At 48.3% G+C, this 558025-nt stretch overlaps 20 protein-coding genes, 7 long non-coding RNA genes and 2 pseudogenes across 45 annotated transcripts; 7 read left to right on the forward strand and 22 right to left on the reverse strand.

Annotated features, from left to right (window-relative positions):
* Nucleotides 1-1247: 1247 nt before the first annotated feature.
* LOC142068376 (uncharacterized) lies at nucleotides 1248-13573 on the forward strand. The gene is given in 6 exon segments (XM_075119788.1): nucleotides 1248-2573; nucleotides 6543-6630; nucleotides 7176-7302; nucleotides 7809-7922; nucleotides 8234-10757; nucleotides 10759-13573. Coding segments are annotated over 6 exon segments (3261 nt in total). The 5' UTR covers nucleotides 1248-2256; the 3' UTR covers nucleotides 10850-13573.
* A 7396-nt stretch (nucleotides 13574-20969) lies between these two features.
* Nucleotides 20970-33124, reverse strand: LOC142068987 (E3 ubiquitin-protein ligase TRIM15-like; annotated as a pseudogene).
* Nucleotides 33125-33457: 333 nt separating this feature from the next.
* LOC142068350 (uncharacterized) lies at nucleotides 33458-41248 on the reverse strand. Of its 5 annotated transcripts, XM_075119796.1 has the most exons (6): nucleotides 41007-41248; nucleotides 39573-40015; nucleotides 38810-38897; nucleotides 38123-38249; nucleotides 37500-37613; nucleotides 33458-37165 (listed from the first exon to the last, which is right to left on the reverse strand). In XM_075119796.1, exons 2-6 carry the CDS (start codon nucleotides 39608-39610, stop codon nucleotides 34716-34718), a joined length of 2817 nt encoding a protein of 938 aa, XP_074975897.1. In that variant the 5' UTR covers nucleotides 39611-40015; nucleotides 41007-41248; the 3' UTR covers nucleotides 33458-34715. The 5 variants fall into 5 exon arrangements, with proteins under 5 accessions (XP_074975897.1, XP_074975898.1, XP_074975896.1 ...); XM_075119797.1 differs by lacking the exon at nucleotides 41007-41248 and having other exon boundaries at nucleotides 33458-37162; nucleotides 39573-40660; XM_075119795.1 differs by lacking the exon at nucleotides 41007-41248 and having other exon boundaries at nucleotides 39573-40660.
* A 19930-nt stretch (nucleotides 41249-61178) lies between these two features.
* On the reverse strand, nucleotides 61179-72806 carry LOC142069259 (zinc finger and SCAN domain-containing protein 29-like). Of its 4 annotated transcripts, XM_075119868.1 has the most exons (5): nucleotides 70072-72806; nucleotides 64105-64200; nucleotides 63325-63555; nucleotides 63004-63026; nucleotides 61179-62450 (listed from the first exon to the last, which is right to left on the reverse strand). In XM_075119868.1, the coding sequence occupies exons 1-3, from the start codon at nucleotides 70439-70441 to the stop codon at nucleotides 63518-63520; spliced, it is 504 nt and encodes a 167-aa protein (XP_074975969.1). In that variant the 5' UTR covers nucleotides 70442-72806; the 3' UTR covers nucleotides 61179-62450; nucleotides 63004-63026; nucleotides 63325-63517. The 4 variants fall into 4 exon arrangements, with proteins under 4 accessions (XP_074975969.1, XP_074975968.1, XP_074975967.1 ...); XM_075119867.1 differs by having other exon boundaries at nucleotides 61179-63026; XM_075119866.1 differs by lacking the exons at nucleotides 61179-62450; nucleotides 63004-63026; nucleotides 63325-63555; nucleotides 64105-64200 and adding an exon at nucleotides 68452-69083.
* A 162-nt stretch (nucleotides 72807-72968) lies between these two features.
* LOC142069242 (uncharacterized) lies at nucleotides 72969-80069 on the reverse strand. 4 transcript variants are annotated; one of them, XM_075119800.1, is made up of 6 exons: nucleotides 79819-80069; nucleotides 78379-78821; nucleotides 77616-77703; nucleotides 76929-77055; nucleotides 76306-76419; nucleotides 72969-75971 (listed from the first exon to the last, which is right to left on the reverse strand). In XM_075119800.1, exons 2-6 carry the CDS (start codon nucleotides 78414-78416, stop codon nucleotides 73522-73524), a joined length of 2817 nt encoding a protein of 938 aa, XP_074975901.1. In that variant the 5' UTR covers nucleotides 78417-78821; nucleotides 79819-80069; the 3' UTR covers nucleotides 72969-73521. The 4 variants fall into 4 exon arrangements, with proteins under 4 accessions (XP_074975901.1, XP_074975902.1, XP_074975904.1 ...); XM_075119801.1 differs by lacking the exon at nucleotides 79819-80069 and having other exon boundaries at nucleotides 72969-75968; nucleotides 78379-79450; XM_075119803.1 differs by lacking the exon at nucleotides 79819-80069 and having other exon boundaries at nucleotides 77616-77786; nucleotides 78379-79450.
* A 4780-nt stretch (nucleotides 80070-84849) lies between these two features.
* On the forward strand, nucleotides 84850-89273 carry LOC142069255 (uncharacterized). The gene is given in 2 exon segments (XM_075119861.1): nucleotides 84850-86457; nucleotides 86459-89273. Coding segments are annotated over 2 exon segments (1377 nt in total). The 5' UTR covers nucleotides 84850-85171; the 3' UTR covers nucleotides 86550-89273.
* A 9448-nt stretch (nucleotides 89274-98721) lies between these two features.
* Nucleotides 98722-235991, reverse strand: LOC142069256 (zinc finger protein RFP-like; annotated as a pseudogene).
* On the reverse strand, nucleotides 107344-109227 carry LOC142069270 (uncharacterized). The gene is made up of 2 exons (XR_012665043.1): nucleotides 108912-109227; nucleotides 107344-107923 (listed from the first exon to the last, which is right to left on the reverse strand). It is a non-coding gene; the product is annotated as an uncharacterized LOC142069270 (long non-coding RNA).
* LOC125621539 (uncharacterized) lies at nucleotides 111104-119647 on the reverse strand. Of its 6 annotated transcripts, none has more exons than XM_075119781.1 (6): nucleotides 119408-119647; nucleotides 117975-118222; nucleotides 117212-117299; nucleotides 116525-116651; nucleotides 115902-116015; nucleotides 111104-115567 (listed from the first exon to the last, which is right to left on the reverse strand). In XM_075119781.1, exons 2-6 carry the CDS (start codon nucleotides 118028-118030, stop codon nucleotides 112362-112364), a joined length of 3591 nt encoding a protein of 1196 aa, XP_074975882.1. In that variant the 5' UTR covers nucleotides 118031-118222; nucleotides 119408-119647; the 3' UTR covers nucleotides 111104-112361. The 6 variants fall into 6 exon arrangements, with proteins under 6 accessions (XP_074975882.1, XP_074975881.1, XP_074975886.1 ...); XM_075119780.1 differs by having other exon boundaries at nucleotides 117975-118417; XM_075119785.1 differs by lacking the exon at nucleotides 117975-118222.
* Nucleotides 125460-132630, forward strand: LOC125621533 (uncharacterized). Its single transcript, XM_075119698.1, is given in 5 exon segments — nucleotides 125460-125703; nucleotides 128568-128655; nucleotides 129202-129328; nucleotides 129821-129934; nucleotides 130244-132630. Coding segments are annotated over 4 exon segments (2652 nt in total). The 5' UTR covers nucleotides 125460-125703; nucleotides 128568-128631.
* LOC125621568 (uncharacterized) lies at nucleotides 141890-148742 on the forward strand. Of its 2 annotated transcripts, XM_048818543.2 has the most exons (5): nucleotides 141890-142120; nucleotides 144933-145072; nucleotides 145602-145728; nucleotides 146330-146443; nucleotides 146761-148742. In XM_048818543.2, exons 3-5 carry the CDS (start codon nucleotides 145602-145604, stop codon nucleotides 148059-148061), a joined length of 1542 nt encoding a protein of 513 aa, XP_048674500.2. In that variant the 5' UTR covers nucleotides 141890-142120; nucleotides 144933-145072; the 3' UTR covers nucleotides 148062-148742. The 2 variants fall into 2 exon arrangements, with proteins under 2 accessions (XP_048674500.2, XP_074975925.1); XM_075119824.1 differs by lacking the exons at nucleotides 141890-142120; nucleotides 144933-145072 and having other exon boundaries at nucleotides 145132-145728.
* On the reverse strand, nucleotides 156778-164682 carry LOC125621546 (uncharacterized). The gene is given in 5 exon segments (XM_048818448.2): nucleotides 156778-160774; nucleotides 160776-162829; nucleotides 163141-163254; nucleotides 163760-163886; nucleotides 164429-164682. Coding segments are annotated over 5 exon segments (2364 nt in total). The 5' UTR covers nucleotides 164453-164682; the 3' UTR covers nucleotides 156778-160729.
* LOC142069275 (uncharacterized) lies at nucleotides 170269-177668 on the reverse strand. The gene is made up of 2 exons (XR_012665049.1): nucleotides 177582-177668; nucleotides 170269-172226 (listed from the first exon to the last, which is right to left on the reverse strand). It is a non-coding gene; the product is annotated as an uncharacterized LOC142069275 (long non-coding RNA).
* LOC125621563 (zinc finger protein RFP-like) lies at nucleotides 177736-186367 on the forward strand. The gene is made up of 6 exons (XM_075119699.1): nucleotides 177736-178197; nucleotides 179835-179930; nucleotides 180927-181157; nucleotides 181476-181498; nucleotides 182230-182408; nucleotides 183624-186367. Exons 1-6 carry the CDS (start codon nucleotides 177736-177738, stop codon nucleotides 183683-183685), a joined length of 1053 nt encoding a protein of 350 aa, XP_074975800.1. The 3' UTR covers nucleotides 183686-186367.
* On the reverse strand, nucleotides 193728-207960 carry LOC142068383 (butyrophilin subfamily 1 member A1-like). The gene is made up of 11 exons (XM_075119883.1): nucleotides 207844-207960; nucleotides 205858-206205; nucleotides 203504-203785; nucleotides 201981-202111; nucleotides 200885-200894; nucleotides 199967-199987; nucleotides 199500-199520; nucleotides 197841-197865; nucleotides 197392-197477; nucleotides 196639-196671; nucleotides 193728-194973 (listed from the first exon to the last, which is right to left on the reverse strand). The coding sequence occupies exons 1-11, from the start codon at nucleotides 207941-207943 to the stop codon at nucleotides 194459-194461; spliced, it is 1572 nt and encodes a 523-aa protein (XP_074975984.1). The 5' UTR covers nucleotides 207944-207960; the 3' UTR covers nucleotides 193728-194458.
* LOC142069279 (uncharacterized) lies at nucleotides 194966-197892 on the forward strand. Its single transcript, XR_012665054.1, has 2 exons — nucleotides 194966-195485; nucleotides 196014-197892. It is a non-coding gene; the product is annotated as an uncharacterized LOC142069279 (long non-coding RNA).
* On the reverse strand, nucleotides 209272-223019 carry LOC142068407 (butyrophilin subfamily 1 member A1-like). Its single transcript, XM_075119701.1, has 13 exons — nucleotides 223004-223019; nucleotides 222257-222676; nucleotides 221334-221615; nucleotides 220286-220390; nucleotides 219539-219563; nucleotides 216146-216162; nucleotides 215964-215984; nucleotides 215530-215550; nucleotides 215051-215077; nucleotides 214589-214609; nucleotides 213661-213681; nucleotides 212902-212934; nucleotides 209272-211114 (listed from the first exon to the last, which is right to left on the reverse strand). The coding sequence occupies exons 1-13, from the start codon at nucleotides 223017-223019 to the stop codon at nucleotides 210597-210599; spliced, it is 1527 nt and encodes a 508-aa protein (XP_074975802.1). The 3' UTR covers nucleotides 209272-210596.
* Nucleotides 235992-241356: 5365 nt separating the features above from the next.
* On the reverse strand, nucleotides 241357-264794 carry LOC125629732 (butyrophilin subfamily 1 member A1). Of its 2 annotated transcripts, XM_075119844.1 has the most exons (9): nucleotides 264485-264792; nucleotides 257827-257942; nucleotides 253706-254053; nucleotides 250236-250520; nucleotides 246004-246108; nucleotides 243945-243965; nucleotides 243271-243291; nucleotides 243128-243154; nucleotides 241359-242090 (listed from the first exon to the last, which is right to left on the reverse strand). In XM_075119844.1, exons 2-9 carry the CDS (start codon nucleotides 257924-257926, stop codon nucleotides 241576-241578), a joined length of 1422 nt encoding a protein of 473 aa, XP_074975945.1. In that variant the 5' UTR covers nucleotides 257927-257942; nucleotides 264485-264792; the 3' UTR covers nucleotides 241359-241575. The 2 variants fall into 2 exon arrangements, with proteins under 2 accessions (XP_074975946.1, XP_074975945.1); XM_075119845.1 differs by lacking the exon at nucleotides 257827-257942 and having other exon boundaries at nucleotides 241357-242090; nucleotides 264485-264794.
* Nucleotides 264795-300129: 35335 nt separating this feature from the next.
* On the reverse strand, nucleotides 300130-312406 carry LOC142069260 (butyrophilin subfamily 1 member A1-like). The gene is made up of 5 exons (XM_075119871.1): nucleotides 312149-312406; nucleotides 309386-309514; nucleotides 306203-306550; nucleotides 302252-302533; nucleotides 300130-300953 (listed from the first exon to the last, which is right to left on the reverse strand). Exons 2-5 carry the CDS (start codon nucleotides 309450-309452, stop codon nucleotides 300790-300792), a joined length of 861 nt encoding a protein of 286 aa, XP_074975972.1. The 5' UTR covers nucleotides 309453-309514; nucleotides 312149-312406; the 3' UTR covers nucleotides 300130-300789.
* Nucleotides 312407-313204: 798 nt separating this feature from the next.
* Nucleotides 313205-333317, reverse strand: LOC142068988 (butyrophilin subfamily 1 member A1-like). Its single transcript, XM_075119096.1, has 7 exons — nucleotides 333279-333317; nucleotides 324222-324663; nucleotides 323299-323580; nucleotides 322251-322355; nucleotides 321508-321528; nucleotides 320047-320067; nucleotides 313205-315408 (listed from the first exon to the last, which is right to left on the reverse strand). Exons 1-7 carry the CDS (start codon nucleotides 333315-333317, stop codon nucleotides 314891-314893), a joined length of 1428 nt encoding a protein of 475 aa, XP_074975197.1. The 3' UTR covers nucleotides 313205-314890.
* A 6329-nt stretch (nucleotides 333318-339646) lies between these two features.
* On the forward strand, nucleotides 339647-342727 carry LOC142069278 (uncharacterized). The gene is made up of 2 exons (XR_012665052.1): nucleotides 339647-340319; nucleotides 340849-342727. It is a non-coding gene; the product is annotated as an uncharacterized LOC142069278 (long non-coding RNA).
* Nucleotides 341431-342764, reverse strand: LOC142069273 (uncharacterized). Its single transcript, XR_012665046.1, has 3 exons — nucleotides 342680-342764; nucleotides 342227-342247; nucleotides 341431-341506 (listed from the first exon to the last, which is right to left on the reverse strand). It is a non-coding gene; the product is annotated as an uncharacterized LOC142069273 (long non-coding RNA).
* A 33819-nt stretch (nucleotides 342765-376583) lies between these two features.
* Nucleotides 376584-383274, reverse strand: LOC142069269 (uncharacterized). Its single transcript, XR_012665042.1, has 4 exons — nucleotides 383005-383274; nucleotides 381931-382050; nucleotides 379921-380268; nucleotides 376584-377509 (listed from the first exon to the last, which is right to left on the reverse strand). It is a non-coding gene; the product is annotated as an uncharacterized LOC142069269 (long non-coding RNA).
* A 1321-nt stretch (nucleotides 383275-384595) lies between these two features.
* Nucleotides 384596-402049, reverse strand: LOC142069266 (butyrophilin subfamily 1 member A1-like). Its single transcript, XM_075119884.1, has 4 exons — nucleotides 401531-402049; nucleotides 399589-399936; nucleotides 398666-398947; nucleotides 384596-386438 (listed from the first exon to the last, which is right to left on the reverse strand). The coding sequence occupies exons 1-4, from the start codon at nucleotides 401628-401630 to the stop codon at nucleotides 385921-385923; spliced, it is 1248 nt and encodes a 415-aa protein (XP_074975985.1). The 5' UTR covers nucleotides 401631-402049; the 3' UTR covers nucleotides 384596-385920.
* Nucleotides 402050-414728: 12679 nt separating this feature from the next.
* On the reverse strand, nucleotides 414729-433157 carry LOC142068379 (butyrophilin subfamily 1 member A1-like). Its single transcript, XM_075119097.1, has 9 exons — nucleotides 433130-433157; nucleotides 430556-430684; nucleotides 427332-427679; nucleotides 425856-426137; nucleotides 423822-423926; nucleotides 422338-422358; nucleotides 420990-421010; nucleotides 419270-419296; nucleotides 414729-416028 (listed from the first exon to the last, which is right to left on the reverse strand). Exons 1-9 carry the CDS (start codon nucleotides 433155-433157, stop codon nucleotides 415514-415516), a joined length of 1476 nt encoding a protein of 491 aa, XP_074975198.1. The 3' UTR covers nucleotides 414729-415513.
* Nucleotides 433158-434990: 1833 nt separating this feature from the next.
* Nucleotides 434991-451854, reverse strand: LOC142069267 (butyrophilin subfamily 1 member A1-like). Its single transcript, XM_075119885.1, has 7 exons — nucleotides 451643-451854; nucleotides 450733-450876; nucleotides 450375-450458; nucleotides 449634-449744; nucleotides 447692-448039; nucleotides 446769-447050; nucleotides 434991-436496 (listed from the first exon to the last, which is right to left on the reverse strand). The coding sequence occupies exons 4-7, from the start codon at nucleotides 449731-449733 to the stop codon at nucleotides 435979-435981; spliced, it is 1248 nt and encodes a 415-aa protein (XP_074975986.1). The 5' UTR covers nucleotides 449734-449744; nucleotides 450375-450458; nucleotides 450733-450876; nucleotides 451643-451854; the 3' UTR covers nucleotides 434991-435978.
* On the reverse strand, nucleotides 443513-445822 carry LOC142069277 (uncharacterized). Its single transcript, XR_012665051.1, has 3 exons — nucleotides 445721-445822; nucleotides 444978-444998; nucleotides 443513-443537 (listed from the first exon to the last, which is right to left on the reverse strand). It is a non-coding gene; the product is annotated as an uncharacterized LOC142069277 (long non-coding RNA).
* A 14124-nt stretch (nucleotides 451855-465978) lies between the features above and the next one.
* Nucleotides 465979-499250, reverse strand: LOC142069251 (butyrophilin subfamily 1 member A1-like). Of its 2 annotated transcripts, none has more exons than XM_075119854.1 (8): nucleotides 498974-499250; nucleotides 487037-487156; nucleotides 481017-481364; nucleotides 479546-479827; nucleotides 477394-477498; nucleotides 474634-474654; nucleotides 470699-470725; nucleotides 465979-467472 (listed from the first exon to the last, which is right to left on the reverse strand). In XM_075119854.1, the coding sequence occupies exons 2-8, from the start codon at nucleotides 487134-487136 to the stop codon at nucleotides 466958-466960; spliced, it is 1398 nt and encodes a 465-aa protein (XP_074975955.1). In that variant the 5' UTR covers nucleotides 487137-487156; nucleotides 498974-499250; the 3' UTR covers nucleotides 465979-466957. The 2 variants fall into 2 exon arrangements, with proteins under 2 accessions (XP_074975955.1, XP_074975956.1); XM_075119855.1 differs by lacking the exon at nucleotides 498974-499250 and adding an exon at nucleotides 482451-482491 and having other exon boundaries at nucleotides 487037-487062.
* Nucleotides 499251-519285: 20035 nt separating this feature from the next.
* Nucleotides 519286-543943, reverse strand: LOC142069281 (butyrophilin subfamily 1 member A1-like). Its single transcript, XM_075119886.1, has 8 exons — nucleotides 543819-543943; nucleotides 540601-540948; nucleotides 539129-539410; nucleotides 537736-537840; nucleotides 527287-527307; nucleotides 525938-525958; nucleotides 523862-523888; nucleotides 519286-520611 (listed from the first exon to the last, which is right to left on the reverse strand). The coding sequence occupies exons 1-8, from the start codon at nucleotides 543883-543885 to the stop codon at nucleotides 520085-520087; spliced, it is 1398 nt and encodes a 465-aa protein (XP_074975987.1). The 5' UTR covers nucleotides 543886-543943; the 3' UTR covers nucleotides 519286-520084.
* Nucleotides 543944-558025: the final 14082 nt, after the last annotated feature.

Raw genomic sequence — 558025 nt, forward strand, 5'->3', positions numbered from 1 at the left:
GACAACTGCTCCCTGTAGGAATGGTGCCACTGACCTTCACCCTACTCTTACTAAGCATAAGATTGTGCTGACTGCTTTATACAGGGGTTAAAAAGAGGCAAAGGGGGCAAATCAGAGAAGGGGGGCAGCTAGGGTCTGATCAGGGGGGAAAATTGACTGGTCGGGGGGGTCATGAACCTGACAAACACCTGCCAGGAATGGTCCAGATAATACTTAGTCCTGCCATGAGTGCAGGGGACAAACTGTTCTCTGTCATCATTTGTTCCATCAGAGAGCAGTTGTTTTTCCAATAGCGGTTTCTTACAAACCTTTTACATATCTGCAACTGGTGCAGGTAGCACATTCCTACCGGGAACAGTTTCCTGTACGACACTCGCCAGTTCCCACTGTGTGCAGAGCAGGGGGGAAGCCAACCCACGCAGTGCGGAGGGCTGAGACAGCCACCCCTGCGGGGAGCTGAAAGACACCTGAAGAGGGGAAGGGGGTGTAGAAAACGTGGGATTGTGGCGGGGGGGATGAAGGACGGCTCAGGGGCAGGAGGGGGATGGAGTGGGCAGGGCAGGGGGCATGGGGTAACGCAGGGGAATAGAGAAGACTTATGGGCCAGACGGGAACAGAGCTGCAATAGAAGGAAACTGGTGGTGGGGGTCACTGAGAGGAGAAGGAGGGATGTCAGGCTGGGGGAAGCTGGGAGTAGACTGTGAGAGCAAGAGCAGACTGGCTGGAGGAGGGAGGGAAAGAGGGTGGGGTCAGGGAGAAGGAGAGGGAAAGATACAATGGCAGCTCCTCACCCCATGGGGCAGGAGAGGGGGAGGGGCATTCTTTTACTGCAAATAGTCAGGGAAGCTTTGGGGGTAGGTGGAGGTTTCTGCCTAAGGGCTCTGAAGCTACAAGGCAGGTGTCCAGACTAGGGATGAAAATAGCATTTTACAAAAGTAACCGTTTCAACTATTAAAATTGTATTGGTTACACGTTAAAGGAATTCACAACATAGGCCCCCGCCCAGGATACTGGCTCTCGCCCCCACCCGGCATCCCTGCTGCCACCATGACTGGTTTAGCCGTGCAAAGCACAGGCAGACAGGCTGGAATTGCTCTGGGCCCAGTGGAATGATTTTTAGAGAAGGGGTGCGGTGTCCCCCCTTATCCCTCTCTGTGCCCCCCCATCCCGTTGAGGTGGGGCCGGGAGTAGGGCCATGGCTTCGGGGGGGGGGGGGGGGGTCGGGATGCAGACAGGGGTAAGGAGCCTGACACTGGACGCGGAAGGTGATGAAGTCATCCCTGCAGTACTGTCATTTCCTCCCCCCATGGGGTGTCCCGGTCCATGGCCTGCACCCCGTGGAACCCTGGGGGAGGGCAGGGACAGAACTAGGTTAGCAGCCAGAAGTGCTCAAAGATCAGGAGTCTCCCCCATCCCCATCAGCTGACAGAGATTACCAAAGGGGGGGGGCTTTTTATTTGTCCTCTGGATTTGCTCCTTTCTGAGGACGCTGGGAAGAAAGGTCCTGTCACCGAGAGCCTGAGGGCGTGTGGCCACCGCCAGAGCACGGGTCTAACCCGCAGCATCCCTGCAGCACAGCCAGGGCCTGGGCAGGAGGCCTGGGACGTGGGAGGGACAGACTGTGAACTGCCCTGGCATTCCAGAGACCCTGGTTGTGCTTCCCCAGGGCCCACAGAGTGGGGCTAAGTGTTTTCCTTTCACCTTTCCCATTGCTTCCTGATTTCTTTTATTAGCTGCTGTTTAATAAATTGCATTTGTTCCGGGGTATAGACAATGGTCAGGGAAGAGGCCAGAGAAGCATCCAGAGTGGAGAAAGTACCCAGAGTGGGGACGCTTTAGCCCGTGTCCTGAGTGGTCACAACCAGGTTGGGGGGGGCCGAGCCCCACAGGAAGCCAGGGCCCAGCCTTGTCAGGGTTATAAGGACTTTGCTACACAGGAGAGTGGAAGGGGAGCCCTCAAAGTGAGGCAGGCTCTGGGTGAGGGAAGAGGGAGCAAGGACTCAGATCCTTCTGCTATTTGATTCCACCAGGGCAGTGTTTAAGTCAGGAAAGTTCCCCACAGTAAGGGGTCCATTTCTCTGCCTACCTCTGTGCATGTTTACTGGTTTCCCCGAAAGTGCATTAACTAATTTAGGGAAAAATGTCAGATCCTCCACCAGTGAGAGTTGCTGTCCGCTGAGAACCCCTGGGCTCGATGCTCATGAGGGGCCCTTCTGAACTTAGAGCCTGGGAGTGTAACAGGAGCCGGGCACAGGGATGCCGCAGCGCGGTGGGTTGATCGCTAGGACCCGGGAGCGGCTGGGGGGCGGCTCTGGGGGGAGCGATCGCGGGTCTCAGCCCGGCCCAGGAAGTGACTCGCAGCCGCTGCGGGGACTCTGGCTCCCGGCGAGATCCCCGCGCCCCGGCGGCTGGTGCTGGGAGCCCGGAGCCCGGGCTGCAGCCGGGAGAGGGGAACCTCCAGCCGGGCCCTGCCCGCTGCTCCCCGGGAGCCTCTCCCAGGGCAGAGCCCCCAGCCCGGCCAGGGCCCCTTCCCGGCCCGGCCCCTGCCCCGGGGGGCCCCGCTCGGAGGGAAGGTAAGAGAGACCCGCCCCCCCCGGCACCCCCGGGCTGCAGGGGGCGGGTTTGGCCCCGGGCTGCTCCCCGCGGAGCTGGCTGCGATTCCCTGCCCCGGGCCCAGGAAAGCTGCCGCCAGCCCCCGGTGTTTGCGGGGCGGGGGCAGGATCACGTTACCCCCTCCACCCGCAATCTGCCTTTTTGTTTCCCTGCCCTGGCCGGGCTGGTGTGGACGGGGGCTGCAGATCAGGGAGATGTGAGGGGGGCAAATAGGGAGGGGCAGAAGGGGGGCCGGGGCCAAACTGAATGACAGTATTCTTGTCAGCAAGTTAAGGAAGTATGGGCTGGATGAATGCACTATAAGGTGGGTAGAAAGTTGGCTAGATTGTCGGGCTCAACGGGTAGTGATCAATGGCTCCATGTCTAGTTGGCAGCCGGTATCAAGTGGAGTGCCTCAAGGGTCGGTCCGGGGGTCGGTTTTGTTCAATATCTTCATAAATGATCTGGAGGATGGTGTGGATTGCACTCTCAGCAAATTTGCGGATGATACTAAACTGGGAGGAGCGGTAGATACGCTGGAGGGGAGGGATAGGATACAGAAGGACCTAGACAAATTGGAGGATTGGGCCAAAAGAAATCTGATGAGGTTCAATAAGGATAAGTGCAGGGTCCTGCACTTAGGATGGAAGAATCCAATGCACCGCTACAGACTAGGGACCGAATGGCTAGGGAAAAGGACCTAGGGGTGACAGTGGACGAGAAGCTGGATATGAGTCAGCAGTGTGCCCTTGTTGCCAAGAAGGCCAATGGCATTTTGGGATGTATAAGTAGGGGCATAGCCAGCAGATCGAGGGACGTGATCGTTCCCCTCTATTCGACATTGGTGAGGCCTCATCTGGAGTACTGTGTCCAGTTTTGGGCCCCACACTACAAGAAGGATGTGGATAAATTGGAGAGAGTCCAGCGAAGGGCAACAAAAATGATTAGGGGTCTAGAACACATGACTTATGAGGAGAGGCTGAGGGAGCTGGGATTGTTTAGCCTGCAGAAGAGAAGAATGAGGGGGGATTTGATAGCTGCTTTCAACTACCTGAAAGGGGGTTCCAAAGAGGATGGCTCTAGACTGTTCTCAATGGTAGCAGATGACAGAACGAGGAGTAATGGTCTCAAGTTGCAGTGGGGGAGGTTTAGATTGGATATTAGGAAAAACTTTTTCACTAAGAGGGTGGTGAAACACTGGAATGCGTTACCTAGGGAGGTGGTAGAATCTCCTTCCTTAGAGGTTTTTAAGGTCAGGCTTGACAAAGCCCTGGCTGGGATGATTTAACTGGGAATTGGTCCTGCTTCGAGCAGGGGTTTGGACTAGATTACCTTCAGGGGTCCCTTCCAACCCTGATATTCTATGATTCTATGATTCAGGGTGGAGGCCCCAGCTGGGGGTCGGGGAGGGAGCGGGGCCCAGGGGCACAATCGGGGGGGGGGGGCAGCACAGGCTCTGGATCTGGGCTGGCGGGGCCCTGATGCACCCCCTGGCTTGAAGGGGTTTCCATCCTATCCAGGCTTTACAGTTTGGTTCAATGGCTCTCAGCCCCCCTGTTATAAATATAAAGGGAAGGGAAACCACTTTTCTGTACACAGTGCTATAAAATCCCTCCTGGCCAAAGGCAACATCCTGTTACCTGTGAAGGGTTCAGAAGCTCAGCTAACCTGGCTGGCACCTGACCCAAAGGACCAATAAGGGGAAAAGATACTTTCAAATCTTGGGGGGGGGGGGAGGCTTTTGTTTGTGCTCTTTGTTTACGTGGTTGTTCTCTCTTGGGACTGAGAGAGGCCAGACAGAAATCCATCTTCTCCAACCCATCCTAATCCAAGTCTCCAATTTTGCAACCAGTATAAGTACAGGCAAGGCGGATTCGTTTATCTTTTGTTTTATGTGAATTTTCCCTGTGTTAAGAGGGGGGTTTATTCCTGTTTTCTGTAACTTTAAGGTTTTGCCCAGAGGGGGATCCTCTGTGTTTTGAATCTGAATGCCCTGTAAAGTATTTTCCATCCTGATTTTACAGAGATGAGTTTTACCGCTCTTTTTTTTTTTTTTAATAAAATCCTTTTTTTAAGAACCTGACTGATTTTTACATTCTTCCAAGATCCAGGGGTTTGGGTCTTTGATGATTTTGTAACCAATTGGTTAGGATATTATTCTCAAGCCTCCCCAGGAAAGGGGGTGTGTAGGGTTTGGGGGGGCTATTTTGGGGGGAAGACGTCTCCAAGTGGTCTCTTTCCCTGTTCTTTGTTTAAAACATTTGGTGGTGCCAGCATACTGTTCAAGCACAAGGCAAAGTTGGTACCTTGGGGAAGTTTTTAACCTAAGCTGATAAGAATAAGCTTAGGGGGTCTTTCATGTGGGTCCCCACTTCTGTACCCTAGAGTTCAGAGTGGGGAAGGAACCTTGACACCCCACTGTACAGATTGTTTCAGCCCCCCTGCCTGGGACTAGGAGCTGGGAAGAAGAACGAGGTACAGCTGGTGGGGGATGAATCTAGGGCTGGGGGAGGCAAGTCCCCCTCCCACTGTAGGGGCAGGACCCCAGACCCTGAGCACCCCCAACATCTCCCCCGACCTGCTGAGCATGTGGCCCCAGCCTTCCCGGTCCTGGGGCCCAGGGAGGGCACATGGCCCCAGCCTGAACCCCCGGGGGCAGCCTAAGGAGAAGCCTGACATGCTCCTCACAGGGGCCGTGCACCCCACCTCCGCAGTCAGCTGTGACTCTCAGCCAGCTTGGAAAACAGAAGGGTTTATTGGTCGCTGAGAAAACCGTGTGGAACAGAGCTTCTTAGCACAGAAATCAGGAGCATTCAGCAAAGTCCATCTTGGGGGGAATCCAGAGTCCCGAGCCCTGGGCTCTCCCCGCTGAGCCCCAAATCAGGAGACTGACCCACTTCCAGCCCCGCATCCTCAGAGACCTCAGGATACAGAATTTTGGCCATTCTCTGTGACCACGCAGCCACTCTGCAGTGACACCTGCCCTCTTGAGGTCTCCGCAGTAACCACTCACCTGTATCCCACCAGCTTGATAGTTGAGTAATACATGGGGAAACTGAGGCACTCACACATTATTCAGAGAAAAAATTAAGAACATTCCCCCTTCATCACACCCCTCTGAGACCAGCCCCAGGGGCACTTTCGCAGTGACTGGAACCACTCTGACTATACCAGCCCCTGAGCCTGAACCTCCAGGTGATGGAGAGACCTGGGGAAAGGGTTGGAGCTAGGCAGGGAAATGACTCTGCACAAAGAGCTGATTTCAGGGACTGGCTGGTGAGTTTGGCCTAGAAGGGGAGGGGCTCCCTGTGTCTGTGAGTCCCAGAGCTCCTGCCCTCAGTGACACAGCCAGCTTCAAACCCCTGTTACCAGTGTCAGTGGCTGAGCTGCCTAATGAGAGCAAAGGGCTATGGTAATGGGACAGTCACCTGTTCTCCCAGGTTGAGGGAAGAAGATAAAAAAGGAGAGCGGAGAGACTTGAAGGGCAGCAGCAGCAAGAAGTGGGGAGGGAGGTTCCCAGCCCTGCCCAGATCCATTCCCTGCACCCTCGGGGCAGTCCGCTCTCCTGGGAACAAGAGCAGGAGCTGAGAGAGGAAAAGCCAGTTGCTCGCTCTGCTGAGCACCGCACTACGGAGGGAGACGGGAGAGAGCTAGAGGGGGTCACAATACACTGTAGGGCGATACCCTGAAGTGACTCCTTTGATCTGCTCTTTTTCCAGCGTTTCGCTTGGAGATACTGCTCTGGGGAGGTTTAGAAGGGACGTGCTGGGTTAGTTCTAAGCAGGGGGGGCTGGCTGGGGAGGTAATGAACTAACTGGGTTTGTTCCTGGCATGGCAGAGTCATAGAATCAGAGCGTCTGTCTGCAGGGAGAGAGCCTGGGGGGAATCGGGGAGTGACATGGACTCCAGCCCCTTATGAAACCTGCCCAATCTCCCTGCTCCTCCGACAGGCTGAGGAATTGTGTCCACGTTTCGCTTCAGATTGTCCCATCTTGCAGGGGACAGGGCAGGGAAATGGCTGTGATGGAGCCAGCTCAGGTAGGGGATTTTCAGGGGGCTTTTGGTGGTGGGGGAGGGGTAGTGTAAAGGTGTTAATCACCCGGGGTGGGACGGGGTGCGATAAACCTGCTGGAACGTGATCAACCTGGGTCTGATTTTCTGAAAAGGCCCATTGACGGGGGGAGGGAGGGGAAACAATCCCCCATTTCTGAACCAGGAAACACCCCCCTGGGCAGGGCTGGGAAAATGGACCAGACTCCCAGTGCTGGAGCCTGACCCACTGGCCAGAGGCTGCTGTGAAATACAAAGGGAAGCTGTCAAGGTTCCTGTCCCTGTCCGTGGCTCAGAGCTCTGCTTCCCGTCTCAGCCTATGGCTGGCAGGCGAGTGGGAAATGAGAAGACCCTGCCCCGCTCCGTGTGCTGGGGAGGACAAGGAGCTCTCACCTTCTCCCACCCCCTGAAGCCTCCCAGCTACTCTGAGCAGGGTGCGGGGAGGATTCTGCTTCTCTCTCCGTCCTACCCCATGACTAGTGGGATTGTGGCTGGGGCAGCAGGTGCTGAGTGGGGGATTCTTGTTGTTTCAGATGCTGGTGACCTTTGAGGAGGTGGCTGTGTATTTCACCCAGGGGCAGGGGGCTTTGCTGGACCCTGCTCAGAGAGCCCTCTACAGGGATGTCATGCAGGAGAACTACGAGACAGTGACCTCGCTGGGTAAGGGATTCCTGGCCCCTTGGTTATTGGAAACTGGGGAGGTCTGCGTGTCTGACACCGGTCAGGTTCTTCGCTCATCATGCTCCAATGAGAAGAGGGTGTCAAAACTTAAGGCACATACTGAATCATCCCCACCCAACCCCCCTATCTTGCAAGGTGGAGAAGCCGTGCATTGTCCTGTCTGTGTTGTTTCTCTGTCGCAAACAGAATCCCTCTTCTCCCCCCTCCTTGGGAACAGCTCCAGTCATGTGGAGGGCTCTGGGTTTGGCAGGTTTAGAAATAGGCAGGGGTTTAACACGAGAGCTGGGTGTGCATCACAATTGCCCTCACCTCCTGAGACGTCTGCCTCCCGCAAGGGGGTTAAGTGACCACATTCCTGTCCTCTTAGATTCCACATTCCCCAGCACAGCACTGGGACAGGTGTCACCCATGGAATATCCTTTCTGACAGATGCTCTCTCAATCCTCCACAAACCCTGATCTGGTCTGATTTCACTCCCTGTACAGGATTTCCCCTTCCCAAACCTGGCCTGATCACCCGGCTGGAACAAGGGGAAGAGCCGTGGGTGCCCGATCTCCAGGCCTGTGATGAAAGAGAGATCCCAAGAGGTGCCCACACAGGTGAGCGCTGACATACAAATCATGTGGTGAATGAAAGAAAAAGTTGAGAATCCCAAAAATGATATATTAGTAAGTGCCCTCAGTTCCTTCCTCATCTCACCCAGAGCAGGGCTGCAGGCAGCAGATATCACTGACATCGCTTCCTGCGTGTCCTGTTCACTGCAGGAGTTTCCTTCCCAACTGGGAAGTGGAGGCAGAATCCAATTGCTCCATCTCTGCAGCTTTAGTATGTTGGGTTTTCCCTCAGTTCTATTCCTCTTAATTTCTCCTCAGCAGAATGACTCCTGTCTGCATTGTCTCTCTCCCTGCAGGTGATGAGAGAGTGAGTGAGAAGAAGGAGGGGAATCAACATCAGGAAATTCCTGGGCATGGGGAACCACAGGGGATTTTTGTGGGAAGAGCTGAAGGGAATTTTTCCCAGTGCTTGGCACAGAGAGAAGCCTGGGGAAATTGGCAGAGGTCAAAGAGGCTGCTGGGAAACCACTCAAGGGAGCAACTGGATGGATCTATTATATGTGGGGAAGGACACAGGGATCCCACAGCCCGGCAGACAACCCCCAAGGAAGACAAACGCTATGAATGCCTCGGTTATGGGAAAGGATTCATTCTGAGACCGGCGCTTCTTATGCTTCAGGCAATAAATACTGGAGAGAAAACACTTCAATGCTTGGACTGTGGGGAAAACTTCAATAAGCGCTCAGATCTTAATAACCATGGGAGAAGCCACATGGGAGAGAAACCCTCTGGGTGTCTTGAGAGCAGGAATTCTTTGAATTGGAAGTCAGCACTGATTACACATCAGCTAATCCACAGAGGAGAGAGACCCCACAAGTGCTTAGACTGTGGGAAAAAATTCGTTCGAAGGTCAGGCCTAATTAAACATCAGAAAATCCACACAGGAGAGAGACCCCATCAGTGTTTAGACTGTGGGAAAACTTTCATACAGAGGTCAGACCTTGTTAAACATCAAGCAGTCCACACTGGAGAGAGACCCCATAAGTGCTTAGAGTGTGGAAAAAGTTTCACAGAAAGGCCAACCCTTCTTAAACATCAGGTAATCCACACAGGAGAGAGACCCCATAAGTGCTTGGACTGTGGGAAAAGTTTCACATGGCGATCAGCCCTGGTTACACATCAGAGAATACACACGGGAGAGAGACCCCATAAGTGCTTAGACTGTGGGAAAAGTTTTATACAGAGGTCAAATCTACTTAATCATCAGGCAATCCACACTGGAGAGAGACCTCATAAGTGCTTAGACTGTGGAAAAAGTTTCACAGAAAGGCCAACCCTTCTTAAACATCAGCTAATCCACACAGGAGAAAGACCCCATAAGTGCTTAAACTGTGGAAAAAGTTTCACAGAAAGGTCAACCCTTCTTAAACATCAGGTAATCCACACAGGAGAGAGACCCCATAAGTGCTTGGACTGTGGGAAAAGTTTCACATGGAGATCAGCCCTGGTGACACATCAGAGAATACACACAGGAGAGAGACCCCATAAGTGCTTACACTGTGGAAAAAGTTTCACAGAAAGGCCAACCCTTCTTAAACATCAGGTAATCCACACAGGAGAGAGACCCCACAAGTGCTTAGACTGTGGGAAAAAATTCATACGGAGGTCAGGCCTAATTAAACATCAGAAAATCCACACAGGAGAGAGACCCCATCAGTGCTTAGAATGTGGGAAAAGTTTCATACAGAGGTCAGACCTTGTTAAACATCAAGCAGTCCACACCGGAGAGAAACCCCATAAGTGCTTAGACTGTGGAAAAAGTTTCACAGAAAGGCCAACCCTTCTTAAACATCAGGTAATCCACACAGGAGAGAGACCCCATAAGTGCTTGGACTGTGGGAAAAGTTTCACATGGAGATCTGCCCTGGTGACACATCAGAGAATACACACAGGAGAGAGACCCCATAAGTGCTTAGACTGTGGGAAAAGTTTCATACAGAGGTCAAACCTACTTAATCATCAGGCAACCCACACAGGAGAGAGACCTCATAAGTGCTTAGACTGTGGAAAAAGTTTCACAGAAAGGCCAACCCTTCTTAAACATCAGGTAATCCATACAGGAGAGAGACCCCATAAGTGCTTGGATTGTGGGAAAAGTTTCACATGGAGATCAGCCCTGGTTACACATCAGAGAATACACACAGGAGAGAGACCCCATAAGTGCTTACACTGTGGAAAAAGTTTCACAGAAAGGCCAACCCTTCTTAAACATCAGGTAATCCACACAGGAGAGAGACCCCACAAGTGCTTAGACTGTGGGAAAAAATTCATATGGAGGTCAGGCCTAATTAAACATCAGAAAATCCACACAGGAGAGAGACCCCATAAGTGCTTAGAATGTGGGAAAAGTTTCATACAGAGGTCAGACCTTGTTAAACATCAAGCAGTGCACACCAGAGAGAAACCCCATAAGTGCTTAGACTGTGGAAAAAGTTTCACAGAAAGGCCAACCCTTCTTAAACATCAGGTAATCCACACAGGAGAGAGACCCCATAAGTGCTTGGACTGTGGGAAAAGTTTCACATGGAGATCTGCCCTGGTGACACATCAGAGAATACACACAGGAGAGAGACCCTATAAGTGCTTAGACTGTGGGAAAAGTTTCATACAGAGGTCAAACCTACTTAATCATCAGGCAACCCACTCAGGAGAGAGACCTCATAAGTGCTTAGATTGTGGAAAAAGTTTCACAGAAAGGTCAACCCATCTTAAACATCAGCTAATCCACACAGGAGAGAGACCCCACAAGTGCTTAGACTCTGGGAAAAAATTGGTACGGAGATTTGGCCTAACTAAACATCAGAAAATCGACACAACAGATACCCCATCAGTGCTTAGACTGTGGGAAAAGTTTCATACAGAGGTCCCACCTTGTTAAACATCAAGCAATCCATACAAGATGGAGACCATAATACCATAAGACTCTGGGAAAGGTTTCAGAAACAGATCAGCCCTTCTAAACAACAGGCAGTCCACGCACGAGAGAGACCCCCGTAAGTGCTTTGACTTTGGAAAAATGTTTCAAATAGATGTTATCCCTTGTTTTACATCAGAGAATCCACACACAGGAGTAACCCCATAACTGCTTAGCCTGTGAAAGACTTTTGAAATGGAAGTCAGAACTTGTTTCAAATTAGGCAATCCACACAGGAGAGAGACCCCATAAATGTTTGGATCATGTGAAAAGTTTCACACAAAGATTAAATCTTATAACACTCAGAGGATCCACACAGGAGAGAGACCCCATCAGCACTGACTGGAAGAAGATAGTAGGGCTGTTGATTAATTGCTGTTAACTCGTGTGATTAATTCAAAAAAATCCATTGTGGTTAGAAAAATTAATCTCAGTGAATCACATTGTTAAACAATAGAATACCAGTTGAAATTTGTTAAATGTTTTTGGATGTTTTTCTATGTTTTCATATCTATTGATTTCTCTCACAACAAAGAATAGAAAGTGTACAGTGCTCACTTTATATTATTTTTGATTTCAAATATTTGTACTGCAAACATGCAAAACAAAAATAGCATTTTTCAGTTCCCCTCATACAAGTGCTGTCGTGCAATCTCTTTATCAGGAAAGTGTAACTTAGAAACATAGATGATTTTAATTATATAAGTGAACTGAAAAATAAAGCAATTATTTTTAAAGTTTAAATAGTTTAAAGCCTAGAAGTCCACTCAGTGCTACTTCTTTTTCTGCCACTCGCTAAGACAAACAAGTTTGTTTACATTTACGGGAGCGAATGCTGCCTGCTTCTAATTTATGATGTCACCGGAAAGTGTGAGAAGGCGTTCCCATGGCATGTTTGTAGCTGGCAGCACAGGTATTTAAGTGCAAGATATGCTAAACATGCCTATGTCCCTTCGGCCACCATTTCAGTGGAGGATGCTCATTTAAAAAAAATAATGCATTAATTACATTTTTGACTGAACTCCTTGAAGGAGACTTGTATGTCCCCTGTCCTGTTTTACACACGTTCTGCCAAATATGTCATCATATCGAAGTCACGGAGAATGACCTAGCACATGGGGGGACACTTTCACTGCAGATTTGACAAAACGCAAAGAAAGTAACTATCTGAGATTTCGAAAGATAGCTACAGCACTCGGCCCAAGGTTTAAGAATCTGAAGTGTCTTCCAAAATCTGAGAGGGACGAGGTGTGGAGCATGCTTCCAGAAGTCTTAAAAGAGGAACACGCTGATTGGGAAACTGCAGAACCCGAACCACCAAAATAGAAAATCAACTTTCTGGTGGTGGCATCTGACTCAGTTGAAGAAAATGAGCACGTGTCGGTCTGGTCTGCTTCGGATCGTTATTGATTAGAACCCGTCATTAGCATGGAGGCATGTCCTCTGGAATGGTGGTTCCAGCAGGAAGGGACCTAGGACCCTTTAGAGCATCTGGCACGTAAATATCTTGTGACGCCGGCTGCAACAGTGTCACGTGAACGCCTATTTTCACTTTCAGGTGACCTTGTAAACAAGAAGCGGGCAGCATGATCTCCTGCACATTGTAACCAAACTTGTTCTTCTGAGTGATTGGCCGAACAAGCAGTAGGATTGAGTGGAGTTGTAGGCTCCAAAGTTTTACATTTGAATGCAGTTATTTTTTGTACATAATTCTACATTTGTAAGTTCAACTTTCATGATAAAGAGATTGCATACAGTAGTTGCAGTTGGTGGATTGAAAAATACTATTTCTTTTGTTTTTTACAGTGCAAGTATTTGTAATAAAAAATATAAAGTGATCACCGTACACTTCGTATTCTGTAAAAACAACAAGGAGTCCTTGTGGCACCTTAGAGACTAACACATTTCTTTGGGCATAAACTTTTGTGAGCTATAACCCATCATCAGATGCATGGAGTGTATTCTGTGTTGCAGTTGAAATCAATATATTTGAAAATGTATAAAACATCCAAAATATTTAAATAAATGGTATTTTATTATTGTTTAAGAGCACGGTTAATCACGATTAATTTTTTTAATCACTTGACAGCCCTAGAACATAGTAATTGTAGTAGTCTATGTTAATCTGTAACGAGATATAGATTAACAGTATAACCAAAGGGTTTCTGTCGACGACTGTATTTTGTTAATTCAGAAGTCAAAAGGAAATATTAACATTTAAATGAAACTTGGGTGTAATAATGTCATTGTATATATATCTCTTTTTAAAGTTTGTGGTAAACTGTCTATGAACTGCTTTATAGATAATTACCTTATATTAATCCATGTAGTTTTATTACCTGTGATGTTTGGGAAATAGGAGGTTACTTCCAAAACCTATTGTTCACCCAAGGACTGCCTGCTGTCGAGAGGCTGCAAAAACTTCTATATAAACTCTTGGGACCTGATCCTTTTATCTCAGATCTTCTTAAGCTTTCTTCAGGGGGAGTTCGAGTCGTAAGACTGAGATCTCCAGTCCTCTCTGGACCGCCCTGATATTGAACATTTGGACATTGGACTAGAACGTGATGAAATGATTCTGAAAAGGACTCTTTTCAATTATAACGCGTCATCTCTATGGTGAAACTGACCTATGGACTCTATTCGCATTTGTATGTCTAATGATCTTTTAGCCAATACTGCCTTTTCTTCTTTTAATAAATCGTACTTTAGTTAACAAGAATTGGCTGTAAGCGTGGACTTGGGTAAGAACTGAAGTATTCATTAACTTGGTGGGTAACATGTCTGATCCTTTGGGATTGGTAGAATTCTTTATATGATGAAGATTTTCAGGAATCCCCATCAGAATCTCAGAGGACATTTTCCCACATCAGGTATCGTTAAAGACCTTCCTCTGTTCCTCTGTATTTTGTTACAGCATCTCCCATACCATGAACGGTTTACAGAGCTGAATGATACCTCATGCCTGTGCCAGGTAACTTTCAGTGAAATTAGCCTGAAATTAAAATCCAAAGTTATTACCCATTACACTACGGAATAAGGTCGAATTTATAGAAGTCGGTTTTTTAGAAATCGGTTTTATATATTCGAGTGTGTGTGTCCCCACAGAAAATGTTCTAAGTGCATTAAGTGCATTAACTCGGCGGAGCGCTTCCACAGTACCGAGGCTAGAGTCGACTTCCGGAGCGTTGCACTGTGGGTAGCTATCCCACAGTTCCCGCAGTCTCCGCTGCCCATTGGAATTCTGGGTTGAGATCCCAATGCCTGATGGGGCTAAAACATTGTCGCGGGTGGTTCTGGGTACATATCGTCAGGCCCCCGTTCCCTCCCTCCCTCCGTGAAAGCAAGGGCAGACAATCATTTCGCGCCTTTTTTCCTGAGTTACCTGTGCAGACGCCATACCACTGCAAGCATGGAGCCCGCTCAGGTAACCGTCACCCTATGTCTCCTGGGTGCTGGCAGACGCGGTACGGCATTGCTACACAGTAGCAGCAACCCCTTGCCTTGTGGCAGCAGACGGTACAGTACGACTGGTAGCCGTCATCCTCATGTCCGAGGTGCTCCTGGCCACGTCGGCTGGGAGCGCCTGGGCAGACATGGGCGCAGGGACTAAATTTGGAGTGACTTGAGCAGGTCATTCTCTTTAGTCCTGCAGTCAGTCCTATTGAACCGTCTTATGGTGAGCGGGCAGGCGATACGGACTGCTAGCAGTCGTACTATACCATCTTCTGCCGAGCAGCCATGAGATGTGGATGGCATGCAGTCCTTCTGCACCGTCTGCTGCCAGCCAAAGATGTAAAAGATAGATGGAGTGGGTCAAAACAAGAAATAGACCAGATTTGTTTTGTACTCATTTGCCTCCTCCCCTGTCTAGGGGACTCATTCCTCTAGGTCACACTGCAGTCACTCACAGAGAAGGTGCAGCGAGGTAAATCTAGCCATGTATCAATCAGAGGCCAGGCTAACCTCCTTGTTCCAATAAGAAAGATAACTTAGGTGCACCATTTCTTATTGGAACCCTCCGTGAAGTCCTGCCTGAAATACTCCTTGATGTACAGGCACCCCCTTTGTTGATTTTAGCTCCCTGAAGCCAACCCTGTAAGCCGTGTCGTCAGTCGCCCCTCCCTCCGTCAGAGCAACGGCAGACAATCGTTCCGCGCCTTTTTTCTGTGCGGACGCCATACCAAGGCAAGCATGGAGGCCGCTCAGCTCACTTTGGCAATTAGGAGCACATTAAACACCACACGCATTATCCAGCAGTATATGCAGCACCAGAACCTGGCAAAGCGATACCGGGCGAGGAGGCGACGTCAGCGCGGTCCCGTGAGTGATCAGGACATGGACACAGATTTCTCTGAAAGCATGGGCCCTGCCAATGCATGCATCATGGTGCTAATGGGGCAGGTTCATGCTGTGGAACGCCGATTCTGGGCTCGGGAAACAAGCACAGACTGGTGGGACCGCATAGTGTTGCGGGTCTGGGACGATTCCCAGTGGCTGCGAAACTTTCGCATGCGTAAGGGCACTTTCATGGAACTTTGTGACTTGCTTTCCCCTGCCCTGAGGCGCATGAATACCAAGATGAGAGCAGCCCTCACAGTTGAGAAGCGAGTGGCGATAGCCCTGTGGAAGCTTGCAACGCCAGACAGCTACCGGTCAGTTGGGAATCAATTTGGAGTGGGCAAATCTACTGTGGGGGCTGCTGTGATGCAAGTAGCCCACGCAATCAAAGATCTGCTGATATCAAGGGTAGTGACCCTGGGAAATGTGCAGGTCATAGTGGATGGCTTTGCTGCAATGGGATTCCCTAACTGTGGTGGGGCTATAGACGGAACCCATATCCCTATCTTGGCACCGGAGCACCAAGCCGCCGAGTACATAAACCGCAAGGGGTACTTTTCGATAGTGCTGCAAGCTCTGGTGGATCACAAAGGACGTTTCACCAACATTAACGTGGGATGGCCGGGAAAGGTGCATGATGCTTGCATCTTCAGGAACTCTGGTCTGTTTCAAAAGCTGCAGGAAGGGACTTTATTCCCAGACCAGAAAATAACTGTTGGGGATGTTGAAATGCCTATATGTATCCTTGGGGACCCAGCCTACCCCTTAATGCCATGGCTCATGAAGCCGTACACAGGCAGCCTGGACAGTAGTCAGGAGCTGTTCAACTACAGGCTGAGCAAGTGCAGAATGGTGGTAGAATGTGCATTTGGACGTTTAAAGGCGCGCTGGCGCAGTTTACTGACTCGCTTAGACCTCAGCGAAACCAATATTCCCACTGTTATTACTGCTTGCTGTGTGCTCCACAATATCTGTGAGAGTAAGGGGGAGACGTTTATGGCGGGGTGGGAGGTTGAGGCAAATCGCCTGGCTGCTGGTTACGCGCAGCCAGACACCAGGGCGGTTAGAAGAGCACAGGAGGGCGCGGTACGCATCAGAGAAGCTTTGAAAACCAGTTTCATGACTGGCCAGGCTACGGTGTGAAAGTTCTGTTTGTTTCTCCTTGATGAAACCCCCCGCCCCTTGGTTCACTCTACTTCCCTGTAAGCTAACCACCCGCCCCTCCTCCCTTCAATCACCGCTTGCAGAGGCAATAAAGTCATTGTTGCTTCACATTCATGCATTCTTTATTCATTCATCACACAAATAGGGGGATGACTACCAAGGTAGCCCAGGAGGGGTGGTGGAGGAGGGAAGGAAAATGCCACACAGCACTTTAAGCACAGCACTTTAAAAGTTTACAACTTTAAAATTTATTGAATGACAGCCTTCTTTTTTTTGGGCAATCCTCTGTGGTGGAGTGGCTGGTTGGCCGGAGGCCCCCCCACCGCGTTCTTGGGCATCTGGGTGTGGAGGCTATGGAACTTGGGGAGGAGGGCGGTTGGTTACAGAGGGGCAGCAGTGGCAGTCTGTGCTCCAGCTGCCTTTGCTGCAGCTCAACCATACACTGGAGCATACTGGTTTGGTCCTGCAGCAGCCTCAGCATTGAATCCTGCCTCCTCTCATCACGCTGCCGCCACATTTGAGCTTCAGCCCTGTCTTCAGCCCGCCACTTACTCTCTTCAGCCCGCCACCTCTCCTCCCGGTCATTTTGTGCTTTCCTGCACTCTGACATTATTTGCCTCCACGCATTCGTCTGTGCTCTGTCAGTGTGGGAGGACAGCATGAGCTCGGAGAACATTTCATCGCGAGTGCGTTTTTTTTTCTTTCTAAGCTTCACTAGCCTCTGGGAAGGAGAAGATCCTGTGATCATTGAAACACATGCAGCTGGTGGAGAAAAAAAAAGGGACAGCGGTATTTAAAAAGACACATTTTATAAAACAGTGGCTACACTCTTTCAGGGTAAACCTTGCTGTTAACATTACATACATAGCACATGTGCTTTCGTTACAAGGTCGCATTTTGCCTCCTCCCACCGCGTGACTACCCCCTCAACCTTCCCCCCTCCCTGTGGCTAACAGCGGGGAACATTTCTGTTTAGCCACAGGCAAACAGCCCAGCAGGAATGGGCTCCTCTGAGTGTCCCCTGAAGAAAAGCACTCTATTTCAACCAGGTGACCATGAATTATATCTCACTCTCCTGAGGATAACACAGAGAGATAAAGAACGGATGTTGTTTGAATGCCAGCAAACATACACTGCAATGCTTTGTTCTATAATGATTCCCGAGTACGTGTTACTGGCCTGGAGTGGTAAAGTGTCCTACCATGAAGGACGCAATAAGGCTGCCCTCCCCAGAAACCTTTTGCAAAGGCTTTAGGACTACATCTAGGAGAACCGCAAATGCCAGGGCAAAGTAATCCTTTCACATGCTTGCTTTTAAACCATGTATAGTATTTTAAAAGGTACACTCACCAGAGGTCCCTTCTCCGCCTGCTGGGTCCAGGAGGCAGCCTTGGGTGGGTTCGGGGGGTACTGGCTCCAGGTCTAGGGTGAGAAACAGTTCCTGGCTGTCGGGAAAACCGGTTTCTCCGCTTGCTTGCTGTGAGCTATCTACAACCTCCTCCTCATCATCATCTTCTTCGTCCCCAAAACCTGCTTCCGTATTGCCTCCATCTCCATTGAAGGAGTCAAACAACACGGCTGGGGTAGTGGTGGCTGAACCCCCTAAAATGGCCTGCAGCTCATCACAGAAGTGGCATGTTTGGGGCTCTGACCCAGAGCGGCTGTTCGCCTCTCTGGTTTTCTGGTAGGCTTGCCTCAGCTCCTTCAGTTTCACGTGGCACTGCTTCGGGTCCCTGTTATGGCCTCTGTCCTTCATGCCCTGGGAGATTTTCACAAAGGTTTTGGCATTTCGAAATCTGGAACGGAGTTCTGATAGCACGGATTCCTCTCCCCAAACAGCAATCAGATCCCGTACCTCCCGTTCGGTCCATGCTGGAGCTCTTTTGTGATTCTGGGACTCCATCATGGTCACCTGTGCTGATGAGCTCTGCATGGTCACCTGCAGCTTGCCACGCTGGCCAAACAGGAAATGAGATTCAAAAGTTTGCGGTTCTTTTCCTGTCTACCTGGCCAGTGCATCTGAGTTGAGAGTGCTGTCCAGAGCGGTCACAATGGAGCACTCTGGGATAGCTCCCGGAGGCCAATACCATCGAATTGTGTCCACAGTACCCCAAATTCAAGCCGGCAACGTCGATTTAAGCGCTAATCCACTTGTCAGGGGTGGAGTAAGGAAATCGATTTTAAGAGCCCTTTAAGTCGAAATAAAGGGCTTCATTGTGTGGACGGGTGCAGGTTTACATCGATTTAACACTGCTAAATTCGACCTAAAGTCCTAGTGTAGACCAGGGCATAGAGAGAGAGAAAACCAGGCTGCTCCCTAAACCACAGCCACACAACTCACCCCACCTTGCTCTAAGCTGGCTGTCTGGAAAACACGGTCAGCGTCTGCTCAGTGGAGTGCTGCAGAGCCCCTGTTGCAAGCAGGACCAAAGAACCTCTCCTCACCTATGCTCTTGAAGCAAGAGCTTGCAATTCCAAGGGCCTCAGAACAGCGCAGGTGCCTGCCCACACCTTACAAAGTGACCAGAAGGGGAGCTGGTGCTGCTTACCTCGTAACCGAGTGATTAGTGCACTCCGCTGTGATGTAGGAGTGCTAGGTTCAATTCCCCCATCTTCTGAAGATCGGAAAGCATGTGAGCAGGGATTTTCCAGGTGCATGTTTTAGGCAACAGAACAATTCTCATTCTCACTCCCCCCGAATTCGATGACTCTTTAAGTATTTATTCTCAATGGAACAGCTTCAACAGGAGAGAGTGAGGGAGCCCCACCTGAGAATAGCCCGTGGGTAGGGCATGCTCTTGAGAGATGTGGGAGGCCCATGTCCAAATCTTTTCTCCTCCCCAGGCAGAGGGGGTATTGAATGCAGGTCTCTGACATCCTGGGTGACTGCTTTAATCAGTGGGCTGAAAACTATAATATGGGCATCTTCCCCACCAGGTCCTCCTTGATTTTAATGGCACCTCTTCCAGGAGAGGTGCTCAGAGCATGCATACCAGATCTGTCCTCACAGGGGTTACAGGCAGGGGAGTTGTGCATACCTTCCCCTGGTGTGTGGATCATGCTGGAGCTTACATGAGAGACAGGCATCCAGATGAGGCATGACGACAACCTAAAACTGGAATTTAGAGGCCTAAATCTGGGGTTTAGGCGCTCAACTACCTGTGTAGACCTGGACCATATTTTCTACTGATAACGTGAACATAAATTCAGAAGCAAAACTTTATTAACATAAAGTAAAACTGCGTCTTTGGTGCCCCCCGCCATTTGTTAAACTTTTGTCACAAACAGTACCCCGAGCTCAGCGCCACCCAAGTCCGGCATCCCAGGCAGTCACCTGGATCGCCTGCCCCTACATTTGGACCCGTGAGAAATTCTTCTGCCAGGAAATAGTCGGTAGCAATGATGCTACAAAGCAGGAGCTAGAAGCCTTGTGGTTAAATACACCTCTCCTTTTTGTTCTTTATATTTCCATGCACTTCACAACCCTTATCGCTAATGAAAAACCACACCCCCACACCAGAGAGGCAACAGACACTTCCACAGCCCCTAGGGGTGCGTGGAGAAGCAGTGTTTGAGAGGGGGTGTGAGCAGCAATGCCAGCTGCACCATGCATCCAGATCAGGTTCTGCAGGTGGGTGCCGGGAGGAGGGGGGGGGGTTACAGGGATTGGCATGAAGGGGGCTCGGTGCGGGGAGCCCACGGGGGCCAACGGCGCCAAAATACAAGTTCACCCAGGGCATCATTTTCCCTAGGGCTGGCCCTGAACATACATGTTGATACAAAGCACTAGGCCCAGTGTGCAGGCTGGATAGTAACATACTACTGTAAGGTCCAGGCTAGCATCATAGTGACCTACACGGCTCTCCTCACTGGTGTTGGGTTCACACAACCAATTTAAGGGGAAACAATCCCACATCTGCCTTCAAAATTCAAACATCACAGGTGGAAATTAAAGTTCTTCCCCCTCCCATCCCTGGGGTGGCAGGGAGGGAGAGGGAGGAGCTTCCAGGGGCCATAGAGATGAGGTATCCGGCTTTGGGTAGACAGGGGTCCTCCAGGGGCACAGAGATGAGCTAGAAGGCTGGGTAGATGGGAATGGTTCAGGTCATAGGCGCTAGGAGGACTGGGGCTAGAGAAGCCCATTTTTGCTTTCCCATGGGGCTGTTCCCCCTCATGCCTCAGTGGCAGTGGCTGACCCAGGATCCTCAGAGTCCCCTTGGATCACAGAGGACGGTGGCAAAGAGTCTGCACAGTCCCCGGGGGCAGTGAAATTGACCTCTCTGCCTCCCTCACTCAATGCTCTCTATGGTTTGATAGTCCAGAGACTGCACAGAGTTGAGGCCTGATGCAACTTCCAGGGTCATAGAGAAAGCATGACAGAAAGTCCACAGGAGGAGGTCATAGAGCCTATGGTCTAAGGCCAGAGAGGCTGATCTCAGGGCCCCCAGGGGAGGGGGTGGAAGTCAGAAAGAGGCGAGGGGCAGGCAGGGGCGCAGGGGAAGGGGTGGAATGGGAGTGGGGAGGGGACCGAGCAGGGGCAGGAAGAAGTGGGGCGGAGACTTAGGGGAAGGGGTGGAGTGGGGGCAGGGCTGGGGCTGAGGGGGAGTTGTCCCAGGCCCCACAGCCCCCTAGGGATGGCCCTGCCCCTCTTCCCCCGTGTCTCAGGGACACAGTCTGAGCCGGGAATTACCCCCACCACCCAGAGACAGGGTCAGATTCTCGCCCCAGGGACGGAGCCCGGCAGGAAAGTGAAGATCGGGGCCTCGTCACCAGCATCAATAAATGTCACCTCCCCCCGGTCACAGTCCAGACAAACCCGGATCCTGCTGGGGACTCAACTCAGGGGCAGAGTGGTCACAGGGGAGGTGAGAGCCCAGAACTGATCCAGCGCATACCCCACAGCCCAGATCCCCTATTTGGGGCATATCTCTCCCTTCCTCCTCACAGACTCTCTGGCCAACCCCACAACCCAGGATCCCTCATCCCCCACCTCCACCTCCCAGCAATGTCTCCCCGAGATGAATCCCTCACAGCCCAGCATAGAGGGCTCAGTGTGAAATCTCTCAGGGTTGTCGGGCAGATGCTGCTGCATTTCTTCCCACTTCCCACTTTTCAAATCCTCAGACAGCACAAGGTTGGGATGAGCCGTGTCTGGATCCAGAGTCACATTCGCTGTGGGGGAGAGAGAATCAGAGCATTTGTGGCAGAGCTCAGCCCTGGGGGAGGCTGGGACCATTTTTCACTCTTCCCAGCAGCCCTGTTCTGGCTGGGACGGGCCTGGATCCCAGGGAGCTGCCTCTGTGCTGGGCACCTGAGACTGAGCAGAGATGTCACTGCAGTTCCCCACTCTGTTTCTCATTTGCCTGAAGAAGCTTCAGCTCCCAGCTTCCCCTGCTGGGCCTTCTCCATTCCCAGCAGCAGAGAAACTGGGGTAAAGGAGGGGGATGTGTCAGCCCTCAGGGCAGAGAGCTCTCAATTTAGTATTAAAGGTTCTGTGAATGTCCATGAGAACCCCATGGTCAGAGTTAAGGGTGTTTGGATGCTGCTCAGGGAGAGTGTTTCTGTTCATCAGCATAGGCATGAACTCAGCACTAAGGTTGGTGTCAGGATCTTTTGTGTGACTTCAGCTCGGGATCTCCTCTGTATTTCATGGTTTCATTGTAGTGCTGGGTGTGTCATGACTGGTGTTGGTTTGGTTGGTAACTTTAGGTGCAGTGTGTTTTCATGGGAATTTTCTTATAATTTAAAGACCGTTTTCACCTGCAACCTCACCCTGTCTTTGTGCTCCTAGGGTTTCCCCTCTTTTTGTCCCCAGTGCAAATGGCAGAGTGTCTGGAGGGGGAAAGGCGAAAAGAGGCGAGATTTCTTGCTTTCATGTTTGTAACAATATCCCCACTCTTAACTGACCTAACTTGGTTTGAATTTTGACAGAGAAACAGAGAGGGACAGGGACACACTCAGATCTTTAATATAAATATAAACAAATCTGAAACCTTCTTTTACCTCTCTCATTCAGGCATCTCACAGCAATGAAATCAACAGCCATTAGGTCTCACAACCACCCTAGGAGATACAATCTGTCAGAGAGATTTCCTTTCCTCTCATCAGCCCCTCCCAATCTCCAGACTCCAGCTGGTTTGTCTCATTCGCCTATTGCCTTTTCTCAGACCCTAGACCCAGATCCTGCAAAGACTTTAGCAGACTTTGGTCCCTTTGTTGCATCCGATGAAGTGAGCTGTACTAACGAAAGCTTATGCTCAAATAAATTGGTTAGTCTCTAAGGTGCCACAAGTACTCCTTTTCTTTTTGCAAATACAGACTAACACGGCTGTTACTCTGAAATTTGGTCCCTTTGACATTAATGGGATGTTAAGAGTTTGCAGGCTCAGGGCTCGTAGTTGTAGGTCCCTTGGGTTTATTCACTCAGCATCTCTACAGAGCTCAGCACAATGGGGCCCTCGTCCTCCATAGAATAATAAAATTGTTTAATAAGTGTTGAGATTGGAGCTGGGAGAGTGTTGGCTCAATGGGCCAAATTCACCCTAATTGGCAGAGAAATAGAGGGGGCAGTTTGCGACTCCCCCAGTCAGTGGCTCCAGAGGCCCGTGCAGACCTTGGCACAGGCAAGGCAAGTCCTGAGATGCAGCCAGAGTAGCATCCCTGTGTCTGTGACCCCCACGGGCTTTGCAAGTTGGGAGAGAAAATCAGGGACTCAAAATTAGGCCATTTTGCTAAATTTGGGCCTCAATGGTGTGACCTTTGTTAACTCATGAATGAATGTGAGACGTCCTGACACCTGGGCACCTGTTACACCAGCTCAATTGCTTTCCTGTCATTCAATAGATATGACCCCCGTGGCCAGAGCCCATCCCCTCCCACAGTCTCAGGGGCTCATCCCACTTTCCCCACCTAGATCCCTTCTCAGCACCTTTGCATTTCCTCAGAATCTCCATTAGGGCAACAGTTTTCTGGGAGAAATTGTTGAGTCTCGCTTCTAGTTCAGGAGAAATCTCCACTGGCTGCTGGAACTTCCCCTTCTCACACCTGGAGAGAAAACTTCACATTTGTACATTTCATTTAGTGACACGTTATAATTTGTTGTTAGTGAAAGCTGCTGCTCTAATGGGCCTGGAGTCAGAGCAGGTGGGACACAGGCTGTGGTCGTGAAATCTTCCCCCAAAGGTCTCATTAATATTCTTCAACTCTGTCCTGGAGAGACCAGCTCTGGGGATAAAAGGAGGCAATTGAGTCTCCGTGGCCAATTCACTCCTTGGCCTCCATGCTCTGAGGGACAGGAGGTTCCCAGGTGAAGTGTTGTAGAAATCTGTCCTCTAGGAACTAGACTGAGACACTAGCTCCCCACTCCCCAGCTCATTCCACACAGGGCTTCAAACAGCCCTCACGTGGGAAAGACTCTTGATCGCTGCTGCCCTGGGCTGAATGGTGTCCAGTACCCCAGCAATGATAGGCCCATATTCCATCCCCACAATCTTGAGGCAGCCACTCCCCCAGCGATGTGACATCTCTAGGAACTACTGGGTCAGTCTTTCCCACTGAATGGAGAATTCCAGAGTCTTCTGTAATATGGTGAGAACCTCAGGATTAAACAGATCAGAAAGATTTCTATCCAAAATGTGACCTTCCCTACACATTTTGCTGTAGAGCCCTTGGGAGATGCAGTGCTAACATCATCACCACCACCACCATCACCATCACCAAGCTCTTTCCCAGCATTGTGAAGTGTGAGGGGGAGTGAGAGAGAGCCATGTACCTGCTCAAGGTGCATCTGACATCCTAGAGAAGAGAGAGAGAGAGAGAGAGAGAGAATGTCAGTCCCACTTGACAGAGGCAGTGGTTCCCAGGGAAGGGATTTTGCAAATATAGGGAACAGAGGCCATGGATTCCCTGAGCTAATGGGGCTTTCCCTTCTCGCATATCTCTGTGTCTTTAATTCTGCAATGACCAGTTGTCATTCACATGTCAGCAATGTATGCGCCAAGTTACAGTGAGATCTCTGACTGCTGGACCCCTGTGCTTATGATTCTGGAGTCCTCCCTTCCCTGTGTGGGGATCTCCAATGTTTCTAACTCAGTCTCACCTGCAGGAATTCACTTGCTGGCTTCTGATACTTCCCCTCCAGCTCACTCATCAGCTCACTGAGATGGGAAATCTCCTCTGAGAGTATGGTGTCATTTTCTTTCTGTATCTTCACTATCTCCTTGTCCAGCTTTTCCAGCCGGGCCAGCAGGAGTCACTCTTATTGCTCCAGGAACTGCCTCAGTTGCTGAAATTCAGAAACAATTTTCTGCCTCTCCTCTTGTGTCTGTTTCTGTAAAGCAACAGGGAAAGGGCTGGTCAGGGACAAGGAAGCAGCCTGGGGTCTTTTATGGAGTGCTGAGTGTGCAGGAGGGAGAATTTCTTTGCAAACCTAAGATTTCTGACACTTGATTCTACCCTGTGGTTACTTGGGAGAGGATTCTCTTACACCTCTTTCATTTCTCCCCAATGTATCTGGAAAGGGATGTTTCCATGTCTGACGTGCTTAGGACGTTGTGTTATCAATGGCCTCTGAGAATGGAGATCCAGAGCAGCAGGAGGCAGGACTCAGCATTACACTGACAGAAGTTCCAAGGGAAAAAAGAAATCAAAGAATTCACCAACCCAAGAAATGACGCAGACACAGGGAAAGTCACAAGGGCTAGAAATTAACTCATTCACTGACACAAGAGCTTAGATTCTGCACATGAACCTAACACAGAAAATCTAGGATCATGGAGAAATGTACTGATGCCCACATTCACCAAGCCCACAGAGGAATCTGCCTAAAAACAGACCTCTCACCACAAGTCTCAGCAGGTCAGAAACAACAGGCACCTACCAGATACTCCCAGCTTTTCCCCTCTCCAGTCACTTGAAATCCCTGCAGTTTTTCTCTCTCTTCCCTCAAAGTCTTGCAATGGGCCTGATTTTTTTCCTGGAGAAAGAGAAATTATTTGGGAGGTTTCATTCTGAGGGTTCAGAAGGGTGGGTAGGGGGATGTTTTTCCACCCAAACCCAAGGTGACTGTTTGTCCTAATGGATTTATGACATCAGGGGCACCAAGGGAATGAAACCGAACAACGGAAATAGGGAGAGTGTCATATTCCAACTTGTTTCCAATTCAGTCATTTTATAAATTAGAGAGAGACCTCAATTATCTGAGTTTGACTGGTATTTATTCATTCACTAATTAGTAGCACAGCACATAACAGGAAACTGGAGTCACATGGTGGTGAATCAATTAAGGTGGTTTTCAGATTACAGAAGTGATACTAATCCCAGAAACCAACCGGGCTCCAAATATGAGCTGGGATTCTCCAAGGAGCCCAACTCCCAGTTGAATTTCAGCTCTGAAGCCCTGGGGACTGCACTGGTGTGACAGAGCGGGACTAAGTGTTAGGGCAAACTCCCAACTCGCAAATATAGACAGGCCTGCAGCTCTTGTGTTTTAAGCTGCACTGATCATTGAACAGCTTCTGTTCTGTAAAAAGTTCCCTTGTTTCACCAGTGGAAGTTGGGTTTGACAAGGATTCAACTTCTCAGCTTCTGTTTTCTAAACAAAGGATGTTTCTAGCTCTCTTCCTTGCAGAGAAAAACTTTTAAATATCACCCCAGTAGCTCTCCTTCAGCCTCTTCAACTCCTCCCCCTCCTTCCTGTTTCCTGTCCTTTCAGACTCCCAACAGCCAGTGCTCCCAATTCTAATAATTACAAGCAACATCTAAACACCACAAGACACTGGAAAGAAAGCAGTTCTACAACTTTAATTCATTTCACTTTCAATGTCCTAATGCTCCAATGTTTGGGTTTCAAACACTGACCAGGACTCTTGGTCTAAGAAATATTTTCAGTCAGATACAGAGCCTTTAAAAATAAGTTTTAAGTGCTGGAACTAGGGGTACTGGGGATGCAGCACCCCCTGGCTTGAAGTGGTTTCCATCATATACAGGGCCAGCACAGTGGCTACATGATCTCTAGATTATTCTTGGACATGATATTTTTGGAGATCTTTCTGTTTCGTCATGGACTGAACATTTTCACATTATGTGTTGTAACTTGATCTTTCACCCTTAATATAAATGAGCTGATGCTGAGCTACAGGGGTTAAGATGTTTTCCGGAACGAAATATTCTCTAATGTTTCCCTGCAGAAATGTGGAAACAGAAAATGTGGACAGACATTTTAGACTGCAATTGAAATGATTCCACAATTTGCAATTACACGTTGATTCTCCTGATCAGAATCTAGCCTACTGTCGTAAAAAGCAACATTTCCAGGGAAACCCTGATTTTCCTGAAGCCACACTTTCAGATGAGAAACATTTCTGTGTGAAAAATGTCAGCTAGCTGTAATTATGGAGGGCTTTAGCTATGGAGGAATAGAGATCTCTAATAGAGATTGTTCACATTGTTCATGTTTTAAACATAGGTGCCGACTCCGTGGGTGCTCCGGGGCTGGATCACTCACTCAGGGGAAAAAATTAGTGAGTGCTCTGCACCCACTGGCAGCTCCCCGCCCCAGCTCACCTCCACCTCTACTCTGCCACCTCCCCTGAGCGTCCCTTCCCCGCTTCTCCCCCTAGCTCCCAGCGCTTCCTGCTGCAAAACAGCTGTTTCGCGGAGGCAAGTGCTGGGAGGGAGGGAGAGGAGGGGGAACGCGGCGCCCTTGGGGAAGAGGCGGGGCCGGGACAGGGATTTGGGGAAGGGGTCCAATAGGTGCAGGGAGGAGGTGGAGTTGGGGAGGGACTTTGGGGAAGGGGTTGGAATGGGGGTGGGGCAGGGGTGGAGTCAGGGCGGGGAATGGGGGTTGAGCACCCACCAGCGCCGGGAAAAGTTGGTGCCTATGGTTTTAAAGAAAACTATTTGGATTATTGACTAAGTAAATATAAGTATTGCAGAAAGGGATCTAGGGGTCATAGTGGACTACAAGCTAAATATGAGTGAACGTGTGACACTGTTGCAAAAAAAGCAAACATGATTCTGGGATGCATTAACAGGAGTGTTGTGAGCAAGATACAAGAGGCCATTCTACCGTTCTACTCTGCATTGATTAGGCATCAACTGGAGTATTGTCTCCAGTTCTGAGCACCACGTTTCAAGAAAGATGTGGAAAAACTGGAGAAGGTCCAGAGAAGAGCAACAAAAACGATAAAAGGCCTAGAAAACATGAGCTATGAGGGAAGACTGAAAGAATTGGGCTTGTTTAGTTTAGAAAAGAGAAGACTGAGGGGGGACATGATAGCAGTTTTCAAGTATCTAAAAGGGTGTTACAGGGAGAAGGGAGAAAAATTGTTCTCCTTGAGCTCTGATGATAGGACAAGAAGCAATGGACTTAAATTGCAGCAAGGGAGGTTTAGGTTGGACATTAGGAAAACTTCCTAACTGTCAGGGTGGTGAAACACTGGAATAAATTGCCTAGGGAGGTTGTGGAATCCCCATCACTGGAGATATTTAAGAACAGGTTGGATAGACATCTACCAGGGATGATCTAGATGGTTCTTGGTCCTGCTGTGAGGGCAGGGGACTGGACTTGATGATCTCTCAAGGTTGTTATGCCAAGAAAACTACACAGGATCATTTCAGGGGACAAGACAAGAAAATGCCATGTTTATTATGATAACACAATTTGATTTATAACCAATAACTAATATCTTGGGTTCGATGCCTGTGACGGCTAACTGGCCAGGAAAGCCGGGCACAAGGAAGAGCTGGGTCTCCGTTGGGCATGCACCGATGCCCTTCCATGTTGGCTGCAGAATGGTACCCTCCCCAAAGTCTTCCATCTCATCCATCCTTTTTTGTAGGCTTTAGTTTCAATCTAGAGTCTATAGGTCTTGCTGTGTCACGCTGCCTCTGGGTTTGGTGTGATTGATCACCCGTCAATTGCAGACATGACTTTCAGCCTAGGACCTGGCTCTGATGTTTCTTCAATTGTACTTTTGTTCTTTTCTTTTGAGGGTGGACTCCTCTTACTTTGTCAGGGCTGTTGTCCGCATCTTCAGCCACTGGGTGTTTACACTTTATTTTATCAGGACAGGCTGGGGCTGGAGGTTGATTCCACCATCCATACATACCTCATTCACACATCTAAACTAAACTAATAAGATTACATTAGGCTTTTGCAAAATGGAGTAAGCATTTTTAAAATGGAGTTTGGGACAAGTTAAAATGGAGTTTGAGTTACAATATGGACAAGTGTAAGAAATGGCAAACAGTGAGCAGAAGTTACAATGTTGAAAGAGTTCAAGTTTCAGTGATTTAAGCAGCAATTGGATTGAAAGTGAAACTCAATTAGCCAGTTTCTGGGGTAACCGATTTTATGAATGAATGTTGCAATGCCAGACAGCTACCGGTAAGTCGGAAATCAATTTGGAGTGGGCAAATCTACTGTGGGGGTTGCTGAGATGCAAGTAGCCAACATAATCATTGAGCTGCTGCTATCAAAGGTAGTGACTCTGGGAAATGTGCAGGTCACACGAGATGGCTTTGCTGCAATGGGATTCCCTAACTGTGGTGGGGCTATATACGGAACGCATATCCCTATCTTGGGACCGGACCACCAGGGCAGCCAGTACATAAACTGCAAGGGGTACTTTGCAATGGTGCTGCAAGCACTGGTGGATCACAAGGGACATTTCACTAACATCAACGTGGGATGGCCAGGAAAGGTTCATGATGCTCGTGTCTTCAGGAACTCTGATCTGTTTCAATGGCTGCAGGAAGGGATTTACTTCCCAGACCAGAAAATAACTGTTGGGGATGTTGAAATGCCTACAGTTATCCTTGGGGATCCAGGCTACCCCTTAATGCCCTGGCTCATGAAACCGTACACAGGCACCTTGGACAGTAGTCAGGAGCTGTTCAACTATAGGCTGAGCAAGTGCAGAATGGTGGTAGAGTGTGCATTTGGATGTTTAAAGGGTCGCTGGCGCAGTTTACTGACTCGCTCAGACCTCAGCGAAACCAATATTCCCATTGTTATTGCTGCTTGCTGTGTGCTCCACAATCTCTGTGAGAGTAAAGGGGGAGACGTTTATGGCAGGGTGGGAGGTTGAGGCCAATCGCCTGGCCGCTGAATACGCGCAGCCAGACACCAGGGAGGTTAGAAGAGCACAGCAGGAAGTGGTGCACATGAGAGAAGCTTTGAAAACCAGTTTCATGACTGGCCAGGGTACCGTGTGACACTTCTGTTTGTTTCTCCTTGATGAAAACCCGCCCCCTTGGTTGCCTCTAAATTCCCTGTTAGCCACCCACCCTTCCCCCTTCGATCACAGCTTGCTTGCAAGGGAAATAAAGTCATTATCATTTAAAAAACATGTATTCTTTATTAATTGATTATAAAAATAGGGAGATAACTCACAAGGTAGCTCAGGTGAGGTGTGGGAAGAAGGCAGGAGGGAAGGAAAAGACCACTTTAAAACTTCTTGAATGACAGCCTTCTGTTGCTTGGGCTGTCCACTGGGGTGAAGTGGTTGGGTGCCCGGAGCCTCCCCACCTCCCTCCCCCCATGTTCTTGGGCGTCTGGGTGAGGAGGCTATGGAACTTGGGGAGGAGGGAGGGCAATTAAACAGTGGCTGCAGCGGCAGTCTGTGATCCTGCTGCCGTTCATGAACCTCCACCAGAGGCCGGAGGATGTCCGTTTGATACTGCAGTAGCCCCAGCATTGCCTCATGCCTCCTCTGATCTTCCTGCCACCACCTCTCCTCACGTTCATCGGCCACTTTCCTGTACTCTGCTATTGTGTCCCTCCACACATTCTGCTGAGCTCTGTCAGTGCCAGACGACTGCATGAGCTCAGAGAACATTTCATAGCGCATGCATTTTTTTCGCCGCCTTATCTGAGATAGCCTTTGGGACGGAGGAGGGAGGCTTGAAACATTGGCAGCTGCTGGAGTGAAAAAAAGGGAGTGAAGTATTTTAAAAGATACATTTTACAGAACAATGGCTATACTCTTCCACGGTGAACTAAACTATTCACATTACATAGCACATGTGATTTTGGTACGAGGTCGCATTTTGCATCTTATATTGAGTGCCTGCAGCTTTGGTGTTAGAGATCACACACGCAGTGCCGGGCAACAGAATTCGGCTTGCAGGCGGCCATGGTAAGCCATAGTTTTTCGGCTTCTGCAACCTTCATAACAGCAGCGCCCTCCTCTCCCATACCAAGCAAAGCAGGTTGAGTTGGCCATTTAGTGCTGCGGTTTTCCTGTTAACATGCAGCAGCAAAAACCAAACTAACCCGCCCCGCCATTCAATTTTCTGGGATGATTGCTTTATCTCTCCCCCCACTGTGTGGCTGGTATCAGGGAAGATCCCTGCTAGCCAAACATGAACAGCTCAGCGCCAAAGCTCCCCCCCACCTCCACCGCGTGGCTAACTGTGGGGAGGATTTCCTTTCAGCCACAGGCAAACAGCCCAGTAGGAATGGCCACCTCTCAATGTCGCCTTAATTAAATTCCCCTATTTCAACTAGGTTACCATGAATGATATCACTCTCCTGAGGATAACACAGAGAGATAAAGAATGGATGTTGCTTGAATGCCAGCAAACACCGGGACCATACGCTGCCAGGCTTTGTCATGCAATGATACCAGATTACTTGCTACTAGCATGGCGTGGTAAAGTGTCCTACCATGGAGGACGGAATAAGGCTGCTCTCCCCAGAAACCTTCTGCAAAGGCTTTTAGAGTACCTCCAGGAGAGCTTCATGGAGATGTCTCTGGAGGATTTCCACTCCATCCCCAGACACGTTAACAGACTTTTCCAGGAGCAATACTGGCCACGAATGCATCCCCCGTCCTCAGGGCTACTTAATCATTAAAAAACGCTTGCTTTTATAACATGTATTATATTTAAAAGGGTACACTCACCAGAGGTCCCTTCTCCGGCTTGGTTGGGTTGGGAGGGTATTTCAGTCAGGGTGATAAAAAGATCCTGGCTGTCGGGGAGAATGGTGTGCTGTGTGCTCTCCTTAAGCTCGTCCTCCTCCTCCTCATCTTCCCCATCTGAAAAATCCTCAGGCATGGAGGAGAGTACCCCATCATTGGAGTCCACGGACAGGGGTGGGGTAGTGGTGGCGGCTCCCCCTAGAATTGCATGCAGCTCAGCGTAGAAGCGGCATGTCTGGGGCTCTGTCCCGGAGCGTCTGTTTGATTCTTTGGTTTTCTGGTACGCTTGTCTGAGCTCCTTAAGTTTCACGCGGCACTGTGTTGCGTCCCTGCTGTAGCCTCTGTCCCTCATGGCCTCGGAGATTTTTTGAAATGTTTTGGCATTTCGTCTTTTGGAACATTGTTCTGATAGCACGGATTCCTCTCCCCATACAGCGATCAGATCCAGTCCCTCCCATTCGGTCCATGCTGGAGCTCTTTTTCAATTCTGAGACTGCATGGTCACCTGTGCTGATGAACTCGCCTGGGGTGAACAGGAAATGAGTTACAAAAGTTCCTGGGGCTTTTCCTGTACACCTGGCCAGTGCATCCGAGTTCAGAGTGCTGTCCAGAACGGTCACAGTGGTGCACTGTGGGATAGCTCCCAGAGGCCAATACCTTTGAATTGCGTCCACACTAACCCTAATTCGAAACAGCGATGTCGATTTCAGCGCTAATCCCCTCATTGGGGAGGAGTACAGAAATCGGTTTTAAGAGCCCTTTTTTTATGTCGAAAAAATGGCTTCATTGTGTGGACGGATGCAGGGTTAATTCGATTTAACGCTGCTAAATCCAACATAAACTCGTAGCATAGACCAAGCCTTAGCGATTGGCAGAAAAAGAAGTAGCACTGAGTGGACTTCTAGTCTCTAAAGGTCTTAATTGCTTTATTTTTGAGTGCACTTATATAATTAAAATCATCTATGTTTCTAAGTTACACTTTCCTGATAAAGAGATTTCACTACAGTACTTGTATGAGGTGAACTGAAAAATACTATTTGTGTTTTGAATGTTTATAGTACAAATATTTGTAATAAAAAATAATATAAAGTGAGCACTGTACACTTTCTATTCTTTGTTGTGAGAAATCAGCATATGAGAAAACGCAGAAAAACATCCAAAAACATTTAACAAATTCCAATTGGTATTCTATTGTTTTACAATGTGATTCATTGAAATTAATTTTTCTAACCCCAATGAATTTTTTTGAGTTAATCACACGAATTAACTGCAATTAATCAACAGCCCTACTATCTTCTTCCAATTTTTTAACAACACCAGTTTACATTTCAAAGTTCTACTCTATATTACTTGGAGTGGCCCCAAATACCATTTACACAGTTTTCTAACATGTCTCTAAAGGTTGAATCTGGGTCAATTAGCCTGCAAGGTTCTTAACTCTTTTGGGCCAGGTGTCACAGAAGTTTAGATCGTGTGTGAATTCTCCCATGTTTAATGAGGTGTGATCTCTGTGTACAACTTTTGCTCAGTCCAAGCACTTATGGAGTCTTGTGGATTCCTTGATGTAGAACAAGGACTCATCAGTTTCTGAAATGTTTCCCACAGTCTAAGCCAGGGGTGGCCAAACTACGGGCTGCGGGCCACATCCGGCCTGCGGGACTGTCCTGACCGACCCGCCTGAGCGCCCGGCGGGGGAGTCTGCTCCCAGCCCATCCCCTACCTTCCCTGCTCTCCCGGAGCCTCAGCTGCACCGTGCGGGCAGCGCTCTGAGGGGTGGGGCTGCGTGCTCCTCCGGGAGAGTGGTGCAGCGTGTCTGGCTCCTGCCGGGCCACCAGCAGCATGGTAAGGGGGCCGGGGCCAGAGGGTTGGATAAGGGGCAGGGAGTCCCAGGGGGGAGTAAGGGGACGGGGGCTGTTGGATGGGCGGATGTTTTGGGGGGGGCGGTCAGGGGGTGGGGAACGTGGGGGGATTGGATAGGTGTGGGAGTCCCGGGGGCCTGTCAGGGGGCAGGGGTGTGGATAGGGGTTGGAGCAGTCAGGGGACAGGGAGCACGGGGGAATGGGAAGGGGGTGGGGTCCTGGGGAGGTGGTTTGGGGCAGGGGCCCCTGGAGGGGGCAGTCAGGGGGTTTAGATAGGGGATGAGTGTTGCAGTCCAAATACAAGACAGACAAAGCTTTAAGCAAGCAAGCGGGCTGGTCTGCCGACGGGCTGGTCTGCCTTGTCAGCTTTCCACCCTCTCTTTTATTCTCCCCCTCCTCCTGCGCATTACATACTCCAACAGATAAAAGGAATACACTGGCTTTGTTTAAGATTCTTATTAACCAATTTCTATCTACCGCATTCCTTGCTCTTGGGCCTTGAGCCCAGTCCTGGGAGGCTTCCCACGGTTCATGTCCTTAGGGCGAGTTTCCAAGGTTCATGCCCTTGAGAGGAGCCGTGTGTGCACTGCTCCTACACAACACTCAGGGTGTGCCCTAAATGTTGCCAAGTGCATGAACCCTGCATGAATCCTTCAGATGAGGTCCTGGGGGGTGGTTAGGGGTGGGTGGGGGTCTCTGGAGGGGGCGGTGAGGGGACAAGGAGCAGGAGGGATTGGATGGATCAGGGATACTGAGGGGGGCAGTCAGAAGGCAGGAAGTGGGAGGGGGTCAGATGGAGGCGGGTCCAAGCTGTTTGGGGAGGCACAGCCTTCCCTGACCCGGCCCTCCATATAAGTTTTCAACCCCGATGTGGTCCTCGGGCCAAAAAGTTTGCCCACCCCTGGTCTAAGCACTTATCGGATCTCTCTTCAGTGTGGATTGTCTGATGTTTAACAAGGTCTGACCTCTGTATGAAACTTTTTCCACAGTCTAAGCACTTACGGAGTCTCCCTCTTTTGAGGACTGCCTGATAATTAAGAAGCCTTGACCACGGTATGAAAGTTTCTCCATAGTCTGAGCACTTATGGGGTCTCCTGTGTGGATTCTCTGATCTAAAACATGGGCTGAGCTCCTTATAAAACTTTACCCACAGCCTAAGCACTTATGGGATCTCTCTCCTCTGTGGATTAGCTGATGTTTAACGAGGTCTGACCTATGTAGGAAACTTTTTCCAGTCTGAGCACTGATGCGGTCTCTCTCCTGTGTGGATCCTCTGAGTGTTATAAGATTCGATCTTTGTGTGAAACTTTTCACATGGTCCAAACACTTATAGGGTCTCTCTCTTGTGTGAATTGCCTAATTTGAAACAAGTTCTGACCTCCATTTAAAAGGTCTTTCACAGGCTAAGCAGTTATGGGGTCACTCCTCTGTGTGGATTCTCTGATGTAAAACAAGGGATGACATCTATTTGAAACATTTTTCCATAGTCTAAGCACTTACGGGGTTCTCTCGCGTGTGTGGATTGCCTGATCTTTAGAAGGGCTAATCTGTTTCTGAAACCTTTCCAAGAGTCTTATGGTCTCCCTCTTGTATGGATTGCTTGATGTCTAACAAGGTGGGACCTCTGAATAAAACTTTTCCCACAGTCTAAGCACTTATGAGGTCTCTCTCCAGTGTGGACTGCCTGATGTCTAACAAGGTGGGACCTCTGGATAAAACTTTTCTCACAGTCTAAGCACTTATGAGGTCTCTCTCCAGTGTGGATAGCCTGATGTTTAACAAGGCCTGACCTCCGTATGAAACTTTTTCCACAGATTAAACATTTATGGGGTCTCTCTCCAGTGTGGATTGCCTGATGATTAAGTAGCGTTGACCGCATTATGAAACTTTTTCCACACTCTGAGCACTTATGAGATCTCTCTCCACTGTGGACGGCTTGATGTTTAACACAGTGGGACCTCTGTATGAAACTTTTCCCACAGTCTAAGCACTTATGGGGTCTCTCTCCTGTGTGTAATCTCTGATGTGTAACCAGGACTGATCTCCATATGAAACTTTTCCCACAGTCCAAGCACTTATGAGGTCTCTCTCCTGTGTGGATTGCCTGATGTGCCATAAGATTTGATCTTTGTGTAAAACTTTTCCCACAGTCCAAACATTTATGGGATTTCTTTCCTGTGTGGATTATCTGATGTTTTGCAAGGTTTGACCTCCGTATGAAACTTTTCCCACAGATTAAGCATTTATGGGGTCTCTCTCCAGTGTGGACTGCTTGATGTTTAACAAGATCTGACCTCCGTATGAAACTTTTCCCACAGATTAAGCATTTATGGGGTCTCTCTCCAGTGTGGATTGCCTGATGAACAAGTAGGGTTGATCGCCGTATAAAACTTTTTCCACAATCTAAGCACTTATGAGGTCTCTCTCCTGTGTGGACTGCTTGATGTTTAACAAGGTCTGACCTCCATATGAAACTTTTCCCACAGTCTAAGCACTTATAGGGTCTCTCTCCTTTGTGGATTGCCTGATGTCTAACAAGGCGTGACCTCTGTATGAAACTTTTCCCACAGTCTAAGCACTTATGAGGTCTCTCTCCAGTGTGGATTGCCTGATGACTAAGTAGCGTTGACCTCCGTATGAAACTTTTCCCACAGTCTAAGCACTTATGGGGTCTCTCTCCTGTGTGGACTCGATGATGTAAAACAAGGTATGATCTAAGTATGAAGCTTTTCCCACAGAGTAAGCACTTATGAGGTCTCTCTCCTGTGTGGACTGCTTGATGTTTAACAAGGTCTGACCTCCATATGAAACTTTTCCCACAGTCTAAGCACTTATAGGGTCTCTCTCCTTTGTGGATTGCCTGATGTCTAACAAGGCGTGACCTCTGTATGAAACTTTTCCCACAGTCTAAGCACTTATGAGGTCTCTCTCCAGTGTGGATTGCCTGATGACTAAGTAGCGTTGACCTCCGTATGAAACTTTTCCCACAGTCTAAGCACTTATGGGGTCTCTCTCCTGTGTGGACTCGATGATGTAAAACAAGGTATGATCTAAGTATGAAGCTTTTCCCACAGAGTAAGCACTTGTGGGGTCTCTCTCCAGTGTGGATTGCTTGATGTTTAACATGGTCTAACTTGCATATGAAATGTTTCCCGCAGATTAAGCACTTATGGGGTCTCCCTCCAGTGTGGCGTTCCTGATGTCTAACAAGGTGTGACCTCCGTATAAAACTTTTTCTACAGGCTAAGCACTTATGGGGTCTCTCTCCCGTGTGGATTGCCTGATGATTAAGTAGGGTTGACCTCCGTATGAAACTTTTTCCACAGTCTAAGCACTTATGGGGTCTCTCTCTTGTGTGGATTGCCTGATGTCTAACAAGGTGTGACCTCTGTATGAAACTTTTCCCACAGTCTAAGCACTTATGAGGTCTCTCTCCCGTGTGGATTGCCTGATGATTAAGTAGGGTTGACCTCCGTATGAAACTTTTCCCACAGTCCAAGCACTTATGAGGTCTCTCTCCTGTGTGGATTCGATGATGTAAAACTAGGTATGATCTAAGTATGAAACTTTTCCCACAGAGTAAGCACTTATGGGGTCTCTCTCCAGTGTGGATTGCTTGATGTTTAACATGGTCTATCTTCCATATGAAACGTTTCCCACAGATTAAGCACTTATGGGGTCTCCCTTCAGTGTGGCATTCCTGATGTAAAACAAGTTGTGACCTCCGTATGAAACTTTTTCCACAATCTAAGCACTTATGAGGTCTCTCTCCAGTGTGGACTGCTTGATGTTTAACAAGGTTTGACCTCCGTATGAAACTTTTCCCACAGTCTAAGCACTTGTGGGGTCTCTCTCCTGTGTGGATTCGATGATGTAAAACAAGTTGTGACCTCCATATGAAACTTTTTCCACAGTTTAAGCACTTATGGGGTCTTCCCACAAAGGTGCCCTGTGATTCCCTGTACCCAGGAATCTCCTGCTGTTGATTCTCCTCCTCGTTTTCACTCACTCTCTCATCACCTGCTGGGACAGAGAGACAATCCGGACAGGAGTCATTGTGCTAGGGAAAAATTAAGAGGAATAGCACCGAGGGAAAACCCAACATAGTAAAGCTGCATAGATGGAGCAATTGGATTCTGCCTCCAAATCCCACCCAAACTTTCACAGAGAAGGATCGTTGGGAAGGAAACACTTGCAAGTAACAGGACATGTGGGAAACAATGTCAGTGATAGCTCCTGACTGCAGCCCTGCCCTGGGTGAGATGAGGAAGGAACTGAGGAAACTTACTGATACCACGGTTCTGGGATTCTCAATTTTTTCCTTCATTCCCCAGATGGTTTCTGTGTCAGTCCTCACCTGTGTGGCTGACTCTCGGGATCTCTCTTTCCTCACCGGCCTGGAGATCGGGCACCCACGGCTCTTCCCCTCGTTCCAGTCGGGCGATCAGGTCAGGTTTGGGAAGGGGGAATCCTGTACAGGTGGTCAATTCAGATCAGAGGAGGGTATGGAGGACTGAGAGAGCGTCTGTCAGAAAGGACATTCCGTGGGCGGCACCTGTCCCTGTTCTGTGCTGTGGAAAGTAGAATCTAAGAGGATGGGGACGTGGTTACTGAGCCCCCTCGGGGGAGGCAGACGTCTGGGGAGGTGAGGGGAATTGTGATGCACACCCAGCTCTCGTGTTAAACCCCTGCCTATTTCTAAACCTGCGGAGCCCAGAGCCCTCATACGGAGGTCAGACCAAGGAGGAGGGAGAAGAAGGATTCTGTGAGTGACCGAGAAACAACACAGACAGGATAATACAAGAGTTCTTCACCTTGCAAGCTACGGGGTACTGGTGGGGATGATTTAGTATGCGCCTTAGGTTTTGACACCCTGGTCTCATTGGAGTGTGATGAGGGAAGAACCTCAGCGGTGCCAGACACACAAACCCTCCCTGCACCCCGCAGCTTCCAATAACCAAGGAGCCACGAATCCCTTACCCAGCGAGGTCACTGTCTCGTAGTTCTCCTGCATGACGTCCCTGTAGAGGGCTCTCTGAGCGGGGTCCAGCAGAGCCCCCTGCCCCTGGGTGAAATACACAGCCACCTCCTCGAAGGTCACCGGCGTCTGGAACAACAAGAGTCCCCCGCTCAGCATCTGCCGCCCCAGCCACAATCCCGCTAGTCACGGGGGAGGAGGGCTAGAGAAGCAGAATCCTCCCCCCACCCTGCTCAGAGCAGCCAGGAGGCTCCAGGGGGTGGGGAGAAGGTGAGAACTTATTAACGCGCCCCCCCAGCAGATGGAGGAGGGCAGGCTCTTCACATTTCCCACTCGCCTGCCAACCACAGGCTGAGACGGGAAGCAGAGCTCCGAGCCGGAGCAGGGGACAGGGACAGGAATCCCGACAGCTTCCCTTCGTACTTCACAGCAGCCTCTGGCCAGTGGGGTCAGGCTCCAGAACTGGGAGTCTGGTCGTTTTCCCAGCCCTGCCCAGGGGGGCTGTTCCCTGTTTCAGAAATGGGGGAATATTTCCCCCTTCCCCCCTACCCACCAGTGGGCCTGTTCAGAGAATCAGGCCCAGGTCGATCATGTTCCAGCAGGTTTATCACACCCCGTCCCACGCCGGGTGATTAACCCCTCTACGATGCCCCTCCCCCACCACCAAAAGCTCCCTGAAAATCCCCTACCTGAGCTGGCTCCATCACAGCCATTTCCCTGCCCTGTCCGCTGCAAGATGGGACAATCTGAAGCGAAACGTGGACGCGATTCCTCAGCCTGTCGGAGGAGCAGGGAGATTGGGCAGGTTTCATAAGGGGCTGGAGTCCATGTCACTCCCCGATTCCCCCCAGGCTCTCTCCCTGCAGACAGACGCTCTGATTCTATGACTCTGCCATGCTGGGAACAAACCCAGTTAGTTCATTACCTCCCCGGCCAGCCCCCTCTGCTTAGAACTAACCCACCACGTCCCTTCTAAACCTCCCCAGAGCAGCATCTCTGAGCCAAACGCTGGAAAAAGAGCAGAATCAAAGGAGTCACTTCAGGGTACTGCCCCACAGTGTATTGTGACCCCCTCTAGCTCTCCCCCATCTCCCTAAGTAGTGCGGTGCTCAGCAGAGCAAGCAACTGGCTTTTCCTCTCTCAGCTCCTGCCCTTGTTCCCAGGAGAGCTGACTGCCGCAGGGGTGCAGGGAATGAATCTGGGCAGAGCTGGGAACCTCCCTCCCCACTTCCTGCTCCTGCTGCCCCTTCAAGTCTCTCCACTCTCCCTTTTTATCTTCTTCCCTCGCCCTGGGAGAACTGGCGACTGCCCCATTGTCTTGGGTCTTTGCTCTCATTAGGTGGCTCAGCCACGGACACTGGTAATGGGGGTTGAACCAGGCTGTGTCACTGAGGACAGAAGCTCTGGTACTCACAGACACAGGGAGACCCTCCCCTTGTAGGCCAAACTCACCAGCTAGTCCCTGAAAGGCGCCTTCCGTGCAGAGTCATTTTCCTGCCCAGCTCCAGCCCTTTCCCCAGGTCTCTCCATCATCTGCAGGCTCAGGCTCAGGGGCTGGTGTGGTCAGAGGAGTTCCAGCCACTGCAGAAAGTGCCCCTGGGCTGGTCTCAGAGGGATTCATGAAGCGGGATTGTTCTTAATGTTTTCTCTGAGTACTGTGTGTGTGCCTCAGTTTCCCCATGTGTTACACAAGTATCAAGCTGGTGGGATACAGGGGTGTGATCATTGTGGAGACCTCTAGAGGGCAGGCGTGATGGCAGAGTGGCTGCCTGGGTGTAGAAAATGGCCAAAATTCTCTATCCTGGCAAGTGATGGCCAGAGCCCCTCCTCTGCAGGGAGCCAGCCAAAGGTGTTGGAGAACAAAGAGAGAGGGGGAGGCCAGGTGACCTGTTTTCCTGGGAAAGAGAGAAAGCATGGGGGAGGGGCAGCTGGGTGTCAGTGTGGATGGGGGGCTGGAAGCGGCTCAGTCTCCTGGTTTGGGACTCAGCGGGGAGAGCCCAGGACTCAAGACCCTGGATTCCCCCCAAGCCAGACGTTGCCGAACGCTCTTGGTTTCTGTGCTAACAAGCTCTGTTCTATGCCGCCTTCCCAGCGACCAACAAACCCTTCTGTTTTCCAGGCTGGCTGAGAGTCACAGCTGACTGCGGAGGTGGGGTGCACGGCCCCTGTGAGGAGCATGTCAGGCTTCTCCTTCGGCTGCCCCTGGGGTTCAGACTGGGGCCATGTGCCCTCCCTGGGCCCCAGGACCGGGAAGGCTGGGGCCACATGCTCAGTGGGGGGATGTTGGGGGTGCTCAGGGGTTAGGGTCCTGTCCCTACAATGCGAGGAGGGCTCACCCCCCCCACCAGCTGTACCCATTGTTATCCCCGGCTCCTAGTCCCAGGCAGGGGGCCTGAAACAATCTGTACGGAGGGGGAAGCACTGAGAGCCATTGAACCAAACTGTAAAGCCTGGATAGGATGGAAACCCCTTCAAGCCAGGGGGTGCGGCAGGGCCCCGCTAGCCTAGATCCAGCGCCTGTGCTGCCCCCCCACCCTGACTGTGCCCCTGGGCCCCGCTCCCTCCCCGACCCCCAGCTGGGGCCCCCCATCCTGCATCCAGTTTAGCCCCTGCCAACCTTCTGCCCCTCCCTATTTGCCCCCCTCACATCTCCCTGAGCTGCAGCCTCCGTCCGCACCAACCCGGCCGGGGCAGGGAAACAAAGCAGCAAGTGGGGGGAGCGGGGGGTAACGTGATCCTGCCCCCGCCCCGCACACACCGGGAGCTGGCGGCAACTTTCCCAGGCCCGGTGCAGGGAATCGCAGCCGGCTCCGCGGGGAGCAGCCCGGGGCCAAACCCGCCCCCTGCAGCCCGGGGGTGCCGGGGGGGGGGGCGGGTCTCTCTTACCTTCCCCCCGAGCGGGGCCCCCCGGGGCAGGGGCCGGGCCGGGAAGGGGCCCTGGCCGGGCTGGGGGCTCTGCCCTGGGAGAGGCTCCCGGGGAGCAGCGGGAAGGGCCCGGCTGGAGGTTCCCCTCTCCCGGCTGCAGCCCGGGCTCCGGGCTCCCAGCACCAGCCGCCGGGGCTCGGGGATCTCGCCGGGAGCCAGAGTCCCCGCAGCGGCTGCGAGTCACTTCCTGGGCCGGGCTGAGCCCCGCGATCGCTCCCCCCAGAGCCGCCCCCCAGCCGCTCCTGGGTCCTAGCGATCAACTCACCGCGCTGCAGCATCCCTGTGCCCGGCTCCTGTTACACTCACAGACTGTAAGGTCAGAAGGGCCCCTCATGAGCATCGAGCCCAGGGGTTCTCACGGCCACATTTTTGGTGGCCTCAGAGTGTGGCCAGCTCTGACACTTTTCCCTAAAATATTGAATGAACTTTAGGGGAAGCCAGTCAACATGCAGGGAGGTAAGCGGGGAAATGGTCCCATTACTGTGGGGAACTTTCCTGACTTTACCCCCCACTGCTGTGGAATCAAACAGCAGAAGGATCTGAGTCCTTGCTCCCTCTTCCCTCACCCAGAGCCTGCCTCACCTTGAGGGTTCCCCTTCCACTCTCCTGTGTGGTAAAGTCCTTATAACCCCGACAAGGCTGGGCCCAGGCTTCCTGGGGAGCTCGGCCCCCAACCTTGGTGTGACCACGCAGGACACGCGCTGGAGCGTGCCCACTCCAGGGTACTTTCTCTGCTCTGGACGCTTCCCTGACCTCCTCCCTGACCATTGTCTATACTCCAGAACAAATGCAATTTACTAAACAGCAACTAATTAAAAAAATAATCAGGAAAGAATGAGAAAGGCGAAAGGAAAACACTTAGCCCCACTCTGTGGGCACGGGGGCAGTTCACAGTCCATCCCTCCCACGTCCCAGGCCTCCTGCCCAGGCCCTGGCTGTGCTGCAGGGATGCCGTGGGTCAGACACGTGCTCTGGCGGTGGCCACACGCCCTCAAGCTCTAGGTGACAGGACCTTTTTCCCGGTGTCCCCGGAAAGGTGCAAATCCAGAGGACAAATAAAAAGCCCCCACACTTGGTAATCTCTGTAACTGATTGGGGGGAGGGGAGCAGGGGGTTGGACTCATGATCTTTGAGCACTTCTGGCTGCTGACCTAGTTCTGTCCCTGCCCTCCCCCTGGGTTCCACGGGACGGAGGCCTTGATCTGGTGTTATACCAATAAAATAAAAACCAACAGGATCTTATTAAAGGGAAAAAGGCAAAATACCACATTTATTGTGAATACACAAAGAATCATAGTAAGCAGTTAGTTATCGCTATAACATTCCATTCAATCTCATATTTATTCACACATTCATTCATACAAACACACACACACACACACAGGTTCTGCAAGGTTGTTATCATAGTTACCAGCCTTAGAGTTGCTCACGCCAAGCCACTGGCCTGGACATGAGGAGGGAGCAGGGCCTTGTCAGATGCTCATCTGATGCTCCTGGAAGTTGGTTTGCAGAATCAGACCCCAAAGTTCTCACTTTTTAGAGTCTATATTTATAGACCAAGTGGGGGGGTGGGGGGCTTTTTATTTGTCCTCTGGTTTGCACCTTTCCGGGGACACTGGGAAGAAAAGTCCTGTCACCGAGAGCCTGAGGGCGTGTGGCCACCACCAGAGCACCTGTCTGACCCGCAGCATCCCTGCAGCACAGCCAGGGCCTGGGCAGGAGGCCTGGGACGTGGGAGGGACAGACTGTGAACTGCCCGGGCATCCCAGAGATGCTGTTTGTGCTTCCCCGGAGCCCATAGAGTGGGGCTAAGTGTTTTTCTTTCACCTTTCTCATTGCTTCCTGATTGTTTTAAATTACTTGCTGGTTAGTAAATTGCACTTGTTCTGGGGCATAGACAATGGTCAGGGAAGAGATCAGGGAAGCATCCAGAGCGGAGAAAGTACCCAGAGTGGGTTTGCTCTAACCTGTGTCCTGAGTGGTCATAACCAGGTCAGGGGGCTGAGCCCTTCAGGAAGCCTGGGCCCTGCCTGGTCGGGGTTATAAGGACTTTGCCACACAGGAGAGTGGAAAGGGAGTGTCATAAATATAAAGGGAAGGGTAAACACCTTTAAAATCCCTCCTGGCCAGAGGAAAAACCCTTTCACCTGTAAAGGGTTAAGAAGCTAGGATAACCTCGCTGGCACCTGACCAAAATGACCAATGAGGAGACAGGTTTCAGAGGAACAGCCGTGTTAGTCTGTATTCGCAAAAAGAAAAGGAGTACTTGTGGCACCTTAGAGACTAACCAATTTATTTGAGCATGAGCTTTCGTGAGCTACAGCTCACTTCATCAGATGTATACCGTGGAAACTGCAGCAGACTTTATATACACACAGAGAATATGAAACAATACCTCCTCCCACCCCACTGTCCTGCTGGTAATAGCTTATGTAAAGTGATCAACAGGTGGGCCATTTCCAGCACAAATCCAGGTTTTCTCACCCTCCACCCCCCCACACAAATTCACTCTCCTGCTGGTGCTAGCCCATCCAAAGTGACAACTCTTTACATAATCAAGTCGGGCTATTTCCTGCATAGATCCAGGTTTTCTCACATCCCCCCCACCCCCATACACACACAAAAATGAGGAGACAAGATACTTTCAAAGCTGGAGGGGGGGAGAAACAAAGTTTCTCTCTGTCTGTGTGTTGCTTTTGCCGAGACCAGAGCAGAAATGCAAGTCAGATCTCCTGTAAAGAGTTAATAAGCAATCTAGTTAGATATGCCTTAGATTCTGTAGCTCACGAAAGCTCATGCTCAAATAAATTGGTTAGTCTCTAAGGTGCCACAAGTACTCCTTTTCTGTTTTGTTTAAATGGCTGATAAAATAAGTTGTGCTGAATGGAACGTATACTCCTGTTTTTGCGTCTTTTTGTAACTTAAGGTTTTGCCTAGAGGGATTTTGAATCTGATTCATGTTTTGAATCTGATTACCCTGTAAGGTATTTACCATCCTGATTTTACAGAGGTGATTCTTTTACTTTTTTTCTTCAATTAAAATTCTTCTTTTAAGAACCTGATTGCTTTTTCATTGTTCTTAAGATCCAAGGGTTTGGGTCTGTGGTCACCTATGCAAATTGGTGAGGATTTTTATCAAGCCTTCCCCAGGAAAGGGAGCATAGGGCTTGGAAGGATTGGGGGGAAAGACGTTTCCAAGCGGGCTCTTTCCCGGTTATATATTTGTTAAATGCTTGGTGGTGGCAGCAATAAAGTCCAAGGGCAAAAGGTAAAATAGTTTGTACTTTGGGGAAGTTTTAACCTCAGCTGGTAAAAATAAGCTTAGGGGGTTTTTCATGCAGGTCCCCACATCTGTACCCTAGAGTTCAGAGTGGGGAAGGAACCTTGATAGGAGCCCTCAAGGTGAGGCAGGCTCTGGGTGAAGGGAGTGGGAGCGAGGACTCAGATCCTTCTGCTATTCGATTCCACCCAGGAGATGTTTAAGTTAGGAAAGTTCCCCACAATAGCGGGGCCATTTCCCCACTTACCTCTGCGCATGTTTAGTGGTTTCCCCTAAAGTTCATTCAGTATTTTAGAAAAATGTGTCACCCATTCCCCACACTAGATGGAAGACGGTCCCTCCCTTCTGTCCTCAGTACATCTACTGAAGCCACTGCCCTTCACCCTGCCCTTATTAGCAGTAAAAATCTGCTGACTGCTATTTACAGGGGTTAAAAAGGGGCAAAGGGGGCAAAATGGAGCAGGGGGGTGGCCAGGGTCTGAGCAGGGGGTGGAAATTGACTGATGGGGGGTCAAGCAGCTGGAGGCAGCATTAGGAGAGGGGCTAAAAGGCAAAATCAGGGCTGGGGAGGTGGAGCAGGAGTTAAGCTTGGGGTGAGGTGCTGGCAGAGGGTGTCAGAGGGCAAAACCCGGCACAGGCAGGGCCACAGGGGGTAACAGTTACCCCAGTGGGACTGAGACACCAGTGCTTGCAAAAATGGTGGGGGGCAAAGGGGCTTTTTAATTTCCCCTCTCACAGACAGCACCTCTGAGCATGGGCTTCCCAGGGCTGGGTTCTTAAAGGCACAGGCATCCCAATGCCTAGTCAGTGCCGCTCCTCTTGGTCTGATCTAACCCACTGAGGCTACGTCTACACGAGAAAGTTCAAAGCGCTGCCGCGGGTGCCAGTGCTCCTGGTAATCCACCTCGACGAGGGGATTAGCTCCGAGCACCGGGAGCCGAGCCTGTCCACACGAGCGCTTTAAAGAGCTCACACTTGCTGCGCTCAGGGGGGTGATTTTCACCCTCCTGAGCCAGCAAGTTAGAGCACTCTAATTGTCAGTGTAAATAATCCCTGAGACTTAATTCAGTGAAACATTTTACATATATCCCCTCAGAAACAAAGAATCCCTTATCACTGTATCTGATTGCATAGAGTCTCCTCGCAGTTGTCTTGTCTGTTGCTGGGATTCCCTGAATTCCCTGAATTTTTAAATTTAATTTTTTTTCTTCTCAGTTTAGAGCTCACTGAATTTCTGGCCTAGTGTCAAAACTTTTGGAGTCAAGCTACCAATGGGGATTGCATTGTTGCAACTGTTATTTTGTCTCTCAGTCTAGCCCTGAGTGTTTTTCCTCATGCCACTGTGTACAACTTGATTCTCAAATATTGAATAAAGGCAGTATATTAGCTCGTATAATGTCTTTCTCCATGGAAAAAAATATATTGTAATGACTGCCATCATGGGTCAGACCAATAGTCCGCCTAATCTAGTATCCTGTCTTGTGAGAGTGATAGTGATGTGCCCCATGAGGGTTAATGTGTATACAGGGCCTTGTACCATCCAGAAACATATGCAGCTGCGACAGGTCCTACTTTGCTAAAAGAGGCCATCTGATGTAGCTAATTTCTACAGAGAGCAGTTTCTCACACCACAGGTACGTTTTCCCTCAGTTCTATTCCTCTTAATTTCTCCTCAGCACAATGACTCCTGTCTGCATTGTCTCTCTCCCAGCAGGTGATGAGAGAGTGAGTGAGAAGAAGGAGGGGAATCAACATCAGGAAATTCCTGGGCACGGGGAACCATAGGGGATTTTTGTGGGAAGAGCTGAAGGGAATTTTTCCCAGTGCTTGGCACAGGGAGAAGCCTGGGGAAATTGGCAGAGGTCAAAGAGGCTGCTGGGAAACCACTCAAGGGAGCAACTGGATGGATCTATTATATGTGGGGAAGGACACAGGGATCCCACAGCCCGGCAGACAACCCCCAAGGAAGACAAACGCTATGAATGCCTCGGTTATGGGAAAGGATTCATTCTGAGACCGGCGCTTCTTATGCTTCAGGCAATAAATACTGGAGAGAAAACACTTCAATGCTTCGACTGTGGGGAAAACTTCAATAAGCGCTCAGATCTTAATAACCATGGGAGAAGCCACATGGGAGAGAAACCCTCTGGGTGTCTTGAGAGCAGGAATTCTTTGAATTGGAAGTCAGCACTGATTACACATCAGCTAATCCACACAGGAGAGAGACCCCACAAGTGCTTAGACTGTGGGAAAAAATTCGTTCGAAGGTCAGGCCTAATTAAACATCAGAAAATCCACACAGGAGAGAGACCCCATCAGTGTTTAGACTGTGGGAAAACTTTCATACAGAGGTCAGACCTTGTTAAACATCAAGCAGTCCACACTGGAGAGAGACCCCATAAGTGCTTAGAGTGTGGAAAAAGTTTCACAGAAAGGCCAACCCTTCTTAAACATCAGGTAATCCACACAGGAGAGAGACCCCATAAGTGCTTGGACTGTGGGAAAAGTTTCACATGGCGATCAGCCCTGGTTACACATCAGAGAATACACACGGGAGAGAGACCCCATAAGTGCTTAGACTGTGGGAAAAGTTTTATACAGAGGTCAAATCTACTTAATCATCAGGCAATCCACACTGGAGAGAGACCTCATAAGTGCTTAAACTGTGGAAAAAGTTTCACAGAAAGATCAACCCTTCTTAAACATCAGGTAATCCACACAGGAGAGAGACCCCACAAGTGCTTAGACTGTGGGAAAAAATTCATATGGAGGTCAGGCCTAATTAAACATCAGAAAATCCACACAGGAGAGAGACCCCATAAGTGCTTAGAATGTGGGAAAAGTTTCATACAGAGGTCAGACCTTGTTAAACATCAAGCAGTCCACACCGGAGAGAAACCCCATAAGTGCTTAGACTATGGAAAAAGTTTCACAGAAAGGCCAACCCTTCTTAAACATCAGGTAATCCACACAGGAGAGAGACCCCATAAGTGCTTGGACTGTGGGAAAAGTTTCACATGGAGATCAGCCCTGGTGACACATCAGAGAATACACACAGGAGAGAGACCCTATAAGTGCTTAGACTGTGGGAAAAGTTTCATACAGAGGTCAAACCTACTTAATCATCAGGCAACCCACTCAGGAGAGAGACCTCATAAGTGCTTAGATTGTGGAAAAAGTTTCACAGAAAGGTCAACCCATCTTAAACATCAGCTAATCCACACAGGAGAGAGACCCCACAAGTGCTTAGACTCTGGGAAAAAATTGGTACGGAGATTTGGCCTAACTAAACATCAGAAAATCGACACAACAGATACCCCATCAGTGCTTAGACTGTGGGAAAAGTTTCATACAGAGGTCCCACCTTGTTAAACATCAAGCAATCCATACAAGATGGAGACCATAATACCATAAGACTCTGGGAAAGGTTTCAGAAACAGATCAGCCCTTCTAAACAACAGGCAGTCCACGCACGAGAGAGACCCCCGTAAGTGCTTTGACTTTGGAAAAATGTTTCAAATAGATGTTATCCCTTGTTTTACATCAGAGAATCCACACACAGGAGTAACCCCATAACTGCTTAGCCTGTGAAAGACCTTTGAAATGGAAGTCAGAACTTGTTTCAAATTAGGCAATCCACACAGGAGAGAGACCCCATAAATGTTTGGATCATGTGAAAAGTTTCACACAAAGATCAAATCTTATAACACTCAGAGGATCCACACAGGAGAGAGACCCCATCAGATCTGACTGGAAGAAGATAGTAGGGCTGTTGATTAATTGCTGTTAACTCGTGTGATTAATTCAAAAAAATCCATTGTGGTTAGAAAAATTAATCTCAGTGAATCACATTGTTAAACAATAGAATACCAGTTGAAATTTGTTAAATGTTTTTGGATGTTTTTCTATGTTTTCATATCTATTGATTTCTCTCACAACAAAGAATAGAAAGTGTACAGTGCTCACTTTATATTATTTTTGATTTCAAATATTTGTACTGCAAACATGCAAAACAAAAATAGCATTTTTCAGTTCCCCTCATACAAGTGCTGTCGTGCAATCTCTTTATCAGGAAAGTGTAACTTAGAAACATAGATGATTTTAATTATATAAGTGAACTGAAAAATAAAGCAATTATTTTTAAAGTTTAAATAGTTTAAAGCCTAGAAGTCCACTCAGTGCTACTTCTTTTTCTGCCACTCGCTAAGACAAACAAGTTTGTTTACATTTACGGGAGCGAATGCTGCCTGCTTCTAATTTATGATGTCACCGGAAAGTGTGAGAAGGCGTTCCCATGGCATGTTTGTAGCTGGCAGCACAGGTATTTAAGTGCAAGATATGCTAAACATGCCTATGTCCCTTCGGCCACCATTTCAGTGGAGGATGCTCATTTAAAAAAAATAATGAATTAATTAAATTTGTGACTGAACTCCTTGAAGGAGACTTGTATGTCCCCTGTCCTGTTTTACACACGTTCTGCCAAATATGTCATCATATCGAAGTCACGGAGAATGACCTAGCACATGGGGGGACACTTTCACTGCAGATTTGACAAAACGCAAAGAAAGTAACTATCTGAGATTTCGAAAGATAGCTACAGCACTCGGCCCAAGGTTTAAGAATCTGAAGTGTCTTCCAAAATCTGAGAGGGACGAGGTGTGGAGCATGCTTCCAGAAGTCTTAAAAGAGGAACACGCTGATTGGGAAACTGCAGAACCCGAACCACCAAAATAGAAAATCAACTTTCTGGTGGTGGCATCTGACTCAGTTGAAGAAAATGAGCACGTGTCGGTCTGGTCTGCTTCGGATCGTTATTGATTAGAACCCGTCATTAGCATGGAGGCATGTCCTCTGGAATGGTGGTTCCAGCAGGAAGGGACCTAGGACCCTTTAGAGCATCTGGCACGTAAATATCTTGTGACGCCGGCTGCAACAGTGTCACGTGAACGCCTATTTTCACTTTCAGGTGACCTTGTAAACAAGAAGCGGGCAGCGTGATCTCCTGCACATTGTAACCAAACTTGTTCTTCTGAGTGACTGGCCGAACAAGCAGTAGGATTGAGTGGAGTTGTAGGCTCCAAAGTTTTACATTTGAATGCAGTTATTTTTTGTACATAATTCTACATTTGTAAGTTCAACTTTCATGATAAAGAGATTGCATACAGTAGTTGCAGTTGGTGGATTGAAAAATACTATTTCTTTTGTTTTTTACAGTGCAAGTATTTGTAATAAAAAATATAAAGTGATCACCGTACACTTCGTATTCTGTAAAAACAACAAGGAGTCCTTGTGGCACCTTAGAGACTAACACATTTCTTTGGGCATAAACTTTTGTGAGCTATAACCCATCATCAGATGCATGGAGTGTATTCTGTGTTGCAGTTGAAATCAATATATTTGAAAATGTATAAAACATCCAAAATATTTAAATAAATGGTATTTTATTATTGTTTAAGAGCACGGTTAATCACGATTAATTTTTTTAATCACTTGACAGCCCTAGAACATAGTAATTGTAGTAGTCTATGTTAATCTGTAACGAGATATAGATTAACAGTATAACCAAAGGGTTTCTGTCGACGACTGTATTTTGTTAATTCAGAAGTCAAAAGGAAATATTAACATTTAAATGAAACTTGGGTGTAATAATGTCATTGTATATATATCTCTTTTTAAAGTTTGTGGTAAACTGTCTATGAACTGCTTTATAGATAATTACCTTATATTAATCCATGTAGTTTTATTACCTGTGATGTTTGGGAAATAGGAGGTTACTTCCAAAACCTATTGTTCACCCAAGGACTGCCTGCTGTCGAGAGGCTGCAAAAACTTCTATATAAACTCTTGGGACCTGATCCTTTTATCTCAGATCTTCTTAAGCTTTCTTCAGGGGGAGTTCGAGTCGTAAGACTGAGATCTCCAGTCCTCTCTGGACCGCCCTGATATTGAACATTTGGACATTGGACTAGAACGTGATGAAATGATTCTGAAAAGGACTCTTTTCAATTATAACGTGTCATCTCTATGGTGAAACTGACCTATGGACTCTATTCGCATTTGTATGTCTAATGATCTTTTAGCCAATACTGCCTTTTCTTCTTTTAATAAATCGTACTTTAGTTAACAAGAATTGGCTGTAAGCGTGGACTTGGGTAAGAACTGAAGTATTCATTAACTTGGTGGGTAACATGTCTGATCCTTTGGGATTGGTAGAATTCTTTATATGATGAAGGTTTTCAGGAATCCCCATCAGAATCTCAGAGGACATTTTCCCACATCAGGTATCGTTAAAGACCTTCCTCTGTTCCTCTGTATTTTGTTACAGCATCTCCCATACCATGAACGGTTTACAGAGCTGAATGATACCTCATGCCTGTGCCAGGTAACTTTCAGTGAAATTAGCCTGAAATTAAAATCCAAAGTTATTACCCATTAAACTTGACAGCAGTTCCCTCCCTTGTACTCCTGTGCAGCCTCCTCTGGGAACCACCGTGTGAGCTTGGAGAGCCCGGGACAGATGGCAAACTACACAGATCGAAGTTTATCCTCTTCACAGAAGTTTTGGAGCCTCCTGGTGTTCCCCACACACCCCGTCCTCTCCTGCTCCTTTTGCTGCCTGTAAACTCAGCCGCTTGGTGATTTCTACCATGTTTGCCAGCTGCCTGTTCAGCCTGATGTTTCTGTGTTGCTCAGTTCCTGAGGGCAGGAGACGGCTGTATCGGATCCCTCCCAGCACTGGCTGATGTGCCGACACACCAGAGTGACAGCTTCTGTGAACTACTGCAGACAGACGGGACATGTAGCTTCCTCCTGGAGACTTTCCAGGGGGTTCTCTGTGGCCATGGCTCCCTCTGGACCATTTAGTGAAAAATGTACCACTAGGGCTCTGGTCTTGCAATGAGAGGCATCCCCCTGTGAGGATGAGCTCTGGAAGGGATTACCTAGGGAGGTGGCGGAATCTCCTTCCTTAGAGGTTTTTAAGGTCAGGCTTGACAAAGCCCTGGCTGGGATGACTTAGTTGGGGATTGGTCCTGCTTTGAGCAGGGGGTTGGACGAGATGACCTCCTGAGGTCCCTTCCAACCCTGATCTTCTACGATTCTATGAGCCTGCAGGAGCAGGATTTGTGTGTCTAAGGCGGGATAGTCAGGCTTGGTAGAATTCTTTTTTTTTTTTAATATATATTTTTAAGCAATTTTATATTTATTGATTTAAACATTCACAGTTGCACAAAAATCTGGGTTTTTAGCATTTCATTCCAATTGTCCTCCATTTAAATGTTCACAGTGGTGGGAGATTTAGGGCGGGATCAGACAATATTTGGGTCAGACAATAACTATGTAATGACAGTAGAGACAGATTCCAAAAGTTAAAGCTTCACAACCATTAAAATAGAGAATGTCAACATCACATATCCAAATATGCAAAGTAAATATTCTTAAATCAATGTCTAATAACTTCTCAGGAAGCATTGTTCTTACTGTGCCTATTGGTAAATTTCAGTTATTAGCAGTGGGAGCAGTTTTTCCTGGTTTTTGTGTGTAGAGTGAAATCAACATTTACAGACATCAACCAATAAAGTCTAATCCTTCGAAGTCTAGTGATATGAAATTCACAGGAGAAAACCTAGGTTAAGCTGAGATCAATGTTTCAAAGGCCTGATTCTCATGTACACTAAGGCAGCTCTGGCTCAGTGTAAAGAAGCTGCGGTGTTACCGGCACTCAAGATTTTCTAATGAGGTTCATTGTATTTGTTGTGTTTGTTAAAGCCCCAGCTCCTAGAAGCATGTGATGAGGAGAGACTCTTGGCTTTCCTTTCCTAAACAAAGGAAGTTTCTAGCTTTCTTGATTGCAGAGAAAAACTTGAAAATATGATCTGAGTGCAGCCTAAAGGTCTGAGAAACCAGAAGGCAAATAGAAAGAATTCAACATATATTATTATGTGTATGTTTCATAAAAGGCAATCACATCAATTGTTAAGTTAACAAAAGTTAACTGATTGTTAACTGAGAAGCCCAGGCCAAAAAGTTTCCCTGCCCCTGTCCTAAGGGAAACCTGTTTTCCACCTGCCCTCTGCGGGGGCTGGGGGCTGGCGCTGGAGGAATGGAAAGTTGCCAAGCAGAAGACAGACACCAAGGTGTGATGCTGGAGGAGGGCTTGCACCTTGTTCTCTGTGTATCGCCGGCAGTTATACGTTATTGCACGGCTCCTTCTAAGCCAGCACACTGATTGTTAACTGAGAAGCATTACAGAGAACACAGAATTAAAAAAACCCATCAGGTTAAACTCAGATTCCTGGGTGTGCTTAAGTACCTAAGATGATCTTACGGAAAGGAGTTTGGCGCTGTTGTGTTCACAGCAGACAGATAGAGAAGTTATGTCTTAGAATTCAGAACACACAAGAAATCAAAATAGGGTATGTCTACACTACGGAATACGGTCGAATTTATAGAAGTCGGTTTTTTAGAAATCGGTTTTATATATTCGAGTGTGTGTGTCCCCACAGAAAATGCTCTAAGTGCATTAAGTGCATTAACTCGGCGGAGCGCTTCCACAGTACCGAGGCTAGAGTCGACTTCCGGAGCGTTGCACTGTGGGTAGCTATCCCACAGTTCCCGCAGTCTCCGCTGCCCATTGGAATTCTGGGTTGAGATCCCAATGCCTGATGGGGCTAAAACATTGTCACGGGTGGTTCTGGGTACATATCGTCAGGCCCCCGTTCCCTCCCTCCCTCCGTGAAAGCAAGGGCAGACAATCATTTCGCGCCTTTTTTCCTGAGTTACCTGTGCAGACGCCATACCACTGCAAGCATGGAGCCCGCTCAGGTAACCGTCACCCTATGTCTCCTGGGTGCTGGCAGACGCGGTACGGCATTGCTACACAGTAGCAGCAACCCCTTGCCTTGTGGCAGCAGACGGTACAGTACGACTGGTAGCCGTCATCCTCATGTCCGAGGTGCTCCTGGCCACGTCGGCTGGGAGCGCCTGGGCAGACATGGGCGCAGGGACTAAATTTGGAGTGACTTGAGCAGGTCATTCTCTTTAGTCCTGCAGTCAGTCCTATTGAACCGTCTTATGGTGAGCGGGCAGGCGATACGGACTGCTAGCAGTCGTACTATACCATCTTCTGCCGAGCAGCCATGAGATGTGGATGGCATGCAGTCCTTCTGCACCGTCTGCTGCCAGCCAAAGATGTAAAAGATAGATGGAGTGGGTCAAAACAAGAAATAGACCAGATTTGTTTTGTACTCATTTGCCTCCTCCCCTGTCTAGGGGACTCATTCCTCTAGGTCACACTGCAGTCACTCACAGAGAAGGTGCAGCGAGGTAAATCTAGCCATGTATCAATCAGAGGCCAGGCTAACCTCCTTGTTCCAATAAGAAAGATAACTTAGGTGCACCATTTCTTATTGGAACCCTCCGTGAAGTCCTGCCTGAAATACTCCTTGATGTACAGGCACCCCCTTTGTTGATTTTAGCTCCCTGAAGCCAACCCTGTAAGCCGTGTCGTCAGTCGCCCCTCCCTCCGTCAGAGCAACGGCAGACAATCGTTCCGCGCCTTTTTTCTGTGCGGACGCCATACCAAGGCAAGCATGGAGGCCGCTCAGCTCACTTTGGCAATTAGGAGCACATTAAACACCACACGCATTATCCAGCAGTATATGCAGCACCAGAACCTGGCAAAGCGATACCGGGCGAGGAGGCGACGTCAGCGCGGTCCCGTGAGTGATCAGGACATGGACACAGATTTCTCTGAAAGCATGGGCCCTGCCAATGCATGCATCATGGTGCTAATGGGGCAGGTTCATGCTGTGGAACGCCGATTCTGGGCTTGGGAAACAAGCACAGACTGGTGGGACCGCATAGTGTTGCGGGTCTGGGACGATTCCCAGTGGCTGCGAAACTTTCGCATGCGTAAGGGCACTTTCATGGAACTTTGTGACTTGCTTTCCCCTGCCCTGAGGCGCATGAATACCAAGATGAGAGCAGCCCTCACAGTTGAGAAGCGAGTGGCGATAGCCCTGTGGAAGCTTGCAACGCCAGACAGCTACCGGTCAGTTGGGAATCAATTTGGAGTGGGCAAATCTACTGTGGGGGCTGCTGTGATGCAAGTAGCCCACGCAATCAAAGATCTGCTGATATCAAGGGTAGTGACCCTGGGAAATGTGCAGGTCATAGTGGATGGCTTTGCTGCAATGGGATTCCCTAACTGTGGTGGGGCTATAGACGGAACCCATATCCCTATCTTGGCACCGGAGCACCAAGCCGCCGAGTACATAAACCGCAAGGGGTACTTTTCGATAGTGCTGCAAGCTCTGGTGGATCACAAAGGACGTTTCACCAACATTAACGTGGGATGGCCGGGAAAGGTGCATGATGCTTGCATCTTCAGGAACTCTGGTCTGTTTCAAAAGCTGCAGGAAGGGACTTTATTCCCAGACCAGAAAATAACTGTTGGGGATGTTGAAATGCCTATATGTATCCTTGGGGACCCAGCCTACCCCTTAATGCCATGGCTCATGAAGCCGTACACAGGCAGCCTGGACAGTAGTCAGGAGCTGTTCAACTACAGGCTGAGCAAGTGCAGAATGGTGGTAGAATGTGCATTTGGACGTTTAAAGGCGCGCTGGCGCAGTTTACTGACTCGCTTAGACCTCAGCGAAACCAATATTCCCACTGTTATTACTGCTTGCTGTGTGCTCCACAATATCTGTGAGAGTAAGGGGGAGACGTTTATGGCGGGGTGGGAGGTTGAGGCAAATCGCCTGGCTGCTGGTTACGCGCAGCCAGACACCAGGGCGGTTAGAAGAGCACAGGAGGGCGCGGTACGCATCAGAGAAGCTTTGAAAACCAGTTTCATGACTGGCCAGGCTACGGTGTGAAAGTTCTGTTTGTTTCTCCTTGATGAAACCCCCCGCCCCTTGGTTCACTCTACTTCCCTGTAAGCTAACCACCCGCCCCTCCTCCCTTCAATCACCGCTTGCAGAGGCAATAAAGTCACTGTTGCTTCACATTCATGCATTCTTTATTCATTCATCACACAAATAAGGGGATGACTACCAAGGTAGCCCAGGAGGGGTGGTGGAGGAGGGAAGGAAAATGCCACACAGCACTTTAAGCACAGCACTTTAAAAGTTTACAACTTTAAAATTTATTGAATGACAGCCTTCTTTTTTTTGGGCAATCCTCTGTGGTGGAGTGGCTGGTTGGCCGGAGGCCCCCCCACCGCGTTCTTGGGCATCTGGGTGTGGAGGCTATGGAACTTGGGGAGGAGGGCAGTTGGTTACAGAGGGGCAGCAGTGGCAGTCTGTGCTCCAGCTGCCTTTGCTGCAGCTCAACCATACACTGGAGCATACTGGTTTGGTCCTGCAGCAGCCTCAGCATTGAATCCTGCCTCCTCTCATCACGCTGCCGCCACATTTGAGCTTCAGCCCTGTCTTCAGCCCGCCACTTACTCTCTTCAGCCCGCCACCTCTCCTCCCGGTCATTTTGTGCTTTCCTGCACTCTGACATTATTTGCCTCCACGCATTCGTCTGTGCTCTGTCAGTGTGGGAGGACAGCATGAGCTCGGAGAACATTTCATCGCGAGTGCGTTTTTTTTTCTTTCTAAGCTTCACTAGCCTCTGGGAAGGAGAAGATCCTGTGATCATTGAAACACATGCAGCTGGTGGAGAAAAAAAAAGGGACAGCGGTATTTAAAAAGACACATTTTATAAAACAGTGGCTACACTCTTTCAGGGTAAACCTTGCTGTTAACATTACATACATAGCACATGTGCTTTCGTTACAAGGTCGCATTTTGCCTCCTCCCACCGCGTGACTACCCCCTCAACCTTCCCCCCTCCCTGTGGCTAACAGCGGGGAACATTTCTGTTTAGCCACAGGCAAACAGCCCAGCAGGAATGGGCTCCTCTGAGTGTCCCCTGAAGAAAAGCACTCTATTTCAACCAGGTGACCATGAATTATATCTCACTCTCCTGAGGATAACACAGAGAGATAAAGAACGGATGTTGTTTGAATGCCAGCAAACATACACTGCAATGCTTTGTTCTATAATGATTCCCGAGTACGTGTTACTGGCCTGGAGTGGTAAAGTGTCCTACCATGAAGGACGCAATAAGGCTGCCCTCCCCAGAAACCTTTTGCAAAGGCTTTAGGACTACATCTAGGAGAACCGCAAATGCCAGGGCAAAGTAATCCTTTCACATGCTTGCTTTTAAACCATGTATAGTATTTTAAAAGGTACACTCACCAGAGGTCCCTTCTCCGCCTGCTGGGTCCAGGAGGCAGCCTTGGGTGGGTTCGGGGGGTACTGGCTCCAGGTCTAGGGTGAGAAACAGTTCCTGGCTGTCGGGAAAACCGGTTTCTCCGCTTGCTTGCTGTGAGCTATCTACAACCTCCTCCTCATCATCATCTTCTTCGTCCCCAAAACCTGCTTCCGTATTGCCTCCATCTCCATTGAAGGAGTCAAACAACACGGCTGGGGTAGTGGTGGCTGAACCCCCTAAAATGGCCTGCAGCTCATCACAGAAGTGGCATGTTTGGGGCTCTGACCCAGAGCGGCTGTTCGCCTCTCTGGTTTTCTGGTAGGCTTGCCTCAGCTCCTTCAGTTTCACGTGGCACTGCTTCGGGTCCCTGTTATGGCCTCTGTCCTTCATGCCCTGGGAGATTTTCACAAAGGTTTTGGCATTTCGAAATCTGGAACGGAGTTCTGATAGCACGGATTCCTCTCCCCAAACAGCAATCAGATCCCGTACCTCCCGTTCGGTCCATGCTGGAGCTCTTTTGTGATTCTGGGACTCCATCATGGTCACCTGTGCTGATGAGCTCTGCATGGTCACCTGCAGCTTGCCACGCTGGCCAAACAGGAAATGAGATTCAAAAGTTCGCGGTTCTTTTCCTGTCTACCTGGCCAGTGCATCTGAGTTGAGAGTGCTGTCCAGAGCGGTCACAATGGAGCACTCTGGAATAGCTCCCGGAGGCCAATACCATCGAATTGTGTCCACAGTACCCCAAATTCGAGCCGGCAACGTCGATTTAAGCGCTAATCCACTTGTCAGGGGTGGAGTAAGGAAATCGATTTTAAGAGCCCTTTAAGTCGAAATAAAGGGCTTCATTGTGTGGACGGGTGCAGGTTTACATCGATTTAACACTGCTAAATTCGACCTAAAGTCCTAGTGTAGACCAGGGCATAGAGAGAGAGAAAACCAGGCTGCTCCCTAAACCACAGCCACACAACTCACCCCACCTTGCTCTAAGCTGGCTGTCTGGAAAACACGGTCAGCGTCTGCTCAGTGGAGTGCTGCAGAGCCCCTGTTGCAAGCAGGACCAAAGAACCTCTCCTCACCTATGCTCTTGAAGCAAGAGCTTGCAATTCCAAGGGCCTCAGAACAGCGCAGGTGCCTGCCCACACCTTACAAAGTGACCAGAAGGGGAGCTGGTGCTGCTTACCTCGTAACCGAGTGATTAGTGCACTCCGCTGTGATGTAGGAGTGCTAGGTTCAATTCCCCCATCTTCTGAAGATCGGAAAGCATGTGAGCAGGGATTTTCCAGGTGCATGTTTTAGGCAACAGAACAATTCTCATTCTCACTCCCCCCGAATTTGATGACTCTTTAAGTATTTATTCTCAATGGAACAGCTTCAACAGGAGAGAGTGAGGGAGCCCCACCTGAGAATAGCCCGTAGGTAGGGCATGCTCTTGAGAGGTGTGGGAGGCCCATGTCCAAATCTTTTCTCCTCCCCAGGCAGAGGGGGTATTGAATGCAGGTCTCTGACATCCTGGGTGACTGCTTTAATCAGTGGGCTGAAAACTATAATATGGGCATCTTCCCCACCAGGTCCTCCTTGATTTTAATGGCACCTCTTCCAGGAGAGGTGCTCAGAGCATGCATACCAGATCTGTCCTCACAGGGGTTACAGGCAGGGGAGTTGTGCATACCTTCCCCTGGTGTGTGGATCATGCTGGAGCTTACATGAGAGACAGGCATCCAGATGAGGCATGACGACAACCTAAAACTGGAATTTAGAGGCCTAAATCTGGGGTTTAGGCGCTCAACTACCTGTGTAGACCTGGACCATATTTTCTACTGATAACGTGAACATAAATTCAGAAGCAAAACTTTATTAACATAAAGTAAAACTGCGTCTTTGGTGCCCCCCGCCATTTGTTAAACTTTTGTCACAAACAGTACCCCGAGCTCAGCGCCACCCAAGTCCGGCATCCCAGGCAGTCACCTGGATCGCCTGCCCCTACATTTGGACCCGTGAGAAATTCTTCTGCCAGGAAATAGTCGGTAGCAATGATGCTACAAAGCAGGAGCTAGAAGCCTTGTGGTTAAATACACCTCTCCTTTTTGTTCTTTATATTTCCATGCACTTCACAACCCTTATCGCTAGTAAAAAACCACACCCCCACACCAGAGAGGCAACAGACACTTCCACAGCCCCTAGGGGTGCGTGGAGAAGCAGTGTTTGAGAGGGGGTGTGAGCAGCAATGCCAGCTGCACCATGCATCCAGATCAGGTTCTGCAGGTGGGTGCCGGGAGGAGGGGGGGGGGTTACAGGGATTGGCATGAAGGGGGCTCGGTGCGGGGAGCCCACGGGGGCCAACGGCGCCAAAATACAAGTTCACCCAGGGCATCATTTTCCCTAGGGCTGGCCCTGAACATACATGTTGATACAAAGCACTAGGCCCAGTGTGCAGGCTGGATAGTAACATACTACTGTAAGGTCCAGGCTAGCATCATAGTGACCTACACGGCTCTCCTCACTGGTGTTGGGTTCACACAACCAATTTAAGGGGAAACAATCCCACATCTGCCTTCAAAATTCAAACATCACAGGTGGAAATTAAAGTTCTTCCCCCTCCCATCCCTGGGGTGGCAGGGAGGGAGAGGGAGGAGCTTCCAGGGGCCATAGAGATGAGGTATCCGGCTTTGGGTAGACAGGGGTCCTCCAGGGGCACAGAGATGAGCTAGAAGGCTGGGTAGATGGGAATGGTTCAGGTCATAGGCGCTAGGAGGACTGGGGCTAGAGAAGCCCATTTTTGCTTTCCCATGGGGCTGTTCCCCCTCATGCCTCAGTGGCAGTGGCTGACCCAGGATCCTCAGAGTCCCCTTGGATCACAGAGGACGGTGGCAAAGAGTCTGCACAGTCCCCGGGGGCAGTGAAATTGACCTCTCTGCCTCCCTCACTCAATGCTCTCTATGGTTTGATAGTCCAGAGACTGCACAGAGTTGAGGCCTGATGCAACTTCCAGGGTCATAGAGAAAGCATGACAGAAAGTCCACAGGAGGAGGTCATAGAGCCTATGGTCTAAGGCCAGAGAGGCTGATCTCAGGGCCCCCAGGGGAGGGGGTGGAAGTCAGAAAGAGGCGAGGGGCAGGCAGGGGCGCAGGGGAAGGGGTGGAATGGGAGTGGGGAGGGGACCGAGCAGGGGCAGGAAGAAGTGGGGCGGAGACTTAGGGGAAGGGGTGGAGTGGGGGCAGGGCTGGGGCTGAGGGGGAGTTGTCCCAGGCCCCACAGCCCCCTAGGGATGGCCCTGCCCCTCTTCCCCCGTGTCTCAGGGACACAGTCTGAGCCGGGAATTACCCCCACCACCCAGAGACAGGGTCAGATTCTCGCCCCAGGGACGGAGCCCGGCAGGAAAGTGAAGATCGGGGCCTCGTCACCAGCATCAATAAATGTCACCTCCCCCCGGTCACAGTCCAGACAAACCCGGATCCTGCTGGGGACTCAACTCAGGGGCAGAGTGGTCACAGGGGAGGTGAGAGCCCAGAACTGATCCAGCGCATACCCCACAGCCCAGATCCCCTATTTGGGGCATATCTCTCCCTTCCTCCTCACAGACTCTCTGGCCAACCCCACAACCCAGGATCCCTCATCCCCCACCTCCACCTCCCAGCAATGTCTCCCCGAGATGAATCCCTCACAGCCCAGCATAGAGGGCTCAGTGTGAAATCTCTCAGGGTTGTCGGGCAGATGCTGCTGCATTTCTTCCCACTTCCCACTTTTCAAATCCTCAGACAGCACAAGGTTGGGATGAGCCGTGTCTGGATCCAGAGTCACATTCGCTGTGGGGGAGAGAGAATCAGAGCATTTGTGGCAGAGCTCAGCCCTGGGGGAGGCTGGGACCATTTTTCACTCTTCCCAGCAGCCCTGTTCTGGCTGGGACGGGCCTGGATCCCAGGGAGCTGCCTCTGTGCTGGGCACCTGAGACTGAGCAGAGATGTCACTGCAGTTCCCCACTCTGTTTCTCATTTGCCTGAAGAAGCTTCAGCTCCCAGCTTCCCCTGCTGGGCCTTCTCCATTCCCAGCAGCAGAGAAACTGGGGTAAAGGAGGGGGATGTGTCAGCCCTCAGGGCAGAGAGCTCTCAATTTAGTATTAAAGGTTCTGTGAATGTCCATGAGAACCCCATGGTCAGAGTTAAGGGTGTTTGGATGCTGCTCAGGGAGAGTGTTTCTGTTCATCAGCATAGGCATGAACTCAGCACTAAGGTTGGTGTCAGGATCTTTTGTGTGACTTCAGCTCGGGATCTCCTCTGTATTTCATGGTTTCATTGTAGTGCTGGGTGTGTCATGACTGGTGTTGGTTTGGTTGGTAACTTTAGGTGCAGTGTGTTTTCATGGGAATTTTCTTATAATTTAAAGACCGTTTTCACCTGCAACCTCACCCTGTCTTTGTGCTCCTAGGGTTTCCCCTCTTTTTGTCCCCAGTGCAAATGGCAGAGTGTCTGGAGGGGGAAAGGCGAAAAGAGGCGAGATTTCTTGCTTTCATGTTTGTAACAATATCCCCACTCTTAACTGACCTAACTTGGTTTGAATTTTGACAGAGAAACAGAGAGGGACAGGGACACACTCAGATCTTTAATATAAATATAAACAAATCTGAAACCTTCTTTTACCTCTCTCATTCAGGCATCTCACAGCAATGAAATCAACAGCCATTAGGTCTCACAACCACCCTAGGAGATACAATCTGTCAGAGAGATTTCCTTTCCTCTCATCAGCCCCTCCCAATCTCCAGACTCCAGCTGGTTTGTCTCATTCGCCTATTGCCTTTTCTCAGACCCTAGACCCAGATCCTGCAAAGACTTTAGCAGACTTTGGTCCCTTTGTTGCATCCGATGAAGTGAGCTGTACTAACGAAAGCTTATGCTCAAATAAATTGGTTAGTCTCTAAGGTGCCACAAGTACTCCTTTTCTTTTTGCAAATACAGACTAACACGGCTGTTACTCTGAAATTTGGTCCCTTTGACATTAATGGGATGTTAAGAGTTTGCAGGCTCAGGGCTCGTAGTTGTAGGTCCCTTGGGTTTATTCACTCAGCATCTCTACAGAGCTCAGCACAATGGGGCCCTCGTCCTCCATAGAATAATAAAATTGTTTAATAAGTGTTGAGATTGGAGCTGGGAGAGTGTTGGCTCAATGGGCCAAATTCACCCTAATTGGCAGAGAAATAGAGGGGGCAGTTTGCGACTCCCCCAGTCAGTGGCTCCAGAGGCCCGTGCAGACCTTGGCACAGGCAAGGCAAGTCCTGAGATGCAGCCAGAGTAGCATCCCTGTGTCTGTGACCCCCACGGGCTTTGCAAGTTGGGAGAGAAAATCAGGGACTCAAAATTAGGCCATTTTGCTAAATTTGGGCCTCAATGGTGTGACCTTTGTTAACTCATGAATGAATGTGAGACGTCCTGACACCTGGGCACCTGTTACACCAGCTCAATTGCTTTCCTGTCATTCAATAGATATGACCCCCGTGGCCAGAGCCCATCCCCTCCCACAGTCTCAGGGGCTCATCCCACTTTCCCCACCTAGATCCCTTCTCAGCACCTTTGCATTTCCTCAGAATCTCCATTAGGGCAACAGTTTTCTGGGAGAAATTGTTGAGTCTCGCTTCTAGTTCAGGAGAAATCTCCACTGGCTGCTGGAACTTCCCCTTCTCACACCTGGAGAGAAAACTTCACATTTGTACATTTCATTTAGTGACACGTTATAATTTGTTGTTAGTGAAAGCTGCTGCTCTAATGGGCCTGGAGTCAGAGCAGGTGGGACACAGGCTGTGGTCGTGAAATCTTCCCCCAAAGGTCTCATTAATATTCTTCAACTCTGTCCTGGAGAGACCAGCTCTGGGGATAAAAGGAGGCAATTGAGTCTCCGTGGCCAATTCACTCCTTGGCCTCCATGCTCTGAGGGACAGGAGGTTCCCAGGTGAAGTGTTGTAGAAATCTGTCCTCTAGGAACTAGACTGAGACACTAGCTCCCCACTCCCCAGCTCATTCCACACAGGGCTTCAAACAGCCCTCACGTGGGAAAGACTCTTGATCGCTGCTGCCCTGGGCTGAATGGTGTCCAGTACCCCAGCAATGATAGGCCCATATTCCATCCCCACAATCTTGAGGCAGCCACTCCCCCAGCGATGTGACATCTCTAGGAACTACTGGGTCAGTCTTTCCCACTGAATGGAGAATTCCAGAGTCTTCTGTAATATGGTGAGAACCTCAGGATTAAACAGATCAGAAAGATTTCTATCCAAAATGTGACCTTCCCTACACATTTTGCTGTAGAGCCCTTGGGAGATGCAGTGCTAACATCATCACCACCACCACCATCACCATCACCATCACCAAGCTCTTTCCCAGCATTGTGAAGTGTGAGGGGGAGTGAGAGAGAGCCATGTACCTGCTCAAGGTGCATCTGACATCCTAGAGAAGAGAGAGAGAGAGAGAGAATGTCAGTCCCACTTGACAGAGGCAGTGGTTCCCAGGGAAGGGATTTTGCAAATATAGGGAACAGAGGCCATGGATTCCCTGAGCTAATGGGGCTTTCCCTTCTCGCATATCTCTGTGTCTTTAATTCTGCAATGACCAGTTGTCATTCACATGTCAGCAATGTACGCGCCAAGTTACAGTGAGATCTCTGACTGCTGGACCCCTGTGCTTATGATTCTGGAGTCCTCCCTTCCCTGTGTGGGGATCTCCAATGTTTCTAACTCAGTCTCACCTGCAGGAATTCACTTGCTGGCTTCTGATACTTCCCCTCCAGCTCACTCATCAGCTCACTGAGATGGGAAATCTCCTCTGAGAGTATGGTGTCATTTTCTTTCTGTATCTTCACTATCTCCTTGTCCAGCTTTTCCAGCCGGGCCAGCAGGAGTCACTCTTGTTGCTCCAGGAACTGCCTCAGTTGCTGAAATTCAGAAACAATTTTCTGCCTCTCCTCTTGTGTCTGTTTCTGTAAAGCAACAGGGAAAGGGCTGGTCAGGGACAAGGAAGCAGCCTGGGGTCTTTTATGGAGTGCTGAGTGTGCAGGAGGGAGAATTTCTTTGCAAACCTAAGATTTCTGACACTTGATTCTACCCTGTGGTTACTTGGGAGAGGATTCTCTTACACCTCTTTCATTTCTCCCCAATGTATCTGGAAAGGGATGTTTCCATGTCTGACGTGCTTAGGACGTTGTGTTATCAATGGCCTCTGAGAATGGAGATCCAGAGCAGCAGGAGGCAGGACTCAGCATTACACTGACAGAAGTTCCAAGGGAAAAAAGAAATCAAAGAATTCACCAACCCAAGAAATGACGCAGACACAGGGAAAGTCACAAGGGCTAGAAATTAACTCATTCACTGACACAAGAGCTTAGATTCTGCACATGAACCTAACACAGAAAATCTAGGATCATGGAGAAATGTACTGATGCCCACATTCACCAAGCCCACAGAGGAATCTGCCTAAAAACAGACCTCTCACCACAAGTCTCAGCAGGTCAGAAACAACAGGCACCTACCAGATACTCCCAGCTTTTCCCCTCTCCAGTCACTTGAAATCCCTGCAGTTTTTCTCTCTCTTCCCTCAAAGTCTTGCAATGGGCCTGATTTTTTTCCTGGAGAAAGAGAAATTATTTGGGAGGTTTCATTCTGAGGGTTCAGAAGGGTGGGTAGGGGGATGTTTTTCCACCCAAACCCAAGGTGACTGTTTGTCCTAATGGATTTATGACATCAGGGGCACCAAGGGAATGAAACCGAACAACGGAAATAGGGAGAGTGTCATATTCCAACTTGTTTCCAATTCAGTCATTTTATAAATTAGAGAGAGACCTCAATTATCTGAGTTTGACTGGTATTTATTCATTCACTAATTAGTAGCACAGCACATAACAGGAAACTGGAGTCACATGGTGGTGAATCAATTAAGGTGGTTTTCAGATTACAGAAGTGATACTAATCCCAGAAACCAACCGGGCTCCAAATATGAGCTGGGATTCTCCAAGGAGCCCAACTCCCAGTTGAATTTCAGCTCTGAAGCCCTGGGGACTGCACTGGTGTGACAGAGCGGGACTAAGTGTTTTACAGAACAGAACAGCTTCTGTTCTGTAAAAAGTTCCCTTGTTTCACCAGTGGAAGTTGGGTTTGACAAGGATTCAACTTCTCAGCTTCTGTTTTCTAAACAAAGGATGTTTCTAGCTCTCTTCCTTGCAGAGAAAAACTTTTAAATATCACCCCAGTAGCTCTCCTTCAGCCTCTTCAACTCCTCCCCCTCCTTCCTGTTTCCTGTCCTTTCAGACTCCCAACAGCCAGTGCTCCCAATTCTAATAATTACAAGCAACATCTAAACACCACAAGACACTGGAAAGAAAGCAGTTCTACAACTTTAATTCATTTCACTTTCAATGTCCTAATGCTCCAATGTTTGGGTTTCAAACACTGACCAGGACTCTTGGTCTAAGAAATATTTTCAGTCAGATACAGAGCCTTTAAAAATAAGTTTTAAGTGCTGGAACTAGGGGTACTGGGGATGCAGCACCCCCTGGCTTGAAGTGGTTTCCATCATATACAGGGCCAGCACAGTGGCTACATGATCTCTAGATTATTCTTGGACATGATATTTTTGGAGATCTTTCTGTTTCGTCATGGACTGAACATTTTCACATTATGTGTTGTAACTTGATCTTTCACCCTTAATATAAATGAGCTGATGCTGAGCTACAGGGGTTAAGATGTTTTCCGGAACGAAATATTCTCTAATGTTTCCCTGCAGAAATGTGGAAACAGAAAATGTGGACAGACATTTTAGACTGCAATTGAAATGATTCCACAATTTGCAATTACACGTTGATTCTCCTGATCAGAATCTAGCCTACTGTCGTAAAAAGCAACATTTCCAGGGAAACCCTGATTTTCCTGAAGCCACACTTTCAGATGAGAAACATTTCTGTGTGAAAAATGTCAGCTAGCTGTAATTATGGAGGGCTTTAGCTATGGAGGAATAGAGATCTCTAATAGAGATTGTTCACATTGTTCATGTTTTAAACATAGGTGCCAACTCCGTGGGTGCTCCGGGGCTGGATCACTCACTCAGGGGAAAAAATTAGTGAGTGCTCTGCACCCACTGGCAGCTCCCCGCCCCAGCTCACCTCCACCTCTACTCTGCCTCCTCCCCTGAGCGTCCCTTCCCCGCTTCTCCCCCTAGCTCCCAGCGCTTCCTGCTGCAAAACAGCTGTTTCGCGGAGGCAAGTGCTGGGAGGGAGGGAGAGGAGGGGGAACGCGGCGCCCTTGGGGAAGAGGCGGGGCCGGGACAGGGATTTGGGGAAGGGGTCCAATAGGTGCAGGGAGGAGGTGGAGTTGGGGAGGGACTTTGGGGAAGGGGTTGGAATGGGGGTGGGGCAGGGGTGGAGTCAGGGCGGGGAATGGGGTTTGAGCACCCACCAGCGCCGGGAAAAGTTGGTGCCTATGGTTTTAAAGAAAACTATTTGGATTATTGACTAAGTAAATATAAGTATTGCAGAAAGGGATCTAGGGGTCATAGTGGACTACAAGCTAAATATGAGTGAACAGTGTGACACTGTTGCAAAAAAAGCAAACATGATTCTGGGATGCATTAACAGGAGTGTTGTGAGCAAGATACAAGAGGCCATTCTACCGTTCTACTCTGCATTGATTAGGCATCAACTGGAGTATTGTCTCCAGTTCTGAGCACCACGTTTCAAGAAAGATGTGGAAAAACTGGAGAAGGTCCAGAGAAGAGCAACAAAAACGATAAAAGGCCTAGAAAACATGAGCTATGAGGGAAGACTGAAAGAATTGGGCTTGTTTAGTTTAGAAAAGAGAAGACTGAGGGGGGACATGATAGCAGTTTTCAAGTATCTAAAAGGGTGTTACAGGGAGAAGGGAGAAAAATTGTTCTCCTTGAGCTCTGATGATAGGACAAGAAGCAATGGACTTAAATTGCAGCAAGGGAGGTTTAGGTTGGACATTAGGAAAACTTCCTAACTGTCAGGGTGGTGAAACACTGGAATAAATTGCCTAGGGAGGTTGTGGAATCCCCATCACTGGAGATATTTAAGAACAGGTTGGATAGACATCTACCAGGGATGATCTAGATGGTGCTTGGTCCTGCTGTGAGGGCAGGGGACTGGACTTGATGATCTCTCAAGGTTGTTATGCCAAGAAAACTACACAGGATCATTTCAGGGGACAAGACAAGAAAATGCCATGTTTATTATGATAACACAATTTGATTTATAACCAATAACTAATATCTTGGGTTCGATGCCTGTGACGGCTAACTGGCCAGGAAAGCCGGGCACAAGGAAGAGCTGGGTCTCCGTTGGGCATGCACCGATGCCCTTCCATGTTGGCTGCAGAATGGTACCCTCCCCAAAGTCTTCCATCTCATCCATCCTTTTTTGTAGGCTTTAGTTTCAATCTAGAGTCTATAGGTCTTGCTGTGTCACGCTGCCTCTGGGTTTGGTGTGATTGATCACCCGTCAATTGCAGACATGACTTTCAGCCTAGGACCTGGCTCTGATGTTTCTTCAATTGTACTTTTGTTCTTTTCTTTTGAGGGTGGACTCCTCTTACTTTGTCAGGGCTGTTGTCCGCATCTTCAGCCACTGGGTGTTTACACTTTATTTTATCAGGACGGGCTGGAGGTTGATTCCACCATCCATACATACCTCATTCACACATCTAAACTAAACTAATAAGATTACATTAGGCTTTTGCAAAATGGAGTAAGCATTTTTAAAATGGAGTTTGGGACAAGTTAAAATGGAGTTTGAGTTACAATATGGACAAGTGTAAGAAATGGCAAACAGTGAGCAGAAGTTACAATGTTGAAAGAGTTCAAGTTTCAGTGATTTAAGCAGCAATTGGATTGAAAGTGAAACTCAATTAGCCAGTTTCTGGGGTAACCGATTTTATGAATGAATGTTGCAATGCCAGACAGCTACCGGTAAGTCGGAAATCAATTTGGAGTGGGCAAATCTACTGTGGGGGTTGCTGAGATGCAAGTAGCCAACATAATCATTGAGCTGCTGCTATCAAAGGTAGTGACTCTGGGAAATGTGCACGTCACACGAGATGGCTTTGCTGCAATGGGATTCCCTAACTGTGGTGGGGCTATATACGGAACGCATATCCCTATCTTGGGACCGGACCACCAGGGCAGCCAGTACATAAACTGCAAGGGGTACTTTTCAATGGTGCTGCAAGCACTGGTGGATCACAAGGGACATTTCACTAACATCAACGTGGGATGGCCAGGAAAGGTTCATGATGCTCGTGTCTTCAGGAACTCTGATCTGTTTCAATGGCTGCAGGAAGGGATTTACTTCCCAGACCAGAAAATAACTGTTGGGGATGTTGAAATGCCTACAGTTATCCTTGGGGATCCAGGCTACCCCTTAATGCCCTGGCTCATGAAACCGTACACAGGCACCTTGGACAGTAGTCAGGAGCTGTTCAACTATAGGCTGAGCAAGTGCAGAATGGTGGTAGAGTGTGCATTTGGATGTTTAAAGGGTCGCTGGCGCAGTTTACTGACTCGCTCAGACCTCAGCGAAACCAATATTCCCATTGTTATTGCTGCTTGCTGTGTGCTCCACAATCTCTGTGAGAGTAAAGGGGGAGACGTTTATGGCAGGGTGGGAGGTTGAGGCCAATCGCCTGGCCGCTGAATACGCGCAGCCAGACACCAGGGAGGTTAGAAGAGCACAGCAGGAAGTGGTGCACATGAGAGAAGCTTTGAAAACCAGTTTCATGACTGGCCAGGGTACCGTGTGACACTTCTGTTTGTTTCTCCTTGATGAAAACCCGCCCCCTTGGTTGCCTCTAAATTCCCTGTTAGCCACCCACCCTTCCCCCTTCGATCACAGCTTGCTTGCAAGGGAAATAAAGTCATTATCATTTAAAAAACATGTATTCTTTATTAATTGATTATAAAAATAGGGAGATAACTCACAAGGTAGCTCAGGTGAGGTGTGGGAAGAAGGCAGGAGGGAAGGAAAAGGCCACTTTAAAACTTCTTGAATGACAGCCTTCTGTTGCTTGGGCTGTCCACTGGGGTGAAGTGGTTGGGTGCCCGGAGCCTCCCCAGCTCCCTCCCCCCATGTTCTTGGGCGTCTGGGTGAGGAGGCTATGGAACTTGGGGAGGAGGGAGGGCAATTAAACAGTGGCTGCAGCGGCAGTCTGTGATCCTGCTGCCGTTCATGAACCTCCACCAGAGGCCGGAGGATGTCCGTTTGATACTGCAGTAGCCCCAGCATTGCCTCATGCCTCCTCTGATCTTCCTGCCACCACCTCTCCTCACGTTCATCGGCCACTTTCCTGTACTCTGCTACTGTGTCCCTCCACACATTCTGCTGAGCTCTGTCAGTGCCAGACGACTGCATGAGCTCAGAGAACATTTCATAGCGCATGCATTTTTTTCGCCGCCTTATCTGAGATAGCCTTTGGGACGGAGGAGGGAGGCTTGAAACATTGGCAGCTGCTGGAGTGAAAAAAAGGGAGTGAAGTATTTTAAAAGATACATTTTACAGAACAATGGCTATACTCTTCCACGGTGAACTAAACTATTCACATTACATAGCACATGTGATTTTGGTACGAGGTCGCATTTTGCATCTTATATTGAGTGCCTGCAGCTTTGGTGTTAGAGATCACACACGCAGTGCCGGGCAACAGAATTCGGCTTGCAGGCGGCCATGGTAAGCCATAGTTTTTCGGCTTCTGCAACCTTCATAACAGCAGCGCCCTCCTCTCCCATACCAAGCAAAGCAGGTTGAGTTGGCCATTTAGTGCTGCGGTTTTCCTGTTAACATGCAGCAGCAAAAACCAAACTAACCCGCCCCGCCATTCAATTTTCTGGGATGATTGCTTTATCTCTCCCCCCACTGTGTGGCTGGTATCAGGGAAGATCCCTGCTAGCCAAACATGAACAGCTCAGCGCCAAAGCTCCCCCCCACCTCCACCGCGTGGCTAACTGTGGGGAGGATTTCCTTTCAGCCACAGGCAAACAGCCCAGTAGGAATGGCCACCTCTCAATGTCGCCTTAATTAAATTCCCCTATTTCAACTAGGTTACCATGAATGATATCACTCTCCTGAGGATAACACAGAGAGATAAAGAATGGATGTTGCTTGAATGCCAGCAAACACCGGGACCATACGCTGCCAGGCTTTGTCATGCAATGATACCAGATTACTTGCTACTAGCATGGCGTGGTAAAGTGTCCTACCATGGAGGACGGAATAAGGCTGCTCTCCCCAGAAACCTTCTGCAAAGGCTTTTAGAGTACCTCCAGGAGAGCTTCATGGAGACGTCTCTGGAGGATTTCCACTCCATCCCCAGACACGTTAACAGACTTTTCCAGGAGCAATACTGGCCACGAATGCATCCCGCGTCCTCAGGGCTACTTAATCATTAAAAAACGCTTGCTTTTATAACATGTATTATATTTAAAAGGGTACACTCACCAGAGGTCCCTTCTCCGGCTTGGTTGGGTTGGGAGGGTATTTCAGTCAGGGTGATAAAAAGATCCTGGCTGTCGGGGAGAATGGTGTGCTGTGTGCTCTCCTTAAGCTCGTCCTCCTCCTCCTCATCTTCCCCATCTGAAAAATCCTCAGGCATGGAGGAGAGTACCCCATCATTGGAGTCCACGGACAGGGGTGGGGTAGTGGTGGCGGCTCCCCCTAGAATTGCATGCAGCTCAGCGTAGAAGCGGCATGTCTGGGGCTCTGTCCCGGAGCGTCTGTTTGATTCTTTGGTTTTCTGGTACGCTTGTCTGAGCTCCTTAAGTTTCACGCGGCACTGTGTTGCGTCCCTGCTGTAGCCTCTGTCCCTCATGGCCTCGGAGATTTTTTGAAATGTTTTGGCATTTCGTCTTTTGGAACATTGTTCTGATAGCACGGATTCCTCTCCCCATACAGCGATCAGATCCAGTCCCTCCCATTCGGTCCATGCTGGAGCTCTTTTTCAATTCTGAGACTGCATGGTCACCTGTGCTGATGAACTCGCCTGGGGTGAACAGGAAATGAGTTACAAAAGTTCCTGGGGCTTTTCCTGTACACCTGGCCAGTGCATCCGAGTTCAGAGTGCTGTCCAGAACGGTCACAGTGGTGCACTGTGGGATAGCTCCCAGAGGCCAATACCTTTGAATTGCGTCCACACTAACCCTAATTCGAAACAGCGATGTCGATTTCAGCGCTAATCCCCTCATTGGGGAGGAGTACAGAAATCGGTTTTAAGAGCCCTTTTTTTATGTCGAAAAAATGGCTTCATTGTGTGGACGGATGCAGGGTTAATTCGATTTAACGCTGCTAAATCCAACATAAACTCGTAGCATAGACCAAGCCTTAGCGATTGGCAGAAAAAGAAGTAGCACTGAGTGGACTTCTAGTCTCTAAAGGTCTTAATTGCTTTATTTTTGAGTGCACTTATATAATTAAAATCATCTATGTTTCTAAGTTACACTTTCCTGATAAAGAGATTTCACTACAGTACTTGTATGAGGTGAACTGAAAAATACTATTTGTGTTTTGAATGTTTATAGTACAAATATTTGTAATAAAAAATAATATAAAGTGAGCACTGTACACTTTCTATTCTTTGTTGTGAGAAATCAGCATATGAGAAAACACAGAAAAACATCCAAAAACATTTAACAAATTCCAATTGGTATTCTATTGTTTTACAATGTGATTCATTGAAATTAATTTTTCTAACCCCAATGAATTTTTTTGAGTTAATCACACGAATTAACTGCAATTAATCAACAGCCCTACTATCTTCTTCCAATTTTTTAACAACACCAGTTTACATTTCAAAGTTCTACTCTATATTACTTGGAGTGGCCCCAAATACCATTTACACAGTTTTCTAACATGTCTCTAAAGGTTGAATCTGGGTCAATTAGCCTGCAAGGTTCTTAACTCTTTTGGGCCAGGTGTCACAGAAGTTTAGATCGTGTGTGAATTCTCCCATGTTTAATGAGGTGTGATCTCTGTGTACAACTTTTGCTCAGTCCAAGCACTTATGGAGTCTTGTGGATTCCTTGATGTAGAACAAGGACTCATCAGTTTCTGAAATGTTTCCCACAGTCTAAGCCAGGGGTGGCCAAACTACGGGCTGCGGGCCACATCCGGCCTGCGGGACTGTCCTGACCGACCCGCCTGAGCGCCCGGCGGGGGAGTCTGCTCCCAGCCCATCCCCTACCTTCCCTGCTCTCCCGGAGCCTCAGCTGCACCGTGCGGGCAGCGCTCTGAGGGGTGGGGCTGCGTGCTCCTCCGGGAGAGTGGTGCAGCGTGTCTGGCTCCTGCCGGGCCACCAGCAGCATGGTAAGGGGGCCGGGGCCGGAGGGTTGGATAAGGGGCAGGGAGTCCCAGGGGGGAGTAAGGGGACGGGGGCTGTTGGATGGGCGGATGTTTTGGGGGGGGCGGTCAGGGGGTGGGGAACGTGGGGGGATTGGATAGGTGTGGGAGTCCCGGGGGCCTGTCAGGGGGCAGGGGTGTGGATAGGGGTTGGAGCAGTCAGGGGACAGGGAGCACGGGGGAATGGGAAGGGGGTGGGGTCCTGGGGAGGTGGTTTGGGGCAGGGGCCCCTGGAGGGGGCAGTCAGGGGGTTTAGATAGGGGATGAGTGTTGCAGTCCAAATACAAGACAGACAAAGCTTTAAGCAAGCAAGCGGGCTGGTCTGCCGACGGGCTGGTCTGCCTTGTCAGCTTTCCACCCTCTCTTTTATTCTCCCCCTCCTCCTGCGCATTACATACTCCATCAGATAAAAGGAATACACTGGCTTTGTTTAAGATTCTTATTAACCAATTTCTATCTACCGCATTCCTTGCTCTTGGGCCTTGAGCCCAGTCCTGGGAGGCTTCCCACGGTTCATGTCCTTAGGGCGAGTTTCCAAGGTTCATGCCCTTGAGAGGAGCCGTGTGTGCACTGCTCCTACACAACACTCAGGGTGTGCCCTAAATGTTGCCAAGTGCATGAACCCTGCATGAATCCTTCAGATGAGGTCCTGGGGGGTGGTTAGGGGTGGGTGGGGGTCTCTGGAGGGGGCGGTGAGGGGACAAGGAGCAGGAGGGATTGGATGGATCAGGGATACTGAGGGGGGCAGTCAGAAGGCAGGAAGTGGGAGGGGGTCAGATGGAGGCGGGTCCAAGCTGTTTGGGGAGGCACAGCCTTCCCTGACCCGGCCCTCCATATAAGTTTTCAACCCCGATGTGGTCCTCGGGCCAAAAAGTTTGCCCACCCCTGGTCTAAGCACTTATCGGATCTCTCTTCAGTGTGGATTGTCTGATGTTTAACAAGGTCTGACCTCTGTATGAAACTTTTTCCACAGTCTAAGCACTTACGGAGTCTCCCTCTTTTGAGGACTGCCTGATAATTAAGAAGCCTTGACCACGGTATGAAAGTTTCTCCATAGTCTGAGCACTTATGGGGTCTCCTGTGTGGATTCTCTGATCTAAAACATGGGCTGAGCTCCTTATAAAACTTTACCCACAGCCTAAGCACTTATGGGATCTCTCTCCTCTGTGGATTAGCTGATGTTTAACGAGGTCTGACCTATGTAGGAAACTTTTTCCAGTCTGAGCACTGATGCGGTCTCTCTCCTGTGTGGATCCTCTGAGTGTTATAAGATTCGATCTTTGTGTGAAACTTTTCACATGGTCCAAACACTTATAGGGTCTCTCTCTTGTGTGAATTGCCTAATTTGAAACAAGTTCTGACCTCCATTTAAAAGGTCTTTCACAGGCTAAGCAGTTATGGGGTCACTCCTCTGTGTGGATTCTCTGATGTAAAACAAGGGATGACATCTATTTGAAACATTTTTCCATAGTCTAAGCACTTACGGGGTTCTCTCGCGTGTGTGGATTGCCTGATCTTTAGAAGGGCTAATCTGTTTCTGAAACCTTTCCAAGAGTCTTATGGTCTCCCTCTTGTATGGATTGCTTGATGTCTAACAAGGTGGGACCTCTGAATAAAACTTTTCCCACAGTCTAAGCACTTATGAGGTCTCTCTCCAGTGTGGACTGCCTGATGTCTAACAAGGTGGGACCTCTGGATAAAACTTTTCTCACAGTCTAAGCACTTATGAGGTCTCTCTCCAGTGTGGATAGCCTGATGTTTAACAAGGCCTGACCTCCGTATGAAACTTTTTCCGCAGATTAAACATTTATGGGGTCTCTCTCCAGTGTGGATTGCCTGATGATTAAGTAGCGTTGACCGCATTATGAAACTTTTTCCACACTCTGAGCACTTATGAGATCTCTCTCCACTGTGGACGGCTTGATGTTTAACACAGTGGGACCTCTGTATGAAACTTTTCCCACAGTCTAAGCACTTATGGGGTCTCTCTCCTGTGTGTAATCTCTGATGTGTAACCAGGACTGATCTCCATATGAAACTTTTCCCACAGTCCAAGCACTTATGAGGTCTCTCTCCTGTGTGGATTGCCTGATGTGCCATAAGATTTGATCTTTGTGTAAAACTTTTCCCACAGTCCAAACATTTATGGGATTTCTTTCCTGTGTGGATTATCTGATGTTTTGCAAGGTTTGACCTCCGTATGAAACTTTTCCCACAGATTAAGCATTTATGGGGTCTCTCTCCAGTGTGGACTGCTTGATGTTTAACAAGATCTGACCTCCGTATGAAACTTTTCCCACAGATTAAGCATTTATGGGGTCTCTCTCCAGTGTGGATTGCCTGATGAACAAGTAGGGTTGATCGCCGTATAAAACTTTTTCCACAATCTAAGCACTTATGAGGTCTCTCTCCTGTGTGGACTGCTTGATGTTTAACAAGGTCTGACCTCCATATGAAACTTTTCCCACAGTCTAAGCACTTATAGGGTCTCTCTCCTTTGTGGATTGCCTGATGTCTAACAAGGCGTGACCTCTGTATGAAACTTTTCCCACAGTCTAAGCACTTATGAGGTCTCTCTCCAGTGTGGATTGCCTGATGACTAAGTAGCGTTGACCTCCGTATGAAACTTTTCCCACAGTCTAAGCACTTATGGGGTCTCTCTCCTGTGTGGACTCGATGATGTAAAACAAGGTATGATCTAAGTATGAAGCTTTTCCCACAGAGTAAGCACTTATGAGGTCTCTCTCCTGTGTGGACTGCTTGATGTTTAACAAGGTCTGACCTCCATATGAAACTTTTCCCACAGTCTAAGCACTTATAGGGTCTCTCTCCTTTGTGGATTGCCTGATGTCTAACAAGGCGTGACCTCTGTATGAAACTTTTCCCACAGTCTAAGCACTTATGAGGTCTCTCTCCAGTGTGGATTGCCTGATGACTAAGTAGCGTTGACCTCCGTATGAAACTTTTCCCACAGTCTAAGCACTTATGGGGTATCTCTCCTGTGTGGACTCGATGATGTAAAACAAGGTATGATCTAAGTATGAAGCTTTTCCCACAGAGTAAGCACTTGTGGGGTCTCTCTCCAGTGTGGATTGCTTGATGTTTAACATGGTCTAACTTGCATATGAAATGTTTCCCGCAGATTAAGCACTTATGGGGTCTCCCTCCAGTGTGGCGTTCCTGATGTCTAACAAGGTGTGACCTCCGTATAAAACTTTTTCTACAGGCTAAGCACTTATGGGGTCTCTCTCCCGTGTGGATTGCCTGATGATTAAGTAGGGTTGACCTCCGTATGAAACTTTTTCCACAGTCTAAGCACTTATGGGGTCTCTCTCTTGTGTGGATTGCCTGATGTCTAACAAGGTGTGACCTCTGTATGAAACTTTTCCCACAGTCTAAGCACTTATGAGGTCTCTCTCCCGTGTGGATTGCCTGATGATTAAGTAGGGTTGACCTCCGTATGAAACTTTTCCCACAGTCCAAGCACTTATGGGGTCTCTCTCCTGTGTGGATTCGATGATGTAAAACTAGGTATGATCTAAGTATGAAACTTTTCCCACAGAGTAAGCACTTATGGGGTCTCTCTCCAGTGTGGATTGCTTGATGTTTAACATGGTCTATCTTCCATATGAAACGTTTCCCACAGATTAAGCACTTATGGGGTCTCCCTTCAGTGTGGCATTCCTGATGTAAAACAAGTTGTGACCTCCGTATGAAACTTTTTCCACAATCTAAGCACTTATGAGGTCTCTCTTCAGTGTGGACTGCTTGATGTTTAACAAGGTTTGACCTCCGTATGAAACTTTTCCCACAGTCTAAGCACTTGTGGGGTCTCTCTCCTGTGTGGATTCGATGATGTAAAACAAGTTGTGACCTCCATATGAAACTTTTTCCACAGTTTAAGCACTTATGGGGTCTTCCCACAAAGGTGCCCTGTGATTCCCTGTACCCAGGAATCTCCTGCTGTTGATTCTCCTCCTCGTTTTCACTCACTCTCTCATCACCTGCTGGGACAGAGAGACAATCCGGACAGGAGTCATTGTGCTAGGGAAAAATTAAGAGGAATAGCACCGAGGGAAAACCCAACATAGTAAAGCTGCATAGATGGAGCAATTGGATTCTGCCTCCAAATCCCACCCAAACTTTCACAGAGAAGGATCGTTGGGAAGGAAACACTTGCAAGTAACAGGACATGTGGGAAACAATGTCAGTGATAGCTCCTGACTGCAGCCCTGCCCTGGGTGAGATGAGGAAGGAACTGAGGAAACTTACTGATACCACGGTTCTGGGATTCTCAATTTTTTCCTTCATTCCCCAGATGGTTTCTGTGTCAGTCCTCACCTGTGTGGCTGACTCTCGGGATCTCTCTTTCCTCACCGGCCTGGAGATCGGGCACCCACGGCTCTTCCCCTCGTTCCAGTCGGGCGATCAGGTCAGGTTTGGGAAGGGGGAATCCTGTACAGGTGGTCAATTCAGATCAGAGGAGGGTATGGAGGACTAAGAGAGCGTCTGTCAGAAAGGACATTCCGTGGGCGGCACCTGTCCCTGTTCTGTGCTGTGGAAAGTAGAATCTAAGAGGACGGGGACGTGGTTACTGAGCCCCCTCGGGGGAGGCAGACGTCTGGGGAGGTGAGGGGAATTGTGATGCACACCCAGCTCTCGTGTTAAACCCCTGCCTATTTCTAAACCTGCGGAGCCCAGAGCCCTCATACGGAGGTCAGACCAAGGAGGAGGGAGAAGAAGGATTCTGTGAGTGACCGAGAAACAACACAGACAGGATAATACAAGAGTTCTTCACCTTGCAAGCTACGGGGTACTGGTGGGGATGATTTAGTATGCGCCTTAGGTTTTGACACCCTGGTCTCATTGGAGTGTGATGAGGGAAGAACCTCAGCGGTGCCAGACACACAAACCCTCCCTGCACCCCGCAGCTTCCAATAACCAAGGAGCCACGAATCCCTTACCCAGCGAGGTCACTGTCTCGTAGTTCTCCTGCATGACGTCCCTGTAGAGGGCTCTCTGAGCGGGGTCCAGCAGAGCCCCCTGCCCCTGGGTGAAATACACAGCCACCTCCTCGAAGGTCACCGGCGTCTGGAACAACAAGAGTCCCCCGCTCAGCATCTGCCGCCCCAGCCACAATCCCGCTAGTCACGGGGGAGGAGGGCTAGAGAAGCAGAATCCTCCCCCCACCCTGCTCAGAGCAGCCAGGAGGCTCCAGGGGGTGGGGAGAAGGTGAGAACTTATTAACGCGCCCCCCCAGCAGATGGAGGAGGGCAGGCTCTTCACATTTCCCACTCGCCTGCCAGCCACAGGCTGAGACGGGAAGCAGAGCTCCGAGCCGGAGCAGGGGACAGGGACAGGAATCCCGACAGCTTCCCTTCGTACTTCACAGCAGCCTCTGGCCAGTGGGGTCAGGCTCCAGAACTGGGAGTCTGGTCGTTTTCCCAGCCCTGCCCAGGGGGGCTGTTCCCTGTTTCAGAAATGGGGGAATATTTCCCCCTTCCCCCCTACCCACCAGTGGGCCTGTTCAGAGAATCAGGCCCAGGTCGATCATGTTCCAGCAGGTTTATCACACCCCGTCCCACGCCGGGTGATTAACCCCTCTACGATGCCCCTCCCCCACCACCAAAAGCTCCCTGAAAATCCCCTACCTGAGCTGGCTCCATCACAGCCATTTCCCTGCCCTGTCCGCTGCAAGATGGGACAATCTGAAGCGAAACGTGGACGCGATTCCTCAGCCTGTCGGAGGAGCAGGGAGATTGGGCAGGTTTCATAAGGGGCTGGAGTCCATGTCACTCCCCGATTCCCCCCAGGCTCTCTCCCTGCAGACAGACGCTCTGATTCTATGACTCTGCCATGCTGGGAACAAACCCAGTTAGTTCATTACCTCCCCGGCCAGCCCCCTCTGCTTAGAACTAACCCACCACGTCCCTTCTAAACCTCCCCAGAGCAGCATCTCTGAGCCAAACGCTGGAAAAAGAGCAGAATCAAAGGAGTCACTTCAGGGTACTGCCCCACAGTGTATTGTGACCCCCTCTAGCTCTCCCCCATCTCCCTAAGTAGTGCGGTGCTCAGCAGAGCAAGCAACTGGCTTTTCCTCTCTCAGCTCCTGCCCTTGTTCCCAGGAGAGCTGACTGCCGCAGGGGTGCAGGGAATGAATCTGGGCAGAGCTGGGAACCTCCCTCCCCACTTCCTGCTCCTGCTGCCCCTTCAAGTCTCTCCACTCTCCCTTTTTATCTTCTTCCCTCGCCCTGGGAGAACTGGCGACTGCCCCATTGTCTTGGGTCTTTGCTCTCATTAGGTGGCTCAGCCACGGACACTGGTAATGGGGGTTGAACCAGGCTGTGTCACTGAGGACAGAAGCTCTGGTACTCACAGACACAGGGAGACCCTCCCCTTGTAGGCCAAACTCACCAGCTAGTCCCTGAAAGGCGCCTTCCGTGCAGAGTCATTTTCCTGCCCAGCTCCAGCCCTTTCCCCAGGTCTCTCCATCATCTGCAGGCTCAGGCTCAGGGGCTGGTGTGGTCAGAGGAGTTCCAGCCACTGCAGAAAGTGCCCCTGGGCTGGTCTCAGAGGGATTCATGAAGCGGGATTGTTCTTAATGTTTTCTCTGAGTACTGTGTGTGTGCCTCAGTTTCCCCATGTGTTACACAAGTATCAAGCTGGTGGGATACAGGGGTGTGATCATTGTGGAGACCTCTAGAGGGCAGGCGTGATGGCAGAGTGGCTGCCTGGGTGTAGAAAATGGCCAAAATTCTCTATCCTGGCAAGTGATGGCCAGAGCCCCTCCTCTGCAGGGAGCCAGCCAAAGGTGTTGGAGAACAAAGAGAGAGGGGGAGGCCAGGTGACCTGTTTTCCTGGGAAAGAGAGAAAGCATGGGGGAGGGGCAGCTGGGTGTCAGTGTGGATGGGGGGCTGGAAGCGGCTCAGTCTCCTGGTTTGGGACTCAGCGGGGAGAGCCCAGGACTCAAGACCCTGGATTCCCCCCAAGCCAGACGTTGCCGAACGCTCTTGGTTTCTGTGCTAACAAGCTCTGTTCTATGCCGCCTTCCCAGCGACCAACAAACCCTTCTGTTTTCCAGGCTGGCTGAGAGTCACAGCTGACTGCGGAGGTGGGGTGCACGGCCCCTGTGAGGAGCATGTCAGGCTTCTCCTTCGGCTGCCCCTGGGGTTCAGACTGGGGCCATGTGCCCTCCCTGGGCCCCAGGACCGGGAAGGCTGGGGCCACATGCTCAGTGGGGGGATGTTGGGGGTGCTCAGGGGTTAGGGTCCTGTCCCTACAATGCGAGGAGGGCTCACCCCCCCCACCAGCTGTACCCATTGTTATCCCCGGCTCCTAGTCCCAGGCAGGGGGCCTGAAACAATCTGTACGGAGGGGGAAGCACTGAGAGCCATTGAACCAAACTGTAAAGCCTGGATAGGATGGAAACCCCTTCAAGCCAGGGGGTGCGGCAGGGCCCCGCTAGCCTAGATCCAGCGCCTGTGCTGCCCCCCCACCCACCCACCCTGACTGTGCCCCTGGGCCCCGCTCCCTCCCCGACCCCCAGCTGGGGCCCCCCATCCTGCATCCAGTTTAGCCCCTGCCAACCTTCTGCCCCTCCCTATTTGCCCCCCTCACATCTCCCTGAGCTGCAGCCTCCGTCCGCACCAACCCGGCCGGGGCAGGGAAACAAAGCAGCAAGTGGGGGGAGCGGGGGGTAACGTGATCCTGCCCCCGCCCCGCACACACCGGGAGCTGGCGGCAACTTTCCCAGGCCCGGGGCAGGGAATCGCAGCCGGCTCCGCGGGGAGCAACCCGGGGCCAAACCCGCCCCCTGCAGCCCGGGGGTGCCGGGGGGGGGCGGGTCTCTCTTACCTTCCCCCCGAGCGGGGCCCCCCGGGGCAGGGGCCGGGCCGGGAAGGGGCCCTGGCCGGGCTGGGGGCTCTGCCCTGGGAGAGGCTCCCGGGGAGCAGCGGGAAGGGCCCGGCTGGAGGTTCCCCGCTCCCGGCTGCAGCCCGGGCTCCGGGCTCCCAGCACCAGCCGCCGGGGCTCGGGGATCTCGCCGGGAGCCAGAGTCCCCGCAGCGGCTGCGAGTCACTTCCTGGGCCGGGCCTGAGCCCCGCGATCGCTCCCCCCAGAGCCGCCCCCCAGCCGCTCCTGGGTCCTAGCGATCAACTCACCGAAGGATCAGCATCCCTGTGCCCGGCTCCTGTTACACTCACAGACTGTAAGGTCAGAAGGGCCCCTCATGAGCATCGAGCCCAGGGCTTCTCACGGCCACATTTTTGGTGGCCTCAGAGTGTGGCCAGCTCTGACACTTTTCCCTAAAATATTGAATGAACTTTAGGGGAAGCCAGTCAACATGCAGGGAGGTAAGCGGGGAAATGGTCCCATTACTGTGGGGAACTTTCCTGACTTTACCCCCCACTGCTGTGGAATCAAACAGCAGAAGGATCTGAGTCCTTGCTCCCTCTTCCCTCACCCAGAGCCTGTCTCACCTTGAGGGTTCCCCTTCCACTCTCCTGTGTGGTAAAGTCCTTATAACCCCGACAAGGCTGGGCCCAGGCTTCCTGGGGAGCTCGGCCCCCAACCTTGGTGTGACCACGCAGGACACGCGCTGGAGCGTGCCCACTCCAGGGTACTTTCTCTGCTCTGGACGCTTCCCTGACCTCCTCCCTGACCATTGTCTATACTCCAGAACAAATGCAATTTACTAAACAGCAACTAATTAAAAAAATAATCAGGAAAGAATGAGAAAGGCGAAAGGAAAACACTTAGCCCCACTCTGTGGGCACGGGGGCAGTTCACAGTCCATCCCTCCCACGTCCCAGGCCTCCTGCCCAGGCCCTGGCTGTGCTGCAGGGATGCCGTGGGTCAGACACGTGCTCTGGCGGTGGCCACACGCCCTCAAGCTCTAGGTGACAGGACCTTTTTCCCGGTGTCCCCGGAAAGGTGCAAATCCAGAGGACAAATAAAAAGCCCCCACACTTGGTAATCTCTGTAACTGATTGGGGGGAGGGGAGCAGGGGGTTGGACTCATGATCTTTGAGCACTTCTGGCTGCTGACCTAGTTCTGTCCCTGCCCTCCCCCTGGGTTCCACGGGACGGAGGCCTTGATCTGGTGTTATACCAATAAAATAAAAACCAACAGGATCTTATTAAAGGGAAAAAGGCAAAATACCACATTTATTGTGAATACACAAAGAATCATAGTAAGCAGTTAGTTATCGCTATAACATTCCATTCAATCTCATATTTATTCACACATTCATTCATACAAACACACACACACACACACAGGTTCTGCAAGGTTGTTATCATAGTTACCAGCCTTAGAGTTGCTCACGCCAAGCCACTGGCCAGGTGGCCTGGACATGAGGAGGGAGCAGGGCCTTGTCAGATGCTCATCTGATGCTCCTGGAAGTTGGTTTGCAGAATCAGACCCCAAAGTTCTCACTTTTTAGAGTCTATATTTATAGACCAAGTGGGGGGGGGGCTTTTTATTTGTCCTCTGGTTTGCACCTTTCCGGGGACACTGGGAAGAAAAGTCCTGTCACCGAGAGCCTGAGGGCGTGTGGCCACCACCAGAGCACCTGTCTGACCCGCAGCATCCCTGCAGCACAGCCAGGGCCTGGGCAGGAGGCCTGGGACGTGGGAGGGACAGACTGTGAACTGCCCGGGCATCCCAGAGATGCTGTTTGTGCTTCCCCGGAGCCCATAGAGTGGGGCTAAGTGTTTTTCTTTCACCTTTCTCATTGCTTCCTGATTGTTTTAAATTACTTGCTGGTTAGTAAATTGCACTTGTTCTGGGGCATAGACAATGGTCAGGGAAGAGATCAGGGAAGCATCCAGAGCGGAGAAAGTACCCAGAGTGGGTTTGCTCTAACCTGTGTCCTGAGTGGTCATAACCAGGTCAGGGGGCTGAGCCCTTCAGGAAGCCTGGGCCCTACCTGGTCGGGGTTATAAGGACTTTGCCACACAGGAGAGTGGAAAGGGAGTGTCATAAATATAAAGGGAAGGGTAAACACCTTTAAAATCCCTCCTGGCCAGAGGAAAAACCCTTTCACCTGTAAAGGGTTAAGAAGCTAGGATAACCTCGCTGGCACCTGACCAAAATGACCAATGAGGAGACAGGTTTCAGAGGAACAGCCGTGTTAGTCTGTATTCGCAAAAAGAAAAGGAGTACTTGTGGCACCTTAGAGACTAACCAATTTATTTGAGCATGAGCTTTCGTGAGCTACAGCTCACTTCATCAGATGTATACCGTGGAAACTGCAGCAGACTTTATATACACACAGAGAATATGAAACAATACCTCCTCCCACCCCACTGTCCTGCTGGTAATAGCTTATGTAAAGTGATCAACAGGTGGGCCATTTCCAGCACAAATCCAGGTTTTCTCACCCTCCACCCCCCCACACAAATTCACTCTCCTGCTGGTGCTAGCCCATCCAAAGTGACAACTCTTTACATAATCAAGTCGGGCTATTTCCTGCATAGATCCAGGTTTTCTCACATCCCCCCCACCCCCATACACACACAAAAATGAGGAGACAAGATACTTTCAAAGCTGGAGGGGGGGAGAAACAAAGTTTCTCTCTGTCTGTGTGTTGCTTTTGCCGAGACCAGAGCAGAAATGCAAGTCAGATCTCCTGTAAAGAGTTAATAAGCAATCTAGTTAGATATGCCTTAGATTCTGTAGCTCACGAAAGCTCATGCTCAAATAAATTGGTTAGTCTCTAAGGTGCCACAAGTACTCCTTTTCTGTTTTGTTTAAATGGCTGATAAAATAAGTTGTGCTGAATGGAACGTATACTCCTGTTTTTGCGTCTTTTTGTAACTTAAGGTTTTGCCTAGAGGGATTTTGAATCTGATTCATGTTTTGAATCTGATTACCCTGTAAGGTATTTACCATCCTGATTTTACAGAGGTGATTCTTTTACTTTTTTTCTTCAATTAAAATTCTTCTTTTAAGAACCTGATTGCTTTTTCATTGTTCTTAAGATCCAAGGGTTTGGGTCTGTGGTCACCTATGCAAATTGGTGAGGATTTTTATCAAGCCTTCCCCAGGAAAGGGAGCATAGGGCTTGGAAGGATTGGGGGGAAAGACGTTTCCAAGCGGGCTCTTTCCCGGTTATATATTTGTTAAATGCTTGGTGGTGGCAGCAATAAAGTCCAAGGGCAAAAGGTAAAATAGTTTGTACTTTGGGGAAGTTTTAACCTCAGCTGGTAAAAATAAGCTTAGGGGGTTTTTCATGCAGGTCCCCACATCTGTACCCTAGAGTTCAGAGTGGGGAAGGAACCTTGATAGGAGCCCTCAAGGTGAGGCAGGCTCTGGGTGAAGGGAGTGGGAGCGAGGACTCAGATCCTTCTGCTATTCGATTCCACCCAGGAGATGTTTAAGTTAGGAAAGTTCCCCACAATAGCGGGGCCATTTCCCCACTTACCTCTGCGCATGTTTAGTGGTTTCCCCTAAAGTTCATTCAGTATTTTAGAAAAATGTGTCACCCATTCCCCACACTAGATGGAAGACGGTCCCTCCCTTCTGTCCTCAGTACATCTACTGAAGCCACTGCCCTTCACCCTGCCCTTATTAGCAGTAAAAATCTGCTGACTGCTATTTACAGGGGTTAAAAAGGGGCAAAGGGGGCAAAATGGAGCAGGGGGGTGGCCAGGGTCTGAGCAGGGGGTGGAAATTGACTGATGGGGGGTCAAGCAGCTGGAGGCAGCATTAGGAGAGGGGCTAAAAGGCAAAATCAGGGCTGGGGAGGTGGAGCAGGAGTTAAGCTTGGGGTGAGGTGCTGGCAGAGGGTGTCAGAGGGCAAAACCCGGCACAGGCAGGGCCACAGGGGGTAACAGTTACCCCAGTGGGACTGAGACACCAGTGCTTGCAAAAATGGTGGGGGGCAAAGGGGCTTTTTAATTTCCCCTCTCACAGACAGCACCTCTGAGCATGGGCTTCCCAGGGCTGGGTTCTTAAAGGCACAGGCATCCCAATGCCTAGTCAGTGCCGCTCCTCTTGGTCTGATCTAACCCACTGAGGCTACGTCTACACGAGAAAGTTCAAAGCGCTGCCGCGGGTGCCAGTGCTCCTGGTGATCCACCTCGACGAGGGGATTAGCTCCGAGCACCGGGAGCCGAGCCTGTCCACACGAGCGCTTTAAAGAGCTCACACTTGCTGCGCTCAGGGGGGTGATTTTCACCCTCCTGAGCCAGCAAGTTAGAGCACTTTAATTGTCAGTGTAAATAATCCCTGAGACTTAATTCAGTGAAACATTTTACATATATCCCCTCAGAAACAAAGAATCCCTTATCACTGTATCTGATTGCATAGAGTCTCCTCGCAGTTGTCTTGTCTGTTGCTGGGATTCCCTGAATTCCCTGAATTTTTAAATTTAATTTTTTTTCTTCTCAGTTTAGAGCTCACTGAATTTCTGGCCTAGTGTCAAAACTTTTGGAGTCAAGCTACCAATGGGGATTGCATTGTTGCAACTGTTATTTTGTCTCTCAGTCTAGCCCTGAGTGTTTTTCCTCATGCCACTGTGTACAACTTGATTCTCAAATATTGAATAAAGGCAGTATATTAGCTCGTATAATGTCTTTCTCCATGGAAAAAAATATATTGTAATGACTGCCATCATGGGTCAGACCAATAGTCCGCCTAATCTAGTATCCTGTCTTGTGAGAGTGATAGTGATGTGCCCCATGAGGGTTAATGTGTATACAGGGCCTTGTACCATCCAGAAACATATGCAGCTGCGACAGGTCCTACTTTGCTAAAAGAGGCCATCTGATGTAGCTAATTTCTACAGAGAGCAGTTTCTCACACCACAGGTACGTTTTCCCTCAGTTCTATTCCTCTTAATTTCTCCTCAGCACAATGACTCCTGTCTGCATTGTCTCTCTCCCAGCAGGTGATGAGAGAGTGAGTGAGAAGAAGGAGGGGAATCAACATCAGGAAATTCCTGGGCACGGGGAACCATAGGGGATTTTTGTGGGAAGAGCTGAAGGGAATTTTTCCCAGTGCTTGGCACAGGGAGAAGCCTGGGGAAATTGGCAGAGGTCAAAGAGGCTGCTGGGAAACCACTCAAGGGAGCAACTGGATGGATCTATTATATGTGGGGAAGGACACAGGGATCCCACAGCCCGGCAGACAACCCCCAAGGAAGACAAACGCTATGAATGCCTCGGTTATGGGAAAGGATTCATTCTGAGACCGGCGCTTCTTATGCTTCAGGCAATAAATACTGGAGAGAAAACACTTCAATGCTTGGACTGTGGGGAAAACTTCAATAAGCGCTCAGATCTTAATAACCATGGGAGAAGCCACATGGGAGAGAAACCCTCTGGGTGTCTTGAGAGCAGGAATTCTTTGAATTGGAAGTCAGCACTGATTACACATCAGCTAATCCACAGAGGAGAGAGACCCCACAAGTGCTTAGACTGTGGGAAAAAATTCGTTCGAAGGTCAGGCCTAATTAAACATCAGAAAATCCACACAGGAGAGAGACCCCATCAGTGTTTAGACTGTGGGAAAACTTTCATACAGAGGTCAGACCTTGTTAAACATCAAGCAGTCCACACTGGAGAGAGACCCCATAAGTGCTTAGAGTGTGGAAAAAGTTTCACAGAAAGGCCAACCCTTCTTAAACATCAGGTAATCCACACAGGAGAGAGACCCCATAAGTGCTTGGACTGTGGGAAAAGTTTCACATGGCGATCAGCCCTGGTTACACATCAGAGAATACACACGGGAGAGAGACCCCATAAGTGCTTAGACTGTGGGAAAAGTTTTATACAGAGGTCAAATCTACTTAATCATCAGGCAATCCACACTGGAGAGAGACCTCATAAGTGCTTAAACTGTGGAAAAAGTTTCACAGAAAGATCAACCCTTCTTAAACATCAGGTAATCCACACAGGAGAGAGACCCCACAAGTGCTTAGACTGTGGGAAAAAATTCATATGGAGGTCAGGCCTAATTAAACATCAGAAAATCCACACAGGAGAGAGACCCCATAAGTGCTTAGAATGTGGGAAAAGTTTCATACAGAGGTCAGACCTTGTTAAACATCAAGCAGTCCACACCGGAGAGAAACCCCATAAGTGCTTAGACTATGGAAAAAGTTTCACAGAAAGGCCAACCCTTCTTAAACATCAGGTAATCCACACAGGAGAGAGACCCCATAAGTGCTTGGACTGTGGGAAAAGTTTCACATGGAGATCAGCCCTGGTGACACATCAGAGAATACACACAGGAGAGAGACCCTATAAGTGCTTAGACTGTGGGAAAAGTTTCATACAGAGGTCAAACCTACTTAATCATCAGGCAACCCACTCAGGAGAGAGACCTCATAAGTGCTTAGATTGTGGAAAAAGTTTCACAGAAAGGTCAACCCATCTTAAACATCAGCTAATCCACACAGGAGAGAGACCCCACAAGTGCTTAGACTCTGGGAAAAAATTGGTACGGAGATTTGGCCTAACTAAACATCAGAAAATCGACACAACAGATACCCCATCAGTGCTTAGACTGTGGGAAAAGTTTCATACAGAGGTCCCACCTTGTTAAACATCAAGCAATCCATACAAGATGGAGACCATAATACCATAAGACTCTGGGAAAGGTTTCAGAAACAGATCAGCCCTTCTAAACAACAGGCAGTCCACGCACGAGAGAGACCCCCGTAAGTGCTTTGACTTTGGAAAAATGTTTCAAATAGATGTTATCCCTTGTTTTACATCAGAGAATCCACACACAGGAGTAACCCCATAACTGCTTAGCCTGTGAAAGACCTTTGAAATGGAAGTCAGAACTTGTTTCAAATTAGGCAATCCACACAGGAGAGAGACCCCATAAATGTTTGGATCATGTGAAAAGTTTCACACAAAGATCAAATCTTATAACACTCAGAGGATCCACACAGGAGAGAGACCCCATCAGATCTGACTGGAAGAAGATAGTAGGGCTGTTGATTAATTGCTGTTAACTCGTGTGATTAATTCAAAAAAATCCATTGTGGTTAGAAAAATTAATCTCAGTGAATCACATTGTTAAACAATAGAATACCAGTTGAAATTTGTTAAATGTTTTTGGATGTTTTTCTATGTTTTCATATCTATTGATTTCTCTCACAACAAAGAATAGAAAGTGTACAGTGCTCACTTTATATTATTTTTGATTTCAAATATTTGTACTGCAAACATGCAAAACAAAAATAGCATTTTTCAGTTCCCCTCATACAAGTGCTGTCGTGCAATCTCTTTATCAGGAAAGTGTAACTTAGAAACATAGATGATTTTAATTATATAAGTGAACTGAAAAATAAAGCAATTATTTTTAAAGTTTAAATAGTTTAAAGCCTAGAAGTCCACTCAGTGCTACTTCTTTTTCTGCCACTCGCTAAGACAAACAAGTTTGTTTACATTTACGGGAGCGAATGCTGCCTGCTTCTAATTTATGATGTCACCGGAAAGTGTGAGAAGGCGTTCCCATGGCATGTTTGTAGCTGGCAGCACAGGTATTTAAGTGCAAGATATGCTAAACATGCCTATGTCCCTTCGGCCACCATTTCAGTGGAGGATGCTCATTTAAAAAAAATAATGAATTAATTAAATTTGTGACTGAACTCCTTGAAGGAGACTTGTATGTCCCCTGTCCTGTTTTACACACGTTCTGCCAAATATGTCATCATATCGAAGTCACGGAGAATGACCTAGCACATGGGGGGACACTTTCACTGCAGATTTGACAAAACGCAAAGAAAGTAACTATCTGAGATTTCGAAAGATAGCTACAGCACTCGGCCCAAGGTTTAAGAATCTGAAGTGTCTTCCAAAATCTGAGAGGGACGAGGTGTGGAGCATGCTTCCAGAAGTCTTAAAAGAGGAACACGCTGATTGGGAAACTGCAGAACCCGAACCACCAAAATAGAAAATCAACTTTCTGGTGGTGGCATCTGACTCAGTTGAAGAAAATGAGCACGTGTCGGTCTGGTCTGCTTCGGATCGTTATTGATTAGAACCCGTCATTAGCATGGAGGCATGTCCTCTGGAATGGTGGTTCCAGCAGGAAGGGACCTAGGACCCTTTAGAGCATCTGGCACGTAAATATCTTGTGACGCCGGCTGCAACAGTGTCACGTGAACGCCTATTTTCACTTTCAGGTGACCTTGTAAACAAGAAGCGGGCAGCGTGATCTCCTGCACATTGTAACCAAACTTGTTCTTCTGAGTGACTGGCCGAACAAGCAGTAGGATTGAGTGGAGTTGTAGGCTCCAAAGTTTTACATTTGAATGCAGTTATTTTTTGTACATAATTCTACATTTGTAAGTTCAACTTTCATGATAAAGAGATTGCATACAGTAGTTGCAGTTGGTGGATTGAAAAATACTATTTCTTTTGTTTTTTACAGTGCAAGTATTTGTAATAAAAAATATAAAGTGATCACCGTACACTTCGTATTCTGTAAAAACAACAAGGAGTCCTTGTGGCACCTTAGAGACTAACACATTTCTTTGGGCATAAACTTTTGTGAGCTATAACCCATCATCAGATGCATGGAGTGTATTCTGTGTTGCAGTTGAAATCAATATATTTGAAAATGTATAAAACATCCAAAATATTTAAATAAATGGTATTTTATTATTGTTTAAGAGCACGGTTAATCACGATTAATTTTTTTAATCACTTGACAGCCCTAGAACATAGTAATTGTAGTAGTCTATGTTAATCTGTAACGAGATATAGATTAACAGTATAACCAAAGGGTTTCTGTCGACGACTGTATTTTGTTAATTCAGAAGTCAAAAGGAAATATTAACATTTAAATGAAACTTGGGTGTAATAATGTCATTGTATATATATCTCTTTTTAAAGTTTGTGGTAAACTGTCTATGAACTGCTTTATAGATAATTACCTTATATTAATCCATGTAGTTTTATTACCTGTGATGTTTGGGAAATAGGAGGTTACTTCCAAAACCTATTGTTCACCCAAGGACTGCCTGCTGTCGAGAGGCTGCAAAAACTTCTATATAAACTCTTGGGACCTGATCCTTTTATCTCAGATCTTCTTAAGCTTTCTTCAGGGGGAGTTCGAGTCGTAAGACTGAGATCTCCAGTCCTCTCTGGACCGCCCTGATATTGAACATTTGGACATTGGACTAGAACGTGATGAAATGATTCTGAAAAGGACTCTTTTCAATTATAACGTGTCATCTCTATGGTGAAACTGACCTATGGACTCTATTCGCATTTGTATGTCTAATGATCTTTTAGCCAATACTGCCTTTTCTTCTTTTAATAAATCGTACTTTAGTTAACAAGAATTGGCTGTAAGCGTGGACTTGGGTAAGAACTGAAGTATTCATTAACTTGGTGGGTAACATGTCTGATCCTTTGGGATTGGTAGAATTCTTTATATGATGAAGGTTTTCAGGAATCCCCATCAGAATCTCAGAGGACATTTTCCCACATCAGGTATCGTTAAAGACCTTCCTCTGTTCCTCTGTATTTTGTTACAGCATCTCCCATACCATGAACGGTTTACAGAGCTGAATGATACCTCATGCCTGTGCCAGGTAACTTTCAGTGAAATTAGCCTGAAATTAAAATCCAAAGTTATTACCCATTAAACTTGACAGCAGTTCCCTCCCTTGTACTCCTGTGCAGCCTCCTCTGGGAACCACCGTGTGAGCTTGGAGAGCCCGGGACAGATGGCAAACTACACAGATCGAAGTTTATCCTCTTCACAGAAGTTTTGGAGCCTCCTGGTGTTCCCCACACACCCCGTCCTCTCCTGCTCCTTTTGCTGCCTGTAAACTCAGCCGCTTGGTGATTTCTACCATGTTTGCCAGCTGCCTGTTCAGCCTGATGTTTCTGTGTTGCTCAGTTCCTGAGGGCAGGAGACGGCTGTATCGGATCCCTCCCAGCACTGGCTGATGTGCCGACACACCAGAGTGACAGCTTCTGTGAACTACTGCAGACAGACGGGACATGTAGCTTCCTCCTGGAGACTTTCCAGGGGGTTCTCTGTGGCCATGGCTCCCTCTGGACCATTTAGTGAAAAATGTACCACTAGGGCTCTGGTCTTGCAATGAGAGGCATCCCCCTGTGAGGATGAGCTCTGGAAGGGATTACCTAGGGAGGTGGCGGAATCTCCTTCCTTAGAGGTTTTTAAGGTCAGGCTTGACAAAGCCCTGGCTGGGATGACTTAGTTGGGGATTGGTCCTGCTTTGAGCAGGGGGTTGGACGAGATGACCTCCTGAGGTCCCTTCCAACCCTGATCTTCTACGATTCTATGAGCCTGCAGGAGCAGGATTTGTGTGTCTAAGGCGGGATAGTCAGGCTTGGTAGAATTCTTTTTTTTTTTTAATATATATTTTTAAGCAATTTTATATTTATTGATTTAAACATTCACAGTTGCACAAAAATCTGGGTTTTTAGCATTTCATTCCAATTGTCCTCCATTTAAATGTTCACAGTGGTGGGAGATTTAGGGCGGGATCAGACAATATTTGGGTCAGACAATAACTATGTAATGACAGTAGAGACAGATTCCAAAAGTTAAAGCTTCACAACCATTAAAATAGAGAATGTCAACATCACATATCCAAATATGCAAAGTAAATATTCTTAAATCAATGTCTAATAACTTCTCAGGAAGCATTGTTCTTACTGTGCCTATTGGTAAATTTCAGTTATTAGCAGTGGGAGTAGTTTTTCCTGGTTTTTGTGTGTAGAGTGAAATCAACATTTACAGACATCAACCAATAAAGTCTAATCCTTCGAAGTCTAGTGATATGAAATTCACAGGAGAAAACCTAGGTTAAGCTGAGATCAATGTTTCAAAGGCCTGATTCTCATGTACACTAAGGCAGCTCTGGCTCAGTGTAAAGAAGCTGCGGTGTTACCGGCACTCAAGATTTTCTAATGAGGTTCATTGTATTTGTTGTGTTTGTTAAAGCCCCAGCTCCTAGAAGCATGTGATGAGGAGAGACTCTTGGCTTTCCTTTCCTAAACAAAGGAAGTTTCTAGCTTTCTTGATTGCAGAGAAAAACTTGAAAATATGATCTGAGTGCAGCCTAAAGGTCTGAGAAACCAGAAGGCAAATAGAAAGAATTCAACATATATTATTATGTGTATGTTTCATAAAAGGCAATCACATCAATTGTTAAGTTAACAAAAGTTAACTGATTGTTAACTGAGAAGCCCAGGCCAAAAAGTTTCCCTGCCCCTGTCCTAAGGGAAACCTGTTTTCCACCTGCCCTCTGCGGGGGCTGGGGGCTGGCGCTGGAGGAATGGAAAGTTGCCAAGCAGAAGACAGACACCAAGGTGTGATGCTGGAGGAGGGCTTGCACCTTGTTCTCTGTGTATCGCCGGCAGTTATACGTTATTGCACGGCTCCTTCTAAGCCAGCACACTGATTGTTAACTGAGAAGCATTACAGAGAACACAGAATTAAAAAAACCCATCAGGTTAAACTCAGATTCCTGGGTGTGCTTAAGTACCTAAGATGATCTTACGGAAAGGAGTTTGGCGCTGTTGTGTTCACAGCAGACAGATAGAGAAGTTATGTCTTAGAATTCAGAACACACAAGAAATCAAAATAGGGTATGTCTACACTACGGAATACGGTCGAATTTATAGAAGTCGGTTTTTTAGAAATCGGTTTTATATATTCGAGTGTGTGTGTCCCCACAGAAAATGCTCTAAGTGCATTAAGTGCATTAACTCGGCGGAGCGCTTCCACAGTACCGAGGCTAGAGTCGACTTCCGGAGCGTTGCACTGTGGGTAGCTATCCCACAGTTCCCGCAGTCTCCGCTGCCCATTGGAATTCTGGGTTGAGATCCCAATGCCTGATGGGGCTAAAACATTGTCGCGGGTGGTTCTGGGTACATATCGTCAGGCCCCCGTTCCCTCCCTCCCTCCGTGAAAGCAAGGGCAGACAATCATTTCGCGCCTTTTTTCCTGAGTTACCTGTGCAGACGCCATACCACTGCAAGCATGGAGCCCGCTCAGGTAACCGTCACCCTATGTCTCCTGGGTGCTGGCAGACGCGGTACGGCATTGCTACACAGTAGCAGCAACCCCTTGCCTTGTGGCAGCAGACGGTACAGTACGACTGGTAGCCGTCATCCTCATGTCCGAGGTGCTCCTGGCCACGTCGGCTGGGAGCGCCTGGGCAGACATGGGCGCAGGGACTAAATTTGGAGTGACTTGAGCAGGTCATTCTCTTTAGTCCTGCAGTCAGTCCTATTGAACCGTCTTATGGTGAGCGGGCAGGCGATACGGACTGCTAGCAGTCGTACTATACCATCTTCTGCCGAGCAGCCATGAGATGTGGATGGCATGCAGTCCTTCTGCACCGTCTGCTGCCAGCCAAAGATGTAAAAGATAGATGGAGTGGGTCAAAACAAGAAATAGACCAGATTTGTTTTGTACTCATTTGCCTCCTCCCCTGTCTAGGGGACTCATTCCTCTAGGTCACACTGCAGTCACTCACAGAGAAGGTGCAGCGAGGTAAATCTAGCCATGTATCAATCAGAGGCCAGGCTAACCTCCTTGTTCCAATAAGAAAGATAACTTAGGTGCACCATTTCTTATTGGAACCCTCCGTGAAGTCCTGCCTGAAATACTCCTTGATGTACAGGCACCCCCTTTGTTGATTTTAGCTCCCTGAAGCCAACCCTGTAAGCCGTGTCGTCAGTCGCCCCTCCCTCCGTCAGAGCAACGGCAGACAATCGTTCCGCGCCTTTTTTCTGTGCGGACGCCATACCAAGGCAAGCATGGAGGCCGCTCAGCTCACTTTGGCAATTAGGAGCACATTAAACACCACACGCATTATCCAGCAGTATATGCAGCACCAGAACCTGGCAAAGCGATACCGGGCGAGGAGGCGACGTCAGCGCGGTCCCGTGAGTGATCAGGACATGGACACAGATTTCTCTGAAAGCATGGGCCCTGCCAATGCATGCATCATGGTGCTAATGGGGCAGGTTCATGCTGTGGAACGCCGATTCTGGGCTTGGGAAACAAGCACAGACTGGTGGGACCGCATAGTGTTGCGGGTCTGGGACGATTCCCAGTGGCTGCGAAACTTTCGCATGCGTAAGGGCACTTTCATGGAACTTTGTGACTTGCTTTCCCCTGCCCTGAGGCGCATGAATACCAAGATGAGAGCAGCCCTCACAGTTGAGAAGCGAGTGGCGATAGCCCTGTGGAAGCTTGCAACGCCAGACAGCTACCGGTCAGTTGGGAATCAATTTGGAGTGGGCAAATCTACTGTGGGGGCTGCTGTGATGCAAGTAGCCCACGCAATCAAAGATCTGCTGATATCAAGGGTAGTGACCCTGGGAAATGTGCAGGTCATAGTGGATGGCTTTGCTGCAATGGGATTCCCTAACTGTGGTGGGGCTATAGACGGAACCCATATCCCTATCTTGGCACCGGAGCACCAAGCCGCCGAGTACATAAACCGCAAGGGGTACTTTTCGATAGTGCTGCAAGCTCTGGTGGATCACAAAGGACGTTTCACCAACATTAACGTGGGATGGCCGGGAAAGGTGCATGATGCTTGCATCTTCAGGAACTCTGGTCTGTTTCAAAAGCTGCAGGAAGGGACTTTATTCCCAGACCAGAAAATAACTGTTGGGGATGTTGAAATGCCTATATGTATCCTTGGGGACCCAGCCTACCCCTTAATGCCATGGCTCATGAAGCCGTACACAGGCAGCCTGGACAGTAGTCAGGAGCTGTTCAACTACAGGCTGAGCAAGTGCAGAATGGTGGTAGAATGTGCATTTGGACGTTTAAAGGCGCGCTGGCGCAGTTTACTGACTCGCTTAGACCTCAGCGAAACCAATATTCCCACTGTTATTACTGCTTGCTGTGTGCTCCACAATATCTGTGAGAGTAAGGGGGAGACGTTTATGGCGGGGTGGGAGGTTGAGGCAAATCGCCTGGCTGCTGGTTACGCGCAGCCAGACACCAGGGCGGTTAGAAGAGCACAGGAGGGCGCGGTACGCATCAGAGAAGCTTTGAAAACCAGTTTCATGACTGGCCAGGCTACGGTGTGAAAGTTCTGTTTGTTTCTCCTTGATGAAACCCCCCGCCCCTTGGTTCACTCTACTTCCCTGTAAGCTAACCACCCGCCCCTCCTCCCTTCAATCACCGCTTGCAGAGGCAATAAAGTCACTGTTGCTTCACATTCATGCATTCTTTATTCATTCATCACACAAATAAGGGGATGACTACCAAGGTAGCCCAGGAGGGGTGGTGGAGGAGGGAAGGAAAATGCCACACAGCACTTTAAGCACAGCACTTTAAAAGTTTACAACTTTAAAATTTATTGAATGACAGCCTTCTTTTTTTTGGGCAATCCTCTGTGGTGGAGTGGCTGGTTGGCCGGAGGCCCCCCCACCGCGTTCTTGGGCATCTGGGTGTGGAGGCTATGGAACTTGGGGAGGAGGGCAGTTGGTTACAGAGGGGCAGCAGTGGCAGTCTGTGCTCCAGCTGCCTTTGCTGCAGCTCAACCATACACTGGAGCATACTGGTTTGGTCCTGCAGCAGCCTCAGCATTGAATCCTGCCTCCTCTCATCACGCTGCCGCCACATTTGAGCTTCAGCCCTGTCTTCAGCCCGCCACTTACTCTCTTCAGCCCGCCACCTCTCCTCCCGGTCATTTTGTGCTTTCCTGCACTCTGACATTATTTGCCTCCACGCATTCGTCTGTGCTCTGTCAGTGTGGGAGGACAGCATGAGCTCGGAGAACATTTCATCGCGAGTGCGTTTTTTTTTCTTTCTAAGCTTCACTAGCCTCTGGGAAGGAGAAGATCCTGTGATCATTGAAACACATGCAGCTGGTGGAGAAAAAAAAAGGGACAGCGGTATTTAAAAAGACACATTTTATAAAACAGTGGCTACACTCTTTCAGGGTAAACCTTGCTGTTAACATTACATACATAGCACATGTGCTTTCGTTACAAGGTCGCATTTTGCCTCCTCCCACCGCGTGACTACCCCCTCAACCTTCCCCCCTCCCTGTGGCTAACAGCGGGGAACATTTCTGTTTAGCCACAGGCAAACAGCCCAGCAGGAATGGGCTCCTCTGAGTGTCCCCTGAAGAAAAGCACTCTATTTCAACCAGGTGACCATGAATTATATCTCACTCTCCTGAGGATAACACAGAGAGATAAAGAACGGATGTTGTTTGAATGCCAGCAAACATACACTGCAATGCTTTGTTCTATAATGATTCCCGAGTACGTGTTACTGGCCTGGAGTGGTAAAGTGTCCTACCATGAAGGACGCAATAAGGCTGCCCTCCCCAGAAACCTTTTGCAAAGGCTTTAGGACTACATCTAGGAGAACCGCAAATGCCAGGGCAAAGTAATCCTTTCACATGCTTGCTTTTAAACCATGTATAGTATTTTAAAAGGTACACTCACCAGAGGTCCCTTCTCCGCCTGCTGGGTCCAGGAGGCAGCCTTGGGTGGGTTCGGGGGGTACTGGCTCCAGGTCTAGGGTGAGAAACAGTTCCTGGCTGTCGGGAAAACCGGTTTCTCCGCTTGCTTGCTGTGAGCTATCTACAACCTCCTCCTCCTCATCATCTTCTTCGTCCCCAAAACCTGCTTCCGTATTGCCTCCATCTCCATTGAAGGAGTCAAACAACACGGCTGGGGTAGTGGTGGCTGAACCCCCTAAAATGGCCTGCAGCTCATCACAGAAGTGGCATGTTTGGGGCTCTGACCCAGAGCGGCTGTTCGCCTCTCTGGTTTTCTGGTAGGCTTGCCTCAGCTCCTTCAGTTTCACGTGGCACTGCTTCGGGTCCCTGTTATGGCCTCTGTCCTTCATGCCCTGGGAGATTTTCACAAAGGTTTTGGCATTTCGAAATCTGGAACGGAGTTCTGATAGCACGGATTCCTCTCCCCAAACAGCAATCAGATCCCGTACCTCCCGTTCGGTCCATGCTGGAGCTCTTTTGTGATTCTGGGACTCCATCATGGTCACCTGTGCTGATGAGCTCTGCATGGTCACCTGCAGCTTGCCACGCTGGCCAAACAGGAAATGAGATTCAAAAGTTCGCGGTTCTTTTCCTGTCTACCTGGCCAGTGCATCTGAGTTGAGAGTGCTGTCCAGAGCGGTCACAATGGAGCACTCTGGAATAGCTCCCGGAGGCCAATACCATCGAATTGTGTCCACAGTACCCCAAATTCGAGCCGGCAACGTCGATTTAAGCGCTAATCCACTTGTCAGGGGTGGAGTAAGGAAATCGATTTTAAGAGCCCTTTAAGTCGAAATAAAGGGCTTCATTGTGTGGACGGGTGCAGGTTTACATCGATTTAACACTGCTAAATTCGACCTAAAGTCCTAGTGTAGACCAGGGCATAGAGAGAGAGAAAACCAGGCTGCTCCCTAAACCACAGCCACACAACTCACCCCACCTTGCTCTAAGCTGGCTGTCTGGAAAACACGGTCAGCGTCTGCTCAGTGGAGTGCTGCAGAGCCCCTGTTGCAAGCAGGACCAAAGAACCTCTCCTCACCTATGCTCTTGAAGCAAGAGCTTGCAATTCCAAGGGCCTCAGAACAGCGCAGGTGCCTGCCCACACCTTACAAAGTGACCAGAAGGGGAGCTGGTGCTGCTTACCTCGTAACCGAGTGATTAGTGCACTCCGCTGTGATGTAGGAGTGCTAGGTTCAATTCCCCCATCTTCTGAAGATCGGAAAGCATGTGAGCAGGGATTTTCCAGGTGCATGTTTTAGGCAACAGAACAATTCTCATTCTCACTCCCCCCGAATTTGATGACTCTTTAAGTATTTATTCTCAATGGAACAGCTTCAACAGGAGAGAGTGAGGGAGCCCCACCTGAGAATAGCCCGTAGGTAGGGCATGCTCTTGAGAGGTGTGGGAGGCCCATGTCCAAATCTTTTCTCCTCCCCAGGCAGAGGGGGTATTGAATGCAGGTCTCTGACATCCTGGGTGACTGCTTTAATCAGTGGGCTGAAAACTATAATATGGGCATCTTCCCCACCAGGTCCTCCTTGATTTTAATGGCACCTCTTCCAGGAGAGGTGCTCAGAGCATGCATACCAGATCTGTCCTCACAGGGGTTACAGGCAGGGGAGTTGTGCATACCTTCCCCTGGTGTGTGGATCATGCTGGAGCTTACATGAGAGACAGGCATCCAGATGAGGCATGACGACAACCTAAAACTGGAATTTAGAGGCCTAAATCTGGGGTTTAGGCGCTCAACTACCTGTGTAGACCTGGACCATATTTTCTACTGATAACGTGAACATAAATTCAGAAGCAAAACTTTATTAACATAAAGTAAAACTGCGTCTTTGGTGCCCCCCGCCATTTGTTAAACTTTTGTCACAAACAGTACCCCGAGCTCAGCGCCACCCAAGTCCGGCATCCCAGGCAGTCACCTGGATCACCTGCCCCTACATTTGGACCCGTGAGAAATTCTTCTGCCAGGAAATAGTCGGTAGCAATGATGCTACAAAGCAGGAGCTAGAAGCCTTGTGGTTAAATACACCTCTCCTTTTTGTTCTTTATATTTCCATGCACTTCACAACCCTTATCGCTAGTAAAAAACCACACCCCCACACCAGAGAGGCAACAGACACTTCCACAGCCCCTAGGGGTGCGTGGAGAAGCAGTGTTTGAGAGGGGGTGTGAGCAGCAATGCCAGCTGCACCATGCATCCAGATCAGGTTCTGCAGGTGGGTGCCGGGAGGAGGGGGGGGGGTTACAGGGATTGGCATGAAGGGGGCTCGGTGCGGGGAGCCCACGGGGGCCAACGGCGCCAAAATACAAGTTCACCCAGGGCATCATTTTCCCTAGGGCTGGCCCTGAACATACATGTTGATACAAAGCACTAGGCCCAGTGTGCAGGCTGGATAGTAACATACTACTGTAAGGTCCAGGCTAGCATCATAGTGACCTACACGGCTCTCCTCACTGGTGTTGGGTTCACACAACCAATTTAAGGGGAAACAATCCCACATTAAAGTTCTTCCCCCTCCCATCCCTGGGGTGGCAGGGAGGGAGAGGGAGGAGCTTCCAGGGGCCATAGAGATGAGGTATCCGGCTTTGGGTAGACAGGGGTCCTCCAGGGGCACAGAGATGAGCTAGAAGGCTGGGTAGATGGGAATGGTTCAGGTCATAGGCGCTAGGAGGACTGGGGCTAGAGAAGCCCATTTTTGCTTTCCCATGGGGCTGTTCCCCCTCATGCCTCAGTGGCAGTGGCTGACCCAGGATCCTCAGAGTCCCCTTGGATCACAGAGGACGGTGGCAAAGAGTCTGCACAGTCCCCGGGGGCAGTGAAATTGACCTCTCTGCCTCCCTCACTCAATGCTCTCTATGGTTTGATAGTCCAGAGACTGCACAGAGTTGAGGCCTGATGCAACTTCCAGGGTCATAGAGAAAGCATGACAGAAAGTCCACAGGAGGAGGTCATAGAGCCTATGGTCTAAGGCCAGAGAGGCTGATCTCAGGGCCCCCAGGGGAGGGGGTGGAAGTCAGAAAGAGGCGAGGGGCAGGCAGGGGCGCAGGGGAAGGGGTGGAATGGGAGTGGGGAGGGGACCGAGCAGGGGCAGGAAGAAGTGGGGCGGAGACTTAGGGGAAGGGGTGGAGTGGGGGCAGGGCTGGGGCTGAGGGGGAGTTGTCCCAGGCCCCACAGCCCCCTAGGGATGGCCCTGCCCCTCTTCCCCCGTGTCTCAGGGACACAGTCTGAGCCGGGAATTACCCCCACCACCCAGAGACAGGGTCAGATTCTCGCCCCAGGGACGGAGCCCGGCAGGAAAGTGAAGATCGGGGCCTCGTCACCAGCATCAATAAATGACACCTCCCCCCGGTCACAGTCCAGACAAACCCGGATCCTGCTGGGGACTCAACTCAGGGGCAGAGTGGTCACAGGGGAGGTGAGAGCCCAGAACTGATCCAGCGCATACCCCACAGCCCAGATCCCCTATTTGGGGCATATCTCTCCCTTCCTCCTCACAGACTCTCTGGCCAACCCCACAACCCAGGATCCCTCATCCCCCACCTCCACCTCCCAGCAATGTCTCCCCGAGATGAATCCCTCACAGCCCAGCATAGAGGGCTCAGTGTGAAATCTCTCAGGGTTGTCGGGCAGATGCTGCTGCATTTCTTCCCACTTCCCACTTTTCAAATCCTCAGACAGCACAAGGTTGGGATGAGCCGTGTCTGGATCCAGAGTCACATTCGCTGTGGGGGAGAGAGAATCAGAGAATTTGTGGCAGAGCTCAGCCCTGGGGGAGGCTGGGACCATTTTTCACTCTTCCCAGCAGCCCTGTTCTGGCTGGGACGGGCCTGGATCCCAGGGAGCTGCCTCTGTGCTGGGCACCTGAGACTGAGCAGAGATGTCACTGCAGTTCCCCACTCTGTTTCTCATTTGCCTGAAGAAGCTTCAGCTCCCAGCTTCCCCTGCTGGGCCTTCTCCATTCCCAGCAGCAGAGAAACTGGGGTAAAGGAGGGGGATGTGTCAGCCCTCAGGGCAGAGAGCTCTCAATTTAGTATTAAAGGTTCTGTGAATGTCCATGAGAACCCCATGGTCAGAGTTAAGGGTGTTTGGATGCTGCTCAGGGAGAGTGTTTCTGTTCATCAGCATAGGCATGAACTCAGCACTAAGGTTGGTGTCAGGATCTTTTGTGTGACTTCAGCTCGGGATCTCCTCTGTATTTCATGGTTTCATTGTAGTGCTGGGTGTGTCATGACTGGTGTTGGTTTGGTTGGTAACTTTAGGTGCAGTGTGTTTTCATGGGAATTTTCTTATAATTTAAAGACCGTTTTCACCTGCAACCTCACCCTGTCTTTGTGCTCCTAGGGTTTCCCCTCTTTTTGTCCCCAGTGCAAATGGCAGAGTGTCTGGAGGGGGAAAGGCGAAAAGAGGCGAGATTTCTTGCTTTCATGTTTGTAACAATATCCCCACTCTTAACTGACCTAACTTGGTTTGAATTTTGACAGAGAAACAGAGAGGGACAGGGACACACTCAGATCTTTAATATAAATATAAACAAATCTGAAACCTTCTTTTACCTCTCTCATTCAGGCATCTCACAGCAATGAAATCAACAGCCATTAGGTCTCACAACCACCCTAGGAGATACAATCTGTCAGAGAGATTTCCTTTCCTCTCATCAGCCCCTCCCAACCTCCAGACTCCAGCTGGTTTGTCTCATTCGCCTATTGCCTTTTCTCAGACCCTAGACCCAGATCCTGCAAAGACTTTAGCAGACTTTGGTCCCTTTGTTGCATCCGATGAAGTGAGCTGTACTAACGAAAGCTTATGCTCAAATAAATTGGTTAGTCTCTAAGGTGCCACAAGTACTCCTTTTCTTTTTGCAAATACAGACTAACACGGCTGTTACTCTGAAATTTGGTCCCTTTGACATTAATGGGATGTTAAGAGTTTGCAGGCTCAGGGCTCGTAGTTGTAGGTCCCTTGGGTTTATTCACTCAGCATCTCTACAGAGCTCAGCACAATGGGGCCCTCGTCCTCCATAGAATAATAAAATTGTTTAATAAGTGTTGAGATTGGAGCTGGGAGAGTGTTGGCTCAATGGGCCAAATTCACCCTAATTGGCAGAGAAATAGAGGGGGCAGTTTGCGACTCCCCCAGTCAGTGGCTCCAGAGGCCCGTGCAGACCTTGGCACAGGCAAGGCAAGTCCTGAGATGCAGCCAGAGTAGCATCCCTGTGTCTGTGACCCCCACGGGCTTTGCAAGTTGGGAGAGAAAATCAGGGACTCAAAATTAGGCCATTTTGCTAAATTTGGGCCTCAATGGTGTGACCTTTGTTAACTCATGAATGAATGTGAGACGTCCTGACACCTGGGCACCTGTTACACCAGCTCAATTGCTTTCCTGTCATTCAATAGATATGACCCCCGTGGCCAGAGCCCATCCCCTCCCACAGTCTCAGGGGCTCATCCCACTTTCCCCACCTAGATCCCTTCTCAGCACCTTTGCATTTCCTCAGAATCTCCATTAGGGCAACAGTTTTCTGGGAGAAATTGTTGAGTCTCGCTTCTAGTTCAGGAGAAATCTCCACTGGCTGCTGGAACTTCCCCTTCTCACACCTGGAGAGAAAACTTCACATTTGTACATTTCATTTAGTGACACGTTATAATTTGTTGTTAGTGAAAGCTGCTGCTCTAATGGGCCTGGAGTCAGAGCAGGTGGGACACAGGCTGTGGTCGTGAAATCTTCCCCCAAAGGTCTCATTAATATTCTTCAACTCTGTCCTGGAGAGACCAGCTCTGGGGATAAAAGGAGGCAATTGAGTCTCCGTGGCCAATTCACTCCTTGGCCTCCATGCTCTGAGGGACAGGAGGTTCCCAGGTGAAGTGTTGTAGAAATCTGTCCTCTAGGAACTAGACTGAGACACTAGCTCCCCACTCCCCAGCTCATTCCACACAGGGCTTCAAACAGCCCTCACGTGGGAAAGACTCTTGATCGCTGCTGCCCTGGGCTGAATGGTGTCCAGTACCCCAGCAATGATAGGCCCATATTCCATCCCCACAATCTTGAGGCAGCCACTCCCCCAGCGATGTGACATCTCTAGGAACTACTGGGTCAGTCTTTCCCACTGAATGGAGAATTCCAGAGTCTTCTGTAATATGGTGAGAACCTCAGGATTAAACAGATCAGAAAGATTTCTATCCAAAATGTGACCTTCCCTACACATTTTGCTGTAGAGCCCTTGGGAGATGCAGTGCTAACATCATCACCACCACCACCATCACCAAGCTCTTTCCCAGCATTGTGAAGTGTGAGGGGGAGTGAGAGAGAGCCATGTACCTGCTCAAGGTGCATCTGACATCCTAGAGAAGAGAGAGAGAGAGAGAGAGAGAATGTCAGTCCCACTTGACAGAGGCAGTGGTTCCCAGGGAAGGGATTTTGCAAATATAGGGAACAGAGGCCATGGATTCCCTGAGCTAATGGGGCTTTCCCTTCTCGCATATCTCTGTGTCTTTAATTCTGCAATGACCAGTTGTCATTCACATGTCAGCAATGTATGCGCCAAGTTACAGTGAGATCTCTGACTGCTGGACCCCTGTGCTTATGATTCTGGAGTCCTCCCTTCCCTGTGTGGGGATCTCCAATGTTTCTAACTCAGTCTCACCTGCAGGAATTCACTTGCTGGCTTCTGATACTTCCCCTCCAGCTCACTCATCAGCTCACTGAGATGGGAAATCTCCTCTGAGAGTATGGTGTCATTTTCTTTCTGTATCTTCACTATCTCCTTGTCCAGCTTTTCCAGCCGGGCCAGCAGGAGTCACTCTTATTGCTCCAGGAACTGCCTCAGTTGCTGAAATTCAGAAACAATTTTCTGCCTCTCCTCTTGTGTCTGTTTCTGTAAAGCAACAGGGAAAGGGCTGGTCAGGGACAAGGAAGCAGCCTGGGGTCTTTTATGGAGTGCTGAGTGTGCAGGAGGGAGAATTTCTTTGCAAACCTAAGATTTCTGACACTTGATTCTACCCTGTGGTTACTTGGGAGAGGATTCTCTTACACCTCTTTCATTTCTCCCCAATGTATCTGGAAAGGGATGTTTCCATGTCTGACGTGCTTAGGACGTTGTGTTATCAATGGCCTCTGAGAATGGAGATCCAGAGCAGCAGGAGGCAGGACTCAGCATTACACTGACAGAAGTTCCAAGGGAAAAAAGAAATCAAAGAATTCACCAACCCAAGAAATGACGCAGACACAGGGAAAGTCACAAGGGCTAGAAATTAACTCATTCCCTGACACAAGAGCTTAGATTCTGCACATGAACCTAACACAGAAAATCTAAGATCATGGAGAAATGTACTGATGCCCACATTCACCAAGCCCACAGAGGAATCTGCCTAAAAACAGACCTCTCACCACAAGTCTCAGCAGGTCAGAAACAACAGGCACCTACCAGATACTCCCAGCTTTTCCCCTCTCCAGTCACTTGAAATCCCTGCAGTTTTTCTCTCTCTTCCCTCAAAGTCTTGCAATGGGCCTGATTTTTTTCCTGGAGAAAGAGAAATTATTTGGGAGGTTTCATTCTGAGGGTTCAGAAGGGTGGGTAGGGGGATGTTTTTCCACCCAAACCCAAGGTGACTGTTTGTCCTAATGGATTTATGACATCAGGGGCACCAAGGGAATGAAACCGAACAACGGAAATAGGGAGAGTGTCATATTCCAACTTGTTTCCAATTCAGTCATTTTATAAATTAGAGAGAGACCTCAATTATCTGAGTTTGACTGGTATTTATTCATTCACTAATTAGTAGCACAGCACATAACAGGAAACTGGAGTCACATGGTGGTGAATCAATTAAGGTGGTTTTCAGATTACAGAAGTGATACTAATCCCAGAAACCAACCGGGCTCCAAATATGAGCTGGGATTCTCCAAGGAGCCCAACTCCCAGTTGAATTTCAGCTCTGAAGCCCTGGGGACTGCACTGGTGTGACAGAGCGGGACTAAGTGTTAGGGCAAACTCCCAACTCGCAAATATAGACAGGCCTGCAGCTCTTGTGTTTTAAGCTGCACTGATCATTGAACAGCTTCTGTTCTGTAAAAAGTTCCCTTGTTTCACCAGTGGAAGTTGGGTTTGACAAGGATTCAACTTCTCAGCTTCTGTTTTCTAAACAAAGGATGTTTCTAGCTCTCTTCCTTGCAGAGAAAAACTTTTAAATATCACCCCAGTAGCTCTCCTTCAGCCTCTTCAACTCCTCCCCCTCCTTCCTGTTTCCTGTCCTTTCAGACTCCCAACAGCCAGTGCTCCCAATTCTAATAATTACAAGCAACATCTAAACACCACAAGACACTGGAAAGAAAGCAGTTCTACAACTTTAATTCATTTCACTTTCAATGTCCTAATGCTCCAATGTTTGGGTTTCAAACACTGACCAGGACTCTTGGTCTAAGAAATATTTTCAGTCAGATACAGAGCCTTTAAAAATAAGTTTTAAGTGCTGGAACTAGGGGTACTGGGGATGCAGCACCCCCTGGCTTGAAGTGGTTTCCATCATATACAGGGCCAGCACAGTGGCTACATGATCTCTAGATTATTCTTGGACATGATATTTTTGGAGATCTTTCTGTTTCGTCATGGACTGAACATTTTCACATTATGTGTTGTAACTTGATCTTTCACCCTTAATATAAATGAGCTGATGCTGAGCTACAGGGGTTAAGATGTTTTCCGGAACGAAATATTCTCTAATGTTTCCCTGCAGAAATGTGGAAACAGAAAATGTGGACAGACATTTTAGACTGCAATTGAAATGATTCCACAATTTGCAATTACACGTTGATTCTCCTGATCAGAATCTAGCCTACTGTCGTAAAAAGCAACATTTCCAGGGAAACCCTGATTTTCCTGAAGCCACACTTTCAGATGAGAAACATTTCTGTGTGAAAAATGTCAGCTAGCTGTAATTATGGAGGGCTTTAGCTATGGAGGAATAGAGATCTCTAATAGAGATTGTTCACATTGTTCATGTTTTAAACATAGGTGCCGACTCCGTGGGTGCTCCGGGGCTGGATCACTCACTCAGGGGAAAAAATTAGTGAGTGCTCTGCACCCACTGGCAGCTCCCCGCCCCAGCTCACCTCCACCTCTACTCTGCCACCTCCCCTGAGCGTCCCTTCCCCGCTTCTCCCCCTAGCTCCCAGCGCTTCCTGCTGCAAAACAGCTGTTTCGCGGAGGCAAGTGCTGGGAGGGAGGGAGAGGAGGGGGAACGCGGCGCCCTTGGGGAAGAGGCGGGGCTGGGACAGGGATTTGGGGAAGGGGTCCAATAGGTGCAGGGAGGAGGTGGAGTTGGGGAGGGACTTTGGGGAAGGGGTTGGAATGGGGGTGGGGCAGGGGTGGAGTCAGGGCGGGGAATGGGGGTTGAGCACCCAACAGCGCCGGGAAAAGTTGGTGCCTATGGTTTTAAAGAAAACTATTTGGATTATTGACTAAGTAAATATAAGTATTGCAGAAAGGGATCTAGGGGTCATAGTGGACTACAAGCTAAATATGAGTGAACGTGTGACACTGTTGCAAAAAAAGCAAACATGATTCTGGGATGCATTAACAGGAGTGTTGTGAGCAAGATACAAGAGGCCATTCTACCGTTCTACTCTGCATTGATTAGGCATCAACTGGAGTATTGTCTCCAGTTCTGAGCACCACGTTTCAAGAAAGATGTGGAAAAACTGGAGAAGGTCCAGAGAAGAGCAACAAAAACGATAAAAGGCCTAGAAAACATGAGCTATGAGGGAAGACTGAAAGAATTGGGCTTGTTTAGTTTAGAAAAGAGAAGACTGAGGGGGGACATGATAGCAGTTTTCAAGTATCTAAAAGGGTGTTACAGGGAGAAGGGAGAAAAATTGTTCTCCTTGAGCTCTGATGATAGGACAAGAAGCAATGGACTTAAATTGCAGCAAGGGAGGTTTAGGTTGGACATTAGGAAAACTTCCTAACTGTCAGGGTGGTGAAACACTGGAATAAATTGCCTAGGGAGGTTGTGGAATCCCCATCACTGGAGATATTTAAGAACAGGTTGGATAGACATCTACCAGGGATGATCTAGATGGTGCTTGGTCCTGCTGTGAGGGCAGGGGACTGGACTTGATGATCTCTCAAGGTTGTTATGCCAAGAAAACTACACAGGATCATTTCAGGGGACAAGACAAGAAAATGCCATGTTTATTATGATAACACAATTTGATTTATAACCAATAACTAATATCTTGGGTTCGATGCCTGTGACGGCTAACTGGCCAGGAAAGCCGGGCACAAGGAAGAGCTGGGTCTCCGTTGGGCATGCACCGATGCCCTTCCATGTTGGCTGCAGAATGGTACCCTCCCCAAAGTCTTCCATCTCATCCATCCTTTTTTGTAGGCTTTAGTTTCAATCTAGAGTCTATAGGTCTTGCTGTGTCACGCTGCCTCTGGGTTTGGTGTGATTGATCACCCGTCAATTGCAGACATGACTTTCAGCCTAGGACCTGGCTCTGATGTTTCTTCAATTGTACTTTTGTTCTTTTCTTTTGAGGGTGGACTCCTCTTACTTTGTCAGGGCTGTTGTCCGCATCTTCAGCCACTGGGTGTTTACACTTTATTTTATCAGGACAGGCTGGGGCTGGAGGTTGATTCCACCATCCATACATACCTCATTCACACATCTAAACTAAACTAATAAGATTACATTAGGCTTTTGCAAAATGGAGTAAGCATTTTTAAAATGGAGTTTGGGACAAGTTAAAATGGAGTTTGAGTTACAATATGGACAAGTGTAAGAAATGGCAAACAGTGAGCAGAAGTTACAATGTTGAAAGAGTTCAAGTTTCAGTGATTTAAGCAGCAATTGGATTGAAAGTGAAACTCAATTAGCCAGTTTCTGGGGTAACCGATTTTATGAATGAATGTTGCAATGCCAGACAGCTACCGGTAAGTCGGAAATCAATTTGGAGTGGGCAAATCTACTGTGGGGGTTGCTGAGATGCAAGTAGCCAACATAATCATTGAGCTGCTGCTATCAAAGGTAGTGACTCTGGGAAATGTGCAGGTCACACGAGATGGCTTTGCTGCAATGGGATTCCCTAACTGTGGTGGGGCTATATACGGAACGCATATCCCTATCTTGGGACCGGACCACCAGGGCAGCCAGTACATAAACTGCAAGGGGTACTTTTCAATGGTGCTGCAAGCACTGGTGGATCACAAGGGACATTTCACTAACATCAACGTGGGATGGCCAGGAAAGGTTCATGATGCTCGTGTCTTCAGGAACTCTGATCTGTTTCAATGGCTGCAGGAAGGGATTTACTTCCCAGACCAGAAAATAACTGTTGGGGATGTTGAAATGCCTACAGTTATCCTTGGGGATCCAGGCTACCCCTTAATGCCCTGGCTCATGAAACCGTACACAGGCACCTTGGACAGTAGTCAGGAGCTGTTCAACTATAGGCTGAGCAAGTGCAGAATGGTGGTAGAGTGTGCATTTGGATGTTTAAAGGGTCGCTGGCGCAGTTTACTGACTCGCTCAGACCTCAGCGAAACCAATATTCCCATTGTTATTGCTGCTTGCTGTGTGCTCCACAATCTCTGTGAGAGTAAAGGGGGAGACGTTTATGGCAGGGTGGGAGGTTGAGGCCAATCGCCTGGCCGCTGAATACGCGCAGCCAGACACCAGGGAGGTTAGAAGAGCACAGCAGGAAGTGGTGCACATGAGAGAAGCTTTGAAAACCAGTTTCATGACTGGCCAGGGTACCGTGTGACACTTCTGTTTGTTTCTCCTTGATGAAAACCCGCCCCCTTGGTTGCCTCTAAATTCCCTGTTAGCCACCCACCCTTCCCCCTTCGATCACAGCTTGCTTGCAAGGGAAATAAAGTCATTATCATTTAAAAAACATGTATTCTTTATTAATTGATTATAAAAATAGGGAGATAACTCACAAGGTAGCTCAGGTGAGGTGTGGGAAGAAGGCAGGAGGGAAGGAAAAGACCACTTTAAAACTTCTTGAATGACAGCCTTCTGTTGCTTGGGCTGTCCACTGGGGTGAAGTGGTTGGGTGCCCGGAGCCTCCCCACCTCCCTCCCCCCATGTTCTTGGGCGTCTGGGTGAGGAGGCTATGGAACTTGGGGAGGAGGGAGGGCAATTAAACAGTGGCTGCAGCGGCAGTCTGTGATCCTGCTGCCGTTCATGAACCTCCACCAGAGGCCGGAGGATGTCCGTTTGATACTGCAGTAGCCCCAGCATTGCCTCATGCCTCCTCTGATCTTCCTGCCACCACCTCTCCTCACGTTCATCGGCCACTTTCCTGTACTCTGCTATTGTGTCCCTCCACACATTCTGCTGAGCTCTGTCAGTGCCAGACGACTGCATGAGCTCAGAGAACATTTCATAGCGCATGCATTTTTTTCGCCGCCTTATCTGAGATAGCCTTTGGGACGGAGGAGGGAGGCTTGAAACATTGGCAGCTGCTGGAGTGAAAAAAAGGGAGTGAAGTATTTTAAAAGATACATTTTACAGAACAATGGCTATACTCTTCCACGGTGAACTAAACTATTCACATTACATAGCACATGTGATTTTGGTACGAGGTCGCATTTTGCATCTTATATTGAGTGCCTGCAGCTTTGGTGTTAGAGATCACACACGCAGTGCCGGGCAACAGAATTCGGCTTGCAGGCGGCCATGGTAAGCCATAGTTTTTCGGCTTCTGCAACCTTCATAACAGCAGCGCCCTCCTCTCCCATACCAAGCAAAGCAGGTTGAGTTGGCCATTTAGTGCTGCGGTTTTCCTGTTAACATGCAGCAGCAAAAACCAAACTAACCCGCCCCGCCATTCAATTTTCTGGGATGATTGCTTTATCTCTCCCCCCACTGTGTGGCTGGTATCAGGGAAGATCCCTGCTAGCCAAACATGAACAGCTCAGCGCCAAAGCTCCCCCCCACCTCCACCGCGTGGCTAACTGTGGGGAGGATTTCCTTTCAGCCACAGGCAAACAGCCCAGTAGGAATGGCCACCTCTCAATGTCGCCTTAATTAAATTCCCCTATTTCAACTAGGTTACCATGAATGATATCACTCTCCTGAGGATAACACAGAGAGATAAAGAATGGATGTTGCTTGAATGCCAGCAAACACCGGGACCATACGCTGCCAGGCTTTGTCATGCAATGATACCAGATTACTTGCTACTAGCATGGCGTGGTAAAGTGTCCTACCATGGAGGACGGAATAAGGCTGCTCTCCCCAGAAACCTTCTGCAAAGGCTTTTAGAGTACCTCCAGGAGAGCTTCATGGAGACGTCTCTGGAGGATTTCCACTCCATCCCCAGACACGTTAACAGACTTTTCCAGGAGCAATACTGGCCACGAATGCATCCCGCGTCCTCAGGGCTACTTAATCATTAAAAAACACTTGCTTTTATAACATGTATTATATTTAAAAGGGTACACTCACCAGAGGTCCCTTCTCCGGCTTGGTTGGGTTGGGAGGGTATTTCAGTCAGGGTGATAAAAAGATCCTGGCTGTCGGGGAGAATGGTGTGCTGTGTGCTCTCCTTAAGCTCGTCCTCCTCCTCCTCATCTTCCCCATCTGAAAAATCCTCAGGCATGGAGGAGAGTACCCCATCATTGGAGTCCACGGACAGGGGTGGGGTAGTGGTGGCGGCTCCCCCTAGAATTGCATGCAGCTCAGCGTAGAAGCGGCATGTCTGGGGCTCTGTCCCGGAGCGTCTGTTTGATTCTTTGGTTTTCTGGTACGCTTGTCTGAGCTCCTTAAGTTTCACGCGGCACTGTGTTGCGTCCCTGCTGTAGCCTCTGTCCCTCATGGCCTCGGAGATTTTTTGAAATGTTTTGGCATTTCGTCTTTTGGAACATTGTTCTGATAGCACGGATTCCTCTCCCCATACAGCGATCAGATCCAGTCCCTCCCATTCGGTCCATGCTGGAGCTCTTTTTCAATTCTGAGACTGCATGGTCACCTGTGCTGATGAACTCGCCTGGGGCGAACAGGAAATGAGTTACAAAAGTTCCTGGGGCTTTTCCTGTACACCTGGCCAGTGCATCCGAGTTCAGAGTGCTGTCCAGAACGGTCACAGTGGTGCACTGTGGGATAGCTCCCAGAGGCCAATACCTTTGAATTGCGTCCACACTAACCCTAATTCGAAACAGCGATGTCGATTTCAGCGCTAATCCCCTCATTGGGGAGGAGTACAGAAATCGGTTTTAAGAGCCCTTTTTTTATGTCGAAAAAATGGTTTCATTGTGTGGACGGATGCAGGGTTAATTCGATTTAACGCTGCTAAATCCAACATAAACTCGTAGCATAGACCAAGCCTTAGCGATTGGCAGAAAAAGAAGTAGCACTGAGTGGACTTCTAGTCTCTAAAGGTCTTAATTGCTTCATTGTTGAGTGCACTTATATAATTAAAATCATCTATGTTTCTAAGTTACACTTTCCTGATAAAGAGATTTCACTACAGTACTTGTATGAGGTGAACTGAAAAATACTATTTGTGTTTTGAATGTTTATAGTACAAATATTTGTAATAAAAAATAATATAAAGTGAGCACTGTACACTTTCTATTCTTTGTTGTGAGAAATCAGCATATGAGAAAACGCAGAAAAACATCCAAAAACATTTAACAAATTCCAATTGGTATTCTATTGTTTTACAATGTGATTCATTGAAATTAATTTTTCTAACCCCAATGAATTTTTTTGAGTTAATCACACGAATTAACTGCAATTAATCAACAGTCCTACTATCTTCTTCCAATTTTTTAACAACACCAGTTTACATTTCAAAGTTCTACTCTATATTACTTGGAGTGGCCCCAAATACCATTTACACAGTTTTCTAACATGTCTCTAAAGGTTGAATCTGGGTCAATTAGCCTGCAAGGTTCTTAACTCTTTTGGGCCAGGTGTCACAGAAGTTTAGATCGTGTGTGAATTCTCCCATGTTTAATGAGGTGTGATCTCTGTGTACAACTTTTGCTCAGTCCAAGCACTTATGGAGTCTTGTGGATTCCTTGATGTAGAACAAGGACTCATCAGTTTCTGAAATGTTTCCCACAGTCTAAGCCAGGGGTGGCCAAACTACGGGCTGCGGGCCACATCCGGCCTGCGGGACTGTCCTGACCGACCTGCCTGAGCGCCCGGCGGGGGAGTCTGCTCCCAGCCCATCCCCTACCTTCCCTGCTCTCCCGGAGCCTCAGCTGCACCGTGCGGGCAGCGCTCTGAGGGGTGAGGCTGCGTGCTCCTCCGGGAGAGTGGTGCAGCGTGTCTGGCTCCTGCCGGGCCACTAGCAGCATGGTAAGGGGGCCGGGGCCGGAGGGTTGGATAAGGGGCAGGGAGTCCCAGGGGGGAGTAAGGGGACGGGGGCTGTTGGATGGGCGGATGTTTTGGGGGGGGCGGTCAGGGGGTGGGGAACGTGGGGGGATTGGATAGGTGTGGGAGTCCCGGGGGCCTGTCAGGGGGCAGGGGTGTGGATAGGGGTTGGAGCAGTCAGGGGACAGGGAGCACGGGGGAATGGGAAGGGGGTGGGGTCCTGGGGAGGTGGTTTGGGGCAGGGGCCCCTGGAGGGAGCAGTCAGGGGGTTTAGATAGGGGATGAGTGTTGCAGTCCAAATACAAGACAGACAAAGCTTTAAGCAAGCAAGCGGGCTGGTCTGCCGACGGGCTGGTCTGCCTTGTCAGCTTTCCACCCTCTCTTTTATTCTCCCCCTCCTCCTGCGCATTACATACTCCAACAGATAAAAGGAATACACTGGCTTTGTTTAAGATTCTTATTTACCAATTTCTATCTACCGCATTCCTTGCTCTTGGGCCTTGAGCCCAGTCCTGGGAGGCTTCCCACGGTTCATGTCCTTTGGGCGAGTTTCCAAGGTTCATGCCCTTGAGAGGAGCCGTGTGTGCACTGCTCCTACACAACACTCAGGGTGTGCCCTAAATGTTGCCAAGTGCATGAACCCTGCATGAATCCTTCAGATGAGGTCCTGGGGGGTGGTTAGGGGTGGGTGGGGGTCTCTGGAGGGGGCGGTCAGGGGACAAGGAACAGGAGGGATTGGATGGATCAGGGATACTGAGGGGGGCAGTCAGAAGGCAGGAAGTGGGAGGGGGTCAGATGGAGGCGGGTCCAGGCTGTTTGGGGAGGCACAGCCTTCCCTGACCCGGCCCTCCATATAAGTTTTCAACCCCGATGTGGTCCTCGGGCCAAAAAGTTTGCCCACCCCTGGTCTAAGCACTTATCGGATCTCTCTTCAGTGTGGATTGTCTGATGTTTAACAAGGTCTGACCTCTGTATGAAACTTTTTCCACAGTCTAAGCACTTACGGAGTCTCCCTCTTTTGAGGACTGCCTGATAATTAAGAAGCCTTGACCACGGTATGAAAGTTTCTCCATAGTCTGAGCACTTATGGGGTCTCCTGTGTGGATTCTCTGATCTAAAACATGGGCTGAGCTCCTTATAAAACTTTACCCACAGCCTAAGCACTTATGGGATCTCTCTCCTCTGTGGATTAGCTGATGTTTAACGAGGTCTGACCTATGTAGGAAACTTTTTCCAGTCTGAGCACTGATGCGGTCTCTCTCCTGTGTGGATCCGCTGAGTGTTATAAGATTCGATCTTTGTGTGAAACTTTTCACATGGTCCAAACACTTATAGGGTCTCTCTCTTGTGTGAATTGCCTAATTTGAAACAAGTTCTGACCTCCATTTAAAAGGTCTTTCACAGGCTAAGCAGTTATGGGGTCACTCCTCTGTGTGGATTCTCTGATGTAAAACAAGGGATGACATCTATTTGAAACATTTTTCCATAGTCTAAGCACTTACGGGGTTCTCTCGCGTGTGTGGATTGCCTGATCTTTAGAAGGGCTAATCTGTTTCTGAAACCTTTCCAAGAGTCTTATGGTCTCCCTCTTGTATGGATTGCTTGATGTTTAACAAGGTGGGACCTTTGGATAAAACTTTTCCCACAGTCTAAGCACTTATGGGGTATCTCTCCTGTGTGGATTGCCTGATGTCTAACAAGGTGGGACCTCTGAATAAAACTTTTCCCACAGTCTAAGCACTTATGAGGTCTCTCTCCAGTGTGGACTGCCTGATGTCTAACAAGGTGGGACCTCTGGATAAAACTTTTCTCACAGTCTAAGCACTTATGAGGTCTCTCTCCAGTGTGGATAGCCTGATGTTTAACAAGGCCTGACCTCCGTATGAAACTTTTTCCACAGATTAAACATTTATGGGGTCTCTCTCCAGTGTGGATTGCCTGATGATTAAGTAGCGTTGACCGCATTATGAAACTTTTTCCACACTCTGAGCACTTATGAGATCTCTCTCCACTGTGGACGGCTTGATGTTTAACACAGTGGGACCTCTGTATGAAACTTTTCCCACAGTCTAAGCACTTATGGGGTCTCTCTCCTGTGTGTAATCTCTGATGTGTAACCAGGGCTGATCTCCATGTGAAACTTTTCCCACAGTCCAAGCACTTATGAGGTCTCTCTCCTGTGTGGATTGCCTGATGTGCCATAAGATTTGATCTTTGTGTAAAACTTTTCCCACAGTCCAAACATTTATGGGATTTCTTTCCTGTGTGGATTATCTGATGTTTTGCAAGGTTTGACCTCCGTATGAAACTTTTCCCACAGATTAAGCATTTATGGGGTCTCTCTCCAGTGTGGACTGCTTGATGTTTAACAAGATCTGACCTCCGTATGAAACTTTTCCCACAGATTAAGCATTTATGGGGTCTCTCTCCAGTGTGGACTGCTTGATGTTTAACAAGATCTGACCTCCGTATGAAACTTTTCCCACAGATTAAGCATTTATGGGGTCTCTCTCCAGTGTGGATTGCCTGATGATCAAGTAGGGTTGATCGCTGTATAAAACTTTTTCCACAATCTAAGCACTTATGAGGTCTCTCTCCTGTGTGGACTGCTTGATGTTTAACAAGGTCTGACCTCCATATGAAACTTTTCCCACAGTCTAAGCACTTATAGGGTCTCTCTCCTTTGTGGATTGCCTGATGTCTAACAAGGCGTGACCTCTGTATGAAACTTTTCCCACAGTCTAAGCACTTATGAGGTCTCTCTCCAGTGTGGATTGCCTGATGACTAAGTAGCGCTGACCTCCGTATGAAACTTTTCCCACAGTCTAAGCACTTATGGGGTCTCTCTCCTGTGTGGACTCGATGATGTAAAACAAGGTATGATCTAAGTATGAAGCTTTTCCCACAGAGTAAGCACTTGTGGGGTCTCTCTCCAGTGTGGATTGCTTGATGTTTAACATGGTCTAACTTGCATATGAAACGTTTCCCGCAGATTAAGCACTTATGGGGTCTCCCTCCAGTGTGGCGTTCCTGATGTCTAACAAGGTGTGACCTCCGTATGAAACTTTTTCTACAGGCTAAGCACTTATGGGGTCTCTCTCCCGTGTGAATTGCCTGATGATTAAGTAGGGTTGACCTCCGTATGAAACTTTTTCCACAGTCTAAGCACTTATGGGGTTTCTCTCTTGTGTGGATTGCCTGATGTCTAACAAGGTGTGACCTCTGTATGAAACTTTTCCCACAGTCTAAGCACTTATGAGGTCTCTCTCCCGTGTGGATTGCCTGATGATTAAGTAGGGTTGACCTCCGTATGAAACTTTTCCCACAGTCCAAGCACTTATGGGGTCTCTCGCCTGTGTGGATTCGATGATGTAAAACTAGGTATGATCTAAGTATGAAACTTTTCCCACAGAGTAAGCACTTATGGGGTCTCTCTCCAGTGTGGATTGCTTGATGTTTAACATGGTCTATCTTCCATATGAAACGTTTCCCGCAGATTAAGCACTTATGGGGCCTCCCTTCAGTGTGGCGTTCCTGATGTCTAACAAGGTGTGACCTCCGTATGAAACTTTTTCCACAGTCTAAGCACTTATGGGGTCTCTCTCCTGTGTGGACTGCCTGATGTCTAACAAGGTGTGACCTCCGTATGAAACTTTTTCTACAGGCTAAGCACTTATGGGGTCTCTCTCCTGTGTGGATTGCCTGATGTCTAACAAGGTGTGACCTCCGTATGAAACTTTTCCCACAATCTAAGCACTTATGAGGTCTCTCTCCCGTGTGGATTGCCTGATGATTAAGTAGGGTTGACCTCCGTATGAAACTTTTCCCACAGTCCAAGCACTTATTGGGTCTCTCTCCTGTGTGGATTCGATGATGTAAAACAAGTTGTGACCTCCATATGAAACGTTTCCCACAGATTAAGCACTTATGGGGTCTCTCTCCAGTGTGGATTGCTTGATGTTTAACATGGTCTATCTTCCATATGAAACGTTTCCCACAGATTAAGCACTTATGGGGTCTCCCTTCAGTGTGGCGTTCCTGATGTCTAACAAGATGTGACCTCCGTATGAAACTTTTTCCACAGTCTAAGCACTTATAGGGTCTCTCTCCTGTGTGGATTGCCTGATGTCTAACAAGGTGTGACCTCCGTATGAAACTTTTTCTACAGGCTAAGCACTTATGGGGTCTCTCTCCTGTGTGGATTGCCTGATGTCTAACAAGGTGTGACCTCCGTATGAAACTTTTCCCACAGTCTAAGCACTTATGAGGTCTCTCTCCCGTGTGGATTGCCTGATGATTAAGTAGGGTTGACCTCCGTATGAAACTTTTCCCACAGTCCAAGCACTTATGGGGTCTCTCTCCTGTGTGGATTCGATGGTGTAAAACAAGTTGTGACCTCCATATGAAACGTTTCCCACAGATTAAGCACTTATGGGGTCTCCCTTCAGTGTGGCATTCCTGATGTAAAACAAGTTGTGACCTCCGTATGAAACTTTTTCCACAATCTAAGCACTTATGAGGTCTCTCTCCAGTGTGGACTGCTTGATGTTTAACAAGGTTTGACCTCCGTATGAAACTTTTCCCACAGTCTAAGCACTTGTGGGGTCTCTCTCCTGTGTGGATTCGATGATGTAAAACAAGTTGTGACCTCCATATGAAACTTTTTCCACAGTTTAAGCACTTATGGGGTCTTCCCACAAAGGTGCCCTGTGATTCCCTGTACCCAGGAATCTCCTGCTGTTGATTCTCCTCCTCGTTTTCACTCACTCTCTCATCACCTGCTGGGACAGAGAGACAATCCGGACAGGAGTCATTGTGCTAGGGAAAAATTAAGAGGAATAGCACCGAGGGAAAACCCAACATAGTAAAGCTGCATAGATGGAGCAATTGGATTCTGCCTCCAAATCCCACCCAAACTTTCACAGAGAAGGATCGTTGGGAAGGAAACACTTGCAAGTAACAGGACATGTGGGAAACAATGTCAGTGATAGCTCCTGACTGCAGCCCTGCCCTGGGTGAGATGAGGAAGGAACTGAGGAAACTTACTGATACCACGGTTCTGGGATTCTCAATTTTTTCCTTCATTCCCCAGATGGTTTCTGTGTCAGTCCTCACCTGTGTGGCTGACTCTCGGGATCTCTCTTTCCTCACCGGCCTGGAGATCGGGCACCCACGGCTCTTCCCCTCGTTCCAGTCGGGCGATCAGGTCAGGTTTGGGAAGGGGGAATCCTGTACAGGTGGTCAATTCAGATCAGAGGAGGGTATGGAGGACTGAGAGAGCGTCTGTCAGAAAGGACATTCCGTGGGCGGCACCTGTCCCTGTTCTGTGCTGTGGAAAGTAGAATCTAAGAGGACGGGGACGTGGTTACTGAGCCCCCTCGGGGGAGGCAGACGTCTGGGGAGGTGAGGGGAATTGTGATGCACACCCAGCTCTCGTGTTAAACCCCTGCCTATTTCTAAACCTGCGGAGCCCAGAGCCCTCATACGGAGGTCAGACCAAGGAGGAGGGAGAAGAAGGATTCTGTGAGTGACCGAGAAACAACACAGACAGGATAATACAAGAGTTCTTCACCTTGCAAGCTACGGGGTACTGGTGGGGATGATTTAGTATGCGCCTTAGGTTTTGACACCCTGGTCTCATTGGAGTGTGATGAGGGAAGAACCTCAGCGGTGCCAGACACACAAACCCTCCCCGCACCCCGCAGCTTCCAATAACCAAGGAGCCACGAATCCCTTACCCAGCGAGGTCACTGTCTCGTAGTTCTCCTGCATGACGTCCCTGTAGAGGGCTCTCTGAGCGGGGTCCAGCAGAGCCCCCTGCCCCTGGGTGAAATACACAGCCACCTCCTCGAAGGTCACCGGCGTCTGGAACAACAAGAGTCCCCCGCTCAGCATCTGCCGCCCCAGCCACAATCCCGCTAGTCACGGGGGAGGAGGGCTAGAGAAGCAGAATCCTCCCCCCACCCTGCTCAGAGCAGCCAGGAGGCTCCAGGGGGTGGGGAAAAGGTGAGAACTTATTAACGCGCCCCCCCAGCAGATGGAGCAGGGCAGGCTCTTCACATTTCCCACTCGCCTGCCAGCCACAGGCTGAGACGGGAAGCAGAGCTCCGAGCCGGAGCAGGGGACAGGGACAGGAATCCCGACAGCTTCCCTTCGTACTTCACAGCAGCCTCTGGCCAGTGGGGTCAGGCTCCAGCACTGGGAGTCTGGTCGTTTTCCCAGCCCTGCCCAGGGGGGCTGTTCCCTGTTTCAGAAATGGGGGAATATTTCCCCCTTCCCCCCTACCCACCAGTGGGCCTGTTCAGAGAATCAGGCCCAGGTCGATCATGTTCCAGCAGGTTTATCACACCCCGTCCCACGCCGGGTGATTAACCCCTCTACGATGCCCCTCCCCCACCACCAGAAGCTCCCTGAAAATCCCCTACCTGAGCTGGCTCCATCACAGCCATTTCCCTGCCCTGTCCGCTGCAAGATGGGACAATCTGAAGCGAAACGTGGACGCGATTCCTCAGCCTGTCGGAGGAGCAGGGAGATTGGGCAGGTTTCATAAGGGGCTGGAGTCCATGTCACTCCCCGATTCCCCCCAGGCTCTCTCCCTGCAGACAGACGCTCTGATTCTATGACTCTGCCATGCTGGGAACAAACCCAGTTAGTTCATTACCTCCCCGGCCAGCCCCCTCTGCTTAGAACTAACCCAGCACGTCCCTTCTAAACCTCCCCAGAGCAGCATCTCTGAGCCAAACGCTGGAAAAAGAGCAGAATCAAAGGAGTCACTTCAGGGTACTGCCCCACAGTGTATTGTGACCCCCTCTAGCTCTCCCCCATCTCCCTAAGTAGTGCGGTGCTCAGCAGAGCAAGCAACTGGCTTTTCCTCTCTCAGCTCCTGCCCTTGTTCCCAGGAGAGCTGACTGCCGCAGGGGTGCAGGGAATGAATCTGGGCAGAGCTGGGAACCTCCCTCCCCACTTCCTGCTCCTGCTGCCCCTTCAAGTCTCTCCACTCTCCCTTTTTATCTTCTTCCCTCGCCCTGGGAGAACTGGCGACTGCCCCATTGTCTTGGGTCTTTGCTCTCATTAGGTGGCTCAGCCACGGACACTGGTAATGGGGGTTGAACCAGGCTGTGTCACTGAGGACAGAAGCTCTGGTACTCACAGACACAGGGAGACCCTCCCCTTGTAGGCCAAACTCACCAGCTAGTCCCTGAAAGGCGCCTTCCGTGCAGAGTCATTTTCCTGCCCAGCTCCATCCCTTTCCCCAGGTCTCTCCATCATCTGCAGGCTCAGGTTCAGGGGCTGGTGTGGTCAGAGGAGTTCCAGCCACTGCAGAAAGTGCCCCTGGGCTGGTCTCAGAGGGATTCATGAAGCGGGATTGTTCTTAATGTTTTCTCTGAGTACTGTGTGCGTGCCTCAGTTTCCCCATGTGTTACACAAGTATCAAGCTGGTGGGATACAGGGGTGTGATCATTGTGGAGACCTCTAGAGGGCAGGCGTGATGGCAGAGTGGCTGCCTGGGTGTAGAAAATGGCCAAAATTCTCTATCCTGGCAAGTGATGGCCAGAGCCCCTCCTCTGCAGGGAGCCAGCCAAAGGTGTTGGAGAACAAAGAGAGAGGGGGAGGCCAGGTGACCTGTTTTCCTGGGAAAGAGAGAAAGCATGGGGGAGGGGCAGCTGGGTGTCAGTGTGGATGGGGGGCTGGAAGCGGCTCAGTCTCCTGGTTTGGGACTCAGCGGGGAGAGCCCAGGACTCAAGACCCTGGATTCCCCCCAAGCCAGACGTTGCCGAACGCTCTTGGTTTCTGTGCTAACAAGCTCTGTTCTATGCCGCCTTCCCAGCGACCAACAAACCCTTCTGTTTTCCAGGCTGGCTAAGAGTCACAGCTGACTGCGGAGGTGGGGTGCACGGCCCCTGTGAGGAGCATGTCAGGCTTCTCCTTCGGCTGCCCCTGGGGTTCAGACTGGGGCCATGTGCCCTCCCTGGGCCCCAGGACCGGGAAGGCTGGGGCCACATGCTCAGTGGGGGGATGTTGGGGGTGCTCAGGGGTTAGGGTCCTGTCCCTACAATGCGAGGAGGGCTCACCCCCCCCCACCAGCTGTACCCATTGTTATCCCCGGCTCCTAGTCCCAGGCAGGGGGCCTGAAACAATCTGTACGGAGGGGGAAGCACTGAGAGCCATTGAACCAAACTGTAAAGCCTGGATAGGATGGAAACCCCTTCAAGCCAGGGGGTGCGGCAGGGCCCCGCTAGCCTAGATCCAGCGCCTGTGCTGCCCCCCCACCCTGACTGTGCCCCTGGGCCCCGCTCCCTCCCCGACCCCCAGCTGGGGCCCCCCATCCTGCATCCAGTTTAGCCCCTGCCAACCTTCTGCCCCTCCCTATTTGCCCCCCTCATATCTCCCTGAGCTGCAGCCTCCGTCCGCACCAACCCGGCCGGGGCAGGGAAACAAAGCAGCAAGTGGGGGGAGCGGGGGGTAACGTGATCCTGCCCCCGCCCCGCACACGCCGGGGGCTGTCGGCAGCTTTCCCAGGCCCGGGGCAGGGAATCGCAGCCGGCTCCGCGGGGAGCAGCCCGGGGCCAAACCCGCCCCCTGCAGCCCGGGGGTGCCGGGGGGGGGCGGGTCTCTCTTACCTTCCCCCCGAGCGGGGCCCCCCGGGGCAGGGGCCGGGCCGGGAAGGGGCCCTGGCCGGGCTGGGGGCTCTGCCCTGGGAGAGGCTCCTCGGGAGCAGCGGGCAGGGCCCGGCTGGAGGTTCCCCTCTCCCGGCTGCAGCCCGGGCTCCGGGCTCCCAGCACCAGCCGCCGGGGCTCGGGGATCTCGCCGGGAGCCAGAGTCCCCGCAGCGGCTGCGAGTCACTTCCTGGGCCGGGCCTGAGCCCCGCGATCGCTCCCCCCAGAGCCGCCCCCCAGCCGCTCCCGGGTCCTAGCGATCAACCCACCGCGCTGCAGCATCCCTGTGCCCGGCTCCTGTTACACTCACAGACTGTAAGGTCAGAAGGGCCCCTCATGAGCATCGAGCCCAGGGGTTCTCACGGCCACATTTTTGGTGGCCTCAGAGTGTGGCCAGCTCTGACACTTTTCCCTAAAATATTGAATGAACTTTAGGGGAAGCCAGTCAACATGCAGGGAGGTAAGCGGGGAAATGGTCCCATTACTGTGGGGAACTTTCCTGACTTTACCCCCCACTGCTGTGGAATCAAACAGCAGAAGGATCTGAGTCCTTGCTCCCTCTTCCCTCACCCAGAGCCTGCCTCACCTTGAGGGTTCCCCTTCCACTCTCCTGTGTGGTAAAGTCCTTATAACCCCGACAAGGCTGGGCCCAGGCTTCCTGGGGGGCTCGGCCCCCAACCTTGGTGTGACCACGCAGGACACGCGCTGGAGCGTGCCCACTCCAGGGTACTTTCTCTGCTCTGGACGCTTCCCTGACCTCCTCCCTGACCATTGTCTATACTCCAGAACAAATGCAATTTACTAAACAGCAATTAATTAAAAAAATAATCAGGAAAGAATGAGAAAGGCGAAAGGAAAACACTTAGCCCCACTCTGTGGGCACGGGGGCAGTTCACAGTCCATCCCTCCCACGTCCCAAGCCTCCTGCCCAGGCCCTGGCTGTGCTGCAGGGATGCCGTGGGTCAGACACGTGCTCTGGCGGTGGCCACACGCCCTCAAGCTCTAGGTGACAGGACCTTTTTCCCGGTGTCCCCGGAAAGGTGCAAATCCAGAGGACAAATAAAAAGCCCCCACACTTGGTAATCTCTGTAACTGATTGGGGGGAGGGGAGCAGGGGGTTGGACTCATGATCTTTGAGCACTTCTGGCTGCTGACCTAGTTCTGTCCCTGCCCTCCCCCTGGGTTCCACGGGACGGAGGCCTTGATCTGGTGTTATACCAATAAAATAAAAACCAACAGGATCTTATTAAAGGGAAAAAGGCAAAATACCACATTTATTGTGAATACACAAAGAATCATAGTAAGCAGTTAGTTATAGCTATAACATTCCATTCAATCTCATATTTATTCACACATTCATTCATACAAACACACACACACACACACAGGTTCTGCAAGGTTGTTTTCATAGTTACCAGCCTTAGAGTTGCTCATGCCAAGCCACTGGCCAGGTGGCCTGGACATGAGGAGGGAGCAGGGCCTTGTCAGATGCTCATCTGATGCTCCTGGAAGTTGGTTTGCAGAATCAGACCCCAAAGTTCTCACTTTTTAGAGTCTATATTTATAGACCAAGTGGGGGGGGGGGGGGGGCTTTTTATTTGTCCTCTGGTTTGCACCTTTCCGGGGACACTGGGAAGAAAAGTCCTGTCACCGAGAGCCTGAGGGCGTGTGGCCACCACCAGAGCACCTGTCTGACCCGCAGCATCCCTGCAGCACAGCCAGGGCCTGGGCAGGAGGCCTGGGACGTGGGAGGGACAGACTGTGAACTGCCCGGGCATCCCAGAGATGCTGTTTGTGCTTCCCCGGAGCCCATAGAGTGGGGCTAAGTGTTTTTCTTTCACCTTTCTCATTGCTTCCTGATTGTTTTAAATTACTTGCTGGTTAGTAAATTGCACTTGTTCTGGGGCATAGACAATGGTCAGGGAAGAGATCAGGGAAGCATCCAGAGCGGAGAAAGTACCCAGAGTGGGTTTGCTCTAACCTGTGTCCTGAGTGGTCATAACCAGGTCAGGGGGCTGAGCCCTTCAGGAAGCCTGGGCCCTGCCTGGTCGGGGTTATAAGGACTTTGCCACACAGGAGAGTGGAAAGGGAGTGTCATAAATATAAAGGGAAGGGTAAACACCTTTAAAATCCCTCCTGGCCAGAGGAAAAACCCTTTCACCTGTAAAGGGTTAAGAAGCTAGGATAACCTCGCTGGCACCTGACCAAAATGACCAATGAGGAGACAGGTTTCAGAGGAACAGCCGTGTTAGTCTGTATTCGCAAAAAGAAAAGGAGTACTTGTGGCACCTTAGAGACTAACCAATTTATTTGAGCATGAGCTTTCGTGAGCTACAGCTCACTTCATCAGATGTATACCGTGGAAACTGCAGCAGACTTTATATACACACAGAGAATATGAAACAATACCTCCTCCCACCCCACTGTCCTGCTGGTAATAGCTTATGTAAAGTGATCAACAGGTGGGCCATTTCCAGCACAAATCCAGGTTTTCTCACCCTCCACCCCCCCACACAAATTCACTCTCCTGCTGGTGCTAGCCCATCCAAAGTGACAACTCTTTACATAATCAAGTCGGGCTATTTCCTGCATAGATCCAGGTTTTCTCACATCCCCCCCACCCCCATACACACACAAAAATGAGGAGACAAGATACTTTCAAAGCTGGAGGGGGGGAGAAACAAAGTTTCTCTCTGTCTGTGTGTTGCTTTTGCCGAGACCAGAGCAGAAATGCAAGTCAGATCTCCTGTAAAGAGTTAATAAGCAATCTAGTTAGATATGCCTTAGATTCTGTAGCTCACAAAAGCTCATGCTCAAATAAATTGGTTAGTCTCTAAGGTGCCACAAGTACTCCTTTTCTGTTTTGTTTAAATGGCTGATAAAATAAGTTGTGCTGAATGGAACGTATACTCCTGTTTTTGCGTCTTTTTGTAACTTAAGGTTTTGCCTAGAGGGATTTTGAATCTGATTCATGTTTTGAATCTGATTACCCTGTAAGGTATTTACCATCCTGATTTTACAGAGGTGATTCTTTTACTTTTTTTCTTCAATTAAAATTCTTCTTTTAAGAACCTGATTGCTTTTTCATTGTTCTTAAGATCCAAGGGTTTGGGTCTGTGGTCACCTATGCAAATTGGTGAGGATTTTTATCAAGCCTTCCCCAGGAAAGGGAGCATAGGGCTTGGAAGGATTGGGGGGAAAGATGTTTCCAAGCGGGCTCTTTCCCGGTTATATATTTGTTAAATGCTTGGTGGTGGCAGCAATAAAGTCCAAGGGCAAAAGGTAAAATAGTTTGTACTTTGGGGAAGTTTTAACCTCAGCTGGTAAAAATAAGCTTAGGGGGTTTTTCATGCAGGTCCCCACATCTGTACCCTAGAGTTCAGAGTGGGGAAGGAACCTTGATAGGAGCCCTCAAGGTGAGGCAGGCTCTGGGTGAAGGGAGTGGGAGCGAGGACTCAGATCCTTCTGCTATTCGATTCCACCCAGGAGGTGTTTAAGTTAGGAAAGTTCCCCACAATAGCGGGGCCATTTCCCCACTTACCTCTGCGCATGTTTAGTGGTTTCCCCTAAAGTTCATTCAGTATTTTAGAAAAATGTGTCACCCATTCCCCACACTAGATGGAAGACGGTCCCTCCCTTCTGTCCTCAGTACATCTACTGAAGCCACTGCCCTTCACCCTGCCCTTATTAGCAGTAAAAATCTGCTGACTGCTATTTACAGGGGTTAAAAAGGGGCAAAGGGGGCAAAATGGAGCAGGGGGGTGGCCAGGGTCTGAGCAGGGGGTGGAAATTGACTGATGGGGGGTCAAGCAGCTGGAGGCAGCATTAGGAGAGGGGCTAAAAGGCAAAATCAGGGCTGGGGAGGTGGAGCAGGAGTTAAGCTTGGGGTGAGGTGCTGGCAGAGGGTGTCAGAGGGCAAAACCCGGCACAGGCAGGGCCACAGGGGGTAACAGTTACCCCAGTGGGACTGAGACACCAGTGCTTGCAAAAATGGTGGGGGGCAAAGGGGCTTTTTAATTTCCCCTCTCACAGACAGCACCTCTGAGCATGGGCTTCCCAGGGCTGGGTTCTTAAAGGCACAGGCATCCCAATGCCTAGTCAGTGCCGCTCCTCTTGGTCTGATCTAACCCACTGAGGCTACGTCTACACGAGAAAGTTCAAAGCGCTGCCGCGGGTGCCAGTGCTCCTGGTAATCCACCTCGACGAGGGGATTAGCTCCGAGCACCGGGAGCCGAGCCTGTCCACACGAGCGCTTTAAAGAGCTCACACTTGCTGCGCTCAGGGGGGTGATTTTCACCCTCCTGAGCCAGCAAGTTAGAGCACTTTAATTGTCAGTGTAAATAATCCCTGAGACTTAATTCAGTGAAACATTTTACATATATCCCCTCAGAAACAAAGAATCCCTTATCACTGTATCTGATTGCATAGAGTCTCCTCGCAGTTGTCTTGTCTGTTGCTGGGATTCCCTGAATTCCCTGAATTTTTAAATTTAATTTTTTTTCTTCTCAGTTTAGAGCTCACTGAATTTCTGGCCTAGTGTCAAAACTTTTGGAGTCAAGCTACCAATGGGGATTGCATTGTTGCAACTGTTATTTTGTCTCTCAGTCTAGCCCTGAGTGTTTTTCCTCATGCCACTGTGTACAACTTGATTCTCAAATATTGAATAAAGGCAGTATATTAGCTCGTATAATGTCTTTCTCCATGGAAAAAAATATATTGTAATGACTGCCATCATGGGTCAGACCAATAGTCCGCCTAATCTAGTATCCTGTCTTGTGAGAGTGATAGTGATGTGCCCCATGAGGGTTAATGTGTATACAGGGCCTTGTACCATCCAGAAACATATGCAGCTGCGACAGGTCCTACTTTGCTAAAAGAGGCCATCTGATGTAGCTAATTTCTACAGAGAGCAGTTTCTCACACCACAGGTACGTGAGACTGCTATCTGTAGGAATTAACTTCATCAGATTGCAGTGTTACAGATAGCATTTTCACACCCATATATGTGTAAGAAATTGCAACCTGCAGGGATGTGCGATCTGTAGGACCAGGCTACCTGCAGCAGCGACAGGTCCTACGATGCTAACAAAGGCCATCTGATGTAGCTAATTGCTGCAGAGAGCAGTCTCACCTACCTACAGTGTTGAGAAACTGCTATCTGGAGGAATTAGCTTCATCAGATTGCAGTGTTGCAGGTCTCCCATGACCTTCTCATAAACAAACTATGGAAATGCCACCTAGATGGAACTAAAATAAGATGGGTGCAAGTGATTCACAGGCTGAAAGGGCTGAATCAGGCTGAAAGGGCATAACCAGTGGGGTTCTGCAGGGATCAGTTCTGGATAAGTTTCTATTCAAAATCTGAATGAATGATTGAGATAATGGCATAGAGAGTACAATTATAAACTTTTGTGAATGATAACAAGCTGGAAGCATACAAAATGGGAAACGACTTCCTAGGAAGGAGTCCTGTGGAAAGGGATCGGAGGGTCATAGTGGACCACAAGCTGAATCCGAGTACTGTGGAAAGGGACCTATGCAAGAAAACAGACCGTCACTCTGGGATATCGGCTCTCCTCGGGGCTGATGAGCTCTCAGCTGGAGTAAAAATTGGAGAGAGGCCAGAGAAGAGAAAAAAAATTAAGGTTTAGCAAACATGACCTGTGCGGGAAGGAGCCTCTGTTTACAAAAGCTGTTTCTTACAATCTACACATAGAAATAACTGCTACAGGGAGCGAGAGGGAGACAGCGAGTGAGCACTTTTCTACGTGTAGCAATTTCACCTACACTGCAGTGGAAGAAGCTGCTGCCCGTAGGCATTTGCTACATTAGGTAGCAGTTTACAACACTAGCAGTTTCTTACCCTCCACTACGTATCGGTAACCGCTCCCGGTAGCACATTCCTAGGCGGAGCACTTGAAAACACGACACCTGACACAGAGATGGGAGGCGCAGCCTGCTGGGTTGATCGCTAGGACCCGGGAGCGGCTGGGGGGCGGCTCTGGGGGGAGCGATCGCGGGGCTCAGGCCCGGCCGCAGGAAGTGACTCGCAGCCGCTGCGGGGACTCTGGCTCCCGGCGAGATCCCCGCGCCCCGGCGGCTGGTGCTGGGAGCCCGGAGCCCGGGCTGCAGCCGGGAGCGGGGAACCTCCAGCCGGGCCCTGCCCGCTGCTCCCCGGGAGCCTCTCCCAGGGCAGAGCCCCCAGCCCGGCCAGGGCCCCGGCCCGGCCCCTGCCCCGGGGGGCCCCGCTCGGAGGGAAGGTAAGAGAGACCCGCCCCCCCCGTCACCCCCGGGCTCCAGGGGGTGGGTTTGGCCTCGGGTTGCTCCCCGCGGAGCCGGCTGCGATTCCCTGCCCCGGGCCTGGGAAAGCTGCCGTCAGCTCCCGGCGTGTGCGGGGCGGGGGCAGGATCACGTTACCCCCCCTCCCCAATCTGCTGCTTTGTTTCCCTGCCCCTGGCTGGGCTGGTGTGGACGGGGACTGCAGATCAGGGAGATCTGAGGGGGGCAAATAGGGAGGGGCAGAAGGGGGGCCGGGGCCAAACTGAATGCAGGGTGGGGGCCCCAGTTGGGGGTTGGGGAGGGAGCGGGGCCCAGGGGCACAATCGGGGGGGGGGGCAGCACAGGCTCTGGATCTGGGCTGGCGGGGCCCTGCTGCACCCCCTGGCTTGAAGGGGTTTCCATCCTATCCAGGCTTTACAGTTTGGTTCAATGGCTCTCAGCCCCCCTGTCATAAATATAAAGGGAAGGGAAACCACTTTTCTGTACACAGTGCTATAAAATCCCTCCTGGCCAAAGGCAACATCCTGTTACCTGTGAAGGGTTCAGAAGCTCAGCTAACCTGTCTGGCACCTGACCCAAAGGACCAATAAGGGGAAAAGATACTTTCAAATCTTGCAGGGGGGGGGGCGGGGAAGGCTTTTGTTTGTGCTCTTTGTTTACCTGGTTGTTCTCTCTTGGGACTGAGAGAGGCCAGACAGAAATCCATCTTCTCCAACCCATCCTAATCCAAGTCTCCAATTTTGCAACCAGTATAAGTACAGGCAAGGCGGATTCGTTTATCTTTTGTTTTATGTGAATTTTCCCTGTGTTAAGAGGGGGGGTTTATTCCTGTTTTCTGTAACTTTAAGGTTTTGCCCAGAGGGGGATCCTCTGTGTTTTGAATCTGAATGCCCTGTAAAGTATTTTCCATCCTGATTTTACAGAGATGAGTTTTACCTCTCTCTCTCTTTTTTTAAATAAAATCCTTTTTTTAAGAACCTGACTGATTTTTACATTCTTCCAAGATCCAGGGGTTTGGGTCTTTGATGATTTTGTAACCAATTGGTTAGGATATTATTCTCAAGCCTCCCCAGGAAAGGGGGTGTGTAGGGTTTGGGGGGGCTATTTTGGGGGGAAGACGTCTCCAAGTGGTCTCTTTCCCTGTTCTTTGTTTAAAACATTTGGTGGTGCCAGCATACTGTTCAAGCACAAGGCAAAGTTGGTACCTTGGGGAAGTTTTTAACTTAAGCTGGTAAGAATAAGCTTAGGGGGTCTTTCATGTGGGTCCCCACTTCTGTACCCTAGAGTTCAGAGTGGGGAAGGAACCTTGACACCCCACTGTACAGATTGTTTCAGCCCCCCTGCCTGGGACTAGGAGCTGGGAAGAAGAATGAGGTACAGCTGGTGGGGGATGAATCTAGGGCTGGGGGAGGCAAGTCCCCCTCCCACTGCAGGGGCAGGACCCCAGACCCTGAGCACCCCCAACATCTCCCCCGACCTGCTGAGCATGTGGCCCCAGCCTTCCCGGTCCTGGGGCCCAGGGAGGGCACATGGCCCCAGCCTGAACCCCCGGGGGCAGCCTAAGGAGAAGCCTGACATGCTCCTCACAGGGGCCGTGCACCCCACCTCCGCAGTCAGCTGTGACTCTCAGCCAGCTTGGAAAACAGAAGGGTTCATTGGTCACTGAGAAAACAGTGTGGAACAGAGCTTGTTAGCACAGAAATCAGGAGCATTCAGCAAAGTCCATCTTGGGGGGAATCCAGAGTCCCGAGCCCTGGGCTCTCCCCGCTGAGCCCCAAATCAGGAGACTGACCCACTTCCAGCCCCACATCCTCAGAGACCTCAGGATACAGAATTTTGGCCATTCTCTGTGACCACGCAGCCACTCTGCAGTGACACCTGCCCTCTTGAGGTCTCCGCAGTAACCACTCACCTGTATCCCACCAGCTTGATAGTTGAGTAATACATGGGGAAACTGAGGCACACACTCACTATTCAGAGAAAAAATTAAGAACATTCCCCCTTCATCACACCCCTCTGAGACCAGCCCCAGGGGCACTTTCTCAGTGACTGGAACCACTCTGACCATACCAGCCCCTGAGCCTGAACCTCCAGGTGACGGAGAAAGGGTTGGAGCTGGGCAGGGAAATGACTCTGCACAAAGAGCTGATTTCAGGGACTGGCTGGTGAGTTTGGCCTAGAAGGGGAGGGGCTCCCTGTGTCTGTGAGTCCCAGAGCTCCTGCCCTCAGTGACACAGCCAGCTTCAAACCCCTGTTACCAGTGTCAGTGGCTGAGCTGCCTAATGAGAGCAAAGGCCTATGGTAATGGGACAGTCACCTGTTCTCCCAGGTTGAGGGAAGAAGATAAAAAAGGAGAGCGGAGAGACTTGAAGGGCAGCAGCAGCAAGAAGTGGGGAGGGAGGTTCCCAGCTCCCAGCCCTGCCCAGATCCATTCCCTGCTCCCCCGGGGCAGTCCGATCTCCTGGGAACAAGAGCAGGGGCTGAGAGAGGAAAAGCCAGTTGCTCGCTCTGCTGAGCACCGCACTACGGAGGGAGACGGGGGAGAGCTAGAGGGGGTCACAATACACTGTGGGGCAGTACCCTGAAGTGACTCCTTTGATCTGCTCTTTTTCCAGCGTTGGCTCGGAGATGCTGCTCTGGGGAGGTTTAGAAGGGACGTGCTGGGTTAGTTCTAAGCAGGGGGGGCTGGCCGGGGAGGTAATGAACTAACTGGGTTTGTTCCCAGCATGGCAGAGTCATAGAATCAGAGCGTCTGTCTGCAGGGAGAGAGCCTGGGGGGAATCGGGGAGTGACATGGACTCCAGCCCCTTATGAAACCTGCCCAATCTCCCTGCTCCTCCGACAGGCTGAGGAATCGCGTCCACATTTTGCTTCAGATTGTCTCATCTTGCAGAGGACAGGGCAGGGAAATGGCTATGATGGAGCCAGCTCAGGTAGGGGATTTTCAGGAAGCTTTTGGTGGTGGGGGAGGGGTAGTGTAGAGGGGTTAATCACCCGGGGTGGAACGGGATGCGATAAACCTGCTGGAACGTGATCAACCTGGGCCTGATTTTCTGAACAGGCCCATTGGCGGGTGGGGGGGAGGGGAAACAATCCCACATTTCTGAACCAGAAAACACCCCCCTGGGGAGGGCTGGGAAAATGGACCAGACTCCCAGTGCTGGAGCCTGACCCACTGACCAGAGGCTGCTGTGAAATACGAAGGGAAGCTGTCAAGGTTCCTGTCCCTGTCCCCGGCTCGGAGCTCTGCTTCCCGTCTCAGCCTATGGCTGGCAGGCGAGTGGGAAATGAGAAGACCCTGCCCTGCTCCATGTGCTTGGGAGGACAAGAAGCTCTCACCTTCTCCCACCCCCTGAAGCCTCCCAGCTACTCTGAGCAGGGTGCGGGGAGGATTCTGCTTCTCTCTCCGTCCTACCCCATGACTAGTGGGATTGTGGCTGGGGCAGCAGGTGCTGAGTGGGGGATTCTTGTTGTTTCAGATGCCGGTGACCTTCGAGGAGGTGGCTGTGTATTTCACCCAGGGGCAGGGGGCTTTGCTGGACCCTGCTCAGAGAGCCCTCTACAGGGATGTCATGCAGGAGAACTACGAGACAGTGACCTCGCTGGGTAAGGGATTTCTGGCCCCTTGGTTATTGGAAACTGGGGAGGTCTGCGTGTCTGACACCCTCATCATGCTCCAATGAGAAGAGGGTGTCAAAACATAAGGCACATACTAAATCATCCCCACCCAACCCCCCTAGCTTGCACGGTGGAGAAGCCGTGCATTGTCCTGCCTGTGTTGTTTCTCGGTCGCAAACAGAATCCCTCTTCTCTCTCCTCCTTGGGAACAGTTCCAGTCATGTGGAGGGCTCTGGGCTTCGCAGGTTTAGAAATAGGCAGGGGTTTAACACGAGAGCTGGGTGTGCATCACAATTGCCCTCACCTCCTGAGACGTCTGCCTCCCGCAAGGGGGTTAAGTGACCAAGTTCCTGTCCTCTTAGATTCCACATTCCCCAGCACAGCACTGGGACAGGTGCCACCCACGGAATATCCTTTCTGACAGATGCTCTTTCAATCCTCCAGAAACCCTGATCTGGTCTGATTTCACTCCCTGTACAGGATTTCCCCTTCCCAAACCTGACCTGATCACCCGGCTGGAACAAGGGGAAGAGCCGTGGGTGCCCGATCTCCAGGCCTGTGAGGAAAGAGAGATCCCAAGAGGTGCCCACACAGGTGAGCGCTGACATACACATCATCTGGTGAATGAAAGAAAAAGTTGAGAATCCCAAAAATGACATATTAGTAAGTGCCCTCAGTTCCTTCCTCATCTCACCCAGAGCAGGGCTGCAGGCAGCAGATATCACTGACATCGCTTCCCATGTGTCCTGTTCACTGCAGGAGTTTCCCTCCCAACTGGGAAGTGGAGGCAGGATCCAATTGCTCCATCTCTCCAACCTTTAGTATGTTGGGTTTTCCCTCAGTTCTATTCCTCTTAATTTCTCCTCAGCAGAATGACTCCTGTCTGCATTGTCTCTCTCCCAGCAGGTGATGAGAGAGTGAGTGAGAAGAAGGAGGAGAATCAACATCAGGAAATTCCTGGGCACGGGGAACCACAGGGGATTTTTGTGGGAAGAGCTGAAGGGAATTTTTCCCAGTGCTTGGCACAGGGAGAAGCCTGGGGAAATTGGCAGAGGTCAAAGAGGCTGCTGGGAAACCACTCAAGGGAGCAACTGGATGGATCTATTATATGTGGGGAAGGACACAGGGATCCCACAGCCCGGCAGACAACCCCCAAGGAAGACAAACGCTATGAATGCCTCGGTTATAGGAAAGGATTCATTCTGAGACCGGCGCTTCTTACGCTTCAGGCAATAAATACTGGAGAGAAAACACTTCAATGCTTGGACTGTGGGGAAAACCTCAATAAGCGCTCAGATCTTACTAATCATGGGAGAAGCCACATGGGAGAGAAACCCTCTGGGTGCCTTGAGAGCAGGAATTGTTTGAATTGGAAGTCAGCACTGATTACACATCAGCTAAACCACACAGGAGAGAGACCCCACAAGTGCTTAGACTGTGGGAAAAAATTCGTACGACGGTCAGGCCTAATTAAACATCAGAAAATCCACACAGGAGAGAGACCCCATCAGTGTTTAGACTGTGGGAAAACTTTCATACACAGGTCAGACCTTGTTAAACATCAAGCAGTCCACACTGGAGAGAGACCCCATAAGTGCTTAGACTGTGGAAAAAGTTTCACACAAAGGCCAACCCTTCTTAAACATCAGGTAATCCACACAGGAGAGAGACCCTATAAGTGCTTGGACTGTGGGAAAAGTTTCACATGGCGATCAGCCCTGGTTACACATCAGAGAATACACACGGGAGAGAGACCCCATAAGTGCTTAGACTGTGGGAAAAGTTTCATACAGAGGTCAAACCTACTTAATCATCAGGCAATCCACCCTGGAGAGAGACCTCATAAGTGCTTAGACTGTGGAAAAAGTTTCACAGAAAGGCCAACCCTTCTTAAACATCAGGCAATCCACACAGGAGAGAAATCCCACAAGTGCTTAGACTGTGGGAAAAAATTTGTACGGAGGTCAGGCCTAACTAAACATCGGAAAATCCACACAGGAGAGAGACCCCATCAGTGTTTAGACTGTGGGAAAACTTTCATACACAGGTCAGACCTTGTTAAACATCAAGCAGTCCACACCGGAGAGAGACCCCATAAGTGCTTAGACTGTGGAAAAAGTTTCACAGAAAGGCCATCCCTTCTTAAACATCAGCTAATCCACACAGGAGAGAGTCCCCATAAGTGCTTGGACTGTGGGAAAAGTTTCACATGGCGATCAGCCCTGGTTACACATCAGAGAATACACACGGGAGAGAGACCCCATAAGTGCTTAGACTGTGGAAAAAGTTTCACAGAAAGGTCAACCCTTCTCAAACATCAGGTAATCCATACAGGAGAGAGACCCCATAAGTGCTTGGATTGTGGGAAAAGTTTCACATGGAGATCAGCCCTGGTTACACATCAGAGAATACACAACAGAGAGAGACCCCATAAGTGCTTAGACTGTGGAAAAAGTTTCACAGGAAGGCCAACCCTTCTTAAACATCAGGCAATCCACACAGGAGAGAGACCCCACAAGTGCTTAGACTGTGGGAAAAAATTTGTACGGAGGTCAAACCTACTTAATCATCAGGCAACCCACACAGGAGAGAGACCTCATAAGTGCTTAGAATGTGGGAAAAGTTTCACAGAAAGGCCAACCCTTCTTAGACATCAGGTAATCCACACAGGAGAGCGACCCCATAAGTGCTTGGACTGTGGGAAAAGTTTCACATGGCGATCAGCCCTGGTTACACATCAGAGAATACACACGGGAGAGAGACCCCATAAGTGCTTAGACTGTGGGAAAAAATTTGTATGGAGGTCAGGCCTAATTAAACATCAGAAAATCCACACAGGAGAGAGACCCCACAAGTGCTTAGAATGTGGGAAAAGCTTCATACAGAGGTCAGACCTTGTTAAACATCAAGCAGTCCACACCGGAGAGAAACCCCATAAGTGCTTAGAATGTGGAAAAAGTTTCACAGAAAGGCCAACCCTTCTTAAACATCAGATAATCCACACAGGAGAGAGACCCCATAAGTGCTTTGACTGTGGGAAAAGTTTCACATGGAAATCAGCCCTGGTGACACATCAAAGAATACACACAGGAGAGAGACCCCACAAGTGCTTAGACTGTGGGAAAAAATTTGTACGGAGGTCAGGCCTAATTAAACATCACAAAATCCACACAGAAGAGAGACCCCATAAGTGCTGAGAATGTGGGAAAAGTTTCATACAGAGGTCAGAGCTTGTTAAACATCAAGCAATCCACACCGGAGAGAAACCCCATAAGTGCTTATGTTTATAATGTTATATATGCTTGTAATGTTTTTCTATGTTTTCATATCTATTGATTTCTCTCACAACAAAGAATAGAAAGTGTACAGTGCTCACTTTATATTATTTTTGATTTCAAATATTTGTACTGTAAACATGCAAAACAAAAATAGCGTTTTTCTGTTCCCCTCATACAAGTACTGTCGTGCAATCTCTTTATCAGGAAAGTGTAACTTAGAAACATAGATGATTTTAATTATATAAGTGCACTGAAAAATAAAGCAATTAAAAAGTTTAAAGCCTAGAAGTCCACTCAGTGCTACTTCTTTTTCTGCCACTCGCTAAGACAAACAAGTTTGTTTACATTTATGGGAGCGAATGCTGCCTGCTTCTAATTTATGATGTCACCGGAAAGTGTGAGAAGGCGTTCCCATGGCATGTTTGTAGCTGGCAGCGCAGGTATTTAAGTGCAAGATATGCTAAACATGCCTATGTCCCTTCATGCTTCGGCCACCATTCCAGTGGAGGATGCTCATTTAAAAAAAATAATGCATTAATTCTATTTGTGACTGAACTCCTTGAAGGAGACTTGTATGTCCCCTGTCCTGTTTTACACACGTTCTGCCAAATATGTCATCGTATCGAAGTCACGGAGAATGACCTAGCACATGGGGGGACACTTTCACTGCAGATTTGACAAAACGCAAAGAAAGTAACTATCTGAGATTTCGAAAGATAGCTCCAGCACTCGGCCCAAGGTTTAAGAATCTGAAGTGTCTTCCAAAATCTGAGAGGGACGAGGTGTGGAGCATGCTTCCAGAAGTCTTAAAAGAGGAAGACACTGATTGGGAAACTACAGAACCCGAACCACCAAAATAGAAAATCAACCTTCTGCTGGTGGCATCTGACTCAGTTGAAGAAAATGAGCACGTGTCGGTCTGGTCTGCTTCGGATCGTTACCGATTAGAACCCGTCATTAGCATGGAGGCATGTCCTCTGGAATGGTGGTTCCAGCGGGAAGGGACCTAGGACCCTTTAGAGCATCTGGCACGTAAATATCTTGCGACGCCGGCTGCAACAGTGCCATGAGAATGCCTGTTCTCACTTTCAGGTGACCTTGTAAACAAGAATAGGGCAGCATGATCTCCTGCACATTGTAACCAAACTTGTTTTTCTCAGTGACTGGCTGTACAAGAAGTAGGACTGAGTGGAGTTGTAGGCTCCAAAGTTTTACATTGTTTTATTTTTGAATGCAGGTATTTTTTGTACATAATTCTACATTTGTAAGTTCAACTTTCATGATAAAGAGATTGCATACGGTACTAGCAGTTGGTGGATTGAAAAATACTGTTTCTTTTGTTTTTTACAATAATTTATAATAAAAAAATATAAAGTGCTCGCTGTATACGTCGTATTCTGTAAAAACAAGGAGGAGTCCTTGTGGCACCTTAGAGACTAACAAATTTATTTGGGCATAAACTTTCGTGGGCTAGAACCCACTTCATTGGATGCGTGGAATGTATTCTGTGTTGCAGTTGAAATCTATATATTTGAAAATGTATAAAACATCCAAAATATTTAAATAAATGGCATTCTATTATTTTTAACAGCATGATTAATCACAATTAACTTTTTTTAATTGTTTGACTGCCCTAGAATCATAGAATAACAGAGTTGGAAGGGACCTCTGGAGGCCATCTAGTCCAACCCCCTGCCTAGAGCAGGACCAATCCCAACTAAATCATCCCAGCCAGGGCTTTGTCAAGCCTGACCTTAAAAACTTCTAAGGAAGGGGATTCCACCACCTCCCTAGGTAATGCATTCCAGTGTTTCACCACCCTCCTAGTGAAAAAGTTTTTCCTAATATCCAACCTAAATCTCCCCCACTGCAACTTGAGACCATTACTCCTTGTCCTGTCATCTGCTATCACTGAGAATAGTCTAGATCCATCCTCTCTGGATCCGCCTTTCAAGTAGTTAAAAGCAGCTATCAAATCCCCCCTCATTCTTCTCTTCCGTAGACTAAACAATCCCAGTTCCCTCAGCCTCTCCTCATAAGTCATGTGTTCCAGACCCCTAATCATTTTTGTTGCCCTTCGCTGGACTCTCTCCAATTTCTCCACATCCTTCTTGAAGTGTGGGGCCCAAAACTGGACACAGTACTCCAGATGAGGCCTCACCAGTGTCGAATAGAGGGGAATGATCACGTCCCTCGATCTGCTGGCAATGCCCCTACATATACATCCCAAAATGCCATTGGCCTTCTTGGCAACAAGGGCGCACTGTTGACTCATATCCAGCTTCTCATCCACTGTCACCCCTAGGTCCTTCTCTGCAGAACTGCTGCCTAGCCATTCGGTCCCTAGTCTGTCGCGGTGCATTGGATTCTTCCGTCCTAAGTGCAGGACTCTGCACTTGTCCTTGTTGAACCTCATCAGATTTCTTTTGGCCCAATCCTCCAATTTGTCTAGGTCTCTCTGTATCCTATCCCTATCCTCTAGCATATCTACCACTCCTCCCAGTTTAGTGTCATCCGCAAACTTGCTGAGGGTGCAATCCACACCATCCTCCAGGTCATTAATGAAGATATTGAACAAAACTGGCCCCAGGACCGACCCTTGGGTCACTCCGCTAGATACCGGCTGCCAACTAGACATGGAGCCATTGATCACTACCCGTTGAGCCCGACAATCTAGCCAACTTTCTACCCACCTTGTAGTGCATCCATCCAGCCCATACTTCTTTAACTTGCTGACAAGAATACTGTGGGAGACCGTGTCAAAAGCTTTGCTAAAGTCAAGGAATAACACGTCCACTGCTTTCCCTTCATCCACAGAACCAGTTATCTCATCATAGAAGGCAATTAGATTAGTTAGGCATGACTTTCCCTTGGTGAATCCATGCTGACTGTTCCTGATCACTTTCCTCTCGTCTAAGTGCTTCAGAATTGATTCCTTGAGGACCTGCTCCATGATTTTTCCGGGGACTGAGGTGAGGCTGAATGGCCTGTAGTTCCCAGGATCCTCCTTCTTCCCTTTTTTAAAGATTGGCACTACATTAGCCTTAGTAATAGTAGAAGATAGTAATTGTAGTAGTCTATGTTTAGCTATATCTTGTTACAGATTAACGGTGTAACCAAAGCGTTCCTATCTAGGACTGTATTTTGTTAATTCAGAAGTTAAAAGGAAATATAAACATTTAGATGAAACTTGGGTGTAATAATGTCATTGTGTATATATCTTTCTCTTTAAAGTTTGTAGTAAACTGTCTATGAACTGCTTTATATATAATTACCTTTTGTTAATCCATGTAGTTTTATTACCTGTGATGTTTGGGAAATGGGAGGTTACTTCCAGAACCTATTGTTCACCCAAGGACTGCCTGCTGTCGAGAGGCTGCAAAAACGTCTATATAAATTCTTGGTACCTGATCCTTTTATCTCAGATCTTCTTAAGCTTTCTTCAGGGGGAGTTCGAGTCGTAAGACTGAGATCTCCAGTCCCCATCTGGACTGCCCTGATATTGAACATTTGGATATTGGACTAGAACCTTATGAAATGATTCTGAAAAACACTTTTCTCAATTCTAAAGCACCATCTCTATGGTGAAACTGACCTAAGGACTCTATTCGCATTTGTACGTCTAATGATCTTTTAGCCTATACCGTCTTTTCTTTTTTTAATAAATCCTAGTTTAGTTAACAAGAATGGGCTGTAAGCATGTATTTGGGTAAGAACTGAAGTATTCATTAACTTGGTGGGTAACATGTCTCATCCTTTGGGTTTGGTAGAATTCTTTATATGATGAAGATTTTCAGGAATCCCCATCAGAATCTCAGAGGACATTTTCCCACATCAGGTATTGTTAAAGACCTGCCTCTGTTGCGACTCTGTCAAATCATTTATTTTGTTACAGCATTTCCCATACCATGAAGGGTTTACAGAGCTAAATGATGCCTCATGCCTGTGCCAGGTAACTTCCAGTGAAATTAGCCTGTAATTAAAATCCAAAGTTGTTACCCATTAAACTGGACAGCAATTCCCTACCTTGTACTCCTGGGCAGCCTCCTCTATGGGAACCACCGAGTGAGCTCTGTGAGCCCGGGACAGATGGCAAACCACACAGATCAAAGTTTGATGCTCTTCACAGAAGTTTCGGAAACTCCTGGTGTTCCCCACACACCCCACCCCCTCCTGCCATCTGTGACTCTGTTCAGTGGCTGCAGGGGCCGGTGCAGACCTTGGCCCAGGTTGAGGAAGTTCTGATCCCAGCCAGAGCTACCTCCCTGTTACAATGGCCTCCGTGTGTCTTGGCAAGGGAGCAGAGAGTGCGAGGCCCAGCTTTATACTGTCCACGTCCCCCTGTCCCTGCTCCACTCCCCTCCCTCTTCCACCCGCCGCCACCACCCTCACCCCATTCCCAGCCCTCTCAGGAGCCCACCTTGTGCCTGCAGCTGCTGGGGAGGAGGCACCAGGGGGTTCTGTGCTGGAGGGATCCCTCACTATGGGGGAGGGGCTTTCTCCTTCCCTACAGCCCATTTGGCCCAGACTAGCTGCCGTACGGGACCAGAGCCCAGTGATGGGCTGGATCCACTTGTAACAATTGGCCTTTAATTTAGGGTCTAGATTTTGGGTGCCGACCTTTAGGCACCTGGGCCTGGTTCTCAGAGGGGCTGGTCTCCTGCAGCTGTGGAGGCTACTTGGCTCTGGAGCACCTGCCCTGCAGTTCTCTAGCTGGGAGATTTCAAAAGGCTGCCTGGTGGGACTCACAGAACCACTCTGGCTGAGCCTTGCCCACGTACACCACAGAACAGGTCAGACTGGCACCCGTCAGCTCCAGCCTGGGGTTAGGTTGGCTACACTCCAGCGTAATCCCAGTGGGACTTGGCATGGATCTGCGCTGTCTGGAGTCCTGTTATGGGTGGACTCAAGGTGCTCGGACTCCCACACAGTGTTTAGCCCAGTGATCTCCTCTCATGCAGACGGGAGTCAGAGTTTAACCCCTCATGGAGCAGCACAGGAGTTCAGAATCCCAGTGGGAAACCTCCTCTCCCTGCTGAGCCTGGGGCCTTTATCAAGTTGTCTTTCCCTCCCGATAGACACACTTCTTCATGGGAGGTTGATGTTGAGGTGGCAGCAGGGTGTAATGCTTAGCACAGTGGAGTGGGACTGGGGAGTTTTGGGTTCGAGTCCCGTCTGTGCTGGTGATCCTGGGCCAGTAATTGCTCTTCTCTGTGCCTCAGTTTCCCTCCCACCCTAGTTAGGCTGTAACCTGCTCAGGGCAGGGATTGCCCCTGGCTGGGTTTTGTGCAGGGCTCAGATCTCATATGTGGTCTGTAAGGGCTCTTGTGATGGAAATAGAAGTAATAATAAATTCTATTAAACAAACCAACTTGTACCTTCCTCTCCTGCAATGTGAAGGTAGCACTCTCACAGATTGGGTCTCAGCTCATGTGATTTAAACGTCACTGGTGTTAACAGCTTCCACTCAGTAAAATGTTCCCTTATTTCACCAGTGGAAGCTGGGTTTGAAAAGCATTCAGCATCTCCAATAATTTTCCCTCATCAGATATCTTTGAAGACTCCATTTTTTGCCTTTGTTGCCACATTGCCAGATCATTTATTTTGTCATGACATCTCCCAAACAGTGAAGGCTTTGCAGAGCTGAATGCTGCAGTTACATCTATGAGAGGGAACTTTCAGTGAAATTAGCCTGTAATTAAAACCCAAAAGTTAACCCATTAAATCTGACAGCAATTCCCTACCTTGTACTCCTGGGTAGTCTCCTGTATGGGAACCACCGTGTGAGCGCGATGAGCCCGGGACTCTCTGCAGATCGCACAGTTGGGGGTTTGATCCTCTTCACAGAATTGTTTCAGAGCCTCCAGATGTTCCACACACACCCCGCCCCTCCTGCTCCCTTTGCTGCTTGTAAACTCAGCCGCTTGGCGATTGCCTAGCCCCTGAGCTCCCGGCTATGGAGCCAGGGAGGGGTTGGATAAGGGGCAGGGGATCCCAGGGGGCCGTCAGGGGACAGGGAGCAGGAAGTGGTTGGATGGGGCAGTCAGGGGAGGGGGAGCAGGGGAGGGATAGGGGGTGGGGTCTGGGGGGGTGGTTAGGTGCGGGTGGATATGCATCAGGGCAGTCAGGGGACAGGGAGTGTTTGGATAGGTGTGGGAGTCCTGGGGAGCCTGTCAAGGGGCAGGGGTGTAGATAGGGGTAAGGGCAGTCAGGGGACAAGGGGCCGGGGGGGTTGGATGGGTTGGAGATTCTGAGGGGGGCAGTCAGGGGTCAGGAAGTGGGAGGGAGTGGATAGGGGGTGGGGGCCAGGCTGTTTGGGGAGGCACAACCTTCCCTACCTGGCCCTCCATACAGTTTCACAGCCCCGATGTCGCCCTTGGGGCCCAAAAGTTTGCTCATCCCTGGCTTCGACAAACAAGTTTGTTTCCATTTGCAGGAGGTAATGCGGCAAGTGAGACGAGGCAATCTGATGACACTGTTGCAGCCGGGAGTCGCAAGATACTTACATGCCAGATGCGCTAAAGATTCCTCTGTCCCTTCATGCTTCAACCACCATTGCTTAATATCCCTTCCCCTGGCCTGTTACACCTGCTGTCCATGCTCAGACCAGAGCTGATCATTCTTCAGCTTTTCAGACTCTTCTAGAGTGTGTGGGGAAAATTGTTCATCTGCCAGTAGGGTTCCCAACTCTCCTGGACCGGATGCCGTTTGTGGCAATGGCGTCTGGTCCGGGAGAGCTGGAAATCTTATGTGCCAGGGAAATCCCCTCTGGCTGGCATTTCCCATTTGCCTGCCTCCTGCCGAAGGAGAGTCAATTGGCATTTATTTATTTTTGGAGCTTCTCTCACAGACGTAGCTGCTGTCGCCCATTGGGGTGGATTAATTAACTCTCCCGCAGGTGCAGTACAGAAAACTGCTCCCTGCAGGAATGTGCTCCTTATGGTGAACTGAGCATGCAGTAACATCTGCTGAAAACACTGTCCTTCACCCTGCCCTTACTAAGCATAGGATTGTGCTGAGTGCTTTTTACAGGGGTTAAAAAGGGGCAAAGGGGGCAAATGGGAGGAGGGGGGCAGCCAGGGTCTGAGCAGGGGGTAAAAGTTGACTGGTCAGGGGGTCATGCACCTGACAAACACCTGCCAGGAATTGTCCAGGTAATACTTAGTCCTGCCATGAGTACAGGGGACAAGAGAAGAGTGCAGGGGACAAACTGCTCTCTGTCCTCATTTGCTCCCTCAGAGAGCAGTTTTTACACAATAGCAGTTGCTTAAGAACCATTCACACATCAGCAACTGGTGCAGGTAGCATATTCCTACAGGGAGGTTTCCCATCTGCCACTGTGTGCAGAGCAGAGGGAGGTCAGCCCACGCTGCACTGGGGGCTGGGACAGCCACATCTGGGGGGGAAGGGGGGAGCTGAAAGAGGGCTGAAGAGGGTGTAGATAAGGTGGGATTTAGGGGGATGAGGGATGGGTCTGGGGCAGATGCAGGAGGCAGGGAATGGCTGAAGTGGGGATGGGGTGATGCAGGGGAATCAGGGAAGACTTAGGGGCCAGATGGAAACAGGACTTCAATAGAGGGAAACTATCAGTGGGGGGGTCACTGAGAAGGAAAGGGGGGACATGGGGAGGGGAGGCTTTGAGAGCAAGAGCAGACTGGCTGGGGAAGGGAGGGAAAGAGGGTGGGGGTCAGGGAGAAGGAGAGGGCGGAATACAAAAGCAGCTCTCCCACCCCACGGGGCAAGAGAGGGGTAGGGGCTGCCCCACCCAGCAGCCAAAGGAGAATTCTTTTACTGCAAATAGTTAAGGAAGCTTTGGGGGTTTGTGGAGGCTTCCACCTAAGGGCTCAGAAGTTACAAGGCAGGTATCCAGATTAGGGATGAAAATAGTATGTAAAAAGTAACCCTTTCAACTATTACAATTCTACTGGTAACACGTTAAGGAGTTCACAACATGGGCATCTGCCCAGCATCCCGGCTGCCGCCATGACGGGTTTAGCCCGGCAGAGCACACACAGAACAGCTGGAATTGCTCTGGGCCCAGTGGAACGATTTTAGAGTAGGGGTGTGGTGCCCCCCTTGTCCCTGTCTGTGCCCCCCACCCCTTTGACGTGGGGCCGGGAGCAGGGCCATGGCTCTGGGAGGGTTGGAGTTGGGACACAGACAGGGGTAAGAGGCCCGAGGCTGGACGTGGAAGCTGATGAAGTCATCCCCATCATACTGGCATTTCCCCTGCCCCCCGGCGGTGTTCCAGATCAAGGCCTCCGTCCTGTGGAACCCAGGGGGAGGGCAGGGACAGAACTAGGTCAGCAGCCAGAAGTGCTCAAAGATCACGAGTCCAACCCCCTACTCCCAATCAGTTACAGAGATTACCAAATTTGGATGCTTTTTGTTTGTCCTCTGGATTTGCACCTTTCTGGGGACACTGGGAAGAAAGGTCCTGTCACCTAGAGCCTGAGGGCGTGTGGCCATCACCAGAGCACGTGTCTGACCCGCGGCATCCCTGCAGCACAGCCAGGGCCTGGGCAGGAGGCCTGGGACGTGGGAGGGACAGACTGTGAACTGCCCCCGTGCCAACAGAGTGGGGCTAAGTATTTCCTTTCTCCTTTCTCATTGTTTAGTGATTTTTTTTTTATTAGCTGCTGTTTAGTAAATTGCATTTGTTCTGGAGTATAGACAATGGTCAGGGAGGAGGTCAGGGAAGCATCCAGAGCGGAGAAAATACTCTGGAGTGGGGATGCTCCAGCCCGTGTCCTGAGTGGTCACACCAAGGTTGGGGGCCGAGCCCCTCAGGAAGCCTGGGCCCAGCCTTGTCAGGGTTATAAGGACTTTGCCACACAGGAGAGTGGAAGGGGAACCCTCAAGGTGAGGCAGGCTCCGGGTGAAGGAAGAGGGAGCGAGGACTCAGATCCTTCTGCTGTTCGATTCCACCCAGGGGGTGTCTAAGTTAGGAAAGTTCCACACAGTAATGGGACCATTTCCCCGCTTACCTCCATGCATGTTTACTGGCTTCCCCTAAAGTTCATATTACTTCATAAAGTAAATATTTTAGGGAAAAGTGTCAGAGCGGCCACCAGCGAGAGTTGCTGGCCTCACTCTGAGGCCACCAAACCTTTGTTTGGGAGAACCCCTGGGCTAGATGCTCAGGACGGGCCCTTCTGACCTTAGAGCCTGTGAGTGTAACAGGAGCCGGGCACAGGGATGCTGCAGATGGGTTGATTGATCGCTAGGACCCAGGAGGAGCTGGGGGGCGGCTCGGTGGGAGGATCGCGGGGCTCAGGCCCGGCCGCAGGAAGTGACTCGCAGCCGCTGCGGGGACTCTGGCTCCCGGCGAGATCCCCGCGCCCCGGCGGCTGGTGCTGGGAGCCCGGAGCCCGGGCTGCAGCCGGGAGAGGGGAACCTCCAGCCGGGCCCTGCCCGCTGCTCCCCGGGAGCCTCTCCCAGGGCAGAGCCCCCAGCCCGGCCAGGGCCCCTTCCCGGCCCGGCCCCTGCGCTCGGAGGGAAGGTAAGAGAGACCCGCCCCCCCCGTCACCCCCGGGCTGCGGGGGGCGGGTTTGGCCCCGGGCTGCTCCCCGCGGAGCCGGCTGCGATTCCCTGCCCCGGGCCCGGGAAAGCTGCCGCAGCTCCCGGTGTGTGCGGGCGGGGAGCCCTGGCACAGGCCCTGGCAGGCAGGGCGGAGGGGGAAACCCAGGAATGAGGTGAGCAGAGGGAATAAAAATTCCCCCCAGATAGGTCGAGCCAGCTGCAGTGGTTGCAAAAATAGGGGGGAGTGGGGCTTTTCCTTCCCCCTTTCCTAGGATTTTAGCTCCCATTTCCCAGTTCATCGCAGTGCCCGGACAGGGCCCCTCTCCCCTCCTGTATAAGATGTTTCTGAGGTGCTAGAGGGGATTTGATCCAGTGAACTATTGACAGACACCCCCCTCCACTCCCCCAGATCTCCCTGTCACACCTGCTTTGAGCCTTTAAAAGAATCCGGGTCTCAGTTCCTGTGTCTGTGTAAAGCCACCCAGCGCTTCATCCATGTGTCCTAGCCCCTGTCCCTGTTCCCCTGAGTTTCACTCCCCTTGGAATCCAGTCTGGGCAGTTTCACTCCTTTACATTCGTTCTTTAAAAAAATATTCTTCTTACTCTGAGCGCTTCATCCTAAACTTCATTAGCCTTGTGCGGAGGGTCGTCACGGTGCCCTGGTATTCCTATTTTTAACGGCAAATCAGCACGGGAAATATTAACAGTTTCTCCTTGGCCTTGGTCAGGCCGGGGGACACCATGGTGACCTCACCCTGTTTACCTTTTGGTGAGATTAAGGTACTTTGCCTCTGCTCTGTTTTTGCGGCGGGCTAGCTAATGCAGGTGAGTTACCCCATGGGAAAAACACCCACTTTCTTATAGACACAGACTAAGCTGCTGACTCCGATGTTAAATGACCCGTTATTGTTCATGGGCTGAAAACTCTGATACTGAGTGTGTGTCTCCTAATTCTGCTCCTGTGCCAGGTGCTGCCTCTGAATGTCTGCACCCAGTTATGCGGGCGTCATGGAACAGAAATTAAAACATTTAAAACTAAAGGAATTAGCAGAGACCCCCCACACACACACAGCACCTCTCACCAATTTCTCTCATTTCCCTTTGCTTCTTCAGGTCTTGTCTGGTGGTCTGATGTTAAAGGTGTGACGTTAATCCACATGAATTCCAGGGCTTTAAACCCCTGTGTGGACGCTCTCGTTCAGAAGTCAAGTGGCCTTAATTTAGACAAAAAGAAAAGGAGGACTTGTGGCACCTTAGAGACTAACCAATTTATTTGAGCATGAGCTTTCGTGAGCTACAGCTCACTTCATCGGATGCTATAGCTCACGAAAGCTCATGCTCAAATAAATTGGTTAGTCTCTAAGGTGCCACAAGTACTCCTTTTCTTTTTGCGAATACAGACTAACACGGCTGTTACTCTGAAACCTTAATTTAGACAGTGGCAGTCAGGACAGCCACAGACCAGGGCAGGAGACCTTCCCCCAAACATTATAAATCTTCAGGTCTTTGATCGCTTCTTGAACATTTTTAAGTTTTGGATAGTCCAGGTGTAATGCACATGCGATGTTTCAAGCCTAAAGAGAAGGAGCGAAACAGTGGGGCGCTCATCTCATCTTCCCTGACTGTTGCCTTGAGTAGAAACGCCATTAAGATATTTCACAGCTTTGGTCCAACAGAATGTCAGTAGATGGGTTGAGGTGGAAATGTGTAAGGTGATCTCGCTCCTCTGCTGCCTCCTGCAAAGGACAGGACATGCTTCGTGAGCAGGAGGGCGAAGGCAGGATAGTGTCATGGCAGATCCTGCTGTGAGCATGGAGAGTGTTGGCCTGGCTGCTCGGTGATCCCCTTTGTAAGGAATATAGCCCAAATGGCGGCACTCTTGTCCCATGGGAGTGAACTATAAAGACTCCTTTGATCTCTTGCCCTGGTGAGAGTGTGCCCTGAGGGAGACACACTGCACCAGAGTCCTGCCTGGCTTCATTCAGAGCCGTTCCAGAGCATGGAGATGGTGACTGTCCTAAACACCTGTCTCCTGTCCATGCTCTGATGGCCTCAGCTCTCAGGTGAATAAAGAGGGAGAGGCCGGGCCAGGTGGCATGTGCCCAGTGAAAACATCCAATGCAGCTTTGGAAACAAATACAGAGCATGTCTGGTAACTGCTCCTCCCTACTTCTGGATGCTTTGGAGCAAGATCAGCCCTGTGCTGAGACACAGCATGACAATGCGTGAAGTGAGCTTAGTATATTTTTGTTACACCTGCCAGACTGTGCCTCACACCTTTGTGAGCATCGCAGTCACAGACTCACCGACATGACCATCCTCATGTACAACAGGGGTAACAGACAATGCTTTCTCTCCAAGTTACATTTCCCTGGCAGAGCCTAGTTACAAGGCAAATATCCACAGGCAACCCCCTCCCTTCCCGCACACACTGCTCCCAGTTTACATTGGATTTTTTTTTAAAAGAGACAAACTCATGATCTTTGGGGCTCTGATTCTTGAGTGTTCAGGGCTTCCCTAGGTCTTGGTCTGATTTCCAGACAGGTTTTAGATTTCACCCACACCGGAGTCAGACCGGAGTCACTCCTCGCTCTGGTGGGGGGAGTGCGGATGGGCCAACGGGATCAGCCTCCGCCTGCCTGTCCCTGGGGGCTGCTGTGGGAGTCGAGGGCAGCTCATTCTTCAGGTGTTGCCACCAGAGGGCTCCGGCTATGGCTAAGGGGGAGAGGGGTTTACACTGCAATGGGGGGAAATCTGCCAAAGTGGCCCCTTTGATTCTGCTCTTTTTCTAGCGGTTGGCTCAGGGATGCTGTTACTGGGAGGGTCTAAAGAGCCTGGGGGAAATCAGGGGGTGACATGGACTCCAGCCCCTTCTGTAACCTCCCCCATCACCCCGACAGGCTGAGGAATCACGTCCACATAGCCAGCTCAGGTAGGGGATTTCAGGGAGTTGCTGGGTGGGGGGAGGGAGAGGCAGGGAGGAGACAGGGTGTGATAAACCTGCTGATTTTCTGAGTAGGCCCATTGGTGGCGAGGGAGGGGAGAGGGGACATTCCCCCATTTCTCAAACAGGATATAACCCCCTGGGCAGGGTTGGGAACATTTTCCAGACTCCCAGTGCTGGAGCCTGAACCCACTGGCCAGAGCCTGCTGTGAAATACGAAGGGAAGCTGTCGGGATTCCTGTCCCTGCCTCCGGCTCAGATCTCCGCTTCCCGTATCAGCCTGTGGCTGGCAGGCATGTGGGAAATGAGAAGAACCTGCCCTGCTCCGTGTGCTGGGGCGGACAAGGAGCTCTCACCTTCTCCCAACCCCCTGAAGCCTCCTGGCTGCTCTGAACAATAGGAGTCAGTTTCTGCTACTCTGGCCCTCCCAGAGCTTTGAGTTTTCCCCCCTTTCCTGTGACTAGTGGGATTGTGGCTGGGGCAGCAGGTGCTGAGCGGGGGACTCTTGTTGTTCCAGATGCTGGTGACCTTCGAGGAGGTGGCTGTGTATTTCACCCAGGGGCAGGGGGCTCTGCTGGACCCCGCTCAGAGAGCCCTCTACAGGGACGTCATGCAGGAGAACTACGAGACAGTGACCTCGCTGGGTAAGGGATTCCCATCCCTTTGGTTATTAGAGGCCATGTAGTCTGCATGTCTGACTCTGGTCAGGTTCTTCCATCGTCCGTTAGATCAGAGGCGAACGGGTTCCATAATGCACGGCTGCCATGTGAGAGAGACTTGCATCTCCATGCCCTCTCCAGTGAGACACGGTGTCAAAACTTAATGGACATGCTAGCTCATCCCCACCCCTCCAGCTTTCAAAGAGGCAGAATTCATTCATTGTCCTGTCTGTATTGATTCCCATTCACATACACAATCCTTATTTACCTGCCTTCTTGGGAATAGCTCCAACCATTGGGAAGGCTTACAAAGAGGCATGGGTTTAATGCCAGAGCTGTCTGTGTCACCAAGGCCCCTAGACTGTTCAGATCCTAGGAACTCCTAGTGAGGGTGTAAAAATTCCCATCACCTCCCAAGATGTCTGCTTCTCCCAAGGGGGCTCAGCGACCATGTTCTCGTCCTCTTTGTTTCCACGTTCCCCAGCAGAGCACAGGGACAGGTTCCGCTCACAGAATGTCCTTTGTGACAGATGCGCTCTCAATCCTCTATGCACCCTGATCTGGTCTGATTTCACCCCCTGCGCAGGATTTCCCATTCCCAAACCTGACCTGATCGCCCGCCTGGAACGAGGGGAAGAGCCGTGGGTCCCGGATCTCCAGGCCTGCGAGGAAAGAGAGAGCCTGAGAGGGGCCCACACAGGTGAGAACTGACAAAGAAACCATCTGGGGAATGAAGGAAAAAGTTGAGAATCCCAAAAGTGTGGGTATCAGTAAGTGCCCTCAGTTCTTCCTCACCTCTTCCAGAGCAGGGCTGTAGTGAGCAGACATTACTCACTGCTCTACACCCGTCTTGTTAGCTGCAGGAGTTTCCTTCCCATCTCTCCTTCCCTGTGAGTTTTTGGGTGGGAAGTGGAGGCAGAATCGAATAGCTCAGTCTTTGTGTTGGGTTTTCCCTCGGTGTTATTTCTTTTTCTCCCCAGCACAATGACTCCCGTCTGGATTGTCTCTCTCTCCAAGCAGGTGCTGAGCGAGTGAGTGAGAGCGTGGAGGGGAATCACCATCAGGAAGTTCTTGGGGAAGTGGAATCACAGGGGACCTTTGTGGTAAGAGCTGAAATTTCCCAGTGTTGGAAACAGAGAGAAGCCTGGGAAAATTGGCACAGGTCAGAGAAGATGCAGGGAAACCACCCAAGGAAGAAAGTGCATGAATCTATTAAATGTGGGGGAGGGGACAAGGATCCCACAACCCAGCAGACAAATTCCAAAGAAGACATACGCTATGTATGCCTCGGTTATGGGGAAAGATTCATTCTGAGATCACATCAGACAATCCATACTGGAGAGAAACCACTTCAGTGCTTGGACTGTGGGGAAAGCTTCAATAATCGCTCAGCCCTGAATAACCATGGGAGAAGCCACAGAAGAGAGAAACCCTCTCAATGCCTCGACTGCGGGAAATGTTTCATTTGGAAGTCAGAACTAATTAGACATCAGTTAAGCCACACAGGAGAGAGACCCCATAAGTGCTTTGATTGTGGGAAAAGTTTCAAACAGAGGTCAGACCTTTTTAATCATCAGGCAATCCACACAGGAGAGAGACCCCATAAGTGTGTGGAGTGTGGGAAAAGTTTCAGTCGGAGGTCAGTCCTTGTTATTCATCAGAGAACCCACACAGGGGAGAGACCACATAAGTGCTTGAACTGTGGGAAAAGTTTCATTCAGAGGTCAGACCTTCTTAAACATCAGAGAATCCACACAGGAGAGAGACCTCACAAGTGCTTGGACTGTGGGAAAAGTTTTAGTCGGCGGTCAGCTCTTTTTAAACATCACGCATTCCACACTGGAGAGAGACCCCATAAGTGTTTAGACTGTGGAAAAACTTTCATATGGAGGTCAGACCTTGTTAAACATCAGAGAACCCACACAGGAGAGAGACCCCATAAGTGTTTACACTGTGGGAAAAGTTTCACACGGAGGTCAGTCCTTGTTAATCATCAGAGAATCCACACAGGAGAGAGACCCCATAAGTGTTTAGACTGTGGGAAAAGTTTCACATGGGGCTCAGACCTTCTTAAACATCAGAGAATCCACACAGGAGAGAGACCCCACAAGTGCTCAGACTGTGGAAAAGGTTTCATATGGAGGTCAAACCTTGTTAGACATGGGTCAATCCACACAGGAGAGAGACCCCACAAGTGCTTGGACTGTGAGGAAATTTCACACAGAGATCACACCGCATTAAACATGAGAGAATCCACACAGAATCTAAAATTCTCTGTCACAGGGACAGAAGGTGTTAAGGAAATTGCATGTAATTGACCAAGATACAGCCTTTAGAGACATGTTCGAAAAGTGTGTCCTCGTTAGATAAACTAGAGCTTCGAAAGGTAAACGTGTATTGTTAAAGACATGGAAGAAGATGGTACCTGAAGTAGTCTTTGTTTAGCTATATCTTGTTAGTGGTTAACAATGGAAATAAACGGTTCCTGTCTAGGGCTGTATTCAGAGATCAAAAGGGAATATTAACATTTAGATAAAACTTGCTTGTAATAATGTCATTGTTTGTCTCCTGAAAGTTTGTCGTAAACTGTCTATGAACTGCTTTATGGAGAATCACCTTATGATAATCCATGTAATTAATTACCAGTGATCTTTAGGAAATAGAAGGTTACTTCAAAAGCCTATTGTTCAGCCAAGGACTGTGTGCTGTCATGACGCTGCAAAAATGATCCTTTCTTTTTTGATCTGCCGAACCTTTATACCGAGGGGAGTGTGAGTCAGAAGATGGAGATCTCCAGTCCTATCTGGACTGCCCTGACATTGAAATTGGACTAGAACTTGATGAAACGATTCTGTAAAGGATTCTTTGCAATTCTAAAGCATCAGCTGTACAATGAAACTGAGCTAAGGACTCTATGCATGTCTCTGTGTATAATGATCTTTTCACCAGCACACTCTCTCTTTTCTTCTTTTAATAAATCTTAGTTGAGTTAATAAGAATTGGCTGTAAGCGTGTATTTGGGTAAGAACTGAAATATTCCTTAACTTGGTGGATAATGTATAGGATCCTTTGGGATTGGTGGAACTTTTTAATGTGATGAATAAGATTTTCAGCAGTCCCCATCATGTTGAAGTGGGCTGTCTGGGAGGGAGCCCAAGGCGGGGTTGCTTTAAGGGATCCGTGTTTTGGCTTCTGTGTAGCAGTACGGTATTGTAGAAGCTGTCTTGTTGCTGGCCTGGTGAATCTAAGGGTAAGTCTATACTACGAAATTAGGTCGATTTTTCAGAAGCGATTTTATACAGTCGATTGTGTGTGTCCCCACTAAGCGCATTAAATTGATGGAGTGCATCCACAGTACCGTGGCTAGCATCGACTGTCAGAGCGGTGCACTGTGGGTAGTTATCCCACAGTTCCCGCAGTCTCCGCCACCCACTGGAATTCTGGGTTAAGCTCCCAGTGCCTGATGGGGCAAAAACATTGTTGTGGGTGGTTTTGGGTACATGTCATCAGTCTCCCCTCCCTCCCTCCATAAAAGCAACGGCAGAGAATCATTTTTCGCCTTTTTTCACGGATAACCCACGCAGACGCCATAGCATTGTAAGTATGGAGCCCGTTGAGATCACCGCAGCAGTTGTGAGCATTGTAAACACCTCACGCATTATCCTGCAGTATGTGCAGAACCTGGAGAGGAGGTGACACCAGGACGATGACGATAGTGATGAGGACATGGACACAGACTTCCCTCAAAGCATGGGATGTGGCAATTGGGACATCATGGTGGCATTGGGGCACGTTCATACCCTGGAACGCCGATTCTGGGCCCGGCAAACAAGCACAGAGTGGTGGGACCGCATAGTGTTGCAGGTATGGGATGATTCCTAGTGGCTGTGAAACTTTTGCACGCGTAGGGCCACTTTCATGGAATGTTCTGACTTGCTTTCCCCTGCCCTAAAGCGCAAGAATACCAAGATGAGAGCAGCCCTCACAGTTGAGAAGCAAGTGGCAATAGCCCTGTGGAAGCTTGCAACACCTGACTGCTACCAGTCAGTCGGGAATCAATTTGGAGTGGGCAAATCTACTGTAGGGCCTGCTGTGATCCATGTAGCCAGGGCAATCAAGAAGGGTAAGTGCTAAGAAGGGTAGTGACTCTGGGAAATGTGCAGGTCATAGTGGATGGCTTTGCTGCAATGGGATTCCCTAACTGTGGTAGGGCAATAGACAGAACGCATATTGCTATCTTGGCACCGGACCACCTTGGCAGCCAGTACGTAAACCACAAAGGATACTTTTCAATGGTGCTGCAAGCAATGGTGGATCACAAGGGACGTTTCACCGACATCAACGTGGGATGGCCGGGAAAGGTGCACGATGCTCGCATCTTCAGGAACTCGGGGCTGTTTGAACAGCTGCAGGAAGGGACTTCCCAGATCAGAAAATTACTGTTGGAGATGTTGAAATGCCCATAGTTATCCTTGGAGACTCAGCCTACCCTTTGCTCCCATGGCTCATGCAGCTGTACACAGGCAGCCTGGACAGTAGTAAGGAGCAGTTCAACTATAGGCTGAGCAAGTGCAGAATGGTGGTAGAATGTGCATTTGGACCTTTAAAAGCTTGCTGGAGCTGTTTGCTTACTAGGTTAGACTTCAGTGAAACTAGTATTCCAATTGTTATTGCTGCTTGCTGTGTGCTCCACAATATCTGTGAGAGTAAGGGGGAGACATTTATGGCGGGGTGGGAGGTTGAGGCAGATCGCCTGCCAGTCGATTTTGTGGAGCCAGACACCAGGGCAATTAGAAGAGCACAGCCGGGCGTACTGCACATCAGAGAAGCTTTGAAAACCAGTTTCATGATTGGCCAGGCTACGGTGTGACAGTTGTGTTTGTTTGTTTCTCCTTGATGCAAACCCACCCCCTTGGTTGACTCTAATTCCCTGTAAGCCAACCACCCTCCCCTCTTCAATCAGAGCTTGCAAAGGAAATAAAGTCACTATCGTTTCAAAACCATGTATTCTTTATTAATTGATTTAAAAAATAGGGAGATACCTCACAAGGTAGCCCGGGTGGGGTGGGGAAGGAGGGAAGGACAAGGCCACACGACAAATCAAAACTTATTTTATGCCAGACTGCTGTTGCTTGGGCAATCCTCTGGGGTGGAGTGGGTGGGTTCCTGGAGCCTCCCCTTCCCCTGGCGTTCTTGGGCATCTGGGTGAGGAGGATATGGAACTTGGAGAGGAGGGTAGGCGGTTATTCAGGGGGGCCTTCTCCGGCTTCATGGTCCGGGAGCATGTCTTGGGGGGGTATTGGCTCCAGTGAGGTGAAAAGTTCTAGGCTGCTGGGGAGAATGATTTCTCCGCTTGCCTGCTGTGTACTCTCCTCCTCCTCTTCCTCATCCACAAAATCCTCCTCCCTCTTGTGTGAGACTCCCCCCTTGCAGGTGTCCACGGACAGTAGTGGGGTAGTGGGCCCCTCCCTAGAATTTCATGCAGCTGATCTTAGGAGCAGCATGTCTGAGGTTCTGACCCGGAGTGACCGTTTACCTCCTTTGTTTTTGGTCGGCTTGCCTGAGCTCCTTAATTTTCACGCGGCACTGCTGTGTGTCCCTGGTGTAGCCTCTGTCCACCATGCCCTGTGCAATTTTGGCATATATATTAGCATTTTGTCTTTTTGATTGGCGTTCTGCCTGCACAGATGTTTCTCCCCATACAGCAATCAGATCCAGTGTCTCCCGTTTGGTCCATGCTGGAGCTCTTTTGCGATTCTGGGACTGCATGGTCACCTCTGCTGCCACGCTCGCCACGCTGATCAAACAGGAAATGACATTCAAAAGTTCCCGGGGCTTTTCCTGTGTACCTGGCTAGTGCATCTGAGTTGAAAGTGCTGTCTAGAGTGGTCACAATGGAGCACTCTGGGATAGCTGCCAGAGGCCAATATCGTCGAATTGCATCTACACTACCCCAAATTCGACCCAGCAAGGTTGATTTTTGCACTAATCCCCGCGCCGGAGAGGAGTACAGAAGTCGATTTTGAGACCCCTTTAAGTCGACAAAACAGGGTTGGTCGTGTGGACAGATAGAGCATTAAATCGACCTAACGCTGCTAAATTCGACCTAAACTCGTAGTGTAGACCAGGGCTCGCAAGCCGCCACCAACGGAGTGGGGGCATCCACCAATGGTCCCCAGTCCTCGCTGGCCCACAGCTCCCCACTCCTCCTGGGCACTGGGGAATGCCCTGTGGTTCCCCACTACCCATGGGCATCGTGGGATCCCCCTCAGTTCCCCAGTTGCCACGTGTGTCTGGGACCTCTGGAGTTCCCAAGGGCCCATGGATAAAGGGGGGAATCCTGAGTAGCTCCCCAGAGCTTGGGAATGTTTGGGAATTTCCCTGGGGGCAGGGAGGAAATGGCTCCCCAGTCCCCACGAGTTGGGGGGGGAATCCCCTGTTGCTCCCCAGTTCCACCCAGGGCTTTGGGGGAATTCCTGCGGCTCCTCAGGCCCTGCGGATGGGAGGGAATCCCCCTTCAACCTTTCCAGAGGCCATGGGGTTGGGAATCCTGCTCAGGAATCTGTCCTCAGCTCCCCAGCGCAAGGTGCAGCGAGGAAAACTTTTGAAGCTCCCTATTCCGCATGAGTGTGGGGGAATGCAATCTCTGCGGGCATTGGGGATCGCCCCCACCCCATGTGCTGCTTTGTTTCCCTGCCCCTGGCTGGGCTGGTGTGGATGGAGGCTGCAGCTCAGGGAGATCGGAGGGGCAGAAGGTGGGCTGAGGCCAAACTGAATGCAGGGTGGGGTGCCCCATCCTGGGCCAGGGAAGGAGGAGGGCCCAGGGGCACAATCAGGGAGGGGGAGCAGCACAGGCTCTGGATTTAGGCTAGCGGGGCCCTGCCGCACCCCCTGGCTTGAAGGGGTTTCCATCCTATCCAGGCTTTACAGTTTGGTTCAATGGCTCTCAGTGCTCCCCCCACCCCCCGCCCTGGTACAGATTGTTTCAGGCCCCCTGCCTGGGACTAGGAGCCGAGGATAAAAATGGGTACAGCTGGTGGGGGATGAGCCCCTCTCCCACTGTAGGGACAGGACCCCAACCCCTGAGCACCCCCAACATCCCCCCCACTGAGCATGTGGCCCCAGCCTTCCTGGTCCTGGGGCCCAGGGAGGGCGTATGGCCCCAGTCTGAACCTCAGGGGCAGCTGAAGGAGAAGCCTGACATGCTCCTCACAGGGGCCGTGCACCCCACCTCCGCAGTCAACTGTGACTCTCAGCCAGCCTGGAAAACAGAAGGGTTTGTTGGTCGCTGGGAAGGCGGCATAGAACAGAGCTTGTTAGCACAGAAACCAAGAGCGTTTGGCAACGTCCGGCTTGGGGGGAATCCAGAGTCTTGAGTCCTGGGCTCTCCCCACTGAGTCCCAAACCAGGAGACTGAGCCGCTTCCAGCCCCCCATCCTCACTGACACCCAGCTGCCCCTCCCCCATGCTTTCTCTCTTTCCCAGGAAAACAGGTCACCTGGCCTCCCCCTCTCTCTTTGTTCTCCAACATCTTCGGCTGGCTCCTTGCAGAGGATGAGCTCTGGCCATCACTTGCCAGGATAGAGAATTTTGGCCATTCTCTACACCCAGGCAGCCACTCTGCCATCACGCCTGCCCTCTAGAGGTCTCCACAATGATCACACCCCTGTATCCCACCAAGTTGATACTTGTGTAACACATGGGGAAACTGAGGCACACACACAGTAGTCAGAAAAAACATTAAGAACAATCCCGCTTCATGAATCCCTCTGAGACCAGCCCAGGGGCACTTTCTGCAGTGGCTGGAACCACTCTGCCCATACCAGCCCCTGAGCCTGAGCCTGCAGGTGATGGAGAAACCTGGGGAAGGGGCTGGGGCTGGACAGGAAAGTGGTGCTGCACAAATGGCCCCTTTCAGGGACTGGTTGGGGAGTTTGGCCTACGTGGGGAGGGGATTCCCTGTGTCTGCGAGTCCCAGAGCTGCTGCCCTCCATGTCACAGCCGGGTTCAACCCCCGTTACCAGTGTCAGTGCCTGAGCTGCCTAATGAGAGCAGAGGCCCATGGCAATGGGACAGTCACCCGTTCGCTCACAAAGAGGGAAGATGATAAAAAGGGAGAGCAGAGAGACTTGAAGGGCAGCAGCAGCAAGAAGTGGGGAGGGAGGTTCCCAGCTCCCAGCCCTGCCCAGATCCATTACCTGCACCCCCGGGGCAGTCAGCTCTCCTGGGAACAAGGGCAGGAGCTGAGAGAGGAAAGGCCAGTTGCTCGCTCTGCTGAGCACCGCACTACTGAGGGAGACGGGGGAGAGCTAGAGGGGGTCACAATACACTGTGGGGCAGTACCCTGAAGTGACTCCTTTGATCTGCTCTTTTTCCAGCATTTGGCTCAGAGATGCTGCTCTGGAGAGGTTTAGAAGGCACGTGGTGGGGGGCGGAGGGGTGGGGGGGGCTGGTCGGGGAGGTAATGAACTAACTGGGTTTGTTCCCAGCATGGCAGAGTCATAGAATCAGAGCATCTGTCTGCAGGGAGGGAGCCTTGGGGGACTCGGGGAGTGACATGGACTCCAGCCCCTTGTGAAACCTGCCCAATCTCCCTGCTCCTCTGACAGGCTGCGGAATTGCGTCCACGTTTCGCTCCAGATTGTCCCGTCTTGCAGGGGACAGGGCAGGGAAATGGCTGTGATGGAGCCAGCTCAGGTAGGAGATTTTCAGGGAGCTTTTGGTGGTGGGGGAGGGGTAGTGTAGAGGGACGGGGTGTGGGACGGGGTGTGATAAACTTGCTGGAACATGATCAGCCTGGGCCTGATTTTCTGAACAGGCCCATTGGTGGTGTAGGGAAGGGAAACATTCTCCCATTTCTGAACCAGGAAACAGCCTCCTGGGCAGGGCTGGGAAAACTGACCAGACTCCCAGTGCTGGAGCCTGAACCCACTGGCCAGAGGCTGCTGTGAAGTACGAAGGGAAGCTGTCGGGATTCCTGTCCTCGTCCCCGGTTCAGAGCTCTGCTTCCCGTGTCAGCCTGTGGCCGGCAGGCATGTGGGAAATGAGAGGACCCTGCCCTGCTCCATGTGCTGGGGGGACAAGGAGGTCACCTTCTCCCACCCCCCTGAAGTTCTGGCTGCTCTGAGCAGGGTGTGGGGAGGATTCTGCTTCTCTAGCCCTCCTCCCCCATGACTAGCGGGATTGTGGCTTGGGCAGAAGATGCTGAGTGGGGGACTTTTGTTTCAGATGCCGGTGACCTTCGAGGAGGTGGCTGTGTATTTCACCAAGAGGCAGAGAGCTCTGGTGGTCCCCGCTCAGAGAGCCCTCTGCAGGGAGGTCATGCAGGAGAACTACAAGACTGTGACCTCGCTGGATAAGGGATTCCTGGCTCCTTGGTTATTGGAAGCTGGAGGGCCGGCGTTGTTTTCATGTCTGACACTGGTTAGGTTTTTCCCTTATCACCCTGCAATGAGACCAGGGTATCAAAACCTAGTCATAGAATCTCAGGGTTGGAAGAGACCTCAGGAGATCATCTAGTCCAACCTCCTGCTCAAAGCAGGACCAATCCCCAACTAAATCATCCAACAGATTTTTTTCCCCATATCCCTAAATGGCCCCCTCAAGGACTGAGCTCACAACCCTGGGTTTAGCAGGCCAATGCTCAAACCACTAAGCTATCCCTCCCCCGCAAGGCACATACTAAATCATCCCCACCCGACCCCCCTCGCTTGCAAGGTGGAGAAGCCATGTATTTGGACATGTGATGTTGACATTCTCTATTTTAATGGTTGTGACGCTCTAACTTTTGGAATCTGTCTCTACTGTCATTACACAGTTATTGTCTGACCCAAATATTGTCTAAGCCCGCCCTAAATCTCCCACCACTGTGAACATTTAAATGGAGGACAATTGGAATGAAATGCTAAAAACCCAGATTTTTGTGCAACTGTGAATGTTTAAATCAATAAATATAAAATTGCTTAAAAATATATATTAAAAAAAAAAAAGAATTCTACCAAGCCTGACTATCCTGCCTTAGACACACAAATCCTGCTCCTGCAGGCTCATAGAATCGTAGAAGATCAGGGTTGGAAGGGACCTCAGGAGGTCATCTAGTCCAACCCCCTGCTCAAAGCAGGACCAATCCCCAACTAAGTCATCCCAGCCAGAGCTTTGTCAAGCCTGACCTTAAAAAGCTCTAAGGAAGGAGATTCCGCCACCTCCCTAGGTAACCCCTTCCAGAGCTCATCCTCACAGGGGGATGCCTCTCATTGCAAGACCAGAGCCCTAGTGGTACATTTTTCACTAAATGGTCCAGAGGGAGCCATGGCCACAGAGAACCCCCTGGAAAGTCTCCAGGAGGAAGCTACATGTCCCGTCTGTCTGGAGTAGTTCACAGAAGCTGTCGCTCTGGCGTGTCGGCACGTCAGCCAGTGCTGGGAGGGATCCGATACAGCCGTCTCCTGCCCTCAGGAACTGAGCAACACAGAAACATCAGGCTGAACAGGCAGCTGGCAAACATGGTAGAAATCACCAAGCGGCTGAGTTTACAGGCAGCAAAAGGAGCAGGAGGAGACAGGGTGTGTGGGGAACACCAGGAGGCTCCAAAACTTCTGTGAAGAGGATAAACTTCGATCTGTCTGGTTTGCCATCTGTCCCGGGCTCATCGAGCTCACACGGTGGTTCCCAGAGGAGGCTGCCCAGGAGTACAAGGGAGGGAACTGCTGTCAAGTTTAATGGGAATTAACTTTGGATTTTAATTACAGGCTAATTTCACTGAAAGTTACCTGGCACAGACATGAGGCATCATTCAGCTCTGTAAACCCTTCATGGTATGGGAGATGCTGTAACAAAATAACTGATTTGACAGAGTGGCAACAGAGGCAAGTCTTTAACGAGACCTGATACGGGAAAATGTCCTCTGAGATTCTGATGGGGATTCCTGAAAATCTTCATCATATAAAGAATTCTACCAAACCCAAAGGATCAGACATGTTACCCACCAAGTTAATGAATACTTCAGTTCTGACCCAAATACATGCTTACAGCCAATTCTTGTTAACTAAACTAGGATTTATTAAAAGAAGAAAAGACAGTATTGGCTAAAAGGTCATTAGACATACAAATGCGAATAGAGTCCATAGGTCAGTTTCACCATCGAGATGGCGCATTAAATTGAAAAGAGTCCTTTTCAGAATCATTTCATCACGTTCTAGTCCAATGTCCAATATCTGGGAGGTCCAGAGAGGACTGGAGATCTCAGTCTTACAACTCGAACTCCCCCTGAATAAAGCTTAAGAAGATCTGAGATAAAAGGATCAGGTCCCAAGCGTTTATATAGACGTTTTTGCAGCCTCTCGACAGCAGGCAGTCCTTGGGTGAACAATGGGTTTTGGAAGTAACCTCCTATTTCCCAAACATCACAGGTAATAAAACTACACGGATTAACATAAGGTAATTATCCATAAAGCCATTCACAGACAGTTTACCACAAACTTTAAAAAGAGAAATATATACTATGACATTATTACACCCAAGTTTCATTTAAATGTTAATATTTCCTTTTGACTTCGGAATTAACAAAATACAGTTCTAGACAGGAACTCTTTGGTTATATTGTTAATCTATATCTCATTACAGATTAACATAGACTACTACAATTACTATGTTCTAGAGCTGTCAAGCAATTAAAAAAATTAATTGTGATTTAATCGTGCTCTTAAACAATAATAGAATACCATTTATTTAAATATTTTGGATGTTTTATACATTTTCAATATATTGATTTCAATTGCAACACAGAATACACTCCATGCATCTGATGAAGTGGGTTATAGCCCACAAAAGTTTATGCCCAAATACATTTGTTGGTCTCTAAGGTTCCACAAGGACTCCTTGTTGTTTTTACAGAATACAAAGTGTACAGTAATCACTTTATATTTTTTATTACAAATACTGGCACTGTAAAAAACAAAGGAAACAGTATTTTTCAATCCACCAACTGCTAGTACCGTATGCAATCTCTTTATCATGAAAGTTGAACTTACAAATGTAGAATTATGTACAAAAAATACCTGCATTCAAAAATAAAACAATGTAAAACTTTGGAGCCTACAACTCCACTCAGTCCTACTGCTTGTTCGGCCAGTCACTCAGAAGAACAAGTTTGGTTACAATGTGCAGGAGATCATGCTGCCCGCTTCTTGTTTACAAGGTCACCTGAAAGTGAGAACAGGCATTCTCATGGCACTGTTGCAGCCGGCGTTGCAAGATATTTACGTGCCAGATGCTCTAAAGGGTCCTAGGTCCCTTCCCGCTGGAACCACCATTCCAGAGGACATGCCTCCATGCTAACGACGGGTTCTAATTGATAACGATCCGAAGCAGACCGGACCGACACATGCTCATTTTCTTCAACTGAGTCAGATGCCACCAGCAGAAGGTTGATTTTCTATTTTGGTGGTTCGGGTTCTGTAGTTTCCCAATCAGCGTGTTCCTCTTTTAAGACTTCTGGAAGCAAGCTCCACACCTCGTCCCTCTCAGATTTTGGAAGATACTTCAGATTCTTAAACCTTGGGCCGAATGCTGTAGCTATCTTTCAAAATCTCAGATAGTTACTTTATTTGCGTTTTATCAAATCTGCAGTGAAAGTGTCCCCCCATGTGCTAGGTCATTCTCCGGGACTTCGATATGATGACATATTTGGCAGAATGTGTGTAAAACAGGACAGGGGACATACAAGTCTCCTTCAAGGAGTTCAGTCAAAAATGTAATTAATGCATTATTTTTTTTTAAATGAGCATCCTCCACTGGAATGGTGGCCGAAGCATGAAGGGACAATAGGCATGTTTAGCATATCTTGCACATAAATACCTGCGCTGCCAGCTACAAACATGCCATGCGAACACCTTCTCACATTTTCAGGTGACATCATGAATTAGAAGCAAAGCAGCATTCGCTCCTGTAAATGTAAACAAACTTGTTTGTCTTAGCGAGTGGCAGAAAAAGAAGTAAAAAGAAAAGGACTTGTGGCACCTTAGAGACTAACAAATTTATTTGAGCATAAGCTTTCCTGAGCTACAGCTCACTTCATCGGATGCATTCAGTGGAAAATACAGTGGGGAGATTTATATACATAGAGAACATGAAACAATGGGTGTTACCATACAAACGGTAAGGAGAGTGATCACTTAAGATGAGCTACTACCAGCAGGAGAGCTGGGGGGGGGGGGGGGAGAAAACCTTTTGTAGTGATAATCAAGGTGGGCCATTTCCAGCAGTTGACAGTGGAGGAACAGTGGGGGGGGGGGGGGGGGAATAAACATGGGGAAATAGTTTTACTTTGTGTAATGACCCATCCACTCCCAGTTTTTATTCAAGCCTAAGTTAACTGTATCCAGTTTGCAAATTAATTCCAATTCAGCAGTCTCTCATTGGAGTCTGTTTTTGAAGTTTTTTTGTTGAAGAATTGCCACTTTTAGGTCTGTAATCGAGTGACCAAAGAGATTGAAGTGTTCTCTGACTGGTTTTTGAATGTTATAATTCTTGATGTCTGATTTGTGTCCATTTATTCTTTTACGTAGAAACTGTCCAGTTTGGCCAATGTACATGGCAGAGGGGCATTGCTGGCACATGATGGCATATATTACATTGGTAGATGTGCAGGTGAACGAGCCTCTGATAGTGTGGCCGATGTGATTAGGCCCTATGATGGTGCCCCTGAATAGATGTGGGGACACGGTTGGCAACAGGCTTTGTTGCAAGGATAGGTTCCTGGGTTAGTGGTTCTGTTGTGTGGTTGCTGGTGAGTATTTGCTTCAGGTTGGGGGGCTGTCTGTAAGCAAGGACTGGCCTGTCTCCCAAGATCTGTGAGAGTGATGGATCGTCCTTCAGGATAGGTTGTAGATTCTTGATGATGCGTTGGAGAGGTTTCAGTTGGGGGCTGAAGGTGATGGCTTGTGGCGTTCTGTTATTTTCTTTGTTGGGCCTGTCCTGTAGAAGGTGACTTCTGGGTACTCTTGTGGGTCTGTCAATCTGTTTCTTCACTTCACCAGGTGAGCATTGTAGTTGTAAGAATGCTTGAGAGAGATCTTGTAGGTATTTGTCTCTGTCTGAGGGGTTGGAGCAAATACGGTTGTATCGTAGAGCTTGGCTGTAGACAATGGATCGTGTGGTGTGGTCTGGGTGAAAGCTGGAGGCATGTAGGTAGGAATAGCGGTCAGTAGGTTTCCGGTATAGGGTGGTGTTTATGTGACCATCGCTTATTAGCACCATAGAGTCCAGGAAGTGGATCTCTTGTGTGGACTGGACCAGGCTGAGGTTGATGGTGGGATGGAAATTGTTGAAATCATGGTGGAATTCCTCAAGGGCTTCTTTTCCATGGGTCCAGATGATGAAGAAGTAGCAATGAGTTGACTTCGAGGCTCTAAACTTTTTAATTGCTTTATTTTTCAGTGCACTTATATAATTAAAATCATCTATGTTTCTAAGTTACACTTTCCTGATAAAGAGATTGCACGACAGCACTTGTATGAGGGGAACTGAAAAATGCTATTTTTGTTTTGCATGTTTACAGTACAAATATTTGAAATCAAAAATAATATAAAGTGAGCACTGTACACTTTCTATTCTTTGTTGTGAGAGAAATCAATAGATATGAAAACACAGAAAAACATCCAAAAACATTTAACAAATTTCAACTGGTATTCTATTGTTTAACAATGTGATTCACTGAGATTAATTTTTCTAACCACAATGGATTTTTTTGAGTTAAACACACGAGTTAACAGCAATTAATCAACAGCACTGCTATCTTCTTCCAGTCTGAGTGCTGATGCGGTCTCTCTCCTGTGTGGATCCTCTGAGTGTTATAAGATTTGATCTTTGTGTGAAACTTTTCACATGGTCCAAACACTTATGGGGTCCCTCCTGTGTGAGCTGCTTTATTTGAAACAAGTTCTGACCTCCATTTACAAGGTCTTTCACAGGCTAAGCAGTTATGCGGTTACTCCTGTGTGTGGATTCTTTGATGTAAAACAAGGGATGACATCTATTTGAAACATTTTTCCATAGTCTAAGCACTTACGGGGTTCTCTCGCGTGTGTGGATTGCCTGATCTTTAGAAGGGCTAATCTGTTTCTGAAACCTTTCCAAGAGTCTTATGGTCTCCCTCTTGTATGGATTGCTTGATGTTTAACAAGGTGGGACCTCTGTATGAAACTTTTCCCACAGTCTAAGCACTGGTGGGGTGTCTCTCCTGTGTGGATTTTCTGATGTTTAATTAGGCCAAACATCCGTACAAATTTTTTCCCACAGTCTAAGCACTTGTGGGGTCTCTCTCCTGTGTGCATTAGCTGATGTTTAAGAAGGGTTGGCCTTTCTGTGAAACTTTTTCCACAGTCTAAACACTTATGAGGTCTCTCTCCTGTGTGGGTTGCCTGATGATTAAGTAGGTTTGACCTCTGTATGAAACTTTTCCCACAGTCTAAGCACTTATGGGGTCTCTCTCCTGTGTGTATTCTCTGATGTGTAACCAGGGCTGATTTCCATGTGAAACTTTTCCCACAATACAAGCACTTATGGGGTCTCTCTCCTGTGTGGATTTTCTGATGTTTAAGAAGGGTTGGCCTTTCTGTGAAACTTTTTCCACAGACTAAGCACTTATGGGGTCTCTCTCCGGTGTGGACTGCTTGATGTTTAACAAGGTCTGACCTCTGTATGAAACTTTTCCCACAATCTAAGCACTGATGGGGTCTCTCTCCTGTGTGGATTTTCTGATGTTTAATTAGGCCTGACCTCCGTACGAATTTTTTCCCACAGTCTAAGCACTTGTGGGATTTCTCTCCTGTGTGTATTCTCTGATGTGTAAGCAGAGCTGATCTCCATGTGAAACTTTTTCCACAGTCTAAGCACTTATGAGGTCTCTCTCCAGTGTGGGTTGCCTGATGATTAAGTAGGTTTGACCTCTGTATGAAACTTTTCCCACAGTCTAAGCACTTATGGGGTCTCTCTCCTGTGTGTAATCTCTGATGTGTAACCAGGGCTGATCTCCATGTGAAACTTTTCCCACAGTCCAAGCACTTATGGGGTCTCTCTCCTGTGTGGATTACCTGATGTTTAAGAAGGGTTGGCCTTTCTGTGAAACTTTTTCCACAGTCTAAGCACTTATGGGGCTTCTCTCCGGTGTGGACTGCTTGATGTTTAACAAGGTCTGACCTCTGTATGAAACTTTTCCCACATTCTAAGCACTGATGGGGTCTCTCTCCTGTGTGGATTTTCTGATGTTTAATTAGGCCTGACCTCCGTACAAATTTTTTCCCACAGTCTAAGCACTCGTGGGGTCTCTCTCCAGTGTGGATTAGCTGATGTTTAAGAAGGGTTGGCCTTTCTCTGAAACTTTTCCCACAGTCTAAGCACTTATGGGGTCTCTCTCCAGTGTGTATTCTCTGATGTGTAACCAGGACTGATCTCCTTGTGAAACTTTTCCCACAGGCCAAGCACTTATGGGGTCTCCCTCCTGTGTGGATTACCTGATGTTTAAGAAGGGTTGGCCTTTCTGTGAAACTTTTCCCACAGTCTAAGCACTGATGGGATCTCTCTCCTGTGTGGATTTTCTGATGTGTAATCAGTGCTGACTTCCAATTCAAACAATTCCTGCTCTCAAGGCACCCAGAGGGTTTCTCTCCCATGTGGCTTCTCCCATGGTTAGTAGGATCTGAGTCGTTATTGAGGTTTTCCCCACAGTCCAAGCATTGAAGTGTTTTCTCTCCAGTATTTATTGCCTGAAGCGTAAGAAGCACCGGTCTCAGAATGAATCCTTTCCCATAACCGAGGCATTCATAGCGTTTGTCTTCCTTGGGGGTTGTCTGCCGGGCTGTGGGATCCCTGTGTCCTTCCCCACATATAATAGATCCATCCAGTTGCTCCCTTGAGTGGTTTCCCAGCAGCCTCTTTGACCTCTGCCAATTTCCCCGGGCTTCTCCCTGTGCCAAGCACTGGGAAAAATTCCCTTCAGCTCTTCCCACAAAAATCCCCTGTGGTTCCCCATGCCCAGGAATTTCCTGATGTTGATTCCCCTCCTTCTTCTCACTCACTCTCTCATCACCTGCTGGGAGAGAGACAATGCAGACAGGAGTCATTCTGCTGAGGAGAAATTAAGAGGAATAGAACCGAGGGAAAACCCAACATACTAAAGCTGCAGAGATGGAGCAATTGGATTCTGCCTCCACTTCCCAGTTGGGAAGGAAACTCCTGCAGTGAACAGGACCTGTGGGAAGCGATGTCAGTGATATCTGCTGCCTGCAGCCCTGCCCTGGGTGAGATGAGAAAGGAACTGAGGGCACTTACTAATACGTCATTTTGGGGATTCTCAACTTTTTCCTTCATTCACCTGATGGCTTCTGTATCAGTCCTCACCTGTGTGGGAGCCTCTCGGGATCTCTCTTTCCTCACAGGCCTGGAGATCGGGCACCCACGGCTCTTCCCCTTGTTCCAGCCGGGTGATCAGGTCAGGTTTGGGAAGGGGAAATCCTGTGCAGGGAGTGAAATCAGACCAGATCAGGGTTTGTGGAGGATTGAGAGATCGTCTGTCAGAAAGGACATTCCGTAGGTGGCACCTGTCCCAGTGCTGTGCTGGAGAAAGTGGAATCTAAGAGGACGGGAATGTGGTCACTGAGCCCCCTTGCGGGAGGCAGACGTCTGAGGAGGTGAGGGCAATTGTGATGCACACCCAGCTCTCGTGTTAAACCCCTGCCTATTTCTAAACCTGTGGAACCTAGAGCCCTCCACATGGCTGGAGCTGTTGCCAAGGAGGAGGGAGAAGAGGGATTCTGTGTACGACCGAGAAACAACACAGACAGGACAATGCACGGCTTCTCCACCGTGCAAGCTAGGGGGTTGGGTGCGGATGATTTAGTATGTGCCTTATGTTTTGACACCCTCTTCTCATTGGAGCGTGATGAGGGAAGAACCTGACTGGTGTCAGACACGCAGACCCCCCCAGCTTCCAATAACCAAGGGACCAGGAATCCCTTACCCAGCGAGGTCACCGTCTCGTAGTTCTCCTGCATGACGTCCCTGTAGAGGGCTCTCTGAGCTGGGTCCAGCAGAGCCCCCTGCCCCTGGGTGAAATACACAGCCACCTCCTCGAAGGACACCGGCATCTGAAACAAGAATCCCCCACTCAGCACCTGCTGCCCCAGCCACAATCCCACTAGTCATGGGGTAGGACGGAGAGAGAAGCAGAATCCTCCCCGCACCCTGCTCAGAGCAGCCAGGAGGCTCCAGGGGCTGGGAGACGGCAAGAGCTCCTTGTCCCCCCAGCACACGGAGCAGGGCAGTGTCTTCTCATTTCCTACATGCCTGCCAGCCACAGGCTGACACGGGAAGCAGAGCTCTGAGCCGGGGACGGGGACAGGAATCCCGACAGCTTCCCTTCGTACTTCACAGCAGCCTCTGGCCAGTGGGGTGAGGCTTCAGCACTGGGAGTCTGGTCAGTCTTCCTAGCCCTGCCCAGCGGGGTGTTTCCTGGTCAGAAATTGGGGAATGTTTCCGCTCCCCCCAATCCTCCAATGGGCCTGTTCAGAAAACCAGGCCCAGGCTGATCACGTTCCAGCAGGTTTATCGCACCCCATCCCACCCTGTGTGTTTAACCCCTCTACAATACCCCTCCCCCACCACCACAAGCTCCCTGAAAATCCCCTACCTGAGCTGGCTCCATCACAGCCATTTTCCTGGCCTGTCCCCTGCAAGACGGGATGATCTGGAGCGAAACGTGGACGCGATTCCTCAGCCTGTCGGAGGAGCAGGGAGATTGGGCAGGTTTCACAAGGGGCTGGAGTCCATGTCACTCCCCGATTCCCCCCAGGCTCCCTCCCTGCAGACAGACGCTCTGATTCTATGACTCTGCCATGCTGGGAACAAACCCAGTTAGTTCATTACCTCCCCGGCCAGCCCCCTCTGCTTAGAACTAACCCACCACGTCCCTTCTAAACCTCCCCAGAGCAGCATCTCCGAGCCAAACGCTGGAAAAAGAGCAGATCAAAGGAGTCACTTCAGGGTATCGCCCTACAGTGTATTGTGGCCCCCTCTAGCTCTCCCCCGTCTCCCTCCGTAGTGCGGTGCTCAGCAGGGCGAGCAAGGGGCCTTTCCTCTCTCAGCTCCGGCCCTTGTTCCCAGCAGAGCGAACTGCCCCCGGGGGGGGGGGTGCAGGGAATGGATCTGGGCGGGGCTGGGAACCTCCCTCCCCACTTGCTCCTGCAGCCCGGGGGTGCCGGGGGGGGGGGGGGGCGGGTCTCTCTTAACTTCCCTCCGAGCGGGGCCCCCCGGGGCAGGGACCGGGCCGGGAAGGGGCCCTGGCCGGGCTGGGGGCTCTGCCCTGGGGGAGGCTCCCGGGGAGCAGCGGGCAGGGCCCGGCTGGAGGTTCCCCTCTCCCGGCTGCAGCCCGGGCTCCAGGCTCCCAGCACCAGCCGCCGGGGCGCGGGGATCTCGCCGGGAGCCAGAGTCTCCGCAGCGGCTGCGAGTCACTTCCTGCGGCCGGGCCTGAGCCCCGCGATCCTCCCCCCCAGAGCCGCCCCCCAGCCGCTCCCGGGTCCTAGCGATCAACGCACCGCGCTGCAGCATCCCTGTGCCCGGCTCCTGTTACACTCCCAGGCTCTAAGGTCTGAAGGGCCCGTCCTGAGCATCGAGCCCAGGGGTTCTCACGGCCACATTTGGTGACCTCAGAGTGTGGCCAGCAAGTGTCACTGGTGGCCGCTCTGACACTTTCCCCTATAATCTGCACTAACTTTAGGAGAAACCAATAAATATGTACAGAGGTAGGCAGCGGGAAGGGTCCTACTGTTGTGGGGAACTTTTCTGGCTTATGCACCACCCTGATGGGATCGAATAACAGAAGTACAGGAGTCCCCTCTCCCACTCCCTTTACCCAGAGGCCTGTCTGACCTGGAGGATGCCCCTTCCACTCTAGTCCCTAAACCCCCACAAGGCTGGGCCCAGCATTCCTGAGGGGGCTTCACCCCCACTCTTGTTGTGATCACTCAGGACAGAGGCTAGGGTGTCGTATCCCCGGTCTGGGGCGCTCTCTTCACTCCGGACGCTTCCCTGATGTCGTCACTCAGGAGTGCACAGAATTTAGAACAAATACGATTTATTAAACAGCAAGTAATAAAAAATTCAGGAAGAAATGGGAAAGGAAAACATGATGTCATCCCACACTGCCCAGGGTCCCCCCTTGCTCTCCCCAGCTTCTCACTGCACCCAGCTCTGGACTGCTCAGGCCCCACTTTCCCTCTGTCTCAGGGCTTGTGCTGCTCTTCTTCCACCCCAGCTCTGGCTGCTCCTCTCCCCTTAGCTCTGCCCTTCTCTGGCAGGCAGCTCCAGCTCACTCAGAGAACGGGCTCCTGACTCCCTCATTGGCCTGCCTGTGCTGTCAATGAGGCTGACCTAGAGCCTTGGCCTCTCTCCCTTGGCCCTGGGGACTAGTCGCAGGGTTTTCATTTCTCATTGGCCCTTCCTGTCTTTTGGTACTGGGGGAGGGCCAACCAAACCCCCCCCCCCATTAAGTTTCAGTAAGGGGCCAACAATTATGGGGTCAGGCATCTTCATGGTGTATGTGAGCTCCAAAGCATCCTTCAGGTGAATTATACATTTCTTTGTTTCCCCCCTTCTTCCCGTTGGTGATGGTCGGCCAGATAAGAGTTTTCTAACACCAATGGTTGGTCCTTCGTCATCCCTGAGGAGTTTGAGTGGGACAATCCCCAGAACTATGACATATTTCAGGAACAAAAACTTTGACATATATCTGGATTTTTACAGACAGATCCGCTTTTTTGAGGCTGCCAAGTGGGTTTTCCCATAACAGGAAATGTCCGGGGGTGTTTGCAGAGCACCAGCACTTAAGCATAGAAACAGCCCTGATTCGTCACCTTCCCAACTAGCCAGTTCTCCTGCATCCACAGCTGATTGACTGCTGCCAGATCCCGCCCACCCAGGCCCAGGTTCCCAGCCCTGGGGAGGGGTTCCCACCGGTGGAGGCTGATGGACAGCTGTTGCCACCCCCCTGCCACTGTGACAGCAGTCAACACTGCCCTCACCTTGTGAGTACCCCCTCCAACACCCCTAACTCTACACCCTCCCGCCAACTCCCCCCCCCATCAGTGTCCTCTTTTGGGGCACCTGGAATACGTTCAGCCTAGCAACAAACATACATTAAAATCTCACCATTCTACATGCACTGGTGTTACTTGCATTTCAACAGCACAATATTCAGCAGATCATGAGTTTTCCAGTGATCCCTCACCGGGCACACTTTGCACACAATATATCCACACCCGACGCAGGGGTCAGTCACAAGAGGGATGCAGTGTGGGGTGAGTGGGGCAAAGAAACTCTGTCATCCCAACACAGGACATGGTGGTACATGGGGAGGGCATCTCCCTCTGGGCTCAGTGAGGGATCGGCCTGGCTTCAAGGCTGCCCAGGTCTCCTAACATCCCCGGCTCCCTTTTTGCCTGCTCCTAACCTCAGCATCTTAGCAATAGGGAGATGCTGCCCCCATAATTTCTCTTGGGGTGTCGTTCATGGGCCGTTAGATTTCAGGTCCAGCGTCACACTACACAGGCCAAGTCTAGTCACTCTCTAGCACAGGTGCAGTGAGTGCACAGTTCTCAGTCTCAGCCGTCTGGCTCCACGGAGAAAATCCAGCAGTTTCCCAGCTCCGTTCCCCTTCACCTTCTCCTCCTCCCAACAGTAGCTCACATCACTGCAGGGATCAGGCAATAAATTCATTTCTGTTTCAGTCTCTGCCTCTCAATCTAGTTTGCATCATCTATGTTCATGCTGAGAGATACTGATCACTGTCATTGTTCAAACCACACAAAAGAATCTCATGACAAAGAGTTAGATAAAGATTGAAATAAAATAAAATCTGAAAAAGGATGATTTGGCAAATGATCACTTGTCTCATGAAATTCTCAATAAATCCGAGCTACATCTGCCAAACTAAACTAATATCAAAGTATATGACCTAACAGCCTTCATGAAAAGAAAAAAATCCACAGTCCAAAGTGGGCAATAAAACACTTTCCCATCCATAAAGAGAAATCTCAGAGAATCCTTCAAGACTCAAAAAATCAGGAAAATAAACAGACCCATTTCTTCTGAAGAGACCAAACCGCTTTCATTTTTCAGTTGTATTAGTTGCAAAAGTTTTAGCACCATTATATTAAAAGAAAAGAAAGAGAAACCTTCCCATCTACAAATGATCTGGACTAAGCCTAGAGAAAGCGAGGAAACAATTTTACCAACAGCTAGAAACAGCTCTGAGATCTGAAAGGACAAACTGTGCTTTGAGGTTCATTGGGATTTCCCCACCCACTCCCAGGTCTGGGACACTTTCTTCTCCAGCCCTCTGGAGTCCGACTTAGGATCCTAGACATCAAAACTGTGATTCTTTAGCATGGAGAACCAGGGACCCAGTGATAAGTTACATCTTGGGAGGCGGGGGGTAGAACGGGGATGGGATAAATCTCTCCATCGCTTGGGCAGATGTTACAGTGTCAAGAGTGGAGGATGATGGTGAGGGGGGAACGAGGGAATCCCTCAGACTCACCGCATTGACCTGAAATAGCACAGAAGCCCAAACACCACATTCTGTTGTCCCTGCTCCCCATTTATTTAGCATCTAGTTAATGCTGGCCCGTAAAGGGAAAAATGTACAAACAGTAAATGCTTTTCAGTGTGGCCTGGAAAAATGTCAGACTATCTGAGAACGAGACAATCAGGCCCCAAAGGGGGAAGTCAGGGACTAGCAATCACTGTGCTAATGAGAGAGGGTCAGAACACATAAGTAAGGCTACAATTTTGCTATGGAGCTCGCAGAAGTCATGGAATCTGTGAGTTCCAGAGACCTCGGTGGCTTCAGACCATGGCAGGTAGGAGCTGCGGGGTCCCCCTGCCACCTGCTGCAGCCGAGAGCTGCCCACCAGAGCTCGGAGCTGTTGCAGGCCATAGGGGTCCTGCAGTTCCTAGCAGTCACGAGCGGTGTTGGGGGCCTCTGAGGCTCTCAGCCATGGGTGGCACGGGGCCTCTGCAGCTCTCTACCAGACCCTCACAGCTGCCCAGCCACCATGGGACCCCAGAGCCACAGCAGCCATAGGTGCTGGAGCCTCCTCCCTCCCCATATCATCATGGATATTATTAGTATATGTCACAGACAGGTCACAGGCTTCTGCAAATTTAGCTTTATTGCCCGTGAGCTGTTCCTGATATTACTAAAAACATCCAGGAAAAAATCTTAGCCTTACACGTAAGATGCTCATGGTGCGTTTATACTCAGAAATCCGGTTCAGGGTCACAGAGATGCGCCGGCTAATCCCGACCACGTTTCCTACCATAGAGAGACGCTAAGTGATGCTGTGGAGGCAGAGGTGGGATCTCCAGGCCTGCCACAAAGGGCCCTGTGGGAATCAGCCCCTCCCAGTGGTGCTGTCTGAATGCAGCGGGGGCAGGGAGAAGGGGCAAAGTGGGTGAGTGAGGAGAGGCAGCACCTCGCTACCCCTGTGCTCTCCCTCGCCTCTTATCCCATGATCCCCAAACGCTCGATATCCCAGCACCCAGCTACCCAGCTCCACCAGCCACAACAATTCAGTTCCCAGTGTTCTCCCCAGAACCCATCACTCTGGTCCCTGAATGTTTGATCCCCCAGAACACAGCGCCCTGGGGGATTTGGGGAGGGGAGGGGTTACTAGACCCCAGGGACACTCCCCCTGTAGGGAACAGCTCCAGGAAAGTGGGGGAGCCCAGTCTAGGGGCTGGTGGAAGATGGGGGATGGGGACAGGTATGTAGAATTAAGGTGGGGCCTGGCCCAAGTGTCCTTCTCCTCATCTCCATGGCTGGGGGATCCTGGTTGGGAGGGGAAGGGAGAGGGGGGAACTTCAGCCAGGCAGAGGGAGTGGCTGGAAGAGTTTCTTTCTCTCCCTTCCCCTCTGTGGCCTACCTGCTCGGCAGCCAGGGCTGCAGCAGGGAGGAGGGGCTGATCGGGGCTTCTCCTCCTCTGCCTGGGGTTTGCTTAGACCAGGCAGAGCCAGAGGATCATTGACCAGCTGCTGCTCGGCTGCTGCTGGATCCTCACCCCAGCGATGGGCAGCTGGATCCTTGGGAGCCAAACGCCCCTGAAGTGTGTGGGAACGAGGAAATGGGTTTGTCACCATGGCCAGCCCCAGTCAGGGCCCTGAGAGAATTTCCCTGCTCTGATGTCTAACATGGCGTTAGCTCCACTTGCAGGATTCAAGGTCTCTCTGTTGTGTGGATTACTGAGCTCTGAGCTGCGCCAACTGCTTCAAGTCAGCAGCCTTACAAAAAAAGCAGCCAGTTACGAAGTGAATGAGCAACGGTGAACAGAGGACGGGCAAACAGAGGCCAGGAGTTTGCCTGGGGGGACGTTCCCACAGGATGTTTTTGCCTTTCAGGCTTCTGTGAGCAGTAATGACAGGTTTCAGAGGAGCAGCCGTGTTAGTCTGTAGCCACAAAAAGAACAGGAGGACTTGTGGCACCTTAGAGACTAACACATTTATTTGAGCATAAGCTTTCGGGAGCTACAGTGGTACGCCCGTTCAGTCAGTCCTGGGGTGGCTGAGAACGTCGGCGCGTAGCTACTGCACAGCTCCTGGATCTGCTGTCGCTGCATACGCCCAAGGGTCATGGAGAGGTTCACCTCTTCCACACCACCAGCACATTTCCCTTCGTAGTAGACACCTTCAGGCCACTCAGCGTCGTCTCCTCCCTGGGCTGTAAACTGACAAACCTTTAATTCTCTGGAATAAAAGGGCTTTAGAGAATTAATACCAATTAATACTTTTTGTTCTTTTTGAGCATCCTGTAGGTTTTCTTTAGCAAGGGCTAAAGAGGTTCGGAGGGTGTTTTGTAGGTTGGTTACAAAGTCCAGAATGTTAGTTCCTGGAGAAGGTGTAAATCCCTCCCATTGCTGCTTCACCAACTGTAATGGCCCCTTAACCTCGCGGCCATATACAAGTTCAAATGGTGAAAACCCTAAACTGGGATGTGGTACAGCTCTGTAGGCAAAGAGCAACTGCTGCAACACTAGGTCCCAATCATTGGAGTGCTCATTTACGAATTTACGTATCCTGGCCCCCAAAGTCCCATTAAACTTCTCCACCGGGCCATTTGTTTGATGGTGGTAAGGAGTGGCAACCAAGTGATTTACCCCATGAGCTTCCCAAAGGCTTTCCATAGGTCCTGCCAGGAAATTAGTTCCTGCATCTGTGAGGATGTTGGAGGGCCAACCTACCCTGGCAAAAATGTCTGCTAGTGCTTGGCACACACTTTTAGCCCTGGTGTTGCTTAGAGCTACTGCTTCTGGCCATCGGATGGCAAAATCCATGAAAGTCAGTATGTACTGCTTTCCTCTGGTTCTTTTTTTTGGAAAAGGACCCAGACTATCCACAGCTACTCGCTGAAATGGAACTTCAATGATGGGGAGTGGCTGGAGAGGGGCTTTGACCTGGTCTTGGGGTTTTCCCACTTTTTGGCATACCTCACAAGACCTGACATAGGTAGAAACATCCTTGCCCATTCCCTCCCAGTGGAATGACCTCCCCAACAGGTCTTTGTTCCTGTTCACCCCAGCATGGCCACTAGGATGATCATGGGCTAAGCTCAAGAGCTTGGCCCGGTATTTAGTTGGAACTACCAACTGTCTCTGAGGATGCCAGTCTTCCTGGTGTCCCCCAGAAAGAGTTTCCTTGTATAAAAGTCCTCTTTCTACAACAAACCTGGATCGATTAGAAGAGCTGAGAGGCGGTGGGTTGCTCTGTGCCGCCGTCCAAGCTCTCTGGAGGCTTTCATCTGCTTCCTGTTCAGTCTGGAACTGTTCCTTTGATGCTGGAGACATCAGTTCCTCATTGGATTGTGGACCTATGCTTGGTCCCTCTGGAAGTGATGTAGGGGATGGGCCTGTTTCCATTGACATGTTGGGGTTCAGGCTCTGGCTGAGCCTCTTGTGTAGGGTTATCGGCTGTTGCCGGTTCAGGTTCGGTCGGGGCCCTCTGGTGTTGGGATTGCAAGTACTGGATTCAGTGAGGGCAATGGGTCTGGTGCTGGTTGTTCTGCCGGTTCCGGTTCTGGGACTGGCTCTGTTTGGGTCTCTGGGACTGGATCCACAACTGCTGTTGCAGACATTGGCCTGGGGTCCGGGTCCATCACCTCTGACCGGGTCCTGGTAGAAGTTTCCGGAACAGAGTTAGGTGTGACGGCTTGTTTAGCCTGGCTGCGGGTGACCATTCCCACCCTCTTGGCTCGCTTCACATGATTGGCCAAGTCTTCCCCCAGCAGGTATAACAGGCCAGGGGAAGGGACGTTAAGCAACGGTGGTTAAAGCATGAAGGGACAGAGGAATCTTTAGCGTATCTGGTATGTAAATATCTTGTGACTCCGGCTGCAACAGTGTCATCAGATTGCGTCTTCTCACTTGCAGCATTACCTCCTGCAAATGGAAACAAACTTGTTCGTCTAAGCGATTGGCTGAACAAGAAGTAGAACTGAGTGGACTTACAGGCTCTGAAATTGTACATTGTTTTATTTAATTTATTTATATACTGAATGCGGGTATGTTTTACATAATTCTACATTTGTAAGTTCAACTTTCATGATAAAGGGATTGCACTACAGTACTTGTAATGGTTGAATTGAAAAATACTATTTCTTTTGGGGGGGTTTACAGGCAAATACTTGTAATAAAAAATAAAGTGAGCACTGTAGACTTTGTATTCTGTGTTGTAATTGAAATCAATATATTTGCAAATGGAGACAACATCCACAAATATTTAGAGAAATGGTATTCTATTATTGTTTAACAGTTCAAATAATCATGTGATTAATCAGGATTAATTTTTTTAATCACTTGAAATCCCTCATTCCAATTGATTTCTTTGTTAAAATTATATGATAAAAAAGAGAAAGGAAGTAATTTTTCACTAATAGTAGCTGTGACACTTTTGTCTTTTTCTGTCGGATTTTGGAAGCACGTCATTTTTCAGTGAGCCAAGGAGGCAAGACAGATCAGACTCCTGAAAGAGGTACCATGGTGGGGAAAGGCTGAGAGCCACTGGAATATAGGACCAACAGAAAGAGCACACTGGAGAACAGACAATGGTGGGGGGACCACTTCAGCGGTTTACTGGACTATAACTGGGGGACAAGAACAGCACCCTGCAGTCCTTCAGGAAGCCAAAAGGAGAGCATGCTTTGCATTCATGAAAAGGGGGATTTCATCAGTGGTGGCTGGTGGCCCTGGGAGAATGCTTTAGCCATGGATTTTACCTGTTAAAGTTAAATTCAGCCTATCTGAATCCTGTTATACCTGATGATTGGTTTGTAACCTGTTGGTCTTATTACTTCTCTCACTATCTCTTCAATCTTAACTAATAAACTCCTGTTTGTTTTCACTAAAAATACATCTCAGTGCTGTGATGTTCTGTTGGCACTGATCCTCAGATGAATCAAAGAAGCTGGTGTTGTCCTGATGACCTACCTGGGAATGTCTGAGTGTCCAGTGGAGAGGGGGTGGCCACTACAGAAGGACACATCACAGGGGCTGGAGACAAGGTTGCGCCCAGTGTTAGTCTGCAAGGCAAAGTTAGGACTGGCAGAGCCCTGATGAGTTTTTGTGGGGAGGTAAAAGGCTGGGAGTGACGGGGAACTGACACCCATTGAAGCAGAAGCACGACTCCCTCGCACTGAGACAGGGGTGGAAACAAGGAGATTCACTGTCCAGGGTGTTGGGACGGTGCTGAATTATTATGAATTACTGTGCTTCTTATTAATGAATGTGGTGAACATGAATGTGGTACGGCTTGACATGTTTGAATTTGCTAGAGGATTCTGGGAGCAGGGCCTCCTTAGTTTCAAATGGTTAAAGTGGAAATTCTCTATTCTGCGTATCTGTTCTGTTACCGACCTTTGTCAGTCAATATGCCGGCTCACTAGGTAAAGAAAATGTATAGACACAAGATCAGTGAGCTTGGCACGAGCTGACCCGGGGCAAAATGACCCCTTTGGAAGGCATTTAACTGACAGCTTGAGTGAATGATTGATGAGAGCGCAAACATGGGGTTATGTCTGGTTGGTACCCCTTCTGCAGTCCTTTCCAAAGTATTAATTAGGAGAAAATTAGTAATAAAATGTCCACAGGGCATGTAACTCCTTTGAAAACCACTGCCTCGGGGGAATCCTTGATAGATCAGGTGACTGAGAATAGAAGACAATGAAAGAGATAAATCCTCATCTAGATTGATAGTTATACCCGCTTTGCTAGCCAATCAGAATACTGTGTGGGGCCAGTATAAATACTGAGGGTTTGTGCTTGGGGAATTGAGGCTCACTAGGGAGACGTGCATTAGATAACCTTATACTGCGTCTGTGATTCTTTCTCAAATAAACTGTTTTGCATGGAGTCTACTGATTCTGACTTGTTGACGGGTACCGGGAACATTCTGCCCAGCTGTGAGCAGTTAAAGATCCATTTCAACATTTGGTAGTAGAGGATAGTGACCGTGCCAATGACGAAGTCAACTGTTTCTGAACTGGTTGGATAAGCTAAAATCTTGTCTTAAGATATTAGACTCAGTGACCGGGGAACTGAGGATTGGATCAGATTGGGATCAGATTGGTTACAGATTATTGGGAGAGAGGGAAATACACAGGCACGTGGAGTTGAATTCGTGCTATCTTCAAGTCTATGATGTTTTGCAAGTGCGAGCAAGGCGGGTTTACTCCTGAGAAGAAGGGGGACACCCTGAGGCCTCCAGCTATGGTTGATGAGTGCTTGTTAAGACAGGTGTTTAAAAGCTTGGGGTCTGATCCATGTGTGACTGCTGCAGTCTCTACACTGCACAAGAAAGTTCTGGACAACTTCTTGTTGGGGAATCAACAGGGCTATTCCCCCAAGAAAGTCCAAACAGCAGCACGAGTCACCTGTGTCATGTCTCAGGCTGTAAATAAGTTCACAGAAAAGCACCATGCCTGTGAGTATGAAAAGGAAAATTTGGAACAGGAATTGGAAAAACTAAAATTGCAACATGAAAACCAGAAACAAAATTTGGATAGTTGGATGGGGGTGGGGGTCCCAGGCATGGTCAGGGAGCGGGGGGGTTAGATGGGGTTGGGGGTCCCGGGGGGCAGTCAGGGAGCGGGGGGGGGGGTTGGATGGGGGTCGCGGTCCCAGGGGGCAGTCAGGGGGCAAGGGGAGTGGATAGGAGGTGGGAGATCTGGGGGTCAATCAAGGGGCAGGGAGAGGGGCGGGCTTGGATAGGGGGCAGGGGCCGGGTCACGCCTGGCTGGGGAAGCACAGCCTCCCCCAGCCTTCCCTGCCTGTCCCTCCATACAGTTTTGGTATCTGATGTGTCCCTCAGGCCAAAAAGTTTGCCCACCCCTGCTATAGACTCATTGTCACCCTCTTGCTCTGACCCAGGGGCTATTTAATTATTTAGCCAATGTGGAGCAGCTTGATCAAAAAAGATTGAGGGGGATCCTCACATCAGAATATCCCAGACCCCTGTGGTTAGGGCAGTTACCTGAGATGTGGCAAAGCTCTGTTCAAACCCTTCCTCCCCATCAGGCAGAGCGGAGAGTAGAACCTGTATCTCCCAGACGCCAGGCGAGTGTCCTAACCACTGGGCTCTATGTTATAAAGGAGCCTCTACCAGCACCTCCTCTGGGTTTTGTCTGAGCCCTGATCCAAAACGGGTGCTCAGCGCACTGCTACAGGATTGGGCCCCACAGGCAAGAGAGGCTTTCCACTGCCGGCCTTCTGCTTGGAGTATCCTTCTGGGGTTTAGACGTGAGGCAGGTGTCTGGATGCTGAGAAGGAGGCAGCAGGGCCCAGGCCCAGAAACAGAAATTCAGGAACCTTGGGAAATTTTCCCATTGAAATGTTGGTGCTGAGTGAGTTTAGGCCCCTGCAGAGTTAGGAGCAGCCAGGCAGAGGTTTTCTGGATTTCAGTGGCACCTAATTCTGGGAGTCAGGGGTTGAAACCTGGGCTTTAGCCACCTAAGTCCCACTGGGGATCTGGGTCTTCACCGAGCTGTGCCTCAGTTTCCCATCTGTGAAATGGGGAGAACGTCACTGACCTTCACTGTAAAGTGATTGAGCTCTACAGATGAGAAGTGCTATGTACGGGCTAGGGGAGCACGAGGGTGATGAAATTGCCAATGAGTCTCCACATGTCCATGACCTGCCACCACAGGGAAAGACAGAAGCTTAGAGGCAGGAAATTATTTCTCATTGGCTAAGGTCTGCATTGGCCCTTGTAGCCACTGAATAGGGGGCCCATTGAACCAGCCCTCTCCCTGCCTCAGTTTCCCCATCTATACAATGCCTGTGTGTCTCTTCGCATTACAATCTGCGGAGGACGAGGGCCCCATGGTGCTGAGCTCTGAGCAGACGCTGAGCAAATAGACCCGGAAAGCTTACGATTCAGTGTCCTGATCCTGAAAGGTCTCAGCGTCCCAGTGATGCCAAAGGAACCGGAGTGGGGAAAGTTACAGCCACCATTTACCGCGAAAGTGGCAGAGCAGAAAAAGGCCACCCCAGCTGTCTGACTGAATGTCTCTAAGTAACCAGCTGCACACGGTGTATCTGACAGCCAGGGGAGATAAATTACAGGTACGATATGTACCATTCCAGTCTCTTTCCTTTCCGTAACCCTGTACCAAAGCACTGAATCTGCTCTGCTCTGCAACGCTGAGTGAAGACTCAGGTACCTGAGACAGCAGCAGGGGAAAGGTGTTTGAGGGATGCCTGCAAATCTCAAGCCGCGCAGAGATCAGCAAAAGGGCAGCACTTCACTCCGCTGAGCTGCAACGTCTAGTAACCACGTTGTTAACCTGCTGCGGCGCTGGACCCGGGTAACTAGCTGCATCCGCAGCAGCATCTCTGCACAGCACGGCTTCCCCGCCACAGCTGAATTCCCTCTCCGTGTCCCCGATGGCGGCTTCCCAGACTGCCCCAGGCCTCCTCCGTCTGTCCCCACATCCCCTCCTGCAGCCGCAATGGGCAAGTGGCCTGAGAGGTCTCTGTTTATCCCACACCACGTACCCTGCAGGCCCCTAGTGCGAGCTCCCTGCACGCCCGCTGCCCTCGGGCATTAGGACCCAGCCCTCACCTGGGGGACAGGAGCTTGGTCTCCCTGCAGTCCCTGGTCTCTCTGCCGGGACGGACAAACAGGGAGAAAATGGGAGCAGGCCTTGCTGGGCGTGGTTGTGTGACAGGGTCACCTGCCCCCTAGGGCCCAGGCTCAGATCCCAGCACATTCCACAGGCCCCTGAGCCGCCAGCAGATGGACTCTCAGCCTCCGTCCCTGTGGTGGTGGGGGAGGCTCTGGGTCATTGCCCTGGGGGAGCTGCTGGGGGAGGGAGGAGATTTAGCTCCTCACAGACAATTTTAACAGTTCTAAAGCTTCAACTTTTTGAATCTCGGTGTCTAGTGTCATTAATTAGTTCTGGCCTGACCAAAATATTGTCTGATCCGCCCCATAATTTCCCACAACTGTGAAAATTTAAATTGGAATGAAAGGCTTAAACCCCAGATTGTTGTGCAACGGTGAAAGTTTAAATCAATAAATATAAAAATTGCTCAAAATAAACATTATCTGTCACAATTCTATATTATAAAAAATGTCTGCCAAGCCTGACTATCACTCCTTAGACACACAGCTGCTACTCCTCCAGGTTCATCCTCACAGGGGGATGCCTCAGTGACCCTCCCCACCAGCACAGGGGCTGATTGGAGGCCGGGAGCCCTTTGGGGTTTTAATTACAGGCTAATTTCACTGAAAGTTACCTGTCAGGGGTGTGACTGTTCATTTTTTCACTAAAGCCTCCCGGGGTGAAATTGGTCGGGTTCTTCCTGCCCAGCAAACAGCATGAGTCACTTTCAGGCAAGGGAACCCCCCCTCCCCGGCTGCTGCAGGCGGGGAATAGTGTGAACTCAGGAAATGGAAACAAAGCCTGTCCCACTGCCCGGAGGGAGCCATGGCTGCAGCGAGCCCCCGAGCCCCGTGGAAAGTCTCCAGGAGGAAGCGACATGTCCCGTCTGTCTGGAGTATTTCACAGACCCTGTCACTCTGGAGTGTGGGCACAATCTCTGCGGAGCCTGCATCGCCCAGTGCTGGGAGGGACCCGACACAGCCACCTCCTGCCCTCAGTGCAGAGAAACTGTGCAACAGAGAAACCTCAGGCCCAACAGGCAGCTGGCAAATGTCCTAGAAATCGCCAAGCGGCTGAGTTTCCAGACAGCGAAGGGAGCAGGAGGGGGTGGGGTGTGTGGGGAACACCAGGAGGCTCTGAAACTGTTCTGTGAAGAGGATCAAACCCCCAACTGTGTGGTGTGCGACAGATCCCGGGCTCACCGCGCTCACACAGTGGTTCCCATACAGGAAGCTGCCCAGGAGTACAAGGTACAGAGCTGCTGCCCAGTCTAATGGGTAATAACTTTGGATGTTAATTACAGGTTAATGGTGTAACCCTGTCATTCAGCTGTGTGTAGCCTTCATTGCATGAAAGCTGATTGGGGGAGTTACAAGCTGTGGCTGGTATTACTGGTTGTATCACAGTGTTGATTGTTATTTGCATCCCCTGGAGACCCCAGATGAGATCTGACCTTGATTTTTTTTTTTTGTGGGGGCCTTGCACAAAACCCAGTGAGGGCCAATCCCTGCCCCGAGTCATTTACAGTCTAACTGGACAAGACAGACAAAGGGTGGGAGGGGAAACTGAGGCAAAGTGAGAGGAAGTGACTTGTCCAAGGTGACTCAGCAGATCAGTGGCAGAGCTGGATTTAAAAACCTGCTTTTCCAAGGCCCACTTCAGTGCTCTAATCACTAGCTACTCTGCCCCTTTCAGCAGCACTGAGCAGTGATGAAGTACAGACAGTAGGAGGAAAAGACTCCTTGATACAGTTCCTAGGCCCGGCAGGGAGAGGAGGTGTCCCACTGTGATTCTGAACTCCTGTCCTGCTCCACGAGGGGTTAAACTCAGATGCTCCCGGCCTGCACTAGAGGAGATCCCTGGGCTGAACATGGTGTGGGACCCCGAGCACCTTCAGTCCACACCCACAAGGGCTCCAGTGAGCGCAGGTCCATGCCACATGCCACTGGGATCAGACTTATCTTCAGCAAAACTAACCCCTTGGCAGTGCGGACCAGTGCCAGTCTGACCTGTTCTCCTGTGTTCATGGGCAAGGACCAGCCAACATGGGTCCGTTAGTCCCACCAGGCAGCCCTTTGAAATCTGCCAGAATCCACCGCTTCTGGGATCTTTGCTAGGGACTTTGGGGTAGCTACCCAGAGGCCATTGCAGGGAAAGGGGCTAGGACAGCACGAGGGCAAACCCCAGCTGTTCCTAACACAAATCAACACATCTAATGGGGTTTGCCCTAGTCCTTAGATCAGTGCTGACCATCCCGTCCCATCCCCCAGGGTACAGGGCTGAAAGTCAATGGAGTTGGACTCCTTTGAGCATCCCAGCCGACATGGCTGCCCCCGGTGGCTTCTGGGATTGGTATCACTGTTTGTTAAATCTTCTCAAAAACAGCTTTATAGATTCACCGCCATGGGACACCAGTTTTCCACTGGTTCAACTCAATGGAGAAAGTGGATGGAATAACTTCAAACAATCTGAATACAAAACACGGCCAATTTCCGTAAATAAGGTTTCATTTCCTTGGTGTCTCGGATGTCCTACCTCGAGAAAGACCCACTGTTGTACACACTATTGTTGTAACTGTGTTGGTCCTGGGGTATTAGAAAGACAAGGTAGGTGAAGTAATATCTGCTCAAGGGCAGCTTCTGTGGTGAACGAGAAGCTTTCAGGCTTACACAGAGCTCTTCTTCAGGCCTGGGAAAGAGTGTGTTCCCCAGAACTGAGTTGTGTGTAACTCTTTTACCAACAGGAGCTGGGCCAGCAGAAGGTATTGCCTTACCCACCTAGTCAATCTAGGAAGACTGACTGTTGTGTAGAATTTTGGGTAGAAAAACACCTCATCCACCCCCTACAACCCTGAAAATAAACCCACCAAATCATATCTGTCTGTCAGGAAAAAATACAAGCCCATTTGAAGACTCTGAGGGAAGAGAGAGAAAAGCTGCTGGGATTGAAAGTGACTGGAGAGGAGAGAAGCCGGGAGTATCTGGTCGGTGCCTGTTGTTCTTCGCCTGCTGGGACATGGAGCTGGGAGGGATGTTTATTGGTAGATTTCTCTGTGGCCTTGTGTGTGTTTCTCCATGATCATGGGATACTGTGTGTGTGTGCACGCAGATGTGCATATCACAAATGTTCTCTCCCTAGAGAAGGACAACAGCGTCTTCTGCAGGATCTAAGATGCATTTTAAGTAATGAGTTAATTACTACCCCTTGTGGCTTTCATAAAATTTCTTCCAAACCGCGCTGACTATATCCCAGTAGACATGGAGACAGCCCTTGCAGAGAGATTGGGCCCAGATGGGAAGCTGTAAGAAAATCCTCTCCTTTGTGATCACAGTGTCGAGTCAAGTGTCAGGATGTGAAGAATGGTGGGTTTGGAACCTCAGTCCACAGAGACTCTCATTACAAGCCGACCGCTCTCCAGAGCCAGTGGGGGAGGGGCTAGTGGAACTCTGGCCCACCAGCGGATCTGCCTACGAAGCTCCTGATTGGAGCAGACGTTCGGCTGCATGAATTACGCCAGCGGGAGTCACGGGAAGTTCTCCAAACAACTGAGTGAACTCCCGATCTGCTGCTGGACTGGACCCTGACGCTGGCTTGGCCCGGTGTTGTTCCTGACTCAGGTTTGACCTGCAGTACTGCTGTCTGACTTTGGCTTGACCCTTCACATGGCTGCCTGACTCCGACTCCAGTCCTGATCCCCCATGTGACTCCAAACACTGATTCTGGCTCAGCCTTTGGCATGACTTCTGAGCTCGACTGTAGCCCCAACCCTTGGTGAGATCCTGACTTTGACTCCAGCTCTGACTTCGGCTGTAATTCCTGACTTCTGACTGCAGCTCTGAGCACTAGGCCTGACGCCTCATGGACTGGTCCTTACACAGATGTGTTAGAGATGGTAAAGAAACTCTCTCTTGTAAGACTGTATGAAAGGTCATCAGGCTCCATCCATGTTCCTGACCAGCCCTTTCCTTATTTCTTCTAGAAACAGACAGAAACCGAGAGGCAGAAGATTGTGTCTGAATTTCAGCAACTGCGGCAGTTCCTGGAGGAACAAGAGCGACTCCTGGTGGCCCAGCTGGAAAAGCTGGACAAGGAGATTGTGAAGACACAGAATGAAAATATCACCAAACTCTCAGAGGGGATTTCCCATCTCAGTGAGCTGATCAGTGAGATGGAGGGGAAGTGTCAGAAGCCAGCAAGTGAATTCCTGCAAGTGAGACTGAGCTAGAAACATCCCAAATCCCAACACAGGGACAGGACAGCTCCTGAAGTACGGGCACCAGGGTCCAGCAATCAGAGATCTCAGTGTAACTCAATGTGTGCATTGCTGAAATGTGAATGACTATTGTTCTTTGCAGACTCACAGACACATTGATATTAGAGAAGGAAAAGCCCCATTAGCTCAGTGAAACCATGGCCCTGGGGCCAGGGCAGGGCTGATTTTCCCTGCATTTGCAAAATCCCTTTCCTGGAATCCCAAGTGTGTGTCAGGTGGTACTGAGATTTTTTTTAATCTCTCTCTCCCCTCTAGGATGTCAGAAGCACCTTGAGTAGGTACGTGGCTCTCTCTCACTCCCACACATACTTGGCAATGCTGGGAAAGAGCATGGAGATGATGTTTTTAACGCATCTCCACAGCAACATGTATGGGGATTTTGGATACAAATCTCTCAGATAAACTTAATGCTGAGGTTCTCACCCTGGTACAGAAGACTCTGGAATTGTCCATTCAGTGGGAAAGACTGACCTCAAGTGTTTCCTTGAGATGTCACATCCCTGGGGGAGTGGCTGCCTCAGGATTGTGGGGATGGAATATGGGCTTGTTACTACTGGGGCCCTGGTTACCATTCAGCCCAAGGCAGCAGTGGTCAAGAGTCTTTCCCACCTGAGTCTTTCCCAGCCTGAGGACAGTTTGGAGAGCTGTGTGGAATGAGCTGGGGACGGGGGAGTTGGTGTCTCAGTTTAGTTCCTAGTGGACAGATTTCTACAGCACTTTACATAGAAACCTCCTGTCCCTCAGAGCGTGGAGGCCAAGGAGTGAATTGGCCATGGAGACTCAATTCCTCTTTTGTCCCCAGAGCTGATCTCTTCAGACCAGAGTTGAAGAATATTAAGGAGTCCTTAGAAGGGAAGGTTGTACGGCCATGGGCTGTGTTGCACCTGCTCTGAGGCTGGGAGAAGTCGAGGAATTCGAACTCCAGGCCCATTAGAGCAGCGACTCACTCGCCAGAACTTATCATGAGTCACACAATGAAATATAATCACGGGAAATTGTTTCTCTCTAGGTGTGAGAAGGGGAAGTTCCAGCAGCCAGAGGAGATTCCTCCTGAACTGGAAGAGCAAGTCAGCGATTTCTCCCAGAAAACTATTGTGCTAATGGAGACTCTGAGGAAGTTCAAAGGTACCCAGAAGGGATCTAGGAATGGAACTTGGGAAGAGCCTCTGAGACTGTGGGAAGAGAAAGGTGCTGGTCAATTGGTTCACACTTAGATGATGCTTCTATTAAATTGTTGGGTGAGAAGGCCAGACATTTGGGTCCAAGACACTCAGGTTGATTAATTCAAACCTTTGTTTGCACCAGAAACACGCTTTTCAATTACAGTTAGAAAGTAAGAAATGACTCATAGGGTATGTCTACACTACGAAATTAGGTCGAATTTATAGAAGTCGGTTTTTTAGAAATCGGTTTTATATATTCGAGTGTGTGTGTCCCCACAGAAAATGCTGTAAGTGCATTAAGTGCATTAACTCGGCGGAGTGCTTCCACAATACCGAGGCTATAGTCGACTTCCGGAGTGTTGCACTGTGGGTAGCTATCCCACAGTTCCCGCAGTCTCCGCTGCCCATTGGAATTCTGGGTTGAGATCCCAATGCCTGATGGGGCTAAAACATTGTCGCGGGTGGTTCTGGGTACATATCGTCAGGCCCCCGTTCCCTCCCTCCCTCTGTGAAAGCAGCAGCAGCAATCGTTTCGCGCCTTTTTTCTTGAGTTACCTGTGCAGACGCCATACCACGGCAAGCATGGAGCCCGCTCAGGTAACCGTCACCCTATGTCTCCTGGGTGCTGGCAGACGTGGTACTGCATTGCTACACAGCAGCAGTTTATTGCCTTTTGGCAGCAGACAGTGCAGTATGACTGGTAGCCATCATCGACGTAGTCCTGGGTGCTCTTTTAACCGGGCACCTGGGCAAACATGGGAGTGACTCAGCCAGGTCATTTCTCTTGTTTCGTCTCGTGGCGATTCAGGCCTACCGGCAGCGCACTGTCTTTTAACCTCCAGCCAGCAGAAGATGATGGCTAGTCGTCATACTGCACCATTTTCTGCCGAGCACCCAGGAGATGACGATGGCTAGTGGTCGTACTGCACAGTCTGCTGCCAGCAAGGTGTATAAAGATAGATGAAGTGGCTCAAAACAAGAAATAGACCAGATTTTTTTTGTATTCATTTTCTCCTCCCTCCCTTCCTCTGTGAAATCAACGGCCTGCTAAACCCAATTTTGAGTTCTATCCTTGAGGTTTTGAGTTCTATCCTTGAGGGGGCCATTCAGTTTCTCGCAAACCCACCCCCTTTGTTGATTTTAATTCTCTGTAAGCCAACCCTGTAAGACATGTCATCAGTTGCCCCTCCCTCCATTAAAGCAACGGCAGACAATCGTTCCATGCCTTTTTTCTGTGCAGACCCCATACCAAGGCAAGCATGGAGGCCGCTCAGATCACATTGGCAATTAGGAGCACATTAAACACCACACACATTATCCAGCAGTATATGCAGCACCAGAACCTGGCAGAGCGATATCGGGCGAGGAGGCGACGTCAGCACGGTGACGTGAGTGATGAGGACATGGACACAGACTTCTCTGAAAGCATGGGCCCTGCCAATGCATGCATCATGGTGCTAATGGGGCAGGTTCATGCGGTGGAACGCCGATTCTGGGCTCGGGAAACAAGCACAGACTGGTGGGACCGCATAGTGTTGCAGGTCTGGGACAATTCCCAGTGGCTGTGAAACTTTCGCATGCATAAGGGCACTTTCATGGAACTTTGTGACTTGCTTTCCCCTGCCCTGAAGCACATGAATACCAAGATGAGAGCAGTCCTCACAGTTGAGAAGCGAGTGGCGATAGCCCTGTGGAAGCTTGCAACGCCAGACAGCTACCGGTCAGTTGGGAATCAATTTGGAGTGGGCAAATCTACTGTTGGGGCTGCTGTGATGCAAGTAGCCCACGCAATCAAAGATCTGCTGATATCAAGGGTAGTGACCCTGGGAAATGTGCAGGTCATAGTGGATGGCTTTGCTGCAATGGGATTCCCTAACTGTGGTGGGGCCATAGAGGGAACTCATATCTCTATCTTGGCACCAGAGCACCAAGCCGCCCAGTACATAAACCGCAAGGGGTACTTTTCAATAGTGCGGCAAGCTCTGGTGGATCACAAGGGACGTTTCACCAGCATCAACGTGGGATGGCTGGGAAAGGTACATGACGCTCGCATCTTCAGGAACTCTGGTCTGTTTCAAAAGCTGCAGGAAGGGACTTTATTCCCAGACCAGAAAATAACCGTTGGGGATGTTGAAATGCCTATAGTTATCCTTGGGGACCCAGCCTACCCCTTAATGCCATGGCTCATGAAGCCGTACACAGGCAGCCTGGACAATAGTCAGGAGCTGTTCAACTACAGGCTGAGCAAGTGCAGAATGGTGGTAGAATGTGCATTTGGACGTTTAAAGGCGCGCTGGCGCAGTTTACTGACTTGCTTAGACCTCAGCGAAACCAATATTCCCACTGTTATTACTGCTTGCTGTGCGCTCCACAATATCTGTGAGAGTAAGGGGGAGACGTTTATGGCGGGGTGGGAGGTTGAGGCAAATCACCTGGCTGCTGGTTACGCGCAGCCAGACACCAGGGCGGTTAGAAGAGCACAGGAGGGCGCTGTGCACATCAGAGAAGCTTTGAAAACCAGTTTCATGACTGGCCACGCTACGGTGTGAAAGTTCTGTTTGTTTCTCCTTGATGAAACCCCCCGCCCCTTGGTTCACTCTACTTCCCTGTAAGCTAACCACCCTCCCCTCCTCCCTTCGATCACCACTTGCAGAGGCAATAAAGTCATTGTTGCTTCACATTCATGCATTCTTTATTCATTTATCACACCGCGTTCTTGGGTGTCTGGGTGAGGAGGCTATGGAACTTGGGGAGGAGGGTGGTTGGTTACACAGGGGCTGTAGCGGCCGTCTGTGCTCCAGCTGCCTTTGCTGCAGCTCAGCCATACACTGGAGCATATTACTTTGATACTGCAGCAGCCTCAGCATTGAATCCTGCCTCCTCTCATCATGCTGCCACCACCTTTCAGCTTCAGCTCTCTCTTCAGCCCACCACTTACTCTCTTCAGCCCGCCACCTCTCCTCCCAGTCATTTTGTGCTTTCCTGCACTCTGACATGATTTGCCTCCATGCATTCGTCTGTGCTCTGTCAGTATGGGCGGACAGCCTGAGCTCAAAGAACATTTCATCGCGAGTGCGTTTTTTTCGCCTTCTAATCTTCGCTAGCCTCTGGGAAGGGGAAGATCCTGTGATCATTGAAACACATGCAGCTGGTGGAGAAAAAAAAAGGGACAGTGGTATTTAAAAAGACACATTTTATAGAACAATGGCTACACTCTTTCAGGGTAAACCTTGCTGTTAACATTACATACATAGCACATGTGCTTTCGTTACAAGGTCGCATTTTGCCTCCCCCCACCGCGTGGCTAATCCCTCCCCCCCCTTCCCCCCTCCCCGTGGCTAACAGCGGGGAACATTTCTGTTCAGCCACAGGCAAACAGCCCAGCAGGAACGGGCACCTCTGAGTGTCCCCTGAAGAAAAGCACCCTATTTCAACCAGGTGACCATAAATTATCTCACTCTCCTGAGGATAACACAGAGAGATAAAGAACGGATGTTGTTTGAACGCCAGCAAACATACACTGCAATGCTTTGTTCTGCAATGATTCCCAAGTACGTGTTACTGGCCTGGAGTGGTAAAGTGTCCTACCATGAAGGACGCAATAAGGCTGCCCTCCCCAGAAACCTTTTGCAAAGGCTTTGGGAGTACATCCAGGAGAGCCGCGAATGCCAGGGCAAATTAATCATTACACATGCTTGCTTTTAAACCATGTATAGTATTTTAAAAGGTACACTCACCAGAGGTCCCTTCTCCGCCTGCTGGGTCCAGGAGGCAGCCTTGGGTGGGTTCGGGTGGTACTGGCTCCAGGTCCAGGATGAGAAACAGTTCCTGGCTGTCGGGAAAACCGGTTTCTCCCCTTGCTTGCTGTGAGCTATCTACAACCTCCTCCTCATCATCATCTTCTTCGTCCCCAAAACCTGCTTCTGTGTTGCCTCTATCTCCATTGAAGGAGTCAAACAACACGGCTGGGGTAGTGGTGGCTGAACCCCCTAAAATGGCATGCAGCTCATCATAGAAGCGGCATGTTTGGGGCTCTGACCTGAAGCGGCCATTCGCCTCTCTGGTTTTCTGGTAGGCTTGCCTCAGCTCCTTAAATTTCACGTGGCACTGCTTCGAGTCCCTGTTATGGCCTCTGTCCTTCATGCCCTGGGAGATTTTGACAAAGGTTTTGGCATTTCGAAAACTGGAACAGAGTTCTGATAGCACGGATTCCTCTCCCCAAACAGTGATCAGATCCCGTACCTCCCGTTCGGTCCATGCTGGAGCTCTTTTGCGATTCTGGGACTCCATCATGGTCACCTCTGCTGATGAGCTCTGCATGGTCATCTGCAGCTTGCCACGCTGGCCAAACAGGAAATGAGATTCAAAAGTTCGCGGGCCTTTTCCTGTCTACCTGACCAGTGCATCTGCGTTGAGAGTGCTGTCCAGAGCGGTCACAATGGAGCACTCTGGGATAGTTCCCGGAGGCCAATACCATCTAATTGTGTCCACAGTACCCCAAATTCGAGCCGACAAGGCCGATTTAAGCGCTAATCCACTTGTCAGGGGTGGAGTAAGGAAATCGATTTTAAGAGCCCTTTAAGTCGAAAAAAAGGGCTTCATCGTGTGGACGGGTGCAGGTTTACATCGATTTAACGCTGCTAAATTCGACCTAAAGTCCTAGTGTAGACCAGGGCTTAGAAGAGAAAAATGGCTTCTGAATTTTCTGTATTTTGGGGAATTTATCTCACAAACAAAATTTATCAAGAGACAGCGGGCTCCAGAGAGTCACAGGAACAGCCCTGCAATCCACAAAGCTGAGTGAGGGGCCTAGATTCCCCATGCAATTCCCCTATGCTCAGCATCTCTAAATGGCTACCTTAGGCAGCTCCCTGCCTAATATGCTGGCTTTTGTGTAACCTATTCTAAGACACTTACATCGCCCCATAACTCAGGCTTTCTGGCTCACAGTGTCATTCCAGTGATTTTCTAGGCAGCTAGTTTAGATGCAGTGACATTCAGCATTGTAATACCTGAGTCCCTTCATGGATCTCACTCTTTGTCTCCAAATAAGAAGGAGAGAGCAAAGTCCTCCAGCATGCAGCAGCCTCATGAGGCTGGGGGCCCTGCCTGCTTTCCTGGTCCCAGATGGCCCCCAGGACTCCTAAGGGAAGGATGAGCTAGTGAGGGACACTGCAGTTAGGTTGGTCATTTTGTGCTATGTGATCTGAACTCTCTTGGGCTTTATCTGGTTAAGTGAAAGAGCAATAGTGTGTTAGATTGTGCAAAGAGTCTGTCTCTGTTTGTCTCTGTGTCTTGACTTGTCAGCAAGTTAAGGAAGTATGGGCTGGATGAATGCACTACAAGGTGGGTAGAAAGCTGGCTAGATTGTCGGGCTCAACGGGTAGTTATCAATGGCTCTATGTCTAGTTGGCAGCCGGTATCAAGTGGAGTGCCCCAAGGGTCGGTCCTGGGGCCGGTTTTGTTCAATATCTTCATAAATGATCTGGAGGATGGTGTGGATTGCACTCTCAGCAAATTTGCGGATGATACTAAACTGGGAGGAGTGGTAGATACGCTGGAGGGGAGGGATAGGATACAGAAGGACCTAGACAAATTGGAGGATTGGGCCAAAAGAAATCTGATGAGGTTCAATAAGGATAAGTGCAGGGTCCTGCACTTAGGACGGAAGAACCCAATGCACAGCTACAGACTAGGGACCGAATGGCTAGGCAGCAGTTCTGCGGAAAAGGACCTAGGGGTGACAGTGGACGAGAAGCTGGATATGAGTCAGCAGTGTGCCCTTGTTGCCAAGAAGGCCAATGGCATTTTGGGATGTATAAGTAGGGGCATAGCGAGCAGATCGAGGGACGTGATCGTTCCCCTCTATTCGACATTGGTGAGGCCTCATCTGGAGTACTGTGTCCAGTTTTGGGCCCCACACTTCAAGAAGGATGTGGATAAATTGGAGAGAGTCCAGCGAAGGGCAACAAAAATGATTAGGGGTCTGGAACACATGAGTTATGAGGAGAGGCTGAGGGAGCTGGGATTGTTTAGCCTGCAGAAGAGAAGAATGAGGGGGGATTTGATAGCTGCTTTCAACTACCTGAAAGGGGGTTCCAAAGAGGATAGCTCTAGACTGTTCTCAATGGTAGCAGATGACAGAACGAGGAGTAATGGTCTCAAGCTGCAGTGGGGGAGGTTTAGATTGGATATTAGGAAAAACTTTTTCACTGAGAGGGTGGTGAAACACTGGAATGCGTTACCTAGGGAGGTGGTAGAATCTCCTTCCTTAGAGGTTTTTAAGGTCAGGCTTGACAAAGCCCTGGCTGGGATGATTTAACTGGGAATTGGTCCTGCTTTGAGCAGGGGGTTGGACTAGATGACCTTCTGGGGTCCCTTCCAACCCTTATATTCTATGATTCTATGATTCTATGAAATGCTTCACAACTACTGTGTGCCTCCAGAGAGAGTTCAGCTGAAACCAGCATGCTCTCCCCTTGGCGTGGAGTTTGGGAGATGCGTGTTTAAGCACGCGACAGTCTGGAGGGTCAGCTCTACACCAGGGGATTAGGCAATGGGTTTCACAGCTGAGATAGGGGTAGAGTCCCTAGAGAATGTGCCCAGGGACCCCAAGATTGGGGCAGTGGATGGGCTCTGTTCCGGTCCCAGAGTCTTGACTTCTCTGCAGATCCTAGGGCTCAGATGCTTGCATTCCCCTTACAACAGTCCACTGGCACCTAACCAGGTCTGGGATACACACACACACCAGTAAACAGAAACCTTCTCATGGCCCAGCATCCAAACATCCTTAACTCTGACCATGTGGGTTCTGGTGAATATTTCTACATGTCTGAAATATTAAATTCAAAGATATGAATGGAGAGATCTCCCCCTCAGGGCTGTCACATCCCTTTGCCTTGGGCTGAGGGGGGCTCTTTCCTGGATGCTTCTCCCTGTTTCTGTATTTAGGGAGAGGCTCTACCTCCAAGGCTGCCACCTCCTCCTTCCTTTGCCTTGGGGTGGGAAGGTTTCTATTAATGGTTCTTCCTGGGCAGGGGAGAGGTTGTCTCCTGTTCCACATCTTCCACCGTTCTCTGTGGGCAGGATGGAGCAGCTGGTTGCTTTAACCAGATACCTGTGGCCAGGAGCTGCACAGGCTGGGGAGTGACACATCCCAGTAAACCCCAAACTCTCCTCCTAGGGGCAGGATATTCTCTATGGGGACAGATTTCCTGCTTCCATATTTATAAAGCATCCCCACTCTGAACTGACCTAGCACACAGAGAGCCATTTCACAACTGGAGCAGACCCCCACTAGACCCCACCCCCAGCTGGGGCACCTCCGACGCCCTAACACTGACCAACAATTAGCAGAGGACACTGGGTGCCACCCCCCCGTCCCCAGCCCAGCTGGGCCAATCCCTCCAACTCCCCCGAACCCTGCTGCAGCCTCTGCCTGCCCCCCCCCGCCACAAAGCCTGTGTGTCCTCTCGCCCCCACAAAGCCTGTGTGTCCCCCCCAGGTGCACTGCAACTGCCAGGGGAGCAGGGCAAAGGCAGGTAAATCGATACTGCCCCACTGCAGCTACTGCTGTTCCCCCTCCCTCAAATCAAGAACCCCCCTGCAGTGAGCCAGGCGCAGCCACGTGGGGGTGGGGAGTGCAGGATTGAGGCAGCCAGTAGCCCCCACCCCCATACGAACAAGTCAAGGCCCCTGCACCCGAGCCCGGCGCCCGCAGCCACGCGGCGCTGCAGGAGGAGCGAGGGGCGGGGCCAGCAGCACCCAGGGGATCCCGAAAGCAAAACCAAACATTGCGCAGGTGCAGTAACGAGCCTTTACAGCTTTTTTTAAAGCCGATTGGGGAACCGGGAGCCAATCGCGCTCTCGGGAGGGAAATTAAAACCCAACCCAACCAAACAAGGCAGAAGCCCCGCCCCCAGGGGCCCGCCCCAGGTCACGCACCAGGCTCCTCCCAGGACGGAACCGGCCACATGAATTTCAGGAGAGAAGCCGAGTGAGGCCGGCCTGGCTCTGCCTGGGCCGCTCCTGCAGCAGGAACCAGGGGTTTCCCTTCCTGGCGCTGACTCGGCTGCTGCTGGGCGGGGAGGAGCCCACGGGGAACATTCCAGCCTGCAGGCGTCGCTGTGACATGGGCCCCTCGGGCCCTGTGGCGGGTGGGCGTCCCCCGAGGGCGATGCCCTTGAAGGACCAGAGTCTGTGTGTCTAAGGAGGGATAGTCAGGCTTGGCAGAAATCACTGAGATATATGTATAGAATATTAATGGATAGCATTACAGCTAGTTTTAAGCATTTTTTCCCTTATTTATTGAGTTAAATTTTGACAATTGCACAAAAATTTCGGTTTTAGCGTTTCTTTCCAATTGTTCTCCATTTCAGTTTTCACAGTTGCGGGAAATTATGGGGGGATACATCAATAGCGAGTCAGAGCACAGTGATCTAATGCCCCTAGACACCGAGATTCAAAAAGTTGAAGCTTTACAACCATGAAAACACAGATGGTCACATCTTTGCAGAGTCACTCGCCTTCAATCAAACTCGAATAAGTTCTCAAGCAGCCTTGTTCTTACTTTGCATATCTGTAATTATCATTTATTATCAATTGAAATATTTTTTCATTGGTCTGTGTGTAAGCAAAAGCAAGGTTTGCCAACATTTATGAATAAAAGCTCATCCTTCCAAGCCTTGTGATAATAAACTCAGAGGCTAAAAGCTTGGTTAAGCTGGAATCAGTGTTTTCAAGACCCAATTCTCATTTACACTAATGCTGCTTTGGCTCAGTGGAAAGGGGCTGCAGCATCGCCAACTTTCATGATTTTATCACGAGTCTTGCAATATTTGGTGTGTCTGATGAAGCCCCAGCTCCTGGACGCATGTGAGGAGGTGAGACTCTCGGCTTTTGTTTTCTAAACAAAGGAAGTATCTAGCTTTCTTTGTTGCAGAGAAACACTTAAAAATTTCACCCCAGTGCAGTATAAACCTCTGAGACACCAAAAGGCAAATAAAATAATACTAATATTTACTATTTATTATTATTATTAAATCTCATAATTTTGGGGAAGGGGGGCTGGCCTGCTTAAGATTTTTAAAGTACTGTGCCAGTGAGAATTCACACCATAAATCTCTATCAGTTACCCAAGGGAAGCCCCCTAAATGAGTGCCATCATTTATCTAAAACAGCACAGTGAGCTGACAGGGAAATGGACAGAGAGGACAAGCTATGGGAATGCACATGGAGCCGGGCTGTAGGCCCCAAGCAGGACATGAGCGCAGTCCCCCCAGGCAATTCCGGGCCCCAGGGCAGAACAGTCAATGGGCCCGTGCTGGTACCCGCATGCACAAGCTGCACCCACATGGACTCCGTCTGCTGGATATTTGGGTGGTGCTGCACCTTTGCTGGCTGGTGCCCAGCGAGATGCCAGCTGCCCTGCAGGGGGCGTTCTTCCGGCATGGCCAGGGATTCCACATGCCCACCCGGCTGCCTTCGCCATAACCGATACCACCTCACACACCATAGGTGCTGGCTTTTGGTTGTGCTGGTGAGTGCCGCATCCCGGCTCCCTTCCCCAAGGCCAAGCCCCCACTTTGCTCCACTCCACCTCTTCCTGCCCCCGCTCTGTCCCCTCCCCCTAGGTCCCCTTCCCCGAGTGACTCCTGCACACTGCTCACTCCTTTCTGCCCTCTCCTGCCTGAAGGATGAGAAGTGTGTGTGTTTGGCCCAGCCTCCCCCCAAAACTGACAATTTTCAGCATATTTATACACAAACTTCCTTCATATTCTAGTTATTGAATGTGTGTCTATCATTGGTATCCTAACAATGTCATCATTATTAAAATAGTAATGAATGACATCATTACGTTATCATGAATTACAGTGTATTAAAAACATTACACTCAGCTACAAGCTGTCTTCAGTAATACCACTGTTGGCTGTGGGAAGAAGGTGGATGGGAGGCACAAGCAGTGGGGAGCCTTTCCCCTCTCCCTTCTTCTTTTCTCCTCTCCCTTCCTATCGGTCTCCCTGCCCCTTTCCCTCCCTCTTATTTCTTCTCTAAGTCCTTGCTCCCTCCCCTTCCTGGTGTTTCCCACTCTTTTCTTCCCACCCATGTCCTTTTATCCATCTCTCTCTGCTCCCCACCTCCTGGTGGCTCTGTCTAGTGCCCGCAGAGGAGGTTCCCCCGCCTCGGGTAGGAAGGGTGGCCTAGTGGTTCAGGCACAGGCTTGGGGCTCAGGTGTCCTGGGTTTGGTTCTCTGCTCTGCCACTGACTCCCTGCTGAGTCTTGGGAAAGTCACTTCACCTCTGGGTGCCCTAGATCCCACCTGCCAAATGATGCTACTGCTGACCCTGCCTCCTAGGCTGAATCCCTTCATGGCTGTGTAGTGACGGGGCAAATGGTGATACCAAGGTGAGTAGATTTGGGCTGAATTTCTCCACAGCCTGAGAGTGAGAGGCAGCTCCATGCAGGGGGCACGGGAGAGGGAGGGGCTCAGGCCAGCTCCGCATACAGGGGGGTCAGGGTTTCAGCCCTGCACCTTGTTCTGCCAGGGTCATGGGCTTCTTCTTTCCCCCCACCCCGCCCAGCGTGGCTCCTGACGCGAGGCGTTTCCTTCCCCTAATGTGCCACTGCACCCTTCCAGCGCGTGCGCCGAGGAGCCCTGCAGCCTGCTGGGGCGATTTCAAAGGGCCCAGGGCTCCCAGCCGCTGCCAGCACTAGCAGGCACTGGCAGCAGCCGCGACTGGAGGCCCCGGATGTCAGGGGGTGGGTTCCTGTTTGTGGGTTGCAAAGCAGAGACAGACATCCCTCTGCATCCCAGATTTAGGCACCTATTCATGAGAGGGGTGTGGCTCAGGACACCCCTTCCCCCCCTCGTCGGCATCTCCCATTGGTTACCTTACATGGCTCCCCGCCTACTGAGCTGGCTTTTGTGAATCCCACTGTAAGGTGCCTGTGTTGCCCATGCATTGTCTCGGGAGTTTAGGCCCCTGACTCAGCTCTGAGGGTCACAGTGCTGCTGTTCCTGTGATTGTCTCGCTGCCTAAAAATTACTCACTGTGATGCTCAGCATTGCAACACCCGAGTCCCTTCATGGATTGCGCCCTGTGTAATCAGTCATCTCTCCGCAGAGCGCAGCTGAGCAATTCCTGATTGACACGGGTGTGCACAGGACAGAGACCCAGCCCAGGCTGGAGAGTGACACATCACACAGTAAAATCCGAACTCTCTTCCAGGAGGTGCGACATTCCCTGTCGGGGTTGAGAGGACACAACCAAGTTGGGAAGCAAATCCCATGACGCTGCCCCCAGCAACTGCAGCTGGGACATTAAAGTGGAACAAACAAGGAGAATTGTTTGTAATGGTTTATTTACAGTAAATAGCTGCAAAATAGCAAAGTAAAAGGAGCAGAGAAGGAGCTTTAATGATCGCAGGAGCCTGGCCAGGAGATCCCCAGCTACTGAGAACAGTTTTCTTTATGGCACTAAAATAGCACCAACGGCCAGGAATTAATATAGGGAATTAATGAGTGACAGTCTCACTTTCAGCAACACGTCATAAATCTCCCCATCCCGCCCACATTCCCTTTCTTTTCATACTGTCCTTTTCTATTCATTATTGTTCTAGCCCTCACTTTCCAGCCCTGGTTATTTTCTTGTGTCTCTCCTCCCTGTCACAGATCATCCCCCTTGGCTGCTCTCTTCTTTCCCTGATTTTATCCCTTCCCCAATTGCTGATCCCAGGCTGGGAGACCCCAATGGGATCTAAGGACACATCTGTACAAACCGCTCCCTGCTGCTGCTGCTTCTCCCCAGCCCCCCAACCCCTGATTGATTCATGCTGGGTCCCTGCCCAGCCCCCACCTCTGCCCCTCAGGGCCCCTCTGCCCCTCCTGCAGCCCCAGGGGTTCCTCCCCCTCCCCCTCCCATGCCTGGGGCTGCAGGGAGGGAGGGGGAGGAGCTTCCAGGGGCCATAGAGATGAGGGGCCAGGGGCTGGGTAGATGGGAGTCCTCCAAGGTCATAGAGTCTGGGGTCCGTGAGGCTAGAGAGGCTGATTTCCGGTTCCCCCCTCTGCTGTGGGGCTCAGGGACGCAGTCGGAGCCGGGATCCCGGCCCCACCCAGAGCCAGGGGCGGATTCTCTCCCCAGGGACGGGGCCCGGCGGGAAAGTGAAGATCGGGGCCTCGTCACCAGCATCGATAAATGTCACCTGCCCCCGGTCACAGTCCAGACAAACCCGGATCCTGCTGGGGGCCCGGCTCAGGGGCAGGGGGGTCACAGGGGAGGTGAGAGCCCGGAACTGATCCCCGCACCGCTCCACTGCCCAGATCCCCCCCTCAGGGCTGAGGCTGATCCCTCCCTTCCTCCCCACGGACTCTCTGGCCACCCCCACAGCCCAGTATCCCCCACCCCCCACCTCCACCTCCCAGCAATGTCTCCCCGCGGTGAATCCCCCACAGCCCAGCACACATTCCCAATAGTCAAATCTCTCAGGGTTGTCGGGCAGATCCTGCCGCGTGTCTCCCCAGCTCACACTTTTCCCACCCTCAGACAGGACGAGTTGGGGATGAGCCGTGTCTGGATCCAGAGTCACATTCGCTGGGGAGAGAGAATCAGAGCGTGAGGGGCAGAGCTCGGCCCTGGGGGAGGGTTTGATGGCGTCAGTGACAGAATCTGCCCCAGCTGGGGAGTGACTCAGGGAATCTCCTTCCTCCAGGATTTACCCATCGTCACCTCAGAGATCTCAGCACCGGGCTGGGGAGAGTCACTCCCCTGACAGAGACGGGTCAGTGACGGTGAAAGGAGCAGATGGGCCAGGCCTGGGACTCAGAATCTTTCCCCTCCTGCCCCCACCTCTGCCCGGGGAGGGGACTAGAGACTCTGGCAGCCCCAGCAGATGGTACAACTCAGTGAATATTGACAGCGCCTCCCCCCACCCCACCTTCACTCTCACTGTGTCCCAGCTGCCCCTGTGCTGGACTTTGCTATGGGGCCTCCCCACTGCACCTGGACTGCTCTGAAATGTCACAGCTCGGACAGCAACAGGCCACACGGTACCAGGATTGAACCTGCCCAGAATGTCACTGCTCAGCAGCAGTCGCAGCACGCAAGTACATTAGCCTGGGGCAGGGAGTAAGGGGGCTAAACAAGGGAAGGGGTTCATGGTGGAAGCTACAAGTGTCAGGGGGCCAGGACAGATTAAGGTTTTGTGAGGCCCTGGGCCGCAGCAAGTGAAGGCCCCTTCCTACCCCTTCTGCCTGCAGAACCCCCCCTCCCCACACTCCTGCTGGGGAAATGGGGCCGGAGTGCAGGGGCGTGCCCTGCTCTGCCCACCTGGTGCTCCAGCTGCAGAGCAGGGCAAGACCCCGCACCCCGACGCCATTCTCTGGCTGGAGTTCTGGGCGGATGGAGTGGGGCAAGCCCCCCGAGCCCTGACCCCACTCTCTGGCAGGAGCACTGGGCAGGCAGAGCGGGTTGGGGCACAGAGGCGCCCATTTTTCTGGGGCTCCTGGGCACAGGCCACATTGGCCCAGTGGCAAATCCGCCACTAGGGAGGAGGTACGGAATAGGTGGCTGGTGGAAAGAGGGGGCGGGTCATGCCAGTAATGGGGAGGCTGACTTGACGTCCTGTTTACCAGAGACGGGACCATGCTGGGGTCATGGTGGATGGAGAGAGGAGAAAAGACACAAGCTCCCAGCGGTGATCACAGGAGCTTCCCAGACCTGTATAATGGAGCCAGGGGAGCCCCTGTCTGTGATCAAGGCTCAGTTCCTCTGCTTGAGACAGGAGCAAGGGTCTCACACAGACACAGTCCCTGCTCACCCAGTCAGTGTGGGGTCACTGCAGAGCTCCTGGCTTTCTTCATGGGGGAAAAGATGAAGGAAGAAACAAAGGGACACTGGAGATCGGACATCAGCACGGGGAGACAGAACAAACTCCCCCTGGAGAAGTGGCTGTGGAGGTGCATGTCCCACTGGTTCCGTACAAGGGGTGGCAGCGGCTGTCACAGATCTCTGCAGGGTACAGTGCACATGCGAGCGGTGGAGGGGCAGGAAGCATAGATTCAATATGCTATGGATTCAGTATGGTGTGGTAGGACATAGGCACAAACCTCACCTCACCTTGTGATGCGCCGTGAAATGAAGGGTTCTGGGGAGATCTGCCCTGAACAATCACATCCACTCCCATATACAAAGAAAATGAGGCACATTGCCTCATGGGAACAGATATTTGGACATTGATAAAATATGATCTTTAATTACCTTCTTCTATAGGTGCCACGGATCTTCTCCACCCTAAAACCAGCAACATAATTAGAGAGGAGAGCAGATCTGAACACGTATTGCATGATTCAATATTGTACAAACTAATACACTGAGGGAAAAGGAAAGTTATTCGTTCATCAGAACCTCCACTGGACTGCATGAGTGTCTCTCTCCCAGGGTGGATCTTCACTGCAGGGTTAGTCCAGAATCTTACCTGGCCGTTGCCCCAACCTGTTTAATGCACAAGCACAAAAGCTCTGACTCAAGTTTGGTGGTGCTTTGCACCCAGGTTAGCTGGCAAGACTTTGGGTAGAAGCTAGAGCCCAGGTATCACTTTACTTCAGGTTGGTTACATGCCTACTCTGCAGTGTGGAGGGAAGATAATCATCTCAGGTGCTGATAGTCCACCAGGGCCTTCACACAATTCCTCCTGGGCCATAGTTTTTTGGCCAATACCTACTTTACTACTGTATTGCTTATCAATTTTTCAAATTAGCTTTTGGTGTGAAATTCATCCAGTTTAGTCTTTCCCCACGTTTTATAAAGTTACATGAACAAACAAACCTCAAAAGAATGATGAGGATGATGCTGATAAAAAAGCAAACAAATAACTAAAAAGGTTTCCTATTGCAACAATTTTAAAATTTAAATTTAAAAGCAAACAACCCCACCACAATTAAACAAACAGCCACATGAGTCTCCAAAATGGTACAAAAAGTTTCATTTTAGAGGAAAGATAATGATACTTACTTATCTCGTTATCTCGTTTCTCTGAAAAGGAAAGAGAAATAAATCGAATTTTTTTAGGCATTTCCCTTTTCTTACGTTTTATTTGTCTTTATCATCGATACGACAGTAAAAACTGAGAGAAATCAACATCTTCTTCAGGACATCAGACAAGAGGATCCAGTGGTCCCTTCTGGTCTCACACACATGTGACTCTATTACATCTCAGTTTTTCAAATTAGCTTTTGGTATGAAATCTCTCCACTTTAGTGGTTCCCCACATTTTATACAATCACACTAACCCTTCCACAAAATAATAATAATAAAAAGCAAGTAAACAAAAAAAGGTTTCATATTACAACACAATTGTAGAAGTTAAATTTTACAGTGAACTCCACAACATTTTAACAAACTGCCCCATGAAGATCCAATTACAAAAAAAAAAATCCTTTTCAGAGTGTGGATAATGACACTTACCAATTTCTCTATCTCGTTTGCCTAAAAATTAAACAGAGAGACACATAATGTTTGTTAGGTGTTTTCCTTTTTTTATGGTTTATTTCTCTTTATCATCACTGTGACAGGTAAGACGGATTATTTCTATTCAATCTCTTCTTCAGGAAATCAGACAAGACCAGTGGTGCCCAAACTTTTCCGATCACTCCCCCCTTGCAGTAATGGAAGCTGTCTGCGCCCCCCCTTCCGTTACTGCACAGTTGACTCAGCAGAGGTGCTTGGGCTGAAGGGGGAGCTGGGGGCAGAACTGGGGATAGGGGAGGAGCAGAGGTGGCCTGGGGGAGGGGAGGGAATTTGGTAGGAACTGACCTGGGGGCGGAGCAGGGGGAGGACTGGAACTGTGGCAGGAGCCGGAGCTTAGTGGGGGGCAGGGGGCGGAGCGCAGCTGCAGATGAGTTAGGATCTGGGCTGGGGGCAGAGCGGGGCTGGGTGGGGCTCCCTCCCCTCTCCCCTTGGGGGCTGGCAGGGATCCTGCCTTGCACCTGTTCAGGGCCGGTTTAAGAGAGGGGATTTAGGGGCTGCAGGCAAAGGGGGGCTCCCGCGAAAAGATCTCCAGACTGCCAAAAGTGCAGATCTTTTTTCAGGGCCGCTTTAGCCCAGGGCTGTGGGCTTCAGCCACTAAAGCCCCTGCATTCCAGCCCAGCCCGGCGCTGGCGAGGAGGCGGCTCTACACGCTGGCATGTCATTCTCCCCTCTGCTGGGCTGGAGCTGCGAGTGCCGGAAAGCTCAGTCCCACAGGCTTCCTTGACTTGCAGACACCGCCCCCGCAGCTCCCATTGGCCAGGAATCACAGACAATGGGAGCTGTGTGGGGTGGTGCCTGCAGGCGAGCACAGGACAGAGCATGGAGCCACGTGCCCCCCCTCCCCGGGGCCTGCACCACCAAAGGGGAGCTGTCCCAGGTAAGGGACCTCCTGCCCCAGCCCTGAGCCCCCTCCTGCACCCTAACACCCTCCCAGACCCCACACTCCCAACCTCCTGCCCTGAGCCCCTTCCCACACTCCAGTCCCCTTGGTGCCAGCCTGGAGCCCGCTCCTGAATCTGAAAGCCCTCATCCCCAGCCACACCCTAGAGTCCACAACCCCAGTCAGAGCCCTCACCCTGCCCCAATCCACAGCCCCCTCCTGCACTCTGAATCCCTCATTTTTGGCCCTACCCCAGAGCCTAGGGGGCCCCACAAACTCTCATAGTCCCAGGCCCCCAGAAGAGTTAATTGCGGACCTGTGCCCACTTGAATTTCCTCCACGTGCCCCTAGGGGCCTGCCCCACAGTCTGAAGACCTCTGAACTAGAGGATCCAGTCATCCCTTCTGGTCTTAAACAGTAAGACTCTTTAACTGTATTGCTTATCAATTTTTCAAATTAACTTTTAGTGTGAAATTCATCCTCTCTAGTCTTTCCCCATGTTTTATAAAGATATATTAAAGTTGACCCCCCCCCCCATCTTCCCAAAAGACTGATAATAATAACCAAGTAAGCAAACTAAAAGGCTTCGTACTGCAGCAATGTTAAGTTAAATTTAAAATCAAACACCTCCACCACTGCTACACAAATTCCCACGTTAGAATCCAAAGAGGTACAAGAAGTTTCTTGTCATAGGAAGGATAATGACACTTACTTATTTCTTTATCTCGTTTGTCTAAAAATGAGAGAGAAATAAATAGATATTTTTGTTAGGTGTTTCCCTTTCCTTATGTTTTATTTCTCTTTATCATCAATATGACAGTGAAGGCTGAGAGAAATCAACCTCCTTTTCAGGACATCAGAGAAGAGGATCCAGGGCTCTCTTCTGCTCTTAAACTCAGTGACTCTATTGCTTATCAGTTTTTCAAATTAGATTTTGGTGTGAAATCTACCCAATTTAGCACTTCCCCACATTATATACAATTACATTAAACCCCACAAGAAAGAATAATAATAAAAAGCAAGTAAGCAAACAAGGGCATTTGTATTGCAACAAAATTGTAAAAGTTAAAGTTTATATCAAATAACTCCAAACCATTTAAACAAACTCCCACATGAAGATCCAATTCTCGGCCCCCGCCAAAAAAAAATCCTTTTCAGAGTGTGGATAATGACACTTACCAATTTCTCTCTCTCGTTTGCCTAAAAATTAAACAGAGAGACACATAATGTTTGTTAGGTGTTTTCCTTTTTTTATGGTTTATTTCTCTTTATCATCACTGTGACAGGTACGACGGATTATTTCTATTCAATCTCTTCTTCAGGAAATCAGACAAGACCAGTGGTGCCCAAACTTTTCCGATCACTCCCCCCTTGCAGTAATGGAATCTGTCGGCGCCCCCCCTTCCGTTACTGCACAGTTGACTCAGCAGAGGTGCTTGGGCTGAAGGGGGAGCTGGGGGCAGAACTGGGGATGGGGGAGGAGCAGAGGTGGCCTGGGGGAGGGGAGGGAATTTGGTAGGAACTGACCTGGGGGCGGAGCAGGGGGAGGACTGGAACTGTGGCAGGAGCCGGAGCTTAGTGGGGGGCAGGGGGCGGAGCGCAGCTGCAGATGGGATAGGATCTGGGCTGGGGGCAGAGCGGGGCTGGGTGGGGCTCCCTCCCCTCTCCCCATGGGGGCTGGCAGGGACTGAAAGATTCTGTTCAGGGCTGGTTTAAGAGAGGGGATTTAGGGGCTGCAGGCAAAGGGGGGTTCCCGCGAAAAGATCTCCAGACCACCAAAAGTGCAGATCTTTTTGCAGGGCCGCCTTAGCCCAGGGCTGTGGGCTGCAGCCACTAAAGCCCCTGCATTCCAGCCCAGCCCGGCGTTGGCGAGGAGGCGGCTCTACACGCTGGCATGTCATTCCCCCCTCCGCTGGGCTGGAGCTGCGAGTGCCGGGAAGCTCAGTCCCACAGGCTTCCTTGACTTGCAGACACCGCCCCCGCAGCTCCCATTGGCCAGGAATCACAGACAATGGGAGCTGTGTGGGGTGGTGCCTGCAGGCGAGCACAGGACAGAGCATGGAGCCACCTGCCTCTCCTCCCCAGGGCTTGCACCACCTAAGGGGAGCTGTCCCAGGTAAGGGACCTCCTGCCCCAGCCCTGAGCCCCCTCCTGCACCCTAACTCCCTCCCAGACCCCACACTCCCAACCTCCTGCCCTGAGCCCTCTCCTATACTCCAATCCCCTTGGCGCCAGCCTGGAGCCCCCTCCTGCATCTGAAAGCCCTCATCCCCAGCCACACCATAGAGTCCACAACCCCAGCCAGAGCCTTCACCCCCTTCCACACCCACACCCTGCCCCAATCTACAGCCCCCTCCTGCACTCTGAATCCCTCATTTTTAGCCATACCCCAGAGCCTAGGGGGCCCCACAAACTCTAATAGTCCCCGACCCCCAGAAGAGTTAATCCGGCCCTGCGCCCGCTTGAACATTCCTCCACTTGCCCCTAGGGGCCTGCCCCACAGTCTGCAGACCTCTGAACTAGAGGATCCAGTCATCCCTTCTGGTCTTAAACACTATGACTCTATAACTGTATTGCTTATCAATTTTTCAAATTAACTTTTGGTGTGAAATTCATCCTGTCTAGTCTTTCCCCATGTTTTATAAAGCTATATTAAAGTTGACACCCCCCCACACACACCTTCCCAAAAGCCTGATGATGATGAGAAATACCCATATTGTTGGTTAGGAGTTTCCCTTTTCTTATGTTTTATTTCTCTTGATTATCAATACGACAGTTAAGACTGAGAGATTATTTCTATTCAAACTCCTCTTATGGAGATCAAACTAGATCAGTGGTGCCCAAACTTTTCCTGTCACGCGCCCCACTTACCAGTAGTAGAGTCTGTCTCAGCCCCTCCTCCCCCCGCCCATTAAACCACAGTTGGCTGAGTCCAGGAGCTTGGGCTGAAAGCAGAGCTGGGGATAAGGGAAGAGTTGGAAATAGAGGGCTGGGAGTGGCGAGGGATTGTGGGCAGGGTTGGGCTGGAGGCAGGGCAGGCGGGGAGTGGAGCTGTAATTGGGTGGGAGCTGGGCTGGGGGAAAAGTGGAGCATTCTTCTTTTTTTAGGACCAGATCAGCAGATCACACGTTCTTTTTATGTTAAATTCCTAAATTGCCCTTATTTATTAATTAGAATGAAACCCGTTATTTACAGTATATTTCTCCCTCTGATATTTACCTTTCATTTTAAAGAGAGAAACAGTGAGGCCAATGAAACCAAACAAAACCACCAGGGTCACACTCAGAGCCACCATCCAGGGATTTACCCTCGGGAAAAAGGGATCTGAAAAACAAAACACCCAGGGCTTGCCTTAGTTTGGAATTGGTGACTAAAAGCAGATTTTTTGTCACACAAATACAGAAATAGTGCCCAGCAGGATTTGTGTGAGCTAAGAGTGAAAGAATGGCCCTGCCCACATGACACAAAAGACCAGAAACTCATTTTAAATATGGCTCCAATCAACACAGCTTTACCACTCATTTATCCTTGAAAACACAGCCCTGATTTGATTCATTGCTACTCAGAGGGCCATAGAGATCAGGGGCAAATTCTCTGCTCATAAAACCCCATTGATTCCAATAGGGTTATACCAGAAAAGGATTTGGCCCATAACAGTAAGCAATATTGAGAAACTGCCAGATTAATTAGCATATTTTTGAAAAATCCACTGTTACCTCCTAATATTGGGAAAAACCATAATCACAATTTGTCCAAACACTTGTGCAGCAAATTAACTAATTTCCATTTGCTCTTCTTGTGTTCACAGTGATTCGGTCATCTAAACAGGATGGAATTTTCAAATGTGCCTGGTGTCTTTTCCACACATGGTTTGTGCTCTGATTTAGTGAACCTGGGCCAACCCTCTTATGGGGTCATTCTTAAATTGGTTCAAGAGTTGACAACATATCAGGGTTGCACCAATTTAAATAAATTGATGCACAAAACCTTAAATCATAAATCAGCTTCATAGTGCTCTATCTCCATTTAGTTGAAATCGATAAAAAAGTGACTGAAGCTAAATCTATTAAGGGCACTCTGAAATTTATACAAGGAGTTTTCACACAAGCGGGTGGCATCGCTTAACTAGTTAATCAGTGCATCTTTTGTGTGTAGACAAGGGGTAAAATGAGTCCTCTAGTGGATCCACACCAAAGTAATTAAGGAGCACAAGTCCCATTGAACATCAGAAAAACAATATCACATGACTTAGGTGACATTTCACACAAGTAATGAAGTTGGTGAAGTGAACAGATCACTAGAGCCCTGCGTGGATACAAAATTGGTATCCGCATCCAATCTGCAACCCCCCGAAAATGATGAGGTTATCTGCAGATACATATCTGTGGGTTTACAGGGCTCTACAGATCACAATGAAGCCAGAGTACAAAATTTATCACATTCCAAAAAATTAAGGTGAATTTAAGGTTACAGGAACCTACTGAATCAGTGGATTGAGTGGAAGTTTCCTCTAAAAATGTGTATAGTCTGAATACTCACAATTAAGGGGATCAAGTTGCCTAAACTGTGACCCTGTAAAGACACCAGCCTCCCATATTCTGTGTTTGTACGTGGATTATGAAATATCCACCACATATGTTTCAGTTCTTTTCTTCCTATATTTTGTTTGGTTTCTAGAGGTGGTGAGTTCAGTGTGGGGTTTGGATGGTGACTGACCTGCTATATAAACTGCTGATTCCTTTTCTTGATTGAGAACGGTGTTCCTGATGCAACAGGACAAGTTTTGGTTTGAATGTTCTGTTACAATGAGAGCAGTTTCTGTTTCAAACAGGTTGTTATCTCCTGTGGATGTTTTTTCAGAGAGTGATGGTAAACGTCGCCCATTGAAATCTTTCCACAGCACCTCAGGCTCTGGGTACCAACCAGCTGATCTACAAACCACCCGAATCCCTCCATCTTGGTGACCCTCAACAGAGATGAGAGGAGCAGAGCCCAGACCTAAGGGGAAAATATATAAGGGTGTCAATTCCATGAATTAATTTATAAAGCAGAAGGGATGAGGGACAGTTTGGGGATCCCTCACTCACATGAGAATGTACTAATTCATGCGGGTAGTCAGTACAAGGGATAAGTGAATACTGGAATGTCTGATATCCCAGTGCTCATGGACACATAAAAATGTGAACAAATATATAAAATAATTTCACTGAGTCAGCGGGAGATATTGTTGGCCAAGACAGGAGCAACTGAGTGCTGAGCACCTTTGGAGATATGACCACGTAGATACCTGAATAGGATCTGAACATTTGAAACTCTGATAAATATATCTATCTAATGCACTAATTATTTTTTTAAAATCAAATTGGCTTCATGGTTACATTGTTAAAGCAGCAAGGGAGAAATGCTTAGTCTTGACTAAGAGTGGTAAATACATAATTCCCCCTTCCCACTAGGACACTCTGCAATCCATATACATCATATGATTATGGTATGATTTTGATATAATTATGTAGAATCTTGTGCAAGATGTGTCAAATAAGGTGTCAATGGAAAAGTTATGATTTGCTGAATAAGATTATCCTATTCGAGTGCATGTATCATTTTTGTATCTGGAGTTATGAATATTGACTATCCATCTGTATTTTAAATGTTATTGTTCTGGGTAACACCCACAACTAGCCTTTCAGGTACAACAGTGAAGAAGTTAGACAGGGCGAATGGCCCATCAGCGAAAACAATGAGCCATGGAAAAGTCTTGTCCTCACCGGGGGACACTTCAGACAGCCTATGAATAATGGCTGCCATGACTCATCAAGAATGCAGGTGCATGTGACTAGATAACATGATACTGAATTCCTTTTTAGTACCTATATTTTTCCACAAACTGGGCTGGGAACCTGGCTTGGAACAAAGGGGTTCCTGCCATATGAAAGAAACTGTAAAAGGTTGAAGTGACATCACCAATGGGCCTCACTTTCCACATAACTCAACTCCTGGATATATCTCTGGAAGAGCACAGACTTTGAACTGGGGAAGTGCTGGTCCCAGGTGGGAAAGATGGAAACCCTGCCTATGTATGAAACATCTACAAACTGCTTGTACTATTTAACAGGGTGAGACACTGTTTGATTCAAACCCTGTGTGGTATATTAGGCTTAGACTGAGTTTTTGTCTAAGCCTAATATCTGTTTGATCTGTTTGCTTTGACTTATAATCTATCTTTCTGTAGTTAATAAATCTCTCTCTTTTTTTTTTTTTTTAAATTTAACGTAAAACAGTGTGGTTTCAGAGAAGTGTTTGGGCAAAATCTCAGCTCAGTTAACAAAGATTTTGTGAATATTCCTCTCCACACTGAGGGAGGGGAAAACTGGGTAATTGTAATGATCTTTACTAGTCAGACTTTTGACCAGGGTGGGTCGTAGGTTGGGGTGCTGGGGTGTATTTTGGCTGAAGCCTCGCTATTGTTGGTTCATGAGTGCCTGTCCAGATGCATTCATGAACACAGCTGGGTGTGGTCCCGCCTCCTGATGTTGGTGTGAGTGCAAGTGTGGAGGGCTTTACAGCTTGTCATAATGTCACAGTGCAAGAGGGAACCCAGATTGGTGAGATAGAGGGCTCAGCTGTACCCCAGTTACCGGTGGTACCTGGGGGGAACCCCCCACCCCCACCATCACCATTATACAGTGTCAGCAAATAAGAACACTCCATTTCATTTTAACTACACCCCGAAGCAACAACCAACCCATCAGAAGGCCATAAATGTCTGTCAGTCCCACCTTAGCCACACATCCTAGAAATGACTGCAGAGCAACTGGAAGGCCATAGTTGTCAAGAAGTCCTTTCCCTCTTAACTGAAGTCCCCTTTGGGGAATCAATCAAGATTGGGCAAGAAAGTGCCTTGGCCATCCTGAAAATGTGTTTAATAACATGTTGGGAAAGTTTTCAGCATATTTTCCCAAGTATGAAAGTGGCTGTTTGCTGAAATTTAGATATGCTGTGTTATTGTAAAGTATTTCACAAGCTTGAATAGGAAAGACCACACAAAGCTAAAACTGACACAAGGCACTGACCTGCTATCCGCAGTTCCAATACAGCTTCTTCATAAAAAGTATCATCTTGAACAAAACAGATGTATTGTCCTTCATCAGAGTGTCTGATATTGAGAAGCCTCAAGGGAACATTTCCATCTGTGAGTCCGGCTTTCAAAAGCTCTGTCCTTCCCCGATACTCTGGCACCTGCCCTTCATACTGATCCTTCCCATCACGGTACAGGTGCACAACGGTTAAAAACTCGGAGTGGAACCATCTCACCTCCATGTTTGCAGCGCTCATCCGGGGGGACAGGTGACAGGGTAACACAATGTCCTTACCCACAATGGCAGTGACAGGGTGATCAGGTCCAATCACTGTGAATTTTGCTGGAAATCCACCAGGACAGCAAAAACAACAAAAAGCAGGTCAGAGGAAAATGGCAATTTGATATGAAGGACACAGCCAAGAGGTTCCATTTCAGACAAACTTTCCAAACTTCAGCCAGGGACAGACACCTGGCATGGAACATTTCAGCCTGAATGCCTAAAAGAAAGCAGCGCTCATGGGCAGGGGGACTGGGGCTCTGTTATAAGAATACTCAGCCTGCGTGTATGGCACAGCACACAGCACTGAGATGAGGCATGGAGCTGACAACAGATCATGGGACAGAGAGTGGGAAGCTGAGAATTGGTAGGTTCAGTGCATGACAGAGGCACACAGTGCTGACATGGGGTGAGAAGCTGAAGACAGGTGTATTCAGTCCATGTCACAGTCACACATCAGAGAAACTGAGGCAGAAAGCTGAGAATGGACATGCTCAGTGAATAGTTGAGAGAAACTTACTATTCAACATCCCGTTTTTGTAAGTGCTCTCAAATTGACACGCTTACTGACATTGCCATGAAATTTGCTGGGCCTCAGCAGGAATAAGAGTAGGGTTGGTGAGCCATATTTGGTGTTCTTTCACCAAGGTGTTCCTGATGTATGGCCCTATTGCTAGAGCCAATTTTGGGGCTACTATGGTTCAATACTTCACATGCTCAAGAGACCAAATAACCAAACTTCGTGAACATTATCGCGTAAAGATAAAACGGTGCACTACAGAAAGGAGATATCCATACCCTCCTCCTGGGAAGCAATTCTTATCACTCAGCATGCCCCCCAAACCCACTTATACCGTGGCTGTTTACAAGTGAAAAAGCACTTTATACATCACCTGAGACCCAACCCACCAGTTCCTTAACTTGTTGTTCGGTACCTTCCTTAACCCTTTTTTTGGATTCCACATTCCAAACCAGGTGGGTGTAGAGGTACATCCCAACCACTGCTAGGACAAACCATTCATGGCTTTGATAGGCTTCTTATTTTCTATTGTGAACACTACCTTCAGAGTTGTAAAGTGGGATATTCAATATTGGTGAACAGAATTGTGGGGAGAACATAAAACACTCAAGTTAACTTCCCAACTCTCTCCCTCTCTCTCTCTCTCATATTTATGTTACGGGACTACCGTGCATATAATGCCTAATAATACAGTGTATACTACACCTAACATATATGGATTAGCTAACAGGCCCAATTAAAAAAAGTCACACAACATCATTATATTCTGGTTTTTCTTTTGTTTTTGTGCACATTAGTCTCAAATTATGGCTCTGATCTTTCTGGTTTTTTTTTTTTTTTTTACATCTGAAACCCACTAAGTTATTTGATTTTCTTATTTCTTATTGTTATTATTAAACTCTTCAATAAGTGTCCTCCGAATTCCCTGGGCATCTTTGACAATCTTTTAAAAATACTTGTGTGAAGAAACAGACTTGTGCACTATCCCAGGAGCAAATAAAATCACCCAGGAGCAACACAATCAGGGCAAAAATTGAATAATGAAGGTGCTGATCTTGCTGTGGGGTGAAGTTTATACACTGTGAGTTGTTACACTGACTTTGAGTGAAGCATGTTGTTAAGGCACTTCAGGGGCTTAAATTAATCCCCTAAGATTCAGCAGACACAGTGCGGATTCCTACCTGATTCCATCTTGTGAACATAAGAAGTAAGGAGGAAAACAATAAACCCAGGGAGAGGGGAGCTGGCCCTGGAGCTGTGGCAGAATGAGAGAACCTTCATCTTCTTCACTGTAACTTGACCTAGAAAACAGGAAGAAGGAGGAAAAAACTTTCCATAGTGAGCATAACACTGACTAACATTAAATTATTAAAAAGTCAAACATTAAAGAAGGCACAGTGAATAAAAAAGGGACAAATGCATTGTTAAGTGAACTCCCTCATATTTGGAGTGAGAACAGCCATTGCATTAAAATGGAAAGTGTGTTTCCTTTATGGGCCTGATTTTTTCCCATCTCTACAAAATCCACATTAAAAAAAGAAAGTCAGAACAGTGGAGAAGTTGGCAGTAATTCCATCAATGGAGAAAAAAGTTTTAAGGAATGAGAAAGTGTGTGTGTGAGAGAGAGAAAGATTCGTGTGTTGTCTTGTGTTGTCTGCAGTGGCACTTGAACAGTTTTTAAAGTGTGGGTGCTGAAAGCCAGTGAAACTGCCCCCACACTTTTCACCTCATGCCCCCCTTACCTCTCTCCATGGCCTCCACCCCCTCCCCTCAGAGCTGGGGCTGGGACCAGGGCTGTGTCTCCAGGAGTGCAGGGACACAGACAGGGGTCAAGGGGCTGAGGCTGGTGGCGGACATGGGGCCAAGAGTGGGAAACTGCCATGTCAGCAGAGGCAGAAAACTAGACTGATGGCCGCTGGGTTTGGTGCAGGAAATTTTCTGTATTCAAAATAGAGGAAGTTACAGATCTCTCCCAAGAACAGTCTTGGACCCACTGCTCTTGAATAAAATTCAGCAAAACAAAGAAATGACGAATTCAACAATTCCCCCCCCCCCCCCGCTGGTAATAGCCCATCCAAAGTGACCACTCTCTTCACAATGTGTATGATAATCAAGGTGGGCCATTTCCTGCACAAATCCAGGTTCTCTCACCCCCTCACCCCCCTCCAAAAACCACACACACAAACTCAATCTCCTGCTGGTAATCGCTTATCCAAAGTGACCACTCTCCTTACAATGTGCATGATAATCAAGGTGGGCCATTTCCAGCATAGATCCAGGTTTTCTCACCCCCCCACCCCCATACACACACAAACTCACTCTCCTGCTGGTAATAGCTCATCCAAAGTGACCACTCTCCCTACAATCTGCATGGTAATCAAGGTGGGTCATTTCCAGCACAGATCCAGGCTTTCTCAACACCCCCCCCCCCCCCGGAACACACACACACACACACACACACACACACACACACACACACACACATAAACTCACTCTCCTGCTGGCAATAGCTCATCCAAACTGACCACTCTCCAAGTTTAAATCCAAGTTTAACCAGAACATCTGGGGGGGAGGGTAGGAAAAAACAAGGGGAAATAGGCTACCTTGCATAATGACTTAGCCACTCCCAGTCTTTATTTAAGCCTAAATTAATAGTATCCAATTTGCAAATGAATTCCAATTCAGCAGTTTCTCGCTGGAGTCTGGATTTTAAGTTTTTTTGTTGTAAGATAGTGACCTTCATGTCGATGATTGCGTAACCAGAGAGATTGAAGTGTTCTCCGACTGGTTTTTGAATGTTATAATTCTTGACATCTGATTTGTATCCATTTATTCTTTTACGTAGAGACTGTCCAGTTTGACCAATGTACATGGCAGAGGGGCATTGCTGGCACATGATGGCATATATCACATTGGTGCATGTGCAGGTGAACGAGCCTCTGATAGTGTGGCTGATGTTATTAGGCCCTGTGATGGTGTCCCCTGAATAGATATGTGGGCACAGTTGGCAACGGGCTTTGTTGCAAGGATAAGTTCCTGGGTTAGTGGTTCTGTTGTGTGGTATGTGGTTGTTGGTGAGTATTTGCTTCAGGTTGCGGGGCTGTCTGTAGGCAAGGACTGGCCTGTCTCCCAAGATTTGTGAGAGTGTTGGGTCATCCTTCAGGATAGGTTGTAGATCCTTAATAATGCGTTGGAGGGGTTTTAGTTGGGGGCTGAAGGTGACGGCTAGTGGCGTTCTGTTATTTTCTTTGTTAGGCCTGTCCTGTTGTAGGTGACTTCTGGGAACTCTTCTGGCTCTATCAATCTGTTTCTTCACTTCCGCAGGTGGGTATTGTAGTTGTAAAAAAGCTTGATAGAGATCTTGTAGGTGTCCCTCTCACATTCCCTTTCCTTCTCCCTGTTCCTTCATTGTCTCTTTTTCTACTCAGCATTTTTCTAGCCCTCACTTGTGATACCTGTTTATTTTCCTCTCCCACTCTCCTCTCCTCCCTCCCACAGATCATCCCCCTTGGCTGCTCCATTCTTTCCCCTGATTTTATCCCTTCTCCTCCTGCTGCCCCAATGAGATCTAAGGACACAGATCTGTACAAAACGCTCCCTGCTGCTGCAGAGCTTCCAGCTTCTCCCAAAACCCTGATTGATTAATTCTGTACCACCCTCACCTCTGCCTGTCCCCAACCCGATTGTTCATTCTACCTCCTGCCCAGCCCCCACATCTGCCTCTCAGGGCCCTCTGGCAGCTCCAAGGGGCTCTTCTTCCTCCCCCTCCCGTCCCTGAGGCTGCAGGGAGGGCAGGGAGGAGATTCTAGGGGTCATAGAGATGAGGAGCCAGAGGGTTGGGTAGCCAGAAGTCCTCTACGGTCATAAAGACTAGGGCATGCGAGGATAGAAAGGCTGATTTTGGGGCCCCCAGTGGGATATTCCACCCGCTGTCTCAGGGACATAAGCTGAGCCTTGATCCCCCCACCCCCAACCAGAACCAGGGTCGGATTCTCTCCCGAGGGATGGAGCCTGGTGGGAAAGTGAAGATCGGGGCCCCATCACCAGCATCACTAAATGTCACCTGCCACCGGTCACAGTCCAGACAAACCCGGATCCTGCTGGGGACCTGGCTCAGGGGCAGAGGGGCCTCAGGGGAGGTGAGAGCCCGGAACTGCCCCCCGCACTGCCCCACAGCCCAGATCCCCTGCTCAGGGCTAAGGCTGATCCATCCCTTCCTCCTCACAGACTCTCTGGCCACCCCCACAGCCCAGAGTTCCCCATCCCCCACCTCCACCTCCCAGCAATGTGTCTCTGCGGTGAATCCCTCACAGCCCAGCACACAGGCCCGAGAATCAAATCTCTCAGGGTTGTCGGGCAGATTCTGCCATGTGTCTCCCCATCTCACACTTTTCCCATCCTCAGGCAGGACGAGTTGGGACTGAGCCGTGTCTGGATCCAGCGTCACATTCACTAGGAAGAGAGAGAATCAGAGCGTGAGGGGCAGAGCTCAGCCCTGGGGGAGGCTGGGACCATTTCTCACACTCCCCAGCAGCCCTATTCTGGCTGGGACAGGCCTGGATCCCAGGGAGCTGCCTCTGTCCTGGGCTCCTAAGACTGAGCAGGGATGTCACTGCACTTCCTCAGTCTTTTTCTCTTCAGCTGCCAGCTCCCTCTGCTGGGGCTGCTCCATTCCCAGCGGCAGAGACACAGCCAGGAAGGTGTCAGAAGTTTTTATTGAGGAGGGAACAGAGGAGGCAAGAACCAGCTTTAAACCCCAGAGGGAAGCTCCCTCCCCAATGCAGAGACGGGTCCGTGATGGAGTGAAAGGATCTTTCCCCTCCTGCGCCCACCTCTCCCCAGGGAGGGGACAAGAGACTCTGGCAGCCCCAGCAGATGGTACAACTCAGTGAACATTGGCAGAGCCTCCCCGCACCCCACCTTCAATCTCACTGTGGCCCAGCTCCCCCTGTGCTGGACTTTGCTGTGGGGCCTCCCCACTGCACCCGGCCTGCTCTGAAATGTCACAGCTCGGACAGCAACAGGCCACACGGTACCAGGACTGAACCTGCCCAGAATGTCGCTGCTCAGCAGCAATCACAGCACAAAGGTCCAGTAGCCTGGGGGAGGGAGGGGTCAGCACCACTGAAGGGGGTTCATGGTGGAACGAGGCAGAAGCAATGCGTGTGGGGGGAGCAGGGGCAAACTAGGGTTTTGTGAGGCCCTGGGCCAGAGCAAGTGGGGGCTTCTCCCGACCTCTTCTCCCTGAAGTCCGCCATTCCCCCCTGCGCTTCTTCCAGGGAAATGGGGTCAGGGCACAGGGGCTTGCCACACTCCACCCACCTGGCGCTCCAGCCGGATAGCAGGGCAAGCCCCTGCACCCCCAACTTCACTCCCCGGCTGAAGTGCCAGGTGGGTGGAGTGGGGCAAGCCCTTGAGCTCTGACCCTGCTCCTTGGCAGGACTGTTGGGCAGGCAGAACAGGTTGGGGCCCAGAGGCGTCCATTTTTCTGGGGCCGCCCAATTGGCTGGGGCCCCTGGGCACAGGCCCTGTTAGCCCAGTGGCTAATCCGCCACTAGGAGGATGTGTGGAACAGGTGGCAGGTGGAAATAAGGAGAGGGTCATGCCAGTGATGTGGAGACTGAAGTGACGTCCTGTTTACCAGAGACAGGAGCATACCTGGGTCACGATGGATGGAGAGAAGAGAAAAGAGACAAGCTCACAGTTCTGATCACAGGAGCTTCCTACATCTTTATAATGGATCCAAGGGAACCCTTCTCTGTGATCAAGGCTTGAGGCTGGAGCAAGGGTCTCACACAGACACAGTCCCTGCTCACCCCGTCAGTGTGGGGTCACTGCAGAGCTCCTGGCTTTCTTCAATGGGAAAAAGATGAAGGAAGAAACAGGGAGACACTGGAGATCAGCCATCAGCACAGGAAGATTAAACAAACTCCCCCTGGAGAAGTGGCTGTGGACTGGATCTGTACAATGAGTAGGAGCTGCGGTCACAGATCTCTGCAGGGTGCAGCGCACATGCTGGCAGTGGAGGGGAAGGAAGAGTAGATGCGATATGATGTCGATTCAGTATGGTGTGGTAGGACATAGGCACAAACCCTGCCTCATGATGCGCAGTGAAATGCAGGGTGCTGGGGAGGTCTGCCCTGAACGATCACATCAACCCCCACATTCGAGGAAAAAAGGGGCACATTGCCTCATGGGAACAGATATTTGGACATTGATAAAATATGATCTTAAATTACCTTCTTCTGTAGGTGCCACAGATCTTCTCCACCCTAAAACCAGCCACATAATTAGAGATGAGAGCGGATCTGAACACGTATTGCATGATTCAATATTGTACATACTAATGACTGATGGAAAAAGAAAGTTCTTCCAGACATATACTAAAATGTAAAGCATCAGAACCTCCATTAGGTCTCTCTCCCAGGGTGGATCTTCACTGCAGAGTTAGCCCAGGATCTTACTTGTCTGCTTCCCCAAACTGTTACTTGTGCAAGCCCAAAAACTCTGACTCAAGTTTGGTGGTGTTTTACACCCAGGCTAGCTGGCAAGACTTTGGGTACAGGCTATTGCCCAGGGTCCACTTTAATTCAGGTTGGTTACGTCCCACACTTTGCAGTGTGGAGGGAGGTTAATCATCTCAGGGGCTGATAGTTCACCAGAGCCTTCTGACAATTCCTCCCGGGCCATATTTTTTTGGCCACTACCCACTTTACTACTGTATTGCTTACCAATTTGTCAAATTAGCTTTTGGTGTGAAATTCATCCAGTTTAGTCTTTCCCCATATTTTATAAAGTTACATGAAAAAGCAACCACCCACATCCCCCAAAGGAATGACAGTAAAAAAGCAAACAAACAAAAAAGGGTTTCCAATGGCAACAACTTTAAAAATTAAATTTAAAAGCAAACATCTCCACCACAATTAAACAAACTGCCACACAAAGATCAAATTTTGTTACAAAAACTTTCTTGTCAGAGCAAGGACAATGATACTTACTTATTTCTTTATCTCGTATGGCTAAAAATTAAACAGAAATAAATACATATTTTTGTTCGGCATTTCCCTTTTCTTATTTTTTAGCTTTCTTTATCACCAATATGACAGTGAAGGCTGAAAGACATCAAACTCATCCTCAAAATGTCAGACTAGAGGGCCCAGTGGTCCCTTCTGGTCTTAAACTCTGTGACTCTATGTGACTCTATTATCAGTTTTTCAAAATAGCTTTTGGTGTGAAATCTCTCCAATTTACCATTACCCCATATTTTACAGAATTACAGTAACCCTTCCCAGAATAATAATAAAAAGAAAGGAGAGAAACCAAAAGATGTCATATTGCAACAAAAGCGTAAACGTTAAATTTAAAATTGAACAACTCTACAACAATGAAACAAGCTCCCACATGAGGATCCAATTTGATACCAAAAATAAATAAATGCTTGTCTGAGGAAGGACAATGACACTTACCAATTTCTTTTTTCTCGTTTGTCTAAAAATTAAACAGAAATACACATATTGTTTGTTAGAAGTGTCCCTTTACTTATATTTTATTTCTCTTTATCATCAATACTAATGTTAAGGCTGAGAGATTGTTTCTATTCAACCTCCTCTTCAGGACAGTAAGGTGAGAGGATCCAGTGGCCCTTTCTGGTTTTAAACTCTGTGACTCTATAATTAATTCCTTCTCAGTTTTTCATTGGTGTGAAATTTATCCACTTTAGTCTTTCCCCAGATAGTATAGAGTTACATTCCAAAACAACCCACCATCCTCCCCCAAAAGAAGAAGAAGAAGAAGAAAATAATAATAATTAATAATAAATCATTCATAATAAAGCAACAAGCAAACAAACAAAAGGTTTCATATTGCAAGAACTTTAAAAGTTACATTTAAAAACGTTCTTGTCAGAGCAAGGACAATGATACTTACTTATTTCTTTATCTCGTAGGTCTAAAAATTAAACAGAAATAAATACATATTTTTGTTCAGCATTTCCCTTTTCTTATTTTTCAGTTTTCTTTATCACCAATATGACTGTGAAGGCTGAAAGACATCAAACTCATCCTCAAAATGTCAGACTAGAGGACCCAGTGGTCCCTTCTGGTCTTAAACTCTGTTACTCTATGACTCTACTGATCATCAATTTCTCATATTAACTTTTTGCAAGAAATTTATCCAGTTTAGTCTTTCCCTACATTTTGTTACGTTACAATACCCCCCACAAAAGAATAATAATAAAAAGCAAGTAAGCAAACAAAAAAAAAGTTTAATATTGCAACAAAATTGTAAAAGTTAAATTTAAAAGCACACAACCCCACCACAATTAAACCAGCTCCCACATGAGGATCCAATTTGGTATGAAAATTTTCTTGTCAGAGAAAGGATAATGACACTTACCAATTTCTGTATCTCTTTTGCCTGAAAATCAAACCGACAGACACATATTGTTTGTTAGGACTTCCCCTTTTCTTATGTTTTATTTCGCTTTCTCATCAATATGAAAATTAAGGCTGAGAGATATTTTTTTCTATTCAATCTCCGCTGGAGGAGGTCAGATTAGAGGATCCAGTCATTTCTTCTGTTCTTAAACTGTGTGACTCTATGATTCTATGGCTTATCAATTTTTCATATTAGCTTTTGCTGTGAAATTCATTCAGTTTAGTCTTTCCCCACATTGATTAAAGTTACATTACAAAACAAACCCCTGTCTGCCCCCAAAATAATTCTAGTAATAATAAAAAGCAAGCAAACAAACATAAAAGATTTCATATTGCAACAATTTTGAAAGTTCCATTTGAAAACAAACTTCCACATGAGGATCCAAACTGGTACAAAAAGTTTCTTGTCAGAGGAAGGAGAATGACACTTACTTATTTCTTTATCTCGTAGGTCTAAAAATTAAAGAGAAATAATATATACATTTGTTAGGCATTTCCCTTTTCTTAGGTTTTATTTCTCTTCTTCAGGACGTCAGACAAGAGAGGGACAAGTGGTTCCTTCTGGTCTTAAACTCTGTGACTCTATTGTTTATCAGTTTTTCAAATTAAATTTTGGTGTGAAATCTCTCCAATTTAGTGCCTCCTTCCCACATTTTATCACGTTACTGTAACCTCCCTCAACCAAAAAATAATAATAAATAAAAAAACAAACACGCAGACAAACAAAAACAGGTTAAATGTTGCAACTGAATTGTAAATGTTCAAATGAAAATCAAACAACTCCACAACAATTAAACAAACTCCCACATGAGGATCCAATTTCATACAAAAAAATTTCTTGTCAGAGGAAGGATAATGACACTTACCAATTTCTATATTTCGTTTGCCTAAAAATGAAGCAGAAATACACAAATTGTTTGTTAGGTGTTTCCCTTTTCTTATGTTTTATTTCTCATTATCATCAATGTGATAAATAAGGCTTAGAAATATTTTCTATTCCGCTGCCTCTTAAGGAGGTCAGACTAGATGATCTGGTCGTCCCTTCTGCTCATAAACTCTGTGATTCTGTTAGAATCATAGAATCCTAGGACTGGAAGTCTAATCCCCTGCACTCGTGGCAGGACTAAATATTATCTAGACCATCCCCGACAGGTGTTTGTCTAACCTGCTCTTAAAAGTCTCCAAACATGGAGATTCCACATCCTCCTTTATTCCATTTATTACTTACTCTGCCAGTTAGGAAGTTTTTCCTAATGTCTAACCCAAACCTTCCTCATGGTTCCTACTTCCCTCCTCCTTGTAACAACCTTTGATGTACTTGAAAACTGTTATCCCGTCCCCCCTCAGCCTTCTCTTCTCCAAACTAAACAAACCCAATTACTCTATTGCTTACTAGTTAATCAAATTAGCTTTTTGCGTGAAACTTATCCAGGTTAGTCATTTCCCCCATTTTATAAATTCATATTACCTCCCCCCATGAGAATAATCATAAAAAACAAGTAAGCAACCAAAAAAAAACCAGGTTTAATAATGCAAAAATAAATAAAAAGGGTAAATGTAAAAGCAAACAACTCCACAACAATTAAACAATCTGCCTATGATGGAGTACAGCAGTTTAGAACCATGCCCTTGGGACGACATGGGGCCCCTGCCACTTTCCAGCAGCCAATGGACAGAGTGCTGCGGCTGCAGGGATCCGACACGGCCACCTACACGGACGATATCATCATCTGCAGGGAGAGCTGGGCGGAGCGTATGGAGCATGTCCCTGAGGTATCTGGGGCTCTCAAAGAGGCGGGTTTGACGGCTAACCCAACCAAGTGTCAGCTGGCCACCCAAGAAGTCACTTACCTAGGGTAGGATGTCAGGGGAGTGGGGGGCGGGGTGGGGGAGGGGGAGATACGACCTTTGGTACAAAATTCTTAGTGGGCTGCCCCCTCCCTTTCACAAAGTAGCAAGTCCGGTGGTTTATGGGATTAGCAGGATACTATTGACGGTTCATCCCAAACTTTGCTACCATGGCTGCCCAGTTGACAGACCAGGTTAAGGACACTGCACCCATGTCAGGCATTGGGAGAAGAAGAACACCCTGTTCTCTATCCCAGCAGGAAGCTATTTCCACAGGAGGTAGCCTAATCAGTCATCAAGAAGGAGGCCCTGGAGGTGAAATGAGCCATTGATGCCCTTACTTGTAGGGTTAGCCCTTCCACCTAGTAACTGACTGTGCACCAATCCACTGGCTGCACTCAATGACAGGCCATAATCCAGGCATTATTCAGTGGCTTCACTCAATGCAGCCATACAGCTTTCGGGTGGTAAAAGCGTGGACTTATTTTTCACAGGATGGTGGGGACATGAACTGGCCCCAGGACACCCCAGCCCAGGGTCTGAGAGGGAGGGTGGGCGAGGGAGTATACAAACCCCACACTGCGTCTGACGGGGTGAAAGGACAGTACTGGGCCCAGGTAGCCCCGCACATCCAGCCCTGCAGAGCATGCTTCAATTGGAGAGAGGGCTGGAAAGGGAGCAACCCAGCTCAGACGGGAGAGGCTGGGGAGGAGGACAGACCTGCCCTGAAGGCTCCTGACAAAGGACTGACCGTATACTTAGCCCCATCAGGGCTGATGGTTTCATTGCCTTTTCTTTTTCTTTTCACCTTATTTTGGATTGGAACCGGGGGAGACCAGCAGTTGGTTGGAAGTGACCCAGGGAGGGCAACTCGGAAGACAACTTTGGGGACCAGACATTGTTGACCCTCCTAAGGCCCTGGCTCAGAGCCCAGAAGAGTGGGTGGGCCCAGGCTCCCCTTCCACTGCCCACCTCCCTGCCCTCCTGATTCAAAGAGGGCCAGGACTGCAAGATCTGCCCACTGGGAGGGGGCACTAAGTGTGCTAACCACTAGGTCACATAACCCACCGATGACCCTATCACGCTCCTATAGGGGGATCCAATTGTGTACAAAAAATTTCTTCTCAGAAGGAAGAAAATGACACTTACCAATTTCTAGATCTCGTTTCACTAAAACATAAACAGAAATATGTATACATTTTTTTATGAGCTTTTCTTGCCTTATGTGTTATTTCTCATTATCATCAATACAAAGTTAAGGCTGGGTGATTATTTTTACTCAACTTCCTTGTTTCTATTGCTTCCCCATCAAAAGGGAAAGTTTATCTAATTTAGACTTACCCCAAATTTTATTAAACTTGTTTAACACACCCTGTCCTGGGGCACAGCCCCATCCCAGTCAGGAAAAGACGAAAACTCCTCTGGGCTCAAGTGGCCTCATTCCTGCAGGGCCTGCTCCACTTGGAGGAAATGATCTCAAAAGAGAGAGGTTGTCACAGGAAGGGGGCCGCAACCAGCAAAAAGGCTGCTGGAACTCAGAGGAGCTGATTTCTGCAACAGAACCACTGTGAGGAAGAGAACGTGTGACCCTCTGCCACTCACAAGGGCCCGTCAGACCAGGTACAAGCAGGGATGTGTGCAGAAATTTAAATGTGACCCCTTTTGGAGGGGCACATTCTGTACCCATCCCTGGAGCTCGCTCCCCTCACTGTTCTGGCCAGGGAAGGACTTTGCTCTTTCCCCTATGCCCACCTTGGCAGAGCACTCTTCCCTCCCACACAGGAGCTTGCTCTTTCCCCCACACCAGCAGGAGTTCGCTTTACCTTGCCTCCGCCCTGGCCCTGGCAGCAGGTCACTCTTCCCTGCCTCTGCAGCCCTGGGGTTGTAGAACCTCTGTGCCCTCGATGATTATTTGGGGCCCCGTGCCTCTGCTTGACCCCCCTCCCTCCCATGCATGACCCTGGGTACAAGCTGACAGCAGGAGGAGCGGCTGAAGATAAATCCTGTCATGGGGTTCAGCTGTTCTTAAACTTCTGTCATGAATTCACTTGATCGATGCTACACTCCCTGGTGACTGGACTTGCCATTATTTTCTCAGATGCTCCATCGATATGTGGTCTAAGGCCCAGACAACTAAGCAGCACCCAGACTTATGTCTTCTAGCCTGCCCTGAGAGCAAACAGTCCTTTTACCCCAATGGATAGCAATGTCACATTAGAGGAAACTGAGGCACAAAAAGTTCATTAAAATAATGCAGAAAATTCCCATTTCAGCACACCTTCATTGACAAGCCAGATCTCTATAGATTCTTCTCAAAGACTCTGAGACTGAGGCTGGTTTGCATTGAAAACTTACACTCCTCGTACACGTAGCTATGCTGACCTAACCCCCTAATTCAAAGGACTTTTAAGGGGAAAGGGTCTTTGGAAACATCCAAACAGGCCCTGAAATGGTCCAACCTGTTACACATTCTAACCCTCCCCCACCCAACAAACACACAGAAATAAAAATAAATCCGAGAGACCAACAAGCGTATATGCAATTGTGTAACTTGGTCAAAGTCTGTATTTGTGGAAAAAAGGGAAATTGAAACTTACCAACTTCTTCAGTAAGTTTCGCTGAAAAGTACAGAAATAAATGTAAATTAATATCATCTCCTTGCTTCATTAAAAGTGTTTGAAGACGACTTCCTATAGGTACACAATTCATTAGGAAGGAAGTCTGATTGATTTGGAAATCAGGCAGATATTCTTTATGGATGAAGTTCAGCAGGTTAAGGACAGCTGTGCCTGAGTTATGTGACAGTGGGTATGATTTTTTAATTTCCTCACTGAGGAAGAAATGTGTTTCTTTACTGATTTACCACAAGGGCATTTCTACAGGGCCTCTCACTGTAATGTCCGGGTGCACTACACTTTATTAGCAGAAAAGAGATTTGAAGGACAAATATGAGAGGCTAGGCTTTGCAGAACCTTCTCTCAAGTGGGACCAGAGACAGACAGTGGTAATCTCCTGAGAACTAGCAGCAGAGGGAGATGAAGGACCAAGCAGAACACAGATGTATCTGCTATGATCCGATTCTCTGACTCAGTTCTATTGCCCAAGACTCTCCTCTCTCCTATTCTACTCCCCACCCCCTACACACACAGTCCTCTTCCGCTCTCCCCCCCACAGCCCTCCCCACCACCCTCTATCAATAAATTCACATGCATTCTTCTTCTTTATACAGGACAAGGTCAGCAGATCACACCTTCTTTTAATATTAAATTCCTAAATTGCTCTAATTTATTTCTTAGAACAAAATCTTTATTTACAGTATATTTCTTCCTCTGATATTTACCTTTCATTTTAAAGAGATAAACAGTGAGGCCAATGAAAGCAAACAAAACCACCAGGATCACACTCAAAGTCGCCATCAAGGGATTCACCCTGGGGAAAAAGAGATCTGAAAAACAAAACACCAGAACTTGTCTTAATTTGGCTGATTACAGTCAGATGTTTTTATTTCATACAAATACATAAATGGTGCCCAGCAGGATTTGTGCAAGACAAGAGTGAAAGAATGGCCATGTGTACACTACACAAAAATGTGTAGACCGCTGGGTTTCCTCTGGCCCCTTCCTAAGGGCCAGAACATACACACTCCAGGGAGGCCCTGTTCCTGCCTAAGGGCCGGAACCCCTGGACTATTTGGGGTTCAGCCCCATTACACCGGTTGGGATGCTAACATCAGTTTGCTAATTTCCCCTGAGACTAGGCAGCAATCCCAGTGGTATAGTGAGGCGGTGTGGCTTCCCTCCAATCCAGAGTGGGAGGGACGACCACCGCACCACTACACGAGGGTAAAATGAGTCCATTTGTGGATCTTGACCAAAGTGATGTAAGAAGCACAAGTCCAACTGAATGTCATTAGAAACAACATCACATGACGTAGGTGACGTTTCCCACAACAAGCAATGAACAATGAGTTGGTGCAGCAACAAGATCACAAAGAAGCCACATGACAAAACTTACCACATTCAAAAAAATCACTGAGGTGAAGTTAAGGTTGCAGGATCATATTGTGTCAGTGGATTGAGTGAAAATTTCTTCTAAAAAATGCTGGAAGATTTTTGTGTGTGTGCATACATGCGTGCAGGCTAGTATCAGGAAAGTCAGACTTCACCTTAAATTTACATGAAATCCCAAACTTTGATTTTCTGAATACTCACAACTAAGGGAATCAAATTACCTAAACTGTGATCCCGTAAATATACCAGTCTCCTATTTTCTGTGTTTGTACGTGGATTCTGAAATATCCACCACAGATGTTTCCGTTCTTTTCTTCCTACGTTTTGTTTGGTTTCTGGTGGTGGTGAGTTCAGTGTGGGGTTTGGATGGTGACTGACCTGCTATATAAACGGCTGATTCCTTGTCTTGATTGAGAACGGTGTTCCTGATGCAACAGGACAAGTTTTGGTTTGAATGTTCTGTTACAATGAGAACAGTTTCTGTTTCAAACAGGTTGTTATCGCCACGGGATTTTGTTTCAGAGAGTGATGGTAAACGCTGCCCATTGAAATCTTTCCACAGCACCTCAGGCTCTGGGTACCAGCCAGCTGATCGACAAACCACCCGGATCCCTCCATCCTGGTGACCCTCCACAGAGATGAGAGGAGCAGAGCCCAGACCTAAGGGGAAAACACATAAAGGTGTCAATTCCATGAATTAATTTATAAAGCAGAAGGGATGAGGGACAGTTTGTGGATCCCTTACTCACACTAGAAAGCACTTGTTCACGGGGGTAGTCAGGAGAAGGGATAAATGAATACTGGATAAATGAAGGGATAAATGAATACTCAGTCTTGTCTAAGAGTGGTTAATATGTAGCTCCCCATCACCACCGTCACCACTATAGAGTCTCAGCAAATAAGGCTGCATTTGATTTTAACTACACCCCTACATAACAACCAACCCATAAGAAGGCCATAAAAGTCTGGCAGCCCCACCTTAGCCACACACCCTAGAAACGACTGCAGAGCAATTGGAAGGCTTTATGTGTCCAGAAGGCCTTTCCCTCTTAATTAAAGACCCCTTTGGGAGTCAATCAAGACTGGGCAAGAAAGTGCCTTGCCCATCCTGAAAATGTGTTTAATAACACGTTGGGAAAGTTTTCAGCATATTTTCCCAAGTATGAAAGTGGCTGTTTGCTGAAAGTTAGATACACTGTGTTATTGCAAAATATTTCACAAGTAAGGAGTCACAGCTGGTGTGATAGGAAAGAACAAAGCCTGCAGACCACACACAGTTAAAACTGACACAAGTTACTGACCTGCTACCCGCAGTTCCAATACGGTTTCTTCATAAAAAGTACCATCTTGAACAAAGCAGTGGTATTGTCCTTCATCAGAGGGTCTGATATTGAGAATCCTCAAGGGAACATTTCCATCTGTGAGTCCGGCTTTCAAAAGCTCTGTCCTTCCCTCATACTCTGGCATCTGCCCTTCATACTGATCCTTCCCATCACGGTACAGGTGCACAAAGGATAAAAATTCAGGTCGGAACCATCTCACCTCCATGTTTGCAGCGCTCATCCGGGGGGACAGGTGACAGGGTAACACAGCTTCCTGACCCAGGATGGCAGCGACAGGGTCAGGGGGTCCAATCACTGTGAATTTTGCTGGAAAATGCACCGGGACAGCAATAACAACAACAACGAACTTGGTGAGGCAGAGAACTGGGAATGGACGTGCTCGGCGTATAGTTGAGACAAGCTATTGAAGTAGCCCCTTTTTCTAAGTGCTCTCAAATTGACACGCTTACTGACATTGGCATGAGATTTGCTGGTCCTCACCAGGAACAAGGGGAGGGTTGGTGGGCCATATCTGGTGTTCTTCCACCAAGGTGCTCCTGAGATCTAGGCCTATTGCTCTAGGCAATTGTTGTACTATTGTGGTTCAATACTTCATATGATCAAGAGACCAATTAACCAAACTTTGCCAAATGTATTGCCTAAGGACAAATCAGTACACTGTGAAAAGGAGACATACATATCCTCCTTCTGGAAAGCAATCCTTACCTTGCAGTGTGCTCATCTTACACAGAAATTGTGCTTCAAAAATACACCACCAAAACCACTTATATTTATACCAGGGGTGTTCGCAAGTGAAAAAGCACTTTATCCATCACCCCATCCAACCCCCCACTTCTTAATCTTGTTCTGTACGTTCCTTCTTGCTGTTTCGGACAGAACATTCCAAACCAGGTGGGAGCAGACGTACATCCCAGCCACTGCTAGGACATGCCATTCATGTCTCTTGGCTTTGATAGGCTTCTGATGTTCTATCGTGAACACTAACTTAACTTTAGCAAAGTTTGGTGGGATATTTGATGTGGGTGAACAGAATTGTTAGAAGAGCATAATACATTCCGTTAATTTCCCAGCACCATATGTAAAGAGAGAATTACTGTGCATATAATACCTAATAATAAGGTGGTGTATACTACACCTAACATATATGTATTAACTAACAGGCCCAATAAAAAAAGTCACATGACATAGAATATCAGGGTTGGAAGGGACCTCAGGAGGTCATCTAGTCCAACCCCCTGCTCAAAGGGGGACCAATCCCCAATTTTTGCCCCAGATCCCTAAATGGCCACCTCATGGATTAAACTCACAACCCTGGGTTTAGCAGCCCAATGCTCAAACCACTGAGCTCCCTCCCCCAAATAGACTCCTAGTGGAATCAAAACTAGCTCTGATATTCCACAGTGGAGAGAGGAGGCGGTGCAATTGTCATGTAGGGCCCTCACCAGGGGCCCACACCATCAGGTATTAATACCTGTCCCCAGCCTCTCTCAAATATTCTAGTTCTTATTACATTTTTGTGCACATGTGGGCTCTAACTATGGCTCCGATCTCTGGATATCTCAGATCCTCTAAGATAATTTATGTACTTTATGAATTATTCTTGTTATTGTTAAACTCTTCAACAAGTGTCCAGTCAATGCTCTGGGCATCCTTGACAACCTTTTCAAGAGACTCGTGTGAAGAAACAGACCTGAGCCCTATCCCAGGAGCAAATAAAATAACCCCGCAGCAGCAACAGAATGAGAGCAAACAATGGATAATGAAGGTGCTGATCTTGCTGCGTGGTTACATTTACACACTGGGAGTAGTTACATTGACTTTGGGTATGTCTACACTACGAAATTAGGTCGAATTTATAGAAGTCGTTTTTTTAGAAATCGGTTTTATATATTCGAGTGTGTGTGTCCCCACAGAAAATGCTCTAAGTGCATTAAGTGCATTAACTCGGCGGAGCGCTTCCACAGTACCGAGGCAAGCGTCGACTTCCGGAGCGTTGCACTGTGGGTAGCTATCCCACAGTTCCCGCAGTCTCCGCTGCCCATTGGAATTCTGGGTTGAGATCCCAATGCCTGATGGGGCTAAAACATTGTCGCGGGTGGTTCTGGGTACATATCGTCATCCCCCCGTTCCCTCCCTCCCCCCCCCCCCCGTGAAAGCAAGGGCAGACAATCATTTCGCGCCTTTTTTCCTGAGTTACCTGTGCAGACGCCATACCACGGCAAGCATGGAGCCCGCTCAGCTCACTTTGGCAATTAGGAGCACATTAACCACCACATGCATTATCCAGCAGTATATGCAGCACCAGAACATGGCAACGCGATACCGGGCGAGGAGGCGACGTCAGTGCGGTCCCGTGAGTGATCAGGACATGGACACAGATTTCTCTGAAAGCATGGGCCCTGACAATGCATGCATCATGGTGCTAATGGGGCAGGTTCATGCTGTGGAACGCCGATTCTGGGCTCGGGAAACAAGCACAGACTGGTGGGACCGCATAGTGTTGCAGGTCTGGGACGATTCCCAGTGGCTGCGAAACTTTCGCATGCGTAGGGGCACTTTCATGGAACTTTGTGACTTGCTTTCCCCTGCCCTGAAGCGCATGAATACCAAGATGAGAGCAGCCCTCACAGTTGAGAAGCGAGTGGCGATAGCCCTGTGGAAGCTTGCAACGCCAGACAGCTACCGGTCAGTTGGGAATCAATTTGGAGTGGGCAAATCTACTGTGGGGGCTGCTGTGATGCAAGTAGCCCACGCAATCAAAGATCTGCTGATATCAAGGGTAGTGACCCTGGGAAATGTGCAGGTCATAGTGGATGGCTTTGCTGCAATGGGATTCCCTAACTGTGGTGGGGCTATAGACGGAACCCATATCCCTATCTTGGCACCGGAGCACCAAGCCGCCGAGTACATAAACCGCAAAGGGTACTTTTCGATAGTGCTGCAAGCTCTGGTGGATCACAAGGGACGTTTCACCAACATCAACGTGGGATGGCCGGGAAAGGTGCATGATGCTCGCATCTTCAGGAACTCTGGTCTGTTTCAAAAGCTGCAGGAAGGGACTTTATTCCCAGACCAGAAAATAACTGTTGGGGATGTTGAAATGCCTATATGTATCCTTGGGGACCCAGCCTACCCCTTAATGCCATGGCTCATGAAGCCGTACACAGGCAGCCTGGACAGTAGTCAGGAGCTGTTCAACTACAGGCTGAACAAGTGCAGAATGGTGGTAGAATGTGCATTTGGACGTTTAAAGGCGCGCTGGCGCAGTTTACTGACTCGCTTAGACCTCAGCGAAACCAATATTCCCACTGTTATTACTGCTTGCTGTGTGCTCCACAATATCTGTGAGAGTAAGGGGGAGACGTTTATGGCGGGGTGGGAGGTTGAGGCAAATCGCCTAGCTGCTGGTTACGCGCAGCCAGACACCAGGGCGGTTAGAAGAGCACAGGAGGGCGCGGTACGCATCAGAGAAGCTTTGAAAACCAGTTTCATGACTGGCCAGGCTACGGTGTGAAAGTTCTGTTTGTTTCTCCTTGATGAAACCCCCCGCCCCTTGGTTCACTCTACTTCCCTGTAAGCTAACCACCCTCCCCTCCTCCCTTTAATCATTGCTTGCAGAGGCAATAAAGTCATTGCTGCTTCACAGTCATGCATTCGTTATTCATTCATCACACAAACAGGGAGATGACGACCAAGGTATCCCAGGAGGGGTGGTGGAGGAGGGAAGGAAAATGCCACACAGCACTTTAAGCACAGCACTTTAAAAGTTTACAACTTTAAAATTTATTGAATGACAGCCTTCTTTTTTTTGGGCAATCCTCTGTGGTGGAGTGGCTGGTTGGCCGGAGGCCCCCCCACCGCGTTCTTGGGAGTCTGGGTGTGGAGACTATGGAACTTGGGGAGGAGGGCGGTTGGTTACAGAGGGGCAGCAGTGGCAGTCTGTGCTCCAGCTGCCTTTGCTGCAGCTCAACCATACACTGGAGCATACTGGTTTGGTCCTGCAGCAGCCTCAGCATTGAATCCTGCCTCCTCTCATCACGCTGCCGCCACATTTGAGCTTCAGCCCTGTCTTCAGCCCGCCACTTACTCTCTTCAGCCCGCCACTTACTCTCTTCAGCCCTCCACCTCTTCTCCCGGTCATTTTGTGCTTTCCTGCACTCTGACATTATTTGCCTCCACGCATTCGTCTGTGCTCTGTCAGTGTGGGAGGACAGCATGAGCTCGGAGAACATTTCATCGCGAGTGCGTTTTTTTTTCTTTCTAAGCTTCACTAGCCTCTGGGAAGGAGAAGATCCTGTGATCATTGAAACACATGCAGCTGGTGGAGAAAAAAAAAGGGACAGCGGTATTTAAAAAGACACATTTTATAAAACAGTCGCTACACTCTTTCAGGGTAAACCTTGCTGTTAACATTACATACATAGCACATGTGCTTTCGTTACAAGGTCGCATTTTGCCTCCTCCCACGGCGTGAACTCTATTTCAACCAGGTGACCATGAATTATATCTCACTCTCCTGAGGATAACACAGAGAGATAAAGAACGGATTTGGTTGAATGCCAGCAAACATACACTGCAATGCTTTGTTCTACAGTGATTCCCGAGTACGTGTTACTGGCCTGGAGTGGTAAAGTGTCCTACCATGAAGGACGAAATAAGGCTGCCCTCCCCAGAAACCTTTTGCAAAGGCTTTAGGACTACATCTAGGAGAACCGCAAATGCCAGGGCAAAGTAATCCTTTCACATGCTTGCTTTTAAACCATGTATAGCATTTTAAAAGGTACACTCACCAGAGGTCCCTTCTCCGCCTGCTGAGTCCAGGAGGCAGCCTTGGGTGGGTTCGGGGGGTACTGGCTCCAGGTCCAGGGTGAGAAACAGTTCCTGGCTGTCGGGAAAACCGGTTTCTCCGCTTGCTTGCTGTGAGCTATCTACAACCTCCTCATCATCATCATCTTCTTCGTCCCCAAAACCTACTTCCGTATTGCCTCCATCTCCATTGAAGGAGTCAAACAACACGGCTGGGGTAGTGGTGGCTGAACCCCCTAAAATGGCATGCAGCTCATCATAGAAGCGGCATGTTTGGGGCTCTGACCCAGAGCGGCTGTTCGCCACTCTGGTTTTCTGGTAGGCTTGCCTCAGCTCTTTCAGTTTCACGCGGCACTGCTTCAGGTCCCTGTTATGGCCTCTGTCCTTCATGCCCTGGGAGATTTTCAGAAAGGCTTTGGCATTTCGAAAACTGGAACGGAGTTCTGATAGCACGGATTCCTCTCCCCAAACAGCGATCAGATCCCGTACCTCCCGTTCGGTCCATGCTGGAGCTCTTTTGCGATTCTGGGACTCCATCATGGTCACCTGTGCTGATGAGCTCTGCATGGTCACCTGCAGCTTGCCACGCTGGCCAAACAGGAAATGAGATTCAAAAGTTCGCGGTTCTTTTCCTGTCTACCTGGCCAGTGCATCTGAGTTGAGAGTGCTGTCCAGAGCGGTCAGAATGGAGCACTCTGGGATAGCTCCCGGAGGCCAATACCATCGAATTGTGTCCACAGTACCCCAAATTCGAGCCGGCAACGTCGATTTAAGCGCTAATCCACTTGTCAGGGGTGGAGTAAGGAAATCGATTTTAAGAGCCCTTTAAGTCGAAATAAAGGGCTTCATTGTGTGGACGGGTGCAGGTTTAAATCGATTTAACGCTGCTAAATTCGACCTAAAGTCCTAGTGTAGACCAGGGCTTTGAGTGGAGCATGTTGTTCAGACACTTCAGGAGCCTAAATAAATTCTCTAAGAAACAGCAGCCACGGGGCGGATTCCTACCTGATCCCATCCCGTGAACAGAACAGGTAAGGAAGCAAATGATAAACCCAGGGAGAAGGGAGCTGGCTTGGGAGCTGTGGCAGGATGAGAGAACCTTCATCTGCACTGTAACTTGATTTAGACAACGGGAAGAAGGAGGAAAGAAAACTCATCTTAGTGAACATAACACTGAGACTAACAGGAAATCATTAAAGTCAAACATTAAAGAGGACACATGAAATAAGAAAGGAATAAATGCATTATTAAGTGAACTTTTTCATATTATGTAGTTAGAACAGCCATTTAAATAAATTGAATATGCGTTTCCTTTATGAGTCTGAATTTGTCCCATCCCTACAAAATCCACATTAAAAATTCAGATCGGTGTAGAAGTTGGTAGTAATTCCGTCAATGGAGAAAAAAGTTTTAAGGAATGAGAAACTGTGTGTTTGTCAGGTTTCAGAGAAGCAGCCGTGTTAATCTGTATTCGCAAAAAGAAAAGGAGGACTTGTGGCACCTTAGAGACTAACAAATTTATTTGAGCATACGCTTTCATGGGCTACAGCTCACTTCATCGGATGCATGTGTGTTTGTGTGTGAGACAGAAAGATTCTTTGTTTTTGTTTGTTTTTTACCCATTTCTTTTCTTTCAACATATCAGAGGCAAAATGATTCAGTCCCATAAACAGAATTATCAGGTATCAGAGGTAACAGAGAAAGAGGCTGCCCATAAAGTTGGATTTGCAAGCGTTTGTAACTTACTTTTCAAAACAGAAATCTACAATAAGTTAATTCATAGCCAGACTCCCTTTGAATGCATTGAGAGCAGGATCAGGTCCAGTTTTCCTGAATAAAATATAAAGAGGAAAGACAAAAAATTCTTACATCGAATAACCACAATAGTCTGGTGTTAAATTCCAATGAAAGGGGAGGAAACAAAATAGCTCAGATAAAATTTGGAATATATAGTTCAAAAGCAAAGTTTATATTCAGAGTCAGATACATTTATCTGGGATTACTGGATCATTTTGCAGCTATGTATTCACTCAAAGACTAAATGTCTCGTAGGAGATATCTAAGAGCAGTGGAGAGAGTACTCAAGTGACAGAAGCTCACCTACCTGATGACTCCTGGAAATCAGCTTTGGGACAGTTTTGAGCTCTCCCTGGCATCTCCGGGTTTTCTACAATCCTCATCCATTCTCCTCTGGGTGGTTTACATTTTCAGTGATGATTTCAGGTTTCAGAGTAACAGCCCTGTTAGTCTGTATTCGCAAAAAGAAAAGGAGGACTTGTGGCACCTTAGAGACTAACCAATTTATTTGAGCATGAGCTTTCGTGAGCTACAGCTCACTTCATCGGATGCATACTGTGGAAACTGCAGAAGACATTATATACACAGAGACCATGAAACAATACCTCCTCCCACCCCACTCTCCTGCTGGTAATAGCTTATCTAAAGTGATCACTCTCCTTACAATGTGTATGAGAAAACCTGGATTTGTGCTGGAAATGGCCCAACTTGATTATCATACACATTGTAAATGAGTTCTAATAGTTGATGGATTAGGGACCCAATCTTATGGGGTTCCACAGGCTTCTGTATAGATTATTTAGGTTAATCTTTCTATCTACCCAATGGGACTCAGTGCTCAGTCTAGAAGACACCATCAGAGATGCTTAATTTTTCAGTTCTCAAACTGTGGATTTGGGTCTCCAGAGGTAACATGCTTGTTAACAGCAAAAATGTTTTAAAATAAATAAATAATATGTAAAGGTGAGAAATAACTGACCTCACCTCTATTGTCCCTTTGCAATTTTGTGTACATGGAGTCAATCCCTTTGTACCTCTCTCTAAAAGTGCAAAGTTTCAAAAAGTTCAATGACTAGAAGACTGTTGGGGGCAGAATAGATCTGGACAAGGAGAAGAAGTCTGGAGATAAATGTGAGAAGTGAGGGACATATGCTTTTTTGTTAAAATATTATATGTTTGCTGTTGAAGAAAAAAATCCAGAATACTTAACGTTGTTTTCGTTAAATAAAACAATTGAAATGTCTGTCTGGTGATGTTCTCCTCCTAATACAGCCTGGCAAGAAAATCCTCCAATTATTAATGATTAACCTGTTGAATTGGAGATCGTTCACCTCCCAATGACAATAAATATCTGCTTCAATTACCTTTGGTAAATGAAATAACCAATCATTCATTTTCTAATATAGCTGTAAAACTAATCCGAAAAGTTTTCAAAATAAATCACTGTTTAAAAATGTATAGTGTGTACCTTCTAAAAATGAAGCCTACATCTATCTCTGAGTTGTGAAGAATATGTATTAAGGTTGTAACAACAAACAAGAATGCACATTTATATAGAAAACCATGATTAAATCGAGACTTCCTGACTAGTGATTTAAATCATGATTTAAATCAAATGCACCCTGCCCGCTGTGCTCTTGCCCCTGGCCCCTTCATTCCCCAGGGGGCCCCACAAATATGTTTGGCGCCGGGCCCACAAAAAGCTAATCCGGCCCTGTTTAATACAATCATAATAACCATTATATTTTTCATCTGCTGTGCCAAATGAAAACTCCCCTTTTAATTACTTCTGTAATAAACAGCCCTTGTACGCTACACTGGAGTTTATGGTGAAGGGAGTGTCTTTATTGCTGTAAGGTCGAAGGTTAAAGCCAAACCTCTCTCTGTTCTCAGGTACAAATCAAACAGGGACCAAACTGCGTAAGTTGTTAGTTCTAAGTTCTGACTGGTCAGCTGACATAGTGCTCCCCTTGTGACAGGATCCCCCGCGTGCAAACTGGATCCGGGGTACCACTGTGGCCCCTTACGTCTCCAGCCTGGGCTGTCTCTCACAATGCTTTGAAGCAGTAAACCCCATTGGGAGCTGTCATCACTCAGCACAAAAATAGGTGGAACCCCACACCCAGCTGGATTGCCTGAATGCTCCCAGAGCCACTCACACATCACACAGAGAAAGACACCAGCCAATATCCCCCAGCTCCCCAGCCTTGCACCCCAGTGTGAGTTTATTGCCCAGTGTGGAGAGGACATGCACCAGCCAGAAATGGAAATCCAGCTGAGGTGAGAAAGGAGAGCTTGCCAGAGATGTGGCTTGTTACCGGGGCTGCTGTAAAGTTGGATACAATGTTGCACTATTTAATGCACTACACTGTGGAATTTGTATGTTCTTGCAGCTGGATGGTGTGAGCTGAAATTATTTTCCTTAAGGGGAAGGCTGTCATTGCTCCTTGTTTTGCTGGGGAATGCATGGCTGGAGATCTGTAGCCATCAGTCACTCGCCTTCATACTGCTGCTGTTTCATGTGGCTGGGCCCTGCAGCCAGAACTCTTTTATAGCAGAGTGGATCTGAGATCAGGATCAAGAGGGAATCTGGGGAGTGGCCTTCTGGAGCCAGAACAGGAGCTGCAGCTGCGATGGGAAAGGCGTGCTGGGCAGAGGCATCCTGGGGAAGCAGCTGGTTACTTCCTGAGCAACCAGATACAATGTTGTTACAGATCCTGACTCACATTGTGATGAGATACATTGTTACCCCTGTGTAAGGCAAACTGGTTACATGGTTGTAAACTTGCTTCTAACCAGCCTTGCTGCTTCATGGCATCCAGATGCTGTCAGCTCTGGTGCATGGGCTCAGGGGGAGGATCCCACTGCTGCTGGGTTTTTGTTGCTGGTGAACGTATTGCCTGAGAATTGCAGTCTTCAATCAGATACATGTGACATGCAGTTATTTTTGGCCAACAGAAGTGGCCTCCAGGGGCTGAGGTGGAAGTTGGAGAGATGAATCCCTCATCCCATGTCACTTGCAGCTGACTGTGCCAATGAGACAGTTCCCAGACTGTTTAGTGTAACAGCGGGATGGGAGAGTGGGAATACTCTCCAACAAGGACACACACACACAAAACAAGGGTTGGGGGAAAGTGAAACAAGCTAGAGGCCATGAGTACAAATCATCCCACTTCTACTGAGTGTGGTTTCAGAGTAACAGCCGTGTTAGTCTGTATTCGCAAAAAGAAAAGGAGTATTTGCGGCACCTTAGAGACTATTGGTTAAATAAATTGGTTAGTCTCTAAGGTGCCACAAGTCCTCCTTTTCTTTGAGTGTTGTTTGTGTTTGCAGGCACCTCCCAGCCCTTATACTGACCATGACCTCCTATTCACAGACCTAGAAGGCAACCTAGGATTGGACACCTTTGCAGCCCATTTTGCTAATAAGTGAACAGAGGTTGCACAAGGTCACTGAAGTCAAAGCGGGGAACAGAATCGGGGTCTCCAAATGGAATCCCAGGTCTTAGCTCCTCAGCCCCACGGCCTTGGCTGAAAGTGTCAAGTATCTGTTCATTGGTTCACCTGTTGCTAACGGTTACACCACACCAGAGCCAGCAACAGGAGACCAGAGCCCTGATCGCAAATGTTCTGCTGATGACTGGCAAATACTGGTCTAAGCCATTAGCACAGCCTGTGTCATGTTCCCTCCAGCAGCTGGCCCACACACAGCCCAACAATTATTCCCAGAGCTGAAGTGGTGTGGTGGGGATCTGAAGAGACATGATTTAAATCAGCGGTTTTCAAAAGCTGGGTTGCGGCTCCGCTGGGTTCACCCCTGGCAGGGAAGGTGGCCGCTTCTTTATCTGCATCCCGCAAGGTTTCATCTACATTTAATGGGTTATTTAGTTGCGAAGAAATATACAATGGAAATGTAATTACAGGGGTATATGCAATCTACATGTAAGATAACAACAAACAGCCTTTATTAGTTTTCATGAAGTTTCCACATCAGACATCTTCTCATCTTAACACAACCCTAAATTGAAGTGTGTGTTAATCTAATTACCAAGGCCTACAGAATGGAAAGGTAATGTAATAATAAACAACAAGATTTAGACAAGTAAAAACAATACACTTAACATCTCTGGTTTGATCTCTGTCTGCACCAGTGAATTGGCCTGAATACACATTGATACACTTAACCCTTCTTTGATATTCGGACACAAGTGAACTAGTGCTCTGCTCTGAGCTGGTCTGTCAGAGTCACATAGGCAATGTATTTTGCACACTGTAATTGCCTTTGAATTACAAGTTCCCAACTGGCAAGAAGGAAGATCAGCATCATGTGGCCAGCAGAGCTCCCAAATTACTGGATTAGTGGAAAATTCACTATTTTCCCTGATTTCCATTGCTTTTGCTGTCGTGCTTCAAAAGGAGACAGCTATTCACAGACACACGTGTGACTCTTCTGCCAGCAAACATGCAGCAAAGTCAGCATTAGAAGCCTTGACTTCAAATGTCACCTCTCTTTTTTGTTCTTTATATTTCCATGCACATCACAACTCGTGTCACAAATACAACACGAGATCCCCTGCCCGAGATAGCAGAGAAGTATCAGACACTTTCTCCCCCTGATTACAAAGTATTTGAGAGGCTGCACAAGGTCACTTCAGGTGGAACTGGGAAAAGAACCCAGCTCTCCAATATGGAAAACCCAGGTGCTAGCCACTCATTCCTACTGCCTTTGGGTTGAATGCATAAAATAGATATGATCTGGTTAGCACCACTGCACAACAGAGCCAGGCACAGAACCTTGGAGCTCTGACCTCTAATCTGGCTCGTAAGCATTTGTGTACCTGATGGAACAGTGTGTCAAGTCCCCCAACAGGGATTGGCCTCAGAAATAATGGTGGGGGACCGGGGAGGTCATGTTACAAATCCTGCTGCTGTGGGAGTGGGGACTGAGGGGTTCCATGGGGTATTAAAAAAAGAAAACTAAAATATATAATTTAATTCACCCGCTCGTTGAAAATGTTATAAGCAATTGATTGAGGGGCAATGTGCCCTGAAATCCTGGTATTCCAGATTGAAAACATCAGTCTCAAAATATGGGCTGGGATTTTCTCAGGAGCCAAGTCCCCATTGAATTCCTGCCCTGAAGCCCTGGGGATTGCACTGGTTGGACAGACGTGGTCTAAGAAGCATTAGGGCCAAGCCCCATTAGACAGGCTGATTTGTTGTTAGAATGGTTGGGCTTTGCCCTAGTGCTGTCCTGAACACTCTCAGCAGCAATGCCTTCCGGGTAGGTATCTACAGTCCCAGTCCCTAGAAAGATCACCGAAGCAGTGGATCCTGAGAGATTTGAAGATGCTGCACTGTGGGACTCATGGAACCGCTGTGGTTGGTCCTTGCCCATGTACACCGCAGAACAGGTCAGACTGACCCAGGTCAGCACAGCCCAGGAGTTAGTTTTGCTGCAATCCAGTGTAATCCCAGTGGTAAATGACATGGACCCCTGAGCTGTCTGGAGCCCTTTTGTGTGTGGATTCAAGGTGCTGGGGGAGGGGGGACGGAGGAGGTTTGTGCATTATTTAGCACAGTCACCTCCTGTGCCGGCATCTGAGTTTAACCCCTTCATCCCAATGAGAAACCTCATCTCCCTGCTGGGCCTGGGATGTTTGTCAAAGAGTCTAAGGTGCCACAAGTACTCCTTTTCTTTTTCCTTCCTAATGGCCGCACTTCATCACTGCTCAGTGCTGTTGTGGGGTGGCAGGCTGGTCTAGCAGTTTGGGCACTGGAGTGGACCTTCGGATATCTTGGTTGTATTCCCAATTCTGCCACTGACCTACTGCATGACCTTGGACAAGTCACTGCCCTCTCTGTGCCTCAGTTTCCCTTCCCCACCTCTTGTCTACTTCGTCTGCAAACTGTTCAAGGTGGGCATTGTCCCTCATTGTGTTTTATGCAGGGCCCAGATCTCATTTGGGGGCTGTGGGGACTGCTGTGATCCAAATAAAACTAATAATAAGTTCTATGATACAAATCAGTAAGATCAACAGCTTGTAACTTCCCCATCTCCAGCCTGAAGGCAGCATTCTCACATAGACCGGCCTGCAGCTCTTGTGATTCAAGCCTCACTGATCATTTAACCGCTTCTGTTCTGTAAAAAGCAATTTTCCAATGTGCTGGGGGGAGGGGACTTGACACCTGGCTCTGCCCAGGCCCCACCCCGACTCCACCCCTTTTCCCAAGGCCCCACCCCAAGTCTACTCACCCCATTCTGCCCCATCTCCGTAGGGTGCCAATGCTTACTCCTCCTCCTCTCCCCTCAATAGCCCCCACAGCTGAGCTTGACAGGAGGGAGGCATGGAGAGGCACTGATCAGCAGGGCCTGACAGCAGTACCCACGCGGTTGGCACCTATGATAAAAAAGTTCCCTTATTTCACCAGGGGAAGCTGGTTTTAATAAGGATTCCACTTCTTAGATAAAAGTCTCCCATGTCAGGTATCTTGAAAGACTATTTTTTGCCCTTCTTGCCACTCTCCCAGATCATCTATTTTTCAGTAGTATCTCCCATTCAATGAAGGCTTTGGAGAGCTGAATGATGCAGATACACTTGCAACAGGCAACTTCCGGTGAAATGAACCTTGTAACCAAAGTTATTACCATTACATTTGACAGCAACTCCCTACCTTGTACTCCTGCGCAGCTTCCTCTGTAGGAACCACCATGTGAGCTCTGTGCACTTGGGATCTGTCGCACACCACACAGATGGGGGTTTGATCCTCTTCACAGAACAGTTTCAGAGCCTCCTGGTGTTCCCCACACACCCTGCCCCCTTCTGCTCCTTTCGCTGCCTGAAAAGTCAGCCCCTTTGGCTATTTCTACATTTGCCAGCTGCCTGTTGGGCCTGAGGTTTCTCTGTTGCACAGTTTCTCTGCACTGAGGGCAGGAGGCGGCTGTGTCAGGTCCCTCCCAGCACTGGGCGATGCAGGCGCGGCAGAAATTGTGCCCACACTCCAGAGTGACAGGGTCTGTGAAATACTCCAGACAGACGGGACATGTCGCTTCCTCCTGGAGACTTTCCACGGGGCTCTCTGCAGCCATGGCTCCCTCTGGGCAGTGGGACAAGGTTACTTTCACTTTCCTGAGGTCAGGAAGGTAGGGGCAGGCTGGGGGTGGGGGTGCTGTACCAGCACTGATGGTGAAAAAAATCCAAATAAAAACAAAAAACAAAAGCCTGGCCCCCCAACTGCCCCAGCCAGGGCCCCCACAATGGCAGAGCCAGACCCCCACGCCTCCACCCCACTCTGGGCCCCATGCGACACCCCCCCCCCACACACACACACACACTGTCCATGCTAAGGCCTCCACCATACACCCCCACACACTGTATATACCAGCACCCCCTACTCATTCTGCATTCAAATCCCTCCCCCCATACACTCTGGGGACCCCCTGAAGCAACACCTCTCTGTGCCCCGCCAGAAACCCACACAGCCAGTGTCCCCTTTGCCCCTCTTACCCCCTCCCCCCCACACGATACCACCAGTCCAGTGTGCCCACCAGGACCCACCAACCAACACTAAGAGAAAGACAGGCCAACACACCGAGCAGAACTTTTAATATTTTTTTAAAAAAAGAAACAGAAAAAAAAAGCAGGGGAGCCGACCTGAGGTGCAGCCAGTACACACCCAGAGAAGATCCCCAGTAGACACCCCCTCCCAGGCTGGTGCACCCCAGATAACCAAAGACTGACCAATAATTAGCACAGGGCAGTGGGTGCCACTCCCCTCCCCCCACCAGCCCAGTCGAGCCACCCCCAGCCCAGCTGTGCCAACCCCCCAACTCGCGCAAACCCTGCTGCAGCCTCCGCCTGCCCCTCCCCCACACAGCCTGTGTGTCCCCCCGACCCCAGCTGCCCCACAACAGCCCCCCCGCCCCGGTGCACTGCAACTGCCAGGCCAGCAGGGCAAGGGCAGGTTAAATCAATGCTGCTCTGCTGCAGGTACTGCTATCCCCCCCTCAAACCACAACGCCCGCCCCCCCCCAACCAACAACCTCCCTGCCATGAACCAGGCGCAGCAAAGCAAGCTGGTGCCTGGGGTGGCCCTGCTGAAGGGCGGCACTCCGGCAGCAGCCCCGGCGGCAATTCGGCGGCAGCCCCTCTCCGTTGTTTCCCAAGGCTGCAATTCACTTCACCTCTGGGTGTCCTCGATCCCACCTGCCACATGGGGCTAATGCTGACCCTGCCTCCTAGGCTGAATCCATTCATGGCTGTGTGGTGATGGGGGAAATGGCGATACCAAGGTGAGTAGATTTGGGCTGAATTACTCCACAGTCTGAGAGTGAGAGCCAGCTCCCTGCAGGGGGCACGGGAGAGTGAGGGACTCAGGCCAGCTCCGCATAGAGGGGGGTCAGGGCTTTAGCCCTGCAGCTTCTGCCGCTAGGGCATCTGGGGGTCCTGAACTGGGGGCTTCAGCCCCACGTCTTCTCCCAGGGTCCAGGGCTTCTCCCACCCACCCTGCGCGGCTTCTGCCGGGGTCCGTGGCAGTGTTCCCTGTAATTTTTTATGTCCATGTGCGGAATGACTTTTGTTATGTGCACCAATATGGAGGTGTGTGGTAGGGCTGGGGCCAAGCGGTCTCAGGGGGGCTCAGGGCTGGGGCATAGGGTTCGAGTGTGGGGCAGGTGAGGGCTCTGGCTGTGCATGTGGGGTTAGGGGGTCAGGCTGGTGATGAAGGGTTTGGGGTGCTGGCTGCCCCGGGTACTACCCCCAGCCCTCTCTCACCGAAGCAGCTTGGGGCCACTTGAGAGGTGCCTCTCCATGGTCACAGCATCTCCAGTGGCTCAGCCGGGGGCATCTGTCCCCCAGCCAGAGCAGGTCTGGGCTAGGCTTGGTGGGGGTCAGGGAAGGGGCGTAGCTGAGAGAGAATTTAGGTCCGGGGTTTCTCCTTTATCCCCACCCTGCCCAGTGCATCTCCTGCTGGGGTCTGGAGCTTCTCCTCCCCCTAATCTGCCACTGCACCCATCCAGCCTGTGCGCATAGGAGCCCTGCAGCATGCCTGGGTGATTTCAAACGGCCTGGGGCTCCCGGCCACCGCTACCAGGACCACCGCAGTGGTGGCAGCCAGGGTCCCCAGGCCGTTTGAAATCTCCTGGGCCCCTAGGCAATTGCCCACTTGCCCCCCCGCCCCCAGTGGCCCCTGGTGGGTGAAAGGTGTAACTGCAGCACGTCTCTGGCGGAATGTATTTTCTGCAGAGAAAAAGAAAATTCTGGATGGCACATGAATTCTGTGCCTACGCAGGGGCACAGAATCCCCTGAGCAGTGTTTGATGGCTTGTGTTGCTCTCCCTTTTATCTAATCCCCGGTAAATGCAGTTTCACCCCTTTTAATTATTTATTTTATTACTCTCATTGTTCTTAGTTCACCATCACTTTGGGTAAGACTGTGTAGAGGTATGTCATTGTGCTACCTGGTTCACGATTGACTTACTTCGCCCATGTTCACTAAGGGCACTGGCCTATTGTTGGTTTAAAGCCCCTTAAACGGATGAATGTAGCAGCTTCCCTTTGTCCAGGTTAACGGTTACACATGAGAGCAAGACACAATAGCAAAGAGAAGACCCGAGGCCACTCTGGAATTTTTGTGTTGTGTGTGTGTGTGTGTGTGTGTGCGTCCACACGCGCACCCAGTCACAAGTTGACTGAGAGAGTTTGGAGCAGTGAGCAAAGGAAGATTTCTGAGGTTTTTTTGGATGGGTGGGATGGTTTGGTGCCTCCTTAGATAATGGAAACAGAACTTCCTACATACTTTGTAAATACACTAGATTGTATGAAAGATACCAGACTCATCATCAAATTCTGCTCTCAACTAGAACAGTGCGCAGGGCCTTCAACATCAGCCATCCACTCGGGTCAACCTAATAACACACTCTTGTATGAAATCTCTCTCAGAGGCAAATTTCTACTGTAATTTTAACTAAACATAGATATACAGTAGTGATAACCCCAAGAAATCATATGGTACATCATGCCTCAAAGAATTATGATTTAAAACCAAATATGTTTGGGGTTCTTTTCGTGTTTTGTTTCTGAGCCTTTAGGGGTGCATTAGATTCATATTTTCACTTTTTTTCCAAAACCACAAGTTAAATTTTTTTTATTGGTATACTTAGTGAAAACTGTGATTCTCAAGCAACCATTTGATTCCAGAAGCTTGTGCTTTCAGAATAAAAACACCAAATACTGCCACCCTCATGGTAAAATGGCAAGAGTCGGTAACACTGGTGATATGTATTTGGCTATCTAGACACACATGACACTGGTATCAATGACAATTGCACTGAATACAGCTAAGGACATGGTTACATTCTGTTTCTGGATACCAGGCCGTAGCTTGCAAGCTGAAATTGCAACCATTGATTGACTGTTACTGCTCCAAAAGGTTCCATATATCTGAAATGGCTTTATGTTCCTATGACAATTAATACCATTTTGGACTTCCAATATTATGAACTTTTTATACCTTTTAATTAAAAATAATAAACCTAATGTCTGTAACTAATCCTCCCATTCTGTGAACACTGAAGCATATGCTTTTTGGAGGTAGCTGCCCTGGGACATGTGTAAGGTGATCAGTAGATACTGCCAGGCTTATGGCCTGAGGACATCCTCATTTTTTGTACCTCAGTGGTGGCCACCCTATTTCAAAGCCTTCGCTGTCCTTCATTCTCACAAGTTTACTTTTTTTCCCCTTCCAAACAGGGGTATCGTTTGCTGGTGCCCCTCCAACCTTGGTTCCCCCGCCCGCAAAATTTTCATAGCTCTTTGCCAGGGGTTGTGTGAAAAACAGCCCCATCAAATTTAGCCATCGGGTTTAGCTACTAGTGGTGGTTTCTGATACTATCCATATCACGTCTTGCTTTCCTATCTGAATTAACTACCCCCAACTTTCCACATGGGTGTCTCATTCAGAGGGCCCTGCCTGCCACATCCCTCCTCACCCCCGCGAGACGCCCCCCCCGCCTGCCACTCACCACATACTTCCTCACCCCCCCCGTGAAACGCCTGCCCGCTGCTCACTGTGTGCCTCCTCACCTCCACCCTATCCCCTGTGAGATCCTTCCCCCACTGCTCTCCATGACCCTCCTTTCCTTCACCCCCCCAACAAAATCCCCCCCCAACTGCCACTTGCCCCATCCCTCCTCATCCCCCAGCCCCTGCAAGATCTCCCAGCCCACGGGTCACTGTGTCCCTCCTCTCCTCAACCCTCCCCGCAAGACTGCCCAGCGCACCCTGTCCCTCCTCTCATCCACCCCCCAACCCACAAGATGCCTCTACCCATCACTCACTGTGTCCCTCCTCTCCTCCATCTCCTTGCCCGTGAGACTCCCCATACCTCACTCATGTCCCTCCTCTACTCCATCGCCCCGTGAGATCCCCACGTTGCCATGTCCCTCCTCTCACCCATCCTCTGCCCGCAAGACCCCCAACCTGCTCCGCATCCTTCCTCACCCCTCCTCCCCGTCAAGAGCCCTCCCCCCTTGCCGCATCCCTTATCAACGCTGCCCTCACATGGGCAGGAGAGTGATGCAGTGAATGGTGGTGGCTGGGCAGGGCCTGCGGTGAAGTGGGGACAGGGCCTGGGGGGGGGCACCGGGGTGGAATGGGGTTGCAAGAGGTGGGACAGGGAACTAGCCTCCCCCAGGGGAAGCTTCACCCGCCACCCGTGTTAAGGCTGTTTTAGTGCTTGAGGGGTTCACGGTTGATACCTGGTGAGTGAAATCTAAATACAGAACAGACAACCAGTGGGGGGTTTGTGCCCTGCTTTGTAACTGCCCTGAGGTTGGACCTCATGTTCTTGAGCTGCCCACAACAATTACGGCTGGGACATGAAGATGAAGGAAACAAGAATGGTTTGTAGTGTTTTTATTTTACAATAAGTAGGTGGAAAGCAGGAAAGTAAAAGGAGCTAAGACAGAGTTTAATGACCACAGCATATTGTAAGAAGATCCACAGCTACTCAGAGCAGTTTGCTTAATGGCACTAAAATAGCACCAATGCCCAGGAATTAATATAGGAAATTAATGAGTTACAGTCTCACTTTCAGTAACACATCATAAATCCCTCTGTCCCTCTGATGTTCCCTTTCCTTCTCCCTTTTCTTTCATACTCTCCTTTTCTACTCAGCATTTTTCTAGCCCTCACTTGTGATCCCTGTTTATTTTCCTGTGTCTTTCCCACTCTCCTCTCCTCCCTCCCACAGATCATCCTCCTTGGCTGCTCCCTTCTTTCCCCTGATTTTCTGCCTTCCCCTCTTGCTGCCCCACCGAGATCTAATCCCACAGATCTGCACAAAATGCGCCCAGCTGCTGCAGAGCTTCCAGCTTCTCCCAAAACCCTGATTGATTCATGCTGGGTCCCTGCCCCCCCCCCGCACCTCTGCCTGTCCCCAGCCCGGCTGTTAGTTCTGCCCCCTGCCCAGCCCCCGCCTCTGCCCCTCAGGGCCCCTCTGCCCCTCCTGCAGCCCCAGGGGTTCCTCCCCCTCCCCCTCTGCCTCCTGGGGCTGCAGGGAGGGAGAGGGAGGAGCTTCCAGGGGCTGGGTAGATGGGAGTCCTCCAAGGTCATAGAGACTGGGGTCCGTGAGGCTAGAGAGGCTGATTTCCGGTTCCCCCCTCTGCTGTGGGGCTCAGGGACGCAGGCGGAGCCGGGATCCCCACCCCACCCCGAGCCAGGGGCGGATTCTCTCCCCAGGGACGGAGCCCGGCGGGAAAGTGAAGATCGGGGCCTCGGCACCAGTATCGATAAATGTCACCTGCCCCCGGCCACAGTCCAGACAAACCCGGATCCTGCTGGGGGCCCGGCTCAGGGGCAGGGGGGTCTCAGGGGAGGTGAGAGCCCAGAACTGATCCCCCCACCACTCCACTGCCCAGATCCCCCCCTCAGGGCTGAGGCTGATCCCTCCCTTCCTCCCCACAGACTCTCTGGCCACCCCCACAGCCCAGTATTGCCCATCCCCCACCTCCACCTCCCAGCAATGTCTCCCCGAGGTGAATCCCTCACAGCCCAGCACACAGGGCTCAGTGTCAAATCTCTCAGGGTTGTCGGGCAGATCCTGCCACCTGTCTCTCCATCTCACACTTTTCCCACCCTCAGACAGGACGAGGTCGGGATAAGCCGTGTCTGGATCCAGAGTCACATTCGCTGGGGAGAGAGAATCAGAGCGTGAGGGGCAGAGCTCGGCCCTGGGGGAGGGTTTGATGGCGTCAGTGACAGAATCTGCCCTAGCTGGGGAGTGACTCAGGGAATCTCCTTCCTCCAGGATGTACCCGGCTCTGAATGGGGAGCAGCTCTGAGATGTCAGCACAGTGCAGAGGAGAGTCACTCTTGAGGGAGGTGACAGAGCAAGAAGTTTTGCTGAGCTGAGACTGAGACTCTGAATGTTTCTCATCCTGCTCTTCCCCTGATGGGGACTAGAGACTCTGGAATCATAGGGAAGCCCCAGTAGATTTCCACTCATATCATTCACATGGTCACAATTAACTACTCCCTGATGAGCCCTCCCTCACTTCATTTTAAAACCTTGGCTCTCTCTTGTTGATGCCAGCATGATGCCTGCTCCATCCTGCCACATAGCCAGAGCTCTGTAGATAATGACAAGATTCAATAGATCCCTAACTAAAATTCTGTAGCTAGTCATCAGGGCCAGCCAAAGAGAATTATCAGTCCAGATTTCAGTTTTTAAAATTGGGATTTTGATTTAGAAGCAAGGAGCTTCTACAAGAGAAGGAAGTTAGGGGTGGGGAGAGGAGAAAGAGGGTTTGGACATTAATTTCATGAAGGAGAAGGTGGAAAGGATGGTTAAAAACAGCAGAAAGTTGGGATTTGGTGGAGAGAGGAAAGAGGCGAGAAGAGAAAAGATGCAGAATTTGAAGTCTGAGTAGAGTGACTCCTTGGTTTGAACTCTTGGAGCTGGTCACTCTTGTTCCTCTACCTGACACCAGGGCTGGGATCCTAATGGACAATAACTGCTCAGTCACTCGGAGCAGGGATCATTTCCAGAATCATGGGAGCAATGTGTAAGGAGGGCGGATTGTGGTAGTCCTTTCCTCTCCCTCCTTTGAGCCTCAGGACTCTGTCTTCTCTGAACAGGGACAATATTATATTACATTTTCCTTCTTGTTTTTTGTGCAGTGAAAGGGAGCAGGATCTGCCATTGATGAAATATGAGTTGTAATTACCTACATCGCTTAGGGATCTCCTCCACTCTGAAAGCAAACACATAGATGGGGATGAGAATTAAGCCAGACAAATTCAGCATCAATAGGATTCATCAACACAAGAAAAGGCTGCACCAGAGAGAGAGAGAGAAAAATGCCCTTACCTAGGTCTACTTGAAGTTTACCTAAACAATAAACAGAAATAAAAGGACATCCTGTAAAAGCTTCTCCTGGGTGAAATTAACCCCTGCCTGCCCCCCAATCATTGATCAATTGGCCTCTCTACTGTGCATTGTTTTACATCAGTACAATCCTAGGGATTGGACACAGGATAAGCCACACCAGTGCAAGTCACTTTTCACACTTGTGTAGTTGCACTAGGGGTCTGATCAGGTGCAGCTCTATAAGGAAAGGCAGAAGGCAGCCCAAAATTCTCTCAGTGGCCTTTATGCTAGCCTTGAGCTGGGTGAAAGGTCACACTTATAACTCACATGCGTCACCTACATGCCAGGGCTGTCGGCACTCAGTGCACAGAATCCTGATCTGGGTGACCACATCCTCACTTCAATCCTGGGCTGCCACCAGCCCCTCTCAGAAGTTGTTTTATGGAGCTGGCATGGAGCCATTTCTGCCATGGGCATCAAGTGCCCAGTCCCCCCAGTCACCCACTCCATGGTGCCTCCTGAAGACACATGTCCAATACTGGCTTCCTACCCATTACCGATACAATAAGTTATGCAATTAGTATTACTTATGATTTTCAAGTTGATATTGTCACATTTATTCAAAAATCTTTCTGAGCATAACATTGGTTCTACCAGGAGAAAACGGAACTTACTGATAGTGTTGAGATGTTTCCCTAAAAAAGAAAATATAAATAAAATTATGTAGGGACTTTTTCAGTGACTCTAGATTTAAAAGGATCTTTTCATTATGAGTCCTTGTGTAATAATAATGATGCTGCTCTACCAAGCCATTGCAGCTCCCCACGGACTTGCAGGTTGGGTGCCCAGTGCAGGAGAAATCAGCGACACAGAGTGTAATTTGATTTATTTACACATAGACCTGGCCTAGAACAGAGATGGTCACAAACAGCACACAGGCAATTGTTTCTTCTAAGAACTTCACCTAGCACCAGGGCTTGGTTCCCAGGGAACGCCAAGAATTGATGCCAGTTGACTAATAAATCCTACTCTGTTTTGAGAAGGCTGTTTCACGTCACTGCAAAAACTTGCTGTGGCACATAAGTCCCTGAAGAGCATACCAGCCTCTGTTCAGGAGTCTGTCTAAGTGTAAATTAGCTGGGGAAAGCTCTTGGTGTGAAAACCCGAGTGCAGGAGCCCAGAGGCTCAGTTAAGCAGGTGATGATGTACGGGGAGACTTTGGCAAACCAGTAAAGTGCCTAAAACCACTATGGCTTATTGCTAAAAGCAGCCAAGTCAGCAGGCTGTAAATTGGCCATTCAGCAGTCTCAGTTTAACCAGGCGGGGGGGGGGGGGGGGGGTTTGGGTGCCACAGAGGGCAGCTTGACCCCGCGTCCTTCCTGATAAGAATTGTGTTGAAGTTGCTGATACATGCATCTTAGAAGATCAGGATGTGCCCCAGGAATGTCTATTGGGGCCTCAAGACTGCAAACTCTGGAAAAACCCACACCTGGTTAATTGATAATCAGAAGGAACCTCTCGCTTGACCATTGAAACTGCTTACTTAACAAGTTTGCTTTAAGGGACATGTCATTCTATTACTAATGTATAAATAAGGGGAAAAAGTTTGAGGTAGGGGGACTCTTCAGGACTGGACTCTCTCTCTGGATGCATCTTGTGTTTCCCACTGGTAGACGGGCTGTCGCTGTGCCACTCGAGAGCCACACTCAGCGTTGGTAATTATCAAGGGTTGGGGGTGTTTTACTAACCTGTTGCAGACGTGTATATAAGTGCTTGAGACTAAGTAAAGTTTAGCTTTAAATGAAAGCACTCTTGTGTTGTCCTGTTTGTGCCAGCCATCTATCGGTCAGACGGCCGTGTCTCCCCGATTTATTTCCTGACACCACCTCACACAGAGTAAAAGTTACCAAGAGCTTTGGGTTGAAAGAACCCCGGGTAACAATGAGGCTGTGAGGCCTACTCTGAAGGAAGAGTGAGATCCTTTGGATGCGAGGCAAACTGAAGGGATTCCTCCAATTGACTCTTTAAGAGCTGGAGTGTGGATCCATGACATTTGGTTCCTAGAGAATCTCAAGATTTGATACCTCAAGAATTGACTCTAACCTGAGATCAAGACAATGAGCAAACTCTCCTTGTTCCTTTCTTGTTCAATTCCCTCTTCCTGAAACTTTGCAGAACCCCAAACTAACAACAACACAGCCTGTCTTCCCCAAGACTGAACATTTGCTCACACACTAAAACAAAGTAAAAAAAAGAAAAATTTGGAAGACTCTGTGTACTGGCATTCCTGGATGGAGCCTTCCATAACAACAAAACAACAAGCCATTCCTTAATACTGTAATAATCTTTGGAACACACTAGAATTAAACAGCAGAAACTTCATAAGACAAGGATTTTCGTTCGAGCCAAGGGTACTTAAAACCCCCCAACTACATTGAATTACAGTGCGAGTTGGGAACCTAACTCCCTCAGACTCCATTGACAATCTAATTAAACTGGTGCAAACCAAGTGTAGGCTTATTTTAAGATGAATAGGAACAGGTTTAAGGTAACCTGAAATAAACTCCACTTAAATTGATGTGTCCACACAGAGGTTTGCATTGGTTTAACAAAATCCATTTAATTTCACACCTTAAGATGATGTAACTTTCTCATGTAGAAAAGTCTAAACTGTCTTTTCTATGGAGAAAATCTCATTCTGATTACACGGTATTTTCCCCATTCCAGCTTTACCTCTTAATTTGAGCAGAAAAAGAGTAAGGCCGACGAACACTAACGAAATCACCAGAGTCACACTCCACACCACCAGCCAAGGAGACATTCTTGGGAAAAAGAAATCTGAAACACAAAGCCCACATCAGTTTGGAAATAACAAACTATACTATAGTTTGGAATGACAAACAGTGTACACTTTTACTCTAGAAAAATGTATTACATCAGGGTTTGCTTGAAAAAAATGTGGGAAAAATTGCTCCCTGCAAGATAAAAATGGGCAGAAACCAATTTTAAGAGAGGTTCTGCTCACACACTTTTGATAGTATTTAACACACCATTCAATACTATGTGAAGTGCTACCAGCCTCTCCCTGTCTCCGTCTTCCCCTCTCCGGCATACAGAGGCACCAGTAGAAAAAGGGCCTGGGGGGCACCGCCAGAAAAGTGGGGGGGCCCGTATGGACCACGTTGCGCCGACGTGAGGCCTTCACGTGACCCATGTCGCCCCCTGCCTCTGCCAGCATAAATAAGTGGGCCTGGTCAAATCACCTGTTATCAAGGTGGCTCCACCCTTCTCATTATAGGGCCTTCTTTTTAGTTGCTCACTAACTTTGCCAAACTTTAGTCATCTGGGCAGAAAAGTTCCAGGCTGGGTTTCAGCCAAAATGGTTCCAATGTTTCTGGGAATGAGGTTAGAGAATTGTTTTGACATTTAAAAAAAAAAAATCTGATGACTTTTTCTAGGAGAAGCTTTAGTGCCCTGGGCTTTTGAGCAGAAACTTGATATTCAGCAGGGTGTGACCTTTGTGCCCTTTCCCTGTGAAAATCCATGCAATAATTGGCCAAGTGATAAGCCTCTGAAAAATTTTAGTTTTGTGCACACTCGGTAGAGTTCTTAGAGTTTAACAGTAAAATTCTCCGAAGGTTTTGTCCTCACAGAGCATGTTCCATCCCCTCACATCCCCTACTGCTGACCAGACTTCACATGTGACATCCCCACGCTCCAGGTCAAGGATAAAAGGGCAAAGCTGAGCTTTCCCAGCTCCAAGCTGGTGTGGGGTTGGGCACTAGAATGGACAGCAGGGGGCCTGTCTCCGCTGTGCTCTCAGTGCCCACTCTGCTGGTGTCTAGGCAGGGCGGAGGTAGAAGGGGACTGATTAGGATTTAAGAGGGGGAGGGAAGCTCAACCCGGAAGGAGGTAAAGGACTAGACTGGAACAAAGTGCTTGTTGAGACTGGTTCTGGAGTGAGAGAGAAACTGTGACTGGGAATGAGGTGGAGATGGAGACTGGGAACCAGTGAGGGAAATGGGAGTGGCAGGACTAAAAGTGAGAACTGAGACCAGATGAGGAAGAGGGAGCAGAGGGACAGACTAGAACAAGGCCTGTCAAGGAGACTGGGAACCAGTAGGGAGACAGGGAACAGGAAGGGGAGTCTCATCTGACAAGGAGCTGGAGTGTGGGGTTACAGCTGAGCTTGGCTGGGCAAAGAGACAGTGCAACCAGTTTTCGGAATGGAGAGAGGTAAATCGTGGTTTCCCCCAGGGGTCTGTTCTGGGACCATCCTATTCAACATATTCATAAATGATCTGGAAAAAGGGATAAAGAGTGAGGTGGCAAAATTTGCAGATGATACAAAATTACTAAAGATAGTTAAGACCCAGGCAGACTGCAAAGAGCTACAAAAGGATCTCTCAAAACTGGGTGACCGGGCAACAAAATGGCAGATGATATTTAATGTTGATAAATGCAAAGTAACGCACATTGGAAAGCGTAATCCTAACTATACATATGCAATGATGGTGTCTAAATTAACTGTTACCACTCAAGAAAGATCTCAGAGTCACTGTGGATAGTTCTCTGAAAACAGCCACTCAATAAGCTGCGGAAGTCAAAAAAGCGAACAGAATATTGGGAATAATTAAGAAAGGGATAGATAATAGGACAGAAAATATCATATTGCCTCTATATAAATCCATGGTACGCCCACATCTTGAACACAGTCTGCAGATGTGGTCGCCCCACCTCAAAAAATATATATTGGAATTGGAAAAGGTTCAGAAAAGGGCAACAAAGATGATTAGGGATATGGAACAGTTTCCACATGAGGAGAGATTAATAAGACTGGGACTTTTCAGCTTGGAAAAGAGAAGGCTAAGGTGAGATACGATTGAGGTCTATAAAATTATGACTGGTGTAGAGAAAGTAGATAAGGAAGTGTTGTTTACTATTTCTCATAACACAAGAACTAGGGGTCAACCAAATGAAATTAATAGGCAGCAGGTTTAAAACAAATAAAAGGGAGTATTTCTTCACACAACGCACAGTCAACCTGTGGAACTCCTTGCCAGAGGATGTTGTGAAGACCAAGACCATAAGAGGGTTCAAAAAAACTAGATAAATTCATGGAGGATAGGTCCATCAATGGCTATTAGCCAGGATAGGCAGGGATGCTGTCCTTAGCCTCTGTTTGCCAGAAGCTGAGAATGAGCAACAAGGGATCACTTGATGATTCCCTGTTCTGTTCATTCCCTCTGGGGCACCTGACATTGGCCACTGTCAGAAGCCAGGATACTGAGCTAGATGGACCTTTGGTCTGACCCCGTATGACTGCTCCTATGTTAATCTAAATTTGGTCCCTTTGTGTATATGCCTTATGACACAATCTTTAATTAAATGATCACATACTATTCCTCCCTCCCCCACAGAACTCTTGCCTCATTCAGTGCACTGGAGGCACCTGCTCTGGGGATGAATCTGGGCTGTGCAGTGAAGGAGGGTGTTGCCTGTAGGACCCTGGCCTCATTTCTTTCACAAGCTGGAAAGTGTGGAAAGAAAAAGGCAGGGAATTCCAGGAAGAGAAAGGATGGTCTCATGGGTACGGCAGTTCAGTGGCCCTTTTGGAGGAAAGGGGAAATAGTACGTAATCATGGTATTAGAAACTGTATCATAGTGCATAGAGACAAAGGGGCCAAATTTAGAAGGCACAGGGAACCTGAATTCTGGTATTTCCTAACTTTTGAATCCAATTTTCATTTAAGGTATTTTGTGTGTGTGCTATAAAATATATATATATATATATAAAATTAGTGGGTTTGTTTGATTATATTTTAATTCTGGTTGTCCTTATGCACAGTCTTCATGCTATTAAATAACCGGTGCTTCTGAACCCATCATCCAACCCAGGAGCCAACTCAGGGGAAAGTGCCTCCTCCTTTTCATGAAATTAATGCTACAGTTAAAACATGTAGGAAGAGAAATTATATGTAATCATTACGTTTCCCAACAGAAAACTTACATTTAAGTAAAATTAAAACTTTCATAACAGCAGGAAACTTCCATAGTAAAAGAAAATCTGACGATTTAAGAGTGGAAATAAATAATTATTGGGGGGGGGGGGGGGAGATAAATATTAAAATACTCTTCACTTCAGCTGGCAAAAGAGCTGATCTGTTAAATGGGTACGAAGGAACTGATCCAAATCCTATTAACATCTTTAACGGGCTTTGGATCAGGCCCACAGCATTTTGTTATGGCAACCCCCTTCCCTGCGTGAAGTTTGCTAGAGGATGAGAAATCAAATTTCAAATTAAAACATGGACCTTTTGGTGAGTGACACACTCAAATGACTGTTCCCAGGGCTCCAGACTTTCTTGGACCTGCCTTGCTTCTGACCCTTCATGAGCCAGAGACTCAGTCACAAATTTCCTCTATGTTGAGGAGATCACAGCATATCACTTCTCCCACTCTATAGTCCCTGGGGCAAGAAGCCCAGTCCTTGATCCACCAGACCACCAGGAGGTGGAAAGTCCAACCAATCAGTAAGGGCCCCAATATACCTTAACACTGCCCTGTGGTGGCTGTATGAGAAAAAAAAATCAAATTTCAGCTTAAACATACATTAATAAAAAAAAGATATAAATAAAATACCAGTTTATTCTTATATGGGACCTCAAACACCAACCATCATGGTTTTATTATAATCGTATCTATAGGGCATTTCTCTGCAGAAATGCATTTGGATTTCTTTTAAATTTAACCTTAATTCTGAATTTCCTGTGTCAAAACTGCTTGTTTCTGGGATAATTACTATATCCCTGGAATGTGTTTTACCCTAAATTGTGTTCTGAACCTTAACTTAATGTAGTTTTTTCTGCGGAAATATTTTAACTTTTGTATTATTTAGCAACCTAGATTTTATTTCTTCTCCCCGCAGTTTGGGATATCAGTGTTTGGTTTTGGTGGTAACTCACCTGATATATAAAAAGTTGAGGGTTCCTTTTCTAGGCTGAAGTAAGCGTTCCTTACCGAACAGGATAAATTCTGGTTTGAATTTTCTGTTATAATGATAGAACTTTTTATTTCAAAGAGCCCTCGTCCATCTTGGGATTTTGTTTCAGTAGAGGGAGATAAAAGCTGCCCGTTGCGATCTCTCCACAGCACCTCGGGCTCTGGGTACCATCCAGCCAACTGACACACCATTCGGATCCCTCCATCCTGATATCCCTCAACAGAGATTTGAGGTGCAGAGCCTGAAGCTAGAGTAAAATGAGTCAGTGTTAAATGATATATATATGCAGCCGAGCATATAAAAGTTTACATTTTCAAGAAAATGATTGAATTCACTTTATGACTGATATTTGCAGAAACAGGAAACTTGACTTTAATGAAACTTAAGTACTTGTTAAGCATTTTGCAGGCCTGCGGCCTTAGAGATGGAAGTGAAAGCCTTGCAGAGCGTGGGAGCGTGTAATCAGCAGCTTAGTAGGCGATGTGAAGTCGGCAAGGAATGCAAAAGAATTTCTCTTGGATTTCTTTCAGAGGAACAGCCGTGTTAGTCTGTATTCGCAAAAAGAAAAGGAGTACTTGTGGCACCTTAGAGACTAACCAATTTATTTGAGCATGAGCTTTCGTGAGCTACAGCTCACTTCATCAGATGTTTACCGTGGAAACTGCAGCAGACTTTATATACACACAGAAATTTCTGTGTGTATATAAAGTCTGCTGCAGTTTCCACGGTAAACATCTGATGAAGTGAGCTGTAGCTCACGAAAGCTCATGCTCAAATAAATTGGTTAGTCTCTAAGGTGCCACAAGTACTCCTTTTCTTCTTGGATTTCTGATTTCTAGGCTTTGAAGGTTTTTTGTTCACAGATCCAATAGATTTTTAAGGCCAGAAAGGACCACTGTGATCATCCCATCTGACCTCCTGGATCACACAGGCCATATGTCTTCCATGAACTAATTCAAGTCCAAAAGCTGTGGCTGACCGAGCACATTCCTCTTCACCAGCGGTGTTCGAGTTTGTGCAGTGGGTCCTGATATAATTGTAACTCTCGCTGAACAAAGTTTCTGTTTTGACTGTAACTGAGGTGAGGAAAATGTCCTTTTTTCATTACTGTCCCACCCGAGAACAATTTATACCTGCAGCTCACGAAAGCTTATGCTCAAATAAATTTGTTAGTCTCTAAGGTGCCACAAGTACTCCTTCTCTTTTCGCGAATACAGACTAACACGGCTGCTACTCTGAAACCCGTAGAGACTGAGGGAGCCTCACATTAGGATTTCCCATAGCTCAGTGTTTAGAGCACTCTCCTTAGAGATGGATCCTGTTTGATTCCTTTCTCCACCCTGCAGAAAGAGAGGAATTGAAGCTGGATGTTCCACAACCCAGCTGAGTGCTCTAACCACTGGACTAAAAGTTATAAGGTGGGCACCTCTTCCTCTGCTTATTTTGTGTGGAATGGGGCAGGCACCTAATTAATTCCTGCAAGAAATGCAGGGCCGGATTAACTCTTCTGTGGGCCCAGGGCTATCAGATTTTGTGGGGTCCCTCCCTGTATAAAGTCTTTGTCCTAATTTAAAACAAAATGATCACATGGGGGGGCAGAGGCTCAGGGCTTCCCCTAGGCTCTGGGATGGGGCCAAAAATGAGGGGTTCAGAGTGCAGGAAGGGGCTCCAGGCTGGGGCCAAGGGGTTTGGAGTGCAAGAGGGGGTTCAGGGCAGGAGGTTGGGGTCTGAGTGGGAGTTAGGGTGCAGGAGGAGGCTCAGGGCTGGGGCAGCGGGTTGGTTCCCTGCCTACCCTGGCCCACGCTGCTCCCAGAAGCTGCCGGCATATCCCTGGCTGCAGCCCTGGAGGGTGGGACAGGTGGCTCTGCATGCTGCTCTCACCTGCAGACTCCGCCCCCGCAGCTCCCATTGGGTGTGGTTCCCGGCCAATGGGAGACGGGGGGGAGGGGGAAGCACCTGCAGGCGAGGACAGTGCATGGACGGAGCTTCCCTCCCTGATTTCTGTGAGCCAGTGCTCACAGCTCCAGCCCAGGGGAGGGTGGGGAATGGCAGCACGTGGAGTTGCCTCCAAGTCCCCGCCAGGAAGGGCTGGATAACACAGGTGCTTTAGTGGCTGCAGCCCCGGGGCCCCTGCAAAATGATCTGGACTTTGGCAGCCCAGAGATCTTTTTTCAGGGCTCCCCCTTAGCCTGGGGCTGCAGCCCCTAAAGCCCCAGCTTTAATCCAGCCCTGAAGAAATGACTTAGGCGCCTGTGCTGTCTGGTTCCCATTCACGGATCACCAGCAGAGACAGGCACCTCCCTGCAGCCTGCACTTAGCTGTTTGTCTGTCAGTGCGGGGCCAGGGCTTAAGCCACACCTCTGGGGTTGACATTTCCCACTGGCTGGCTTAGGCACCATCCTCTCCTCCTCTGGCTGTTTTGTGCGAAGTGACTCAGAGACCTAACCCGTTGCCATAGGAAACACGTTAGGCATTTTCCATTTTCTTCCTGAATTCTAAAGGAGGGACAGAATTCGGCCTCTAAAAGAAACTGAGCTTGGACCAGGAACTAAGAACCAGCTGCTGCTATTGCTAAATATCCAGTGAGGCTCTCCCTCGCCACTGGGATAAAATGAAACCCACTATTTGTGGGTGTCTCTGTCTTCAGGGGATGAGCAACTCCCTAATGTCTAGGGATATTCTCCATTCCCTCATTTGGATTGAAAGCCCGTTGAGAGGCTGAAATGTTCCCAAGGCACAAACACCAGCACTGCTGATAGAGGAAACAGGGAAGTGAAAGGGGATTTAAGGGTAACAATTTGCAAAATGATAAACACGGAGGCCCAACTCCACAACGAGAACTGGTGTTGCAATGGTGGCCTAACTTTTAAGACGCTCTAGAAAACCACTGGAATCCACAAAACCTGAGTTAGGGGAGAGATCAGTGCCTGATAATGGGATCCACAAAATCCAGCATCTAGGGAGGAAGCTGGTACCTCCCATAGAATTTTCATCCCAGTTTTTACAGCACTTGCTGAAGATGTGGGAGACCCCTGGTTCAACTACCCCCTCTGCTTAATGGGGGGGAAAGGATGTGAACAGGGATCTTCTACTGCCCATGAGTGTGCTCTGACCACTGGGCTCTGGGATATTCTGATGTGGGGCTCTTTCATTCTCTCCTGCTGAAGCTGTTTCACTTAGGACAAATAATTATTTGCAGTCATTGGAGAAGGAGGATTAGACCTTGGGTCTCCTTCTAACATGTGAGAGCCCTGATCATTGGCCTCCAGATTATTCTCACTCTCTTTCTCTGGTCCAATGACTAATTTAGGATCTCATTTAATGACTAATTGGAGGATTTCAGGGGCACCTGAATTTTGGACTTCGGTGTCTGACATGGGGAGTTAGGTGCCTAAGTACTTTTGTGGACTTTTACAGACACCTTTTACTGACCTTCTACCTTCAGTTCCAATACAGCTTCTTCATTAAAGATACCATCTTGAACAAAACAGCAGTACTGTCCTTCATCAGAGGGTCTGACATTCACAATCCTCAAGGCAACATTCCCATCCATGATGCTGGCTTTCAAAAGCTCCGTCCTTTCATGATACTCTGGCATCTGCTGCCCATACTCATCCTTCCCATGCTGATACAGGTGCACAAATGAAGTGAACTCAGATCGGAACCATCTCACCTCCATGTTCTCAGCGCTCATCCTGGGGAACAGGTGACAGGGTAACACGATATCCTCACCCACAATGGCAGCGACAGGGTGATCAGGTCCAACCACAGTGAACCGAGCTGCCAAATGCACAAAGATAAAACAAATAAAGTAAATGTACATCATATTCCCTTTTAATCAAGGACACTCATAAATTGGAATCTCTTTGTGCGTATTTCCTATTCTGTGCCTCTATTGCAGTGCTCGGTCATTGACTAGGATGTGTCCTGAATTTATATATGAATTTTACAACAAACAATGCATTTGGATAACCATAATTTATATTCGTTTTAATGGAAGCTGAAATACTTTCTGCCATTATCCTTACAAGCAGCTCCAGACAGAATTAATTTGCATTTGCAAACATTTCAAATCATCGCCTTCTGTTTGAAACAGTTTTTAAGGTTTTTGAATGTTAGAAAACATATAAACTAAGTTAAAGAAGATTATTAGGGTACCATTCAGGAAAGAATCTTTCTTTAGGAAGGAAACTTAAGCATGTGTTTAACTTGAAGCATAAGCTTAAATGCTTTACTCCAGCGGTTCTCACACTTTTGTACTGGTGACCCATTTCACACAGCAAGCCTGAGTGTGACCTCCCTTATAAATTAAAAACACAACTTTTAAACAAATACTATTATAAATGCTGGAGGCAAAGTAGGGCTTGGGGGTGGAGATTGACAGCACGTGACCCCCGTCTAATAACCTCATAACCCCCAAGGGGTCATGACCACTCGTTTGAGAATCCCTGCTTTACTCAATCAGGAGCTAAGGTTGCCAAACAAAGCACTTAAATATTAGGAGATGCCAGATTGTGCTACTTCATTTCTGCCTCCTTTTGTGTCCGATACAGTCTTCTGTTCTATGACCTCATTACTGGCCTTTCCACAGAGCCCCTGCTTCACTCCGAGACTGCTCGACTGGCAGAAAGAAGAGAAGGTTTCCTACAGTCAGCCATTTGCATGACTTGCTTCTCACAGGGAGTACTTTGCTCACGAGCTCTGTGAAGTCAGCTGGGATGTTTGAGCTAATACTCCCCCCCGCGCCTCTCCCCATAGTTTGAAAATGGGGGACAGACAGGTGGCCAGGAGACCTTCAATGAAGAGTCTTAAATATGAGAACTCCTTTGCTCTCTGGTTCCTATGGAATCTGCGCCTGCACAGTCCAAGCTGATGAGGGTTCTGAGAAGAAAAAGAGCATGTTGAGGAGGACACTCAAGGAGGGCCATATTAAGAAACTGGATGGATGAGGTGTAGTTATGAAACCTGAAGGCCCGGGGAGACATTTTACTGTATTGTTACCCCTTTTCAACCTCAGCAGCCAGTCCAGTTTTGGGGCCTGTTGGAAGTAGACACTGACAGAGCCTGGTATTCTCTTTGCTGCAATCTTTTTTATTTACAAGGAATGTACCAAGTCCTGCTTCTCCAAATGCAGGAGGAACCAAAAGCGAAAGGAGCAGTTTTGTAGCTTCCAGCCCCAAGCCTTCCTAGCCAACAGACTCAAAAGTTCTCTCTGTCGCTTTTCCCAGCATTGCACTGTGGTCACAGCTGCTGCTTGACTTCTTTGCTTTTTTTGTCTCCGCCTCTCTGTTCTTGTCTGCTGTCAGTTCTGTGTGTTCGCTCTCTCAAATCTCACACTCACCAGGTCACAATACCCAGTGGAAAACCTCCTCCCTGTCTTTGCCACCTCCTCCCCACACCCAACACAGCCACAGTGCTAGGTGTCGTCTACACTAGCACTTTTGTGGGGCAAACTTTTGTCAGGCAGGTCACCCCCCGTGACCGACATCAACTTCACCGATAAAAGCGCTGGTGTGGACAGCACTGTGTCAGCAAGAGAGTGTCTCCTCCGCTGCTCGTTAAGGGTGGTTTAATTATGCACAGAGCAGCTACACGAGACTTCACAGTGGCGCAGCTGCAGTGGCATAGCCGTGCCGCTCTAAGGCCTGTAGTGTGGACATAGCCCTAGCCTCTGCACAGACTCTGTTTAGCCTTGTTTTAGGTGTGGCCACTTTACTCTCTTTTACAGCTATGTTCAGTGAAAGGCTGCATTCACACACCAATTTGAAGAAGGTCAACTCAATCCAAAACAAGATTTCGCCCAGCTCACAAGAATTCATTTATTTTTTACTGATGTTGAGACGCTTGGGAATTTGTGCTGATTTTTGTTCAGTTTTGTATAATGTAGTTAAATCGGGTAATTGTTGTTACATTGCACTCCATATTCTTTATGGAAATATGCTTATGAATATGACATGACAAATTTTGAATAAAGCATTTCCAGTTATGTGACATACCCTTGGAAAGGATATAATGTGCTGAATGTGTTCATCCTATTTGTATGCATGTCTCATTTCTATGTCTGAAGTTAGAAATATGAAGTGTAAACTGATGTTACTGTTACTAATGTAGTTATACCAAGTGAGGGCCATTAAGGGTACTTCAGGAACCTGATGACTCTTAAGCAAGAAACAATGGGCTGTCGATGGATTTGTTTTCCCGTAAGTCTACGGGATGCCTGTGAGGAGGAGGGCCGATGGGGGTCCCTGCATAGGCGCCGACTTCTCCTCTGCCCTGTGGGTGCTCGATTCCCCCTCTCACGGCCCCATCCCTGCACCACCCTCGCCCCACCCCAATTCCACAGCCTTCTACAAAGTCCCCGCGCACCCCGCCTTTTCCCACCCTAGCCCCGCCCCCTCCCCACCCACATTCCACCCTTCCCCCAAGCCCCGCCTCTGCCCTGCCTCTTCTCCACCTCCTCCCCCGAGTGCGCTGCATCCCCGCTCCTCCCCCTCCCTCCTGGAAAGTCCTAAGTGCCACCAAACAGCTGTTAGGCAGTGGGAGAAGCGCTGGGAGGGAGGGGGAGGAGCGGGGACATGGCGCGCTCAGAATGGGAAGAGGGGAGGAGGCGAGGCGGGGGGAGCTTGGCTGCCAGTGGGTGTGGAGCATCTGCTAATTTTTCCCTAATGGGTGCTCCAGCCCCTCAGCACCCACGGAGTTAGCGCCTATGGGTCCCTGCAAAGACACGTGTCTGTCACCTGATGCTGGAATCCATCTGGGATTTTATATTTTTCCACAAAGCGGGGGGAAAGTTTAAAGAAAGAGACAAAGGATTCCCGCCTTCTGCCAAATCTATAATAGGGTTTGAAGCCGGATAAAGAGGGAATTATGAGGACACCCCTGTTTACCACCCAAGATGCCTGCTGGAACTAACAGAGACTGAACAGATTGGGCCTCGAATAGAAACGAGTCTAGTCTGTGAAAAAAGCTTATTGGAACATCTTTGAGGGTGAGATATTACATGTAACCAGTTTCTTAGTGTATTAAGCTTAGCCTTGTGTGTTTGTTTTATTTTGCTTATTAACTTACTTTGTTCTATCTGTTACCTCTCATGATCACTTAAATCCTACCGTTTGTACTTAATAAAATCCCTTTTGTTTATTAATAAACCCAGTGTAAGTCATCATTACCTGGGAGGCAAACAGTCTGCGCATATCTCTCTTCACTTTGAGAAAGAGGGTGAACAATATGAACGTGTACAGTATAAGACGAATTTATCTGGGGTTCAGGCCCCACTGGGGCTGTGCACTGGGGTGCTGAGGCAAGTCCCTTTTAACTGAACCTTCCCAGAGCTGAGCTGATCTCAGTGTCTGTATTCTGCAGAGGGGTGCGGCCCTAGCTCTGTGTTTGTGCTGGAGGAGGCCTGGAGGGTCTGGCTCGGCAAGATAGAGGCAAGGGGTGCCCAGGCTGGCAGAAGGGTCAGGTTCAGTGGTTCAGGGAACCCGTCACAATTGTAGAAATCATACAAATGAATAAATCCTGTAAGAAGCAGCAGAAGCCACGGACATTCCTACCTGATTCCAGCTTGTGAACATAAAATGTAATGAAGAAAATGATGAAACCAGGTAGGGAGGAGCTGGCTGTGGAGCTGTGGCAGATTGAAAGACCCTTCATCTCAGTGTAACTTGATCTAGATGACAGGAGGGGGGGATAAAATAACAAAAAAAAAAATGCATTGAGTGTAACACAGTCACAATGATTTAAGGCAACCTGGATACAGAGAAAATGGAAAATTATGAACAGGATACATAATTGGCAAAACAAAACAAGACCCTGCAGCACTCAACTTAATTGCATTTCTCTGTTTCTAGGTAACTTTCAATAACCTTCTGAATGCTGCATCTGATCAAGTCTGACGTTTCATGGAATACTCCCGGCATCGATCAAAAGCTGTCTCCTGATCAAGGGAAACCAACCAATGTGCAAATCCAATATTTTTTAGCCAAAACGACAACCCACAACCGGCAAAGGTTGTTAAAAGTGGACCTATGGGAGATACAATGGGTCTGGTCATGGCGCACAACCAACCCAATCACAGTTTTCAGTCCGTTTGCCAAGGCCTTTGAGAAAAGTTTATAGTTGGAGCACCGCAGGGACACAGATCTCCAATCCTTTCCCTCCCCAAGGTACCCCTTCTTAAGCAAAAGGGTGAGAATTGCTCAACAACTACTAAGTGGTGATATCGTCTCCCTGACGCTCTCCTGAAAAACCTGGAGCAAGTCAGTCCCAAAAAGGGTCCAAAAGGCCTTGCAAAACTCAACAGGCAAACCATCATTACCAGGTGTCTTCCCTGGAGCAATTTAGGGCATGTGACACTGTATGGATTCTGGGGGACATTTGAGCATATTATGAATAATTAAATGCTTGTCAGTTGGACCCCAAACAGATGGCTGCTTGTGCATTTGATGGAGCTGCAAACCTCTCTGGAAGACATGGTGGAGTACAAGCTTTGCTCAGAGAAAAGTTTAACACTAATCTCCCCTATGCACACTGCAGAGGCCATCTACGCTACGAGCTGCAGACTCCTCAAAAGACATTTAAAAAGCTATAAATTTAATGTCTTCATTTTATTCTTTTTTCAGTAAGAGTCCAAAAAGACTGAATATCTTGGAAAATATAGAAGATACACTGGGACTGAAGTTCAAATTAGTCCAACCTGGGGAAACCCGCTGGCTTTCTCATGAGTAATCCTTGGCTGTTGTCTTAAAATTACTCCAGCCATTATTACTGGCTTTGGAAAGTATCTACCAAGATGGGATGGATCTAAGTAGTGAGGCTGGTGGGTTACTTTTGCTACTACGTTCAGAGAAGACTATCGCCATTCTCTCTCTCGTAAGTCTACTGTTGAAACCACTTGGGTCATTAAACAATGTCATCCAGGCATCTGCTACAACAGCAGTAGATCTTTGTCGAGCAACAGAAGCTACATTTGGATCAGAGAGCTATCCATTGAAAGAGCACTGGAAGAAGCAAAGACTTCAGTCCAGAAGTTGACTAATGAAAGCATTTATATTGAATCCTTAAGTGAAGAGGACAAGAAGCGTTTGTTAAGGCAACTGAAAAAGTACACAGACTTGATTCTTTTAAAAATCTACAACAGTGACTTCTAGATTCTACTCAACCACTGTGTAGCTTTTACAGATGCCTGTCCTATAAAACACTGGCAGCTGAGTGGAGTGAGACACTACCAGCAATGGGGCTGCCATGTGCTCAGGACAGAATAGAGAACTTGAACACAGAGTGGAATATCATACAACGAACTTCTTTTTTATCATCACTAGTGGCTCGACCTGATCTTTGTGCTGTGTTTCCTGGGCTGAAAGAAGTAGGAATTCATCTCTTGCTACTCCCAGTCACAACAGCTACAGTTGAGCGTTCTTTTTCATCACTGAATAGAATTGTGTGTTTTGAAAGAAGTCGCCTTCTGCCTGATCACGTGAATGAACTAATGAACATCTCAATTGAAGGAATGGAAGTTCCGGACACAGGAGAAGCCACCGAAGATGAACGCATTGCATTCAAGAAGTTCATTAACAGAGTTGTGTAAAATTATAACAAGAAACCAAGAAGGATGTAGATCAGAGGTGGGCAAACTACGGCCTGTGGGCCACATACAGCCTGCAGGACCGTCCTCCCGGCCCCTGAGCTCCCCTCCAGGGAGGCTAGCCCCCGGCCCCTCCCCCGCTCTTTCCGCTCCCCTGCGGGCACACCACCTCATGGGCAGCGCTCTGGGTGGCGGGGCTGCACGCTCCTGCAGGGCAGAGCGGCAGCGTGTCTAGCTCTGGCCGGATGGCACAGCTGCCAGACACGCTGCTCTGAGCAGCATGGTAAGGGGGCTGGGGGGTTGGATAAGGGACAGGAGGTCCCAGGGGGCAGTCAGGGGACAGGGGGTGGTTGGATGGGACGGAGGTTCGGGGGGGGGGGGCAGTTCCGATTAAGTGAGCTGTAGCTTACAAAAGCTTATGCTCAAATAAATTGGTTAGTCTCTAAGGTGCCACAAGTCCTCCTGTTCTTTTTGCGGATACAGACGAACATGGCTGCTACTCTGAAACCTGCATTGTTAGAAGTACCAGGACCAGGGCTGGCCCTACATCAAATGATGCCTCAGGTAAGGAGCATCTTTGACACCCCCCCTCCATTTGTTAAACCTTTAAATACTTTATTTTTTAATCACATTTGTAGCTCATTTCATGACTTTGATGCACGATTTCTCTCTCTCACATAAGATGATGCAAATTTGCAGACTAGGATCTGTAAATATTCTTAAAACTAAGAAGTTTCTATAAGAACAGAAATGTACTAACATCAAGAAATTGAACTGCACACCAACACTGGGTGGCCAAGTATTAAACAGCGTGACAGCAGGTTACAGACTTAGAACGTTAACAGGGCCACAATTAGGGGTATTTTATTTCAAACATTCTATTTTCCCTTTTATCGCTACCAACAAAAACAGCACCCTGAGCCTGGCACCCCCCCCCCAAGCCGGGCACCCCAGGCAGTCCCCTGTCCCTGAATCCGGCCCTGACCAGGACACAAAAGAAAAGTCATTCAAAGAGAAAAAATATTTTACATCTGCCCCCTCAATTCTGCTGCCACTGGCAGTAGCATGCTCTGCCTAGAGAGTAGGATTAGGCCTGGTAAACTAGAGAAAGTGGAGGATCTTTTAAGTGGCTGGGAACCTGATCCCAATCCTGCTGACGTCAATGGAAAGAATCCCAGTGATTTCAATGGGATTTGAATCAGCACCTCAGGGCCTTGCCAGCTTTCGGTGCTCAGGTTTGCAGTGTGGGAATCCCGTTATCACCTGAGGACTAGTTGGCAGTTCCTGCAGACTGTCATCTCCTGTTTCCTTGTCTGTGCTCTTCAAACAGGATTCTGTGACCCTAGCGCTGGGATCTGCTCTGGCTCCCAGTATATATCTGGTGCAATTCAAGGTGTTTGGTTTTTGACACAAGAAGCACTGAATGGTTTAGGACCAGGCGACCACCTCTCTCCTGATGTGATACAAGGGTGGCGGAGAGCAGCTGGGATGCTCAGTCTTACACTCTCACTGGTTTTAGTGGGAGAAGAATGGTGGTGGGAAGCTTTCAGTGAAGGATCTTCAGCGCTGCAACACCCCATTGGTCTGGCACATCTAGAGTCCATTCTCTGTCGGGAAGGGAATGGATGGAAGAGGATGTAACTGAGATAAGGTGTGTTGGGGAGTTATTAGTCCTGAAGGCTTAGGGAGGCAGGAAGGTGTTTACAAAACAAAACAAACATAACCAACCAACCAACCTGCTCCTGGTCCCTTCACCTTTGTATTTGCAACTAAAGAGAGAGAGTGATGGGCTCTTTTTATAAATATAAAACCTAATCATTTTAATGGTTTAGGTTTGTATTACCCGCAGTAAAAGAACATCCATCCAATGAGCTGGGCCCTCTTGGCAATTTTTACAAAAGACATGGATGAACAAGCAGACTGCAAATTACCCCAAGGTCAGATCAAATAGTCCAGCAACAACAGAAACACAGCTAAAGAACAACAAGTAAGGGCCCGCTCCTGCTCTGTGCTTACATTTACACACTGGGATTACTTCCATTGACTTCAATGGGACTGCTCGCAGTGCATAAAGCTCAGCCCATTTGTAAGGCACTGCAGGCCTGGGGCCTAAACAAAAACCTATAGGAAGCAGCAGAGGCCTTGAGGATTCCTACCTGGTTCCAACTTGTGAACATCAAACAGTTATAAAATAAATAATAAAACCAGGCAGAGAGGAGATGAATCCGGAGCTGTGGCAGAACGAGAGAACCTTTATCTTCATTGAAATGTCATCCAGACAACAGGAAGAATAAAAAGAACACAACAACAGTATAACTTAATGAGTAGGCTGCAGTGATTAGGACAAGCTGGATATTAGAGTTTGAGGAACAGAAAATTGCAAAGGACACATTTAATAAAAATAGGGATAAATGCATTGTTATGTGAACTCGTTTGCATATTATGCAGTGACAGCAGTCGTCCCATAGTCTGCACAAAAAAGAGCAGATCAGTGTAAAATGATATTAATGTCCCATGACCCAGGGAAAAAAAGAGAGAGAGAGAGAGAGAAGGAACTCCCCTGAATATGAATTAAGAGAATTAAGGGCAGGATTTTGAAAATCATTGAGTACTGGCCTAATTCTGCCCCACTGAAGTTAATGGGAAAACTTGAAATGACTAACAGGGGCAGCAAGGTTAGACCAATACTGAGAGGTTTAAATAATCTGACCCTAAAATAGTAGGTGTCAGCATATTTCCTTCTTGTGATTAGAATGACAGCTTTAGAATTTTTTCTTCACAACAATCCCATAACGCCCCCCCCCCCCCCCCCAGACACAGATTTTTCTGTTCCCATCATGGGAAACAATTAGCGAATGTAATAGGTAAAGTTGAATACACTGAACATAAAAAACATAGCAGGTGGGAAATATATAGGAACAGAACACGTTATGATAGTTTGTTTTTATTGCCAAAGCATGTAGGCACCAGTCACTGATCAGGACCCCTTTGAGCGAGGCACTGTACAAAACATGTAACAAAATCCAGATCTCTGCTCATGGAGGAGATCCCCTCGCTCATGGATCTCTACTGTTCCACACACACAAAAAAATACATGTGGGTTTTTTTTAAAGTTGCCTTTTGGTATCTGAGATTTTAGGTCACACTCAGGTCATATTCTCTAGCTTTTTTCTGCAATCACAAGGGCTAGAAACTTTCTTTAAACATTAAAACTGAAATTCTCTCATAATCACAGGACAAGAACAGCTGGGGTTTTAAGGAAAATATCAAATATTTCAAGACTCAAGACAAAATTATGAGAGAATTGACACCACTTGAATATATTTCAATATATTTCATTAAACAATAAATGAAAAAATGGCGTTCAGAACAATGCAGAAATAACCACAAAAGCTTTCTTGTGATTGATTTAAAAAAAAAAATTCAAAATGAATGTTATTTCGAGTAGATTTCAAACAAGTTCAGACTAAAAGGAATGAAAAGATTTTTTATTACTGTTATGTTTCTCATGCATCATTTCTTTTAAAAAATGAGAGTGAGGGCGAGAAAATGGGAAAGTCCCGAAACCCACTCCCCCAAAATCAAAGTGTTTGTGTCCATTCATTTTTTTTCCAAATTATTTCAAGCTGTTTTTTTTCAATGGAAAGTTCCATAAACATTTCAAATCAATCAAACAAAAATCATGCAATTTTTAGGGTGAAAAATAATTCCCCTTTTTTTAATCGGGCACAGAGATACCCTCATGAATTCTCCCCGCTGACGGCTTTTCGCACAGGGAATAACCTGTCTCACAGTAACATGGGCCTTTCTTGCCATCAAATCTTCCCTAAACCCAGGACCATAAAAATCACCCCTGCTAACCACCCTTTTACAGCTCTGTGGCCACAAAGACAGGAGGCAACATTAAGTTATCACAGGACAACAATGCAATGTGTACAAACTGACCACTCTGGTTGTTGTGGATCCCTTGACACGCATACAGAAGACCAGTACCAAGCTACAAGTGGTGACATCCCCTCATTGTCTAATTGCATTAAAGATTCTGGCCCAGATTCAGTCATTAAGTCCGTTCCTATTCAGCACATTTCAAAGGGTGCTTCACTTTCGGCACATGCTTAATTCCCACTGATCTCAAAATGAATAAAGTAATTTCTTTCCATTGATTCTGGACAAAACTGGACGTTTTTTCCCTTAAAACATCAGAAGCAAAAGGACTCAGCCCCACAGACAGCTCGAAAACTACGGACAACAAGCAGGCCAGGAAACTTTACTGATTGCTGCTGAGTTTGCAGCGCCACGTTTCTTCCTCTATTCTAAATACAGGAAGTTCCTTTGTTACAAATCTCCCCTTAACGACCCTAAAAACGGGATTGGGCCCAGGATCCTTGGTGAAACACAGGAACAGAGGAAAGGAATTACCTAGTGACTGTACTGTACAAACCCGGCAGGGCTAGGAAACCGACCTGAAATGGATTGGAGGGCATCTCATTCTCAACGTACACATGCGGAACCGTTCCCATAAAGAGCAAAACAAATTCTCAGGGGATTCTCAAGTCTTTGTGTTATTACCAATCTGTCCAAGACAGAGCCCTGACTGTTACCGAGTCAGGCAGCCACAGTTCACCTACCGGATTGATCCTCCGGAGACGGTTCGTGGCGCGTAGGGGGCGGTCTGTCCTTCTGAAAGCCTCAGGCTTTGTCGGGATAGTCCTCAAACTATAAGTTATTTCATTTCATCAAGATGCCCAGCTACTTCCGGGTATCAAATAGCTGCCGTCTGATCACAGCCTTTTCTAGCAGGGTTGGGTTTTGATTTTATTGTGTTTAAAGAATCCTGTTCTTGTTCCACAGGGATAAACGTACTGTCCGCCGGCAGCATCTACTGAGTGTGAAAGCGAAAGTAACAGAGGGACTCGGAAATGGCAGCAACCCCGGGTGGGATCTGAGAATCTCCTCTTAAAGAAACAGCCACGTGGCTGCTGAGACAGAACTGGCCGGCCCGGAAGAGTCAAAGTTTCCGGGGCTCCAAATGACCTGAATACAGGAGTGATTGTGAAGAGACTGGCTCTTGCTTTTGGGTGAACTGTAGTAAATGTCACAAATAATCGTCACCTTCTACATTATGTCACCAGAATAAACATTCCCCTGTGGACAGTTAGGAATAATATGAACAATACCTTTGCAGTGCGAAACTGGGGTAGAGGGTGAACCTCATTCTTCATGACTGTAACATCAGAAGATTGAAGCCCTGACTCTCCGTGTGGACAAGACTCAGTCTGAGGCCGAAAAGAGAAGTCAGAGAATAGAATAGCATTAAGGAATCCTGAGTTCTGACCGGACACCAAACAACGTTCTGTCCCGGAATAAGTGATCGGTTGGAAATACTAAACAGTGACACTGCACCCCGCATTCTTCATAGAAATGTTATTATTATATGATTATGGTGTAACTAAAATATGTTTTATGCAACATGGGTCATGTAAGATGTCCTTGGAAAGGTACTGAATACATCCAGTGCTGTGAGCTGTAGCTCACAAAAGCTTATGCTCAAATAAATTGGTTAGTCTCTAAGGTGCCACAAGTCCTCCTGGTCTTTTTGGGAATACAGACGAACACGGCTGCTACTCTGAAAACTATGGTTACTGAATATGATTATCCTGTTTGTATGCATGTATCAATTCTGTATCTAAAGTTAGAGATATTGACTCTGTAGCAATTACAACTGTGTTTTCACCTGGGGAACGCCCACTAGACAGTGAGCACTCAAGCTGGATGGGCCATTAGGAAGGAAAGTAGAACTGTGAAGATACTAATCTCCCTCCTTCCTGAGAAGTCTCCTAGGAGGCTCCTTAGACACTGCAAGGTCAGGTGATCCTGTTACCTGGCACTGGCCACCATCTTAACCTGGTACTTTCCCACTGGGATGGGTGTGGGTCAGACTAGGAGACAAAGGATTCCTGCCATATACTAAAGCTATATAGGGGAAGGAGTGACACCATCAATGATTCTTCTCGGTTTCTGTGCCCAAAGAAACACTTAGAAACACCTGAGAAACAAGGACTGAACTGGGGAGAAGGGCTGAATGCAGGTTAGAAGGATTTCTAGCCTGTGAATGAAACACCTGGGAAACCCAAGCTGTGAAGCTAATGCAGCTTGTGCCTTGTGAATCTGCCAACCTGTTTGCACCATCACTTAAGATGAGGATCTGCTCTTTTTCACCAACCTCTTTAGTATATTAAGCTTAGATTGTGGGAGTTGTTTGTTTGTTTGCTAAGTAATCAGCTTTGATCTAAACAACGAGGAGTCCTGTGGCATCTTAAAGACTAACACATGTATTTGGGCATAAGCTTTGGTGGACTGGAACCCACTTTATCAGATGCATGAAGTGGAAACTTTAGTTTGGCAATGTAATGATGCTAGTTCTGGCAGAACCCATCTGAGAGTGCCAATTCAGGACAAATTGCTTAAAGCAGGTCAGTTACAGCCCAAGGCTGGGGTTTCTGTGCACACCAAGACAAATCAAACCAGCCAAACAGAGAAGACTTTGGTTTTACCCCACTGGCTAACCACAAGTCACACAAGCAATTCCCTTAGACACTCCAGGTTCTCACTATCACCACCAGTGCCACTCCTTATGAGGACAAATGGTTATGAAAACCAATACCCCAGTAAAAGAAAAAAGCTTCTCTCGATCCCAAAGGACCAGACCCCAGTCAATATACAAATCAGTTCTTCCCCACAAATCACACTGTTGCCAATCCTTTCGAATCTAAAATCTAAAGGTTTATTCATAAAAGGAAAACAATATAGATGAGAGCTAGAATTGGTTAAATGGAGTCAATTACATACAGTAATGGCAAAGTTCTTGGTTCAGGCTTGCAGCAGTGATAGAATAAACTGCAGGTTCAAACCAAGTCTCTGGAGAACATCCACAGCTGGGATGGGTCTTTCAGTCCTTGGTTCAAAGCTTCAGTGTAGCAAAGTCCCTCCAGAGCTCAGAAGCAGGATTGAAGACAAGATGGAGGAGCTGCAGCAGCTTTTTATAGTCTCTTGCCATATGGTCTTTTTTTCTTTGTCCCAAAGACAAGCTGTCCATCACCTGGCCTGGAAAAACCTCAGAGTTCTGTCCATAGGCAGGTCCCTGCATACCTTGCTGAGTCACAAGGTGTGTCTGCCTTCTCTCAGTGGGTCAGTTGTATAGCTCATGGTCCTTAATGGGCCATCAAGCAGGCTAGGCAGAGCTGACACCAACTTGTCTGGGGTAGCACCCAAAAGCACAGCATAAGTTTGAAATACAGACAGTACAGAGCCAATACTTATATCTTTAAATACAAAAATGATACATGCAAACAGATAGCATAATCCTAACCAGTAAACCATAACCTCGTCTTAGACACCTTATATGACCCCCTTTATACAAGATTTGGTGCCACTACAGGACCTTGGTTGCAACAATGTTCTATATGGTCCCAGTTCAAGTCAATAACGTCACAGGCAGGTATATATACACATGCAAAGATGGGTGTGTTACATTACTATGCGGAGGACCAGTGTTAACAAGGTCAATTCAATCAGAGTGAATGTGGCCTACTCCTAATAGTTGATGAGAAGGTGTGAATATCAAAAGGGAAAATTACTTCTTGTAGTGAGCTAGCCACTCCCAGTCTCTATTCATACCCAGTCTGATAGTGTTACATTTGCATACGAATTCATAAGGGGGGGGAAAGGAGCTGTGCATCTCTCCCCACACATTAAGGGAGGGAGCAAATTTCATGAGCTTACGCTGTGTAGCTCCCTATACAGCGCAAGACAATATAACTTTGGGTTCATGCTCCAGAAGGGTTTTGTGCACTTGAGTGCTGGGCAATTCCCTGAGCAGAGGCTCCCCCCACAGCGCTGATGGCAGTCTCTGTGTGATTCTACAGCTGGGTGTGGCCCTGCCTGTGTGTGTGCTGGGGAAGGCTGGCGGGCCTGGCGCAGTACCTGAGGTGGCAGCCCAGAAGTGGGGTTCAACCCGTCACACTAATATTTACTAAACCACATCACAGACATAATACCTCTAAATAAAGAGTATTGACAGTTACACACAGGTAGGGTTGCCAACTCTCTCAGACTAGACTGACTGGATGCCGTTGATGCAAAATGGTGTCCGGTCCGGGAAAGTTGGCAACCCTACACATAGGGGGTGGCACATTAGTCACTGGACCAATGGGTCCTATGCCAGGGGCCACAGCCAATTAGGGGACCACTGGAAGCGCTCCCATGCCCTGACCAGCACATCTGCCCGGTGCTCCTGTGGGGGAGCATGGGGGAGAGGGGAGGGAGACTGCAGGAAAAAGGGGTGGGGAGAGGCCCCCACTTGCTCTGGCCCAGGATCCCACAAATGCCGAATGTGCCACTGCACACAGGGCTGTCTCTGACTCTGGACAAGTAAATATGATTATATTTTAGCTACACTGTCATAAATATAAAGGGAAGGGTCACCACCTTTCTGTGCACAGTGCTATAAAATCCCTCCTGGCCAGAGGCAACACCCTGTCACCTGTAAAGGGTTGAGAAGCTAAGATAACCTCGCTGGCACCTGACCAAAATGACCGATGAGGAGACAAGATACTTTCAAATATGGAGGGGAGGGGGGGAAACAAAGGGTTTGTCTGTCTGTGTGATGCTTTTGCTGGGAACAGTCAGGAATGCAGCCTTACAACTGTTAGTTAGTAAGTAATCTAGCTAGAAATGCGTTAGATTTCCTTTTGTTTAATGGCTGGTAAAATAAGCTGTGCTGGATAGAATGCATATTCCTGCTTTTTGTGTCTTTTTGTAACTTAAGGTTTTGCCTAGAGGGATTCTCTATGTTTTGAATCTGATTACCCTGTAAGGTATTTACCATCCTGATTTTACAGAGGTGATTCTTTTACCTTTTCTTTAATTAAAATTCTTCTTTTAAGAACCTGATTGCTTTTTCATTGTTCTTAAGATCCAAGGGTTTGGGTGTGTGTTCACCTGTACAAATTGGTGAGGATTCTTATCAAGCCTTCCCCAGGAAAGGCAGTGTAGGGCTTGTGGGGATATTTTGGGGGAAGACATCTCCAAGTGGACTCTTTCCCTGTTCTTTGATTAACATGCTTGGTGGTGGCAGCATAAGGTTCAAGGACAAGGCAAAGTTTGTACCTTGAGGAAGTTTTTAACCTAAGCTGGTAAGAATAAGCTTCGGGGGTCTTTCATGCAGGTCCCCACATCTGTACCCTAGAGTTCAGAGTGAGGAAGGAACCTTGACAAAAAAGAAAAAGAAATGGAGGCAAAGGGAAAAGAGAGGAAGCATGCACTGGAGATAGAGAAGGCAAAGGCTCAGCAGAATATACCGGATAACCCTAACAATCCTTCCCCAACAATCCACAAATGGGAACAACTATGTCCACAGTATGATGAATCCAGTGATATTGCTGAATATTTTCTCACCTTTCAGAGACTGTGCACACTCCATCAAATTCCTGAAGCTCACAAGATGACCACATTGGTCGCAAAATTGACTGGAAGAGCTCTGGACATAGTCAATAAGATGCCTATTGGTGAGGCTTCTGACTATAATAAATTCAAGGATTTGGTTTTAAAGCAATTTCAAGTTACACCTGAAACTTACAGAGTAAAATTTAGAGTCCTTAAGAGAGGACCTGGACTAAGTAATGTGGCTTATATAAACCAGATGAAGGATCTGTTAGATAAATGGGTCAAAGGAAGGGGTGTAATTAACTTTGAAGGAATGTGTGATTTGATGACTCAGGAGCAATTCCTGAATATATCCAAGGAGGATATAAAACAGTGTTTATGGGATAAGAAAATGGACTCAGCAGAAAGTCTTGCTTCTTATGCTGATCAATCCGAGCAGTCCCAGACTGCCAGAGAGGCGGGACAAACTGGAACAAAATGGGTGGAGGGAGGAGAGAGAAACGACCCTGGTCACAGTTGGAGCGGATACCAGAAGGGAACCCTCAGACCACACCCTACTACCGGGGGCAGCCCAAGACCCCAGCTACACACCAAGGAACACTCCAGACACCTTATCGTCCCACCACACCATTCTCCAGCAACGCAACCCACCTCGCCCCAGTGACTCATCAGCTGGACGATGTTTAAAATGTAATGAGCCTGGGCATGTAAAGGCCAACTGCCCCAAGATCCCCAACAGATTACAGTTCATTGCACTGGAATCACACCAGAGAGCTATGGAGGGAGCGGAGCGAAAGAGGCAGAAAAAATAAACAAATATAGAGAATCCCTCTAGGCAAAACCTTAAGTTTCAAAAAGACACAAAAAAACAGGAATATACATTCCATCCAGCACAGCTTATTTTACCAGCCATTAAACAAAAGGAAATCTAACACATTTCTAGCTAGATTACGTACTAACTAACAGTTGTAAGGCTGCATTCCTGATCCGTTCCCAGCAAAAGCATCACACAGACAGACAAACCCTTTGTTTCCCCGCCCCCCACCCCGTCCAGATTTGAAAGTATCTTGTCTCCTCACTGGTCATTTAGGTCAGATGCCAGCGAGGTTATCTTAGCTTCTTAACCTTTTACAGGTGAAAGGGTTTTGCCTCTGGCCAGGAGGGATTTTATAGCACAGTATACAGAAAGGTGATTACCCTTCCCTTTATATTTATGACATACGCTTTTATCATTAACATCTGAACCCATCATTAAAATATTATATCTCTCCAGCTAGTTTCTTCTAGCTCCTCCTTCATCCTTTCTCTTTTCAGTTTCTCTTGCCCAGCAGTGGCAGGAGGTGCTGAGGAGAGCTAGAAAACCCTGCCTGGAAGAGAAAAGCAAACAATGTCTGGTGAAGTTGCTGAGCTGGAAACTCCATCCGAGAAAAATAAGAAAGGTCAAAGCTTGAGGAGCCTGAGGAATTCAAGCTGCTGCCTCCTCCTCCTTCCCCATTTGGCACCAGCCTCCTGAAGACATTGGCTCTCCCTGGGGCTGCTCTGGGTTTAGTGACTAGCTCTGCTCTGACACAGTTCTCCAGCTCTGGCAGACGTCTGGCTCCTTGCAGACATTCTGGGCCAATGTTACTATTATTGAATCACGCTGTGATTGGACACATTGGTGCAGCTGGGAAGTGAGAACTGGCTCCATTGCTGCAAATATGTTTCTCTGAGCCCTGCTGCTCCTTGGCAGCCAGATGCCAGGCCCTAGTGATTTAAACCAGGAGCAGACAGATACAAATCACACCCCTTATACCACTGGGAGTGAAAGAGCTTCAACTTTGTCCCAGTTTGTCCCTTATCTGAGAGAGATGGTCTCCTGCAGCAGTTCCCCTGCCATTAACATGCCTGAGGCCACTGCTGGAATTGCTGCTGTGGGGAAGAAATCTATAGTTCATTCCATTCTAGCTGCCTTTGAACGTGATGTATCAGCCCGAAAAAAGATGGAAGCTAAGCGCCATGTGCCCTGCAGAGCTTCCAAATTCTTGGGGTTTGTGGAATGTTCCTCATTCAGGCGCCTTCTGTTGCATGTCAAAGGCAGATGCCATGACACAGACACCTGTGAAAGGAGACACCCCTATCAAGTGCCCTGCAGTCCACTGCACTAGAAGCCATGAGTGTGAGGGTTTGAATCTCATTTCTACAGGTTTGTGCTTGTATTGTCCTGAACATCCTAATCTTTGTTAGTGATAAAACCTCATATCCCCTCAAAAGCAGTTAAGCATTAGACATGTTCTCTCCGTGCTTCACCATTAAGGTAGCGGGGAAGTGTGATATTTTGGGAAATCTGCCTTTACACCTTATGAATGCTGGTTGCTGTTGTGAGTGGTTGTTAATGTATTTTTGAACGTGTCTGTGAATTCCACTGTTTCTGGCAGCACCTTCCTCTGATACACACCAGACAGAGGACAATAGGAAGCGCTTAACCTAAATGTCCGTGCTTTGACCACACAACTGTTATGCTACCTAGCAATTGTACCCTAAGGGAAACCTGTTTTCCACCTGTCCTCTACAGGCGGCTGGTGTCGGAGGAATGGAATGTTACGGAGCAGAAATCCAAGGTGTGATGCTAGCTTTTAAAAACCACAGAAGCAGGGTAGGTCAGGAGAATACTCCCAGAGAGCCACACAGAACAGGAAGCGTTGGGCAGGAGAGAAGAAGGGGTAAGGACTGGCCAAGGTCAGAGTAGAAGAGCTGGGGGAGAAGCCTCCAGGTTTCAGCACACAAGGGATGCATGGCAACAGAAGGATGCTGGGTGAACTCTGACCCCAGCCCAAAGAGTGCTCTGGAGTAGGGAGGAAACATGTGGGTAGGGTTTGGTTTTGTGTAGGTCTGTGTGATGCTTCTGCTGTGAAAAGGCAATGCTGTGTTTGAGTCCTGTGCAAAGTTAGTCTGTTATGTGCTACACTTATCACATGCCCCTAAAAGAGTTAGCCTGTAACCCAGCAGGCTCACCCCTCAGATGGGATGCTGGGAGAAGGTGTGTTTCAGCTACTGGGGTAGCCTGGGGGTCAGTGGTGGACGGTAGCCTAAGGCAGGTGGGCTGAGGAGCTTCATTTCCATGGGTAAGAGAGTGAGACATACTGCCCAGGAAACATACCAAGGAGGCCAAAATACTGCGTCCTGCTGAAACCCAGGGAAGCTTTAAAACACCCCATGATCCAGGGGCTGGATTCCCCTCCTAGCACTCTGGTCGGTGGGGACACTCAACCAGACCTGTGACAAGTGGCTGCACAAGGTCACTGCAGGAGGAAGAGAATACTGTTTTGAACACTGTTTGCCAGAAGCTGGGAATGGGCGACAGGGGATGGATCGCTTGATGATTGCCTGCTCTGTTCGTTCCCTCTGGGGCACCTGGCATTGGCCACTGTTGGAAGACAGGACACTGGGCTAGATGGACCTTTGGTCTGACCCAGTACGTCTGTTCTTATGTTCTAACCCATAGCAGCATAGCCACCCAACAGACCTGCCTATCAGGATTTCTGAATGGTCTATATGGTATTTGGTTACCTATCACTAACCACAGCACCACAACAGAGCCCAGGAGAGAACCCAGGAATCCTGATCTCCAGTCTGCTGTCTAGTAAACAGCTGTATATGCTGCAGAATGTGTGTCAAGCACCCCTCCCTCCCCGGGGTTGAGCCACAGAAACAATAGCAATTACTCCTGAAACTCAAGTAATAGATAGGGTGATTTTGTGGTTGCAAGTCATAATTTTCCCCCGAGATTTTTCAATGCTTTATTTCATTTAGACCATAGTTAAACTGTTATAATCTGTAGCCTCTCCGCCCCCCCCCCCCCCCGCCCGTCACTGGCAAGCAGCCTGTGGGGGCCCGGAGAGGAGCGCTAGGACCAGGGAGAAAGTGGGCAGGGGGAGGGATCCTGTTTACCCCTCCCCAGCCCTGCTGCGCCTGCAGTTTACTCCTGGCACCTCCCTCGCTCCAGGGACCAACCCTAGCTCCCGCCCCGCTGTGCTTTTGCCCCCAGCCCCTGCCTTGCTCCAGTCAGCAGGGACTAATCCTCCCGCCGTGCCCCATTGTGCTCGTCTTGCCCCTGGCCCCTGCCTCGCTCCAGCTGGGGACCAATCCTCCCCCCCCCCCACCCGTCTCGCTGTCAGGGTGGATAACAATCAATGATTTAAAAAAAAATTAAAAAATTGGATTTTTTGGATAAAATGCTTTTTGAGAAAAAAACCTATCTAAAGATAGTTTTAATTAAGATAGGTTATAGCTCAAAGATCGCTCATCATGGAATAGGGATGATAAATTATATTTCTATCGTATGAGACAATATATTCATGTAATGTTTGAGAAAAGTTTTGTAAATGAGTTCTAATAGTTGATGGATTAGGGACCCAATCTTATGGGGTTCAACAGGCTTCTGTATAGATTATTTAGGTTAATCTTTCCATCTACCCAATGGGACTCAGTGCTCAGTCTAGAAGACACCATCAGAGATGCTTAATTTTTCAGTTCTCAAACTGTGGATTTGTGTCTCCAGAGGTAACATGCTTGTTAACAGCAAAAATGTTTTAAAATAAATAAATAATATGTAAAGGTGAGAAATAACTGACCTCACCTCTATTGTCCCTCTGCAAATTTGTGTACATGGAGTCAATCCCTTTGTACCTCTCTCTAAAAGTGCAAAGTTTCAAAAAGTTCAATGACTAGAAGACTGTTGGGGGCAGAATAGATCTGGACAAGGAGAAGAAGTCTGGAGATAAATGTGAGAAGTGAGGGACATATGCTTTTTTGTTAAAATATTATATGTTTGCTGTTGAAGAAAAAATCCAGAATACTTAACGTTGTTTTCGTTAAATAAAACAATTGAAATGTCTGTCTGGTGATGTTCTCCTCCTAATACAGCCTGGCAAGAAAATCCTCCAATTATTAATGATTAACCTGTTGAATTGGAGATCATTCACCTCCCAATGACAATAAATATCTGCTTCAATTACCTTTGGTAAATGAAATAACCAATCATTCATTTTCTGCTATAGCTGTAAAACTAATCCGAAAAGTTTTCAAAATAAATCACTGTTTAAAAATGTATAGTGTGTACCTTCTAAAAATGAAACCTACATCGATCTCTGAGTTGTGAAGAATATGTATTAAGGTTGTAACAACAAACAAGAATGCACATTTATATAGAAAACCCTGATTAAATCGAGACTTCCTGACTAGTGATTTAAATCATGATTTAAATCAAATGCGCCCTGCCCGCTGTGCTCTTGCCCCTGGCCCCTTCATTCCCCAGGGGGCCCCACAAATATGTTTGGCGCCGGGCCCACAAAAAGCTAATCCGGCCCTGTTTAATACAATCATAATAACCATTATATTTTTCATCTGCTGCGCCAAATGAAAACTCCCCTTTTAATTACTTCAGTAATAAACAGCCCTTGTACGCTACACTGGAGTTTATGGTGAAGGGAGTGTCTTTATTGCTGTAAGGTCGAAGGTTAAAGCCCAACCTCTCTCTGTTCTCAGGTACAAATCAAACAGGGACCAAACTGCGTAAGTTGTTAGTTCTAAGTCCTGACTGGTCAGCTGACATAGTGCTCCCCTTGTGACAGGATCCCCCGCGTGCAAACTGGATCCGGGGTACCACTGTGGCCCCTTACATCTCCAGCCTGGGCTGTCTCTCACAATGCTTTGAAGCAGTAAACCCCATTGGGAGCTGTCATCACTCAGCACAAAAATAGGTGGAACCCCACACCCAGCTGGATTGCCTGAATGCTCCCAGAGCCACTCACACATCACACAGAGAAAGACACCAGCCAATATCCCCCAGCTCCCCAGCCTTGCACCCCAGTGTAAGTTTATTGCCCAGTGTGGAGAGGACATGCACCAGCCAGAAATGGAAATCCAGCTGAGGTGAGAAAGGAGAGCTTGCCAGAGATGTGGCTTGTTACAGGGGCTGCTGTAAAGTTGGATACAGTGTTGCACTATTTAATGCACTACACTGTGGAATTTGTATGTTCTTGCAGCTGGATGGTGTGAGCTGAAATTATTTTCCTTAAGGGGAAGGCTGTCATTGCTCCTTGTTTTGCTGGGGAATGCATGGCTGGAGATCTGTAGCCATCAGTCACTCGCCTTCATACTGCTGCTGTTTCATGTGGCTGGGCCCTGCAGCCAGAACTCTTCTGTGGCAGAGTGGATCTGAGATCAGGATCAAGAGGGAATCTGGGGAGTGGCCTTCTGGAGCCAGAACAGGAGCTGCAGCTGCGATGGGAAAGGTGTGCTGGGCAGAGGCATCCTGGGGAAGCAGCTGGTTACTTCCTGAGCAACCAGATACAATATTATTACAGATCCTGACTCACATTGTGATGAGATACATTGCTACCCTTGTGTAAGGCAAACTGGTTACATGGTTGTAAACTTGCTTCTAACCAGCCTTGCTGCTTCATGGCATCCAGATGCTGTCAGCTCTGGTGCATGGGCTCAGGGTGAGAATCCCACTGCTGCTGGGTTTTTGTTGCTGGTGAACGTATTGCCTGAGAATTGCAGTCATCAGTCAGATACATGTGACATGCAGTTATTTTTGGCCTCCAGGGGCTGAGGTGGAGGCTGGAAAGATGAATCCCTCCTCCCATGTCACTTGCAGCTGACTGTGCCAATGGGACAGTTCCCAGACTGTTTAGTGGAACAGCGGGCTGGGAGAGCGGGGATGCTCTCCAACAACAAGGACACACACACACAAAACAAGGGCTGGGGAAAGTGAAACAAGCTAGAGGCCATGAGTTCATTTTGCTAATAAGTGAACAGAAGTCGCACAAGGTCACTGAAGTCAAAGCGGGGAACAGAATCAGGGTCTCCACATGGAATCCCAGGTCTTAGCTCCTCAGCCCCACGGCCTTGGCTGAAAGTGTCAAGTATCTGTTCATTGGTTCACCTGTTGCTAACGGTTACACCACACCAGAGCCAGCAACAGGAGACCAGAGTCCTGATCGCAAATGTTCTGCTGATGACTGGCAAACACTGGTGTAAGCCATTAGCACAGCCTGTGTCATGTTCCCTCCAGCAGCTGGCCCACACACAGCCCAACAATTATTCCCAGAGCTGAAGTGGTGTGGTGGGGATCTGAAGAGACATGATTTAAATCAGCGGTTTTCAGGGGTTGCGGCTCCGCAGGGTTCACCCCTGGCAGGGAAGGTGGCCGCTTCTTTATCTGCATCCCCCAAGGTTTCATCTACATTTAATGGGTTATTTAGTTGCAAAGAAATATACAATGGAAATGTAATTACAGGGGTATATGCAATCTACATGTAAGATAACAAGAAACAGCCTTTATTAGTTTTCATGAAGTTTCCACATCAGACATCTTCTCATCTTAACACAACCCTAAATTGAAGTGTGTGTTAATCTAATTACCAAGGCCTACAGAATGGAAAGGTAATGTAATAATAAACAACAAGATTTAGACAAGTAAAAACAATACACTTAACATCTCTGGTTTGATCTCTGTCTGCACCAGTGAATTGGCCTGAATACACATTGATACACTTAACCCTTCTTTGATATTCGGACACAAGTGAACTATTGCTCTGCTCTGAGCTGGTCTGTCAGAGTCACATAGGCAATGTATTTTGCACATTGTAATTGCCTTTGAATTACAAGTTCCCAACTGGCAAGAAGGAAGATCAGCATCATGTGGCCAGCAGAGCTCCCAAATTACTGGATTAGTGGAAAATTCACTATTTTCCCTGATTTCCATTGCTTTTGCTGTCGTGCTTCAAAAGGAGACAGGTATTCACAGACACACGTGTGACTCTTCTGCCAGCAAACATGCAGCAAAATCAGCATTAGAAGCCTTGACTTCAAATGTCACCTCTCTTTTTTGTTCTTTATATTTCCATGCACATCACAACTCGTGTCACAAATACAACACGAGATCCCCTGCCCGAGATAGCAGAGAAGTATCAGACACTTTCTCCCCCTGATTACAAAGTATTTGAGAGGCTGCACAAGGTCACTTCAGGTGGAACTGGGAAAAGAACCCAGCTCTCCAATATGGAAAACCCAGGTGCTAGCCACTCATTCCTACTGCCTTTGGGTTGAATGCATAAAATAGATATGATCTGGTTAGCACCACTGCACAACAGAGCCAGGCACAGAACCTTGGAGCTCTGACCTCTAATCTGGCTCGTAAGCATTTGTGTACCTGATGGAACAGTGTGTCAAGTCCCCCAACAGGGATTGGCCTCAGAAATAATGGTGGGGGACCGGGGAGGTCATGTTACAAATCCTGCTGCTGTGGGAGTGGGGACTGAGGGGTTCCATGGGGTATTAAAAAAAGAAAACTAAAATATATAATTTAATTCACCCGCTCGTTGAAAATGTTATAAGCAATTGATTGAGGGGCAATGTGCCCTGAAATCCTGGTATTCCAGATTGAAAACATCAGTCTCAAAATATGGGCTGGGTTTTTCTCAGGAGCCAAGTCCCCATTGAATTCCTGCCCTGAAGCCCTGGGGATTGCACTGGTTGGACAGACGTGGTCTAAGAAGCATTAGGGCCAAGCCCCATTAGACAGGCTGATTTGTTGTTAGAATGGTTGGGCTTTGCCCTAGTGCTGTCCTGAACACTCTCAGCAGCAATGCCTTCCGGGTAGGTATCTACAGTCCCAGTCCCTAGAAAGATCACCGAAGCAGTGGATCCTGAGAGATTTGAAGATGCTGCACTGTGGGACTCATGAAACCGCTGTGGTTGGTCCTTGCCCATGTACACCGCAGAACAGGTCAGACTGACCCAGGTCAGCACAGCCCAGGAGTTAGTTTTGCTGCAATCCAGTGTAATCCCAGTGGTAAATGACATGGACCCCTGAGCTGTCTGGAGCCCTTTTGTGTGTGGATTCAAGGTGCTGGGGGAGGGGGGGCAGAGGAGGTTTGTGCATTATTTAGCACACTCACCTCCTGTGCCGGCATCTGAGTTTAACCCCTTCATCCCAATGAGAAACCTCATCTCCCTGCTGGGCCTGGGATGTTTGTCAAAGAGTCTTTCCTTCCTAATGGCCGCACTTCATCACTGCTCAGTGCTGTTGTGGGGTGGCAGGCTGGTCTAGCAGTTTGGGCACTGGACTGGACCTTTGGATATCTTGGTTGTATTCCCAATTCTGCCACTGACCTACTGCATGACCTTGGACAAGTCACTGCCCTCTCTGTGCCTCAGTTTCCCTTCCCCACCTCTTGTCTACTTCGTCTGCAAACTGTTCAAGGTGGGCATTGTCCCTCATTGTGTTTTATGCAGGGCCCAGATCTCATTTGGGGGCTGTGGGGACTGCTGTGATCCAAATAAAACTAATAATAAGTTCTATGATACAAATCAGTAACAAGATCAACAGCTTGTAACTTCCCCATCTCCAGCCTGAAGGCAGCATTCTCACATAGACCGGCCTGCAGCTCTTGTGATTCAAGCCTCACTGATCATTTAACCGCTTCTGTTCTGTAAAAAGCAATTTTCCAATGTGCTGGGGGGAGGGGACTTGACACCTGGCTCTGCCCAGGCCCCACCCCGACTCCACCCCTTTTCCCAAGGCCCCACCCCAATTCTACTCACCCCATTCTGCCCCATCCCCGGAGGGTGCCAATGCGTACTCCTCCTCCTCTCCCCTCAATAGCCCCCACAGCTGAGCTTGACAGGCGGGAGGCACGGAGAGGCACTGATCAGCAGGGCCTGACAGCAGGACCCACGCGGTCGGCACCTATGATAAAAAAGTTCCCTTATTTCACCAGGGGAAGCTGGTTTTAATAAGTATTCCACTTCTTAGATAAAAGTCTCCCATGTCAGGTATCTTGAAAGACTATTTTTTGCCCTTCTTGCCACTCTCCCAGATCATCTATTTTTCAGTAGTATCTCCCATTCAGTGAAGGCTTTGGAGAGCTGAATGATGCAGATACACTTGCAACAGGCAACTTCCGGTGAAATGAACCTTGTAACCAAAGTTATTACCATTAAATTTGACAGCAACTCCCTACCTTGTACTCCTGGGCAGCTTCCTCTATAGGAACCACCATGTGAGCTCTGTGCACTTGGGATCTGTCGCACACCACACAGATGGGGGTTTGATCCTCTTCACAGAACAGTTTCAGAGCCTCCTGGTGTTCCCCACACACCCTGCCCCCTCCTGCTCCTTTCGCTGCCTGAAAAGTCAGCCCCTTTGGCTATTTCTACATTTGCCAGCTGCCTGTTGGGCCTGAGGTTTCTCTGTTGCACAGTTTCTCTGCACTGAGAGCAGGAGGTGGCTGTGTCAGGTCCCGCCCAGCACTGGGCGATGCAGGCTCGGCAGAGATTGTGCCCACACTCCAGAGTGACAGGGTCTGTGAAATACTCCAGACAGACGGGACATGTCGCTTCCTCCTGGAGACTTTCCACGGGGCTCTCTGCAGCCATGGCTCCCTCCGGGCAGTGGGACAAGGTTACTTTCACTTTCGTGAGGTCAGGAAGGTAGGGGCAGGCTGGTGGTGGGGGTGCTGTACCAGCACTGATGGTGAAAAAAATCCAAATAAAAACAAAAAACAAAAGCCTGGCCCCCCAACTGCCCCAGCCAGGGCCCCCACAATGCCAGAGCCAGACCCCCACGCCTCCACCCCACTCTGGGCCCCATGCGACACCCCCGCCCCCACACACACACTGTCCATGCTAAGGCCTCCACCATACACCCCCACACACTGTATATACCAGCACCCCCTACTCATTCTGCATTCAAATCCCTCCCCCCATACACTCTGGGGACCCCCTGAAGCAACACCTCTCTGTGCCCCGCCAGAAACCCACACAGCCAGTGTCCCCTTTGCCCCTCTTACCCCCTCCCCCCCCACACGATACCACCAGTCCAGTGTGCCCACCAGGACCCACCAACCAACACTAAGAGAAAGACAGGCCAACACACCGAGCAGAACTTTTAATATTTTTTTAAAAAAAGAAAAAGAAAAAAAAGCAGGGGAGCCGACCCGAGGTGCAGCCAGTACACACCCAGAGCAGATCCCCAACAGACACCCCCTCCCAGGCTGGTGCACCCCAGATAACCAAAGACTGACCAATAATTAGCACAGGGCAGTGGGTGCCACTCCCCTCCCCCCACCAGCCCAGTCGAGCCACCCCCAGCCCAGCTGTGCCAACCCCCCCAACTCACGCAAACCCTGCTGCAGCCTCCGCCTGCCCCTCCCCCACACAGCCTGTGTGTCCCCCCGACCCCAGCTGCCCCACAACAGCCCCCCCGCCCCGGTGCACTGCAACTGCCAGGCCAGCAGGGCAAGGGCAGGTTAAATCGATGCTGCCCTGCTGCAGGTACTGCTATCCCCCCCTCAAACCACAATGCCCGCCCCCCCCCAACCAACAACCTCCCTGCCGTGAACCAGGCGCAGCAAAGCAAGCTGGTGGCTGGGGTGGCCCTGCTGAAGGGGCGGCACTCCGGCAGCAGCCCCGGCGGCAATTCGGCGGCAGCCCCTCTCCGTTGTTTCCCAAGGCTGCAATTCACGTCACCTCTGGGTGTCCTCGATCCCACCTGCCACATGGGGCTAATGCTGACCCTGCCTCCTAGGCTGAATCCATTCATGGCTGTGTGGTGATGGGGGAAATGGCGATACCAAGGTGAGTAGATTTGGGCTGAATTACTCCACAGTCTGAGAGTGAGAGCCAGCTCCCTGCAGGGGGCACGGGAGAGTGAGGGACTCAGGCCAGCTCCGCATAGAGGGGGGTCAGGGCTTTAGCCCTGCAGCTTCTGCCGCTAGGGCATCTGGGGGTCCTGAACTGGGGGCTTCAGCCCCACGTCTTCTCCCAGGGTCCAGGGCTTCTCCCACCCACCCTGCGCGGCTTCTGCCGGGGTCCGTGGCAGTGTTCCCTGTAATTTTTTATGTCCATGTGCGGAATGACTTTTGTTATGTGCACCAATATGGAGGTGTGTGGTAGGGCTGGGGCCAAGCGGTCTCAGGGGGGCTCAGGGCTGGGGCATAGGGTTCGAGTGCGGGGCAGGTGAGGGCTCTGGCTGTGCATGTGGGGTTAGGGGTCAGGCTGGTGATGAAGGGTTTGGGGTGCTGGCTGCCCCGGGTACTAACCTCAGCCCTCTCTCACCGAAGCAGCTTGGGGCCACTTGAGAGGTGCCTCTCCATGGTCACAGCATCTCCAGTGGCTCGGCCGGGGGCATCTGTCCCCCAGCCAGAGCAGGTCCAGGCTAGGCTTGGTGGGGGTCAGGGAAGGGGCATAGCTGAGAGGGAATTTAGGTCCGGGGCTTCTCCTTTATCCCCACCCTGCCCAGCGCATCTCCTGCTGGGGTCTGGAGCTTCTCCTCCCCCTAATCTGCCACTGCACCCATCCAGCCTGTGCGCGTAGGAGCCCTGCAGCACGCCTGGGTGATTTCAAACGGCCTGGGGCTCCCGGCCACCGCTACCAGGACCACCGCAGTGGTGGCAGCCAGGGTCCGCAGGCCCTTTGAAATCTCCTGGGCCCCTAGGCAATTGCCCCCTTGCCCCCCCCAGTGGCCCCTGGTGGGTGAAAGGTGTAACTGCAGCACGTCTCTGACAGAATGTATTTTCTGCAGAGAAAAAGAAAATTCTGGATGGCACATGAATTCTGTGCCTACGCAGGGGCACAGAATCCCCTGAGCAGTGTTTGATGGCTTGTGTTGCTCTCCCTTTTATCTAATCCCCGGTAAATGCAGTTTCACCCCTTTTAATTATTTATTTTATTACTCTCATTGTTCTTAGTTCACCATCACTTTGGGTAAGACTGTGTAGAGGTATGTCCTTGTGCTACCTGGTTCACGATTGACTTACTTCGCCCGTGTTCACTAAGGGCACTGGCCTATTGTTGGTTCAAAGCCCCTTAAACGGATGAATGTAGCAGCTTCCCTTTGTCCAGGTTAACGGTTACACATGAGAGCCAGTCACAATAGCAAAGAGAAGACCCGAGGCCACTCTGGAATTTCTGTGTTTTGTGTGTGTGTGTGTGTGTGTGTGTGTGCGCGTCCACACGCGCACCCAGTCACAAGTTGACTGATAGAGTTTGGAGCAGTGAGCAAAGGAAGATTTCTGAGGTTTTTTTTGGATGGATGGGATGGTTTGGTGCCTCCTTGGATAATGGAAACAGAACTTCCTACATACTTTGTAAATACACTAGATTGTATGAAAGATACCAGACTCATCATCAAATTCTGCTCTCAACTAGAACAGTGCGCAGGGCCTTCAACATCAGCCATCCACTCGGGTCAACCTAATAACACACTCTTGTATGAAATCTCTCTCAGAGGCAAATTTCTACTGTAATTTTAACTAAACATAGATATACAGTAGTGATAACCCCAAGAAATCATATGGTACATCATGCCTCAAAGAATTATGATTTAAAACCAAATATGTTTGGGGTTCTTTTCGTGTTTTGTTTCTGAGCCTTTAGGGGTGCATTAGATTCATATTTTCACATTTTTTCCAAAACCACAAGTTAAAATTTTTTTTATTGGTATACTTAGTGAAAACTGTGATTCTCAAGCAATCATTTGATTCCAGAAGCTTGTGCTTTCAGAATAAAAACACCAAATACTGACACCCTCATGGTAAACTGGCAAGAGTCGGTAACACTGGTGGTATGTATTTGGCTATCTAGACACACATGACACTGGTATCAATGACAATTGCACTGAATACAGCTAAGGACATGGTTACATTATGTTTCTGGATACCAGGCCGTAGCTTGCAAGCTGAAATTGCAACCATTGATTGACTGTTACTGCTCCAAAAGGTTCCATATATCTGAAATGGCTTTATGTTCCTATGACAATTAATACCATTTTGGACTTCCAATATTATGAACATTTTATACCTTTTAATTAAAAATAATAAACCTAAGGTCTGTAACTAATCCTCCCATTCTGTGAACACTGAAGCATATGCTTTTTGGAGGTAGCTGCCCTGGGACATGTGTAAGGTGATCAGTAGATACTGCCAGGCTTATGGCCTGAGGACATCCTCATTTTTTGTACCTCAGTGGTGGCAACCCTATTTCAAAGCCTTCGCTGTCCTTCATTCTCACAAGTTTACTTTTTCTCCCTTCCAAACAGCGGCATCATTTGCTGTGGGCAGGTGCCCCTCCAACCTTGGTTCCCCCTCCTGCAAAATTTTCATAGCTCTTTGCCAGGGGTTGTGTGAAAAACAGCCCCGTCAAATTTAGCCATCAGGTTTAGCTACCAGTGGTGGTTTCTGATACTATCCATATCACGTCTTGCTTTCCTATCTGAATTAACTACCCCCAACTTTCCACATGGGTGTCTCATTCAGAGGGCCCTGCCTGCCATATCCCTCCTCACCCCTGCGAGACCGCCCCCCCCCCCTGCCACTCACCACATACTTCCTCACCCCCCCCGTGAAACGCCTGCCCGCTGCTCACTGTGTGCCTCCTCACCTCCACCCCATCCCCTGTGAGATCTTTCCCCCACTGCTCTCCATGACCCTCCTTTCCTTCACCCCCCCAACAAAATCCCCCCGCCAACTGCCACTTGCCCCATCCCTCCTCATCCCCCAGCCCCTGCAAGATCTCCCAGCCCACGGGTCACTGTGTCCCTCCTCTCCTCCACCCTGCCCGCAAGACTGCCCAGCGCACCCTGTCCCTCCTCTCATCCACCCCCCTACCCACAAGATGCCTCTACCCATCACTCACTGTGTCCCTCCTCTCCTCCATCTCCTTGCCCGTGAGACTCCCCATACCTCACTCATGTCCCTCCTCTACTCCATCGCCCCGTGAGATCCCCACGTAGCCATGTCCCTCCTCTCACCCATCCCCTGCCCGCAAGACCCCCAACCTGCTCTGCATCCTTCCTCACCCCTCCTCCCCGTCAAGAGCCCTCCCCCCTTGCCGCATCCCTTATCAACGCTGCCCTCACATGGGCAGGAGAGTGATGCAGTGAATGGTGGTGGCTGGGCAGGGCCTGCAGTGAAGTGGGGACAGGGCCTGGGGGGGGGCACGGGGGTGGAATGGGGTTGCAAGAGGTGGGACAGGGAACTAGCCTCCCCCAGGGGAAGCTTCACCTGCCACCCGTGTTAAGGCTGTTTTAGTGCTTGAGGGGTTCACGGTTGATACCTGGTGAGTGAAATCTAAATACAGAACAGACAACCAGTGGGGGGTTTGTGCCCTGCTTTGTAACTGCCCTGAGGTTGGACCTCACGTTCTTGAGCTGCCCACAACAATTACGGCTGGGACATGAAGGTGAAGGAAACAAGAATTGTTTGTAGTGTTTTTATTTTACAATAAGTAGGTGGAAAGCAGGAAAGTAAAAGGAGCTAAGACAGAGTTTAATGACCACAGCATATTGTAAGGAGATCCACAGCTACTCAGAGCAGTTTGCTTAATGGCACTAAAATAGCACCAATGCCCAGGAATTAATATAGGGAATTAATGAGTTACAGTCTCACTTTCAGTAACACATCATAAATCCCTCTGTCCCTCTCATTTCCCTCTCCCTTTTCTTTCATACTCTCTTTTTCTACTCATTTTTCTATCCCTCACTTGTGATCCCTGTTTATTTTCCTGTGTCTTTCCCACTCTCCTCCCCGCCACAGATCATCCCCCTTGGCTGCTCCCTTCTTTCCCCTGATTTTCTGCCTTCCCCTCTTGCTGCCCCAGCGAGATCTAATCCCACAGATCTGCACAAAATACTCCCAGCTGCTGCAGAGCTTCCAGCTTCTTCCAAAACCCTGATTGATTCATGCTGGGTCCCTGCCCCCCCACCTCTGCCTGCCCCCAGCCCGGCTGTTAGTTCTGCACCCTGCCCAGCCCCCACCTCTGCCCCTCAGGGCCCCTCTGCAGCCCCAGGGGTTCCTCCCCCTCCCCCTCCCCCTCTGCCTCCTGGGGCTGCAGGGAGGGAGGGGGAGGAGCTTCCAGGGGTCATAGAGATGAGGCGCCAGGGGCTGGGTAGATGGGAGTCCTCCAAGGTCATAGAGACTAGGAGCCGTGAGGCTAGAGAGGCTGATTTCCGGTTCCCCCCTCTGCTGTGGGTCTCAGGGACGCAGTCGGAGCCGGGATTCCCACCCCACCCAGAGCCAGGGGCGGATTCTCTCCCCAGGGACGGAGCCCGGCGGGAAAGTGAAGATCGGGGCCTCGGCACCAGCATCGATAAATGTCACCTGCCCCCGGCCACAGTCCAGACAAACCCAGATCCTGCTGGGGGCCCGGCTCAGGGGCAGGGGGGTCTCAGGGGAGGTGAGAGCCCGGAACTGACCCTCCCACCGCTCCACTGCCCAGATCCCCCCCTCAGGACTACAGCTGATCCCTCCCTTCCTCGCCACAGACTCTCTGGCCACCCCCACAGCCCAGTATCGCCCACCCCCCACCTCCACCCTCCCCCCCCACAAATTCACTCTCCTGCTGGTGATAGCCCATCCAAAGTGACAACTCTGTACACAATGTGCATGACAATCAAGTTGGGCTATTTCCTGCACAAATCCAGGTTTTCTCACATCCCCCCCACCCCCATACACACACAAACTCACTCTCCTGCTGGTAATAGCTCATCCAAACTGACCACTCTTCAAGTTCTACAACCTATCCTAAAGGATGACCCAACACTCTCACAAATCTTGGGAGACAGGCCAGTCCTTGCCTACAGACAGCCCCGCAACCTGAAGCAAATACTCACCAACAACCACATACCACACAACAGAACCACTAACCCAGGAACTTATCCTTGCAACAAAGCCCGTTGCCAATTGTGCCCACATATCTATTCAGGGGACACCATCACAGGGCCTAATAACATCAGCCACACTATCAGAGGCTCGTTCACCTGCACATCCACCAATGTGATATATGCCATCATGTGCCAGCAATGCCCCTCTGCCATATACATTGGTCAAACTGGACAGTCTCTACGTAAAAGAATAAATGGACACAAATCAGATGTCAAGAATTATAACATTCATAAACCAGTCGGAGAACACTTCAATCTCTCTGGTCACGCAATCACAGACATGAAGGTCGCTATCTTAAAACAAAAAAACTTCAAATCCAGACTCCAGCGAGAAACTGCTGAATTGGAATTCATTTGCAAATTGGATACTATTAATTTAGGCTTAAATAGAGACTGGGAGTGGCTAAGTCATTATGCAAGGTAGCCTGTTTCCTCTTGTTTTTTCCTACCCCCGCCCCCAGATGTTCTGGTTTAACTTGGATTTAAACTTGAAGAGTGGTCAGTTTGGATGAGCTATTACCAGCAGGAGAGTGAGTTTGTGTGTGTATGGGGGTGGGGGGGGATGTGAGAAAACCTGGATTTGTGCAGGAAATAGCCCAACTTGATTGTTATGCACATTGTGTAAAGAGTTGTCACTTTGGATGGGCTATCACCAGCAGGAGAGTGAATTTGTGGGGGGGGGGGGTGGAGGGTGAGAAAACCTGGATTTGTGCTGGAAATGGCCCACCTGATGATCACTTTAGATAAGCTATTACCAGCAGGACAGTGGGGTGGGAGGAGGTATTGTTTCATATTCTCTGTGTATATATAAAGCCTGCTGCAGTTTCCACGATATGCATCTGAGGAAGTGAGCTGTAGCTCACGAAAGCTTATGCTCTAATAAATTGGTTAGTCTCTAAGGTGCCACAAGTACTCCTTTTCTTATTTCAAAGAACATTTTCTTTCTGGTTTTCTCTTACCCACATACTGAATAATGATCAATACATTATCCCTGATATTTCATGTGATACTCAAATTGATCTCTCTTTAATAATGATCATCATAAATAATAAAACAGCAAACAACTTAATGGAAAAGGTTCTATGTGGAGAAAAATTGAATTTACTGATTTCTCCAAGATGTTTCCCTAAAGAAATGAAATAAAGCAAACAGATGGAAATACAAATTATTTAAGAAGATTTCTAGTTAATGGAGATTTAAAGGAGTGTTTTCATGATATGAACGCCTGGCCCCTAAACACCAAACATTTCATTCATGGTTTTACTAACCATGTGGCCACACTAGAGTTAAGTGTCCAACAGTAACTGACTATTTTCAAGGATTTACAAATGCAGGAACACCAGGGCTCTGGGATGAAGAGCAGCTGGCTTAAGCTGAACCCAGGCAAGAGCAAAGTGATTCAGAAGCTGAGACACATTTTGTAGAACTAGATAAGACTCTCCCCTTCATTCCTGGGAATTTGTACAGCCCCCATTCACCAAAGTCGAGATGCAAAGACTCAGGTCCCATGTGACCCTTCCCTAGGCCTAGTTGACCAGGTAGCATCAGTGTCTAAACATCTCAGCTCACTGGGAAACTCTGCATCATCCTGTGGGCAAGAATCTGGCCACAGTGATCCCTGCCTCTGCCACCACCAGGCTGTAGATCACTGAATCTACAGCTGAGTGTGAAGGCTCCAGCTGGTACCGAATGCAGCTGCCGGCCTTCTCCAGGGCTTAGGCCACAGTGAACCCATCAGGCCCATGTTCCAGTCCCTTCACTGGCTCCCAGTCCCCTTCTGATGCCAGTCTAAGGCCTTGGTGTTAATCTGCAAGTCAATTAAAGAATCCAGCCCCACTGGAGGCTGTTTGTGAGTCGTCCAGGTAGGAGGCTACAGAGGCAGAGCGTTGTACAGGGCACCCAGCTTGCAGGGTGGGACTGACACAGCTACCCATTACTCTGGATTGTACCCTGGGTGTGTCACAGTCACACCCTGAATTAAAACTCACTGGCTAAACAGGGGGCAGAGATGCCAAAGCCCAGTGAAAATCAGAGGGGGTGGGGACAGGCGTTCCTGCCTGATGCTATGAATTCCCCTTCGAGAGCCCTAGGTACCATTTGACCCTCCCCTCCCCTCTCCCGTGTTGAAAGCCAGAGCTGATTAGACTCCATGGAGAGCCCTTGTTTCAGTTCAGTGGTTGCAAGAGCTGAAACCATTGATGAGGAGGCCTGGGGCCAAGTCGCAGACCTGGTGTGGGGACAGGGCTGCAGGGAACAGCCAGGAGACGCAGCAGGAGACACGGCCTGCTGGAGCCCCTGGGCAGGTCGGGGAACCTCAGAAGGCGCCATTGCGGAAGTGGCAGTGGGTGGCCAGCAGCAGCCGTGGTAACCCCAGTGGAGCTGAGCGGTGGCAGAGGGAACAGCAGCAGAGAAACCAGCAGAACCCGCGGCAGAGGCATCAGCCAGCGGGGCAGAGACAGCAGCCGCCGCGAGCCAGTTCCAGAGGCAGGAGTGGCAGCAGAGGCGTTGCTCGATGTCCCTCACCCTTTTTCAGGGATGGGAGGCAGTGAGCAGCCAGGGGCCTAGGTGCCGACTTCCCCTCTGGCCGGTGGGTGCTCGACCCCCTGCTCCACCCCAGGCCTCGCCCCCACTCCACCCCTTCCCCCAAACCCCTACCCCACCTCTTCCCACCCCTGCTCCACCCCCCCATTCCACCCCTGCCCCAGGTCCCCACCCCTGCTCCGCCCCCGCCCCACCTCATTCCACTCCCTTCCTGAAGACCCCGTCCCCACCTCGCCTTTTCCCCGCCTCCTCCCCCTTCTTCCCAGAGAATTCTGAGTGCCGTGAAACAGCTGTTTTGCGGCAGGCAGCAGGCACTGGGAGGGAGGGGGAAGAGTTGGTCAGCGAGGCCCTCAATGGTGAGATGCGCTGGTGGGAGGGGGGAACTTGGCTGCGGGTGGGTGCAGAGCACCCACAAACTTTTCCCCCTGGGTGCTGCAGGACTGTCGGCACCGATGGCCAGTGGTGACAGCGACAGCAGCAGCAGCAAGCCAGTTGCAGAGGTGGAAGCAGCAGCGGACATGTTGCTCAATGCCCCCCACCCCCCCCACACACAGACGCCTTTCAGGGGTGGGAGGTGAAGCCATGTGAGGTCACCTCTGAACTCTGGGTCTTGGCTGATTAAGAACAACCACCTGTGAGTGGGCTGCAGCGGCGGGAGAGGGGAGTGGTATGTTACAGGTCATTCGCTCATTGGATTTTCAAACGGCAAGGTATGAAACTGAGGCAAAGAACACTGCCCAATGTACTGTGGGGTGGGGGTTTGCTTAGGGTTACATGCTTTCGAATCATGGCTGTGGTGTTTTCCCAAAACAATGCTGGGTTCCCTTTGCCTTGTAATAAAAGTTTTCTTTTGTTGTACTCAGGGCGGGTGAGTGGGCAGTTTTGTCTCTTATCCTGTGCATAAACTAGCACTTTTGTCAGTAAAACTTTTGTCAGTCAGGGAAAGAAGAAAGCAGGCCCCCGACTGACAAAAGTTTCACCGACAAAAGCACCGGTGTGGACAGTGCTATGTTGGCGGGAGACACTCTCCCACCGACATAGCTACTGCCGCTCGTTGGGGGGGGTTAAATTATGCTGGTGGGAGGTCGGCATAGAGCGGCTACACGGGAGAGCCCATTGCAGGGCAGCTGCAGGGGTACGGCTGTGCCGCTATAACCTTAAAGGGGCCATTATAGAGCCTTAAAAAGGCTCAGGAGTTAAATTTGCCCAGATTATTGGGTGGGGTCTCAAGGTTTTTCTGTTTTGTATTGCTAAGAGGAACCCTTGACACTGCACCCAGTCCTTGGTGCTGCCGACTCCACCTGGCGGAAGGGTGAGAGATTGATAGATCCAGAGATAGTTTCAACACCATGGAAAAGGCTGCATTCGAGAAATAGAAACACTCACCAAGTTCACTTTGAAGATCGTCTAGGTAACAAAGAATCAGAAACAAATACACACTAATTAAGTGCATCTCTTCCAGGATGGAATCAACCCCAGCCTCCCATCATGCAGCCTGTCCCTCTCAAACCCATTCATCCAGGCAATGGGCAGGGAAACTACTGAGGTCTGGAGAGAAGAGTCCCTTTCCAACCCACAGGCAGGGCACGGAGCACCTGCCAAGTCCCATAGGGTGCGGCTACACAGCAACTGAATACCCCCAATTGACCCATGGCAGCTAACTAGGTTCACAAGACATGGGCTGGGGGCCTGTAAAATTGTGGTGTAGACACTTGGGCTCATTTTGTGTCTACACTAGAGTAAAGTATCAAAAAATAACTGATTATCTGCATGGATTTACAGTTCTGAAAGTTTTGAATTCCCTAGGGAATTAGGGCCAGATTTTTAAAGGTATTTAGGTTCCTAACTCCCACTGATTTCAATTGGCATTAGGTGTCCAAATACCTTTAAAAAGCTACCCTTAGAGCCCAATGCCGATTCCTTGCATATTCCATGTTCCCATTCACTTTGCTGGGAGCTTTAGGAGTGCACGGAATGTAATATTGCACCCTAAAATTATCAACATTATTCTTTTAGTGATGTGACTTGTGCATTTAGCGTTGGATCCTACACTTGTTGAAATCAAAGGCACAGCTCTAACTGATGTTCGTGGTGCAGCATCAGGGCATTCATGTTTTTCTCATTTAAAAAATAAAATATGAGGAGACAAATTTGTACAAAGTTTTCCTTGTTGGAGAAAAGGGCACAACACTTACTGATTTGTGTATCACGGTTCCCTAAAAAAACAGAAATAAATATAAATTATTATTAGGAGCATTTTTCTCATGGATATACAGTTGTCTGAGTTTTGTGAAAGTTGAATATCGTGTCTCACTTTCCATATTACCAGTTGGGGTGAAACTGATCAGGCTTAATCTCATCCCAGTTTCCTTTTAACATTCAATGAAAAAATGAACAACTCCTCCTCCAATATAATTACACACAAGATCCACATTGGACCAAATTATTTACTTGTCAGATGAGGCAAGAGGACATTTGAGGGCACAGAGTCCTCCTGGTCCCCCATGTCATGGTGCCTTCAGCACCATGTGGATTTCAGCCTCCGAGAAGATACATTTCAAAGAACATTTTCTTTCTGGTTTTCTCTTACCCACATACTGAATAATTATCAATACATTATCCCTGATATTTCATGTGATACTCAAATTGATCTCTCTTTAATAATGATCATCATAAATAATAAAACAGCAAACAACTTAATGGAAAAGGTTCTATGTGGAGAAAAATTGAATTTACTGATTTCTCCAAGATGTTTCCCTAAAGAAATGAAATAAAGCAAACAGATGGAAATACAAATTATTTAAGAAGATTTCTAGTTAATGGAGATTTAAAGGAGTGTTTTCATGATATGAACACCTGGCCCCTAAACACCAAACATTTCATTCATGGTTTTACTAACCATGTGGCCACACTAGAGTTAAGTGTCCAACAGTAACTGACTATTTTCAAGGATTTACAAATGCAGGAACACCAGGGCTCTGGGATGAAGAGCAGCTGGCTTAAGCTGAACCCAGGCAAGAGCAAAGTGATTCAGAAGCTGAGACACATTTTGTAGAACTAGATAAGACTCTCCCCTTCATTCCTGGGAATTTGTACAGCCCCCATTCACCAAAGTCGAGATGCAAAGACTCAGGTCCCATGTGACCCTTCCCTAGGCCTAGTTGACCAGGTAGCATCAGTGTCTAAACATCTCAGCTCACTGGGAAACTCTGCATCATCCTGTGGGCAAGAATCTGGCCACAGTGATCCCTGCCTCTGCCACCACCAGGCTGTAGATCACTGAATCTACAGCTGAGTGTGAAGGCTCCAGCTGGTACCGAATGCAGCTGCCGGCCTTCTCCAGGGCTTAGGCCACAGTGAACCCATCAGGCCCATGTTCCAGTCCCTTCACTGGCTCCCAGTCCCCTTCTGATGCCAGTCTAAGGCCTTGGTGTTAATCTGCAAGTCAATTAAAGAATCCAGCCCCACTGGAGGCTGTTTGTGAGTCGTCCAGGTAGGAGGCTACAGAGGCAGAGCGTTGTACAGGGCACCCAGCTTGCAGGGTGGGACTGACACAGCTACCCATTACTCTGGATTGTACCCTGGGTGTGTCACAGTCACACCCTGAATTAAAACTCACTGGCTAAACAGGGGGCAGAGATGCCAAAGCCCAGTGAAAATCAGAGGGGGTGGGGACAGGTGTTCCTGCCTGATGCTATGAATTCCCCTTCGAGAGGCCTAGGTACCATTTGACCCTCCCCTCCCCTCTCCCGTGTTGAAAGCCAGAGCTGATTAGACTCCATGGAGAGCCCTTGTTTCAGTTCAGTGGTTGCAAGAGCTGAAACCATTGATGAGGAGGCCTGGGGCCAAGTCGCAGACCTGGTGTGGGGACAGGGCTGCAGGGAACAGCCTGGAGACGCAGCAGGAGACACGGCCTGCTGGAGCCCCTGGGCAGGTCGGGGAACCTCAGAAGGCGCCATTGCGGAAGTGGCAGTGGGTGGCCAGCAGCAGCCGTGGTAACCCCAGTGGAGCTGAGCGGTGGCAGAGGGAACAGCAGCAGAGAAACCAGCAGAACCCGCGGCAGAGGCATCAGCCAGCGGGGCAGAGACAGCAGCCGCCGCGAGCCAGTTCCAGAGGCAGGAGTGGCAGCAGAGGCGTTGCTCGATGTCCCTCACCCTTTTTCAGGGATGGGAGGCAGTGAGCAGCCAGGGGCCTAGGTGCCGACTTCCCCTCTGGCCGGTGGATGCTCGACCCCCTGCTCCACCCCAGGCCTCGCCCCCACTCCACCCCTTCCCCCAAACCCCTACCCCACCTCTTCCCACCCCTGCTCCACCCCCCCATTCCACCCCTTCCCCAAGTCCCCACCCCTGCTCCGCCCCCGCCCCACCTCATTCCACCCCCTTCCCGAAGTCCCCGTGCCCACCTCGCCTTTTCCCCGCCTCCTCCCCCAAGCGTGCCGCATCCCCGCTCCTCCCCCTTCTTCCCAGAGAATTCTGAGTGCCGTGAAACAGCTGTTTTGCGGCAGGCAGCAGGCACTGGGAGGGAGGGGGAAGAGTTGGTCAGCGAGGCCCTCAATGGGTGAGATGCGCTGGTGGGAGGGGGAAGTTTGGCTGTGGGTGGGTGCAGAGCACCCACGAACTTTTCCCCATGGGTGCTCCGGGGCTGTCAGCACCTATGGCCAGTGGTGACAGTGATAGCAGCAGCAGCAAGCCAGTTGCAGAGGTCAAAGCAGCAGCGGACGTGTTGCTCAATGCCCCTCACCAAACACACACACACCTTTCAGGGGTGGGAGGTGAATCCATGTGAAGGCACCTCTGAACTCTGGGTCTTGGCTGATTAAGAACAACCACCTGTGAGTGGGCTGCAGTGGCGGGAGAGGGGAGTGGTGTGTCAGAGGTCATTCGCTCATCAGATTTTCACATGGCAAGGTGGGAAACTGAGGCAAAGAACACTGCCCAATGTACTGTGGGGTGGGGGTTTGCTTAGGGTTACATGCTTTCGAATTATGGCTGTGGTGTTTTCCCAAAACAATGCCGGGTTTCTTTTCCCTTGTAATAAAAGTTTTCTTTTGTTACACTCAGGGCGGGTGAGTGGGAAGTTTTGTCTCTTATTCTGTGCATAAACTAGCACTTTTGTCAGTAAAACTTTTGTCAGTCCGGGTATGAAAAAAGTAGGCCCCCGACTGACAAAAGTTTCACCGACAAAAGCACCGGTGTGGACAGTGCTATGTTGGCGGGAGACACTCTCCCACCGACATAGCTACTGCCGCTCGTTGGGGGGGGGGGGGGGTTAAATTATGCTGGTGGGAGGTCGGCATAGAGCGGCTACACGGGAGAGCCCATTGCAGGGCAGCTGCAGGGGTACGGCTGTGCCGCTATAAGCCTTAAAGGGGCCATTATAGAGCCTTAAAAAGGCTCAGGAGTTAAATTTGCCCAGATTATTGGGTGGGGTCACAAGGTTTTTCTGTTTTGTATTGCTAAGAGGAACCCTTGACACTGCACCCAGTCCTTGGTGCTGCCGACTCCACCTGGCGGAAGGGTGAGAGATTGATAGATCCAGAGATAGTTTCAACACCATGGAAAAGGCTGCATTCGAGAAATAGAAACACTCACCAAGTTCACTTTGAAGATCATCTAGGTAACAAAGAATCAGAAACAAATACACACTAATTAAGTGCATCTCTTCCAGGATGGAATCAACCCCAGCCTCCCATCATGCAGCCTGTCCCTCTCAAACCCATTCATCCAGGCAATGGGCAGGGAAACTCCTGAGGTCTGGAGAGAAGAGTCCCTTTCCAACCCACAGGCAGGGCACAGAGCACCTGCGAAGCCCCATAGGGTGTGGCTACACAGCAACTGAATACCCCCAATTGACCCATGGCAGCTAACCAGGCTCACAAGACATGGGCTGGGGGCCTGAAAAATTGGGGTGTAGACACTTGGGCTCATTTTGTGTCTACACTAGAGTAAAGTATCAAAAAATAACTGATTATCTGCATGGATTTACAGTTCTGAAAGTTTTGAATTCCCTAGGGAATTAGGGCCAGATTTTTAAAGGTATTTAGCTTCCTAACTCCCACTAATTTCAGTTGGCATTAGGTGTCCAAATACCTTAAAAAGCTACCCTTAGAGCCCATTCCCGCTTCCTTGCATATTGCATGTTCCCATTCACTTTGCTGGGAGCTTTAGGAGTGCACGGAATGTAATATTGGGCCCTAAAATTATCAACATTATTCTTTTAGTGATGTGACTTGTGCATTTAGCGTTGGATCCTACACTCTTTGAAATCAAAGGCAGAGCTCTAATTGATGTTAATGCTGCAGCATCAGGGCATTCATGTTTTTCTCATTTAAAAAACAGAACACGAGGAGGCAAATTTGTTCGAAGTTTTCCTTTCTGGAGAAAAGGGCACAACACTTACTGATTTTTGTATCACGTTTCCCTAAAAAACAGAAATAAATATAAATTATTATTAGGAGCATTTTTCTCTTGGATATACGGTTGTCTGAGTTTTGTGAAAGTTGAACATTGTGCATAACTTTCCATATTACCAGTTGGGGTGAAATTGATCAGGCTTAATCTCATCCCAATTTCCTTTTAACATTAAATGAAAAAATGAACATTTTCTTTCTGATTTCCTCTTACCCACATACTGAATAATTATCAATACATTATCCCTGATATTTCATGTGATACTCAAATTGATCTCTCTTTAATAATGATCATCATAAATAATAAAACAGCAAACAACTTAATGGAAAAGGTTCTATGTGGAGAAAAATTGAATTTACTGATTTCTCCAAGATGTTTCCCTAAAGAAATGAAATAAAGTAAACAGATGGAAATAAAAGTTATTTAAGAAGATTTCCAGTAAATGGAGATTTCAAGGAGTGTTTTCATGATATGAATTCCTGGCCCCTAAATACCAAACATTTCATTCATGTTTTACTGACCATGTGGCCACACTAGAGTTAAGTGTCCAACAGTAACTGACTATTTTCAAGGATTTACAAATGCAGGAACACCAGGGCTCTGGAATGAAGAGCAGCTGGCTTAAGCTGAACCCAGGCAAGAGCAAAGTGATTCAAAAGCAGAGACACATTTTGTAGAACTAGATAAGACTCTCCCCTTCATTCCATTGAATTTGTACAGCCCCCATTCACCAAAGTCGAGGTGCAAAGACTCAGGTCCTATGTGACCCTTCACTAGGCCTAGGTGACCAGGTAGCATCCGTGTCTAAACATCTCAGCTCACTGGGAAACTCTACATCATCCTGTGAGCAAGAATCTGGCCACAGTGATCCCTGCCTCTGCCACGGCCAGGCTGCGTTACTGTAGATCACTGAATGTACAGCTGAGTGTGAAGGCTCCAGCTGGTACCTAGTACAGCTGCCGGCCTTCTCCAGGGCTTAGGCCACAGTGATCCCATCAGGCCCATGTTCCAGTCCCTTCACTGGCTCCCAGTCCCCTTCTGATGCCAGTCTAAGGCCTTGGTGTTAATCTGCAAATCAATTAAAGAATCAAGCCTCACTGGAGGCTGTTTGTGAGCCGTCCAGGTAGGAGGCTACAGAGGCAGAGCATTGTATAGGGCACTCAGGTTGCAGGGTGGGACTGACACAGCTACCCATTACTCTGGATTGTACCCTGGGTATGTCATAGTCACACCCTGATTTAAAGTCCCACCCTGAATTAAGCAGGGGGCAGAGATGCCAAAGCCCAGTGAAGATCAGAGGGGGTGGGGACAGGTGTTCCTGCCTGATGCTATGAACTCTCCTTCGAGAGCCCTAGGTACCATTTGACCCTCCCCTCCCCTCTCCTGTGTTGAAAGCCAGAGCTGATTAGACTCCATGGAGAGCCCTTGTTTCAGTTCAGCGGTTACAAGAGCTGAAACCATTGATGAGGAGGCCTGGGGCCAAGTCGCAGACCTGGTGTGGGGACAGGGCTGCAGGGAACAGCCTGGAGACGCAGCAGGAGACACGGCCTGCTGGAGCCCCTGGGCAGGTCGGGGAACCTCAGAAGGCGCCATTGCGGAAGTGGCAGTGGGTGGCCAGCAGCAGCCGTGGTAACCCCAGTGGAGCTGAGCGGTGGCAGAGGGAACAGCAGCAGAGAAACCAGCAGAACCCGCGGCAGAGGCATCAGCCAGCGGGGCAGAGACAGCAGCCGCCGCGAGCCAGTTCCAGAGGCAGGAGTGGCAGCAGAGGCGTTGCTCGATGTCCCTCACCCTTTTTCAGGGATGGGAGGCAGTGAGCAGCCAGGGGCCTAGGTGCCGACTTCCCCTCTGGCCGGTGGGTGCTCGACCCCCTGCTCCACCCCAGGCCTCGCCCCCACTCCACCCCTTCCCCCAAACCCCTACCCCACCTCTTCCCATCCCTGCTCCACACCCCCATTCCACCCGTTCCGCAAGTCCCCACCCCTGCTCCGCCCCCACCCCATTCCACCACCTTCCCGAAGTCCCCGTGCCCACCTCGCCTTTTCCCCGCCTCCTCCCCCAAGCTTGACGCATCCCCGCTCCTCCCCCTTCTTCCCAGAGAATTCTGAGTGCCGTGAAACAGCTGTTTTGCGGCAGGCAGCAGGCACTGGGAGGGAGGGGGAAGAGTTGGTCAGCGAGGCCCTCAATGGGTGAGATGCACTGGTGGGAGGGGGGAGCTTGGCTGTGGGTGGGTGCAGAGCACCCACGAACTTTTCCCCATGGGTGCTCCGGGGCTGTTGGCACCTATGGCCAGTAGTGACATTGATAGCAGCAGCAGCAAGCCAGTTGCAGAGGTGGAAGCAGCAGCAGACGTGTTGCTCAATGCCCCTCACCAAACACACACACACGTTTCGGGGTGGGAGGTGAATCCATGTGAGGGCACCTCTGACCTCTGGGTCTTGGCTGATTAAGGACAACCACCTGTGAGTGGGCTGCAGCGGCGGGAGAGGGGAGTGGTGTGTTACAGGTCATTCGCTCATTGGATTTTCATATGGCAAGGTGGGAAACTGAGGCAAAGGACACTGCCCAATGTACTGTGGGGTGGGGGTTTGCTTAGGGTTACATGCTTTCGAATCATGGCTGTGGTGTTTTCCCAAAACAATGCTGGGTTCCCTTTGCCTTGTAATAAAAGTTTTCTTTTGTTACACTCAGGGCGGGTGAGTGGGAAGTTTTGTCTCTTATCCTGTGCATAAACTAGCACTTTTGTCAGTAAAACTTTTGTCAGTCAGGGAAAGAAGAAAGCAGGCCCCTGACTGACAAAAGTTTCACCGAGAAAAGCACCGGTGTGGACAGTGCTATGTTGGCGGGAGACACTCTCCCACAGACATAGCTACTGTCGCTCGTTGGGGGGGCTTAAATTATGCTGGTGGGAGGTCGGCATAGAGCGGCTACACGGGAGAGCCCATTGCAGGGCAGCTGCAGGGGTACGGCTGTGCCGCTATAAGCCTTAAAGGGGCCATTATAGAGGCTCAGGAGTGAAATTTGCCCAGATTACTGGGTGGGGTCTTAAGGTTTTTCTGCTTTGTATTGCTAAGAGGAACCCTTCACACTGCACCCAGTCCTTGGTGCTGCCGACTCCACCTGGCGGAAGGGTGAGAGATCGAGAGATCCAGAGATAGTTTCAACACCACGGAAAAGGCTGCATTCGAGAAATAGAAACACTCACCAAGTTCACTTTGAAGATCATCTAGGTAACAAAGAATCAGAAACAAATACACACTAATTAAGTGCATCTCTTCCAGGATGGAATCAGCCCCAGCCTCCCATCATGCAGCCTGTCCCTCTCATACCCATTGATCCAGGCAATGGGCAGGGAAACTACTGAGGTCTGGAGAGAAGAGTCCCTTTCCAACCCACAGGCAGGGCATGGAGCACCTGCGAAGCCCCATAGGGTGCGGCTACACAGCAACTGAATACCCCCAATTGACCCATGGCAGCTAACCAGGCTCACAAGACATGGGCTGGGGGCCTGTAAAACTGTGGTGTAGACATTTGGGCTCATTTCGTGTCTACACTAGGGTAAAGTATCAAAAAATAACTCATTATCTGCATGGATTTACAGTTCTGAAAGTTTTGAATTCCCTAGGGAATTAGGGCCAGATTTTTAAAGGTATTTAGGTTCCTAACTCCCACTGATTTCAATTGGCATTAGGTGTCCAAATACCTTTAAAAAGCTACCCTTAGAGCCCATTCCCACTTCCTTGCATATTCCATGTTCCCATTCACTTTGCTGGGAGCTTTAGGTGTGCACGGATGGTAATATTGGGCCCTAAAATTATCAACATTATTCTTTTAGTGATGTGACTTGTGCATTTAGTGTTGGATCCTACACTCGTTGAAATCAAAGGCCCAGCTCTAACTGATGTTCGTGGTGCAGCATCAGGGCATTCATGTTTTTCTCATTTAAAAAATAAAACATGAGGAGACAAAGTTGAACAAAGTTATCCTTGCTGGAGAAAAGGACACAACTCTTACTGATTTTTGTATCACGTTTCCCTAAAAAAACCCCCAAAAAACAGAAATAAATATAAATTATTATTAGGAGCATTTTTCTCATGGATATTCGGTTGTCTGAGTTTTGTGAAACATCGTGTCTCACTTTTCATATTACCAGTTGGGGTGAAATTGATCAGGGTTAATCTCATCCCAATTTCCTTTTAACATTAAATGAAAAAATGAACAACTCCTCCTCCAATATAATTACACACAAGAGCCACATTGGACCAAATTATTTACTTGTCAGATGAGGCAAGAGGACATTTGAGGGCACAGAGTCCTCCTGGTCCCCCATGTCATGGTGCCTCCAGCACCATGTGGATTTCACCCTCAGAGAAGATACATTTCAAAGAACATTTTCTTTCTGGTTTTCTCTTACCCACATACTGAATAATTATCAATACATTATCCCTGATATTTCATGTGATACTCAAATTGATCTCTCTTTAATAATGATCATCATAAATAATAAAACATCAAACAACTCAATGGAAAAGGTTCTATGTGGAGAAAAATTGAACTTACTGATTTCTCCAAGATGTTTCCCTAAAGAAATGAAATAAAGCAAACAGATGGAAATACAAGTTATTTAAGAAAATTTCCAGTTAATGGAGATTTAAAGAAGTTTTTTCATGATATGAACGCCTGGCCCCTGAATACCAAACATTTCATTCATGTTTAACGAGCCATGTAGCCACACTAGAGTTAAGTGTCCAAGAGTAACTGATTATTTTCAAGGATTTACAATTCTGAAAGGTTTGAATTCCTTATGGAATTAGGGTCTGATTTTTCAAGGCATTGAGGAGCCTAACTCTCACTGATTTCAGTGAGAGTTAACTGACCAAATACCTTTAAAAATCTATCCATTAGAGTCCAATCCTGCTTCTTGTATTATCTCTCACATTCCCATTGGCTTTGCTGGGAGCTCTGGGGTGCAGACTCGAATTTCTGGCCCTCAAATTATCAGCATTATTTTTTTAGCAATTTGACTTGTGCATTCAGTGCTTAATCCTACACTCATTGAAGTCAATGGCAAAGATCTAACTGATGTTAGTGACACAGTATCTGGGCTTTCATCTTTTTCTGGTTAAAAAAACTCCACCCCAAAAATTCACAGAAAAACAAAGAAATACCCTTATGAGGAGTCAAATTTGTACAGAAGTTTTACTTGTTGGAGGAAAGAGCACAACTCTTACAGATTTCTATATCGTGTTCCATTAAAAATAAACAGAAATAAATATAAATTCTTATTAGGAGCATTCTTCCCTTGGTTATACAGTTGTCTGCATTTCGTGAAAGTTGCACAGTGATTATACAATTCATGAGCCTTTGAGGGGTTTCATGTTCTCAACACCAGGAGAAAAAGGTTTCCCTTCTCCATCTCTGACTTCTTGTTCCTCACCATTTTCAGAACTCAGGTTAAGTCTCAGAGCTCATGTCTATTCAGACCCCTCTTTTCTACTGTGTATATTTTTTTAATATTATCTATTGGGATGAAATTTGTCCATGGGGACTGAGGAGGGAATAACTGCACAGCTGGGTGGGAAGTGGGCAGAAAAGAGTGAGGAGTGGAGAAGGTTTTGGATCACTCTTCCCCCCCCTTCCCCAAGTGCTCCATTCAGCTTAACTGAGGCAGTTCTGGGGGAGAAATATTCTGGGCCTGTAAAGGGCCGATGAAGATCACTGCCCCCTGGAGCAAATGGGAACCTTAGTAACGTTTTCTGCTGCGGGGAGCACAGGGCACGTCTGTGCTTCCCCTGCTTGGCCCAGTGTAAAATTTCATTCTTCCCTTTTTTCATTTATTAGAAGAAAATTTCTTGTTAATTTCACTAAATTTTCCCCTGTGACATTTACCTTTTATTTTAAATAGATAAACAGTGAGGCCAATGAAACCAAACAAAACCAGCAGGATCACACTCAGAGCCACCATCCATGGATTCACCCTCGGGAAAAAGGAATCTGAAAAATAAACCCCCAGGATTTGCATTAGTTTGAAAGCAGGGACAAAACTAATTTTTTTCTATTGCATGTAAATATATAAATAGTCCCCAGCAGGACGTATGTGAAGTAAGAGTGAAAACATGACACCCCCCCCCCCCCACGCTGCACAAAAGACCAAAACCTGATTTTAAAAATTACTCCAACCAACACAGCTTTAGCACTGATCAACCAGTGAATGAACAGGCCTGGTTTGAGTCATGCTATTCAGAGCTTTATTGAGCTGAGGGGCAAATTCTTTGCTCACAAAACCTCATTGACTTCAGTGGAGTTATGCCAGCAAACAATTTGGTCCTCACTGTTCAGCAACATTCAGAAATTGCAGAAGTCGTTAGAATATTTTGGTGAGTCACTAATAATTTCCTCAATTATTTCGATGCATCATAATTGCAATGAATCCAAACATTAAGTGCTAGAAATTGATTCATCTTCTTTTGCTGTTCTTGTGTTTACAGCATTTACATCATCTAGCCAGGGTGGGCATTTCAAACATGCCTAAGGCCTTCTCCACACAGGATTTGTGCCCTGGTTTCGTGAAATTGGTGTAACACTCATGCAGTCATTGTTACACTGATTCCACAGCTGACCATGTAAGAGGATTGCCCCAATTTAACTAAACTGATTTACAATTTAAGGTTTTCTCAATCAGCTTAATAGTGTCCTTTATCCATTTAGTATAAATCAGTAAGGAACTAACTTACACTAAATATATAGGACACTGAAACTGAAATAAGAGCATTCAAACAAGGGTTTTCATCAATAACTCAGGAGATAATCAGGGCAGCTTTTGTGTGTAGACAAAGGCAAAGTGAGTTATGAGCACAAGCCCCACTGAATGTCAACAGAAACAAGCCCACATCATTTGGTGACATTTCACTTATAGAAAAGATAGCAAACAAACGATGGTATAAAAATTGCTACATTCAAAAAAAATCACTGAGGGGAAGTTAAGTTTTTAAGAACAAACTCTTCTCAAAATCAGTCTCTCTCTTTTTTTTTTTTAAAGTAAGAGTTTCAGGAGTATCAGAGTGAAGATTAAATTTACATGAAACCCAAAACTCTGATAACTCTGAATGTGCAAAATTAAGGCAATCAGATTGCCTGAGTTGTGACCCTGTTAAGGTTCCAGTTTCTGAACTTCTTTGTTTTTAGGTAGGTTGTAAAATATGCACAACAGATGCTTCAGTTCTTTGTTTCCTATGTTTTGTTTTGTTTCTGATGGAGGTGATTTCAGTGTGTGGGTTTAGCTGGTAACTGACCTGCTATATAAACTGTTGATTCCTTTTCTTGATTGAGAACGGTGTTCCTGATCAAACAGGACAGGTTCTGGTTTGAACGTTCTTTTATAATAATAGAATTTTCTGTTTCAAACAGGCCACTATCCCTGAGGGATTTTGCTTCAGAGAGTGATGGTAATTCTTGCCCACTGAGATCTCGCCATAGAACCTTGGGCTCTGGATACCAACCAGCCGATTGACAAACCATCCGGATCCCTCCATCCTGGTGACTCTCCACAGAGATGAGAGGATTGGAGCCCAAACCTAGAGGAAAATTACGTAAATGTGTGATAAATCAATGGGGTAACTTAACAGCTAAAAAAGGATGAGTGATAGATTGTGGATCCATTACTCCCACTCAAGATCACTTGCTCATGTAGAAGGGATAAATGAACAATGGAATTTCTGAATATCGGAAGCTACTAGATCGCATGCCCTGATTCTCATGGGTGACTTTAATTTTCCTGATATCTGCTGGGAGAGCAATACAGCGGTGCATAGACAATCCAGGAAGTTTTTGGAAAGCGTAGGGGACAATTTCCTGGCGCAAGTGCTAGAGGAGCCAACTAGGGGGGGCGCTTTTCTTGACCTACTGCTCACAAACCGGGTAGAATTAGTGGGGGAAGCAAAAGTGGATGGGAATCTGGGAGGCAGTGACCATGAGTTGGTTGAGTTCAGGATCCTGACGCAGGGAAGAAAGGTAAGCAGCAGGATACGGACCCTGGACTTCAGGAAAGCAGACTTCGACTCCCTCAGGGAACGGATGGCCAGGATCTCCTGGGGGACTAACTTGAAGGGGAAAGGAGTCCAGGAGAGCTGGCTGTATTTCAAGGAATCCCTGTTGAGGTTACAGGGACAAACCATCCCGATGAGTCGAAAGAATAGTAAATATGGCAGGCGACCAGCTTGGCTTAATGGTGAAATCCTAGCGGATCTTAAACATAAAAAAGAAGCTTACAAGAAGTGGAAGGTTGGACATATGACCAGGGAAGAGTATAAAAATATTGCTCGGGCATGTAGGAATGATATCAGGAGAGCCAAATCGCACCTGGAGCTGCAGCTAGCCAGAGATGTCAAGAGTAACAAGAAGGGTTTCTTCAGGTATGTTGGCAACAAGAAGAAAGCCAAGGAATGTGTGGGCCCCTTACTGAATGAGGGAGGCAACCTAGTGACAGAGGATGTGGAAAAAGCTAATGTACTCAATGCTTTTTTTGCCTCTGTTTTCACTAACAAGGTCAGCTCCCAGACTGCTGCGCTGGGCATCACAAAATGGGGAAGAGATGGCCAGCCCTCTGTGCTGATAGAGGTGGTTAGGGACTATTTAGAAAAGCTGGACGTGCACAAGTCCATGGGGCCGGACGAGTTGCATCCGAGAGTGCTGAAGGAATTGGCGGCTGTGATTGCAGAGCCATTGGCCATTATCTTTGAAAACTCGTGGCGAACCGGGGAAGTCCCGGATGACTGGAAAAAGGCTAATGTAGTGCCAATCTTTAAAAAAGGGAAGAAGGAGGATCCTGGGAACTACAGGCCAGTCAGCCTCACCTCAGTCCCTGGAAAAATCATGGAGCAGGTCCTCAAAGAATCAATCCTGAAGCACTTGCATGAGAGGAAAGTGATCAGGAACAGCCAGCATGGATTCACCAAGGGAAGGTCATGCCTGACTAATCTAATCGCCTTTTATGATGAGATTACTGGTTCTGTGGATGAAGGGAAAGCAGTGGATGTATTGTTTCTTGACTTTAGCAAAGCTTTTGACACGGTCTCCCACAGTATTCTTGTCAGCAAGTTAAGGAAGTATGGGCTGGATGAATGCACTATAAGGTGGGTAGAAAGCTGGCTAGATTGTCGGGCTCAACGGGTAGTGATCAATGGCTCCATGTCTAGTTGGCAGCCGGTATCAAGTGGAGTGCCCCAAGGGTCGGTCCTGGGGCCGGTTTTATTCAATATCTTCATAAATGATCTGGAGGATGGTGTGGATTGCACTCTCAGCAAATCTGCGGATGATACTAAACTGGGAGGAGTGGTAGATACGCTGGAGGGGAGGGATAGGATACAGAAGGACCTAGACAAATTGGAGGATTGGGCCAAAAGGAATCTGATGAGGTTCAATAAGGATAAGTGCAGGGTCCTGCACTTAGGACGGAAGAACCCAATGCACAGCTACAGACTAGGGACCGAATGGCTAGGCAGCAGTTCTGCGGAAAAGGACCTAGGGGTGACAGTGGACGAGAAGCTGGATATGAGTCAGCAGTGTGCCCTTGTTGCCAAGAAGGCCAATGGCATTTTGGGATGTATAAGTAGGGGCATAGCGAGCAGATCGAGGGACGTGATCGTTCCCCTCTATTCGACATTGGTGAGGCCTCATCTGGAGTACTGTGTCCAGTTTTGGGCCCCACACTTCAAGAAGGATGTGGATAAATTGGAGAGAGTCCAGCGAAGGGCAACAAAAATGATTAGGGGACTGGAACACATGAGTTATGAGGAGAGGCTGAGGGAGCTGGGATTGTTTAGCCTGCAGAAGAGAAGAATGAGGGGGGATTTGATAGCTGCTTTCAACTACCTGAAAGGGGGTTCCAAAGAGGATGGCTCTAGACTGTTCTCAATGGTAGCAGATGACAGAATGAAGAGTAATGGTATCAAGTTGCAGTGGGGGAGGTTTAGATTGGATATTAGGAAAAACTTTTTCACTAAGAGGGTGGTGAAACACTGGAATGCGTTACCTAGGGAGGTGGTAGAATCTCCTTCCTTAGAGGTTTTTAAGGTCAGGCTTGACAAAGCCCTGGCTGGGATGATTTAACTGGAAATTGGTCCTGCTTTGAGCAGGGGGTTGGACTAGATGACCTTCTGGGGTCCCTTCCAACCCTGATATTCTATGATTCTATGATTCTATGAATTCCCAATACGCATGGACACAGGAAAACATGTGAACAAATATTTAAAATAATTTCACTGAATAAGGAGAGATATTGTCCTCTCCACCGAAAAGCAAGGGAGCATTGAACACCTTTGGAAATCTGGCCACTTCATTTAAATACCTAGTGGAATATGAATTTTTCAAAAAGCCAGATTTTAGTATATTGGATAAACATTTTGTTTGTTCTCTTTTTAAATCAATCAATCAATCTAACTGGCTCCATGATTCCTGTGTCAGAGCAGCAGGGCACAAACGCTCGGCCTCATCTGCTAGCAGTAAATACTTAACTTGTCCCTCCCCCACCTTTATGTGGCCTCAGCCAATGAGAAAGCTGCAACTGATTTTGACTGCACCCCTAAATAATCACCAGTAGTGACCACGTCAGAAGGCCTGTACACCTGGCAGTCCCACCTCAGCCAGGCCTCAGAACGACAGCAGAGGAATTGGAAGACCAGGGGCCGTCCACACGTGAGAGGCTACAGCAGCGCAGCTTCACCTCTGTGGTGCTTCAATGTAGACACTACTTACACCAAGGGCAGGACTTCTCCTGGCGTCACAGGTGACACCCCTCTCTGAGAGGCAGGAGCTAGGTTGACAGAAGAATTCTTCTGTTGACCCAGCCCTGCTTGCATGGCGACTTAGGTCAGCTTAGTTTTGTCGCTCATGGGGCGTGTGTTTTTCACACCCCTGAGTGACCTAGTTCAGCAGACCTACTTTTCTCGCGTTCAGGCCCATATCTGTCTAGAAGTCTTTTCCCTCCTTTCTCTCCCTCCTTTTGGAGTTAGTCAAGAACATTTTTTGGGCAAGGAAATCTCTTGACCATTCTGAAAATGTCTTTAATAAAACGTTGGGAAAGTTTTCAGCATATTTTCCAAAGTGTCTGAATGTGGTCGTGTGCTGAAATCTAGTCACATTGTGTTACTCTAAAATAATTCACAAGTTGCTAGTCATAGTTGTTGCAGTAGAAAAGAACAAAAACTGCAGCCCAGGATGAGATAATACAGACAAGAGCTGCTGACCTGCTACCTTCAGTTCCAACAGGGCTTCTTCATAAAAAGAACCATCTTCCACAGAACAGCTGTATTGTCCTTCATCTGAGCGTCTGATATTAAGAATCTGCAAGGAAACATTCCCATCTAGGATGCCAGTTTTCAAAAGCTCCGTCCTTCCATGATAGTCTGGCATCTGCTCTCCATACTGATCCTTTCCTTCATGATACAGGTGCACAACTGAAGTGAACTCAGATCGGAACCATCTCACCTCCATGTTCTCAGCGCTCATCCTGGGGGACAGGTGACAGGGTAACACAATGTTCTCACCCAAAATGGCAGTGACAGGGTGATCAGGACCCATCACTCTGAACTGGGCTGTGAAATACACCAAAGCAAAAAGAGAACAACCTCAGAGAGAGAAAATAAAACATATTCATGACTGATTCAATAGGTTCAAACTTTCCAAAAATTCAGCCTGGGGCAGACACCTGGTATGCAAATTTCCAGCCTGAACATTGAAAATTTTGCACAGTAAGAAACAACTGAAAAGGGTGGGGGGAAGAGTTACATTAATAAGTGACAGGCCAGCTCATGTATAGGTGTCACTGATAACTCCCCATATATTAATTTGACATGCCACAGAGCCATTTCAGTGCCCCGTGAACAGACAGGGTGACCTGAGTATATACGCTGTGTACCTGAGCTCTGTGATCTGTTCCGACTGTCACTATATTTCTGATGTGATTCTCAGCATTGGTTTGAATATGAGAAGGATGAAAAGATGAAATCCTGACTCCACTGAAGTCAACAGAGATCTCCCAGAATTTCACCCTAATGTTTTGGGACCCAGCTTCTTTGGAGACCACCACCTCTCACCTCGTATGAGGACACAATTTTCATTGAGATCAGCTGAGGTTCTTGAGTTTCCCACATTTGTCCCCCTCCACCTGTATTTAGTGAGACGGGGTCACTGCCAGGACATTTTCAGTCAAGGGTCTTCAACTCTGGGACCCACGTGCCTTGACCTCACTGAGCCAAATCACTTCAGCTTTAGGCCAGTTGGCCTTGGTGTCTGAGAAAGGATTGGGTCACAGAGGATGCAAGCATGTGAACTAGGATGCTCAGCGTGACCCGAGGTGCGTAGGGCAGCCCACAGTGGAAATGCCAACGTCAGGGAAGGCTGCAAAAAGGAGAGCAGCTTCTCCCAAAACTGGTGGTTTACACTATAGTTAGATTCACCAACCAGTCACAAACTGTGCTCCTGATCCCCCACACTTGTTATCAAGAAAAGAAATCACACAGCCCCCTTTACTGCATCTCAGTCTCTGGCTCCCAATCAGCAAATAGGTTCAGTACAGTGAGACATTACTGAAAACTCGATTCACTTTACAAAATGTTCTTTTAATTCCCCAAAGGACCAGACACATTACCAGATCAATACTAGTTTGAATCTTACCCAAAATACCATGCTGCCAGCCAATCCTTTAGTATGTAAAACTAAAGGTTTTATTAGAAAAGAAAAGGAACGAAAGAGAAGAGAGTTGCTAAGCAATCAGATAGATAGATAGATATAGATAGATATGAATGAAAGAGACTTCAGAATCCATATATCAGGTTCTTAGCAGCACTGGTGAGTTTGCTAGAGCTTGAATGGGTCTATCAGTCCTTTGTTCAAAGTTTCAGTTTGTAGGGAAGTTACTCCAGAGGCGAGAAGCAGGACTGCAGACAAAATGGAAAAGATGCAGCTGACTTTTTATATCCTTTGCCATGTGGCGTGTACATCCTTTGTCCCAAACACAAACTCACAGCACATGGGCATGAAAAGGTACTTGGAGTCCCCTGTCCATAGGCCTGTCCTTACATGTCCTGAAAAACAACAAGGAGTCCAGTGGCACCTTAAAGACTAAGATTTATTTGGGGCATAAGCTTTTCCCAAATAAATCTGTTAGTCTTTAAGGTGCCACCGGACTCCTTGTTGTTTTTGTGGATATAGACTAACACGGCTACCTCTCTGCTCCTTGTCTACATGTCCTGCTGACTCATAGCCCCAGGCTCCTCTCAGTGGTCCATTCCACAGCTGATTGCCTTTGATGGGACATCAAGCAAGCTGGATAGTGCTGATGCCGGTCTGTCTGGGGGTGTCACCCAAATGCACAGCACAAGATTGACACACAAATATACCACACATATTTATGTCTCACCATACAAAGATGATACATACCTATAAACAAGGTTATCATATTTAGTAAATCATGCCTTTTCCACTGATACCTCATATAGAATCATAGAACTGGAACCTTGAGAGGTCATCGAGTCCAGCCCCCTGCACTCATGGCAGGACCAGCACCACCTAGACCATCCCTGACAGGTGTTTGTCTAACCTGCTCTTAAAAATCTGCAATGATGGAGATTCCACAACCTCCCTACGCAATTGATTCCAGTGCCTAACCACCCTGACAGTTAGGAAGTTTTCCTAAGGTCCAACCTAAACCTTTCTTGCTGCAATTTAAGTCTATTGCTTCTTGTCCTATCAGAGGTTAAGGAGAACAATTTTTCTCCTTCCTCCTTATAATAAGCTTTTAGGTATTTCAAAACTGTTAACATGTCCCCTCTCAGTCTTCTCTTTCCCAGACTAAACAAAACCAGTTCTTTCAATCTTCCCTCATAGGTCATGTCTTCCAGACCCCTAATCATCCTTGTTGCTCTACTCTGCACTCTCTCCAATTTTCCATAACTTTTCTGAAATGTGGCACCCAGAACTGGACACAATATTCCAGTTGAGGCCTAATCAACGCAGTGTAGAGCAGCAGAATTACTTCTCGTGGCATATCTTGTATAAGATTTATTGCAATTTTGTAATATTGGTATCAATGTTATTATAAATGGTCACCCATATTTCATACAGCCTCACACACAGATACTATAATGATATAAGTGTTTAGATAGATAGAGAAACTGCGTTGCCTCATATGCAGCGGGTGGAGAATTACTCCTCCAGAAGGGTTGGGGAGAAAGTGGAGACTTATTTACTGATATTGAGCCAATCTGAAATTTGTTTTAGGGGTGGGTTTGGGGTTTTTTTTTGGTTTTGGGGTTTTTTGTTTTATTTTTCCTTTCAGTTTTGTACAAAGGAGTGGAATAGGCATGATTTATAAATCACTGCGATGAAACAAATCCTACAACCAGCAGCAGGACCAGTGGGATTCCTACCTGATTCCAGCTTGTGAATGTGATAAGTAATGAAGAAAATGATCAAATGAGGCAGAGAGGTGATCATTGTGGACCTAGGACAGAATGAAAGAACCTTCCTCTTCACTGTAACTTGATCTGGACAACAGGCTAGGGAAGAGAAAAATACTTTACCAAAACATGTTTCGCATTCAAATCTGATTTGTTAGAAAAAGGAACTATTATCTGTAGTTGGACGGATTGTTTCTGGTCACCATGTCCTTCAAGCTTTTAGAGCTGGTAGACCTCATCCTCTCACACCTTGTTTTTAATGATAGGTTGGAAGCGGAAAACTAACTTTCCTGCTTTTTCATCTCCCAACTGGTTTCTCAATTTTGAATGGACGAGTCATTGAACTGAGCTAGTTGGGTACATTGAAATGAATAAAATATTTTCTCTGCACTTGCAGAAGAGGCTATTGCTGTCAAATGCTGGGTGAGCCCTTCAACAAATTCTGGTTCCACCACTTCATTGATCTTATTTTCTTTAAAACTTCTCCAGCAAACATGTACTGCTTGAATGTTATACATTATATATATGCCTTAGCATCAGTTGTCATAATTTTAATTTGAAAGATAATTTAAATTAAATACTGGTTTAAAAAATCCATTAAAGAAAAGCCTCTGATCTAAATTTTCTTTTAAAAAATCATTTTTTAAAGATGAATTTTCATCCACCCTGAGTGTCTGACATTTCCTTCAGACCCCATTGCCAAAGAACTACAGCACTTCGAAGATTTACATTAATAGGTGGGATACATTGGATTGGATGAATTATTGAAGACAGCTGAAATTTGTTTGTCTCTTTCAAAAACAGAGCAGCAGCACTGCCAACCACAGTATCCAAAAATCAAAAGTCAGTGTAACCCCGGCCCACCCTAACGTGTTCGATCTGTGTCGTATTGTCCGGTGTTGTGTTGTCTGCAGTGGCACTTGAACAGTTTTTAAAGTGTGGGTGCTGAAAGCCAGTGAAACTCCCCCAAACTTTTCACCTCGTGCCCCCCTTACCTCTATCCATGGCCTCCACCCCTTCCCCTCAGAGCTGGGGCTGGGACCAGGGCTGTGTCTCTAGGAGTGCAGGGACACAAACAGGGGTCAAGGGGCTGAGGCTGGAGGCGGACATGGGGCCAGGAGTGGATTCCCCACATGCGGGGCCAGGAGGGGAGCCCCAGGCACGGGACCGGGAGTGGAGCCCCATGTAAAACCTGGGGACGCTGTACTACCCCCCACGCCCCTGCTTCCCATGCCTATGATTGTCTGGTCTTGTACCTTTGATAAGCTGTAAAACTGCATAATTCCTTAATTTTATTAGAGCATCCATGAAGAATGTGGTATTTGGGAACATATGCAAGTTGTAAATTGTTGTGGTTGTTTTGTGCTTTAAAATGTTTGTTTCTTTATGAAAATCAATCCAAAAAATCCTCTCCTCCCTCCCCATCATGCACACACATAATTGAAAAAAAATCACAATTGGGTCAAAAAATATAAGTGATTGACTTAAAATCAATATTTTAAAAAATACATTTTGAGTTCCTATTTTTTGCCATTTGGTTTCTGAGCCCTGAGTGTGCACTCAGGTCTTAATCTTAAACTTTCCCCTGCAACCATAAAAGCTAGAAATTCATGTTTACTTGAAATGAAATCTGAGATTCTCACATCAGTTCATAACTAGAGCATTCGGGCTTTCAGAAAATTACCAAATACTGTGAGACTTAAAATAAAAATCACAAAAAGTTATGAGAGTTGACAACACTGCAGCTGGTCAAAAATGTTTGAACAAAAATGATTTTTTCAATAGAAAATGACTTTTGGACTTTTTTTTAAAAACTGATGTTTTCCTATTATTTTAACGTTTCTAATTTTTCAATGAAATGATGCTAAATTAAAAAAATATTTCAAATTGATTCAAAAGGAGAAACCTTTATCAAATGGAATAAAAACATTTTATTCGCCCATCCCTTATCCTGTCTCAAAGGAGGAAAGGGAGCAAAAATGAAAACTGAAAAAAAGAAAAACTAAAATCTAATTTTTTGTTCAATAATACGTGATTGAAATTTGAAAAATAAGCAAAATTGTTTTAAACAAAAACATAATTGGTAAATAGCTGTACTCCGATAGGTTTCTTCATGATATTGCCCCTTGAATGGCTTTTCACACAGGAGGAGATAATTTGTTACACAACGTATACATTTCCCTTTTTTAGTATGGCCTGAAGTCCCTACTCAGTGACACTCCTCAACACAGGATCAACTTGAGGCACATGCTCACTTCCCACTGAGTTCAGGAGGAGAAAAGGAGGCAGTTTTCTGCTTCGATTGATTGTGAGCATAATTGTATTTTTTACAAGAACAAAAGGATTCACCCCCTCCCCGCAGTCAAGAGGTAGAAAACTAGACTGATGGCCGCTGGGTTTGGTGCAGGAAATTTTCTGTATTCAAAACAGAGGAAGTTACAGATCTCCCCCAAGAACAGTCTTGGGCTCACTGCTCTTGAATAAAATTCAGCAAAACAAAGACATGACAAATTCAACAAGCTGTAAAAGTCTCGTGTTACATTGCTGTGAAAACAATCCGCAATGTATGTGACAGTCCCTCACTTTGAACGTAGACGTACTGTCAAGTTCCCAGAAAGAGAGAAACAAATTCTCACAGGATTATTTACTCCTTGTGTTTTGAATAATCTGTCCCAGCAATAAGGCTGGTGCATTAGACGTTAGAAACAGTCCTTCTGGAGCAAATTAACCCACCTGGTTGGGTCTTCTGAGAAGTTTAACATCTCCCGGGTGTGGTCAGACTTGGCTCCTCTGGCTGGGACAGTCCCATGCTCGGTGCCTGTTCCCGTCGGTCACGGAGGCGGCTCAGCTCATTCTGGCGATCGAGGAGCTGCAGTTTTGTCTCGGGGCTTCTCCGGGGAAGGTTGTGAACAGAAACGGGGTTTGCTCCGATCGATAAACGTGCGCTGGGCTCGCAACCTTCGCCCGGGGACAGTGAAAGTAAAACTGGAAATTGCCTCACTCCAACCCCTGTCCCGGGGGAGGGGAGAGTCTCCTCTTAAAGACACAGCCCCAGTCCCGCAGGGCCCCCAGTTGGGGGGGGGGGACCGGAACTTTGTGTTAAAATTTAACATAAAGGGGGTTTGTTGTTGCGGGAGGGGGTTTGTTTTGGGGTTGTTTTTTTACTATTTAGTTGACTAGACTCAGCAAAAGCAGGAAGCAGATTCTCTCTGAAATCAGGCCTGGATTCAGGTAACTGGGTCACCTGAACAGCGGACTCTCAGCCCAGTCCGGATTTCAAAAAGAGAAAAGCTTTTGCTGAATATCATAAATGGCAAACCCCCCCCGCAACCAACAACAAAGCCCCTTTTGTTAACATAAAGTGACAGTTTCCCACTGAAGATCGTGACCTTCCAAAACAGCAAGGTCATCAGAAGTGATTTGCTCTGTTGTTGCCGCCTGCTGGCCCCGGTCTATGAGAGAGACAAGGTGGAGGATGTTTGATCTTTTACTGGATCAACTTCTGTTGGGGAAAGAGACAAGCTTTCCAGCAACACAGACCTAAAGAAGAGCTCGGTGTAGCTCCAAAGCTCCTCTCTCTCAACAACAGGAGTTGGTCCCCTAAAAGATTTTATCTCCCCCACCTGGTCTGAGTTCAACAAAACTCAAACTTCTGAAAACCAAGAAATACAGAGTTAAGGTAAAAAGAAAAGGAGTATTTGTGGCACCTTAGAGACTAACCAATTTATTTCAGATGCACAAATCCAGGTTTTCTCACCCTCCGCCCGCCCCCCCCTTCTGGTAATAGCCCATCCAAAGTGACCACTCTCTTCACAATGTGTATGATAATCAAGGTGGGCCATTTCCTGCACAAATCCAGGTTCTCTCACCCCCTCACCCCCCTCCAAAAACCACACACACAAACTCAATCTCCTGCTGGTAATCGCTTATCCAAAGTGACCACTCTCCTTACAATGTGCATGATAATCAAGGTGGGCCATTTCCAGCATAGATCCAGGTTTTCTCACCCCCCCACCCCCATACACACACACTCACTCTCCTGCTGGTAATAGCTCATCCAAAGTGACCACTCTCCAAGTTTAAATCCAAGTTTAACCAGAACATCTGGGGGGGAGGGTAGGAAAAAACAAGGGGAAATAGGCTACCTTGCATAATGACTTAGCCACTCCCAGTCTTTATTTAAGCCTAAATTAATAGTATCCAATTTGCAAATGAATTCCAATTCAGCAGTTTCTCGCTGGAGTCTGGATTTGAAGTTTTTTTGTTGTAAGATAGTGACCTTCATATCGATGACTGTGTGACCAGAGAGACTGAAGTGTTCTCCGACTGGTTTTTGAATGTTATAATTCTTGACATCTGATTTGTGTCCATTTATTCTTTTCGTAGAGACTGTCCAGTTTGACCAATGTACATGGCAGAGGGGCATTGCTGGCACATGATGGCATATATCACATTGGTGGATGTGCAGGTGAACGAGCCTCTGATAGTGTGGCTGATGTGATTAGGCCCTGTGATGGTGTCCCCTGAATAGATATGTGGGCACAGTTGGCAACGGGCTTTGTTGCAAGGATAGGTTCCTGGGCTAGTGGTTCTGTTGTGTGGTATGTGGTTGTTGGTGAGTATTTGCTTCAGGTTGCGGGGCTGTCTGTAGGCAAGGACTGGCCTGTCTCCCAAGATTTGTGAGAGTGTTGGGTCGTCCTTCAGGATAGGTTGTAGATCCTTAATAATGCGTGGGAGGGGTTTTAGTTGGGGGCTGAAGGTGATGGCTAGTGGCGTTCTGTTATTTTCTTTGTCAGGCCTGTCCTGTTGTAGGTGACTTCTGGGAACTCTTCTGGCTCTATCAATCTGTTTCTTCACTTCCGCAGGTGGGTATTGTAGTTGTAAAAAAGCTTGATAGAGATCTTGTAGGTGTCCCTCTCACATTCCCTTTCCTTCTCCCTGTTCCTTCATTGTCTCTTTTTCTACTCAGCATTTTTCTAGCCCTCACTTGTGATACCTGTTTATTTTCCTCTCCCACTCTCCTCTCCTCCCTCCCACAGATCATCCCCCTTGGCTGCTCCATTCTTTCCCCTGATTTTATCCCTTCTCCTCCTGCTGCCCCAATGAGATCTAAGGACACAGATCTGTACAAAACGCTCCCTGCTGCTGCAGAGCTTCCAGCTTCTCCCAAAACCCTGATTGATTAATTCTGTACCACCCTCACCTCTGCCTGTCCCCAACCAGATTGTTCATTCTACCTCCTGCCCAGCCCCCACATCTGCCTCTCAGGGCCCTCTGGCAGCTCCAAGGGGCTCTTCTTCCTCCCCCTCCCGTCCCTGAGGCTGCAGGGAGGGCAGGGAGGAGATTCTAGGGGTCATAGAGATGAGGAGCCAGAGGGTTGGGTAGCCAGAAGTCCTCTACGGTCATAAAGACTAGGGCATGCGAGGATAGAAAGGCTGATTTTGGGGCCCCCAGTGGGATATTCCACCCGCTGTCTCAGGGACATAAGCTGAGCCTTGATCCCCCCACCCCCAACCAGAACCAGGGTCGGATTCTCTCCCGAGGGATGGAGCCTGGTGGGAAAGTGAAGATCGGGGCCCCATCACCAGCATCACTAAATGTCACCTGCCACCGGTCACAGTCCAGACAAACCCGGATCCTGCTGGGGACCTGGCTCAGGGGCAGAGGGGCCTCAGGGGAGGTGAGAGCCCGGAACTGCCCCCCGCACTGCCCCACAGCCCAGATCCCCTGCTCAGGGCTAAGGCTGATCCATCCCTTCCTCCTCACAGACTCTCTGGCCACCCCCACAGCCCAGAGTTCCCCATCCCCCACCTCCACCTCCCAGCAATGTGTCTCCGCGGTGAATCCCTCACAGCCCAGCACACAGGCCTGAGAATCAAATCTCTCAGGGTTGTCGGGCAGATTCTGCCATGTGTCTCCCCATCTCACACTTTTCCCATCCTCAGGCAGGACGAGTTGGGACTGAGCCGTGTCTGGATCCAGCGTCACATTCACTAGGAAGAGAGAGAATCAGAGCGTGAGGGGCAGAGCTCAGCCCTGGGGGAGGCTGGGGCCATTTCTCACACTCCCCAGCAGCCCTATTCTGGCTGGGACAGGCCTGGATCCCAGGGAGCTGCCTCTGACCTGGGCTCCTAAGACTGAGCAGGGATGTCACTGCACTTCCTCAGTCTTTTTCTCTTCAGCTGCCAGCTCCCTCTGCTGGGGCTGCTCCATTCCCAGCGGCAGAGACACAGCCAGGAAGGTGTCAGAAGTTTTTATTGAGGAGGGAACAGAGGAGGCAAGAACCAGCTTTAAACCCCAGAGGGAAGCTCCCTCCCCAATGCAGAGACGGGTCCGTGATGGAGTGAAAGGATCTTTCCCCTCCTGCGCCCACCTCTTAAACTCTGTGACTCTATGTGACTCTATTATCAGTTTTTCAAAATAGCTTTTGGTGTGAAATCTCTCCAATTTACTATTACCCCATATTTTACAGAATTACAGTAACCCTTCCCAGAATAATAATAAAAAGAAAGGAGAGAAACCAAAAGATGTCATATTGCAACAAAAGCGTAAACGTTAAATTTAAAATTGAACAACTCTACAACAATGAAACAAGCTCCCACATGAGGATCCAATTTGATACCAAAAATAAATAAATGCTTGTCTGAGGAAGGACAATGACACTTACCAATTTCTATATCTCGTTTGTCTAAAAATTAAACAGAAATACACATATTGTTTGTTAGAAGTGTCCCTTTACTTATATTTTATTTCTCTTTATCATCAATACTAATGTTAAGGCTGAGAGATTGTTTCTATTCAACCTCCTCTTCAGGACAGTAAGGTGAGAGGATCCAGTGGCCCTTTCTGGTTTTAAACTCTGTGACTCTATAATTAATTCCTTCTCAGTTTTTCATTGGTGTGAAATTTATCCACTTTAGTCTTTCCCCAGATAGTATAGAGTTACATTACAAAACAACCCACCATCCTCCCCCAAAAGAAGAAGAAGAAGAAGAAAATAATAATAATTAATAATAAATCATTCATAATAAAGCAACAAGCAAACAAACAAAAGGTTTCATATTGCAAGAACTTTAAAAGTTACATTTAAAAACGTTCTTGTCAGAGCAAGGACAATGATACTTACTTATTTCTTTATCTCGTAGGTCTAAAAATTAAACAGAAATAAATACATATTTTTGTTCAGTATTTCCCTTTTCTTATTTTTCAGTTTTCTTTATCACCAATATGACTGTGAAGGCTGAAAGACATCAAACTCATCCTCAAAATGTCAGACTAGAGGACCCAGTGGTCCCTTCTGGTCTTAAACTCTGTTACTCTATGACTCTACTGATCATCAATTTCTCATATTAACTTTTTGCAAGAAATTTATCCAGTTTAGTCTTTCCCTACATTTTGTTAAGTTACAATACCCCCCACAAAAGAATAATAATAAAAAGCAAGTAAGCAAACAAAAAAAAAGTTTAATATTGCAACAAAATTGTAAAAGTTAAATTTAAAAGCACACAACCCCACCACAATTAAACCAGCTCCCACATGAGGATCCAATTTGGTATGAAAATTTTCTTGTCAGAGAAAGGATAATGACACTTACCAATTTCTGTATCTCTTTTGCCTGAAAATCAAACCGACAGACACATATTGTTTGTTAGGACTTCCCCTTTTCTTATGTTTTATTTCGCTTTCTCATCAATATGAAAATTAAGGCTGAGAGATATTTTTTTCTATTCAATCTCCGCTGGAGGAGGTCAGATTAGAGGATCCAGTCATTTCTTCTGTTCTTAAACTGTGTGACTCTATGATTCTATGGCTTATCAATTTTTCATATTAGCTTTTGCTGTGAAATTCATTCAGTTTAGTCTTTCCCCACATTGATTAAAGTTACATTACAAAACAAACCCCTGTCTGCCCCCAAAATAATTCTAGTAATAATAAAAAGCAAGCAAACAAACATAAAAGATTTCATATTGCAACAATTTTGAAAGTTCCATTTGAAAACAAACTTCCACATGAGGATCCAAACTGGTACAAAAAGTTTCTTGTCAGAGGAAGGAGAATGACACTTACTTATTTCTTTATCTCGTAGGTCTAAAAATTAAAGAGAAATAATATATACATTTGTTAGGCGTTTCCCTTTTCTTAGGTTTTATTTCTCTTCTTCAGGACGTCAGACAAGAGAGGGACAAGTGGTTCCTTCTGGTCTTAAACTCTGTGACTCTATTGTTTATCAGTTTTTCAAATTAAATTTTGGTGTGAAATCTCTCCAATTTAGTGCCTCCTTCCCACATTTTATCACGTTACTGTAACCTCCCTCAAGCAAAAAATAATAATAAATAAAAAAACAAACACGCAGACAAACAAAAACAGGTTACATGTTGCAACTGAATTGTAAATGTTCAATTGAAAATCAAACAACTCCACAACAACTAAACAAACTCCCACATGAGGATCCAATTTCATACAAAAAATTTCTTGTCAGAGGAAGGATAATGACACTTACCAATTTCTATATTTCGTTTGCCTAAAAATGAAGCAGAAATACACAAATTGTTTGTTAGGTGTTTCCCTTTTCTTATGTTTTATTTCTCATTATCATCAATGTGATAAATAAGGCTTAGAAATTTTTTCTATTCCGCTGCCTCTTAAGGAGGTCAGACTAGATGATCTGGTCGTCCCTTCTGCTCATAAACTCTGTGATTCTGTTAGAATCATAGAATCCTAGGACTGGAAGTCTAATCCCCTGCACTCGTGGCAGGACTAAATATTATCTAGACCATCCCCGACAGGTGTTTGTCTAACCTGCTCTTAAAAGTCTCCAAACATGGAGATTCCACATCCTCCTTTATTCCATTTATTACTTACTCTGCCAGTTAGGAAGTTTTTCCTAATGTCTAACCCAAACCTTCCTCATGGTTCCTACTTCCCTCCTCCTTGTAACAACCTTTGATGTACTTGAAAACTGTTATCCCGTCCCCCCTCAGCCTTCTCTTCTCCAAACTAAACAAACCCAATTACTCTATTGCTTACTAGTTAATCAACTTAGCTTTTTGCGTGAAACTTATCCAGGTTAGTCATTTCCCCCATTTTATAAATTCATTTTACCTCCCCCCATGAGAATAATCATAAAAAACAAGTAAGCAACCAAAAAAAAACCAGGTTTAATAATGAAAAATTAAATAAAAAGGGTAAATGTAAAAGCAAACAACTCCACAACAATTAAACAATCTGCCTATGATGGAGTACAGCAGTTTAGAACCATGCCCTTGGGACGACATGGGGCCCCTGCCACTTTCCAGCAGCCAATGGACAGAGTGCTGCGGCTGCAGGGATCCGACACGGCCACCTACACGGACGATATCATCATCTGCAGGGAGAGCTGGGCGGAGCGTATGGAGCATGTCCCTGAGGTATCTGGGGCTCTCAAAGAGGCGGGTTTGACGGCCAACCCAACCAAGTGTCAGCTGGCCACCCAAGAAGTCACTTACCTAGGGTAGGATGTCAGGGGAGTGGGGGGCGGGGTGGGGGAGGGGGAGATACGACCTTTGGTACAAAATTCTTAGTGGGCTGCCCCCTCCCTTTCACAAAGTAGCAAGTCCGGTGGTTTATGGGATTAGCAGGATACTATTGACGGTTCATCCCAAACTTTGCTACCATGGCTGCCCAGTTGACAGACCAGGTTAAGGACACTGCACCCATGTCAGGCATTGGGAGAAGAAGAACACCCTGTTCTCTATCCCAGCAGGAAGCTATTTCCACAGGAGGTAGCCTAATCAGTCATCAAGAAGGAGGCCCTGGAGGTGAAATGAGCCATTGATGCCCTTACTTGTAGGGTTAGCCCTTCCACCTAGTAACTGACTGTGCACCAATCCACTGGCTGCACTCAATGACAGGCCATAATCCAGGCATTATTCAGTGGCTTCACTCAATGCAGCCATACAGCTTTCGGGTGGTAAAAGCGTGGACTTCTTTTTCACAGGACGGTGGGGACATGAACTGGCCCCAGGACACCCCAGCCCAGGGTCTGAGAGGGAGGGTGGGCGAGGGAGTATACAAACCCCACATTGCGTCTCACGTGGTGAAAGGACAGTACTGGGCCCAGGTAGCCCCGCACATCCAGCCCTGCAGAGCATGCTTCAATTGGAGAGAGGGCTGGAAAGGGAGCAACCCAGCTCAGACGGGAGAGGCTGGGGAGGAGGACAGACCTGCCCTGAAGGCTCCTGACAAAGGACTGACCGTATACTTAGCCCCATCAGGGCTGATGGTTTCATTGCCTTTTCTTTTTCTTTTCACCTTATTTTGGATTGGAACCGGGGGAGACCAGCAGTTGGTTGGAAGTGACCCAGGGAGGGCAACTCGGAAGACAACTTTGGGGACCAGACATTGTTGACCCTCCTAAGGCCCTGGCTCAGAGCCCAGAAGAGTGGGTGGGCCCAGGCTCCCCTTCCACTGCCCACCTCCCTGCCCTCCTGATTCAAAGAGGGCCAGGACTGCAAGATCTGCCCACTGGGAGGGGGCACTAAGTGTGCTAACCACTAGGTCACATAACCCACCGATGACCCTATCACGCTCCTATAGGGGGATCCAATTGTGTACAAAAAATTTCTTCTCAGAAGGAAGAAAATGACACTTACCAATTTCTAGATCTCGTTTCACTAAAACATAAACAGAAATATGTATACATTTTTTTATGAGCTTTTCTTGCCTTATGTGTTATTTCTCATTATCATCAATACAAAGTTAAGGCTGGGTGATTATTTTTACTCAACTTCCTTGTTTCTATTGCTTCCCCATCAAAAGGGAAAGTTTATCTAATTTAGACTTACCCCAAATTTTATTAAACTTGTTTAACACACCCTGTCCTGGGGCACAGCCCCATCCCAGTCAGGAAAAGACGAAAACTCCTCTGGGCTCAAGTGGCCTCATTCCTGCAGGGCCTGCTCCACTTGGAGGAAATGATCTCAAAAGAGAGAGGTTGTCACAGGAAGGGGGCCGCAACCAGCAAAAAGGCTGCTGGAACTCAGAGGAGCTGATTTCTGCAACAGAACCACTGTGAGGAAGAGAACGTGTGACCCTCTGCCACTCACAAGGGCCCTTCAGACCAGGTACAAACAGGGATGTGTGCAGAAATTTAAATTTGACCCCTTTTGGAGGGGCACATTCTGTACCCATCCCTGGAGCTCGCTCCCCTCACTGTTCTGGCCAGGGAAGGACTTTGCTCTTTCCCCTATGCCCACCTTGGCAGAGCACTCTTCCCTCCCACACAGGAGCTTGCTCTTTCCCCCACACCAGCAGGAGTTCGCTTTACCTTGCCTCCGCCCTGGCCCTGGCAGCAGGTCACTCTTCCCTGCCTCTGCAGCCCTGGGGTTGTAGAAGCTCTGTGCCCTCGATGATTATTTGGGGCCCTGTGCCTCTGCTTGACCCCCCTCCCCCCCATGCATGACCCTGGGTACAAGCTGACTGCAGCAGGAGCGGTTGAAGATAAATACTGTCATGGGGTTCAGCTGTTCTTAAACTTCTGTCATGAATTCACTTGATGAATTCACTTGATCGATGCTACACTCCCTGGTGACTGGACTTGCCATTATTTTCTCAGATGCTCCATCGATATGTGGTCTAAGGCCCAGACAACTAAGCAGCACCCAGGCTTATGTCTTCTAGCCTGCCCTGAGAGCAAACAGTCCTTTTACCCCAATGGATAGCAATGTCACATTAGAGGAAACTGAGGCACAAAAAATTCATTAAAATAATGCAGAAAATTCCCATTTCAGTACACCTTCATTGACAAGCCAGATCTCTATAGATTCTTCTCAAAGACTCTGAGACTGAGGCTGGTTTGCATTGAAAACTTACACTCCTCGTACACGTAGCTATGCTGACCTAACCCCCTAATTCAAAGGACTTTTAAGGGGAAAGGGTCTTTGGAAACATCCAAACAGGCCCTGAAATGGTCCAACCTGTTACACATACTAACCCTCCCCCACCCAACAAACACACAGAAATAAAAATAAATCCGAGAAACCAACAAGCGTATATGCAATTGTGTAACTTGGTCAAAGTCTGTATTTGTGGAAAAAAGGGAAATTGAAACTTACCAACTTCTTCAGTAAGTTTCGCTGAAAAGTACAGAAATAAATGTAAATTAATATCATCTCCTTGCTTCATTAAAAGTGTTTGAAGACGACTTCCTATAGGTACACAATTCATTAGGAAGGAAGTCTGATTGATTTGGAAATCAGGCAGATATTCTTTATGGATGAAGTTCAGCAGGTTAAGGACAGCTGTGCCTGAGTTATGTGACAGTGGGTATGATTTTTTAATTTCCTCACTGAGGAAGAAATGTGTTTCTTTACTGATTTACCACAAGGGCATTTCTACAGGGCCTCTCACTGTAATGTCCGGGTGCACTACACTTTATTAGCAGAAAAGAGATTTGAAGGACAAATATGAGAGGCTAGGCTTTGCAGAACCTTCTCTCAAGTGGGACCAGAGACAGACAGTGGTAATCTCCTGAGAACTAGCAGCAGAGGGAGATGAAGGACCAAGCAGAACACAGATGTATCTGCTATGATCCGATTCTCTGACTCAGTTCTATTGCCCAAGACTCTCCTCTCTCCTATTCTACTCCCCACCCCCTACACACACAGTCCTCTTCCGCTCTCCCCCCCACAGCCCTCCCCACCACCCTCTATCAATAAATTCACATGCATTCTTCTTCTTTATACAGGACAAGGTCAGCAGATCACACCTTCTTTTAATATTAAATTCCTAAATTGCTCTAATTTATTTCTTAGAACAAAATCTTTATTTACAGTATATTTCTTCCTCTGATATTTACCTTTCATTTTAAAGAGATAAACAGTGAGGCCAATGAAAGCAAACAAAACCACCAGGATCACACTCAAAGTCGCCATCAAGGGATTCACCCTGGGGAAAAAGAGATCTGAAAAACAAAACACCAGAACTTGTCTTAATTTGGCTGATTACAGTCAGATGTTTTTATTTCATACAAATACATAAATGGTGCCCAGCAGGATTTGTGCAAGACAAGAGTGAAAGAATGGCCATGTGTACACTACACAAAAATGTGTAGATCGCTGGGTTTCCTCTGGCCCCTTCCTAAGGGCCAGAGCATACACACTCCAGGGAGGCCCTGTTCCTGCCTAAGGGCCGGAACCCCTGGACTATTTGGGGTTCAGCCCCATTACACCGGTTGGGATGCTAACATCAGTTTGCTAATTTCCCCTGAGACTAGGCAGCAATCCCAGTGGTATAGTGAGGCGGTGTGGCTTCCCTCCAATCCAGAGTGGGAGGGACGACCACCGCACCACTACACGAGGGTAAAATGAGTCCATTTGTGGATCTTGACCAAAGTGATGTAAGAAGCACAAGTCCAACTGAATGTCATTAGAAACAACATCACATGACGTAGGTGACGTTTCCCACAACAAGCAATGAACAATGAGTTGGTGCAGCAACAAGATCACAAAGAAGCCACATGACAAAACTTACCACATTCAAAAAAATCACTGAGGTGAAGTTAAGGTTGCAGGATCATATTGTGTCAGTGGATTGAGTGAAAATTTCTTCTAAAAAATGCTGGAAGATTTTTGTGTGTGTGCATACATGCGTGCAGGCTAGTATCAGGAAAGTCAGACTTCACATTAAATTTACATGAAATCCCAAACTTTGATTTTCTGAATACTCACAACTAAGGGAATCAAATTACCTAAACTGTGATCCCGTAAATATACCAGTCTCCTATTTTCTGTGTTTGTACGTGGATTCTGAAATATCCACCACAGATGTTTCCGTTCTTTTCTTCCTACGTTTTGTTTGGTTTCTGGTGGTGGTGAGTTCAGTGTGGGGTTTGGATGGTGACTGACCTGCTATATAAACGGCTGATTCCTTGTCTTGATTGAGAACGGTGTTCCTGATGCAACAGGACAAGTTTTGGTTTGAATGTTCTGTTACAATGAGAACAGTTTCTGTTTCAAACAGGTTGTTATCGCCACGGGATTTTGTTTCAGAGAGTGATGGTAAACGCTGCCCATTGAAATCTTTCCACAGCACCTCAGGCTCTGGGTACCAGCCAGCTGATCGACAAACCACCCGGATCCCTCCATCCTGGTGACCCTCCACAGAGATGAGAGGAGCAGAGCCCAGACCTAAGGGGAAAACACATAAAGGTGTCAATTCCATGAATTAATTTATAAAGCAGAAGGGATGAGGGACAGTTTGTGGATCCCTTACTCACACTAGAAAGCACTTGTTCACGGGGGTAGTCAGGAGAAGGGATAAATGAATACTGGATAAATGAAGGGATAAATGAATACTCAGTCTTGTCTAAGAGTGGTTAATATGTAGCTCCCCATCACCACCGTCACCACTATAGAGTCTCAGCAAATAAGGCTGCATTTGATTTTAACTACACCCCTACATAACAACCAACCCATAAGAAGGCCATAAAAGTCTGGCAGCCCCACCTTAGCCACACACCCTAGAAACGACTGCAGAGCAATTGGAAGGCTTTATGTGTCCAGAAGGCCTTTCCCTCTTAATTAAAGACCCCTTTGGGAGTCAATCAAGACTGGGCAAGAAAGTGCCTTGCCCATCCTGAAAATGTGTTTAATAACACGTTGGGAAAGTTTTCAGCATATTTTCCCAAGTATGAAAGTGGCTGTTTGCTGAAAGTTAGATACACTGTGTTATTGCAGAATATTTCACAAGCAAGGAGTCACAGCTGTTGTGATAGGAAAGAACAAAGCCTGCAGACCACACACAGTTAAAACTGACACAAGTTACTGACCTGCTACCCGCAGTTCCAATACGGTTTCTTCATAAAAAGTACCATCTTGAACAAAGCAGTGGTATTGTCCTTCATCAGAGGGTCTGATATTGAGAATCCTCAAGGGAACATTTCCATCTGTGAGTCCGGCTTTCAAAAGCTCTGTCCTTCCCTCATACTCTGGCATCCGCCCTTCATACTGATCCTTCCCATCACGGTACAGGTGCACAAAGGATACAAATTCAGGTCGGAACCATCTCACCTCCATGTTTGCAGCGCTCATCCGGGGGGACAGGTGACAGGGTAACACAGCTTCCTGACCCAGGATGGCAGCGACAGGGTCAGGGGGTCCAATCACTGTGAATTTTGCTGGAAAATGCACCGGGACAGCAATAACAACAACAACGACCTTGGTGAGGCAGAGAACTGGGAATGGACGTGCTCGGCGTATAGTTGAGACAAGCTATTGAAGTAGCCCCTTTTTCTAAGTGCTCTCAAATTGACACGCTTACTGACATTGGCATGAGATTTGCTGGTCCTCACCAGGAACAAGGGGAGGGTTGGTGGGCCATATCTGGTGTTCTTCCACCAAGGTGCTCCTGAGATCTAGGCCTATTGCTCTAGGCAATTGTTGTACTATTGTGGTTCAATACTTCATATGATCAAGAGACCAATTAACCAAACTTTGCCAAATGTATTGCCTAAGGACAAATCAGTACACTGTGAAAAGGAGACATACATATCCTCCTTCTGGAAAGCAATCCTTACCTTGCAGTGTGCTCACCTTACACAGAAATTGTGCTTCAAAAATACACCACCAAAACCACTTATATTTATACCAGGGGTGTTCGCAAGTGAAAAAGCACTTTATCCATCACCCCATCCAACTCCCCATTTCTTAATCTTGTTCTGTACGTTCCTTCTTGCTGTTTGGGACAGAACATTCCAAACCAGGTGGGAGCAGACGTACATCCCAGCCACTGCTAGGACATGCCATTCATGTCTCTTGGCTTTGATAGGCTTCCAATGTTCTATTGTGAACACTAACTTAACTTTAGCAAAGTTTGGTGGGATATTTGATGTGGGTGAACAGAATTGTTAGAAGAGCATAATACATTCCGTTAATTTCCCAGCACCATATGTAAAGAGAGAATTACTGTGCATATAATACCTAATAATAAGGTGGTGTATACTACACCTAACATATATGTATTAGCTAACAGGCCCAATAAAAAAAGTCACATGACATAGAATATCAGGGATGGAAGGGACCTCAGGAGGTCATCTAGTCCAACCCCCTGCTCAAAGGGGGACCAATCCCCAATTTTTGCCCCAGATCCCTAAATGGCCACCTCATGGATTAAACTCACAACCCTGGGTTTAGCAGGCCAATGCTCAAACCACTGAGCTCCCTCCCCCAAATAGACTCCTAGTGGAATCAAAACTAGCTCTGATATTCCACAGTGGAGAGAGGAGGCGGTGCAATTGTCATGTAGGGCCCTCACCAGGGGCCCCCACCATCAGGTATTAATACCTGTCCCCAGCCTCTCTCAAATATTCTAGTTCTTATTACATTTTTGTGCAGAGTAACAGCCCTGTTAGTCTGTATTCGCAAAAAGAAAAGGAGGACTTGTGGCACCTTAGAGTCTAACCAATTTATTTGAGCATGAGCTTTCCTGAGCTACAGCTCACTTCATCGGATGCATACCGTGGAAACTGCAGCAGACTTTATATACACACAGAGATCATGAAACAATACCTCCTCCCACCCCACTCTCCTGCTGGTAATAGCTTATCTAAAGTGATCACTCTCCTTACAATGTGTATGAGAAAACCTGGATTTGTGCTGGAAATGGCCCAACTTGATTAACATACACATTGTAAGGAGAGTGATCACTTTAGATAAGCTATTACCAGCAGGAGAGTGGGGTGGGAGGAGGTATTGTTTCATGATCTCTGTGTGTATATAAAGTCTGCTGCAGTTTCCACAGTACGCATCCGATGAAGTGAGCTGTAGCTCACGAAAGCTCATGCTCAAATAAATTGGTTAGTCTCTAAGGTGCCACAAGTCCTCCTTTTCTTTTTAGTGATGATTTCAGTGAGGCCAAATTAAGTGAGGAGAAATGACAGAGACAAGGAGCTGGATCCCAGGCTTTGCTTCCAAATGTCTGCCAAAACGGTGTCTCTTTTTTGTCAAGACACTGAAGCGAGATGTGTCTCTCTCGATGCCTCCACCGCGCTAGAAAGCGAAAGTAGGAAAGGGAGGGGCACGCGGGGGGGGGGTCCGTCCCTTCACCCCCACATTGCCCTTTGGGGTGAAGGATCCTCTCCCGGAGAAGTCCACCCAGGGGTCCCGTCTTGACTCAGATCTACCCAAGGGCCCCAGTTTGGCGGAAGCCCCGTGAGAATTTCGCAGAGACTCGGCTCCCTGCTCCGCGAGACCCGCTACATGCGGGACCGGATTTCTGACGGCGCTGGGTTCACACGCATCAGGGGCCCCCCGGTCGCTCCACTTCTGCTGCAGCCCAGCGGCCGCGGCGCCGGCTCCGCTCTCCAGCCCCTTCCCCTAGGACCGGCCCCGGGGCTTCTCCTCCGCCCCCCACCCCGCCCACTCGCTCCTGCTCTGCGCTGGCGGCTGAGGGCTCCTCTCACCCCCCCTCCCCCCCCCCGCCCGTCACTGGCAAGCAGCCTGTGGGGGGCCGGAGAGGAGCGCTAGGACCAGGGAGAAAGTGGGCGGGGGGGGGGGGAATCCTGTTTACCCCTCCCCAGCCCTGCTGCGCCTGCAGTTTACTCCTGGCACCTCCCTCGCTCCAGGGACCAACCCTAGCTCCCCCCCCCCCCCCGCTGTGCTTTTGCCCCCAGCCCCTGCCTTGCTCCAGTCAGCAGGGACTAATCCTCCCCCCGTGCCCCACTGTGCTCGTCTTGCCCCTGGTCCCTGCCTCGCTCCAGCTGGGGACCAATCCTCTCCCCCCCCCCCCACATGCCCCCCTGTGCTCTTGCCCCTGGCCCCTGCCTCCCTCCAGCTGGGGACCAATCCTTCCCCCCCCCCCCCCACATGCCTCCCTGTGCTCTTGCCCCTGGCCCCTGCCTCCTTCCAGCTGGGGACCAATCCTTCCCCCCACACACATGCCTCCCTGTGCTCTTGCCCCTGGCCCCTGCCTCCCTCCAGCTGGGGACCAATCCTTCCAACCCCACTGTGTCTCGCTGTCAGGGTAGATAACAATCAATGATTTTTAAAAAAAATTAAAAAATTGGATTTTTTCATTTAAATTGGATTTTTTTGAGAAAATGCTTTTTGAGAAAAAAACCTATCTAAAGATGAGATATCTTTGAGCTATAACCTATCATAGAATAGGGATGATACATTATATTTCTATAGTATGAGACAATATATTCATGTAATGTTTGAGAAAAGTTTTGTAAATGAGTTCTAATAGTTGATGGATTAGGGACCCAATCTTATGGGGTTCCACAGGCTTCTCTATAGATTATTTAGGTTAATCTTTCCATCTACCCAATGGGACTCAGTGCTCAGTCTAGAAGACACCATCAGAGATGCTTAATTTTTCAGTTCTCAAACTGCGGATTTGGGTCTCCAGAGGTAACATGCTTGTTAACAGCAAAAATGTTTTAAAATAAATAAATAATATGTAAAGGTGCGAAATAACTGACCTCACCTCTATTGTCCCTTTGCAAATTTGTGTACATGGAGTCAATCCCTTTGTACCTCTCTCTAAAAGTGCAAAGTTTCAAAAAGTTCAATGACTAGAAGACTGTTGGGGGCAGAATAGATCTGGACAAGGAGAAGAAGTCTGGAGATAAATGTGAGAAGTGAGGGACATATGCTTTTTTGTTAAAATATTATATGTTTGCTGTTGAAGAAAAAAATCCAGAATACTTAACGTTGTTTTCGTTAAATAAAACAATTGCAATGTCTGTCTGGTGATGTTCTCCTCCTAATACAGCCTGGCAAGAAAATCCTCCAATTATTAATGATTAACCTGTTGAATTGGAGATGGTTCACCTCCCAATGACAATAAATATCTGCTTCAATTACCTTTGGTAAATGAAATAACCAATCATTCATTTTCTAATATAGCTGTAAAACTAATCCGAAAAGTTTTCAAAATAAATCACTGTTTAAAAATGTATAGTGTGTACCTTCTAAAAATGAAGCCTACATCTATCTCTGAGTTGTGAAGAATATGTATTAAGGTTGTAACAACAAACAAGAATGCACATTTATATAGAAAACCATGATTAAATCGAGACTTCCTGACTAGTGATTTAAATCATGATTTAAATCAAATGCACCCTGCCCGCTGTGCTCTTGCCCCTGGCCCCTTCATTCCCCAGGGGGCCCCACAAATATGTTTGGCGCCGGGCCCACAAAAAGCTAATCCGGCCCTGTTTAATACAATCATAATAACCATTATATTTTTCATCTGCTGCGCCAAATGAAAACTCCCCTTTTAATTACTTCTGTAATAAACAGCCCTTGTACGCTACACTGGAGTTTATGGTGAAGGGAGTGTCTTTATTGCTGTAAGGTCGAAGGTTAAAGCCAAACCTCTCTCTGTTCTCAGGTACAAATCAAACAGGGACCAAACTGCGTAAGTTGTTAGTTCTAAGTCCTGACTGGTCAGCTGACATAGTGCTCCCCTTGTGACAGGATCCCCCGCGTGCAAACTGGATCCGGGGTACCACTGTGGCCCCTTACGTCTCCAGCCTGGGCTGTCTCTCACAATGCTTTGAAGCAGTAAACCCCATTGGGAGCTGTCGTCACTCAGCTCAACAGTAGGTGGAGCCCCATACCCAGCTGGATTGCCTGAATGCTCCCAGAGCCACTCACACATCACACAGAGAAAGACACCAGCCAATATCCCCCAGCTCCCCAGCCTTGCACCCCAGTGTAAGTTTATTCGCCTTCATACTGCTGCTGTTTCATGTGGCTGGGCCCTGCAGCCAGAACTCTTTTATGGCAGAGTGGACCTGAGATCAGGATCAAGAGGGAATCTGGGGAGTGGCCTTCTGGAGCCAGAACAGGAGCTGCAGCTGCGATGGGAAAGGCGTGCTGGGCAGAGGCATCCTGGGGAAGCAGCTGGTTACTTCCTGAGCAACCAGATACAATGTTGTTACAGATCCTGACTCACATTGTGATGAGATACATTGTTACCCCTGTGTAAGGCAAACTGGTTACATGGTTGTAAACTTGCTTCTAACCAGCCTTGCTGCTTCATGGCATCCAGATGCTGTCAGCTCTGGTGCATGGGCTCAGGGGGAGGATCCCACTGCTGCTGGGTTTTTGTTGCTGGTGAACGTATTGCCTGAGAATTGCAGTCTTCAATCAGATACATGTGACATGCAGTTATTTTTGGCCAACAGAAGTGGCCTCCAGGGGCTGAGGTGGAAGTTGGAGAGATGAATCCCTCATCCCATGTCACTTGCAGCTGACTGTGCCAATGAGACAGTTCCCAGACTGTTTAGTGTAACAGCGGGCTGGGAGAGTGGGAATACTCTCCAACAAGGACACACACACACAAAACAAGGGTTGGGGGAAAGTGAAACAAGCGAGAGGCCATGAGTACAAATCATCCCACTTCTACTGAGTGTGGTTTCAGAGTAACAGCCGTGTTAGTCTGTATTCGCAAAAAGAAAAGGAGTATTTGTGGCACCTTAGAGACTATTGGTTAAATAAATTGGTTAGTCTCTAAGGTGCCACAAGTCCTCCTTTTCTTGGAGTGTTGTTTGTGTTTGCAGGCACCTCCCAGCCCTTATGACTGACCATGACCTCCTATTCACAGACCTAGAAGGCAACCTAGGATTGGACACCTTTGCAGCCCATTTTGCTAATAAGTGAACAGAGGTCGCACAAGGTCACTGAAGTCAAAGCGGGGAACAGAATCAGGGTCTCCAAATGGAATCCCAGGTCTTAGCTCCTCAGCCCCACGGCCTTGGCTGAAAGTGTCAAGTATCTGTTCATTGGTTCACCTGTTGCTAACGGTTACACCACACCAGAGCCAGCAACAGGAGACCAGAGCCCTGATCCCAAATGTTCTGCTGATGACTGGCAAACACTGGTCTAAGCCATTAGCACAGCCTGTGTCATGTTCCCTCCAGCAGCTGGCCCACACACAGCCCAACAATTATTCCCAGAGCTGAAGTGGTGTGGTGGGGATCTGAAGAGACATGATTTAAATCAGCGGTTTTCAAAGTCTAGGTCACAGCTCTGCAGGGTTCACCCCTGGCAGGGAAGGTGGCCGCTTCTTTATTTGTATCCCACAAGGTTTCATCTACATTTAATGGGTTATTTAGTTGCATAGAAATATACAATGGAAATGTAATTACAGGGGTATATGCAATCTACATGTAAGATAACAAGAAACAGCCTTTATTAGTTTTCATGAAGTTTCCACATCAGACATCTTCTCATCTTAACACAACCCTAAATTGAAGTGTGTGTTAATCTAATTACCAAGGCCTACAGAATGGAAAGGTAATGTAATAATAAACAACAAGATTTAGACAAGTAAAAACAATACATTGAACATCTCTGGTTTGATCTCTATCTGCACCAGTGAATTGGCCAGAATACACATCAATACACTTAACCCTTCTTTGATATTCGGACCCAAGGGAACTATTGCTCTGCTCTGAGCTGGTCTGTCAGAGTCACATGAGCAATGTATTTTGCACACTGTAATTGCCTTTGAATTACAAGTTCCCAACTGGCAAGAAGGAAGATCAGCATCATGTGGCCAGCAGAGCTCCCAAATTACTGGATTAGTGGAAAATTCACTATTTTCCCTGATTTCCATTGCTTTTTCTGTCTTGCTTCAAAAGGAGACAGCTATTCACAGACACACGTGTGACTCTTCTGTCAGCAAACATGCAGCAAAGTCAGCATTAGAAGCCTTGACTTCAAATGTCACCTCTCTTTTTTGTTTTTTATATTTCCATGCACATCACAACTCGTGTCACAAATACAACACGAGATTCCCTGCCCGAGATAGCAGAGAAGTATCAGACACTTTCTCCCCCTGATTACAAAGTATTTGAGAGGCTACACAAGGTCACTTCAGGTAGAACTGGGAAAAGAACCCAGCTCTCCAATATGGAAAACCCAGGTGCTAGCCACTCATTCCTACTGCCTTTGGGTTGAATGCATAAAATAGATATGATCTGGTTAGCACCACTGCACAACAGAGCCAGGCACAGAACCTTGGAGCTCTGACCTCTAATCTGGCTCGTAAGCATTTGTGTACCTGATGGAACAGTGTGTCAAGTCCCCCAACAGTGATTGGCCTCAGAAATAATGGTGGGGGACCGGGGAGGTCATGTTACAAATCCTGCTGCTGTGGGAGTGGGGACTGAGGGGTTCCATGGGGTATTAAAAAAAGAAAACTAAAATATATAATTTAATTCACCCGCTCGTTGAAAATGTTATAAGCAATTGATTGAGGGGCAATGTGCCCTGAAATCCTGGTATTCCAGATTGAAAACATCAGTCTCAAAATATGGGCTGGGATTTTCTCAGGAGCCAAGTCCCCATTGAATTCCTGCCCTGAAGCCCTGGGGATTGCACTGGTTGGACAGACGTGGTCTAAGAAGCATTAGGGCCAAGCCCCATTAGACAGGCTGATTTGTTGTAAGAATGGTTGGGCTTTGCCCTAGTGCTGTCCTGAACACTCTCAGCAGCAATGCCTTCCGGGTAGGTATCTACAGTCCCAGTCCCTAGAAAGATCACCGAAGCAGTGGATCCTGAGAGATTTGAAGATGCTGCACTGTGGGACTCATGGAACCGCTGTGGTTGGTCCTTGCCCATGTACACCACGGAACAGGTCAGACTGACCCAGGTCAGCACAGCTCAGGGGTTAGTTTTGTTGCAATCCAGTGTAATCCCAGTGGTAAATGACATGGACCCCTGAGCTGTCTGGAGCCCTTTTGTGTGTGGACTCAAGGTGCGGGGGGAGGGGGGGCGGAGGAGGTCTGTGCATTATTTAGCACACTCACCTCCTGTGCCGGCATCTGAGTTTAACCCCTTCATCCCAATGAGAAACCTCATCTCCCTGCTGGGCCTGGGATGTTTGTCAAAGAGTCTTTCCTTCGTAATAGCCGCACTTCATTACTGCTCAGTGCTGTTGTGGGGTGGCAGGCTGGTCTAGCAGTTTGGGCACTGGACTGGACCTTCGGATATCTTGGTTGTATTCCCAATTCTGCCACTGACCTACTGCATGACCTTGGACAAGTCACTGCCCTCTCTGTGCCTCAGTTTCCCTTCCCCACCTCTTGTCTACTTCGTCTGCAACCTGTTCAAGGTGGGCATTGTCCCTCATTGTGTTTTATGCAGGGCCCAGATCTCATTTGGGGGCTGTGGGGACTGCTGTGATCCAAATAAAACTAATAATAAGTTCTATGATACAAATCAGGAACAAGATCAACAGCTTGTAACTTCCCCATCTCCAGCCTGAAGGCAGCATTCTCACATAGACCAGCCTGCAGCTCTTGTGATTCAAGCCTCACTGATCATTTAACCGCTTCTGTTCTGTAAAAAGCAATTTTCCAATGTGCTGGGGGGAGGGGACTTGACACTTGGCTCTGCCCAGGCCCCACCCCGACTCCACCCCTTTTCCCAAGGCCCCACCCCAATTCTACTCACCCCATTCTGCCCCATCCCCGGAGGGTGCCAATGCTTACTCCTCCTCCTCTCCCCTCAATAGCCCCCACAGCTGAGCTTGACAGGCGGGAGGCACGGAGAGGCACTGATCAGCAGGGCCTGACAGCAGGACCCACGCGGTCAACACCTATGATAAAAAAGTTCCCTTATTTCACCAGGGGAAGCTGGTTTTAATAAGGATTCCACTTCTTAGATAAAAGTCTCCCATGTCAAGTATCTTTAAAGACTATTTTTTGCCCTTCTTGCCACTCTCCCAGATCATCTATTTTTCAGTAGTATCTCCCATTCAATGAAGGCTTTGGAGAGCTGAATGATGCAGATACACTTGCAACAGGCAACTTCCGGTGAAATGAACCTTGTAACCAAAGTTATTACCATTAAATTTGACAGCAACTCCCTACCTTGTACTCCTGGGCAGCTTCCTCTGTAGGAACCACCATGTGAGCTCTGTGCACTTGGGATCTGTCGCACACCACACAGATGGGGGTTTGATCCTCTTCACAGAACAGTTTCAGAGCCTCCTGGTGTTCCCCACACACCCTGCCCCCTCCTGCTCCTTTCGCTGCCTGAAAAGTCAGCCCCTTTGGCTATTTCTACATTTGCCAGCTGCCTATTGGGCCTGAGGTTTCTCTGTTGCACAGTTTCTCTGCACTGAGGGCAGGAGGCGGCTGTGTCAGGTCCCTCCCAGCACTGGGCGATGCAGGCTCGGCAGAGATTGTGCCCACACTCCAGAGTGACAGGGTCTGTGAAATACTCCAGACAGACGGGACATGTCGCTTCCTCCTGGAGACTTTCCACAGGGCTCTCTGCAGCCATGGCTCCCTCTGGGCAGTGGGACAAGGTTACTTTCACTTTCGTGAGATCAGGAAGGTAGGGGCAGGCTGGGGGTGGGGGTGCTGTACCAGCACTGATGGTGAAAAAAATCCAAATAAAAACAAAAAACAAAAGCCTGGCCCCCCAAATGCCCCAGCCAGGGCCTCCACAATGCCAGAGCCAGACCCCCACGCCTCCACCCCACTCTGGACCCCATGCGACACCCCCCCCCACACACACACACTGTCCATGCTAAGGCCTCCACCATACACCCCCACACAATGTATATACCAGCACCCCCTACTCATTCTGCATTCAAATCCCTCCCCCCATACACTCTGGGGACCCCCTGAAGCAACATCTCTCTGTGCCCCGCCAGAAACCCACACAGCCAGTGTCCCCTTTGCCCCTCTTACCCCCTCCCCCCACACGATACCACCAGTCCAGTGTGCCCACCAGGACCCACCAACCAACACTAAGGGAAAGACAGGCCAACACACCGAGCAGAACTTTTAATATTTTTTTAAAAAAAGAAAGAGAAAAAAAAAAGCAGGGGAGCCGACCCGAGGTGCAGCCAGTACACACCCAGAGCAGATCCCCAACAGACACCCCCTCCCAGGCTGGTGCACCCCAGATAACCAAAGACTGACCAATAATTAGCACAGGGCAGTGGGTGCCACTCCCCTCCCACCACCAGCCCAGTCGAGCCACCCCCAGCCCAGCTGTGCCAACCCCCCCAACTCGCGCAAACCCTGCTGCAGCCTCCGCCTGCCCCTCCCCCACACAGCCTGTGTGTCCCCCCCGACCCCAGCTGCCCCACAACAGCCCCCCCGCCCCGGTGCACTGCAACTGCCAGGCCAGCAGGGCAAGGGCAGGTTAAATCGATGCTGCCCTGCTGCAGGTACTGCTATCCCCCCCTCAAACCACAACGCCCCGCCCCCCCCAACCAACAACCTCCCTGCCGTGAACCAGGCGCAGCAAAGCAAGCTGGTGGCTGGGGTGGCCCTGCTGAAGGGGCGGCAATTCGGCAGCAGCCCCGGCGGCAATTCGGCGGCAGCCCCTCTCCGTTGTTTCCCAAGGCTGCAATTCACTTCACCTCTGGGTGCCCTAGATCCCACCTGCCACATGGGGCTAATGCTGACCCTGCCTGCTAGGCTGAATCCATTCATGGCTGTGTGGTGATGGGGAAAATGGCGATACCAAGGTGAGTAGATTTGGGCTGAATTACTCCACAGTCTGAGAGTGAGAGCCAGCTCCCTGCAGGGGGCACGGGAGAGAGAGGGACTCAGGCCAGCTCCGCATAGAGGGGGGTCAGGGCTTTAGCCCTGCAGCTTCTGCCGCTAGGGCATCTGGGGGTCCTGAACTGGGGGCTTCAGCCCCACGTCTTCTCCCAGGGTCCAGGGCTTCTCCCACCCACCCTGCGCAGCTTCTGCCGGGGTCCATGGCAGTGTTCCCTGAAATTTTTTCTGTCCATGTGCGGAATGACTTTTATGTGCACCAATATGGAGGTGTGTGGTAGGGCTGGGGCCAAGCGGTCTCAGGGGGGCTCAGGGCTGGGGCATAGGGTTCGAGTGCGGGGCAGGTGAGGGCTCTGGCTGTGCATGTGGGGTTAGGGGTCAGGCTGGTGATGAAGGGTTTGGGGTGCTGACTGCCCCGGGTACTACCCCCAGCCCTCTCTCACCGAAGCAGCTTGGGGCCACTTGAGAGGTGCCTCTCCACGGTCGCAGCATCTCCAGTGGCTCGGCCGGGGGCATCTGTCCCCCAGCCAGAGCAGGTCCGGGCTAGGCTTGGTGGGGGTCAGGGAAGGGGCGTAGCTGAGAGGGAATTTAGATCCGGGACTTCTCCTTTATCCCCACCCTGCCCAGCGCATCTCCTGCCGGGGTCTGGAGCTTCTCCTCCCCCTAATCTGCCACTGCACCCATCCAGCCTGTGTGCATAGGAGCCCTGCAGCACGCCTGGGTGATTTCAAATGGCCTGGAGCTCCCAGCCACCGCTACCAGGACCACCGCAGTGGTGGCAGCCAGGGTCCCCAGGCCCTTTGAAATCTCCTGGGCCCCTAGGCAATTGCCCCCTTGCCCCCCCGCCTCCAGTGGCCCCTGGTGGGTGAAAGGTGTAACTGCAGCACGTCTCTGGCAGAATGTATTTTCTGCAGAGAAAAAGAAAATTCTGGATGGCACATGAATTCTGTGCCTACGCAGGGGCACAGAATCCTCTGAGCAGTGTTTGATGGCTTGTGTTGCTCTCCCTTTTATCTAATCCCCGGTAAATGCAGTTTCACCCCTTTTAATTATTTATTTTATTACTCTCATTGTTCTTAGTTCACCATCACTTTGGGTAAGACTGTGTAGAGGTATGTCCTTGTGCTACCTGGTTCACGACTGACTTACTTCGCCCATGTTCACTAAGGGCACTGGCCTATTGTTGGTTTAAAGCCCCTTAAACGGATGAATGTAGCAGCTTCCCTTTGTCCAGGTTAACGGTTACACATGAGAGCAAGACACAATAGCAAAGAGAAGACCCGAGGCCACTCTGGAATTTTTGTGTTGCGTGTGTGTGTGTGTGTGTGTGTGTGTGCGTCCACACGCGCACCCAGTCACAAGTTGACTGAGAGAGTTTGGAGCAGTGAGCAAAGGAAGATTTCTGAGGTTTTTTTGGATGGGTGGGATGGTTTGGTGCCTCCTTAGATAATGGAAACAGAACTTCCTGCATACTTTGTAAATACACTAGATTGTATGAAAGATACCAGACTCATCATCAAATTCTGCTCTCAACTAGAACAGTGCGCAGGGCCTTCAACATCAGCCATCCACTCGGGTCAACCTAATAACACACTCTGTATGAAATCTCTCTCAGAGGCAAATTTCTACTGTAATTTTAACTAAACATAGATATACAGTAGTGATAACCCCAAGAAATCATATGGTACATCATGCCTCAAAGAATTATGATTTAAAACCAAGTAAGTTTGGGGTTCTTTTCATTTTTTGTTTCTGAGCCTTTAGGGGTGCATTAGATTCACATTTTCACTTTTTTTCCACAACCACAAATTTTTTTTATTGGTATACTTAGTGAAAACTGTGATTCTCAAGCAATCATTTGATTCCAGAAGCTTGTGCTTTCAGAATAAAAACACCAAATACTGCCACCCTCATGGTAAAATGGCAAGAGTCGGTAACACTGGTGATATGTATTTGGCTATCTAGACACACATGACACTGGTATCAATGACAATTGCACTGAATACAGCTAAGGACATGGTTACATTCTGTTTCTGGATACAGGCTGTACCTTGCAAGCTGAAATTGCAACCATTGATTGACTGTTACTGCTCCAAAAGGTTCCATATATCTGAAATGGCTTTATGTTCCTATGACAATTAATACCATTTTGGACTTCCAATATTATGAACATTTTATACCTTTTAATTAAAAATAATAAACCTAATGTCTGTAACTAATCCTCCCATTCTGTGAACACTGAAGCATATGCTTTTTGGAGGTAGCTGCCCTGGGACATGTGTAAGGTGATCAGTAGATACTGCCAGGCTTATGGCCTGAGGACATCCTCATTTTTTGTACCTCAGTGGTGGCCACCCTATTTCAAAGCCTTCGCTGTCCTTCATTCTCACAAGTTTACTTTTTTTCCCCTTCCAAACAGGGGCATCGTTTGCTGGTGCCCCTCCAACCTTGGTTCCCCCGCCCGCAAAATTTTTATAGCTCTTTGCCAGGGGTTGTGTGAAAAACAGCCCCGTCAAATTTAGCCATCAGGTTTAGCTACCAGTGGTGGTTTCTGATACTATCCATATCACGTCTTGCTTTCCTATCTGAATTAACTACCCCCAACTTTCCACATGGGTGTCTGATTCAGAGGGCCCTGCCTGCCACATCCCTCCTCACCCCCGCGAGACCGCCCGCCCCCGCCTGCCACTCACCACATACTTCCTCACCCCCCCCGTGAAACGCCTGCCCGCTGCTCAGTGTGCCTCCTCACCTCCACCCTATCCCCTGTGAGATCCTTCCCCCACTGCTCTCCATGACCCTCCTTTCCTTCACCCCCCCAACAAAATCCCCCCGCCAACTGCCACTTGCCCCATCCCTCCTCATCCCCCAGCCCCTGCAAGATCTCCCAGCCCACGGGTCACTGTGTCCCTCCTCTCCTCCACCCTCCCCGCAAGACTGCCCAGCGCACCCTGTCCCTCCTCTCATCCACCCCCCTACCCACAAGATGCCTCTACCCATCACTCACTGTGTCCCTCCTCTCCTCCATCTCCTTGCCCGTGAGACTCCCCATACCTCACTCATGTCCCTCCTCTACTCCATCATCCCGTGAGATCCCCACGTTGCTGTGTCCCTCCTCTCACTCATCCCCTGCCCGCAAGACCCCCAACCTGCTCTGCATCCTTCCTCACCCCTCCTCCACGTCAAGAGCCCTCCCCCCTTGCCGCATCCCTTATCAACGCTGCCCTCACATGGGCAGGAGAGTGATGCAGTGAATGGTGGTGGCCGGGCAGGGCCTGCGGTGAAGTGGGGACAGGGCCTGGGGGGGCACGGGGGTGGAATGGGGTTGCAAGAGGTGGGACAGGGAACTAGCCTCCCCCAGGGGAAGCTTCACCCGCCACCCGTGTTAAGGCTGTTTTAGTGCTTGAGGGGTTCACGGTTGATACCTGGTGAGTGAAATCTAAATACAGAACAGACAACCAGTGGGGGGTTTGTGCCCTGCTTTGTAACTGCCCTGAGGTTGGACCTCACGTTCTTGAGCTGCCCACAACAATTATGGCTGGGACATGAAGGTGAAGGAAACAAGAATTGTTTGTAGTGTTTTTATTTTACAATAAGTAGGTGGAAAGCAGGAAAGTAAAAGGAGCTAAGACAGAGTTTAATGACCACAGCATATTGTAAGGAGATCCACAGCTACTCAGAGCAGTTTGCTTAATGGCACTAAAATAGCACCAATGCCCAGGAATTAATATAGGGAATTAATGAGTTACAGTCTCACTTTCAGTAACACATCATAAATCCCTCTGTCCCTCTCAGGTTCCCTTTCCTTCTCCCTTTTCTTTCATACTCTCCTTCTCTACTCAGCATTTTTCTAGCCCTCACTTGTGATCCCTGATTATTTTCCTGTGTCTTTCCCACTCTCCTCCCCTCCCTCCCACAGATCAACCCCCTTGGCTGCTCCCTTCTTTCCCCTGATTTTCTGCCTTCCCCTCTTGCTGCCCCAGCGCGATCTAATCCCACAGATCTGCACAAAATGCGCCCAGCTGCTGCAGAGCTTCCAGCTTCTCCCAAAACCCTGATTGATTCAGGCTGGGTCCCTGCCCAGCCCCCACCTCTGCCTGTCCCCAGCCCGGCTGTTAGTTCTGCCCCCTGCCCAGCCCCCGCCTCTGCCCCTCAGGGCCCCTCTGCCCCTCCTGCAGCCCCAGGGGTTCCTTCCCCTCCCCCTCTGCCTCCTGGGGCTGCAGGGAGGGAGGGGGAGGAGCTTCCAGGGGCCATAGAGATGAGGGGGCAGGGGCTGGGTAGATGGGAGTCCTCCAAGGTCATAGAGACAGGGGGTCCGTGAGGCTAGAGAGGCTGATTTCCGGTTCCCCCCTGTGCTGTGGGTCAAAGGGACGCAGTCGGAGCCGGGATCCCGGCCCCACCCAGAGCCAGGGGCGGATTCTCTCCCCAGGGACGGAGCCCGGCGGGAAAGTGAAGATCGGGGCCTCGTCACCAGCATCGATAAATGTCACCTGGCCCCGGCCACAGTCCAGACAAACCCGGATCCTGCTGGGGACCCGGCTCAGGGGCAGGGGGGTCGCAGGGGAGGTGAGAGCCCGGAACTGATCCCAGTCCCACTCCACTGCCCAGATCCCCCCCTCAGGGCTACGGCTGATCCCTCCCTTCCTCGCCACAGACTCTCTGGCCACCCCCACGGCCCAGTATCCCCCACCCCCCACCTCCACCTCCCAGCAATGTCTCCCCGCGGTGAATCCCTCACAGCCCAGCACCCAGGGCACAGTGTCAAATCTCTCAGGGTCGTCGGGCAGTCGCTGCCGCGTGTTTCCCCATCTCACACTTTTCCCACCCTTAGACAGGACGAGTTGGGGATGAGCCGTGTCTGGATCCAGAGTCACATTCGCTGGGGAGAGAGAATCAGAGCGTGAGGGGCAGAGCTCGGCCCTGGGGGAGGGTTTGATGGCGTCAGTGACAGAATCTGCCCCAGCTGGGGAGTGACTCAGGGAATCTCCTTCCTCCAGGATTTACCCATCGTCACCTCAGAGATCTCAGCACCGGGCTGGGGAGAGTCACTCCCCTGACAGAGACGGGTCAGTGACGGTGAAAGGAGCAGATGGGCCAGGCCTGGGACTCAGAATCTTTCCCCTCCTGCCCCCACCTCTGCCCGGGGAGGAGACTAGAGACTCTGGCAGCCCCAGCAGATGGTACAACTCAGTGAATATTGACAGCGCTTCCCCCCACCCCACCTTCAATCTCACTGTGGCCCAGCTGCCCCTGTGCTGGACTTTGCTATGGGGCCTCCCCACTGCACCTGGACTGCTCTGAAATGTCACAGCTCGGACAGCAACAGGCCACACGGTACCAGGATTGAACCTGCCCAGAATGTCACTGCTCAGCAGCAGTCGCAGCACGCAAGTACATTAGCCTGGGGCAGGGAGTAAGGGGGCTAAACAAGGGAAGGGGGTTCATGGTGGAAGCTACAAGTGTCAGGGGGCCAGGACAGATTAAGGTTTTGTGAGGCCCTGGGCCGCAGCAAGTGAAGGCCCCTTCCTACCCCTTCTGCCTGCAGAACCCCCCCTCCCCACACTCCTGCTGGGGAAATGGGGCCGGGGTGCAGGGGCGTGCCCTGCTCTGCCCACCTGGTGCTCCAGCTGCAGAGCAGGGCAAGACCCCGCACCCCGACGCCATTCTCTGGCTGGAGTTCTGGGCGGATGGAGTGGGGCAAGCCCCCCGAGCCCTGACCCCACTCTCTGGCAGGAGCACTGGGCAGGCAGAGCGGGTTGGGGCACAGAGGCGCCCATTTTTCTGGGGCTCCTGGGCACAGGCCACATTGGCCCAGTGGCAAATCCGCCACTAGGGAGGAGGTACGGAATAGGTGGCTGGTGGAAAGAGGGGGCGGGTCATGCCAGTAATGGGGAGGCTGACTTGACGTCCTGTTTACCAGAGACGGGACCATGCTGGGGTCATGGTGGATGGAGAGAGGAGAAAAGACACAAGCTCCCAGCGGTGATCACAGGAGCTTCCCAGACCTGTATAATGGAGCCAGGGGAGCCCCTGTCTGTGATCAAGGCTCAGTTCCTCTGCTTGAGACAGGAGCAAGGGTCTCACACAGACACAGTCCCTGCTCACCCAGTCAGTGTGGGGTCACTGCAGAGCTCCTGGCTTTCTTCATGGGGGAAAAGATGAAGGAAGAAACAAAGGGACACTGGAGATCGGACATCAGCACGGGGAGACAGAACAAACTCCCCCTGGAGAAGTGGCTGTGGAGGTGCATGTCCCACTGGTTCCGTACAAGGGGTGGCAGCGGCTGTCACAGATCTCTGCAGGGTACAGTGCACATGCGAGCGGTGGAGGGGCAGGAAGCATAGATTCAATATGCTATGGATTCAGTATGGTGTGGTAGGACATAGGCACAAACCTCACCTCACCTTGTGATGCGCCGTGAAATGAAGGGTTCTGGGGAGATCTGCCCTGAACAATCACATCCACTCCCATATACAAAGAAAATGAGGCACATTGCCTCATGGGAACAGATATTTGGACATTGATAAAATATGATCTTTAATTACCTTCTTCTATAGGTGCCACGGATCTTCTCCACCCTAAAACCAGCAACATAATTAGAGAGGAGAGCAGATCTGAACACGTATTGCATGATTCAATATTGTACAAACTAATACACTGAGGGAAAAAGAAAGTTATTCGTTCATCAGAACCTCCACTGGACTGCATGAGTGTCTCTCTCCCAGGGTGGATCTTCACTGCAGGGTTAGTCCAGAATCTTACCTGGCCGTTGCCCCAACCTGTTTAATGCACAAGCACAAAAGCTCTGACTCAAGTTTGGTGGTGCTTTGCACCCAGGTTAGCTGGCAAGACTTTGGGTAGAAGCTAGAGCCCAGGTATCACTTTACTTCAGGTTGGTTACATGCCTACTCTGCAGTGTGGAGGGAAGATAATCATCTCAGGTGCTGATAGTCCACCAGGGCCTTCACACAATTCCTCCTGGGCCATAGTTTTTTGGCCAATACCTACTTTACTACTGTATTGCTTATCAATTTTTCAAATTAGCTTTTGGTGTGAAATTCATCCAGTTTAGTCTTTCCCCACGTTTTATAAAGTTACATGAACAAACAAACCTCAAAAGAATGATGAGGATGATGCTGATAAAAAAGCAAACAAATAACTAAAAAGGTTTCCTATTGCAACAATTTTAAAATTTAAATTTAAAAGCAAACAACCCCACCACAATTAAACAAACAGCCACATGAGTCTCCAAAATGGTACAAAAAGTTTCATTTTAGAGGAAAGATAATGATACTTACTTATCTCGTTATCTCGTTTCTCTGAAAAGGAAAGAGAAATAAATCGAATTTTTTTAGGCATTTCCCTTTTCTTATGTTTTATTTGTCTTTATCATCGATACGACAGTAAAAACTGAGAGAAATCAACATCTTCTTCAGGACATCAGACAAGAGGATCCAGTGGTCCCTTCTGGTCTCACACACATGTGACTCTATTACATCTCAGTTTTTCAAATTAGCTTTTGGTATGAAATCTCTCCACTTTAGTGGTTCCCCACATTTTATACAATCACACTAACCCTTCCACAAAATAATAATAATAAAAAGCAAGTAAACAAAAAAAGGTTTCATATTACAACACAATTGTAGAAGTTAAATTTTACAGTGAACTCCACAACATTTTAACAAACTGCCCCATGAAGATCCAATTACAAAAAAAAAAATCCTTTTCAGAGTGTGGATAATGACACTTACCAATTTCTCTATCTCGTTTGCCTAAAAATTAAACAGAGAGACACATAATGTTTGTTAGGTGTTTTCCTTTTTTTATGGTTTATTTCTCTTTATCATCACTGTGACAGGTAAGACGGATTATTTCTATTCAATCTCTTCTTCAGGAAATCAGACAAGACCAGTGGTGCCCAAACTTTTCCGATCACTCCCCCCTTGCAGTAATGGAAGCTGTCTGCGCCCCCCCTTCCGTTACTGCACAGTTGACTCAGCAGAGGTGCTTGGGCTGAAGGGGGAGCTGGGGGCAGAACTGGGGATAGGGGAGGAGCAGAGGTGGCCTGGGGGAGGGGAGGGAATTTGGTAGGAACTGACCTGGGGGCGGAGCAGGGGGAGGACTGGAACTGTGGCAGGAGCCGGAGCTTAGTGGGAGGCAGGGGGCGGAGCGCAGCTGCAGATGAGATAGGATCTGGGCTGGGGGCAGAGCGGGGCTGGGTGGGGCTCCCTCCCCTCTCCCCTTGGGGGCTGGCAGGGATCCTGCCTTGCACCTGTTCAGGGCCGGTTTAAGAGAGGGGATTTAGGGGCTGCAGGCAAAGGGGGGCTCCCGCGAAAAGATCTCCAGACTGCCAAAAGTGCAGATCTTTTTTCAGGGCCGCTTTAGCCCAGGGCTGTGGGCTTCAGCCACTAAAGCCCCTGCATTCCAGCCCAGCCCGGCGCTGGCGAGGAGGCGGCTCTACACGCTGGCATGTCATTCTCCCCTCTGCTGGGCTGGAGCTGCGCGTGCCAGGAAGCTCAGTCCCACAGGCTTCCTTGACTTGCAGACACCGCCCCCGCAGCTCCCATTGGCCAGGAATCACAGCCAATGGGAGCTGTGTGGGGTGGTGCCTGCAGGCGAGCACAGGACAGAGCATGGAGCCACGTGCCCCCCCTCCCCGGGGCCTGCACCACCAAAGGGGAGCTGTCCCAGGTAAGGGACCTCCTGCCCCAGCCCTGAGCCCCCTCCTGCACCCTAACACCCTCCCAGACCCCACACTCCCAACCTCCTGCCCTGAGCCCCTTCCCACACTCCAGTCCCCTTGGTGCCAGCCTGGAGCCCGCTCCTGAATCTGAAAGCCCTCATCCCCAGCCACACCCTAGAGTCCACAACCCCAGTCAGAGCCCTCACCCTGCCCCAATCCACAGCCCCCTCCTGCACTCTGAATCCCTCATTTTTGGCCCTACCCCAGAGCCTAGGGGGCCCCACAAACTCTCATAGTCCCAGGCCCCCAGAAGAGTTAATTGTGGACCTGTGCCCACTTGAATTTCCTCCACGTGCCCCTAGGGGCCTGCCCCACAGTCTGAAGACCTCTGAACTAGAGGATCCAGTCATCCCTTCTGGTCTTAAACAGTAAGACTCTTTAACTGTATTGCTTATCAATTTTTCAAATTAACTTTTAGTGTGAAATTCATCCTCTCTAGTCTTTCCTCATGTTTTATAAAGATATATTAAAGTTGACCCCCCCATCTTCCCAAAAGACTGATAATAATAATAACCAAGTAAGCAAACTAAAAGGCTTCGTACTGCAGCAATGTTAAGTTAAATTTAAAATCAAACACCTCCACCACTGCTACACAAATTCCCACGTTAGAATGCAAAGAGGTACAAGAAGATTCTTGTCATAGGAAGGATAATGACACTTACTTATTTCTTTATCTCGTTTGTCTAAAAATGAGAGAGAAATAAATAGATATTTTTGTTAGGTGTTTCCCTTTCCTTATGTTTTATTTCTCTTTATCATCAATATGACAGTGAAGGCTGAGAGAAATCAACCTCCTTTTCAGGACATCAGAGAAGAGGATCCAGGGCTCTCTTCTGCTCTTAAACTCAGTGACTCTATTGCTTATCAGTTTTTCAAATTAGATTTTGGTGTGAAATCTACCCAATTTAGCACTTCCCCACATTATATACAATTACATTAAACCCCACAAGAAAGAATAATAATAAAAAGGAAGTAAGCAAACAAGGGCATTTGTATTGCAACAAAATTGTAAAAGTTAAAGTTAATATCAAATAACTCCAAACCATTTAAACAAACTCCCACATGAAGATCCAATTCTCGGCCCCCGCCAAAAAAAAATCCTTTTCAGAGTGTGGATAATGACACTTACCAATTTCTCTTTCTCGTTTGCCTAAAAATTAAACAGAGAGACACATAATGTTTGTTAGGTGTTTTCCTTTTTTTATGGTTTATTTCTCTTTATCATCACTGCGACAGGTAAGACGGATTATTTCTATTCAATCTCTTCTTCAGGAAATCAGACAAGACCAGTGGTGCCCAAACTTTTCCGATCACTCCCCCCTTGCAGTAATGGAAGCTGTCTGCGCCCCCCCTTCCGTTACTGCACAGTTGACTCAGCAGAGGTGCTTGGGCTGAAGGGGGAGCTGGGGGCAGAACTGGGGATAGGGGAGGAGCAGAGGTGGCCTGGGGGAGGGGAGGGAATTTGGTAGGAACTGACCTGGGGGCGGAGCAGGGGGAGGACTGGAACTGTGGCAGGAGCCGGAGCTTAGTGGGAGGCAGGGGGCGGAGCGCAGCTGCAGATGGGATAGGATCTGGGCTGGGGGCAGAGCGGGGCTGGGTGGGGCTCCCTCCCCTCTCCCCATGAGGGCTGGCAGGGACCCTGCCTTGCACCTGTTCAGGGCCGGTTTAAGAGGGGATTTAGGGGCTGCAGGCAAAGGGGGGCTCCCGCAAAAAGATCTCCAGACTGCCAAAAGTGCAGATCTTTTTTCAGGGCCGCTTTAGCCCAGGGCTGTGGGCTTCAGCCACTAAAGCCCCTGCATTCCAGCCCAGCCCGGCGCTGGCGAGGAGGCGGCTCTACACGCTGGCATGTCATTCTCCCCTCTGCTGGGCTGGAGCTGCGCGTGCCAGGAAGCTCAGTCCCACAGGCTTCCTTGACTTGCAGACACCGCCCCCGCAGCTCCCATTGGCCAGGAATCACAGCCAATGGGAGCTGTGTGGGGTGGTGCCTGCAGGCGAGCACAGGACAGAGCATGGAGCCACGTGCCCCCCCTCCCCGGGGCCTGCACCACCAAAGGGGAGCTGTCCCAGTAAGGGACCTCCTGCCCCAGCCCTGAGCCCCCTCCTGCACCCTAACACCCTCCCAGACCCCACACTCCCAACCTCCTGCCCTGAGCCCCTTCCCACACTCCAGTCCCCTTGGTGCCAGCCTGGAGCCTGCTCCTGAATCTGAAAGCCCTCATCCCCAGCCACACCCTAGAGTCCACAACCCCAGTCAGAGCCCTCACCCTGCCCCAATCCACAGCCCCCTCCTGCACTCTGAATCCCTCATTTTTGGCCCTACCCCAGAGCCTAGGGGGCCCCACAAACTCTCATAGTCCCAGGCCCCCAGAAGAGTTAATTGTGGACCTGTGCCCACTTGAATTTCCTCCACGTGCCCCTAGGGGCCTGCCCCACAGTCTGAAGACCTCTGAACTAGAGGATCCAGTCATCCCTTCTGGTCTTAAACAGTAAGACTCTTTAACTGTATTGCTTATCAATTTTTCAAATTAACTTTTAGTGTGAAATTCATCCTCTCTAGTCTTTCCCCATGTTTTATAAAGATATATTAAAGTTGACCCCCGCATCTTCCCAAAAGACTGATAATAATAACCAAGTAAGCAAACTAAAAGGCTTCGTACTGCAGCAATGTTAAGTTAAATTTAAAATCAAACACCTCCACCACTGCTACACAAATTCCCATGTTAGAATCCAAAGAGGTACAAGAAGTTTCTTGTCATAGGAAGGATAATGACACTTACTTATTTCTTTATCTCGTTTGTCTAAAAATGAGAGAGAAATAAATAGATATTTTTGTTAGGTGTTTCCCTTTCCTTATGTTTTATTTCTCTTTATCATCAATATGACAGTGAAGGCTGAGAGAAATCAACCTCCTTTTCAGGACATCAGAGAAGAGGATCCAGGGCTCTCTTCTGCTCTTAAACTCAGTGACTCTATTGCTTATCAGTTTTTCAAATTAGATTTTGGTGTGAAATCTACCCAATTTAGCACTTCCCCACATTATATACAATTACATTAAACCCCACAAGAAAGAATAATAATAAAAAGGAAGTAAGCAAACAAGGGCATTTGTATTGCAACAAAATTGTAAAAGTTAAAGTTAATATCAAATAACTCCAAACCATTTAAACAAACTCCCACATGAAGATCCAATTCTCGGCCCCCGCCAAAAAAAAATCCTTTTCAGAGTGTGGATAATGACACTTACCAATTTCTCTTTCTCGTTTGCCTAAAAATTAAACAGAGAGACACATAATGTTTGTTAGGTGTTTTCCTTTTTTTATGGTTTATTTCTCTTTATCATCACTGTGACAGGTAAGACGGATTATTTCTATTCAATCTCTTCTTCAGGAAATCAGACAAGACCAGTGGTGCCCAAACTTTTCCGATCACTCCCCCCTTGCAGTAATGGAAGCTGTCTGCGCCCCCCCTTCCGTTACTGCACAGTTGACTCAGCAGAGGTGCTTGGGCTGAAGGGGGAGCTGGGGGCAGAACTGGGGATAGGGGAGGAGCAGAGGTGGCCTGGGGGAGGGGAGGGAATTTGGTAGGAACTGACCTGGGGGCGGAGCAGGGGGAGGACTGGAACTGTGGCAGGAGCCGGAGCTTAGTGGGAGGCAGGGGGCGGAGCGCAGCTGCAGATGGGATAGGATCTGGGCTGGGGGCAGAGCGGGGCTGGGTGGGGCTCCCTCCCCTCTCCCCATGAGGGCTGGCAGGGACCCTGCCTTGCACCTGTTCAGGGCCGGTTTAAGAGGGGATTTAAGGGCTGCAGGCAAAGGGGGGCTCCCGCGAAAAGATCTCCAGACTGCCAAAAGTGCAGATCTTTTTTCAGGGCCGCTTTAGCCCAGGGCTGTGGGCTTCAGCCACTAAAGCCCCTGCATTCCAGCCCAGCCCGGCGCTGGCGAGGAGGCGGCTCTACACGCTGGCATGTCATTCTCCCCTCTGCTGGGCTGGAGCTGCGCGTGCCAGGAAGCTCAGTCCCACAGGCTTCCTTGACTTGCAGACACCGCCCCCGCAGCTCCCATTGGCCAGGAATCACAGCCAATGGGAGCTGTGTGGGGTGGTGCCTGCAGGCGAGCACAGGACAGAGCATGGAGCCACGTGCCCCCCCTCCCCGGGGCCTGCACCACCAAAGGGGAGCTGTCCCAGGTAAGGGACCTCCTGCCCCAGCCCTGAGCCCCCTCCTGCACCCTAACACCCTCCCAGACCCCACACTCCCAACCTCCTGCCCTGAGCCCCTTCCCACACTCCAGTCCCCTTGGTGCCAGCCTGGAGCCCGCTCCTGAATCTGAAAGCCCTCATCCCCAGCCACACCCTAGAGTCCACAACCCCAGTCAGAGCCCTCACCCTGCCCCAATCCACAGCCCCCTCCTGCACTCTGAATCCCTCATTTTTGGCCCTACCCCAGAGCCTAGGGGGCCCCACAAACTCTCATAGTCCCAGGCCCCCAGAAGAGTTAATTGTGGACCTGTGCCCACTTGAATTTCCTCCACGTGCCCCTAGGGGCCTGCCCCACAGTCTGAAGACCTCTGAACTAGAGGATCCAGTCATCCCTTCTGGTCTTAAACAGTAAGACTCTTTAACTGTATTGCTTATCAATTTTTCAAATTAACTTTTAGTGTGAAATTCATCCTCTCTAGTCTTTCCTCATGTTTTATAAAGATATATTAAAGTTGACCCCCCCCATCTTCCCAAAAGACTGATAATAATAATAACCAAGTAAGCAAACTAAAAGGCTTCGTACTGCAGCAATGTTAAGTTAAATTTAAAATCAAACACCTCCACCACTGCTACACAAATTCCCATGTTAGAATCCAAAGAGGTACAAGAAGTTTCTTGTCATAGGAAGGATAATGACACTTACTTATTTCTTTATCTCGTTTGTCTAAAAATGAGAGAGAAATAAATAGATATTTTTGTTAGGTGTTTCCCTTTCCTTATGTTTTATTTCTCTTTATCATCAATATGACAGTGAAGGCTGAGAGAAATCAACCGCCTTTTCAGGACATCAGAGAAGAGGATCCAGGGCTCTCTTCTGCTCTTAAACTCAGTGACTCTATTGCTTATCAGTTTTTCAAATTAGATTTTGGTGTGAAATCTACCCAATTTAGCACTTCCCCACATTATATACAATTACATTAAACCCCACAAGAAAGAATAATAATAAAAAGGAAGTAAGCAAACAAGGGCGTTTGTATTGCAACAAAATTGTAAAAGTTAAAGTTAATATCAAATAACTCCAAACCATTTAAACAAACTCCCACATGAAGATCCAATTCTCGGCCCCCGCCAAAAAAAAATCCTTTTCAGAGTGTGGATAATGACACTTACCGATTTCTATATCTCGTTTGCCTAAAAATTAAACAGACAGACACATAATGTTTGTAAGGTGTTTTCCTTTTTTTATGGTTTATTTCTGTTTATCATCACTGTGACAGGTAAGACGGATTATTTCTATTCAATCTCTTCTTCAGGAAATCAGACAAGACCAGTGGTGCCCAAACTTTTCCGATCACTCCCCCCTTGCAGTAATGGAAGCTGTCTGCGCCCCCCCTTCCATTACTACACAGTTGACTCAGCAGAGGTGCTTGGGCTGAAGGGGGAGCTGGGGGCAGAACTGGGGATGGGGGAGGAGCAGAGGTGGCCTGGGGGAGGAGAGGGAATTTGGTAGGAACTGACCTGGGGGCGGAGCAGGGGGAGGACTGGAACTGTGGCAGGAGCCGGAGCTTAGTGGGGGTCAGGGGGTGGAGCGCAGCTGCAGATGGGATAGGATCTGGGCTGGGGGTAGAGCGGGGCTGGGTGGGGCTCCCTCCCCTCTCCCCATGAGGGCTGGCAGGGACCCTGCCTTGCACCTGTTCAGGGCCGGTTTAAGAGAGGGGATTTAGGGGCTGCAGGCAAAGGGGGGCTCCCGCGAAAAGATCTCCAGACTGCCAAAAGTGCAGATCTTTTTTCAGGGCCGCTTTAGCCCAGGGCTGTGGGCTTCAGCCACTAAAGCCCCTGCATTCCAGCCCAGCCCGGCGCTGGCGAGGAGGCGGCTCTACACACTGGCATGTCATTCCCCCCTCCGCTGGGCTGGAGCTGCGCGTGCCAGGAAGCTCAGTCCCACAGGCTTCCTTGACTTGCAGACACCGCCCCCGCAGCTCCCATTGGCCAGGAATCACAGCCAATGGGAGCTGTGTGGGGTGGTGCCTGCAGGCGAGCACAGGACAGAGCATGGAGCCACGTGCCCCCCCTCCCCGGGGCCTGCACCACCAAAGGGGAGCTGTCCCAGGTAAGGGACCTCCTGCCCCAGCCCTGAGCCCCCTCCTGCACCCTAACACCCTCCCAGACCCCACACTCCCAACCTCCTGCCCTGAGCCCCTTCCCACACTCCAGTCCCCTTGGTGCCAGCCTGGAGCCCGCTCCTGAATCTGAAAGCCCTCATCCCCAGCCACACCCTAGAGTCCACAACCCCAGTCAGAGCCCTCACCCTGCCCCAATCCACAGCCCCCTCCTGCACTCTGAATCCCTCATTTTTGGCCCTACCCCAGAGCCTAGGGGGCCCCACAAACTCTCATAGTCCCAGGCCCCCAGAAGAGTTAATTGTGGACCTGTGCCCACTTGAATTTCCTCCACGTGCCCCTAGGGGCCTGCCCCACAGTCTGAAGACCTCTGAACTAGAGGATCCAGTCATCCCTTCTGGTCTTAAACAGTAAGACTCTTTAACTGTATTGCTTATCAATTTTTCAAATTAACTTTTAGTGTGAAATTCATCCTCTCTAGTCTTTCCTCATGTTTTATAAAGATATATTAAAGTTGACCCCCCCATCTTCCCAAAAGACTGATAATAATAATAACCAAGTAAGCAAACTAAAAGGCTTCGTACTGCAGCAATGTTAAGTTAAATTTAAAATCAAACACCTCCACCACTGCTACACAAATTCCCACGTTAGAATGCAAAGAGGTACAAGAAGATTCTTGTCATAGGAAGGATAATGACACTTACTTATTTCTTTATCTCGTTTGTCTAAAAATGAGAGAGAAATAAATAGATATTTTTGTTAGGTGTTTCCCTTTCCTTATGTTTTATTTCTCTTTATCATCAATATGACAGTGAAGGCTGAGAGAAATCAACCGCCTTTTCAGGACATCAGAGAAGAGGATCCAGGGCTCTCTTCTGCTCTTAAACTCAGTGACTCTATTGCTTATCAGTTTTTCAAATTAGATTTTGGTGTGAAATCTACCCAATTTAGCACTTCCCCACATTATATACAATTACATTAAACCCCACAAGAAAGAATAATAATAAAAAGGAAGTAAGCAAACAAGGGCGTTTGTATTGCAACAAAATTGTAAAAGTTAAAGTTAATATCAAATAACTCCAAACCATTTAAACAAACTCCCACATGAAGATCCAATTCTCGGCCCCCGCCAAAAAAAAATCCTTTTCAGAGTGTGGATAATGACACTTACCGATTTCTATATCTCGTTTGCCTAAAAATTAAACAGACAGACACATAATGTTTGTAAGGTGTTTTCCTTTTTTTATGGTTTATTTCTGTTTATCATCACTGTGACAGGTAAGACGGATTATTTCTATTCAATCTCTTCTTCAGGAAATCAGACAAGACCAGTGGTGCCCAAACTTTTCCGATCACTCCCCCCTTGCAGTAATGGAAGCTGTCTGCGCCCCCCCTTCCATTACTACACAGTTGACTCAGCAGAGGTGCTTGGGCTGAAGGGGGAGCTGGGGGCAGAACTGGGGATGGGGGAGGAGCAGAGGTGGCCTGGGGGAGGAGAGGGAATTTGGTAGGAACTGACCTGGGGGCGGAGCAGGGGGAGGACTGGAACTGTGGCAGGAGCCGGAGCTTAGTGGGGGTCAGGGGGTGGAGCGCAGCTGCAGATGGGATAGGATCTGGGCTGGGGGTAGAGCGGGGCTGGGTGGGGCTCCCTCCCCTCTCCCCATGAGGGCTGGCAGGGACCCTGCCTTGCACCTGTTCAGGGCCGGTTTAAGAGAGGGGATTTAGGGGCTGCAGGCAAAGGGGGGCTCCCGCGAAAAGATCTCCAGACTGCCAAAAGTGCAGATCTTTTTTCAGGGCCGCTTTAGCCCAGGGCTGTGGGCTTCAGCCACTAAAGCCCCTGCATTCCAGCCCAGCCCGGCGCTGGCGAGGAGGCGGCTCTACACACTGGCATGTCATTCCCCCCTCCGCTGGGCTGGAGCTGCGCGTGCCAGGAAGCTCAGTCCCACAGGCTTCCTTGACTTGCAGACACCGCCCCCGCAGCTCCCATTGGCCAGGAATCACAGCCAATGGGAGCTGTGTGGGGTGGTGCCTGCAGGCGAGCACAGGACAGAGCATGGAGCCACGTGCCCCCCCTCCCCGGGGCCTGCACCACCAAAGGGGAGCTGTCCCAGGTAAGGGACCTCCTGCCCCAGCCCTGAGCCCCCTCCTGCACCCTAACACCCTCCCAGACCCCACACTCCCAACCTCCTGCCCTGAGCCCCTTCCCACACTCCAGTCCCCTTGGTGCCAGCCTGGAGCCCGCTCCTGAATCTGAAAGCCCTCATCCCCAGCCACACCCTAGAGTCCACAACCCCAGTCAGAGCCCTCACCCTGCCCCAATCCACAGCCCCCTCCTGCACTCTGAATCCCTCATTTTTGGCCCTACCCCAGAGCCTAGGGGGCCCCACAAACTCTCATAGTCCCAGGCCCCCAGAAGAGTTAATTGTGGACCTGTGCCCACTTGAATTTCCTCCACGTGCCCCTAGGGGCCTGCCCCACAGTCTGAAGACCTCTGAACTAGAGGATCCAGTCATCCCTTCTGGTCTTAAACAGTAAGACTCTTTAACTGTATTGCTTATCAATTTTTCAAATTAACTTTTAGTGTGAAATTCATCCTCTCTAGTCTTTCCTCATGTTTTATAAAGATATATTAAAGTTGACCCCCCCATCTTCCCAAAAGACTGATAATAATAATAACCAAGTAAGCAAACTAAAAGGCTTCGTACTGCAGCAATGTTAAGTTAAATTTAAAATCAAACACCTCCACCACTGCTACACAAATTCCCACGTTAGAATGCAAAGAGGTACAAGAAGATTCTTGTCATAGGAAGGATAATGACACTTACTTATTTCTTTATCTCGTTTGTCTAAAAATGAGAGAGAAATAAATAGATATTTTTGTTAGGTGTTTCCCTTTCCTTATGTTTTATTTCTCTTTATCATCAATATGACAGTGAAGGCTGAGAGAAATCAACCTCCTTTTCAGGACATCAGAGAAGAGGATCCAGGGCTCTCTTCTGCTCTTAAACTCAGTGACTCTATTGCTTATCAGTTTTTCAAATTAGATTTTGGTGTGAAATCTACCCAATTTAGCACTTCCCCACATTATATACAATTACATTAAACCCCACAAGAAAGAATAATAATAAAAAGGAAGTAAGCAAACAAGGGCATTTGTATTGCAACAAAATTGTAAAAGTTAAAGTTAATATCAAATAACTCCAAACCATTTAAACAAACTCCCACATGAAGATCCAATTCTCGGCCCCCGCCAAAAAAAAATCCTTTTCAGAGTGTGGATAATGACACTTACCAATTTCTCTTTCTCGTTTGCCTAAAAATTAAACAGAGAGACACATAATGTTTGTTAGGTGTTTTCCTTTTTTTATGGTTTATTTCTCTTTATCATCACTGTGACAGGTAAGACGGATTATTTCTATTCAATCTCTTCTTCAGGAAATCAGACAAGACCAGTGGTGCCCAAACTTTTCCGATCACTCCCCCCTTGCAGTAATGGAAGCTGTCTGCGCCCCCCCTTCCGTTACTGCACAGTTGACTCAGCAGAGGTGCTTGGGCTGAAGGGGGAGCTGGGGGCAGAACTGGGGATAGGGGAGGAGCAGAGGTGGCCTGGGGGAGGGGAGGGAATTTGGTAGGAACTGACCTGGGGGCGGAGCAGGGGGAGGACTGGAACTGTGGCAGGAGCCGGAGCTTAGTGGGAGGCAGGGGGCGGAGCGCAGCTGCAGATGGGATAGGATCTGGGCTGGGGGCAGAGCGGGGCTGGGTGGGGCTCCCTCCCCTCTCCCCATGAGGGCTGGCAGGGACCCTGCCTTGCACCTGTTCAGGGCCGGTTTAAGAGGGGATTTAAGGGCTGCAGGCAAAGGGGGGCTCCCGCGAAAAGATCTCCAGACTGCCAAAAGTGCAGATCTTTTTTCAGGGCCGCTTTAGCCCAGGGCTGTGGGCTTCAGCCACTAAAGCCCCTGCATTCCAGCCCAGCCCGGCGCTGGCGAGGAGGCGGCTCTACACGCTGGCATGTCATTCTCCCCTCTGCTGGGCTGGAGCTGCGCGTGCCAGGAAGCTCAGTCCCACAGGCTTCCTTGACTTGCAGACACCGCCCCCGCAGCTCCCATTGGCCAGGAATCACAGCCAATGGGAGCTGTGTGGGGTGGTGCCTGCAGGCGAGCACAGGACAGAGCATGGAGCCACGTGCCCCCCCTCCCCGGGGCCTGCACCACCAAAGGGGAGCTGTCCCAGGTAAGGGACCTCCTGCCCCAGCCCTGAGCCCCCTCCTGCACCCTAACACCCTCCCAGACCCCACACTCCCAACCTCCTGCCCTGAGCCCCTTCCCACACTCCAGTCCCCTTGGTGCCAGCCTGGAGCCCGCTCCTGAATCTGAAAGCCCTCATCCCCAGCCACACCCTAGAGTCCACAACCCCAGTCAGAGCCCTCACCCTGCCCCAATCCACAGCCCCCTCCTGCACTCTGAATCCCTCATTTTTGGCCCTACCCCAGAGCCTAGGGGGCCCCACAAACTCTCATAGTCCCAGGCCCCCAGAAGAGTTAATTGTGGACCTGTGCCCACTTGAATTTCCTCCACGTGCCCCTAGGGGCCTGCCCCACAGTCTGAAGACCTCTGAACTAGAGGATCCAGTCATCCCTTCTGGTCTTAAACAGTAAGACTCTTTAACTGTATTGCTTATCAATTTTTCAAATTAACTTTTAGTGTGAAATTCATCCTCTCTAGTCTTTCCTCATGTTTTATAAAGATATATTAAAGTTGACCCCCCCCATCTTCCCAAAAGACTGATAATAATAATAACCAAGTAAGCAAACTAAAAGGCTTCGTACTGCAGCAATGTTAAGTTAAATTTAAAATCAAACACCTCCACCACTGCTACACAAATTCCCATGTTAGAATCCAAAGAGGTACAAGAAGTTTCTTGTCATAGGAAGGATAATGACACTTACTTATTTCTTTATCTCGTTTGTCTAAAAATGAGAGAGAAATAAATAGATATTTTTGTTAGGTGTTTCCCTTTCCTTATGTTTTATTTCTCTTTATCATCAATATGACAGTGAAGGCTGAGAGAAATCAACCGCCTTTTCAGGACATCAGAGAAGAGGATCCAGGGCTCTCTTCTGCTCTTAAACTCAGTGACTCTATTGCTTATCAGTTTTTCAAATTAGATTTTGGTGTGAAATCTACCCAATTTAGCACTTCCCCACATTATATACAATTACATTAAACCCCACAAGAAAGAATAATAATAAAAAGGAAGTAAGCAAACAAGGGCGTTTGTATTGCAACAAAATTGTAAAAGTTAAAGTTAATATCAAATAACTCCAAACCATTTAAACAAACTCCCACATGAAGATCCAATTCTCGGCCCCCGCCAAAAAAAAATCCTTTTCAGAGTGTGGATAATGACACTTACCGATTTCTATATCTCGTTTGCCTAAAAATTAAACAGACAGACACATAATGTTTGTAAGGTGTTTTCCTTTTTTTATGGTTTATTTCTGTTTATCATCACTGTGACAGGTAAGACGGATTATTTCTATTCAATCTCTTCTTCAGGAAATCAGACAAGACCAGTGGTGCCCAAACTTTTCCGATCACTCCCCCCTTGCAGTAATGGAAGCTGTCTGCGCCCCCCCTTCCATTACTACACAGTTGACTCAGCAGAGGTGCTTGGGCTGAAGGGGGAGCTGGGGGCAGAACTGGGGATGGGGGAGGAGCAGAGGTGGCCTGGGGGAGGAGAGGGAATTTGGTAGGAACTGACCTGGGGGCGGAGCAGGGGGAGGACTGGAACTGTGGCAGGAGCCGGAGCTTAGTGGGGGTCAGGGGGTGGAGCGCAGCTGCAGATGGGATAGGATCTGGGCTGGGGGTAGAGCGGGGCTGGGTGGGGCTCCCTCCCCTCTCCCCATGAGGGCTGGCAGGGACCCTGCCTTGCACCTGTTCAGGGCCGGTTTAAGAGAGGGGATTTAGGGGCTGCAGGCAAAGGGGGGCTCCCGCGAAAAGATCTCCAGACTGCCAAAAGTGCAGATCTTTTTTCAGGGCCGCTTTAGCCCAGGGCTGTGGGCTTCAGCCACTAAAGCCCCTGCATTCCAGCCCAGCCCGGCGCTGGCGAGGAGGCGGCTCTACACACTGGCATGTCATTCCCCCCTCCGCTGGGCTGGAGCTGCGCGTGCCAGGAAGCTCAGTCCCACAGGCTTCCTTGACTTGCAGACACCGCCCCCGCAGCTCCCATTGGCCAGGAATCACAGCCAATGGGAGCTGTGTGGGGTGGTGCCTGCAGGCGAGCACAGGACAGAGCATGGAGCCACGTGCCCCCCCTCCCCGGGGCCTGCACCACCAAAGGGGAGCTGTCCCAGGTAAGGGACCTCCTGCCCCAGCCCTGAGCCCCCTCCTGCACCCTAACACCCTCCCAGACCCCACACTCCCAACCTCCTGCCCTGAGCCCCTTCCCACACTCCAGTCCCCTTGGTGCCAGCCTGGAGCCCGCTCCTGAATCTGAAAGCCCTCATCCCCAGCCACACCCTAGAGTCCACAACCCCAGTCAGAGCCCTCACCCTGCCCCAATCCACAGCCCCCTCCTGCACTCTGAATCCCTCATTTTTGGCCCTACCCCAGAGCCTAGGGGGCCCCACAAACTCTCATAGTCCCAGGCCCCCAGAAGAGTTAATTGTGGACCTGTGCCCACTTGAATTTCCTCCACGTGCCCCTAGGGGCCTGCCCCACAGTCTGAAGACCTCTGAACTAGAGGATCCAGTCATCCCTTCTGGTCTTAAACAGTAAGACTCTTTAACTGTATTGCTTATCAATTTTTCAAATTAACTTTTAGTGTGAAATTCATCCTCTCTAGTCTTTCCTCATGTTTTATAAAGATATATTAAAGTTGACCCCCCCATCTTCCCAAAAGACTGATAATAATAATAACCAAGTAAGCAAACTAAAAGGCTTCGTACTGCAGCAATGTTAAGTTAAATTTAAAATCAAACACCTCCACCACTGCTACACAAATTCCCACGTTAGAATGCAAAGAGGTACAAGAAGATTCTTGTCATAGGAAGGATAATGACACTTACTTATTTCTTTATCTCGTTTGTCTAAAAATGAGAGAGAAATAAATAGATATTTTTGTTAGGTGTTTCCCTTTCCTTATGTTTTATTTCTCTTTATCATCAATATGACAGTGAAGGCTGAGAGAAATCAACCTCCTTTTCAGGACATCAGAGAAGAGGATCCAGGGCTCTCTTCTGCTCTTAAACTCAGTGACTCTATTGCTTATCAGTTTTTCAAATTAGATTTTGGTGTGAAATCTACCCAATTTAGCACTTCCCCACATTATATACAATTACATTAAACCCCACAAGAAAGAATAATAATAAAAAGGAAGTAAGCAAACAAGGGCATTTGTATTGCAACAAAATTGTAAAAGTTAAAGTTAATATCAAATAACTCCAAACCATTTAAACAAACTCCCACATGAAGATCCAATTCTCGGCCCCCGCCAAAAAAAAATCCTTTTCAGAGTGTGGATAATGACACTTACCAATTTCTCTTTCTCGTTTGCCTAAAAATTAAACAGAGAGACACATAATGTTTGTTAGGTGTTTTCCTTTTTTTATGGTTTATTTCTCTTTATCATCACTGTGACAGGTAAGACGGATTATTTCTATTCAATCTCTTCTTCAGGAAATCAGACAAGACCAGTGGTGCCCAAACTTTTCCGATCACTCCCCCCTTGCAGTAATGGAAGCTGTCTGCGCCCCCCCTTCCGTTACTGCACAGTTGACTCAGCAGAGGTGCTTGGGCTGAAGGGGGAGCTGGGGGCAGAACTGGGGATAGGGGAGGAGCAGAGGTGGCCTGGGGGAGGGGAGGGAATTTGGTAGGAACTGACCTGGGGGCGGAGCAGGGGGAGGACTGGAACTGTGGCAGGAGCCGGAGCTTAGTGGGAGGCAGGGGGCGGAGCGCAGCTGCAGATGGGATAGGATCTGGGCTGGGGGCAGAGCGGGGCTGGGTGGGGCTCCCTCCCCTCTCCCCATGAGGGCTGGCAGGGACCCTGCCTTGCACCTGTTCAGGGCCGGTTTAAGAGGGGATTTAAGGGCTGCAGGCAAAGGGGGGCTCCCGCGAAAAGATCTCCAGACTGCCAAAAGTGCAGATCTTTTTTCAGGGCCGCTTTAGCCCAGGGCTGTGGGCTTCAGCCACTAAAGCCCCTGCATTCCAGCCCAGCCCGGCGCTGGCGAGGAGGCGGCTCTACACGCTGGCATGTCATTCTCCCCTCTGCTGGGCTGGAGCTGCGCGTGCCAGGAAGCTCAGTCCCACAGGCTTCCTTGACTTGCAGACACCGCCCCCGCAGCTCCCATTGGCCAGGAATCACAGCCAATGGGAGCTGTGTGGGGTGGTGCCTGCAGGCGAGCACAGGACAGAGCATGGAGCCACGTGCCCCCCCTCCCCGGGGCCTGCACCACCAAAGGGGAGCTGTCCCAGGTAAGGGACCTCCTGCCCCAGCCCTGAGCCCCCTCCTGCACCCTAACACCCTCCCAGACCCCACACTCCCAACCTCCTGCCCTGAGCCCCTTCCCACACTCCAGTCCCCTTGGTGCCAGCCTGGAGCCCGCTCCTGAATCTGAAAGCCCTCATCCCCAGCCACACCCTAGAGTCCACAACCCCAGTCAGAGCCCTCACCCTGCCCCAATCCACAGCCCCCTCCTGCACTCTGAATCCCTCATTTTTGGCCCTACCCCAGAGCCTAGGGGGCCCCACAAACTCTCATAGTCCCAGGCCCCCAGAAGAGTTAATTGTGGACCTGTGCCCACTTGAATTTCCTCCACGTGCCCCTAGGGGCCTGCCCCACAGTCTGAAGACCTCTGAACTAGAGGATCCAGTCATCCCTTCTGGTCTTAAACAGTAAGACTCTTTAACTGTATTGCTTATCAATTTTTCAAATTAACTTTTAGTGTGAAATTCATCCTCTCTAGTCTTTCCTCATGTTTTATAAAGATATATTAAAGTTGACCCCCCCCATCTTCCCAAAAGACTGATAATAATAATAACCAAGTAAGCAAACTAAAAGGCTTCGTACTGCAGCAATGTTAAGTTAAATTTAAAATCAAACACCTCCACCACTGCTACACAAATTCCCATGTTAGAATCCAAAGAGGTACAAGAAGTTTCTTGTCATAGGAAGGATAATGACACTTACTTATTTCTTTATCTCGTTTGTCTAAAAATGAGAGAGAAATAAATAGATATTTTTGTTAGGTGTTTCCCTTTCCTTATGTTTTATTTCTCTTTATCATCAATATGACAGTGAAGGCTGAGAGAAATCAACCGCCTTTTCAGGACATCAGAGAAGAGGATCCAGGGCTCTCTTCTGCTCTTAAACTCAGTGACTCTATTGCTTATCAGTTTTTCAAATTAGATTTTGGTGTGAAATCTACCCAATTTAGCACTTCCCCACATTATATACAATTACATTAAACCCCACAAGAAAGAATAATAATAAAAAGGAAGTAAGCAAACAAGGGCGTTTGTATTGCAACAAAATTGTAAAAGTTAAAGTTAATATCAAATAACTCCAAACCATTTAAACAAACTCCCACATGAAGATCCAATTCTCGGCCCCCGCCAAAAAAAAATCCTTTTCAGAGTGTGGATAATGACACTTACCGATTTCTATATCTCGTTTGCCTAAAAATTAAACAGACAGACACATAATGTTTGTAAGGTGTTTTCCTTTTTTTATGGTTTATTTCTGTTTATCATCACTGTGACAGGTAAGACGGATTATTTCTATTCAATCTCTTCTTCAGGAAATCAGACAAGACCAGTGGTGCCCAAACTTTTCCGATCACTCCCCCCTTGCAGTAATGGAAGCTGTCTGCGCCCCCCCTTCCATTACTACACAGTTGACTCAGCAGAGGTGCTTGGGCTGAAGGGGGAGCTGGGGGCAGAACTGGGGATGGGGGAGGAGCAGAGGTGGCCTGGGGGAGGAGAGGGAATTTGGTAGGAACTGACCTGGGGGCGGAGCAGGGGGAGGACTGGAACTGTGGCAGGAGCCGGAGCTTAGTGGGGGTCAGGGGGTGGAGCGCAGCTGCAGATGGGATAGGATCTGGGCTGGGGGTAGAGCGGGGCTGGGTGGGGCTCCCTCCCCTCTCCCCATGAGGGCTGGCAGGGACCCTGCCTTGCACCTGTTCAGGGCCGGTTTAAGAGAGGGGATTTAGGGGCTGCAGGCAAAGGGGGGCTCCCGCGAAAAGATCTCCAGACTGCCAAAAGTGCAGATCTTTTTTCAGGGCCGCTTTAGCCCAGGGCTGTGGGCTTCAGCCACTAAAGCCCCTGCATTCCAGCCCAGCCCGGCGCTGGCGAGGAGGCGGCTCTACACACTGGCATGTCATTCCCCCCTCCGCTGGGCTGGAGCTGCGCGTGCCAGGAAGCTCAGTCCCACAGGCTTCCTTGACTTGCAGACACCGCCCCCGCAGCTCCCATTGGCCAGGAATCACAGCCAATGGGAGCTGTGTGGGGTGGTGCCTGCAGGCGAGCACAGGACAGAGCATGGAGCCACGTGCCCCCCCTCCCCGGGGCCTGCACCACCAAAGGGGAGCTGTCCCAGGTAAGGGACCTCCTGCCCCAGCCCTGAGCCCCCTCCTGCACCCTAACACCCTCCCAGACCCCACACTCCCAACCTCCTGCCCTGAGCCCCTTCCCACACTCCAGTCCCCTTGGTGCCAGCCTGGAGCCCGCTCCTGAATCTGAAAGCCCTCATCCCCAGCCACACCCTAGAGTCCACAACCCCAGTCAGAGCCCTCACCCTGCCCCAATCCACAGCCCCCTCCTGCACTCTGAATCCCTCATTTTTGGCCCTACCCCAGAGCCTAGGGGGCCCCACAAACTCTCATAGTCCCAGGCCCCCAGAAGAGTTAATTGTGGACCTGTGCCCACTTGAATTTCCTCCACGTGCCCCTAGGGGCCTGCCCCACAGTCTGAAGACCTCTGAACTAGAGGATCCAGTCATCCCTTCTGGTCTTAAACAGTAAGACTCTTTAACTGTATTGCTTATCAATTTTTCAAATTAACTTTTAGTGTGAAATTCATCCTCTCTAGTCTTTCCTCATGTTTTATAAAGATATATTAAAGTTGACCCCCCCATCTTCCCAAAAGACTGATAATAATAATAACCAAGTAAGCAAACTAAAAGGCTTCGTACTGCAGCAATGTTAAGTTAAATTTAAAATCAAACACCTCCACCACTGCTACACAAATTCCCACGTTAGAATGCAAAGAGGTACAAGAAGATTCTTGTCATAGGAAGGATAATGACACTTACTTATTTCTTTATCTCGTTTGTCTAAAAATGAGAGAGAAATAAATAGATATTTTTGTTAGGTGTTTCCCTTTCCTTATGTTTTATTTCTCTTTATCATCAATATGACAGTGAAGGCTGAGAGAAATCAACCTCCTTTTCAGGACATCAGAGAAGAGGATCCAGGGCTCTCTTCTGCTCTTAAACTCAGTGACTCTATTGCTTATCAGTTTTTCAAATTAGATTTTGGTGTGAAATCTACCCAATTTAGCACTTCCCCACATTATATACAATTACATTAAACCCCACAAGAAAGAATAATAATAAAAAGGAAGTAAGCAAACAAGGGCATTTGTATTGCAACAAAATTGTAAAAGTTAAAGTTAATATCAAATAACTCCAAACCATTTAAACAAACTCCCACATGAAGATCCAATTCTCGGCCCCCGCCAAAAAAAAATCCTTTTCAGAGTGTGGATAATGACACTTACCAATTTCTCTTTCTCGTTTGCCTAAAAATTAAACAGACACATAATGTTTGTTAGGTGTTTTCCTTTTTTTATGGTTTATTTCTCTTTATCATCACTGTGACAGGTAAGACGGATTATTTCTATTCAATCTCTTCTTCAGGAAATCAGACAAGACCAGTGGTGCCCAAACTTTTCCGATCACTCCCCCCTTGCAGTAATGGAAGCTGTCTGCGCCCCCCCTTCCGTTACTGCACAGTTGACTCAGCAGAGGTGCTTGGGCTGAAGGGGGAGCTGGGGGCAGAACTGGGGATAGGGGAGGAGCAGAGGTGGCCTGGGGGAGGGGAGGGAATTTGGTAGGAACTGACCTGGGGGCGGAGCAGGGGGAGGACTGGAACTGTGGCAGGAGCCGGAGCTTAGTGGGAGGCAGGGGGCGGAGCGCAGCTGCAGATGGGATAGGATCTGGGCTGGGGGCAGAGCGGGGCTGGGTGGGGCTCCCTCCCCTCTCCCCATGAGGGCTGGCAGGGACCCTGCCTTGCACCTGTTCAGGGCCGGTTTAAGAGGGGATTTAGGGGCTGCAGGCAAAGGGGGGCTCCCGCGAAAAGATCTCCAGACTGCCAAAAGTGCAGATCTTTTTTCAGGGCCGCTTTAGCCCAGGGCTGTGGGCTTCAGCCACTAAAGCCCCTGCATTCCAGCCCAGCCCGGCGCTGGCGAGGAGGCGGCTCTACACGCTGGCATGTCATTCTCCCGTCCGCTGGGCTGGAGCTGCGCGTGCCAGGAAGCTCAGTCCCACAGGCTTCCTTGACTTGCAGACACCGCCCCCGCAGCTCCCATTGGCCAGGAATCACAGCCAATGGGAGCTGTGTGGGGTGGTGCCTGCAGGCGAGCACAGGACAGAGCATGGAGCCACGTGCCCCCCCTCCCCGGGGCCTGCACCACCAAAGGGGAGCTGTCCCAGGTAAGGGACCTCCTGCCCCAGCCCTGAGCCCCCTCCTGCACCCTAACACCCTCCCAGACCCCACACTCCCAACCTCCTGCCCTGAGCCCCTTCCCACACTCCAGTCCCCTTGGTGCCAGCCTGGAGCCCGCTCCTGAATCTGAAAGCCCTCATCCCCAGCCACACCCTAGAGTCCACAACCCCAGTCAGAGCCCTCACCCTGCCCCAATCCACAGCCCCCTCCTGCACTCTGAATCCCTCATTTTTGGCCCTACCCCAGAGCCTAGGGGGCCCCACAAACTCTCATAGTCCCAGGCCCCCAGAAGAGTTAATTGTGGACCTGTGCCCACTTGAATTTCCTCCACGTGCCCCTAGGGGCCTGCCCCACAGTCTGAAGACCTCTGAACTAGAGGATCCAGTCATCCCTTCTGGTCTTAAACAGTAAGACTCTTTAACTGTATTGCTTATCAATTTTTCAAATTAACTTTTAGTGTGAAATTCATCCTCTCTAGTCTTTCCTCATGTTTTATAAAGATATATTAAAGTTGACCCCCCCATCTTCCCAAAAGACTGATAATAATAATAACCAAGTAAGCAAACTAAAAGGCTTCGTACTGCAGCAATGTTAAGTTAAATTTAAAATCAAACACCTCCACCACTGCTACACAAATTCCCACGTTAGAATGCAAAGAGGTACAAGAAGATTCTTGTCATAGGAAGGATAATGACACTTACTTATTTCTTTATCTCGTTTGTCTAAAAATGAGAGAGAAATAAATAGATATTTTTGTTAGGTGTTTCCCTTTCCTTATGTTTTATTTCTCTTTATCATCAATATGACAGTGAAGGCTGAGAGAAATCAACCTCCTTTTCAGGACATCAGAGAAGAGGATCCAGGGCTCTCTTCTGCTCTTAAACTCAGTGACTCTATTGCTTATCAGTTTTTCAAATTAGATTTTGGTGTGAAATCTACCCAATTTAGCACTTCCCCACATTATATACAATTACATTAAACCCCACAAGAAAGAATAATAATAAAAAGGAAGTAAGCAAACAAGGGCATTTGTATTGCAACAAAATTGTAAAAGTTAAAGTTAATATCAAATAACTCCAAACCATTTAAACAAACTCCCACATGAAGATCCAATTCTCGGCCCCCGCCAAAAAAAAATCCTTTTCAGAGTGTGGATAATGACACTTACCAATTTCTCTTTCTCGTTTGCCTAAAAATTAAACAGACACATAATGTTTGTTAGGTGTTTTCCTTTTTTTATGGTTTATTTCTCTTTATCATCACTGTGACAGGTAAGACGGATTATTTCTATTCAATCTCTTCTTCAGGAAATCAGACAAGACCAGTGGTGCCCAAACTTTTCCGATCACTCCCCCCTTGCAGTAATGGAAGCTGTCTGCGCCCCCCCTTCCGTTACTGCACAGTTGACTCAGCAGAGGTGCTTGGGCTGAAGGGGGAGCTGGGGGCAGAACTGGGGATAGGGGAGGAGCAGAGGTGGCCTGGGGGAGGGGAGGGAATTTGGTAGGAACTGACCTGGGGGCGGAGCAGGGGGAGGACTGGAACTGTGGCAGGAGCCGGAGCTTAGTGGGAGGCAGGGGGCGGAGCGCAGCTGCAGATGGGATAGGATCTGGGCTGGGGGCAGAGCGGGGCTGGGTGGGGCTCCCTCCCCTCTCCCCATGAGGGCTGGCAGGGACCCTGCCTTGCACCTGTTCAGGGCCGGTTTAAGAGGGGATTTAAGGGCTGCAGGCAAAGGGGGGCTCCCGCGAAAAGATCTCCAGACTGCCAAAAGTGCAGATCTTTTTTCAGGGCCGCTTTAGCCCAGGGCTGTGGGCTTCAGCCACTAAAGCCCCTGCATTCCAGCCCAGCCCGGCGCTGGCGAGGAGGCGGCTCTACACACTGGCATGTCATTCCCCCCTCCGCTGGGCTGGAGCTGCGCGTGCCAGGAAGCTCAGTCCCACAGGCTTCCTTGACTTGCAGACACCGCCCCCGCAGCTCCCATTGGCCAGGAATCACAGCCAATGGGAGCTGTGTGGGGTGGTGCCTGCAGGCGAGCACAGGACAGAGCATGGAGCCACGTGCCCCCCCTCCCCGGGGCCTGCACCACCAAAGGGGAGCTGTCCCAGGTAAGGGACCTCCTGCCCCAGCCCTGAGCCCCCTCCTGCACCCTAACACCCTCCCAGACCCCACACTCCCAACCTCCTGCCCTGAGCCCCTTCCCACACTCCAGTCCCCTTGGTGCCAGCCTGGAGCCCGCTCCTGAATCTGAAAGCCCTCATCCCCAGCCACACCCTAGAGTCCACAACCCCAGTCAGAGCCCTCACCCTGCCCCAATCCACAGCCCCCTCCTGCACTCTGAATCCCTCATTTTTGGCCCTACCCCAGAGCCTAGGGGGCCCCACAAACTCTCATAGTCCCAGGCCCCCAGAAGAGTTAATTGTGGACCTGTGCCCACTTGAATTTCCTCCACGTGCCCCTAGGGGCCTGCCCCACAGTCTGAAGACCTCTGAACTAGAGGATCCAGTCATCCCTTCTGGTCTTAAACAGTAAGACTCTTTAACTGTATTGCTTATCAATTTTTCAAATTAACTTTTAGTGTGAAATTCATCCTCTCTAGTCTTTCCTCATGTTTTATAAAGATATATTAAAGTTGACCCCCCCATCTTCCCAAAAGACTGATAATAATAATAACCAAGTAAGCAAACTAAAAGGCTTCGTACTGCAGCAATGTTAAGTTAAATTTAAAATCAAACACCTCCACCACTGCTACACAAATTCCCACGTTAGAATGCAAAGAGGTACAAGAAGATTCTTGTCATAGGAAGGATAATGACACTTACTTATTTCTTTATCTCGTTTGTCTAAAAATGAGAGAGAAATAAATAGATATTTTTGTTAGGTGTTTCCCTTTCCTTATGTTTTATTTCTCTTTATCATCAATATGACAGTGAAGGCTGAGAGAAATCAACCTCCTTTTCAGGACATCAGAGAAGAGGATCCAGGGCTCTCTTCTGCTCTTAAACTCAGTGACTCTATTGCTTATCAGTTTTTCAAATTAGATTTTGGTGTGAAATCTACCCAATTTAGCACTTCCCCACATTATATACAATTACATTAAACCCCACAAGAAAGAATAATAATAAAAAGGAAGTAAGCAAACAAGGGCATTTGTATTGCAACAAAATTGTAAAAGTTAAAGTTAATATCAAATAACTCCAAACCATTTAAACAAACTCCCACATGAAGATCCAATTCTCGGCCCCCGCCAAAAAAAAATCCTTTTCAGAGTGTGGATAATGACACTTACCAATTTCTCTTTCTCGTTTGCCTAAAAATTAAACAGACACATAATGTTTGTTAGGTGTTTTCCTTTTTTTATGGTTTATTTCTCTTTATCATCACTGTGACAGGTAAGACGGATTATTTCTATTCAATCTCTTCTTCAGGAAATCAGACAAGACCAGTGGTGCCCAAACTTTTCCGATCACTCCCCCCTTGCAGTAATGGAAGCTGTCTGCGCCCCCCCTTCCGTTACTGCACAGTTGACTCAGCAGAGGTGCTTGGGCTGAAGGGGGAGCTGGGGGCAGAACTGGGGATAGGGGAGGAGCAGAGGTGGCCTGGGGGAGGGGAGGGAATTTGGTAGGAACTGACCTGGGGGCGGAGCAGGGGGAGGACTGGAACTGTGGCAGGAGCCGGAGCTTAGTGGGAGGCAGGGGGCGGAGCGCAGCTGCAGATGGGATAGGATCTGGGCTGGGGGCAGAGCGGGGCTGGGTGGGGCTCCCTCCCCTCTCCCCATGAGGGCTGGCAGGGACCCTGCCTTGCACCTGTTCAGGGCCGGTTTAAGAGGGGATTTAGGGGCTGCAGGCAAAGGGGGGCTCCCGCGAAAAGATCTCCAGACTGCCAAAAGTGCAGATCTTTTTTCAGGGCCGCTTTAGCCCAGGGCTGTGGGCTTCAGCCACTAAAGCCCCTGCATTCCAGCCCAGCCCGGCGTTGGCGAGGAGGCGGCTCTACACACTGGCATGTCATTCCCCCCTCCGCTGGGCTGGAGCTGCGCGTGCCAGGAAGCTCAGTCCCACAGGCTTCCTTGACTTGCAGACACCGCCCCCGCAGCTCCCATTGGCCAGGAATCACAGCCAATGGGAGCTGTGTGGGGTGGTGCCTGCAGGCGAGCACAGGACAGAGCATGGAGCCACGTGCCCCCCCTCCCCGGGGCCTGCACCACCAAAGGGGAGCTGTCCCAGGTAAGGGACCTCCTGCCCCAGCCCTGAGCCCCCTCCTGCACCCTAACACCCTCCCAGACCCCACACTCCCAACCTCCTGCCCTGAGCCCCTTCCCACACTCCAGTCCCCTTGGTGCCAGCCTGGAGCCCGCTCCTGAATCTGAAAGCCCTCATCCCCAGCCACACCCTAGAGTCCACAACCCCAGTCAGAGCCCTCACCCTGCCCCAATCCACAGCCCCCTCCTGCACTCTGAATCCCTCATTTTTGGCCCTACCCCAGAGCCTAGGGGGCCCCACAAACTCTCATAGTCCCAGGCCCCCAGAAGAGTTAATTGTGGACCTGTGCCCACTTGAATTTCCTCCACGTGCCCCTAGGGGCCTGCCCCACAGTCTGAAGACCTCTGAACTAGAGGATCCAGTCATCCCTTCTGGTCTTAAACAGTAAGACTCTTTAACTGTATTGCTTATCAATTTTTCAAATTAACTTTTAGTGTGAAATTCATCCTCTCTAGTCTTTCCTCATGTTTTATAAAGATATATTAAAGTTGACCCCCCCATCTTCCCAAAAGACTGATAATAATAATAACCAAGTAAGCAAACTAAAAGGCTTCGTACTGCAGCAATGTTAAGTTAAATTTAAAATCAAACACCTCCACCACTGCTACACAAATTCCCACGTTAGAATGCAAAGAGGTACAAGAAGATTCTTGTCATAGGAAGGATAATGACACTTACTTATTTCTTTATCTCGTTTGTCTAAAAATGAGAGAGAAATAAATAGATATTTTTGTTAGGTGTTTCCCTTTCCTTATGTTTTATTTCTCTTTATCATCAATATGACAGTGAAGGCTGAGAGAAATCAACCTCCTTTTCAGGACATCAGAGAAGAGGATCCAGGGCTCTCTTCTGCTCTTAAACTCAGTGACTCTATTGCTTATCAGTTTTTCAAATTAGATTTTGGTGTGAAATCTACCCAATTTAGCACTTCCCCACATTATATACAATTACATTAAACCCCACAAGAAAGAATAATAATAAAAAGGAAGTAAGCAAACAAGGGCATTTGTATTGCAACAAAATTGTAAAAGTTAAAGTTAATATCAAATAACTCCAAACCATTTAAACAAACTCCCACATGAAGATCCAATTCTCGGCCCCCGCCAAAAAAAAATCCTTTTCAGAGTGTGGATAATGACACTTACCAATTTCTCTTTCTCGTTTGCCTAAAAATTAAACAGAGAGACACATAATGTTTGTTAGGTGTTTTCCTTTTTTTATGGTTTATTTCTCTTTATCATCACTGCGACAGGTAAGACGGATTATTTCTATTCAATCTCTTCTTCAGGAAATCAGACAAGACCAGTGGTGCCCAAACTTTTCCGATCACTCCCCCCTTGCAGTAATGGAAGCTGTCTGCGCCCCCCCTTCCGTTACTGCACAGTTGACTCAGCAGAGGTGCTTGGGCTGAAGGGGGAGCTGGGGGCAGAACTGGGGATAGGGGAGGAGCAGAGGTGGCCTGGGGGAGGGGAGGGAATTTGGTAGGAACTGACCTGGGGGCGGAGCAGGGGGAGGACTGGAACTGTGGCAGGAGCCGGAGCTTAGTGGGAGGCAGGGGGCGGAGCGCAGCTGCAGATGGGATAGGATCTGGGCTGGGGGCAGAGCGGGGCTGGGTGGGGCTCCCTCCCCTCTCCCCATGAGGGCTGGCAGGGACCCTGCCTTGCACCTGTTCAGGGCCGGTTTAAGAGGGGATTTAGGGGCTGCAGGCAAAGGGGGGCTCCCGCGAAAAGATCTCCAGACTGCCAAAAGTGCAGATCTTTTTTCAGGGCCGCTTTAGCCCAGGGCTGTGGGCTTCAGCCACTAAAGCCCCTGCATTCCAGCCCAGCCCGGCGCTGGCGAGGAGGCGGCTCTACACGCTGGCATGTCATTCTCCCCTCCGCTGGGCTGGAGCTGCGCGTGCCAGGAAGCTCAGTCCCACAGGCTTCCTTGACTTGCAGACACCGCCCCCGCAGCTCCCATTGGCCAGGAATCACAGCCAATGGGAGCTGTGTGGGGTGGTGCCTGCAGGCGAGCACAGGACAGAGCATGGAGCCACGTGCCCCCCCTCCCCGGGGCCTGCACCACCAAAGGGGAGCTGTCCCAGGTAAGGGACCTCCTGCCCCAGCCCTGAGCCCCCTCCTGCACCCTAACACCCTCCCAGACCCCACACTCCCAACCTCCTGCCCTGAGCCCCTTCCCACACTCCAGTCCCCTTGGTGCCAGCCTGGAGCCCGCTCCTGAATCTGAAAGCCCTCATCCCCAGCCACACCCTAGAGTCCACAACCCCAGTCAGAGCCCTCACCCTGCCCCAATCCACAGCCCCCTCCTGCACTCTGAATCCCTCATTTTTGGCCCTACCCCAGAGCCTAGGGGGCCCCACAAACTCTCATAGTCCCAGGCCCCCAGAAGAGTTAATTGTGGACCTGTGCCCACTTGAATTTCCTCCACGTGCCCCTAGGGGCCTGCCCCACAGTCTGAAGACCTCTGAACTAGAGGATCCAGTCATCCCTTCTGGTCTTAAACAGTAAGACTCTTTAACTGTATTGCTTATCAATTTTTCAAATTAACTTTTAGTGTGAAATTCATCCTCTCTAGTCTTTCCCCATGTTTTATAAAGATATATTAAAGTTGACCCCCCCATCTTCCCAAAAGACTGATAATAATAATAACCAAGTAAGCAAACTAAAAGGCTTCGTACTGCAGCAATGTTAAGTTAAATTTAAAATCAAACACCTCCACCACTGCTACACAAATTCCCACGTTAGAATCCAAAGAGGTACAAGAAGATTCTTGTCATAGGAAGGATAATGACACTTACTTATTTCTTTATCTCGTTTGTCTAAAAATGAGAGAGAAATAAATAGATATTTTTGTTAGGTGTTTCCCTTTCCTTATGTTTTATTTCTCTTTATCATCAATATGACAGTGAAGGCTGAGAGAAATCAACCTCCTTTTCAGGACATCAGAGAAGAGGATCCAGGGCTCTCTTCTGCTCTTAAACTCAGTGACTCTATTGCTTATCAGTTTTTCAAATTAGATTTTGGTGTGAAATCTACCCAATTTAGCACTTCCCCACATTATATACAATTACATTAAACCCCACAAGAAAGAATAATAATAAAAAGGAAGTAAGCAAACAAGGGCATTTGTATTGCAACAAAATTGTAAAAGTTAAAGTTAATATCAAATAACTCCAAACCATTTAAACAAACTCCCACATGAAGATCCAATTCTCGGCCCCCGCCAAAAAAAAATCCTTTTCAGAGTGTGGATAATGACACTTACCAATTTCTCTTTCTCGTTTGCCTAAAAATTAAACAGACACATAATGTTTGTTAGGTGTTTTCCTTTTTTTATGGTTTATTTCTCTTTATCATCACTGTGACAGGTAAGACGGATTATTTCTATTCAATCTCTTCTTCAGGAAATCAGACAAGACCAGTGGTGCCCAAACTTTTCCGATCACTCCCCCCTTGCAGTAATGGAAGCTGTCTGCGCCCCCCCTTCCGTTACTGCACAGTTGACTCAGCAGAGGTGCTTGGGCTGAAGGGGGAGCTGGGGGCAGAACTGGGGATAGGGGAGGAGCAGAGGTGGCCTGGGGGAGGGGAGGGAATTTGGTAGGAACTGACCTGGGGGCGGAGCAGGGGGAGGACTGGAACTGTGGCAGGAGCCGGAGCTTAGTGGGAGGCAGGGGGCGGAGCGCAGCTGCAGATGGGATAGGATCTGGGCTGGGGGCAGAGCGGGGCTGGGTGGGGCTCCCTCCCCTCTCCCCATGAGGGCTGGCAGGGACCCTGCCTTGCACCTGTTCAGGGCCGGTTTAAGAGGGGATTTAGGGGCTGCAGGCAAAGGGGGGCTCCCGCGAAAAGATCTCCAGACTGCCAAAAGTGCAGATCTTTTTTCAGGGCCGCTTTAGCCCAGGGCTGTGGGCTTCAGCCACTAAAGCCCCTGCATTCCAGCCCAGCCCGGCGCTGGCAAGGAGGCGGCTCTACACGCTGGCATGTCATTCTCCCGTCCGCTGGGCTGGAGCTGCGCGTGCCAGGAAGCTCAGTCCCACAGGCTTCCTTGACTTGCAGACACCGCCCCCGCAGCTCCCATTGGCCAGGAATCACAGCCAATGGGAGCTGTGTGGGGTGGTGCCTGCAGGCGAGCACAGGACAGAGCATGGAGCCACGTGCCCCCCCTCCCCGGGGCCTGCACCACCAAAGGGGAGCTGTCCCAGGTAAGGGACCTCCTGCCCCAGCCCTGAGCCCCCTCCTGCACCCTAACACCCTCCCAGACCCCACACTCCCAACCTCCTGCCCTGAGCCCCTTCCCACACTCCAGTCCCCTTGGTGCCAGCCTGGAGCCCGCTCCTGAATCTGAAAGCCCTCATCCCCAGCCACACCCTAGAGTCCACAACCCCAGTCAGAGCCCTCACCCTGCCCCAATCCACAGCCCCCTCCTGCACTCTGAATCCCTCATTTTTGGCCCTACCCCAGAGCCTAGGGGGCCCCACAAACTCTCATAGTCCCAGGCCCCCAGAAGAGTTAATTGTGGACCTGTGCCCACTTGAATTTCCTCCACGTGCCCCTAGGGGCCTGCCCCACAGTCTGAAGACCTCTGAACTAGAGGATCCAGTCATCCCTTCTGGTCTTAAACAGTAAGACTCTTTAACTGTATTGCTTATCAATTTTTCAAATTAACTTTTAGTGTGAAATTCATCCTCTCTAGTCTTTCCCCATGTTTTATAAAGATATATTAAAGTTGACCCCCCCATCTTCCCAAAAGACTGATAATAATAACCAAGTAAGCAAACTAAAAGGCTTCGTACTGCAGCAATGTTAAGTTAAATTTAAAATCAAACACCTCCACCACTGCTACACAAATTCCCACATTAGAATCCAAAGAGGTACAAGAAGTTTCTTGTCATAGGAAGGATAATGACACTTACTTATTTCTTTATCTCGTTTGTCTAAAAATGAGAGAGAAATAAATAGATATTTTTGTTAGGTGTTTCCCTTTCCTTATGTTTTATTTCTCTTTATCATCAATATGACAGTGAAGGCTGAGAGAAATCAACCTCCTTTTCAGGACATCAGAGAAGAGGATCCAGGGCTCCCTTCTGCTCTTAAACTCAGTGACTCTATTGCTTATCAGTTTTTCAAATTAGATTTTGGTGTGAAATCTACCCAATTTAGCACTTCCCCACATTATATACAATTACATTAAACCCCACAAGAAAGAATAATAATAAAAAGGAAGTAAGCAAACAAGGGCATTTGTATTGCAACAAAATTGTAAAAGTTAAAGTTAATATCAAATAACTCCAAACCATTTAAACAAACTCCCACATGAAGATCCAATTCTCGGCCCCCGCCAAAAAAAAATCCTTTTCAGAGTGTGGATAATGACACTTACCAATTTCTCTTTCTCGTTTGCCTAAAAATTAAACAGACACATAATGTTTGTTAGGTGTTTTCCTTTTTTTATGGTTTATTTCTCTTTATCATCACTGTGACAGGTAAGACGGATTATTTCTATTCAATCTCTTCTTCAGGAAATCAGACAAGACCAGTGGTGCCCAAACTTTTCCGATCACTCCCCCCTTGCAGTAATGGAAGCTGTCTGCGCCCCCCCTTCCGTTACTGCACAGTTGACTCAGCAGAGGTGCTTGGGCTGAAGGGGGAGCTGGGGGCAGAACTGGGGATAGGGGAGGAGCAGAGGTGGCCTGGGGGAGGGGAGGGAATTTGGTAGGAACTGACCTGGGGGCGGAGCAGGGGGAGGACTGGAACTGTGGCAGGAGCCGGAGCTTAGTGGGAGGCAGGGGGCGGAGCGCAGCTGCAGATGGGATAGGATCTGGGCTGGGGGCAGAGCGGGGCTGGGTGGGGCTCCCTCCCCTCTCCCCATGAGGGCTGGCAGGGACCCTGCCTTGCACCTGTTCAGGGCCGGTTTAAGAGGGGATTTAGGGGCTGCAGGCAAAGGGGGGCTCCCGCGAAAAGATCTCCAGACTGCCAAAAGTGCAGATCTTTTTTCAGGGCCGCTTTAGCCCAGGGCTGTGGGCTTCAGCCACTAAAGCCCCTGCATTCCAGCCCAGCCCGGCGCTGGCGAGGAGGCGGCTCTACACGCTGGCATGTCATTCTCCCCTCTGCTGGGCTGGAGCTGCGCGTGCCAGGAAGCTCAGTCCCACAGGCTTCCTTGACTTGCAGACACCGCCCCCGCAGCTCCCATTGGCCAGGAATCACAGCCAATGGGAGCTGTGTGGGGTGGTGCCTGCAGGCGAGCACAGGACAGAGCATGGAGCCACGTGCCCCCCCTCCCCGGGGCCTGCACCACCAAAGGGGAGCTGTCCCAGGTAAGGGACCTCCTGCCCCAGCCCTGAGCCCCCTCCTGCACCCTAACACCCTCCCAGACCCCACACTCCCAACCTCCTGCCCTGAGCCCCTTCCCACACTCCAGTCCCCTTGGTGCCAGCCTGGAGCCCGCTCCTGAATCTGAAAGCCCTCATCCCCAGCCACACCCTAGAGTCCACAACCCCAGTCAGAGCCCTCACCCTGCCCCAATCCACAGCCCCCTCCTGCACTCTGAATCCCTCATTTTTGGCCCTACCCCAGAGCCTAGGGGGCCCCACAAACTCTCATAGTCCCAGGCCCCCAGAAGAGTTAATTGTGGACCTGTGCCCACTTGAATTTCCTCCACGTGCCCCTAGGGGCCTGCCCCACAGTCTGAAGACCTCTGAACTAGAGGATCCAGTCATCCCTTCTGGTCTTAAACAGTAAGACTCTTTAACTGTATTGCTTATCAATTTTTCAAATTAACTTTTAGTGTGAAATTCATCCTCTCTAGTCTTTCCCCATGTTTTATAAAGATATATTAAAGTTGACCCCCCCATCTTCCCAAAAGACTGATAATAATAACCAAGTAAGCAAACTAAAAGGCTTCGTACTGCAGCAATGTTAAGTTAAATTTAAAATCAAACACCTCCACCACTGCTACACAAATTCCCACGTTAGAATCCAAAGAGGTACAAGAAGTTTCTTGTCATAGGAAGGATAATGACACTTACTTATTTCTTTATCTCGTTTGTCTAAAAATGAGAGAGAAATAAATAGATATTTTTGTTAGGTGTTTCCCTTTCCTTATGTTTTATTTCTCTTTATCATCAATATGACAGTGAAGGCTGAGAGAAATCAACCTCCTTTTCAGGACATCAGAGAAGAGGATCCAGGGCTCTCTTCTGCTCTTAAACTCAGTGACTCTATTGCTTATCAGTTTTTCAAATTAGATTTTGGTGTGAAATCTACCCAATTTAGCACTTCCCCACATTATATACAATTACATTAAACCCCACAAGAAAGAATAATAATAAAAAGCAAGTAAGCAAACAAGGGCGTTTGTATTGCAACAAAATTGTAAAAGTTAAAGTTAATATCAAATAACTCCAAACCATTTAAACAAACTCCCACATGAAGATCCAATTCTCGGCCCCCGCCAAAAAAAAATCCTTTTCAGAGTGTGGATAATGACACTTACCGATTTCTATATCTCGTTTGCCTAAAAATTAAACAGACAGACACATAATATTTGTCAGGTGTTTTCCTTTTTTTATGGTTTATTTCTGTTTATCATCACTGTGACAGGTAAGACGGATTATTTCTATTCAATCTCTTCTTCAGGAAATCAGACAAGACCAGTGGTGCCCAAACTTTTCCGATCACTCCCCCCTTACAGTAATGAAATCTGTCGGCGCCCCCCCTTCCGTTACTGCACAGTTGACTCAGCAGAGGTGCTTGGGCTGAAGGGGGAGCTGGGGGCAGAACTGGGGATGGGGGAGGAGCTGGGGCTAGAGGCAGAGCTGGCCTGGGGGAGGGGAGGGAATTTGGTAGGAACTGACCTGGGGGCGGAGCAGGGGGAGGACTGGAACTGTGGCAGGAGCCAGAGCTTAGTGGGGGGCAGGGGGCGGAGCGCAGCTGCAGATGGGATTGGATCTGGGCTGGGGGCAGAGCGGGGCTGGGTGGGGCTCCCTCCCCTCTCCCCATGAGGGCTGGCAGGGACCCTGCCTTGCACCTGTTCAGGGCTGGTTTAAGAGAGGGGATTTAGGGGCTGGAGGCCAGGGCCCCAGGCAAAGGGGGGCCCCCGCAAAAAGATCTCCAGACCGCCAAAAGTGTAGATCTTTTTTCAGGGCCGCCTTAGCCCAGGGCTGTGGGCTGCAGCCACTGAAGCCCCTGCATTCCAGCGCAGCCCGGCGTTGGCGAGGAGGCGGCTCTACACGCTGGCATGTCATTCCCCCCTCCCCTCGGCTGGAGCTGCGCGTGCCAGGAAGCTCAGTCCCACAGGCTTCCTTGACTTGCAGACACCGCCCCCGCAGCTCCCATTGGCCAGGAATCACAGCCAATGGGAGCTGTGTGGGTGGTGCCTGCAGGCGAGCACAGGACAGAGCATGGAGCCACGTGCCCCCCCTCCCCAGGGCCTGCACCACCAAAGGGGAGCTGTCCCAGGTAAGCGCCCCGCACCACAACCTCCTGCCCCAGCCCTGAGCCCTCTCCTGCACCCTAACTCCCTCCCAGACCCCACCCTCCCAACCTCCTGCACTGAGCCCCTTCCCACGCCTTAACTCCCTCCCAGACCCCATCCCCACCCCAGCCCTGAGCCTCCTCCTGCACCCTAACTCCCTCCCAGACCCCACACTCCCAACCTCCTGCACTGAGCCCCTTCCCACGCCTTAACTCCCTCCCAGACCCCATCCCCACCCCAGCCCTGAGCCCCCTCCTGCACCCTAACTCCCTCCCAGACCCCACACTCCCAACCTCCTGCCCTGAGCCCTCTCCCACACTCCAATCTCCTTGGCGCCAGCCTGGAGCCCCCTCCTGCATCTGAAAGCCCTCATCCCCAGCCACACCCTAGAGTCCACAACCCTAGTCAGAGACCTCACCCCCTTCCACACCCACACCCTGCCCCAATCCACAGCCCCCTCCTGCACTCTGAATCCCTCATTTTTAGCCGTACCCCAGAGCCTAGGGGGCCCCACAAACTCTAATAGTCCCCGGCCCCCAGAAGAGTTAATCCGGCCCTGCGCCCGCTTGAACATTCCTCCACGTGCCCCTAGGGGCCTGCCCCACGGTCTGCAGACCTCTGAACTAGAGGATCCAGTCATCCCTTCTGGTCTTAAACACTATGACTCTATAACTGTATTGCTTTTCAATTTTTCAAATTAGCTTTTGGTGTGAAATTCATCCTCTCTAGTCTTTCCCCATGTTTTATAAAGCTATATTGAAGTTGACGCCCCCCCACACACACACCTTCCCAAAAGCCTGATAATAATAACCAAGTTAGCAAACTAAAAGGCTTCGTACTGCAGCAATGTTAAGTTAAATTTAAAATCAAACACCTCCACCACTGCTACACAAACTCCCACATTAGAATCCAAACTGGTACTAAAAGTTTCTTGTCATAGGAAGCATAATGATACTTACTTATTTCTTTATCTCGTTTGTCTAAAAATGAGAGCGAAATAAATAGATATTTTTGTTAGGTGTTTCCCTTTCCTTATATTTTATTTCTCTTTATCATCAGTATGACAATGAAGGCTGAGGGAAATCAACCTCCTTTTCAGGACATCAGAGAAGAGGATCCAGGGCTCTCTTCTGCTCTGAAACTCTGTGACTCCATTGCTTATCAGTTTTTCAAATTAGATTTTGGTGTGAAATCTACCCAAATTAGAGCTTCTCCACATTTTATACAATTACATTAAACCCCACAAGAAAGTATAATAATAAAAAGCAAGTAAACAAACAAGGGTTTCGTATTGTAACAAAATTGTAAAAGTTAAATTTAAGATCAAACAACTCCAAACCATTTAAACCAACTCCCACATGAAGATCCAATTACCAAAAAAAAAAAAAAAAAAAAAAATCCTTTTCAGAGGACGGATTATGACACTTACCAATTTCTATATCTCGTTTGCCCAAAAATTAAACAGAAATACCCATATTGTTGGTTAGGAGTTTCCCTTTTCTTATCTTTTATTTCTCATTATCATCAATATGACAGTTAAGACTGAGAGATTATTTCTCTTCAAATTCCTCTTACGGAGATCAGACTAGACCAGTGGTGCCCAAACTTTTCCTGTCACGAGTCCCACTTACCAGTAGTAGCGTCTCTCTCAGCCCCTCCTCCCCCCTCCATTACATCACAGTTGGCTGAATCCAGGAGCTTGGGCTGAAAGCAGAGCTGGGGATAAGGGAAGAGCTGGAAATAGAGGGCTGGGAGTGGCGAGGGATTGTGGGCAGAGTTGGGCTGGAGGCAGGGCAGGCGGGGAGTGGAGCTGCAATTGGGTGGGAGCTGGGCTGAGGGAAAAGTGGAGCATTCTTCTTCTTTTTTTAGGACCAGATCAGCAGATCACACGTTCTTTTTATGTTAAATTTCTAAATTGCCCTTATTTATTTATTAGAATAAAATCTTTACAGTATATCTCTCCCTCTGATATTTACCTTTCATTTTAAAGAGAGAAACAGTGAGGCCAATGAAAACAAACAAAACCACCAGGGTCACACTCGGCACCACCATCCAGGGATTTACCCTCGGGAAAAAGGGATCTGAAAAAGAAAACACCCAAGGCTTGCCTTAGTTTGGAAGTGGTGACTAAAAGCAGATTTTTTTTTTCAAACAAATACATAAATAGTGCCCAGCAGGATTTGTGTGAGCTAAGAGTGAAAGAATGGCCATGCCCACATGACACAAAAGACCAGAAACTGATTTTAAATATGGCTCCAATCAACACAGCTTTACCACTCATTTATCCTTGAAAACACAGCCCTGATTTGATTCATTGCTACTCAGAGTGCCATAGAGATCAGGGGCAAATTCTCTGCTCATAAAACCCCATTGATTCCAATAGGCTTATACCAGAAAAGGATTTGGCCCTTAACAGTAAGCAATATTCAGAAACTGCCAGATTAATTAGCATATTTTTGAAAAATCCACTGTTACCTCCTAATATTGGGAAAAACCATAATCACAATTTGTCCAAGCACTTGTGCAGCAAATTAACTAATTTCCATTTGCTCTTCTTGTGTTCACAGTGATTCGGTCATCTAAACAGGATGGAATTTTCAAATGTGCCTGGTGTCTTTTCCACACATGGTTTGTGCTCTGATTTAGTGAACCTGGGCCAACCCTCTTATGGAGTCATTCTTAAATTGGTTCAAGAGTTGACAACATATCAGGGTTGCACCAATTTAAATAAATTGATGCACAAAACCTTAAATCATAAATCAGCTTCATAGCTCTCTATCTCCATTTAGTTAAAGTCGATAAAAAATTGACTGAAACTAAATCTATTAAGGGCACTCTGAAATTTATACAAGGTGTTTTCACACAAGCGGATAGCATTGCTTAACTAGTTAATCAGTGCATCTTTTGTGTGTAGACAAGGGGTAAAATGAGTCCTCTAGTGGATCCAGACCAAAGTAATTAAGGAGCACAAGTCCCATTGAAGATCAGAAAAACAATATCACATGACTTAGGTGACATTTCACACAAGTAATGAAGTTGGGAAGTGAACAGATCACTAGAGCCCTGCGTGGATACAAAATTGGTATCCGCATCCAATCTGCAAACCCCCCAAAATGATGAGGGTATCTGCGAATATATATCTGTGGGTTTACAGGGCTCTACAGATCACAATCAAGCCAGAGTACAAAATTTATCACATTCCAAAAAATTAAGGTGAATTTAAGGTTACAGGAACCTACTGAATCAGTGGATTGAGTGAAAATTTCCTCTAAAAATGTGTATAGTCTAAATACTCACAATTAAGGGGATCAAGTTCCCTAAACTGTGACCCTGTAAAGACACCAGCCTCCCATATTCTGTGTTTGTACGTGGATTATGAAATATCCACCACAGATATTTCCGTTCTTTTCTTCCTATATTTTGTTTGGTTTCTAGTGGTGGTGAGTTCAGTGTGGGATTTGGATGGTGACTGACCTGCTATATAAACTGCTGATTCCTTTTCTTGATTGAGAACGGTGTTCCTGATGCAACAGGACAAGTTTTGGTTTGAATGTTCTGTTACAATGAGAGCAGTTTCTGTTTCAAACAGAAACTGTTTGATCCGTTTGCTTTGATTTATAATCTATCTTTCTGTAGTTAATAAATCTCTTTTTTTTTTTTAAATTTAATGTAAAACAGTGTGGTTTGAGTGAAGTGTTCGGGCAAAATCTCAGCTCAGTTAACAAAGATTTTGTGCATATTCCTCTCCACACTGAGGGAGGGGAAAACTGGGTAATTGTAATAATCTTTACTGGTCAGGCTTTTGACCAGGGTGGGTCCTAGGTTGGGGTGCTGGGGTGTGTTTTGGCTGAAGCCTCGCTATTGTTGGTCCATGAGTGCCTGGCCAGATGCATTCATGAACACAGCTGGGTGTGGTCCCGCCTCTGGATGTTGGTGTGAGTGCAAGTGTTGAGGGCTTTACAGCTTGCCATAATGTCACAGTGCAAGAGGGAACCCAGATTGGTGAGACAGAGGTCTCAGCTGTACCCCAGTTCCCGGTGGTACCTGGGGGGAACCCATCACCCCCACCCCCACCATCACCATTATACAGTGTCAGCAAATAAGAACACTGCATTTGATTTTAACTACACCCCGAAGCAACAACCAACCCATCAGAAGGCCACAAATGTCTGTCAGTCCTACCTTAGCCACACATCCTAGAAATGACTGCAGAGCAACTGGAAGGCCATAGTTGTCAAGAAGTCCTTTCCCTCTTAACTGAAGACTCCTTTTGGGAGTCAATCAAGATTGGGCAAGAAAGTGCCTTGGCCATCCTGAAAATGTGTTTAATAACATGTTGGGAAAGTTTTCAGCATATTTTCCCAAGTATGAAAGTGGCTGTTTGCTGAAATTTAGATATGCTGTGTTATTGTAAAATATTTCACAAGCAGGGAGTCACAGTTGTTGTAATAGGAAAGACCACACAAAGCTAAAACTGACACAAGGCACTGACCTGCTACCCGCAGTTCCAATACGGCTTCTTCATAAAAAGTACCATCTTGAACAAAGCAGTGGTATTGTCCTTCATCAGAGGGTCTGATATTGAGAATCCTCAAGTGAACATTTCCATCTGTGAGTCCGGCTTTCAAAAGCTCTGTCCTTCCCCGATACTCTGGCACCTGCCCTTCATACTGATCCTTCCCATCACGGTACAGGTGCACAATGGTTGAAACCGCAGAGCGGAACCATCTCACCTCCATGTTTGCAGCGCTCATCTGGGGGGACAGGTGACAGGGTAACACAGTTTCCTGACCCAGGATGGCAGTGACAGGGTCACGAGGTCCAATCACTGTGAACTTTGCTGGAAATCCACCAGGACAACAAAAACAACAGAAAGCAGGTCAGAGGAAAATGTCAATTTGATATGAAGGACACAGTCAAGAGGTTCCATTTCAGATAAACTTTCCAAAAACTTCAGCCAGCGACAGACACCTGGCATGGAACATTTCAGCCTGAATGCCTAAGAGAAAGCAGCGCTCATGGGCAGTTGGACTGGGGCTCTGTTATAAGAATACTCAGCCTGTGTGTATGGCACAGCACACAGCACTGAGATGGGGCATGGAGCTGATAACAGGCAAGCTTGGTGCGTGACCCAGACACAGATCATGGGACGGAGAGTGGGGAGCTGAGAATTGGTAGGTTCAGTGCATGACAGAGGCACACAGTGCTGACATGGGGTGAGAAGCTGAAGACAAGTGTATTCAGTCCATGTCACAGTCACACATCAGAGAAACTGAGGCAGAGAGCTGAGTATGGACATGCTCAGTGTATAGTTGAAATAAACTTACTATTCAACATCCCGTTTTTCTGAGTGCTCTCAAATTGACACGCTTACTGACATTGCCATGAAATTTGCTGGGCCTCAGCAGGAATAAGAGTAGGGTTGGTGAGCCATATTTGGTGTTCTTTCACCAAGGTGTTCCTGAGGCATGGCCCTATTGCTAGAGCCAATTTGGGGGCTATTATGGTTCAATACTTCACATGCTCAAGAGACCAAATAACCAGACTTTGTGAACATTATTGCCTAAAGACAAAACGGTGCACTTCGGAAACCAGACATCCATACCCTCCTCCTGGGAAGCAATTCTTATCTCACAGCATGTCCCCACAAACCCACTTATACCGTGGCTGTTTACAAGTGAAAAAGCACTTTATACGTCACCTGGGACCCAACCCATCAGTTCCTTAACTTGTTGTTCGGTACCTTCCTTAACCCCTTTTTTTTGGATACCACATTCCAAACCAGGTGGGTGTAGAGGTACATCCCAACCACTGCTAGGATACACCTTTCATGGCCTTGATAGGCTTCCTATTTTCTATTGTGAACACTAACTTCAGAATTGTAAAGTGGGATATTCAATATCAGTGAACAGAATTGTGGGGAGAACATAAAACATTCAAGTTAACTTCCCAACTCTCTCCCTCTCTCTCTCCCATATGTATATTATGGGACTACTGTGCATATAATGCCTAATAATACAGTGTGTACTACACCTAACATGTATGGATTAGCTAACAGGCCCAATTAAAAAAAAGTCACGCAACATCATTATATTCTGGTTTTTCTTTTGTTTTTGTGCACATTAGTCTCAAATTATGGCTCTGATCTTTTTGTTTTTTTTTTACATCTGAAACCCACTAAGTTATTTGATTTTCTTATTTCTTATTCTTATTATTAAACTCTTCAATAAGTGTCCTCCGAATTCCCTGGGCATCTTTGACAATCTTTTAAAAATACTTGTGTGAAGAAACAGACCTGTGCACTGTCCCAGGAGCAAATAAAATCACCCAGGAGCAACACAATCAGGGCAAAAATTGAATAATGAAGGTGCTGATCTTGCTGTGGGGTGAAGTTTATACACTGTGAGTTGTTACACTGACTTTGAGTGAAGCATGTTGTTAAGGCACTTCAGGGGCTTAAATTAATCCCCTAAGATTCAGCAGACACAGTGCGGATTCCTACCTGATTCCATCTTGTGAACATAAGAAGTAAGGAAGAAAACAATAAACCCAGGGAGAGGAGAGCTGGCTCTGGAGCTGTGGCAGAATGAGAGAACCTTCATCTTCTTCACTGTAACTTGACCTAGAAAACAGGAAGAAGGAGGAAAAAACTTTCCATAGTGAGCATAACACTGACTAACATTAAATTATTAAAAAGTCAAACATTAAAGAAGGCACAGTGAATAAAAAAGGGACAAATGCATTGTTAAGTGAACTCCCTCATATTTGGAGTGAGAACAGCCATTGCATTAAAATGGAAAGTGTGTTTCCTTTATGGGCCTGATTTTTTCCCATCTCTACAAAATCCACATTAAAAAAAGAAAGTCAGAACAGTGGAGAAGTTGGCAGTAATTCCATCAATGGAGAAAAAAGTTTTAAGGAATGAGAAAGTGTGTGTGTGAGAGAGAGAAAGATTCGTGTGTTGTCTTGTGTTGTCTGCAGTGGCACTTGAACAGTTTTTAAAGTGTGGGTGCTGAAAGCCAGTGAAACTCCCCCAAACTTTTCACCTCATGCCCCCCTTACCCCTCTCCATGGCCTCCGCCCCCTCCCCTCAGAGCTGGGGCTGGGACCAGGGCTGTGTCTCCAGGGGTGCAGGGACACAGACAGGGGCCAAGGGGCTGAGGCTGGTGGCGGACATGGGGCCAAGAGTGGGAAACTGCCACGTCAGCAGAGGCAGAAAACTAGACTGATGGCCGCTGGGTTTGGTGCAGGAAATTTTCTGTATTCAAAATAGAGGAAGTTACAGATCTCTCCCAAGAACAGTCTTGGACCCACTGCTCTTGAATAAAATTCAGCAAAACAAAGAAATGACGAATTCAACAAGCTGTAAAAGTCTCGTGTTACATTGCTGTGAAAACAATCCGCAATGTATGTGACAGTCCCTCACTTTGAACGTAGATGTACTGTCAAGTTCCCAGAAAGAGAGAAACAAATTCTCACAGGATTATTTACTCCTTGTGTTTTGAATAATCTGTCCCAGCAATAAGGCTGGTGCATTAGACGTTAGAAACAGTCCTTCTGGAGCAAATTAACCCACCTGGTTGGGTCTTCTGAGAAGTTTAACATCTCCCGGGTGTGGCCAGACTTGGCTCCTCTGGCTGGGACAGTCCCATGCTCGGTGCCTGTTCCCGTCGGTCACGGAGGCGGCTCAGCTCATTCTGGCGATCGAGGAGCTGCAGTTTTGTCTCGGGGCTTCTCCGGGGAAGGTTGTGAACAGAAACGGGGTTTGCTCCGATCGATAAACGTGCGCTGGGCTCGCAACCTTCGCCCGGGGACAGTGAAAGTAAAACTGGAAATTGCCTCAGTCCAACCCCTGTCCCGGGGGAGGGGAGAGTCTCCTCTTAAAGACACAGCCCCAGTCCCGCAGGGCCGCCAGTGGGGGGGGGGACCGGAACTTTATATTAAAATTTAACATAAAGGGACTTTGTTGTTGTGGGGGGGAATGTTGTTTTTGGTTGTTTTTTTTTCTATTTAGTTTATTAGATTCAGCAAAAGCAGGAAGCAGATTCTCTCTGAAATCAGGCCTGGATTCAGGTAACTGGGTCACCTGAACAGCGGACTCTCAGCCCAGTCCGGATTTCAAAAAGAGAAAAGCTTTTGCTGAATAATATAAACTAAATGGCAACCCCCCCCCCCCCCCCAGCCAACAACAAAGCCCCTTTTGTTAACATAAAGTGACAGTTTCCCACTGAAGATCGTGACCTTCCAAAACAGCAAGGTCATCAGAAGTGATTTGCTCTGTGCCGTGCTGGCCCCGGTCTATGAGAGAGACAAGGTGAAGGATGTTTGATCTTTTACTGGATCAACTTCTGTTGGGGAAAGAGACAAGCTTTCCAGCAACACAGACCTAAAGAAGAGCTCGGTGTAGCTCCAAAGCTCCTCTCTCTCAACAACAGGAGTTGGTCCCCTAAAAGATTTTATCTCCCCCACCTGGTCTGAGTTCAACAAAACTCAAACTTCTGAAAACCAAGAAATACAGAGTTAAGGTAAAAAGAAAAGGAGTATTTGTGGTACCTTAGAGAATAACCAATTTATTTGAGATGCACAAATCCAGGTTTTCTCACCCTCCGCCCCCCCCCCCCCCCCCCCCCGCTGGTAATAGCCCATCCAAAGTGACCACTCTCTTCACAATGTGTATGATAATCAAGGTGGGCCATTTCCTGCACAAATCCAGGTTCTCTCACCCCCTCACCCCCTCCAAAAACCACACACACAAACTCAATCTCCTGCTGGTAATCGCTTATCCAAAGTGACCACTCTCCTTACAATGTGCATGATAATCAAGGTGGGCCATTTCCAGCATAGATCCAGGTTTTCTCACCCCCCCACCCCCATACACACACAAACTCACTCTCCTGCTGGTAATAGCTCATCCAAAGTGACCACTCTCCCTACAATCTGCATGGTAATCAAGGTGGGTCATTTCCAGCACAGATCCAGGCTTTCTCAACACCCCCCCCCCCCCCCGGAACACACACACACACACACACACACACACACACATAAACTCACTCTCCTGCTGGCAATAGCTCATCCAAACTGACCACTCTCCAAGTTTAAATCCAAGTTTAACCAGAACATCTGGGGGGGAGGGTAGGAAAAAACAAGGGGAAATAGGCTACCTTGCATAATGACTTAGCCACTCCCAGTCTTTATTTAAGCCTAAATTAATAGTATCCAATTTGCAAATGAATTCCAATTCAGCAGTTTCTCGCTGGAGTCTGGATTTTAAGTTTTTTTGTTGTAAGATAGTGACCTTCATGTCGATGATTGCGTAACCAGAGAGATTGAAGTGTTCTCCGACTGGTTTTTGAATGTTATAATTCTTGACATCTGATTTGTATCCATTTATTCTTTTACGTAGAGACTGTCCAGTTTGACCAATGTACATGGCAGAGGGGCATTGCTGGCACATGATGGCATATATCACATTGGTGGATGTGCAGGTGAACGAGCCTCTGATAGTGTGGCTGATGTTATTAGGCCCTGTGATGGTGTCCCCTGAATAGATATGTGGGCACAGTTGGCAACGGGCTTTGTTGCAAGGATAAGTTCCTGGGTTAGTGGTTCTGTTGTGTGGTATGTGGTTGTTGGTGAGTATTTGCTTCAGGTTGCGGGGCTGTCTGTAGGCAAGGACTGGCCTGTCTCCCAAGATTTGTGAGAGTGTTGGGTCGTCCTTCAGGATAGGTTGTAGATCCTTAATAATGCGTTGGAGGGGTTTTAGTTGGGGGCTGAAGGTGACGGCTAGTGGCGTTCTGTTATTTTCTTTGTTAGGCCTGTCCTGTTGTAGGTGACTTCTGGGAACTCTTCTGGCTCTATCAATCTGTTTCTTCACTTCCGCAGGTGGGTATTGTAGTTGTAAAAAAGCTTGATAGAGATCTTGTAGGTGTCCCTCTCACATTCCCTTTCCTTCTCCCTGTTCCTTCATTGTCTCTTTTTCTACTCAGCATTTTTCTAGCCCTCACTTGTGATACCTGTTTATTTTCCTCTCCCACTCTCCTCTCCTCCCTCCCACAGATCATCCCCCTTGGCTGCTCCATTCTTTCCCCTGATTTTATCCCTTCTCCTCCTGCTGCCCCAATGAGATCTAAGGACACAGATCTGTACAAAACGCTCCCTGCTGCTGCAGAGCTTCCAGCTTCTCCCAAAACCCTGATTGATTAATTCTGTACCACCCTCACCTCTGCCTGTCCCCAACCCGATTGTTCATTCTACCTCCTGCCCAGCCCCCACATCTGCCTCTCAGGGCCCTCTGGCAGCTCCAAGGGGCTCTTCTTCCTCCCCCTGCCGTCCCTGAGGCTGCAGGGAGGGCAGGGAGGAGATTCTAGGGGTCATAGAGATGAGGAGCCAGAGGGTTGGGTAGCCAGAAGTCCTCTACGGTCATAAAGACTAGGGCATGCGAGGATAGAAAGGCTGATTTTGGGGCCCCCAGTGGGATATTCCACCCGCTGTCTCAGGGACATAAGCTGAGCCTTGATCCCCCCACCCCCAACCAGAACCAGGGTCGGATTCTCTCCCGAGGGATGGAGCCTGGTGGGAAAGTGAAGATCGGGGCCCCATCACCAGCATCACTAAATGTCACCTGCCACCGGTCACAGTCCAGACAAACCCGGATCCTGCTGGGGACCTGGCTCAGGGGCAGAGGGGCCTCAGGGGAGGTGAGAGCCCGGAACTGCCCCCCGCACTGCCCCACAGCCCAGATCCCCTGCTCAGGGCTAAGGCTGATCCATCCCTTCCTCCTCACAGACTCTCTGGCCACCCCCACAGCCCAGAGTTCCCCATCCCCCACCTCCACCTCCCAGCAATGTGTCTCCGCGGTGAATCCCTCACAGCCCAGCACACAGGCCCGAGAATCAAATCTCTCAGGGTTGTCGGGCAGATTCTGCCATGTGTCTCCCCATCTCACACTTTTCCCATCCTCAGGCAGGACGAGTTGGGACTGAGCCGTGTCTGGATCCAGCGTCACATTCACTAGGAAGAGAGAGAATCAGAGCGTGAGGGGCAGAGCTCAGCCCTGGGGGAGGCTGGGACCATTTCTCACACTCCCCAGCAGCCCTATTCTGGCTGGGACAGGCCTGGATCCCAGGGAGCTGCCTCTGACCTGGGCTCCTAAGACTGAGCAGGGATGTCACTGCAGCTCCTCAGTCTTTTTCTCTTCAGCTGCCAGCTCCCTCTGCTGGGGCTGCTCCATTCCCAGCGGCAGAGACACAGCCAGGAAGGTGTCAGAAGTTTTTATTGAGGAGGGAACAGAGGAGGCAAGAACCAGCTTTAAACCCCAGAGGGAAGCTCCCTCCCCAATGCAGAGACGGGTCCGTGATGGAGTGAAAGGATCTTTCCCCTCCTGCGCCCACCTCTCCCCAGGGAGGGGACAAGAGACTCTGGCAGCCCCAGCAGATGGTACAACTCAGTGAACATTGGCAGAGCCTCCCCGCACCCCACCTTCAATCTCACTGTGGCCCAGCTCCCCCTGTGCTGGACTTTGCTGTGGGGCCTCCCCACTGCACCCGGCCTGCTCTGAAATGTCACAGCTCGGACAGCAACAGGCCACACGGTACCAGGACTGAACCTGCCCAGAATGTCGCTGCTCAGCAGCAATCACAGCACAAAGGTCCAGTAGCCTGGGGGAGGGAGGGGTCAGCACCACTGAAGGGGGTTCATGGTGGAACGAGGCAGAAGCAATGCGTGTGGGGGGAGCAGGGGCAAACTAGGGTTTTGTGAGGCCCTGGGCCAGAGCAAGTGGGGGCTTCTCCCGACCTCTTCTCCCTGAAGTCCGCCACCCCCCCCTGCGCTTCTTCCAGGGAAATGGGGTCAGGGCACAGGGGCTTGCCACACTCCGCCCACCTGGCGCTCCAGCCGGATAGCAGGGCAAGCCCCTGCACCCCCAACTTCACTCCCCGGCTGAAGTGCCAGCTGGGTGGAGTGGGGCAAGCCCTTGAGCTCCGACCCTGCTCCTTGGCAGGACTGCTGGGCAGGCAGAACAGGTTGGGGCCCAGAGGCGTCCATTTTTCTGGGGCCGCCCAATTGGCTGGGGCCCCTGGGCACAGGCCCTGTTAGCCCAGTGGCTAATCCGCCACTAGGAGGATGTGTGGAACAGGTGGCAGGTGGAAATAAGGAGAGGGTCATGCCAGTGATGTGGAGACTGAAGTGACGTCCTGTTTACCAGAGACAGGAGCATACCTGGGTCACGATGGATGGAGAGAAGAGAAAAGAGACAAGCTCACAGCTCTGATCACAGGAGCTTCCTACATCTTTATAATGGATCCAAGGGAACCCTTCTCTGTGATCAAGGCTTGAGGCTGGAGCAAGGGTCTCACACAGACACAGTCCCTGCTCACCCCGTCAGTGTGGGGTCACTGCAGAGCTCCTGGCTTTCTTCAATGGGAAAAAGATGAAGGAAGAAACAGGGAGACACTGGAGATCAGCCATCAGCACAGGAAGATTAAACAAACTCCCCCTGGAGAAGTGGCTGTGGACTGGATCTGTACAATGAGTAGGAGCTGCGGTCACAGATCTCTGCAGGGTGCAGCGCACATGCTGGCAGTGGAGGGGAAGGAAGAGTAGATGCGATATGATGTCGATTCAGTATGGTGTGGTAGGACATAGGCACAAACCCTGCCTCATGATGCGCAGTGAAATGCAGGGTGCTGGGGAGGTCTGCCCTGAACGATCACATCAACCCCCACATTCAAGGAAAAAAGGGGCACATTGCCTCATGGGAACAGATATTTGGACATTGATAAAATATGATCTTAAATTACCTTCTTCTGTAGGTGCCACAGATCTTCTCCACCCTAAAACCAGCCACATAATTAGAGATGAGAGCGGATCTGAACACGTATTGCATGATTCAATATTGTACAAACTAATGACTGATGGAAAAAGAAAGTTCTTCCAGACATATACTAAAATGTAAAGCATCAGAACCTCCATTGGGTCGCATGAGTGTCTCTCTCCCAGGGTGGATCTTCACTGCAGAGTTAGCCCAGGATCTTACTTGTCTGCTTCCCCAAACTGTTACTTGTGCAAGCCCAAAAACTCTGACTCAAGTTTGGTGGTGTTTTACACCCAGGCTAGCTGGCAAGACTTTGGGTACAGGCTATTGCCCAGGGTCCACTTTAATTCAGGTTGGTTACGTCCCACACTTTGCAGTGTGGAGGGAGGTTAATCATCTCAGGGGCTGATAGTTCACCAGAGCCTTCTGACAATTCCTCCCGGGCCATATTTTTTTGGCCACTACCCACTTTACTACTGTATTGCTTACCAATTTGTCAAATTAGCTTTTGGTGTGAAATTCATCCAGTTTAGTCTTTCCCCATATTTTATAAAGTTACATGAAAAAGCAACCACCCACATCCCCCAAAGGAATGACAGTAAAAAAGCAAACAAACAAAAAAGGGTTTCCAATGGCAACAACTTTAAAAATTAAATTTAAAAGCAAACATCTCCACCACAATTAAACAAACTGCCAGACAAAGATCAAATTTTGTTACAAAAACTTTCTTGTCAGAGCAAGGACAAGGATACTTACTTATTTCTTTATCTCGTATGGCTAAAAATTAAACAGAAATAAATACATATTTTTGTTCGGCATTTCCCTTTTCTTATTTTTTAGCTTTCTTTATCACCAATATGACAGTGAAGGCTGAAAGACATCAAACTCATCCTCAAAATGTCAGACTAGAGGGCCCAGTGGTCCCTTCTGGTCTTAAACTCTGTGACTCTATGTGACTCTATTATCAGTTTTTCAAAATAGCTTTTGGTGTGAAATCTCTCCAATTTACCATTACCCCATATTTTACAGAATTACCGTAACCCTTCCCAGAATAATAATAAAAAGAAAGGAGAGAAACCAAAAGATGTCATATTGCAACAAAAGCGTAAACGTTAAATTTAAAATTGAACAACTCTACAACAATGAAACAAGCTCCCACATGAGGATCCAATTTGATACCAAAAATAAATAAATGCTTGTCTGAGGAAGGACAATGACACTTACCAATTTCTTTTTTCTCGTTTGTCTAAAAATTAAACAGAAATACACATATTGTTTGTTAGAAGTGTCCCTTTACTTATATTTTATTTCTCTTTATCATCAATACTAATGTTAAGGCTGAGAGATTGTTTCTATTCAACCTCCTCTTCAGGACAGTAAGGTGAGAGGATCCAGTGGCCCTTTCTGGTTTTAAACTCTGTGACTCTATAATTAATTCCTCCTCAGTTTTTCATTGGTGTGAAATTTATCCACTTTAGTCTTTCCCCAGATAGTATAGAGTTACATTACAAAACAACCCACCATCCTCCCCCAAAAGAAGAAGAAGAAGAAGAAAATAATAATAATTAATAATAAATCATTCATAATAAAGCAACAAGCAAACAAACAAAAGGTTTCATATTGCAAGAACTTTAAAAGTTACATTTAAAAACGTTCTTGTCAGAGCAAGGACAATGATACTTACTTATTTCTTTATCTCGTAGGTCTAAAAATTAAACAGAAATAAATACATATTTTTGTTCAGCATTTCCCTTTTCTTATTTTTCAGTTTTCTTTATCACCAATATGACTGTGAAGGCTGAAAGACATCAAACTCATCCTCAAAATGTCAGACTAGAGGACCCAGTGGTCCCTTCTGGTCTTATACTCTGTTACTCTATGACTCTACTGATCATCAATTTCTCATATTATCTTTTTGCAAGAAATTTATCCAGGTTAGTCTTTCCCTACATTTTGTTAAGTTACAATACCCCCCACAAAAGAATAATAATAAAAAGCAAGTAAGCAAACAAAAAAAAGTTTAATATTGCAACAAAATTGTAAAAGTTAAATTTAAAAGCACACAACCCCACCACAATTAAACCAGCTCCCACATGAGGATCCAATTTGGTATGAAAATTTTCTTGTCAGAGAAAGGATAATGACACTTACCAATTTCTGTATCTCTTTTGCCTGAAAATCAAACCGACAGACACATATTGTTTGTTAGGACTTCCCCTTTTCTTATGTTTTATTTCGCTTTCTCATCAATATGAAAATTAAGGCTGAGAGATATTTTTTTCTATTCAATCTCCGCTGGAGGAGTTCAGATTAGAGGATCCAGTCATTTCGTCTGTTCTTAAACTGTGTGACTCTATGATTCTATGGCTTATCAATTTTTCATATTAGCTTTTGCTGTGAAATTCATTCAGTTTAGTCTTTCCCCACATTGATTAAAGTTACATTACAAAACAAACCCCTGTCTGCCCCCAAAATAATTCTAGTAATAATAAAAAGCAAGCAAACAAACATAAAAGATTTCATATTGCAACAATTTTGAAAGTTCCATTTGAAAACAAACTTCCACATGAGGATCCAAACTGGTACAAAAAGTTTCTTGTCAGAGGAAGGAGAATGACACTTACTTATTTCTTTATCTCGTAGGTCTAAAAATTAAAGAGAAATAATATATACATTTGTTAGGCGTTTCCCTTTTCTTAGGTTTTATTTCTCTTCTTCAGGACGTCAGACAAGAGAGGGACAAGTGGTTCCTTCTGGTCTTAAACTCTGTGACTCTATTGTTTATCAGTTTTTCAAATTAAATTTTGGTGTGAAATCTCTCCAATTTAATGTCTCCTTCCCACATTTTATCACGTTACTGTAACCTCCCTCAACCAAAAGATAATAATAAATAAAAAAACAAACACGCAGACAAACAAAAACAGGTTAAATGTTGCAACTGAATTGTAAATGTTCAATTGAAAATCAAACAACTCCACAACAATTAAACAAACTCCCACATGAGGATCCAATTTCATACAAAAAATTTCTTGTCAGAGGAAGGATAATGACACTTACCAATTTCTATATTTCGTTTGCCTAAAAATGAAGCAGAAATACACAAATTGTTTGTTAGGTGTTTCCCTTTTCTTATGTTTTATTTCTCATTATCATCAATGTGATAAATAAGGCTTAGACATTTTTTCTATTCCGCTGCCTCTTAAGGAGGTCAGACTAGATGATCTGGTCGTCCCTTCTGCTCATAAACTCTGTGATTCTGTTAGAATCATAGAATCCTAGGACTGGAAGTCTAATCCCCTGCACTCGTGGCAGGACTAAATATTATCTAGACCATCCCCGACAGGTGTTTGTCTAACCTGCTCTTAAAAGTCTCCAAACATGGAGATTCCACATCCTCCTTTATTCCATTTATTACTTACTCTGCCAGTTAGGAAGTTTTTCCTAATGTCTAACCCAAACCTTCCTCATGGCAATTTAAGCCCCTGCTTCTTGTCCTATCCTCAGAGGTTAATGACAACAATTTACTTCCCTCCTCCTTGTAACAACCTTTGATGTACTTGAAAACTGTTATCCCGTCCCCCCTCAGCCTTCTCTTCTCCAAACTAAACAAACCCAATTACTCTATTGCTTACCAGTTAATCAAATTAGCTTTTTGCGTGAAACTTATCCAGGTTAGTCATTTCCCCCATTTTATAAATTCATATTACCTCCCCCCATGAGAATAATCATAAAAAACAAGTAAGCAACCAAAAAAAACCAGGTTTAATAATGCAAAAATAAATAAAAAGGGTAAATGTAAAAGCAAACAACTCCACAACAATTAAACAATCTGCCTATGATGGAGTACAGCAGTTTAGAACCATGCCCTTGGGACGACATGGGGCCCCTGCCACTTTCCAGCAGCCAATGGACAGAGTGCTGCGGCTGCAGGGATCCGACACGGCCACCTACACGGACGATATCATCATCTGCAGGGAGAGCTGGGCGGAGCGTATGGAGCATGTCCCTGAGGTATCTGGGGCTCTCAAAGAGGCAGGTTTGACGGCCAACCCAACCAAGTGTCAGCTGGCCACCCAAGAAGTCACTTACCTAGGGTAGGATGTCAGGGGAGTGGGGGGCGGAGTGGGGGAGGGGGAGATACGACCTTTGGTACAAAATTCTTAGTGGGCTGCCCCCTCCCTTTCACAAAGTAGCAAGTCTGGTGGTTTATGGGATTAGCAAGATACTATTGACAGTTCATCCCAAACTTTGCTACCATGGCTGCCCAGTTGACAGACCAGGTTAAGGACACTGCACCCATGTCAGGCATTGGGAGAAGAAGAACACCCTGTTCTCTATCCCAGCAGGAAGCTATTTCCACAGGAGGTAGCCTAATCAGTCATCAAGAAGGAGGCCCTGGAGGTGAAATGAGCCATTGATGCCCTTACTTGTAGGGTTAGCCCTTCTACCTAGTAACTGACCGTGCACCAATCCACTGGCTGCGCTCAATGACAGGCCATAATCCAGGCATTATTCAGTGGCTTCACTCAATGAAGCCATACAGCTCTCGGGTGGTAAAAGCGTGGACTTCTTTTTCACAGGACGGTGGGGACATGAACTGGCCCCAGGACACCCCAGCCCAGGGTCTGAGAGGGAGGGTGTGCGAGGGAGTATACAAACCCCACACTGCGTCTCACGTGGTGAAAGGACAGTACTGGGCCCAGGTAGCCCCGCACATCCAGCCCTGCAGAGCATGCTTCAATTGGAGAGAGGGCTAGAAAGGGAGCAACCCAGCTCAGACGGGAGAGGCTGGGGAGGAGGACAGACCTGCCCTGAAGGCTCCTGACAAAGGACTGACCGTATACTTAGCCCCATCAGGGCTGATGGTTTCATTGCCTTTTCTTTTTCTTTTCACCTTATCTTGGATTGGAACCGGGGGGAGACCAGCAGTTGGTTGGAAGTGACCCAGGGAGGGTAACTCGGAAGACAACTTTGGGGACCAGACACTGTTGACCCTCCTAAGGCCCTGGCTCAGAGCTCAGAAGAGTGGGTGGGCCCAGGCTCCCCTTCCACTGCCCACCTCTCTGCCCTTCTGATTCAAGAGGGCCAGGACTGCAAGATCTGCCCACTCGGAGGGGGCACTAAGTGTGCTAACCACTAGGTCACATAACCCACCGATGACCCTATCACGCTCCTATAGGAGGATCCAATTGTGTACAAAAAATTTCTTCTCAGAAGGAAGAAAATGACACTTACCAATTTCTAGATCTCGTTTCACTAAAACATAAACAGAAATATGTTACAAATTTTTTTATGAGCTTTTCTTGCCTTATGTGTTATTTCTCATTATCATCAATACAAAGTTAAGGCTGGGTGATTATTTTTACTCAACTTCCTTGTTTCTATTGCTTCCCCATCAAAAGGGAAAGTTTATCTAATTTAGACTTACCCCAAATTTTATTAAACTTGTTTAACACACCCTGTCCTGGGGCACAGCCCCATCCTAGTCAGGAAAAGACGAAAACTCCTCTGGGCTCAAGTGGCCTCATTCCTGCAGGGCCTGCTCCACTTGGAGGAAATGATCTCAAAAGAGAGAGGTTGTCACAGGAAGGGGGCCGCAACCAGCAAAAAGGCTGCTGGAACTCAGAGGAGCTGATTTCTGCAGCAGAACCACTGTGAGGAAGAGAACGTGTGACCCTCTGCCACTCACAAGGGCCCTTCAGACCAGGTACAAACAGGGATGTGTGCAGAAATTTAAATTTGACCCCTTTTGGAGGGGCACATTCTGTACCCATCCCTGGAGCTCGCTCCCCTCACTGATCTGGCCAGGGAAGGACTTTGCTCTTTCCCCTATGCCCACCTTGGCAGAGCACTCTTCCCTCCCACACAGGAGCTTGCTCTTTCCCCCACACCAGCAGGAGTTCGCTTTACCCTGCCTCCGCCCTGGCCCTGGCAGCAGGTCACTCTTCCCTGCCTCTGCAGCCCTGGGGTTGTAGAAGCTCTGTGCCCTCGATGATTATTTGGGGCCCCGTGCCTCTGCTTGACCCCCCTCCCCTCCATGCATGACCCTGGGTACAAGCTGACTTCAGCAGGAGCGGCTGAAGATAAATCCTGTCATGGGGTTCAGCTGTTCTTAAACTTCTGTCATGAATTCACTTGATCGATGCTACACTCCCTGGTGACTGGACTTGCCATTATTTTCTCAGATGCTCCATCGATATGTGGTCTAAGGCCCAGACAACTAAGCAGCACCCAGACTTATGTCTTCTAGCCTGCCCTGAGAGCAAACAGTCCTTTTACCCCAATGGATAGTAATGTCACATTAGAGGAAACTGAGGCACAAAAAGTTCATTAAAGTAATGCAGAAAATTCCCATTTCAGCACACCTTCATTGACAAGCCAGATCTCTATAGATTCTTCTCAAAGACTCTGAGACTGAGGCTGGTTTGCATTGAAAACTTACACTCCTCGTACACGTAGCCATGCTGACCTAACCCCCTAATTCAAAGGACTTTTAAGGGGAAAGGGTCTTTGGAAACATCCAAACAGGCCCTGAAATGGTCCAACCTGTTACACATACTAACCCTCCCCCACCCAGCAAACACACAGAAATAAAAATAAATCCGAGAGACCAACAAGCGTATATGCAATTGTGTAACTTGGTCAAAGTCTGTATTTGTGGAAAAAAGGGAAATTGAAACTTACCAACTTCTTCAGTAAGTTTCGCTGAAAAGTACAGAAATAAATGTAAATTAATATCATCTCCTTGCTTCATTAAAAGTGTTTGAAGACGACTTCCTATAGGTACACAATTCATTAGGAAGGAAGTCTGATTGATTTGGAAATCAGGCAGATATTCTTTATGGATGAAGTTCAGCAGGTTAAGGACAGCTGTGCCTGAGTTATGTGACAGTGGGTCTGATTTTTTAATTTCCTCACTGAGGAAGAAATGTGTTTCTTTACTGATTTACCACAAGGGCATTTCTACAGGGCCTCTCACTGTAATGTCTGGGTGCACTACACTTTATTAGCAGAAAAGAGATTTGAAGGACAAATATGAGAGGCTAGGCTTTGCAGAACCTTTTCTCAAGTGGGACCAGAGACAGACAGTGGTAATCTCCTGAGAACTAGCAGCAGAGGGAGATGAAGGACCAAGCAGAACACAGATGTATCTGCTATGATCCGATTCTCTGACTCAGTTCTATTGCCCAAGACTCTCCTCTCTCCTATTCTACTCCCCACCCCCTACACACACAGTCCTCTTCCGCTCTCCCCCCCACAGCCCTCCCCACTACCCTCTATCAATAAATTCACATGCATTCTTCTTCTTTATACAGGATCTTAAACATAAAAAAGAGGCTTACAAGAAGTGGAAGGTTGGACATATGACCAGGGAAGAGTATAAAAATATTGCTCGGGCATGTAGGAATGATATCAGGAGGGCCAAATTGCACCTAGAGCTGCAGCTAGCCAGAGATGTCAAGAGTAACAAGAAGGGTTTCTTCAGGTATGTTGGCAACAAGAAGAAAGCCAAGGAAAGTGTGGGCCCCTTACTGAATGAGGGAGGCAACCTAGTGACAGAGGATGTGGAAAAAGCTAATGTACTCAATGCTTTTTTTGCCTCTGTTTTCACTAACAAGGTCAGCTCCCAGACTGCTGCACTGGGCATCGCAAAATGGGAAACAGATGGCCAGCCCTCTGTGGAGATAGAGGTGGTTAGGGACTATTTAGAAAAGCTGGACGTGCACAAGTCCATGGGGCCGGACGAGTTGCATCCGAGAGTGCTGAAGGAATTGGCGGCTGTGATTGCAGAGCCATTGGCCATTATCTTTGAAAACTCGTGGCGAACAGGGGAAGTCCCGGATGACTGGAAAAAGGCTAATGTAGTGCCCATCTTTAAAAAAGGGAAGAAGGAGGATCCTGGGAACTACAGGCCAGTCAGCCTCACCTCAGTCCCTGGAAAAATCATGGAGCAGGTCCTCAAAGAATCAATCCTGAAGCACTTGCATGAGAGGAAAGTGATCAGGAACAGCCAGCATGGATTCACCAAGGGAAGGTCATGCCTGACTAATCTAATCGCCTTTTATGATGAGATTACTGGTTCTGTGGATGAAGGGAAAGCAGTGGATGTATTGTTTCTTGACTTTAGCAAAGCTTTTGACACGGTCTCCCACAGTATTCTTGTCAGCAAGTTAAGGAAGTATGGGCTGGAAGAATGCACTATAAGGTGGGTAGAAAGCTGGCTAGATTGTCGGGCTCAACGGGTAGTGATCAATGGCTCCATGTCTAGTTGGCAGCCGGTATCAAGTGGAGTGCCCCAAGGGTCGGTCCTGGGGCCGGTTTTGTTCAATATCTTCATAAATGATCTGGAGGATGGTGTGGATTGCACTCTCAGCAAATTTGCGGATGATACTAAACTGGGAGGAGTGGTAGATACGCTGGAGGGGAGGGATAGGATACAGAAGGACCTAGACAAATTGGAGGATTGGGCCAAAAGAAATCTGATGAGGTTCAATAAGGATAAGTGCAGGGTCCTGCACTTAGGACGGAAGAACCCAATGCACAGCTACAGACTAGGGACCGAATGGCTAGGCAGCAGTTCTGCGGAAAAGGACCTAGGGGTGACAGTGGACAAGAAGCTGGATATGAGTCAGCAGTGTGCCCTTGTTGCCAAGAAGGCCAATGGCATTTTGGGATGTATAAGTAGGGGCATAGCGAGCAGATCGAGGGACGTGATCGTTCCCCTCTATTCGACATTGGTGAGGCCTCATCTGGAGTACTGTGTCCAGTTTTGGGCCCCACACTTCAAGAAGGATGTGGATAAATTGGAGAGAGTCCAGCAAAGGGCAACAAAAATGATTAGGGGTCAGGAACACATGACTTATGAGGAGAGGCTGAGGGAGCTGGGATTGTTTAGCCTGCAGAAGAGAAGAATGAGGGGGGATTTGATAGCTGCTTTCAACTACCTGAAAGGGGGTTCCAAAGAGGATAGCTCTAGACTGTTCTCAATGGTAGCAGATGACAGAACGAGGAGTAATGGTCTCAAGCTGCAGTGGGGGAGGTTTAGATTGGATATTAGGAAAAACTTTTTCACTGAGAGGGTGGTGAAACACTGGAATGCGTTACCTAGGGTGGTGGTAGAATCTCCTTCCTTAGAGGTTTTTAAGGTCAGGCTTGACAAAGCCCTGGCTGGGATGATTTAACTGGGAATTGGTCCTGCTTCAAGCAGGGGGTTGGACTAGATGACCTTCTGGGGTCCCTTCCAACCCTTATATTCTATGATTCTATGACAAGGTCAGCAGATCACACCTTCTTTTAATATTAAATTCCTAAATTGCTCTAATTTATTTATTAGAACAAAATCTTTATTTACAGTATTTTTCTTCCTCTGATATTTACCTTTCATTTTAAAGAGATAAACAGTGAGGCCAATGAAAGCAAACAAAACCACCTGGATCACACTCAAAGTCATCATCAAGGGATTCACCCTCAGGAAAAAGAGATCTGAAAAACAAAACACCAGAACTTGTCTTAATTTGACTGATTACAGTCAGATATTTTTATTTCATACAAATACATAAATGGTGCCCAGCAGGATTTGTGCAAGACAAGAGTGAAAGAATGGCCATGTGTACACTACACAAAAATGTGTAGATCGCTGGGTTTGCTCTGGCCCCTGCCTAAGGGCCAGAGCATACACACTCCAGGGAGGCCCTGTTCCTGCCTAAGGGCCAGAACCCCTTGACTATTTGGGGTTCAGCCCCATTACACCGGTTGGGATGCTAACATCGGTTTGCTAATTTCCCCTGAGAGTAGGCACCAATCCCAGTGGTATAGTGAGGCGGTGTGGCCTCCCTCCAATCCAGAGCGGGAGGGACGACCACCGCACCACTACACGAGGGTAAAATGAGTCCATTTGTGGATCTTGACCAAAGTGATGTAAGAAGCACAAGTCCAACTGAATGTCATTAGAAACAACATCACATGACGTAGGTGACGTTTCCCACAACAAGCAATGAACAATGAGTTGGTGCAGCAACAAGATCACAAAGAAGCCACATGACAAAACTTACCACATTCAAAAAAATCACTGAGGTGAAGTTAAGGTTGCAGGATCATATTGTGTCAGTGGATTGAGTGAAAATTTCTCCTAAAAAATGCTGGAAGATTTTTGTGTGTGTGCATACATGCGTGCAGGCTAGTATCAGGAAAGTCAGACTTCACATTAAATTTACATGAAATCCCAAACTCTGATTTTTTGAAAACTCACAACTAAGGGAATCAAATTACCTAAACTGTGATCCCGTAAATATACCAGTCTCCTATTTTCTGTGTTTGTACGTGTATTCTGAAATATCCACCACAGATGTTTCCGTTCTTTTCTTCCTATGTTTTGTTTGGTTTCTGGTGGTGGTGAGTTCAGTGTGGGGTTTGGATGGTGACTGACCTGCTATATAAACGGCTGATTCCTTGTCTTGATTGAGAACGGTGTTCCTGATGCAACAGGACAAGTTTTGGTTTGAATGTTCTGTTACAATGAGAGCAGTTTCTGTTTCAAACAGGTTGTTATCGCCACGGGATTTTGTTTCAGAGAGTGATGGTAAACGCTGCCCATTGAAATCTTTCCACAGCACCTCAGGCTCTGGGTACCAGCCAGCTGATCGACAAACCACCCGGATCCCTCCATCCTGGTGACCCTCCACAGAGATGAGAGGAGCAGAGCCCAGACCTAAGGGGAAAACACATAAAGGTTTCAATTCCATGAATTAATTTATAAAGCAGAAGGGATGAGGGACAGTTTGTGGATCCCTTACTCACACTAGAAAGCACTTGTTCACGGGGGTAGTCAGGAGAAGGGATAAATGAATACTGGATAAATGAAGGGATAAATGAATACTCAGTCTTGTCTAAGAGTGGTTAATATGTAGCTCCCCATCACCACCGTCACCACTATAGAGTCTCAGCAAATAAGGCTGCATTTGATTTTAACTACACCCCTACATAACAACCAACCCATAAGAAGGCCATAAAAGTCTGGCAGCCCCACCGTAGCCACACACCCTAGAAACGACTGCAGAGCAATTGGAAGGCTTTATGTGTCCAGAAGGCCTTTCCCTCTTAATTAAAGACCCCTTTGGGAGTCAATCAAGACTGGGCAAGAAAGTGCCTTGCCCATCCTGAAAATGTGTTTAATAACACGTTGGGAAAGTTTTCAGCATATTTTCCCAAGTATGAAAGTGGCTGTTTGCTGAAAGTTAGATACACTGTGTTATTGCAGAATATTTCACAAGTAAGGAGTCACAGCTGTTGTGATAGGAAAGAACAAAGCCTGCAGACCACACACAGTTAAAACTGACACAAGTTACTGACCTGCTACCCGCAGTTCCAATACGGTTTCTTCATAAAAAGTATCATCTTGAACAAAGCAGTGGTATTGTCCTTCATCAGAGGGTCTGATATTGAGAATCCTCAAGGGAACATTTCCATCTGTGAGTCCGGCTTTCAAAAGCTCTGTCCTTCCCTCATACTCTGGCATCCGCCCTTCATACTGATCCTTCCCATCACGGTACAGGTGCACAAAGGATACAAATTCAGGTCGGAACCATCTCACCTCCATGTTTGCAGCGCTCATCCGGGGCGACAGGTGACAGGGTAACACAGCTTCCTGACCCAGGATGGCAGCGACAGGGTCAGGGGGTCCAATCACTGTGAATTTTGCTGGAAAATGCACCGGGACAGCAATAACAACAACAACGAACTTGGTGAGGCAGAGAACTGGGAATGGACGTGCTCGGCGTATAGTTGAGACAAGCTATTGAAGTAGCCCCTTTTTCTAAGTGCTCTCAAATTGACACGCTTACTGACATTGGCATGAGATTTGCTGGTCCTCACCAGGAACAAGGGGAGGGTTGGTGGGCCATATCTGGTGTTCTTCCACCAAGGTGCTCCTGAGATCTAGGCCTATTGCTCTAGGCAATTGTTGTACTATTGTGGTTCAATACTTCATATGATCAAGAGACCAATTAACCAAACTTTGCCAAATGTATTGCCTAAGGACAAATCAGTACACTGTGAAAAGGAGACATACATATCCTCCTTCTGGAAAGCAATCCTTACCTTGCAGTGTGCTCACCTTACACAGAAATTGTGCTTCAAAAATACACCACCAAAACCACTTATATTTATACCAGGGGTGTTCGCAAGTGAAAAAGCACTTTATCCATCACCCCATCCAACCCCCCACTTCTTAATCTTGTTCTGTACGTTCCTTCTTGCTGTTTGGGACAGAACATTCCAAACCAGGTGGGAGCAGACGTACATCCCAGCCACTGCTAGGACATGCCATTCATGTCTCTTGGCTTTGATAGGCTTCCGATGTTCTATTGTGAACACTAACTTAACTTTAGCAAAGTTTGGTGGGATATTTGATGTGGGTGAACAGAATTGTTAGAAGAGCATAATACATTCCGTTAATTTCCCAGCACCATATGTAAAGAGAGAATTACTGTGCATATAATACCTAATAATAAGGTGGTGTATACTACACCTAACATATATGTATTAGCTAACAGGCCCAATAAAAAAAGTCACATGACATAGAATCTCAGGGTTGGAAGGGACCTCAGGAGGTCATCTAGTCCAACCCCCTGCTCAAAGGGGGACCAATCTCCAATTTTTGCCCCAGATCCCTAAATGGCCACCTCATGGATTAAACTCACAACCCTGGGTTTAGCAGCCCAATGCTCAAACCACTGAGCTCCCTCCCCCAAATAGACTCCTAGTGGAATCAAAACTAGCTCTGATATTCCACAGTGGAGACAGGAGGCGGTGCAATTTTCATGTAGGGCCCTCACCAGGGGCCCACACCATCAGGTATTAATACCTGTCCCCAGCCTCTCTCAAATATTCTAGTTCTTATTACATTTTTGTGCACATGTGGGCTCTAACTATGGCTCCGATCTCTGGATATCTCAGATCCTCTAAGATAATTTATGTACTTTATGAATTATTCTTGTTATTGTTAAACTCTTCAACAAGTGTCCAGTCAATGCTCTGGGCATCCTTGACAACCTTTTCAAGAGACTCGTGTGAAGAAACAGACCTGAGCCCTATCCCAGGAGCAAATAAAATAACCCCGCAGCAGCAACAGAATGAGAGCAAACAATGGATAATGAAGGTGCTGATTTTGCTGCGTGGTTACATTTACACACTGGGAGTAGTTACATTGACTTTGAGTGGAGCATGTTGTTCAGACACTTCAGGAGCCTAAATAAATTCTCTAAGAAACAGCAGCCACGGGGCGGATTCCTACCTGATCCCATCCTGTGAACAGAACAGGTAAGGAAGCAAATGATAAACCCAGGGAGAAGGGAGCTGGCTCGGGAGCTGTGGCAGGATGAGAGAACCTTCATCTGCACTGTAACTTGATTTAGACAACGGGAAGAAGGAGGAAAGAAAACTCATCTTAGTGAACATAACACTGAGACTAACAGGAAATCATTAAAGTCAAACATTAAAGAGGACACATGAAATAAGAAAGGAATAAATGCATTATTAAGTGAACTTTTTCATATTATGTAGTTAGAACAGCCATTTAAATAAACGGAATATGTGTTTCCTTTATGAGTCTGAATTTGTCCCATCCCTACAAAATCCACATTAAAAAAGTCAGATCGGTGTAGAAGTTGGTAGTAATTCCGTCAATGGAGAAAAAAGTTTTAAGGAATGAGAAACTGTGTGTTTGTCAGGTTTCAGAGAAGCAGCCGTGTTAGTCTGTATTCGCAAAAAGAAAAGGAGGACTTGTGGCACCTTAGAGACTAACCAATTTATTTGAGCATGAGCTTTCGTGAGCTACAGCTCACTTCATCGGATGCATACTGTGGAAACTGCAGCAGACTTTATATACACACAGAGATCATGAAACAATACCTCCTCCCACCCCACTCTCCTGCTGGTAATAGCTTATCTAAAGTGATCACTCTCCTTACAATGTGTATGAGAAAACCTGGATTTGTGCTGGAAATGGCCCAACTTGATTATCATACACATTGTAAGGAGAGTGATCACTTTAGATAAGCTATTACCAGCAGGAGAGTGGGGTGGGAGGAGGTATTGTTTCATGGTCTCTGTGTATATAATGTCTTCTGCAGTTTCCACAGTATGCATCCGATGAAGTGAGCTGTAGCTCAGGAAAGCTCATGCTCAAATAAATTGGTTAGTCTCTAAGGTGCCACAAGTCCTCCTTTTCTTTTTAGTGATGATTTCAGTGAGGCCAAATTAAGTGAGGAGAAATGACAGAGACAAGGAGCTGGATCCCAGGCTTTGCTTCCAAATGTCTGCCAAAACGGTGTCTCTTTTTTGTCAAGACACTGAAGCGAGATGTGTCTCTCTCGATGCCTCCACCGCGCTAGAAAGCGAAAGTAGGAAAGGGAGGGGCACGCGGGGGGGGGGGTCCGTCCCTTCACCCCCACATTGCCCTTTGGGGTGAAGGATCCTCTCCCGGAGAAGTCCACCCAGGGGTCCCGTCTTGACTCAGATCTACCCAAGGGCCCCAGTTTGGCGGAAGCCCCGTGAGAATTTCGCAGAGACTCGGCTCCCTGCTCCGCGAGACCCGCTACATGCGGGACCGGATTTCTGACGGCGCTGGGTTCACACGCATCAGGGGCCCCCCGGTCGCTCCACTTCTGCTGCAGCCCAGCGGCCGCGGCGCCGGCTCCGCTCTCCAGCCCCTTCCCCTAGGACCGGCCCCGGGGCTTCTCCTCCGCCCCCCACCCCGCCCACTCGCTCCTGCTCTGCGCTGGCGGCTGAGGGCTCCTCTCACCCCCCCCCCCCCCCGCCCGTCACTGGCAGGCAGCCTGTGGGGGCCGGAGAGGAGCGCTAGGACCAGGGAGAAAGTGGGCGGGGGGGGGGGGGGGATTCCTGTTTACCCCTCCCCAGCCCTGCTGCGCCTGCAGTTTACTCCTGGCACCTCCCTCGCTCCAGGGACCAACCCTAGCTCCCCCCCCCCCCCCCGCTGTGCTTTTGCCCCAGCCCCTGCCTTGCTCCAGTCAGCAGGGACTAATCCTCCCCCCGTGCCCCACTGTGCTGGTCTTGCCCCTGGCCCCTGCCTCGCTCCAGCTGCGGACCAATCCTCCCCCCCTTCCCCTCTGTGCTCTTGCCCCTGGCCACTGCCACACTCCAGCTGGGGACCAATCTTTCCCCCCCACATGCCCCCCTGTGCTCTTCCCCTGGCCCCTGCCTCCCTCCAGCTGTGGACCAATCCTTCCACCCCCCACATGCCCCCCTGTGCTCTTGCCCCTGGCCCCTGCCTCCCTCCAGCTGGGGACCAATCCTTCCCCCCCCCCCCACATGCCCCCCTGTGCTCTTGCCCCTGCCTCCCTCCAGCTGGGGACCAATCCTTCCAACCCCACTGTGTCTCGCTGTCAGGGTAGATAACAATCAATGATTTTTTTAAAAAATTAAAAAATTGGATTTTTTCATTTAAATTGGACTTTTTTGAGAAAATGCTTTTTGAGAAAAAAACCTATCTAAAGATGAGATATTTTTGAGCTATAACCTATCATAGAATAGGGATGATACATTATATTTCTATAGTATGAGACAATATATTCATGTAATGTTTGAGAAAAGTTTGTAAATGAGTTCTAATAGTTGATGGATTAGGGACCCAATCTTATGGGGTTCCACAGGCTTCTCTATAGATTATTTAGGTTAATCTTTCCATCTACCCAATGGGACTCAGTGCTCAGTCTAGAAGACACCATCAGAGATGCTTAATTTTTCAGTTCTCAAACTGCGGATTTGGGTCTCCAGAGGTAACATGCTTGTTAACAGCAAAAATGTTTTAAAATAAATAAATAATATGTAAAGGTGAGAAATAACTGACCTCACCTCTATTGTCCCTTTGCAAATTTGTGTACATGGAGTCAATCCCTTTGTACCTCTCTCTAAAAGTGCAAAGTTTCAAAAAGTTCAATGACTAGAAGACTGTTGGGGGCAGCATAGATCTGGACAAGGAGAAGAAGTCTGGAGATAAATGTGAGAAGTGAGGGACATATGCTTTTTTGTTAAAATATTATATGTTTGCTGTTGAAGAAAAAAATCCAGAATACTTAACGTTGTTTTCGTTAAATAAAACAATTGAAATGTCTGTCTGGTGATGTTCTCCTCCTAATACAGCCTGGCAAGAAAATCCTCCAATTATTAATGATTAACCTGTTGAATTGGAGATCATTCACCTCCCAATGACAATAAATATCTGCTTCAATTACCTTTGGTAAATGAAATAACCAATCATTCATTTTCTAATATAGCTGTAAAACTAATCCGAAAAGTTTTCAAAATAAATCACTGTTTAAAAATGTATAGTGTGTACCTTCTAAAAATGAAGCCTACATCTATCTCTGAGTTGTGAAGAATATGTATTAAGGTTGTAACAACAAACAAGAATGCACATTTATATAGAAAACCATGATTAAATCGAGACTTCCTGACTAGTGATTTAAATCATGATTTAAATCAAATGCACCCTGCCCGCTGTGCTCTTGCCCCTGGCCCCTTCATTCCCCAGGGGGCCCCACAAATATGTTTGGTGCCGGGCCCACAAAAAGCTAATCCGGCCCTGTTTAATACAATCATAATAACCATTATATTTTTCATCTGCTGCGCCAAATGAAAACTCCCCTTTTAATTACTTCTGTAATAAACAGCCCTTGTACGCTACACTGGAGTTTATGGTGAAGGGAGTGTCTTTATTGCTGTAAGGTCGAAGGTTAAAGCCAAACCTCTCTCTGTTCTCAGGTACAAATCAAACAGGGACCAAACTGCGTAAGTTGTTAGTTCTAAGTCCTGACTGGTCAGCTGACATAGTGCTCCCCTTGTGACAGGATCCCCCGCGTGCAAACTGGATCCGGGGTACCACTGTGGCCCCTTACGTCTCCAGCCTGGGCTGTCTCTCACAATGCTTTGAAGCAGTAAACCCCATTGGGAGCTGTCATCACTCAGCACAAAAATAGGTGGAACCCCACACCCAGCTGGATTGCCTGAATGCTCCCAGAGCCACTCACACATCACACAGAGAAAGACACCAGCCAATATCCCCCAGCTCCCCAGCCTTGCACCCCAGTGTAAGTTTATTCGCCTTCATACTGCTGCTGTTTCATGTGGCTGGGCCCTGCAGCCAGAACTCTTCTGTGGCAGAGTGGACCTGAGATCAGGATCAAGAGGGAATCTGGGGAGTGGCCTTCTGGAGCCAGAACAGGAGCTGCAGCTGCGATGGGAAAGGTGTGCTGGGCAGAGGCATCCTGGGGAAGCAGCTGGTTACTTCCTGAGCAACCAGATACAATGTTGTTACAGATCCTGACTCACATTGTGATGAGATACATTGTTACCCCTGTGTAAGGCAAACTGGTTACATGGTTGTAAACTTGCTTCTAACCAGCCTTGCTGCTTCATGGCATCCAGATGCTGTCAGCTCTGGTGCATGGGCTCAGGGGGAGGATCCCACTGCTGCTGGGTTTTTGTTGCTGGTGAACGTATTGCCTGAGAATTGCAGTCTTCAATCAGATACATGTGACATGCAGTTATTTTTGGCCAACAGAAGTGGCCTCCAGGGGCTGAGGTGGAAGTTGGAGAGATGAATCCCTCATCCCATGTCACTTGCAGCTGACTGTGCCAATGAGACAGTTCCCAGACTGTTTAGTGTAACAGCGGGCTGGGAGAGTGGGAATACTCTCCAACAAGGACACACACACACAAAACAAGGGTTGGGGGAAAGTGAAACAAGCTAGAGGCCATGAGTACAAATCATCCCACTTCTACTGAGTGTGGTTTCAGAGTAACAGCCGTGTTAGTCTGTATTCGCAAAAAGAAAAGGAGTATTTGTGGCACCTTAGAGACTATTGGTTAAATAAATTGGTTAGTCTCTAAGGTGCCACAAGTCCTCCTTTTCTTGGAGTGTTGTTTGTGTTTGCAGGCACCTCCCAGCCCTTATGACTGACCATGACCTCCTATTCACAGACCTAGAAGGCAACCTAGGATTGGACACCTTTGCAGCCCATTTTGCTAATAAGTGAACAGAGGTCGCACAAGGTCACTGAAGTCAAAGCGGGGAACAGAATCAGGGTCTCCACATGGAATCCCAGGTCTTAGCTCCTCAGCCCCACGGCCTTGGCTGAAAGTGTCAAGTATCTGTTCATTGGTTCACCTGTTGCTAACGGTTACACCACACCAGAGCCAGCAACAGGAGACCAGAGCCCTGATCGCAAATGTTCTGCTGATGACTGGCAAACACTGGTCTAAGCCATTAGCACAGCCTGTGTCATGTTCCCTCCAGCAGCTGGCCCACACACAGCCCAACAATTATTCCCAGAGCTGAAGTGGTGTGGTGGGGATCTGAAGAGACATGATTTAAATCAGCGGTTTTCAAAGTCTAGGTCACAGCTCTGCAGGGTTCACCCCTGGCAGGGAAGGTGGCCGCTTCTTTATTTGTATCCCACAAGGTTTCATCTACATTTAATGGGTTATTTAGTTGCAAAGAAATATACAATGGAAATGTAATTACAGGGGTATATGCAATCTACATGTAAGATAACAACAAACAGCCTTTATTCGTTTTCATGAAGTTTCCACATCAGACATCTTCTCATCTTAACACAACCCTAAACTGAAGTGTGTGTTAATCTAATTACCAAGGCCTACAGAATGGAAAGGTAATGTAATAATAAACAACAAGATTTAGACAAGTAAAAACAATACACTTAACATCTCTGGTTTGATCTCTGTCTGCACCAGTGAATTGGCCTGAATACACATTGATACACTTAACCCTTCTTTGATATTCGGACACAAGTGAACTAGTGCTCTGCTCTGAGCTGGTCTGTCAGAGTCACATAGGCAATGTATTTTGCACACTGTAATTGCCTTTGAATTACAAGTTCCCAACTGGCAAGAAGGAAGATCAGCATCATGTGGCCAGCAGAGCTCCCAAATTACTGGATTAGTGGAAAATTCACTATTTTCCCTGATTTCCATTGCTTTTGCTGTCGTGCTTCAAAAGGAGACAGGTATTCACAGACACACGTGTGACTCTTCTGCCAGCAAACATGCAGCAAAGTCAGCATTAGAAGCCTTGACTTCAAATGTCCCCTCTCTTTTTTGTTCTTTATATTTCCATGCACATCACAACTCGTGTCACAAATACAACACGAGATCCCCTGCCCGAGATAGCAGAGAAGTATCAGACACTTTCTCCCCCTGATTACAAAGTATTTGAGAGGCTGCACAAGGTCACTTCAGGTGGAACTGGGAAAAGAACCCAGCTCTCCAATATGGAAAACCCAGGTGCTAGCCACTCATTCCTACTGCCTTTGGGTTGAATGCATAAAATAGATATGATCTGGTTAGCACCACTGCACAACAGAGCCAGGCACAGAACCTTGGAGCTCTGACCTCTAATCTGGCTCGTAAGCATTTGTGTACCTGATGGAACAGTGTGTCAAGTCCCCCAACAGGGATTGGCCTCAGAAATAATGGTGGGGGACCGGGGAGGTCATGTTACAAATCCTGCTGCTGTGGGAGTGGGGACTGAGGGGTTCCATGGGGTATTAAAAAAAGAAAACTAAAATATATAATTTAATTCACCCGCTCGTTGAAAATGTTATAAGCAATTGATTGAGGGGCAATGTGCCCTGAAATCCTGGTATTCCAGATTGAAAACATCAGTCTCAAAATATGGGCTGGGATTTTCTCAGGAGCCAAGTCCCCATTGAATTCCTGCCCTGAAGCCCTGGGGATTGCACTGGTTGGACAGACGTGGTCTAAGAAGCATTAGGGCCAAGCCCCATTAGACAGGCTGATTTGTTGTTAGAATGGTTGGGCTTTGCCCTAGTGCTGTCCTGAACACTCTCAGCAGCAATGCCTTCCGGGTAGGTATCTACAGTCCCAGTCCCTAGAAAGATCACCCAAGCAGTGGATCCTGAGAGATTTGAAGATGCTGCACTGTGGGACTCATGGAACCGCTGTGGTTGGTCCTTGCCCATGTACACCGCAGAACAGGTCAGACTGACCCAGGTCAGCACAGCCCAGGAGTTAGTTTTGCTGCAATCCAGTGTAATCCCAGTGGTAAATGACATGGACCCCTGAGCTGTCTGGAGCCCTTTTGTGTGTGGATTCAAGGTGCTGGGGGAGGGGGGGCGGAGGAGGTTTGTGCATTATTTAGCACAGTCACCTCCTGTGCCGGCATCTGAGTTTAACCCCTTCATCCCAATGAGAAACCTCATCTCCCTGCTGGGCCTGGGATGTTTGTCAAAGAGTCTTTCCTTCCTAATGGCCGCACTTCATCACTGCTCAGTGCTGTTGTGGGGTGGCAGGCTGGTCTAGCAGTTTGGGCACTGGACTGGACCTTCGGATATCTTGGTTGTATTCCCAATTCTGCCACTGACCTACTGCATGACCTTGGACAAGTCACTGCCCTCTCTGTGCCTCAGTTTCCCTTCCCCACCTCTTGTCTACTTCGTCTGCAAACTGTTCAAGGTGGGCATTGTCCCTCATTGTGTTTTATGCAGGGCCCAGATCTCATTTGGGGGCTGTGGGGACTGCTGTGATCCAAATAAAACTAATAATAAGTTCTATGATACAAATCAGTAACAAGATCAACAGCTTGTAACTTCCCCATCTCCAGCCTGAAGGCAGCATTCTCACATAGACCGGCCTGCAGCTCTTGTGATTCAAGCCTCACTGATCATTTAACCGCTTCTGTTCTGTAAAAAGCAATTTTCCAATGTGCTGGGGGGAGGGGACTTGACACCTGGCTCTGCCCAGGCCCCACCCCGACTCCACCCCTTTTCCCAAGGCCCCACCCCAAGTCTACTCACCCCATTCTGCCCCATCCCCGGAGGGTGCCAATGCTTACTCCTCCTCCTCTCCCCTCAATAGCCCCCACAGCTGAGCTTGACAGGCGGGAGGCATGGAGAGGCACTGATCAGCAGGGCCTGACAGCAGTACCCACGCGGTTGGCACCTATGATAAAAAAGTTCCCTTATTTCACCAGGGGAAGCTGGTTTTAATAAGGATTCCACTTCTTAGATAAAAGTCTCCCATGTCAGGTATCTTGAAAGACTATTTTTTGCCCTTCTTGCCACTCTCCCAGATCATCTATTTTTCAGTAGTATCTCCCATTCAATGAAGGCTTTGGAGAGCTGAATGATGCAGATACACTTGCAACAGGCAACTTCCGGTGAAATGAACCTTGTAACCAAAGTTATTACCATTAAATTTGACAGCAACTCCCTACCTTGTACTCCTGGGCAGCTTCCTCTGTAGGAACCACCATGTGAGCTCTGTGCACTTGGGATCTGTCGCACACCACACAGATGGGGGTTTGATCCTCTTCACAGAACAGTTTCAGAGCCTCCTGGTGTTCCCCACACACCCTGCCCCCTCCTGCTCCTTTTGCTGCCTGAAAAGTCAGCCCCTTTGGCTATTTCTACATTTGCCAGCTGCCTGTTGGGCCTGAGGTTTCTCTGTTGCAGTTTCTCTGCACTGAGGGCAGGAGGCGGCTGAGTCGGGTCCCTCCCAGCACTGGGCGATGCAGGCGCGGCAGAAATTGTGCCCACACTCCAGAGTGACAGGGTCTGTGAAATACTCCAGACAGACGGGACATGTCGCTTCCTCCTGGAGACTTTCCACGGGGCTCTCCGCAGCCATGGCTCCCTCTGGGCAGTGGGACAAGGTTACTTTCACTTTCCTGAGGTCAGGAAGGTAGGGGCAGGCTGGGGGTGGGGGTGCTGTACCAGCACTGATGGTGAAAAAAATCCAAATAAAAACAAAAAACAAAAGCCTGGCCCCCCAACTGCCCCAGCCAGGGCCCCCACAATGCCAGAGCCAGACCCCCACGCCTCCACCCCACTCTGGGCCCCATGCAACACCCCCCCCACACACACACACTGTCCATGCTAAGGCCTCCACCATACACCCCCACACACTGTATATACCAGCACCCCCTACTCATTCTGCATTCAAATCCCTCCCCCCATACACTCTGGGGACCCCCTGAAGCAACACCTCTCTGTGCCCCGCCAGAAACCCACACAGCCAGTGTCCCCTTTGCCCCTCTTACCCCCTCCCCCCCCCCACGATACCACCAGTCCATTGTGCTCACCAGGACCCACCAACCAACACTAAGAGAAAGACAGGCCAACACACCGAGCAGAACTTTTAATATTTTTTTAAAAAAAGAAACAGAAAAGAAAAGCAGGGGAGCCGACCCGAGGTGCAGCCAGTACACACCCAGAGCAGATCCCCAGCAGACACCCCCTCCCAGGCTGGTGCACCCCAGATAACCAAAGACTGACCAATAATTAGCACAGGGCAGTGGGTGCCACTCCCCTCCCCCCACCAGCCCAGTCGAGCCACCCCCAGCCCAGCTGTGCCAACCCCCCAATTCGCGCAAACCCTGCTGCAGCCTCCGCCTGCCCCTCCCCCACACAGCCTGTGTGTCCCCCCGACCCCAGCTGCCCCACAACAGCCCCCCCGCCCCGGTGCACTGCAACTGCCAGGCCAGCAGGGCAAGGGCAGGTTAAATCGATGCTGCTCTGCTGCAGGTACTGCTATCCCCCCCTCAAACCACAACGCCCGCCCCCCCCCAACCAACAACCTCCCTGCCATGAACCAGGCGCAGCAAAGCAAGCTGGTGCCTGGGGTGGCCCTGCTGAAGGGGCGGCACTCCGGCAGCAGCCCCGGCGGCAATTCGGCGGCAGCCCCTCTCCGTTGTTTCCCAAGGCTGCAATTCACTTCACCTCTGGGTGCCCTAGATCCCACCTGCCACATGGGGCTAATGCTGACCCTGCCTCCTAGGCTGAATCCATTCATGGCTGTGTGGTGATGGGGGAAATGGCGATACCAAGGTGAGTAGATTTGGGCTGAATTACTCCACAGTCTGAGAGTGAGAGCCAGCTCCCTGCAGGGGGCACGGGAGAGTGAGGGACTCAGGCCAGCTCCGCATAGAGGGGGGTCAGGGCTTTAGCCCTGCAGCTTCTGCCGCTAGGGCATCTGGGGGTCCTGAACTGGGGGCTTCAGCCCCACGTCTTCTCCCAGGGTCCAGGGCTTCTCCCACCCACCCTGCACGGCTTCTGCCGGGGTCCGTGGCAGTGTTCCCTGTAATTTTTTATGTCCATGTGCGGAATGACTTTTGTTATGTGCACCAATATGGAGGTGTGTGGTAGGGCTGGGGCCAAGCGGTCTCAGGGGGGCTCAGGGCTGGGGCATAGGGTTCGAGTGTGGGGCAGGTGAGGGCTCTGGCTGTGCATGTGGGGTTAGGGGTCAGGCTGGTGATGAAGGGTTTGGGGTGCTGGCTGCCCCGGGTACTACCCCCAGCCCTCTCTCACCGAAGCAGCTTGGGGCCACTTGAGAGGTGCCTCTCCATGGTCACAGCATCTCCAGTGGCTCAGCCGGGGGCATCTGTCCCCCAGCCAGAGCAGGTCTGGGCTAGGCTTGGTGGGGGTCAGGGAAGGGGCGTAGCTGAGAGGGAATTTAGGTCCGGGGTTTCTCCTTTATCCCCACCCTGCCCAGCGCATCTCCTGCTGGGGTCTGGAGCTTCTCCTCCCCCTAATCTGCCACTGCACCCATCCAGCCTGTGCGCATAGGAGCCCTGCAGCATGCCTGGGTGATTTCAAACGGCCTGGGGCTCCCGGCCACCGCTACCAGGACCACCGCAGTGGTGGCAGCCAGGGTCCGCAGGCCCTTTGAAATCTCCTGGGCCCCTAGGCAATTGCCCACTTGCCCCCCCGCCCCCAGTGGCCCCTGGTGGGTGAAAGGTGTAACTGCAGCACGTCTCTGACAGAATGTATTTTCTGCAGAGAAAAAGAAAATTCTGGATGGCACATGAATTCTGTGCCTACGCAGGGGCACAGAATCCCCTGAGCAGTGTTTGATGGCTTGTGTTGCTCTCCCTTTTATCTAATCCCCGGTAAATGCAGTTTCACCCCTTTTAATTATTTATTTTATTACTCTCATTGTTCTTAGTTCACCATCACTTTGGGTAAGACTGTGTAGAGGTATGTCATTGTGCTACCTGGTTCACGATTGACTTACTTCGCCCATGTTCACTAAGGGCACTGGCCTATTGTTGGTTCAAAGCCCCTTAAACGGATGAATGTAGCAGCTTCCCTTTGTCCAGGTTAACGGTTACACATGAGAGCAAGACACAATAGCAAAGAGAAGACCCGAGGCCACTCTGGAATTTTTGTGTTGTGTGTGTGTGTGTGTGTGTGTGCGTCCACACGCGCACCCAGTCACAAGTTGACTGAGAGAGTTTGGAGCAGTGAGCAAAGGAAGATTTCTGAGGTTTTTTTGGATGGGTGGGATGGTTTGGTGCCTCCTTAGATAATGGAAACAGAACTTCCTACATACTTTGTAAATACACTAGATTGTATGAAAGATACCAGACTCATCATCAAATTCTGCTCTCAACTAGAACAGTGCGCAGGGCCTTCAACATCAGCCATCCACTCGGGTCAACCTAATAACACACTCTTGTATGAAATCTCTCTCAGAGGCAAATTTCTACTGTAATTTTAACTAAACATAGATATACAGTAGTGATAACCCCAAGAAATCATATGGTACATCATGCCTCAAAGAATTATGATTTAAAACCAAATATGTTTGGGGTTCTTTTCGTGTTTTGTTTCTGAGCCTTTAGGAGTGCATTAGATTCACATTTTCACTTTTTTTCCAAAACCACAAGTTAAAATTTTTTTTATTGGTATACTTAGTGAAAACTGTGATTCTCAAGCAATCATTTGATTCCAGAAGCTTGTGCTTTCAGAATAAAAACACCAAATACTGCCACCCTCATGGTAAAATGGCAAGAGTCGGTAACACTGGTGATATGTATTTGGCTATCTAGACACACATGACACTGGTATCAATGACAATTGCACTGAATACAGCTAAGGACATGGTTACATTCTGTTTCTGGATACCAGGCCGTAGCTTGCAAGCTGAAATTGCAACCATTGATTGACTGTTACTGCTCCAGAAGGTTCCATATATCTGAAATGGCTTTATGTTCCTATGACAATTAATACCATTTTGGACTTCCAATATTATGAACTTTTTATACCTTTTAATTAAAAATAATAAACCTAATGTCTGTAACTAATCCTCCCATTCTGTGAACACTGAAGCATATGCTTTTTGGAGGTAGCTGCCCTGGGACATGTGTAAGGTGATCAGTAGATACTGCCAGGCTTATGGCCTGAGGACATCCTCATTTTTTGTACCTCAGTGGTGGCAACCCTATTTCAAAGCCTTCGCTGTCCTTCATTCTCACAAGTTTACTTTTTTTCCCCTTCCAAACAGGGGTATCGTTTGCTGGTGCCCCTCCAACCTTGGTTCCCCCGCCCGCAAAATTTTCATAGCTCTTTGCCAGGGGTTGTGTGAAAAACAGCCCCATCAAATTTAGCCATCGGGTTTAGCTACTAGTGGTGGTTTCTGATACTATCCATATCACGTCTTGCTTTCCTATCTGAATTAACTACCCCCAACTTTCCACATGGGTGTCTCATTCAGAGGGCCCTGCCTGCCACATCCCTCCTCACCCCCGCGAGACCCCCCCCCCGCCTGCCACTCACCACATACTTCCTCACCCCCCCCGTGAAACGCCTGCCCGCTGCTCACTGTGTGCCTCCTCACCTCCACCCTATCCCCTGTGAGATCCTTCCCCCACTGCTCTCCATGACCCTCCTTTCCTTCACCCCCCCAACAAAATCCCCCCCCAACTGCCACTTGCCCCATCCCTCCTCATCCCCCAGCCCCTGCAAGATCTCCCAGCCCACGGGTCACTGTGTCCCTCCTCTCCTCAACCCTCCCCGCAAGACTGCCCAGCGCACCCTGTCCCTCCTCTCATCCACCCCCCAACCCACAAGATGCCTCTACCCATCACTCACTGTGTCCCTCCTCTCCTCCATCTCCTTGCCCGTGAGACTCCCCATACCTCACTCATGTCCCTCCTCTACTCCATCGCCCCGTGAGATCCCCACGTTGCCATGTCCCTCCTCTCACCCATCCTCTGCCCGCAAGACCCCCAACCTGCTCCGCATCCTTCCTCACCCCTCCTCCCCGTCAAGAGCCCTCCCCCCTTGCCGCATCCCTTATCAACGCTGCCCTCACATGGGCAGGAGAGTGATGCAGTGAATGGTGGTGGCTGAGCAGGGCCTGCGGTGAAGTGGGGACAGGGCCTGGGGGGGGCACCGGGGTGGAATGGGGTTGCAAGAGGTGGGACAGGGAACTAGCCTCCCCCAGGGGAAGCTTCACCCGCCACCCGTGTTAAGGCTGTTTTAGTGCTTGAGGGGTTCACGGTTGATACCTGGTGAGTGAAATCTAAATACAGAACAGACAATCAGTGGGGGGTTTGTGCCCTGCTTTGTAACTGCCCTGAGGTTGGACCTCATGTTCTTGAGCTGCCCACAACAATTACGGCTGGGACATGAAGGTGAAGGAAACAAGAATTGTTTGTAGTGTTTTTATTTTACAATAAGTAGGTGGAAAGCAGGAAAGTAAAAGGAGCTAAGACAGAGTTTAATGACCACAGCATATTGTAAGGAGATCCACAGCTACTCAGAGCAGTTTGCTTAATGGCACTAAAATAGCACCAATGCCCAGGAATTAATATAGGGAATTAATGAGTTACAGTCTCACTTTCAGAAACACATCATAAATCCCTCTGTCCCTCTCAGGTTCCCTTTCCTTCTCCCTTTTCTTTCATACTCTCCTTCTCTACTCAGCATTTTTCTAGCCCTCACTTGTGATCCCTGTTTATTTTCCTGTGTCTTTCCCACTCTTCTCCCCTCCCTCCCACAGATCAACCCCCTTGGCTGCTCCCTTCTTTCCCCTGATTTTATACATTCCCCTCTTGCTGCCCCAGCGAGATCTAATCCCACAGATCTGCACAAAATGCGCCCAGCTGCTGCAGAGCTTCCAGCTTCTCCCAAAACCCTGATTGATTCATGCTGGGTCCCCACCTCTGCCTGTCCCCAGCCCGGCTGTTAGTTCTGCCCCCTGCCCAGCCCCCGCCTCTGCCCCTCAGGGCCCCTCTGCCCCTCCTGCAGCCCCAGGGGTTCCTCCCCCTCCCCCTCTGCCTCCTGGGGCTGCAGGGAGGGAGGGGGAGGAGCTTCCAGGGGCCATAGAGATGAGGGGGCAGGGGCTGGGTAGATGGGAGTCCTCCAAGGTCATAGAGACTAGGAGCCGTGAGGCTAGAGAGGCTGATTTCCGGTTCCCCCCTCTGCTGTGGGGCTCAGGGACGCAGTCGGAGCCGGGATCCCTCCCACACCCAGAGCCAGGGGCGGATTCTCTCCCCAGGGACGGAGCCCGGCGGGAAAGTGAAGATCGGGGCCTCGGCACCAGCATCGATAAATGTCACCTGCCCCCGGCCACAGTCCAGACAAACCCAGATCCTGCTGGGGGCCTGGCTCAGGGGCAGGGGGGTCTCAGGGGAGGTGAGAGCCCGGAACTGATCCCAGTCCCACTCCACTGCCCAGATCCCCCCCTCAGGGTTACAAATGATCTCTCCCTTCCTCCCCACAGACTCTCTGGCCACCCCCACAGCCCAGTATCGCCCATCCTCCACCTCCACCTCCCAGCAATGTCTCCCCGCGGTGAATCCCTCACAGCCCAGCACACATTCCCAATAGTCAAATCTCTCAGGCTTGTTGGGCACATCCTCCTCTGTGTCTCCCCATCTCACACTTTTCCCATCCTCAGACAGGACGAGTTCGGGATGAGCCGTGTCTGGATCCAGAGTCACATTCGCTGGGGAGAGAGAATCAGAGCGTGAGGGGCAGAGCTCGGCCCTGGGGGAGGGTTTGATGGCGTCAGTGACAGAATCTGCCCCAGCTGGGGAGTGACTCAGGGAATCTCCTTCCTCCAGGATTTACCCGTCAGCTCTGAATGGGGAGCAGCTCTGAGAGGTCAGCACAGTGCAGGGGAGAGTCAGGCCCTAGGCAGAGATGGGCCAGCCGTGCAGCCAAAGGGTCACTTGAGCCAGGTCTGGGACTCAGGCTCTTTCCTGTCCTGCTCCACATCTCTCCTGGGAGGGGACTAGAGACCCAGGTGTCATGGGGGGCCCCACGGAGTGGTGAGAAACTGAGCTCCCTCTCCTGAGTGCTCACTGACACGCCTCACCTCTCCCTGCAGTTTCCCATCTTAAACCCCACATTCCCAGATGAGAGAGCATTGCTATGGGGAGAGAATAGATGCCTCCCATCCTGCACCCTCACCCTACGTGAGAGCAAGGGGAGTGCTGGGGGAGAAGGAGCACGAGGTTCATCTTCCCGTCTGACTCTGGCAAAGACCAGACTAACTCAGCAGACACATATTAACAGACACACACACCCCTCACTCACTCAGCCCTTGCCCAGCATGGGGCAGGAGCGGTGACTGCGGGCAGGGATGGCCTGTGCTGGTGGAGGGTCCAGCCGGGAAATAAAAGGGTCTGAGCGGGAAGGGCAGCCTGCCCTGCCACTAGTGAAATGGGGGCACTAGGACCCTGCGGCAGCAGATGATGCAGGGAGGTAGCAAGGAGCTGCAGGGGAGAGACAGGGACACTCTGCTCTGGGGCCCAGGGAGGTGCAAGGGGGGCAACAAGGGGGGAACAGGGGACACTCGGAGGGGGCACGGGGGCGGGGTGGGAGGTGGGGCCAGGGGGAGACCTGGCCCCGAACATTGGTGGAGCCGGGCCCTCAATATTGCTGGAGCCACGAGCCCATATAACTCACCGCTGCGGCTTGCCAGTAGGGCCGTAACAGGGCGTATCGGCTTCCTTTCACCTCTGCTGTTATTACCTGTAAAGCTCCTTTCTCCACTCCCACTACCCTGCTGTTCTCTGGCAACATATTGTGTCCCTGGGGTTGGCCCATTAGCCGGTGTCCCGTGTGTGTGTTTTATGATACAATCTCCAATTACATGATCACACACTGTTTTTGCCACAGGACCCCTGCCTCATTCTTTCACTGCCCAGGATGGATGCACAAGGGGTGAGAATTAAGGGCGTACAGGGCAGCATAAAACTAGCATTTCCTAACTCCCAAGTGTTTTACATTTCAGCCTAAATCATCTTCTGTTCAGGGGGGTTGTGCAATATTCTGTACTTGTATCATGTCCCCTCTTGCTCCTCTCTTTTAAAGGTAAAAATCCCCCGTTTTTTCAATCTCTCCTCGTGCTGATTCTCATTGCCTTTCTCTGAGCCCCCTTTTCTTCTTCGATACCCTTTCTGAGGTGGGGTGAGAAGTACCCAACACAGTACTCCCGATGAGGGCAAAACACTGATTTCTATAACGGCTGTATAATATCTCCCTGTTGTTCACCATCCCCCTTTTATGGATTCTCAGATTTTGTTTGACCTTTTCCCCAGAGCTGCGCAGAGAGCAGAGGGTTTTGTCAAGCTGGCCACAGTGAATTCCAGGTTGCATGACTGAGGCCTTGGCTACACCTGCATGTTATAGCGCAATAGAGCCGCCCAGAGCGCTCTCCCTCACTCCCCGTCCACACTGGCAAGGCACGTAGAGCGCTCCGACTCCCTGGCTAGAGCGCGGCTGGTCCTCCACCTCCCCGGCAGGGATAAGGTTTGCTGCGTATTGGGTGAGACTCTGCGGCATCAGTGTGGACGAGGAGTAACGTTACAGCGCTCTGACTGCCCTCCGGAAACGTCCCATCATCCCATTAACTGAAGTGACCGCTCTTGTCTTTGTTGAGAACTCCGGCTGGAATGCGGAAGTGGCCCTTTCGAAGCTCCATTTCAGAGACCCGGCTGCTTATCAGCTCGGAGAAACAGCTACTGTTTGCTTTGAGTAACTGGAGAGAGAGGCGGGGTCTGAACTTACAGACAGCGTGCTGACAGACTCTCAGCATCCCAAAAACCCACTCTCTCTCCCCCCACATACACACAACACACTCCACCCCACCCCACGCCCATTTGAAAAGCACGCTGCAGCCACTTGAATGCTGGGATAGCTGCTCATAATGCACGGCTCCCAATGCCGCCGCCAATGTGGCCACGCCCCTGCGCTGTCAGCTCTCAGTGTGGACAGACTGCGGCGCTTCCCCTACTGCGCTCTCCGAAGGCTGGTTTAACCCAAAACGCTCTACAGCTGCCAGTGTGGCCAAGCCCTGAGCTGCTGATGTACTTATTTTCAAACCCTGTAATGTGAACGAGTTCAATTTTTTCCCTCCATGATATGTTCATTTATCACCAGTGCACTTCGTATCCCACCAGGTTTCCCTTTCACACAGCTTGGGGGGGGAGAGGTCCCTCTGAACCGCCTCACAGTCTTCACTGGACTTGACTAGCCAACCTCAGCTGTGGCCCCTGGAAGAAGAATCATTCCTCACAGGGCCACTCCCGAAATCCCCTGTGCATCCCTCTATTCCTCTCCCACTCCCTAACCTCACCCCTCCCCATACCACTCCTCTCCTGCCCCATCTTCCCCAAGGAATTCCAGAGCGCACACTGGCTCCCTCTGTGCCCTTACTGGCTTCTCATGCAGCTTGGATCCTGCCGTGTGTTTGGGGGGTTGCAGTCAGTGTGTGATGGGGTCTCGGTATCTCTGTGTGTGACCTATGGGGGTCTGTGTGCAGTGAATGTGCTAAGCCCTGCTGGCTGCCATGTACCTGTGCCACGGCTAGAGCAGCAGCAGCAGCTGTCTGGGCACATGCAACCCTGTTAGGGCTTCTGAAAATTGAAATGAGCAGCCTAGACATTAACCTGGCCCTGGCCAAGCCCTTTGTCCACCCCTCCCGCCCTGAGCCTCCAGCCCCATCAGGCTCTCTAACAGCATCTCGCTGAGAATCCTCTGAGCTTCCAGTGGGCACAAAAACTCCTTAGGCGCCCAAAATCACAACGTTGGCCAGACAAACCTTTGAGTCTTTTCACCTTAGTACAGAGCCATCCCTGCCCCAAAGAGCTAGTGTAAAATATTAACTGTGTGACAAAAGGGGACTGGAAGTCTCAGGGCAGGGGAGCTTTGGATATCGATGCAATAGGAGCTGTAGTTACCTGGGCAGACGATGTTTCTTCTCCAGTCTGAAACCAAACACAGAGAGAGGGATGAGAACTCAGCTGAGTGAATGCAGCAACACCAGGGCTCTGGGATGAAGAGCAGCTGGCTTACGCTGAACCCGGGCAAGAGCAAAGTGATTGAGAAGCAGGGACACATTTTGAAGAACGAGATGAGACTCTGCCCTTCATTTCATTGAAACTGTACAGACCCCATTCACCAAAGTCGAGGTGCAAAGACTAGGTGACCTGGTAGCATCAGTGTCTAAACAACCCAGCTCACTAGCCCCAGGTCTACACTGGGGAGCCGGGGGGGGCTAGGGTAAGGGAGATCGACCTAAGATACACAACTTCAGCTACGGGAATAGCGTAGCTGAAGTTGACGTATTCAGGTCGACTTACTTCGGTGTTCTCACGGTGGCGAGTCAATCGCTGCCGCTCCCCCGTCGACTCCGCTTGCGCCTCTTGCGGCAGTGGAGAACCGGAGTTGATGGGAGAGCGCTTGGGGATTGATTTATCGCGTCTACACTACATGAGATAAATCGACCCCCAATAGATCGATCGCTACCCACCGATCCGCCCTAGGAAACTTTGCATCTTCTTGGGGGCAAGAATCTGGCCAGTGATCCCTGCCTCTGCCACCGCCAGGCTGGGTTACTGTAGATCACTGAATCCACAGCTGAGTGTGAAGGCTCCAGCTGCTACCAGATGCAGCTGCCGGCCTTCTCCAGGGCTTAGGCCACAGTGAACCCATGAGGCCCATGTTCCAGTCCCTTCACTGGCTCCCAGTCCCCTTCTGATGCCAGTTTAAGGCTGTGGTTTTAATCTGCAAATCAATCAAAGAATCCAGCCCCAGTGGAGGCTATTTGTGAGCCGTCCAGGTAGGAGGCTACAGAGGTCCCTGCTCCACCCCCACCCCACGTCATTCCACCCCCTTCCCGAAGTCTCCAGCCCCACCCTGCCTCTTCCCCTCCTCCGCTCCCAAGTGTGCCACATCCCTGCTCCTCCCCTTCCTTCCCAGAGCACCCTGAGTGCCGTGAAACTCACGTGAGTGCTGTTTTGCGGCAGGTGGGAGGCACTGGGAGGGAAGGGGAAGAGTTGGTCAGCAAGGCCGCCAGTGGGCACTAGGGGGAGTGGAGAGCTTGGCTGTGGGTGGGTGCAGAGCACCCGCTAATTTTTCCCTGTGGGTGCTCCAGGGCTGTTGGCACCTATGGCCAGTGGTGACAGCAATAGCAGCAGCAGCAAGCCAGTTGCAGAGGTGGAGGCAGCAGTGGACATGTTGCTCAATGCTCCCCCAACCGACAAAAGTTTCACCGACAAAAGTACCGGTGTGGACAGTGCTATGTTGGCGGGAGACACTCTCCCACCGACATAGCTACTGCCGCTCGTTGGGGGTGGTTAAATTATGCTGGTGGGAGGTTGGCATAGAGCGGCTACACGGGAGAGCCCATTGCAGGGCAGCTGCAGTGGTACGGCTGTGCCGCTATAAGCCTTAAAGGGGCCATTATAGAGCCTTAAAAAGGCTCAGGAGTTAAATTTGCCCAGATTATTGGGTGGGGTCTCAAAGTTTTTCTGGTTTGTATTGCTAAGAGGAACCCTTGACACTGCACCCAGTCCTTGGTGCTGCCGACTCCACCTGGCAGAAGGGTGAGAGATTGATAGATCCAGAGATAGTTTCAAACCACGGAAAAGGCTGCATTCGAGAAATAGAAACACTCACCAAGTTCACTTTGAAGATCATCTAGGTAACAAAGAATCAGAAACAAATACACACTAATTAAGTGCATCTCTTCTAGGATGGAATCAACCCCAGCCTCCCATCCTGCAGCCTGTCCCTCTCAAACCCATTGATCCAGGCAACGGGCAGGGAAACTACTGAGGTCTGGAGAGAAGAGTCCCTTTCCAACCCACGGGCAGGGCACGGAGCGCCTGCGAAGTCCCATAGGTTGTGGCTTCACAGCAGCTGAATACCCCCAATTGACCCATGGCAGCTAACCAGGCTCACAAGACATGGGGTGGGGGCCTGTAAAATTGGGGTGTGGACATTTGGGCTCATTTTGTGTCTACACTGGAGTAAAGTATCAAAAAATAACTGATTATCTGCATGGACTTACAGTTCTGAAAGTTTTGAATTCCCAAGGGAATTAGGGCCAGTTTTTTAAAGGTATTTAGGTTCCTAACTCCCACTGATTTCAGTTGGCATTAGGTGTCCAAATACCTTTAAAAAGCTACCCTTAGAGCCCATTCCCGCTTCCGTGCATATTCCATGTTCCCATTCACTTTGCTGGGAGCTTTAGGAGTGCACGGAATGTAATATTGGGCCCTAAAATTATCAACATTATTCTTTTAGTGATGTGACTTGTGCATTTAGCGTTGGATCCTACACTCGTTGAAATCAAAGGCCCAGCTCTAACTGATGTTCGTGGTGCAGCATCAGGGCATTCATGTTTTTCTCATTTAAAAAATAAAACACGAGGAGACAAATTTGAACAAAGTTTTCTTGTTGGAGGAAAGGGCACAACACTTACCGATTTTTGTATCACAGTTCCCTAAAAAACAGAAATAAATATAAATTATTGTTAGGAGCCTTTTTCTCATGGATATACGGTTGTCTGAGTTTTGTGAAAGTTGAACATCGTGTCTCACTTTCCATAAAACCAGTTGGGGTGAAACTGATCAGGCTTAATCTCATCCCAATTTCCTTTTAACATTAAACGAAAAAATGAACAACTCCTCCTCCAATATAATTACACACAAGATCCACATTGGACCAAATTATTTACTTGTCAGATGAGGCAAGAGGACATTTGAGGGCACAGAGTCCTCCTGGTCCCCCATGTCATGGTGCCTCCACCACCATGTGGATTTCATCCTCAGAGAAGATACATTTCAAAGAACATTTTCTTTCTGATTTTCTCTTACCCACATACTGAATAATTATCAATACATTATCCCTGATATTTCATGTGATACTCAAATTGATCTCTCTTTAATAATTATCATCATAAATAATAAAACAGCAAACAACTTAATGGAAAAGCTTCTATGTAGAGTAAAATTGAATTTACTGATTTCTCCAAGATGTTTCCCTAAAGAAATGAAATGAAGCAAACAGATGGAAATACAAGTTATTTAAGAAGATTTCCAGTTAATGGAGATTTCAAGGTGTGTTTTCATGATATGAACGCCTGGCCCCTAAATACCAAACATTTCATTCATGTTTTACTACCCATGTGGCCACACTAGAGTTAAGTGTCCAACAGTAACTGACTATTTTCAAGGATTTACAACTCTGAAAGGTTTGAATTCCTTATGCAATTAGGGTCTGATTTTTCAAGGCATTGAGGAGCCTAACTCCGACTGATTTCAGTGAGAGTTAGCTCACCATGTACCTTAAAAAAATCTAGCCATTTGAGCCCAATCCTGCTTCCTCACATTCCCATTGGCTGTGCTGGGAGCTCTGGGGGTGCAGACTGGAATTTCTGGCCCTCAAATTATCAGCATTATTTTTTAACGAAATGACTTGTGCATTCAGTGCTTAATCCTCCACTCATTGAAGTCAATGGCAAAGATCTAACTGGTGTTAGTGATGCAGTATCTGGGCTTTCATCTTTTTCTGGTTAAAAAACTCCACCCCAAAAATTCACAGATAAACAAAGAAATACCCTTATGAGGAGTCAAATTTGTACAGAAGTTTTACTTGTTGGAGGAAAGAGCACACCATTTACAGATTTCTATATCCTGTTCCATTAAAAATAAACAGAAATAAATATAAATTCTTATTAGGAGCATTCTTCCCTTGGTTATACAGTTCTCTGCATTTCATGAAAGTTGCACAGAGATTATACAATTCATGAGCCTTTGAAGGGTTTCATGTTCTCAAGACCAGGAGAAAAAGGTTTCCCTTCTCCATCTCTGACTTCTTGTTTCTCACCATAGTCAGAACTCAGGTTAAGGCTCAGAGCTCATGTCTATTCAGACCCCTCTTTTCCACTGTGTATATTTTTTTAATATTATCTGTTGGGATGAAATTTGCCAGGCTTTGTCTCATTCCAATTTCTTTTTAACAGTAAATGAAATCACAGACAACTGCTCCCAAAATAAAACAACACACAATCTTTATGGGGACCCAACTCTGTCCAAAATATTTACTTATCAGAACAGGGAAAAAGACATTAACTAATTCCCAAAGTCCATGGGGACTGAGGAGGGAATAACTGCACAGCTGGGTGGGAAGTGAGCAGAAAAAAATGAAAGAGTGAAGAAGGTTTGGGATGAATCTCCCCCCCTTCCCCAAGCACTCCATTCAGCTTAACTGAGGCAGTTCTGGGGGAGAAATATTCTGTGCCTGTAAAGGGCTGATGCAGATCACTGCCTCCAGGAGCAAATGGGAACCTTAGTAAAATTTCCTTCCCTGTGCTGCTGAGGGGAGCACAGGGCAGGTCCGTGCTTCCCCTGCTTGGCCCAGTGTAAAATTTCATTCTTCCCTTTTTCCATTTATTAGAAGAAAATTTCTTGTTAATTTCACTAAATTTTCCCTTGTGACGTTTACCTTTTATTTTAAATAGATAAACAGTGAGGCCAATGAAACCAAACAAAACCAGCAGATTCACACTCAGAGCCACCATCCATGGATTCACCCTCGGGAAAAAGGAATCTGAAAAATAAACCCCCAGGATTTGCATTAGTTTGGAAGCAGGGACAAAACTAATTTTTTTCTATTGCATGTAAATACATAAATAGCCCCCAGCAGGACGTATGTGAAGTAAGAGTGAAAACATGACCCCCCCCCCCCCTGCCCCATGCTGCACAAAAGACCAAAACCTGATTTTAAAAATTACTCCAGCCAACACAGCTTTAGCACTGATTAAGCTGTGAATGAACAGGCCTGGTTTGATTCATGGTATTCAGAGCTTTACTGAGTTCAGGGGCAAATTCTCTGCTCACAAAACCGCATTGACTTCGGTGGAGTTATGCCAGCAAACAATTTGGTCCTCACTGTTCAGCAACATTCAGAAATTGCAAGAGTAATTAGAATGTTTTTCATAGATTCATAGATACTGAGGTCAGAAGGGACCATTATGATCATCTAGTCTGACCTTCTGCACAACGCAGGCCACAGAATCTCACCCACCCACTCCTGCGAAAAACCTCTCACCTATGTCTGAGCTATTGAAGTCCTCAAATCATGGTTTAAAGACTTCAAGGAGCAGAGAATCCTCCAGCAAGTGACCCGTGCCCCATGCTACAGAGGAAGGCAAAAAACCTCCAGGACCTCTTCCAAGCTGCCCTGGAGGTAAATTCCTTCCCGACCCCAAATATGGCGATCAGCTAAACCCTGAGCATATGGGCAAGATTCACCAGCCAGATACTACAGAAAATTCTTTCCTGGGTAACTCAGATCCCACCCCATCTAACATCCCATCACAGGCCATTAGGCCTATTTACCATGAATATTTAATTTCCAAAATCATGTTATCCCATCATACCATCTCCTCCATAAACTTATCGAGTTTAATCTTAAAGCCAGATAGATCTTTTGCCCCCACTGCTTTCCTTGGAAGGCTATTCCAAAACTTCACTCCTCTGATGGTTAGAAACCTTCGTCTAATTTCAAGTCTAAACTTCCTGGTGGCCATTTTGGTGAGTCACTAATAATTTCCCCAATTATTTCGATGAATCATAATTGCAATGAATCCAAACATTAAGTGCTACAAATTGATTCATCTTCTTTTGCTGTTCTTGTGTTTACAGCATTTACATCATCTAGCCAGGGTGGGCATTTCAAACATGCCTAAGGCCTTCTCCACACAGGATTTGTGCCCTGGTTTAGTGAAATTGGTGTAACGCTCATGCAGTCATTGTTACATTGATTCCACAGCTGACCACGTCACAGGACTCCCCCAATTTAACTAAACTGATTGACAAAACCTTAAACTGTAAATCAGCTGAAGAGTGTCCTTTATCCATTTAGTATAAATCAGTAAGGAACTGACTTACACTAAATGCACAGGACACTCTGAAACTGACAGAAGAGCGTTTAGAGAAAGGGTTTCATCAATAACTCAGGAGATAATCAGGGCGGCTTTTGTGTGTAGACAAAGGCAAAGTGAGTTATGAGCACAAGTCCTACTGAATGTCAACAGAAACAAGCCCACATCATTTGGTGACATTTCACTAACTGAAAAGGTAGCAAACAAACGATGGTGTAAAAACTGCTACATTCAAAAAAAATCACTGAGGGGAAGTTAAGTTTTTAGGAACAAACTCTTTCAAGGTTTGGTGAATATTTCTTTCCAAAATCATTCTTTTTTTTTAACTATTTTTTTTAAGTTAGAGTTTCAGGAGTATCAGAGTTAAGATTAAATTTACATGAAACCCAAAACTCTGATAACTCTGAATATGCAAAATTAAGGCAATCAGATTGCCTGAGTTGTGACCCTGTTAAGGTTCCAGTATCTGAACTTCTTTGTTTTTATGTAGGTTGTAAAATATGCACAACTGATGCTTCAGTTCTTTGTTTCTTAGGTTTTGTTTTGTTTCTGATGGAGGTGATTTCAGTATGTGGGTTTAGCTGGTAACTGACCTGCTATATAAACTGTTGATTGCTTTTCTTGATTGAGAATGGTGTTCCTGATCAAACAGGACAGGTTCTGGTTTGAACGTTCTTTTATAATAATAGAATTTTCTGTTTCAAACAGGCCACTATCCCCGAGGGATTTTGCTTCAGAGAGCGACGGTAATTCTTTCCCACTGAGATCTCTCCAAAGAACCTTGGGCTCTGGATACCAACCAGCCGATTGACAAACCATCCGGATCCCTCCATCCTGGTGACTCGCCACCGAGATGAGAGGATTGGAGCCCAAACCTAGAGGAAAATTACATAAATGTGTGATAAATCAATGGGGTAACTTAACAGCTAAAAAACGATGAGTGATAGATTGTGGATCCATTACTCCCACTCGAGATCACTTGCTCATATAGAAGGGATAAACAAACACTGGAATTTCTGAATTCCCAATACGCATGGACACAGGAAAACACGTGAACAAATATTTAAAATAATTTCACTGAATAAGGAGAGATATTTTCCTCTCCACCCAAGAGCAGTGGAACACTGAACACCTTTGGAAATCCGGCCACTTCGTTTAAATACCTAGTGGGGTATGAATTTTTCAAAAAGCCAGATTTTAGTATATTGGATAAACATTTTGATTGTTCTCTTTTTAAATAAATAAATAAATAAATCTAACTGGCTCCATGGTTCCTGTGTCAGAGCAGCAGGGGACAAACGCTCGGCCTCATCTGCTAGTGGTAAATACTTAACTTGTCCCCGCCCCCACCTTTATGTGGCCTCAGCCAATGAGAAAGCTGCAACTGATTTTGACTGCACCCCTAAATAACCACCAGTAGTGACCACGTCAGAAGGCCTGTACACCTGGCAGCCCCACCTTAGCCACGCCTCAGAACGACGGCCGAGGAATTGGAAGACCAGGGACCGTCCACACGTGAGAGGCTCCAGCAGCGCAGCTTCACCTCTGTGGTGCTTCAGTGTAGACACTACTTACACCAAGGGCAGGACTTCTCCTGGTGTCCCAGGTGACACCCCTCTCTGAGAGGCAGGAGCTAGGTTGACAGAAGAATTCTTCTGTTGACCCAGCCCTCCCTGCATGGCGACTTAGGTCAGCTTAGTTTTGTCGCTCATGGGGTGTGTATTTTTCAAATCCCTGAGAGAGATAGTTCAGCTGACCTACTTTTTTAGTGTAAACCAAGCCCATATTTGTCTAGAAGTCTTTTCCCTCCTTTCTCTCCCTCCTTTTGGAGTCAGTCAAGAACACCTTTTGGGCAAGGAAATCTCTTGACCATTCTGAAAATGCCTTTAATAAAACGTTGGGAAAGTTTTCAGCATATTTTCCAAAGTGTCTGAATGTGGTCGTGTGCTGAAATCTAATCACGCTGTGTTACTCTAAAATAATTCACAAGTTGCTAGTCACAGTTGTTGCAGTAGAAAAGAACAAAAACTGCAGCCCAGGCTGAGATAATACAGACTAGAGCAACTGACCTGCTATCTTCAGTTCCAATAGGGCTTCTTCATAAAAAGAACCATCTTGAACAAAACAGTTGTATTGTCCTTCATCTGAGCGTCTGATATTAAGAATCTGCAAGGAAACATTCCCATCTAGGATGCCATCTTTCAAAAGCTCCGTCCTTTCATGATAGTCTGGCATCTGCTTTCCATACTGATCCTTTCCTCCATGATACAGGTGCACAACTGAAAAGAACTCAGATCGGAACCATCTCACCTCCATGTTCTCAGCGCTCATCCTGGGGGACAGGTGACAGGGTAACACAATGTTCTCACCCACAATGGCAGTGACAGGGTGACCAGGACCCATCACTCTGAACTCAGCTGTGAAATACACCAAAGCAAAAAGAGAACAACCTCAGAGAGAAAATAAAATATATTCATGACTGATTCAATAGGTTCAAACTTTCCAAAAATTCAGCCTGGGGCAGACACCTGGTATGCAAATTTCCAGCCTGAACATTGAAAATTTGGCAATAAGAAACAATAAGAAACAACTGAAAAGGGTGAGGGGAAGAGTTACATTAATAAGTGACAGGCCAGCTCACGTATAGGTGTCACTGATAACTCCCCATATATTAATTTGACATGCCACAGAGCCATTTCAGTGCCCCGTGAACGGACAGGGTGACCTGAGTATATGCCCTGTGTACCTGAGCTCTGTGATCTGTTCCGACCCGTCACTATATTTCTGATGTGATTTCTCAGCATTGGTTTTAATATGAGAAGGATGAAAAGATGAAATCCTGACTCCACTGAAGTCAACAGAGATCTCCCAGAATTTCACCCGAATGTTTTGGGACCCGGCTTCTTTGGAGACCACCACCTCTCACCTCGTATGAGGACACAATTTTCATTGAGATCAGCTGAGGTTCTTGAGTTAACCTCCTTTGCCCCCCTCCACCTGTATTTAGTGAGACGGGGTCACTGCCAGGACATTTTCAGTAAAGGGTCTTCAACTCTGGGACCCACGTGCCTTGGCCTCACTGAGCCAAATCACTTCAGCTTTAGGCCAGGTTGCCTTGGTGTTTGAGAAAGGATTGTGTCACAGAGGATGCAAGCATGTGAACTAGGATGCTCAGCGTGACCCAAGGTGCGTAGGGCAGCCCACAGTGGAAATGCCAAGGTCAGGGAAGGCTGCAAAAAGGAGAGCAGCTTCTCCCAAAACTGGTGGTTTACACTATAGTTAGATTCACCAACCAGTCACAAATTGTGCTCCTGATCCCCCACACTGGATATCAGAAAAGAAATCAAACAGCCCCCTTTACTGCATTCCAATCTCTGGCTCCCAATCAGCGAATAGGTTCAGTACAGTGAGACATTACTTAAAACTCTATTCACTTTACAAAATGTTCTTTTAATTCCCCAAAGGACCAGACACATTACCAGATCAATACTAGTTTGAATCTTACCCAAAAGACCATGCTGCCAGCCAATCCTTTAGTATCTAAAACTAAAGGTTTTATTAGAAAACAAAAGGAACGAAAGAGAAGAGAGTTGCTAAATGGTCAAAGCAATCAGATAGATAGATAGATAGATAGATGAAAGAAAGTGACTTCAGAATCCATATATCAGGTTCTTAGCAGCACTGGTGAATTTGCTAGCTTGCAAAGTTCCTCTGGAACACATCCAGAGCTTGGATGGGTCTATCAGTCCTTTGTTCAAAGCTTCAATTTGTAGGGAAGTTACTCCAGAGGCGAGAAGCAGGACTGCAGACAAAACGGAGAAGATGCAGCTGCCTTTTTATATCCTTTGCCATGTGGCGTGTACATCCTTTGTCCCAAACACAAACTCACAGCACATGGGCATAAAAAGGTACTTGGAGTCCCCTGTCCATAGGCATGTCCTTACATGTCCTGAAAAACAATGAGGAGTCCGGTGGCACCTTAAAGACTAAGATTTATTTTGGGCGTAAGCTTTTCCCAAATAAATCTGTTAGTCTTTAAGGTGCCACTGGACTCCTCGTTGTTTTTGTGGATATAGACTAACACGGCTACCTCTCTGATACTTGTCTACATGTCCTGCTGACTCATAGCCCCGGGCTTCTCTCAATGGTTCATTCTACAGCTGATTGCCTTTGATGGGCCATCAAGCGGGCCGGATAGTGCTGATGCTGGACTGTCTGGGGGTGTCACCCAAATGCACAGCACAAGATTGACACACAAATATACCACACATATTTATATCTCACCATACAAAGATGATACATACCGATAAACAAGCTTATCATATTTAGCAAATCATGCTTTTTCCACTGATACCTTACATAGAATCATAGAACTGGAAGGGACCTTGAAAGGTCATCAAGTCCAGCCCCCTGCACTCATGGCAGGACCAGCACCACCTAGACCATCCCTGACAGGTGTTTGTCTAACCTGCTCTTAAAAATCTGCAATGACAGAGATTCCACAACCTCCCTATGCAATTGATTCCAGTGCCTAACCACCCTGACAGTTAGGAAGTTTTTCCTAATGTCCAACCTAAACCTTTCTCGCTGCAATTTAAGTCCATTGCTTCTTGTCCTATCATCAGAGGTTAAGGAGAACAATTTTTCTCCCTCCTCCTTATAACAAGCTTTTAGGTATTGAAAACTGTTAACATGTCCCCTCTCAGTCTTCTCTTTCCCAGACTAAACAAAACCAGTTCTTTCAATCTTCCCTCATAGGTTATGTTTTCCAAACCCCTAATCATCCTTGTTGCTCTACTCTGCACTCTCTCCAATTTGTCCGTATCTTTTCTGAAATGTGGCGCCCAGAACTGGACACAATATTCCAGTTGAGGCCTAATCAACGCAGTGTAGAGCAGTAGAATTACTTCTTGTGGCATATCTTGTATAAGATTTATTGCGATTTTGTAATATTGGTATCAATGCTACTATAAATGGTCACCCATATTCCATACAGCCTCACACACAGATACTATAATGATATAAGTATCTAGATAGATAGAGAAACTGCATTGCCTCATATGCAGCGGGTGGAGAATTACTCCTCCAGAAGTGCTGGGGAGGAAGTGGAGACTTATTTATTGATATTGAGCCAATCTGAAATTTGTTTTAGGGGTGGGTTTGGGGGTTGTTTTGGTTTTCGGGTTTTTTTTTTCCCCCCAGCTTTGTACAAAGGAGTGGAATAGGCACAATTTATAAATCACTGCGATGAAACAAATCCTACAACCAGCAGCAGGACCAGTGGGATTCCTACCTGATTCCAGCTTGTGAATGTGATAAGTAATGAAGAAAATGACCAAATGAGGCAGAGAGGTGCTCATTGTGGAGCTAGGACAGAATGAAAGAACCTTCCTCTTCACTGTAACTTGATCTGGACAACAGGCTAGGGAAGAGAAAAATACTTTACCAAAACATGTTTTGCATTCAAATCTGATTTGTTAGAAAAAGGAACTATTATCTGTAGTTAGTGAATTGAACGGATTGTTTCTGGTCACCATGTCCTTCAAGCTTTTAGAGCTGGTAGACCTCATCCTCTCACACCTTGTTTTTAATGATAGGTTGGAAGCGAAAAACTAACTTTCCTGCTTTTTCAACTCCCAACTGGTTTCTCAATTTTGAATGGACGAGTCATTGAACTGAGCTAGTTGGGTACATTGAAATGAATAAAATATTTTCTCTGCACTTGCAGAAGAGGCTATTGCTGTCAAACGCTGGGTGAGCCCTTCAACAAATTCTGGTTCCACCACTTCATTGATCTTATTTTCTTTAAAACTTCTCCAGCAAACATGTACTGCTTGAATTTTATACATTACATATATGCCTTAGCATCAGTTGTCATAATTTTAATTTGAAAGATAATTTCTAATTTTAAAAAATCCAAGTTAAAGAAAAGCCTCTGATCTAAATTTTCTTTTAAAAAATCATTTTTAAAGATGAATTTTCATCCACCCTGAGTGTCTGACATTTCCTTCAGACCCCATTGCCAAAGAATGACAGCACTTTGAAGATTTACATTAATAGGTGGGATACATTGGATTGGATGAACTATTGAAGACAGCTGAAATTTGTTTGTCTCTTTCAAAAACAGAGCAGCAGCACTGCCAACCACAGTATCCAAAAATCAAAAGTCAGTGTAACGCCGGCCCATCCTATCGTGTTCGGTCTGTGTCGTATTGTCCGGTCTTGTGTTGTCTGCAGTGGCACTTGAACAGTTTTTAAAGTGTGGGTGCTGAAAGCCAGTGAAACTCCCCCACACTTTTCACCTCGTGCCCCCCTTACCTCTCTCCGTGGCCTCCACCCCCTCCCCTCAGAGCTGGGGCTGGGACCAGGGCTGTGTCTCTAGGAGTGCAGGGACACAGACAGGGGTCAAGGGGCTGAGGCTGGTGGCAGACATGGGGCCAGGAAGGGAGCCCCAGGCACGGGACCGGGAGTGGAGCCCTATGTAAAACCTGGGGACGCTGTACTACCCCCCACGCCCCTGCTTCCCATGCCTATGATTGTCTGGTCTTGTACCTTTGATAAGCTGTAAAACTGCATAATTCCTTAATTTTATTAGAGTATCCATGAAGAATGTGGTATTTGGGAACATATGCAAGTTGTAAATTGTTGTGGTTGTTTTGTGCTTTAAAACGTTTGTTTCTTTATGAAAATCAATCCAAAAAATCCTCTCCTCCTCTCACATCAATTCATAACTAGAGCATTCGGGCTTTCAGAAAATTACCAAATACTGTGAGACTTAAAATAAAAATCACAAAAAGTTATGAGAGTTGACAACACTGCAGCTGGTCAAAAATGTTTGAACAAAAATTATTTTTTCTATAGAAAATGACTTTTGGACTTTTTTTTAAAAACTGATGTTTTCCTATTATTTTAACGTTTCTAATTTTTCAATGAAATGATGCTAAATTAAAAAAATATTTCAAAAATATTTCAAACTGATTCAAAAGGAGAAACCTTTATCAAATGGAATAAAAACATTTTATTCGCCCATCCCTTATCCTGTCTCAAAGGAGGAAAGGGAGCAAAAATGAAAACTGAAAAAAAGAAAAACTAAAATCTAATTTTTTGTTCAATAATACGTGATTGAAATTTGAAAAATAAGCAAATTGTTTTAAACAAAAACATAATTGGTAAATAGCTGTACTCCGATAGGTTTCTTCATGATATTGCCCCTTGAATGGCTTTTCACACAGGAGGAGATAATCTGTTACACAATGTATACATTTCCCTTTTTTAGTATGGCCTGAAGTCCCTACTCAGTGACACTCCTGAACACAGGATCAACTTGAGGCACATGCTCACTTCCCACTGAGTTCAGGAGGAGAAAAGGAGGCAGTTTTCTGCTTCGATTGATTGTGAGCATAATTGTATTTTTTACAAGAACAAAAGGATTCACCCCCTCCCTGCAGTCAAGAGGCAGAAAACTAGACTGATGGCCGCTGGGTTTGGTGCAGGAAATTTTCTGTATTCAAAATAGAGGAAGTTACAAATCTCCCCCAAGAACAGTCTTGGGCCCACTGTTATTGAATAAAATTCAGCAAAACAAAGAAATGACGAATTCAACAAGCTGTAAAAGTCTCGTGTTACATTGCTGTGAAAACAATCCGCAATGTATGTGACAGTCCCTCACTTTGAACGTAGATGTACTGTCAAGTTCCCAGAAAGAGAGAAACAAATTCTCACAGGATTATTTACTCCTTGTGTTTTGAATAATCTGTCCCAGCAATAAGGCTGGTGCATTAGACGTTAGAAACAGTCCTTCTGGAGCAAATTAACCCACCTGGTTGGGTCTTCTGAGAAGTTTAACATCTCCCGGGTGTGGCCAGACTTGGCTCCTCTGGCTGGGACAGTCCCATGCTCGGTGCCTGTTCCCGTCGGTCACGGAGGCGGCTCAGCTCATTCTGGCGATCGAGGAGCTGCAGTTTTGTCTCGGGGCTTCTCCGGGGAAGGTTGTGAACAGAAACGGGGTTTGCTCCGATCGATAAACGTGCGCTGGGCTCGCAACCTTCGCCCGGGGACAGTGAAAGTAAAACTGGAAATTGCCTCAGTCCAACCCCTGTCCCGGGGGGAGGGGAGAGTCTCCTCTTAAAGACACAGCCCCAGTCCCGCGGGGCCGCCAGTTGGGGGGGGGACCGGAACTTTGTGTTAAAATTTAACATAAAGGGGGTTTGTTGTTGCGGGAGGGGGTTTGTTTTGGGGTTTTTTTTTTTTTTTACTATTTAGTTGACTAGACTCAGCAAAAGCAGGAAGCAGATTCTCTCTGAAATCAGGCCTGGATTCAGGTAACTGGGTCACCTGAACAGCGGACTCTCAGCCCAGTCCGGATTTCAAAAAGAGAAAAGCTTTTGCTGAATATCATAAATGGCAACCCCCCCCCCCACCACCAACAACAAAGCCCCTTTTGTTAACATAAAGTGACAGTTTCCCACTGACGATCGTGACCTTCCAAAACAGCAAGGTCATCAGAAGTGATTTGCTCTGTGCCGTGCTGGCCCCGGTCTATGAGAGAGACAAGGTGGAGGATGTTTGATCTTTTACTGGATCAACTTCTGTTGGGGAAAGAGACGAGCTTTCCAGCAACACAGACCTAAAGAAGAGCTCGGTGTAGCTCCAAAGCTCCTCTCTCTCAACAACAGGAGTTGGTCCCCTAAAAGATTTTATCTCCCCCACCTGGTCTGAGTTCAACAAAACTCAAACTTCTGAAAACCAAGAAATACAGAGTTAAGGTAAAAAGAAAAGGAGTATTTGTGGCACCTTAGAGACGAACCAATTTATTTGAGATGCACAAATCCAGGTTTTCTCACCCTCCGCCCTGCCCCCCCCCACTGCTGGTAATAGCCCATCCAAAGTGACCACTCTCTTCACAATGTGTATGATAATCAAGGTGGGCCATTTCCTGCACAAATCCAGGTTCTCTCACCCCCTCACCCCCCTCCAAAAACCACACACACAAACTCAATCTCCTGCTGGTAATCGCTTATCCAAAGTGACCACTCTCCCTACAATGTGCATGATAATCAAGGTGGGCCATTTCCAGCATAGATCCAGCTTTTCTCACTCCCCCTCCCACCCCCATACACACACAAACTCACTCTCCTGCTGGTAATAGCTCATCCAAAGTGACCACTCTCCCTACAATGTGCATGGTAATCAAGGTGGGTCATTTCCAGCACAGATCCAGGCTTTCTCACCCCCCCTCGGAACACACACACACACACACACACATATAAACTCACTCTCCTGCTGGCAATAGCTCATCCAAACTGACCACTCTCCAAGTTTAAATCCAAGTTTAACCAGAACGTCTGGGGGGGGGGGTAGGAAAAAACAAGGGGAAATAGGCTACCTTGCATAATGACTTAGCCACTCCCAGTCTTTATTTAAGCCTAAATTAATAGTATCTTATTTGCAAATGAATTCCAATTCAGCAGTTTCTCGCTGGAGTCTGGATTTGAAGTTTTTTTGTTTTAAGATAGCGACCTTCATGTCTGTGATTGCGTGACCAGAGAGATTGAAGTGTTCTCCGACTGGTTTATGAATGTTATAATTCTTGACATCTGATTTGTGTCCATTTATTCTTTTACATAGAGACTGTCCAGTTTGACCAATGTACATGGCAGAGGGGCATTGCTGGCACATGATGGCATATATCACATTGGTGGATGTGCAGGTGAACGAGCCTCTGATAGTGTGGCTGATGTTATTAGGCCCTGTGATGGTGTCCCCTGAATAGATATGTGGGCACAGTTGGCAACGGGCTTTGTTGCAAGGATAGGTTCCTGGGCTAGTGGTTCTGTTGTGTGGTATGTGGTTGTTGGTGAGTATTTGCTTCAGGTTGCGGGGCTGTCTGTAGGCAAGGACTGGCCTGTCTCCCAAGATTTGTGAGAGTGTTGGGTCATCCTTCAGGATAGGTTGTAGATCCTTAATAATGCGTGGGAGGGGTTTTAGATGGGGGCTGAAGGTGACGGCTAGTGGCATTCTGTTATTTTCTTTGTTAGGCCTGTCCTGTTGTAGGTGACTTCTGGGAACTCTTCTGGCTCTATCAATCTGTTTCTTCACTTCCGCAGGTGGGTATTGTAGTTGTAAAAAAGCTTGACAGAGATCTTGTAGGTGTCCCTCTCACATTCCCTTTCCTTCTCCCTGTTCCTTCATTGTCTCTTTTTCTACTCAGCATTTTTCTAGCCCTCACTTGTGATACCTGTTTATTTTCCTCTCCCACTCTCCTCTCCTCCCTCCCACAGATCATCCCCCTTGGCTGCTCCATTCTTTCCCCTGATTTTATCCCTTCTCCTCCTGCTGCCCCAATGAGATCTAAGGACACAGATCTGTACAAAACGCTCCCTGCTGCTGCAGAGCTTCCAGCTTCTCCCAAAACCCTGATTGATTAATTCTGTACCACCCTCACCTCTGCCTGTCCCCAACCCGATTGTTCATTCTACCTCCTGCCCAGCCCCCACATCTGCCTCTCAGGGCCCTCTGGCAGCTCCAAGGGGCTCTTCTTCCTCCCCCTCCCGTCCCTGAGGCTGCAGGGAGGGCAGGGAGGAGATTCTAGGGGTCATAGAGATGAGGAGCCAGAGGGTTGGGTAGCCAGAAGTCCTCTACGGTCATAAAGACTAGGGCATGCGAGGATAGAAAGGCTGATTTTGGGGCCCCCAGTGGGATATTCCACCCGCTGTCTCAGGGACATAAGCTGAGCCTTGATCCCCCCACCCCCAACCAGAACCAGGGTCGGATTCTCTCCCGAGGGATGGAGCCTGGTGGGAAAGTGAAGATCGGGGCCCCATCACCAGCATCACTAAATGTCACCTGCCACCGGTCACAGTCCAGACAAACGCGGATCCTGCTGGGGACCTGGCTCAGGGGCAGAGGGGCCTCAGGGGAGGTGAGAGCCCGGAACTGCCCCCCGCACTGCCCCACAGCCCAGATCCCCTGCTCAGGGCTAAGGCTGATCCATCCCTTCCTCCTCACAGACTCTCTGGCCACCCCCACAGCCCAGAGTTCCCCATCCCCCACCTCCACCTCCCAGCAATGTGTCTCCGCGGTGAATCCCTCACAGCCCAGCACACAGGCCCGAGAATCAAATCTCTCAGGGTTGTCGGGCAGATTCTGCCATGTGTCTCCCCATCTCACACTTTTCCCATCCTCAGACAGGACGAGTTGGGACTGAGCCGTGTCTGGATCCAGCGTCACATTCACTAGGAAGAGAGAGAATCAGAGCGTGAGGGGCAGAGCTCAGCCCTGGGGGAGGCTGGGACCATTTCTCACACTCCCCAGCAGCCCTATTCTGGCTGGGACAGGCCTGGATCCCAGGGAGCTGCCTCTGTCCTGGGCTCCTAAGACTGAGCAGGGATGTCACTGCACTTCCTCAGTCTTTTTCTCTTCAGCTGCCAGCTCCCTCTGCTGGGGCTGCTCCATTCCCAGCGGCAGAGACACAGCCAGGAAGGTGTCAGAAGTTTTTATTGAGGAGGGAACAGAGGAGGCAAGAACCAGCTTTAAACCCCAGAGGGAAGCTCCCTCCCCAATGCAGAGATGGGTCCGTGATGGAGTGAAAGGATCTTTCCCCTCCTGCGCCCACCTCTCCCCAGGGAGGGGACAAGAGACTCTGGCAGCCCCAGCAGATGGTACAACTCAGTGAACATTGGCAGAGCCTCCCCGCACCCCACCTTCAATCTCACTGTGGCCCAGCTCCCCCTGTGCTGGACTTTGCTGTGGGGCCTCCCCACTGCACCCGGCCTGCTCTGAAATGTCACAGCTCGGACAGCAACAGGCCACACGGTACCAGGACTGAACCTGCCCAGAATGTCGCTGCTCAGCAGCAATCACAGCACAAAGGTCCAGTAGCCTGGGGGAGGGAGGGGTCAGCACCACTGAAGGGGGTTCATGGTGGAACGAGGCAGAAGCAATGCGTGTGGGGGGAGCAGGGGCAAACTAGGGTTTTGTGAGGCCCTGGGCCAGAGCAAGTGGGGGCTTCTCCCGCCCTCTTCTCCCTGAAGTCCGCCATCCCCCCCGCGCTTCTTCCAGGGAAATGGGGTCAGGGCACAGGGGCTTGCCACACTCCGCCCACCTGGCGCTCCAGCCGGATAGCAGGGCAAGCCCCTGCACCCCCAACTTCCCTCCCCGGCTGAAGTGCCAGGTGGGTGGAGTGGGGCAAGCCCTTGAGCTCTGACCCTGCTGGGCAGGCAGAACAGGTTGGGGCCCAGAGGCGTCCATTTTTCTGGGGCCGCCCAATTGGCTGGGGCCCCTGGGCACAGGCCCTGTTAGCCCAGTGGCTAATCCGCCACTAGGAGGATGTGTGGAACAGGTGGCAGGTGGAAATAAGGAGAGGGTCATGCCAGTGATGTGGAGACTGAAGTGACGTCCTGTTTACCAGAGACAGGAGCATACCTGGGTCACGATGGATGGAGAGAAGAGAAAAGAGACAAGCTCACAGTTCTGATCACAGGAGCTTCCTACATCTTTATAATGGATCCAAGGGAACCCTTCTCTGTGATCAAGGCTTGAGGCTGGAGCAAGGGTCTCACACAGACACAGTCCCTGCTCACCCCGTCAGTGTGGGGTCACTGCAGAGCTCCTGGCTTTCTTCAATGGGAAAAAGATGAAGGAAGAAACAGGGAGACACTGGAGATCAGCCATCAGCACAGGAAGATTAAACAAACTCCCCCTGGAGAAGTGGCTGTGGACTGGATCTGTACAATGAGTAGGAGCTGCGGTCACAGATCTCTGCAGGGTGCAGCGCACATGCTGGCAGTGGAGGGGAAGGAAGAGTAGATGCGATATGATGTCGATTCAGTATGGTGTGGTAGGACATAGGCACAAACCCTGCCTCATGATGCGCAGTGAAATGCAGGGTGCTGGGGAGGTCTGCCCTGAACGATCACATCAACCCCCACATTCAAGGAAAAAAGGGGCACATTGCCTCATGGGAACAGATATTTGGACATTGATAAAATATGATCTTAAATTACCTTCTTCTGTAGGTGCCACAGATCTTCTCCACCCTAAAACCAGCCACATAATTAGAGATGAGAGCGGATCTGAACACGTATTGCATGATTCAATATTGTACAAACTAATGACTGATGGAAAAAGAAAGTTCTTCCAGACATATACTAAAATGTAAAGCATCAGAACCTCCATTAGGTCGCATGAGTGTCTCTCTCCCAGGGTGGATCTTCACTGCAGAGTTAGCCCAGGATCTTACTTGTCTGCTTCCCCAAACTGTTACTTGTGCAAGCCCAAAAACTCTGACTCAAGTTTGGTGGTGTTTTACACCCAGGCTAGCTGGCAAGACTTTGGGTACAGGCTATTGCCCAGGGTCCACTTTAATTCAGGTTGGTTACGTCCCACACTTTGCAGTGTGGAGGGAGGTTAATCATCTCAGGGGCTGATAGTTCACCAGAGCCTTCTGACAATTCCTCCCGGGCCATATTTTTTTGGCCACTACCCACTTTACTACTGTATTGCTTACCAATTTGTCAAATTAGCTTTTGGTGTGAAATTCATCCAGTTTAGTCTTTCCCCATATTTTATAAGGTTACATGAAAAAGCAACCACCCACATCCCCCAAAGGAATGACAGTAAAAAAGCAAACAAACAAAAAAGGGTTTCCAATGGCAACAACTTTAAAAATTAAATTTAAAAGCAAACATCTCCACCACAATTAAACAAACTGCCACACAAAGATCAAATTTTGTTACAAAAACTTTCTTGTCAGAGCAAGGACAATGATACTTACTTATTTCTTTATCTCGTATGGCTAAAAATTAAACAGAAATAAATACATATTTTTGTTCGGCATTTCCCTTTTCTTATTTTTTAGCTTTCTTTATCACCAATATGACAGTGAAGGCTGAAAGACATCAAACTCATCCTCAAAATGTCAGACTAGAGGGCCCAGTGGTCCCTTCTGGTCTTAAACTCTGTGACTCTATGTGACTCTATTATCAGTTTTTCAAAATAGCTTTTGGTGTGAAATCTCTCCAATTTACCATTACCCCATATTTTACAGAATTACAGTAACCCTTCCCAGAATAATAATAAAAAGAAAGGAGAGAAACCAAAAGATGTCATATTGCAACAAAAGCGTAAACGTTAAATTTAAAATTGAACAACTCTACAACAATGAAACAAGCTCCCACATGAGGATCCAATTTGATACCAAAAATAAATAAATGCTTGTCTGAGGAAGGACAATGACACTTACCAATTTCTATATCTCGTTTGTCTAAAAATTAAACAGAAATACACATATTGTTTGTTAGAAGTGTCCCTTTACTTATATTTTATTTCTCTTTATCATCAATACTAATGTTAAGGCTGAGAGATTGTTTCTATTCAACCTCCTCTTCAGGACAGTGAGGTGAGAGGATCCAGTGGCCCTTTCTGGTTTTAAACTCTGTGACTCTATAATTAATTCCTTCTCAGTTTTTCACTGGTGTGAAATTTATCCACTTTAGTCTTTCCCCAGATAGTATAGAGTTACATTACAAAACAACCCACCATCCTCCCCCAAAAGAAGAAGAAGAAGAAGAAGAAAATAATAATTAATAATAAATCATTCATAATAAAGCAACAAGCAAACAAACAAAAGGTTTCATATTGCAAGAACTTTAAAAGTTACATTTAAAAACGTTCTTGTCAGAGCAAGGACAATGATACTTACTTATTTCTTTATCTCGTAGGTCTAAAAATTAAACAGAAATAAATACATATTTTTGTTCAGCATTTCCCTTTTCTTATTTTTCAGTTTTCTTTATCACCAATATGACTGTGAAGGCTGAAAGACATCAAACTCATCCTCAAAATGTCAGACTAGAGGACCCAGTGGTCCCTTCTGGTCTTAAACTCTGTTACTCTATGACTCTACTGATCATCAATTTCTCATATTAACTTTTTGCAAGAAATTTATCCAGTTTAGTCTTTCCCTACATTTTGTTAAGTTACAATACCCCCCACAAAAGAATAATAATAAAAAGCAAGTAAGCAAACAAAAAAAAAGTTTAATATTGCAACAAAATTGTAAACGTTAAATTTAAAAGCACACAACCCCACCACAATTAAACCAGCTCCCACATGAGGATCCAATTTGGTATTAAAATTTTCTTGTCAGAGAAAGGATAATGACACTTACCAATTTCTGTATCTCTTTTGCCTGAAAATCAAACTGACAGACACATATTGTTTGTTAGGACTTCCCCTTTTCTTATGTTTTATTTCGCTTTCTCATCAATATGAAAATTAAGGCTGAGAGATATTTTTTTCTATTCAATCTCCACTGGAGGAGGTCAGATTAGAGGATCCAGTCATTTCTTCTGTTCTTAAACTGTGTGACTCTATGATTCTATGGCTTATCAATTTTTCATATTAGCTTTTGCTGTGAAATTCATTCAGTTTAGTCTTTCCCCACATTGATTAAAGTTACATTACAAAACAAACCCCTGTCTGCCCCCAAAATAATTCTAGTAATAATAAAAAGCAAGCAAACAAACATAAAAGATTTCATATTGCAACAATTTTGAAAGTTCCATTTGAAAACAAACTTCCACATGAGGATCCAAACTGGTACAAAAAGTTTCTTGTCAGAGGAAGGAGAATGACACTTACTTATTTCTTTATCTCGTAGGTCTAAAAATTAAAGAGAAATAATATATACATTTGTTAGGCATTTCCCTTTTCTTAGGTTTTATTTCTCTTCTTCAGGACGTCAGACAAGAGAGGGACAAGTGGTTCCTTCTGGTCTTAAACTCTGTGACTCTATTGTTTATCAGTTTTTCAAATTAAATTTTGGTGTGAAATCTCTCCAATTTAGTGCCTCCTTCCCACATTTTATCACGTTACTGTAACCTCCCTCAACCAAAAAATAATAATAAATAAAAAAACAAACACGCAGACAAACAAAAACAGGTTAAATGTTGCAACTGAATTGTAAATGTTCAATTGAAAATCAAACAACTCCACAACAATTAAACAAACTCCCACATGAGGATCCAATTTCATACAAAAAATTTCTTGTCAGAGGAAGGATAATGACACTTACCAATTTCTATATTTCGTTTGCCTAAAAATGAAGCAGAAATACACAAATTGTTTGTTAGGTGTTTCCCTTTTCTTATGTTTTATTTCTCATTATCATCAATGTGATAAATAAGGCTTAGAAATTTTTTCTATTCCGCTGCCTCTTAAGGAGGTCAGACTAGATGATCTGGTCGTCCCTTCTGCTCATAAACTCTGTGATTCTGTTAGAATCATAGAATCCTAGGACTGGAAGTCTAATCCCCTGCACTCATGGCAGGACTAAATATTATCTAGACCATCCCCGACAGGTGTTTGTCTAACCTGCTCTTAAAAGTCTCCAAACATGGAGATTCCACATCCTCCTTTATTCCATTTATTACTTACTCTGCCAGTTAGGAAGTTTTTCCTAATGTCTAACCCAAACCTTCCTCATGGCAATTTAAGCCCCTGCTTCTTGTCCTATCCTCAGAGGTTAATGACAACAATTTACTTCCCTCCTCCTTGTAACAACCTTTGATGTACTTGAAAACTGTTATCCCGTCCCCCCTCAGCCTTCTCTTCTCCAAACTAAACAAACCCAATTACTCTATTGCTTACCAGTTAATCAAATTAGCTTTTTGCGTGAAACTTATCCAGGTTAGTCATTTCCCCCATTTTATAAATTCATATTACCTCCCCCCATGAGAATAATCATAAAAAACAAGTAAGCAACCAAAAAAAAACCAGGTTTAATAATGCAAAAATAAATAAAAAGGGTAAATGTAAAAGCAAACAACTCCACAACAATTAAACAATCTGCCTATGATGGAGTACAGCAGTTTAGAACCATGCCCTTGGGACGACATGGGGCCCCTGCCGCTTTCCAGCAGCCAATGGACAGAGTGCTGCGGCTGCAGGGATCCGACACGGCCACCTACACGGACGATATCATCATCTGCAGGGAGAGCTGGGCGGAGCGTATGGAGCATGTCCCTGAGGTATCTGGGGCTCTCAAAGAGGCGGGTTTGACGGCTAACCCAACCAAGTGTCAGCTGGCCACCCAAGAAGTCACTTACCTAGGGTAGGATGTCAGGGGAGTGGGGGGCGGGGTGGGGGAGGGGGAGATACGACCTTTGGTACAAAATTCTTAGTGGGCTGCCCCCTCCCTTTCACAAAGTAGCAAGTCCGGTGGTTTATGGGATTAGCAGGATACTATTGACGGTTCATCCCAAACTTTGCTAACATGGCTGCCCAGTTGACAGACCAGGTTAAGGACACTGCACCCATGTCAGGCATTGGGAGAAGAAGAACACCCTGTTCTCTATCCCAGCAGGAAGCTATTTCCACAGGAGGTAGCCTAATCAGTCATCAAGAAGGAGGCCCTGGAGGTGAAATGAGCCATTGATGCCCTTACTTGTAGGGTTAGTCCTTCCACCTAGTAACTGACTGTGCACCAATCCACTGGCTGCACTCAATGACAGGCCATAATCCAGGCATTATTCAGTGGCTTCACTCAATGCAGCCATACAGCTTTCGGGTGGTAAAAGCGTGGACTTCTTTTTCACAGGATGGTGGGGACATGAACTGGCCCCAGGACACCCCAGCCCAGGGTCTGAGAGGGAGGGTGGGCGAGGGAGTATACAAACCCCACATTGCGTCTCACGTGGTGAAAGGACAGTACTGGGCCCAAGTAGCCCCGCACATCCAGCCCTGCAGAGCATGCTTCAATTGGAGAGAGGGCTGGAAAGGGAGCAACCCAGCTCAGACGGGAGAGGCTGGGGAGGAGGACAGACCTGCCCTGAAGGCTCCTGACAAAGGACTGACCCTATACTTAGCCCCATCAGGGCTGATGGTTTCATTGCCTTTTCTTTTTCTTTTCACCTTATTTTGGATTGGAACCGGGGGAGACCAGCAGTTGGTTGGAAGTGACCCAGGGAGGGCAACTCGGAAGACAACTTTGGGGACCAGACATTGTTGACCCTCCTAAGGCCCTGGCTCAGAGCCCAGAAGAGTGGGTGGGCCCAGGCTCCCCTTCCACTGCCCACCTCCCTGCCCTCCTGATTCAAAGAGGGCCAGGACTGCAAGATCTGCCCACTGGGAGGGGGCACTAAGTGTGCTAACCACTAGGTCACATAACCCACCGATGACCCTATCACGCTCCTATAGGGGGATCCAATTGTGTACAAAAAATTTCTTCTCAGAAGGAAGAAAATGACACTTACCAATTTCTAGATCTCGTTTCACTAAAACATAAACAGAAATATGTATAAATTTTTTTATGAGCTTTTCTTGCCTTATGTGTTATTTCTCATTATCATCAATACAAAGTTAAGGCTGGGTGATTATTTTTACTCAACTTCCTTGTTTCTATTGCTTCCCCATCAAAAGGGAAAGTTTGTCTAATTTAGACTTACCCCAAATTTTATTAAACTTGTTTAACACACCCTGTCCTGGGGCACAGCCCCATCCCAGTCAGGAAAAGACGAAAACTCCTCTGGGCTCAAGTGGCCTCATTCCTGCAGGGCCTGCTCCACTTGGAGGAAATGATCTCAAAAGAGAGAGGTTGTCACAGGAAGGGGGCCGCAACCAGCAAAAAGGCTGCTGGAACTCAGAGGAGCTGATTTCTGCAACAGAACCACTGTGAGGAAGAGAACGTGTGACCCTCTGCCACTCACAAGGGCCCTTCAGACCAGGTACAAGCAGGGATGTGTGCAGAAATTTAAATTTGACCCCTTTTGGAGGGGCACATTCTGTACCCATCCCTGGAGCTCGCTCCCCTCACTGTTCTGGCCAGGGAAGGACTTTGCTCTTTCCCCTATGCCCACCTTGGCAGAGCACTCTTCCCTCCCACACAGGAGCTTGCTCTTTCCCCCACACCAGCAGGAGTTCGCTTTACCTTGCCTCCGCCCTGGCCCTGGCAGCAGGTCACTCTTCCCTGCCTCTGCAGCCCTGGGGTTGTAGAAGCTCTGTGCCCTCGATGATTATTTGGGGCCCTGTGCCTCTGCTTGACCCCCCTCCCCCCCATGCATGACCCTGGGTACAAGCTGACTGCAGCAGGAGCGGTTGAAGATAAATACTGTCATGGGGTTCAGCTGTTCTTAAACTTCTGTCATGAATTCACTTGATGAATTCACTTGATCGATGCTACACTCCCTGGTGACTGGACTTGCCATTATTTTCTCAGATGCTCCATCGATATGTGGTCTAAGGCCCAGACAACTAAGCAGCACCCAGGCTTATGTCTTCTAGCCTGCCCTGAGAGCAAACAGTCCTTTTACCCCAATGGATAGCAATGTCACATTAGAGGAAACTGAGGCACAAAAAGTTCATTAAAATAATGCAGAAAATTCCCATTTCAGCACACCTTCATTGACAAGCCAGATCTCTATAGATTCTTCTCAAAGACTCTGAGACTGAGGCTGGTTTGCATTGAAAACTTACACTCCTCGTACACGTAGCTATGCTGACCTAACCCCCTAATTCAAAGGACTTTTAAGGGGAAAGGGTCTTTGGAAACATCCAAACAGGCCCTGAAATGGTCCAACCTGTTACACATACTAACCCTCCCCCACCCAACAAACACACAGAAATAAAAATAAATCCGAGAAACCAACAAGCGTATATGCAATTGTGTAACTTGGTCAAAGTCTGTATTTGTGGAAAAAAGGGAAATTGAAACTTACCAACTTCTTCAGTAAGTTTCGCTGAAAAGTACAGAAATAAATGTAAATTAATATCATCTCCTTGCTTCATTAAAAGTGTTTGAAGACGACTTCCTATAGGTACACAATTCATTAGGAAGGAAGTCTGATTGATTTGGAAATCAGGCAGATATTCTTTATGGATGAAGTTCAGCAGGTTAAGGACAGCTGTGCCTGAGTTATGTGACAGTGGGTATGATTTTTTAATTTCCTCACTGAGGAAGAAATGTGTTTCTTTACTGATTTACCACAAGGGCATTTCTACAGGGCCTCTCACTGTAATGTCCGGGTGCACTACACTTTATTAGCAGAAAAGAGATTTGAAGGACAAATATGAGAGGCTAGGCTTTGCAGAACCTTCTCTCAAGTGGGACCAGAGACAGACAGTGGTAATCTCCTGAGAACTAGCAGCAGAGGGAGATGAAGGACCAAGCAGAACACAGATGTATCTGCTATGATCCGATTCTCTGACTCAGTTCTATTGCCCAAGACTCTCCTCTCTCCTATTCTACTCCCCACCCCCTACACACACAGTCCTCTTCCGCTCTCCCCCCCACAGCCCTCCCCACCACCCTCTATCAATAAATTCACATGCATTCTTCTTCTTTATACAGGACAAGGTCAGCAGATCACACCTTCTTTTAATATTAAATTCCTAAATTGCTCTAATTTATTTCTTAGAACAAAATCTTTATTTACAGTATTTTTCTTCCTCTGATATTTACCTTTCATTTTAAAGAGATAAACAGTGAGGCCAATGAAAGCAAACAAAACCACCAGGATCACACTCAAAGTCGCCATCAAGGGATTCACCCTGGGGAAAAAGAGATCTGAAAAACAAAACACCAGAACTTGTCTTAATTTGGCTGATTACAGTCAGATGTTTTTATTTCATACAAATACATAAATGGTGCCCAGCAGGATTTGTGCAAGACAAGAGTGAAAGAATGGCCATGTGTACACTACACAAAAATGTGTAGACCGCTGGGTTTCCTCTGGCCCCTTCCTAAGGGCCAGAGCATACACACTCCAGGGAGGCCCTGTTCCTGCCTAAGGGCCGGAACCCCTGGACTATTTGGGGTTCAGCCCCATTACACCGGTTGGGATGCTAACATCAGTTTGCTAATTTCCCCTGAGACTAGGCAGCAATCCCAGTGGTATAGTGAGGCGGTGTGGCTTCCCTCCAATCCAGAGCGGGAGGGACGACCACCGCACCACTACACGAGGGTAAAATGAGTCCATTTGTGGATCTTGACCAAAGTGATGTAAGAAGCACAAGTCCAACTGAATGTCATTAGAAACAACATCACATGACGTAGGTGACGTTTCCCACAACAAGCAATGAACAATGAGTTGGTGCAGCAACAAGATCACAAAGAAGCCACATGACAAAACTTACCACATTCAAAAAAATCACTGAGGTGAAGTTAAGGTTGCAGGATCATATTGTGTCAGTGGATTGAGTGAAAATTTCTTCTAAAAAATGCTGGAAGATTTTTGTGTGTGTGCATACATGCGTGCAGGCTAGTATCAGGAAAGTCAGACTTCACCTTAAATTTACATGAAATCCCAAACTTTGATTTTCGGAATACTCACAACTAAGGGAATCAAATTACCTAAACTGTGATCCCGTAAATATACCAGTCTCCTATTTTCTGTGTTTGTACGTGGATTCTGAAATATCCACCACAGATGTTTCCGTTCTTTTCTTCCTATGTTTTGTTTGGTTTCTGGTGGTGGTGAGTTCAGTGTGGGGTTTGGATGGTGACTGACCTGCTATATAAACAGCTGATTCCTTGTCTTGATTGAGAACGGTGTTCCTGATGCAACAGGACAAGTTTTGGTTTGAATGTTCTGTTACAATGAGAACAGTTTCTGTTTCAAACAGGTTGTTATCGCCACGGGATTTTGTTTCAGAGAGTGATGGTAAACGCTGCCCATTGAAATCTTTCCACAGCACCTCAGGCTCTGGGTACCAGCCAGCTGATCGACAAACCACCTGGATCCCTCCATCCTGGTGACCCTCCACAGAGATGAGAGGAGCAGAGCCCAGACCTAAGGGGAAAACACATAAAGGTGTCAATTCCATGAATTAATTTATAAAACAGAAGGGATGAGGGACAGTTTGTGGATCCCTTACTCACACTAGAAAGCACTTGTTCACGGGGGTAGTCAGGAGAAGGGATAAATGAATACTGGATAAATGAAAGGATAAATGAATACTCAGTCTTGTCTAAGAGTGGTTAATATGTAGCTCCCCATCACCACCGTCACCACTATAGAGTCTCAGCAAATAAGGCTGCATTTGATTTTAACTACACCCCTACATAACAACCAACCCATAAGAAGGCCATAAAAGTCTGGCAGCCCCACCTTAGCCACACACCCTAGAAACGACTGCAGAGCAATTGGAAGGCTTTATGTGTCCAGAAGGCCTTTCCCTCTTAATTAAAGACCCCTTTGGGAGTCAATCAAGACTGGGCAAGAAAGTGCCTTGCCCATCCTGAAAATGTGTTTAATAACACGTTGGGAAAGTTTTCAGCATATTTTCCCAAGTATGAAAGTGGCTGTTTGCTGAAAGTTAGATACACTGTGTTATTGCAAAATATTTCACAAGCAAGGAGTCACAGCTGGTGTAATAGAAAAGAACAAAGCCTGCAGACCACACACAGTTAAAACTGACACAAGTTACTGACCTGCTACCCGCAGTTCCAATACGGTTTCTTCATAAAAAGTACCATCTTGAACAAAGCAGTGGTATTGTCCTTCATCAGAGGGTCTGATATTGAGAATCCTCAAGGGAACATTTCCATCTGTGAGTCCGGCTTTCAAAAGCTCTGTCCTTCCCTCATACTCTGGCATCCGCCCTTCATACTGATCCTTCCCATCACGGTACAGGTGCACAAAGGATAAAAATTCAGGTCGGAACCATCTCACCTCCATGTTTGCAGCGCTCATCCGGGGGGACAGGTGACAGGGTAACACAGCTTCCTGACCCAGGATGGCAGCGACAGGGTCAGGGGGTCCAATCACTGTGAATTTTGCTGGAAAATGCACCGGGACAGCAATAACAACAACAACGAACTTGGTGAGGCAGAGAACTGGGAATGGACGTGCTCGGCGTATAGTTGAGACAAGCTATTGAAGTAGCCCCTTTTTCTAAGTGCTCTCAAATTGACACGCTTACTGACATTGGCATGAGATTTGCTGGTCCTCACCAGGAACAAGGGGAGGGTTGGTGGGCCACATCTGGTGTTCTTCCACCAAGGTGCTCCTGAGATCTAGGCCTATTGCTCTAGGCAATTGTTGTACTATTGTGGTTCAATACTTCATATGATCAAGAGACCAATTAACCAAACTTTGCCAAATGTATTGCCTAAGGACAAATCAGTACACTGTGAAAAGGAGACATACATATCCTCCTTCTGGAAAGCAATCCTTACCTTGCAGTGTGCTCACCTTACACAGAAAGTGTGCTTCAAAAATACACCACCAAAACCACTTATATTTATACCAGGGGTGTTCGCAAGTGAAAAAGCACTTTATCCATCACCCCATCCAACCCCCCACTTCTTAATCTTGTTCTATACGTTCCTTCTTGCTGTTTGGGACAGAACATTCCAAACCAGGTGGGAGCAGACGTACATCCCAGCCACTGCTAGGACATGCCATTCATGTCTCTTGGCTTTGATAGGCTTCCAATGTTCTATTGTGAACACTAACTTAACTTTAGCAAAGTTTGGTGGGATATTTGATGTGGGTGAACAGAATTGTTAGAAGAGCATAATACATTCCGTTAATTTCCCAGCACCATATGTAAAGAGAGAATTACTGTGCATATAATACCTAATAATAAGGTGGTGTATACTACACCTAACATATATGTATTAACTAACAGGCCCAATAAAAAAAGTCACATGACATAGAATATCAGGGTTGGAAGGGACCTCAGGAGGTCATCTAGTCCAACCCCCTGCTCAAAGGGGGACCAATCCCCAATTTTTGCCCCAGATCCCTAAATGGCCACCTCATGGATTAAACTCACAACCCTGGGTTTAGCAGGCCAATGCTCAAACCACTGAGCTCCCTCCCCCAAATAGACTCCTAGTGGAATCAAAACTAGCTCTGATATTCCACAGTGGATAGAGGAGGCGGTGCAATTGTCATGTAGGGCCCTCACCAGGGGCCCCCACCATCAGGTATTAATACCTGTCCCCAGCCTCTCTCAAATATTCTGGTTCTTATTACATTTTTGTGCACATGTGGGCTCTAACTATGGCTCCGATCTCTGGATATCTCAGATCCTCTAAGATAATTTATGTACTTTATGAATTATTCTTGTTATTGTTAAACTCTTCAACAGGTGTCCAGTCAATGCTCTGGGCATCCTTGACAACCTTTTCAAGAGACTCGTGTGAAGAAACAGACCTGAGCCCTATCCCAGGAGCAAATAAAATAACCCCGCAGCAGCAACAGAATGAGAGCAAACAATGGATAATGAAGGTGCTGATCTTGCTGCGTGGTTACATTTACACACTGGGAGTAGTTACATTGACTTTGAGTGGAGCATGTTGTTCAGACACTTCAGGAGCCTAAATAAATTCTCTAAGAAACAGCAGCCACGGGGCGGATTCCTACCTGATCCCATCCTGTGAACAGAACAGGTAAGGAAGCAAATGATAAACCCAGGGAGAAGGGAGCTGGCTCGGGAGCTGTAGCAGGATGAGAGAACCTTCATCTGCACTGTAACTTGATTTAGACAACGGGAAGAAGGAGGAAAGAAAACTCATCTTAGTGAACATAACACTGAGACTAACAGGAAATCATTAAAGTCAAACATTAAAGAGGACACATGAAATAAGAAAGGAATAAATGCATTATTAAGTGAACTTTTTCATATTATGTAGTTAGAACAGCCATTTAAATAAATTGAATATGCGTTTCCTTTATGAGTCTGAATTTGTCCCATCCCTACAAAATCCACATTAAAAATTCAGATCGGTGTAGAAGTTGGTAGTAATTCCGTCAATGGAGAAAAAAGTTTTAAGGAATGAGAAACTGTGTGTTTGTCAGGTTTCAGAGAAGCAGCCGTGTTAGTCTGTATTCGCAAAAAGAAAAGGAGGACTTGTGGCACCTTAGAGACTAACAAATTTATTTGAGCATACGCTTTCATGGGCTACAGCTCACTTCATCGGATGCATGTGTGTTTGTGTGTGAGACAGAAAGATTCTTTGTTTTTGTTTGTTTTTTACCCATTTCTTTTCTTTCAACATAACAGAGGCAAAATGATTCAGTCCCATAAACAGAATTATCAAGTATCCGAGGTAACAGAGAAAGAGGCTGCCCATAAAGTTGGATTTGCAAGCGTTTGTAACTTACTTTTCAAAACAGAAATCTACAATAAGTTAATTCATAGCCAGACTCCCTTTGAATGCATTGAGAGCAGGATCAGGTCCAGTTTTCCTGAATAAAATATAAAGAGGAAAGACAAAAAATTCTTACATCGAATAGCCACAATAGTCTGGTGTTAAATTCCAATGAAAGGGGAGGAAACAAAATAGCTCAGATAAAATTTGGAATATATAGTTCAAAAGCAAAGTTTATATTCAGAGTCAGATACATTTATCTGGGATTACTGGATCATTTTGCAGCTATTTATTCACTCAAAGACTAAATGTCTCGTAGGAGATATCTAAGAGCAGTGGAGAGAGTATTCAAGTGACAGAAGCTCACGTACCTGATGACTCCTGGAAATCAGCTTTGGGACAGTTTTGAGCTCTCCCTGGCATCTCCGGGTTTTCTACAATCCTCATCCATTCTCCTCTGGGTGGTTTACATTTTCAGTGATGATTTCAGGTTTCAGAGTAACAGCCCTGTTAGTCTGTATTCGCAAAAAGAAAAGGAGGACTTGTGGCACCTTAGAGACTAACCAATTTATTTGAGCATGAGCTTTCGTGAGCTACAGCTCACTTCATCGGATGCATACCGTGGAAACTGCAGAAGACATTATATACACAGAGACCATGAAACAATACCTCCTCCCACCCCACTCTCCTGCTGGTAATAGCTTATCTAAAGTGATCACTCTCCTTACAATGTGTATGAGAAAACCTGGATTTGTGCTGGAAATGGCCCAACTTGATTATCATACACATTGTAAGGAGAGTGATCACTTTAGATAAGCTATTACCAGCAGGAGAGTGGGGTGGGAGGAGATATTGTTTCATGGTCTCTGTGTATATAATGTCTTCTGCAGTTTCCACAGTATGCATCCGATGAAGTGAGCTGTAGCTCACGAAAGCTCATGCTCAAATAAATTGGTTAGTCTCTAAGGTGCCACAAGTACTCCTTTTCTTTTTAGTGATGATTTCAGTGAGGCCAAATTAAGTGAGGAGAAATGACAGAGACAAGGAGCTGGATCCCAGGCTTTGCTTCCAAATGTCTGCCAAAACGGTGTCTCTTTTTTGTCAAGACACTGAAGCGAGATGTGTCTCTCTCGATGCCTCCACCGCGCTAGAAAGCGAAAGTAGGAAAGGGAGGGGCACGCGGGGGGGATTTCCGTCCCTTCACCCCCACATTGCCCTTTGGGGTGAAGGATCCTCTCCCGGAGAAGTCCACCCAGGGGTCCCGTCTTGACTCAGATCTACCCAAGGGCCCCAGTTTGGCGGAAGCCCCGTGAGAATTTCGCAGAGACTCGGCTCCCTGCTCCGCGAGACCCGCTACATGCGGGACCGGATTTCTGACGGCGCTGGGTTCACACGCATCAGGGGCCCCCCGGTCGCTCCACTTCTGCTGCAGCCCAGCGGCCGCGGCGCCGGCTCCGCTCTCCAGCCCCTTCCCCTAGGACCGGCCCCGGGGCTTCTCCTCCGCCCCCCACCCCGCCCACTCGCTCCTGCTCTGCGCTGGCGGCTGAGGGCTCCTCTCACCCCCCCCCCCCCGCCCGTCACTGGCAAGCAGCCTGTGGGGGCCGGAGAGGAGCGCTAGGACCAGGGAGAAAGTGGGCGGGGGGGGGATCCTGTTTACCCCTCCCCAGCCCTGCTGCGCCTGCAGTTTACTCCTGGCACCTCCCTCGCTCCAGGGACCAACCCTAGCTCCCCCTCCCCCCCCCCCGCTGTGCTTTTGCCCCAGCCCCTGCCTTGCTCCAGTCAGCAGGGACTAATCCTCCCCCCGTGCCCCACTGTGCTGGTCTTGCCCCTGGCCCCTGCCTCGCTCCAGCTGCGGACCAATCCTCCCCCCCTTCCCCTCTGTGCTCTTGCCCCTGGCCACTGCCACACTCCAGCTGGGGACCAATCTTTCCCCCCCACATGCCCCCCGTGCTCTTGCCCCTGGCCCCTGCCTCCCTCCAGCTGTGGACCAATCCTTCCACCCCCCACATGCCCCCCTGTGCTCTTGCCCCTGCCCCCTGCCTCCCTCCAGCTGTGGACCAATCCTTCCACCCCCCACATGCCCCCCTGTGCTCTTGCCCCTGGCCCCTGCCTCCCTCCAGCTGGGGACCAATCCTTCCAACCCCACTGTGTCTCGCTGTCAGGGTAGATAACAATCAATGATTTTTTTAAAAAATTAAAAAAATGGATTTTTTCATTTAAATTGGACTTTTTTGAGAAAAAAACCTATCTAAAGATGAGATTTTTTGAGCTATAACCTATCATAGAATAGGGATGATACATTATATTTCTATAGTATGAGACAATATATTCATGTAATGTTTGAGAAAAGTTTTGTAAATGAGTTCTAATAGTTGATGGATTAGGGACCCAATCTTATGGGGTTCCACAGGCTTCTCTATAGATTATTTAGGTTAATCTTTCCATCTACCCAATGGGACTCAGTGCTCAGTCTAGAAGACACCATCAGAGATGCTTAATTTTTCAGTTCTCAAACTGTGGATTTGGGTCTCCAGAGGTAACATGCTTGTTAACAGCAAAAATGTTTTAAAATAAATAAATAATATGTAAAGGTGAGAAATAACTGACCTCACCTCTATTGTCCCTCTGCAAATTTGTGTACATGGAGTCAATCCCTTTGTACCTCTCTCTAAAAGTGCAAAGTTTCAAAAAGTTCAATGAATAGAAGACTGTTGGGGGCAGAATAGATCTGGACAAGGAGAAGAAGTCTGGACATAAATGTGAGAAGTGAGGGACATATGCTTTTTTGTTAAAATATTATATGTTTGCTGTTGAAGAAAAAAATCCAGAATACTTAACGTTGTTTTTGTTAAATAAAATAATTGAAATGTCTGTCTGGTGATGTTCTCCTCCTAATACAGCAAGGCAAGAAAATCCTCCAATTATTAATGATTAATCTGTTGAATTGGAGATGGTTCACCTCCCAATGACAATAAATATCTGCTTCAATTACCTTTGGTAAATGAAATAACCAATCATTCATTTTCTGATATAGCTGTAAAACTAATCTGAAAAGTTTTCAAAATAAATCACTGTTTAAAAATGTATAGTGTGTACCTTCTAAAAATGAAACCTACATCAATCTCTGAGTTGTGAAGAATATGTATTAAGGTTGTAACAACAATCAAGAATGCACATGTATATAGAAAACCCTGATTAAATTGAGATTTCCTGACTAGTGATTTAAATCATGATTTAAATCAAATGCACCCTGCCTGCTGTGCTCTTGCCCGCTCCAGTCAGCAGGGACTAATCCTCCCCCCGTGCCCCACTGTGCTGGTCTTGCCCCTGGCCCCTGCCTCGCTCCAGCTGGGGACCAATCCTCCCCCCCCCTTCCCCTCTGTGCTCTTGCCCCTGGCCACTGCCACACTCCAGCTGGGGACCAATCTTTCCCCCCCCCACATACCCCCCTGTGCTCTTCATTCCCCAGGGGGCCCCACAAATATGTTTGGCGCCAGGCTCACTAAAAGCTAATCTGGCCCTGTTTAATACAATCATAATAACCATTATATTTTTCATCTGCTGCGCCAAATGAAAACTCCCCTTTTAATTACTTCTGTAATAAACAGCCCTTGTACGCTACACTGGAGTTTATGGTGAAGGGAGTGTCTTTATTGCTGTAAGGTCGAAGGTTAAAGCCAAACCTCTCTCTGTTCTCAGCTACAAATCAAACAGGGACCAAACTGCGTAAGTTGTTAGTTCTAAGTCCTGACTGGTCAGCAGACATAGTGCTCCCCTTGTGACAGGATCCCCCGCGTGCAAACTGGATCCGGGGTACCACTGTGGCCCCTTACGTCTCCAGCCTGGGCTGTCTCTCACAATGCTTTGAAGCAGTAAACCCCATTGGGAGCTGTCGTCACTCAGCTCAACAGTAGGTGGAACCCCACACCCAGCTGGATTGCCTGAATTCTCCCAGAGCCACTCACACATCACACAGAGAAAGGCACCAGCCAATATCCCCCAGCTCCCCAGCCTTGCACCCCAGTGTGAGTTTATTGCCCAGTGTGGAGAGGACATGCACCAGCCAGAAATGGAAATCCAGCTGAGGTGAGAAAGGAGAGCTTGCCAGAGATGTGGCTTGTTGCCGGGGCTGCTGTAAAGTTGGATACAATGTTGCACTATTTAATGCACTACACTGTGGAATTTGTATGTTCTTGCAGCTGGATGGTGTGAGCTGAAATTATTTTCCTTAAGGGGAAGGCTGTCATTGCTCCTTGTTTTGCTGGGGAATGCATGGCTGGAGATCTGTAGCCATCAGTCACTCGCCTTCATACTGCTGCTGTTTCATGTGGCTGGGCCCTGCAGCCAGAACTCTTCTGTGGCAGAGTGGATCTGAGATCAGGATCAAGAGGGAATCTGGGGAGTGGCCTTCTGGAGCCAGAACAGGAGCTGCAGCTGCGATGGGAAAGGCGTGCTGGGCAGAGGCATCCTGGGGAAGCAGCTTTTTACTTCCTGAGCAACCAGATACAATGTTGTTACAGATCCTGACTCACATTGTGATGAGATACATTGTTACCCCTGTGTAAGGCAAACTGGTTACATGGTTGTAAACTTGCTTCTAACCAGCCTTGCTGCTTCATGGCATCCAGATGCTGTCAGCTCTGGTGCATGGGCTCAGGGGGAGGATCCCACTGCTGCTGGGTTTTTGTTGCTGGTGAACGTATTGCCTGAGAATTGCAGTCTTCAATCAGATACATGTGACATGCAGTTATTTTTGGCCAACAGAAGTGGCCTCCAGGGGCTGAGGTGGAAGTTGGAGAGATGAATCCCTCATCCCATGTCACTTGCAGCTGACTGTGCCAATGAGACAGTTCCCAGACTGTTTAGTGGAACAGCGGGATGGGAGAGTGGGAATACTCTCCAACAAGGACACCCACACACAAAACAAGGGTTGGGGGAAAGTGAAACAAGCTAGAGGCCATGAGTACAAATCATCCCACTTCTACTGAGTGTGGTTTCAGAGGAACAGCCGTGTTAGTCTGTATTCGCAAAAAGAAAAGGAGTATTTGTGGCACCTTAGAGACTATTGGTTAAATAAATTGGTTAGTCTCTAAGGTGCCACAAGTCCTCCTTTTCTTTGAGTGTTGTTTGTGTTTGCAGGCACCTCCCAGCCCTTATGACTGACCATGACCTCCTATTCACAGACCTAGAAGGCAACCTAGGATTGGACACCTTTGCAGCCCATTTTGCTAATAAGTGAACAGAAGTCGCACAAGGTCACTGAAGTCAAAATGGGGAACAGAATCAGGGTCTCCACATGGAATCCCAGGTCTTAGCTACTCAGCCCCACGGCCTTGGCTGAAAGTGTCATAGAATCATAGAATCATAGAATATAAGGGTTGGAAGGGACCCCAGAAGGTCATCTAGTCCAACCCCCTGCTCGAAGCAGGACCAATTCCCAGTTAAATCATCCCAGCCAGGGCTTTGTCAAGCCTGACCTTAAAAACCTCTAAGGAAGGAGATTCTACCACCTCCCTAGGTAACGCATTCCAGTGTTTCACCACCCTCTTAGTGAAAAAGTTTTTCCTAATATCCAATCTAAACCTCCCCCACTGCAGCTTGAGACCATTACTCCTCGTTCTGTCATCTGATACCATTGAGAACAGTCTAGAGCCATCCTCTTTGGAACCCCCTTTCAGGTAGTTGAAAGCAGCTATCAAATCCCCCCTCATTCTTCTCTTCTGCAGGCTAAACAATCCCAGCTCCCTCAGCCTCTCCTCATAACTCATGTGTTCCAGACCCCTAATCATTTTTGTTGCCCTTCGCTGGACTCTCTCCAATTTATCCACATCCTTCTTGAAGTGTGGGGCCCAAAACTGGACACAGTACTCCAGATGAGGCCTCACTAATGTCGAATAGAGGGGAACGATCACGTCCCTCGATCTGCTCGCTATGCCCCTACTTATACATCCCAAAATGCCATTGGCCTTCTTGGCAACAAGGGCACACTGCTGACTCATATCCAGCTTCTCGTCCACTGTCACCCCTAGGTCCTTTTCCGCAGAACTGCTGCCTAGCCATTCGGTCCCTAGTCTGTAGCTGTGCATTGGGTTCTTCCGTCCTAAGTGCAGGACCCTGCACTTATCCTCATTGAACCTCATCAGATTTCTTTTGGCCCAATCCTCCAATTTGTCTAGGTCCTTCTGTATCCTATCCCTCCCCTCCAGCGTATCTACCACTCCTCCCAGTTTAGTATCATCCGCAAATTTGCTGAGAGTGCAATCCACACCATCCTCCAGATCATTTATGAAGATATTGAACAAAACCGGCCCCAGGACCGACCCTTGGGGCACTCCACTTGATACCGGCTGCCAACTAGACATGGAGCCATTGATAACTACCCGTTGAGCCCGACAATCTAGCCAGCTTTCTACCCACCTTGTAGTGCATTCATCCAGCCCATACTTCCTTAACTTGCTGACAAGAATACTGTGGGAGACCGTGTCAAAAGCTTTGCTAAAGTCAAGAAACAATACATCCACTGCTTTCCCTTCATCCACAGAACCAGTAATCTCATCATAGAAGGCGATTAGATTAGTCAGGCATGACCTTCCCTTGGTGAATCCATGCTGGCTGTTCCTGATCACTTTCCTCTCATGCAAGTGCTTCAGGATTGATTCTTTGAGGACCTGCTCCATGATTTTTCCAGGGACTGAAGTGAGGCTGACTGGCCTGTAGTTCCCAGGATCCTCCTTCTTCCCTTTTTTAAAGATTGGCACTACATTAGCCTTTTTCCAGTCATCCGGGACTTCCCCGGTTCGCCACGAGTTTTCAAAGATAATGGCCAATGGCTCTGCAATCACAGCCGCCAGTTCCTTCAGCACTCTCGGATGCAACTCGTCCGGCCCCATGGACTTGTGCACGTCCAGCTTTTCTAAATAGTCCCTAACCACCTCTATCTCCACAGAGGGCTGGCCATCTCTTCCCCATTTTGTGATGCCCAGCGTAGCAGTCTGGGAGCTGACCTTGTTAGTGAAAACAGAGGCAAAAAAAGCATTGAGTACATTAGCTTTTTCCACATCCTCTGTCACTAGGTTGCCTCCCTCATTCAGTAAGGGGCCCACACATTCCTTGGCTTTCTTCTTGTTGCCAACATACCTGAAGAAACCCTTCTTGTTACTCTTGACATCTCTGGCTAGCTGCAGCTCCAGGTGCGATTTGGCCCTCCTGATTTCATTCCTACATGCCCGAGCAATATTTTTATACTCTTCCCTGGTCATATGTCCAACCTTCCACTTCTTGTGAGCTTCTTTTTTATGTTTAAGATCCGCTAAGATTTCACCATTAAGCCAAGCTGGTCGCCTGCAATATTTACTATTCTTTCGACTCATCGGGATGGTTTGTCCCTGTAACCTCAACAGGGATTCCTTGAAATACAGCCAGCTCTCCTGGACTCCTTTCCCCTTCAAGTTAGTCCCCCAGGGGATCCTGGCCATCCGTTCCCTGAGGGAGTCAAGTATCTGTTCATTGGTTCACCTGTTGCTAACGGTTACACCACACCAGAGCCAGCAACAGGAGACCAGAGCCCTGATCGCAAATGTTCTGCTGATGACTGGCAAACACTGGTCTAAGCCATTAGCACAGCCTGTGTCATGTTCCCTCCAGCAGCTGGCCCACACACAGCCCAACAATTATTCCCAGAGCTGAAGTGGTGTGGTGGGGATCTGAAGAGACATGATTTAAATCAGCGGTTTTCAAAGTCTAGGTCACAGCTCTGCAGGGTTCACCCCTGGCAGGGAAGGTGGCCGCTTCTTTATTTGTATCCCACAAGGTTTCATCTACATTTAATGGGTTATTTAGTTGCAAAGAAATATACAATGGAAATGTAATTACAGGGGTATATGCAATCTACATGTAAGATAACAACAAACAGCCTTTATTAGTTTTCATGAAGTTTCCACATCAGACATCTTCTCATCTTAACACAACCCTAAACTGAAGTGTGTGTTAATCTAATTACCAAGGCCTACAGAATGGAAAGGTAATGTAATAATAAACAACAAGATTTAGACAAGTAAAAACAATACACTTAACATCTCTGGTTTGATCTCTGTCTGCACCAGTGAATTGGCCTGAATACACATTGATACACTTAACCCTTCTTTGATATTCGGACACAAGTGAACTATTGCTCTGCTCTGAGCTGGTCTGTCAGAGTCACATAGGCAATGTATTTTGCACACTGTAATTGCCTTTGAATTACAAGTTCCCAACTGGCAAGAAGGAAGATCAGCATCATGTGGCCAGCAGAGCTCCCAAATTACTGGATTAGTGGAAAATTCACTATTTTCCCTGATTTCCATTGCTTTTGCTGTCGTGCTTCAAAAGGAGACAGGTATTCACAGACACACGTGTGACTCTTCTGCCAGCAAACATGCAGCAAAGTCAGCATTAGAAGCCTTGACTTCAAATGTCCCCTCTCTTTTTTGTTCTTTATATTTCCATGCACATCACAACTCGTGTCACAAATACAACACGAGATCCCCTGCCCGAGATAGCAGAGAAGTATCAGACACTTTCTCCCCCTGATTACAAAGTATTTGAGAGGCTGCACAAGGTCACTTCAGGTGGAACTGGGAAAAGAACCCAGCTCTCCAATATGGAAAACCCAGGTGCTAGCCACTCATTCCTACTGCCTTTGGGTTGAATGCATAAAATAGATATGATCTGGTTAGCACCACTGCACAACAGAGCCAGGCACAGAACCTTGGAGCTCTGACCTCTAATCTGGCTCGTAAGCATTTGTGTACCTGATGGAACAGTGTGTCAAGTCCCCCAACAGGGATTGGCCTCAGAAATAATGGTGGGGGACCGGGGAGGTCATGTTACAAATCCTGCTGCTGTGGGAGTGGGGACTGAGGGGTTCCATGGGGTATTAAAAAAAGAAAACTAAAATATATAATTTAATTCACCCGCTCGTTGAAAATGTTATAAGCAATTGATTGAGGGGCAATGTGCCCTGAAATCCTGGTATTCCAGATTGAAAACATCAGTCTCAAAATATGGGCTGGGATTTTCTCAGGAGCCAAGTCCCCATTGAATTCCTGCCCTGAAGCCCTGGGGATTGCACTGGTTGGACAGACGTGGTCTAAGAAGCATTAGGGCCAAGCCCCATTAGACAGGCTGATTTGTTGTTAGAATGGTTGGGCTTTGCCCTAGTGCTGTCCTGAACACTCTCAGCAGCAATGCCTTCCGGGTAGGTATCTACAGTCCCAGTCCCTAGAAAGATCACCGAAGCAGTGGATCCTGAGAGATTTGAAGATGCTGCACTGTGGGACTCATGGAACCGCTGTGGTTGGTCCTTGCCCATGTACACCGCAGAACAGGTCAGACTGACCCAGGTCAGCACAGCCCAGGAGTTAGTTTTGCTGCAATCCAGTGTAATCCCAGTGGTAAATGACATGGACCCCTGAGCTGTCTGGAGCCCTTTTGTGTGTGGATTCAAGGTGCTGGGGGAGGGGGGGCGGAGGAGGTTTGTGCATTATTTAGCACAGTCACCTCCTGTGCTGGCATCTGAGTTTAACCCCTTCATCCCAATGAGAAACCTCATCTCCCTGCTGGGCCTGGGATGTTTGTCAAAGAGTCTTTCCTTCCTAATGGCCGCACTTCATCACTGCTCAGTGCTGTTGTGGGGTGGCAGGCTGGTCTAGCAGTTTGGGCACTGGACTGGACCTTCGGATATCTTGGTTGTATTCCCAATTCTGCCACTGACCTACTGCATGACCTTGGACAAGTCACTGCCCTCTCTGTGCCTCAGTTTCCCTTCCCCACCTCTTGTCTACTTCGTCTGCAAACTGTTCAAGGTGGGCATTGTCCCTCATTGTGTTTTATGCAGGGCCCAGATCTCATTTGGGGGCTGTGGGGACTGCTGTGATCCAAATAAAACTAATAATAAGTTCTATGATACAAATCAGTAACAAGATCAACAGCTTGTAACTTCCCCATCTCCAGCCTGAAGGCAGCATTCTCACATAGACCGGCCTGCAGCTCTTATGATTCAAGCCTCACTGATCATTTAACCGCTTCTGTTCTGTAAAAAGCAATTTTCCAATGTGCTGGGGGGAGGGGACTTGACACCTGGCTCTGCCCAGGACCCACCCCGACTCCACCCCTTTTCCCAAGGCCCCACCCCAAGTCTACTCACCCCATTCTGCCCCATCCCCGGAGGGTGCCAATGCTTACTCCTCCTCCTCTCCCCTCAATAGCCCCCACAGCTGAGCTTGACAGGCGGGAGACATGGAGAGGCACTGATCAGCAGGGCCTGACAGCAGGACCCACGCGGTCGGCACCTATGATAAAAAAGTTCCCTTATTTCACCAGGGGAAGCTGGTTTTAATAAGGATTCCACTTCTTAGATAAAAGTCTCCCATGTCAGGTATCTTGAAAGACTATTTTTTGCCCTTCTTGCCACTCTCCCAGATCATCTATTTTTCAGTAGTATCTCCCATTCAATGAAGGCTTTGGAGAGCTGAATGATGCAGATACACTTGCAACAGGCAACTTCCGGTGAAATGAACCTTGTAACCAAAGTTATTACCATTAAATTTGACAGCAACTCCCTACCTTGTACTCCTGGGCAGCTTCCTCTGTAGGAACCACCATGTGAGCTCTGTGCACTTGGGATCTGTCGCACACCACACAGATGGGGGTTTGATCCTCTTCACAGAACAGTTTCAGAGCCTCCTGGTGTTCCCCACACACCCTGCCCCCTCCTGCTCCTTTTGCTGCCTGAAAAGTCAGCCCCTTTGGCTATTTCTACATTTGCCAGCTGCCTGTTGGGCCTGAGGTTTCTCTGTTGCACAGTTTCTCTGCACTGAGGGCAGGAGGCGGCTGAGTCGGGTCCCTCCCAGCACTGGGCGATGCAGGCGCGGCAGAAATTGTGCCCACACTCCAGAGTGACAGGGTCTGTGAAATACTCCAGACAGACGGGACATGTCGCTTCCTCCTGGAGACTTTCCACGGGGCTCTCCGCAGCCATGGCTCCCTCTGGGCAGTGGGACAAGGTTACTTTCACTTTCCTGAGGTCAGGAAGGTAAGGGTAGGCTGGGGGTGGGGGTGCTGTACCAGCACTGATAGTGAAAAAAATCCAAATAAAAACAAAAAACAAAAGCCTGGCCCCCCAACTGCCCCAGCCAGGGCCCCCACAATGCCAGAGCCAGACCCCCACGCCTCCACCCCACTCTGGGCCCCATGCAACACCCCCACACATACACACACTGTCCATGCTAAGGCCTCCACCATACACCCCCACACACTGTATATACCAGCACCCCCTACTCATTCTGCATTCAAATCCCTCCCCCCATACACTCTGGGGACCCCCTGAAGCAACACCTCTCTGTGCCCCACCAGAAACCCACACAGCCAGTGTCCCCTCTGCCCCTCTTACCCCCTCCCCCCACACGATACCACCAGTCCAGTGTGCCCACCAGGACCCACCAACCAACACTAAGAGAAAGACAGGCCAACACACCGAGCAGAACTTTTAATATTTTTTTAAAAAAGAAAAAGAAAAAAAAAGCAGGGGAGCCGACCCGAGGTGCAGCCAGTACACACCCAGAGCAGATCCCCAACAGACACCCCCTCCCAGGCTGGTGCACCCCAGATAACCAAAGACTGACCAATAATTAGCACAGGGCAGTGGGTGCCACTCCCCTCCCCCCACCAGCCCATTCGAGCCACCCCCAGCCCAGCTGTGCCAACCCCCCCAACTCGCGCAAACCCTGCTGCAGCCTCCGCCTGCCCCTCCCCCACACAGCCTGTGTGTCCCCCCGACCCCAGCTGCCCCACAACAGCCCCCCCGCCCCGGTGCACTGCAACTGCCAGGCCAGCAGGGCAAGGGCAGGTTAAATCGATGCTGCCCTGCTGCAGGTACTGCTATCCCCCCCTCAAACCACAACGCCCCGCCCCCCCCAACCAACAACCTCCCTGCCATAAACCAGGCGCAGCAAAGCAAGCTGGTGGCTGGGGTGGCCCTCCTGAAGGGGCGGCAATTCGGCAGCAGCCCCTCTCCGTTGTTTCCCAAGGCTGCAATTCACTTCACCTCTGGGTGCCCTAGATCCCACCTGCCACATGGGGCTAATGCTGACCCTGCCTCCTAGGCTGAATCCATTCATGGCTGTGTGGTGATGGGGGAAATGGCGATACCAAGGTGAGTAGATTTGGGCTGAATTACTCCACAGTCTGAGAGTGAGAGCCAGCTCCCTGCAGGGGGCACGGGAGAGTGAGGGACTCAGGCCAGCTCCGCATAGAGGGGGGTCAGGGCTTTAGCCCTGCAGCTTCTGCCGCTAGGGCATCTGGGGGTCCTGAACTGGGGGCTTCAGCCCCACGTCTTCTCCCAGGGTCCAGGGCTTCTCCCACCCACCCTGCACGGCTTCTGCCGGGGTCCGTGGCAGTGTTCCCTGTAATTTTTTATGTCCATGTGCGGAATGACTTTTGTTATGTGCACCAATATGGAGGTGTGTGGTAGGGCTGGGGCCAAGCGGTCTCAGGGGGGCTCAGGGCTGGGGCATAGGGTTCGAGTGCGGGGCAGGTGAGGGCTCTGGCTGTGCATGTGGGGTTAGGGGTCAGGCTGGTGATGAAGGGTTTGGGGTGCTGGCTGCCCCGGGTACTACCCTCAGCCCTCTCTCACCGAAGCAGCTTGGGGCCACTTGAGAGGTGCCTCTCCATGGTCACAGCATCTCCAGTGGCTCGGCCGGGGGCATCTGTCCCCCAGCCAGAGCAGGTCCGGGCTAGGCTTGGTGGGGGTCAGGGAAGGGGCGTAGCTGAGAGGGAATTTAGGTCCGGGGTTTCTCCTTTATCCCCACCCTGCCCAGCACAGCTCCTGCTGGGGTCTGGAGCTTCTCCTCCCCCTAATCTGCCACTGCACCCATCCAGCCTGTGCGCATAGGAGCCCTGCAGCACGCCTGGGTGATTTCAAACGGCCTGGGGCTCCCGGCCACCGCTACCAGGACCACCGCAGTGGTGGCAGCCAGGGTCCGCAGGGCCTTTGAAATCTCCTGGGCCCCTAGGCAATTGCCCTCTTGCCCCCCCCCCCCCAGTGGCCCCTGGTGGGTGAAAGGTGTAACTGCAGCACGTCTCTGACAGAATGTATTTTCTGCAGAGAAAAAGAAAATTCTGGATGGCACATGAATTCTGTGCCTACGCAGGGGCACAGAATCCCCTGAGCAGTGTTTGATGGCTTGTGTTGCTCTCCCTTTTATCTAATCCCCGGTAAATGCAGTTTCACCCCTTTTAATTATTTATTTTATTACTCTCATTGTTCTTAGTTCACCATCACTTTGGGTAAGACTGTGTAGAGGTATGTCCTTGTGCTACCTGGTTCACGATTGACTTACTTCGCCCATGTTCACTAAGGGCACTGGCCTATTGTTGGTTTAAAGCCCCTTAAACGGATGAATGTAGCAGCTTCCCTTTGTCCAGGTTAACGGTTACACATGAGAGCAAGACACAATAGCAAAGAGAAGACCCGAGGCCACTCTGGAATTTTTGTGTTGTGTGTGTGTGTGTGTGTGCGTCCACACGCGCACCCAGTCACAAGTTGACTGAGAGAGTTTGGAGCAGTGAGCAAAGGAAGATTTCTGAGGTTTTTTTGGATGGGTGGGATGGTTTGGTGCCTCCTTAGATAATGGAAACAGAACTTCCTACATACTTTGTAAATACACTAGATTGTATGAAAGATACCAGACTCATCATCAAATTCTGCTCTCAACTAGAACAGTGCGCAGGGCCTTCAACATCAGCCATCCACTCGGGTCAACCTAATAACACACTCTTGTATGAAATCTCTCTCAGAGGCAAATTTCTACTGTAATTTTAACTAAACATAGATATACAGTAGTGATAACCCCAAGAAATCATATGGTACATCATGCCTCAAAGAATTATGATTTAAAACCAAATATGTTTGGGGTTCTTTTCGTGTTTTGTTTCTGAGCCTTTAGGGGTGCATTAGATTCATATTTTCACTTTTTTTCCAAAACCGCAAGTTAAAATTTTTTTTATTGGTATACTTAGTGAAAACTGTGATTCTCAAGCAATCATTTGATTCCAGAAGCTTGTGCTTTCAGAATAAAAACACCAAATACTGCCACCCTCATGGTAAAATGGCAAGAGTCGGTAACACTGGTGATATATATTTGGCTATCTAGACACACATGACACTGGTATCAATGACAATTGCACTGAATACAGCTAAGGACATGGTTACATTATGTTTCTGGATACCAGGCCGTAGCTTGCAAACTGAAATTGCAACCATTGATTGACTGTTACTGCTCCAAAAGGTTCCATATATCTGAAATGGCTTTATGTTCCTATGACAATTAATACCATTTTGGACTTCCAATATTATGAACTTTTTATACCTTTTAATTAAAAATAATAAACCTAATGTCTGTAACTAATCCTCCCATTCTGTGAACACTGAAGCATATGCTTTTTGGAGGTTGCTGCCCTGGGACATGTGTAAGGTGATCAGTAGATACTGCCAGGCTTATGGCCTGAGGACATCCTCATTTTTTGTACCTCAGTGGTGGCAACCCTATTTCAAAGCCTTCGCTGTCCTTCATTCTCACAAGTTTACTTTTTTCCCCCTTCCAAACAGGGGTATCGTTTGCTGGTGCCCCTCCAACCTTGGTTCCCCCGCCCGCAAAATTTTCATAGCTCTTTGCCAGGGGTTGTGTGAAAAACAGCCCCATCAAATTTAGCCATCGGGTTTAGCTACTAGTGGTGGTTTCTGATACTATCCATATCACGTCTTGCTTTCCTATCTGAATTAACTACCCCCAACTTTCCACATGGGTGTCTCATTCAGAGGGCCCTGCCTGCCACATCCCTCCTCACCCCCGCGAGACCGCCCCCCCCCGCCTGCCACTCACCACATACTTCCTCACCCCCCCCCGTGAAACGCCTGCCCGCTGCTCACTGTGTGCCTCCTCACCTCCACCCCATCCCCTGTGAGATCCTTCCCCCACTGCTCTCCATGACCCTCCTTTCCTTCACCCCCCCAACAAAATCCCCCCCCAACTGCCACTTGCCCCATCCCTCCTCATCCCCCAGCCCCTGCAAGATCTCCCAGCCCACGGGTCACTGTGTCCCTCCTCTCCTCAACCCTCCCCGCAAGACTGCCCAGCGCACCCTGTCCCTCCTCTCATCCACCCCCCTACCCACAAGATGCCTCTACCCATCACTCACTGTGTCCCTCCTCTCCTCCATCTCCTTGCCCGTGAGACTCCCCATACCTCACTCATGTCCCTCCTCTACTCCATCGCCCCGTGAGATCCCCACGTTGCCATGTCCCTCCTCTCACCCATCCTCTGCCCGCAAGACCCCCAACCTGCTCCGCATCCTTCCTCACCCCTCCTCCCCGTCAAGAGCCCTCCCCCCTTGCCGCATCCCTTATCAACGCTGCCCTCACATGGGCAGGAGAGTGATGCAGTGAATGGTGGTGGCTGGGCAGGGCCTGCAGTGAAGTGGGGACAGGGCCTGGGGGGGCACCGGGGTGGAATGGGGTTGCAAGAGGTGGGACAGGGAACTAACCTCCCCCAGGGGAAGCTTCACCCGCCACCCGTGTTAAGGCTGTTTTAGTGCTTGAGGGGTTCACGGTTGATACCTGGTGAGTGAAATCTAAATACAGAACAGACAACCAGTGGGGGGTTTGTGCCCTGCTTTGTAACTGCCCTGAGGTTGGACCTCACGTTCTTGAGCTGCCCACAACAATTACGGCTGGGACATGAAGGTGAAGGAAACAAGAATGGTTTGTAGTGTTTTTATTTTACAATAAGTAGGTGGAAAGCAGGAAAGTAAAAGGAGCTAAGACAGAGTTTAATGACCACAGCATATTGTAAGGAGATCCACAGCTACTCAGAACAGTTTGCTTAATGGCACTAAAATAGCACCAATGCCCAGGAATTAATATAGGGAATTAATGAGTTACAGTCTCACTTTCAGTAACACATCATAAATCCCTCTGTCCCTCTCATGTTCCCTTTCCTTCTCCCTTTTCTTTCATACTCTCCTTTTCTACTCAGCATTTTTCTAGCCCTCACTTGTGATCCCTGTTTATTTTCCTGTGTCTTTCCCACTCTCCTCTCCTCTCCTCCCTCCTACAGATCATCCCCCTTGGCTGCTCCCTTCTTTCCCCTGATTTTATACATTCCCCTCTTGCTGCCCCAGCGAGATCTAATCCCACAGATCTGCACAAAATGCGCCCAGCTGCTGCAGAGCTTCCAGCTTCTCCCAAAACCCTGATTGATTCATACTGGGTCCCTGCCCAGCCCCCACTTCTGCCTGTCCCCAGCCCGGCTGTTAGTTCTGACTCCTGCCCAGCCCCCGCCTCTGCCCCTCAGGGCCCCTCTGCCCCTCCTGCAGCCCCAGGGGTTCCTCCTCCTCCCCCTCTGTCTCCTGGATTTGCAGGGAGGGAGGGGGAGGAGCTTCCAGGGGCCATAGAGATGAGGGGCCAGGGGCTGGGTGGATGGGAGTCCTCCAAGGTCATAGAGATAGGGGGTCCGTGAGGCTAGAGAGGCTGATCTCCGGTTTCCCCCTCTGCTGTGGGGCTCAGGGACGCAGTCGGAGCCGGGATTCCGGCCCCACCCAGAGCCAGGGGCGGATTCTCTCCCCAGGGACGGAGCCCGGCGGGAAAGTGAAGATCGGGGCCTCGGCACCAGCATCGATAAATGTCACCTGCCCCCGGCCACAGTCCAGACAAACCCGGATCCTGCTGGGGACCCGGCTCCGGGTCAGGGGGGTCTCAGGGGAGGTGAGAGCGCAGAACTGATCCCCCAACCACTCCACTGCCCAGATCCCCCCCTCAGGGTTACAAATGATCTCTCCCTTCCTCCCCACAGACTCTCTGGCCACCCCCACAGCCCAGTATCGTCCATCCTCCACCTCCACCTCCCAGCAGTGTCTCCCCGCGGTGAATCCCTCACAGCCCAGCACCCAGGGCGCAGTGTCAAATCTCTCAGGCTTGTCGGGCAGATCCTGCCACCTGTCTCCCCGGCTCACACTTTTCCCATCCTCAGACAGGATGAGGTCGGGATGAGCCGTGTCTGGATCCAGAGTCACATTCGCTGGGGAGAGAGAATCAGAGCGTGAGGGGCAGAGCTCGGCCCTGGGGGAGGGTTTGATGGCGTCAGTGACAGAATCTGCCCCAGCTGGGGAGTGACTCAGGGAATCTCCTTCCTCCAGGATTTACCCGTCCGCTCTGAATGGGAAGCAGCTCTGAGAGGTCAGCACAGTGCAGGGGAGAGTCACGCCCTGGGCAGAGATGGGCCAGCCGTGCAGCCAAAGGGTCACTTGAGCCAGGTCTGGGACTCAGGCTCTTTCCTGTCCTGCTCCACATCTCTCCTGGGAGGGGACTAGAGACCCAGGTGTCATGGGGGGCCCCACGGAGTGGTGAGAAACTGAGCTCCCTCTCCTGAGTGCTTACTGACACGCCTCACCTCTCCCTGCAGTTTCCCATCTTAAACCCCACATTCCCAGATGAGAGAGCATTGCTATGGGGAGAGAATAGATGCCTCCCATCCCTGCACCCTCAGCCTACGTGAGAGCAAGGGGAGTGCTGGGGGAGAAGGAACACGAGGTTCATCTTCCCGTCTGACTCTGGCAAAGACCAGACTAACTCAGCAGACACATATTAACAGACACACACACCCCTCACTCACTCAGCCCTTGCCCAGCGTGGAGCAGGAGCGGTGACTGGGGGCAGGGAGGGCCTGTGCTGGTGGAGGGTCCAGCCGGGAAATGGGGAAGGGCAGCCTGCCCTGCCACTAGTGAAATGGGGGCACTAGGACCCTGCGGCAGCAGATGATGCAGGGAGGTAGCAAGGAGCTGCAGGGGAGAGACAGGGACACTCTGCTCTGGGGCCCAGGGAGGTGCAAGGGGGGCAACAAGGGGGGAACAGGGGACACTCGGAGGGGGCACGGGGGCAGGGTGGGGCCAGGGGGAGACCTGGCCCCGAACATTGGTGGAGCCGGGCCCTCAATATTGCTGGAGCCACGAGCCCATATAACTCACCGCTGCGGCTTGCCAGTAGGGCCGTAGCAGGGCGTATCGGCTTCCTTTCACCTCTGCTGTTATTACCTGTAAAGCTGCTTTCTCCACTCCTGCTACCCTGCTGTTCTCTGGCAACATATTGTGTCCCTGGGGTTGGCCCATTAGCCGGTGTCCCGTGTGTGTGTTTTATGATACAATCTCCAATTACATGATCACACACTGTTTTTGCCACAGGACCCCTGCCTCATTCTTTCACTGCCCAGGATGGATGCACAAGGGGTGAGAATTAAGGGCGTACAGGGCAGCATAAAACTAGCATTTCCTAACTACCAAGTGTTTTACATTTCAACCTAAATCATCTTCTGTTCAGGGGGGTTGTGCAATATTCTGTACTTGTATCATGTCCCCTCTTGCGCCTCTCTTTTAAAGGTAAAAATCCCCTGTTTTCTCAATCTCTCCTTGTGCTGATTCTCATTGCCTTTCTCTGAGCCCCCTTTTCTTCTTCGGTACCCTTTCTGAGGTGGGGTGAGAAGTACCCAACACAGTACTCCCGATGAGGGCAAAACACTGATTTCTATAACGGCTGTATAATATCTCTATGTTGTTCACCATCCCCCTTTTATGGATTCTCAGATTTTGTTTGACCTTTTCCCCAGAGCTGCGCAGTGAGCAGAGGGTTTTGTCAAGCTGGCCACAGTGAATTCCAGTTTGCATGACTGAGGCCTTGGCTACACCTGCATGTTATAGCGCAATAGAGCTGCCCAGAGCGCTCTCCCTCACTCCCCGTCCACACTGGCAAGGCACGTAGAGCGCTCCGACTCCCTGGCTAGAGCGCGGCTGGTCCTCCACCTCCCCGGCAGGTATAAGGTTTGCTGCGTATTGGGTGAGACTCTGCAGCGTCAGTGTGGACGAGGAGTAACGTTACAGCGCTCTGATTGCCCTCCGGAAACGTCCCATCATCCCATTAACTGAAGTGACCGCTCTTGTCTTTGTTGAGAACTCCGGCTGGAATGCGGAAGTGGCCCTTTCGAAGCTCCATTTCGGAGCCGGCTGCTTATCAGCTCGGAGAAAAAAAACAAACAGCTACTGTTTGCTTTGAGTGACGGAGAGAGAGGCGTGGGTCTGAACTTACAGACAGCGTGCTGACACACTCTCAGCATCCCAAAAACCCACTCTCTCTCCCCCCACATACACACAACACACTCCACCCCACGCCCATTTGAAAAGCACGCTGCAGCCACTTGAATGCTGGGATAGCTGCCCATAATGCACGGCTCCCAATGCCGCCGCCAATGTGGCCACGCCCTGTGCTGTCAGCTCTCAGTGTGGACAGACTGCGGCGCTTCCCCTACTGCACTCTCCGAAGGCTGGTTTAACCCAAAACGCTCTACAGCTGCCAGTGTAGCCAAGCTCTGAGCTGCTGATGCACTTATTTTCAAACCCTGTAATGTTAATGAGTCGCTCAATTTTTTCCCTCCATGATATGTTCATTTATCACCAGGGAACTTCATATCCCACCAGGTTTCCCTTTCACACAGCTTGGCAGGAGAGAGGTCCCTCCGAACCACCTCACAGCCTTCACTGGACTTGACTAGCCAACCTCAGCTGTGGCCCCTGGAAGAAGAATCATTCCTCACAGGGCCACTCCCGAAATCCCCTGTGCATCCCTCTATTCCTATCCCACTCCCTAACCTTACCCCTCCCCATACCACTCCTCTCCTGCCCCATCTTCCCCAAGGAATTCCAGAGCACACACTGGCTGTCTCTGCGCCCTTACTGGCTTCTCATGCAGCTTGGATCCTGCCGTGTGTCTGGGGGGTTGCAGTCAGTGTGTGATGGGGTCTCGGTATCTCTGTGTGTGACCTATGGGGGTCTGTGTGCAGTGAATGTGCTAACCCCTGTTGGCTGCCATGTACCTGTGCCACGGCTAGAGCAGCAGCAGCAGCTGTCTGGGCACATGCAACCCTGTTAGGGCTTCTGAAAATTGAAATGAGCAGCCTAGACATTAACCTGGCCCCGGCTAAGCCCTTTTTCCACCCCTCTCGCCCTGAGCCTCCAGCCCCATCAGGGACTCTAACAGCATCTCGCCGAGAATCCTCTGAGCTTCCAGTGGGCACAAAAACTCCTTAGGCGCCCAAAATCACAACGTTGGCCAGACAAACCTTTGAGTCTTTTCACCTTAGTACAGAGCCATCCCTGCCCCAAAGAGCTAGTGAAAAATGTTAACTGTATGAGAAAGAGGGACTGGAAGTCTCAGGGCAGGGAAGCTTTGGATATCGATGCAATAGGAGCTGTAGTTACCTGGGCAGACGATGTTTCTTCTCCAGTCTGAAACCAAACACAGAGAGAGGGATGAGAACTCAGCTGAGCGAATGCAGGAAGACCAGGGCTCTGGGATGAAGAGCAGCTGGCTTAAGCTGAACCCGAGCAAGAGCAAAGTGATTGAGAAGCAGGGACACATTTTGAAGAACGAGATGAGACTCTGCCCTTCATTTCATTGAATTTGTACAGCCCCCATTCACCAAAGTCGAGGTGCAAAGACTAGGTGACCAGGTAGCATCAGTGTCTAAACATCCCAGCTCACTAGGCCCAGGTCTACACTGTGGAGGGGCGGGGGCGGAGGGGGGCGGGGGAAGATCGACCTAAGATGCGCATTTCAGCTATGGGAATAGCGTAGCTGAAGTCAACGTATTCAGGTCGACTTACTTCGGCGTCCTCACGGTGGCGAGTCAATCGCTGCCATTCCCCCGTCGACTCCGCTTGCGCCTCTCACGGCGGTGGAGAACCGGAGTTGACGGGAGAGCGCTTGGGGATTAATGTATCGTGTCTACACTAGATGGGGTAAATCGACCCCCAGTAAATCGATCGCTACCCACCAATCTGCCCTAGGAAACTTTACATCTTCCTGGGGGCAAGAGTCTGGCCAGTGATCCCTGGATCTGCCACCGTCAGGCTGGGTTACTGTCGATCACTGAATCCACAGCTGAGTGTGAAGGCTCCAGCTGGTACCGAATGCAGCTGCCGGCCTTCTCCAGGGCTTAGGCCACAGTGAACCCATCAGGCCCATGTTCCAGTCCCTTCACTGGCTCCCAGTCCCCTTCTGATGCCAGTTTAAGGCCTTGGTTTTAATCTGCAAATCAATTAAAGAATCCAGCCCCAGCGGAGGCTGTTTGTGAACCGTCCAGGTAGGAGGCTACAGAGGCCCCTGCTCCGCCCCCACCCCACCTCATTCCACCCCCTTCCCGAAGTCCCCGGCCCCACCCTGCCTCTTCCCCTCCTCCCCCAAGCGTGTCACATCCCCGCTCCTCCCCTTCCTTCCCAGAGCACCCTGAGTGCCGTGAAACAGCTGTTTTGCGGCAGGCGGGAGGCACTGGGAGGGAGGGGGAAGAGTTGGTCAGCGAGGCCGCCAGTGGGCACTGCGGGGAGGGGGGAGCTTTGCTGTGGATGGGTGCAGAGCACCCGCTAATTTTTCCCTGTGGGTGCTCCAGGGCTGTTGGCACCTATGGCCAGTGGTGAGAGCGATAGCAGCAGCAGCAAGCCAGTTGCAGAGGTGGAGGCAGCAGCGGACACCTTGCTCAATGTCCCCCCCAGCAGCACACACACACACAGACACCTTTCAGGGGTGGGAGGTGAATCCATGTGAGGGCACCTCTGAACTCTGGGTCTTGGCTGATTAAGAACAACCACCTGTGAGTGGGCTGCAGCTGCGGGAGAGGGGAGTGGCGTGTTACAGGTCATTCACTCATCGGATTTTCACACAGCAAGATGGGAAACTGAGGCAAAGGACACTGCCCAATGTACTGTGCCCACCAGTGTTTGCTTAGGGTTACATGCTTTCGAATCATGGCTGTGGTGTTTTCACAAAAACAATGCTGGGTTCCTTTTCCCTTGTAATAAAAGTTTTCTTTTGTTGTAGTCAGGGCGGGTGAGTGGGAAGTTTTGTCTCTTATCCTGTGTCTACACTAGCACTTTTGTCAGTAAAACTTTTGTCAGTCAGGGTGTGAAAATGTAGGAGCAGGATTTTATATTTGTACTATAAGAATTAATGTGTGTCTTGATTTCATTTTACTAGCCACCCTTTTTGAATAACAGAAAGAAATGACCCTCTGGGACATTGGTAGGAATGCATTTGACAGACTGCCAGTGTCTGTACTGATGTTAAGGCAGGGACAGACCAAAACAATCCTTATGACTGATTATGGTCACCCTTTTGTTTTAGGATAAGTTATAATGTCTCCTATGGTTTCCTATATGTATTACAAATTAGGCACTGTCATAAATGTAAAGGGAAGGGTAAACACCTTTAAAATCCTTCCTGGCCAGAGGAAAAACCCTTTCACCTGTAAAGGGTTAAGAAGCTAGGATAACCTCGCTGGCACCTGACCAAAATAACCAATGAGGTGACAAGATACTTTCAAAAGCTGGTGGGAGGGAGAAACAAAGTCTCTCTCTCTGTCTGTGTGATGCTTTTGCTGGGGACAGAACAGGAATGGAGTCTTAGAACTTAGTAAGTAATCTAGCTAGATATGCGTTAGATTCTGATTTCTTTAAATGGCTGAGAAAAGAAGCTGTGCTGAATGGAATGGATATTCCTGCTTTGTGTCTTTTTGTAACTTGAGGTTTTGCCGAGAGGGATTCTCTGTGTTTTGAATCTAATTACCCTGTAAGGTATTTACCATCCTGATTTTACAGAGGTGATTCTTTTTACTTTTTCTTCTATTAAAATTCTTCTTTTAAGAAACTGAATGCTTTTTCATTGTTCTTAAGATCCAAGGGTTTGGGTCTGTGGTCACCTATGCAAATTGGTGAGGATTTTTATCAAACCTTCCCCAGGAAAGGGGGTGTAACGTTTGGGAGGACTGGGGGGGAGGGGGAAAGACGTTTCCAAACGGACTCTTTCCTAGTAATATACTGGTTAGACGTTTGGTGGTGGCAGCGAAAGTCCAAGGTGAAAAGGTAAAATAGTTTGTTCCTTGAGGAAGTTTCAACCTAAGCTGGTAAAAGTAAGCTTAGGAGGTTTTCATGCAGGTCCCCACATCTGTACCCTAGAGTTCAGAGCGGGGCAGGAACCTTGACAGGCACTCTAGTTAAATATACATTTCTTTGTTTTAAGGTTTAGTAAGTAAGAGACAGGATCTTGTATTGTCTATGTTAAGGAGATTCAAAATAAACTGACACTGTTTGTATTCTCAAAGATCTCTATAAAAAGACTGTTTGTGTGATTGAGGAATGCACTCATCAGAAAAAGATAAGGTGTGAAGGCCATTGTTATAGCCAGATTGTCAGGGAAGAAGGAGCGAAGAGACTTAAAGACAAGGCACATCCATAATGAAGAAAGGGCAGATTGACGACCGTGAGGTGATGGCTGGCACCCCTAAAGACAAGTGATTAAATACAGGATGACCCTCTCGGAGGTGTATTGGAATGTTCACATCAAAAGATACACCAATTAAGAAGTAACTGGTCACAAACTGACACAGCAAAATCCATGGACTTCAACAGAGAAAAAAGACTATAAGAACAGGGTGTTTTGCCATGAGACTTTGGGTGCGTCTTGCCACACTCCAGGAGCATCAGATCGCGACCGACAGAGCCCTGCTCCCCTCTGCAACCAATCTGGCTGGCCACTAGATTGATCCAGACTCTGGACTGGTAACTATAAACATCAACTGGCAGGTATGAGTGTGTGTGTGTGTGTGATTGTTGAAAAGCATATGCTAACTGTTGTATTCTCAATAAATGCGGTGTGCTGCCTTCTTCCCTATAAAGATCCTGTGTGCTTTGTATAGCATAACAAAAAAAGCACGCCCGACTGACAAAAGTTTCACCAAAAAAAGCACCGGTGTGGACAGTGCTATGTTGGCGGGAGACACTCTCCCACCGACATAGCTACTGCCGCTCGTTGGGGGGGGGTTAAATTATGCTGGTGGGAGGTCGGCATAGAGCGGCTACACGGGAGAGCCCATTGCAGGGCAGCTGCAGGGGTACGGCTGTGCTGCTATAAGCCTTAAAGGGGCCACTATACAGCCTTAAAGAGGCTCAGGAGTTAAATTTGCCCAGATTATTGGGTGGGGTCTCAAGGTTTTTCCATTTTGTATTGCTAAGAGGAACCCTTGACATTGAACCCAGTCCTTGGTGCTGCCGACTCCACCTGGCGGAAGGGTGAGACATCGAGAGATCCAGAGATAGTTTCAACAGCACGGAAAAGGCTGCATTCGAGAAATAGAAACACTCACCAAGTTCTCTTTGAAGATCATCTAGGTAACAAAGAATCAGAAACAAATACACACTAATTAAGTGCATCTCTTCTAGGATGGAATCAGCCCCAGCCTCCCATCATGCAGCCTGTCCCTCACAAACCCATTGATCCAGGCTATGGGCAGGGAAACTACGGAGATCCTCAGAGAAGAGTCCCTTTCCAACCCACAGGCAGGGCACGGAGCACCTGCGAAGTCCCATAGGGTGTGGCTACACAGCAATTGAATACCCCCAATTGACCCATGGCAGCTAACTAGGTTCACAAGACATGCGCTGGGGGCCTGTAAAATTGGGGTGTGGACATTTGGGCTCATTTTGTGTCTACACTAGAGTAAAGTGTCAAAAAATAACTGATTATCTGCATGGACTTACAGTTCTGAAAGTTTTGAATTCCCAAGGGAATTAGGGCCAGATTTTTAAAGGTATTTAAGTTCCTAACTCCCACTGATTTCAATTGGCATTAGGTGTCCAAATACCTTTAAAATGCTACCCTTAGAGCCCATTCCCACTTCCTTGCATATTACGTGTTCCCATTCACTTTGCTGGGAGTGTTAGATGTGCACGGAATGTAATATTTGTCCCTAAAATTATCAACATTATTCTTTTAGTGATGTTTTCCTTGTTGGAGAACAGGGCACAACACTTATTGATTTCTGTATCATGTTTGCCTAAAAAAACCCCAAAAAACAAAAACAAAAAAAAACAGATATAAATATAAACTATTATTAGGAGCATTTTTCTCTTGGATATACGGTTGTCTGAGTTTTGTGAAAGTTAAACATTGTGTATAACTTTTCATATTACCATTTGGGGTGAAATTGATCAGGCTTAATCTCATCCCAAGTTCCTTTTAACATTAAATGAAAAAATGAACAACTCCTCCTCCAATATAATTACACACAAGATCCCCATTGGACCAAATTATTTACTTGTCAGATGAGGCAAGAGGACATTTGAGGGCACAGAGTCCTCCTGGTCCCCCATGTCATGGTGCCTTCAGCACCATGTGGATTTCAGCCTCAGAGAAGATACATTTCAAAGAACATTTTCTTTCTGATTTTCTCTTACCCACATACTGAATAATTATCAAAACATAATCCCTGATATTTCATGTGATTTTCAAATTGATCTCTCTTTAATAATTATCATCATAAATAATAAAACAGCAAACAACTTAATGGAAAAGGTTCTATGTGGAGAAAAATTGAACTGACTGATTTTTCCAAGATGTTTCCCTAAAGAAATGAAATGAAGCAAACAGATGGAAATACAAGTTATTTAAGAAGATTTTCAGTTAATGGAAAATTAAAGGCGTGTTTTCATGATATGAACGCCTGATCTCTAAATACCAAACATTTCATTCATGTTTTACTACCCATGTGGCCACACTAGAGTTCAGTGTCCAACAGTAACTGACTATTTTCAAGGATTTACAACTCTGAAAGGTTTGAATTCCTTATGGAATTAGGGTCTGATTTTTCAAGGCATTGAGGAGCCTAACTCCGACTGATTTCAGTGAGAGTTAGCTCACCATGTACCTTAAAAAAATCTAGCCATTAGAGCCCAATCCTGCTTCCTTGTATTATCTCTCACATTCCCATTGGCTATGCTGGGAGCTCTGCGGGTGCAGACTGGAATTTCTGGCCCTCAAATTATCAGCATTATTTTTTAATGATATGACTTGTGCATTCAGTGCTTAATCCTCCACTCATTGAAGTCAATGGCAAAGATCTAACTGATGTTAGTGATGCAGTATCTGGGCTTTCATCTTTTTCTGGTTAAAAAAACTCCACCCCAAAAATTCACAGATAAACAAAGAAATACCCTTATGAGGAGTCAAATTTGTACAAAAGTTTTACTTGTTGGAGGAAAGAGCACGCCATTTACAGATTTCTATATCCTGTTCTATATCTACAGATTTCTATATCCTGTTCCATTAAAAATAAACAGAAATAAATATAAATTCTTATTAGGAGCATTCTTCCCTTGGTTATACAGTTCTCTGCATTTCATGAAAGTTGCACAGTGATTATACAATTCATGAGCCTTTGAGGGGTTTCATGTTCTCTACACCAGGAGAAAAAACTTTCCCTTCTCCACCTCTGACTTCTTGTTTCTCACCATAGTCAGAACTCAGGTTAAGGCTCAGAGCTCATGTCTATTCAGACCCCTCTTTTCCACTGTGTATATTTTTTTAATATTATCTATTGGGATGAAATTTGCCAGGCTTTGTCTCATTCCAATTTCTTTTTAACAGTAAATGAAATCACAGACAACTGCTCCCAAAATAAAACAGCACACAATCTTTATGGGGACCCAACTCTGTCCAAAATATTTACTTATCAGAAGAGGGAAAAAGACATTAACTAATTCCCAAAGTCCATGGGGACTGAGGAGGGAATAACTGCACAGCTGGGTGGGAAGTGAGCAGAAAAAAGTGACGAGTGAAGAAGGTTTGGGATCAATCTCCCCCCCTTCCCCAAGCGCTCCATTCAGCTTAACTGAGGCAGTTCTAGGGGAGAAATATTCTGGGTCTGTAAAGGGCTGATGCAGATCACTGCCTCCAGGAGCAAATGGGAACCTTAGTAACGTTTCCTTCCCTGTGCTGCTGCGGGGAGCACAGGGCAGGTCCGTGCTTCCCCTGCTTGGCCCAGTGTAAAATTTCATTCTTCCCTTTTTTCATTTATTAGAAGAAAATTTCTTGTTAATTTCACTAAATTTTCCCCTGTGACGTTTACCTTTTATTTTAAATAGATAAACAGTGAGGCCAATGAAACCAAACAAAACCAGCAGGATCACACTCAGAGCCACCATCCATGGATTCACCCTCGGGAAAAAGGAACCTGAAAAATAAACCCCCAGGCTTTGCATTAGTTTGGAAGCAGGGACAAAACTAATTTTTTTTCTATTGCACGTAAATACATAAATAGTCCCCAGCAGGACGTAGGTGAAGTAAGAGTGAAAACATGACCCCCCCATCCCCATACTGCACAAAAGACCAAACCTGATTTTAAAAATTACTCCAACTAACACAGCTTTAGCACTGATTAACCAGTGAATGAACAGGCCTGGTTTGATTCATGGTATTCAGAGCTTTATTGAGTTCAGGGGCAAATTCTCTGCTCACAAAACCGCATTCACTTCAGTGGAGTTATGCCAGCAAACAATTTGGACCTCACTGTTCAGCAACATTCAGAAATTGCAAGAGTAATTAGAATGTTTTTCATAGATTCATAGATACTGAGGTCAGAAGGGACCATTATGATCATCTAGTCTGACCTCCTGCACAATGCAGGCCACAGAATTTCACCCACCCACTCCTGCGAAAAACCTCTCACCTATTTCTCAGCTACTGAAGTCCTCAAATCGTGGTTTAAAGACTTCAAGGAGCAGAGAATCCTCCAGCAAGTGACCCGTGCCCCATGCTGCAGAGGAAGGCAAAAAACCTCCAGGATCTCTTCCAATCTGCCCTGGAGGTAAATTCCTTCCCGACCCCAAATATGGCGATCAGCTAAACCCTGAGCATATGGGCAAGATACACCAGCCAGATACTACAGAAAATTCTTTCCTGGGTAACTCAGATCCCACCTCATCTAACATCCCAATACAGGCCATTAGGCCTATTTACCATGAATATTTAATTTCCAAAATCATGTTATTCCATCATAACATCTCCTCCATAAACTTATCGAGTTTACTCTTAAAGCCAGATAGATCTTTTGCCCCTGCTGCTTCCCTTGGAAGGCTATTCCAAAACTTCACTCCTCTGATGGTTAGAAACCTTCATCTAATTTCAAGTCTAAACTTCCTGGTGGCCATTTTGGTGAGTCACTAATAATTTCCCCAATTATTTCGATGAATCATAATTGCAATGAATCCAAACATTAAGTGCTAGAAATTGATTCATCTTCTTTTGCTGGTCTTGTGTTTACAGCATTTACATCATCTAGCCAGGGTGGGCATTTCAAACATGCCTAAGGCCTTCTCCACACAGGATTCATGCACTGGTTTAGTGAAATTGGTGTAACACTCATGCAGTCATTGTTACATTGATTCCACAGCTGACCACGTCACAGGACTCCCCCAATTTAACTAAACTGATTGACAAAACCTTAAACTGTAAATCAGCTGAAGAGTGTCCTTTATCCATTTAGTATAAATCAGTAAGGAACTGACTTACACTAAATGCACAGGACACTCTGAAACTGACAGAAGAGCGTTTAGACAAGAGGTTTCATCAATAACTCAGGAGATAATCAGGGCGGCTTTTGTGTGTAGACAAAGGCAAAGTGAGTTATGAGCACAAGTCCTATTGAATGTCAACAGAAACAAGCCCACATCATTTGGTGACATTTCACTAACTGAAAAGGTAGCAAACAAACGATGGTGTAAAAATTGCTACATTCAAAAAAATCACTGAGGGGAAGTTAAGTTTTTAGGAATAAACTCTTTCAAAATCAGTCTCTCTCTTTTTTTTTTTTTTTTTTAGAAGAAATATTCACCAAACCTTGAAAGTAAGAGTTTCAGGAGTATCAGAGTTAAGATTAAATTTACATGAAACCCAAAACTCTGATAACTCCGAATATGCAAAATTAAGGCAATCAGATTGCCTGAGTTGTGACCCTGTTAAGGTTCCAGGTTTCAGAGTAACAGCCGTGTTAGTCTGTATTCGCAAAAAGAAAAGGAGTACTTGTGGCACCTTAGAGACTAACCAATTTATTAGAGCATAAGCTTTCGTGAGCTACAGCTCACTTCCTCAGTATCTGAACTTCTTTGTTTTTATGTAGGTTGTAAAATATGCACAACTGATGCTTCAGTTCTTTGTTTCCTATGTTTTGCTTTGTTTCTGATGGAGGTAATTTCAGTGTGTGGGTTTAGCTGGTAACTGACCTGCTATATAAACCGTTGATTCCTTTTCTTGATTGAGAACGGTGTTCCTGATCAAACAGGACAGGTTCTGGTTTGAATGTTCTTTTATAATAATAGAATTTTCTGTTTCAAACAGGCCACTATCCCCGAGGGATTTTGCTTCAGAGAGTGATGGTAATTCTTTCCCACTGAGACCTCTCCAAAGAACCTTGGGCTCTGGATACCAACCAGCCGATTGACAAACCATCCGGATCCCTCCATCCTGGTGACTCTCCACAGAGATGAGAGGATTGGAGCCCAAACCTAGAGGAAAATTACATAAATGTGTGATACATCAATGGGGTAACTTAACAGCTAAAAAAGGATGAGTGATAGATTGTGGATCCATTACTCCCACTCGAGATCACTTGCTCATACAGAAGGGATAAATGAATACTGGAATTTCTGAATTCCCAATACACATGGACACAGGAAAACATGTGAACAAATATTTAAAATAATTTCACTGAATAAGGAGAGATATTGTCCTCTCCACCCAAGAGCAGTGGAACATTGAACACCTTTGGAAATCTGGCCACTTCGTTTAAATACCTAGTGGAATATGAATTTTTCAAAAAGCCAGATTTCAGTATATTGGATAAACATTTTGTTTGTTCTCTTTTTAAATCAATCAACCAATCTAACTGGCTCCATGGTTCCTGTGTCAGAGCAGCAGGGGACAAACGCTCGGCCTCATCTGCTAGCGGTAAATACATAACTTGTCGTCCCTCCCCCACCTTTATGTGGCCTCAGCCAATGAGAAAGCTGCCACTGATTTTGACTACACCCCTAAATAACCACTAGTAGTGACCACGTCAGAAGGCCTGTACACCTGGCAGTCCCACCTCAGCCAGGCCTCAGAATGACGGCAGAGGAATTGGAAGACCAGGGGCCATCCACACGTGAGAGGCTCCAGCAGCGCAGCTTCACCGCTGTGGTGCTTCAGTGTAGACACTACTTACCCCAAGGGCAGGACTTCTCCTGGCGTCCCAGGTGATACCCCTCTCTGAGAGGCAGGAGCTAGGTTGACAGAAGAATTCTTCTGTTGACCCAGCCCTGCCTGCATGGGGACTTAGGTCAGCTTAGTTTTGTCGCTCATGGGGCATGTGTTTTTCACACCCCTGAGTGACCTAGTTCAGCTGACCTACTCTTCTCGTGTAAACCAAGCCCATATTTGTCCAGAAGTCTTTTCCCTCCTTTCTCTCCCTGCTTTTGGAGTTAGTCAAGAACATCTTTTGGGAAAGGAAATCTCTTGACCATTCTGAAAATATCTTTAATAAAACATTGGGAAAGTTTTCAGCATATTTTCCAAAGTGTCTGAATGTAGTCGTGTGCTGAAATCTAGTCACCCTGTGTTACTCTAAAATAATTCACAAGTTGCTAGTCACAGTCGTTGCAGTAGAAAAGAACAAAAACTGCAGACAAGAAGATAATACAGACAAGAACAGCTGACCTGCTATCTTCAGTTCCAATAGGGCTTCTTCATAAGAAGGACCATCTTGAAGAAAACAGTGGTATTGTCCTTCATCTGAGCGTCTGATATTAAGAATCTGCAAGGAAACATTCCCATCTAGGATGCCATCTTTCAAAAGCTCCGTCCTTCCATGATAGTCTGGCATCTGCTCTCCATACTGATCCTTTCCTCCATGATACAGGTGCACAACTGAAAAGAACTCAGATCGGAACCATCTCACCTCCATGTTCTCAGCGCTCATCCTGGGGGTCAGGTGACAGGGTAACACAATGTTCTCACCCAAAATGGCAGTGACAGGGTGACCAGGACCCATCACTCTGAACTCAGCTGTGAAATACACCAAAGCAAAAAGAGAACCACCTCAGAGAGAAAATAAAATATAATCATGACTCATTCAATAGGTTCAAACTTTCCAAAAATTCAGCCTGGGGCAGACACCTGGTATGCAAATTTCCAGCCTGAACATTGAAAATTTGGCACAATAAGAAACAACTGAAAAGGGGGGTTAGGGGGGAAGAGTTACATTAATAAGTGACAGGCCAGCTCATCTATAGGTGTCACTGATAACTCCCCATATATTAATTTGACATGCCACAGAGCCATTTCAGTGCCCCGTGAACGGACTGGATGACCTGAGTATATACACTGTGTACCTGAGCTCTGTGATCTGTTCCGACCGTCACTATATTTCTGATGTGATTTCTCAGCATTGGTTTTAATATGAGAAGGATGAAAAGATGAAATCCTGACTCCACTGAAGTCAACAGAGATCTCCCAGAATTTCACCCGAATGTTTTGGGACCCGGCTTCTTTGGAGACCACCACCTCTCACCTCGTATGAGGACACAATTTTCATTGAGATCAGCTGAGGTTCTTGAGTTAACCTCCTTTGCCCCCCTCCACCTGTATTTAGTGAGACGGGGTCACTGCCAGGACATTTTCAGTCAAGGGTCTTCAACTCTGGGACCCACATGTCTTGGCCTCACTGAGCCAAATCACTTCAGCTTCAGGCCAGGTGGCCTTGGTGTTTGAGAAAAGGATTGCGTCACAGAGGATGCAAGCATGTGAAGTAGGATGCACAGCGTGACCCGAGGTGCATAGGGCAGCCCACAGTAGCAATGCCAACATCAGGGAAGGCTGCAAAAAGGAGAGCAGATTCTCCCACAACTGGTGGTTTACACTATAGTTAGATTCACCAACCAGTCACAAACTGTGCTCCTGATCCCCCACACTGGTTATCAAGAAAAGAAATCACACAACCCCCTTCACTGCATCTCAGTCTCTGGCTCCCAATCAGTGAATAGGTTCAGTACAGTGAGACATTACTGAAAACTCCATTCACTTTACAAAATGTTCTTTTAATTCCTTAAAGGACTAGACACATTATCAGATCAATACTAGTTTGAATCTTACCCAAAATACCATGCTGCCAGCCAATCCTTTAGTATCTAAAACTAAAGATTTTATTAGAAAAGAAAAGGAACGAAAGAGAAGAGAGTTGTTAAATGGTCAAAGCAATCAGATACATACATACATACTTCAGAGTCCACATATAAGGTTTTTAGCAGCACTGGTGAGTTTCCTAGCTTGTACAGTCCCTCTGGAACACATCCACACCTTGGATGGGTCTATCAGTCCTTTGTTCAAAGTACCAGTTTATAGAGAATTTACTCCAGAGGTGAGAATCAGGATTGAAGACAAAACGGAGAAGATATAGCTGCCTTTTTATATCCTTTGCCATGTGGCTTGTACATCCATTGTCCCAAACACAAGCTCCCAGCACATGGGCATGGAAAGGTATTTGGAGTCCCCTGTCCACAGGCATATCCCTACATGTCCTGCTGACTCATAGGCAGAGCCCCTGGTTTCTCTCAATGGTTCATTGTACAGCTTATTGCCCTTGATGGGCCATCAAGCAGGCTGGATAGTGCTGATGCTGGTCTGCCTGGGAGTGTCACCCAGATGCACAGCACAATTTTGAGGCACAAACATACCACACATATCTATAGCTTATGATACTAAGATGATACACACCTGTAAACATGATGATCATATTTAGCAAACCATAACATTGCTACTGATGCCTTACATGGCATATCTTGTATATGATTTATTGTGATTTTGTAATATTGGTGTCAATGATATTTTAAATGGTCACCCATATTCCATACCACATCACACTCAGATACGGTTGGAACCCGACTAAAGGAGTTCTTTGAGTGAAAGCAGGAGCCTGGTGAAACTGTCTGGGCATATGCATATGATCTCCAGGAGAGAATGAGCAAAGTGGAGCGGCAAGAACCTTGACAAGTTGGTCCTAAAGGAGCAATTGGTGCTGGGGCTCCGGGATGATTCCCTCCGCCGTGAAATGAAAAGGAGGTTTAAGGAAGAGCCTGGTAAGAAGTTCCATGAACTCATGCCAAACCCCTGTACAAGAAGTGAATGCAACTAATTGGGAAAAGGTCCTGCCCCAAAACACAATTAACATTGGGAAGTTTAAGTGAAGGTATCCAAAAACTAGCCGTCCAACAGGAGGAGATGCTGCAAGAGATGACCGAGTTGATGAAAGAAAAAAATCCCATTAGTATGCCAAAATATCCAAGGACATCGGGATCCCGAAGATCCCCACTGAAGGACGAGCTGGGAAGGTACACCTGTTACATTTGTGAAAAGCCAGGGCATACTAGCCAAGAATGTCCACTGAGAAGGAGAGCAGAGTCCCAGGCACTCGAAACCAATGTGGCACCAGGAGCGAGTGGTCCATCTACAGTAGAAGGCCAAACAGTGGCAGAAGGATTCCTAGGCCTGTCCTTCATGGAAAATCACTCTGCATACAGTATTGAGGGGAATGTGGGCAGTGCCAGCATATCTAGCGACTTCTTTAAGTGAGTATTTGGAGACTGTCTAGCTGCTGAAGTATGTACAGTAGGAGTGAAGACCAGATGTTTGTTAGATGCTGGCTCAGAAGTCACCACCATTTCTGAGTCGCATTTTCAAAAATATTTGAAGGACAAAGAGCTGACTATGCACAGCACAAGGTTTGTACGTCTAACAGCAGTTAATGGACTGGCAATCCCAGTGGTGGGGTGCCTCGAAGCAGACATAGAGTACATGGGCCAGACACTGCCAGGGAAATGCATCTTCATCCTGAAAGACAAAGCCTCTGAAGAGAGCCATATGGAAGAAGGAGACCCAGGGATTCTAGGAATGAACATGAGTGAGCTGAAGGAGCTGCTCTTGCCAGGAGAAGGAACCAGGAGGATGAACCGTCATGAGCACTCTACGAAGAATGCTGTTCTGAGTAGACTACTGGCTCCAGTGGAGAGGCAGAATCATTCCCTGGTCCCCACAATGCAGATTGGAAATGTTAAAGTGGGCAGAAAAGGGAAGACCACTATTCCCTCCTTGGAGATGGAAGATCCTTGATGAATGCTGCTGGGTTCAACAAATATCGAGTGCTGGTAGAGCCTACATCTGGGTCACGCCTACCTCATGGAGTCCAGTCAGCTAATGTTCTGACTAGTGCCATCAAAGGAAGAGTACCCGTGAGTCTTCTAAACTCAAGCGTGAAGGCTCTGGAGTTGAATCCTCGGAACGGAACAGCAGAGGTACACCAGCCCGAGGAGGTGATCCCTCAGGTGAAGGCAAGATTTGAGGAGAATGGAAATGAGTTGCAGGTGACAAGGAGGGAGAAGGGAGAACAAGTTACCCTTACTCAGGAAAGATGTGGTGGGAGACTGCCAGTTCCAGTTCAAGCAGCGCTCAAGGGGCTGGTTCCTGCACAAGTGGCTAACTTAAGGGCGTTGCCAGAGAAGCATCAAGAACTCTTTTCTAAGGCTGAGGTGACCAGTTTCCATGACTGAGTCAAAGGTGTCCATGACAGCCCAAAGACAGCTGGCAAAGCTGCTCTCAGCACAACTAAAGACACAGCCCAAAGTAGGAAAAGGACTTTTGATCGCAAGTACAATGGAGCTCTCATCAGACCTGGTGACTGTGCACCAGTCCATAACCATAGATACCGAAGGCTTAATAAAATACAGAAGTGGGAGTCGAATCCCCACATTGTAGTTGCTCAGAACAATCCTGAGCTGCCAGTTTACGCCATCCGGCCTGAATGAGGAGGTCCTGAAAGTGTAGTGCATAGGGACCAGCTAGAACATCGCCTTCTTAGTCCAGTCGGGGAGCACAGGAGGCATAGGTCAGTGTGCCCTGAGGAGACTGAAATCAGCTGGGGGATGGTTCTAGTCCCACAAAACTGAATATTGAGGGGAACAGAGTGGGCAAACCCAAACCCTAACGAGAATGGCCAGATCCCTCAAATTGTCCTGGTGTTACCAGGAGACAGAGAAATAGAAATTGTTGGTAATGAACCATCAGTCTGAAGAAGGTCCCAGAGAACTACTAAGGGTGTACTGCTTGTTAAATTTAGAGATAATTCTGTTATTGGTTCTATGTAGTGTTTTAATGAAAATTATCCTATATAGTAGGAAGAAGTAGACATCGAATGTTAAATATGTTGAATGTTCTTTTGTTAATTTTTATATGACATGATGCTGGTATACAGCACGTTGCAAACATGGGGCCTGGATGTACCGGTGTGAATATTGTGGTTGTAGTGGCAGAATTTTAGCAAGGGGGAATGTAAGAGGATTGTTGGCCCATTACTAAAACTCAGTGAGGGTTTTTGGTTGGCTAGCTCCCAGTATCAAAAGGAAGGGAAGGGTTGATGGGAAATCAGGACCCTGACACTGACAGTCCCCAGGAGCAATGGGGAAAGGCCAATGCTCCAGGTCAGCCTGACTGACAGGGCGGGCAGGCTAAGGAGCGAGTCAGGTGGCCAAGGGGGTCCCATCCTCCGTGTGAGCTGAAATCGCCTTGGACAGACAGAGTGGGGCTGACCTAAGGAGAGAGCAGGGGCCCAAGCTGACCTGGGGAGCCAGAGAACCAGCCCAGGGAGCAGGTCAGTGCTGGGGGCAGAGTCACAGAAGCAGCCCGCAGAGCAGACCTGTCCTGGGAGGAGAGCTTCAGCAACCAGAGCCAGAGAATCCAGAGAAGCAGCCCAGGGGGTTGGAGGCAGAGCAGCAACAGCACAGAGGAGAATGAAGCTGGGGGCTCGTGTAGTCTGGAGTCGGGTGCAGTGAGTAGCTAGTGCCAGCAGGGGAAGAGGGGACCCTGGGCAGAGGGCCCACGCAGGGAGACCCCATCAGTCAAGGGTCCCTGCAGGCCAGACTGGGAGAGGGGTCATAACCCCATTGGGGATGGCCAGATGCTGGGAAGAAGGGTCTTGCCACCTAGAGCCTGAAGGTGTGTGGCTGCCGCCAGAGCAAGTGTCCAACCCGCAGCATCCCTGCAGCACAGCCAGGGCCTGAGAAGGGGGTCTGGGACGTGTGAGGAACAGATTGTGAACGTCCCTTCCATTCCAGAGACGGCTGGTTGTGATGTTCCCTGCCACAGAGCAGGGTTATGTGCTTTCCTTTAACCTTTCCCATTTTTCCTTATGTTTTTTAAAATTGATTGCTGTCTAACAAATTGTATTTGCTTTAAACTGTATGTAATGATCAGTGGGTCAGGGAAGTGTCCAGTGCAGAGAGAGCCCCCCAGAGTAGGGACACCCTAGCCCCTGCCCTAAGTGACCACAACAAGGTTGGGGGTCAAGCCCCCCCCACCAGAATCCTGGGCTCAGCTTTGTTGGGGTTATGAGGACTCTGCCACACAGGAGAGTGGAAGTGGAGCCCTCGAGGTCAGGCAGGCCTGTGGGTGAAGGGAGTGGGAGCGAGGACTCGGATCCTTTCGCTAGCCCATTTCACCGGGGTCGTGTAGAAGCCAGGAAAGTTCCCCACAATAGCGGGACCATTTCCCCACTTACACTGATCTTGCTGTGTGTTTAAATTTACACATTGTGAGTAGTTCCACTGACTTTGAGTTAAGCATGTTGTTAAGACACTTCAGGGGCTTAAATAAATCCTCTAAGAAACAGCAGACACAGGGCGGATTCCTACCTGATTCCATCTTGTGAACATAACAAGTAAGGAAGAAAACAATAAAACCAGGGAGAGGGGAGCTGGCTCGGGAGCTGTGGCAGAATAAGAGAATCTTCATCTTCTTCACTGTCACTTGATCTAGACAATAGGAAGAAGGAGGAAAGAAAAGTATCATAGTGAGCATAACACCAATTAACATTAAATCATTAAAGTCAAGCATTAAAGAGGACACAGTAAATAAAAAAGGAATAAATACATTATTAAGTGACCTCTTTCATATTACGGAGTTAGAACAACCATTGCCTTAAAATTGAAAATGTGATTCCTTTAGAAGTCTGATTTTGTCCCATCCTTAGAGAGAGAGAGAGATTCCTGATCAGACTGGATGATCATGATGGTCACTTTTGGCCTTAAAGTCTTTGAGTAATTTCTAAGCATAAGCAAGAGTTCCCCAGGGCTTGGCCTGGGTTAGCCCTAAAGGATATATGGAGCTTGCATATTACAGCAGCTTCTGTTAGATGCATTTGTGCTCTCATGTTTACCTGCTTTAACCTTGTAAAAAATGCTCAAATTTCTTTTTTTAGTTCATAAATCCTCAGATCATTTACTATAGGATTGGCTACAAGTGTTGTCTTTGGTGCGAGATCTGAGGTACAACTTGTGACCTGGGATGCCTGGGGTAGCCCACACTGGAAATACCATGGTCAGAACAGGCTGCAAAAAGGAGAGCAAATACTCACAGGACTAGTGTGTAACACTGAAGTTCAACTCCCCAAGAGTCACAAACTATGCTTCTCATCCCCCACACTGATTATCACAAAGCAACAAAAAAGGAATCATACAGCCTCTTTACTGCATTCCAGTTCCCTGGTTCCCAATCAGCCGCAAGGTCTAGTACAGAGAGAACTTATTAATGTTCTTCTGACCCCAAAGAGCCAGCCACATTACCAGTTCAATATGAGTTTGGATCTCACCCATAATACCTCACTGCCAGCCAATCTTTTAGTGTCTAAAACTAAAAAGAAAAAGAAAAAAACAAGACGACACTTGTTAAGCACCCAAATACTTCAAAGTCCACTGGGGCAGGGTGCTGGTTGGGAACCCCTTCATCAGCTTCTGCCACTCCAGCCCCAGTCAAGGGGAATGGATTGGGGCTTGGTGATAGCCCTGTGCCTGCCTGGGTAACTGGCAACACATGCCCTCCTCATTAGCCTAGAGCTATAAAGGCTGGGAGGAAGCCAGAGAAGAGGGGCCAGGGCTGTGGCCGGCGCCGGCCAGGCCTGTAGGAAAAGTAGCTGTGAAGCCTGTGTATAGGTGGGAACTGGCAGTGGGAAACCTGTCAAGAATAAAGAGCATGGGTGTTGCATGGATTGAAGTGTCCCTGACTCAGTGAAGAGGGGGGCCAAGGGGCTGAATACCCAAGGCGGCAGCATGGACCCTGTTTACATCCATATATCACATTCTTAGCAATATTGGTGAGTTTTCTGGCTTGAAAGTCCCTCTGGACCTCATGCACAGCTTAAATGGGTCGTTCAGTCCTTTGTTCAGAACTTGGTTTGTAGCAAAGTTGCTCCAGAGATAAGAAGCAGGAATGAAGACAAAATGGAGATGATGTCGGCATATTTTTAATATTTGTAATTCCCCTATTTGGAATAATTGTTATCATAATTGTAATTCTCCTATTTGAAATAATTGTAATTCTGCAATATTAATTTGCAGCTCTCCATAGCTGCCGATGGTGTCTGTGTTAAAGCTTGCAAACTGTCAAATGACTCTAAGTACCCTGTGAGCTGTTAATTAACTCTAAGCCATACTTTGTGATTAAGATTAGCGCTTGCAAACCTAAACCGCTCAATTGACTCTACTCTCTCTGAGTTGATACTTTCCCTTGCTTGTAACTGAGATGACGCTTATGAACGTAAACTACTTAATTGACTTTACTCTCTCAATTGCTTCTGCTCAATTGAGTCTTTGTAAACTGATACTTTATACTGGAGATTGACACATTTTGTAACAACAACCGCGGAAAGCCGTTAATTGGTGCGGCGCTCATAGAAATATCACATAGAGACTCCCACGCTCTATCGTTTGTATCAGGAATGTTAAAAGACAGGGAGTCTCAAATAAATAACAATACTCAGTGAAATGATCAATGTCTTTTAATTAAAAGTAAAGAATGTATGTGAATGAATGATTGGTTTTGAATAATCAGGGAAGTGCCAGCCTAGGAATTCGGTATCAATCAGCCAAAGAAAGCGCCAGGTGGAAACAACCAGAGAAACCCTGGAGGGCAAACTGGAATCTACCCGACCGATTCAATGGATGAAGAAGGCTGATGAGCACCTGACAGCCGTCCTGGAGCCGTCATGACTAACAATATGACAAAGCAATTTCCATGGACTGGCATAGGAATAAATTCCAATAAAAATGGACTCTAAGAACGGAGAACTTTGAGTCTCTGGTTCTGCCACCACCCTCCAGGAGCATCGGATGCGCATCTGACACGGACTCGGCTCCACTCTCGTGTACAGGCTACCTGGCAACTTCTAGGCTGGTAACTATAACCGCTATGCAGAACTTGTATGAATGTATATAGAGATAAGTAAGGAATAAGTAGTGACATAGCAGTGTGTGTTTATATTTTTTATTATATTTACAATAAATGTGGCATAACCGAACTTCGCACCCCTTGATAATCTGTACGTTATTCCCTGATAACCAGAAACATCGATGCTTAAACTCTGTACCGTTTTCTTTTTATTTTAACATCACCTTAATAAAGTTCTTTTGCCACGAGGCTTGTACTTCCTTTGTCCCAAATACAAGCTTCACAGTACATGACCCTACATGGCTCGCTGACTTATCAGGCGTAGTCCCTGGTCTTTCAATGGGTTTATTGTACAGCCAATGTCCCTTGATGGACCATCAACAGGCTAGGCAGTGCTGACGCCAATCTGTCCGAGGCTGTTACCCGGAAACACAGCACAAGTTGGGAAATACAGATATATCCTACATATCTATAACTCCCAATACAAAGCTGATGCAAACTTATAAACAAGATTATCCTACTTGGGAAATTATAACTTTTTCGCAGATACCTCACACAGCATAGCTGGTCAGATTCCTTGCAATTTTATACTGTTGGTGTTAAGAATACCATAAAGTGTCACCCCAGGTCAGTTGTGTGATGCTGTATGAAATATGGGAAAGTGACTAGTCCTTTGGGACTAGGCATAACCTGAATATTGGGGTGATTTTTGGTGTAAGGGACCATCTATCAAAAAGGTGGGCCTACCCAGGTGAAAGGATAGACCGGAGTACCCTATGCTAGGTTCCCATCTGGTCCCTGCCTATTGAGTTGGCTTTTGTGAATCGCACTTTAAGGTGCCTGTGATGCCCATGCATTGTACAGGGAGTTTAGGCCCCTAACTCAGCTTTGCGGGTCACAGGGCTGTTCCTGTGATTTTTTACCTGCCTAAAAACTAGGCCCTGTGATCTCAGCATTGTAACACCTGAGTCCCTTCACGGATTGTCCCCTGTGCAACCAGTCTTCTCTCCGCAGAGCACAGCTGAGCAATTCCTCATTGACATGGGGGTGTACAGGACAGAGACAGAGCACAGGCTGGAGAGTGACATCCCAGTAAAACCCAAACTCTCATCCTAGAGCCACGATATTCCAGGGGGAGGCTAGGGGGACAAAACTAAGTCAGGAAGCAAACCCCAGGACTTAGGGTGACCAGATGTCCCGATTTTATAGGGATAGTCCTGATTTTTGGGTCTTTTTCGTATATAGGCTCCTATTACCCCCATCCCCATTTTTCACACTTGCTGTCTGGTCACCCTACCAGGACTGCCCCCAAAAGCTGCAAAGTGGAACAAGACAAAACAAATTGTTTTTAATCTTTTATTTACAGGAAGTAACAGGGAAGTAAAAGGAGCAGAGAAGGAGCTTTAATAATGACAGCGTATGGCAAGGAGATCCCCAGCTCCTAGAACAGTTTCCTTAATGGCACAAAAATAGCACCAATGTCCAGGAATTAATACAGGGAATTAATGAGTTACAGTCTCATTTTCAGGTTTCAGAGTAGCAGCCGTGTTAGTCTGTATTCGCAAAAAGAAAAGGAGGACTTGTGGCACCTTGGAGACTAACCAATTTATTTCAGCATAAGCTTTTGTGAGCTACAGCTCACTTCATCGGATGCATACAGTAACAGGTCATAAATCTCTCTGTCCCACTCATGTTCCCTTTCCTTCTCCCTTTTCCTTCACACCACCCTTTTCTACTCAGCATTTTTCTAGCCTTCACTTACCACCCCTGTTTATTTTCCTGTGTCTCTCCCACTCTCCTCTCCTCCCTCCCACAGATCTTTCCTTTTGGCTTCTCCATTCCCCCCCCTTCCCGATTTTATCCCTTCCCCTCTTCTGAACCCCTGTCAGGGATATTTTCCCGTCACTCTTTTCATTTCTGTTTTCTAACATTTCTCCAGGACTCTCCTTTTATTCTTGTTTTATTTTCATTCACATTTTTCCTTCTTGCTTCTTCTAATTCCCTCTGGTTAAACCCACCCTATCTCCCTATCTCCCCCAGGGCTGCCAACCTCAGGAGTTTTAAAATATCATGAGACTGACCAAAAATGATTTAAAAAACCTGTTATATAATGGTTTTTGGTCTCTCTGCACCCCCGCCCATCCCATCTGTGTGACAATTACAAATTTGCCAGCTCTTCAGGACAGTGACTTGTGCCTCTTTGGCAGGAGCTCTGGCTGGGAGACCCCAATGAGAGATTTGTACAAAACGTTCCCTTCTGCTGCAGAGCTTCCAGCTTCTCCCCAACCCCCCAAACCCTGATTGATTCATGCAGTGTCCCTGCCACCCCGACATCTGCCTGTCCCCAGACCAGCTGTTAGTGTTACCCCCTGCCCAACCCCCACCTCTGCCCCTCAGGACCCCTCTGCCCCTCCTGCAGCTCCAGGGCTTCTTCCCCCCTCCCATCCCTGGGGCTGCAGGGAGGGAGGAGGTGGAGTACCCAGGGGCCATAGAGATGGGGACTGAGCAGATGGGAGTCCTGCAGGGTCACAGAGACTGGATGACTTACTAAAGAAGCCCATTTTTTCATTCCTTTCCCTCCAATCACTCTAACTTATTCAATGAAACTGTTTGAGCCTGGATGGTCAGAGTCCTATCGGACCATAGCGGAGAGAGACAAAAAGGCTACAAAATCCTTAAAGCAATGAGATTGGCTTCTCTACGCCCATCACTCCCTGCTCTATATGGTTTGATAGTCCAGAGACTCCACAGCCATAGATACCACAGGGTAGAAAGTCTGTAGGAAGACAGGAATCCTCCAGAGTCAGAGAGACTGGTGGGTGTCTGAGGCTAAAGAGTCTGATTTCAGGGTCCCTGATGGGATATCCCCCACTGGTGCCTCAGGGACACAGGCTGAGCCGAGATCCTGGCCCCACCCCAAGCCAGGGTCGGATTCTCTCCCCAGGGACGGAGCCTGGCAGGAAAGTGAAGATCGGGGCCTCGGCACCAGCATCGATAAATGTCACCTGCCCCCGGCCACAGTCCAGACAAACCCGGATCCTGCTGGGGGCCTGGCTCGGGGGCAGGGGGGGTCGCAGGCAAGGTGAGAGGGGATAAAATAACCAAAAAAATGGATTGAGTGTAAACACAGTCACAATGATTTAAGGCAACCTGGATACAGAGAAAATGGAAAACTATGAACAGGATACATTATTGGCAAAACAAAACAAAACCCTGCAGCACTCAACTTAATTGCATTTCTCTGTTTCTAGGTAACTTTCAATAACATTCTACATCCCACAATAGGCAAAGATTGTTAAAAGTGGACCTATTGAAGATACAATGGGTCTGGTCATGATGCACAACCAACCCAATCACAGTTTTCAATCCGTTGGCCAAGGCCTTTGAGAAAAGTTTATAGTTGGATCAACACAGGAACACAGATCTCCAATCCTTTCCCTCCCCAAGGTACCCCTTCTTAAGCAAAAGGGTGAGAATTGCTCGACAACAACTAAGTGGTAATATCGTCTCCCTGATGCTCTCCTGAAAAACCTGGAGCAAGTCAGTCCCAAAAAGGGTCCAAAAGGCCTTGCAAAACTCAACAGGCAAACCATCATTACCAGGTGTCTTCCCTGGATCATTTAGGGCATGTGACACTGTATGGATTCTGGGGGACATTTGAGCATATTATGAATAATTAAATGCTTGTCAGCTGGACCCCAAACAGATGGCTGCTTGTGCATTTGATGGAGCTGCAAACTTCTCTGGAAGACATGGTGGAGTACAAGCTTTGCTCAGAGAAAAGTTTAACACTAATCTCTCCTATACACACTGCAGAGGCCATCTACGCTACGAGCTGCAGACTCTTCAAAAGACATTTAAAAAGCTATAAATTTAATGTCTTCATTTTATTCTTTTTTCAGCAAGAGTCCAAAAAGACTGAATATCTTGGATATCCTTGGCTGTTGTCTTAAAATTACTCCAGCCATTATTACTGGCTTTGGAAAGTATCTACCAAGATGGGATGGATCTAAGTAGTGAGGCTGGTGGGTTACTTTTGCTACTACGTTCAGAGAAGACTATTGCCATTCTCTCTCTCGTAAGTCTACTGTTGAAACCACTTGGGTCATTAAACAAAGTCATCCAGGCATCTGCTACAACAGCAGTAGATCTTTGTCGAGCAACAGAAGCTACATTTGGATCAGAGAGCTATCCATTGAAAGAGCACTGGAAGAAGCAAAGACTTCAGTCCAGAAGTTGACTAATGAAAGCATTTATATTGAATCCTTAAGTGAAGAGGACAAGAAGCGTTAGTTAAGGCAACTGAAAAAGTACACAGACTTGATTCTTAAAAATCTACAACAGTGACTTCTAGATTCTACTCAACCACTGTGTAGCTTTTACAGATGCCTGTCCTATAAAACACTGGCAGCTGAGTGGAGTGAGACACTACCAGCAATGGGGCTGCCATGTGCTCAGGACAGAATAGAGAACTTGAACACAGAGTGGAATATCATACAACGAACTTCTTTTTTATCATCACTAGTGGCTCGACCTGATCTTTGTGCTGTGTTTCCTGGGCTGAAAGAAGTAGGAATTCATCTCTTGCTACTCCCAGTCACAACAGCTACAGTTGAGCGTTCTTTTTCATCACTGAATAGAAATGTGTGTTTTGAAAGAAGTCGCCTTCTGCCTGATCACGTGAATGAACTAATGAGCATCTCAATTGAAGGAATGGAAGTTCCGGACACAGGAGAAGCCACCGAAGATGAGCGCATTGCATTCAAGAAGTTCATTAACAGAGTTGTGTAAAATTATAACAAGAAACCAAGAAGGATGTAGATCAGAGGTGGGCAAACTATGGCCTGCGGGCCACATACAGCCTGCAGGACCGTCCTCCCGGCCCCTGAGCTCCCCTCCAGGGAGGCTAGCCCCCGGCCCCTCCCCCGCTCTTTCCGCTCCCCTGCGGGCACACCACCTCATGGGCAGCGCTCTGGGCGGCAGGGCTGCACGCTCCTGCAGGGCAGAGTGGCAGCGTGTTTAGCTCTGGCCAGATGGCACAGCTGCCAGACACGCTGCTCTGTGCAGCATGGTAAAGGGGCTGGGGGGTTGGATAAGGGACAGGAGGTCCCAGGGGGCAGTCAGAGGACAGGGGGTGGTTGGATGGGACGGAGGTTCGGGTAGGGGGGGTGAGTTCCGATGAAGTGAGCTGTAGCTTACAAAAGCTTATGCTCAAATAAATTGGTCAGTCTCTAACGTGCCACAAGTCCTCCTGTTCTTTTTGCGGATACAGACGAACATGGCTGCTACTCTGAAACCTGCATTGTTAGAAGTACCAGGGCTGGCCCCACATCAAATGACGCCTCAGGTAAGGAGCATCTTTGACACCCCCCCTCCATTTGTTAAACCTTTAAATACTTTATTTTTTAATCACATTTGTAGCTCATTTCATGACTTTGACGCACGATTTCTCTCTCTCACATAAGATGATGCATTTGCAGACTAGGATCTGTAAATCTTACAGAAACTTCTTAGTTTTAAGAATAACCGAAATGTACTAACATCAAGAAATTGAACTGCGCACCAACACTGGGTGGACAAGTATTGAACAGTGTGACAGCAGGTGACAGACTTAGAACGTTAACAGGGCCACAATTAGGGGCATTATACTTCAAAAATTCTATTTTCCCTTTTATCGCTACCAACAAAAACAGCACCCTGAGCCTGGCACCCCACAAGCCGGGCACCCCAGGCAGTCACCTGTCCCTAAATCCGGCCCTGACCAGGACACAAAAGAAAAGTCATTCAAAGAGAAAAAATATTTTACATCTGCCCCCTCAATTCTGCTGCCACTGGCAGTAGCGTGCTCTGCCTAGAGAGTAGGATTAGGCCTGGTAAACTAGGGAAAGTGGAGGATCTTTTAAGTGGCTGGGAACCTGATCCCAATCCTGCTGACGTCAATGGAAAGAATCCCAGTGATTTCAATGGATTTGGATCAGCACCTCAGGGCCTTGCCAGCTTTTGGTGCTCAGGTTTCCAGTGTGGGAATCCCGTTATCACCTGAGGACTAGTTGGCAGTTCCTGCAGACTGTCATCTCCTGTTTCCTTGTCTGTGCTCTTCAAACAGGATTCTGTGACCCTAGCGCTGGGATCTGCTCTGGCTCCCAGTATATATTTGGTGCAATTCAAGGTGTTTGGTTTTTGACACAAGAAGCACCGAATGGTTTAGGACCAGGCGACCACCTCTCTCCTGATGTGATACAAGGGTGGCGGAGAGCAGCTGGGATGCTCAGTCTTACACTCTCACTGGTTTTAGTGGGAGAAGAATGGTGGTGGGAAGCTTTCAGTGAAGGATCTTCAGCACTGCAACACCCCATTGGTCTGGCACATCTAGAGTCCATTCTCTGTCGGGAAGGGAATGGATGGAAGAGGATGTAACTGAGATAAGGTGTGTTGGGGAGTTATTAGTCCTGAAGGCTTAGGGAGGCAGGAAGGTGTTTATAAAACAAACCAAACATAACCAACCAACCAACCAACCTGCTCCTGGTCCCTTCACCTTTGTATTTGCAACTAAAGAGAGAGTGATGGGCTCTTTTTATAAATATAAAACCTAATCATTTTAATGGTTTAGGTTTGTATTACCCGCAGTAAAAGAACATCCATCCAATGAGCTGGGCCCTCTTGGCAATTTTTACAAAAGACATGGATGAACAAGCAGACTGCAAATTACCCCAAGGTCAGATCAAGTAGTCCAGCAACAACAGAAACACAGCTAAAGAACAACAAGTAAGGGCCCGCTCCTGCTCTGTGCTTACATTTACACACTGGGATTACTTCCATTGACTTCAATGGGACTGCTCGCAGTGCATAAACTTCATTTGTAAGGCACTGCAGGCCTGGGGCCTAAACGAAAAACTATAGGAAGCAGCAGAGGCCTGGAGGATTCCTACCTGGTTCCAACTTGTGAACATCAAACAGTTATAAAATAAATAATAAAACCAGGCAGAGAGGAGATGAATCCGGAGCTGTGGCAGAACGAGAGAACCTTTATCTTCACTGAAATGTCATCCAGACAACAGGAAGAATAAAAAGAACACAACAACAGTATAACTTAATGAGTAGGCTTCAGTGATTAGGACAAGCTGGATATTAGAGTTTGAGGAACAGAAAATTGCAAAGGACACATGTAATAAAAATAGGGATAAATGCATTGTTATGTGAACTCGTTTGCATATTATGCAGTGACAGCAGTCGTCCCATAGTCTGCACAAAAAAGAGCAGATCAGTGTAAAATGATATTAATGTCCCATGACCCAGGGAAAAAAAAGAGAGAGAGAGAGAAGGAACTCCCCTGAATATGAATTAAGAGAATTAAGGGCAGGATTTTGAAAATCATTGAGTACTGGCCTAATTCTGCCCCACTGAAGTTAATGGGAAAACTTGAAATGACTAACAGGGGCAGCAAGGTTAGACCAATACTGAGAGGTTTAAATAATCTGACCCTAAAATAGTAGGTGTCAGCATATTTCCTTCTTGTGATTAGAATGACAGCTTTAGAATTTTTTCTTCACAACAATCCCATAACGCCCCCCCCCCCCCCCCCCCAGACACAGATTTTTCTGTTCCCATCATGGGAAACAATTAGCGAATGTAATAGGTAAAGTTGAATACACTGAACATAAAAAACATAGCAGGTGGGAAATATATAGGAACAGAACACGTTATGATAGTTTGTTTTTATTGCCAAAGCATGTAGGCACCAGTCACTGATCAGGACCCCTTTGAGCGAGGCACTGTACAAAACATGTAACAAAATCCAGATCTCTGCTCATGGAGGAGATCCCCTCGCTCATGGATCTCTACTGTTCCACACACACAAAAAAATACATGTGGGTTTTTTTTTTTAAAAAAAGTTGCCTTTTGGTATCTGAGATTTTAGGTCACACTCAGGTCATATTCTCTAGCTTTTTTCTGCAATCACAAGGGCTAGAAACTTTCTTTAAACATTAAAACTGAAATTCTCTCATAATCACAGGACAAGAACAGCTGGGGTTTTAAGGAAAATATCAAATATTTCAAGACTCAAGACAAAATTATGAGAGAATTGACACCACTTGAATATATTTCAATATATTTCATTAAACAATAAATGAAAAAATGGCGTTCAGAACAATGCAGAAATAACCACAAAAGCTTTCTTGTGATTGATTTAAAAAAAAAATTTCAAAATGAATGTTATTTCGAGTAGATTTCAAACAAGTTCAGACTAAAAGGAATGAAAAGATTTTTTATTACTGTTATGTTTCTCATGCATCATTTCTTTTAAAAAATGAGAGTGAGGGCGAGAAAATGGGAAAGTCCCGAAACCCACTCCCCCAAAATCAAAGTGTTTGTGTCCATTCATTTTTTTTCCAAATTATTTCAAGCTGTTTTTTTTCAATGGAAAGTTCCATAAACATTTCAAATCAATCAAACAAAAATCATGCAATTTTTAGGGTGAAAAATAATTCCCCTTTTTTTAATCGGGCACAGAGATACCCTCATGAATTCTCCCCGCTGACGGCTTTTCGCACAGGGAATAACCTGTCTCACAGTAACATGGGCCTTTCTTGCCATCAAATCTTCCCTAAACCCAGGACCATAAAAATCACCCCTGCTAACCACCCTTTTACAGCTCTGTGGCCACAAAGACAGGAGGCAACATTAAGTTATCACAGGACAACAATGCAATGTGTACAAACTGATCACTCTGGTTGTTGTGGATCCCTTGACACGCATACAGAAGACCAGTACCAAGCCACAAGTGGTGACATCCCCTCATTGTCTAATTGCATTAAAGATTCTGGCCCAGATTCAGTCATTATGTCCATCCCTATTCAGCACATTTCAAAGGGTGCTTCACTTTAGGCACATGCTTAATTCCCACTGATCTCAAAATGAATAAAGTAATTTCTTTCCATTGATTCTGGACAAAACTGGACGTTTTTTCCCTTAAAACATCAGAAGCAAAAGGACTCAGCCCCACAGACAGCTCGAAAACTACCGACAACAAGCAGGCCAGGAAACTTTACTGATTGCTGCTGAGTTTGCAGCGCCACGTTTCTTCCTCTATTCTAAATACAGGAAGTTCCTTTGTTACAAATCTCCCCTTAACGACCCTAAAAACGGGATTGGGCCCAGGATCCTTGGTGAAACACAGGAACAGAGGAAAGGAATTACCTAGTGACTGTACTGTACAAACCCGGCAGGGCTAGGAAACCGACCTGAAATGGATTGGAGGGCATGTCATTCTCAACGTACACATGCGGAACCGTTCCCATAAAGAGCAAAACAAATTCTCAGGGGATTCTCAAGTCTTTGTGTTATTACCAATCTGTCCAAGACAGAGCCCTGACTGTTACCGAGTCAGGCAGCCACAGTTCACCTACCGGATTGATCCTCCGGAGACGGTTCATGGCGCGTAGGGGGCGGTCTGTCCTTCTGAAAGCCTCAGGCTTTGCCGAGATAGTCCTCAAACTATAAGTTATTTCATTTCATCAAGATGCCCAGCTACTTCCGGGTATCAAATAGCTGCCGTCTGATCACAGCCTTTTCTAGCAGGGTTGGGTTTTGATTTTATTGTGTTTAAAGAATCCTGTTCTTGTTCCACAGGGATAAACGCACTGTCCGCCGGCAGCATCTACTGAGTGTGAAAGCGAAAGTAACAGAGGGACTCGGAAATGGCAGCAACCTCGGGTGGGATCTGAGAATCTCCTCTTAAAGAAACAGCCACGTGGCTGCTGAGACAGAACTGGCCGGCCCGGAAGAGTCAAAGTTTCCGGGGCTCCGAATGACCTGAATACAGGAGTGATTGTGAAGAGACTGGCTCTTGCTTTTGGGTGAACTGTAGTAAATGTCACAAATAATCGTCACCTTCTACATTATGTCACCAGAATAAACATTCCCCTGCGGACAGTTAGGAATAATATGAACAATACCTTTGCAGTGCGAAACTGGGGTAGAGGGTGAACCTCATTCTTCATGACTGTAACATCAGAAGATTGAAGCCCTGGCTCTCCCTAGGGACAAGACTCAGTCTGAGGCCGAAAAGAGAAGTCAGAGAATAGAATAGCATTAAGGAATCCTGAGTTCTGACCGGACACCAAACAACGTTCTGTCCCGGAATAAGTGATCGGTTGGAAATACTAATAGTAACACTGCACCCCGCATTCTTCATAGAAATGTTATTATTATATGATTATGGTGTAACTAAAATATGTTTTATGCAACATGGGTCATGTAAGATGTCCTTGGAAAGGTACTGAATACATCCAGTGTTGTGAGCTGTAGCTCACGAAAGCTTATGCTCAAATAAATTGGTTAGTCTCTAAGGTGCCACAAGTCCTCCTGGTCTTTTTGGGAATACAGACGAACACGGCTGCTACTCTGAAAACTATGGTTACTGAATATGATTATCCTGTTTGTATGCATGTATCAATTCTGTATCTAAAGTTAGAGATATTGACTCTGTAGCAATTACAACTGTGTTTTCACCTGGGGAACGCCCACTAGACAGTGAGCACTCAAGCTGGATGGGCCATTAGGAAGGAAAGTAGAACTGTGAAGATACTAATCTCCCTCCTTCCTGAGAAGTCTCCTAGGAGGCTCCTTAGACACTGCAAGGTCAGGTGATCCTGTTACCTGGCACTGGCCACCATCTTAACCTGGTACTTTCCCACTGGGATGGGTGTGGGTCAGACTAGGAGACAAAGGATTCCTGCCATATACTAAAGCTATATAGGGGAAGGAGTGACACCATCAATGATTCTTCTCGGTTTCTGTGCCCAAAGAAACACTTAGAAACACCTGAGAAACAAGGACTGAACTGGGGAGAAGGGCTGAATGCAGGTTAGAAGGATTTCTAGCCTGTGAATGAAACACCTGGGAAACCCAAGCTGTGAAGCTAATGCAGCTTGTGCCTTGTGAATCTGCCAACCTGTTTGCACCATCACTTAAGATGAGGATCTGCTCTTTTTCACCAACCTCTTTAGTATATTAAGCTTAGATTGTGGGAGTTGTTTGTTTGTTTGCTAAGTAATCAGCTTTGATCTAAACAACGAGGAGTCCTGTGGCATCTTAAAGACTAACACATGTATTTGGGCATAAGCTTTGGTGGACTGGAACCCACTTTATCAGATGCATGAAGTGGAAACTTTAGTTTGGCAATGTAATGATGCTAGTTCTGGCAGAACCCATCTGAGAGTGCCAATTCAGGACAAATTGCTTAAAGCAGGTCAGTTACAGCCCAAGGCTGGGGTTTCTGTGCACACCAAGACAAATCAAACCAGCCAAACAGAGAAGACTTTGGTTTTACCCCACTGGCTAACCACAAGTCACACAAGCAATTCCCTTAGACACTCCAGGTTCTCACTATCACCACCAGTGCCACTCCTTATGAGGACAAATGGTTATGAAAACCAATACCCCAGTAAAAGAAAAAAGCTTCTCTCGATCCCAAAGGACCAGACCCCAGTCAATATACAAATCAGTTCTTCCCCACAAATCACACTGTTGCCAATCCTTTCGAATCTAAAATCTAAAGGTTTATTCATAAAAGGAAAACAATATAGATGAGAGCTAGAATTGGTTAAATGGAGTCAATTACATACAGTAATGGCAAAGTTCTTGGTTCAGGCTTGCAGCAGTGATAGAATAAACTGCAGGTTCAAATCAAGTCTCTGGAGAACATCCACAGCTGGGATGGGTCTTTCAGTCCTTGGTTCAAAGCTTCAGTGTAGCAAAGTCCCTCCAGAGCTCAGAAGCAGGATTGAAGACAAGATGGAGGAGCTGCAGCAGCTTTTTATAGTCTCTTGCCATATGGTCTTTTTTTCTTTGTCCCAAAGACAAGCTGTCCATCACCTGGCCTGGAAAAACCTCAGAGTTCTGTCCATAGGCGGGTCCCTGCATACCTTGCTGAGTCACAAGGTGTGTCTGCCTTCTCTCAGTGGGTCAGTTGTATAGCTCATGGTCCTTAATGGGCCATCAAGCAGGCTAGGCAGAGCTGACACCAACTTGTCTGGGGTAGCACCCAAAAGCACAGCATAAGTTTGAAATACAGACAGTACAGAGCCAATACTTATATCTTTAAATACAAAAATGATACATGCAAACAGATAGCATAATCCTAACCAGTAAACCATAACCTCGTCTTAGACACCTTATATGACCCCCTTTATACAAGATTTGGTGCCACTACAGGACCTTGGTTGCAACAATGTTCTATATGGTCCCAGTTCAAGTCAATAACGTCACAGGCAGGTATATATACACATGCAAAGATGGGTGTGTTACATTACTATGCGGAGGACCAGTGTTAACAAGGTCAATTCAATCAGAGTGAATGTGGCCTACTCCTAATAGTTGATGAGAAGGTGTGAATATCAAAAGGGAAAATTACTTCTTGTAGTGAGCTAGCCACTCCCAGTCTCTATTCATACCCAGTCTGATAGTGTTACATTTGCATACGAATTCATAAGGGGGGGAAAAGGAGCTGTGCATCTCTCCCCACACATTAAGGGAGGGAGCAAATTTCATGAGCTTACGCTGTGTAGCTCCCTATACAGCGCAAGACAATATAACTTTGGGTTCATGCTCCAGAAGGGTTTTGTGCACTTGAGTGCTGGGCAACTCCCTGAGCAGAGGCTCCCCCCACAGCGCTGATGGCAGTCTCTGTGTGATTCTACAGCTGGGTGTGGCCCTACCTGTGTGTGTGCTGGGGAAGGCTGGCGGGCCTGGCGCAGTACCTGAGGTGGCAGCCCAGAAGTGGGGTTCAACCCGTCACACTAATATTTACTAAACCACATCACAGACATAATACCTCTAAATAAAGAGTATTGACAGTTACACACAGGTAGGGTTGCCAACTTTCTCAGACTAGACTGACTGGATGCCGTTGATGCAAAATGGTGTCCGGTCCGGGAAAGTTGGCAACCCTACACATAGGGGGTGGCACATTAGTCACTGGACCAATGGGTCCTATGCCAGGGGCCACAGCCAATTGGGGAACCACTGGAAGCGCTCCCATGCCCTGACCAGCACATCTGCCCGGTGCTCCTGTGGGGGAGCATGGGGGAGAGGGGAGGGAGACTGCAGGAAAAAGGGGTGGGGAGAGGCCCCCACTTGCTCTGGCCCAGGATCCCACAAATGCTGAATGTGCCACTGCACACAGGGCTGTCTCTGACTCTGGACAAGTAAATATGATTATATTTTAGCTACACTGTCATAAATATAAAGGGAAGGGTCACCACCTTTCTGTGCACAGTGCTATAAAATCCCTCCTGGCCAGAGGCAACACCCTGTCACCTGTAAAGGGTTGAGAAGCTAAGATAACCTCGCTGGCACCTGACCAAAATGACCAATGAGGAGACAAGATACTTTCAAATATGGAGGGGAGGGGGGGAAACAAAGGGTTTGTCTGTCTGTGTGATGCTTTTGCTGGGAACAGTCAGGAATGCAGCCTTACAACTGTTAGTTAGTAAGTAATCTAGCTAGAAATGCGTTAGATTTCCTTTTGTTTAATGGCTGGTAAAATAAGCTGTGCTGGATAGAATGCATATTCCTGCTTTTTGTGTCTTTTTGTAACTTAAGGTTTTGCCTAGAGGGATTCTCTATGTTTTGAATCTGATTACCCTGTAAGGTATTTACCATCCTGATTTTACAGAGGTGATTCTTTTACCTTTTCTTTAATTAAAATTCTTCTTTTAAGAACCTGATTGCTTTTTCATTGTTCTTAAGATCCAAGGGTTTGGGTGTGTGTTCACCTGTACAAATTGGTGAGGATTCTTATCAAGCCTTCCCCAGGAAAGGCAGTGTAGGGCTTGTGGGGATATTTTGGGGGAAGACATCTCCAAGTGGACTCTTTCCCTGTTCTTTGTTTAACATGCTTGGTGGTGGCAGCATAAGGTTCAAGGACAAGGCAAAGTTTGTACCTTGGGGAAGTTTTTAACCTAAGCTGGTAAGAATAAGCTTCGGGGGTCTTTCATGCAGGTCCCCACATCTGTACCCTAGAGTTCAGAGTGAGGAAGGAACCTTGACAAAAAAGAAAAAGAAATGGAGGCAAAGGGAAAAGAGAGGAAGCATGCACTGGAGATAGAGAAGGCAAAGGCTCAGCAGAATATACCGGATAACCCTAACAATCCTTCCCCAACAATCCACAAATGGGAACAACTATGTCCACAGTATGATGAATCCAGTGATATTGCTGAATATTTTCTCACCTTTCAGAGACTGTGCACACTCCATCAAATTCCTGAAGCTCACAAGATGACCACATTGGTCGCAAAATTGACTGGAAGAGCTCTGGACATAGTCAATAAGATGCCTATTGGTGAGGCTTCTGACTATAATAAATTCAAGGATTTGGTTTTAAAGCAATTTCAAGTTACACCTGAAACTTACAGAGTAAAATTTAGAGTCCTTAAGAGAGGACCTGGACTAAGTAATGTGGCTTATATAAACCAGATGAAGGATCTGTTAGATAAATGGGTCAAAGGAAGGGGTGTAATTAACTTTGAAGGAATGTGTGATTTGATGACTCAGGAGCAATTCCTGAATATATCCAAGGAGGATATAAAACAGTGTTTATGGGATAAGAAAATGGATTCAGCAGAAAGTCTTGCTTCTTATGCTGATCAATACGAGCAGTCCCAGACTGCCAGAGAGGCGGGACAAACTGGAACAAAATGGGTGGAGGGAGGAGAGAGAAACGACCCTGGTCACAGTTGGAGCGGATACCAGAAGGGAACCCTCAGACCACACCCTACTACCGGGGGCAGCCCAAGACCCCAGTTACACACCAAGGAACACTCCAGACACCTTATCGTCCCACCATTCTCCAGCAACGCAACCCACCTCGCCCCAGTGACTCATCAGCTGGACGATGTTTTAAATGTAATGAGCCTGGGCATGTAAAGGCCAACTGCCCCAAGATCCCCAACAGATTACAGTTCATTGCACTGGAATCACACCAGAGAGCTATGGAGGGAGCGGAGCGAAAGAGGCAGAAAAAATAAACAAATATAGAGAATCCCTCTAGGCAAAACCTTAAGTTTCAAAAAGACACAAAAAAACAGGAATATACATTCCATCCAGCACAGCTTATTTTACCAGCCATTAAACAAAAGGAAATCTAACACATTTCTAGCTAGATTACGTACTAACTAACAGTTGTAAGGCTGCATTCCTGATCCGTTCCCAGCAAAAGCATCACACAGACAGACAAACCCTTTGTTTCCCCGCCCCCCACCCCGTCCAGATTTGAAAGTATCTTGTCTCCTCACTGGTCATTTAGGTCAGATGCCAGCGAGGTTATCTTAGCTTCTTAACCTTTTACAGGTGAAAGGGTTTTGCCTCTGGCCAGGAGGGATTTTATAGCACAGTATACAGAAAGGTGATTACCCTTCCCTTTATATTTATGACATACGCTTTTATCATTAACATCTGAACCCATCATTAAAATATTATATCTCTCCAGCTAGTTTCTTCTAGCTCCTCCTTCATCCTTTCTCTTTTCAGTTTCTCTTGCCCAGCAGTGGCAGGAGGTGCTGAGGAGAGCTAGAAAACCCTGCCTGGAAGAGAAAAGCAAACAATGTCTGGTGAAGTTGCTGAGCTGGAAACTCCATCCGAGAAAAATAAGAAAGGTCAAAGCTTGAGGAGCCTGAGGAATTCAAGCTGCTGCCTCCTCCTCCTTCCCCATTTGGCACCAGCCTCCTGAAGACATTGGCTCTCCCTGGGGCTGCTCTGGGTTTAGTGACTAGCTCTGCTCTGACACAGTTCTCCAGCTCTGGCAGACGTCTGGCTCCTTGCAGACATTCTGGGCCAATGTTACTATTATTGAATCACGCTGTGATTGGACACATTGGTGCAGCTGGGAAGTGAGAACTGGCTCCATTGCTGCAAATATGTTTCTCTGAGCCCTGCTGCTCCTTGGCAGCCAGATGCCAGGCCCTAGTGATTTAAACCAGGAGCAGACAGATACAAATCACACCCCTTATACCACTGGGAGTGAAAGAGCTTCAACTTTGTCCCAGTTTGTCCCTTATCTGAGAGAGATGGTCTCCTGCAGCAGTTCCCCTGCCATTAACATGCCTGAGGCCACTGCTGGAATTGCTGCTGTGGGGAAGAAATCTATAGTTCATTCCATTCTAGCTGCCTTTGAACGTGATGTATCAGCCCGAAAAAAGATGGAAGCTAAGCGCCATGTGCCCTGCAGAGCTTCCAAATTCTTGGGGTTTGTGGAATGTTCCTCATTCAGGCGCCTTCTGTTGCATGTCAAAGGCAGATGCCATGACACAGACACCTGTGAAAGGAGACACCCCTATCAAGTGCCCTGCAGTCCACTGCACTAGAAGCCATGAGTGTGAGGGTTTGAATCTCATTTCTACAGGTTTGTGCTTGTATTGTCCTGAACATCCTAATCTTTGTTAGTGATAAAACCTCATATCCCCTCAAAAGCAGTTAAGCATTAGACATGTTCTCTCCGTGCTTCACCATTAAGGTAGCGGGGAAGTGTGATATTTTGGGAAATCTGCCTTTACACCTTATGAATGCTGGTTGCTGTTGTGAGTGGTTGTTAATGTATTTTTGAACGTGTCTGTGAATTCCACTGTTTCTGGCAGCACCTTCATCTGATACACACCAGACAGAGGACAATAGGAAGCGCTTAACCTAAATGTCCGTGCTTTGACCACACAACTGTTATGCTACCTAGCAATTGTACCCTAAGGGAAACCTGTTTTCCACCTGTCCTCTACAGGCGGCTGGTGTCGGAGGAATGGAATGTTACGGAGCAGAAATCCAAGGTGTGATGCTAGCTTTTAAAAACCACAGAAGCAGGGTAGGTCAGGAGAATACTCCCAGAGAGCCACACAGAACAGGAAGCGTTGGGCAGGAGAGAAGAAGGGGTAAGGACTGGCCAAGGTCAGAGTAGAAGAGCTGGGGGAGAAGCCTCCAGGTTTCAGCACACAAGGGATGCATGGCAACAGAAGGATGCTGGGTGAACTCTGACCCCAGCCCAAAGAGTGCTCTGGAGTAGGGAGGAAACATGTGGGTAGGGTTTGGTTTTGTGTAGGTCTGTGTGATGCTTCTGCTGTGAAAAGGCAATGCTGTGTTTGAGTCCTGTGCAAAGTTAGTCTGTTATGTGCTACACTTATCACATGCCCCTAAAAGAGTTAGCCTGTAACCCAGCAGGCTCACCCCTCAGATGGGATGCTGGGAGAAGGTGTGTTTCAGCTACTGGGGTAGCCTGGGGGTCAGTGGTGGACGGTAGCCTAAGGCAGGTGGGCTGAGGAGCTTCATTTCCATGAATGGGTAAGAGAGTGAGACATACTGCCCAGGAAACATACCAAGGAGGCCAAAATACTGCGTCCTGCTGAAACCCAGGGAAGCTTTAAAACACCCCATGATCCAGGGGCTGGATTCCCCTCCTAGCACTCTGGTCGGTGGGGACACTCAACCAGACCTGTGACAAGTGGCTGCACAAGGTCACTGCAGGAGGAAGAGAATACTGTTTTGAACACTGTTTGCCAGAAGCTGGGAATGGGCGACAGGGGATGGATCGCTTGATGATTGCCTGCTCTGTTCGTTCCCTCTGGGGCACCTGGCATTGGCCACTGTTGGAAGACAGGACACTGGGCTAGATGGACCTTTGGTCTGACCCAGTACGTCTGTTCTTATGTTCTAACCCATAGCAGCATAGCCACCCAACAGACCTGCCTATCAGGATTTCTGAATGGTCTATATGGTATTTGGTTACCTATCACTAACCACAGCACCACAACAGAGCCCAGGAGAGAACCCAGGAATCCTGATCTCCAGTCTGCTGTCTAGTAAACAGCTGTATATGCTGCAGAATGTGTGTCAAGCACCCCTCCCTCCCCGGGGTTGAGCCACAGAAACAATAGCAATTACTCCTGAAACTCAAGTAATAGATAGGGTGATTTTGTGGTTGCAAGTCATAATTTTCCCCCGAGATTTTTCAATGCTTTATTTCATTTAGACCATAGTTAAACTGTTATAATCTGTAGCCTCTCCGCCCCCCCCCCCCCCCCCGCCCGTCACTGGCAAGCAGCCTGTGGGGGCCGGAGAGGAGCGCTAGGACCAGGGAGAAAGTGGGCAGGGGGAGGGATCCTGTTTACCCCTCCCCAGCCCTGCTGCGCCTGCAGTTTACTCCTGGCACCTCCCTCGCTCCAGGGACCAACCCTAGCTCCCGCCCCGCTGTGCTTTTGCCCCCAGCCCCTGCCTTGCTCCAGTCAGCAGGGACTAATCCTCCCCCCGTGCCCCATTGTGCTCGTCTTGCCCCTGGCCCCTGCCTCGCTCCAGCTGGGGACCAATCCTCCCCCCCCCCACCCGTCTCGCTGTCAGGGTGGATAACAATCAATGATTTAAAAAAAAATTTAAAAATTGGATTTTTTGGATAAAATGCTTTTTGAGAAAAAAACCTATCTAAAGATAGTTTTAATTAAGATAGGTTATAGCTCAAAGATCGCTCATCATGGAATAGGGATGATAAATTATATTTCTATCGTATGAGACAATATATTCATGTAACGTTTGAGAAAAGTTTTGTAAATGAGTTCTAATAGTTGATGGATTAGGGACCCAATCTTATGGGGTTCAACAGGCTTCTGTATAGATTATTTAGGTTAATCTTTCCATCTACCCAATGGGACTCAGTGCTCAGTCTAGAAGACACCATCAGAGATGCTTAATTTTTCAGTTCTCAAACTGTGGATTTGTGTCTCCAGAGGTAACATGCTTGTTAACAGCAAAAATGTTTTAAAATAAATAAATAATATGTAAAGGTGAGAAATAACTGACCTCACCTCTATTGTCCCTCTGCAAATTTGTGTACATGGAGTCAATCCCTTTGTACCTCTCTCTAAAAGTGCAAAGTTTCAAAAAGTTCAATGAATAGAAGACTGTTGGGGGCAGAATAGATCTGGACAAGGAGAAGAAGTCTGGAGATAAATGTGAGAAGTGAGGGACATATGCTTTTTTGTTAAAATATTATATGTTTGCTGTTGAAGAAAAAATCCAGAATACTTAACGTTGTTTTCGTTAAATAAAACAATTGAAATGTCTGTCTGGTGATGTTCTCCTCCTAATACAGCCTGGCAAGAAAATCCTCCAATTATTAATGATTAACCTGTTGAATTGGAGATCATTCACCTCCCAATGACAATAAATATCTGCTTCAATTACCTTTGGTAAATGAAATAACCAATCATTCATTTTCTGCTATAGCTGTAAAACTAATCCGAAAAGTTTTCAAAATAAATCACTGTTTAAAAATGTATAGTGTGTACCTTCTAAAAATGAAACCTACATCGATCTCTGAGTTGTGAAGAATATGTATTAAGGTTGTAACAACAAACAAGAATGCACATTTATATAGAAAACCCTGATTAAATCGAGACTTCCTGACTAGTGATTTAAATCATGATTTAAATCAAATGCGCCCTGCCTGCTGTGCTCTTGCCCCTGGCCCCTTCATTCCCCAGGGGGCCCCACAAATATGTTTGGCGCCGGGCCCACAAAAAGCTAATCCGGCCCTGTTTAATACAGTCCTAATAACCATTATATTTTTCATCTCCTGCGCCAAATGAAAACTCCCCTTTTAATTACTTCAGTAATAAACAGCCCTTGTACGCTACACTGGAGTTTATGGTGAAGGGAGTGTCTTTATTGCTGTAAGGTCGAAGGTTAAAGCCCAACCTCTCTCTGTTCTCAGGTACAAATCAAACAGGGACCAAACTGCGTAAGTTGTTAGTTCTAAGTCCTGACTGGTCAGCTGACATAGTGCTCCCCTTGTGACAGGATCCCCCGCGTGCAAACTGGATCCGGGGTACCACTGTGGCCCCTTACATCTCCAGCCTGGGCTGTCTCTCACAATGCTTTGAAGCAGTAAACCCCATTGGGAGCTGTCATCACTCAGCACAAAAATAGGTGGAACCCCACACCCAGCTGGATTGCCTGAATGCTCCCAGAGCCACTCACACATCACACAGAGAAAGGCACCAGCCAATATCCCCCAGCTCCCCAGCCTTGCACCCCAGTGTGAGTTTATTGCCCAGTGTGGAGAGGACATGCACCAGCCAGAAATGGAAATCCAGCTGAGGTGAGAAAGGAGAGCTTGCCAGAGATGTGGCTTGTTACCGGGGCTGCTGTAAAGTTGGATACAATGTTGCACTATTTAATGCACTACACTGTGGAATTTGTATGTTCTTGCAGCTGGATGGTGTGAGCTGAAATTATTTTCCTTAAGGGGAAGGCTGTCATTGCTCCTTGTTTTGCTGGGGAATGCATGGCTGGAGATCTGTAGCCATCAGTCACTCGCCTTCATACTGCTGCTGTTTCATGTGGCTGGGCCCTGCAGCCAGAACTCTTCTGTGGCAGAGTGGATCTGAGATCAGGATCAAGAGGGAATCTGGGGAGTGGCCTTCTGGAGCCAGAACAGGAGCTGCAGCTGCGATGGGAAAGGCGTGCTGGGCAGAGGCATCCTGGGGAAGCAGCTGGTTACTTCCTGAGCAACCAGATACAATGTTGTTACAGATCCTGACTCACATTGTGATGAGATACATTGTTACCCCTGTGTAAGGCAAACTGGTTACATGGTTGTAAACTTGCTTCTAACCAGCCTTGCTGCTTCATGGCATCCAGATGCTGTCAGCTCTGGTGCATGGGCTCAGGGGGAGGATCCCACTGCTGCTGGGTTTTTGTTGCTGGTGAACGTATTGCCTGAGAATTGCAGTCTTCAATCAGATACATGTGACATGCAGTTATTTTTGGCCAACAGAAGTGGCCTCCAGGGGCTGAGGTGGAAGTTGGAGAGATGAATCCCTCATCCCATGTCACTTGCAGCTGACTGTGCCAATGAGACAGTTCCCAGACTGTTTAGTGTAACAGCGGGATGGGAGAGTGGGAATACTCTCCAACAAGGACACCCACACACAAAACAAGGGTTGGGGGAAAGTGAAACAAGCTAGAGGCCATGAGTACAAATCATCCCACTTCTACTGAGTGTGGTTTCAGAGTAACAGCCGTGTTAGTCTGTATTCGCAAAAAGAAAAGGAGTATTTGTGGCACCTTAGAGACTATTGGTTAAATAAATTGGTTAGTCTCTAAGGTGCCACAAGTCCTCCTTTTCTTGGAGTGTTGTTTGTGTTTGCAGGCACCTCCCAGCCCTTATACTGACCATGACCTCCTATTCACAGACCTAGAAGGCAACCTAGGATTGGACACCTTTGCAGCCCATTTTGCTAATAAGTGAACAGAGGTCGCACAAGGTCACTGAAGTCAAAGCGGGGAACAGAATCAGGGTCTCCAAATGGAATCCCAGGTCTTAGCTCCTCAGCCCCACGGCCTTGGCTGAAAGTGTCAAGTATCTGTTCATTGGTTCACCTGTTGCTAACGGTTACACCACACCAGAGCCAGCAACAGGAGACCAGAGCCCTGATCCCAAATGTTCTGCTGATGACTGGCAAACACTGGTCTAAGCCATTAGCACAGCCTGTGTCATGTTCCCTCCAGCAGCTGGCCCACACACAGCCCAACAATTATTCCCAGAGCTGAAGTGGTGTGGTGGGGATCTGAAGAGACATGATTTAAATCAGCGGTTTTCAAAGTCTAGGTCACAGCTCTGCAGGGTTCACCCCTGGCAGGGAAGGTGGCCGCTTCTTTATTTGTATCCCACAAGGTTTCATCTACATTTAATGGGTTATTTAGTTGCAAAGAAATATACAATGGAAATGTAATTACAGGGGTATATGCAATCTACATGTAAGATAACAACAAACAGCCTTTATTAGTTTTCATGAAGTTTCCACATCAGACATCTTCTCATCTTAACACAACCCTAAACTGAAGTGTGTGTTAATCTAATTACCAAGGCCTACAGAATGGAAAGGTAATGTAATAATAAACAACAAGATTTAGACAAGTAAAAACAATACACTTAACATCTCTGGTTTGATCTCTGTCTGCACCAGTGAATTGGCCAGAATACACATCGATACACTTAACCCTTCTTTGATATTCGGACACAAGCGAACTATTGCTCTGCTCTGAGCTGGTCTGTCAGAGTCACATAGGCAATGTATTTTGCACACTGTAATTGCCTTTGAATTACAAGTTCCCAACTGGCAAGAAGGAAGATCAGCATCATGTGGCCAGCAGAGCTCCCAAATTACTGGATTAGTGGAAAATTCACTATTTTCCCTGATTTCCATTGCTTTTGCTGTCGTGCTTCAAAAGGAGACAGCTATTCACAGACACACGTGTGACTCTTCTGCCAGCAAACATGCAGCAAAGTCAGCATTAGAAGCCTTGACTTCAAATGTCACCTCTCTTTTTTGTTCTTTATATTTCCATGCACATCACAACTCGTGTCACAAATACAACACGAGATCCCCTGCCCGAGATAGCAGAGAAGTATCAGACACTTTCTCCCCCTGATTACAAAGTATTTGAGAGGCTGCACAAGGTCACTTCAGGTGGAACTGGGAAAAGAACCCAGCTCTCCAATATGGAAAACCCAGGTGCTAGCCACTCATTCCTACTGCCTTTGGGTTGAATGCATAAAATAGATATGATCTGGTTAGCACCACTGCACAACAGAGCCAGGCACAGAACCTTGGAGCTCTGACCTCTAATCTGGCTCGTAAGCATTTGTGTACCTGATGGAACAGTGTGTCAAGTCCCCCAACAGGGATTGGCCTCAGAAATAATGGTGGGGGACCGGGGAGGTCATGTTACAAATCCTGCTGCTGTGGGAGTGGGGACTGAGGGGTTCCATGGGGTATTAAAAAAAGAAAACTAAAATATATAATTTAATTCACCCGCTCGTTGAAAATGTTATAAGCAATTGATTGAGGGGCAATGTGCCCTAAAATCCTGGTATTCCAGATTGAAAACATCAGTCTCAAAATATGGGCTGGGATTTTCTCAGGAGCCAAGTCCCCATTGAATTCCTGCCCTGAAGCCCTGGGGATTGCACTGGTTGGACAGACGTGGTCTAAGAAGCATTAGGGCCAAGCCCCATTAGACAGGCTGATTTGTTGTTAGAATGGTTGGGCTTTGCCCTAGTGCTGTCCTGAACACTCTCAGCAGCAATGCCTTCCGGGTAGGTATCTACAGTCCCAGTCCCTAGAAAGATCACCGAAGCAGTGGATCCTGAGAGATTTGAAGATGCTGCACTGTGGGACTCATGGAACCGCTGTGGTTGGTCCTTGCCCATGTACACCGCAGAACAGGTCAGACTGACCCAGGTCAGCACAGCCCAGGAGTTAGTTTTGCTGCAATCCAGTGTAATCCCAGTGGTAAATGACATGGACCCCTGAGCTGTCTGGAGCCCTTTTGTGTGTGGATTCAAGGTGCTGGGGGAGGGGGGGCGGAGGAGGTTTGTGCATTATTTAGCACAGTCACCTCCTGTGCCGGCATCTGAGTTTAACCCCTTCATCCCAATGAGAAACCTCATCTCCCTGCTGGGCCTGGGATGTTTGTCAAAGAGTCTTTCCTTCCTAATGGCCGCACTTCATCACTGCTCAGTGCTGTTGTGGGGTGGCAGGCTGGTCTAGCAGTTTGGGCACTGGACTGGACCTTCGGATATCTTGCTTGTATTCCCAATTCTGCCACTGACCTACTGCATGACCTTGGACAAGTCACTGCCCTCTCTGTGCCTCAGTTTCCCTTCCCCACCTCTTGTCTACTTCGTCTGCAAACTGTTCAAGGTGGGCATTGTCCCTCATTGTGTTTTATGCAGGGCCCAGATCTCATTTGGGGGCTGTGGGGACTGCTGTGATCCAAATAAAACTAATAATAAGTTCTATGATACAAATCAGTAACAAGATCAACAGCTTGTAACTTCCCCATCTCCAGCCTGAAGGCAGCATTCTCACATAGACCGGCCTGCAGCTCTTGTGATTCAAGCCTCACTGATCATTTAACCGCTTCTGTTCTGTAAAAAGCAATTTTCCAATGTGCTGGGGGGAGGGGACTTGACACCTGGCTCTGCCCAGGCCCCACCCCGACTCCACCCCTTTTCCCAAGGCCCCACCCCAAGTCTACTCACCCCATTCTGCCCCATTCCCGGAGGGTGCCAATGCTTACTCCTCCTCCTCTCCCCTCAATAGCCCCCACAGCTGAGCTTGACAGGCGGGAGGCATGGAGAGGCACTGATCAGCAGGGCCTGACAGCAGGACCCACGCGGTTGGCACCTATGATAAAAAAGTTCCCTTATTTCACCAGGGGAAGCTGGTTTTAATAAGGATTCCACTTCTTAGATAAAAGTCTCCCATGTCAGGTATCTTGAAAGACTATTTTTTGCCCTTCTTGCCACTCTCCCAGATCATCTATTTTTCAGTAGTATCTCCCATTCAATGAAGGCTTTGGAGAGCTGAATGATGCAGATACACTTGCAACAGGCAACTTCCGGTGAAATGAACCTTGTAACCAAAGTTATTACCATTAAATTTGACAGCAACTCCCTACCTTGTACTCCTGGGCAGCTTCCTCTGTAGGAACCACCATGTGAGCTCTGTGCACTTGGGATCTGTCGCACACCACACAGATGGGGGTTTGATCCTCTTCACAGAACAGTTTCAGAGCCTCCTGGTGTTCCCCACACACCCTGCCCCCTCCTGCTCCTTTCGCTGCCTGAAAAGTCAGCCCCTTTGGCTATTTCTACATTTGCCAGCTGCCTGTTGGGCCTGAGGTTTCTCTGTTGCAGTTTCTCTGCACTGAGGGCAGGAGGCGGCTGAGTCGGGTCCCTCCCAGCACTGGGCGATGCAGGCGCGGCAGAAATTGTGCCCACACTCCAGAGTGACAGGGTCTGTGAAATACTCCAGACAGACGGGACATGTCGCTTCCTCCTGGAGACTTTCCACGGGGCTCTCCGCAGCCATGGCTCCCTCTGGGCAGTGGGACAAGGTTACTTTCACTTTCCTGAGGTCAGGAAGGTAGGGGCAGGCTGGGGGTAGGGGTGCTGTACCAGCACTGATGGTGAAAAAAATCCAAATAAAAACAAAAAACAAAAGCCTGGCCCCCCAACTGCCCCAGCCAGGGCCCCCACAATGCCAGAGCCAGACCCCCACGCCTCCACCCCACTCTGGGCCCCATGCAACACCCCACACACACACACACTGTCCATGCTAAGGCCTCCACCATACACCCCCACACACTGTATATACTAGCACCCCCTACTCATTCTGCATTCAAATCCCTCCCCCCATACACTCTGGGGACCCCCTGAAGCAACACCTCTCTGTGCCCCGCCAGAAACCCACACAGCCAGTGTCCCCTTTGCCCCTCTTACCCCCTCCCTCCACACGATACCACCAGTCCAGTGTGCCCACCAGGACCCACCAACCAACACTAAGAGAAAGACAGGCCAACACACCGAGCAGAACTTTTGATATTTTTTTAAAAAAAGAAACAGAAAAAAAAAGCAGGGGAGCCGACCCGAGGTGCAGCCAGTACACACCCAGAGCAGATCCCCAGCAGACACCCCCTCCCAGGCTGGTGCACCCCAGATAACCAAAGACTGACCAATAATTAGCACAGGGCAGTGGGTGCCACTCCCCTCCCCCCACCAGCCCAGTCGAGCCACCCCCAGCCCAGCTGTGCCAACCCCCCCAACTCGCGCAAACCCTGCTGCAGCCTCCGCCTGCCCCTCCCCCACACAGCCTGTGTGTCCCCCCGACCCCAGCTGCCCCACAACAGCCCCCCCGCCCCGGTGCACTGCAACTGCCAGGCCAGCAGGGCAAGGGCAGGTTAAATCGATGCTGCTCTGCTGCAGGTACTGCTATCCCCCCCTCAAACCACAACGCCCCGCCCCCCCCAACCAACAACCTCCCTGCCGTGAACCAGGCGCAGCAAAGCAAGCTGGTGCCTGGGGTGGCCCTGCTGAAGTTGCGGCACTCCGGCAGCAGCCCCGGCGGCAATTCGGCAGCAGCCCCTCTCCGTTGTTTCCCAAGGCTGCAATTCACTTCACCTCTGGGTGCCCTAGATCCCACCTGCCACATGGGGCTAATGCTGACCCTGCCTCCTAGGCTGAATCCATTCATGGCTGTGTGGTGATGGGGGAAATGGCGATACCAAGGTGAGTAGATTTGGGCTGAATTACTCCACAGTCTGAGAGTGAGAGCCAGCTCCCTGCAGGGGGCACGGGAGAGTGAGGGACTCAGGCCAGCTCCGCATAGAGGGCGGTCAGGGCTTTAGCCCTGCAGCTTCTGCCGCTAGGGCATCTGGGGGTCCTGAACTGGGGGCTTCAGCCCCACGTCTTCTCCCAGGGTCCAGGGCTTCTCCCACCCACCCTGCGCGGCTTCTGCCGGGGTCCGTGGCAGTGTTCCCTGTAATTTTTTATGTCCATGTGCGGAATGACTTTTGTTATGTGCACCAATATGGAGGTGTGTGGTAGGGCTGGGACCAAGCGGTCTCAGGGGGGCTCAGGGCTGGGGCATAGGGTTCGAGTGCGGGGCAGGTGAGGGCTCTGGCTGTGCATGTGGGGTTAGGGGTCAGGCTGGTGATGAAGGGTTTGGGGTGCTGGCTGCCCCGGGTACTACCCTCAGCCCTCTCTCACCGAAGCAGCTTGGGGCCACTTGAGAGGTGCCTCTCCATGGTCACAGCATCTCCAGTGGCTCAGCCGGGGGCATCTGTCCCCCAGCCAGAGCAGGTCCGGGCTAGGCTTGGTGGGGGTCAGGGAAGGGGCGTAGCTGAGAGGGAATTTAGGTCCGGGGTTTCTCCTTTATCCCCACCCTGCCCAGCGCAGCTCCTGCTGGGGTCTGGAGCTTCTCCTCCCCCTAATCTGCCACTGCACCCATCCAGCCTGTGCGCATAGGAGCCCTGCAGCATGCCTGGGTGATTTCAAACGGCCTGGGGCTCCCGGCCACCGCTACCAGGACCACCGCAGTGGTGGCAGCCAGGGTCCGCAGGCCCTTTGAAATCTCCTGGGCCCCTAGGCAATTGCCCTCTTGCCCCCCCCCCCCAGTGGCCCCTGGTGGGTGAAAGGTGTAACTGCAGCACGTCTCTGACAATGTATTTTCTGCAGAGAAAAAGAAAATTCTGGATGGCACATGAATTCTGTGCCTACGCAGGGGCACAGAATCCCCTGAGCAGTGTTTGATGGCTTGTGTTGCTCTCCCTTTTATCTAATCCCCGGTAAATGCAGTTTCACCCCTTTTAATTATTTATTTTATTACTCTCATTGTTCTTAGTTCACCATCACTTTGGGTAAGACTGTGTAGAGGTATGTCATTGTGCTACCTGGTTCACGATTGACTTACTTCGCCCATGTTCACAAAGGGCACTGGCCTATTGTTGGTTTAAAGCCCCTTAAACGGATGAATGTAGCAGCTTCCCTTTGTCCAGGTTAACGGTTACACATGAGAGCAAGACACAATAGCAAAGAGAAGACCCGAGGCCACTCTGGAATTTTTGTGTTGTGTGTGTGTGTGTGTGTGTGTGCGTCCACACGCGCACCCAGTCACAAGTTGACTGAGAGAGTTTGGAGCAGTGAGCAAAGGAAGATTTCTGAGGTTTTTTTGGATGGGTGGGATGGTTTGGTGCCTCCTTAGATAATGGAAACAGAACTTCCTACATACTTTGTAAATACACTAGATTGTATGAAAGATACCAGACTCATCATCAAATTCTGCTCTCAACTAGAACAGTGCGCAGGGCCTTCAACATCAGCCATCCACTCGGGTCAACCTAATAACACACTCTTGTATGAAATCTCTCTCAGAGGCAAATTTCTACTGTAATTTTAACTAAACATAGATATACAGTAGTGATAACCCCAAGAAATCATATGGTACATCATGCCTCAAAGAATTATGATTTAAAACCAAATATGTTTGGGGTTCTTTTCGTGTTTTGTTTCTGAGCCTTTAGGGGTGCATTAGATTCATATTTTCACTTTTTTTCCAAAACCGCAAGTTAAAATTTTTTTTATTGGTATACTTAGTGAAAACTGTGATTCTCAAGCAATCATTTGATTCCAGAAGCTTGTGCTTTCAGAATAAAAACACCAAATACTGCCACCCTCATGGTAAAATGGCAAGAGTCGGTAACACCGGTGATATGTATTTGGCTATCTAGACACACATGACACTGGTATCAATGACAATTGCACTGAATACAGCTAAGGACATGGTTACATTCTGTTTCTGGATACCAGGCCGTAGCTTGCAAGCTGAAATTGCAACCACTGATTGACTGTTACTGCTCCAAAAGGTTCCATATATCTGAAATGGCTTTATGTTCCTATGACAATTAATACCATTTTGGACTTCCAATATTATGAACTTTTTATACCTTTTAATTAAAAATAATAAACCTAATGTCTGTAACTAATCCTCCCATTCTGTGAACACTGAAGCATATGCTTTTTGGAGGTAGCTGCCCTGGGACATGTGTAAGGTGATCAGTAGATACTGCCAGGCTTATGGCCTGAGGACATCCTCATTTTTTGTACCTCAGTGGTGGCAACCCTATTTCAAAGCCTTCGCTGTCCTTCATTCTCACAAGTTTACTTTTTTTCCCCTTCCAAACAGGGGTATCGTTTGCTGGTGCCCCTCCAACCTTGGTTCCCCCGCCCGCAAAATTTTCATAGCTCTTTGCCAGGGGTTGTGTGAAAAACAGCCCCATCAAATTTAGCCATCGGGTTTAGCTACTAGTGGTGGTTTCTGATACTATCCATATCACGTCTTGCTTTCCTATCTGAATTAACTACCCCCAACTTTCCACATGGGTGTCTCATTCAGAGGGCCCTGCCTGCCACATCCCTCCTCACCCCCGCGAGACCGCCCCCCCCGGCCTGCCACTCACCACATACTTCCTCACCCCCCCCCGTGAAACGCCTGCCCGCTGCTCACTGTGTGCCTCCTCACCTCCACCCCATCCCCTGTGAGATCCTTCCCCCACTGCTCTCCATGACCCTCCTTTCCTTCACCCCCCCAACAAAATCCCCCCCCAACTGCCACTTGCCCCATCCCTCCTCATCCCCCAGCCCCTGCAAGATCTCCCAGCCCACGGGTCACTGTGTCCCTCCTCTCCTCAACCCTCCCCGCAAGACTGCCCAGCGCACCCTGTCCCTCCTCTCATCCACCCCCCTACCCACAAGATGCCTCTACCCATCACTCACTGTGTCCCTCCTCTCCTCCATCTCCTTGCCCGTGAGACTCCCCATACCTCACTCATGTCCCTCCTCTACTCCATCGCCCCGTGAGATCCCCACGTTGCCATGTCCCTCCTCTCACCCATCCTCTGCCCGCAAGACCCCCAACCTGCTCCGCATCCTTCCTCACCCCTCCTCCCCATCAAGAGCCCTCCCCCCTTGCCGCATCCCTTATCAACGCTGCCCTCACATGGGCAGGAGAGTGATGCAGTGAATGGTGGTGGCTGGGCAGGGCCTGCGGTGAAGTGGGGACAGGGCCTGGGGGGGGCACCGGGGTGGAATGGGGTTGCAAGAGGTGGGACAGGGAACTAGCCTCCCCCAGGGGAAGCTTCACCCGCCACCCGTGTTAAGGCTGTTTTAGTGCTTGAGGGGTTCACGGTTGATACCTGGTGAGTGAAATCTAAATACAGAACAGACAACCAGTGGGGGGTTTGTGCCCTGCTTTGTAACTGCCCTGAGGTTGGACCTCATGTTCTTGAGCTGCCCACAACAATTACGGCTGGGACATGAAGGTGAAGGAAACAAGAATTGTTTGTAGTGTTTTTATTTTACAATAAGTAGGTGGAAAGCAGGAAAGTAAAAGGAGCTAAGACAGAGTTTAATGACCACAGCATATTGTAAGAAGATCCACAGCTACTCAGAGCAGTTTGCTTCATGGCACTAAAATAGCACCAATGCCCAGGAATTAATATAGGGAATTAATGAGTTACAGTCTCACTTTCAGTAACACATCATAAATCCCTCTGTCCCTCTGATGTTCCCTTTCCTTTCATACTCTCCTTTTCTACTCAGCATTTTTCTAGCCCTCACTTGTGATCCCTGTTTATTTTCCTGTGTCTTTCCCACTCTCCTCTCCTCTCCTCTCCTCTCCTCCCTCCTACAGATCATCCCCCCTGGCTGCTCCCTTCTTTCCCCTGATTTTATACATTCCCCTCTTGCTGCCCCACCGAGATCTAATCCCACAGATCTGCACAAAATGCACCCAGCTGCTGCAGAGCTTCCAGCTTCTCCCAAAACCCTGATTGATTCATGCTGGGTCCCTGCCCAGCCCCCACCTCTGCCTGTCCCCAGCCCGGCTGTTAGTTCTGCCCCCTGCCCAGCCCCCGCCTCTGCCCCTCAGGGCCCCTCTGCCCCTCCTGCAGCCCCAGGGGTTCCTCCCCCTCCCCCTCTGCCTCCTGGATTTGCAGGGAGGGAGGGGGAGAAGCTTCCAGGGGCCATAGAGATGAGGGGCCAGGGGCTGGGTAGATGGGAGTCCTCCAAGGTCATAGAGACTAGGAGCCGTGAGGCTAGAGAGGCTGATTTCCGGTTCCCCCCTCTGCTGTGGGTCTCAGGGACGCAGTCGGAGCCGGGATCCCGGCCACACCCAGAGCCAGGGGCGGATTCTCTCCCCAGGGACGGAGCCCGGCGGGAAAGTGAAGATCGGGGCCTCGGCACCAGCATCGATAAATGTCACCTGCCCCCGGCCACAGTCCAGACAAACCCAGATCCTGCTGGGGACCCGGCTCAGGGGCAGGGGGGTCGCAGGGGAGGTGAGAGCCTGGAACTGATCCCCGCACCACTCCACTGCCCAGATCCCCCCCTCAGGGCTAAGGCTGATCCATCCCTTCCTCCCCACAGACTCTCTGGCCACCCCCACAGCCCAGTATCCCCCACCCCCCACCTCCGCCTCCGCCTCCACCTCCCAGCAATGTCTCCCCGCGGTGAATCCCCCACAGCCCAGCACCCAGGGCGCAGTGTCAAATCTCTCAGGCTTGTCGGGCAGATCCTGCCGCGTGTCTCCCCATCTCACACTTTTCCCATCCTCAGACAGGACGAGGTCGGGATGAGCCGTGTCTGGATCCAGAGTCACATTCGCTGGGGAGAGAGAATCAGAGCGTGAGGGGCAGAGCTCGGCCCTGGGGGAGGGTTTGATGGCGTCAGTGACAGAATCTGCCCCAGCTGGGGAGTGACTCAGGGAATCTCCTTCCTCCAGGGTTTACCCGTCAGCTCTGAATGGGGAGCAGCTCTGAGAGGTCAGCACAGTGCAGGGGAGAGTCACGCCCCTGGCAGAGGTGGACCAGCCGTGCAGCCAAAGGGTCACTTGAGCCAGGTCTGGGACTCAGGCTCTTTCCTGTCCTGCTCCACATCTCTCCTGGGAGGGGACTAGAGACCCAGGTGTCATGGGGGCCCCACAGAGTGGTGAGAAACTGAGCTCCCTCTCCTGAGTGCTCACTGACACGCCTCACCTCTCCCTGCAGTTTCCCATCTTAAACCCCACATTCCCAGATGAGAGAGCATTGCTATGGGGAGAGAATAGATGCCTCCCATCCCTGCACCCTCAGCCTACGTGAGAGCAAGGGGAGTGCTGGGGGAGAAGGAGCACGAGGTTCATCTTCCCGTCTGACTCTGGCAAAGACCAGACTAACTCAGCAGACACATATTAACAGATACACACACCCCTCACTCACTCAGCCCTTGCCCAGCATGGGGCAGGAGCGGTGACTGCGGGCAGGGATGGCCTGTGCTGGTGGAGGGTCCAGCCGGGAAATAAAAGGGTCTGAGCGGGAAGGGCAGCCTGCCCTGCCACTAGTGAAATGGGGGCACTAGGACCCTGCGGCAGCAGATGATGCAGGGAGGTAGCAAGGAGCTGCAGGGGAGAGACAGGGACACTCTGCTCTGGGGCCCAGCGAGGTGCAAGGGGGGCAACAAGGGGGGAACAGGGGACACTCGGAGGGGGCACGGGGGCGGGGTGGGAGGTGGGGCCAGGGGGAGACCTGGCCCCGAACATTGGTGGAGCCGGGCCCTCAATATTGCTGGAGCCACGAGCCCATATAACTCACCGCTGCGGCTTGCCAGTAGGGCCGTACCAGGGCATATCGGCTTCCTTTCACCTCTGCTGTTATTACCTGTAAAGCTGCTTTCTCCACTCCCGCTACCCTGCTGTTCTCTGGCAACATATTGTGTCCCTGGGGTTGGCCCATTAGCCGGTGTCCCGTGTGTGTGTTTTATGATACAATCTCCAATTACATGATCACACACTGTTTTTGCCACAGGACCCCTGTCTCACTCTTTCACTGCCCAGGATGGATGCACAAGGGGTGAGAATTAAGGGCGTACAGGGCAGCATAAAACTAGCATTTCCTAACTACCAAGTGTTTTACATTTCAACCTAAATCATCTTCTGTTCAGGGGGGTTGTGCAATATTCTGTGCTTGTATCATGTCCCCTCTTGCTCCTCTCTTTTAAAGGTAAAAATCCCCCGTTTTTTCAATCTCTCCTCGTGCTGATTCTCATTGCCTTTCTCTGAGCCCCCTTTTCTTCTTCGGTACCCTTTCTGAGGTGGGGTGAGAAGTACCCAACACAGTACTCCCGATGAGGGCAAAACACTGATTTCTATAACGGCTGTATAATATCTCCATGTTGTTCACCATCCCCCTTTTATGGATTCTCAGATTTTGTTTGACTTTTTCCCCAGAGCTGCGCAGTGAGCAGAGGGTTTTGTCAAGCTGGCCACAGTGAATTCCAGGTTGCATGACTGAGGCCTTGGCTACACCTGCACGTTATAGCGCAATAGAGCCGCCCAGAGCGCTCTCCCTCACTCCCCGTCCACACTGGCAAGGCACGAAGAGCGCTCCGACTCCCTGGCTAGAGCGCGGCTGGTCCTCCACCTCCCCGGCAGGGATAAGGTTTGCTGCGTATTGGGTGAGACTCTGCAGCGTCAGTGTGGACGAGGAGTAACGTTACAGCGCTCTGACTGCCCTCCGGAAACGTCCCATCATCCCATTAACTGAAGTGACCGCTCTTGTCTTTGTTGAGAACTCCGGCTGGAATGCGGAAGTGGCCCTTTCAGTGCTCCATTTTGGAGACCCGGCTGCTTATCAGCTCGGAGAAACAGCTACTGTTTGCTTTGAGTAACTGGAGAGAGAGGAGGGGTCTGAACTTACAGACAGCGTGCTGACACACTCTCAGCATCCCAAAAACCCACTCTCTCTCCCCCCACATACACACAACACACTCCACCCCACCCCATGCCCATTTGAAAAGCACGCTGCAGCCACTTGAATGCTGGGATAGCTGCTCATAATGCACGGCTCCCAATGCCGCCGCCAATGTGGCCACGCCCCTGCGCTGTCAGCTCTCAGTGTGGACAGACTGCGGCACTTTCCCTACTGCGCTCTCTGAAGGCTGGTTTAACCCAAAACTCTCTACAGCTGCCAGTGTGGCCAAGCCCTGAGCTGCTGATGCACTTATTTTCAAACCCTGTAATGTGAATGAGTTGCTCAATTTTTTCCCTCCATGATATGTTCATTTATCACCAGTGCACTTCGTATCCCACCAGGTTTCCCTTTCACACAGCTTGGGGGTGGGAGAGGTCCCTCTGAACCACCTCACAGTCTTCACTGGCCTTGACTAGCCAACCTCAGCTGTGGCCCTCTGGAAGAAGAATCATTCCCCACAGGGACCACTCCCGAAATCCCCTGTGCATCCCTCTATTCCTCTCCCACTCCCTAACCTCACCCCTCCCCATACCACTCCTCTCCTGCCCCATCTTCCCCAAGGAATTCCAGAGCGCACACTGGCTCCCTCTGTGCCCTTACTGGCTTCTCATGCAGCTTGGATCCTGCCGTGTGTCTGGGGGGTTGCAGTCAGTGTGTGATGGGGTCTCGGTATCTCTGTGTGTGACCTATGGGGGTCTGTGTGCAGTGAATGTGCTAAGCCCTGCTGGCTGCCATGTACCTGTGCCACGGCTAGAGCAGCAGCAGCAGCTGTCTGGGCACATGCAACCCTGTTAGGGTTTCTGAAAATTGAAATGAGCAGCCTAGACATTAACCTGGCCCTGGCCAAGCCCTTTGTCCACCCCTCCCGCCCTGAGCCTCCAGCCCCATCAGGGACTCTAACAGCATCTCGCTGAGAATCCTCTGAGCTTCCAGTGGGCACAAAAGAGCTCCTTGGACACCCAAAATCACAACGTTGGCCACACAAACCTTTGAGTCTTTTCACCTTAGTACAGAGCCATCCCTGCCCCAAAGAGCTTGTGTAAAATATTAACTGTGTGACAAAAGGGGACTGGAAGTCTCAGGGCAGGGAGAGCTTTGGATATCGATGCAATAGGAGCTGTAGTTACCTGGGCAGACGATGTTTCTTCTCCAGTCTGAAACCAAACACAGAGAGAGGGATGAGAACTCAGCTGAGTGAATGCAGCAACACCAGGGCTCTGGGATGAAGAGCAGCTGGCTTAAGCTGAACCCGGGCAAGACCAAAGTGAATGAGAAGAAGGGACACATTTTGAAGAACGAGATGAGACTCTGCCCTTCATTTCATTGAATCTGTACAGACCCCATTCACCAAAGTCGAGGTGCAAAGACTAGGTGACCTGGTAGCATCAGTGTCTAAACATCCCAGCTCACTAGGCCCAGGGCTACCCTGGGGTGGTTGCGGGGAAGATCGACCTAAGATGCACAACTTCAGCTATGGGAATAGCGTAGCTGAAGTCGATGTATTCAGGTCGACTTACTTCGGTGTCCTCACGGTGGCGAGTCAATAGCTGCCGCTCCCCCGTCGACTCCGCTTGTGCCTCTCGCGGCGGTGGAGAACCGGAGTTGACGGGAGAGCGCTCGGGGACTGATTTATCGCATCTACACTAGATGGGATAAATCAACCCCCGATAGATCGATTGCTACCCACCAATCCGCCCTAGGAAACTCTGCCTCTTCCTGGAGGCAGGAATCTGGCCAGTGATCCCTGCCTCTGCCACCGCCAGGCTGGGTTACTGTCGCTCACTGAATCTACAGCTGAGTGTGAAGGCTCCAGCTGGTACCGAATGCAGCTGCCGGCCTTCTCCAGGGCTTAGGCCACAGTGAACCCATCAGGCCCATGTTCCAATCCCTTCACTGACTCCCAGTCCCCTTCTGATGCCAGTTTAAGGCCTTGGTTTTAATCTGCAAATCAATTAAAGAATCCAGCCCCAGCAGAGGCTGTTTGTGAGCCGTCCAGGTAGGAGGCTACAGAGGCCCCTGCTCCACCCCCACCCCACCTCATTCCACCCCCTTCCCGAAGTCCCTGGCCCCACCCTGCCTCTTCCCCTCCTCCCCCAAGCGTGTCACATCCCCGCTCCTCCCCTTCCTTCCCAAAGCATCCTGAGTACTGTGAAACAGCTGTTTTGCGGCAGGTGGAAGGCACTGGGAGGGAGGGGGAGGAGTTGGTCAGCGAGGCCGCCAGTGGGCACCTTGCCCTTGGCTGTGGGTGGGTGCAGAGCACCAGGTAATTTCGGCATTGTCGGCACCTATGGCCAGTGGTGACAGCGAGAGCAGCAGCAGCAAGCCAGTTGCATAGGTGGACGCAGCAGCGGACATGTTGCTCAATGTCCCCGCCCCACCACCACACACACACACACACACACACACACACACACAGACACCTTTCAGGGGTGGGAGGTGAAGCCATGTGAGGTCACCTCTGAACTCTGGGTCTTGGCTGATTAAGAACAACCACCTGTGAGTGGGCTGCAGTGGCGGGAGAGGGGAGTGGTGTGTTACAGGTCACTCGCTCATCGGATTTTCACACGGCAAGGTGGGAAACTGAGGCAAAGGACACTGCCCAATGTACTGTGCCCACCGGTGTTTGCTTAGGGTAACATGCTTTTGAATCATGGCTGTGGTGTTTCCCCAAAACAATGCTGGGTTCCCTTTGCCTTGTAATAAAGTTTTCTTTTGTTATACTCAGGGCGGGTGAGTGGGAAGTTTTGTATCTTACCCTGTATCTACACTAGCACGCCTGATTGACAAAAGTTTCACCGACAAAAGCACCGGTGTGGACAGTGCTATGTTGGCGGGAGACACTCTCCCACCGACATAGCTACTGCCGCTCGTTGGGGGGGGTTAAATTATGCTGGTGGGAGGTCGGCATAGAGCGGCTACACGGGAGAGCCCATTGCAGGGCAGCTGCAGGGGTACAGCTGTGCCGCTATAAGCCTTAAAGGGGCCATTGTAGAGCCTTAAAAAGGCTCAGGAGTGAAATGTGCCCAGATTATTGGGTGGGGTCTCAAGGTTTTTCTCTTCTGTATTGCTAAGAGGAACCCTTGACACTGCACGCAGTCCTTGGTGCTGCCGACTCCACCTGGCAGAAGGGTGAAAGATCGAGAGATCCAGAGGTAGTTTCAACACCACGGAAAAGGCTGCATTCGAGAAATAGAAACACTTACCAAGTTCACTTTGAAGATCATCTAGGTAACAAAGAATCAGAAACAAATACACACTAATTAAGTGCATCTCTTCCAGGATGGAATCAACCCCAGCCTCCCATCATGCAGCCTGTCCCTCTCAAACCTATTCATCCAGGCAATGGGCAGGGAAACTACTGAGGTCTGGAGAGAAGAGTCCCTTTCCAACCCACAGGCAGGGAACAGAGCACCTGCGAAGTCCCATAGGGTGCGGCTACACAGCAACTGAATACCCCCAATTGACCCATGGCAGCTAACCAGGCTCACAAGACATGGGGTGGGGGCCTGGAAAATTGTGGTGTAGACACTTGGGCTCATTTTGTGTCTACACTAGAGTAAAGTATCAAAAAATAACTGATTATCTGCATGGATTTACAGTTCTGAAAGTTTTGAATTCCCTAGGGAATTAGGGCCAGATTTTTAAAGGTATTTAGGTTCCTAACTCCCACTGATTTCAATTGGCATTAGGTGTCCAAATACCTTTAAAAAGCTACCCTTAGAGCCCAATGCCGATTCCTTGCATATTCCATGTTCCCATTCACTTTGCTGGGAGCTTTAGGAGTGCACGGAATGTAATATTGCACCCTAAAATTATCAACATTATTCTTTTAGTGATGTGACTTGTGCATTTAGCGTTGGATCCTACACTCATTGAAATCAAAGGCACAGCTCTAACTGATGTTCGTGGTGCAGCATCAGGGCATTCATGTTTTTCTCAATTAAAAAATAAAACACGAGGAGACAAATTAGTACGAAGTTTTCCTTGTTGGAGAAAAGGGCACAACACTTACTGATTTGTGTATCACGTTTCCCTAAAAAACAGAAATAAATATAAATTATTATTAGGAGCATTTTTCTCATGGATATACGGTTGTCTGAGTTTTGTGAAAGTTGAACATCGTGTCTCACTTTTCATAGAACCAGTTGGGGTGAAATTGATCAGGCTTAATCTCATCGCAGTTTCCTTTTAACATTCAATGAAAAAATGAACAACTCCTCCTCCAATATAATTACACACAAGATCCCCATTGGACCAAATTATTTACTTGTCAGATGAGGCAAGAGGACATTTGAGGGCACAGAGTCCTCCTGGTCCCCCATGTCATGGTGCCTTCAGCACCATGTGGATTTCAGCCTCCGAGAAGATACATTTCAAAGAACATTTTCTTTCTGGTTTTCTCTTACCCACATACTGAATAATTTTCAATATATTATCCCTGATATTTCATGTGATACTCAAATTGATCTCTCTTTAATAATGATCATCATAAATAATAAAACAGCAAACAACTTAATGGAAAAGGTTCTATGTGGAGAAAAATTGAATTTACTGATTTCTCCAAGATGTTTCCCTAAAGAAATGAAATAAAGCAAACAGATGGAAATACAAATTATTTAAGAAGATTTCTAGTTAATGGAGATTTAAAGGAGTGTTTTCATGATATGAACGCCTGGCCCTTAAACACCAAACATTTCATTCATGGTTTTACTAACCATGTGGCCACACTAGAGTTAAGTGTCCAACAGTAACTGACTATTTTCAAGGATTTACAAATGCAGGAACACCAGGGCTCTGGGATGAAGAGCAGCTGGCTTAAGCTGAACCCAGGCAAGAGCAAAGTGATTCAGAAGCTGAGACACATTTTGTAGAACTAGATAAGACTCTCCCCTTCATTCCTGGGAATTTGTACAGCCCCCATTCACCAAAGTCGAGATGCAAAGACTCAGGTCCCATGTGACCCTTCCCTAGGCCTAGTTGACCAGGTAGCATCAGTGTCTAAACATCTCAGCTCACTGGGAAACTCTGCATCATCCTGTGGGCAAGAATCTGGCCACAGTGATCCCTGCCTCTGCCACCACCAGGCTGTAGATCACTGAATCTACAGCTGAGTGTGAAGGCTCCAGCTGGTACCGAATGCAGCTGCCGGCCTTCTCCAGGGCTTAGGCCACAGTGAACCCATCAGGCCCATGTTCCAGTCCCTTCACTGGCTCCCAGTCCCCTTCTGATGCCAGTCTAAGGCCTTGGTGTTAATCTGCAAGTCAATTAAAGAATCCAGCCCCACTGGAGGCTGTTTGTGAGTCGTCCAGCTAGGAGGCTACAGAGGCAGAGCGTTGTACAGGGCACCCAGGTTGCAGGGTGGGACTGACACAGCTACCCATTACTCTGGATTGTACCCTGGGTGTGTCACAGTCACACCCTGAATTAAAACTCACTGGCTAAACAGGGGGCAGAGATGCCAAAGCCCAGTGAAAATCAGAGGGGGTGGGGACAGGCGTTCCTGCCTGATGCTATGAATTCCCCTTCGAGAGCCCTAGGTACCATTTGACCCTCCCCTCCCCTCTCCCGTGTTGAAAGCCAGAGCTGATTAGACTCCATGGAGAGCCCTTGTTTCAGTTCAGTGATTGCAAGAGCTGAAACCAGTGATGAGGAGGCCTGGGGCCAAGTCGCAGACCTGGTGTGGGGACAGGGCTGCAGGGAACATCCTGGAGACGCAGCAGGAGACACGGCCTGCTGGAGCCCCTGGGCAGGTCGGGGAACCTCAGAAGGCGCCATTGCGGAAGTGGCAGTGGGTGGCCAGCAGCAGCCGTGATAACCCCAGTGGAGCTGAGCGGTGGCAGAGGGAACAGCAGCAGAGAAACCAGCAGAACCCGCGGCAGAGGCATCAGCCAGCGGGGCAGAGACAGCAGCCGCCGCGAGCCAGTTCCAGAGGCAGGAGTGGCAGCAGAGGCGTTGCTCGATGTCCCTCACCCTTTTTCAGGGATGGGAGGCAGTGAGCAGCCAGGGGCCTAGGTGCCGACTTCCCCTCTGGCCGGTGGGTGCTCCACCCCCTGCTCCACCCCAGGCCTCGCCCCCACTCCACCCCTTCCCCCAAACCCCTACCCCACCTCTTCCCACCCCTGCTCCACCCCCCCATTCCACCCCTGCCCCAAGTCCCCACCCCTGCTCCGCCCCCGCCCCACCTCATTCCACTCCCTTCCCGAAGACCCCGTCCCCACCTCGCCTTTTCCCCGCCTCCTCCCCCTTCTTCCCAGAGAATTCTGAGTGCCGTGAAACAGCTGTTTTGCGGCAGGCAGCAGGCACTGGGAGGGAGGGGGAAGAGTTGGTCAGCGAGGCCCTCAATGGGTGAGATGCACTGGTGGGAGGGGGGAACTTGGCTGCGGGTGGGTGCAGAGCCCCCACAAACTTTTCCCCCTGGGTGCTGCAGGACTGTCAGCACCGATGGCCAGTGGTGACAGCGACAGCAGCAGCAGCAAGCCAGTTGCATAGGTGGAAGCAGCAGCGGATGTGTTGCTCAATGCCCCCCACCCCCCCCACACACAGACACCTTTCAGGGGTGGGAGGTGAAGCCATGTGAGGTCACCTCTGAACTCTGGGTCTTGGCTGATTAAGAACAACCACCTGTGAGTGGGCTGCAGTGGCGGGAGAGGGGAGTGGTGTGTTACAGGTCATTCGCTCATTGGATTTTCACATGGCAAGGTGGGAAACTGAGGCAAAGAACACTGCCCAATGTACTGTGGGGTGGGGGTTTGCTTAGGGTTACATGCTTTCGAATCATGGCTGTGGTGTTTTCCCAAAACAATGCTGGGTTCCCTTTGCCTTGTAATAAAAGTTTTCTTTTGTTGTACTCAGGGCGGGTGAGTGGGCAGTTTTGTCTCTTATCCTGTGCATAAACTAGCACTTTTGTCAGTAAAACTTTTGTCAGTCCGGGTGTGAAAAAAGCAGGCCCCCGACTGACAAAAGTTTCACCGACAAAAGCACCGGTGTGGACAGTGCTATGTTGGCGGGAGACACTCTCCCACCGACATAGCTACTGCCGCTCGTTGGGGGGGGTTAAATTATGCTGGTGGGAGGTCGGCATAGAGCGGCTACACGGGAGAGCCCATTGCAGGGCAGCTGCAGGGGTACGGCTGTGCCGCTATAAGCCTTAAAAGGGGCCATTATAGAGCCTTAAAAAGGCTCAGGAGTTAAATTTGCCCAGATTATTGGGTGGGGTCTCAAAGTTTTTCTGGTTTGTATTGCTAAGAGGAACCTTTGACACTGCACCCAGTCCTTGGTGCTGCCGACTCCACCTGGCGGAAGGGTGAGAGATCGAGAGATCCAGAGATAGTTTCAACAGCACGGAAAAGGCTGCATTCGAGAAATAGAAACACTTACCAAGTTCACTTTGATGATCATCTAGGTAACAAAGAATCAGAAACAAATACACACTAATTAAGTGCATCTCTTCTAGGATGGAATCAACCCCAGCCTCCCATCATGCAGCCTGTCCCTCTCAAACCCATTGATCCAGGCTATGGGCAGGGAAACTACCGAGGTCTGGGGAGAAGAGTCCCTTTCCAACCCACAGGCAGGGCACGGAGCACCTGCGAAGCCCCATAGGGTGTGGCTACACAGCAACTGAATACCCCCAATTGACCCATGGCAGCTAACTAGGTTCACAAGACATGGGCTGGGGGCCTGTAAAATTGTGGTGTAGACATTTGGGCTCAGTTTGTGTCTACACTAGAGTAAAGTATCAAAAAATAACTGATTATCTGCATGGATTTACAGTTCTGAAAGTTTTGAATTCCCTAGGGAATTAGGGCCAGATTTTTAAAGGTATTTAGGTTCCTAACTCCCACTGATTTCAATTGGCATTAGGTGTCCAAATACCTTTAAAAAGCTACCCTTAGAGCCCAATGCCGATTCCTTGCATATTCCATGTTCCCATTCACTTTGCTGGGAGCTTTAGGAGTGCACGGAATGTAATATTGCACCCTAAAATTATCAACATTATTCTTTTAGTGATGTGACTTGTGCATTTAGCGTTGGATCCTACACTCGTTGAAATCAAAGGCCCAGCTCTAAGTGATGTTCGTGGTGCAGCATCAGGGCATTCATGTTTTTCTCATTTAAAAAATAAAACACGAGGAGACAAATTAGTACGAAGTTTTCCTTGTTGGAGAAAAGGGCACAACACTTACTGATTTGTGCATCACGTTTCCCTAAAAAACAGAAATAAATATAAATTATTATTAGGAGCATTTTTCTCATGGATATACAGTTGTCTGAGTTTTGTGAAAGTTGAACATCGTGTCTCACTTTTCATAGAACCAGTTGGGGTGAAATTGATCAGGCTTAATCTCATCGCAGTTTCCTTTTAACATTAAATGAAAAAATGAACAACTCCTCCTCCAATATAATTACACACAAGATCCGCATTGGACCAAATTATTTACTTGTCAGATGAGGCAAGAGGACATTTGAGGGCACAGAGTCCTCCTGATCCCCCATGTCATGGTGCCTCCAGCACCATGTGGATTTCACCCTCAGAGAAGATACATTTCAAAGAACATTTTCTTTCTGGTTTTCTCTTACCCACATACTGAATAATTTTCAATACATTATCCCTGATATTTCATGTGATTTTCAAATTGATCTCTCTTTAATAATGATCATCATAAATAATAAAACAGCAAACAACTCAAAAAAATGGAAAAGGTTCTATGTGGAGAAAAATTGAATTTACTGATTTCTCCAACATGTTTCCCTAAAGAAATGAAGGAAACAGATGGAAATACAAATTATTTAAGAAGATTTCTAGTTAATGGAGATTTAAAGGAGTGTTTTCATGATATGAAAGCCTGGCCCCTAAACACCAAACATTTCATTCATGTTTTATTGACCATGTGGCCACACTAGAGTTAAGTGTCCAACAGTAACTGACTATTTTCAAGGATTTACAAATGCAGGAACACCAGGGCTCTGGGATGAAGAGCAGCTGGCTTAAGCTGAACCCAGGCAAGAGCAAAGTGATTCAGAAGCTGAGACACATTTTGCAGAACTAGATAAGACTCTCCCCTTCATTCCTGGGAATTTGTACAGCCCCCATTCACCAAAGTCGAGATGCAAAGACTCAGGTCCCATGTGACCCTTCCCTAGGCCTAGTTGACCAGGTAGCATCAGTGTCTAAACATCTCAGCTCACTGGGAAACTCTGCATCATCCTGTGGGCAAGAATCTGGCCACAGTGATCCCTGCCTCTGCCACCACCAGACTGTAGATCACTGAATCTACAGCTGAGTGTGAAGGCTCCAGCTGGTACCGAATGCAGCTGCCGGCCTTCTCCAGGGCTTAGGCCACAGTGAACCCATCAGGCCCATGTTCCAGTCCCTTCACTGGCTCCCAGTCCCCTTCTGATGCCAGTCTAAGGCCTTGGTGTTAATCTGCAAGTCAAATAAAGAATCCAGCCCCACTGGAGGCTGTTTGTGAGTCGTCCAGCTAGGAGGCTACAGAGGCAGAGCGTTGTACAGGGCACCCAGGTTGCAGGGTGGGACTGACACAGCTACCCATTACTCTGGATTGTACCCTGGGTGTGTCACAGTCACACCCTGAATTAAACCTCACTGGCTAAACAGGGGGCAGAGATGCCAAAGCCCAGTGAAAATCAGAGGGGGTGGGGACAGGCGTTCCTGCCTGATGCTATGAATTCCCCTTCGAGAGCCCTAGGTACCATTTGACCCTCCCCTCCCCTCTCCCGTGTTGAAAGCCAGAGCTGATTAGACTCCATGGAGAGCCCTTGTTTCAGTTCAGTGGCTGCAAGAGCTGAAACCATTGATGAGCAGGCCTGGGGCCAAGTCGCAGACCTGGTGTGGGGACAGGGCTGCAGGGAACAGCCTGGAGACGCAGCAGGAGACACGGCCTGCTGGAGCCCCTGGGCAGGTCGGGGAACCTCAGAAGGCGCCATTGCGGAAGTGGCAGTGGGTGGCCAGCAGCAGCCGTGGTAACCCCAGTGGAGCTGAGCGGTGGCACAGGGAACAGCAGCAGAGAAACCAGCAGAACCCGCGGCAGAGGCATCAGCCAGCGGGGCAGAGACAGCAGCCGCCGCGAGCCAGTTCCAGAGGCAGGAGTGGCAGCAGAGGCGTTGCTCGATGTCCCTCACCCTTTTTCAGGGATGGGAGGCAGTGAGCAGCCAGGGGCATAGGTGCCGACTTCCCCTCTGGCCGGTGGGTGCTCGACCCCCTGCTCCACCCCAGGCCTCGCCCCCACTCCACCCCTTCCCCCAAACCCCTACCCCACCTCTTCCCATCCCTGCTCCACCCCCCCATTCCACCCCTTCCCCAAGTCCCCACCCCTGCTCCGCCCCCGCCCCACCTCATTCCACCCCCTTCCCGAAGACCCCGTGCCCACCTCATCTTTTCCCCGCCTCCTCCCCCAAGCTTGACGCATCCCCGCTCCTCCCCCTTCTTCCCAGAGAATTCTGAGTGCCGTGAAACAGCTGTTTTGCGGCAGGCAGCAGGCACTGGGAGGGAGGGGGAAGAGTTGGTCAGCGAGGCCCTCAATGGGTGAGATGCACTGCTGGGAGGGGGGAGCTTGGCTGTGTGTGGGTGCAGAGCACCCACGAACTTTTCCCCATGGGTGCTCCGGGGCTGTTGGCACCTATGGCCAGTAGTGACATTGATAGCAGCAGCAGCAAGCCAGTTGCAGAGGTGGAAGCAGCAGCAGACGCGTTGCTCAATGCTCCCCACCCCCCACACACCACACACACACACACACACACACACACACACCTTTCGGGGTGGGAGGTGAATCCATGTGAGGGCACCTCTGAACTCTGGGTCTTGGCTGATTAAGGACAACCAACTGTGAGTGGGCTGCAGTGGCGGGAGAGGGGAGTGGCGTGTTACAGGTCATTCGCTCATTGGATTTTCACATGGCAAGGTGGGAAACTGAGGCAAAGGACACTGCCCAATGTACTGTGGGGTGGGGGTTTGTTCAGGGTTACATGCTTTCGAATCATGGCTGTGGTGTTTTCCCAAAACAATGCTGGGTTCCCTTTGCCTTGTAATAAAAGTTTTCTTTTGTTACACTCAGGGCGGGTGAGTGGGCAGTTTTGTCTCTTACCCTGTGTCTCCACTAGCACTTTTGTCAGTAAAACTTTTGTCAGTCCGGGAAAGAAGAAAGCAGGCCCCCGACTGACAAAAGTTTCACCGACAAAAGCACCGGTGTGGACAGTGCTATGTTGGCGGGAGACACTCTCCCACCGACATAGCTACTGCCGCTCGTTGGGGGGGGTTAAATTATGCTGGTGGGAGGTCGGCATAGAGCGGCTACACGGGAGAGCCCATTGCAGGGCAGCTGCAGGGGTACGGCTGTGCCGCTATAAGCCTTAAAGGGGCCATTATAGAGCCTTAAAAAGGCTCAGGAGTTAAATTTGCCCAGATTATTGGGTGGGGTCTCAAAGTTTTTCTGGTTTGTATTGCTAAGAGGAACCTTTGACACTGCACCCAGTCCTTGGTGCTGCCGACTCCACCTGGCGGAAGGGTGAGAGATCGAGAGATCCAGAGATAGTTTCAACAGCACGGAAAAGGCTGCATTCGAGAAATAGAAACACTCACCAAGTTCACTTTGAAGATCATCTAGGTAACAAAGAATCAGAAACAAATACACACTAATTAAGTGCATCTCTTCTAGGATGGAATCAACCCCAGCCTCCCATCATGCAGCCTGTCCCTCTCAAACCCATTGATCCAGGCTATGGGCAGGGAAACTACCGAGGTCTGGGGAGAAGAGTCCCTTTCCAACCCACAGGCAGGGCACGGAGCACCTGCGAAGCCCCATAGGGTGTGGCTACACAGCAACTGAATACCCCCAATTGACCCATGGCAGCTAACCAGGCTCACAAGACATGGGCTGGGGGCCTGTAAAATTGTGGTGTAGACATTTGGGCTCAGTTTGTGTCTACACTGGAGTAAAGTATCAAAAAATAACTGATTATCTGCATGGACTTACAGTTCTGAAAGTTTTGAATCCCCTAGGGAATTACGGCCAAATTTTTAAAGGTATTTAGGTTCCTAACTCCCACTGATTTCAATTGGCATTAGGTGTCCAAATACTTTTAAAAAGCTACCCTTAGAGCCCAATGCCGATTCCTTGCATATTCCATGTTCCCATTCACTTCGCTGGGAGCTTTAGGAGTGCACGCAATGTACTATTGGGCCCTAAAATTATCAACATTATTCTTTTAGTGATGTGACTTGTGCATTTAGCGTTGGATCCTACACTCGTTGAAATCAAAGGCCCAGCTCTAAGTGATGTTCGTGGTGCAGCATCAGGGCATTCATGTTTTTCTCATTTAAAAAATAAAACACGAGGAGACAAATTAGTACGAAGTTTTCCTTGTTGGAGAAAAGGGCACAACACTTACTGATTTGTGTATCACGGTTCCCTAAAAAACAGAAATAAATATAAATTATTATTAGGAGCATTTTTCTCATGGATATACGGTTGTCTGAGTTTTGTGAAAGTTGAACATCGTGTCTCACTTTTCATAGAACCAGTTGGGGTGAAATTGATCAGGGTTAATCTCATCCCAATTTCCTTTTAACATTAAATGAAAAAATGAACAACTCCTCCTCCAATATAATTACACACAAGATCCACATTGGACCAAATTATTTACTTGTCAGATGAGGCAAGAGGACATTTGAGGGCACAGAGTCCTCCTGGTCCCCCATGTCATGGTGCTTCCAGCAACATGTGGATTTCACCCTCCGAGAAGATACATTTCAAAGAACATTTTTTTTCTGATTTTCTCTTACCCACATACTGAATAATTATCAATATATTATCTCTGATATTTCATGTGATACTCATATTGATCTCTCTTTAATAATGATCATCATAAATAATAAAACAGCAAACAACTCAAAAAAATGGAAAAGGTTCTATGTGGAGAAAAATTGAATTTACTGATTTCTCCAACATGTTTCCCTAAAGAAATGAAATGAAGGAAACAGATGGAAATACAAGTTATTTAAGAAGATTTCCGGTTAATGGAGATTTCAAGGAGTGTTTTCATGATATGAATGCCTGGCCCCTAAACACCAAACATTTCATTCATGTTTTATTGACCATGTGGCCACACTAGAGTTAAGTGTCAAACAGTAAAGGGCACAACACTTACTGATTTCTGTATCACGTTTCCCTAAAAAACAGAAATAAATATAAATTATTATAAGGAGCATTTTTCTCATGGATATAAGGTTGTCTGAGTTTTGTGAAAGTTGAACGTCGTGTCTCACTTTTCGTATTACCAGTTGGGGTGAAATTGATCAGGGTTAATCTCATCCCAATTTCCTTTTAACATTAAATGAAAAAAATGAACATTTTCTTTCCGATTTCCTCTTACCCACACACTGAATAATTATCAAAACATTATCCCTGATATTTCATGTGATTTTCAAATTGATCTCTCTTTAATAATCATCATCATAAATAATAAAACAGCAAACAACTCAATGGAAAAGGTTCTATGTGGAGAAAGATTGAATTTACTGATTTCTCCAACATGTTTCCCTAAAGAAATGAAATAAAGCAAACAGATGGAACCACAAGTTATTTAAGAAGATTTCCAGTTAATGGAGATTTAAAGGAGTGTTTTTGTGATATGAACGCCTGGCCCCTAAATACCAAACATTTCATTCATGTTTTACTAACCATGTGGCCACACTAGAGTTCAGTGTCCAACAGTAACTGACTATTTTCAAGGATTTACTTTTCTGAAAGTTTTGAATTCCTTATGGAATTAGGGTCTGATTTTTCACGGCATTGAGGAGCCTCTCTCTCATTGATTTCAGTGAGAGTTAGCTCACCATGTACCTTAAAAAAATCTAGCCACTAGAGCCCAATCCTGCTTCCTTGTATTATCTCTCACATTCCCATTGGCTTTGCTGGGAGCTCTGGGGGTGCAGACTGGAATTTCTGGCCCTCAAATTATCAGCATTATTTTTTAGTGCTATGACTTATGCATTCAGTGCTTAATCCTCCACTCATTGAAGTCAATGGCAAAGATCTAACTGATGTTAGTGATGCAGTATCTGGGCTTTCATCTTTTTCTGGTTAAAAAGCTCCACCCCAAAAATTCGTAAATAAACAAAGAAATAGCCTTATGAAGAGACAAATTTGTACAAAAGTTTTACTTGTTGGAGGAAAGAGCACAACTCTTACAGATTTCTACACCCCGTTCCATTAAAAATAAACAGAAATAAATATAAATTCTTATTAGGAGCATTTTTTCCTTGTTTATACAGTTGTCTGCATTTCGTGAAAGTTGCACAGTGATTATACAATTCATGAGCCTTTGTTGGGTTTCATATTCTCAACACCAGGAGAAAAAGGTTTCCCTTCTCCATCTCTGACTTCTTGGTTGAGGCTCAGAGCTCATGTCTATTCAGACCCCTCTTTTCTACTGTGTATATTTTTTTAATTTTATCTATTGGGATGAAATTTGCCAGGCTTTGTCTCATTCCAATTTCTTTTCAACAGTAAATGAAATCACAGACAACTGCTCCCAAAATAAAACAAACACACAATCTTTATGGGGACCCAACTCTGTACAAAATATTTACTTATCAGAGGAGGGAAAAAGACATTAACTAATTCCCAAAGTCCATGGGGACTGAGGAGGAATAACTGCACATCTGGGTGGGAAGTGGGCAGAAAAGAGTGAGGAGTGGAGAAGGTTTTGGATCAATCTTCCCCATGTGCTCCATTCAGCTTAACTGAGGCAGTTCTGGGGGAGAAATATTCTGGTCCTGTAAAGGGCCGATGAAGATCACTGCCCCCTGGAGCAAATGGGAATCTTAGTAACGTTTTCTTCCCTGTGCTGCTGAGGGAAGCACAGGGCAGGTCCGTACTTCCCCTGCTTGGCCCAGTGTAAAATTTCATTCTTCCCTTTTTCCATTTATTAGAAGAAAATTTCTTGTTAATTTCACTAAATTTTCTCCTGTGACATTTACCTTTTATTTTAAATAGATAAACAGTGAGGCCAATGAAACCAAACAAAACCAGGAGAATCACACTCAGAGCCACCATCCATGGATTCACCCTCGGGAAAAAGGAATCTGAAAAATAACTCCCCCCCCAGGATTTGCATTAGTTTGGAAGCAGAGACAAAACTATTTTTTTTGCTATTGCACGTAAATACATAAATAGTCCCCAGCAGGACGTATGTGAGATAAGAGTGAAAACATGACCCCCCCATGCTACACAAAAGACCAAAACCTGATTTTAAAAATTACTCCAACCAACACAGCTTTAGTGAATGAACAGGCCTGGTTTGATTCATGCTATTCAGAGCTTTATTGAGTTCAGGAGCAAATTCTCTGCTCACAAAACCGCATTGACTTCAGTGGAGTTATGCCAGCAAACAATTTGGTCCTCACTGTTCAGCAACATGCAGAAGTCATTAGAATATTTTGGTGAGTCACTAATAATTTCCCCAATTATTTCGACGAATCATAATTGCAATTAATCAAAACATTAAGTGCTACAAATTGATTCATCTTCTTTTGCTGTTCTTGTGTTTACAGCATTTACATCATCTAGCCAGGGTGGGCATTTCAAACATGCCTAAGGCCTTCTCCACACAGGGTTTGTGCCCTGGTTTCGTGAAATTGGTATAACTCATTGAGTCATTCTTACATTGGTTCCACAGCTGACCGTGTAAGAGCATTGCCCCAATTTAACTAAACTGATTGATAATTTAAGGTTTTGTCAATCAGCTGAAGATTGTCATTTATCCATTTAGTATAAATCAGTAAGGAACTGACTTACGCTAAATATATAGGACACTCAAACTGAAATAAGAGCATTCAAACAAGGGGTTTCATCAATAACTCAGGAGATAATCAGGGCAGCTTTTGTGTGTAGACAAAGGCAAAGTGAGTTATGAGCACAAGTCCCACTGAATGTCAACAGAAACAAGCCCACATCATTTAGTGACATTTCACTTATAGAAAAGGTAGCAAACAAACCATAGTATAAAAATCGCTACATTCAAAAAAATCACTGAGGTGAAGTTAAGTTTTTAGGAACAAACGTTTTCAAGGTTTGGTGAATATTTCTTCTAAAAAAAAAAAAGAGACTGATTTTGAAAGTAAGAGTTTCAGGAGTATCAGAGTTAAGATTAAATTTACATGAAACCCAAAACTCTGATAACTCTGAATGTGCAAAATTAAGGCAATCAGATTGCCCGAGTTGTGACCCTGTTAAGGTTTCAGTTTCTGAACTTCTTTGTTTTTAGGTAGGTTGTAAAATATGCACAACAGATGCTTCAGTTCTTTGTTTCCTATGTTTTGTTTTGTTTCTGATGGAGGTGATTTCAGTGTGTGGGTTTAGCTGGTAACTGACCTGCTATATAAACTGTTGATTCCTTTTCTTGGTTGAGAACAGTGTTCCTGATCCAACAGGACAGGTTCTGGTTTGAACGTTCTTTTATAATAATAGAATTTTCTGTTTCAAACAGGCCACTATCCCCAAGGGATTTTGCTTCAGAGAGTGATGGTAATTCTTGCCCACTGAGATCTCTCCAAAGAACCTTGGGCTCTGGATACCAACCAGCCGATTGACAAACCATCCGGATCCCTCCATCCTGGTGACTCGCCACAGAGATGAGAGGATTGGAGCCCAAACCTAGAGGAAAATTACGTAAATGTGTGATAAATCAATGGAGTAACTTAACAGCTAAAAAACGATGAGTGATAGATTGTGGATCCATTACTCCCACTCGAGATCACTTGCTCATATAGAAGGGATAAATGAACACTGGAATTTCTGAATTCCCAATACGCATGGACACAGGAAAACACGTGAACAAATATTTAAAATAATTTCACTGAATAAGGAGAGATATTGTCCTCTCTACCCAAGAGCAGTGGAACATTGAACACCTTTGGAAATCTGGCCACTTCGTTTAAATACCTAGTGGAATATGAATTTTTCAAAAAGCCAGATTTTAGTATATTCGATAAACATTTTGTTTGTTCTCTTTTTAAATCAATCAATCAATCTAACTGGCTCCATGGTTCCTGTGTCAGAGCAGCAGGGCACAAACGCTCGGCCTCATCTGCTAGCAGTAAATACTTAACTTGTTCCCGCCCCCACCTTTATGTGGCCTCAGCCAATCAGAAAGCTGCAACTGATTTTGACTGCACCCCTAAATAATCACCAGTAGTGACCACGTCAGAAGGCCTGTACACCTGGCAGTCCCACCTCAGCCAGGCCTCAGAATGACGGCAGAAGAACTGGAAGACCAGGGTCCGTCCACACGTGACAGGCTCCAGCAGCACAGCTTCACCGCTGTGGTGCTTCAGTGTAGACACTACTTACACCAAGGGCAGGACTTCTCCTGGTGTCACAGGTGACACCCCTCTCTGAGAGGCAGGAGCTAGGTTGACAGAAGAATTCTTCTGTTGACCCAGCCCTGCTTGCATGGCGACTTAGGTCAGCTTAGTTTTGTCGCTCATGGGGCATGTGTTTTTCACACCCCTGAGTGACCTAGTTCAGCTGACCTACTCTTCTAGTATAAACCAGGCCCATATTTGTCTAGAAGTCTTTTCCCTCCTTTCTCTCCCTCCTTTTGGAGTTAGTCAAGAACATCTTTTGGGAAAGGAAATCTCTTGACCATTCTGAAAATGTCTTTAATAAAACGTTGGGAAAGTTTTCAGCATATTTTCCAAAGTGTCTGAATGGGGTCGTGTGCTGAAATCTAGTCACCCTGTGTTATGCTAAAATAATTCACAAGTTGCTAGTCACAGTTGTTGCAGTAGAAAAGAACAAAAACTGCAGCCCAGGCTGAGATAATACAGACAAGAGCTGCTGACCTGCTACCATCAGTTCCAATAGGGCTTCTTCATAAAAAAGACCATCTTGAACAAAACAGCTGTATTGTCCTTCATCTGAGCGTCTGATATTAAGAATCTGCAAGGAAACATTCCCATCTAGGATGCCATCTTTCAAAAGCTCCGTCCTTCCATGATAGTCTGGCATCTGCTCTCCATTCTGATCCTTCCCATGCTGATACAGGTGCACAACTGAAGTGAACTCAGATCGGAACCATCTCACCTCCATGTTCTCAGCGCTCATCCTGGGGGACAGGTGACAGAGTAACACAATGTTCTCACCCACAATGGCAGTGACAGGGTGACCAGGACCCATCACTCTGAACTCAGCTGTGAAATACACCAAAGCAAAAAGAGAACAACCTCAGAGAGAAAATAAAATATAATCATGACTCATTCAATAGGTTCAAACTTTCCAAAAATTCAGCCTGGGGCAGACACCTGGTATGCAAATTTCCAGCCTGAACATTGAAAATTTGGCACAATAAGAAACAACTGAAAAGGGGGGTTAGGGAGGAAGAGTTACATAAATAAGTGACAGGCCAGATCACGTATAGGTGTCACTGGTTACTCCCCATATATTAGTTTGACATGCCACAGAGCCATTTCAGTGCCCCGTGAACGGACAGGGTGACCCGAGTATATGCCCTGTGTACCTGAGCTCTGTGATCTGTTCCGACCGTCACTATATTTCTGATGTGATTTCTCAGCATTGGTTTGAATATGAGAAGGATGAAAAGATGAAATCCTGACTCCACTGAAGTCAACAGAGATCTCCTAGAATTTCACCCGAATGTTTTGGGACCCGGCTTCTTTGGAGACCACCACCTCTCACCTCGTATGAGGACACAATTTTCATTGAGATCAGCTGAGGTTCTTGAGTTTCCCACATTTGCCCCCCTCCACCTGTATTTAGTGAGACAGGGTCACTGCCAGGACATTTTCAGTAAAGGGTCTTCAACTCTGGGACCCACATGCCTTGACCTCACTGAGCCAAATCACTTCAGCTTTAGGCCAGTTGGCCTTGGTGTTTGAGAAAGGATTGGGTCACAGAGGATGCAAGCACGTGAACTAGGATGCTCAGCGTGACCCAAGGTGCGTAGGCAGCCCACAGTGGAAATGCCAAGGTCAGGGAAGGCTGCAAAAAGGAGAGCAGATTCTCCCAAAACTGGTGGTTTACACTATAGTTAGATTCACCAACCAGTCACAAACTGTGCTCCTGATCCCCCACACTGGTTATCAAGAAAAGAAATCACACAGCCCCCTTTACTGTATCTCAGTCTCTGGCTCCCAATCAGCGAATAGGTTCAGTACAGTGAGACATTACTGAAAACTCGATTCACTTTACAAAATGTTCTTTTAATTCCCCAAAGGACCAGACACATTACCAGATCAATACTAGTTTGAATCTTACCCAAAAGACCATGCTGCCAGCCAGTCCTTTAGTATCTAAAACTAAAGGTTTTATTAGAAAAGAAAAGGAACGAAAGAGAAGAGAGTTGCTAAATGGTCAAAGCAATCAGATATATATATGAATGAAAGTGACTTCAGAATTCATATATCAGGTTCTTAGCAGCACTGGTGAGTTTGCTGGCTTGCAAAGTCCCTCTGGAACACATCCAGAGCTTGGATGGGTCTATCGGTCCTTTGTTCAAAGCTTCAGTTTGTAGGGAAGTTACTCCAGAGGCGAGAAACAGGACTGCAGACAAAACGAAGAAGATGCAGCTGCCTTTTTATATCCTTTGCCATGTGGCGTGTACATCCTTTGTCCCAAACACAAACTCACAGCACATGGGCATGAAAAGGTACTTGGAGTCCCCTGTCCATAGGCATGTCCTTACATGTCCTGAAAAACAACGAGGAGTCTGGTGGCAACTTAAAGACTAAGATTTATTTGGGGCATAAGCTTTTCCCAAATAAATCTGTTAGTCTTTAAGGTGCCACCGGACTCCTCGTTGTTTTTGTGGATATAGACTAACACAGCTACCTCTCTGATACTTGTCTACATGTCCTGCTGACTCATAGCCCCGGGCTTCTCTCAATGGTTCATTCTACAGCTGATTGCCTTTGATGGGCCATCAAGCAGGCTGGATAGTGCTGATGCCCGTCTGCCTGCGGGTGTCACCCAAATGCACAGCACAAGATTGACACACAAATATACCGCACATATTTATATCTCACCATACAAAGATGATACATATCTATAAACAAGCTTACCATATTTAGCAAATCATGCTTTTTCCACTGATACCTTACATAGAATCATAGAACTGGAAGGGACCTTGAGAGGTCATCAAGTCCAGCCCCCTGCACTCATGGCAGGACCAGCACCACCTAGACCATCCCTGACAGGTGTTTGTCTAACCTGCTCTTAAAAATCTGCAATGATGGAGATTCCACAACCTCCCTAGGCAATTGATTCCAGTGCCTAACCACCCTGACAGTTAGGAAGTTTTTCCTAATGTCCAACCTAAACCTTTCTTGCTGCAATTTAAGTCCATTGCTTCTTGTCCTATCATCAGAGGTTAAGGAGAACAATTTTTTTCCCTCCTCCTTATAACAAGCTTTTAGGTATTTGAAAACTGTTAACATGTCCCCTCTCAGTCTTCTCTTTCCCAGACTAAACAAAACCAGTTCTTTCAATCTTCCCTCATAGGTCATGTTTTCCAGACCCCTAATCATCCTTGTTGCTCTACTCTGCACTCTCTTCAATTTTCCATATCTTTTCTGAAATGTGGCGCCCAGAACTGGACACAATATTCCAGTTGAGGCCTAATCAACGCAGTGTAGAGCAGCAGAATTACTTCTCGTGGCATATCTTGTATAAGATTTATTGCAATTTTGTAATATTGGTATCAATGTTATTATAAATGGTCACCCATATTTCATACAGCCTCACACACAGATACTATAATGATATAAGTGTTTAGATAGATAGAGAAACTGCGTTGCCTCATATGCAGCGGGTGGAGAATTACTCCTCCAGAAGGGTTGGGGAGGAAGTGGAGACTTATTTACTGATATTGAGCCAATCTGAAATTTGTTTTAGGGGTGGGTTTGGGTTTCTTTTTTTTGGTTTGGGGGTTTTTTGTTCTATTTTTCCTTTCAGTTTTGTACAAAAGAGAGGAATAAGCACGATTTATAAATCACTACAATGAAACAAATCCTACAACCAGCAGCAGGACCAGTGGGATTCTTACCTGATTCCAGCTTGTGAATGTGATAAGTAATGAAGAAAATGATCAAATGAGGCAAAGAGGTGCTCATTGCGGAGCTAGGACAGAACGAAAGAACCTTCCTCTTCACTGTAACTTGATCTGGACAACAGGCTAGGGAAGAGAAAAATACTTTACCAAAACATGTTTTTCATTCAAATCTGATTTGTTAGAAAAAGGAACTATTATCTGTAGTTAGTGAATTGAATGGATTGTTTCTGGTCACCATGTCCTTCAAGCTTTTAGAGCTGGTAGACCTCATCCTCTCACACCTTGTTTTTAATGGTAGGTTGGAAGCGGAAAACTAACTTTCCTGCTTTTTCAACTCCCAACTGGTTTCTCAATTTTGAATGGACGAGTCATTGAACTGAGCTAGTTGGGTACATTGAAATGAATAAAATATTTTCTCTGCACTTGCAGAAGAGGCTATTGCTGTCAAACGCTGGGTGAGCCCTTCAACAAATTCTGGTTCCACCACTTCATTGATCTTATTTTCTTTAAAACTTCTCCAGCAAACATGTACTGCTTGAATGTTATACATTACATATATGCCTTAGCATCAGTTGTCATAATTTTAATTTGAAAGATAATTTAAATTAAATACTGGTTTAAAAAATCCAAGTTAAAGAAAAGCCTCTGATCTAAATTTTCTTTTAAAAAATCATTTTTAAAGATGAATTTTCATCCACCCTGAGTGTCTGACATTTCCTTCAGACCCCATTGCCAAAGAACGACAGCACTTTGAAGGTTTACATTAATAGGTGGGATACATTGGATTGGATGAACTATTGAAGACAGCTGAAATTTGTTTGTCTCTTTCAAAAACAGAGCAGCAGCACTGCCAACCACAGTATCCAAAAATCAAAAGTCAGTGTAACCCCGGCCCATCCTATCGTGTTCGGTCTGTGTCGTATTGTCCGGTCTTGTGTTGTCTGCAGTGGCACTTGAACAGTTTTTAAAGTGTGGGTGCTGAAAGCCAGTGAAACTCCCCCAAACTTTTCACCTCATGCCCCCCTTACCTCTGTCCATGGCCTCCACCCCCTCCCTCAGAGCTGGGGCTGGGACCAGGGCTGTGTCTCCAGGAGTGCAGGGACACAGACAGGGGTCAAGGGGCTGAGGCTGGTGGCAGACATGGGGCCAGAAGTGGATTCCCCACATGTGGGGCCAGGAGGGGAGCCCCATGTAAAACCTGGGGACGCTGTACTACCCCCCACGCCCCTGCTTCCCATGCCTATGATTGTCTGGTCTTGTACCTTTGATAAGCTGTAAAACTGCATAATTCCTTAATTTTATTGGAGTATCCATGAAGAATGTGGTATTTGGGAACATATGCAAGTTGTACATTGTTGTGGTTGTTTTGTGCTTTAAAATGTTTGTTTCTTTATGAAAATCAATCCAAAAAATCCTCTCCTCCCTCCCCATCATGCACACACATAATTGAAAAAAAAATCACAATTGGGTCAAAAAAGATAAGTGATTGACTTAAAATCAATATTTTAAAAAATACATTTTGAGTTCCTATTTTTTGCCATTTGGTTTCTGAGCCCTGAGTGTGCACTCAGGTCTTAATCTTAAACTTTCCCCTGCAACCATAAAAGCTAGAAATTCATGTTTACTTGAAATGAAATCTGAGATTCTCACATCAATTCATAACTAGAGCATTCGGGCTTTCAGAAAATTACCAAATACTGTGAGACTTAAAATAAAAATCACAAAAAGTTATGAGAGTTGACAACACTGCAGCTGGTCAAAAATGTTTGAACAAAAATGATTTTTTCAATAGATAATGGCTTTTGGACTTTTTTTTAAAAACTGATGTTTTCCTATTATTTTAACGTTTCTAATTTTTCAATGAAATGATGCTAAATTAAAAAAAATATTTCAAATTGATTCAAAAGGAGAAACCTTTATCAAATGGAATAAAAACATTTGATTCGCCCATCCCTTATCCTGTCTCAAAGGAGGAAAGGGAGCAAAAATGAAAACTGAAAAAAAGAAAAACTAAAATCTAATTTTTTGTTCAATAATACGTGATTGAAATTTGAAAAATAAGCAAATTGTTTTAAACAAAAACATAATTGGTAAATAGCTGTACTCCGATAGGTTTCTTCATGATATTGCCCCTTGAATGGCTTTTCACACAGGAGGAGATAATCTGTTACACAATGTATACATTTCCCTTTTTTAGTACGGCCTGAAGTCCCTACTCAGTGACACTCCTGAACACAGGATCAACTTGAGGCACATGCTCACTTCCCACTGAGTTCAGGAGGAGAAAAGGAGGCAGTTTTCTGCTTCGATTGATTGTGAGCATAATTGTATTTTTTACAAGAACAAAAGGATTCACCCCCTCCCCGCAGTCAAGAGGCAGAAAACTAGACTGATGGCCGCTGGGTTTGGTGCAGGAAATTTTCTGTATTCAAAACAAAGGAAGTTACAAATCTCCCCCAAGAACAGTCTTGGGCCCACTGCTCTTGAATAAAATTCAGCAAAACAAAGACATGACAAATTCAACAAGCTGTAAAAGTCTCGTGTTACACTGCTGTGAAAACAATCCGCAATGTATGTGACAGTCCCTCACTTTGAACGTAGATGTACTGTCAAGTTCCCAGAAAGAGAGAAACAAATTCTCACAGGATTATTTCCTCCTTGTGTTTTGAATAATCTGTCCCAGCAATAAGGCTGGTGCATTAGACGTTAGAAACAGTCCTTCTGGAGCAAAATTAACCCACCTGGTTGGGTCTTCTGAGAAGTTTAACATCTCCCGGGTGTGGCCAGACTTGGCTCCTCTGGCTGGGACAGTCCCATGCTCGGTGCCTGTTCCCGTCGGTCACGGAGGCGGCTCAGCTCATTCTGGCGATCGAGGAGCTGCAGTTTTGTCTCGGGGCTTCTCCGGGGAAGGTTGTGAACAGAAACGGGGTTTGCTCCGATCGATAAACGTGCGCTGGGCTCGCAACCTTCGCCCGGGGACAGTGAAAGTAAAACTGGAAATTGCCTCAGTCCAACCCCTGTCCCGGGGGGAGGGGAGAGTCTTCTCTGAAAGACACAGCCCCAGTCCCGCGGGGCCGCCAGTTGGGGGGCGGGGGTGGGGACCGGAACTTTGTGTTAAAATTTAACATAAAGGGGGTTTGTTGTTGCGGGAGGGGGTTTGTTTTGGGGTTGTTTTTTTACTATTTAGTTGACTAGACTCAGCAAAAGCAGGAAGCAGATTCTCTCTGAAATCAGGCCTGGATTCAGGTAACTGGGTCACCTGAACAGCGGACTCTCAGCCCAGTCCGGATTTCAAAAAGAGAAAAGCTTTTGCTGAATATCATAAATGGCAAACCCCCCCCCCCCCCCGCCCCCAACCAACAACAAAGCCCCTTTTGTTAACATAAAGTGACAGTTTCCCACTGAAGATCGTGACCTTCCAAAACAGCAAGGTCATCAGAAGTGATTTGCTCTGTTGTTGCCGCCTGCTGGCCCCGGTCTATGAGAGAGACAAGGTGGAGGATGTTTGATCTTTTACTGGATCAACTTCTGTTGGGGAAAGAGACAAGCTTTCCAGCAACACAGACCTAAAGAAGAGCTCGGTGTAGCTCCAAAGCTCCTCTCTCTCAACAACAGGAGTTGGTCCCCTAAAAGATTTTATCTCCCCCACCTGGTCTGAGTTCAACAAAACTCAAACTTCTGAAAACCAAGAAATACAGAGTTAAGGTAAAAAGAAAAGGAGTATTTGTGGCACCTTAGAGACTAACCAATTTATTTGAGATGCACAAATCCAGGTTTTCTCACCCCCCCCCCCCCCACTGCTGGTAATAGCCCATCCAAAGTGACCACTCTCTTCACAATGTGTATGATAATCAAGGTGGGCCATTTCCTGCACAAATCCAGGTTCTCTCACCCCCTCACCCCCCTCCAAAAACCACACACACAAACTCAATCTCCTGCTGGTAATCGCTTATCCAAAGTGACCACTCTCCCTACAATGTGCATGATAATCAAGGTGGGCCATTTCCAGCATAGATCCAGGTTTTCTCACCCCCCCACCCCCATACACACACAAACTCACTCTCCTGCTGGTAATAGCTCATCCAAAGTGACCACTCTCCCTACAATGTGCATGGTAATCAAGGTGGGTCATTTCCAGCACAGATCCAGGCTTTCTCAACACCCCCCCCCCCCCCCCCCGGAACACACACACACACACACACACACAAACTCACTCTCCTGCTGGCAATAGCTCATCCAAACTGACCACTCTCCAAGTTTAAATCCAAGTTTAACCAGAACATCTGGGGGGGAGGGTAGGAAAAAACAAGGGGAAATAGGCTACCTTGCATAATGACTTAGCCACTCCCAGTCTTTATTTAAGCCTAAATTAATAGTATCCAATTTGCAAATGAATTCCAATTCAGCAGTTTCTCGCTGGAGTCTGGATTTGAAGTTTTTTTGTTGTAAGATAGTGACCTTCATGTCGATGATTGCGTGACCAGAGAGATTGAAGTGTTCTCCGACTGGTTTTTGAATGTTATAATTCTTGACATCTGATTTGTATCCATTTATTCTTTTACGTAGAGACTGTCCAGTTTGACCAATGTACATGGCAGAGGGGCATTGCTGGCACATGATGGCATATATCACATTGGTGGATGTGCAGGTGAACGAGCCTCTGATAGTGTGGCTGATGTTATTAGGCCCTGTGATGGTGTCCCCTGAATAGATATGTGGGCACAGTTGGCAACGGGCTTTGTTGCAAGGATAGGTTCCTGGGTTAGTGGTTCTGTTGTGTGGTATGTGGTTGTTGGTGAGTATTTGCTTCAGGTTGCGGGGCTGTCTGTAGGCAAGGACTGGCCTGTCTCCCAAGATTTGTGAGAGTGTTGGGTCGTCCTTCAGGATAGGTTGTAGATCCTTAATAATGCGTGGGAGGGGTTTTAGTTGGGGGCTGAAGGTGACGGCTAGTGGCGTTCTGTTATTTTCTTTGTTAGGCCTGTCCTGTTGTAGGTGACTTCTGGGAACTCTTCTGGCTCTATCAATCTGTTTCTTCACTTCCGCAGGTGGGTATTGTAGTTGTAAAAAAGCTTGATAGAGATCTTGTAGGTGTCCCTCTCACATTCCCTTTCCTTCTCCCTGTTCCTTCATTGTCTCTTTTTCTTCTCAGCATTTTTCTAGCCCTCACTTGTGATACCTGTTTATTTTCCTCTCCCACTCTCCTCTCCTCCCTCCCACAGATCATCCCCCTTGGTTGCTCCATTCTTTCCCCTGATTTTATCCCTTCTCCTCCTGCTGCCCCAATGAGATCTAAGGACACAGATCTGTACAAAACGCTCCCTGCTGCTGCAGAGCTTCCAGCTTCTCCCAAAACCCTGATTGATTAATTCTGTACCACCCTCACCTCTGCCTGTCCCCAACCCGATTGTTCATTCTACCTCCTGCCCAGCCCCCACATCTGCCTCTCAGGACTCTCTGGCAGCTCCAAGGGGCTCTTCTTCCTCCCCCTCCCGTCCCTGAGGCTGCAGGGAGGGCAGGGAGGAGATTCTAGGGGTCATAGAGATGAGGAGCCAGAGGGTTGGGTAGCCAGAAGTCCTCTACGGTCATAAAGACTAGGGCATGCGAGGATAGAAAGGCTGATTTTGGGGCCCCCAGTGGGATATTCCACCCGCTGTCTCAGGGACATAAGCTGAGCCTTGATCCCCCCACCCCCAACCAGAACCAGGGTCGGATTCTCTCCCGAGGGATGGAGCCCGGTGGGAAAGTGAAGATCGGGGCCCCATCACCAGCATCACTAAATGTCACCTGCCACCGGTCACAGTCCAGACAAACCCGGATCCTGCTGGGGACCTGGCTCAGGGGCAGAGGGGCCTCAGGGGAGGTGAGAGCCCGGAACTGCCCCCCGCACTGCCCCACAGCCCAGATCCCCTGCTCAGGGCTAAGGCTGATCCATCCCTTCCTCCTCACAGACTCTCTGGCCACCCCCACAGCCCAGAGTTCCCCATCCCCCACCTCCACCTCCCAGCAATGTGTCTCCGCGGTGAATCCCTCACAGCCCAGCACACAGGCCCGAGAATCAAATCTCTCAGGGTTGTCGGGCAGATTCTGCCATGTGTCTCCCCATCTCACACTTTTCCCATCCTCAGACAGGACGAGTTGGGACTGAGCCGTGTCTGGATCCAGCGTCACATTCACTAGGAAGAGAGAGAATCAGAGCGTGAGGGGCAGAACTCAGCCCTGGGGGAGGCCGGGACCATTTCTCACACTCCCCAGCAGCCCTATTCTGGCTGGGACAGGCCTGGATCCCAGGGAGCTGCCTCTGACCTGGGCTCCTAAGACTGAGCAGGGATGTCACTGCAGCTCCTCAGTCTTTTTCTCTTCAGCTGCCAGCTCCCTCTGCTGGGGCTGCTCCATTCCCAGCGGCAGAGACACAGCCAGGAAGGTGTCAGAAGTTTTTATTGAGGAGGGAACAGAGGAGGCAAGAACCAGCTTTAAACCCCAGAGGGAAGCTCCCTCCCCAATGCAGAGACGGGTCCGTGATGGAGTGAAAGGATCTTTCCCCTCCTGCGCCCACCTCTCCCCAGGGAGGGGACAAGAGACTCTGGCAGCCCCAGCAGATGGTACAACTCAGTGAACATTGGCAGAGCCTCCCCGCACCCCACCTTCAATCTCACTGTGGCCCAGCTCCCCCTGTGCTGGACTTTGCTGTGGGGCCTCCCCACTGCACCCGGCCTGCTCTGAAATGTCACAGCTCGGACAGCAACAGGCCACACGGTACCAGGACTGAACCTGCCCAGAATGTCGCTGCTCAGCAGCAATCACAGCACAAAGGTCCAGTAGCCTGGGGGAGGGAGGGGTCAGCACCACTGAAGGGGGTTCATGGTGGAACGAGGCAGAAGCTATGCGTGTGGGGGGAGCAGGGGCAAACTAGGGTTTTGTGAGGCCCTGGGCCAGAGCAAGTGGGGGCTTCTCCCTACCTCTTCTCCCTGAAGTCCGCCATTCCCCCCTGCGCTTCTTCCAGGGAAATGGGGTCAGGGCACAGGGGCTTGCCACACTCCACCCACCTGGCGCTCCAGCCGGATAGCAGGGCAAGCCCCTGCACCCCCAACTTCACTCCCCGGCTGAAGTGCCAGGTGGGTGGAGTGGGGCAAGCCCTTGAGCTCTGACCCTGCTCCTTGGCAGGACTGCTGGGCAGGCAGAACAGGTTGGGGCCCAGAGGCGTCCATTTTTCTGGGGCCGCCCAATTGGCTGGGGCCCCTGGGCACAGGCCCTGTTAGCCCAGTGGCTAATCCGCCACTAGGAGGATGTGTGGAACAGGTGGCAGGTGGAAATAAGGAGAGGGTCATGCCAGTGATGTGGAGACTGAAGTGACGTCCTGTTTACCAGAGACAGGAGCATACCTGGGTCACGATGGATGGAGAGAAGAGAAAAGAGACAAGCTCACAGTTCTGATCACAGGAGCTTCCTACATCTTTATAATGGATCCAAGGGAACCCTTCTCTGTGATCAAGGCTTGAGGCTGGAGCAAGGGTCTCACACAGACACAGTCCCTGCTCACCCCGTCAGTGTGGGGTCACTGCAGAGCTCCTGGCTTTCTTCAATGGGAAAAAGATGAAGGAAGAAACAGGGAGACACTGGAGATCAGCCATCAGCACAGGAAGATTAAACAAACTCCCCCTGGAGAAGTGGCTGTGGACTGGATCTGTACAATGAGTAGGAGCTGCGGTCACAGATCTCTGCAGGGTGCAGCGCACATGCTGGCAGTGGAGGGGAAGGAAGAGTAGATGCGATATGATGTCGATTCAGTATGGTGTGGTAGGACATAGGCACAAACCCTGCCTCATGATGCGCAGTGAAATGCAGGGTGCTGGGGAGGTCTGCCCTGAACGATCACATCAACCCCCACATTCAAGGAAAAAAGGGGCACATTGCCTCATGGGAACAGATATTTGGACATTGATAAAATATGATCTTAAATTACCTTCTTCTGTAGGTGCCACAGATCTTCTCCACCCTAAAACCAGCCACATAATTAGAGATGAGAGCGGATCTGAACACGTATTGCATGATTCAATATTGTACAAACTAATGACTGATGGAAAAAGAAAGTTCTTCCAGACATATACTAAAATGTAAAGCATCAGAACCTCCATTAGGTCTCTCTCCCAGGGTGGATCTTCACTGCAGAGTTAGCCCAGGATCTTACTTGTCTGCTTCCCCAAACTGTTACTTGTGCAAGCCCAAAAACTCTGACTCAAGTTTGGTGGTGTTTTACACCCAGGCTAGCTGGCAAGACTTTGGGTACAGGCTATTGCCCAGGGTCCACTTTAATTCAGGTTGGTTACGTCCCACACTTTGCAGTGTGGAGGGAGGTTAATCATCTCAGGGGCTGATAGTTCACCAGAGCCTTCTGACAATTCCTCCCGGGCCATATTTTTTTGGCCACTACCCACTTTACTACTGTATTGCTTACCAATTTGTCAAATTAGCTTTTGGTGTGAAATTCATCCAGTTTAGTCTTTCCCCATATTTTATAAAGTTACATGAAAAAGCAACCACCCACATCCCCCAAAGGAATGACAGTAAAAAAGCAAACAAACAAAAAAGGGTTTCCAATGGCAACAACTTTAAAAATTAAATTTAAAAGCAAACATCTCCACCATAATTAAACAAACTGCCACACAAAGATCAAATTTTGTTACAAAAACTTTCTTGTCAGAGCAAGGACAATGATACTTACTTATTTCTTTATCTCGTATGGCTAAAAATTAAACAGAAATAAATACATATTTTTGTTCGGCATTTCCCTTTTCTTATTTTTTAGCTTTCTTTATCACCAATATGACAGTGAAGGCTGAAAGACATCAAACTCATCCTCAAAATGTCAGACTAGAGGGCCCAGTGGTCCCTTCTGGTCTTAAACTCTGTGACTCTATGTGACTCTATTATCAGTTTTTCAAAATAGCTTTTGGTGTGAAATCTCTCCAATTTACCATTACCCCATATTTTACAGAATTACAGTAACCCTTCCCAGAATAATAATAAAAAGAAAGGAGAGAAACCAAAAGATGTCATATTGCAACAAAAGCGTAAACGTTAAATTTAAAAAGAAAAGGAGTACTTGTGGCACCTTAGAGACTAACCAATTTATTTGAGCATGAGCTTTCGTGAGCTACAGCTCACTTCATCAGATGTTTACCGTGGAAACTGCAGCAGACTTTATATACACACAGAGAATATGAAACAATACCTCCTCCCACCCCACTGTCCTGCTGGTAATAGCTTATCTAAAGTGATCAACAGGTGGGCCATTTCCAGCACAAATCCAGGTTTTCTCACCCTCCACCCCCCACACAAATTCACGCTCCTGCTGGTGCTAGCCCATCCAAAGTGACAACTCTTTGCATAATCAAGTCGGGCTATTTCCTGCATAGATCAAGGTTTTCTCACATCCCCCCCCCACCCCCATACACACACAAACTCACTCTCCTGCTGGTAATAGCTCATCCAAACTGACCACTCTTCAAGTTTAAATCCAAGTTAAACCAGAACATCTGGGGGCGGGGGTAGGAAAAAACAAGAGGAAACAGGCTACCTTGCATAATGACTTAGCCACTCCCAGTCTCTATTTAAGCCTAAATTAATAGTATCCAATTTGCAAATGAATTCCAATTCAGCAGTTTCTCGCTGGAGTCTGGATTTGAAGTTTTTTTGTTTTAAGATAGCGACCTTCATGTCTGTGATTGCGTGACCAGAGAGATTGAAGTGTTCTCCGACTGGTTTATGAATGTTATAATTCTTGACATCTGATTTGTGTCCATTTATTCTTTTACGTAGAGACTGTCCAGTTTGACCAATGTATATTGCAGAGGGGCATTGCTGGCACATGATGGCATATATCACATTGGTGGATGTGCAGGTGAACGAGCCTCTGATAGTGTGGCTGATGTTATTAGGTCCTGTGATGGTGTCCCCTGAATAGATATGTGGGCACAGTTGGCAACGGGCTTTGTTGCAAGGATAGGTTCCTGGGCTAGTGGTTCTGTTGTGTGGTATGTGGTTGTTGGTGAGTATTTGCTTCAGGTTGCGGGGCTGTCTGTAGGCAAGGACTGGCCTGTCTCCCAAGATTTGTGAGAGTGTTGGGTCATCCTTTAGGATAGGTTGTAGATCCTTAATAATGCGTTGGAGGGGTTTTAGTTGGGGGCTGAAGGTGACGGCTAGTGGCGTTCTGTTATTTTCTTTGTTAGGCCTGTCCTGTTGTAGGTGACTTCTGGGAACTCTTCTGGCTCTATCAATCTGTTTCTTCACTTCCGCAGGTGGGTATTGTAGTTGTAAAAAAGCTTGATAGAGATCTTGTAGGTGTCCCTCTCACATTCCCTTTCCTTCTCCCTGTTCCTTCATTGTCTCTTTTTCTTCTCAGCATTTTTCTAGCCCTCACTTGTGATACCTGTTTATTTTCCTCTCCCACTCTCCTCTCCTCCCTCCCACAGATCATCCCCCTTGGCTGCTCCATTCTTTCCCCTGATTTTATCCCTTCTCCTCCTGCTGCCCCAATGAGATCTAAGGACACAGATCTGTACAAAACGCTCCCTGCTGCTGCAGAGCTTCCAGCTTCTCCCAAAACCCTGATTGATTAATTCTGTACCACCCTCACCTCTGCCTGTCCCCAACCCGATTGTTCATTCTACCTCCTGCCCAGCCCCCACATCTGCCTCTCAGGACTCTCTGGCAGCTCCAAGGGGCTCTTCTTCCTCCCCCTCCCGTCCCTGAGGCTGCAGGGAGGGCAGGGAGGAGATTCTAGGGGTCATAGAGATGAGGAGCCAGAGGGTTGGGTAGCCAGAAGTCCTCTACGGTCATAAAGACTAGGGCATGCGAGGATAGAAAGGCTGATTTTGGGGCCCCCAGTGGGATATTCCACCCGCTGTCTCAGGGACATAAGCTGAGCCTTGATCCCCCCACCCCCAACCAGAACCAGGGTCGGATTCTCTCCCGAGGGATGGAGCCCGGTGGGAAAGTGAAGATCGGGGCCCCATCACCAGCATCACTAAATGTCACCTGCCACCGGTCACAGTCCAGACAAACCCGGATCCTGCTGGGGACCTGGCTCAGGGGCAGAGGGGCCTCAGGGGAGGTGAGAGCCCGGAACTGCCCCCCGCACTGCCCCACAGCCCAGATCCCCTGCTCAGGGCTAAGGCTGATCCATCCCTTCCTCCTCACAGACTCTCTGGCCACCCCCACAGCCCAGAGTTCCCCATCCCCCACCTCCACCTCCCAGCAATGTGTCTCCGCGGTGAATCCCTCACAGCCCAGCACACAGGCCCGAGAATCAAATCTCTCAGGGTTGTCGGGCAGATTCTGCCATGTGTCTCCCCATCTCACACTTTTCCCATCCTCAGACAGGACGAGTTGGGACTGAGCCGTGTCTGGATCCAGCGTCACATTCACTAGGAAGAGAGAGAATCAGAGCGTGAGGGGCAGAACTCAGCCCTGGGGGAGGCCGGGACCATTTCTCACACTCCCCAGCAGCCCTATTCTGGCTGGGACAGGCCTGGATCCCAGGGAGCTGCCTCTGACCTGGGCTCCTAAGACTGAGCAGGGATGTCACTGCAGCTCCTCAGTCTTTTTCTCTTCAGCTGCCAGCTCCCTCTGCTGGGGCTGCTCCATTCCCAGCGGCAGAGACACAGCCAGGAAGGTGTCAGAAGTTTTTATTGAGGAGGGAACAGAGGAGGCAAGAACCAGCTTTAAACCCCAGAGGGAAGCTCCCTCCCCAATGCAGAGACGGGTCCGTGATGGAGTGAAAGGATCTTTCCCCTCCTGCGCCCACCTCTCCCCAGGGAGGGGACAAGAGACTCTGGCAGCCCCAGCAGATGGTACAACTCAGTGAACATTGGCAGAGCCTCCCCGCACCCCACCTTCAGTCTCACTGTGGCCCAGCTCCCCCTGTGCTGGACTTTGCTGTGGGGCCTCCCCACTGCACCCGGCCTGCTCTGAAATGTCACAGCTCGGACAGCAACAGGCCACACGGTACCAGGACTGAACCTGCCCAGAATGTCGCTGCTCAGCAGCAATCACAGCACAAAGGTCCAGTAGCCTGGGGGAGGGAGGGGTCAGCACCACTGAAGGGGGTTCATGGTGGAACGAGGCAGAAGCTATGCGTGTGGGGGGAGCAGGGGCAAACTAGGGTTTTGTGAGGCCCTGGGCCAGAGCAAGTGGGGGCTTCTCCCTACCTCTTCTCCCTGAAGTCCGCCATTCCCCCCTGCGCTTCTTCCAGGGAAATGGGGTCAGGGCACAGGGGCTTGCCACACTCCACCCACCTGGCGCTCCAGCCGGATAGCAGGGCAAGCCCCTGCACCCCCAACTTCACTCCCCGGCTGAAGTGCCAGGTGGGTGGAGTGGGGCAAGCCCTTGAGCTCTGACCCTGCTCCTTGGCAGGACTGCTGGGCAGGCAGAACAGGTTGGGGCCCAGAGGCGTCCATTTTTCTGGGGCCGCCCAATTGGCTGGGGCCCCTGGGCACAGGCCCTGTTAGCCCAGTGGCTAATCCGCCACTAGGAGGATGTGTGGAACAGGTGGCAGGTGGAAATAAGGAGAGGGTCATGCCAGTGATGTGGAGACTGAAGTGACGTCCTGTTTACCAGAGACAGGAGCATACCTGGGTCACGATGGATGGAGAGAAGAGAAAAGAGACAAGCTCACAGTTCTGATCACAGGAGCTTCCTACATCTTTATAATGGATCCAAGGGAACCCTTCTCTGTGATCAAGGCTTGAGGCTGGAGCAAGGGTCTCACACAGACACAGTCCCTGCTCACCCCGTCAGTGTGGGGTCACTGCAGAGCTCCTGGCTTTCTTCAATGGGAAAAAGATGAAGGAAGAAACAGGGAGACACTGGAGATCAGCCATCAGCACAGGAAGATTAAACAAACTCCCCCTGGAGAAGTGGCTGTGGACTGGATCTGTACAATGAGTAGGAGCTGCGGTCACAGATCTCTGCAGGGTGCAGCGCACATGCTGGCAGTGGAGGGGAAGGAAGAGTAGATGCGATATGATGTCGATTCAGTATGGTGTGGTAGGACATAGGCACAAACCCTGCCTCATGATGCGCAGTGAAATGCAGGGTGCTGGGGAGGTCTGCCCTGAACGATCACATCAACCCCCACATTCAAGGAAAAAAGGGGCACATTGCCTCATGGGAACAGATATTTGGACATTGATAAAATATGATCTTAAATTACCTTCTTCTGTAGGTGCCACAGATCTTCTCCACCCTAAAACCAGCCACATAATTAGAGATGAGAGCGGATCTGAACACGTATTGCATGATTCAATATTGTACAAACTAATGACTGATGGAAAAAGAAAGTTCTTCCAGACATATACTAAAATGTAAAGCATCAGAACCTCCATTAGGTCTCTCTCCCAGGGTGGATCTTCACTGCAGAGTTAGCCCAGGATCTTACTTGTCTGCTTCCCCAAACTGTTACTTGTGCAAGCCCAAAAACTCTGACTCAAGTTTGGTGGTGTTTTACACCCAGGCTAGCTGGCAAGACTTTGGGTACAGGCTATTGCCCAGGGTCCACTTTAATTCAGGTTGGTTACGTCCCACACTTTGCAGTGTGGAGGGAGGTTAATCATCTCAGGGGCTGATAGTTCACCAGAGCCTTCTGACAATTCCTCCCGGGCCATATTTTTTTGGCCACTACCCACTTTACTACTGTATTGCTTACCAATTTGTCAAATTAGCTTTTGGTGTGAAATTCATCCAGTTTAGTCTTTCCCCATATTTTATAAAGTTACATGAAAAAGCAACCACCCACATCCCCCAAAGGAATGACAGTAAAAAAGCAAACAAACAAAAAAGGGTTTCCAATGGCAACAACTTTAAAAATTAAATTTAAAAGCAAACATCTCCACCATAATTAAACAAACTGCCACACAAAGATCAAATTTTGTTACAAAAACTTTCTTGTCAGAGCAAGGACAATGATACTTACTTATTTCTTTATCTCGTATGGCTAAAAATTAAACAGAAATAAATACATATTTTTGTTCGGCATTTCCCTTTTCTTATTTTTTAGCTTTCTTTATCACCAATATGACAGTGAAGGCTGAAAGACATCAAACTCATCCTCAAAATGTCAGACTAGAGGGCCCAGTGGTCCCTTCTGGTCTTAAACTCTGTGACTCTATGTGACTCTATTATCAGTTTTTCAAAATAGCTTTTGG

This window comes from Caretta caretta, chromosome 14, assembly GCF_965140235.1.
Source record: "Caretta caretta isolate rCarCar2 chromosome 14, rCarCar1.hap1, whole genome shotgun sequence".
Classification (NCBI taxonomy): Eukaryota; Metazoa; Chordata; order Testudines; family Cheloniidae; genus Caretta; species Caretta caretta.

Bases quoted from the DNA above. Each gene is read 5' to 3' on its own strand.
- LOC125629732 (XM_075119844.1), bottom strand. From the start codon at position 257,926: ATGAAGGGTCTTTCAATCTGCCACAGCTCCACAGCCAGCTCCTCCCTA. The intron at 250,521-253,705 runs GTCAGTAAAAGG...ATTTTACTCTAG, and splicing joins ATTGGAACTGAAGGTAGAAG to CTTCAGGCTCTGCACCTCAA. The intron at 243,966-246,003 runs GTAAAGCTGGAA...TTTCTTTTTTAG, and splicing joins TTTTCTGCTCAAATTAAGAG to GGAAACATCTCAACACTATC.
- LOC125621539 (XM_075119781.1), bottom strand. From the start codon at position 118,030: ATGGAGCTGGGCAGGAAAATGACTCTGCACGGAAGGCGCCTTTCAGGG. The intron at 116,016-116,524 runs GTAAGGGATTCG...CCACCTGTACAG, and splicing joins CGAGACAGTGACCTCGCTGG to GATTCCCCCTTCCCAAACCT. The intron at 115,568-115,901 runs GTGAGGACTGAC...TCTCTGTCCCAG, and splicing joins CCCGAGAGTCAGCCACACAG to CAGGTGATGAGAGAGTGAGT.
- LOC142069260 (XM_075119871.1), bottom strand. From the start codon at position 309,452: ATGATCACCTCTCTGCCTCATTTGATCATTTTCTTCATTACTTATCAC. The intron at 302,534-306,202 runs GTCAGCAGCTCT...ATTTTCCTCTAG, and splicing joins GTTGGAACTGAAGGTAGCAG to GTTTGGGCTCCAATCCTCTC. The intron at 300,954-302,251 runs GTCAGTTACCAG...TTTATTTTTCAG, and splicing joins ATCAACAGTTTATATAGCAG to ATTCCTTTTTCCCGAGGGTG.
- LOC142069242 (XM_075119800.1), bottom strand. From the start codon at position 78,416: ATGACTCTGCACGGAAGGCGCCTTTCAGGGACTAGCTG. The intron at 77,704-78,378 runs GTGAGTTTGGCC...CTCCTCCGACAG, and splicing joins CGCCTTTCAGGGACTAGCTG to GCTGAGGAATCGCGTCCACG. The intron at 77,056-77,615 runs GTAGGGGATTTT...TTGTTGTTCCAG, and splicing joins CTGTGATGGAGCCAGCTCAG to ACGCCGGTGACCTTCGAGGA.
- LOC142068379 (XM_075119097.1), bottom strand. From the start codon at position 433,157: ATGGGACTGTCCCAGCCAGAGGAGCCAA. The intron at 430,685-433,129 runs GTCTGGCCACAC...TCTCTTCCCTAG, and splicing joins GTCCCAGCCAGAGGAGCCAA to CCTGTTGTCCAGATCAAGTT. The intron at 419,297-420,989 runs GTGAGTGTTTCT...GTTTGGTTTCAG, and splicing joins TGATCTTCAAAGTGAACTTG to ACTGGAGAAGAAACATCGTC.
- LOC142069281 (XM_075119886.1), bottom strand. From the start codon at position 543,885: ATGAGCACCTCTTTGCCTCATTTGATCATTTTCTTCATTACTTATCAC. The intron at 525,959-527,286 runs GTAAATTCAATT...TTTGTTACCTAG, and splicing joins GAAACATCTTGGAGAAATCA to ATGATCTTCAAAGTGAACTT. The intron at 520,612-523,861 runs GTAACTACAGCT...CTCTCTCCCCAG, and splicing joins AAGAAACATCGTCTGCCCAG to CGAATGTGACTCTGGATCCA.
- LOC142069259 (XM_075119865.1), bottom strand. From the start codon at position 70,441: ATGAGGGACAGAGGCTACAGCAGGGACGCAACACAGTGCCGCGTGAAA. The intron at 69,087-70,071 runs GTGAGTGTACCC...TTTTCACTCCAG, and splicing joins AGCCGGAGAAGGGACCTCTG to CAGCTGCCAATGTTTCAAGC.
- LOC142068407 (XM_075119701.1), bottom strand. The intron at 221,616-222,256 runs GTCAGTAACTTG...TTTTCCCCTTAG, and splicing joins ATTGGAACTGCGGGTAGCAG to GTCTGGGCTCTGCTCCTCTC. The intron at 220,391-221,333 runs GTCAGTCACCAT...TTTGTTTTTCAG, and splicing joins ATCAGCCGTTTATATAGCAG to ATCTCTTTTTCCCCAGGGTG.
- LOC142069251 (XM_075119854.1), bottom strand. From the start codon at position 487,136: ATGAAGATTCTCTTATTCTGCCACAGCTCCCGAGCCAGCTCCCCTCTC. The intron at 479,828-481,016 runs GTCAGCTGTTCT...ATTTTCCTCTAG, and splicing joins ATTGGAACTGAAGATAGCAG to GTTTGGGCTCCAATCCTCTC. The intron at 470,726-474,633 runs GTGAGTGTTTCT...GTTTGGTTTCAG, and splicing joins TGATCTTCAAAGAGAACTTG to ACTGGAGAAGAAACATCGTC.
- LOC142069266 (XM_075119884.1), bottom strand. From the start codon at position 401,630: ATGAAGGTTCTCTCATCCTGCCACAGCTCCCGAGCCAGCTCCCTTCTC. The intron at 399,937-401,530 runs GTAGGAATCCGC...TGCATTTTCCAG, and splicing joins TGTTCACAGGATGGGATCAG to CAAAATTCACAGTGATTGGA. The intron at 398,948-399,588 runs GTCAGTAACTTG...TTTTCCCCTTAG, and splicing joins ATTGGAACTGCGGGTAGCAG to GTCTGGGCTCTGCTCCTCTC.
- LOC142068350 (XM_075119796.1), bottom strand. From the start codon at position 39,610: ATGACTCTGCACGGAAGGCGCCTTTCAGGGACTAGCTG. The intron at 38,898-39,572 runs GTGAGTTTGGCC...CTCCTCCGACAG, and splicing joins CGCCTTTCAGGGACTAGCTG to GCTGAGGAATCGCGTCCACG. The intron at 37,614-38,122 runs GTAAGGGATTCG...CCACCTGTACAG, and splicing joins CGAGACAGTGACCTCGCTGG to GATTCCCCCTTCCCAAACCT.
- LOC142068988 (XM_075119096.1), bottom strand. From the start codon at position 333,317: ATGGTGGTTCCTACAGAGGAAGCTGCCCAGGAGTACAAG. The intron at 322,356-323,298 runs GTCAGTCACCAT...TTTGTTTTTCAG, and splicing joins ATCAGCCGTTTATATAGCAG to ATCTCTTTTTCCCCAGGGTG. The intron at 320,068-321,507 runs GTAAGTTTCAAT...TTTATGTTTTAG, and splicing joins GAAACTTACTGAAGAAGTTG to TGAAACGAGATCTAGAAATT.
- LOC142068383 (XM_075119883.1), bottom strand. From the start codon at position 207,943: ATGAAGGTTCTCTCATTCTGCCACAGCTCCAGGGCCAGCTCCCCTCTC. The intron at 206,206-207,843 runs GTAGGAATCCGC...GTGGATTTCCAG, and splicing joins TGTTCACAAGATGGAATCAG to CAAAATTCACAGTGATTGGA. The intron at 199,521-199,966 runs GTAAGTGTCATT...TCTCATTTTTAG, and splicing joins CAAACGAGAGAGAGAAATTG to ACAAACGAGATAAAGAAATA.
- LOC125621568 (XM_048818543.2), top strand. From the start codon at position 145,602: ATGCTGGTGACCTTCGAGGAGGTGGCTGTGTATTTCACCCAGGGGCAG. The intron at 145,729-146,329 runs GTAAGGGATTCC...CCCCCTGCGCAG, and splicing joins CGAGACAGTGACCTCGCTGG to GATTTCCCATTCCCAAACCT. The intron at 146,444-146,760 runs GTGAGAACTGAC...TCTCTCTCCAAG, and splicing joins CCTGAGAGGGGCCCACACAG to CAGGTGCTGAGCGAGTGAGT.
- LOC125621563 (XM_075119699.1), top strand. From the start codon at position 177,736: ATGGAAACAAAGCCTGTCCCACTGCCCGGAGGGAGCCATGGCTGCAGC. The intron at 181,499-182,229 runs GTACGTGGCTCT...GTTTCTCTCTAG, and splicing joins GTCAGAAGCACCTTGAGTAG to GTGTGAGAAGGGGAAGTTCC. The intron at 182,409-183,623 runs GTGCTGGTCAAT...TTTTCTGTGCAG, and splicing joins GAGACTGTGGGAAGAGAAAG to ACCCCATACCAAGGCAAGCA.
- LOC142069267 (XM_075119885.1), bottom strand. From the start codon at position 449,733: ATGAAGGTTCTCTCATCCTGCTACAGCTCCCGAGCCAGCTCCCTTCTC. The intron at 448,040-449,633 runs GTAGGAATCCGC...TGCATTTTCCAG, and splicing joins TGTTCACAGGATGGGATCAG to CAAAATTCACAGTGATTGGA. The intron at 436,497-446,768 runs GTCAGTCACCAT...CTCTCTTCCTAG, and splicing joins ATCAGCTGTTTATATAGCAG to TGAATGTGACGCTGGATCCA.